This window comes from Callithrix jacchus, chromosome 13, assembly GCF_049354715.1.
Source record: "Callithrix jacchus isolate 240 chromosome 13, calJac240_pri, whole genome shotgun sequence".
NCBI lineage: Eukaryota > Metazoa > Chordata > Mammalia > Primates > Cebidae > Callithrix > Callithrix jacchus.
In genome coordinates, this window is record NC_133514.1 from 20,639,137 (window position 1) to 21,165,006 (window position 525,870).

At 42.9% G+C, this 525,870-nt stretch overlaps 1 long non-coding RNA gene across 1 annotated transcript; it reads right to left on the reverse strand.

Annotated features, from left to right (window-relative positions):
• Positions 1-83,496: 83,496 nt before the first annotated feature.
• Positions 83,497-391,578, reverse strand: LOC144578940 (uncharacterized). The gene is made up of 5 exons (XR_013525538.1): positions 391,480-391,578; positions 389,902-390,019; positions 384,888-385,028; positions 297,942-298,000; positions 83,497-92,251 (listed from the first exon to the last, which is right to left on the reverse strand). It is a non-coding gene; the product is annotated as an uncharacterized LOC144578940 (long non-coding RNA).
• Between the last annotated feature and the right edge of the window lie 134,292 nt (positions 391,579-525,870).

The window sequence follows — 525,870 nt, forward strand, 5'->3', positions numbered from 1 at the left end:
GGGAGGAGGCCAGGAGAGGGTCTCTGCTTCCCTGTACATCAAGAGCCCTAGTCGCTAGTAGGATCCAGAAGGAATTAGAGCTGCTACCATATGTTGCACTTATATCAGGGTAACTTTTCATGGAAACTTCTGAGATATAAGTCAGCAAATTCTAAAACTCTCCAGGCATGGCCATATGTGCCTGCAGCCCCAGCAACTTGGGAGGCTCAGCTGGAAGGAATATTTGAGTTCAGCCTGGACAACATAGTGAGACTCCATCTCCAAAATATTTTTAATTTTAAAAAGTAGATATATGAAGCAAACTTATAAAGATTGGTTAACAGATGACATTCTCTTATACTTAACCCCAATTACATATAAGGGAAGACCACCTGGAGACACAGGGAGATCTTGGAGCCTTAGCTGAAGACCCAATCACCTTACTTATAACTGATGAAGCTGTGATACTCTAAGCTTTACCTAAGTAAACATGAAAGACCTTAGAGAGCATATCTTTTGCACAGGGCTCTACTGCATTTTCAACCATGGAAATTTCTACCCTGTCTGCTCCTAATCCTTCTGCCTGTTATCCCCTCATTTCCTCCAAGGAAGCACCAGCTTCTGTAGCTGTGTTCCCACTTACCTGCCACTGAGGACCTCAGTCATCATGGGAGAGGCTGGCAGGTGTCCACTCACATTGCTGAAGGGAGAAACTAACAATCATCTGCCAACATACCTATTGGTTTTCTACTCTAGAACAGAGTTGCTGGTATTCTCTATTCAGTACTCAGGAACTCTGTGCTTTTCAGTTTTCCAACACTTCTCCAACCTTTGATCACATATGTGTTGGTACCTTTCATGTTGTACCTCCTCATGGATACAGGATGCCCCCTGACGCTCCATAGAGAAAACTTAAAGTTGCAAAGCAAAAAAGAGTTAGATTCTAGGGAGCATTAGTCACCTATTCTGTCTAGTCATTTTACCTGCCATCATTCCACACTGAAATCCACAAAGGAGCTCATCAGATGGGTCGGCCATACTGGTGCCAATTTCGACTTGCCTATCTACTCTCTTCCTGCCTGTGCCAGGGAGGAGGTTGTTAAGTGGAAGGACAGACATCTTGCTGGGGTATATTATGCAACATGTCCTTAAGTTTTGAACTTAAGCAAAGGCTTTTCTCCTTAGAAAAGATGCCTACCCTTCAGCAGAGGGCTATTGAGCAGAGGGCTCACTCACTCTATTTGTTTTGAGACAGAGTCCCGCTGTGTTGCCCAGGCTGGAGTGCAGTGGGACAATCTCTGCTCACTGCAACCTCCACCTCCCAGGTTCAAGCAGTTCTTATGCCTCAGCCTCTCAAGTAGCTGAGACCACAGGGCATGTGCCACTGCCTGGCTAATTTTTATATTTTTAGGAAAGATGGGGTTTCACCATGTTGGCCAATCTGGTGTTGAAGTCTTGGCCTCAAGTGATCCACCTGCCAGGATCCCTAAAGTGCCAGGATTACAGGCATGAGACAGAACACCTGGCCTCTTATTCACTATTGATTAGGATGGATTATGTCCTCATATAACCATCAACACATTCATATTTTAATACAGCAGTCTACAAGAAATATCATTTGCACAAAGTGAATATCATTTGCACAAAAATAAATAAGCTGACTATGTATTCTTGAGAGCTTCACGCTGATGGTAAAGGTGGGTCTGTGAACAGTCATTACCAAGTTCTCATTGGCACAGAGACTTTCAAACATCAGAGCGACTAGTGAAGTTGAGGGCTTGCAAGATCTCAGAAAAGGGAATCTTGAAAGGAATAACTTGCTACGATTTTTATTTTCCTAAATTGCACCACCAACAGATGTCTAAAAATCACCCAAACTATTACTAGCTAGTCTGGATTCTGGAGGTGACATTTATTTATGTGTTCTGGCCCTTTTCACTTCAGATACCTTTGCCTGGTGAAGAAAGCTTCTTCTGCCCTACCCAGACCTGCAGCCTAACCTTCAGATTGCCTTTCACTCTCTTGACTTGCACACCAAAGAGCCTTTCTTCACCAACTAGTAACTTTTGCTTGATCTGAAATATGCTTTCCTTCCCGAGAATGATTTCTCAATGTTTGATTAGTCCTTCCTTGCATTCCTTTCTCCTCTTTTTATCTACGGTTAAAGCTACTTCCTTTCAATCCCCAGACAAAACCTATCACCTCTTTCTCTAAAACGAAGATCCAAGTATTTGTTTGGCTCGATAGCTACTTTTTAGTTTACCATTAAAATCACAAATGCCACACCTGCAAGGTTTATGCAAATAATGTAAATGAATTTTAAAAAACATCATGTATAAGACAATAAGAAATGGAAATCTACAGAGCATACATCCCTAGAAAATGTATGCCCCATCCAAAGATATTTGAAATAATTTTTTCATATCATGCACCCCAAACAAAACACATGTGCTGTCTGCAGGCTCTAAGTTTGCAACACCTGGTCTAAAGTTTCTGATGCAACCACTCCCAAGGGGCACAATAAATAGCATTCTCATTTATTATCAGGATCTCTGTCCCTTATGTGGCCAAACTGTAAAAATGACTATGCATCACAAAAAGTTAGGATGAAAGTTGCATAAATATTCCTGAATGTATGTAAGCATAGAATAAGACACATGTTCCAGGAACTCAGAGAAAGGAATGATTCATTTTGATTAAGAGATCAGAGAAGATTTGCCACACAAGCATCACTTAAAGAAACAAAGATCTATGTGCTCCATCAACTTCTGAAGATACTTGGTGGTCCAAACATATCATGGTTGTATGTTCATTTCTCTCCATCTGATATAGTTTGGATACTTGTTCCCTCCAAATATCATGTTGAGATATGTTTGGATCATGAGAGTGGACCCCTCATGAATGGCTTGGTGCCTTGAAAAATGAGTGTTTCTATTAGTTCAGGAGAGAGCTAGCTGTTTATAAAAGCCTGGCATCTTCTCTTGCTCACTCTCTCACAATGTTCCCCTCCACTTTCTGCCATAAATAAATGCTTCCTGAGGCCTCACCAGAAGCTGAGCAGATGCAGGTGCTTGTACAGTTTGCTGAAGCATAAGCCAAATCAACCTCTTTTCTTTATGAATTACTCAATCTCAGGAATTCTTTAATAGCAACAGAAAACAGACTAATGCACCATCCATCTTCTAGGTATATGTGAATCTAGATGGCATTGGCTTCAGTCTTCTCCCATAACTTAGAGATAATACATATGTCCTTAGTTCCATTTTGAGGTTCTGTCTCTGATGTTCTGTCTCTGATGCTCTTGAATTTCAGTAACTGTGTCCCAGTCATGTGTTGAATTTCATACACATTGCTCAAGTGTCAGCCATTAATATTTACCAACGTTAACATCTCTTCATCCACATGGCAATTAGCACAGTCACAAAAACCATCACCTAAGTGTATAAAGATCAACATGTTCCATTTACTTCTGCAATTGTCTGATAAACTTTCAGGGTGTGACTATTTTTTAATGGAAAACTTTTTAATAGGGTCAAAATTTCCAAATACGTCCATGGCAAGTTTCTCAACATTCTATTAAAATGGGACACTCTTTTTAAGTGCCCCTATTCCTGGCCCAAATTCCTAGTCTATCCCACTAAAAAGGCAAGTAAACAGACAATTGAAGTCCAGTCACCAGGAAGCTGAGGATGCTTTCCAATCTGAGGCTATGACTGCCTGGGTATCTCAGAATTACAAAGAATCCAGTGACCCACATCATGGAGTACATTCACTCCAGAACTTGTTTCTTTAAATAACTCAATTGTTCACATGGCCTGTTTCTCTCCCAGCTCACCTCCCTGGAATATCTTACAGCTATTTACTGGGGTTTGCCAACTATTTGTTTGGCTCAAAGTGCCCTTGAGTCACATCTGTGGTTTAAGCCAGAAACAAAGATAGGTCTTAAAGTGAGCGGCTGTGAAACCTTCACCTACCTCTTTGTGTGTGTGTAAATATTACTGAATGTATGTAAGCACAAATGTCAGTGCATTCCCGAGAGCTTATTCTGCAGAATAAACAATTTGCAATAATAATAGTTATGATTTTGGCAGTGCTTAATACTTGGTATGCTCTGTCTTGAGCACTTTAGACACAAGATCTTACTTAATGCTCATAATAATCCTGTAAAATAACAATCATTATTTCAGTTTCAAAGATTGAAATTGAGGCTTAACAGAGTTAAGTAACTTGCCCAAGTTCACGTAGCTAGGAAGTGGAGAGGCTAGGATTAAATCAAAGATGTTCTGGCCACAAAAATCTGAGTCTTAAGTACTGCATTTCCCATTTCTCGGTCCCTAATCCTAGGAGAACCAGCTAACAATGAAATATTCATATTAACCATGGATATGAAAACTAAAATTATAAGATACTAATAATTTTGAGTAATTTTTTATTTGCTTATTTTTCATTCTTATATCCTCTTTAATAAAATGACTACTTTACCATTGAATTGTTTGTTTTATTAGTTAGTTGTAAGAGTTCTTTATGTAGACTACATACAAGTCCTTAGCTGAATATTTGATAGACAAAATTTTCATTTTTCCTTTGTTGTATATTTTTGGAAATTTTCACTGTTGTGACATGAAAATACAATTGATTTTTGCATAACAAGTTTATCTATCAATCTATATAAATGCAGGCTTCATTCATTAATTTGAAGTGTTTTCATAAATTTTTTTTAATTTTTAAAATATACTTTATATCATCTGTGAAGTATGACAAACATGCCTATCCTCTAGTCTTATTTTTAATTTTTTTTCTTTTCTTATTGCATTTGCTAAAAATTCCTAGAAGCATATTGAGTAGAAATAGTAATCGTTGGCACAACTTGCTTATATTTTCATATGTTTTTTTTTTTTACCATAAGTATATTTTATACATTTGTTGTAAACTGTCTGCGTGGTATTAAGAAACATTCCTTGCTTGATAAGAGATTATGATGAATGCATGCTAAACTTTGTCAAATGCTTTTTCTGTGAATGCGAAGATGATCAAATATCTACAAAAGGGCACAGCAGAAGTGTGGGTTGATGAACTTTTCCATATCCTGCTTCTGTTTATATGACTGTATTTGTTTGTAAAACTTTCATCACTACACATTATAAAGGTGAGTTTTACTGTATGTATTTTAATTTAAAAATTGAAAAAAACATGAGTGCAAGAAATTTCTTAAAGCCAACCATGGATATTTTTCCACTTCTTTAAAAAAGGGAACCTAAGTTTTCCCAAACTTCACCCACCCGTGGGACTGATGGTGCCATGTCAGTAACATTCCACAGTTCACTGGCTCTTACCCTGTGCTGCTTGCCTTATAACTCAGTTCCCAGCAAAGTCCTCAGGGTCCTCTTGAAAACACTGCTACTATGTGGCTCTTTGTGTACCCTCTCCTCCCCCGACACTGAAGACTTCACAGTAGTTGCCAAATTTAGCAAATAAAAACATAGAATTCCAAATTAAATTTGAATTTCAGATAACGCACAAAGAATTGTTTTAGGGACATGCTCATGCTGTCTGTGACAGGGCAGCCCACTGTCATGGTGCAATAGCTATGGAAGCTAGTGCTGACCATGGGAGTCAGCGTTCTTCTCTGCTATGCTTGGATCTAGGAGCACACAATCTTGTGTCTATGTGGCACATAGGGTTTTGCAGTTTTTATGTGCCTCATCGGTCCATCTGCCCGATAAGAGAGGTACAGTGAGTCTGTGTGCCACACTGGAGGCACCACCACACATTCTTCATACTTGTCTTCCCTGAACATGAAGGCTTTGCCACTCGGCCAAAATGTCCCTCTGGTGGATTTTCCTGGTCCAGAGGGTCATTTTGTGGACCAGATACACCCATACATGTCTGAATCAAGGTAAGGCTTCCACTGGAAATTCCACATAGCCAACGCACACAGTGACATGGTTCAAAATACACAGTTTACCCCGTAACTGCGTTAACTTTTATGATTGGCCCCTCTATCAGTCTGCAAAGTAGATCATTACAGATGCAAATACCGGAAGAGGTTTAACACTGGAAAGGGCATCCCAGCCAAAGCCATTCAACATCGACTCCGTCTTTGTGTAAGATAATTTCCTGTGGCTCCGCCAGCCAACCATGGTGAATGCTGAGAACATGAAAAGGGGCTTTCAGTGACAGCTTATCAATATGAGACCAAATACAGGCTGAGTTTTAAGGATAGGACAGACAGCCGGGCATGTTGGCTCACTCCTGTAATCCCAACACTTTGGGAGGCTGAACAAGGTCAGGAGTTCAAGATCAGTCTGGCCAACATAGTGAAAACTCATCTCTACTAAAAATACAGAGTCAGCCGGGCATGGTGGCGGGCACCTATAATCCCAGCTACTTGGGAAGCTGAGGCAGGAGATTCGCTGGAACCCGGGAGGTGGGGGTTGCAGTGAACTGAGATCGCGTCACTGCACTCCAGCATGGGCGGCAGAGTGAGACTCCAACTAAAAGTAAATAAGTAAATAAATAAAAATAAAAAATAAAGATAGGACAGACTTCAGGCCTCTCCAGTGTTGAGAGACCAGGGTCTGTCTGTAATTTTCATCTTTACCGCTCTACTTTGCTGTTGGTTTTCTACTGGTTCAATGTGACACTTGGAACACTCCCCTCTTCCAGGGCTTTAAATGCAATAAATGTCTCAGAGAACTTATGCTGATCTAAAAATCCTATGCATTTCACTCGGTGATACCTTTCCTTACTTTGACCACTGACTGCAGCTAGCAATGCCTTAGGTAACTGTGGCCAAATGTACTCTTCATGACCAGATTTCAGAAAGCTTCTGAGACCAAGTAGTTTCTGGGAACACTGTCACCAGTGCCCCAGTCACACAACTATTATTCTTCCTAATATCCCCATCAACGAATTTCACTGTAAGGTAAGCAGGGGTTCAGTCGTGTATCCTTCCATCTCAGAATCAAGAGACCCAAAGGTTTTCATAGCACTCAAGAGTATGCAGGATGCAGAATGCTTTCTCACTATCATCTCATTTTATCCTCATTATCCTGCAAAGAGAGAAGTGCTATTGGCATTTTTAAAATTAGAAGTTCAAGATTCAAAGGCCTTAAGGTCAAGGTCAGTGCTCAAGGTCAGTGGTTGTCAGAGTTAGAACTTGACTCTTGGGCTTTGGGTTCCAGATGCATCCTTTTTACAGCCAAAGAGAGGCTGAAAATCAGAAATCAGCGCCTACATTTTGTTTGGCAACTACCGTGTTTCAAATACATTTGAGTCAACATTTTGAGATTCGAGGAAGTCATGGAGAGCCCTGGATTTCTACTTACTTTTGAAAAAGAAGATTTGGTGATGTCACGCTTATATTCCTGCTCGTTAACAAATGGCTGGAGCTAAACAGCAGCTTTCCCCTTTAGTCCGGAATATAGGTTCCAGTCTGGTACTGCGCCCACCACTCCTTATGGTCTCCCTGACACTGAGAACAAGTGTTAGCTGCTATTTATTATGACATTCTGTCAGTTTATAGGAAAGAAATATTATAAGAAAGAATTTATTTTTTGCATCCAAGATTCTATTGAAATCAGGACAATGACCAGAGAGCTAGAGGACTTCACGCTTCTAGGAAAAAGAACAGAGCGATTTCTTTATGTAACAGAAGGCTAGTCTGACATGGTTAACCTGAAAACAAAGTGTGTCTGTGGAAAGAATGCATCCAGTTACCTTTTCATGTGTCAGGAAGCCTGGCTCCTGTGAGCTTGCAGTTTTTACACCACCCCAGGCTGGTGTAAAGGTTCCTGAGCAGCTGCAAAAGGTTCATAACAAGCCACTAGGTCTCCTGACTCTTTCCACGTTACACATAGACTTTTACTCATAGGACACCCTTGCTCACAATTGTCAATGGCTCCCCACTGCTCTCGGGATCAAGTCCAAATTCCTGGTGTTAACAATTATGGACCCACACTTTCCTCCTTAGACTCCTGCTGGCCATAGCATCTCAAAATCTAGTGGCAATGCAATCTCATTCCACTCGATGCAATGCATATTTATACTGCATGCTTGCTAAATATAAGGCAATACTCCTTACATTTGGTGCCAATACACCTTATGTTTGGCCCAATGGGAGGGAGAATGAGATGCTCCTCAGTGTGTTAGAATCCTGTAAGTAAAGGTAAGTCTCAAACTCAAAGAATGTAAGTGAAGGAGAAGGTCATGAGCATTAAACAGGGGTGCATTCCAGGTTTAGAAGAGAAAATACTACTTTTAAGTGGTGTGGGAATCTCTCCCTTCCATCTTCTGCTGCTCCTTGACGTGAGGCTGTGCCAGTTGGCTGATCATTCAATAGCCATCTAAGGCCTTGTGTAACTGTACCACCATACATTTGCTCGGAACATTTGCTGTATGAACGGTCCTTTCAAGCAGCTTTTTGCCTTTCTGCCGTAACTTTGGTCTGCCTACCCCATTAGCTTTCCCTGATTCCCTCAACCCACAGTGTCCCCTGCTGGCTCCTCCCAAGACAGTGAGGAATATATCTCGGTCTGGATTTCGAGTTGTGTCTTAATGGCATGTGCTGGGCCTCCCTTCCTCAATCCAAATGAAAGCCACCGGAAGGCACTGAACATGTATGTGGTCCTGCATCTTTAATATAGAAAACAGACAATGAACCCAATAAAAACATGTTGGCTTATTAATCATTCTCACCACAAAGCCCTATAGATACAAACAGCTTCGATGCTGATTGAGACAGTATTTTTTCCAGGGTTCTGTCTCAGGCCAAACTGACATAACAACCCACCAAGCTGTTCTTCTAAAAATAAACCTCCGAACCTCAGTAACCACATATGGCGTGCGTCCTCCTTGGGCCTCATAGGCTCTGGAGCTTTCATTTGCTAGGATAACCAGAATGTTGTGGGTGCTGAATTACAGCTATTTCTGTGACTTATTCTGTCTTCGTGCTACATTTTGTCCTGCTGTGGGCAAAACACTAGATGGGCAGTTTCCTTCTCGCCTTTTTCTTCCCTCCCTTGGACAAGGCTGCAGTTGAGCTCTAAAATGCTAAGCCAATTTGAAAGGGGGATGTCCAATGGTTTGTGTATTATGGGTCTGGAAAGGCAGCACACATACAAAGTCACATGAAGCAGGAGATCAAAATGATCCCTGCTCCTAAAAATGTCCTTTGTGTGTAGCTCTCACCCTGGGATTTTCTTCCATGATGCTCAGTCACATGCTAAAAAGCACAGGATGCTATGCAGGGCCGATTTCAAGGAAGATGGGCACATAACATCCTAAAGGAAAGAATGCAGGGAGATCAAGATGTAGAAGAGTAAAGAACCATCCTGCCCTGAAGCTATTAAGGGACTGAGAATGTTATACCCCAAGGAGGCAGAAGCCACAGGTGCAATGAGCTGTCCTCAGTGGTCTAGGGGACAGATTCAGGGACTCAAAGGAAGCCATTTGGTTGTTTCTATAAAGGCCCAGAAAGACCCTGATATCTACTTTTAGAGTTAATTTAAATCATAGATCTCAGATCAAAGGCAGTCTCTGTTTCCCATTTATAGAATGATTAAAGTTGGACATCATATTCTTTGAACCCAGGGATGGAAAGAGACTTGATTGAGTGTAGCTATTATAATCTTAATGTTTGTGGTCCCCCAAAATTCATAAGTAAGAATCTTATCCTCTCCCCAAGGTCATTGTATTAATAGATGGGGACTTTGGAGGTGATTAGATAATGAAGGGAAAGCCCTCATGAATGGGATTTGTTTCCTGATAAAAGAGGCCCCAAGGAACTTGTTTGTCTCTTCCACCATGTGAGGACACAGCTAGAACTTGCCATTTATAAACCAGGAAATGGCTGTCACCAGACCAAATATGTTGGTCCCTTGATCTTGGACTTCCCAGCTTCCACAACTATGAAAATAAATTTCTGTTGTTTACAGCTACCCAGTCTCTGATATTTTATTAAAGTGGCTGAAGAGACTAAGACAGTGGTAGAGACGGTAACATTCATGAAATGTTTTGCTGGCTACCTTGCATTTTGGAACCTTCTGCAGTTGGTAGGGCCTCGTAACTATCTCTAACCAATGAAACATGAGTCTTCATTGCTTCCAGATTGAGGCAGCAAAGAGCCCTAATGCCATTCTCTAGTCTCTCTCTTCCCCTACTAATGCAACCAAGAGGGCTCCCAGATGGTGCAGCTACAATATGGCAGAGCTCCTGTCTGCCTGAGGCTCTGAGCTACTGTGTGGAGTGGAGCCCTCCCAGCTTACTCACAATGGACATGTGGAAGGATGAGAAAAAGATTTCTCTTATGTTAAGCCACTGAAAACCCAGGAATACTTGTTATTGCAGTAAAATCTAGTCTCTCTTGACAGCTATAGTGAACTAATGACTAGCAGCCCAGAGGGCAGAATTCAGGTTTGCAAGAAACACAACTCCAGGAATGTCACATGGGAGAGAAGCCAAAGACAAGTAATCTCCTCCACTGAGGCAGGAGAGTTTCTTCACCAATTCATGCATTCATTCATTCATTCACTTGCTCCTCAAACAAATTAAACCTACATTCACTGAGAATCTGCCATGTATCTGTACTAGGGCAGAGGATACAAAGGTGAATATGAAAGACTATGCAACTGTGCTCACAAGTTTATAATCTGGCTGGGCAGGGAAGGCAGGTATGTAGACAAGGGAACGGCAGGTATGTAGACAAGGGAACAGCAGGCAGGAGAATAAGCCTTGTAAAGGCCTCTGAGTGTAGTGCTGTGAGAGTGTTGTCAAGGTCCCGAGCTGCTTCAGAGCAGCAGGCAACACTTCCCAGCTAATTTGTCCCAAGGGATAATTAAGATTTAGTCAGGAAGGTAGAAAAGGAAAAGATGCTGTAGTCAGTAGGAACAACACTTAAATGCTCAGAGGCCTGAAAGAGCAGGCTCCTGTGGTTTCTCCAGAGAGGGAAGCAAAACTCAGATCCTAATGAACTGAGGAGTTTGGATTTTACCCTTTGGGCCATGGGGAACCATTGGAGGATTTTAAGGGAAGATACACTGGAGGATTTTAAGGGAAGATACACTGGAGCATTTTAAGGGAAGATACACTTCCCTTAAAATTGGAGGATTTAAGGGAAGATACACTGTCAGGAGCTCCTTGCAAGACCAGACATGTGATAACAAGAATCTAATAAAAAATGGTAACAGAGCGCACAGAGAGGCAGGAATATTTCTTTTCATTCTATAGTACTTATTAGGAAGACCTTAGGCTACTAGGTTGGATCAGGGAAATTTCTCCCTTGGAGAATAGCCAGGTCAGCCTCTCTCCAGCAGGATTTAATGCGGCCATGCCCCAGGTATCATAAATGTAATGGCTCAGAGATCCTGGGTGTCCTTCTGGCTCCCTTCACCCAGTCCATGGTGGCTCTGCAGGGATGGCCTGAAAATAATGAAGCTTATGAAAGTCTCCAAAAGCAATCAAACGTGTTGTTTCCCGGTTCCATGTCCTGCTCATTAACTTATTGTGGAGATTCATTAATCCAGTGTAAAACTGTAATTAAAAATAATCTCCTTTTCTTGGAGAGGTCGGGATGAAAGGGGTTCAGAATGAAGCAGCAAATAACTAGGCCGATTACCACAGTCAGAACATGATGAGAGCAATTCACCTTTCTCTCCCTTTCGGTAAATTTCTCTTTATTGGGGAAGCTGCATGCTCTCGTATTGAACAATTTTCCTTTAAATAAACTTGTTTATGGCTTTACCGTGTTTCGACTCCCATTTCCCCCTCAGTCTCATTTGCTTCTCTGACCCTATCTGACAGGCCAGTGGGGGAGGCTGTGGTGACCACCATTTGGCAGACAAGGAACTATAGCCTAGCAACAAGTGAGCATATCCAGGGTTTACACAGGTGATTCTGGGGGAGGCCACACTGCTGCCCCTCTGGATCTCAGACCAGAGCCCCATTCTGCTTCACCAAGCTAGTACCCAAAACTCAATGGTGGTCTCACTGGCACTGCAGGGTGACTACATGTGCCTGCAGCCCTGCTCCAAGGTGGGCACATGTAGAGACAGAATCATATGCAAATGCATGTGGAAAAACATGGGTTTTGAGACCAGGGAGATGTTATTTGGATCCTGCCTACCCCATTTGCCAGCTATGTGACCTATAACCATCAATAAATATTTCTGTGCCTCAGTTTTCTCATCAGGAAAATGGAGCTATGAGTCCTTACTCATTCAACACATGTTTATTGAGCCCACTCCCAGGGACCTCACATGTTAATGGGGCCACTAGTAAAGAAAATCCAGAAGACTTGAGGAGAAAATCTGGAACTTTGGACTTTCAGGTTATGTGACAGGCTCTGAGGATCTAATTTGATGCCCCTACCTCATCTGCAAATCACACCATGAAGGTGAGCATCTGGCGCCCAAAGGCAGGTGTCCCATTATGATCCATCATGATCATAGATGGAAGAGCTGAACAGAGCATTGGGAGAGTCAGTTGTTTTCAAGCTGAGCTTCTGGGAGTGCTAGGGGCTTTCTAAGGATCTTTCATGGGTGAGGAGAGGAGGGCAATGACCAAAGAACCTGGGGCTGGTTCCACTCTCTACCTCCATCTGCTTCAATCAATGTTGCAGACCAGAGTTCCACAATGATTCTGTTGGGGTTCTGAAGTTCTAACTTCACAGCCAAGTTATTCCAGCCTGGACCTTGACATTCTCCCTAAAACTCAATCACTGCTGGAAATACAGTCACAGAGCACAGACAGCAGACCGAAACCACAGCTCCCATGACTGCAAGCAGGTAATATATAAATATATATATATATATATATATATATATCCCACACCTGAAGTTAACTGTGAATGCCCAAAGTCTTGCCAAGTGGTCAGGAAGTTTCCAGCCTGGCCATGGGGGCAGGATTCTGCTATCAAGGAGTAAAGCCTTTCACTCTATCAGGTGAGCTCAGACTGAGGCATAGAAGCCTCTGGCAGAGGGCACCAAGAGCCAATGACTTTGTCTTTTCTCTGAGTCCAGGAACAGATGAAGACAACATGAGATGTGTTTCTGACTGAGGAAAGATGCCCTGGAAGAAAGCAAGGAGAGAAGACACTGGATGCCCCAAAGACAGAGGCCATTTGCTTGGCACTTGGATCCTGACAAAAGCTTCCCCTATTACCTACAGAAGAAAATTAACTGCCTTGAAGATGCCCTACATGGCATATTTTAATTCAGTAAAGATTCAATTAGTCTCTATATATGCCCAGAGCTCAGCAAACCCTGGGAGATACAAAGACACAGCAGACACAGACCCTTCTCTTGAAGAGCTCAGCTACCTATCAGAGGACAATATGAATTTGGGAAAGAGCTAGAGATCAGCTAGGGAGCTCTTGCTCTGTGACATGCTCTCTGATACCTAGGGAAATTGATTCAACTTCCATGAGGCTTAGAGTCAGTCCTAGTAAAGAGAGAATAACCTGAGCTAGCGGTTATCGAGCACCAACGTGCCTCATCCTTACTATACAAGATTATGCCGGATAGTTGCAAAAGTGCGGTATGCAGGATACTACTATTATTGCTATTATTGTCGCCATTGATAGAAGACCAAAATGAGGCTTTAAGGGATTAGAGAACAGCCTAAGGCTGCCCAGTTATGGATAAAGGGATAAGCATCACATCTAGATATACTATCTCACAGAGACTCAAAAATATTTCCAATGAGCAAATCATTGTACATTCTGAAAGATAAAAAGCAAGACAGCTTTGATAAAACCAATGACAAATACAATGGATTTGATTCTCATTTAACAAGAAAAGGAGGGTAAGACAAGAAACTAAAATGGCTTGACCTCCAACTGTGTGCCTGGCACTCCACAATGCCACTTGTGTGTATTATCTCATTAAACCCTCACCCCAGCAATATGTGAAGCAGGCATTGTGTTTTACAGGCAGGAATCAGAATCCAAGTGAAGACTTCACCCATGATCCCACAGGAAGAAATAGACGGTGCAGAGATTCGAACCTAGACCTGGTGGTTGATGCAAAGTGTCAGAAGCCTTTGAACCAGAGTGACTCCATCTTGAATAGGGGCTGGGTAAAATGAAGCTGAGGCCTACTGGGCTGTATTCCCAGATTAAGGCATTCTAAGTCACAGGATGAGATAGGAGGTCAGTACAAGATATAGATCATAAAGACCTGGCTGATAAAACAGGTTGTGATAAAGAAGCTGGCAAAACCCACCAAAATCAAGATGGCATCGAGAGTGACCTCTGGCTGTCCTTGTTGTTTGTTATACACTACTTATAATGCATTAGCATGTTAAAAAGCACTCCTACCAGCACCATGACAGTTTACAGATGCCACGGAAACAACAGGAAGTTACCCTATATGGTCTAAAAGTGGGAGGAACCCTCAGTTCTGGAAATTGCCCATCCCTTTCCTGGAAAACCCATTAATAATCCACCCCTTGCTTAGCATATCATCAAGAAAAAAACAAAAAATGGCCAACCAGCAGTGCAAGCTTCTGCTCTGCCTACGGAATAGCCTTTCTTAATTCTTTTACTTTCTTAATAAACTTACATTCACTTTCCCTCAAATTCTTTCTTGCAGGAGATCCAAGAACTCTCTCTTGGGGTCTGGATCAGGACCCCTTTCTGGTAACAAGAGTACTTGTTAAGTTCCACCCTTGGTGCCTTCTGCAGCGAAACCAGAAGGAATTCTATGTACTGTCTGAAGATCCAGACAGGCAGTGAAGACTTCCTGGAAGAGGTATGGCTGGGCTTAGCTTTGATGCTTGGCTGGTGCTGAGGTGGGCAGTGCAGGAAGACAGGGTAGACCGTTCACTTTTCGTGCCCAAGCCCCTACCTCAGCACGAAGGTTGGCCATGAAATACAGGCAAAGTATTGTTGAAGGCGCTACTAGCAAACAGCTTAATTGCACCAGGCAATCCCTGCCATCCCTCCGATAGACAAATAGCTTCCAAAGAAGGCATTAATTGGAATGGTTTAAATAGCTGTTGTTTATTTACTATCACAGAGCCGGCAACTGTTTGAGCATCCAGTAGAAAGGCCTGCTTGAATCTCCGCCCCAAACCCCTTTTCCTCACCTCCCCACCCAGCCCAAGTTCCTCCTCCAATCTGATTACCTCCTTCTCCCCTCCTTTTGGGAGCAGTGCCGGATCAGCGTTTTTATTTTATGTTGCCTGATTTATCTGTTCTGGGAAGCTTTCATTTCAACTTGGAGAATGTTCAAAGTAAAGCTTACCCTGTTACAGACTTAATTGGACCATATTTCAGTCCCAGTGCATCTGTTCAGTGTGGCTTCTTTATCCTGGGTCCATAAACTTTTATTAAGTTATATATCAGGGAATATACATATATATTCCACTAACATGTTTGGGATCTTTTTTCTTCTTTTCCCTTCCCCTGCCCCTTTTCTTTATATTGTTTTTATTTTCACCACTGGGGAGGAATGCCTACGGGCTCAGAGGGAGATGGAATAGAAATTGCTAGATTTCCCTATCTTTGTTTAAGCCAGAAAGGACAGGGTCACATTAACCTTAATTTAGTACAGCGACTAGATTTCAGAGTCCGGATTCTGCTAATTTCTATTCGGTTTATTGGGTATGTTTGATAAGCTAATTCTCAACACCCATCTCCCCAACCTCTCCAGGAAATTTGCTTTTCAACAGCCGGGCTTAAGCCGGGGAGAGAAGAGAGATAAGGGAAAGGGATAATTTTGAAAAAGAAAACAGATTTAAAGCAGAACAGCAAAAACGGTTTTTCTATCGTGTTTAGTGATTTGAAATAGCGTTTTAAAACAGATGCGAAACACCAAGCCACCTGGAGGGAAAACGTATCATCTCTGCCCTCAGGCCCAGGGGTTTCCGTACTGCGCAGTCTGGGTTGAGCACTCTGATTGGTTGACCTGGAACTGTTCAAATTTGCTGGAACAAAAATTCCTCCCCTGGAACGTTGTCCTAGATCAACTCTAGTCCTTGGATTTAGATCTTTCTGAACCAGGTGACAGAGGGTAAGGGAGAAAGCTTTTCCCAAGAGAAACTCTGGGAAACCGCTGACTATCAGAGTAGCAGAGTGCCTGCGGTAATGGACGCTCGCTGGTTCCACGTGATGAGAACTTCCCGCTTTCCAGTGTGTGCAGCAAAACTCAGATTAAACTTGCATCCATGATTTAGGTATTGGTGTCCACTGAATTTTAAAAGCTCATCAAAATTCCCAAGGTCAGGTGCAACCTTTTCTAGTGTGGCTCTAACTTGCATCTGTCTAAGCACCAGTCAGCCCGTTGGAACCGCAGCTCAACTTCAGGCCCTTGGGGAGCATTTTTCTAATAGATTTTGAGATCCCACTGTGCCTTCACCAGGACTCACCGTTCCACTCCCCCACGCTGCTCCCGCATATTTACTGATCTTCTTAAGTCATTCTCTGGTTTTTCACTGCCTCCATCAGTCAGGACCGAGGGGATCTTCACGTACTGTTCCTGGAACCTGATGCAGGAATCTGCCATTCGCATTCAGAAGGGCTCTCCGGGTCCTGTTCAACAATATCTTCTTGGATGACCTTTACTCAAAGTTTGTAGTGAAGGGAGAACTTACTGGATAATCAGGCAGCCTTGGGATTGAATCCCAGCTCCACCATTAGTTCTGAGGGTTTAGACAAGTTATTTAACCTCCCTGAGCCTAGGTGAAATGGGTATAATTTAATTACTCTACAGGGTATCCTGAGGTTTAGTGATAGTGTATGTAAAAGCAATTTAGTGCTTGTGGATTTTTATTGAAAGTATCCAGGCTCTTATTAATGTGGATACATTAATAATAATATTTTAAGAGTATCTTTATAGCATTACTATTACCATGACCATATTGTTTTATTACTATGATTATGTTATATTCTTATTTTACTATAATTATGACAGTCATGTGCCATATAACAACATTCAGTCAGTGATGGACCACACACATGACAGCGGTCCTATAACAGCTCACGTGCTTGCTCCTGCTCTCACTGTTATGTGTCTGCTCCCTCTTTGCCTGCCACAAATTTGGTGTACCCTAAGTGTACAGTATTTCTAAAGCCTACAGTGTTGTACAGTAATGTCCTAGGCCTTCATATTCACTCACCACATACTCCCTGACTCGCCCAGAGCCACTTCCAGTCCTGCAAGCTCCATTTATGGTAAGTACCCCAGACAGGTGTATCTTTTTACCACATTTATACTGAACCTTTTCTGTGTTTAGATGCACAGATACTTACCACTGTGTTACAATTGCTTTCAGTATTCAGCATAGTAACCTGCAGTACAGATTTGTAGCTGAGGAGCAATAGATCATATCATATAACCTAGGCGTGCAGGAGGCTATACTCTCCAGGTTTGTGTAAGTACACTCTATGGTGTTTGATGATGAAATCATCTAATGGTAAATTTCTTAGAATGTATGCCCATCATTAAGTGACACATGACTGTATTATTATTATCATTTTACACATGAAGAAACTGATTTAAGAGTTTCATTCCTCCAATGTCAATTCTAAAATTTTGTTTACTGAAAAATATAAATTGTGGATATGCCCAAAGCCCTGTGTGAGGTGGAGCTAGAAGATGAACACAGAGATCCTTCTGACTAGGAATTCTGGTGTAGTGGCTAAAGAGGATGAGGCAGAGGGGTGTGAGGGAGGGGAATTAGAGTGTGGGGAAGGAGCATGAAAGGAGCACCCTTCACCCCTGTTACCCACCATAAAGTACTTTAAGCAAAATCAACTGAAGCATCTTGGGAGTGTAGAGGAGGACTGGCTGCCTGGTAGCCTGGAAGTACCATCTGAACAGTGGTGTTATTACAGAGGGGTTTGGATAAAGGAACATTTGTTACCGGGTCAGAAATTAATAAATGGCATCAACAGCAGAAATAAATGATATATACAAAAGTCTGAAGATGAAGGATGTGTTAGGGACTTGCTAGAAGGTCAGTGTGATAGGAATATTGGGTGTGCAGATATAATAGAAGTGGCTAAAAGGTGAGGTTGAAAATCCAGTGTATTAGTTATCTATTACTGCTTAATAAACTGCCCTAAAATCTGGCTTAAAGCAATAGACGTTTATCATCTCACAGCCTATGTAGAACAAGAATCCAGGCCTACTTTGGCTGGTGCCTCTTGTTCTGGCTCTTATCTCTAAGGAGGCTGCAATTGAGGTGTCAGCCAGGGCTGCAGTCATCTCAAGCATCTGTGGATATGAGGGGGATCATCTGCTTCCAAGCTCACTCAAGTGGCTGTTGGCAGGGTTCGGTTCCATACTAGCTCCTGGCCTAAGATCTCCCTCAGCTCCTGGCCATGTGGGCCTCTCTATGGGGCAGCACCCAACAGGACAGCTGTTTCTAGCAAAGAGATCAAGAGAATGATCTGGTGCCAGCAGGATGGAAATCAAGGTCCCTTCTAACCTCACAGGTAACATCTCACTCTGCTTGCCATATTCTGTTTGCTAGAGGAGTGTCCCTAGATCCAACTAACACTCCAGGACAAGGAATGACACAGGGGTAAATACAGGAGAAGGGGACCATTGGGCCACCTTGGAAAACTGCCTACCATGTGTAGGTGGGGAGAAGCTCCTAAAGGAATGTATCTGATTGACCAAGGAATTTATGTTTTACTTTAAGAGGCATGAGTAGCTACTAAAAGAACTTAAGGGATGTGGAGTGGAGATGGACATTTTAGGCTGGATCACTCTTACAGAATGGGGAAAGAGGATTCCAGTGGGAGACATTGGAGGGAGGAGGCTAGTTGGGAGTCTGTGGGATTAGAGGCAGGAGATGATGGGAGCTTGACCCAAGGCAATGAGAGAAGAGGCAGAGAGAAGGGTTCAGGTTGCAGAGCATTTTGTAAGCAGAAACAATAAATCTGTCTTGGTGACTGACTGGGGAAGAAAAGCAAATCAACCTAACTCCAGGTGGATGAACTGGGTCCCTTATTCATATCCAAGGAGACTATGACCAGGAAGCACTGAAGGATAAGCAATTCTGGGGTAGAAGTGAGCAAGAAATATCAGGCTCTGGACTAATCTCAAGTTCCCCAGGTAGTGACAAAGCAGGAACTGGGCCTGAGGCTGGTGTGCAGGTGCCTCCTTTCCAGCCTTCTATTGTGATATTAACGAGCTCAGACACAGGACATAGGTGATGTGGGCCTAAATCCTGGGGCGGTTCCTCACTGATGATATGACTTAGGGAGAATTACTGCCTTGTCTGAGTTTCTTTAGTATAAAAGAAAAATTGTGCTGGGACTTACCTTACAAGATCATTGTGAGGATTAAATAAGATAACACGCTTAGAACAGTCTCTAATATCTGGCAAGTATTAGCTAGTGTGAATATTTTCAGGCATTGTGGCACTGTGTGGGTATCTCTGTTATGCTGGGGTTCATTTTTTGTACCCTCTAAATCTTACCATATGTTAGCGGGGCATGGTGGCTCATGCTTGTAGTCCCAGCTACTCAGGAAGCTGAAGTGGGAGGATTGCTTAAACCCCGAAGATCAAGGCTGCAGTGAGCTGTTATAACACTACTGCACTCCAGCCTGGGTGACAAAGTGAGATCCTGTCTCAAAAAATTAAAATGAATAAAACAAAACAAAACAAAAATCTTAACATATACCTGCAGATGAGCTGGGTACTTTACCTACAATTAAGTAGACCTCTAGCCCTGGCCTTCTCTGGCAGCTGCTGCATATTAAAAGCCATCACTTTAGTTAGATCTCTGTTTATGTTGTACTGTATTTGAGTGTTTTTGCCTCTTTAGAGGTTGGTGTCTGCCCACTCCTATCTTCAGTGGGGCAGAATTTTTGAATGCCCCCTCTTACACTTCCTTACCATCCAGAGAGCCCACAGAATCGCTAAATGGCAAGAAATGCCTTCTTTAAAAACAATCTCTTTTTTGCTTCATTTATTCAACAAATGTGTATTGAAGATGGACTGCATGCCCAAGGCACCCTGCAGGCACTGGGATGCGACAGGGAGCAAGACAGATGGCTCCTGAATCATGGGCCTTACTTTTGAGTGGGAGAAGTGAATCAAATACAAAAAAAAAATAGTGCAAGGAAGGAAATAAACAAGAGTACTGGGATGAAGACTAGCCATGGAGAGTCAAGAAGGCCTCTTTCAAGGGGTGACATGGGAGCTGAAGACAAGAAAAAACAGCCACCTAAAGATCAGGGTGCAATGACTGAGGTTGGAGATGGCTTCGCATGTCCTAACAATTGACAGAAGTCCATGAAACAAACCTATTCCATTGAAACAAATGTGAACTGTATATGTGATTCTGAAATTTGTTTTCACAAAAAAGAGATAAAATCAATATAATCCTATATTTGACGTCATCCAATACATCCAAAATATTATCATTCAACATGCAATCTATTTTCCATTAGTGACTTTAAAAACTGCTTTTATTCATGCTAAGTCTTCAAATTTCAGGGTGTGTTTTACACTATGCGCAAATCTCAGTTGGAACTGGCCAAGTTTCAGGGAGAATATGACCAGAAAAATACGTGGTCATATTGTCCCTGAATCTTGGGTTAAATACAAACTTCATCTGATGTTCCCTCACTTACTCTAGGGCAGGAATATTCAAGATGGCAGCCACTGGCTGTGTGGCTCCACAGCACATCAAGGGCTTGATGGTAACATATGGCCAGTGGCTGCCATCCTACATATCTCTAGAGCAAATGAAGTGGCATTGTGGAAGCTGAGGTTGAAGAGACAGATGGACACGGCTGGTCGTGCAGAGCCCTGTAGGAAGGTCGGGGCACGGTGGTCAGTCTTAGTATAGTGGAAACTTTCAGTGCAGACAATGATTTATAAAGGAGCAAGGAAGGAATCTTAAACTTTAGGTAGGAGGCTGTTGTAACAGTGTTGAGAGATAGTGAGATGACAAGGGTTTGAACAAAAGCATTGGCAATGCTGGTAATATCAGCCATACTTTGTGTTAGTTCCCAAAACTTTTACATGGGTTAATTTGTTTAATCTTCACAATGACCCTATGAGGAAGGTACAATTTTATCACATTTTCCAGGTGAGAAACTCAGGCAAAGATGGGAATAGAGCAAGGCTGGAACTTAGGTAGCCTGGAGCCCTGCTCTTGGTGTTCCGCTGCCTGTTTGGTAGGCAAGAGGACCCATGTGAATGTGTCTCTGTTGGAGGAAGGAGGAGGGAGAGCTACTGGTGGTTGCTGGTGGAGACTGAGGAAGTAGGGGCAGGCATCTGTAAGGTTATCCACCTTTCTTGAATGAGCAATCTGGTACATGAAGGTATGTATTGGTGATACAGAGAAAGGAGAAACTGGAGCAGAAACAGTGTGAGGGGTGGGAATAGAGTAGATGTTGCCAGTGCCCATGGAGAAGCCTAGGAGACAGACAACCGGGGACATCAAGTGGCAGTTGTTGAATCTGAGGCTTCACTGTGGAGTGGTCTGGCCGGAAGATAGACATTTGGGGGTCCTAAACATGTAGATGATATTGGGAAAAGGATGAGTGTACTTAGGGAGAGAGAACAAACAGAAGAATTGAGGCCCAACGCTGAGCTCTGAAGATCTCCCACATATATGGGTGGGGAGAAGCATCCAGTCAATATTGGAGGCCGAGAAGCACAGCCACTTCCTGCATTGCTGCTTGCCTAGATCCTTGTGCTGTCCTTTCTACTGGACACCCTTCCTTTCCTCTGCCTGCTCATGTCCTGCTTGTCTAGATCCAGCCCAAAAGTCATCTATCTCCTCTCGAGTTTTCTTGGTACCCTCTGAGGCTAGGTTGACCATTCTCTCCTATATTCATTTCTCAGGGATGCTATGATAAATTCTCACAAACATGGTGGCTTCAACTACAGGTTAAGAAATTTAAACAGAAATGTATTCCCTCACACTTCTGGAAACTAGAGGTCTGAAATCAAGGTGAGCCACGCTCACCAGCAGGGCCACGCTCTCTCTAAACACTGGAGGGGAGAATCCCTCCTTTCTGTTCCCAGTTTCTAGGGACCTTGGGTGCTCCTCGGCTTGTGACAGCATCACTGCAATTTCTGCCTCTGTCTTCACATTGCCCTCTCCTCTGCATCTGTGTCTCTCCTGTGTGTATCTCTTATAAAGACACTCATCACTGGATTCAGAGCCTGCTTGGAAAATCCAGAACGAGAGGCTTAATTTAAAGACAACTGCAAATGCAATTGGTAGAAATACCCAATAAGATAACATTCCCAGATTCTGGGGTGAGGACATGGGTGTATCTTTTTGGGCCAGGGTTCCACCCACTACAGGTCCTCTGAGCTTATTTATGTCTTTGTAGCTACTTCCAATACAGGAAGGAATAGAAACACATAATCGTTTGTATTTGAACCAGAACATGCATTCTCAATGGGACAACATCTTTTCTAAGGAGAGAGTATTGGTTGATGAGAGGAAAAAGATTATACAGTATATAAGCAAATATACAGTATGCCCATGATATTGACATGTCATGGGGAAGGCAGTTAGAAACAAATGTCTAAGAAGGCTCTGGAGACGGGGGATATGAGTTGATAATGGAAAAAAAAGGTTGGGAAACACTGCACATGAGTAGTGTTCCCCAAAAGTAGGTATCATGTTATATTTACCTCTTTACAAGTGAAATGCACACTTTCATCCCCTGAACACACACACACACACACACACACACACTCTCTCTCTCTCTCTCTCTCTCTCACTCACTCACTCACTCACTACTTCAACAGCACAGATTGGGATGAGCACAGCAAAGATGGCACAGAGGCATTAATGGCATGTGGATCTACTTTCTTTCTGCTCTTAAATGTTTCCTTAAAGTAAAGCGGGAGTGGCCAGTGCATCACAGGGTAGAGCTGGGTCTGCACCTGGCCTCATCCTCCAGTCCATCCACTGTCTCTGCCCTACAAGTGTATGACGGAAGCATCCTAAATTATGGAGTTTAATAGGTGTCTGTTTTACAGCCTAAAGTCACAAACTCTAACAATTTGAAATATCACTACTGCAGCCGTCGCTCCTTTCAGAACTCTACATATTTAAATAGAATTTCACTTACCAGAAAAAACTCATCTTTAGAGAGGAAAAGGGAGGAATGGGGATGGGAAATCCACTGATTTAAGGTTTTATCAGGGAGAGGCAGTGTGGAGAGAGCCTTGCTCAACATCAAACGGGCTCCAGCGTTGTGAATTTAGCTAGGCAGGGAGCAATGCAAATTGGAAGATTTAAAAGCCTGAAGTTTAAACATCACTTTTGTTTTTCTAGGCCCTAGATATTAATAAAACCATTGTGCAAATTATAAGTCTTGCCTATTTACAAGATGAGGGAAATCAAACATTTGCATCAACCAACTGATCGCAATTCTGAAGGCAGACATTTCCAAGTTCTCTTTCCTCGAGGCCAGTTCTCCTGGTCCTCAGAATGGCTTACCTCTTTATAACAGACCCCTCCTCAGCTGCCCTGCATGGTGTTTGAACATCTGTCCTCCAGCATCTATTTGTCTTGCTTCTTCCTACAAGAAGGAAACTGCCAATGTCCTTGTCTATGTCCTTACCAACATTCTCCTGAAATGCGATTATGAACGGCCTCTTTGGTTTTAGCTGCTGCTGCTGCTGCTGCTTCTTTTTTTTTTTGAGACACTGTCTTACTCTGTTGCCCAGACTGGAGGGCAGTGGTGCAATCTCAGCTTACTGCAACCTCTGCCTCCCAAGTAGCTTGGACTACAGATGTTGCCACCATGCCCACATAATTTTTGTGGGTTTTATTTGTTTGTTTGTTTGTAGAGAGGGGGTTTTACTATGTTACTCAGGCTGGTCTTGAACTCCTAGCCTCAAGTGATTCACCTGCCCCAGCCTCCCAAAGTGTTGTGATTACAAGTATGAGCCACCACAGCTGGTCTTAGCTTCCTTATTCTTTACCCATCCTGAATATTCCCGCCAACCATTTGTCTGCTAAACTATCTTTTTTGTCATGACTGTTCTCTGTTCAAGAATCTGTATTGGCTCCCTGCTGCTTATGAAATAAAGCCCTAATTCGTCAGCTGAGGATTCAGGGCCCTCGGATGTGTCCTGGAATGTGTCCCATGTCCCCTGCTCCTGGGTACTTTCCCAATTCCCTAGCCAAGCCAGAAGCTTCTCTACCCCTCCTCACAAACCACCCTCATTCTCACGTCCAGGTCTCTGCTCCTGCTGAGTCATCCATCTACAATGCCTTCTCTTTTCTTTCTATTCATTCTTCTCTTTCCTCTCCTTCCAGGGCCTGCTCAGATCCCACCTATTCAAAAGCTTTGGAGTCTCCAGCCCACTCTGAGAAGTGGAGGTTAACACTAAATTTCCTCTGCCCCAATACTTCACACACACCATTCATCAGGGAGATTTCTAACTAGCAAAGGAATTCGCTGATTTTATATGACTCTTGTGTCCTTCACAGTTCTATACAAAATGATAGGAAATATTCTGGTTGCCTTGTCCATTTATTATTACCATTAGTAGAACTGCATTAGCCACCGGTTATTAAATACTTACTATAGGTCAGTTTACATATGAATACATATCCTTGAATCCTCCCAAGCAGCTCTGCATGGTAGTGACATTTAATCTTGAAATATAGAAAAGAGCAGGATAATGGGGAGGGAGCATGTATACATTTATCTCATACCACCTTGGTCCTTTGCTCAATATGGAAAGCTTCACAGTTATCTCATTTGATCTCTTTCCATTCTATCATTAGTAGCCACATAGTTGGATCCTATTTTTCAGATAAGGAAACTGAGGCTCACTGAGGTTAACAAATTGCTCCAATGCAATGACCAGTGACTAGTGAGTACAGAATTGAACACTGGATTCATGTCTCTCTGACTCAAAAGTTGCACTTCCCACACTCCATGCTCCTGCAGATGGGCAGCCATTGCTTCATGCAACACCTCCCCTTTTCATCCGTAGAATGGGGAGAATCACTCTGTGTTTTCTCAGTTGTGCTCTAAAATTAAGATTGTGCTTGAAAATCTCTCAAGGATTAGATGTTAGCTTTTTTATGAATACCACTTGGCTGGTATTGAAATCCAGACCCATTCTTTCAAGCTGCACAAAACACCACAAAGCCAGAAAGAAGTCTCACCCTTCTGAGACCTGTAAACATCTTTCAAATAATAAAGAGCTTGGTGGAACACTGCTTACTTCTAACTTGATGCCACATGAACTGAGACAACTGTATTTTAAATGTATCTTGAAGTCTTAACACATAAAAGCATACTTAGGATGCATCTGATGTGCAACTGGGTGCGTGTGTGTGTGTTAAATAAGCAACTAGACACATTTTTCTCTTAATTAGAGTCACTGTTAAAATATGGAGTCATAAAACTTAGTGCAACAACAACAGGAGAAATCAAATTCTACCCATCAACTCACAGAACAAACCATCAGGAGGCTATTCAGATATTCTAGCGACAATAAACTCTGCCTTTTTATCTCCTTCTTTCTTCACATGTTGTATTAGTCCATTTTCACACTGCTCTAAAGATACTACCCAAGACTGGGTAATTTATAAAGGAAAGAGGTTTAATTGACTCACAGTTTTGCAAGGCTGGGGAAGCCCCAGGAAACTTACAATTGTGGTGGAAGGGGAAGCAGGCAGATCTTACACGGCAGCAAGCAAGAAAGAGTGCATCAGAGTACCAGAAAAACTACCACTTATAAAACCATCAGACCTCATGAGAATTCACTATCACGAGAACAGCATGGGGGAAACTGTCCCCATAATTCAATCACCTCCCTCCCTTGGCACCTGGGATCACAGGTCCCTCCCTCGACACCTGGGGATTATACCTCGAGATGAGATTTGGGTGGAGACACAGAGGCAAACCATATCAAATGTGGAGCTGATGCTGTTAATGCACCGGTTTTACCATCATGTATTGCATTTACCATCATGTTCTGCATTGCTATAAAGAAATACCTGAGACTGGATAATTTATAAAGAAAAGAGGTTTATTTGGCTCATAGTTCTGTAGGCTGTATAAACATGTCACTAGCATCTTTTTCTGGTAAGGGCTTCAGGAAGCTTCCAATCATGGTGGAAGGAAAAGGGAGAGCCTTTGTAACACACTGCAAGAGAGGAGCAAAAGAGGGGGAGCAAGAAAGATGCCAGTTCTTTCAACAACCAGCTTTCGCATGAACTAAGAGAGAGAACACACTTATCACCAAGGGGATGGCACTAAGATATTCATGAAGGAGCTGCTTCTATGATCCAACACCTCCCCCTGGGCCCCACCTTCAATGTTGGGAATCACAGTTCAACATGAGATTTAGAGGGCACAAACATCCAAACTATATCACATCATCCCTTGCTGCTTCTCATCTTTCCACAGGCAAAACCATTCACAGATACAGGGAAGGAAAGTGTGACTTATGACAGTGAGTTTCTTAACTTTTGCTATTTAGCAAAAAAAGAAAAAAATTCCTTTATTCTCAAGTAATATCTAATGTGGGAACTTAGCACATAAAACAGAGAAAATAATATTTTGGTGTATGTGTGTGTGTGTGTGTGTATATATATATATATATATATATGAGTTTAAATTTTTATCAGTCACTTACAATACATTCAACCCAATGAGAAAGTTTTGATAAAAACAAAAACTTGAAGTCAGGATTATGGGATGACAAGAGTGTAGTCATATGCATCTGAAGAGTCAATTCCTATATTTTCTTTTGGATGCACAATATTGAGAAAACCCTAATCTAAAAGGAATAAGAAACAGAGTACATGTAGATCTGAATTAAAATAAAATAAAATAAAAAACATAAAAATAATGTTGAGCTACAATTATACTAATCACCAATTTAGCCATAGGAATTTCAAATGCTTTGCAGAATACAGGATGACAAGCTTTATTCTGAAGTCTTCCCCAAAACACATTAGCCTAGCAATCCAACTTTACATGTGACTACATTCTCACATATTATCATTTTGTACATAAAACATTTGAATTGTGTGTGGTGTGGTGTGTGTGTGTGTGTACATGGGCACATATGTGTTTATTTCAGGTTGAAACAGAATAATGTAAAAATTTCAAGAAGTGGAAATCCAATTAATATGGAGATTTTGAGTTAATGGTCTCCACTGAACCTTAAAATTCTGGACAGTAAAATATGAAAACACTGATTCTAAGGTATGGAGAGGCAGCTGAAATGGGCCTCAGCTTAGTGTAAACAAATGTGGGCTTCTATACCAGTTTCATTCTCAGTGGTGTACATTCAGAGCACCATTACACCATAGACCCTCAAGTGACCAAGGGATGTACAGCAAATGCAATTTGTCTCTCAGCAAGACAGGACAAATTGTATAAAGATGAATCCACCATGGGTCCTGATCATGCCACTTCTTTAAAACCATCAGTGGGGCCCCCAATGCATGCATCAGCCTGTCTCAACTCTGAATCTTGCTATAATAAAAGCATCTTCACAATCTAGCACAGGCAATAGCTCATGCTGTGACCCCACTTATGTTTGCATCCTTTGTCTCTGAATTCATCTTCTAATTTATCTTCATATACGTTATCGTTTAAGCAACTTCAATGTCTTTTCTCTAAATAAATTTTCCCTAACCTATCCTTACCATAAAATCTAGGCAGAAATATTGTTGGAGTAGTTTTGTTCATTTATTATTACTATTAATAAATTTGTGTTAGCCACATTTATTAAGTACCTACTATAGTCCAGCTTACATATAAATTTATGTCCTTTTATTCTCCCAGGGAACCCTGAATGGTAACAAAATTTAATTTTCTAAAATTCAGAGAAATTATATAGCCTACCCAGATGTCAGGCATGGCCAAAGCAAAATTCAATCCCTAGTCTGCTAACTGCAAGTTCTGTCATATTTTCACCTACTATGCTGTTTTCTTTTTCTGAACTTAGTCTGCTAGACCTCAGTATATAGTTCTGGGACAGCTTTATCAAGTTGTATGGCAAGTAAGTATTCTCATGTTGTCTCCTTCATGAAATTCTGTGAACTTTTTGAAGGTATAAATGGTGTTGAAACCAAACCCCTAGGTATGACCCATAGTTGTAGCTGAAAAAGTTGTTGAATTTAGTCTAAATGAATAGAACTATAAAACTGGTAGCTCAAAGCGATACTCTCATTGATTTAGCTACCTCCAGGAAAGAATTACAAATAATCTATCCTAGATAAAAAAATGTTCCTGCTTTTAATGATTATGACTGTATATTAGTCCTAAGACTGTTTTGGGGTCTACACAAGCAATTCTCAAGTTAAGGTATTACTCAGGGGACGAAATAGGGTTTTGCGTCCACAAATATTTAGAAAAGTCTGCGTATCAAACTAATCCTATTGGAAACATTATCCTTAGCCTATTAAAGACTCTAAGAAGTAAAAAACTCTAATTAGTCCCATTCAGCCTAGTATTTCGCAAATTTGTATGCACATCATAGATTTTTTCAGAAACACCTATTACTGGTCCTTGTATCCAGTGTTGCAGAACCCTTTTTGCAAAGATAAGGTCTGGCCTAATTTTTTATTGATTGACATTCTATCATGTTCTGAAAAGGCTTTATGGTGCTGAGTTGTACTTCAGTTTTCATCCATTTCATCTCCATGTTCAGTAGGGAACTGAGAACCATTTATAAATGGTTCCCTTATAAATAAGAGGACTAGTTTTCCCAAACCTTGGCTCATCAGCAGAAAGCCATCAGGGTCATTTCACTTTCCACACACATTTAGGATTTGTGGTATCAGAGTGATCTCAAGGGAAATTAAAGCCATAAAAACCCCTTCCATATTAAACAAACAAGGTCCATTTAGGAAAGGAGGACTAAACCATGGTTTCTATGCCTTGCTTGTGCACTACGCCTGGGATGGGATTTTCCCACCAATTTTTGCCAAGTAAGATATAATGTAGCACATCATTCTTCTCCAGAATTTGCATAAGCTCCTAGACTCTCACATATTTTATTTAAGTGATTTTCCTGGAGATCAACAGAAAGTTTTACAAAATCTTGAGTCATGGGACTTTCTACAAAGTCCTCTATCATATGTGTGTAATAATTGTGATATGGGTTGGCTGTGTCCCCACCCAAATCTCAACTTGAATTATATTTCCCAGAATTCCCATATGTTGTGGGAGGGAGCCGGGGGAGGTACTTGAATCACGGCAGTCAGTCTTTCCCATGCTGTTCTTGTGATAGTGAATAAGTCTCATGAGATCTGGTGGGTTTATAAGGGGTTTCCACATTTGCTGCTTCTTCATTTTTCTCTTGCTGTCACCATGTAAGATGGTGGTGACTTTCACCTCCCGCCATGATTCTGAGGCCTCCCCAGTAATGTGGAAATGTAAGTCTAATTAAACCTCTTTTGGTTCCCAGTTTGGTGTATGTCTTTATCAGCAGCATGAAAAGAAACTAATACACATTGATATATATGTCAATGCAGTGATTCTTCAGAGGACAGAGTGGACACCATCAATTCCAAAACCTTGACTTCCTTTTTTTCTCTCACATTCCACAGCCAATCCAACAGCAAGTCCTGAGAGCTCGGTCTTCACAAAGTATTCATAAATACACTGCTCTCACCACATCCATCATTGCCACCTTTGTCAAGCCTCTATCATTGCTTGATGACCACTGCCACAGCTTCCTAACTGGTCCTCCTGCTTCCACACTTGTTCTTCTGCAGTCTATTGTCAATTCCTATGAGCAGATGATTCTTTCAAAACTTAAGACAGACCATCTAACGCCACTGCACCCAAATACCAAACTACCATGATTTCTAACAGTAAAAGCCAATGTCATCTCAATGATTTACAAGGCTCTCTCTAGACTTATGTCTGACAACCCACCAGCTTCCCCTGCCCAGCCAAATCTGGCCTTCTTGCTGGTGTCTCAGCATGCTAAGCATGTTTCAGCCACAGGAACTCTGCATTCCCTACAGCTTCAGCCTGACCTACTTGTTCCCCACTACGTGTGTATATATTGCTTTCTTGCCTCTGTGAACCCCCCAAATTGAGACAGGTCTCAGTTAATTTAGAAAGTTTATTTTGCCAAGGTTGAGGACACACAACTGGGAAACAACCTCAGGAGATCCTGATGACATGTGCCCTATGTGGTCAGAGCACATTGATTAGCCTTTCCAAAGGAGGGGATCAGATATGCATTTATCTCAGTGAGCAGAGGGATGACTTTAAATAGACTGGGAGGCAGATTTGCCCTAAGAGCTTGAATTTTCCCTTTAGCTTAGTGATCTGGGGGCCCAAGATATTTTCCTTTCACATCTCTTCAAGTCTTTGCTCAAACGTCAACTGCAACCTTGCCCTCAGGAGTCCACACCCTCCTCTGCTTTCTGTCTTTCTGAAGCACTTATCAACTTCTAAGACACCCTATAATTTAGCTGATATTTTATTATATTTGTTTTCTGTTCCCTTCCCTTCCACACATACTAGAATGTGAGCATGATGAGGGCAGGAACATTTGTTCATTTGATGCTTACCTAAATCCCCAGAATGACTGCATCTTGGATGTTTAGAGTTGGGTAAGAGCTTTGAGAGAGTCAACAAAAACTTAGAGTGAGTGGGCACTTTGGAGATTCTCAACCTGTTTATACTGCTCTGGGGTTGGGTACAGGTAGTGATAAGGACTGGTGAGTTATTGTTAATATTTCACAATGTCAAATGCACTCCCCCCATCTATCCATTATGAGGCTACAGGACAGCCTGAAGTATCACATGTCTTTGCTTCTACTTGAAATTATTCTAGCTCAGTGTGTCAACCCTGGTTATATAAACCTGATCAGAATCTCTGTCTACAAGTTACAAATGCCTTTGATTTTTAGACTTGGGGAAATGAATTAATTATCCTGTAATACATGCAGATTGGTAGACATTTTTGAAAATATGGATTCCATGGTTGGGGGAGGGGCAATAAACGAGGGCAAGCCATTGATCTCTTTCAATCCTTTGTGCAAGATGAGGACTTTGAGGCTCTGGGAGATTCAGTGACTTTCTCAAGGTCACACAGCTAGTCACTGGCAGAACAAGGACTAGAACCCAGTCTTTGATTCCCAGTCCTCTGTTGGTACATTCAAAGGCACAGTTTGCTGCAGAAGAGACATATATATGCTGTATATAACATTTGCATAACATATTACGCTAAAGACAGCATCCCAACTGAGATTCTCAGCAGGAAAATAACAATTATTTAATCAGGGTTCTATTTAAACTTTTATTGTGAAGCTTAGGTTAAGATTCACTGGCTTGATTAAGGGTGCTGCCTACACATGAAAGTGTTTACCGAGCTAAGCTCCCTGGAGTGAAATTCAAACAAAGTTGTGACATCCAAAGCACATTTTCATGTCCTGAAAGCCATGAATATCTTTATTGAGAGCCAAATCCTTTTCTTAAAACAAACAAATGGGTATCCTTAAGGATAAACTATAAACAGAGTCTGCCAAGACACGAAAAGTCCTCTCTCTATGCCGACAGTGGCATTTTGCAGTGAGTTTTAGTCTTTAAACCTAATGAATATGAATATACCTAGATACACAAAATGAAAAGCTTCTGTGTATTCAAGAGCATTATCATGTGCATTACACTATTTGATCCTTAGAATAATCCTGCAGGATTGGAAAAGCAGATATTATTATCTCTGTTTTAAACATAAGGGAGCTGAAAGCACTCAGGGGGTTCAAAGATCAGCCTAAGATCTCCCGACTTATTAGCGAAGGAAAACACTAGAATGGGATGGGGCATTTATCCTCGTGCACCATAGTGCCCCTTACGGTGCAGCACTTTATTACTGAGAAGCGGATGGGGGAGGAACACTCCATGGTACTTCACTGTCCCTCTCCCACTGATAGCACCAAGGACCTGAGACTTGAGCCAAAAACAGGAAATGGTTTCCATTTTACAGAGCAGGCAGGAAACTAGAAGAGACCCTCTAGGATCACCCAGGACTGTGGAGTGGAGTTGGAAGTATAAGGTGAGGCTGAGCTCTGTTCTGGCACTGCTGCCTTCTGTGCTTGCCTAGGGCATTGTGCTTGGTCCTTGAGCTCTGCAGGCTTGGCTGGGAGCTGAGCTCTTACTGGGCATGTGGTCTTGGGTACTCTGCTTCCTCATGGGTGAAATAGGGCTTGCAATACTTACCTCCTGGCATTTTTATCATGGTCAAAGGAGAAAAAGTACCCTAGAAGCCTAGCTCTTGGTCTGGCAAGCAGTGGGAGCCCATAAAGTAAGGACTCATTGACCTTTGTGGGTTCATCATCCATTCATCCAATACATATAGGGGATTTCCTGCAGCCCCAGCCCTGGGTTAGGCGATATAGGAACAAAGCAGAAACACAATCTCCTTACTGAAGACTGGATACACATATTGACATCCCAAGACTTAAAAATCCCTGGCAGGACTACTACAAATTTTTAAAGAATAGTAAAGGAAAGGTATCGTGTGATCAAAATATCAGTAAGTAATGTCGGCATTCTCAGAAGTACAAGAAGCAAGTAGAGGAGCTATTTGGGGTCACTAGACCCTGACACCCCAACCTCTATCCCCAAATCACTCAGTCTGGCCCTGCAGATGAGAGACAGCAGGTTCCTAGCTGCACCTCTTCCACCTGCCCTTTTGTTCCCAGTTCTTAGCAATGCCAAGGAAGGACTCTTTCAGCCATGCCTCACTGACCCCCACCCTGATCTAGTCTGCATGCCTAGCTCCCCAGAACCCCTTTGCAAAGCTCCTCTGCCATTCAGGTTCAGGCCTCCTCTGCTCAGGCCCTAGCTCCAAAACACGCTTCTGTCTCACTGGCTTTCACTTTTCCTGTCTCCTCTCTGGGAACTGAAGTTTCTTTAAACAGACTAGCAATTACTGGCGTGTTATCCACACTCGACTGTGTGTTGGTACAACACCCGCTGATGTACAGTAGCAGGCGGCTTGATAATGGGACATATTTAAGCTGATTGCCACTGGAGATAAGTGTTGCCTCTGAAAGGATGCACTTCTGTTAAACTTCTGAAGGCAGAGGGGATGGGGAAAGTTTTATTATATTTTCTCTTTTATTTAAAAAAAAATAGCAGCCCTTTTGAGAATGGCTACACCTCCCCCGAGATTCTCATTTCAGATTAGGCTATCAGGTATACAGCGCAATTGGAGGCTTTGGCTTCCTCTGGAGCCTCTCTGTTTGATTGTCAAATCTTCCACAAGATCCTCCCTGAATGACTGACACTCCTCTCTGACACTCCTCCCTTGCTAGTTTGATGGCACTGCATCCTTGAGGATAGCTCTATTAAACTGAGGCCTCTCTCTCCTCTTAACTCCTCCCCTTTCCCTTCTCGCTTTTTCTCCTATTTTCTTCTTCACATCCTCTCTCTTTTCTCTCTCACATTTTTCTCCAGCCTGTTTCCCCCTTCTTTCCTCGTCTCTCCCCTTCTCCTGCTGTCTTTGCATTTCTTGTAGTCTTTCTGAGTCTATGCCTGTCTCACCTTCATCTCTCTCCTCCCTGGTCCTACTGCAATTGCTTCTTTGAATCCCCTGGGAAAGCCTGGCCTTGGGGAGGCTGTTAGAGTGCTACAACAGTGAGTATCGTCTTCTTAGAGCAAGAAAACTGGGCAAAGTCACACAGGTTGCATGATTTGCTCACCAAGAGCTAAATCTGAGGAGGAAGGCAGGTGGTGTAGGGCAGAGAAGAGCTCAGTAGGTTGCTGGAAATGGACTAGGAAGATAAAGGGGGAATTTGGGGAGAAGACAGCTGAGTTAGGGAGAGACAAAAGAGAGCTAGAAAACAAAAGAGATGTTGGCAACAATTGCCTGACTTCAGAGCAATAACAAGGGAAAATTCCATTAGTTACAGATTGAGCTGCTCTCCAGCCAGTCACCACCACACTGTTTAGATACAAAGGTACCAAGGAGAAAGCAAAGCACCAATCAGTCTCTTAAAGGGGCCTCTTGCTGGCACGTAGTATCTGGATAAGTGGCAGTGGGAGACAGGTGATGACCACCTTTACTGTGGGTTCTTTAGTTGGTGAACGGAGAGGAGCATCTTTATAAACACATTACACCTCATGGGGAGTAGGGAGAAATTCAATTAGGTTTGAATGAGAAAGGTAACTTGAATATCAATTAATTGTCTAATTGAAGATAATGGAGACCTGGAGGCACCCTGCCAGGTTGATTCCCATACCCAAATCCAGAGATCTTCTCAGGGATTAAAGACAAAATTTAATTACACATTTCTATTAGATTAGACACTGATAGCATTTGGCAGTCTGAGTTAATTACATAGTTAATTACACAGCCAATAACTCCCCGTTCCTAATAACCCTGCTGGATGCAGGCTGGTGCTACAGAAGGGGGATCCTGTGCCTGTAATGGGAGCCCTGGGAGCCCAAGGTGGAGGGAGACGCCTTCAGCCAGGGGACATGTGAATACTAATGGGGAATTATTCTAATTGTCCCTTGTTCTTGATGAACAGTAAATTATTCTAATAACATTTACTATTGTATCCATTCATTATCTAAGGGTAATTAGGAATGAAGGACTTGTGGGGCCTCTCCTGTGGCACAAACAAGGCTGCACTAAATGGGATTGTCTTTGTTTCCCACCCATGTCAGGTGCCTCCAAGGCAGCCTCCCCTTCTCCTTGCTCTCCTGGACCCACCTGGGACTGAACTTTGCACTTGCCCATGGTGCATCTTCTTTGATTAGAAACTGAGCTATGAGGTAGGTTTCAGTTTTCCTATTTTATGACCTAGGAGGCAAAAGGGGCCTTGGACTGGGAGGAAGGGCATCCAGTAATTTGCCCAAGGACACAGGGCAGGCAGAGGTGGTATTGCTCACTAGGGTCTAGGTTTGACCCCAAAACTCCCTCTTGTCCTGTGCACTTCAGGGCCTCTCAACTCAAAATACTTCTTTCTAGTACTGTCTTAGTCCCTTTGGGCTGCTGCAGCAGAATATGTAGACTGGGTGGATTATAAACACCGGAAATTTCTTTCTCGGGATTATGGAGCCTGGACACCCAAGGTCAAGATGCTTGGCAGATTTGGCGTCTGATTAGGGCCCACTTTCTGCTTCTCAGAATGCTACTTCTCATTGGTTCCTCATATGGTGGAAGGGACTCCCTGAGGTCTTCATTTATAAGGCTGCCAATCCCATTTGAGAGGACTCCATCCTCATAACCTAATCACCTTCTACAGACCTCAGACATGTATGATTAGATTTGAATTTTGAGAGGATAGCAGATTTTAATTTAAGGTTGAGTGCACTTGAGTTTTAGGTACAGACTAAAACAGAATTCAACACATCCGGTTGGCTACCTGACGGTACAACTGCCCAGACTAAAATACTCATTATTCCCAAGATATCTAGAAAACATCTCTCAGCTGGGTCACACAGGGACATAGAAGAGCATTAGTGGAAGGGGCAGTCTCCTAGCCACCTGCATAGCTGCACCCACTCACCTAGGCCACAAATAGCAGCACCCCTAGTGAAACTGACAACATAGGATGTTTGACCTACCATAACCACTGTGTGTTAAAGAGGGAATTATATGAGAAAGCCTGTCATCAGGCCAAAGGCAGAGAAAGAAGAGGAAAAGCCTATCCCACAGCCTTCCGGAAGTTTCCTGCAGGCAGTACACATTGGCAGATGCCTAGTGAGGCAGCCCAGGCCAATCCACGTGAAATGGTAAACACGAACACATTAATGATCAACCAACCAAGAAAAAAGCTGCTATGATTTCCAAACACTTCATTCCCCTCCATTGACCCTCCACTCAACACGTTTATTGATATATTACCTTTGCTTATGGCATTTCCTCTGCCTTTGCTTCACTATTAAGATGTAGTTCTTATGAAATCATTTCTTTTGCCACAATATGGGTGGACTTAAAGGAGATTATCTTAAGTGAAATAACTTAGAAAGTTAAATACTGCATGTTCTCACTTACAAGTGGAAGGTCCATATGTGGACATAGTGTATAGAATAATAGACACTGGAGGCTCAGAAGGGTAAGCAGGTGGGAGGAGCATGAGGGATGAGAAATTGCTTGATGGGGACAGTGATGGTCATAGCAAAAGCCTAGACTTCACTGCTATGCAATATATCCATGAAAAAATAAACTGCGCTTGTACCCATTAAGTTTATACCTATAAAATCAACCAACAAATTAAATAAGTATTAAAAAGGCATCTGTCATTGAAAACTCTTCTCTGAAGGATGTCCTGATGCTGTTTTTCTTTCTTCTACCTCTCTCCCTTACATGGGGTCCTGTCTCATGTGACACACGGTAGGGTGATGTTTGCTGATATGCCCACTACCCCACTGAGAGGGAAATATGTGAGCCTGTCAGCTTTTTCTTCTCCATCTGTGTCCAGAATGGCCTCAGCATATGGAAGATATTCAGGAAGTATCTGCAGATGGAACTTTCTGCTTTGCTGTAGGTATTTGGAAAATTGGACATTCAATCACACAGCAGGCTTGCCCAGCCTGGATTTTCCTCACTGAGGTTTTGATATTGTTATAGCCAGCACAGCCACTCCTGGACGTGACTCCAGAAAAGGTTTTGATAGCCAACAGCCTTTCATAGCTCGGCAGTCTTTGGGCATCAATCACCAGGGGAGTCTTGGCAAGGGTGAAATTGGGGAAAGGGCTGTCCTGTGTGAGGTGTTCTTCCTCCACTTCCATCTCCCTATCAAGGCTCTCCACTTCCTTCCTAGAGCCCACAAGGCTTTCCAGCTTCCTGGTGCTCTATGCTCCCTGGGTACCCAAGCCTTTCATCTGTGTCCTCTCACCTTTTCTCCCAGTGAAGCCCATCCACTGAGCAGGTTCTGATGCTAAGAATTCTATCCTCAAGCTTTTCTTGCAAAACTAACATCCTCAATGCCCTATAGGGCAACGGATCCTGTTTTCTGTTACAGAGAGTCTAATAGTCTCAATGAAGATTTAGCATTAATAGTTAACAAAACCTCAGAATGCTCAATGCAGTGCGTTCTTTGCATTCAAACAACAGCTCCTTTAAACTCCTTAGCTTCCTGGCTCTCAATGAGGATGGTACCATCCCTGTGCTTCATATAGAAATGGTTCATGAGTTCTGGATTGTCACAATGACTGGCTGAGTCACTATCATTTAAAGGGCTAAGGGTAAGGACGTTAAATATTTTGCAGAGTATAGTCCTGCACAAAGAAATGTTCCACCCAAACTGGCAATAGCACTTGTTTAGGAAACACTGTATTGAAAGTTGGGGTGAAAAATACCAACTGCAGCAGAGTCCTGACAGAGAGAGGGGAGCTGCTCATTTGGAGGAACACGGAACCTCTTGAGAAGTGACTGCTTATCATACCTTCATGTACCCAAACCTGCTTCACAGCTTCCTCTAGTCAGATTTAGCGCTTGGTGAGCAAATCACACAACCTATGTAACTTTGCCCAGTTTTCTTGCTCTAAGAAGATGATATTCACCATCCTAGCACCCTAACAGCCTCCCCACGGCCTAGTTTTCCCAGGGGGTTCAGAGAAGCAATTGCACTAGGACCAGGGAGGAGAGAGATGGAGGTGAGACAGGCATAGAGACTCAGAAAGAATGGGAAATGGAAAGACAGAGGGAGGAGAGAGATGAGAAGAGAGCCTCCCCTGACCCTTCCCTCCTCTATTCCGGGGACCCTGGTCCAGAGTAACGCCATATGTAGCATTTCCACTGGTGTGTGGTCTCTCCAACTAAGGATAGAATTGGGAAAAGAGACTCAAAAAGCTCATGCTCCTTCTCACCTAACTCTGTGGCCTGAGCAAGGCTCCCACACGGAGGGCAGTCTTGTGTCAGGGTAGCAGGGTGGGTGATTGCAGTTGCTAGATGTAGCCCAAGGGTCCCGTTCAGACCAGTCGTGGATGTGTTTAATGACTCACTTGACCAAAGGGAGCACACAGCAGCTGTGCATTGACTCCTCCTCAGGGAGCTCTCAGTCATTTGAAAAATATATATATATATTCCATCTGGAGAGGTTTACTTTCCAGAGGGAAGGTAGAGAGAACAGCTCCTAACTGACATTTCAAGCATGCGTGCTAAAGCCATCAGTGTGGAGGGAGGCAGCCAGCCCACACCTCCTCTGCTCCAGGGGCCTTTCCAAATAGGTGGGGTGTGGGCTGAAATCTGCCTCTCTACAGGTGATGGATGAGATAGCAGAACAGAAGACATAGTACTCGGGGCCCTTGGTTTCGAGCAACTGAAACTCATACTAGCCAAGAAAGGAATTCATCTACAAGGTATTGGGTACTTAAGTGATTTATCAAAATGCAATGAAGGCCAGGTTCAGAAAACAGTACAGAGCAAAGAGAAACTGCAAAGCCATAGCCCACTGCCAATGCCACCCAGCAAGGCTGCAGGCTGCTCTGCCACACTGGACACTGGGTGTACCACTGGCTCCACCATCATCCCAGCCCCCAGAGAGACCTCATGCTGCTGCCATCACCACTTCCACGGCAGCCACACTCTGGTCCTTGCTTGTTTGTGCAGCAGCTCACAAGTCGGGTAGATGCATGTGATTGGCCAAGCATGAGTCAATCCCTGCACTCTATTTCAAGGGAGGGGGGAAATGTGCCTGGTCTTTTTAGCGTCTATCTAGAAGGGATTCTGCCTTCTATGGCAGTACATATGATAGGAGGTACCCCAAACATTGGAAAGATATTCAGATACTAGGCTGCCAAAAATGGGCAAATATTTACTGCCCCCAAAACCCATAATGCAAGTGGCTACAGAAACTGCTATTACAAGAAAGGCATCCAGACCAGTCATGAAGTAAAGTCACTGGTATTGATGATCAAGACAGGAATATATGGGCACAAGATAAAATACTGAATTCTGGGCCCTTAGGCGGAGACAATTGAGAAAATAAGATTTTTCTTATCCTCCCCTTACAGATTCGAATAGGACTTAAATTAACTAAAATCACTTGCCTACAGTGACATTGCCAATTAGGAACAAGCAGAGACTATAATCTACCACCCACCACCATGCCCCGAGCAGAGTTTGCCAGGTGCCCTGCCAGCTTTGTCAGTAAACACTGCCCAGTCCTGCAAGAGGCAAGCCCTGAGCATCTTCACTGAGAGGGCACAGACCTTTCCCCAAGTGTGTTGCTTTCATCCAAAGCTCAGTCTACAAGAGGGCTGAGCAGTTTCATCTATGCTGGGATCTTTTCCTCTTTTTTAAAAAAGTTTTATTATACTTTAAGTTCTGGAGTACATGTGCAGAATGTGCAGGTTTTTACATAGGTATACACGTGCCATGGTGGTTTGCTGCATACATCAACCCGTCATCTACATTAGATATTTCTCCTAATGTTATTCCTCCCCCATCCCCCCACCTCACCCAGGTTACAGTGCAGTGGCGTGATCTCAGCTTAATGCAGTCTCAACTTCCCTAGCTCGGTGTGATCCTCCCACCTCAGCCTCCTGAGTAGATGGGGTGACAGGGACATGCCACCATGCCCAGCTTAGGCTGGTTTTGGTAAGAGAATAATGAGCCAGTGTAGTGCATATGGATGTGCTGAATTGAATTACTGTTCCCAGTTCTTCACCTTTCCGTGTATCCATACCCTTCCCACAGCCTCATCTTGAGTCTTGCATATTTCTACTACTATCTCTTGTGCCTCAGCTATCACCATGAGAATATGCCCCACATAGCAAACTGGCTCAAGCAGACTCACAGACAGGTGGAGCACAGCTTTTCCAGCAAATCCCAGCCAGATCAGCTGACCACTGACCACGCTGCAGATGAGCAAACAGAAATAAGCCTTTACTGTCTTAAGCCACTGAGTTTTACGACTGGTTTGTAATGGATTAATTACTGACCAATGCAATAAAACCTAGATCCATTTTTTTAAAATTGCATTTTAGGTTTTGGGGTACATATGCAGAACATGCAAGATAGTTGCATAGGTACACACATGGCAGTGTGTTTTGCTGCCTTCCTGCCCTTCACCCACATTTGGCATTTCTCCCCAGGCTATCCCTCCCCAGCTCCCCCCACCCTGCTGCCCCTCCCCTATTCCCCCCAATAGACCCCAGTGTGTAGTACTCCCTTCCCTTTGTCCATGTGTTCTCATTTTTCATCACCCACCTATGAGTGAGAATATGCAGTATTTCATTTTCTGTTCTTGTGTCAGTTTGCTGAGAACGATGTTCTCCAGATTCATCCATGTCCCTACAGAGGACACGAACTCATCATTTTTGATTGCTCTATAATATTCCATGGTGTATTTGCTATTGTAAACAGTGCTGCAATGAACATTCGTGTGCATGTGTTCTTATGGTAGAATGATTTATAGTCCTTTGGATATATACCCAGTAATGGGATTGCTGGGTCAAATGGAATTTCTATATCTAAGGCCTTGAGGAATCGCCATACTGTCTTCCACAATGGTTGAACTAATTTACACTCCCACCAACAGTGTAAAAGTGTTCCTATTTCTCCACATCCTCTCCACATTTTTTAATGATCGCCATTCTAACTGGCGTGAGATGGTGTCTCAATGTGGTTTTGATTTGCATCTCTCTAATGACCAGTGATGATGAGCATTTTTTCATATGTTTGTTGGCCTCATGTATGTCTTCTTTTGTAAAGTGTCTGTTCATATCCTTTGCCCATTTTTGAATGGGCTTGTTTGTTTTTTTCCTGTAAATCTGTTTGAGTTCTTTGTATATTCTGGATATCAGCCCTTTGTCACCTGACTTACTGTTTAGAATCCAGCAGCCTGGAAATCAACCCTCTCCCAACACACACACACGTACATGCACATACTTTTGTTCATACACGTATGCACACATTCACGCAAAGCACAACCAAGAGAAACCTCGAGTTTGCAGCTCCTATTCCACCTAGAGCTGGAGGAGCTCCTATGACGTACCAGAAACCACTCTGTAATTGGCTTTCTAGCTTTCTTTCTCTACTTCCAACCCTCTGAGCATCTCTCTTGCACATTTCATTGATCATCAGTCCAGGGTCTGAAAGCACTCTACTCCCAGCCATAGAAAGAAGGTGAGGAGAACAGCAGGTGTCCAAAACCATGATGAGACTGAAGATCTCCTGTCACCTATAAGTCAATAGCCAACCATCTGGTCACTGAGGTTGGGTGGCTGCTAGAAAATGCCAAGTGCTTCTCAGTATCCCCAGAGGTTTCCAGATAAGTGGGTTCTGAGGGCTCGGGGCAAACATCAACATGTATATGCTGCAGAGATTGACACCGCATCTTGGGGAGGAGGCCCAGAGTGTGAGAGAGGAGAAGCAGCCAGCCAGAAGACAGCCCTATGTTGGTGGAGACAATGAGGAGACAAATGAACAAAGCAGCGTGGCATCTCAGCAGCGTATGCACTCCTGGTCATGAGCTGAGTAGGGTGTCTGATGCAAGCATTTTATCATCACAGAGAGCTGACCTACAGCTTGCATGTGCATTAGATAGAGGCTTGAAACAAACTTCATAAACACTGCAACATACCACCACCCCCGTGTCTATAGTCATGCTCCCTGGTGAAACCTCTCTTTTACTTCACCTTCCCTTACTAACAGCCTGAGTCACAGGCAGGTAGGAACCTCCTGCCAGGCTCTGTGGATCCTGGAGAGCCAGGAGGCTGAGAGAGGATGAAGATTCTCATGGTGATCCGAGCACCTGATAGCTGAGCCTACCCCAGATCTCTGGGAGCTCTGAACCATGAAGGGACCATGAGGAACATATTGCAAGCAAACACTTTATCACTGAGAGACAACATATTGATCATGAATTCCGGGCAGCTGATTTCTCAATTTGGGATGCAGTGAACGTTTTAATAAATTCCTTTCCTGCTGAGAAAGTAGAGATCCCAGGTTTCTGAAAGCTGGCTGCAGAGGGAGGGCAGCCTACAGATTTCCGCCAAAGCATGGGGAAGGAGGGGCTGGACTCAGGCTGACCCTGGGACTCTGATCTGGGATTTGAAAGAACTGTTGCCAGAGGAAACCTCCCTACTTGACTCTAAGTTTCTGCTAATTAGCAGGCATTTTGTACCTTACCATTGCCTTTCCATATATTATTTATTCCAGTTAAATCTTCTTAACATTGTAAGGTCCTTCCTCACTTGCTAAACATTTCAGATTATGGGGTTAATATGGGAAGTGACACTGCAAAGCAGAAATGAAAATGACAGATCAGCAAAGGATGGGGCCGAGGGGTGGCTCCCAGCTGCTGCTACCTTTTCTCTCTAGGAGGAAAAGCTTCCCATGGGTCCTGAGCAGAATAAATTTAAGAAGTACATGTGCCATTTATGAAATCATGGCTGCAGCCTGGAGGAAAGACACTGGTTTCAGAGGCTCAGGAGGCCAGGGCTGTTTCATGAACTCTCATTACTGGAACCTTCTCATTTTACAACCAATGACTCTAAGGCCCAGAGAGGTAAAGTGATTTGCCCAAGGTTGAACAGCAAATGACATCATATCTCAGGCCTGCCTTAAAAAACAGTTTTATTTTACTTTCACCAGGGCACTTCTTGTGATTTGAGTGGTTAGAGCTGTTAGGACCAAATGCTCCTTCTTGAAAAAAGCATTGTTTAGGAGTCAAACAGGCCTTGGCTCAAATCCTAGCTCTGACACTTATCAGCTGTGTCACCTTGGACACTAGACTTAACCTCTCTGTGCCTCTCCTTTCTCATTACCAAAATGGGGCAGCTATCAAAGCTGATCTCAAAAAGTCACATAATAGGAGAAAATGCATGAACTCCTTAGCACAGTAACTGAGATCTCATAAGCTAATTATGGAGTTTTAATGATATTCCAAGCAGTACTGAGTATTTTACATAAATTATTTCATTTAATCCTAACAATATCTTATGGTAGGAACTGTTACTATCCTCATTTTTACAGACAAGAAACCAAAAGAAGCATGGAATAGGTAGGGAGCTTGGTCACACAGCTGGTACTTGGAAACGCCGAAATTTCAACTCAGGCAGTCTAAGGAAGCACCTTGCATTGTTATAGTCTCTCGTACTGCCTGAATCCAGTAGTCATCATCATCCTAGGAGGAGAGCAACCTGGGAGTAAGAATCCTAAATAATTCTTCCTGCTGCCTTTTGCTCCTTCTTCCTTTTCATCTTATCTCTAGGTTGATTCCTTATCATCATCAATGAAAAGAGTTACAATTAGAACAAGGCACTCCCTAAGGCCATCAAACACTATAACTAAGTTATCAAAGACTTTGAGTTTGGTCATAAGTCAACATGCTTCAGCTGGAGCTGTCCTTTGGGAGTAATCTGCACCATCGAGGAAGAAAAAGAAGTTGTGAATGAGTGATCTAGTAGTTAGAGAAATTAAGCTAATACTTGGGGCTGAGCTGCCCTGTGGTATCTGGGACAGCTGAATAGGTCAATGCCTGGTGTCCAAAGGTCATCAAAATCAAGCGTGCAATTTGGCAATGCAACTTCAGAACCCCAGCAGGCCATGGCATCCTTGGTCTAGGTCTGGGATGCCAATAACAAGTAACTCCTGTTGTCATTCTAACTACAAGTCTCACGGCAGACCTTGCTAGCTGATCACAGCACCATTACCTGCTGGGTCTATATATGGCCTCAATATTGTTCCCACCTACCTGGATCTGGCCCTTGAGGAGAATCACATCTGTTACCTTTGTCCTGAATGTTTGGGAGTAGAAGCAGCAGAATCTGACTGCAAAAGCATAGCTTGACTATGAGCTTGGGCAAAGCTGAAAACTCTAGGACAGAGTCCCATTCTCCTAAGGAACTAGAAAGAAGACCAGGATAGGTTTGAGGACAAGATGTTAGGGAGAAGGAATATGAAGAAGGCAACTTAGACAAACAGGGCTGAGCCTCACCTAACCTATATTGATGTGCTTAGAGAGCAAGACCTACTTTCAAATACCTTCCAGAGGACTGGGCTAATATCCCTGATGTACACGTGCACCTGTCCTGGGGAAGGTTCATCTGGCAGCTGGAGGTATCAGCCAACTTCACTATGAGTATCTAGGGTAGGCAAGGTGGAGAAGATACAGCATGAGCTGACTTTGGTACCATGGAAACATAACCATGCCCAGAGGTCTAAGCCTATTCCCAGGTCAGCCACAGAACCAACTCTCTGGCTTAGCCTAGTTGTTGGCATGCCTCCCTGTGGGGAAAGGGAACAGTTGCAGCAAAACTAACTGAGGTGCCTCTGAAATTTGAGGCAGCCTTTGCCATACAGAGATGAGAAGTAAAGTTCTCTCTAAGCCAGTGGAAGCCAGTCAGTTAGTGATTCAGAACATGGATTCGGTTTGATCCTGGTACCTGGTAACTTGAGTAAGTTACTTACCCTCCCTAACCCTCAATTTTGTCATTTATAAAAATTAACAATTCTAAAAAACTTGTCTTAGGGTGGTTGTGAACCTCACATGAGATAGTTATACTAAATGCTTAAGAGAGTAGTATACACAGTGCTTAAGTATTTCTATCAGTGAAGACTTTCAAGAGAAGGTGGTAGTGGAGATAACAGATGAGCATGTGTATTGAGCATTTACTATATACTCAAACCCTAGAGAGACAGGGTCACCACATGTCACAAGGGGGCCACATGGAAACAGCACCAAGGGAGTGTGCTTAATGGGGCAGGTGGGGATTCAGGCAGGAGAGAGGATCTGAAGGCAAACAAATGCCTTTATTGAGGGTCAGGTTGGAGAACACAGCAAAAGGTGCAAGGGGATTCCACTGGTGCATGTGAACGTCACCAGGTCACAGTCAGGGGTGTGCAGGAAGAACTTGTGGCAGAAGTCAGCTTTATCACCCTGGTGCAGCTGACACCCGGGCAGGGTGCTCACAGCCAGTTTACAGAGATATTAAGGCATCAGGAAGATACGAAGTTTTGAAATTTGCAAGATAACATTATTCTAAGTATTTTATATGTGTTATACATTTAATCTGTACAATAACAAAGAGAGGTTGATTGCACTGATGACTCTCATTAATGAACTCCCTCCATCATTTTATTTTGTAACATGGCTTTCTGTCCTAAAAAAGATGGAGTCTGTTTTCCTACCCTTTGAACCTGACCTAAACTTAGGTCTTGATTCCACCAGAACACAGTGGTAGAGCTGATGTGTGAATTCTAAGCCATCCATGCATTCTGTCTTTGGGAATCCTGCCATTGCTGTGTAAACAGGCTGAGACCATCTGAAAGAAGCCATGAGCCCAGTTGTTCTAATTGAAACCTCCAGACAAGCCTAGAGCCTGTTAACTTGCATGCATGTGAAAGAGGCTCAGACAAGATCAGCAGATCCACCTCCCTGACCCCATGCGTAAATGAGACCAAAAGATTGACCCCACTGACCTGGAGAGTTACAAGAAATAATAAGGACGTATATTTCAAGCTATGAAGCTTTGAGACAGTTTGTTAGCAGCAATCACAAGTGATATAGTAAGTATATGAAGTGAAGTTGAGCAAAAGAAGGTTAAGCAACTTACATAAATCACCCAACACTAGTAGGTGTTGGAACTAGGGCACTATCTCGGGCTATTTATCTCCAGAACCTGCCCTCTGAATCAGTGTGCTACAGCAATCCCTTAGAGATGCCCGCTTTCTCCTTTGCTGTAGAAATACATGAACGATTCCCTCCTTTCTAAAACATTGTTTAAGCAAGGATGCAACCACTTCTCAGTAGATTTCTCATTCTGAGGCAGTCAGATGGGAGTTGGGGGTAACTTATCAGTCCTTGCTGAGATAACTCAGTCCAGTCAAGAGACTGACAAGGTTTCAGCCTGGCTGGATATTCAGCACTGTATATTTACTAGTGAATATTTACTACTTTATATTTGCTGCTTTAACTTACCACTTTATATTTTCTATATTTAGAAATAGAGTTCTATGGTCTTACACTTCATGACTGAAGCACTGCATTAATTGGGATAATCTAGGCTTCCTCACGGGAATAAACAAACACTCAAATCTCCATGGCTTGATACAACAAAGGTTTATTTCCACTTGATATCACATGTTGATGCAGATCAGGTGGCCATGCCTGATAATCCCTGAGAAAGAGCAAGAAGATCTATGTAAGGGACAGGCCTGGAAGTGCCTTGCATCAATTTGCTCATATCCTGTTGGCCAGAAAGTGGACCCAATCTAACTTCAAGAAAGGCTGGAAAATGTAGTCTTCCTGTGTGCCCAGGAAGAGAACATGGCATATCCACCTATGGCATTGTCTCTGCCAAAGAGATCCTAGACATCAACTTTGCAAATGCCCAGGACCTCTGGAGCTCCTATGTGTACCTGGGTCTCTGCTGCCAGCTGGAAATGCTGCTCTGTAACAAGAGGCAACTGGGCCTGAACCCCTGGCTTAGCTCCTGCCGCTTTCCCTGAAGCAGACCTACTTAGAGTCTGACTTTGCTGAGCTTTCAGGTCACAAGTTAGACTTAACATTAGTGCTCCAATTGCCTTAATTTCTGACCTGCCTCCGACTCCCCACCCCATTACTTTGTTATGGATCATCCTCCAATACTGAGCCTTCCCAGGAAATTGACTTGATGAGGTTACAGGTCCTTACCTTCCCCATCTTTAAATGCCTAAACAGACACACAAAATATTTCGCTCTTTTTGAGGGGGCTCATAGCTCAGCAGAGAGCCACCAGGTAAGGATGTTCTGCATAAGAAACCATCACCTAGCCCACCCTTCTCATCTTGTGGGTGGAGCCCACACTACTTAAAAAACTTGCTCAAAAGCAGAATGCTTTTGCTCTTGGCAGGAGTAATGAAGAAATCCATCCTAGGACCAAAAGATGAGGTTGTGGGTGGAGGAGTCCAAAACACTGGGCCTTTCCCCATTCCCATGACCCCGTGTCAGCATCCCCAGCACTGACCAGTGTATATCACTGGTAGAGGCTCATTAAATGTATGTTTGCTGTGGAGGAAGAAAAGAAACTTTATATGAGGACTGTGAGCCCGCTCTAAATTACTAGGCCCAGAGAGGCATTAAAATGAGGCAGCAATCCTCTTTTGTAGAAGGGCCTATGGAAAGTGGTTCTATATGTGCCTGGTGAGTGTTTAGTAATTCAAATACGGATGGGAACTACTGACCCTCTTTCATTCTCTTTTTTTGAGGCCTGCTAATGATATTTCCTTCTTGACGTTGTCCTGAGACGGTGAGCTGATTGCTGCAGCCTAGGGGGAAGTGGAGAGAGGGGATGGGCAGGTGCCTGTGGAGGTGCTAGGACCACAGAGGACCCCTCAACCAAGAAGATGAGGTATTCAGTGGGGAACAATGGAGAATAACTAGGGAGAGGAGAATGTGACAGGCCTGTTTCCAAGGAGACAGCCTCACTGCTTTCTTCCCCACACACCCTATGTCCCTCATCTACTCTCCCTCTTGAGACACCATGCCTTCCACCCGCAAGGCCACCGAATGATATTCAAAGCCAAGATTCCTTCTCCCTCTCTGGTCTCGCTGACGGACATCAGGCCTAGAACAAGGTCAACAGTGGACCTCCTTCAACCATGGTGAGGAAAGGGAGGCTTCACACACAGCTCAGGGTCATTTTTTTGGGGGGGAGAATTAGGCTAAAATGAACACTAGAGTAACCACAAAGAAACAGGAAGTGAAGAAGAAAGGGAGTTGGGGCGGGGGACAGGAGGAGACCAAGGACAGAGGATGTTTTGCTTTAGTGGAAATTGTGACAACCATAAGGGGAAAGGCAATTGGCTGGAGCATCCTGAGCTTGCAAATGGGCTTTTTAAAGGCCCAATCTCATTCAGTCCTCAGATCCGTTTAATGCATGAGAATACCAAAGCTTTAAAATGTCGAGGAACTTGTCCAAGATCACACAGACAGTTCTGGTAGGAGCAAGTCTCAAACTCAGGCCTAGCATGAGCCCAAGGTCCACTCCATCCTGTGGTGCAGAGGGAGGTGGTTGTGTTGACTGGGTGCTGGGTGTGAATATGAGTTTGTTTTTAAGGAACCAGCCTGCAGCAGTACAGAACCTTCCCCCAACTGCATCAGGAGGCCCAGTCATCTCCCCACCAGTTTGACTCTGCTTCTTCCCAAACAAATGTGTGTGATCACTGGACTCTTTTTGTCCTGTGATGAGTGTTTTGTGTCGGTGTGCACATGGGTGTGTGTGTAGCAATATGGATGACAGTATAGGAGTTGGCTCAAGGCCACTGTCAAGGATGGATGAGAGGTAGGACAAAAAAGATGAAGAGAAAAATTACTGATGCTTCTCCTTCTAGCCTGACTCAGACCACAGAAATGTCAGGACAGAAATGTCCTGAGAGTCTGAAGCAACAAGGTGGAATCTGTAAGAACTTAATTACAGTTGCTCTCATTACCACAGCCTTAAAGACCTAACAGTTTCCTCCGGAGCCTGGATGGTTCACAGAATGATGGAAAAAGACCAGAGGGAGAGATTGGTAATGGTGTCTGTGTGTGCTCTTGCCAGGACCAAGAGCTCGTGCCAGCCTACTCTATTATTTATCATCAGGAGAGCTTTTCAGGAATGTCAAGGGCTTCGTTATCTTATGATTAGCCTTGAGCTCTGGCAATTCCAGGAGTGAGGTCAGTTCCATTTCAGGGATGGGATAAACAAAGGCACAGACTGAATGACTTGGAAAACATCAGCTTGAAGGTTGCACTGTTTTAGAACATTTTTTTGAGTGCCAACCACACACCATGATCCAAACAATGGTCCCAATGTCCTTCATGATGTGCGCTGGCCTGAGAGTACAGGAGCCGTACTGGGCAGTGTGGTGTGCTGACAAGCAATCCCTAGATCTCAGTAGCTTCAAACAGCGAAGGTCTCTTTATTTGTTTACTTATTTGTTTGCTTTATTTGTTGTCTGAGAGTTGCGCACCCCATTATTCTCGTTTTAGGACTCAGATACTGCACGATTTGAAATGTTGCTGGCCACTGTGATGCAGAGAGAGCTTGAGGAATTGCATATTGGCTGTTTCCACCTAGAATTTTCACAGGTCACTTAGCTCACATACCACTGGCCATACCTAACTCCAAAAAGCCAGGCAAGTGCAGTCCTATAACACACCCAGAGGAAGAATCAGATGTGTCTGTGACTAATACTGATAATTACCAAAACAGGGTATATTTCTGGGCTACAGAATCATAGAATATTAGAGACGAAAGAAGGTAGGAGATCATCCAATAAATCTGTCTTAAGTCATTGAAGACCGAGTCTCAGAAAGGACATAGTTTACTAAAATTTGCAGTAATCTATCTTGTTGTTCCTTTGCTTAAAACCCTTCAGTGTTCTCCATCACTCTTGGGATAAGGAACAATCCCTTCATATAACCCACAGTTACCCAGCAGGGTTGGCCTCTGCTTGCCCCTCCAACCTCACCCCTTCCTGCTCCCTAATTTGGGCACAATGGCCTTCTTTTGATTCCTCATACCTGCATTATCCTCCCACCTCAGGACTTTGATTCTCCCTATTCCTTCTCCATAGTAGTCCTCATCCCTTGTCCCTTCCCCTGGTAGATTCTTATCTCTCCCTTCTCACCTCACATCAAATGTCACTGCCTCAGGGAAGCCTTTGCAAATTCCCAGATAGAATCAAGCTCTCTCATAGGCATTTTACTTCTCCTCCATGGCTCTTATGGGGTTTATATTTGTTGTGTATTTGGATAATTGGAAAGTCCTCCTTCTCCTCTAGCTAGTATGTAACCTGCATGGATGCAGGGATGCGGTCATGTCTGTGTGTTCACCTTTGTGTAACAAGAAGGTCTATGGATGAGATATTGGCAGTTACTCTGATCCTGTTTCCTAAACATGGATGAGATATTGGCAGTTACTATCAGGTATTTAAGTACCATGGATTAAGTACCATACCACACTTCTATTTCACTGAGGATGCACACAGCAGAGACAATAGAAATCAGATGGCTGTGAACACCACTAAGCCATGAGCTGATATTAGGTTGATGCAATTACTTTTGCACCAACCTAATAGAAGGCAGGACAAATTCCTTATTCACCTAGCATCCCCAGAGCTTACCAGTGTCTGTCACTGGTAGGAACTCATTAAACGTATATTTGGTGTTGAGGAAGAAAAGAAACTTTATCTGAAGAGTGTGAGTCCTCTCTAAATTACCAGGCCCAGAGAGGCATTAAAATGAGATGGCAGTCCTCTTTCTAGACCGAATGTCATGGCCAATAACTATAAATCAACCCAACAATGCTGTATGCTGGACACCATGACTCATATCCTAGAGTTCAACAATGTATTGCCAATCACTAATCAGTGTCAATACTGTAAACCTATGAGGATTCCTGACAAACAACTCTTGCAATCAACTCCTCGTCTGATTCTTCCTGTTTTCTTTAAAAACTCGAGCTGTTCCTTCATTCTCCAGAGTGGTTTCCAATGTAACCTGAAAGTGTTCCCAGGCTGCAGTCCTCAATCTTGGCCCAGATAAACTCTCTACCCATATAAATTTCACCTCTGTTTCTTTATTTAGGTCAACCCTATTGTCATTGAAATCCAGAAAAGTAAAAGCCAGGAGGCAGGTTTTCAGTGAGAGTGTATTGACAAGTGTGAAGTATTCTCCTTGCACACGCTGCAGGCAGTGGTCACACAGGAGGCAGGTGCATAGCTGGTGCTTGGCCAATAGAACTTAGCTACTGGCAGATAGTATCTACCCAGCCAGCCTGGAATTTCCTCACTCTATTCCTTTGGGCTATAGTCTGATGGATTGCAAGTGAATTAGCTAGTATACTGCAGGTGGTTAGTTGATTTGAATAACCATTAATGCTTTGGATTGCCATTAACTTTATCACCCATTATCACCTTGGTGTGAATTACTAATCAAAGACCAGGACCCTGAGGTGAAGGAACAGGAAGGACAGCTATGAGCTGGCAGAATGAAAGCAGACAGTGGGTAGGAGCCATGGGTAGGAGCTAGGCCTCCTTGAGTTGAGTGGCCACTTTCTAAATACCCGGGGGCTGGGAAAAAAGAAGAAGGGGGGTAGGGGCGGGGGCGGGGAGACATACAACACCAGGCATGGCCTTCCCCTCACCATCATCTGCAAAGGCTCAGTTTAAGGTGGAAATTTAGTGCCTATTTTGCAATATTGGCTCACACAGAGCATGATCAACCAAAATTTCAAATTATAGCCCTTTGCTGATAACAATGAATTTATCTCCATGAATCTCCTTCCTTAAACCTTTACTGCAGTGGGAAGTAGAAAACATTTTAACTTGAGCATCTCATCTTCCCTTCCAGCTTTCTCTCTCCTCTCCCCTTAGGCCTTCAACCTCATGGCCCACAAAAAAGTTATCTAGTGCTTCCAGTTGCCCCATAATTAATCCTGCCTTCCTGACTTGTCTTCTTTATCATCTCTTATACACAGAATGGGATGGTAAATTTTAAGTGTTAACATGACTAGGCCATAGGTTGCCCACAGATATTTGGTTAAATATGATTTCTGAGTGTGCCTGTGAGGACTTCTGGATGAGATTCACACTTGAATTGTTAGACTGAGCAAAGCAGAGTGCCTTCCCCAATATGGGTGGACCTCAGCCAATCTTTTGAAAATCTGACCAGAATCAAAGGCTGAGTGAGAAGAAATTCTTTCTCTCTGCCTGTCTTTGAGCTAGGACATCAGTCTTCTCCTGCCTTTGGACTAGGACTAGGACTAGGACTAGGACTGGAACTTACACCACCAGCTCTCCTGGTTCTCAGGCCTTTGAACTCAGACTCAAACTTATACCATCAGCAATCCTGTGTGTTCAGTTTCAGTTTGCTGGCAGCAGATCCTAGACTTTTCAGCCTTTGTAAGTCTGTCTCTCTCTCTCTCTCTCTCTTACACACACACACACACACACACACACACACACACACACCCCTACCTTACATCTATTGCTTCCAATTGTCTGGAGAACCAGCAGGCAATGGAGAACCAACTGGTGATGGCAGGGCTGACCCTGCCTTCTTCCTCTTAACCCTGATAGCAGTGGCTGGTTATTTTCAACCTGCAGACTTAGTCTGGTCTACGTATAGAATAGACCAATCCAATGATAGATTGTTGACCAAACCAGTGTCTAGTTAGACTTATGACGGTTGAACACTTTCAACTCTCAGTGACTTGGAGATTTTCTTCTTCCACATCGAAGCTTGGCTTTCTTCCAGGATTGTATTCCAGTTCCATTATGACCCAGTGGCCTAACTTGGGCCCCATAATCAGTATCCCCATATTTGAGCTTCTGATCCTTGCTTTTAGACATTCTAATGCCTATGTCCCCACTCTTAAGCCTGGGCTAATTCATCTCTGCTTGGAGAGATCATCGAAATAGGATTTTTCCATGTGGATCTTCTATAAACAACGCTCACAGCCTTCCTGAGTTGATCCTTGAACTGACATTAGATTCTAGTCCCTGGCTGTAAGCCTAGAATACCAATCCCGGGACAATCCACTGTTTGTAACCCAGCTCCACACAATCCTGTAGCTTTTCCTGGCTTCCCATCCCAGTGTAGCCAAAGCCCTGGCTTTATCAGTGTATTGGCATATCGGGATTAGATTTAGGGAAGTTTCATTTTCTTAATTATATTCTTGGAAAGCTTAAAGGAAGATACAGATTGGTTGAGGAGAATTTTTTTTTTTATCATGGGAGAAAGCTCAGGGGTGAGATTGGACTTTTGCTTTTTGGTATCATTTTGTTAGCACTTTTGTTACAGAGCTATAATTACATGTATTATATAAAACACACAGATCTCAAGAGTATATAGTTCAGTGAATTTTGGCCTATGGATGTAGCAACTACCTCTACATGAATACATGAGTGTTGAACTTTTTGTGTACTTTTATGCATCTACTGAATTGATCTTAGGTGTTTCCTTTTTTTGTTGTTGTTAATATGATACATTATATTCCTTGGTCTTCAGCTGTTAAACTAACCTGACATTCCTGGAATAACCTTCACTTTGTTTGATGTATCAGACTTCTAATATAATGCTGCAAGTTGATTTGCTAAAAATTGTCAAGAATTTTTATTTTATCTGTAGGTTCACAAGAGATATTAGTGTTTAATTTTATTTCCTTGTAAGGTCTTTATCAGGTTTTGTTATTAGAGTAGCCTCATAAAATAAATTGGAAAATTATTTCTCTGGCTTTTGTGAAAGAGTTTGTGTAATACAAGTATTTCTTAGTAAAACATTTAAGTGAATTTTACAGAATAGCCAGCTGGGCTGGAAATTTTCATTGTGGGATTTTAAATTATCACTTAAATTGCTCTATAGATCTAGGCTTATCCAAGCTGCTGTCTGTCAGTTTTGGTAAGTTTTGTTTTAAAAGAAGGTTTTTCATTTCTCATTTGTTGTCAAGTTTTTAGCACACAGTTGTACATAATTTTCCCATATTCTTTCAATATGCATAGGCTTTTTGGTGATGTTCCTTTTTTAAAATTTTTTATTTTGTTATTTTCTTTTTCTTTTCTTTTGCTCTCTTTGTTCTGGTTTATTAAGGTGAAAACTTGTGTCAGTGATTTTAGACTTCTGTTATTTTCTAGTAGAAACAATTTAAAATACAAATTTGTGCCTTAGAAGTACATTCACTAGATTCTACATATTTTAATGTTACATTTATTATTGTTCACTTCAAATATTTTTTACTTTTTTATGTATGTTAGTTTCTATTGCTTCTATAACAAACTGTCACAAAATTAATGGCTTGAGACAATACAAATGTATTATCTTACAGTTCTGGAGGCTGGAATCTGAAATCAGTGTCATTGGTCTAAAATCAAAGTGTTGGCAGGCCAGCACTCATTCTACAGACTCTAGGAAAGAATTCATTCCTTGCCTTTTCCAGCTTTGATAAGTGCCTGCATTCCTTGCCCTATAGCCCTTTCCTCCATTTTTGAAGCCAACAGTTTACCATCTTCTCTTCTTTTCTGATATATCCTTCTGTTCTTATGTCTTCTCTTTCTGACTCTGATCCTTTTGCCCCCCTTTTAAAGATCATTTGTTGTTACCTTGGGCCCAGCTGGATTATATAGGATAATCTCCCTCTCATAATACACTTAATCATATCCATAAAGTTATTTTTATCACTTAAGACAATGTATTCTGGGTTTCAAGAATTAGGACATAGACCTCTTTGCCAGGCCATTATTCTGTCTATAGTCTATTCCATGCCATATTCCTTTTTTCTCTTGGGAGTTTAAAAGATTTTCTAATTTTCCTTGTGACTTTATTAGAAGTATGTTATTCTGAAAATCTTAGCTACTAACCTAAATACTTGGATATTTGGAGATCTGCTTCTATTGAATGTTTTATATTTTGATTTTAAGTTCCTTTTCTCTGCTTCTTTGCATGGCTAGAAATTTTTTTTATATAAAAGAATCATTGATGAAACATTTTAGAAGTTTATATTTAACCGGGTTAATTTTGAAGAGAAAAATAAAGTGTAAAAATAAACATTTTAATACTCTGAGGTTATATTTCTAAATATTAGACATAGACAATTTGAAATAGATGGAGATTCTACCTCAATAAGAAAATCTTTTAGAAATTATCTTCCAAGATCAATTACCTCCCAGGATCAGTTCTGAATCTATCATATTTTATTTCTGCATTGTCTAATGTGTAAACATCCTTGTCCACTGTCAAATCCATTATGTGTGTTAAAGTAGCTAGCCATCTTGATGCTCAGAAAGCCTGGTCCTCAGTCCAAGTGGAGGTTGGGCAACTAGATAGAGTAAAGGGGAATGTATGTGTCTATCCAAAAATACTGTTAACGTAATGAAAATAATGGCCTTTAAAAGTGAGGTTCTGGGGAATTTCACAGATAGCATCTTGTCTACTTGAGGGAGTCCAGCTTATCACTTTAGAATAATGGAATGAAGACTATTTTAAAGTTATAAAGAGAATCTGTTAGTTTTGATTGCATCCAAAGCATCTGAAAATTAGAGGCTTAAAATAACAGCCTTTTATTTCACTTGTGATTTTGCAGACCACCAATTTCAGCTCAGCTGAATAGTTAATTTTATCTTAACTCACAAGCAGCCTCACTCATGGGTCTACAATCACCTGGATTCTCTGGAGGCCAGCTGACCTAGGATGACCTCAGCTGAAATGGCTTGCCTCTACCCTGTCTGGTCTTTGCAGCATGCGATTCTGAGCATGTTCACATGGTGGCTGAGAAAGGTTTTAAGGGAGAGTGGGGTGTCCATGTCCTTTGAGGCCCTACACTTGGAACTAGCACATTGTTACTTCACTGCATTTTAATCAGTCAAAGCAGGTTACCAAACAAGCTCATATTCAAGTGGAGGGGAACATAGTTTTAATTGATTGACAGGGGAAACAGCAAAGTCACATTACAAATGCATATGCACAGGGAGGAGTAAAAACTATAGATATTTTTTATCTAATATATGGAAAGCAGAGGTATATTTCTGAAAAAAGTTTTAGCTTAGAAAAAGTTGGAAGACTGTGATGATCTTATTCCACCTACAAAATTAAAAGCACACCCCTTTTTTAAAGCTTCTTGGAGAGACAGCATAGTGTAATAAAAAGTATATGGACTCTGGAGTCAGACAGATCTGAGTTACTGGCTGCATTGCAATGGGAAAAGACAATAACTCTTGAAGTTCATAACAAGTGAAACGAGAATTATCAATATCTACTCCAAATGATGATTGAGGATTAATCGGCTAATAGTGCAATATGCTTGGTGTATGAAAATCACTGAAACATAGTAACATGGCCGTTATTCATTCTGAGTCTAGTTTTCACCTCTGTTCCACATAGATGTCTCTCTTCCTTGAACGCCTGTTAGTTATAGCAATGGAGAGCTAGAAGGAACACAGAGACCTTTTATCCCTGACCTTCATTTAGAGGTGAGGAAACTGGAGCTGAGGTAGAATTTCTCCAGTGCCTCGTGGCTTAACTAGGACTCAAACTACTGACTTCCTTTATTTATGACCTATAACCTGCTTGATATTTTAAAGTTTGTGTTAACATTCTCCTGTAGCTTGTGAGCTGCTTTAGAGTGGGGATCACACCTAATTTTTTAGGTATCCTCCCTGTAACTAAAAAAATGGCTGGCATAGAATAAGCACTTTTGAAATGTGATTGGGTGACTAGGTGTGAAGAGTAAAGGGCAATAACATCTTGCCAGGTATCTGAAACGGTCAGTGAGATGGAAGTTATTCTTCAGCCTGATAAAAATTAAGACAACAGAAAGTTTTATTTATCTATCTTATTCTCTAAGCTGACTTGGAGGTTGGGAAGAAATACTAGGTTGGTGCAAAAACAACTGCAGTGTTTGCCATTACTTTCAATAGCAAAAACCATAATTACTGTTGCACCGACCTCATAAACACAGACTCGAAAATACCACTAATCAGTATGGTTCTGACTAAAAGCTTACAAATACTTATAGGTGTCCTGTAGTATATATGTTTTGGCTGCACCTCTCAAGTTCACTTTCTCCCTTGTCCAGCCTGCCTAGGAGACAAGCCTTGATAAGCTATTGTTGAGCTAAGGTGACCAACCATACCAGTGTGACTAATTGTAGCACTGAAAGTTCTGCGTCTCAAGAATATCTGAATTTCTGACATGCTGGGACTATTGTTCGCCTTATTGCTTGCCTGTTCCCTCCTTGTTGGGTTTGGCCATTAGAAGCTACCAGCAGGAGATCAGAAGTTGGGAGCAGATTAAGATTGGGATTTTTTTCCTGGGCTTCCTCCCTGCTGAGTCACTACTGCTTGACCCCTTCTTTTTACCAAAGCCACAGTTTTTGTTGAATGGCCTTCTCCAAATAGCTACCCTTCCAAGGTTCTGCCAGCCACCACCTGCTCCTTCAGGCCCAGAGATGGCAATGGCTCCTCTGAGCTGCTAGACCTGGGATTCTTCACTTTCCCATTTGCCTCCTCAAATCACCTGCAGATCTTTGTAAATCTCCCTTTATTAAGTTCTCCTCTAATTTGTGAAAAATGCTACTCATTTTCAGATGAGATCTGTTTGACACTGGTGCAGTCTCTGAGACCTGTGCTTGATACTGTGACAGATATAAGAAAGGTCTAAAATATGGTTCCGATTTACACTTCACTGGGAGGAAATAATTTGTAATGAAGCCATTAGAAAGCAATGGAACGACATCCAACCCCCAGTTCTCTTCAGCTGTGAAATAAGGAGACTGATCTCAAAACACGCTTTCAGAGAGTCCACAAAGCAAGAAAATATTGTCTTCCAAAATGTTTATCTCACTGATCATCTTTATCACTGTCTTACTGGTATTTTATTAAACATATAAAAAATTTCAATGTAGTTTCTGGCTCCAACACTATAAGACTGCTGACTTCTTAATGAAGTCCTAGATGAAATACAATGTTCAGGGCTAGCCAAGGAGAGCAGCATGCAGAGCTGGTTTGACATTGTGCCGATGAGAAGTAGTAGTAGTCTGGAATACAGAAAAGCCAAAGGTATCAGGACATTCCAGGTTTAAGGCAAGACTATGAATTAAAGCGGGACATGAAAGGAAGCCCTGTGGAAGGCAAAGGGTCAGCAGAAAGGCTAGTGTAATTTGTTTAGGATATAATATCATGGAACTGGATTTCAGGAGCCTCCAATGCCAGGACACTCTGAGAGGCATAGGTGTCCTGTTGTCCTGGGTCAAGCAGGAAAAACAAGTCATTCTAAGAGTATAAGATGTTAACATAATCGCCTCCCTTCTTAAGTGGAATTTTCTTTCATTGTGTGTGTTTGGTGAATTCACATAAAAATAATAGGAGGTCACACCTCGTATGTTCCCATGGAAGCAAAGAAGATCTACAGAAGATGAGGCTCCCAGATGGGTGTGTTATTTTTACCAGAGCCAGTTTGGGGTACCATTACTTGGAGGGAGACCTCAATATTAAGGTGATTTTTCAAATCCATGACCTTTAAAGGGCCTAGTTCTATCATTTAGAAAGACCCTCCTCATCTCTACCTGTTTCCCAGAAGAGGATTTCCATAGCAGGGAGGTTCCCCTGATGGAGTTATTTGGTGACTGTTTACACATTTACACTGTTAACATGCCATTTAGGTGTAAATAGAAATCAGCCTAGGGAAACACATAATTAAGTAGCAGCAACGTGCAGTGGGTTTTAAAAGGGCCACCAGTGAGGGGTTAACCTGTGTCCTTGTATAACACCAAATGCACTAACAGCCATGCCAGACAGAGGCCCGCAGAATCACCAAGCTCCCAGAATGCAGCAGGGAGGCCAGCACTGTGAAGTTATTCCCAGGTGACACGGTTTGAATGTCATTTAAAGTTCACTTTCATTATTTTAATTGTCACTGTAAAAATTTCCCATTCAGGACTGATTATGTTCTAAGAGAAATCAGAACTTAAATTCCAATCAATCATAATTGAACATGTTGTTGCAAGTGGCATAGAAAGCTGTGGCTCGGATGTGATTAAGACAAGTATTAGTTATTTGTGAAAAGCTGCAGGGAGATTTAGCAGCAAGCAGGATTAATTCTGAATAATTTACATAGCCAAAGCTATCAGACAAGGGATGGAAATATTTTATAGATGACCCTGCATACTCACAGCAGGGCAAGGCTACTGCTTGGAGTTCAGCTAGGAATCAGCAGGAACATGAATGACAAGAGGCAGCTGCCTTGCATCAAGCCTTGGGCCTCATCAGGCCATCTGGGATCTGGTCTTGGATCTTGTGGTTACTGGCTAAGTGAAGAGAAGGCACCCAACTTCTTTGAGACTGAGTATCTCCCTCTGTAAAATTTCTGCCCTAGACATTTTAGAACAAATTATGTTTTAAATACCATCATGTAAAAGCAACTTGTAAAACAAGATGCTCTTGAGCGCTAACTTAAATTTTTATTCAATGTTGGCTACACAACAGGGATGACCTTGATCCAGAAGTGGATCAGCGAAGCACCATTAGGGCAGACAGAGGATGGCACTAGTGTGGGCCTCAGGGGAGCCAGCCCAAGACAATGTGTCTTATTAAAGAGTCATTAGGTCCTAGGGTCAGAGCCCTAGCCAAGAGTGGTCTCCACTCTTCCTGCCTATGTCCTTTTCTCCCCCTCTCTGCCCAGGTCCACCTGTGCACATGGACACAGGCTGTAGGGGCTAGCCTTGGATTCTTTCATTGCATAGAATTGGGAATTAGACATAGAGTGTCTTGTCACAGAACTGGCACAAAACTCAAGTCCCTTGAACAGAAGGGAAATGAAACTCACAGGCTTTGGAGTTAGGCAGATCAATTTGTCAAATTTCATAATCTCGCAGGCCCAATATTTGGATATGGAAAATAGGAATAAGAGCTACCTCATGGGGCTATGGAAGGATAACCCAGTACCTAACAAGCTATAAGCTGAGACATCAATCACCATCTGCAGAGGTCTGTCCTGCAGACCCTGACTTAGCAACAGATGAATGAATACACGCACACCCAGTACAGCGATTTGAGTGGGCTAGGGATGGTTGTCAAATGCATCCATCCCTGCACGCAGCTAACTGGAGGGTGACTGCAGCTAACTGATGATCACTGGCTGCTCCTCCTCACATTTATTCAGCATAAATTTGATAAAAGAGGTTCTAAGTCAACATGCTTGTGGATAATTAACATGGTTAAAAGAGTGGTTTTACAAATGATAAAAGGTCTTGGTTTCGAGGCCCAGAATAAACACCATTAATGGGTAATTCCCCTATGACCTCCCTCTGAGATGGTCATCTAACACTAAGTTTACATGAGTAAACAATTTAAAGTAGGAACAAAGGAATGTGGGGCAGACAGTCTTAAATGGAGAAACTTTTATTATTCTAATCTTTACCCTGTGACTTAAAGTTCTAACGTAAGAACTGGCTGCCTTCAGCCAGTCTCACTGAAAACTTTTGGACTTCCAAAAGATTTGAGACTGTAATCTATAACTCCCCTGTATTTCCCTTAATATTTTGCCAGCCATCCCGAGTGAATCCCAACAGCAAGCTCTCACAAATTGTAGCAATTATTGCAACCCTCAACTCATCAACAAAACTTTAGGATTTGTTCAAGGATTTCAAAATGGAAGCCAAAGACCAGTGCTTCTGGTTTCTGCTTCCCAAAAGGCTGTTGACAGATGAAGTGGCCATGGGCCTGCAGTCCCTTGGGGGACTTAGACTCCAGGGTGCAGAAGGGGAGAGTGACAATCTGTTAACAATTCTGACTTCCTGCTCCATATCCTGGTATCAGTGGCTCTTCTCATGGCAGGAGGCAGGAAAAAGAGCAGGAAATGACTTCCCTGCCTAAGAGGCACCAACAGCCTTTGGTTCCAGAACCTCCCAGAAAGAGGAGAACCCCCATGTCTTTCCTCCCTCTACCCTCACATATAAACCAATTTCCTTGGAAAGAAAACTCGGGGGAACTGGTAGGAACCTAATAAAAGTCTCTGAAAACAATGTTTCTCCATTTGAAAAATAAACTATGTCTTTAAATGCATTAACTCTGTGGGGAAATAAATGTAATAAACCAAATTCAATCCCTGACAAGATTTGTTTTCTTATCTATGTAGAATCAATATACTTGTTGCAATTATGTCTTTGAATAAATCCTCCCAAAGTCTTATTTTCTCATAAGATTTCCTGCTGTACTTATATTCATTGCATTTATTTTCCATCTAGAGAAATTGTTTCTTGCATTTTTGAGCCACCTGGTTTCCGTGAAAGACACTGAACTGCACCCTCCATCCCACCTCACCCCCACCCTTTAGCTCCTGCTCTCTTCTGCAAGGACTGTTTAGGTGACAATTACTTTAATTGGACTGTGGGATTTGCACTGATGAAAACAGTCCTCTTTGGGGGAGGGGTGAATTTTCCAGCCAGGATTGGCCTCTGACTGCTCCTCCTTTCCTTGGTCCTCACAGGGCAACATGGGAAACTGCAGTTCCTCCTTCTCTAGGATGTGAACATGTGGCCATTTTATTAGGGGATGGATGGTGCTGCTGCAGTGAATTCTTCAAATAGGAATATTTATTATTTTATTATTTATTTATTTACAGACAGAGTTTCACTCTTGTTGCCTAGTCTGGGGTGCAGTGGCACAATCTTGGTTCACCACAACCTCCACCTCCCAGGTTCAAGCGATTCTTCTGCCTCAGCCTCCTGAGTGGCTGGGATTACAGGCATGCACCACCTGGCCCAGCTCATTTTGTATTTTTTGTAGAGGCAAGGTTTCTCCATGTTAGTCAGGCTGCTCTAGAACACTCAACCTCAGGTGATCCACTCATCTCAGCCTCCCAAAGTGTTGTGATTACAGGCATGAGCCATCGTGCCCAGCCTATTTCGTTTATTTTTTAATGGATGCATGTGTACTCTTGGGTCTTCTATCCCTGCCAAGCTTAGGAATAGGTTTGCAGCAGGCTAAAGCTCAGAGAATCTTCGAGAAGAGTCTGTGCACCTAGTCCACCAGACCCTGGTGTGGTGGCAATCCCGTGAGTAATGGTGCCAGTAGCTCCCCTGATACCTGCACACCGTAGGTCCTCACTAAAAAGGTCACTTCCTTCCAATTGCAGAGAGCAGGAAAGTGTTTCAGAGAGGACTCATCCCAGTATCAGCACTGCACTTGGATTTGTGGCTCCAGATGCAATGTCACGTTACGCAGTTTTGACACTGGTCTCCAGGCAGCTTCATGACTTTCCTTTCTCTCCTACTTTCCAGGTCAGGTTACAGAGGCAAAGCCCTGTCTCTCAGTGTCTTCTACATTCTCCCCAGAGCTGTTTTCCATAGCTCCTTCCTTCTCTCCCCCAATTCCTACTTGATCCTCTGCCAAGGCCTTGCCCTAATCTCAGAGGAGGAAGCCAGAGCTGGCCCAGCCCTCCCCACCTGCCTGCTGCACTCCAGGGCACCCTGCAAATCAGCTGCTGGTTTCAATTATTCCACTGAGTGTTTGCAAAGACACCAAACAAGCACTTGCGCCATCTCTCTCTTGCCAAATGTTGTTGACAGTGACAAGACAGGAAAAGGCCATCAGCCCAGAGAAGTCCAGGAGGCAGTAGCACAGCTTGAGGAGTGGAGAAGTTAGGAGATGAGTAAGCTGCCAGAGACCCTGGAGAGATGGAAGAATGTGACTTATTTACACTGAGGAGTCATCTGCTCTGAGTAATTTTATTCAGGTTTCAAGTCCAAACACCATGTTGAATGGAAGTGAGTAACCCTAGCCAGTCAAACAAGACTCAAAAGAATAAAAAGAGAGGAGGTTTTCCAAGATGGCACGGTAGGAACAACTCGGGATTGCAGCTCTCAGTGAAGGTGCAGAGGGTGAGTCCTAGCCACATTTCCAGACGGATCTTTGTTGCCCACAGAACAGGGGAATTCCCAGGTGTAGGAGAGACATGGGAAGGCAGCGCAGCCCTCTCAGCTTGCATGGGCCATTTTGGCCCGCGCCACAGCACAATGGCACCCTGCACAAAACGTGCTGATCTGGGTGCCCTGTTAAACCGGCAATCTGAGATTTGGGAGGGCAGATTAGCATATCCATCTGATTAAACAGGACCTGGACAGTGAGCCAGACAAGGAGATTCCCGGGAAGCAACATTTGATGGGAAATCACACAGATCCCAGTGCCCTACCAGCAGGCGACTAAAACACCTGGGAGAGAGTCAACCATTCAACTTAAAAAAAAAAAAAAAGAGGGAGAAAGGGCTCTGAGGCAGGGAGCCAGGTGATCAGGCTCGGCAGGTCCCACTCCCACAGGGACAAACCAAACGACAATTGGAAATGCTCGGGGTTGAGAGTTTCACTGCGGGCACAGCTAAATCCAGGACGGTGCAGCTCTGTGGGGGAGGGGCATCCACCACTACCGAGGCATTCCACCCCTACTGAGGTACACGCCCATTGCTGATGCAGCCTGCCATTGCCAAGGCAACCTGCCATAACAGAGAGACTCCACCAACAGGGCAGAGCCCACAACAGCACGGCAGAGCCCACGGGCAACAGGGCGGAGCCCAGGACGGCAGGGCAGAGTCCACAGCAGCAGGGCGAAGCCCACAGCAGCAGGGACCGGAGTGGACCTCAGCAGTCGTACAGCAGAGGGCCTAGACTGTTAGAAGGAAAACTAAGTAACAGAAATACTTCAGCATCAACAATCTGGGCATACACTCAGAGACCCAATCGAAAAGCCAGCAACTACTCAGACGACAGGTGGATAAATCCACAAAGATGGGAAGAAACCAGCACAAAAAGGAGGAAAACACCCAAAACCAAAACACCTTGCCTCCTACAAAGGACCAAAACTCCTCACCAGCAAGGGAACAAAGCTGGACAGAGAATGAGTGTGATGAAATGACGGAATCAGACTTCAGAAGGTGGATAATGAGAAACTTCTGTGAGCTAAAAGAACATGTTCTAAATCAATGCAAAGAAACTAAGAACCTTGAAAAAAGATTTGAGGAAATAATAACAAGAATGGACAACTTAGAGAGGAATATGAATGAATTGAAGGAGCTGAAAAACACGAGAACTTCGCGAAGCATGCACAAGTTTCAACAGCTGAATTGACCAATAAGAAGAAAGAATATCAGAAGTCGAAGACCAACTCAATGAAATAAAACGAGAAACCAAGATTAGAGAAAAAAGTGCAAAAAGGAATGAACAAAGTCTCCAAGAAATTTGGGACTATGTGAAGAGACCTAACCTACATTTGATAGGTGTACCAGAATGTGATAAAGAGAATGAATCCAAGCTGGAAAATACTCTTCAGGATATGATCCAGGAAAATTTCCCCAACCTAGCAAGCAGGCCAATATTCAAGTCCAGGAAATACAGAGAACACCACAAAGACATTCCACAAGAAGAGCAACCCCAAGGCACATAATCGTCAGATTCACCAGGGTTGAAATGAAAGAGAAAATACTAAGGGCAGCCAGAGAGAAAGGTTGGGTTACCCACAAAGAAAAGCCCATCAGACTCACAGCAGATCTCTCGGCAGAAACACTACAAGCAGGAAGAGAGTGGGGGCCAATATTCAACATCCTTAAAGAAAAGAACTTTCAACCCAGAATTTCATATCCAGCCAAACTGAGCTTCATAAGTGAAGGAAAAATAAAATCCTTTGCGAACAAGCAAGTACTCAGAGATTTGTCACCACCAGGCCTGCTTTACAAGAGCTCCTGAAAGAGGCACTATACATAGAAAGGAACACCCAGTACCAGCCATTCTAAAAACATACCAAATGCTAAAGAGCATCAACGGAATGAAGAATCTGCATCAAATAATGGGCAAAACAGCAAGCTAGCATCAAAATGGCAGTATCAAATTCACACATAACAATATTAACCCTAAATGTAAATGGGCTAAATGCAGCAATCAAAAGACACAGACTGGCAAAATGGATAAAAATCCAAAACCCATTGGTGTGCTGTATCCAGGAAACCCATCTCACATGCAAGGATACACAAAGGCTCAAAATAAAGGGATTGAGGAAGATTTACCAAACAAATGGAGAGCAAAAAAAAGCAGGAGTTGCAATTCTCATCTCTGATAAAATAGACTTTAAAGCAACAAAGATCAAAAGAGACAAAGAAGGTCCAATGGTCAAAGGATCAATACAACAAGAAGAGCTAACGATCCTAAATATATATGGACCCAATACAGGAGCACCCAGATATATAAGGCAAGTTCTTAACGACTTACAAAGAGACTTAGACTTCCACACAATAATAGTGGGAGACTTTAACACTCCACTGTCAATATTAGACAGATCAACCAGACAGAAAATTAACAAGGATATCTACGGCTTGAACTCAGACCTGGAACAAGCAAACCTGATAGGCATTTACAGAACTCTCCACCTCAAATCCATAGAATATACATTCTTCTCAGCACCACATCACACCTACTCTAAAACTGACCACATAATAGGAAGTAAAGCACTCCTCAGAAAATGCAAAACAACTGAAATCATAACAAACGGTTTCTCAGACCATAGTGCAATCAAGTTAGAACTCAGAATTCAGAAACTAACTCAGAACCGCACAGCGTTATGGAAACTGAACAACTGGCTCTTCAACATTGACTGGGTAAACAATGAAATGAAGGCAGAAATAAAGAACTTCTTCGAAACCAATGAGAACGAAGACACAACATATCAGAATCTACGGGACACATTTAAAGCAGTCTCTAGAGGAAAATATATAGCAATAAGTGCCCACATGAGAAGAGTGGAGAGATCCAAAATTGACACCCTATTGTCAAAATTGAAAGAACTAGAGGAGCAAGATCAAAAAAACTCAAACCCTAGCAGAAGACAAGAAATAACTAAGATCAGAGCTGAGCTGAAGGAGATAGAGACACGAAAAACCCTTCAAAAAAATCAATAAATTCAAGAGCTGGGTTTTTGAAAAGATCAACAAAATAGACAAACCACTAGCCAGACTGATAAAAAAAGAGAGAATAACCAAATAGATGCAATAAAAAATGATAAAGGGAAAATCACCACATATTCCACAGAAATTCAAACCATCATCAGAGAATACTACAAACAACTCTATGCACATAAACTAGTAAACCTGGAAGAAATGGATAAATTCCTGGAAATCTGTGTCCTCCCAAGTCTAAACCAGGAGGAAGCCAAAACTATGAATAAGACCAATAACAAGGTCTGAAGTCAAAGCAGCAATTAAGAGCCTACCACACAAAAAAAGCCCAGGTCCAGATGGCTTCACAGCCGAATTCTGCCAGACACACAAAGAGGAACTGGTACCATTCCTTCCGAAACTATTCCAAATAATCCAAAAAGAGGGAATCCTTCCCAAAACATTTTATGAGACCAACATCATCCTGATACCAAAACCCGGCAGAGACTCAACAAGAAAAGAAAACTTCAGGCCAATATCCATGATGAACATAGACGCAAAAATCTTCAATAAAATACTGGCAAACCAATGGCAATAGCACATCAAAAAACTTATCCATCATGATCAAGTAGGATTCATCCCGGGGATGCAAGGCTGGTTCAACATACGCAAGTCTATAAACGTAATTCACCACATAAACAGAACCAAAAACAAAAACCACATGATTATTTCAATTGACACAGAGAAGGCATTTGACAAAATTCAACAGCACTTTATGCTAAAAACCCTCAATAAACTCGGTAGTGATGGAACGTATCTCAAAGTAATAAAAGCTATTTACGACAAAACAACAGCCAATATCATACTGAATGGGAAAAAACTGGAAGCATTCCCTTTGAAATCCAGCACTAAACAAGGATGCCCTCTCTCACCACTCCTATTCAATATAGTACTGGAAGTTCTAGCCACAGCAATCGACCAAAAAAAAAGAAATAAAGGGTATTCAAATAGGAAAGGAGGAAGCCAAATTGTCTCTATTTGCAGATGACATGATAGTATATCTAGAAGACCCCATCGTCTCAGCCCAAAAACTCTTGAGACTGATAAGCAACTTCAGCAAAGTCTCAGGATATAAAATCAATGTGCAAAAATCACAAGCATTCCTATTCACCAATAACAGACATAAAGAGAGCCAAATCAAGAATGAATTGCCATTCACAATTGCTACAAAACAATAAAATACCTAGGAATACAACTTACAAAAATGCAAGGGACCTCTTCAAGGAAAACTACAAACCACTGCTCAACGAAATCAGAGAGGACACAAACAGATGGAGAAACATTCCATGTTCATAGTTAGGAAGAATCAATATCGTGAAACGGCTATACTGCCCAAAGTAATTTACAGAATCAATGCTATCCCCATCAAGCTACCATTGACTTTCTTCACAGAATTGGAAAAATCCACCATGAACTTCATATGGAACCAAAAGAGAGCCCACATAGCCAAGTCAATTCTAAGCAAAAAGAACACAGCAGGAGGCATCACACTACCGGACTTCAAACTATACTACAAGGAAACAGTAATCAAAACAGCATGGTACTGGTACCAAAACAGAGATATAAACCAATGGAACAGAACAGAGGCATCAGAGGCAACACAACATATCTACAACCATACAATTTTTGATAAACCTGACAAAAACAAGCAATGGGAAAAGGATTCCCTGTTTAATAAATGGTGTTGGGAAAACTGGCTAGCCATGTGCAGAAAGCAGAAACTGGACCCCTTCCTGACACCTTACACTAAAATTAACTCCAGATGGATTAAACATAAGACCTGGCACCATAAAAACCCTAGAAGAAAATCTAGGCAAAACCATTCAGGACATAGGAGTAGGCAAGGACTTCATGAACAAAACACCAAAAGCATTGACAACAAAAGCCAAAATAAACAAATGGGACCTAATCAAACTCCACAGCTTCTGCACGTCAAAAGAAACAGTCACTAGAGTGAATCGGCAACCAACAGAATGGGAATAAATTTTTGCAGTTTACCCATCTGACAAAGGGCTGATATCCAGAATTTACAAAGAACTCAGATTTACAGGAAAAAAACAAACAAGCCCATTCAAAAATGGGCAAAAGATATGAACAGACACTTTACAAAAGAAGACATACATGAGGCCAACAAACATGAAAAAATGCTCATCATCACTGGTCATTAGAGAGATGCAAATCAAAACCACATTGAGATACCATCTCATGCCAGTTAGAATGGCGATCATTAAAAAATCTGGAGACAACAGATGCTGGAGAGGATGTGGAGAAATAGGAACACTTTTACACTGTTGGTGGGAGTGTAAATTAGTTCAACCATTGTGGAAGACAGTGTGGTGATTCCTCAAGGCCTTAGAAATAGAAATTCCATTAGACCCAGCAATCCCATTACTGGGTATATATCCAAAGGACTATAAATCGTTCTACTATAAGGACTCATGCACACCAATGTTCATTGCAGCACTGTTTACAATAGCAAAGACCTGGAACCAACCCAAATGCCCACTGATGATAGACTGGACTGGGAAAATGTGGCACATATACACCATGGAATACTATGCAGCAATCAAAAACGATGAGTTCGTGTCCTTTGTAGGGGCATGGATGAATCTGGAGAACATCATCCTCAGCAAACTGACACAAGAGCAGAAAATGAAATACCACATAATCTCACTCATAGGCAGGTGAGGAAAAATGAGAACACATGGACACGGGGAAGGGAGTACTACACATCGGGGTCTATTGGGGGGAATGGGGAGCTGGGGAGGGATAGCCTGGGGAGAAATACCAAATGTGGGTGAAGGGCAGGAAGGCAGCAAAACACACTGCCATGTGTGTACCTATGCAACTAGTTTGCACGTTCTGCACATGTACCCCAAAACCTAAAATGCAATAAAAAAGAAAAAAAAAGAATAAAAAGAGAGAGCATGCTCAAGCTTTCAACCCTTCCTTGTCAACCTCTGTACCTCTGAGGCGAAGAGGAGGCTGGCAGGGAAAGGGGCTCTGGGGGTGGCCTAATGTGCCACCGACCGCAAAGGATACTTTCCTGGGCTGGGGGGTCACTCTCCCACTCCTCTTTGGTGACTGGTGAGTATGATTCAGGCTGCCAGGGCTACAAAGCCACCAGGCTACAGGTGCCAGGAGTGGCTTCCTAAGATGTGGCCAGAAGCTACAGAGCACTGGAGTCATGTCCTGCAAATGTGAGAGGAGCTCACTTCAATATTTGTAAAACCCTGGGTGGGTTGCCCCTCCCCACATAGGAATTCAGTAATTATCACTGGGAGGACATTTGCTATTCATCTCTGTTCAATTATTCATCATCAGGAGAGGCCAGGCAGGCATAGAAACCCAAGCAAAAGAAGTTAGCCAGGTCTTCCCCAGCATGGGAGGCCCAGCATTTGCTGAAGACAGGACAACACGAGGTACCAGGTGTCCCTCCTTCCAAACTCACCCAAGGCCTCTGAATCTACGCCCAGGAAAAGCAGGCTGGGGTTCAATGGAAATCTCACCCTGGGCCTGGGCTTGTAACATGGAAGTGGAAATTCTACACTTGCTTAAAGATCCTTTGGGCTGGGCGCTGTGACTCACACCTGTAATCCCAGCACTTTGGGAGGCTGCAGCAGGTGGATCACTTAAGGTCAGTAGTTCAAGACCAGCCTGACCAACATGGTGAAGCCCTGTCTCTACTAAAAATATAAAATTTAGCCAGGCACAGTGGCATGTGCCTGTAATCCCAGCTATTCAGGAGGCTGAGACAGGAGAATCACTTGAACCCAGGAGGCAGAAGTTATAGTGAGCTGAGATCGTGCCACTGCACTCCAGCCTGGGCAACAGAGCAAGACTCCATTTCCAGAAAAAAAAAATTAGAGTACTAAACTTCCTATTAAAGAAAAAAGAAAATACATTCACTGGATCAAGTCCTGTATCTTACAATACGGTGGGGAAGGCTCCAGTCCCCAGGCCAAGAAAATTCATAAAATTTTTGTATCTGGCTGTCTTTACCACCTAGTGGAAGAAACAACAAACCCTTCTAATTCCAGAAAAGCATACATTTCTGGAATCCTTTCTATTTCTTCCATACTCCTCACAAGGATCTATCTAATAAAGCACCAGTTATCTCTGTGGTGTTGCATCAAAATTGTGCTTGCTGGTGGTGCAAAGAGAATGTGCTGTCCAGAGGCACATGGCTTGGTAGAACAAGCCTTGAACTTGGAATCAGAAGTCTTGGGTTTAAATTCTATGTCTACCACTTACCAACTGGTGACCTTGGGCTATTCACACTACTCAGTTATCCTCCCTGCAGCCCTGCGAGATAGATGGTATTACCCAGATTTTTTAGTTGAGGAAATTCAGATGTAGAAAGTGCTGGAGGGCAAAACACTGAGCAATGATAGCTTTTGTTATTAAGCCATGAAGATGATGCCATGGAGACTCAGAAAGGTGTGCATGAAGGTCATTTTTGAGTGGTGGGAATGGACTTTCACTAAGCCCTTCCCCTTTTATGCTCATTCCTTGTTAAAGGGCATGCTCGCCACACAGAACAGGCTCTCGTGTGGGCAGTGTGTAGCCAGTGTCCACCCAGCACACAGGGTGCCTGAGCCTGTGGTATAAGCCACCAGTCAGGACCCAAGAAGAAATCAATGTCACATTAAAATAACCCAAGGAGAGCTTAATATAAAGGCTATTTACAAAGGTATGGGCAGGATTTAGGGAAATCACTACAGATAGCCAGCCCCTCAAAGTGAGAAACTGTGGAGCTCTGACAGCCCCACCAGGCCTGAAGCAGCCACGGAAGGAAGCCATTCCTGGAACCCAGAAAATGCTGTGTCTGGCAGGACCTGAGACCTTTGGGAGAGGGATACAGTCACCCACTGCCACCTCACAGGGAAGGAGATGGAGTAGGAAATACACCTTCGTCTTTCTCTCTTCTCACTTTCTTTAGCTGAATTCACCCTGAAACAAGGGAGCCACTAATGAAGGTCTCTGTTCCTGGGCACAAAGCAGGTAAAAAGTGGAGACTGGATCAGGAGGCACCCTGCATACTAGTTGACTGTTAACTCAATACACACACTATGCAAAACCAAATGGATTTCCATAAACATTGCCCAATGCAGGGCAACTGATCGAAGGTCTCTAGCCTCTCACGTACCTCAGTGAATGGATCACTTATTTCTCTGCCATTTTTTCTGAAGCTCAGACGTTGGAAACCAAGTTAATAAATTGGATCCCTAGCAGTGAAATCCCAATGGCCTCTTTTTCAGTGCTCAATCCATTCATATCATCAATGCTTCCAACGACATGTTTGTACTTTTCTCCCGGGGACCTGTGTTGATAAAGTCTCAGGACAGTTGGTCAACTCAGCGGGGTAAGAAGCCTCCGCAGCAATCTGCCAATTGATTCTGTTTTCACTCTTCACTCATTTGCTTGGGGCATGGTACGATGCCAATCAGTGACTTATGTCTGCTGTTCATCCTGGATCCTACACCTAATATCCCACTAAGGCTCAGGAGATTCCCCAGGTCTGGCTGGGCTCAGTTCTAGCCTAACTCTGACTAATGCTGCAGTGCACTGGGAATCTTGTCTACATCCACTGGTGAGATTTAGGATTAAACTTCTGCCTTGCTCGTTAACTTCTTTTTTGCTTGACAGCCAGATCTGCGTCTTCAACAACAACCCTGGGGGACTAACTAGATTGGCTAAGTGACGTAACTTTCTTTTTATTCTCCCTCTTATCTACTGTGTTATCTGAGTCAATGGGGCAAGTCTTATGCTTTGATCTTCACCCTTACTCATTGATTCATTCAGTATGTATGAGAATCTATTCTTTGGGTCACTCCATCCTGCTTAGTCATCTTGCGTGGTAGTCTAGGTTATCCTTCTAGGAATGGAATTCAATATAACCCTTGCCTCCTACTTATCAGTCTATTGCCTTGAATAAACATTTCTTGGGGGCTGACTGCCTGCCAATTTTCCAGAATTCCAGGTGTAAATGAATGCCTAGCCACTTGAAGCTATACTTTCTTAGCTAACTGGAAGCCACCTTCTGACTATATTACAGCTGCCTTTATCACTTCTTTACCACTCAGCTGACCCTTATGATCAGCATTTACAGAGGGGCACATCCAGGTCTAGGGTCTCACTTTCTCCTGGTTGTGATGTTTTGGCCCCAGCCCTCAACTCTTATTCATGACAGTTTTCTATTTTATAGTCAAGGTCTTTTAGGACATTTCTGTGAAGACTTGCCTCATCTCCCTCAATTAAAAAAAAAAAATCTGCTATTTTGCTTTATCAACCTCCAGAAAGGTGCTGCTTTTATTTTTTATGTATCTTTCTTTTCCATAATCTCTGTGAGGGCAGTGCCAAAGTTGTGTTCACAGCACTTAGCATACAATTGATGAGTATATTAGACTGAATAACTGCCTGCCCTGGTGACTACTGGTTAGTGGGAACATGTGAGATGGCATAGACACTGTCCCTCTCCTTAGGGGTTTACAGTCACTGATACAGTGATCAAATAGAGACATGGGCATGAAATATGCTCCATTAGACTGCATGTTAAAGGTAAGTAAATGCTAAGTGAAGGCACAAGTTAAGAACCCAAGATCCTAAAAGCAGCAGCAGCGTTCTGTGTTCAGAAGACCCAGGGGAGAAAAGGATTCCTGAAGGAAGACCAACATATGCTCTTCTCTGTCTCTCTGAAGAAGTACAACATGTGCCCTTTTGAGGTCCTAGTGGGTCTTGGCATCTTGAGCTGCACTGGTCATTGAATTTTTCCATTCTTTGGCAAAGTTGTATGAGGTTTCACAAATAGATGTATTCTAAGTGAATCAATGTTTTTTATGAAGCTGTACCATGTTGCTTCCACTGTACTTTATATTTTTCTTCCCAAGGCAACCAGTATAAGTGGGTCTGATTTATCACTAGAAGTTCAGAATAAATTATTTGCTTGTATATCAAAGATTACCCAGGGAGAGAGAAAACCAAAGGAATGAGTCAGTAATGTTAGAATTCAGACATGGTAGAACCTGATTGGTACAGTAGGTTCTTACTTTGAGGAATAGAGGTACTTCTCTCAACCACTCAGGTAACACTAGGTGGAGAATACATGTAATCGTGCTTTGTGAAGTGGGGTCCATTTAATGCCTCCAATCATACAGCTTTGATTCTTACATGCCTTCAGTAATCCTGGAAATAACCTACACAGACACTTTCCCTGTTCATAAATGAAAGATCACTTTCCCCTTTTGCTCACAAGACAGATGTGAGAAGGTGGCGAGTCCACAGCACGGTAAGAGAACTGCTAGACTTTCAATATTGGGTAGGGGCATCTACTTGAAGGCAAAGGCTCAGCACCCAGGGCTCACCATGCTCAGAGAATGACTCAGAGTTTACATTTTTATAGAACAGCCATTTCCACTTACCTAAAATGATCTGCATCTAATAATAACAGAGCTGGTTGAGTTGCTGTTCACATCACCCACAGACCATCTTGGAGATTCCTATTTTAAACTCTTTGGCACGTCCTATCCAAACACGAAGGAAAATGCCACCCCTTTCCAACAGCTCATTATCTAGAGAATAGGACATTTCCACCAAAGACTCAAGAAGTCTCAAAATTATGGCTCTTGTCTAGGGAAGGGATTCTGAGATTTTCCATAAGCTCAAGTCTTACTTTCTCTACTGAGCTTTCTCTGACCACTCTAGTTCCATTGATATTTAGCTCTGTAAAATTAATTTTCTGCAGAATACAGTTGACAACATCAACTACTTTGGGATTTTGCACATAATGGTATAGTCTTATTCAGTTTTTATTATGAAATATAACTTTTTCATTAGTTAGTCTTGCCTCCAACGTTTTCATAAACCTTCAAGATCAGGAACTGTGCTTTTGTATGTAATTCTTTATATACTATATATCTGCATATATCACATAACATTTTGCTTAAGAAATATTTAGGCAAAGAAAAGAGCACAGGCAGATATCTGCCCAGTTGGGTTGGAAGCATATCTTTATCTTTTCAATGTACCTGATTTTTACCATTGTGTTCCATTACTGTATCTCACTATTTTAACATAGTGCCTGGCACAGAGCAGGGGACCAGTATATACTTAGGAAGTCATTAAGTATAGGAGAGGACTCAGAATTAAATTTTGTCTTTTTTTTCCCCAACTTCACCCTCAGACCAAAGTAAAACAAAAATCAATTTGCCTCTGGAATTCATAGACTAGGGAAAGATTCTGAAGGCACTACTTTCTGTATTGTTCACAAGCAGGAACATCCTTCACAATGCCCTGAAATCAATAATCGGGACGCTCATTACTTTTCAGATCAGCTCTGTCTATCTAGAGACTCCCTAACTATTAGAAACACCTTCCTGTGCACATTTGATTTCTATCTAATAGGAAGTCACCTGAGAATTGCTGACTAGAGCCGATTTTGACTATTCAGGAAACTGGCTGCATTAATGATGAGTCAAAATCAGACTCTCTCTAGTTTCCACCCATTGATCCTGATCCTTCCCACTAAAGACATCACCTACAACATCTTTCACACAAGAGCCTTTTGGCTACCAGAAGATGGCCTATTTATCTTCTTTCAGCTGGGTATCTGCCATTTTTGTTAATTGTTCACTTAGGCCAAGGTTTCTAGAAATCTCACTGTTATTGTGGTTTTCCTTTGAATATTCTCCGGTTTGTCAGGATCTGTTTAAAATTATGGTAACAGGGAGTGAATCTAGTATTCCTGGAGGGATCTGGCCAGGACAGAATAAAGGAAAAATATTTTTGCCCTTGATCTGAAAGCCATACTTGCATACAAATTCTGATTAATTTGGCTAAAAATTAACATTTGCAGACTCCTTACTTTACATCAGATATTATACTAAGGTCTTCTCTTATACTGCATCATTCAGATGTTACAAAAATTCTTTCAAAGACATTCTCTTTTGGCTAAGATAGAGTAACACAAACCAGATTTTATTATCCCATCTAAAATAACTTAAAAAGCTGGACTACATATATGAAAAGGCAGTGAGGGGCTGGGCGTGGTGGCTTAAGCCTGTAATCCCAGCACTTTGGGAGGCCGAGGCAGTGGATCACGAGGTCAAGAGATCGAGACCATCCTGGTCAACATGGTGAAACCCCATCTCTACTAAAAATACAAAAAATTAGCTGGACATGGTGGCACGTGCCTGTAATCCCAGCTACTCAGGAGGCTGAGGCAGGAGAATTGCCTGAACCCAGGAGGCGGAGGTTGCGGTGAGCCGAGATCGCGCCATTGCACTCCAGCCTGGGTAACAAGAGCGAAACTCCGTCTCAAAAAAAAAAGAAAAGAAAAGACAGTGGGACTAAATATTGGACACCAAGCAATAAAAGACAGTGTTCCCTTAGAGGCAGGAAGCAAACAAATAGAGCCATATGATTGTTCTGACTTACTATGTAGAGAGTTCTGAAGCACATGGAGAGGTGGAGCCCAGGCAAAACCTAATGGTCACATTCAGTTAAGGAGACAGAACTGGGAATCAGGAAAGCCTCAGGTGGCTGAAGTTTACAAGGCAGAGACCAGGAGAAGACAGATGACTTGAGATCTGTAGAAGACTCCTGTTGAGCCTTCAACTAAAGTCTCATTTGCACAGGCATTTGAGGAAGATACTCTAGGCTGGGAAAAGAACCACCTGAAAAAATTAGAAGGAACAATTATCAGACTTCACACAGGGCCAGAAACAGTGTCTGAGAGTGCAAGAATTCATAATTCACCAACTACTGAGTAGAGTATTAAGAAGAGTTTACCTCAGTAGTGGGAAAAAAATTAGCCCTAGACTAAATGTATTAATGTTTTGAAAAGATCAAATGGTTTCTGCATAACTTAACTGTCTCAGAACAACACTTAGAAATATTTTTAGGAATAAAAAATATATTCAGACAGCCCAGGCATAGTGGCTTACTCCTGTATTCCCAGTACTTTGGGAGGCTCAGGTGGGTGGATCACTTGAGGTCAGAAGTTCCAGACCAGTCTATTCAACATGGTGAAACCTCGTCTCTACTAATATTACAAAAATTAGCTGGGTGTGGTGGCACACACCTATAATCCCAGCTATTCAGGAGGCACTTGAACCCAGGAGGTGGAGGTTGTAAAGCTGCAGTGCGCTGAAATTGCACCACTGCTCTCCAGCCTGGGTGACTGGGTGACAGAGTGAGACGTGTGTGTGTGTGTGTGTGTGTGTGTGTGTGTGTATAAAATATCAAGTATTTAAAAAGCAAAATACCCCATCATGGGGATAAAAAGCAATCAATTGAAACAAAACCAGAAAAAGACACAAATCATATAAATGATATAATTCATAGGCAATAGCATCAAAACAGGTATTATAACTGTGTTAATACGTTCAGGAACCTAGAGGAAAAATTGAACATATTAAGTAGAGACATGAAAGATACAAGAAAGGTCTAAATAGACATTCTAGAGATAAAAACTATAATGCCTCCAAAAATAAAACACACAGGAAACAAAACCAACCAAATAAAAAAACAGTGGATAGGCTTCATGGGAGATTTGACATTGTAGAAGAAGAGACTAATGAACTTTAATGCTTAGCAACAAAACTATGCCAAATTGAACAGACAGAGGGGAAAAGAGATAAAAGAAAGAAAGAACAGAGCATCAGTGAGGCATGAGGAAACTTCAAGTAGCCAAGAGGTTCCACAAAGGAAAACAGGGAGAGAAAAAATATTTGACAAAATAATGACCAACATGTTTCTGAATTTGATGAAAAGAAGCTCAACAAAATCCAGGCATAAGAAACATGAAGAAGATTATACCAAGGTATATCAGAATCCAATTGCTTAGAACCATTGATAAAGAAAAAGTCTTTTTTTTTTTTGAGACGGAGTTTCGCTCTTGTTACCCAGGCTGGAGTGCAATGGCGCGATCTCGGCTCACCGCAACCTCCGCCTCCTGGGTTCAGGCAATTCTCCTGCCTCAGCCTCCTGAGTAGATGGGATGACAGGCATGCACCACCATGCCCAGCTAATTTTTTGTATTTTTAGTAGAGACGGAGTTTCACCATGTTGACCAGGTTGGTCTCGATCTCTCGACCTCGTGATCCACCCTCCTCAGCCTCCCAAAGTGCTGGGATTACAGGCTTGAGCCACCATGCCCGGCCAAGAAAAAGTCTTAAATGAACCACAGTAAAACAACTTGAGTCATACAGAAGAGTATATAGAAAGATGACAGCAGATTTCTCAGTGGAAACAATGCAAACCAGAAGATAATGAAGCTAAATCTTAAGAGTTCAGAGGCAGGAGGGGTAAGAGGAGTGAGAGGCAGGGGGCACAAAACAAAAGCTAACAACCTAAAAATCTGTAGCCAACAAAAATATCCTTCATATGGCGAAGGCAAAATAAAGTCTTTTTCAAGCATACAAAAGCTGAAGGAATTCATTAACAACAGACCTGCATTACAAGAAAGGTTAAAGAAAGTCCTTCCAGCAGGAGGAGACAGTTTCAGATAGAAAAATATATCCATACAAGGGAATTAAGAGCATTGGAAATGGTAGCTAAATGGCTAGTATAATTTTTTTCTAATTTAAATCTCTTTAAGAGAGAATACATTGTTTAAATATAATAACAATGTATTGTAGGGTTTATAACATATGTAAAAGTAAAATATATGGCAATAATGCTATAAAGACTGAAAGGGGGAAATGGTTCTTATACTATATATGAGGAGGTATAATAATACTATTTGAAGATTGATTGTGACAGTTAATGATTCACACTACAAACCCTAGAGTAATCAAGTAACATTAAAAAGAGTGATAACTAACAAGCCAATGGGGGACATCAAATGAAATCATAAAAAATAATCCAGGGGAAGACAGGACAAAAGGGAAAAGGAAACAGAGAACAAATAGAAAGTAAACAGTGTTTTGATAGATTGTAACTCAATGATATCAATAACCACATTAAATCTAAATCTTTTATATACCCCAATTACGAGGCAGATTTGATTTAGAAAAAGCAAATGACGACTGTATGTTCCCGACAAGAAAACAATTTGATACATAAATACACAAATTTATTACAAGTGTAAGGATAGAAAAATATAGCAATCTAGTACTAATTGGAAAAAGAAAAGAAAGAAACTGAATTGGCTATATTACCATCAGACAACACAGATTTCAAAGCAAGATTATTCCAACCTGCTAAAGGGGTTAATTCATCAAGAGGACACAATTCTAAATGTTTGTACATCTAATAATAAGGCTTCAAGATACATGAAGCAAAAACTGAGAAATAAATGTAAATTATAACTGGAGATTTCAATATCTTCTCTTAATAATTGTCCAAACAAGTAGAAAGAAAATCACTAAGGATACAAATGGCTTGAATAATACTATTAACCAACTTGGTCTAATTTTCATTGGCAGAACATTCCAGCCAACAACATTCAACAGCAGCGCACAAATTCTCAAGTGCACGTGAAGCATTTGCCGAAATAGACCACATTCTGGACCATAAAAGAAGTCTTAATAAACCTGAAAAGATTTAAGTCATACAAAGTAGGATTTCTGACCACAATAAAATTAAAAGTCACTTATAAAAATATCTGGAAAAAAATTCAGGAAAATACTACTTGTTTGCTAACTTACATACAAATAACTTTTACATAAAAGAAGAAATCAAAAGGCAAAACAGAAATTATTTTTAATGGAGTAAAAGCAAAAACACAGTATATAATTTGTGGGATGAGACCTGCTATGATTTGAATGATGATGTTCCTCCAAAATTCATGTTGAAAGTTTGAAATAAATTCATGTTGAATTTATCCTTACATTTGTAATAAAATTTCAACATGAATGCAACAGTATTAGAGGTGTAGCTTTTGAGAGGTGACTAGTGTGGACCATTCATGAGTGGAATTAACACCCTGGAAAAGGGCTCAAAGTTGAAGGGAACATCTCTCCTACCCCTCCACCTTTCACCATGTAAGTATACAGCAACAAGGCACCATGTTGGAAACAGAGAGACGCTCTCAGCAGTCACCAATTCTGTTGCCTTGATCTTGGACTTAATAACCCCCACAACTGTAAGAAATAAATTTCATTCTCTATTAATTGCCCAGTCTAAGGTATTTTGTTACAGTAATACAAATGGACTAAGACAAGACCTAAATGTAAAATATAAAACCATAAAACTTCCAGAAGAAAATATAATAGAAAATCTTTGTAATCCTGGATTAGTCAAGAATTTTTTAGATATGACAACAAAAGCATTATTCATAAAAAAATTTAAGTTAGATTTCAGTGGTTAAAAGGAAAGAACTATTGATATATGCAACAATATGGATAAATCTCAAAATAATTTTGAGTGAAAAAAGCCAGAAAAAAAAGTACATATTACATAACTCCACTTACATAAAATTGTAGAAAATGCAAATGAATCTACAGAAAACAGATCAAGAGCTGCCTGGGGAAGAGGTGGAGGTGGGGAGGGGTGTAAGGAAGGGATGACAAAGGAGGAGATAGTTGATATGCTCATTATCTTAATTATGGTGATAGTTTCCTGGGTGCATATGTACTTTAAAATGTATCAAATGAATACTTTTAAAAAGTGCAGGTTATTGATATTCAATTATACATCAGTGAAGTATTAATAGGTTCTTTTAGTAAAGCCATCTTATAGATGCAAAATCAGAGCCCCAGGTAAGTAGGTGCCATCTCCCAGATTTTAAACCTACCTGTGGCTGAACCACTATTTGAACTCAATTACATCTGACTATAAAATTCTTCTCTAAACCAAATTATTTAACTGTAGAAGCCTGCCTCAGCATTCACAAGGCCCGTCTTGAGTTAATACTTGGCCAGATAAATGAGGGTTTTCTTAGATGCGCTGCTTTCAGGTTTGAACTCTCTCAAACAGAGGTAATGTGGCTGTGAATATAAAGAGGAACATGGAGTTCAATGTGAGCTTTTGCCAATTCTGACTGTTGAGAATTTTATCCCTGAGTATTATCTGTCAGTCTTGTAGCTTGAAACCTCATCTTTATATCTGATAACTTTCAAATTTGTACCTTCATCCCTGAGTTCCAGGTTTGTGTACCCTGTGACAAAAAAGAAAAAAAAAAAGGACTACTCCTAACAACAATGAAAACAGGCTAAAAAAAATGTATTCACAGACACATGGGGAATCCTTCTCTAATAAAGCAGACGAGTTTATAACAAGAAAAACCTGGCCAGACTTAATTTCATCAAAGAACACCTGGAATTGCATAGGAAAACATTTTCTTCTTTCCTTGCCATTTTTCTCATATCTCAAAGACCTACATCTTCTACCTCTTGATTGAGAAAGCGATGCTTCCATTAGCAGCATGGCCATGCACTGGGGAGGAGTGTGATCCACATATCCTGGGTGTTGGCAAACTCCGAATATAGATGGTGTGCAGCACATTTGGAAGTTACACTGAGAACAGAGTCAAAGCAACATGTCTTGATGACTCAGAGGAAGAGCAGTACTCCATAAACATCTACTGTGGGATGAAAAAGGAATTTCAGGAAACCGTTTGACATTTTCAATAGAATACAAAAGAATTGGTTTCCAAAAAACCAGGACAAATAAGAAAAGAAGTAAAAAGAAATAGAGGCAAAAGAACCAAAATGGGACAATGTATAGTAGGATGAATTGAAAGAGAAATGGATAATATACAGAAGAATTTCAAGAAAAGCTAAAAATAAGAAAGCAAATTAAAATTTTTCTTTGGGATTGTAAAACCACCACAGAGCTGAGGAAACTGAAGGAGATACATGATGGCAAAATGCATTGTGGGATCCTGTAACAGAAAAAAAAAAAATAAAGAAATATGTAGGAAACATGAAATTTGAATAATTGGGGTTTTGTTGATAATAATGTATGTTGTGATAGGCAGAATAAAGTCCTCCTAGCCCCAAGACATCTATCTCTGAAGTCCTGGAATCTGTGATCTCTCTTGGCAAAAAGAACTCTGCAGATGAGATTAAGGAGCCTGAGCTAGAGCTAACCTGGATTATCTGGAAGGGCCCAGTAAAATCACAAAAGGCCCTTTTAAAAGGAAAATGAGAAGGTCAATAGAAGGAGGAGATAGGATAACCTCTGGAAGCACAGGTTGGAGTGATGTGCTCTGAAAAGGAAGGAAGAGGCCACAAGACAAGGAACGCAGGAAGCCCACGGGAACCAAAAAAGACAAGGAAGCTCCGTCTCCCCTCAAGCCTCTGACAGGTCATACCTGGACATTAGACTTCTGACCTCCAGAACTAATCAGCGCTGTTGTATTTGTTACAGTAGCAACAAGAAACTAAAACATGCTCCAATGTTGGTCTCAAAGTGACAAATGAGCCAAGGTAATGTAAAATGTTGACCTATGGGGAACTGAGTGAGGGTAGAGGGAACAGTATGTATTGTCTTTGCAACTTTTCTGTAAATGTAAAATTATTCCAAAAGAAAAGTTTATTTAAAAACTCTTTGGGCCTTAAAAACAAATTGATACTGCAGAAATCAATTAGTGTAGAAGAAAACTCAGAGTCTCTCTCAGACTACAAAAGAAAAAGACACAAAAATGGCCATCAATATGGAAGGCAAGGAACAAGAATATAATGTCTGGGATTTTGGAAGAAGAGATCAGAACAAAATAAATAGAAACAATAAACTTATTGGGCTAGAAGAAATTCTTTCTGAACTAAGGAAAAACTTGGGCTTCTAAACCCATTTTGGCATTAAGAAAATAATAAGAGGAATAAAAATCTCAAAAAAACTTCATCCAGAAAATAAATCATGTTACTATAATGGGGCATCAGTCAAACTGGCTCAGGGGGTCTTCAGTACACATAGGTGGGTTTCCTGCCTGTTGGAGCTCAACATTCTGCCCAAAGCTTTTTATATTTTGGTAGATACTTGGCTCAAGCTGGAAAAGGCTGATTTGCTCTTTCAGGAATCAGAAACCTGAATAGAAACACTGAGCTGTTGGACGTGTTCAGACTAAATTTCTTCAATAGCATCACCCTAGAAAGATCCATAAAGCTTATAGTAATTACTTTGACCTTTCTAACCTTCCCAATGTTTGAATTTTAGCCATTCCTTCAACTTATAAAGTGATCCTTTCAACAAATGCCTTGTTTTCTTAAGCTAGTCACAGTCATTCTCTTTCTCTTACAATCAAAATAACTTTAACTTGTACACTTCCAGAAGGTCCAAATTACATGGCCGCAGGAGTCTCTTCTGTAACACCAAAGCCCAGAAGATAATAGAGCAACTTTACAGTAATGGAAACCATGTATTACACAACAATTTTATAGTCGTTAAAATTTTCTTGGCAGATATGCAAATACCCAGAAGAGATGTGTTGGTTAATGGGTACAACCATGTAGTTTGATAAAGGAAAAAGATTTAGTGTCCAGTAGCATCATAAAGCGACTACAGTTAACACTATTTATTGGATATTTCAAGCTAACTAGAAGAGTAGATCTGGCAGCTTCCCAACACAAACAAATGACAAATCTTTCAAGTGATGAATATCTCAATTACTCAGATTGAATTATCACACATTGTATAATTTTATCCAAATATATTGCATGTAACCCATAATAATGTACAACTATTATATGCCCATAGATTTAACAATTAAAAAGGAAAAGAAAATACACATCCAACATAAAAAATTACTTGAAAAGACAACTTTACAATGCTGAACAAAAGTTAGTGCTCAAGGATGGGAAAACTATAGTGTAGAAGGATAGTGAGTCCTGCAATTAGTGAAACAGAATTGTCTTAAAATTACAAGTCTGGTTCAAAAGGAGCAATGGCATTAAAGTGTTTTCTGAAATAGTGGATATGTATTATAGAATTTATTAACTTGAAACTATTAAAGTAGCTGTAGCTTTATTAATAGATTACATCACATCATAGTAACAAAATTATATTAACAAAAACTGCAAAGGTGAAAGGGCAAAAGTAAAGCAAGTTAAAATGATGCCAAACTCTTGCCTCAGGGGTACATCAACATAGGTCCTGTTCATTTCCAAACAGATTTGGAAAATGTTTTTGAAAAATTTCAAAGAAATCATCATAATAACAAGTTATATAACTTCAGAAATAGTGGGCATGAAAATGAACAAGCCAAATATAGTCTATATAACAAAAGACAATAAGGAAAGAGAAGAGACAACAAAGAAACTGTATACAATAGGATTATAAAAGTGAGACTGAAGTTTTAACTATGGCTATAAACGTAAAACTGGCTGGGCACAGTGGCTCACACCTGTAATCCCAGCACTTTGGGAGACTGAGGCAGGCAGATCACAAGGTCAGGAGCTTGAGACCATCCTGGTTAACATGGTGAAATCCCATCCCTGCTAAAAATACGAAAAATTAGCTGGGTGTGGTGGCATGTGCCTGTAGTCCCATCTACTCCAGAGGCTGAGGCAGGAGAATCACTTGAACCCCAGGAGGCAGAGGTTGTAGTGAGCCAAGATCAAGCTACTGCCCTCCAGCCTGGGTGACAGAGCGAGACTCCATCTCTGAATGAATTAATTAATAAACTGTACTAATCTCCTCAATTAAGTCAAAGACGTGTAGATTGGCCTGAGCAGTAAAGTAAGTTATATGGAATTTTATAAAGACATCACTAAGACAAAACTAAACAAGACTAAATGAAACAAGAAAAAATAAGGGAAAATAATAAACATATTGAAAAAAATTTAAGCAGTAGGAGTATAGTTTTTTAGACTAAGAAAATGTTAAGGCAAAAAAGTGGAATTTCTATGTATCAATACTAAATTCTTCCTATTAATGTAAAACATCTTTTTAGTGCTTATGTAACATTATAAAAATTTATCATATAATGGGAAAAAATTCAACAAACAACTACTACAGGTGACATTCTCTAGTAACAATACCATTCTCTAAAACAGTTTTTAAAGTTCATATTTAAAAATCCCAAATCACTCATAATTAAAATTTAAGAACTCCTAAATATCTCTCAGATCAAAGAAGAAACAAAATGTAAATTAGAGTAAATAACAAAGCAAATATTTTATATTAAATTTATGTGATATAGGCAAAACTGTATTAATATTTTACATTCCTAGCTTTAAGTAATTTTTTTTAAGTTTTGAAATGATGAAAATAAATTAATTGAACGTTTGGCTAAAGAAGTTTGCAGAGGGACATTTTCATATGAGGAAGAAGGAATTTATAAAGTTTTTTTAAACTTCTGAATTTGAAAACTATAAGTCCATTTTCATACTGCTATGAAAAAATATCTGAGACTGGATAATTTATAAAGAAAAGAAGGCTTAACGGACACACCATTCTACATGGTGGGGGAGGCCACACAATCATGGCAGAAGGTGAAGGAAGAGCAAAGGCACATCAAACATGGCGGTAGGCAAGAGAGTGTGTGCAGTCTGATTGTCTTTATAAAACAATCAGATCTTGTGAGACTTATTCACTATCAAGAGAACAGCACAGGAAAGACCCACCCCCATGATTCAATTATCTCCCACCAGGTCCCTCCCACAAAACATGGGGATAATGGGAGCTTCAATTCAAGATGAGAGTCGAGTAGGAACACATCGAAATCATATCAAAAACAGAAAAGAAATTTAATATGTTTAGTCTATATATGCTCTTTTCCTTATATTGTACTTTTATGTTATGGAAATTGGCTGATTATGAATTCTAGTTTTGAGTTTTATGATGTTTGCATTTTCAAAATGGTCTGAGAATATATTCTGGGAGCAAACTGTCAACTAGATATTGATAGAGTGTTGGTTGTTGGGCAGCAGTGGAGTGGGAAGGGGAAGCTTCCACGGGAACTGAAGAATAGTGTGACCAAAAGTATCTCAGAATCCCCTGGATTCTAGGTAATACAATGGAATAGCAGTCTGGGATCTCCAAATCTCATGTACTTGTTTTTACCTCTCAATACCACCTCTGTATTACTTGGTCTTATCAACTAAGCTTCTCAAATACAAATAATGCTGTAATAAGTAATTATTTATGGTATAATTGTTATAAAATAATAATTATGCCTCACTTTTGCCAGGTTGTATCTTGTACTTGCTGTGATACCCAATACTGGACTGTCTGAGTAGATTGAGAATTTACCTAGAGCAACAGTAAAGGGCCCCCAAAATAATTTGTTGATGAAGAACTGGACATCTGGCATTTTAGAAAAGTTATTAAAATACTCATTAGGTTTTTGCTTGGCTTCCTTACACTTATTTTACAGCTTAGTGTTGGCTTCATTGAATCACGTAAGTGAGAACGCAGTCTCAGTTTCTAGGACATCCCATGGTTCTAACTGGGCTGTCTTTGCCAACATTATCTCAGCAGGGCTAGTAGTGGGAAGACTGTGATCTCTGGAGCCACAGGGCTCTGGCTGCAAGTCCCAGCTCCACCAGTTTCAAGTTTTAAGAATCTGGTGATGTTTCTTCTTGATAAAATTAAGTTGGCTGATATTCTCAACTGTAAAATGAAGACAATGTAATCTAGTTCCAATTTCCTAGTCTGGTGAGAATTAAATGAGATAATATAAAGTACTTGGTACAGAGCAGGAACTTGGTACATGTTCATTTCCTTTCTGTTGATCATTCCGGCCTTCGGTGCTCTAGGTGTTACCCTGCCCATTTTATAGAGGAACATGGAGAATGTGCTCCCCAAAATAAGAAATTTTAAACCCTCTTCGATATTTCCAATGAAACTAAGAACAATGTTTTCTCACCCCACGTTTTCCCTCAACTTCCTGTTGCCTTCAACTCTAATGAGCAAGCTGAGGATTGACTCTTGGAAAGTTCCAGTGAGAATAAAGACCTGGAATCCCAAAAGCATCTACTGACAGGGTCAATTCCTGGCATATCCCTTGGCTTCTGCCTTTTACCTGCAGCCAACAGTACAAAGCTTCTGCCTGCTGCTTAGTCAGTCCACTGCCTCCCCCATCTCTCTTGGGAGCTCCAACAACCTCGTAAGCAACTTGGGTCAATTACCATGTCCACTATCGGTGAAGCGCCGTAGCCTCTCCCCAGATACAGAGCCCTCAGGTCTCTAACATGGTTCAGTGTTTTTCAAAATTAGAATATTTTCTCCTTTTTAAAAAATTCCTGGCTATTAAAAATATCTCAAAGATACTTCTTGCAACAAAAAGTCTTATAGGACATTTTAGTAAGATAATTCATTTCTCAATACCCCATGTCCAGACCTTCAGAAAGGTATAGAAGGTGGATATTGGAAAGAGGACAGAGCTGGTCAGGCACAGTGGCTAATGCCTTTACTTCCAGCACTTTGGGAGGCCAAGGTGGGTAGATTGAGCTCGAGCTCAGGAGTTCAAGACCAGCCTGGACAACCTAGTGAAATCCTGTTTCTACTAAAACACACACACACACACACACACAATTACTTAGGTGTGGTGGTGCATACCTGTGATCCTAACTACTTGGGAGGCTGAAGTGGGAGGATGGCTTGAGAGACAGAGGTTACAGTGAGCTGAGAGATCACCACAACACTCCAGCCTGGTGACAGAACCAGACCCTGCTTCCAAAAATAAAAAATGAAATAAATTTTTTAAAAATGACGAACAAATTCAAAGATTTAATTAGAATTTTCCTTCCTGGACCAAGCTTACAGGCTTGGCTTTTTTTCTAGAAGGATGATTTTCTCCCAGGAGAAGAAACAGATTTCTGATAGTCTCTTGTCTATCTGAATCTCCATGATACATGCAGCCAAATCCCTCATGTTCTGCTCACTGACACCACAAACGTACTCTGCTACTGCCTTCTCTGCAAGCTCCAAGCCTCGATAGACAGGTTACTCAACAAGAAGTTTCAGAGCCTGTAGGAAAGTAAAACTTTATACCGAAAAACAGAAAACAGAAGGAACAAAGAACATAAGGTTAAGTAGGAAGTTTAACATTATTATTGACACCTGTTAACTGTAGCCACGTTGAGAAAAATAAAATTGTCAGCTCCAGAATTCTCCTTACATTTTCCTAGTTACAACTCGCACCATCCTCACTAAAGGCAGTCATTATTCCAATGTTTTTGATAATTACTTGTTTTATATTCTGTATTAGTTTACCAGAGCCACCATAAACAGTGACCACAAACCAAGTGGTTTATAACAACAGAAATTTATTTTCTCACAGCTCTGGAGACTAGACTTGAAATCAAAGTGTTTACAGGGTCATACTCTTCCCAAAACTCTAGGGAAGAGTCTTTTCTTGCCTCTTCCAAGCTTTTAGTGGCTCTCAACAACCTTGTCATCCCCAAGCTGTGGACACATGGCTGCAGTCTCTGCCTCTGTCTTCACACTTGGTATTCTCCCTGTGTGTGTCCACAGAGTCTTCTTTGTTTTTCGGGGTTTTATTTATTTTTATTTTTTGATGGAGTTCTGCTTTTGTCACCCAGGCTAGAGTGCAATGGCACAATCTTGGCTCACTGCAACCTCTGCCACCTGGGTTCAAGTGATTCTCCTGCCTCAGCCTCCCAAGTAACTGGGATTACAGGTGCGCGCCATCACACCTGGCTAATTTTTGTATTTTTAGTAGAAACAGGGTTTCACCATATTGGCCAGGCTAGTCTCGAACTCCTGACCTCAGGTGATCCACTCACCTCGGCCTCCCAAAGAGTTGGGATTACAGGCATGAGCCACTGCACCTGGCCACACACAGGACCTTCTTATAAGGACATCACTGATTTAGTGCTCATCTTAATATAACTTCACTGTAACACAACTGCATCTGCAAAGACCCTATTCCCTACCCCCACAAAAAAGGTGACATTTACAGGTTCCAGGTAAATATGAATTTTGGAAGGACACTATTCAAATCAATACATATTCTTAAAACTTCAGTGTATAGTTATTACTGAACATTCTAGCTTCATTTTGCCCGTTTTTGAACTTTATAAAATGGAATCCTACTGTATGTATTTGTAACCAGTTTCTTTCACTCAAACTTAAATTTGTGATATTCAGCCATGATACTACATGTAGTTGAGGCATGTTTATTTTCATTGCTTCATGATATTCCATTATATGAATATATTTGGTTTATCTAATACTCCTGATGGGTATGTGGAGTATATCCAACATATACCAAGTTTGGGTTTGTTATAAATATGTGCTCTATACCTTCTTCCACGTCTTTATTTGCCTATGCATGCATATTTTTGAATACATACCTGCAAATGTTATCCTACTTGAGAAAAGGGTTTTTTGCAGATGTGATTAAAGATTTTAAAATAAGATTATACTGGATTAGCTAGATAGGTTCTAAATGTAATCAGTCACAAGCATCCTTATAAGAAAGAGACAGAGGGAGACGAGGAAGAGGTAATGTGACTATGAAAGCAGAGACTGGAGTGATGTGGGCTTTAGTCAAGGAATGTAGCAACGAGCAGGAGCTGAAAAAGTCAAGTACCTGATTTTTCCTTAGAGTCTCTGGAGGGAACATGACCCTCGTCTCTTTGATTTTAGCCCTGTAATACTAATTTCTAACTTCTGGTCTCTGTGAGAGAATACATTTGTGTGGTTTTAGAACCATCAAGTTAGAGGTAACTTTTGAAAGCAGACACTGGAAATAATACAATATCTAAAATGAGAATTGTCCAAGCATGGGTATGCTTATTTTCAAATTCAGTACATAATGCTAAATAGTCTTTAGAAAATAATTACAGCAACAAGAGAAAAACTTAAAACTGTTGTAGCAACCAACCAAAGTGGTTGTAGCCCTTCACACCATCAATGTAGAGGAGTCTCTATCACTCCATGTCCTCAGAGCTGTTGCTAAAGGCAGCTAAGATACAAAGAAGGTATTCTGCGTAGGTTGTAGAGGTTTCAAGCCAGAGACAGCTGCTCAGCATTTCATCTGTCTCTTTTTGAGAGTATTCTCTTTTGTGAAAAATCTCATCCTTGAAGAGATTCCTGGTATTAGACCTCTGACAGCCAATGAACCATTCTGTCTGGAGTTTGGAACTGAGTAGGCACAGAAGAACTAGGGCTGGCATCCACAGTGCCAAGGCAGTTCCTAGCATTCGACAAAGACAGAAATTGAAGGATTTTGCTTCACTAATTTGGGAGGCAAAATATGCCTTAACAACACAAAGATGATTTCCAAATTCTTGAGGATCAGGTAGCCAGTAGACTCCTCTCTTTGGAGTGAGTACATAAAAGTGACTAGATATATATCAGGCAAGGAGCAGCAAAGGATCCAAGAACAAATAACTAGTCAAGGAGAGGGCACCTCACAAAACTAACGCTATGCCTTGAGCTAGCTCAAAAGCCACCCTATATTTTACAAGATGCAAATTACCAGGAGGAAGTGTTAATACACCAATGCTTAGGAACAAAATCCCTTCCCCTCAAAAATAAAATACCTTAGCAGGTGGGGACTCGGCAGGATGACAAGATGACTGTTGCATGAAGCTGGTTTGGTCAGGATGCACCAGGGGAAAGAAAAGAAAGACAAGGGAAAGAAGGGAAAGAGCTCTTTATCACCCTTTGTTAAAAAGAAGACTGATGCACAGTTCCACAGACACAAAGGTCCTGTGCAAGATTTGGGTTTGGGCTGCAAGACACCAGAGGAACCAGGTGCACGTGGGAGGATGGAAATTTCAAGGGAGAAATATGTCAGAATAAAACTGTCCAAAGATAAGAATGCAAGCTCTAGATAAGCAACTGATGCTCAAGAAAAGGCAGAGCAAGGACGACAATCAAAGGCAAGGCAGTCAAGAAGGAGGTTTGTTGCCTACTATTAAAAGGATGAAAAATGACAAGCATTGAGGACATGAAGTAAAGGGAACCATCGTAGAGTGTTGGTGGGAATGTAAGTTAATACAGCCATTATGGAAAACGGCATGACGATCTCTCACAAAATTGAAAACAGAATTACCATATGATGCAGCCATATTACTTACAGGTATTTAGCCGAAGGAAATGAGCTCAGTATGTTGAAGAGATAGTTGCACTTCCATGTTCCTTCCAGCATTTTTCACAATAGTCAAGATGTGGAGTCAACCTGAGTGTTCCCGTATGGATACATGGATAAAGAAATATGGTATGTATACACAACAAAATACCATTAGTCCTTAAAAATGAAGGAGATCCTGTCTTTTGTGACATCAATAAACCTGGAGGGCATTATGTGAAGCAAAATAAGCCAGGTACAGAAAGACAGACACCACACCATCTTACTTATGTGTGGAATATTAAAAAGTTGAACTCATAGCATGTCCTTTGCAGGGACATGGATGAAGCCGGAAACTATCATTCTCAGCAAAACAATACAAGAACAGTAAACCAAACACTGCATGTTCTCACTCGTAGGTGGGAGTTTAACAATAAGAACACATGGACACAGGGAGGAGGGGAACATCACACACTGGAGCTTGTTGAGGGGTGGAGGGCAGGAGGAGGGATACCACTAGGAGAAATACCTAATGTAGATGACAGGTTAATGGGTGCAGCAAACCACCATGGCACATGTATACCTGTGTAACAAACCTGCACATTCTGCACATGTATCCCAGAACTTAAAGTATAATAATAATAATAATAATAAAATGTTGAACTAATAGCAGTAGAGAGAATGGTGGTTACCAGGGACTGGAAAGAAGGGATTGGGGTAATGTTGCTTAAAGGCTATGAAGTTACGTTTGGGAGGAATACATTCAAGAAATCGGTTGTACGGCATGATGGCTATAGTTAATAACAATGTATTGTATACTTAAAAATTGCCAACAGAGTAGATTTTAAGTATTCTCACCAAAAATAAATGATAAGTATGTAAGGTAATGCATATGACAATTAGCTTGATTTAGCCATTAAGATATATACATGTTTCAAAACATCATGGGTACACATATGCGAGATTTAAACACATGTAAGTGTGTGTAGTATGTGTTTTATTTCTGCACTAGCCTCTCTTTCTCTGAATCATACCCAACACAGTTTTGTTCACTAATTGTCATCTTGTGTTCTAGTCAAAGTTCTAAATCCTCTGTGGACATGACCAAATTAAATTGCATATCTTGGTTATTTCCTTTATTTACAAAAATGACATGTGTAATCCCTAAATTAAGATAAGCCTACCCACAGAATATAAGATATATGGCTTGCAGAGTCGAGGCTCTTTCCAATGAGTGGTAACTTATTTTTTCCTTCTGTGTGGTAACTACTATAACCATATTTTCTTACCCCAACCCTCCAAAAAAAATAGGACTTCATTTTTTTTTTTTTACACACAACCAAAACTGATGCTACTTTTGGCAGGGCAATCTGTGATACATGAATCATTTGCTAAAACTTCAGCTGTAGTGTGGGGACAATGAGCATTTTTGAAGAACATGTAGGACATCGTGTCTTTATACCTGTATGAATCTGACTAATCACATAATAGATACTTAATAAAGACTCACTATGTTACTTGAAATTGCAACTCAGGACCAAGAACTCTTCAACCTTTGGCACAATGAACTTTGGGCTGTCTCCTGTTAGCACCTGCCTGCTCCCCTGGCTGTGAACGGAAGCACTTGGGGAATGTCACTTCTCCATTACCCATCAAAGCCCAACTCTGATTAGGGCTCTGAGACCACAGCAGACTTATTTTTGAAAGTATATCTGCACTAATGAGAATTTTTTCCTCTGAGTTAAGTTATCGTGAAACTATACGTTTGGGTTTAGAGAAAGATGACAGTATGCCAGGAGTAGAACACAGAAAATATGACAGTTTTAAAAATACTAATTACATGGATTTAAGGTGATTCTATAAATATGAACATCAAAAAAAGATAAGATAAAAGTTAAAATATTCAAATGAGGACAGTGGGGAAAAGGAAATGTCAAAATAGCAAAGATAAGACATTGTAAGTGGTTAGCACGCATGATACACATTGTATATTTAGTAAAGGCATAAACAAATTTGGCTCTAAGCTATTCAGCATTCAAGCCAGGAAGAAAAAAAAAATTGGTGTAACTTTTAAGGAAAGATGTAAGAATAGGCTAGAGGAACAGAAAGTATTTATTCAGCCACTCTTCCATTTAATCACAATGTAAATTCTAGGCAAAAGGTATTGGCTTCCATTCTGAAGATTAGGAAACTGAACGTCTAAGATGTGTAAGAAATATTTTTTAAATGTTCTCAACCATTATGTGTAAACCCAAGTCTCTAACACCAAAGATCATTCTGTTTTTATTACAGCACACTCCAAGTACCATCTAAGAAAGCCTTGATTTAGGAAAATTAAGCAAAAATGTGTTGTGTGCTTAGAGCAAGATATTCTCCCCCTATTTCTCTTGATGGATCCCTTCTTATAGCAAAGACTGGGTATTCTCAGAAACCCCATCAGGCTGGTCACGTGCTCTAAAGTCATTTCACCTTCCCAAGGTGGTAGGAACAGGTGAAGACACATTCTGTTCTAGTTACTCCTTCTTGACCCACGTGTGGCCGTGAATGGAGGGAAGAAAAGATAACAAATTATAGAACCCAAGTTATTTCTACAGAAAGCTTAAGGCAAGCAAATTTTAAAAATAATACATACTAAAGGAGGAGGATAATGAGTTGTATCTAAAGGTATCATGAAGAGACTTTCTCTTCAATTCCCTGGTAATTACTATCCTCACTGGCAGTGAGTTACCTTATATTAATTAACTGTATTTATTGTTGCTGGCAGTGACTATACGGCAAATCAAGTAATTAACAGCCTCCCAGATTACACATAGAAGAAAGGTAACAAGATGCCAAACAGATTAATTTCTTACCTGATTTTCATTCAGCACTTCTCTTTTCAGCGATTTGGCCTTTGTGCTGTTCCTAATCTGGGAATTTGGACAGCACAGGTGGAGCTTTGAGGTCCTTCAAGGAGTAGGATTTGGCAGCTGGAAGGTCCAGTGGTCTCAGTCAGGAGGAGCTGAAGGCAGACACTGGGGGTAACAAACATGAAGCAACAGGTTGAAACAGGAAATGGGGAATGATCTTAACTAGTCTTGTTTCTTTTGTTAGAATGTCAATCTTATGTTATAGATCACTATCCATCATAGGAAGACCCTCCTCTTCCTACTGATTCAAACTGCTAATAAGAAGTTGGAGTGTCCAGAATTTTTTGATTTTTCATTTTTGGAGTCAGGTTCTACCTGTCACCCAGGCTGGAGTGCAGTGGCATAATCATGACTTCCTGCAGCCCTGACTTCCTGAGTTCAAGCAACTCTCCAACCTCAGCTACCCAAGTAGCTGGGACAACAGCAAACACCACTATGCCTGGCTATTTTTTTTTTTTTTTTGTAGAGACAGAATTTGCTATGTTGCCCAGGCTGGTCTTGACACCTGGGCTCAAGCAATCCTCTCACCTTGGTCTCCCAAAGTGCTGGGATTACAGGCATGAGCCACTGCGCCCAGCCTGGATTTCTTAAAAACTAGAGTAACTGGGCCATACTGGAGGCATATGCAACTTTAAGAAGAAGGGATTTGCCCATCTTCTGGAAAACTCTCTCCCTGTGGATATACAAAATCTCCATGGTCATCTTCTCCTAATTAGCTGAGTTTCCTCGGGCATATAGTGAGGTCCCAGCTTGTGACAACTCTGCTTAAGTATCTATCACTTCACTTTAGGTGCTGCTTAAATTTAGACTGACTATGGAAAGGGAGAAAATATCAGAATGCTCAGCTCACTACAGAATTCCCCCAATAGATGAAGGGGGTTCAGTTATTGTGTGGTTAAACAAATGTCCGTGAAATGGAAACATAGGGTTCTACTAAAGAAAATAAACATTTCATCTGGTGGTCTGCATGAGCTTCAGATAATTTTTTTTCCCAAAAGTGTGGTTCTTTGCCAGCATGTGCGTATATGTGTTATAAAATCCCTGGAAACCTATCTTTGAATAGTTTCTAGTTTCTATCACAAACAGATAGAGAAACACACACACACACACACACACACACACACACACACACACACACAATCTAGTTTTTTCAGAATATCTTCATTTAGCGCTACCATGGGCTTGATGTCCCTAGCATTATTCTTGTCTCACTTTTAAAAGCCAAACAAAGAGAGACATCTCATCAACCCCAGACCAAATGCACCTGGTACTTTCCAGGCAAAGCTGGGTTTGGGAATCACCCTGGGGAAGAGACAAACTGTGAAAGTCTGGGATTTGCAAATTGCTGAGTCCAGAGCCTTGGCTGGGGATGATAGATCTCAATCAGGGATGAGGTACAGCTCATAAGTACGCATGTGCTCACCATATGCCAAATGTTTTCTGACTCAGATACCTCTCCGTGAGTCTGCAAGGCTCTAATGGTTGACAACAACTGATACAGACAAATTGGCTTAGAAAAGTGGAATGACAGCTCTTAATAAACCTATTCCAGGGCCTTGTTGAAAGGCATCTAATCATCCTGCTAGTGTGTGAGAAGAGGCTGTGATGAGTGGCACATGTGATATCTGCCATGTGGCAACTGCTTGCAGCCATGGGAGGAGGTGGTGATAGAGGTGGAGGCTTGTTTAGAACAGATGGGGCATGAGAGATGCATGAGAAAAGCATGCCATGGGGAAGTGGGTGGGGTAGGTCAGGAGTACAATGGGCCCCGGAATGGAGGCTCATATGCCAGGTGCCGCCTTGCTTTCTAATACTTCAAGTCTTTCTATCCAATCACCAAAACATTTCCAGCCTAATGATTATATGGCTGTCAAGCTGTTTTCCCTGGTCTCTGTGATAGACTTGGTTGGATCATCTGAGCACTTAGGTGTCTCGTCCATAGTGAGGGAATTTGTGGACAGCATCTAGCCTCTTTCCTAAGAACATATCGAGGAGAGTAGAGACTGGGGAGGGGGTTCATGCTGACCATAAGGGCTGACCCTAATTGTGCCCCATCATTAAGCTGGACTCGTTCATCTGGCCTCCCTCTTCAACCTTTCCTCTCTCCCTTTCCATTCTGTGACACATTGCTCCACCCGCATTTACATGCCAGGCCCCTCCCCTCAGGAATAAATCCCCCATGGCAGTCCTGGGCTTCTGATCTCCAGAAGCAGGCCAGAAAATGAGGTGAGACTAATTTCTGGACCATGGATGATCAAGGTCATGTAGGTCCTGGAGATGGAATATTTCGATGCCTGGGAAATGCATTCACCTAACAAATAACATGTTCAAAAACACTTCAAAAAGCTTAATTGTTGTTTTTTGAAAATCTCAAATCATTCTTTAAATATTGGCCTTTATGACATAAGAGATGTTGTTTAAGATCAACTATCTTCTATTCATTCTCATTCCCTCCCCTTTCTATTTTCCCTTCTCATATCCCTGTCTCCTGCCTCCTGTCTCCTGTCTCCTGTCCTCTCCTCTCCTCTTCTCCTCTCCCCTCTCTCCTTCCTTCCCCTTCCCTTTCCTCTTCTCTCTCTTCTCCTTTCTTCTCTCCTCCTTTGTCTTCTACCCCTCCCAAATCAAGCCTTTCCTTCAGTGAAGGCCAAGTTCTGAACAGTCTGCTCTAACTGGCATGGACCAGGACACTCTGAGTTCCAATCTGTTGCTTAGCACCAAGGTTGCCTGGATACATCTCCTGGTGACAACTGGCCTTTGGCTTCGACTGCTTATGCACATAAACCATGCAGTGAGCATCTCTGTTCAGAGGGGCACTGGGCTGGAACCAACTTCCACAATCTCCTTTTGAACCACCTGGGTGGTGGTGGGAGGGAGAGCTTGTTTTAAAAGAAAAGAGACCTAAATTTTTATGCTGCGCTACAGGTAAGATTTTGCAGTGACAAAGAAGACACTACAGAGTGATAAACAGAATAAAATTTCCTGTTGACCAAAGCTCCAGAACTGACTTCCTACCAATATATAAACGAGTCAAGGGAAATACAGTCAGACACTTTAGAGGACAATAATTTCTGTTCTTTTTCTCTGTGAATTTTCACCTGTACCTGTGATTTATATTAAGAAAAAAAAAAGTTGGAGAGTGTGTGTTTGTGAGGGTGAGGCGTGTATGTGAAGGCAGGTGAGAAGAGAGAAAGGGAGAATCAACAGGATATTTTGACAAAAGCCAAGGCAAAGTAAAGAACTAGAGTCTCATAAATCTGTTTGAGTTCTTTGTAGATTCTGGATATTAGCCCTTTGTCAGATGGGTAGATTGCAAACATTTTTTCTCATTCTGTTGGTTGCGGATTCACTCTAATGACTGTTTCTTTTGCTGTGCAGAAGCTGTGGAGTTTGATTAGGTCCCATTTGTCTATTCTGGCTTTCGTTGCCAATGCTTTTGGTGTTTTGGTCATGAAGCCCTTGCCTATGCCTACGTCCTGAATAGTTTTGCCTAGATTTTCTTCTAGGGTTTTATGGTATTAGGTCAATAAAAAAATAAACAAGCCCATTCAAAAGTGGGCAAAGGATATGAACAGACACTTTACAAAAGAAGACATATATGAGGCCAACAAACATATAAAAAAATGCTCATCATCACTGATCATTAGAGAAATGCAAATCAAAACTACATTGAGATACCATTGCATGCCAGTTAGAATGGTGATCATTAAAAAATCTGGAGACAACAGATGCTGGAGAGGATATGGAGAGATAGGAACACTTTTACACTGTTGGTGGGAGTGTAAATTAGTTCAACCATTGTGAAAGACAGTGTGGCGATTCCTCAAGGACCTAGAAATAGAAATTCCATTTGACCCAGCAACCCCATTACTAGGTATATATCTAAAGGATTACAAATCGTTCTACTATAAGGATATATGCACACGAATGTTCACTGCAGCACTGTTTACAATAGCAAAGACTTGGAACCAATCCAAATGACCATCGATGATAGACTGGACAGGCAAAATGTGGCACATATACACCACGGAATACTATGCAGCCATAAAAAGTGATGAGTTCGTGTCCTTTGTAGGGACATGGATGACCTGGAAGCCATCATTCTCAGCAAACTGACAGAACAGAAAATCTAACACCACATGTTCTCACTCATAGGTGGGTGTTGAACAATGAGAATGCATGGACACAGGGAGGGGAGCATCACACACTGGGGTCTGTCGGGGGGAACTAGGGGAGGAACAGCAAGGAGTGGGGAGTTGGGGAGAGATAGCCTGAGGAGAAATGCTAGATACAGGTGATGGGGAGGAAGGCAGCAAATCACACTGCCATGTGTGTACCTATGCAACAATCTTGTATGTTCTTCACATGTACCTCAAAACCTAAAATGCAATAAAAAATTAAAATATATAAATCAATAATAATAATAAAATAAATTAAAAGAATTAGAGTCTCCATGCATGAAGACACCAGGCAGATAGAGACGGTGCTTAGAGTTTGGAGAAGCCATTATTCCATGGATTTCCCAGACATGCCCTCCTGGATTTGTTTGGCAATGACTTCTTCCACCACCACATTCTTAATTATGTCCAGAATCCGCTTGTGCCTAGAAACCTTAACTCAACGTCAGTGTTCCACTGTGTCAGAAAGACTGTGGTTGAGGATGAGAAGGACAAGGGAGAGATGGCTATGGCTGGAATGGTCTGCAGTGGTGAGAGTAAGACCAGTCTATGCAGGACACTCGGCCAATGATGCATAAACAACTCTAGCAATTGTGTTCTGGAAAAGGGAAGCCATGGGAGAGTGCTGAGAAATAAGACATAGGACCAAGATGGAGTGAGAATCATCTTAGTTTTGAGGAATATCCTCACATCCTCCCTGCATGCAATGTGTTAGAGAGGAAGGAAGCTCAGGGATCATCTAGCAGGGTGGGTTGCACACCTGGAAATTCATCAGAATTACGTGAGAAGCTTGTTATAAATAGAGATTCCTGGGCCGTAGCCTCAGATATTTTGATGCCATGTCTTAGGAGGGCACTGGGAATGTTATTTTTAACATGTCTCTTAGGAGATGTACCCTTTAGACCTTCCAAAGATAAGGAAACTAGCCCCAGATGGGAATTGTTCAAGGTTCCATAAAAGTTTAGCAAGAAAGTGTTTTGTTAATGTTTCTCCCCCTCCACCTATCTCTCGCATCAATAACAGACCTTGGTAGAATCCAAAGGAGAAAAAGGCAACCTTAGTCTCTATGGGAGAATTTCCCTGTTTGACTTCATACTAAAGAACTCATCACCAGGGTCAAAGAAGAAGTCCTCAGACACAAGAGGCAGGCAGCTAGAGCACCCATCTAGAAGGGATGTACCCATGTTTCCTTAATCCTTATCATTTGGACCTGTTGAAATCCCAACTCTTTATAAGTATTTCAGTGTCTCCCCTGCTTCCAAGTGTCTTGGAACTCAGACTGTGGACAGAACACAGGTTTGGTATTATGGAACCTAAGTTCTGTACCCAGCTCTCCAACTCCTCAAAATAGCTGGGTGACTTGGACAAATCATTTGCCCCTTTTAAGCACAGCCCTTCATTGATCATTAACAGGCTGTGATTTGATACAAAGAAACATGCACCAATGGTTTGCTCAGACACCATCTGGTCATAAGGATGGAGCAAGGAAGGAGTGCTGCTGATATTGGTAAAAGCCATCTCAGTTTTCTTCTCTGCTGTACACACCTCTTCTCTCCCAGTAATTCCCTCCTTGGGAATTAATCTCCACACTTAGGCAGTGCAGGTGCAAATTATGGGCATAGGAGGGTAGGCACCACAAGTCATGCTGTGAAGTCCATGGGCTGACTTTCTGATTCAAAAACACATGAACATGGTACTGTCTTAGAGCCATAGGTTGTTAAGTCTGGTGGGGGGCAACTGAGGTCATCTAGTGATTCCACCTTCCCTTTCCTTTTGTGAAGCTGAGAAATGTCAGTCCTACTCAATGCCACACCACTAAAACTCCTCTCTTCTCCCAACGTCAATCCCAATTCTCTTCCTCCCTTCCTTGCCTACCCCATCTCTCTCCTCTGTGGACTCTTCTGACATTCTTGTCAGGCACACACCACCAGGATGTTCTTTACATGCAGCTTTTTCATTCCTACACATCTTGTCCCTCTGACGAGGCCATCAACAGGGCAGGAACTGTGCCTTTTGTGTGTCTGCTGTATGAAAGGCTTCACACACAGTAGATGCTGAATAAAGACATATTAGCTTGAAAAACGCAGCAGTGAATATTGCTTTTGGCAAAGAAAGAAAAGTGCTGTAGCAAGCATGTGGAGCATTAAGAGAGGTGTGCATGTGTATTAAACTCTTTAAGTGACATCAGCATGCTTCTCCCCTGCCATGCTTACCGCTGCCAGTCCCCTTGGAATGTCATCCTCCACCCTACATTTCACCTTGCAGCTCATTAACCGCTTTTCCATTCCCCGCCCCTCACTCCATCTTGGCCCTGTCTTGCTTCAGTACTCTCCCATGGCTTCCCTTCTCCAGAACACGATTGCTAGAGTTTTTTGTGTATCGTTGGCCAAGTGTCCTGCATAGTCTGGTCTTACTCTCACCACTGCAGACCATTCCAGCCATAGCCATCTCTCCCTTGTCTTTCTCATCCCCAACCACAGTCTCTCTGATACAATGAAACACTAAGGTTGAGTTAAGGTTTCTAGGCACAAGTGGATTCTGGACGATTCTATTCTCTGGGTGTCCTCATCTAGAAGAGTAGTAGGAGAACAAGAAAACGGCAGATTTAAAGGCAAAAATTCCCTAGGACGGAGTTTTTTTTCTTTTTAAGTTTCATGCTTAATGAGATAGTATTACTTCCTGGCATTGGGCCATCCCTTGTAAACTGAATTGTCGGAACCTATATTGCTTTTTGTGTTTATTTCTTCTTGTATTCCCATACCCTTTGGCAAAGTCTTGTATGAATGTTTCAGCCTGGTTGCAACTATACTATAACGTATTATGGATTGAGTTAAACAACTGCTGGGTTGCAAGGGAGAAGTACTGTTCCCCTCCACTCCCACCCCTAGCAGAGGTCAGAATAATGAGGTCATAATCAATGAAACACTCCAAGAAGGTCAGATTCTGCAGTAAGAGGCAAAGTTGAATATCTAGTTGTCCTCACCCCAAAGAGATTATTTTGCAATTGTTCGCCTTGGAGGTCATGAGGTATATTTTCATTAATAAGATACAAAATAGTGGCCTTTCCTTCTAGAAAATCCCAGAGGAAAGAAGTGAAGATAATCTGAGCTCTTCTGCCTACTGAGGAGACACTGGCATGTCAGGACATGGACTGTGACCTTGAAAGAATAGAGAAGAAGGTCTTGCAGTTGACAGATGTGGCCTGGGTCACCGGGATTGAGCCTTTCACAGAGAATAATCCAGGCAAGCAGGTAACTCACCTGAGGCCAACACACCTGTGCTGTTCCTAAGCCACAGTCTGGAAAGCCCTGCAATCCACACTGAGACAGCCATCCTACCACCCTGTCCAAGACATGTTCCAGATTTCTCAAAGAGAGAGAGACCTTTTAGAAATAGAAATGAATCTCTCTGATGAGAAGGCAAAGAGTACTTAGGAGAAGGCTGGCTTTCTTCCCAAGTCAGGGAAGCTGTGATGCTGTGACGCGGACCAGGTATGAGCAAACCCACACCAGGGCCAGAAAGCAACAGCCAGAAGCTCCTATAGCTCAGGATCAGTGTCTCAGGATTATTGGAATGGTCACTGTCAGAGGAAAGATGGGATTTGGAGGTATGTGATTGATGATTAGAAATACTATAACTGGCCAGGTGCGGTGGCTCTCGCCTGTAATCCCAGCACTTTGGGAGGCTGAGGCAGGCAGATCATGAGGTCAAGAGATCAAGACCATCCTGGCCAACATGGTAAAACCCCATCTCTACTAAAAATACAAAAATTATCTGAGTGTGGTGGCATGTGCCTGTAATCCCAGCTACTCAGGAGGCTGAGGCAGGAGAATTGCTTGAACCTGGGAGGCGGAGGTTGCAGCGAGTTGAGGTCATGCCACTGCACTCCAGTCTGGTGACAGAGTGAGACTCTGCCTCAAAAAAAAAAAAAAAAAAAAAAACAAAAAACAAAAAGAAAACAAAGAAATAGTATAACTTTGACTCTTCCATAGTTTTCCATGTACTCTGTGGCAGTAAAGCAAACTGGTAGTTCTACAATTCTTTTCCATGATTCTCCTTGGTCCTAGCGGAGGGAAGTTTGTGAGGAAGGCCAGTGAATCACCAGTCATAGGCAGTGCAGCCCCTCTGCTGTTGGCCATCACCTGTGATGGCGTGTGTATGTGTGCACATATATGTGTGCACATGAATGCCCAAGCACATGCCTCTCTCACGTGCATGCACCTGTGCCCACATGGTGGGTGCTCCTGGCTGTGGTGCCAGGTGCAGCCCCTGCCATGCACGAATAATGAGGCACATGGGCCTGCCTTCTGCTCAGGGTGTTTTTCCTCCTTTATCATTCACATTAAACGTTACAGGCACTTGACTTTATGACTTCTTCATTCTGCATATTAAGCAGCTGACACAGGCAGCCTTCTCCAGATAGCAGTCTGTACAAGCCTGCAGCATTATTTAATGTTCCATCTTGAGAAATATGAGACAGAAAGGGTCTTTCATGTCATGCCAGGGAGCCCCTTAGACCTCAATAGGAGTCCTCCCATCTCAAAGCTGCTCTTTTGTTGGGGAGTTGGAAGAGACAAAAAAGAAAGAATCAGGACCTAAACTTCTTGTCACCTCCACAAAGTGGCACAACCAGCTACTCGGCTGCTATCTTTGCTGGTTCTCTTAATAAGACCTGAACTGCATGTTATCTAGGAAGGTCAGGAATGGTTTTCAAAGCAATTCTCATCCTGCTGTTGGATGTGACAGCACCAACATATATGAAAGGCAACAAAGCCTCCATCAGGAAAGCTGCTCTTTGCCAATCACAGGTTGGGAACTGATTCTGGGAAAACAGAATTCCTTCCCTCGTCTTTCTCTCTTTCCCCTTCCTTCCTCCTTTCCTGTTCTCATCTCCTCCCTTATCTGTACCCCACTGGACTCTCACTTTCTCCCCTTAGTATCTCTTCTCCTGTTCTCTGACCAGGATTCCCTCTACACTTGCTAATGAGGAATTCTGGATATTCTATACTCTGAGTTGAGAAATGAAAGAAGGGCCAATTTCACATCTCAAAGGCAAAGAAAGGTGCTCAGAGTAACAACGGGCCACTCTTGCCAGATGTTCTACCTTTGATGCAGATGTTTTCCCATCTGACCTACCATTCCCCATCTTCCTTAGCCTGCCTGTATCCTTAAGCTGCCTGGTCCTCACTCTCCTGCCTATTTCCATGACTGCTCAGTTTGTGTTTTTGCAAATGTCAAGTGTGATTGAGAGGCTTGGAGACCAGCTGCCAGGGAGGCATTCTTGCTTTGCGTTCCCACTTCCCTTCTCTCCTGGCCCAGCAAGGAGGTATGAAAACAACAGTGCCCTAGGTTTACACAGAACCTCTCATCCAGGAAATCTCAAAACGCTGTTGCCAGCTAGTCTGATTACATTCATTTTTTCTGGTGGAGGAAAGTATCTTTTCTGGAAGTGAAAATTGCCAGAGGCTGTTCTAACTGCCCCTGGAAGAGCTGATGGGCGGGCCCAGGCACTGTTTCCTCTGGCATCCTGGGTCTCCTCGGGCTGACCCTGTGCTGCCTTTGCAGGTATGGATTCAGATAATGGGGACCATAGGAAAAAAGGCTCTTCCAAAGTCAGAATCTCAGCCCTGAACCCATAGGTTGAGGCAGGACACAGCATCTCCCTACATAGCAGTTCCTTGTTTTTCTAGTTAAGCAAAAGATATTTAAAAGTGATTAGAAACTCCAAGGCCCCTATTCTCACAAGATTCCATTCAGCTAAACTCCATAATCCTGAGAGAGAGGTCTTCCCTCTCTCTTGCATAGAAGCGAACCTTGTATGCAAAGGCATAAGAATGATACAGTGGACTTTGGGGACTTGGGGGAAAGGACGGGAGCAGGTGAGGGATAAGGCCACAAATTGGATACAGTGTATACTGCTCAGGTGATGAGTGCACCAAAATCTCAGAAATTACCACTTAAGAACTTACTTATGTTATCAAACACAGCCTGTTCCCAAAAACTTACAGAAATAAAAATAAAAAAGCAAAGGAATAAGGAGGACGAGAAATAGAAGAAAGAGGAGAGAAAGAGAGAGGAGGTTGGAAGAGAAGGCAGCAGAAGGGGAAGGGAGGGAGGAAGAGGAAGGGCCTCCAGTGAGAAGCAGGTGGAGAGGAAGTGGGAGGGAGAGGCAGGGCCTCTGCATTTGCAGGGATCATGCTTGAGCCTTTGCCAGGAGTTTTAGACACAGTATTTGTTTGCCAGGGCTGCACCAAGTACAACAGACTGGGTGGCTTAACAGAAATGTATTCTCTTATAATTCTGGCGCTGGAATTCGGAGACTAAGGTGTCAGCAGAGTTGGTTTCAATTGAGATCTCTCTTTGTGGCTTGCCGGCGGAATCTTCTCTCTTCTTCCCATGGTCTTCCTCCATGTGTTTCTGAGGCCAAATTCCCTCTTCTACTAAGCACACCAGTTCTTTTGCCTCAGGGCCCACCCTAATGACCTTATTCTAACTTAATCGCCTCTGTAAAGACCTATGTCCAAATAATGATCACATCCCAAGGAGGGCTTAGAATGTCAACATACACATTTTTGGGGGTTAGAATGACAACATACATTTTTTGGAGGGAAACACAATTTATCCCATAATAGACATTATTTCTAATACTTATACCTCTCAGGGGTATAAACTGTCATCCTCATTTTAAAGACAAGGAAAATGGCAAACGGGAGAGGTTGGACATGGTGGTGTACACCTGTAGTGTACGTACACCTAGCTACTCGAGACGCTGAGGTGGGAGGATCGCTTGAGCCCAGGTGTTCGAGGCTACAGTGAGCTATGGTCATGCCACTGTACTCCAACCTGGGCAACAGATCAAGACTCTGTCTCTAAGAAATAAATGAATAAATAATAAATTAATCAATTAAAAAATAAGATAAATTAGAGAGCATGCCCACGGTTTTTCAGTTAGTAAGCAACAGAGAATTGCTTAAACCCAGGAGGCAGAGGCTGCAGTGAGCTGAGATTGTGTCACGGCACTGCAGCCTGCACAACTGAGACTCTGTCTCAAAAAAAAAATGTACAGAAAAATTGAAGATATCTCATAAGTCTAAAGATTGATTTCAGGGTGCCATGGCATAGTTGAGGTTCAAAATGAGATAATTCCTAGAGAAACCCAAGGGTTATCGTCCCTGGTATCCTATCTCAAAGAAGTCCTCTAACCATGCTGTGCATATAATGTGTCCAGAGTCCAGAGTAACTCTAGTTCCCTAATGTTCTCTACAGGATGAACTGGGCCCATCCCAGGCACCGGTCATGACCCGCTACAGAGAACTAATAACATCTCCAGCTACAGAAAACTAGTAACCTGCAACTCAGATGCCTTTAGGGCTCCTGTGACTCACTCCCAGTGTTAGGTTGCTTAGAAAGGTATTTTTAAAACCCTTCCATTTAAAAGGACCTTTGAGCAAGGTCCTTGGGTAAATATCATCAGGAGGTGGCATGATAAAGTGGTTTCTTAAGTGGGCAGCCCAAAGCAGAGCCAAAGGGCAGCCAGGAGTCTCAAAGAGCTTCTGGAACAGCTGCTTTCAAGGGAAATACAGTTTGGTACAATCTTAAGTGGCAGAATCTCACCTCACACTTACTTCTACCCAAAAACACTGAGCACAGCTCAGTGTCTGGGGGACCTTTTCTACCTTATTAATGGTACATTCTCCCTAACACACTTCTTAGTGTGTTGGTAAAGTGGGACATGACCAGATAGAATGATACTTAGGTAAGGGATTATACATGCACGGTTGACAATAAAATTGTTATCCATGTGTTTATCTCTGTGTTTGTTAAGAATATGCATCTTCTTACAAGAACTGAATGTGAATATACTCTGGAACTACAAATCAGACACATCATTAACCCAATAATGGTTGTAACATTTGCAGATCAGAGAGTGAGCCTTCCACTTCTGCTTCTTTCAATGTGAAATTCAGAGAGTCACTTAATCTTTCAGAGTAGCCATTTTTCATTTACAAAAGTGGGGTTAATGACCCTTCCCTCAAAGGGTTTTGGTGATGAATAACAGAGATGATGTACTTGTACTTGGCAAGTAACTTTTCAATAAGTTAGCTTCATTTCATGCAATGGGAATGATGAAAACAGATATTGTCAGTGTTTTGCAGAAACTTGACTCTGCAAAAGCCTGGAAATATGGGGATTCTACACCTGAAGGTTTAGCCTCTGGAAAGGGGAGTGGAGACCACAGCTGTAGTTGTATTTGGTCATATGGATATTGATCCTTCCGTTGACGATGTCTGAGGAGCAGGGCAGAAAATGAGGTCTTCACAGCATCAGTAGCAGAGGGGCCCTGGTGGCCATGGAGAGTGAGAACAAAGAGAGACAAACAGAACCAGGTCCCAAAAAAGCCTGTAGGCTCTGGCAGTGGCTAACTTGGTAAGTGCATCTTCACAGCTTAGGACACAGTCTTTCTGCAAACCCACCCAGACTTGTGCCTGTTCTAGTAGGTAGGCTGGGGCCACAGTGATAGAATCCCACATGTTTGGAAGACGTGTCAGACCTTGAATGTTATTTTTTATATACCACCTCTTTGACATCCCTCCCTCCCTTCCTTCCCTTCCTTCCTTTCTTTCTTTCTTTTGAGGCAGAGTCTTGCTCTGTTGCCCAGGCTGGAGTACAGTAAAATGATCTCGGCTCACTGCAACCTCTGCCTCCCGAGTTCAAGAGATTCTCCTGCCTCAGCCTCCTGAGTGCCTGGGACTACAGGTGCCCCCCACCATGCCCAGTTAATTTTTGTATTTTTAGTAGTGATGGGGCTTCACCATGTTGGCCAGGCTGGCATTGAACTCTTGACCTCAGGTGATCTGCCCACCTTAGCCTCCCAAAGTGTTGGGATTACAGGCATGAGCCACCGCTCCTGGCCTGACACCTTTACATGAGTTAAAACGATAGATGTTTTGTCATTCTCATTAAACTATTATCAGGTTGCAGTAGTGAGTTCTTCCCTTGAAAGACAACCAAGGAAGCAAGAAGATGGGATTTCCATGAGAGAATGGAACAGAAGATGCTGAAGACTTGATGAGGAGCAGATGAGGGATGGATTTGGTATGTGGGAGGCTGCTTGGTGACAGCAGACAATTTGGGGAGAAGGAAGATCATGCCGCAGCTTTGCTTAACGTTTCTCAATGGCAACTCCAAGCTTCCTGGAGCTTACCCTAGCCAGGGCTTCCAGCTCAATCATGCGATGCCCTGTCCCATGCACCTGCCTCATTCTAAACTGCTTCTCCAAGCATACCACCTCCTCCTACCCCAGGGCCTTTGTCCATGCTATTCCAACTATCTAGAGTGCCAATCCACAGCTTGTTTCTCTGCATAACTCATTTATTTTTTCAGTATTAAAGTTCTACTTCTAGTGAGAAGCCTTCTTGGATCCTGACGTGCTCCTTCTCAATGCACCACCCAGATATCACTATGATTCTCTTGCACCTCCTTCTCCCCTTAGGCTGTGAGCACCTCAAAGACAGAGACCAGATAGCTATCACCTAGCAGAGTGCCTGCAAAGCAACAGACTCCAAACCTTTCCGAGGAAGAAGCAGTGAGGAGGAGAGAAAATGGTCTGTAGGAGTGGATTTGGGTTGGTGCCACCTGGGTTTTTCTCAGTCTTCCTGAGACCAATTCCCATGACAGAGCAATTTGCCTAAAGGGCAAGAAAATCCACTGGGAAGGAAGTAAAAATTATTTGAGTCTATCAAGTGAATTATAAAGGACTCACAATCTCTGGCACACCCGTGCTGGGAAATGAGGAGGATGAGATTTACGACCTACCTCCTGCTTTAGGTTTTTAAGACCTTCATGTTTGGAAAATTCATGAGCTCTTTGAGAAGTGAGGGGAGAATCCTTGTCCTTCTTTCTTTGTTTTAGTGACCATCCACGGTTCTCAAGGCCTCCTAAAATCAACTATTCCACAGAATGTTAGACTGTGAAGATGTTTAATCCACCCGCCTGCCTTTTTAGACAAACATAGTATCTAGTACATAGTGCACACTCAAGAAATAACTGTTGAATGAATGACTGAAGAAAATGCAAGGAGCTCCTGCTCCAGAGGGAAGAGCAATTTCTCTGAGACTCTAGCTCATTAGAGACAAAGCTGGCTTGGAACCCAGGTCTCTTGTCCCTCACTTAAGTACTCCTTTTTCTAACAGACTATCTGACCCTCATTGCAAACTCTGTCTCATTGCAACTACTACATAGAGCAATCACATTCTCTTCCATTCAAGGTGCTATTGTATGCTATTACAATTTCAAAAGTAAGGTGCATACACACTGCAATGCATCATTGAGCAACAACAACAAAAACACTCGATGTGCTGGAATCTCAGCTTATTTGCTATCAGGTAGACAAACACCATTCATTTAATAAAGATATATCCCAAGTGCAGCCTTGCCTGTTCTTGAACATCAGAATCACGTAGCAACCAAGGCCACCAGGGTCTCTGAAGGGAGGAAGTATATGAAGGTTAGGGAGTATTTCTGTGTGGGAAAGCTCCCGAGAAATGGAGGCCAAAAGCCTCAGGCTTCCACTCTTATTTTTGTTTTAAATATTTTATTGAAGTAATAAAGGGCCATCCCATCAATCTGAAGGCAGAACAAAGTATCTTGAAAACACATAAAATAATACTGTTCTTGAAACGTATCCTTAAAAAAAAAAAAAGATCCCTCTCAATCAGTTCAGGCAGTGAGTGGATGGCAAGGGAGGGTTTCAGAAAAGTGTCTGCGACGGGGTAGAGAATGGAACTAAGCTGTCATCTTCAGGTCCAAGGGGTGAAAAAAGTGCAAGAAATAAGCAGCAGCACACACAGAAGAGAATCTCAGGGTCACCCACTGGGCTGGAGTGGGCGAGAAGGATTTCTAGGACCACCGTGCTGGAAGAGTACTGTGTGTATGAGCATATTGCAAATCTCTACTGACAGTGGACAGGATGCTGCCCACAGCACTGCTCTCTTGCATGAGGCCAAGAGCAGGAAAGCTGTTCTAGTGACATAGAGCTCCATCTTGACCCAGGAACTTGGTCCTCCCAAGGCTGGAGGTGTGCCTGTGACCCTTTCCTCAGCCAGTTGACTCAAAATCATGAACTACCATCACCTGTGGCCCTATACAATAGAACACATGGGAAATGTCTGCTTTCTAGGTTCCAAAGCTCTCATTATTTCTCCATAAACCCCTGCTCTTTCGCTTCTGGCCTTTCAGGTGACCTCACTCCCTCAAGCCCAGGACATTTATGCCATCTACATCCTTTTCCCTCATCCCAGCCATCTCTAAGGAGATGGCTCTGATCAATAAATTCACCATGAGATATAAAAGACTAATAAAGTTTAATAACTTGCCTCTCCCAGGAGGATTTGCATTTTAACAGGGGAATAGCAGCCTAAGCTATAGGAATTAGGTTGTAATGGTACAATTTCAGGCACCATCAAGCAGCTGAAAGACGTGTTTTTTTGGGAGGCAGAAGGACCTCCCCAGGCCTTCAGGGACAACCCTGCTGGAGGCTGCCTCCTCCAAGGTCAGTGAGCTGTTCAAGAGGGAGACAGAGCAAGTAAATCTGTGCCCTGGGCCCTTCCTACAACTTCATTCTCAGCACACTCCCATCAGCTCATCTTTCCAGGGTGGTGTGCTCCTTCTATCCCCTTATTCTCTCATTTGCCTTTTGTTTTGGTCTGCAAACATTGACCAGGCCCTACTATGTGACTGGAGACTTTCTATATGCATTGAAAGTTCCAGAGACCCAGCTATAACTTAGGGGCTGATAAAGTTTGATTGTTTGTCCCCCGATATCTCATGTTGAATTGTAATCCCCAGTGCTGGAAGTGGGGCCTGGTGGGAGGTGATTGGATCTTGAGGGTGGATCCCTCATGACTTGGTGCTGTCCTCATGACAGTGAGAGAATACTTGTGAGATCTGGTTGCTAGGACATGTGTGGCACCTCCCGCTTTCTGCTTTCTCTCTGTGTCTCTCTCAATCCTGTTCTTGCCATGTGATGCACCTGCTACCACTTCACCTTGTGCCATGAGTAAAAGCTCCCTGATACCTCCCCAGAAACCAAGCCGATGCTGATGTCATGCTTCAGGTATAGACTGCAGAATCATGAGCCAACTAAACCTCTTCTCCTTCATAAAGTACCCAGTCTCCAGTATTTTCTATGGCAATGCAAAACAGCCTAACATAGGGGTCAAGAGCACAGCTCTACAGTCAAGCTACCTGGACTTTCTGGCTGACTCTGATCCTTGTGGCTGTGACCCTCCCCGCAAGATCCTTCTCTGTAAAATAAGAATAACATTATTTACCCTAAAAATGAAACAGGATTCTATGAGCAAAGTTATATAACCATTGCTTGGTAAAATGTTGGATATTATCATCAGATCTGTATTAGTATCTGTAGATTTCAAGAGCCCACTACTCAGAAGCAGAGACGCAAATGCAAATAACTCCAAGGAACATAAGAATTTCCTCTGTCTTCCAGGCTGACCAGAGACCAAAGCCATGCTGCTGGAGTAGTTAAATCTAATGAGGGGCAGCAGTAGGAAATGTCCACAAGGAACAGCAAGTCTAGTGTCAGCAGAGCAAAAGCAGAGAGAAGGATGGAGGTCGATTTCACATGACCTTGAATTCCAGGGAGTGTTCAAGGTCTTCTTAAACAGTTACCACCCCTGTGCTTTGAGAAAACAATTCTGGCAAAGTAGGAGATGAACGCATGAATAAGAGCGGTGACGTAGTTGTTAGCAAATCGTAGGTCAGACATGGGCCACTTGATGGATGCAGGGATGGAGATGTGGCCAGATGAGCAAAACGGGACTTTCTCATGAGGCTTCAACTCCCTCTCCCATACTGTTTGAAACTGTCCCAAAAATGAATTCATATTTAAAGACCATATTTAAAGTACACAGGTGTGGCACCTATTTAAGGAAACCTTGAAGGCTTCCTGTAATTCAGGATGCTGCAAAATCTACCTCCAGCCTGCTTTCTGCTTTTGCTCTGTTGACGACTTCAGCAGCATGGCTTTGTTCTCTGGAGAGCCTGGAAGAAGGAGAGGAAATTTCTACATGTCTTGGAGTTCTTTGCATGTCTGTCTCTGTTGCTTCTGGGCTATGGGCTCTTGGAATCTACAGATACTAATATTATAATAATATCCAACATTTACCAAACAATGATTGTATAACTTTACACATAGGATCTCATTTAACCTTTAAAGATAAGTAACGTCATTACCCTCATTTTACAGAGAAGGATCTTGTGGGAGGGTCACACAGCCATAGGGAGAAGAACCTGCAGGAAGCCCAGGCAGCTTGATCTCAGGACTGTGTGGAACTGAGTGCTAATGTGTGAGGGAGCTGTCTCCATTTTAAAAGGGCTTCCTTGTGTTCTCAGGAAGTCCCCATTCCCTCCACTCCACTCCTGCAGCCCAGTTTGCATTGAGTTTTTCCTTTCCCTCACTCTTGATCTTTCCCATTGTTTGCAAGCTTCTCCCTGAAGTAACTTTTGGGCCAAGGTATTTATTTTTAAAGAGCTACCTAGAAAATATACTTGTATGTGTTTCTTAGTCCCTCTCAGTATGCCTTCTTCCACCCCAACTAACCTTCCCTTGGAGTTGGAGGCAACTCTACAAAGAGCATCTGCCTCTATTATTCCTAAAAGATGGGTCCATCAGCTTCCACCATGCTTTTCTGAGTTCATGGGACCCTGAAGGGCCTTAGGAGCCAGGGGAGGGGTGTGGGGCAGCCCATGGGGTACCTATAACAGCAGGGGCACAAACAGGATTTGGGACAGCAATGGCCCCCCCATCCCCTTCCCAGTGCTGCTGTCACGAGCAAGATGATGGGTTGGAGACATCCAAGTGGAGGCTGAGATAAGGAAGTCTCCATTTCAGCACAGAACGCTCCTCAAATATTTCATAGTGTCATAGAAAATAAGAGCAGAGGAAGTATTAAGGAGAGGCAGAAATCCAATAGGTTGCTCATACCATTCCAGAGTGAGGACCACTCAAGGGCAAATGCTGGGGCTTGTGCATATTTCTGTCTCCACATCCTAGTACCTCAATGCCTTGCACAAGACAGGAATTCAGATGAGATCATTGGAAAGTAGGGGTGGGGTGGGAAAATATCAGCAATGTACATCCCCAGTGCCTTGCAGAGTCATTTATAACTTTCATACCCTCACCCAGTGTCTAGGCCAATTCTGACCAGAAGAAGCAATAAATTAATCACCCGGGCCTGCCAGGGGATGAGATCTAGAATATTCTTATCAATCTGAGCCAGGTTTCTGATCTATCTGGGGGGAGTCCTGGGCACTGAGTTGCTCAAACTCCTAAGATTCTTGCTGTCTTTTCTTTCTGGGCTCACTTAGTCCCCATGACTGGCAGCTTATTTTGTTTGCCATCTGGCTATTTGGGTCCCTGGTGGGCCTGGAGGCCTTGCTCTAAACCCTAGCCTTCTTGCTGGACCATGAATCTGTTTCCAAATAAAAAAAATAGACTTGACCCTGTCTCTCGTCATCTGAGCCACCAAAACAAACCACCAGGCTCATCTGGCAGAGGACTAGCTTCCAATTCCAATGGCTGGCTGCCTCCTACAGGCTCTGTTTTAGTCCTTATGGATACTGATGACAGCCCAAGTCAAGCCAAGGTCACTAAGAGTTGTGCATTTAACTATACGTAATCCTACCTGGGTCCCAGCCCAGCTCACCTTCAGGGTCCTGCAGTGAGGCATGGAGCAGGCAGGGAGGGTTCCGGGGAGGTGTGAGCCCCTACTCCCTCTAGTCCCCGAGAATCAGTGACAGCCTCTCAACAGGGAGCAGTAATGGAGTTTTTATTACTTACGCTTCATTGCATTTGATCCTAATGCCAGGAGGTTATTGTTCTGATTTTTTTTCAGGTCAATGCTAATTAACTTTATTAATGCATTTTGGTGAAGGAAAAGCAATGGAGCTAAGTTGTGTTCACATTTTTTTGGCCCTTACCGTCAAGTGGCATTGGACTTGCATTGTCCATTTAGAATCTGGAGCTAAGGGGCAGTGGCCTTCTAGATGGTCTAGAAACTGACAGTGGAACCCACAGGTTCAGAAGAGGGCTGTCTCCCACAGAAAGGAAGGAGGGAGGGGAGAAAGCAACACAAAAGAGAAAAAGGCAAAACCCCCTTGGTGAAATAGAAGGGAAAGCAAAGCACCATGCTGGAAGGAGCCTGGGTTCAAATCCCACTTCCACCCTATAAGCACTGTGTGTGCCTGTGGCCAATCACTGAGTTTTGCTTGCTTCCTCCATAAAATACTTGCCTCAAATTGTTAGAAAGACAGGCATTCATGAAAGTGCAAAAATACAGTACTTAGCTTGCAGTAAGTTCTCAACATATGTTAGCTGAATTTTAATGGGACCTATAGGTCTGAGTTGTGGGCACCTAGGTTCATTCACTCTTTCTTTACATAAACATTTGCTTAGTATCTACCACGGACCAGGCACAGCAATAACTGATGCAGCATAAGCCACAAAATCATCAATCCGAAGATGCCTTTATACTCCAGAGAGTGCTGAGTACCAGCCCAGGATAATCTCATAAAAAGGACTTTTTACGTTTTTATTGCTATTAGACTTTACTTAATCGCTATCTTCCCAGGTATACTTTCTTATCCCATAGGCTAGAGACTATATCTTATACCCCATTATGTCATCACCTTGAGCCTCTGGTCTGCATGTAATATATAATACACCCTCAATAAAAATGGACAGACTCCCTTCTACTAACTCCAGCCCCAAAACAGAGACACAGCTTCTGGCCAAGGAACCCAAATGACTTAAAATCCCTCATGAAGTGTCTGTATACCCAGCTACTGGGGAGGCTGAGGTGGGAGGAACACCTGAGCCCAGGTGTTCGAGGCTGTGGTGAGCTAGGATCACACCACTGCACTCCAGTCTCAGTGACAAAATGAAATGCCATCTCTAAAATAAAAAGATCCCTCATGAAAGGCTCTTTCTTTGGAGGATGGCCTCTCCCATTTTGACCAAGTTCATTTCCCTGAAGTCAACCCAGAGAAGCCCAGAACCAGTCCTGCTATCTCCAGAGAAGACGGCTTGGAGGTCAACCGAAGTTCAGAATCCTCGTGTTCTCTCAGATGGGATCAAGACTGAGGTCAAAGCCTAGGTTTTAGAAGTTAGGGTCCACCATTTCAGGAGGGACTTGAGCTGCATGTGTTTGAGAGCCTTTGAGTTCTCCCAGACCATGCACCACCTGTGCCTCTGAGCAATTCCCTGAGAGAGTCTCGTGAGCTTTGTCAACAACCAAGCTGGGCTGGGGAGGATCTAACATTCTTTTCCACCTTGAAAGAAGAAAAGAAGAGGGGCTTTGAAGGGAAGAAGGGATGGCTATAAGAGAGGGAGGTCCCTGGTAAGAACAGAGTGCACCTCACTACAGGACAACATCAAAACCAGGCACCTGTGGCTGATGGACTCCGAGGACTAAGAGCTCTATGTCACTGTACATTTCCTTTTCCAGTTAAAACTAAGGATAACAAAGCTCAGGATTTCAGAAGTTACAGGACATTTCAGTAGGCACTTTCTCAGTATTTCACACAACGTCTTCTCTCTCTCTTACGCACACATCCTCCTTCACACACAAATGCAGCCACTATATCCCCCTATACAATTCCGCACAAACTATCCTCAACCCCAAATCTTATAAAGCATGAAACCTGCGTGAGAGTTTGAGACCAATGCGCACACACGTCTCACGCACACCCACAGGCAGAGCCTGGTGAGGAAACAGCCTTCAGGGGGCTCTGGTGCATTATTTCCTTTTGGACATATAAATAATGAAATCAAAATAAAAACTCCACTACAGTTCACCTGGTGACAGAGAATGACTCATCCCTGTAATTCCTCTTGCCATTCCTAAGAGGCTCCATAGATCACTGAACAGATTAAATGTCCTCCTCTGTGATGGAACATTTGCACAGCTGAGGACTAACTGTGCACTGAAATGCGAGCCCTGCCAAGTGGCCAGCTACAATGTTGAGAAAGTGCATGGGCCTGTGGTCAGATGCCTGGGTTCAAATCCTGTCTCTGCCATTTCCACTTTAGATAAAGCACTTGGCCTCTGTTCCCTGGTGTAGGAAACAAGAGTAAGATCTTGCCTCCTGAGGATTCAATGAGGTCATCTTTGTCAGTACAAGTCTCCCGCATGCTAAACAAACTAACCTTCTAATCCTTTCCCTGTGCGTCTGAATAGTAACATTATTAACCTGGGGTTCTTTACTTGATTTTAGCAGTTCTCCTTAAAATTGTGGTATTTCTTTGATTTGCTTAAAGCAACCAAAGATGAATTCTTTTGAATTATGTCAAACAGCTAAAGATACCCTAGGACATCTGAAAATTTAATCTAAGAAGATTAAAAGACTCTGAAATCAACCGGGCACGGTGGCTCATGCCTGTAATCCCAGCACTTTGGGAGGCCAAGGCAGGTGGATCATGAGATCAGGAGTTTAAAACCAGCCTGGCCAACACGGTGAAACCCCATCTCTACTATAAATACAAAAAATTAGCGGGGCGTGGCAACAAGTGCCTGTAATCCCAGCTACTTAGGGGCTGAGGCAGAAGAATCGCTTGAATCCAGGAGGTGGAGGTTGCAGTGAGCTGAGATCGTACCACTGCATTCCAGCCTGGGTGACAGAGTGAGATTCTATCTCAAAAAAAAGACTGAAATTGTATGGATCTAGATAATAATTCCTAATACTTGTATAGAAACTTTGCTTTTAAGACAGTTGCTCATGTCATAGGTCCTCAAGACCCACAGTGAGGAGGGAAAGGTTTAGGCAGCCAAGCCAAAGAACTGACTCCACCCAGTCAGTGCCTTTAATAGACTACAGAATGTGTCCCAGGGTGTCTGAGCCAGGGCAGAGTCAAGTCTGTCTCCCAGATCCATTCTAACTCCAGTAGACAATGCTTGTGGCAGGTGGATGGACTGCATTGGCCTTGTTTGGGCAATGCAGTGTCCTGTAGCACGTGGGTCTACAGTCCTGCCCATCTCTGGGCACCAGCAGCTACGGTGCAGCAGGTTTGCTCACAGAAGAAGCCTGGAACACAACACCTAATGCCCTCTGGCTTCAGATGCCCACACCCTTGCCAGGCAACTTCCATATATCACTCTGAGTTCTTCTCCTTTAAATTCTACAACTCCCACCCACAACCCTGCCACACACACCCTTTCTGTCTCTGTCTTTTCAGAAGTGGAATCTTGGATTAAGAATATGCTTAAGGCTTTTAATGGAAATATCTCAATTGCTTCTCCTAACTATCAGTGTATGAGAGTGTCTGTCTGTCTCACACTCTTACCAGCACTGAGTGCCATTTGTGTGTGTCGGGGAAATGGAGTAGAAGGTGACGAATCTTCATTAGGGTGCCATCGGGGAATACACCTGGGTGTGGCTTTCTGAACCCAGAGAGGAACATGGAAATGGAGACATGAACATGATCTCCTGACATGAAAGGATAAGATGTCACCAAAGTGCTGCATTTTTCTAGACTGATGATGTTATAAATAATTGTAATTTGATGTAGAATTGCTGCTTTCAACTACAAGGATCAACATTTCAGAATCAAAAGCTATTATTTGATAGTATTTGAGTAGATAGTATTTGATAGAGATTTGAGTATTGCTCAAATAATAGTAATAATAATTGTAATTTGGTGAAACCTAGATTATTCTCCTAGACTAGAGAGCTGGGGAGTGTGTACCTGGGCTGAAAATAGCAAAACACATTCCCCTCCAGCTTCTCCGTCCCCCAAGCTGAGAATGATCACACTGAGGAAGTTGAGGCAATGCTGTTGTTTTCAAGTTTCTCTTCCTTTTGCTCTTTCAGGACCCTTTTAATACAGAAACATTTTTATTGGCTAGAAAGTGAAGAGATGTGTTTTCTGGTGATGTAATTTTCTGATTAATCAAGCATTTATTTTATTATTTGATATACACTGATAACGTGTTTGTGCTATGTCAGGTGCTGTGCTAATCACATTGCAAATATTAACCCATTTCAGCCTCATAGAATACCTATGAATAGGTCCTGTTATATCCTATATTTAAAAAGGTAAATCCAGGTACCTCTGTTTAGTTTCTTAACCAGAGGCCACATGGGTCATAAGAGTGAGCTGGGAGTTGAACCTAGTCTCCCAGGCCCATGGCCCATGTGCTTAACATGATTCACAGGGCTTTGGCTAACATGCTTTGTTTTAGTATAAAATCACGTTATTGGAAAGCTTTAAAAAATTTTATATATGCTTCAGGTAGTGAAGTAGGATGAGGAGAACAGAATGTGGGTGGCATGGCTTGAGAATCCCATAGGATGCTGAGGTCCCTCTGATGAATTCTGGGTCTCCATGAACAGGCCTGTAAATTGGCTAAAAATAGGTTCAGAAGCCTGGGGAAGGCGTGCCCTGAGACAAGAACCCCACCCCTCCCACTGAAATTGTTTTGCTTTTTTTTTGTTTTCTATTTTCTTCTAAACTGCAACTGTGAATTTACTTTTGGAAAGGGATCAGGTTTTTAAGTCAGAAACATCTCCCAAAATTCCTGATCCACTAACATACTGACATTAACTAGGTGACCTTACACGGCTTACTTATCTTTTGCAGAAATCCTCACTTTTCTCTGTAAAACAGGTTGTTGCAGTTTTTGTTTCATTCGTTTTTGAGATTAAGTCTTGCTCAGTCACCCAGGCTGGAGTGCAGTGGCGTGATCCCCAGCTCACTGCAACCTCTGCCTCCCAGGTTCAAGCGATTCTTCTCCTGCCTCAGCCTCCTGAGTTACTGGGATTACAGGTGCCTGCCACCATGCCCGGCTAATTTTTGTATTTTTAGTAGAGATGGGGTTTCACCATGTTGGCCAAGATGATCTCAATCTCCTGACCTCGTGATCCACCCACTTCAGCCTCCGAAAGTGCTGGGATTACAGATGTGAGCCACCACGACCCGCTAGTTGTTGCAGTTTTAATGGTTAAAGATATGTTGGCTTTTCCTGCAAAGGTCAAAACAGTAAATGTAAGGTTCTACAGACCAACTGGTAAAATTGAAGGTATCACATCAGTATTATTAACATAACAAGAGAGAAAACAAGTTTGTTGTTCACAAACTTGTTCACAAAATATTAAATAATATATATTAAAATAATAATAGTAATTGTGTATCATGTTTAAAAATACATGTCTACAATAAGAACATTGAATGATTTGCAAGGGGCATTGCATGTCCTTGAATTGGGGTTTCAAAGTGAGTTTTTCCTGCCATCAAGTCAGTTGCGAATGTTCATCTTAACATTGACTGGTTATACAAAATCAGGTAAAGGGGTATATTTGGTCTTCAGGCCTAGTTTGCTGCACACAATAGATAATTGACATGTACCTGTTACCCTTTCCCTGAAGTATGCTGATAACACTGGTTTGCTGGACCTCACTTAAACAAATGGCAGCCCTATGAGAGGAGGGATAGTTTCAAACACATTCTAAGACTCCCTTCTCAGTGATCAAGTCCCATACCTGGCTCCAATTCTCTGTAATATGGGTTTTTAAAAGTATACCTGTGTCTCACTTTCTCTCTTCTAGAAAATGAAGACTAAAGTGTTCTTCAGGTTCCTATAACTCTGCCAGACTAGTGGTAAGTGGGTATGGTACTAGAAATGCAAAGAGTAGGACAAATTGTGTTAAAGTAAGTATCTGTTGAGAAAGCATTTACAAACTGCTTATCTATAGATTTGTATCCACAATATATAAAGAACTCTGAAAATTCAACAATACAAATACAAATAACCCAATGTTTAAAATAAGCAAAAGATTTGAACAGATGCATTACTGAATAAGCTATACAGATGACAAGGAAGCATTTGAAAAAGCATTCAGTTTCCTAACATTAGGAAAATACAAATTGAAATGTCAATAAGATATTGCTGCACGCCTATCAGAAAAGCTAAAATTAAAAACAAATGAAACAAGTGCAAAAAACTAACAAACGTTGTGGAAGATGCAGAGAGCTGAAGCTTTCATACCTTTCTGATGGGATTAGAAATTGGCACAGCCACTGTGGACAATAGTTTGTCAGTTTCTCATAAAGTTAAACAAATGCTTACCATGTGACCCAGCCAATACATTACCTATCTATCCAAGACAAATGGAAACCGATGCTTACACAAACATTTGAAAACGAATAATTATAGTAGTTTCAGTTATATATGTCTCAAACAGGAAACAACTCTAGGTCCATCAGCCAGTGAATGGTTAAACTGACATGTCCACACAACTGAATAGCAGTCAGCAATAAAAATGAACAAATAATTGATACAAGCAATGACATGGATGAAATGGAAATACATTTTGCTAAATGAAAGAAGCTGGACTCGATAGCCTGAATATTATGTGAGCCCACTCATATGGCATTCTGGAAAAGGCAAAATTGTAAAGACAAAACAAAAAACTCAGTGTTTGCTGGGGGCTAGGATTGGAGGAGGGGTTGATCAGAAAAGGGTGTCAGAAATTTTCTAGATCTTGACTGTGGTGGTAGTTACATGACATTATGCGTTTTTCCAAACTCATAGAACTATCACAAAAAAGTGTGAATTTTACTGCATGTAAGTTTAACCTCAATTAACTTGACTCCAAATAAAGTAAACATGTATCACGTAGTAATGACAGGCTCTGTTACAAATAGTGATGGGGACATTGGGTCTGGGTGACTTGGAGAATGCAAGCCGTCAGTCTAAGCATTTCTTCTGGAAGAGCATTTATCTGCTCACCTCTTTTCTTCTCTTGGCCCTATTCCTCTTTACTGATCCTCAGCCCCAGCTCTGCAGAACAACTCCAGATTATCTGTATGCAGTGCTAGCTGCCATCTCAATCCCCTTCTAGGATTTGGGCCACTTGGAAGAGAGGCCTCTCCATACCTGCCCCAAGCCCCAGAAAGGGATCCTTTGTGTCTAGGGAGAGGAGAACCAGATTACAGATTGAGCTGGCCAGCATGAATCACACTGGCTCCCAGAAGGTGTGGGTGATGGAAATGGAAGTCAATGCATAAAAGTAACAGAAAACATGAGGTTGTATCCTGTCTAGGCCAGGGGTCTGAAGAGCCCAACTGATATTTGAGCTACATTTTGTAGACCTACCTGGAATTATTTGAACTAAGGTCAATAAACATCTACATTCCAATGAAATGACTCCCTGAGAACCAAGCCCGGAGGGCTCTCTCACCATGACTGGCAACCCTTCCAACAGAGGGGTTGAGGGAGTGGGAATGGCCTGGAATAGCCTTGGGGAGCCCCCCTCTGCCTCTGGGAAGCTGAAGAAACTATTCATTTTGTGTGTGTATGTGTGTGTGTCAGAGTCTCCTCTGTCACCCACGCTGGAGTCCAGCGGTGCAATCTCTGCTCACTGAAACCTCCGCCTCCCTGTCTGAAGCGATTCTCCTGCCTTAATCACAAAGTAGCTGGGATTACAGGCATGGGCCACCACACTGGGCTAGTTTTTGTACTTTTAGTAGAGGTGGGTTTCACCATTTTGACCAGGTTGTTCTCGAACTCCTGAGCTCAGGTGACCTGCCCATCTTGGCCTTCCAAAGTCTTGGGATTACAGGCGTGGGTCACTGTACCCATCCCCTGGATAAACCACTGTAAGTCTGGAAGTCCAACCTTTTAGGAGATGCATGGTTAACAATTAGGTGTTCTGACACAGGGCATGTTCTGTTAACTTTCTAGAGTAGGTCAGTCTGAGACCCTCAGAAGGAGCAGGTGAGACACTGATGATGAAGCAGGCCTCTCTAGGAAGACAAAGCTTCACTGACAGCACTTGCTGTGGTGCTCAGGCAGCCTGCCCCGGCCCATTGCCCCACCTCTGCCTCTTCCCATTCATGTCACCATAGGCCCACTCACAAATTTTTCTGTGCCTCAGTTTTCCCATTTCTAAAATGGAATTACTAAGAGCACCTCCCTCAAATAGTTTTTGTGAGAAATAAATGACTAGCAAGATGGAAAGCTCTTAGAATGGCATCTGGCGCATAGTAGACACTCAAGAAAAGAGCTTCTGCTGTCATTTACTGCTCAGATTCAGATTTCAGAATATGAAATCTGGGCAGCACTAGGCTTTGGAAGCAGCATTGTGGGGAAGGCAGGTGGAGATGGGGGCGTTTTTGGAAGTGCATCCTATCTGATCTCCTTCATGTAACTCGAGGCCAAGTGTAAGTTTTTTTTGTAACCTAGGTTGGTGCTCCCTAGAGTTCCCCTGACCATGGGTGCCTATTCCCAGACAGAGTGACAGGACAGAGGCTGACAAAACTTCTGACAGTGAGATAACTCCTCTCCCTGCACAGTGGCTTCTTGCAGCTCCAGTGCAAGCATCTGAGCTTGCTTCCATTGCTCTGGTTTTCTGATACACCCTTGGCCTTTTGGGAATTTACACAATCTGGTCAAGGTGAATATCCAGTCAGTTCCAGACCCCACTCAGAGTTCTTGCTTGCCTTGTGTTGTAAGTATTTCAAAGTCCTCCTGAAGGCTGCATGTCCCTATACCAAAAATGAGAAAACAGAAGCAGCATCTCATACACACATACACACACATGGCTAAACGTGGTCTCCTGACCTCTACTTCAGTGTTCAGAAAACCCATTTGTGAATCAGTGAAGGATTACAGTCTCACACCAATGGCCATCGCCACCCACAGTTGATGTCAATACTACCACAACTGCCTGGTTCCTGTTCATGTCTGCTAGAAAACATCAGCATGCTGGGGCCCTCTTCTGTTGCTTCCCTCATCTGATCTACTTCCTTGCCTCACTACACATCTCACTCCAATCGCTTCTGTCCAGCCCAATGGGGACTTCAGTGCCACAGCCCTAATCTGGGCCAAGACAGTATTACCTCATAAATTATTGCCCTAATGCACACACAGATTTCTAGGTTCCCTTATTTCTGCAGCCCATACTCTTGTGCAATGCATAGCAAATCTTCAGGAGCTGGCTGTGCTGGGGAAGTTGTCAGTTGATTCTTGCTGACTTTGACCTTGACCTTAACCCTCCTTCCAGTCTTTCCCAAGGCAAGGATTGAGCCATTCACACTTGGTAAATTTCCTTTATTGGCCCTACTCCCTGCCCCACTCCATTCTTTTCCTCCACTTTGATGCCAAACTTTTGTAAAGAGTAGATTCACTTTTTAATGACTGACTGCAGAATACTATGCAGCCATAAAAAGGAATGAGGGACATGGATGGAGCTGGAAGCCATTATACTTAGCAAACTAACAGAGGAACAGAAAACAAACACCAGATGTTCTCACTTATAAAGCCCTGTACATTGCATTTGGAATTCTGAATAAGTGGGAGCTGAGTAAGTGGAATTACAAATAAGTGGGAGCTGAACAATGAGAACACATGTACGCAGGGAGGGGAACAACATATACTGGGGCCCATTGGGGGCAGGAGGGAGAGCATCAGGATAAATAGCTAATGCATGTGGGGCTGAATACATAGGTGATGGATTGATAGGTACAGCAAATCACCATGGGACACGTTTACCTATGTAACAAATCTGCACATCCTATACATGTATCCTGGAACTTAAAACAATTAAAAAAAAAAAAAAGGATTCACAGGCTACCTCTGATTGATCATTTTTCATTTACACGTCAGCCAACTCCAGCTGATTTTCTGCCATCACTCTCACTTCATCTCTTTGAATCCAGATTTCCAATGGCCTCCATGTTGCCAAATCTACTGGACACTTTTCTCACTTGGCTTTACTTAACATTTTTGTAATATCTAGCATCATCAATCACTCTGCCTCCTTTAAACTCTCTTCCCTTGGTTTCTGTGGATGTCACATCACAACCCCCTAGATTTTTCTTTTACATTTTGCTGCTCACTCTCAGCCTCCTTTGAGGCCATGCTCCCCAAGTTCTAACTCAAGTGTCCTGAAGAGAACTGCTGTAGCCCCTTCTCTCCTGTGTCTCCCTGTGTTCTCAACCATTCTCTTGGCTTTAAGTGCCTTATGGAGGCCAACAACTTCCAAGTTTGTATCTCCAAGGCAAACCACACCTCAGCCTTGTATATTTCATTTTCTAACTGACATCTCTAGTTGGATACAGGGCTCGTTAGGCTTAATATGTCTAAACCAAACTCTTGAAGTCCCCCTCAGCCAGCTCCTCCCAGTACCCCCCATCTCAGTAAATGGGACAACTTCCCATTAAGCTGTTTAGGCCAGAAGCCTGAGCGTCACTCTGGATTTCCTCCATCCTTATTTCCTGGACCCAATCTATCTCCACATCACTCTTACCGTTTGCTAAGACAATTGTAATATCTCTCCAACAGGTCTTCCAATATTCTCTCTGAGTGCTGTAAAATTCATCCCTTACCTTAGAAGACTCTTTTGGAAATATCAATCATATTTCTATTGTATTTCTGAAAAAAAAAAAAAAAACTAACCTGGGGACCCACTGTTGACCTCATTCTGTCCCACCTTCCTCTTGCTCATGGGTTCTGCCCATGTTGTCTTCCTCCCACCTCTCTAATGTGCCCATCCTTTCCTTAGGCCCTTTAACATCTATAGTTTTTTCTGCCTAGAAATGGCTTTCCTGGCCCTTCATGGGCTGCCTTTTCTTATTTCAGGAAAAGGTTACATGTCATCTCTTCAGAAAGTCCCTTTTAGATCACTTTACCTACATAAGTAACATTAACTCTAATCAGTCTCCCTATAGGAACCCAGCTTGTTCTCTTCACAGCAGTACTCCATTTAAAACTCTTTTATTGGTTTATTTGCTTATTTATCCTATTGTTTAAATTTCTGGGTCTAACACCATATATAGTATACACACATGCTTAACAATATGTGTTAGATAGGAATGAATGAACAAATGCTTCCCTGAGAGCAACCTTACTGCAGTACATGTGTTATCATGCTTTTGTGACTAACTGACTCCTGGGTTTGGTGGCCCAATTAGGAACACCAGCTTCCTCCAGGGAGCCTATGTCCTTTGCGCAATTTATGCTACAACATGACACAGTTCTCAGGCAGATATGCAAATGGCACCCTAATGAACATTGCAATGTTGACTTACTCTTTTATTACTAATATCAAGAAAAAGAAAGGAAAAAAGCAATCAATCTAAAAATATTTATCGAGTCAGTGCCAGACACTGTGCTGTCTGCTTATCTAAGACTATAGCAGGGAATGAGACACAGCTCTACCATCACGTGTCTTACAGTCCAGCTCAGATATGCAAAATTCCTATGTGATTGCAAGCCCCTTTGCCATCCTTTTCTTTTCACTTTTTCTGGATTTTTGGAATATTTAGATAGGTGAAATATTTCCTCTGTACTCTTTTTATGCTATGTGGTTTCTCACTCAATGGAAAACCTGTCTGGCAGCCAAAAATGTGTTGATCTGCTATCAGACTTGGGTCCCAGCATATCTTTTAACTCTTCTTTCTCAGCACATTTTGGGGTTCCAATGTAGAACTGGGTGTTAATTCTAAATTGTTCATTGTTCACTATGGAAACTTAATTGTTTGTAGAGGAGATAAAAGAAATTGAAAGCAGAACGATACCCACCAGATGTCAGTCTGAACTCTCCTTTATGAGATGACTCTTTGAATATATGGGGGTCAGGGAGCTGCTTGAGGAGACAGTCTGTCCTTTATATGAGCTCAAGTGCTGAGCTGTGAGTTCTGTTGTTCATTCAGAGCTGCTGGGCTAGTACATTTACATCTGCTGCAGCAGAACTCATAAACACCTTTTGTTTTCCCCAGGTGCTCTGTCCTGGAAAGTTAGGGCTTTATTTATGAGTTTCTGTTGTGCTGCTACCTTTTTTTCAGGGCTACCCTGCCCAGTGAGGAGGAAGCCTAGTCACCGTCAGCCTGCAGAGGCTTTGCTGAGCTGCTGTGGGCTCTGCCCAGCTGCCATGTGAACTTCCCTGCAGTCCTGTTTACATGGGTATAGTTAGAATGCCTTGGCAATGGCAACTCACCTCTATAATGGCAGACTCTCTCTGTAAGGGTGGGCTGCCTCCACAATGGCAGATGCCCCTCCCCCAGAGAGCTGGACCATCCTGGGTTCAGCTGTGCTTGCTGTGAATCTCTCGATCCAGAGCGTCTCAGGTTGCTGTTTTTTTGTGTGGGTGGGACCAACCAAGCCTGATCACCTGGCTCCCTGCCTCAGACCCCCACCCTTGTTTTTTAGTTAAATGAGCAACTCTGTGTCTCAGGTGTTCCAGTTGCCTGTTGAAAAGGTGCCAGGATCTGTGTGATTTCCCATGCAGCGACCCACTGCACTGGCTGAAACAGCCACACTGAGATTCATGGTGCTTTTTTGCCCAGGAATCTCCTAGCCTGGCTCCCTGTTTCAGTCCCCTTTTCTATCAGTTGAATGGGCAACTCTGTCTATCAGGAGCTCCAATCGCCAGCTAAAATGGTGCCTGGACATGCGTATCTTGTGCAGAGAACCGCAGCACTGGCCAAAACAGTGGGGCTGGCCAAAACAGCGGGGCCGGGCAAAACAGCCATGCTGGTGACCTGTGGAGCTCCTCCACCTGGGAATCTCCTGAAACTGATAAGCAACTTCAGAAAAGTCTCAGGATACAAAATCAATGTGCAAAAATCACAAGCATTCCTATACACCAATAACAGACTTAAAGAGAGCCAAATCAAGAATGAATTGCTATTCACAATTGCTACAAAGACAATAAAATATCTAGGAATAAAACTAACAAGGAATGTAAAGGACCTCTTCAAGGAGAACTACAAACCACTGCTCAACAAACTAAGAGAGAACACAAACAGATGGAGAAACATTCCTTGTTCATGGTTAGGAAGAATCAGTATCGTGAAAATGGCCATACTGCTCAAAGTAATTTACAGATTCAACGCTATCCCCATCAAGTTACCAATGATATTCTTCACAGATCTGGAAAAAACCACCTTAAACTCCATATGGAACCAAAAGAGAGTCCACATAGCCAAGTCAATTCTAAGCAAAAAAAAAAAAAAAAACACAGCAGGAGGCATCACACTACCAGACTTCAAACTATACAACAAGGCTACAGTAATCAAAACAGCATGGTACTGGTACCAAAACAGAGATATAGACCAATGGAACAGAAAAAAGGCCTCGGAGGCAAGGCCACACATCTACAACCATCTGATCTTTGACAACCCTGACAAAAGCAAGCAATGGGGAAAGGAGTCCCTGTTTAAAAATGGTGTTGGAAAAACTGGCTAGCCATGTGCAGAAAGCAGAAACTGGACCCCTTCCTGACACCTTACACTAAAATTATCTCCAGATGGATTAAAGACTTAAACTTAAGACCTAACACCATAAAAACCCTAGAAGAAAACCTAGGCAAAACCATTCAGGACATAGGCGTAGCCAAGGACTTCATGACCAAAACACCAAACGCATTGACAACAAAAGCCAAAATAGACAAATGGGACCTAATCAAACTCTACAGCTTCTGCTCAGCCAAAGAAACAGTCATTAGAGTGAATTGGCAACCAACAGAATGGGGAAAAAATTTTGCAATCTACCCATCTGACAAAGCACTAATATCCAGAATCTACAAAGAATGAAAACAGATTTACAAGAAAAAAATAAGGCCATTCAAAAGTGGGTAAAGGACATGAACAGACACTTTACAAAAGAAGACATGCATGAGGCCATCAAACATATGAAAAAATACTCATCATCACTGGTCATTAAAGAAATGCAAATCAAAACTACACTGAGATACCATCTCATGCCAGTTAGAATGGCGATCATTAAAAAATCTGGAGACAACAGATGCTGGAGAGGATGTGGAAAAATAGGAACACTTTTACACTGTTGGTGGAGTGTAAATTAGTTCAACCATTGTGGAAGACAGTGTGGTGATTTCTCAAGGACCTAGAAATAGAAATTCCATTTGACCCAGCAATCCCATTACTGGGTATATAGCCAAAGGATTACAAATCATTCTACTATAAGGACACATGCACACGAATGTTCACTGCAGCACTGTTTACAGTAGCAAAGACTTGGAACCAACCCAAATGCCCATCGATGATAGACTGGATTGGGAAAATGTGGCACATGAAATACTATATACAAAACATACACCATAAAATACTATGCAGCCATAAAAAATGAAGAGTTTGTGTCCTTTGTAGGAATATGGATGTACGTGGAAACCATCATTCTCAGCAAACTGACACAAGAACAGAAAATCAAACACCACATGTTCTTACTCATAGGTGGGTGCTGAACAATGAGAACACATGGACACAGCGAGGGGAGCATCACACACTGGAGTCTGTTGGGGTGAAGTAGAGGAGGGACAGTGGGGAGTGGTGAGTTGGGGAGAGATAACATGGGTAGAAATGCCAGATATAGGTGATGGGGAGGAAGGCAGCAAATCACACTGCCATGTGTGTACCTACGCAACAATCTTGCTTGTTCTTCACATGTACCCCAAAACCTAAAATGCAATAAATAATAATAATAAATAAATTGAAAACAGTGGTTGCTACCAACTCCGTGTTATTTTGTGAGAGACATGTGGGAAGTCCCAACTCTGTCCCCAAACAACTCTCCCAATAGCTTGTCTCCAACATCCAGAGTGCCTCCATTAGAATCCTTCATGTGTTACTGTCTCCAAGGGCAGCATCAACATTGGTTACCAATCATTCGTAATTCCAAATGGAATGTTCAGGGATTTATAAAAGGGACATCTAGCTGGGAAGATTTAACAGAAAAAAAGAAAGAGCCAATCACAACAGACTCGAGGGTCTCAAGATGAAGTAGGGCAGGATTGGAAATTCAGGGTCACTAGTGAACGACAGATGAGAAGATGCAGCTGTGGTAGGCAGGGGAGGACCAGAGGTACTTACAGGTCACACTCAGGACCTGCTCAGTGCTATCACAGACCAGATAGCTTCTCTTTCAGCCAGACAGGTTCTCTTCTTTCCTTGATACTCACCAGCCTGTTACTTCTTTCTCCTCCACTAGATTATAAGCTCCTAGTGGGCAGGTATGCTTATCCATCATGCCCCCTCCACACTGCTTATGGTGTCCATCATGTAGCATATCTTCCTTAAAATTTCTTGCATTTGTAAATGAAAGGCTGCTATGCACTATGCTGGGAGCAGGCAGGGGTAGTGATATCAGAGACACAGGGTTATAAGTGGATAACATTATTGTCCATCTGTTGATTCCTAAGAATGTCTTAAGGAACTTCTATCAAATGATGAAGAAAACCCATGAGCTAAGCACAGCGCTTCTGACTTCCTTGATCTAACCAAAGACTTAGAAGTGGAGATGACTGAAGTGCAACATTTTATGCAGTAGGATTTCTGAGAAGAACAGATAGGGATGAGCTGGACACAGACCTGCAAAGGAGATGACAATTTAAAATTTCAGAGAGGCTAGGGAAAAAATGACATTTTAGAAGATGATGATGAGGAAACAACCCACACAAAGATGCAAAGGTTAGGCTCAGTACAGCTCATGTTCCAGGCAACGAGGAGACCCACCTGGGAATCTGAATGGAGTTAACAGGTTGGGTGCCAGGCAAGAGAAAACAGGCTTAGCTGGGTGGTACAGATGACTGTAGGTATAAAGAGCCAGGCCCAGGCGGCTGGACTTGGTGAAATAGCCAGGGCCTAGAGGGAGGGTAAAAGACCTAGTATCAGAGCAAGATGTTGGAAGAACTGGGTTGGATGTCTGGCTATTACTTTAGTTGCCCAATTTATTAAAACAAGAATTTTGACTAGGAGAGCTCTTACACCTTTCTCAGCTGCTCAGGTTGGAATCGGAAAGTCTTTCCAGAAGCACAGCTTGGCAAACTCATGCCTGTGAAAAATGGCTAAGAGGGAGCTCACCGGACTTGATGGAAATGCCTCCAGTGATGACACCACCTGCCAAGGAGGCTTATGATAGCAGTGAAAAGGCAGACCAGGACTCAGAAAATTCAGATGTGTCTCTTATTTCATAGCTGCATGAGCTTGGATCAGTCACTTCATTTCTTCAAATGCCAGCTTTTCATCTATAGATTCAAAATACCAATGAATACCTGTCTCCCAAAGCTGGAAGCATTCAATGGGAGATCATCCCTGGAAATGCATTACTGAGTGCTAAGCAGAGACTCACTGCCCAGCAAGTGTGCAATGCAGGTACAGCTGTTGCAGCAAGTGACAGTAGTCACAATGGCATCAGCCTCGTAACGCACCTCTGGGTGGAGTTCAGGATGCTGACTACCTGCTACCAGAACAGGACTCCCCTCATTCATGATGTGCTATTATTCTTTTCCACTCTGCTAACCTCATTGTTGGCGGTGACATGGCAGCCAGCCTAGGCAGGGGCCTCCTGTCTGGTGGCCATGGAGAGAGCCAGAGACTGATTAATAAATGCCCAGTATGCCATTCCTTCTCAGGAGGGTGCTGCTGCCTCAACATGAATATGCATGTACTGCTGGGATGAACTTGAAGCCAGGAGTGGGTGAGAGGACACCGTGGGCTGGCCCAAGCTGAGAGCAGCAGGCAGGCTGGTCCCCGGGGAGACGCGACAAACCATGCTCTGCTCTTCAGCGGGTGGAATGGAGCAGCGGCTTTCATCAGCTGTGCCATCAGTCCTGCTGTCACCTGGCAAGACAGGCTGGCAAATGTGAACATAAATACATCCCACTCTTGCCTCACCTCAGTGCCCTAAGGAGCTATTAGAGACTTAAAATTACCATTTCAGCAAAAGAGGAGAGAGAGAATTGAGGGGGAAGAGGCTGGCTGTTTGTTAACTTGGGAGCATTGTTGACTCCAGTTGGAGTCCACCCTAGGGAAGGTGGACACACTCTGGTTTTCAGAGATGCAGGAGCGACATCTTCAGATCTGCCCTGTCCCTTCCTGCATTCTTTTTAGGGCTCCTGACTTGCCCGTAGGCAAAGCAACACCCAGACATCATTTCAGAGTTTTCTGTGATTCTAGAAAACAGTAAAGGCATCAAGTTTTGATCCCACTCCTACCCCTGCACCCTAAGGAGGTGGGCTGGAGGCTGAAATCACACAATTAGTTTTCTGTCTCTAAGTCTTTGTAAATCTTACTGGTTCAGGGTAAATGTTTATTTCATTTGAATAAATAAATGCTAGATGTTTAGAAAATATTTGGTGATTGATGATTGATGATTGATTGGATCAAGCCAGGCACTTTAATCCCCATAAAAGAGCAACTCTCTGGAAGAAATCACCTGATGTGCTGCAGCAGTTATTTACACCTACATATCCTAACTTAGGTGCAGGCTTGGGTGCAGGAGGGAAGAGGGACACACATGATTCTGCACTGTGGAACACCCAGAGACATCGCCAGCTCCACCTGCTGCCTGCCTGTTTCACTTGGCTCTGTGTCCCTCATCATGCATTTCAGGCCACAGGTGTTGACTGACAATCTCTGCTCAATCTTGTTCTGTACATAGGGGAGCGAGAATGAGCTAGGTACAGGTGTGTCCTGACCACATTCACACATGCAAGGAGAAGTCAGAAAATAAGGAAATAAACAGGACAATGACAAGTCTTACTATGTCCCCAAACTCATGTCTTCCACTCTGCAAACTGGATTTTCTCCCCAGACCCCATGAACAGTTAAAACAACACAAGAAGAACTGGTATCTGGCTTTCTAGGGTTCATTGCCGAATTTAATCCTGAATTCTTACCTGATCTGGCTTTCAACAGATCAGGGTGAGTCTGCCTGCCCTGGGTAGGAGAGAACAAAGAAGCCGGTCTTGGCCACATGGCAGAGCCATCACCTGGGAAGACCAGCCCATAGATGTGAGTTTGGAGTCTTTTCATAGCCTAGACAGTGTTGTATTGAGCTCCTCTTGAAATCTGGTCAAGTATTTCAAAAGGATGGGTATGGACTAAAATGAATTTCCTTTTCCCTCCTTGTGATCTAATCAGCTCATTAGATGAACAACCTTAGCCCTGGGCCTTGGGTTTAGCAGGGGCCCTCACTTGGTTTAATGATCTGCAGTCACCATCTTGTGATGTTTAATACCTCTCTCTGGACAAGGAGCTCGACATTTTTCTTTTGCAATATGCCATGCAAATTATGCAACTGGTTCTGCCTTTCAAGGACTGCAGAGAGCCTGGCTTCAGGGCCATCTGCTACCTTCCAGAGTCCCACTCTCCTCATCTACAATATAGGGTGGTGTTTACTTAAGGCTCCTTCCAGCACTGAGGCCCTAAGGTCCTGGAAGGAGTCTCTCAATGTCAGCTGCAGGCTGTCTCTTATACTTAGAGATCACGTTCTTGAGAATGGGCAGCCCAAGAACAGAACAAGCAAAGCCTGTCAAACTCCACTCCTACTGAAGGTACTTATATAATCCCAGCATCTCTCCACTTCCTCTGAGATACTAGGAGGTTGATGGGAGCAAATCAGTGGATAGGGATCCCAGTGTCTTTATCAGGGGAATACAATAAAAAACAAAAACAAACTCAAACAAAATCCCTCTTCTGTTCAGAACTCTCCACCTCCTGAGCTGAATGCTGTCTACTAGGGAATAAAGCAGATCAAGATTGAAAAAGGAAGGCAGAGAACCATGGTTTACTCTTTCACACCCCTCCATCTGATTTGGCTCTTCTGAAAGCTAGAAACAGGTTCCATCAAGAGAAAGACTCTGGGTTCTGGATGCATTAAATTTTGGCAAATGAGGCAAGAGAAGTGTGGCTGTGTAGCAAGGTTTGTTCTCCCTCATCTGTGTCCAGTGAGGGCTGCCAGGGCACTCTTCTCACTCAGGTTTCTCAGGTCATGGCAAGCACTCACATGATCACTGCAGCAGGGGAAGGGGACTAGGCAAGGTGTACTCCAGATCCTAGAACTTCTACCCAGATGTGACAATATGCAGTGTCTCCTCACATGTTATTGGTCAAAGCAAGCCACATGGCCTCACCTATTTTTTTTTCTTTTTTTTTGAGATGGAGTCTAGCTCTGCCACCCCGGCTGGCCAGTCTGGGCTCACTACAACCTCAGCCTCCTGGATTTAAGTGGTTCTCGTGCCTCAGCCTCCTGAGTAGCTGGAAGTACAGGTACCCGCCACCAAGCTCAGCTAATTTTTCTGTTTTTAGTAGAGACGAGGTTTCATTGTGTTGGTCAGGCTGGTCTTGAACTCCTGACCTTGTGATCCACCCTCTGCCTCCCAAAGTGCTGGGATTACAAGCATGAGCCACCTTGCCTGGCTGGCCATAACAATCCTACCATATGTACAGTAGGAGATAGAACTAGAAATAATTGGTGTCTAAAACCAGCGGCTACTACATATGTCAAGACTGAAGATTCCACTTCCCTACTGTACCTGGCATCATGGGAAAAGAGACAAGGACAAAATTCCACCATGTGTGAGCTGAGTAAAGTCTTACCTTTCTCCTCTTTCTATAAAAAGAGCTTAAACGTCTCCAGCCCCCACAGAGATTGAGAACCAAGTAAAATGATAGATGCAAAAATAAAAGATAACTCTCATTGAATAGTAAGTGCCAGCACTGTTGTAGTGCTCTAATCCTCACAACAGGGCTATGGCAGGGGTCAACCATTCGCCTGGCAAATGTGAAAACTGAGGCAGGAAGCAATATGTAACTAGTCTCAGTAACTGACTCAGGAAGACCCAGACCTTTTTGCCTTTTGGAGTCTTGCTCTGTCATCCAGGCTGGAGTGCAGTGGCATGACCTCAGCTCACTGCAACCTTTGCCTACTGGGTTGAAGTGATTCTCCTGCCTCAGCCTCCCAAGTAGCTGGGATTATAGGCATGAGCCACCACACCCAGCTAATTGTTGTATTTTTAGTAGAGATGGGATTTCACCATGTTGGCCAGTATGGTCTTGAGCTCTTGATCTTAGGTGGTATGCTCACCTCGGCCTCCCAAAGTGTTAGGATTACAGGCATGAGCTACCATGCCTGGCCAGAAAGACCCAGACTTTGAGCTTTGTTCTTAAGGGTTTTGCTGGGAAGTTCCACAATGTGGAGCTTCCAGGTGCTGTGGACCAGGGCATTCACCCCTTCTCTTTCTGGCTTTGCTTGATTTGTCAGATGCCTGTCAAAAGAAAACATGGAAGCATCCTCACTTTTGCCCAGGTCCCCACACTGAGAAATAAGTATTTGGAGATCCAATGGCCCTGGTCAGATCTCATCAATCTGTTCATGAGCTCAGAGGCCAACACAGGGCTTCCTGAACACTGAAATCTTCCAGGCGCCAAGAAAAGCAAAAGCAACTTTCTGCTTCCATATTCCCTGAACCCCATGAGCTGGAGAAAACCAGCCAAGGGTAGAGCCTCGTTTCTCTCTCCCTCCTCCCCCAGCTTTCCCTGGGTGGCACTTAGTAACTATGCATGTCACATCTCTGGGGTCACATTCTGTAAAATAACATCTGTCATTGCCAGCAGCCATCAGTGGGGCTGTCATGCAGTGGCTCACTCTGCCACTCACACATGGCTCCAGAACAGAGGGCACTAGAAAAGATGCCTGGGAAAGTCTCTGAGGGGCCAGAGCCTCAAGGGTGTGGAGGATGAGCCCAAGCAGGAAACAGGGCCAGCCTTGTTCTCAGGATGCTCCAGAAGGTGGAATTGTTCTCATCGACAGCTTTGCACTGTGTCTGCCCCAGCTGTGGGCTCCTCAGATGCAGATCTTCACCTTCCCTACTCCTGCCAGCCCCACTATGCCTAGATCCGTGACTGCTGAGCTCAAATACCATTTCTAGAAAGTGGGCCATGATGAGGGAGAGAAGATATGTATACCTAAAAGCATAAGCCAGACTTCACAGTCTCAGCTCGTAATGCCCAGAGTAATCCCCGCCCCCCGCCCCCCCCCCCCCCCGCTGCTAACACACATATAGAAGAAAAGATCATAGAAGGGGCAAAAATTCCCCTATTTGGCAAGATTTGAGGGCCACCTGCAGTTATACGTCCTCCTACACATGAAATTCAACAACTGGGTTCTCAGAGACCTTCCTTTGAGTGAATCATTGCCTTCTCTCCAGATGTGCTTTTTCAAAGTACAAATACTCTCACTGAACTTCCCCCAACCCAGTGTGAAGACACTACCAGCTGTCTCCCCTTCCAACAGGTGGGCGTGATCCAGGTAATATGAGAGCTCTGGAGGAATTTTGGAGACAGAGAAGAGAAAGAGCCCTGGAGTAGTGGCAGGCTCTGAGTAGGCTGAGCATCTGTCACTTAGGATGGGAAAAAGCATTCCTTCCTGGGACACAAGGGTGTTCCAGAAAGCACCCAGCAGAGTCATCCTGCAAGGTGCCTGGAATGAGCTCAACAAGCCCAATAGTGTTGGAAAGAACATTGCAGTATCTAGTCTGGTCCCTGAATTGAAGGAGGGGAAACTAAGGCACAGGGAGAGCAGCTAGATCACTGCTCTTGGCAGACCAGACCCTAAGTATGACTTCCTGGACCAGCGGATGTAGCTGCTGCTGGGCCCTGAGGCACCTAGAATGGAAATCTAGAGAAGGAGGCTAAGATCAGGGCTCAAGGACTCCTCCTGCTACTCCAGGCCCCTGTCACAGCAGCTATACAGCAGCTGCTTCCCAGCCACATGGAGGACAGATCCTATCCAGCCCCAGGCCACCCCAGGAATGCAGAAGCAGAGCCTATGAGGGCCTGGTCCCAGGTACCAGATTCTGGGCAGCCCCTCTGTGGGTCTGCAGTGGCCAGGGAGGGGTCAGTTGGTGATCCAGGTGACCAGCCTGGATCATTCATCTCATTAATTCTGGCAGCCAGTGGTAGAAACAAGTACAGGAGTCTGGCTCTGATCGAGAGGGGATTTCAGGGCTCCATTTAACCTAATTGGGCCAGAAAAACCATGCTACAAAAAGCCAGGCACGCCGCCCGTTTTGTTCCACTGCTCGCTTTGAAGTCTCGCCTCATCGAGTTTTTAAACATGAGATGCAGCCATTTGGTTGCTCATATTTAATGTGTAACACAGGAGATCAAAGAGCAGATAGAGATGGGAAACATCGGGCAATAATTAAGAATTACTCTGAGAGCCTGGCTGGTTCCCCTCCTCTCCCCTCCCCTCACCAGCCCCTACTCATTCTGAAGCCCCTTCTTTCATCTTTTTCTCAGGCTCCTCCACTCTCCCCATCCCTACTCATCCCCTCTCCTCCTTCCCACCTCTTCACTTCTTCCTTCACTGGCCTTTCACCTTTCATCCCCTTCTGCAACAACCACCATTACCCGCCTAGCTCCTGCTGTCTCCCCGAAAGACATCCTCCCAGAAACTCCCTCCCTTCTGTTTCTCTCTCGCTTCCTCTCTTCCTCCCTCCCTTTGCTTTCTGCCATCTCCCCTCTCACCTCCCTTCCCCCTTTCCCCTCCTCCCTCCCTCTCTCATTCCCTCCTCTTTTGCACCCTTTCTCTCTACCTGCTAGTGGAGTCACCATGACAACAGCCTCCATGACAATTACAGCCCAGGCAGCAGAGCCTCTTCCCATGAGGGACTCCAATACTCACTTGGAATTTTCTCCCTGATTTCTTAGCCCAGGCAGTGAATTTTCCTCACCCCCTAAGTTTCCCCAAGGCCACAGGGAATAGACTTGGTAGCCAACCGCAACCCTGAAGTTGGGAGAAAGCAAAGAAGGAAGAATAAAGCATGGGAAAGAATGAAAGAGGAGCAGGGGAATTGAAGCTTTCTTTCTGCCTCCTCTCTGGTAGAACAGAGAAGACTCCAGCAAGTGAGAAGGGGAATTGCAAAGGCTGGGGAAATGGGGCTGGGTATGCAAAATAGTGTCTCTTCTATCCTGAGGCCCCTGCATAAAGGAATTGTTTCCTCCAGGTCAGGAGAAAAGAAAAGGGATGCAATAGCTAGTTCCATGTGTGGTGCAACTCTCTGTTTCACCACAGAGGAGTGGAATCAACACAACTCCCAAACTGCTTTGCATGGTTCCTAAAACACTTAGTGATTATACCTTGGCTAGGAAGGCACCTCCTGGCCACATGCATATGGGACATCTACTTCATATGCAACACAGAGCAGGTGGCAACAGAACGCACAGAACACAACACACTGTGATCAAAGAAACAAAATACAGGTAACTGAATACCTACCACTAAACACTTAAGACCCAACTATATAAGTAGCAGGTCAAAATAAAGAGATGCAAAGAGGTACAACACAACTACTTTCTTCACAAAATAGGAAATAAGTGGAAGGACAGCACCATCACTTGTTCACCTGGCTCTTGGAGCTCTAGGCAGTTGATATGGTTTGGATGTGTGTCCCCACCCAAATCTCACCTTGAACTGTAATCCCCATAATCCCCTTGTGCCAAGGGAGAGACCTGGTGGAGGTATATGAATCATGGTGGGTGGGTTTCTCCCACGCTGTTCTTGTGATAGTGAGTGAGTTCTCATGAGGTCTGATGGCTTCATAAGCATCTGACATTTCCCCTGCTGGCACTTCTCCTTCCTGCCACCTTGTGAAGAAGGTCCCTTGCTTCCCCTTGGCCTTCTGCCATGATTGTAAGTTTCCTGAGGCCTCTCCATTCATGCTGACCTGTGAGTCAATAAAACCTCTTTCCTTTATAAATTACCCAGTCTCGGGCAGTTCTTTATAGCAGTATGAAAACAGACTCATACATGAGTAGAGCAGGAGTGTGCTCTGGAAGGTTGAGTAAGGCCTGAGGAGCAGATAGATGAGCTTGGAAGGTCGGACCATGCAGACCAGAACAATCACTTAGCCACGTCATGAAAAGACTTGAATGCACAGGCTAATTAGTTTTGACCTTATCTGATAGTTTTCAGAAAAGCACTGAAGACAGATTGCAGTTACTTACCTACATACTAAAAAGTCCAGCACGTATGTTATTCATTTTATAAAAAGTTAATGTCACTGAGTAATGGGAATATTATGCACTAGGCGGGATGGAGGGGAGAAGGGGAGTCCTCATGTGGCTACATGTAGATGTGACCCCCTCAAACCATGCAGGTTGGAGCCTGCTGCTCTGCTGACATCATTCACCGGCCCTAGTCTGGTGGCACAATCACTCAGCCACTCAGCCTGCTTGCAGCAAGCCTGCTGACTTCCTGACTATTGTTATGCCTTCTTCCTGCTTCCAGCTTGAGGTTAGATTGAAGAGATGAGATTTTACTTGAAAAGTTTATTTTCCTTTCCCAAATGCCTCAGATAGAATAATAAGGAGGTGAACTTGAGAACTCAAACCTTGTAAAGGCTGATAGTATCCTGTTCACAGAGAACACAATCAGCATGGTTATATAAATTTCAATCACAAAGCAGATGGAGATGAAGCAAGGTCAAGCCATCTTCCCTGAGAGCTGGGTGATGTAGCAGAAAGGAAGTACAACTAGTGGGGGCAGTGTTGGGGCCTGGCATGCCACCTGCCAGCCAAGAAGCCTTACGATATCAGGTAATCTCACCTCTGCATGTATACCATCTATACCCCATGGACAGAATCAAACAAGGCCTGTTCATCTCATGAGGCTGCTTCTAAGACTGAGTGAAATAATTGATCTAAATGCCCAGAGGTGGCTAAAAATACTTTTCGACTTATGGAATCCCTGTGTCTGTCAGGGGTGGTGGTGGTGGTGGAAGCAACATGACCCTTAGGTGAGCAACACATCATGGTCAGAAGTCTGGGCTGAGGCAGGGCACGGTGGCTCATGCCTGTAATCCCAGCAATTTGGGAGGCCGAGGCGGGTGAATCACGAGGTCAAGAGATCGAGACCATCCTGGTTAACATGGTAAAACCCCGTCTCTACGAAAAATACAAGAAATTAGCTGGGCATGGTGGTGCATGCCTATAATCCCAGCTACTCAAGAGGCTGAGGCAGGAGAATTGCCTGAACCCAGGAGGCGGAGGTTGCGGTGAGCCGAGATCGCGCCATTGTACTTCAGCCTGGGTAACAAGAGCGAAACTCCACCTCAAAAAAAAAAAAAAAAGTCTGGGCTGAAAATCTCCTTGGTGGTGTGGACAGAGACGTCATCCACTTGGATCTCAATTTCATCATTGGTAAAATGAGAAGGTTGGATCAAAGTCACCTTTTCTCCAAAATATAGAGCAGTGGAGATCATTTTAGGGGGAGCATATATTTAATATTAACTCACATTTAATCCTGAGTGAGAAATTGATCTCCTCTTCAATTATCTTTCAATCCTTCAAGTCTCAGCTTGGTTATGAGTTTTCAGTTAACACCTCTCTAATGTCTGCTAATTTACCTTTTCAAGGAAGAGAAGGCAGGCCTCAGGCTTAGAACCTTGACAAGCAGCAGTACCTCACTAGAATTTAATGACATTGCTGAGTTTGCATTGCATTTCTTTTTTTTTTCTTTGCCTTCTATGTATAGGAAGTGATATTAGTTTTTCATTTACAGTAATAGTCCGAAGTTCTTTTTTGTTTTGTTTTGTTTTGTTTTTTTCTTTTTATTGCATTTTAGGTTTTGGGGTACATGTGAAGAACATGCAAGATAGTTGCATAGGTACACACATGGCAGTGTGATTTGCTGCCTTCCTCCCCTTCACCTATATCTGGCATTTCTCCCCATGCTATCTCTCCTCAACTGACAGAAGACCAAAGTTCTTTTTTCTATACACGTTTAAGTAAAAACACAAGTGGTATTAAAGGAAAATATTGCATCAATAACCACAGAGATTGTGCAGATATGACATAAATTGTGGAGACAGCAGGAATTGGAGAATGGCTGGGCTAGCTGACCCCTAAGATTCCTTCAAGTGTCAATGTTACCTGATACTTTCACTTAACCTCCTCATATGAGCTCTGTTTCCTACAGGGCTTGTCTCCGCCTTGGGAGTCAGTAAGACAATACAGATTTAGACTCCCAGGAGACCCACATTTAGTACAAACCACGGAGGTCCTTAAGATCTTTCTCCAATACATTCACGTAGGATCTCCCATTTGATCTTACATTTGGCAAATAAGGAAAATGGACCCACACCCACCCACCTGTGTTTACATGATTTTCCCAGAATCACGCTGTTGATGGTGACTCAAAGCTCCAGCTAAGTTTCTCCAAATCCCTGATTCTCTCCAAAATCCCTTTTTGTTTCTATACTCCCACTAGTTCTGGCTATATACAACAATGGCAATACCAAAAGCCTCTTTTGTGTCTGAAAATAGTTAATGTAATTTCTTTAGTTCAGGGAAGAATTTGAGTCCGTCAGACACAGCTGTGGGATGGGTATTACCCACCTTGCCCCAACGGGATGAAAAGAGAGACCATCCCAGCCCTCTAGCCATGAACTCTTTCAGTGAGAATAGCAGAAAGAACAGGAGAAAATGTTGTAATTGGCATTGTTCGTTGACATCACCACTTCCATCTTAGGGAACCCTTTCTGTCCCCTAAGATGAAATTAGACCAAAATCTTTTTTTAGCTCACCAAAGTTTCTACAATCTCTTAAATGAATCACAATGAAAGGATCATTTATTAACTCATCTAACAAACATTGAGCATCTACTGTGTGCAAGAACCTAAAACATACGCCATGAACAAAAAGATTACAACCTCACAGGATGGATTACAATTAAACACAAAAGTAACTATAGCACAGAGCAGACTGTGATGATAAAGATTGTTTTTAGATATCACTGTAAAATACACATCAATGAAGATTTTACCAGGTGCCAGGCACTATTCTCAGAACACAGTTTATGGGTTGTTTTTCAACATGTAGAACAAGTCTATGAAATACTAGTAATATGCCAACTTTTCAGATGAGATGGTTATTAGATAAATAACCTGGTCAAGGTCAGTCAGCTTCTAAGTGGCAGAATCACACTCAAATCCACCTGACCCCAAGGCACTCACTCTCCTTGCTAGAGCAGCATTCTGGCCTAAGCACTTTTATTCACTATCTCACTTTTACTAATAGGTAATGTAGCAACACTGTGAGAGCTCAAACCTGGAAGCAGCCTGCCACGGTGGAATCCCCATTCTGCAACTTCTAGTTTGGGGATGTTGGCAAAGTTGCTTCAATTCTCTCTGCCTCGGTTCCAGCACTAAAGAGGGTTTTGTTGCAATGGTTCAGTAAGTTAACACGGGCAGCATGCTTAGAAGTTTACTCAGCACATGCTATAACTGGATGAGTGGAAGCTGTTATAATGATGTGGATATTATCAGTCCCGTTTTACATGTGAGGAAACTTACCCTCTAAAAATGAGCTGGCTTATCTAAGGTCTTGTATCTGAGAATTCTTTTTCTTTTGTAAATCATGTGATGTTTAGAAAAAAAGATAATTAACTACAATCCAAGGAAGAGGATAAAGGGAGTTCAGAGTTTGGAAAGGCTTTTTTTTTTTCCAAGTAGAGACAACATGAGGAAACCACCACAGGGGAGGAATGGTCAAGAGAGTCAATAGCCAGGAGGTTCATCAGGCTACAATATGGGGCCCTAGAATTAACAGTAATCTCATGGCTAGGATGACACCAGACATGGCACACCTGAAATGTGCAAGCAGGAAGACCTAGAATGACACCAGACATGGCAAATTACTGATGGCTCTGAACAAAGAAACAGCACCAGAACCAGCAGCACTGTGAAAGGTAATTAAAGGCAGAGATTAGACTCTCTCATAAACTCACTTACTAAGAAGACAGTAAGACACTGAATAGACTCTGTAGGGAGGGACAGTAAAAAACAGATTGGAATTTATTTAGATATTATTCATTCAACATAAATGTACTGAGCATCTATTAAATACTAGACACAAGGGATGCAATATGTGGTGAGCAAGATAGAATCCCAGTCTGCAGGGAGGTAGAAAATCAAATAGGTAACAATAAGATAATATGATAAGTGTCACAGAGCCATATGGAATAAGAATCTGACCTAGCTTGGAGGGTCAGAAAATACTTTCTGGAGGAAATGATACCGGAGTGATGAGGAGGAATTAGCCAGAGGGAAAATGTGGGCAGGCTGTGTTCCAGGTTAAGGGGATAGCATGTGCAAAGGCCTTGAGGCATAATAAGTCATGGACCCTTCAAGACGCAGAGTAAGTTGGCGGGTATTGGATAGAGCTGGAGATGGGATAAGAGATGTAGCAAGAGCTAGATCATCTAGGGCCTTTTAATCAGCATTAATGAATTTCTATTTTCACTGAATAGTTTCATAAGCTCAGGTTTATTATTTAGAAAGACCACACTGTGTGGATTGGAGGAGGCAAGAGAGACTGCAGAGAAACTCAGCAGTGGAGTATAGTAGTAGGTCTTATTAGAGAACATAATAACTTTATAGGAACATGGTGATGAAAATTTTTTAAAAAAAAGGATAGAATTTGAAATAAGTTTAGAAGGTAAAACTGACAAGATCTGGCAATGACTGGATGTCAGGGATGAGCAGGAGGAGAAAGAGTGAGTTAAGTCACTGGGCAGATAGTCCTGCCCCATCAGAGAGAGTGAATCCAGGCAAGAGCAATGGGAGGTGGTATTAGCATTCCATTCTCCAGAGAAACAGAGCTAAGGGGATGTATATATTTATTTTAAGAGATAGATTTATTCTAAGAAATTGGCTCACAACATTATAGAGGCTGGCAAGTCTGAAATCTGTAAGCAGGAAGGGTCAATGTTGCAGTCTCAAGTCCAGAATTTCTCCCATCTCAGAGTACCTCCCATTGTTTTCTTAATTCCTTCTGGTAAGACGAGACCCACCCACATCATGAAGGGTCAACTGCTTTACTCAAAGTCCTCTGATGCAAATGTTAATTACATCTAAAAAATACCTTCACAAAAACATCTAGACTGGTGTTTGGCCAAATAACTGGGCACCATAGCCTAAAGAAACTGGCATGTAAACTTAACTATCATGGGGAAAAAGACAATTTGGTTTTAGATCATCCCTCACAGTGGAGCATCCTAAGAAGCTGCTGGCAAGGTTGATTCAAGTTCACAAAACAAGTCATTGATTTGGGGGTCTTGTTCTTAGAAGCAGCTGTCGGAGGGAACTATGCCTATGTGAGCAGCAGTGAGAAAAGAAGAAGAAATGAAGACAAAGGACGTCATCCCTATCCAGTAAGGAAGAGCCACAGAGGAAAACTCACGTCAAGGAAACAGCCTTTTAAGCTAACAAGAAGAGGACAGGAGCACTCCGAAAATTACACAGGGTTTGGACTTTTTAGTTGCCGATTCAACAAGTTTGAAAGAGTGAATCTGAGTTCCTCCCACGTGCCAGGCAGTGTCTGGCCAGTGTCTTGCCAACTAGCCATAAGTTCCCAGGCATATTCTTATATTTCCAGCTACCCAGAAGTTTCTGTTGGTGCACCATGTATCCTAGTGGGTCCCAGGAAGCCTTCTAAGTCAAGCACGTCCAAAGCCAGCTCTTCCTTTCTGGAAGGTACCCTTGGGACCCTGTGTACTCCTGCTGTGTTAATTTGTACTTCTTAATGTGCTCTACACATTTTATGGATACAATCAACTCTAATTTCTCCAAATAGACTTGCTGGCTCCTCAGAGGACAGAGATTGTGCCTTTTATGCTATCAGAGCTCAGCACCCTCCCCCAGGCCACTTCCACACTCCTCGGTGCCTTCAGAGGGCTCTGCATCCAGGAGGTCCTACTCATATGACCAGCTGACCCACTCCCTTCCCGAACAGCCGCCTCCCACTCCTCCCCTCCGCAGACTGTCTTCTCAGCTGCTGCCGGAGGAACAGTCGCCTTCATAATTACAGGGAGTATCACCTTCTTTCTTTGCCTCGATTCCTTTGCAACATCACCTCTGTGAAAAGAATACATCTTACCCTCCAGTGTGTCTTATAATAGCCGTTCAAAGTCTGGCCCGAGCCTTCTCTCCTTCTGGTTTATTGATTCAACATTCTTTCAACAAATATTTACTGAGACACAGACAGTGAAGACAGAGTGATTGAGATAAACAGAAAAAAAAAATGCCTGCTCATATGGGCTTACATTCTGGTTGGGGAAGAAAAAAATAAATGAATAAATATCGACTTTCATCTCAGAGCAAGAGAAGATAGAGTGAGTGGGCACCACTTCATAGAGAGAGGAAAGACAGCCACCCCAGAAAGGTAGCATTAGAGCAAAGACTGAGAGGAAGTGGGGGTAAGAATTTTGAAATATCTGGAAAGTGGAGTTCGGGCAGAGGAATTTATTAGTAAAGGCCTAGAGGTGGGGTAGATACCTTTTCTCAACCTCTGACTTCTCTTTATTTAGAGTGGTTGGAAAGCTTGCAAACAACTGTATTTCCCAGAATCCATGCAGTTAAGGACTGGGTATGTATAAACAATATTTTCCAGTTATCTACACTTGCACAAGATTTGCCAATTACCCACCCTTGCACAAGGTTCATAGCCAGTCACTTCTTCCAGTGTTTCTGATGGCTGCTCTGCTCAGGGAGGTTCAGGTTCTACGGTGGCTGTCTGTGCTGCAACTTCTCAAGGTCCAGAAGTTGCTTTGGTGATGGCTACTGCCTCTCAGTCAGCTCCTTCCTACAGCCCAAGCTCCAAGAGAAACACTGCCTGCTCTTCTGGTTGCCCCATAGGCTTATGGGAAACAGAGACTCCTCACAGGGCTGGACTTACCACGCTATTTTGGTTCCCCTAAATCTGCCCATACTTTGTTTAATAAAGTCCCTTCATTAAACACTCCATTACTCTCTAGGTACACTGTCTACTCCTTGAGTAGATGTTAGAGAAAATATACAGACAGACCACCGAGGAGTCTGGGGAGTCTGCCCCCCGAGAGGTCAGTGCATGTACAGTGAATTGGTTCAAAGGAGTGAAGAGGATTTGAGGATGTGAGAAGGAAAGGAGATACTGAGGTACATAAAGCAAAGGGTGAGTGACATTGGATGTGATTGGCAGGGTAGGATGTGATGCTGCAGGACCTGGGAGACCAAATAGACAGTGAGTGACCAGCCAAGCCAGGAACCAGGCATCTGAGTCTGCAGGCAATGCTCAGTCCAATTCTATCCGATTGGAACTCCTAGTTCCTGTTCTCTTTGCAAGTCTCCTCCTTTCTACAGCATTCTCCCTTTTTCTTCCTTTGTATATTTCCCAGAAATCCCATAGTGATGAGTGGGTTTAAAGAGCCACCTGGAAAAAATGAACATAGGACCCAGATTTCCCCAACACTGCTACTATCCTGATTTGTCATATGGCCAGGGGAAAAGGCTCTGAAGCTTTGAATCTTGCCTGCAGTATTGCAGAGAAAGGTACAGGGAGATGTGGTGATGAAATTCACAACACCCTGAGATCTAGCTGATTTCTTTCCCTTCTGGGATGTTGAGGTGCACAGTTCCCTCACATCCCCAGGGACTGGCCACACTGCCAAGGCTGACAAAGCTTCTTCTAGAAGCTCTCTTTTGTTTTTCTAACTGTGCCCGCCACCCACAACTGCTCCTCTGAAATACCAACAGTGAGGGTCATCTCAGGTGTGCTTGATTCTGTTGCTCCTTCAGCTATTAAGGCACTTGGGCATGATGCCATATTTCCTCAGAGTCTTAAGAGGGGTTTGAACCCCTCTCCTTTATTTTGCCCCACATGACTGTGTTTTGAAAAGCTTTCTTTGGTTGAGTTGAAATCTCTGTAATTCAGAACCATTACCATTTTAAAGTAAATTTGAACTCTGAAAAGTCTAAACTTGGGGAGTGTCAATGAATGCAGTATATTCCTTTTAAAGTACTTAGAGCCCCTCTCAACCCGTTCTCTGCTGTACTGAACATGTAGGTATAATGTAGAATCTGGATATTGGAGTTATGGGAAGAAAAGGCTCGGGATTGTCAACATATTAATATTTATGTTATTTAGGAGGCTTTCCTGCAATCCTGATCAACATTTTTAGGGTTTTTTTTTTTTATATTTCTTTATTTATTTTGAGACAGGCTCTTGCTCTGTCACCCAGGCTGGAGTGCAGGGGTGTGATCATGGCTTACTGCAGCCTCAACCTTCTGGCCACAAGCAATCCACTGACCTCAGCCTCCAAACTATCTAAGACCACAGGTGCAAATCACCACACCCAGCTACTTCTTTTCTTTTTCCTTTAGTAGAGACTAGCCATCATTTAAGCCCAGGCTAGACTCAACTCTTGGGCTTAAACAATCCTTATTCCTTGTCCTCCCAAGTGCTAGGATTACAGGTGTGAGCCAACATGCCTGGCCATTTATCAACATTTTCTTCCACTCTTTCTATCCAAATTCTGCTCATTCTTCTGGGCCAATTTGAACCCTGCTTCTTCCTGCATATTCCATCAAGATGGTTCTGTTCTCACTGATCATCCCCATCATGATTTGCCATTGAGTTTATTATCCATCCCACTCATCTGGCTCTGAATTATCAGACTAGTAGACTGATGGAGCTTCAAACATGATAACCTTTTAATGGGTGAGGTATTTTGAAAACACGTGAGGGTATTGTTGGTTGCCATAATAATTTTAGAGCACTATTAGCATGTGCTGGAAAGAGAAAAGAAGTCCTACAGTGCTGGTACAGTCCTGCAAAACAAGGAACTGCCTCATATTCTATGTAAATCTTAAATGCCCCACCAGAAAACCAGAGACTGAATGAATGCATGCATGCCCTGACATATGGTGGGACCTCACATGGGAGGTGCATGTTCCATGATGCCTTGTCACTCTCCCATCTCCTGTCACAACATCAGGCATTATTTTGACACCATGTTTTTAAATAAAGCCCAGCTCATCTGTAAGAATATTCATTTTCCCTACTTCTACATGCCACTCGTAATTAGAGTTGGCACATTGTCCTTGCTTCAATTAAAGCTGTTTCCCGCTTTCTCTTTTTATGTACAAACAAGTCTGCTCTATTACTCATTACCGTCACATGCGTATTAGTTCTAGAATATAAGTGTGTACCTCTGCTCCTTTATTTACTGTTCTTCTTGTACACACTGCTTCTGATCTTCTCAACATCTCTTTAATCCAAACTTACTTATTGTAAGTAGGTGCAACTACCCAAGTACTTCATTACATCTTCTATTATAGCAATGTCTGGAAATTTACATATTAAAGTATGTATTATTTATTTTTAAATGCTTTTTATTTCTTCTTTATATTATAGTTAGGGTATTATACTGATTTTTATTACATATCTAACTATAATATCTGCAAATTTCATTTTAGTTTGGTAAATGAGGCATTACAAATTATTTTTTATAAAAGGGATATTAACTGCAATAAGTTTGAGAACCACTGATCTATTATAATGCCTCATTTTACAGAGGAAATAGTGAGGCACCAAGAGATTAAATGGCCCCATCACTAAGTTGTGGATCTGGAATTAAACCCCTGATCTTTCAGTCCAGTTCTCTTACTTTGTTCTCTAATTTTAGCTGAATATTGAGTCATTCTTATTTCCGTAGTAGGATTATACTCACAGTCTCCTTGAGAACAGAGCCATTTTGCACAATTCTATTTCTGCAATCATCACAGTGACTAACACAGCATTAGACATATAGTAGTTACTTAATTCATACTTAATATGTCAGATTGAAGGGAATTGAATTGCACTGAATTGAAATGAAGTGATTTGGACTGAATAGTGGGGTGCTAATGTTTTATGGCAAATAGTGGTTTCTAGTGGGAAACAATCAGAGCCATATGTTCTGGGCCAGGGAGCCACAGCTGGCACAGCTACATCAGATTCTTCTCTTTACCTCTTCCCTGTCCCTTACCTGTTTCCAGGCTCTTGCCATGGACTGACTACATTTTTGCCTCCCCTTTTCCCATAGCTGCTGACCGTCTCAGTCTAGTGCCATTTTAAAGGCCTAGCAACATTCATCTCTGGCTGTCCCTTCACCAGCCATATCCTTGGGATACAGGTTGATTCCAATGCTGAGACAGGTCCTCCAGGCCCTATAGTATTTCCAGGGAAAAAGCTAAAAGTCAGTTGTCCCCCTTTCAAGTTTTTCTAATTCTGAATTACTTCTTTTCCTGGTTTTTCCTAAATGTGTTAACAAAGTTGGTCTATGGTGGGATGCTGTGTTGACATGACACAGGAACTACTCCTACGTGTCAGTGGGAATGGCATGAAAACACTGACTCAGAAGCCAGATTCTAGAGTGGATACATTGTCGTATCTTCCTGGTGAGAAAGTGAGAGAGAGTGTGTGTGTGTGTGTGTGTGTGTGTTTACACACACATAAGCAAGACAAAGAGATAAGACCCCACACCTAATTCAGGGCCAAAATTGAAAACAGGTTCCAAGGAGGTGGGAGACGCATAAAAGAGTGCTAAGAAGTTTGTGCAAAACTATGGAGCCATGAGGGTTGTGAGAGAGAGCATGACCTGTAAGGAGCAAATTATCTGGGAGCATGATGCAGGAATATGCATCATGGCTCTAGACACTACATAGAGTAAGCCAATTAGATATACATCTTGGTTTCCTATATGACATTCAACTATAGAGGCACATGGCACCATCAATAACCATAAAATTAACAACAACAATGAGCAAAATGCTCCTTCTTTTGATTTAGTTTTGGTTTTTTTTGCTTGTTTTGTTTTGTTTTTTTGAGACAGAGTCTTGCTCTGTCACCAGGCTTGAGTGCAGTGGCAAGATCTTGGCTCACTGCAACCTCTGACTCCCTGATTCAAGCAATTCTCCTGCCCCAGCCTTCCAAGTAGCTGGGATTACAGACACGTGCCACCATACCCAGATAATTTTTGTATTTTCAGTAGAGACGAGATCTCACCATGTTGGCCAGGATGATCTTCATCTCCTGATCTCGTTGTGATCAGCCCGCCTTGGCCTCCCAAAGTGCTGGGATTACAGGCATGAGCTACCATGCCCAGCCTTGATTTAAATTTTAAAAGTTATGAGAGTATCACTTCCACCTAACTACCAAGAGAAAACACAGTACTAAAAGCCATTATAGAAGTAAGAACACAAAGAAATTTAAATGAACTAAAAATAAGAAAGAACTCCCAAGGCATTCCAGCTCTTCCTAAGACTTCCAAAGACTGAAAAAACTGCAACAGGACTGAAAGCAAACCCCCCAGGTGCAGACAGCAGTGGGCAGGACTGGATGGCAAAGAAAATGTATTAATGAAGTGAGAAAGTGCACTATTTGACTTTCTGTGCCTGGCTTGTTTCACTTAAGACAATGACCTCCTTTTTAAGGAGACAGCCGATTAGGAGCAGCTCTGGATTGCAGCTCCCAGCGAGAGCATGGAGGGTGAGTGGATACCACATTTCCAGGTAGATTTTTATTGCCTATAGACCAGGAGATTCCCAGGTGGAGGAGCCCCACAGGTCACCAGCACGGCTGTTTTCACCAGTGCGGAGAGTCTCCACACAAAATAGATGAGTCCAGGCACCATTTTATTGGGCGAATGGAGCACCTGGGAGACAGAGTTGCCCGTTCAACTGATAAAAAGGGGACTGAAACAGGGAGCCAGGCCAGGAAATTCCCAGGCGAAAAACACCATGAATCTCCAGCACGGCTGTTTCAGCTGGCACAGTGGGTCGCCGCATGGGAAATCACACAGATCCCAGTGCCTTTTCTACAAGCGACTAGAACACCTGGGAGACAGAGTTGCCCATTCAGCTGATAAAAAGGGGACTGAAACAGAAAGCCAGGCCAGGAGATTCCTGGGTGAAAAAGTGCCATGAGCCCCCAGTGCAGCTGTTTAGCCAGCACAGTAGGTCTCTGCACAAAATCTCACACAAATCCGGCACCTTTTCAATGAGCAACTGGAATGTCTGGGAGACAGAGTCACCCATTCAACTAAAAAAAAGGGGACTAAAACAGGGAGCTACGCCAGGAGATTCCCCAGTGAAAAAGTGCCACAAGTCTCCAGCAGCTGTTTCAGCCAGCGAAGCGTGTCTATGCTCAAGAAAACACAAATCTGGGAGCCATTTCGACTGGTGACCAGGATGCCTGGGAGATAGAGTCGCCCAAACAACTGAAAAAAACGGGGTCTGAGGCAAGGAGCCAGATTATCAGGCTCGGCGAGTCCCACTCCCACAAAAAACAGCAATCTGAAATGCTCAGGATTGAGAGTTTCACAGCAAGCACAGCTGAACCTGGGATGGTCCAGCTCTGTCAGGGAGGGGTGTCTGCCATTACCAAGGCAGTCCACCACTACCGAGGGAGTCCGCCATTGCCAAGGTGACCCGCCACTGCTGATGCAGCCTGCCATTACAGAGGTTGGCTGTCATTGCCAAGGCAGTTCTAACTATAGCTCTATAAAAAGGACTGCAGGGAAATTCACATGGCAGCTGGGAGGAGCCCACAGCAGCTCAGCAAAGCCTCTGCAGGCAGACTGTGACTAGGCTACTTCCTCGCTGGGCAGGGCAGCCCTGAAAAAAGGCAGAAGCATGACAGAAACTTATAAATTAATCCCCACCTTCCCAGGACAGAACACCTGGGGGGAAAAAAAGGCATTTATGAGTTCTGCTGCAGCAGACTTAAACATACCTGCCCAGCAGCTCTGAATGGAACAATGGAGTTCACAGCTTAGCACTTCAGCTCCTATAAAGGACAGAATGTCTCCTCAAGCAGCTTCCTAACCCCCATATATCCAAATAGAAAGCTCATAAAGGAGAGCTCAGACTGACATCTAGCAGGTATCCTTCTGGGACAAAGATAACAGAAGAAGAAACTGGCGGCAACCCTTACTGTTCTGCAGCCACTGCAGGTCATCCCAGGCAAGCAGGGCCTGGAGTGGACCTCCAGGAATCCGACAGCAGAGGGGCCAGACTCTTAGAAGAAAAACTAAGAAACAGAAAGAAATAACTTCATCATCAACAAACTGGACATCCACTCAGAGACCCCAACTGAAAGTCAACAACTACAAAGACAACAGGTAGATAAATCTACAAAGATTTGAAGAAACCAGAGCAAAAAAGATGAAAACACCAGAAACCAGAGGCAAATCCCTTGCCTCTCCTCCTCCAAGGGATCACAACTCCTCACCAGCAAGGGAACAAGGCTGAATGGAGAATGAGTGTGATGAATTGACAGAAACAAGCTTCAGAAGGTGGGTAACCTCTCTGAGCTAAAAGAACATGTTCTAACCCAATGCAAAGAAACTAAGAACCTTGAAAAAATGTTTGATGAAATGCTAATGAGAATAAACAGCTTAGAGAGGAATATAAATGAATTTATGGAGCTGAAAAACACAACATGAAAACTTCACGAAGCATACACCAGTTTCAATAGCCGAAGTGACCAAGCAGAAGAATGGATATCAGAGGTCAAAGATCAACTCAATGAAATAAAATGAGAAACCAAGATTAGAGAAAAAAAGCACAAAAAGGAGTGAACAAAGTCTCCAAGAAACATGGGACTATGTGAAAAGACCTAATCTACATTTGATAGGTGTACCTGAATGTGACGGAGAGAATGAATCCAAGCTGGAAAATACTCTTCAGGATATTATCCAGGAAAACTTCCCCAGTCTAGCAAGGCAGGCCAATATTCAAGCCCAGGAAATACAAAGAACACCACAAAGATATTCCTCAAGAAGAGCAACCCCAAGGCACATAATCGTCAGATTTACCAGGGTTGAAATGAAGGAGAAAATGCTAAGGGCAGCCAGAGAGAAAGGTCGGGTTACCCACAAAAGGAAACTCATCAGACTCACAGGGGATCTTTCAGCAGAAACCCTACAAGCCAAAAGAGAGTGGGGGCCAATATTCAACATCCTTAAAGAAAAGAACTTTCTTTTTTGTTGTTGCTGTTATTTATTTATTTATATTGCAGTTTAGGTTTTGGGGTACATGTGAAGAACATGTAAGATTGTTGCATAAGCACACACATAGCAGTGTGATTTGCTGCCTTCCTCCCCAAAGAACTTTCAACCCAGAATTTCATATCCAGTGAAAATAAGCTTCATAAGTGAAGGGGAAATAAAATCCTTTGCAAACAAGCAATTACTCAGAAATTTCATCACCACCAGGTCTGCTTTACAAGAGCTCCTGAAAGAAGCACTAAACACAGAAAGGAACAACCAGTACCAGCCACTCCAAAAACATACCAAATGGTAAAGAGCACCAACACAATGAAGAAACTGCATCAACTAACAGGCAAAACAGCCAGCTAGCATCAAAATGGCAGGATCAAATTCACACATAACAATAATAATCCTAAATGTAAATGGGCAAATGCTCCAATCAAAAGACACAGACTGGAAAATTGGATAAAAAGCCAAAACCCATCAATGTGCTGTATCCAGGAAACCCATCTCACATGCATATGCAAGTCTATAAATGTAATTCACTACATAAACAGAACCAAAGACAAAAACCACATGATTATCTCAACTGATGCAGAGAAGGCCTTCAACAAAATTCAACAGCTCTTTATGCTAAAAACCCTCAATAAACTAGGCATTGATGGAATGTATCTCAAAATAATAAAAGTTATTTATGACAAACCCACAGCCAATATTATATGAATGGGCAAAAACTGGAAGCATTCCCTTTGAAATCTGGCACAAAACAAGGATGTCCTCTCTCACCACTCCTATTCAATATAGTATTGGAAGTTCTAGCCAGAGCAATCAGGCAAGAAAAATAAAGGGTATTCAGTTAGGAAAGGAGGAAGGCAAACTGTCTCTATTTGCAGATGACATGATTGTATATTTAGAAGACCCCCAAAGTCTCAGCCAAAAATCTCCTGAAACTGCTAAGCAACTTCAGCAAATTCTCAGGATACAAAATCAATGTGCAAAAATCACAAGCATTCCTATACACCAATAACAGACTTAAGGAGAGCCAAATCAAGAACAAACTGCCATTCACAATTGCTACAAAGACAATAAAATATCTAGGAATACAACTAACAAGAAATGTAAAGGACCTCTTCAAGGAGAACTACAAACCACTGTTCAACGAAGAAAGGGAGGACACAGACAGATGGAGAAATATTCCATGCTCATGGTTAGGAAGAATCAATACCGTGAAAATGGCCATACTGCCCAAAGTAATTTACAGATTCAATGCTATCCCCATCAAGCTACCAATGACCTTCCTCACAGAACTGGAAAAACTACCTTGAACTTTGTATGGAACCAAAAAAGAGCCAGCATAGCCAAGTCCATTCTAAGCAAAAAGAACAAAGCTGGACGCATCAGACTACCTGACTTCAAACTATACTACATGGCTACAGTAATCAAAACAGCATGGTACTGGTACCAAAACAGAGATATAGACCAATGGAACAGAAAAGAGGCCTCGGAGGCAATGCCACACATCTACAACCATCTGATCTTTCACAAATCTCACAAAAACAAGAAATGGGGAAATGATTCCCTGTTTAATAAATGGTGTTGGGAAAACTGGCTAGCCATGTGCAGAAAGCAGAAACTGGACCCGTTCCTGACACCTTACACTAAAATTAACTCCAGATGGATTAAAGACTTAAATATAAGACCTAACACCATAAAAACCCTAGAAGAAAATCTAGGCAAAACCATTCAGGACATAGGCATAGGCAAGAACTTCATGACTAAAATGCCAAAAGCATTGGCAACAGAAGCCAAAACAGACAAATGGGACCTAGTCAAACTCCACAGCTTCTGCACAGCAAAAGAAACAGTCATTAGAGTGAATCGGCAACCAACAGAATGGGAAAAAATTTTTGCCATCTACCCATCTCACTAACAGCTAATATCTAGAATCTACAAAGAACTAAAACAGATTTACAAGAAAAAAACAAACAAGCCCATTCAAAAGTGGGTGAATGATATGAACAGAAAATTTTCAAAAGAGGACATATATGAGGCCAACAAACATATGAAAAAATGCTCATCATCACTGTCGTTAGAGAAATACAAATCGAAACTACATTGAGATACCATCTCACACCAGTTAGAATGGTGATCATTAAAAAATCTGGAGACAACAGATGCTGGAGAGGATATGGAGAAACAGGAACAATTTTACGCTGTTGGTGGGAGGGTAAATTAGTTCAACCAATGTGAAAGACAGTGTGGTGACCTAGAAATAGAAATTTCATTTGACCCATCAATCCCATTACTGGGTATATATTCAAAGGATTATAAATAACTCTATTATAAGGACACATGCACACAAATGTTCATTATGGCACTGTTTACAATAGCAACGACTTGGAACCAACCCAAATACCCATTGATGATAGACTGGACAGGGAAAATGTGGCACATATACACCATGAAGTACTATGCAGCCATAAAAAACGATGAGTTAGTGTCCTTTGTAGGGACATGGATGAACCTGGAAATCATCATTCTCAGCAGACTGACATAAGAACAGAAAATCCAACATCGCATGTTCTCAATCATAGGCGGGTGTTGAACAATGAGAACACATGGACACAGGGAGAGGAGCATCAAACACTGTGGTCTGTTGGGGGGAACCAGGGGAGGGACAGCAGGGGGTGAGGAGTTGGGGAGGGAGAACATGGGGAGAAATGCCAGATAAAGGTGATAGGGAGGAAGGCAGCAAACCACACTGCCATGTGTGTACCTATGCAACGATCTTACATGTTCTTCACATGTACCCCAAAACCTAAAATGCAATTAAAAAAATCAAAAACAAAATAAAAAACAAAAACAAAACAAAATAAAACAAGACAATAACCTCCAATTACAACACATGGAATAATTAAAGTGCTAAAAAAAAAAAAAAAAACTATCAACTTAGAATTCTATCCAGTGAATATATATAATATATATAGTATGTGGTATATAACATACTACATATATTTATATGTAAATATGTAGATACATAATTACATTTAATATATATTTAATGTATTTAATACATGTGTTATATACATTAATTTAATATATATTTAATAGATATTTATATATGAATACATATATCATAAATAATTCTATGTTTGATTACAACTGTATTTATATACATAAATATATTTATATATTCCATATGTAATGTGCTTTTATATATAAATAATGAAGTATACATCCACTGGGTAAAATTCTAAGTTGACATATAAATATACCATATACAATATAAATGATTGGCAACTTTTTAAAGTAAAAACAGTAGCAATGAACCATGGGCTTGTAGCATATATAATAATGCAATTTAGATAACCAGCACAAAGTACAAGAATTAAAGAAACTATACAATGATAGATTCCTCCACTCTCATAAAGCACTACAATTATTTTTGTGCTAACTCATAATGTATTATTGATACTTTTTGAGAGAATAATAAGTAATAAATTTCAAGAAGGGTTAAGGTGAGGTTGACTTTCTCCTGCTTTTAATTCCACCTATACAAAGCCTACATTTATATTGTTAATCCAAAGTATATTTTCTTTTTCTTTTTTTCTGGCTGAATGGAACAGCAGAATTGAAAAACAGAATTTCTCAGCAACTTGCTAACATGATCAGCACAGATTCACTCTAAGATTCCTAGGTAACATGTTGCAGTATTTAATCTGAGGTTGGGCAGCCCAAGTCCCAAGTCCTGCCTCTAACTGCACTGTGCCACCTTAGGCATGTTACTTAAACCTTATAAACTCATTTATCTCATTTATAAATTGAAACCAATTATTCCCAATCTACAGGATCATAAAGAATTTGGTTAAATAAAAACATAGAGGACCAAGACACAGTGCCAGGCACATCTCAGGAAATGCCAGTTCCCCAGTCCTCTGTAAGCTCCAAATCTATGTGGCAGCCAAGAAAATCTGGTTGGATTCTGTATGTGTTGATTGACTTGGAACTTCTAGGGATTTGTCTTTATTCCCTTTATATAAAAGTCAAGGCCGGGTATCATGGCTCACACCTGTGATACCAGCACTTTGGGAGGCCAAGACAAGTGGACCACTTGAGGTCAGGAGTCCAAGACCAACCTGACCAACATGGCGAGACCCCACCTCTACTGAAAATAGAAAACTTAGCTGGGCATGGTGGCACACGCCTGTAATCTTGGCTATTCAGGAAGCTGAGGTGGGAGAATCGCTTGAACCCAGGAGGCAGAGGTTGCAGTGAGCCAAGACGGTGCCACTGCACTCCTGCCTAGGTGATAAAGCAAGACTCCATGTAAAAGAAAAAAAAAAAGTTAGGAAGTGGAAACAAAATAAGTAGGTAAAAGAAAAAATAACATTATTTAGGACGAAAGCCACATGTGAATGAGCCCTAGCAAGGACAATGACTCAGAAACAAGTACATTTTTCTGCAGATGCTCCTGAAGTTCTCAAGTACTTGGAGGTCAAATCTGGCAAATTTATAGAAAGATTCATTAAGTCCTTGGAGCAAATGAGGGAGGAAAGGAAAGTGGAAACATCTGTGCTTGCCTCATTCTCTGCAACCTGGGCAGAGCACTAAACAAACATTCAGAGGACCTCCTCCCTGGAGGGAGAGGAGGACTTTTGCAGAAGATCCAGGCAGACCCATTTCTTTCTTTCTTTTTCTTGAGATAGGGTCTCACTCTATCGCCCAGTATGGAGTACAGTGGGTTGATCTGGGCTTGTGGCAACCTCCACCTCCTGGGTTCAAGCGATTCTCCCACCTCAGCCTCCCAAGTAGCTGGGACTACAGGCACATGCCATCTCACATGGCTAATTTTTGTATTTTATTTAGAGACAGGGTTTTACCATGTTGGCCAGGCTGGTCTCAAACTCTTGACTTCAAGTGATCCATCTACCTCAGCCTCCCAAAGTGCTGGGATTACAGGAGTGAGCCACCTCACCTGTTCAAAGCAGGCCTATTTCCAAGCCCCTTCTCTTCCATCTGTGTGACTCCAAGCAAAGTCCCTTGACGTTTCTGACCTTCAGTTTCTTCCACTATCAAAAGAGATAATAAAACCCATCTTCTAGCATTGTTGAAAATAGTAAGATCAAACATGTAAAGCAAAAGTTGAAATCTGGAATACTTTGGACCAATCTGGCTAGCAGATGTACTTTGCTTAGCCTGCAGAATGCTGCATGTTTTCTATTTTTTGAATTGTTGGCCAATTGCTTATAAGAGATTGTACATTTTAAAAATCTATATTTCTACATGCTCTTGAGATACTGGAAGATCTGGCAACCTCATGCCTATCTTCTTCTAAGAAATTAACCCTTTAAAGCTAAGTAGTAACCGTTTCTGGTATACAGAATTTATTTTCTCCAGGTTGCAATAGCCCTCACCATTCCTTATTGTCTCACTTATACTGAAAGTCAATTCACTCATTGATATTACCTGCCTGTCCTATGGAAATTCTTCTGCACTAGGGATGTAAAGTGTCTAGCTCTACAATTAAGGGTTAATAGATATCTCCTTTCCAGTCTTTCCTTTACCTTGTAGGTCCCACGGCCAAAGGAGATTCAGAGAGAAACACAACTGGTGGGATCACCTCCTCAAGAGTCTGACACTTCTAAACTCATCAGTGCAAGTTTCATGAAGGGAAATTGCAATTCTCTAGAGGGCTAGATGAGAGGGAGAGCTGTGGATCATGAAGAGGAGAAAAGCTGGGGAGTGGGGAGAGGAGTGTGGGATGGGCGTGGCTTTCCAAGGGATCCAACTCCTTTCAGCAAATGAGCTTATTGTTATAGCACAAAAGAACCAGAATGTGTTTGAGAAGGGGCGAGGCCACTGGAAATTCTGCAGCTCAGCCTCTGGCTTACCACAGCTGACGACAGATGTATAAATCATATGCAGCAGGTGAGAGAGAGTAGCTGGGAGCCAGCAGCAGGTTGGTTAAGATGAAAAACATTCATAAATCCCGGACTTCAACATCTGCCACCTATGATTAAAAACTGACCAGAGGCATCTGACCTTTCCCTTGCCCCAGAGCAGCCAGCTGTGGATGCCAGGGATAGCCAGGATCCCTGAGGGGACAGGTGAAGCTGCAGAACAAAAGACATGGAGTCTAGGAGAGAGTCCTTAAAACCAGGGCCAGAGGAGAACCTGTAGGGAGGAAATGTGACTTCTAGGAACCTTACTTTCCACACCTGATATACTCAAGTATCACGGTTGGAAAAAATTAAGAAGATGGATAGTTCAAAATCCTTTATCCAAGTTTTTCTTTGTTGTTTTTGTTTGCTTTTGAGACAGGATTTTGCTCTGTCACCCCGGCTGGAGTGCAGTGGTGCAATGTTGGCTCATTGCAACCTCTACTTCCCAGGCTCAAGTGATCCTTCCACCTCAGCCTCCCAAGTAGTTGGGACTGCAAGCACATACCACCATGCTTGGCTAATTTTTAAATTCTTTTGTAGAGATGAGATATCATTATATTGCCCAGGCTGCTCTTGAGCTTCTGAGCTGAAGCAATCCTCCTACCTCAGCCTCCAACAGTGCTTGGATTACAGGCATGAGCCACCACCATGGCCAGCTTTATCTAGGTGTTTATGGATGAGGAAAAAGAGGACTGCAGAAAACCAAGTTCTTTCTCAAATTCTCACGGTAAGTTAGGATAAGAGCTAGTGTTAGAACTTCTGCCACATGATTATCTCAATAGATGCAGAGAAGGCTTTCAACAAAATTCAATAGCCCTGCATGCTAAAAACTCTCAATAAACTATGTATCGATGGAACATATCATAAAATGGTAAAAGCTATATATGACAAACCTACAGCCAATGTCATACTGAATGGGCAAAAGCTGGAAGCATTCTCTTTGAAATCAGGCACGAGACAAGGATGACCTCTCTCACCACTCCTATTCAATATAGTATTGGAAGTTCAAGTCAGAGCAATCAGGCAAAAAAAAAAAAAAAAAAGAAAAAGAAATAAAGGGTATTCAATTAAGAAAGGAGGAAGCCAAACTGTCTCTATTTGCAGATGACATGATTGTAGATCTAGAAGACCCCATCGTCTCAGCCCAAAATCTTCTCAAACTGATAAGCAACTTCAGCAAAGTCTCACGATACAAAATCAATGGGCAGAAATCACAAGCATCCCTATATACCAAGAGACAAACAGCCAAATCAAGAATGAACTGCCATTCACAATTGCTACAAAGACAATAAAATACCTAGAAATATAACTAACAAAGGATGTAAAGGACCTCTTCAAGGACAACTACAAACCACTGCTAAATGAAGTAAGAGAAGACACAAAAAGATGGAGTAACACTCCATGCTCATGGTTAGGAAGAATCAATATCATGAAAATGGCCATACTGCTCAAAGTAATCTATAGATTCAATGCTATCCCCATCAAGCTACCAATGACCTTCTTCACAGAACTGGAAAAAACTACCTTAAACTTCAGATAGAATCACAAGAGAGCCAGCATAGTTAAGACAATCCTAAGCAAAAAGAACAAAGTTGGGGGCATCACACTGCTGGACTTCAAACTATACTGCAAGGCTACAGTAATCAAAACAGCATGGTACTGGTACCAAAACAAAGACATAGACCAATGGAACAGAATAGAGGCCCCAGAAGCAACACCACACATCTACAACAGTCTGATCTTTGATAAACCTGACAAAAACAAGCAATGGGGAAAGGACTCCATGTTTAATAAATGGTGTTGGGAAAAATTGGCTAGCAATGTGCAGAAAGCAGAAACTGGACCCCTACCTGTCACCTTACACTAAAATTAACTCCAGATGGATTAAAGATTTAAACACAAAACCTAACACCATAAAAAAACTAGAAGAAAACGTAGGCAAAACCATTCAGGACATAGGCATAGGCAAGAACTTCATGACTAAAACACCAAAAGCAATGGCAATAAAAGCCAAGATAGACAAATAGGATCTAACTAAAATTCAGAGGTTCTGTACAGCAAAAGAAACCATCATTAGAGCAAACCAGCAACCAAAAGAATGGGAAAAATATTCTGCAATCTACCCATCTGACACAGGGCTGATATCCAGAATCTACAAAGAACTAAAACAGATATTCAAGAAAAAAACAACCCCATTCAAAAGTGGGCAAAGGATATGAACAGATACTTTTCAAAAGAAGACCTATATGAGGCCAACAAACATATGAAAAAATGCTCAGCATCACTGGTCATTAGAGAAATGCAAATCAAAACTACATTGAGATACCATCTCATGCCAGTTAGAATGGCAATCATTAAAAAATCTGGAGACAGATGCTGGAGTGGATGTGGAGAAATAAGAACACTCTTACACAGTTGGTGGGAGGGTAAATTAGTTCAACCATTGTGGAAGACAGTGTGGCGATTTCTCAAGGATCTAGAAATAGAAATTCCATTTGACCCAGGATTCCCATTACTGGGTATATACCCAAAGAACTATAAATCATTCTACTATAAAGACACATGGACACATATGTTCATTGTAGCCCTGTGTACAATAGCAAAGACCTGGAACCTACTCAAATGCCCATCAATGGTAGACTGGACAAAGACAATGTGGTACATATACAGCAAGGAATACTATGCAGCCATAAAAAACGATGAGTTTGTGTCCTTTGTAGGGACTTGAATGAATCTGGAAACCATCATCCTCAGCAAACTGACACAAGAACAGAAAGCCAAACACTGCATGTTCTCACGCATAGGAGGATATTGAACAACGAGAACACGTGGACTCAGGGAAAGGAGCAACACACACTGGGGGAAGTTCGGGGGTGGGTAGGGGAGAGACAATGTGGAGTGTGGAGGTCGGGAGGGATAACATGGGGAGAAATGACAGATATAGTATGCACCTAAAGTAAAATAAAAAATTTTTTTAATAAAAAATAATTTTTAAAAAAAGAACTTCTGCCTCTCAGAGCAGCATCCCTTATGACTCCCAGCAGCCTTCCTTGGCCTCTTCCCTTGCCTGTCCTCAACATCTTCACGCCCAGGCCTAGGACCCATGGGGTGAATCTCAATGACTGAAATAAATGTCCCGGGCATTCACCAAAGGACTAAGATCCTAACCTGGTTCTCATTTGGTCTGTGGGGCAGGGACAAGGGTAGAAAAGGTCAACTGAAATTAGGCTGCAAACTGACCCCTGCCCTCTGGAAGCTTCCTAAGTATTTCATCTTCCTACTTGCTCACACCAGGAATGAATGATCTATTGGGTTTAACACACATCAGCCTTGAGGCATTCCCGTATTTTTGCCAGTCGTAGTGTTTTCCTGATGCTATAGAAAGTTTTGTTTTGTTGTTCCTTTTCCGCATCTAGGCATTTTGTCTCCCGGCTGGAACTGTCAAGTCAGACTGTGAAATGTCTACATTTTTTATTCCCCACTCCAACCTCTGTGCCTGGCATGGCATCCACGACTCTTTATGGCTGAATGGATGAATGCTTCCCTTTGGCACTGCACCTGCCTTGACTGACTTCTCTGGGATGGTCCAGGGAAGTATTTGGCTTCTCAGGATTTGAGTGGAGGACCCTGCCCTCAGGGAACCTCTGCACATTGGATGTAATTAGTCTCTCTCGTGTTCTGTCTCCACAGGGGTCATGCAGCCCCTATCTCCTGATCCTGGAATCCAAGGCCTCCATTGATAGCTGGAATTAACCTTAGTAATAAATCCACCTGTTATTTGTGGATTATCTGCTGGGTATCAAGCATTGGGCTACACTGATGTGTTTTATGTGATCCTCATAAAAGCTGCAGTGAGTGACCATGTCTACTTTATAGCTAGAGAAAGAAGCATGGGTAGGAACCCAGGGTGGCACCACAGGTAACTGAGAGGTACCCCAGGTCTGCCTGAAGGTGAGCCCATGTTCTCAACTCCTCCCCATGCAGGGAGTGCAGGCTCTCCCCTCCTGCCTTCAGACATGCTCCTCCTTATCTACCAGTCTCCCTGGGTCCTTCCACCAATGGTGAGGTGTTACTGTCAGCCATGGGAATGATTCCCCACAGGTCCAAGGGGGATGCTTCTCATTACTTCAACGTCTCCAAAAGGCTGACTTCCTTTTCTTTCCTACCACCTGGTCCCCACTCAGTCCTCACTATTCTCAACCCTCCCACTAGCCACCCCACCCTCTAGTCACCAAACTGCTCTGTCGGCAGCTCCTGACTTCTCAATAGAGGGCCAACACTGCTTCTTCCCTTCCCTTCCCTTCCCTTCCCAAGCATTATTATTTATTTTTGCTCTAAGTCATATGATAATTATAAAGGCAGGTCCCTGCCTGCTGTTTCTATAAAATACTCTTAAATCTTCAACAACAAAGTGGAGAGAGAAAGCCTCATCACTTGAAGAGGTGATTTCTGCCTGCACTGATGCAAAGTCAGATGGCCAAGCCATGCAATGCTTACACATTTAAGTCTGACCTCAGTTACCAGGCAAATGAAAGAGAAAGTAATGAATTTATTTAATGGCTCAGAAATATACCCAAAAAAGAGGATGGGGTGGGCAGTAGTGAGTATGTAAATCAGCAGGTTGGGGAGTTTAATTTCTCTGCACTCATTAAGCTTTAAGATCCATCTGACATGCTTTGTTATAATACAGTGGCCCGCTGGAGGAGGACTATTATCAAGTTAGAAAATGATAAATTAGAGGGACAAAGGTTATTTGTTTCTTGAGCTGCTGTTTGAAAATTCTGGGCATAGATTTTCTCTTTCAAAGGGCAAAAAGGTGAAGGTATTTGTTTCCCCCATTAGGCAGCATTAAGAAGAGAAGGCAAAATGTTTTCCCCAAACCACTCTGACAATGTCACTCAGCAGTCCTGCCTTGCTCTGAGTTCCAAGCCTTCCTCTAAGATTGATGACACTGGCGAGAGCGCTGGCCTGAGCTCCCTGGGGCTTGACTCCTTCCAAGTGCCCTCAAATCAGGATTTCTGGAAGTTATTGATGAAATGAGGAAATGAGAAGCCTCTTGCCTATATTTCATTTCATTTTTAAGGCAGACAACGCAGTGCAGATGGAAATGTGTACTGGGATTCCGTCCCAGCCCTGCCATCGGCTGCTACGTTGAATTTATACATAACTCAGTAGCTCTACACTCTCTTTCCTGTTAAACAGGAGTACAAATATCTTGCAAGAGGGTGGTGGTGAATTAAAATTTTGCATGGAGTATGTACATATACCTCTATATAGCACAGCACAATCCTTGACACACAGTGAGGTGATCAAGAATTGCACCCGATGTCTGCCTTCCCTATGCTGGGTCCTGGCTCCTTTCTCATGCCCAGCTTGAGTCTGGGGATACTAGTTGGCAGTCTCCATCAAAATGGTGCATTAAAAATCATGTAGATTTCACTTAGATTTCATGGGGCAAGAAGGAAGAGATTTTCCATAGCACACAAAACAGCGGAACTGTTATGAAATTTCCCATCAGACATTTCCAAGAAAACTGCACATCACAGTCTATGTGATGGTGGCCCTTGGAGATGTGACGTGCAAAGCCTTCTGCTCTTCTCTGTTCTTTCCCTGCAGCTTCTCTCCTAAAGGCAATGATCTTGTGTCCTCTCCCTTTAGAGGAGAACTTTTAAATCATTTCTAGTATACCATCCCATCAACGGTGGATATACCATCAAACTTCACTAATAAATGGCTAAATAACTCATCTGGGGAGACCCCTCTGTGATTCTCTCACATCCTTAGGGTGTTCTCCCCTAACCCAGTGGTTTGCCAAAGTATTTGTAAAAGACACACATGTCCCTTAAAGGAGAATAGTGAAGCTGGTGGTATTGGGAGTATGACAACATCTGAGAAAAATTCTTTTCCATATGGCTCACTCATACCCGCCAGAGAGGCACAGAGTGCCTGCTGAAGGTCTGCAGGTTGATAGAAGGAATCTTTGCAGCAGTGAGTTCTGAGTGTGGAGACAACACCTCCAAAAGAGGATGAACCATTCTAGCAGGTGCAGAAACAGCTTCTCAGGGAAACACAGCCGCCAGGCAGTAATGGCCCAAGGCTTGTGGCTCTAGGCAGTGTGAAGGGAATACATATCAAAGTTGGAGCTATAATCCATTGAGCCTCAGAACCACATAACATTACAGGGGACCCTTTCGGTTTACAAAGAAGCTTGTTTGCTGCTATTTTGAATAAACCTCAAAGGAAAGAATAAATTTGGAAATTAAAAATTTTGGAATTTCGATTTTGTATAAAGAGCATTTTACCCTGCAACAGGCTTTTTGTATTTCTTTTTTTGTTTTGTTTTGTTTTGTTTTGAGACATTGTCTTACTCTGTCACCAGGCTGGAGTACAGTGGCTCAATCTCAGCTCACTGCAACCTCCACCTGCTGGGTTCAAATAATTCTCCTGCCTCAGCCCCCTGAGTAGCTGGGATTACTGGCACGTGCCACCATGCCCAGCTAATTTTTGTATTTTTAGTAGAGACGGTTTTACTATGTTGGCCAGGATGGTCTCAATCTCTTGACCTTGTGAGCCGCCTGCCTCAGCCTCCTAAAGTGCTGGGATTACAGGCGTGAGCCGCTGCACCTGGCTCTGTATCTTATTTCACTTTCTTTTAACAAAAATTCTGTTAAGTTTATTGTCACTATTTTAGGGATGAAGAAAATAGTGTTCAGTAACTTGCCAGAGGATATATATCCAGTAGGATATTCCAAGCCTAGTGTCTTTCTTACAGTCTTACAAGTGTTAAAAACTTATATTAGAGAACAAATACAAATCTCCCACAGCGGCGTTTGTAACTGTTACAAACACCGGTGGTTATGTTAGTTCTCTAATGCTGTATGATTGATTGACACCGGCTTAGCCACTTAGGGCAGTACTCATTTATTATCTCACAGTTCTGTAGGTGAGAAGTCTTGGGTGGCTGTACTTGGTCCTCTGCTTGGGGTCTTGAGGTGTCAGTAGAACTGCATTCTTTTCACAAGCTCACTCAGTTGGTGTGATGGTTAATATAATGTGCCAACTTGATTGGATTAAAGGATGCAAAGTGTTGTTCCTGGGTGTATCTGTGAGGCTGTTGCTAAAGGAGAGTAACATTTCAGTCAGTGGACTGGGAGAGGAAGACCCATCCTCACTGTGGGGGGGCACCATCCAGTCAGATGCTAGTGCGGCTAGAAAAAGCAGACAGAAGGTGAGATAAGCTGACTTGCTGAGTCTTCCAGCTTTCATCTGTCTCCCATGGTAGGTGCTTCCTGCCCTTGAACATCAGACTCCAGGATCTTCAGACTTCAGACTGTTAGACTTACACCAGTGGTTTACCAGGGGCTCTTGGGCCTTCGGTCACAGGCCAAAGGCTGCACTGTCAGTTTCCCTACTTTTGAGGCTTTGGGACTCAGGCTGAGCCACTACTGGCTTCCTAGCTCCTCTGCTTGCAGATAGCCTATCATGAGGCTTTACCTTGTGATCATGAGAGTTCACCGTGTGATCTTTCACCTGTGAGTCAATTCTCCTTAATAAACTCCCTTTCATATATACAGATACCCTATTAGTTCTGTCCCTCTGAAGAAATCTAACTAACATGGATGGTCAGCAAAATTCAGGTCCTTTGTAGGACTGAGGCCCCAGGTCTTTGCTGGCTGTCAACCAAGAGTTTGTCTTTCAGCTTCTTAAGGGTGCCTTCATTCCTTCTCATGTGCTCTGCTCTATTTCAAAACCAGTAAGGGTTAGAATAATCCATTCTGCCAAATCTGTTTGACATCTTTTGCCTTTTAAAGGACTCCTACGATTAGAGCAGGCCCACTGAGATAATCTCCATATTTTATTTTGTTACTTAGATACAGGGTCTTGCTCTGTCACCTAGGATGGAGTGCAGTGGCTCAATCTCAGCTCACTGCAACCTCTGCCTCCCAGGTTCAAGCGATTCTCCTGCCTCAGTCTGCAAAGTAGCTGGGCTACAGGTACCTGCTACCATGCCAAACTTTCTGTATGTTTAGTAGAGACGGGGTTTCACCATGTTAGCCACGATGGTCTTGATCTCCTGTCCTCGTGATCTGCCCGTCTCAACTTCCCTAAATTCTGGGATTATAGGCATGAGCCACTGTGCCCAGCCTAATCTCTACATTTTAAAGTTAACTGATTAGGGGCTTTAATTCAATCTGCAAAATCCCTTCCTAGCAGTACCTAGATTCATGTTCAGATCCAGCAGCAGGTATTTTGTCATGGAGGTGGGGTGGGGCATCTGTAAAATCTACCCATCACCATGGTGCTCCAACTTTAGTTAAGAATCACTGGATTTCCAGTTGGCAGTGTCAATATTTGGCACTATTTCTACAGATTCTGGTTCCCCTATCTGGGACAGAGCCCAAACATCTCCATTCTTAACAGGCTCTTTTCCCCACTCCTGGCCCTATTGAGACTCTGATATGGGTAGTCCTGTACCATGTTTTGAGAATCATTATTCTACATTAAGCTATGCCTATGATAATTTCTCAAACCTACCTAAGCACCAGGCCTCATCCAATTCTACAAGTATTAACTCATTGAATCTTCACCACAAACACTCTTGAGTTTGATACTGCCATTAGCTCAATTTTACAGGCCCAGAGATTAAGCAACTTGCTTAATGTCACACAGACTGTAATTGATAGAGCTGGATCTGAACTTGAGCAGGTGGGCTCCAAAAATCCCCATCCCTAACCATTACACTCTACTTTAAATTAGAACATACCTTTGTTGCATGAGACCTGAACAAAGTACAGAGCAGACTGGAAACCAGCTCAGAAGAACGTTTTTCAGATGTTACTGACATCTGGTGTGGGTGAGTGTGCAGGAATGAATATTTTAAGGTGAAAGGATGAGAGGGCTTGGTCAGAACAATTCCAGACCATCTCAGATCCACCACCTGCGATCCCTGGAAAATGCTGCAGACATGCACTTACATCATTTCTGATGTTTGCTTTACTTAGCTTCTGGTCTTATCAAAACTTATGACTGGAGATGACTGTAGGAAAGCAATATGATAAAGAAGGTGTTTATCCTCAAGAAGCCAGGTTTTCCCAGGATTGAGGAATCCATGCTGTCTGCAAGGTTCAAAGATGTCCTTCCATGGGACGCTGACCAGAGCATCAGCTCAAGAACTGGCTTCCTTCCTCAACAATGGACAGGGATCCAATATCACACAACTGCATCTAATGTCATCATCACTCACTCACTCACCTCCACGAGACTTGCACAGTTCCAGCTTCCCCCACATCCATGTTAGTGGACATCATCCCCATCCTTCTCACCACAGCATGGCTGTGGAGCAGGGGCTAAGACTTGGGATCATTGCTTCTACAGAGCTACTCCCCCCCTGTATCCCATGCTTGCTGAGTTGTTCTGACTCTCTTGGTGACAACATCAGGGTGCTCTTTAGCTGGCAGGGCCATAGCCACGTGGCTCCATATGTAGCCTTGGAAATGCTGATGACTGGCAAGAGACTCCCAGCTGAAACCCACAAGCTGGCCCAGACCCAGAGCATAGGTAGCGGGTTCTTGGGTGTGGCATCCAGCCCTCAAAGGGACTCTACCAGACAGGACCAAGGGCTCTGCCCTCCTTACTGCCCATCCCCAAACACCACACACCTTCACTTCGCAGGTGGTCCACACAATGTTCTGCCCAGTTACAGATATAAAAAAAATAATAACTTGAATAGCTTTAAATTGATCATGATGTGATAAATGATCTGTTATATTACACAGTCTCTGCAGGGACTCATCTTTAAAGAGCCAAGTCCTACCACCAAATAGTAATTAGGAAGGAATCATAAGCATTATTTACATCTCTTGAAGACTGTGAAAGGGATCTAATTAATAAGCCACAGTAATTCTTTTTAAAGTCCTTTCTTCTGTTATCCAATTCTCTCCCATCCTACAGGAGCCTGCACACAATCCCTAGAACTCCCCCCAGGCTCACAGCTGAGTGGCTTCTCTTCTTTCTCTCCTTCCCTTCTCTCACAGCTCATTATCTCCTTATCATGTAGGTCAATGTAGCATCTCTATCCCACCCAACCCCTTCCATCTCCCTTCTTGGGCCAAGTCTCTTTCTGTAGATTATAAAAGATTTAGATGTCTACTAGCATAAACTTTACTGTTTCCCAGTGAACAGTAAGGGAGGTGTGTGTCTGTGCAATGGCACAGTTGTACAGGTAAGAGGTTGGGGAATGGAGCACCAGTCTAAGAGAAAAGCCAATCTCTGTGTCATTAATACAAGTGAAAAGAAAGGAAAAAATATGAGAAAACAAAAGCTCAGTGGAATACAAACTGCAATGCAAAGTTTATATATAGCTATAATGTACTTAGCACTTTCACACCTACTACTCTATTTGGTTCTCACAGCTTCCTTATAAAATTGCTATAGAAAATATCCTTAATACACATTTATCAAGAAGATACCGAAGCCCAGGCAGCTAACAACTCATCGGACTTGGCTAAGGGAGACCTGGCTAAGAAACTTCCAAATTAATAACCCCTTTAGAAACAGAGAGGGTGAATGCATTCAGCCATATTTAGAGAAGAAGGTGAATTAAGAAATCTTGGGATTCAGGAAAATTATTGGAACATGAAAGTGATATTATAGGAATGATTAAAACTCAAATGAATGAACATCCCAAGAAGGAGGCTGTCCTGTCTCACACACCTCTGGCCTTACTGCCCAATGCACTTTGCTTTGGCTGCTTGAAAGGCAGAACCACTTCCTGAGCCTTCCGGCTGCACCTGCCATACAGGATATCTCAGGGAAAAGGGAGGTAGGGCAGCTGAGAGGGGGTCTCCATAGGAGCCCTACTTTATGCCCTGTCCTTCCAAAGCAGCTATGGCACAGACCAGCTCCTCCATGCCTCCATCCTTTCCCTTCCTGCCCCACCACACACACACACATGCAAACACACATGCACAGACACACACACACACAATTTGCATATAGGCTCAAAGAGGCTTGTGTGCCCATGTCTGTGACCAGGGATTAATTGAAGCCAATTCACAATTCATGCCTAATAGCACGTTGTGTCAAAATTAGTACCTGACAGCACCACAAAGCTTCAAAAGCCTCTTACTGCCTCTCGACCCACCCTCACCATCTCTCCATGACCCCACTCATCTGCCGGTGATGAGCCTCCATCTATCTGCTTCTAAGCCAGATGAGTAGAGACTCCCTCCATGGCACAGAGGCAGAGGGTAGCAACAAACCACAAACCTAGCTCCAATATGTGTCCTGCAGAGCCCTTTAGTCATGCTGAAAATGTACTACAGAGTACTGGGTTCTGTGATGAGATGAATAGGCTACTCCCTCTTTAGCTGAGAAAAACAAAACATACCCAGGTAGAAAACTACTGCATTTGCTACAGTTAATCATCTATCATCTCAGATTGTGGTTTCTATGCCAAATGGCTAGTACAGAAATTATATCATGGAGGAGCTGAGAAGAGACCAAGCCCACGTGGGCAACTGGCTTCTCTGAGTCTTAAATAACAGTAGAATTTAGTATCAGGAGAGGTGGGAGTCTGTGGGCAGGATCATCTTTGGAATGACCCAGACAAGGGGTGATGAGAATGTAAATAAGAGAGCTGACTATAGAAAATCAAAGAACTAAAAAGAGCCAGGAGAGGTTTAATACAGATCCCAAGGGGACGAGGATGTTGATATTGGTTAAATCATTGTATTGTCTGAGGTGGCCTAGAGTCAAAGGCAATCGAGAGTGCCTGTCTTCAGGGAGGGGGACAAGTAAAATGTGTGGAGGCATACCATCTCAGCATGCAGGAGTTCAAAGCGATGAGCTGAGCTAGATGCCTGCAGAGAAAATGTAGCTAAATCTAAATGGAAAAAAATTAGAAGCAAAATAAGGCTTATTACAAAATATTGTTTATATCAACAAAAGCACATGAACATGCACAATACTAGAAGGACATATATCCAGCACATCAGAGCAGGTGTCCAGGCAGGTGAGGGGAGTAGGAATGAGAATCAGAGAATGAACAGGGGAAAATAAATGGGAGAAGAGCCTTGTGGTGAATGATGTTGGTAGTGCTGAGAACTGAAGTGTGTGATTAACTCAACCCTGTATGAGCCCAAAAGGGAGATAAATAATTGCATATATGCATACATACATTTATGCTAACATTGAAACACACAAGCAATAGTTTGGCATTATGGAGAACTGCATGCAGGTGAAGGGCAAAAGAAAGAAGGGGAAAAGGATGCCAGGTGTTGGCACCTGCATGACTGACACTGTTCTTGCCTCTAAAATGAGAGTGGCATCTTCTTTCCTTCCAACTTCAGTTCTATGAACACTTGCCTTGACCAGTTACCACATTCTAAGAAAATAATCTTTGTCATCAGACTGATTGGTATACAAGTCACTTATTACTTTCTGTATAACACAGAAAATTGTTTATCCTCTTCATATCTGCAAAAAGAACAATAATACTTCACATAGTGCTGATAGGACTTCCAAGAGCTAATCAAAGTGGAAGAACTTTGTACAGAATTTGGCTCAGTACATAAAATGTTTTTTATCTGATTGCCCTGGACCCATGGATGATAATTTTTGGCCAGTGTCCTCTGCATGACCAGTAACAAAAATGAGAACAGAGCTTTGTGGAAGACAGTGATAACCTTAGCTAAGTGCTGGAAGGCTCTGCTTTTCTGGAGTAAGATGGACAGAAATAGCCCCTGGGCTCAGAGCAGACCCTCATCTCCTCCTTGGCCCTCCTTGCCCTCCTCCTTTGGGGAGGGCAGCATCCCCAACTGGCTGTGTGCCTGCGGTCTAACGAAAATCCATTGAGAAAAGCTGGGCTCCTTTATACCCAACATAGCTGCACATTTTCATCTTTTTTATGTGTTTGGGATGTTACACTAATTGTGATGGATGTTCTCTTTGTGCTCATGCTGAGGGGCGGATGATGAAGCCATAATGTAAGGTAATATGTCTATTAAAGATTTAAAATAACCCGCCTGCTGGATGATTCCTCACTCCTCTGGCAGATTCAAGCTTCTTGGGAAGAAGTTGACTCTAAATTAGAGAGGAAGATAGGGTGGGGGGAAAGCCAGGGACCCAAAGGATATTCCCTAACTTCTGGAGGGCTAACTGGTCTACCTTTTCCTCTCTTAACTAAAGAACATCTACTGAGCACCTACTATATACCAGGCTTCAATCCTAGCTCTGGATATATATGGATGGTCAATGACTTTGGGATCTCTCAATTTAGGAGAACTATTACCTGTATTTCATGAACAAAATCATAATACCTAAAAATCATGAATTCATTATCTTTGTCGCTGATGCCCAGATCAACATTAGAACTCTGAGCTGTGGATGTGTCATTAGAAGTGGCTCTTGGGGCAGCCTGGTCCCCAAATTACAGAAGCAAGATGAAACTTGGACTCATAGAACCAGGTGATCTCCCAGCCATATCTATCTCTAACAAAACAAGAACCTTAAAGAAACACCAGCCAGAACTGTGGTATCTTCTGCAACTGTCTCCTCATCCTGTGGTCTCTATTTTACTAAAGAGGAAGAAATAGCAAGAGGTGTGCTTTCACCACAGCCAGAACCTCAGTGCCATGTGGCCATGAGGCCATGAAATCTGACAGTTTCACGGCTGGAGAGATAGCATGCCAACAGAAGAACTCACAGGAGAGCATTGCAAGTGAAGACCAACAACCCAAATATTTGTACTAGCTCTGTACCACTGTCTCAGCTCTTCTTCCTGGGCTCCAAAATCCTATGACTAGCCACAAAAGTCGAGCTTCCTTCCACTGTGGCTCATCACCTATGACTCCCTTTATTGCAAACCAGCCACTGCTTGCACTTGCACCTCCTCTTGCTCATCCCTACCTCTGCTCCTTCTCTCATTTAGCCCTCTGCCTGCAGTGGCTGTCTGTCTCCCATCTGCCTCCAGAACCCTGTTTCAACTTCCAGATAGACACGATTAATGGAGGAAGATAAACAATATCCCGCGCCATTACCTATTGAAACGAACATCGATAACAACATTTTCATCAGCAGCAACCGGAAATAAATAAGATATGATCTCATGCCATAAATTTTGAGTAGTGGTTGCCAAGAAAATCAAAAGAATATTTGGGCTGGGCATGGCTTATCACAAGTCCTAACTCCATCCTTCATCCTTTATGCACCCAACAGGTCACATGAGGCCGACAATGTCGTTAATAAAAATCTCAAGAATACAACCCCATTTGAAAAGACATAGAATTAAAGTGTGAGAACACAGGCCAGGGCAAAGATAAAGAAACATTCTGTGAAAGAGAAAATCCATTTACTATTGCAGTAAAATCATCACTCCTAATAAAATATATTTTGAGTATCTTCTAGGGCATGACGGTAACCCAGTACATGCAATATTCTATTTAAATCTGAAAAATCTCTGTGATATTATTAGCTATATGGTGTACATAAGAAAACCAGGGCAAATTAATCCTGACCAACATGCCATTTTAGTAGAGACCGAAAAACTACTTGGATTTACCATTTTTTAGGATTCTAGTCTAAATTAGGGGAATATTTCAAAGGACAGGGCATTTCCCGACATAAGTAAGATGCACCTTTGATCAGATTTGGTGGTCTCTAATGGCGTATTTTTTAAAAAATATTAGAAAACTAGGGCCCAGTTTATCTAACTGTCTCACAGCTTTAGCTCACCTTTTCTATTGGCTCTGAACCAATGGGAAACTCATAGGCAGTAAGAACATAATACCTCTAGAATTTGGCTAAAGGGGAAGCCAAAACTGTCTCCCTAAAATGGGAAACGTGGCCGAGCACAGTGGCTCATGACTGTAATCTCAGCACTTTGGGAGACTGAGGTGGATGGATCACCCGAGGTCGGGAGTTCAAGACCAGCGTGATCAACATGGAGAAACCGTGTCTCTACTAAAAATACAAAATTGGCCAGGCATGGTGGCACATTCCTGTAATCCCAGCTACTCAGGAGGCTGTGGCAGGAGAATTGCTTGAAGACAAGAGACGAAAGTTGCAGTGAGCCGAGACTGTGCCATTGCACTGCACCCTGGGCAACAAGTGTGAAACTACATTAAAAAAGAGAAGGAGGAAGGAGGAAGGAGGAGAAGGAAGAAGGAGGAGGAGGAGGGAGGAAAGAGGAGGAGGAGGAGAAGGAGGAGGGGGAGGAAGAAAGAAGGAGGAGGGGGAAACATGTTTAGAAGCATTTGTCCCAATGTACCATGGCAGTCAGAGTTCCCTACACTGACATAAGCAAGAGGATGAGGTGGGCGTGTCATGGTGGCTGTGGAACCTGTCACAGGAAAACCAGGAAGGAAAGCATGGTCTACAGGAGATAGAAACAACTCATCAGAAAACATAACCCAAGAAACAGAAGAAAAATTCTAGCAGGTGCTTCAGGCTATGGAATAACTTGATAATATTAATAATGTGAATTCTCTGTTTTATGAAGGGCTTTAAGACAACATGCCAAGAGAACAGAATGAGAAGAAAAGAGAGATTGCAGAACTAAGGGAACTAATTGAGGACCACAACAGTATCATTACAGAATGAATAATTAGAGCAGCCAAAAACAGAATTGACATGGCTGAAATTTTAATTAAAGTCTCAAAATAAAATTCCTGAGTGAATGCAAAGGGAAGGAAAGGGGAAGACAGGATGATTACAGATAAAGTAACAGATATCAAGGGAAGACAGAAATGATACAACATATGGGTAAAAATGTTACTGAAATAGAGAACTCAAAAAATACAGATAAGAATTATTCAAAGATATTTTAAAGCTAAACTTCCTTAAATGAAGAAAGAACTGAATAAAAGGGGGTAAATTGAAAAAGCACATCCATTCACAGGAAACAATTATTCTGAATGACTAAATCCAAGAGATATCCTGCTTACATTCTTGAACTTCGAGGATAAAGAAAGGAATTATTTAGTTAAACCTGCAGAAAAAGCAAGAAGAGAAACCAAAGCTGTCTCCAGTTCTCTCCAGAGCAACATCCAGTGTCAGAAAAGAAAGGGGTAATACTTCCAAATTCTGAGATGAAAACATCATGACTCAGGAATATTATACACACACAGAAACCCTAAAATATAAAATGCCATTACAGTTTGATGCAATGAGGTCCAGCACCCATCCCACCTCCTCAATCTAAACTTTCACGACTACCCAAGCACTCATTAATCTTTTTCTATTCTTATTTCACATGTGTCAATCTCTTCTCTTAGGCTATGCTATAAGCTCTGAACTTTCTATTGTGGCGGATGCACACACTCACTATTGCTCTGGAAACTGTCTGTTTTAGTATAACGAAAATGCTCAAGAAACTGTAAAATCCCGTGCAGATGAAAGAGACTGTTATCATTGGCTGTGATCCAAATCTTAGCTTTCACCATCCTTCTGCCTCATTCCTTGTCAGCCTTCCTCTCATTATTCTTCCTCTCCAGAAAGCAGATCTGGAAAAATCTGTAAAGAAACCGGTCGGTTGGTTATTTTGTTTGGTTTTGTTTTGTTTGCATGTGAATCAACTGTTGCTCACAAAGGTTAAGTGACTGGCTTAATAAGGTCACAGGCAAGAAGTAGCCAAACTGAGATGAAAATGCAGCTCTTTATTCTTTGCACAGGATGAATGATTCTGGAAAGCCTCCAGCATACCTTCCTGCTAAAGATACTATCTGAGTCAATTTTGAAGGCTGAGGCCAATATATGGCACAAATACAGCTAAGCACTTCTGTGATCTGTATGTTCAGATGTGGTTGTACTTGTTAAAATATTGAAATGCCTCTGAACCAGTTGATACAGAGCAACTGTCTTCTGGGACTTTCCCATTTCCTCAAGACCCAATAATCACAAGAGTAGTGCCTGGCATAGCAGGGGACCACAGGGCTCTTTTGGAGTGCCACAACCTATGTACATTCTGATGGGTGATTGCCCAGGCTACCAAGGTCACTAAATATTGTGAATGTGCCCCTGTAGACACATAGTGGATGTGGAGATAGATATGGCTATGGGCACATAAGGAAACAGAGTTGGAGAAAGAGACAGAGTTAGGCCTCAACCACATTCTCTTGTCCCTAAACCCCTGTGGTCTTCCAGGGACACGGCCTTGAACACAGAGGCTCTTATTAATCTAAGATCTATTCTCATGGCTGGAGCCACTCTAAATGTACTCAGCTAACAGGCACTTTCATATTTTCTCTGGGAACATAACAGAAAGTCCCCTGTCAGAGAATTCACGTTGCAATAAATTTCAAAAAGGTAGTAAGATATTAGGACTCATCCCATAAAGTTCTGTTATTGATCAATGAAAATGAAAAGTACAGAGAATGGCTCAGGAATGTGTGAGCTGGTGTCCTCACAGACACACACACATCCATACTGTGTGTGCTTACAAACTCCCCAAGTGTATCATCTATTCTAATGGCTTCAATTTAAAAAATTCCTATTCCATTCCTTTCTGAGAAGTGGTAGAATAAAGGATTCAGGTTTGAATCTCCAATAAACAGAGTTCTTACTGTTAAATGTTATCAAGTATTTAAGTTTGTTTCTTTAAGCAATTACAGCCAGAAAAGTAAACAGTTTATAGTGTATAAAGAAAGAAATTAGTTAAACCTGCAGAAAAAGCAAGAAGAGAAACCAAAGCTGTCTCCAGTTCTCTCCAGAGCAACATCCAGTGTCAGAAAAGAAAGGGGCAATACTTCCAAATTCTGAGATGAAAACATCATGACCCAGGAATATTTTACACACACAGAAACCCTAAAATATAAAATGCCATTACAGTTTGATCTGATAAGGTCCAGCACCCATCCCACCTCCTCAATCTAAACTTTCACGACTACCCAAGAACTCATTAATCTTTTTCTATTCTTATTTCACATGTGTCAATCTCTTCTCTTATGCATAATCTCTGAACTTTCTATTGTGGCAAATGCACACACACACTAGTGCTGTTGTTCATCTATATGTGGAGTTGTTCATATCAGGGATGATCAACAAGTGTTGGCAGATCTCCAGATTCTTCCACTTGGCAATCCCATTTAAATCCAGATGATGTTAGAAGGAGCTGATTACAGTGGAACAAATCTAGAATTTAGAGGAATAGCAGGCACCCTTTGGGAGTGGTTCTAAATCACGGTGTTGGGCATCCCTCAACTTATACAGCCAGATAGTAAGGCACTAAGGACATTTATAGGACTCGTTCTGGGGGCCTGGGAAGAGGGAGACTGAAATGATTTATCTTTTTGGTAAACACAACTTCATCTCTTCATTCCAAATGTTCACTAGACACTCATGTTTAATGGTTAACCTGACCATTCAATTCAATTTAATAAGTATTTTGCTGTCTATTTTGTGCAAGAGAGTGCATGGTGCTGTCACTTTGTGATGGATAACTGTGTTACAGTCCATGATATTGTTAGCTTTCAGTCTATAAAACACTGTGACTATGGTCAATATCTGATTGTTACTGAATTTGTGCTTTACTGTCTCTCAGAAAAAAGCAGTTATATAATTAGAAACCAAAATGAAAAACAAAACAAAATGAGAAGAAAAAAAGAAGACATCAGAAGCTGAAGAATGAGGGAGTGAAATAAAGAGGTCAGGACTGGACAAATTGTGGTCCAAAAAAGAAATGAGACACAGGTGGGATTAGGTGATGCATGGAGGCTGAGAAGCTCAGTCTGTCCTGGTAAGAGACTCAGATTAAAACCATCAAGGTCACTCTTTAGCAAGTCTGGGACTCATGGGGGCCTGAGTAAACAGCTAGACAAGCAAGGTCTGCCATCTGTGGAGAAAGAGCTTCCTCATGTATGGTGAGCTTCAGTTCAGAGGAGCCTCCAAAGTCCTTTGGAGCTTCACTCTCCATCTGTAACGTGAGGACCAGTGTCCTTCTCTGGTCGATGTGGTAGGATCTTTGGAAGTAGCAAATAAAACAATGGATGCCTAGTCAATTGTTAAATACATGAAAATGGTCTGATTATCATCCTCAATTGCCTGAAACTGCAAGAGAGATTAGTTTTATTTAACAAGAGATGTCCTTTAAAATGCAAATAAATTTCACTCAATTAAAGAAATCAAATTTATTCTTAGTTTTTGTTATAGGTATGCTCTATAAAGTCTCTGCAAACACTGAATTGGCAAATATTGAACCATTGCTCCTAGGGGAAATACAAGGTAAGGTTCCTACAAGCCTGGTGTCACAACCTTGTCAACCAATCAATACATAACTTTGTTCTACATATGTTTCTGTGTAAAGACACCTTTTATATGTATTTATATATAAATATCTTTGTATAAGATATATATAAACAAACACTGAACTCATGGCCAACAGCACCATAACTCAAGCATGAACAAAATTTATCTAACATATTTTTTTCCACAAAGCACACCAGAGCCTTCTTGCAGTTAGAAACATTAGACAGCACTTCAGCAATCTTCTTGGAGACCAATTTAAACAGCAAGAACACCAACAAATACCACAAAAACATGAAAAAAGACAACAGACAATGAGAAGACCCTCTTTTACAACATGAGACCTGAAGCAAGATGGCAGAGCATTGCCTTGTTACCCTGAGCTGGAAACATCTGTGCCAGACAACTCAAATTTTTTATTGCTCTGTGTGTGTCTCTGAATGTCCACAAAAGTAGAATATGTTAATTTGGGGGTTACAAATAAGTTTTATCAAGTATGTGAATTTGCAAATACAGAATTCATGGAGAATGATGATCACCTGTATTCAATGAGCACATAATATTTTTAGACAATATCCAGTCATCAAGGTTAGGACAATGAAAACAGACTATGTGTGTGTATATGTGTATAGGCATATGTATGCATATTCTCTAACAAATACATTATTCATATTTATTATACAACAATTAAGACAGACTCTATGTGTGTGTGTATATATATTTTTTCATATATATGAACCAAATATATATATATATCTCATATATATATTCTCTAATAAAGCATGCAGTTAGGGAGGAGAAAAGACAATATATAAAATAAACACACAAAAAAATTTTTTTAATTGTCCTGAAAAAATTCAGCACAGTATGGGGTACTTCAAACTGGGTAGTCTGAGTAGACCTTAAATAGAGAGTGAGTTTTGAACAAAAACTTGAATGTGGAGAGGAAATGAGCCTTGCTGCTACCTAGGGGAAGAATGCTCCAGGCAGAGGAAATAACCAGTACAAATGGCCTGGACTATTTGAGGAACCGGCTACAGAAGATTGAGAGGAGAGACACAGGAGGCAATAATAAAGAGGTAATGGGTCAGATTGTTACCCCTTGCAGGGCATAATACTACTAAGTACTTAGACTCCAGCTGAAGTGAGCTGGAGAGCTGTGGCAGGGTTTTAGCCTTGGATCATGGGAATGGCTCACTCTGTCTATCATATTGAGAATAGACTATAAAGGCATAGGTAAGAATTAGAACAAAGAAGCCATTAGGAATCTATTACAAAAAATCCAGGCAAGATGAGAGTGGCAGCAGAAGAGTTGGTGAGAAAGGACCAGATGCTGGATATATTTTAAAGGAAGAACTAACATGATTTCATGAAAGGTGGGAGGTAGGATGCAGAGTCAGGGATGACACCTAGGTATTTTAGACTATGTTGATAGAAGGATGGAGTTGCCATGAGCTCTAATAGAGAAAAGCATGGCAAAGAAGGTTTGGGGAAACATCATTTGGACATGTTATGTTTGCTATTTCTTTTTTTTTTTTTCTTGAGATGGAGTTTCGCTCTTGTTACCCAGGCTGGAGTGCAATGGCGTGATCTCAGCTCACCACAACCTCCTGCCTTCAGGCAATTCTCCTGCCTCAGCCTCCTGAGTAGCTGGGATTACAGGCATGTGCCATCGTGCCTAGCTAATTTTTTGTATATTTAGTAGAGATGGGGTTTCACCATGTTGACCAAGATGGTTTCGATCTCTTGACCTCGTGATCCACCCGCCTCGGCCTCCCAAAGTGCTGGGATTACAGGCTTGAACCACCGTGCCCAGCCTATGTTTGCCATTTCTATTAGACATCACTGACAGAGCAGGAGCATCATCTTGGAAAAGCCCCTCATTCTAAAGTTTACCTTATTTTTTAAAAACCACCTAAATCCAAAGGGCATCAGCCTAATGGCTAAGGTACATCAGGACCATACGCCACAAATAACATCTCCAACCAGAAACATTCCAAACTCCTCCCTGAGCAGAGTCATGCTAGCCTCAAGATACTCCACCAGCCAGAAAGATGTCTGCCAAAGATAACCTCCCCTCATCCTAAAGACATTCCAACCCTGCCATAAAACTTCTCAAGAAACATTCCAAGCTTGTAATAAGCCCCTCACCCTAAAATCAAGATATACTCTTATGTAAGAGAAAGTGCTCTTGACCAAAATTGGCCAGAAGCCCCTATCAGGTTGTGTCTTAAGAAAACCTGTCTTTGACTATTAGACCATGTTTTGTGTTTCCTTCCTCTTTCTTTAACTCTTATAATCACTATCAAATAAGAAGCTGGATGGAGTCAGGAATTAAGTGGCAATATCTGTACCAGTTAGGAGCATACCAGTGGGATTTAAAGCCATGGGACAGGATTACATCACCCAGGCAGTGAATGTAATAGAAAAGAACAAGATCTAAGAATTGAGCCTTGAGGTGCTCCAATGATAAAAGGCAAGGGCAAAAAGGAGAACACAGAAAAAGAGATTAAAAAGAAAAGTAGAAGTAAAACCAAGTATGTGGTGTTTAGGAAGCCATGGGATGAATGTGTTTTCAGGAGTAGGGAATGAATAACCATGAAATGTTTACTGAGAGGTTAAATATCAGGTTTAAGAATTGATTATGGATTTAGCAGCATCAAAGTCATTGTGACCTTAAATGTAGGTGGTTTTGGTGGAAGGGTTGAGGGCAAAACCTTGTTTGACATGGGATTAAAAGAAAAAAGAGGTAGTGGGTAGAGGCAGATATTTGAAGAGTATTAATGTAAGGTGGAGCAGAGAAATGGGAGGGGCATTGAGATCAAAAGACTTATTTTTAGAGACTTTATTTTTTAGAGTAGTTTTGAGTTCCCAGAAAAACTGAGCAGCAGGTGTAGAGATATTCCATATACCCCTCAGCCCCATTCATACACAGCTTCCCACATGATCAATTTCCTCCACCAGAGTGGTGCATTTGTTACAATCAATAAACTTAAACTAACACGTCATTATCACCCAAAGTCCACAGTATTCATTAGGGTTCCCTCTTGGTTTACATTCTATGGGTTTGCACAAATGTATAACGGCATGTACCCACCATTATAGTGTCATAGACTAGTTTCATTGTCCTAAAAATCCTCTCTGCCATAGTGATTCATCCCACCTCCTTGAAACAACTGATCTTTTTACTGTTTCCATAGTATTGCCTTTTATAGAATGTCATAGAGTTAGAATCATACAGCATATAGCCTTCTCAGATTGGCTTCTTTCACTTAGTAATTTGCATTTAAGGATTCTTCATATTTTCACAGTTTATTAGCTTATTTCTTTTTAGCATTGAATAATATCCCATTATTTGGATGTACCACAATTTATTCCATTCACTGACTGAAGGACATGTTGGTTGCTTTAAGAGACATTTTTTAAGATGGGAGAAATAAGAACATTGGGCATGATAATGATTTCATAGAAATGGAAATATGGATGGTATAGGGGGAAGAGGAAAGAAATGCTGGAGTAATGACCTCCAGTAAGTGGGGGTGGGTGAAATGTTTGGTGCTGTGGCCTCGGACAGGTAAATGGACAGTTCACCTCCATTGACTGAAATTGGGAAGTTTATGGGTGTAGATGCTGGTAGATGGGTAGATGTGGTGGTAGAAACATGTGAAAGTTTTCTTCTGATTGCTTCAATTTTATCTGTGAAGTAGGACTCAATGTTGTCAGCCGAGAATGATGATGGAGGAACATATGGTGAAGGTTTTAAGATAGAGGCAAATAGATGAAATGTAGTGTGAATGCCAGGGAACACTGTAGCTCAACTGTTAAAGCAAATTACATATGGCCCAAGAGGGACTCTGTACTTCTATATTTGAGTCCTTGTGGATGAACTGTAGCCTAACTTAATAGATAGACAAGATTGAAAACCTAACTTGGGAGTATGCATCTGTACAATAGCCGAGTCTTGGCCAGTCTCAGCAGCCATACTTCAATCACTTCTACACTACCAAGTGTTTGAAGCTGTTTGTGTGTTTTTCTCTGTTTGAGGTTAGCTGCATGGCTGTAGGTGCAGAAGTTGTGGTGAGTTTGCTTAGGATCTTAGTTCTCCAGAGAGTATTAAAATGGGACTAAGAAGTTGAGGGGCAAATACAAGGGATGGATATAATAAGTATAATAATGTATTTTAAGCTGAGTATCAAGGGTTTATTGAAGTCAGAGTACTAGAAGAAATGAGCTACAAAAATAAAGGTGAGGTCAGAAAATGGTCTCTCTTAGTAAGGCTAGGGCAGAATGCAGCCAGGAGATCAAGTGGTGGAGTAGAACAGAAAGAATGCATTCATTAGAGAAAAAAGAAATTCAAGAAACTAGAAGGTCAAGAGTTAAGGGGATTATGTATGTATATATGGAAATCACTCAGCATTAAGATAGGAATAGAGTCAGAGAGAGAAACTGGAAGCCAGGAGCTAAAATCACTAAAAACTAAGACATAACTCTGGGATTAAAAGTTAACTGTAGTTTAAAGAGGAGTGGGTGGCAGAGTCTGAAGACACAAGATTCAGATCTGCAGGTTTAAAGGGAAGAGAGGAGAGGACAAATTAGAAGCAACAATAAAGAGCAGGAAGTATCTTTAGCTTTCCTCCACATCCCATTGTCTAAGGGATAAGGGCAAATAAATAGCTCTCACTCCAGAAAGATCCAGAAAATCCCTGTTCTTGGGGGAAAGCTAGGCTTTAGTTAGGGCAAGAAAATGAAGGGAGAATTCAGACAAGAGGTTTAGAATACAGGGAGGTTGCTGCTGATGGACCATGTGCTGTAGCAGATACAGTGTTCAAGAGACAGGGAGGGCAAGGTGGGAGATGGGGACAGAAAAGACAGGGTACAGAAGGTGGAAGTGGCATAGGTCTGGGGCTTCTCACAGTGACTCTCATACACAGGGACATGAGATCAGCCTGGATGGACTCAAGTCAATCAAAAGTGGCCCACTCTGTTTGATGGGGTGGCTAGAAGTGGGATCTAAGGCTCCCTCTCGATCCTTATAGATGGAGGATAGAAACTTTGGAGAGGCATAAGTTATCCATCAATATTTTCTTAAAATTAATATGGTTAGAAAACAAGTGAAAAGACAGGCTGAGAGGAGAATGATTTGGATAAGAAGAGAGGGGAGGGCAGGGAGGGTATGGAGCATGGTTCACACAGAGACAGGCGGGAATATGTAAGCCATGGCAGTGGGGCTGGGAGAGGCTGGGGCAGCTGGGGTCCTGGGGAGCAGAGAACGGGGCCCAAGAAGTGCAAAAGGGATGCAGATGCAAATGACAGGCACAGGTTGTCAGAGCAGAAAGGGAACTTCCAGACCAATCATGTTCAACTGTTGTTGCTCATATACCCTGAAAAGATTTATATTCATGTTCTACACCTCTGTCTGTATTTCTTACATTTTAGTAGGTGTTAGCTCTCAGAAGATGTATCCCTTTGAAAGAGATGGGATTGGAAGGAGTTTTGTTATAGCAATGTCAGTTTCTAAAACTCCTTCTATAAGCTGAAAATCACTTGAACTATTATTAAAAATTACTTTTAGTGATCTAGCACAGGACAGTTTGATTAGGCTCCTCTTCACTTTCGCTGACAGCAAGGAATTGGAAACCACCTGAATTGAAAAGTGTGTGTGTGTGTGTGTGTGTGTGTGTGTGTGTGTGTGTGTACTAGTTCATCTTTGCACTGCTATAAAAAAATAACTTAGACTGGGTAATTTATAAAGAAAAGAGGTTCAATTTGCTTGCAATTCTTCAGGCTGTAGAGGAAGCATGGAAGCATTGTGGGTTCTTCCTGTAGGAAGGCCTAGGAAGCTTTCAATCACAGCAGAAGGCAAAGGGGGAGCCAGCAATTCACATGGTCAGAGCAAGAGGAAGAGGGGAGAGGTGCCACACACTTTTAAACAACCACATCCCAAAAGAACTCACTAGCACCATGACAACGCCAAGGAGGATGGTGTTAAACATGAGAAACTGCCTCTATGGTCCAATCACCTCCATCAGCACTGGGGATGACAATTTAACGAGAGATTTGGGCAGGGACACAGATCCAAACCATATCAATGTATGTATATTTTTGTTCATTTACTTAAAAAAAAAATATTTTAGAATCATTTAGTCTCCATACCTGGGAGAAATACCAAAACAACTTTACCAAAACTTACTGAGATACTATTATTGGTGTGCATTATTGTTTTCCATGGAGATGCATATTTTTAGTACAAAATACCCAGAGAGAATTCCAGATAAAATTGGCAAATTGAAAATACTGTTAATTTCAGTACGTCTTTAACAATATAATGTTTTACAATAAACTTCTTTTGCCTCATCCTATTTTTTAAATACAGACTTGGCTCACTTGCAAATGGGACAATGTCTGCTACATAACCTAGTTAGCAACATTGGTCATGACTCTCAAGGGATCACCTCAATCAGATTCACTTTCTGTCATAAAATGTCCGAGTTCATTCTTGAATTTAAGTAAACATACTAATATACCTTTCAGAAATAGTTAAAAATTACTAAGCAATAGATTGTGGAACTTGTGTTTTTTAAGGTAGAATACTAAAAGCAGTCAAATCAAGATTATGCTGACACAAAGCTAATATAGTCCTTATAATTTATAAAAACAACAATAAATCCTTATGCTACTTCTCACTACTTAATTTGAAATAATGCAGTGTAATCTGCAGCAAATATGTGTTATTTATGGAGCAAGAAGTATAAAACTCTTGTTAGTCCTTTGGTAAATGTGGGTGGCATGTATGAACTCAATCTGCCTCTGAGCTTTTGAAAATCATTAAATAAGAATTATGAATATAATTTCAGAAATAATGCCATTAATTTTGTGAGACATTATGACCAAAATTTTCTCATCTATTTAAAGAGAAAGGTACACACTGGTAAAAAGAAATTGTTGTTACAGCTAGAGTGTCATTTTATTCTTCATTAATCAGATCTAGAAAATATTAAGCATTTCATAAGAAGAAATAAGCTAAGAACTGACTGACACAAACAGTTCATGATACCATTTGATAAAATAGGTTTTAACTAACTTATTGAATAACACACACTGAATTTTTAAAAAATCAGCTAAAGCTTTATTCACATACATTTTAACATTTACCAGTCCTCAAAAACAGTCCCATTGCATTGAATAGACTCTGTCCCTAACCTGTACACTTTCAGCTGCTCCAAGGTGCTTTTCATTCTAGAAAAAGCATCATTAATGCTTCCCAGGAATGAGTATTGAGAATAGCTGAACATAATTGCTTGTGATTACATTTGTGTAACAAGGTCATTTTTAGCATCCACTATTTCTTCCCAATTCTCTTTTTGCTTTGCACCTACCATATTATCCCACAACGGCAGAGCATCTCTAACAACAGTCAGGTCTTAGAAGAGGAGAGATCACGAAACAGAATGGTCATAACTACCATTGCCTATGCCCTTCCCAAAAGGTCTAACACTATTTCTTAAAGGAAAACAATAAGGAGAGGCATTCTCCATGAGTTTCTGCTGCTTTGATGCATACAAGAGGTTTTGCTTTCTGGAGGTATTTACCCCCTAGAAGAGTGTGCCAAAGGAAAAATCTTGGTTTTGTAAAATGGGAAATGAGTTTTTATGAAATGAGCATGAGGCAGGACAGCAGAGAGAACCAGCAAGAGACCAGCAGACAACAGGTGGAAGTTGAAGAACTGAAAATCAATGTCCTAAAAACCAACAGCACAGTCACTCCTGGAACTAAGCCCTCCGAGTTCCTGATGCAACTGCTGCACTTTCCACTCTTCAGGAAATGGGCTAACAAGAGGTTTACGTTAAAGACGGTAATCAGAGGAGAGGGAGGCCATAGTCCTAGAGATTGCCCATCTTCAGAGTGTGGCTATAAAGGCAACAGCTCTGTAGCTATCCTGTTGGTCTTCAGAGTGTACAAGGAGGAGAGAGAGGAGGAAAGGAGAGGAGAGGGGAGGAGAGACAAGGGAGAAGAACAGAGAAAGTTCATGAAGGAGAAAAATCAAAAGGATGGAATTAAAAGTTCAAAATTAGCATCTTGATTCATTTCTCCTAGAGCACTGGGTACTACATGCCAGAATCAATAACAAGCGCAAGGGAAATGAAGACAGGAGTTCATTATACTCTAGAACTGCACAGGGAAAGGGAATTCTTTTGAGGCTCCTTCACATGTGCCCCCAGGCTTTGCCACTTTAGTAGAGATGCTAACTCTTGTGGCACAGGGTGCAGGCATTGCCTTCCTCCAGCAACCCAGAGATAATGTGTGTGGTTTTATTTTGTTTCACATGGACCAAGTACACACACACATAATGTGCACTCTTTTGAATGACTATGTTTAATAATGATGTGCATTTGTTAGTAAACCACCACCATATCAACAGTCATTGCCTGGCCCCATAGAAACAGCAACTCAGGTTTCCTTACCACTGTTATGGGGACAGGGACCTTCTTTGGGGAGGCCTGATGGAGATGCCAGGTGGGCTGTAGAGAGCCATGGGCATCACCCTCAAGGCTCTGAAGCCCACAGATGGGGCATTTGGTCTCTCTCTATGCCAGGGACGTACACTCCTTTTCCAGAGAAGCCCAGTCCACACTGAGTAGCATGAATCTTTCATTTTCTTTTGAAGTGGGAAAGGAAATAAAATGTTTTGCTTGACTGTAAGGTAAGATTCTGGGAGTAGTGATTCAGAGGATAAGGGAGAGCTGTATAAGCACAGTGTAATCTCAACCGAGGAGGAGCCCCAAGAAACTCCAGCTGTTCACACTAAAGGATGGGAGGGAAGACAGTTTTTCCATGGCTGTCATAATCAAACCATGACAGGTAAGCCATGGAGTTCATCAACTAGGAAGACTATACTGTGCAGCCACTATGGACCCAGTTATTGGGTTCTGAGAGGACAAAGATACTTAAAATCCCATCCTTGGCTCCGTGTGGTCTCCAATGAGTCAAGTGGCCACCATGCCATAGGCACATTCTGGTTTTATTCCATTTTATTCTGATTTGCACGTATGAGCTAAGGTACCTATTTATACCTGTGTGTAGGACTAATTGGAATGTACATGTGTTATCATGCATCCATGTAAGATGGCATGTTGGCACATGCACATATGCATATACTTGTATGTGTATTTACATATATACATATATATTTGTGTGACTGAGTGTAACTATATGTGGTCCTGTGCCAGTGGATGTGAATGAGGTTTACGTATACAGACGTGTGGACATGTACACATGCATAAATATCTTCCTGTATATCTCTTCCTTTGTATGCAGTGAAGGTCCTTCAGCCCACCTGATAAATGGGCTTCACATGATATTTACTTATCTTGATCGGCTTATCAGGGTCCCCATTAGAGAGATAATTACATCTGTGCCTGGGAACAAAACTGCTCCAGAGCCATCATTTGGTAATTCCTCCCCTGCTGCCAGCACTTAGCTGGTCTCCTTCTCACTGAATCACAACTTAACAAATCCCTCCATCCTTCACTGGGCAACACAGCCCAGGGAAACTGGGGCTCTCTGGCTCTCAAACTCACCATGCAGCCCTCTCCCCCAGATCATTTAATTAGCCTCAGAAGAGAAATGGAGGCTTCTCCTTTTTTCTACTCTTCCCTTCTCTCTCCAGGACTCTTATGCTAGGCCTTGTTTTTCCATTTGTAAGCTGTCTCTGACAGACCAAGCATATGTAGGCCAGTTGTGAGCTCTATACACGTGAATGGCTTACCCGAATTGTGAGGCACACATGCCTGCACCAGCAGCAGGCCAAACCTTGTATAAATGACCATCCACCTCATGGAGAGGGACAACTAATTTAAAGAAAAAAAAAAGAAATTGCTAGGCTGGGCACGGTGGCTCATGGCTGTAATCCCAGCACTTTGGGAGGTCGAGGTAGGCGGATCACGAGGTCAGGAGTTGAAGACCAGCCTGGCCAACATGCTGAAACCCATCTCTACTAAAAATACAAAAAATTAGCCGGGCATGGTGGTGAACACCTGTAATCCCAGCTATTCTGGAGGCTGAGGCAGGAGAATCGCTTGAACCCAGGAGGCAGAGGTTGTGGTGAGCGGAGATCACGCCATTGCACTCTAGCCTGGGCGACAGAGCAAGACTCTGTCTCAAAAGAAAGAAAAGAAATTGCTGTCATAATATGAAGCAAGCTGGGCAAGTGAAAATAGGTGTGTCCTGGTAGATGCTGACATTCAGCTGAAAGGCTTTGTCAAAGCCAGTGTTGGACCACGGCCACCCTGTGATCACTGTCGTCACTATTTTTGTGTTGCCCTTGGGAGAAAGTGTTGAGCCCCCTAGTCTTCTGAGTGGAAGTTAAGAAGAGGCTAAACAAGGGCTCAAACCCAAATAAGGTAAGAAGCATATAATAGGGAATCCTGAGTTTGTGTGGGAGTCTTGAGTTTTGGGGAAAGAGGAAGAGAGGGCCACAGTGGTGGACAGAGGAACAGCATTTTGGGCTTTGGGTTAGCAACACAAAAAAACTGGGCTTTTTGATCAAGCACTGAGAAAAGCAGCTAGTTTTTCTCAACACATATGGTCATGCAGTAGGTTCTGTCTGCAAATAATTCTGGAGCTACCCTTGTCCTGACTGTCCTTCCCCAAGTGGTGCATCATTTCAGACCTGCTGATGCAAGGTCAGTCCGCCTGTTACTCAGTGTCCTAGGCCTACCTGGGGGGAGATGGAGAGCCTGTGGCTGGCTTCCACTGGCTTGTCCCCTTGCACCTGAGGTTCTGAGGCTTCAGTGTTCCCAGCCATCACCTAGAGTGCTTCTTAAAATGCAAATTTCCAGGCTTGTAATTCCAGCACTTTAGGAGACTGAGGCGGGTAGATCATGAGGTGAAGAGATTGAGACCATCCAGGCCAACATAGTGAAACCCTGCCTATACTAAAAATACAAAAATTAGCTGGGCATGGTGACATGTGCCTGTAGTTCACAGCTACTCGGGAGGCTGAGGCAGGAGAATCACTTGAACCCAGGAGGCGGAGGTTGCAGCAAGCTGAGATAGCATCACTGTACTCCATCCTAGCGACAGAGCAAGACTCCATCTCAAAAAAAAAAAAAAAAAAGCCAATTTCCAATACTCAATAGAGTGGTAGAGAATTGGGTTTGGGCCTTAAATAAACAGCAAGGGCGCAACCTAGAGGCAATGAAGGAATAAACCAGAAGATTGTGTTTAGAATTTGAATCAAATGGCAGGAGATGCTGCAGACCCAGAGGAGGCTCCTCAGTCTTCATGAGAGGTGATTATCAGCCTTGGTTCTCGTAACCATTCACCACATGATATAGGGTTAGTCATCTCCTCTCTCTAAGCCTCTGTTTCACTCATCTGTAAATGAGGATGTCTTTTCTGACATTTGGGGATTCTATATTCATGAAACAATTGTCTCTCTTGTATTTATTCTCTCCTTGTTCTAATACCTCCTTGAGGCTTCTGTCTGGGTTCCTAGGACTGGTAGAGAATTGGAAACACTGAATTTTGTGATTCATTTCCTTCACTCAATAGTGCTTCTTTCTCCACTGTGTGGTGTCAAGTAAAACAGATGTGTGCAGCTTTGTGGATGGCCTTGAACCCTCAGCCAGGGACAACTACCTAGGGGCTCAAAGGCTGATGCACAGCATGAAGTCAAATAAAGAAAAACCAAACTTTAGTTGTCATTTCTTTTGTGCTGTAAGCATCAGCAATTCCAGCCCCAGGTGCAAAAGGCTTTTACACTTGTAAGAAACCAGGGAGACACCAAGAGGCCCAATTCAACCACCCTCTTACTTGAATTGCCACTGTTGGAGATACAGTCCTTTGGATCATGGCCTCATTTTTTCTTATTTCCATGGGAAATGACCAGCCTAACATGGGTAGTTCATTTTAAACTATAGATACCTTCAAGTAGATTACTTTATATTTCATGTGCATTCATTTGTAACCTCTTGACATAGGCTTACACATGAAAAAGACAGACAAAGAAATGATTTTTAAAAAGTAATTAGAGATCAATGGAAAGAAGCAGAGATGCTGCTGTTCCACAGTGAAGATGGTGCAGTCACGTGCAGGTGCTAGAAACGGACACTACATTTGGCTCTAACCTTCCTCGAAGGAAAAGCATAAATGGAAGTAAGTCTGCTTGCAACATGATTAGTTTAAGATGTTAGTAGCCATACTGTCTAAGAACTAGAGGGCTCTTGATTTATTTACTTATTTTTATTTTTTGATGAAGAATCTCATGGGCAGTCATGGTGGTTCATGCCTATAATCCCAACACTTTCAGAGGCCAAGGCAGGTGAGTCACTTGAGGTCAGGAGTTTGAGTCCAGCCTGGCCAACACGGTGAAACTCTGTCTCTGCTAAAACTACAAAAATTCGCCAGGTGTGGTGATGCATACCTGTAATCCCAGCTACTCCAGAGGCTGAAGCAGGAGAATTGCTTGAACCTGGGAAACAGAGGTGGCAGTGGGCCAAGATTCTGCCACTTTCAACCTGGGTGGTAACTCACTCCGTCAAAAAAAAAGGAGATAAAGCATTGTACTCTGTCATTCAGGATGGAGTACAGTGGCACAGTCATGGCTCACTGAAGCCTCAACCTCCCAGGCTCAAGCAGTCCTCTTACCTCAGCCTCCCAAGCAGCTAGTACCACAGGTGTGAGCCACCACACCCAGCTAAGTTTTTGTTTTTTTGTAGAGATGAGGTTTCACTATGTTACCCAGGCTGGTGTTGAACCCCTGGGCTCGAGTGATCCTCCCACCTCAGCCTCCCAAAGTTCTGGGATTTCAAGTGTGAGCCACCACGCCTGGTCCAGAGGGCTCCTTAAACAAAATCTTGTCATACAACTATTATAGGCCACCTGCACCCATGTGAGGGCCTGTGAGGGATCCAGAGAGTGGACGTCTGTGCTCTGAAGGTATCAATAGGCTTAGTCATGGAGAAAACACACCCCTGGATGAGGATAAGCTCATTGCAAGAGGTGTCACATAGTTGTATGCTAGAGATACAAAGTTTTCAGGAAAGGAAGACTTGACCATGCCTGGATGGCCTGAGGAGATCTGTGAGGAAGCTGGACATCTTCCAGGTCCTATAGAATCACGTTAGCTGATGAGGCTAGGAGGAGGCTTAGAAGTTGCAAAAATTCAAGGGAGATTCCAGCAGACCTGATGAAACCAATCAGCCTGGAAAGAAGCAATTTTCAACATGGCCATCCCCTGGTGAGAGCTTTTCATGTCTTACCTAAACCACATGTCAATAAAACATTTCCTGGACTGGTCTCCATGTAGGAGGATGTGGAAGCCTGACCCACATGTAATCTCATGAGCTGATGTTAATTAAGCACCTATAATGTCCCAAGCATTGCGCTATGGGGGCCAGGTGGGGATACAGAAGAGATATTTGTCCTGTCTGTCCACTTCCTTACCTTTGTGAGAACTCCAAGTCATTTAAAGGCAAGGAGGGTCAATTTCTCCTTGCAGTAAAGACAAATGGTATGTGTCCAGAGAAGCCAGGTTACATTCCATAAAGCATGTCTTGAGAACCTACTGGGAGAATATGTCAGTTTATTTTCAAAAAAAAAAAAAGTGAACATATACAAATATAGGGTGAGTCAAAATGACTTCTACAATTACAGGCTTTATACATTCCAAGAAAATGAGAACAGAAGATTACTCCACTTGTCTTACCTGCATCTGCTCCTCAATGGCCAGACCACAGAGAATTTTTTCCCTCTCTGTATTTGAGCAAACACATGCACATATTCGTTTCTCCATTTTTAATTTAAGTACCCTTGTGAGGTTTTTTTCATTTATCTTTCATTCGATTATAGAGTCCTCAACAGTGACAAAGAGTATGTTTTAGTTATAATACCTCCCACTGCTGCAAATCTTAGGAGGCAAAGTGATTTAGAGAGAGAATCACTAGGCTCCGGTCCTGGCTCTCTTATCAACTGACTTGCATGACATTGGACAAAACTGATGTCACCTCTCTGGGCTCCCAAATTCTCATCTACACAAGACTATTGACTAGATCCACCCTAATCATAGTAATGACTTCCATTTCCTGTGCTCTTACAATGTGCTAACCACTTTATGTACGTTCTTGCTGTTTGTCATAAGAACCCTAAGAAGAATGATATTCATTTTGCAAAGAAAGATTCTTAGTGTCAGAAGGTTAAGCAACTTGCCAAGGTCACACAAATATTAAATGACTAAGGTAGGACTGCCTGACTCCAAATTCCATGCTCTTTCCTCTGTCTGCCCCCCCAATAGTCTAACATCTTTCTGGCTCCTCATTGCCATGGTCTCATACTTTCCAACCTCAGGTTCCCTTAGAGTCCAGGCCCCTCCACAACACAGAAGAAAAGATAATGAGTGACAGCAGAAAGTTCAGGTGCCAAAGGGCAAATGTCAACACTCCCCGGCTGAAGTCAGCTCTCTGGCACTTCAGAAGGAATCTGGCTTTTCCCAGATGGAGTCTGAAATATATGCATCTTCCTGCCTATCTCCATTCCACATCCAGTCAGGGAGTCTCATGACTGTGTATAGGCCATACACTCATTCTTGATCCTCTAGGTGAGCTGGCCAAAAATATCCAACCCAAAGTGTGTGTGCCCATGTAGAAGAAGATGATGGAGACTAAGAGCTATTGCTTTCCATGGATTTAAGTTTTAATCAGCATCTGGAGATGTAGTCATGGTACACAAACACACAAATACATAATGACTTTGCAGGCACACACACATACATCCCCACAAAAGACTGTAATAAGAGTTGTAGTGTAAAAGTACTTTTGAATCCTTGATTTATTTTTTCCTATTATAGAACCATCTTTTCTAAAACAAAAATTAAACAAATGGTCCGACACACAGTAATCATTTAGTCTTATGATGCACAAACAGAATTGTTTGCAATTAAAATGTCTCAGAAAATAGGGGCATGGGGAGTTATCCTAAAGAGAGTTTATTTCTCCGTAACCTTACTCTGCCCTGCTGCAAAATGCAGACCCCAAGGTGGGGCATATCCTAAGGGCAACTTGTCTCTTTTCCTAGTCTACCTATGGACCAAGGGTGTGAGCGCTTTTAGGATGTTCGTTCTGGAAACTGGGACCGTGCCTGAGAAGTTATTTTTTGACTTTTCTTTTGACAAAATAATCTATTTGGAAGCCACAAGTTGCTTTTTTTTTCCCACTCTGGCCAAGAAGAAAAGTAGTCCTTGGAGAGAAATGGATTTTCAGCAGGTTGCCTTGTTTCTCTAGGGCAATGTGCCTCTGCTGTTAGGGAATAGGGTGACCCCAGGCACAAACAAAGACAAGAAAGTAGCAAAGGCACTGCTGCTGCTATGAATCAGGCAAAATGAACCCAAACATAAGTGGTTGTAATTACTGGACACAGAAAGCATGGAGCATGCAAGCTGGAGGATGAATAATTTAGAAAGCCAGGCTTAGGGGCCCACATCAAGCATTATGTTTCGCAAGAGACAGTGTATCAACTGCCTGAAAGGTCCAGTGTCACTTCTCAACAGGGAGAAGGAAAGCTCTTATGGCATTTAAAAACGGATTTATATGTGAACAACAGACACATCAACTAGCTATTGAACATTTGGGTGGGCCCTACTATGCTTGACAGTGTAGAAGGGAAAATAAAATGTTTAAGTTCAGGGAGACCTGGTTCCTCCTATCAAGGATCAACTTGGTAGAGCCAAAAGAATGTGGGCTTTTAGGTGAGATAAAATGGAGTTTGAATCTCAGTTTGGTCATTTACTAATTATGTACACCTGGAGGTCAACATGTTTGACCTCCATAAATGTTGGTTCCCCCATTTGTTAAGTAGTTAAATAATACCCCCTTCATAGAGCTTTTGAGAAGTCTAAATGAGCAACATATGCAAAGGGCCTACCTGCAACAGAGCCATTAGAAGGGGATCAATAACTGTGGGTCAGAGAAAAAAGCCTTTGAGGATCTCTCCATTAAGAAACAGCTGGTCCTAAAGTTAACAACTTACTCAATGGTGAAAGACTAAAAGCTTTTCCTCTAAGACCAGAAATAAGACAACATCCTCTTTTGCTACCTCTGTTCAGCATAGTGCTGGAAGTACTACCCAGAATAATTAGGCAAAAAAAAAAAAAAAATTAAAGATTAAAGATATCTGAATTGGCAAGAAAACATAAAATTATCTTTTATTCACAGGTGTCATAAACTTCCATGCAGAAAACCCTAAATATTTCATACACACACACACACACACACACACACACACACACACATTAAAATCAACAAATTCAGCAAATTGTAGGATAAAAAAGATCAACATGCAAAAATCAATTGCATTTCTATGCACTAATAGTGTGCAATCCCAAAAGGAAATTAATAAAACAATTCCACTTACAACAGCATGAAAAAGAACAAAATACATAGGAATAAACTTTACCAGGAAATGTAAGACGTGAACTCTGAAAACTACAAAACATTACTGAAAAAAAAAAAATTGAAAGAGACACCAACAAGTGGAAGGACAGCCCATATTCATGGACTGGAATAATTAATATGGTTAAGATGTCAATACTACTCAATGTAATCTATAGATTCAATGCAGTCTCTATAAAATTCCCAACAATGCTTCTACAAAAATAGAAAAATGTATTGTAAAATTCATATAGAATTTCAAAGTACCTCAAAGTTCAAAAAGTCTTGAAAACACAGAAGTATACTTCTTGATTTCAAAATGTACTCCAAAGCTATAGCAATCAAAACAGTGTGGTGCTGACATAAAAGTCAGACATATATACTAATGGAAGAGAATAGAGAGCCCAGAAATAAGCCCTTGCATATACGGCCAAATGATTTATTACAGTGGTGCCAAGACTATTGAATGGGGAAGGAGCACTTTTTGTTGTTCCCCCCCCCCCCACAAATGGTGCTTGGAAAAGTGGATACCCACATGCAAAAGAAAGAAGTTGAACAACTCTCAACACCATAAACGAAAATTAACTCACAATGGATTAAACAGCAACAGCTAAACTTACAAAAACTCTTAGAAGAAAACACAGGGGAAGAGCTTCATGACATTGGATTTGGCAAAAATTTCTTGAACATGACAACAAAAGCACAGAAAACAAGGGAAAAAATAAATAAATTGGGCTACATAATAATTAAAACCTCTATGCATTGAAGGACACTATTAACAGAGTTAAAAGATAACCCATGGAATGATAGAAAATATTTGCAAATCATATATCTAATAAGATGTTAGTACTCATATAAAGAACTTCTGCAACTCAACAACAGCTAAAAAACCAAATAACTCCATTTTAAAATGGTCAAAGGACTTGAATAGACATTTCTTCAGAGACATATACAAATGGCCTAGAAGCACACACACACAAAAAGATAATGTCACAAATCATTGCAGAAATGCATCAAAACTGTAATGACATGCCACCTCCCACCCCTTAGGATGGCCTAGGAGCACACAAAAAAGACGCTCAATGTCACTAGTGATTGCGGAAATACATCAAAACTACAATGCAGTACCACCTCACACTTAAGAGGATGGTTGCTATTAAAAACCAGCAAACAAGCAAACAAAAAGAAAAATAAATAAATAAATAAATAAATGTTGATGAGGATGGGGAGAAGTTGGAACCCTTGAGCACTGTTGATGAGAAAATCAAATGGTACAAACGTTAGAGAAAGCAGTATGGAAGTTCCTCAAAAGATTAGAAATAGAATTGCCATATGATTCATAAATCCTGCTACTGGGTTTATGACCCAAAATAAAATTAGGGTCTTGAAGAGGTAGCTCCACACCCATGTTTATAGCAGTACTAATCACAATACTCACAAAGTAGAACTCAAATGTCCATGAATGGAGGAATGAATAAACAAAAGGTAGTATATATAACAGACTATTATTCAGCCTTGAAAAGGAAAAAAATCCTCTCACAGGCTACCACAATGATAAAACTTGAGAACATTATGCTAAGTGAAATGAGCCAGTCACAAAAAAGACAAATACTGTATGATCCCATTTACATGAAGTATCTTACATAGAGTAGCCAAATTCATAGAGACAGAAAATAGAATGGTAGTTGCCAGGGGCTGGCAGGAAGAGGAAATGGGTAATTTTGGTTTAATGGGGATAGAGTTTAAGTTTTGCAAGATGAAAAGAGAATGAGAGTTATGGTTGCAAAATAATACGAATGAAGTGGCATTAAGCCAGTGAACTGTACACTTAAAAATGGATGAAAACAAATTTTGTTGTATCTATTTCAGTACAATTAAATTTTAAAAAAAGGAAAGCTATCAGTTAATAAAAACAAGAGCAGTCCAGACACCAAACACTATGGGAGGTTACAACAGTGAGAGAGATTTAGAAAATAAAGCTTTTCAGAAAGGGCATCATGAAGGATTTGTAAATGATTTGAATAAAAGAATGAAGAGGTGAGGGGACATTACAGACAGACAGAGAGTATGAGCAAGAAGTTAGGGAAGCACTAATACGGCACATCAGAAAAATACAGAGGGGATCAGCCCCAGTATCTGGAGCAGAGGTGTCAAGCTGAGAAAGTGAGACAAAAAACTTAAAGTAGAAATATGGGGTCAGAATGCAAATAGCCTGGCAGAGTTGTTGAGCGAGACTCTGCTCCTCTTGAGGGGTGAGGGACCCAAGGGAAGATGTGATCATGTGTATTTAGGACCTCTCACAACGCCACGAAGAGAGGAGAAAGGAAGGAATGAGGGAAACAGCAGAAAACCTAGTATATTTGACATATTTGATACCTGAAGCAGATTGTATTTTAACATCCTTCTCCTTCTCCTTGATACAAGTTATTTTACCAATTGTAATGAAATAAATATATTTTATGTATCAACAAAAATTTGGACTTACCAAAAAAAAATTATTGAATTCCCCAGTTCTCATTCTGTTTTGCTATTTTAAATTATAGCCACAAAAAATTCCAAGGGCTCATGTAGAAGGACAGAACTGAAGCGGCTCATTATATTTCTTTATCTTAACCATCACTGTGTTATTATCACTTATTTCTTATCCACTGTTCAAATGCTAAGTTATGTTCTATCACTGACTGTGTACCAGAGTACGTTTCAAGGTTCATAACTGTTAAACATTCACTCTGATAATAAACAGGCATACTCAGTCTTCATGTGTCAGAGGCCAACTGTATGCTAGGAGTTCCACAAATTAACTTCTATATGGAATACAATATTTGTTAAACAAAGTGTGCTAATCTGAAGCTCACATATATAATTAAAACTCAATAGTAACTGCAATAATTATTTAGAACATAGATCAATAAAAGAATTATTAAAAGGAAGGGTGTTTTATCACTGCCATTGGTTAGAATTGCCAGTGCAGGCCCGGCACCAGTGGCTCACATCTGTAATCCCAGCACTTTGGGAGGCCGAGGTAGGTGGATCATGAGGTCAGGAGATCTAGACCATCCTGACCAACATGATGAAACCCCAACTCTACTAAAATACAAAATATTAACCAGGTGTGGTGGCGTGTGCCTGTAATCCCAGCTACTTGAGAGGCTGAGGTAGGGAAATAACTTGAACCCAGGAGGCAGAGGTTTCAGTGAGCTGAGATCATGCCACTGCATTCCAGCCTGGTAACAGACTGAGACTCTGTCTCAAAAAAAAAAAAAAAGAATTGACAATGTGTAGTAATAACAAAAAGTAAACCAACTTTTAGTCATTATTACTGTTCCTAAATTCTCTGCAGATGACACTAATCATTATTGCCTCTATCCAGTTTGAGACCACTACCACTGCCTCTCACTCCCTTGGTATGCCTCTCAAGTGAAATCAATTAGATGATGCAGAAGAGGAGTGAATTTATATCTGTATCCTATTTCCATCAGTAGAAGTTAGTTACACTGTGTACCCTTCAGCTATGACAATGCCACACTGGCCATAGGAGTTACTTCCTTTTGGAGTTGTTACTTCCATTTGGAGTTCCATCAATTCATTCAGCCTCGTGTATACTTTTCTGGCTAATTCCTGGGCTAATAGTCACAGCGGGAAAACACACACAGGAAGTTCATCTGTTTATGCTTCAATTTTCAAAGCTAATGGTTCATTTAACTAGCAGGTTATTTCTTGATTACAAGCCACTAATACACTGCAGTTGTGTTTCGATTTCATGGATTGAATTTCATAAAACTTGCCTTTTAAAACAATATGTTAAGTTCAGCACATTCTTACACAAATCTTTTTAATCAAGGCATGAAAAATAAACTTTTATTTGTAAATAAAGCTGCAAACACATCAGCTTTTAGATGAGGAGAATAACTACACATATTTCTTCTCCAAGGAAGGGCATAATGTAGTCAGGGCTTGAGATGCAAAACTGGTGAAAATAAAACCCCTTGTTCACAGGGGTTGAAAGTCTAGAAGAGAAGGTTGACAGGTAAGCACAAATCAACCATACTTACCACTTCACCACTACTGCCACCTCAAAAGCAAAACTGCAATGTGTCTGAGCCTGCTTAGCCCCTTTAGGAACTCTTACAAGCACCCTGTGAGGGCACCAGTGGCTCTGCCCCAGGCCTGGAGAAAGTGGAGCAGCCTGCCTGGCCATGTTTCTTGATCAATTCTCCTGCCTCTGACTGCTGCCACCCTACAAAATGATGACTAAGATAGATTTAATTCCAATTTGAAGTCCAACTCAGTCTTTCAGAACTTTCTAGTTCCATGATCTGCAGCACAGGAGTGCCATGATCTGCAGTTACCAAATGGAATTCAGATGTGGCATGTATGCTAAGTGCAGAGCTGTATGAAAGTACAGTTGGGGAGGGTGGCTCAAAAGACAGCATGGTATGCAGGCATCATTGGTAAGCTTCATTTCATCAAAATTCAGCAAATATTTATTGAGCGTCTAACACATGCCAAGCAATGTGCTAAATTCAGAAAATAAAGCGATAATACAAAGACAAGGTCCCTTTCCTATGAATATAACAATTTTCATGAAACTCAAATATTAAAGGGGTAACTACACCTGTTTTATTACCAAAAGGGAGATAGAGGCCATAATGGAACCATAAAATAAGAGGATTTAATTTACAGGGGAGGTGGGAGAAAGAAAGACCTGTTGAAAGAAACAGAATCTACTCTGAGATTGAAGCTTGAGTAGGAGTTTAACTAGGTGAGAAAGGATAGTGACAGCAAAGGGCACAGTGAAGGCACAAAAGAGAACATGACACATTTGGGGAAATATAGACATTTCACCATGGGTGGAGTCAGAGATTAAAAGAGGGACAATAGTGCTAGATGGTGCTCAAGAGGTAAGCTGACTACAGAAGCTATGCTTGAATTGAGTCTTGAAAGACAGAGTTTTGGTGGTATGACAAAGGAGGAAGAATATTTTAGAACAAAAAAAGAGCTGCATACGCCACGGTGAGTGTGGATGTAGAGTCCTGTGCCATGTTTTGGGAACAACAGATGGTATGATATCACTACAATGTTTAGTGCAATGGAGAAGAATGATGCTAGATAAGTGGGCAGAGATCAGATCATAAAAGATGACCAAGTGTCTTCACATATATGTTCTGAAGTTTGACTATGTAGTGATGGATGGAGGGGCACCAAAGGGCTTCCATTAGAGAAAATTCATACATGAATCTGTGCTTCAGGAAATGGACTCTGTGCCAGTAGAAAGCATAGATTCAAACCCAGTTAGAAGTGTGTTACAATGTTTGGGGGAAAAAAGATTATGAGGGCTGAAGCTACAGTGGCAGCTGTGCAGAGGAAGGAGAGAGGAAGAATTTGAGAATGCTGTAAGAACTAAAACTGTCACAGCTTAATGACTAATTCTGTGATTGGAAGAAATGAGGTGAGAAAACAAGAAAAAAGTACCGTTTCCAGACTTGAATGACCAAGTTGATATTGAGACCTTTGATCAGGAAAACATATACTGGAAGATAAGTTTTTTTGAAGGTCAAAAAATTTAACATGTTTCTAATGTATATATTTCAGGTTGATGTAACAGGCAGTTGGATGTGTTGGACTAGAGTTCTATGAAAGGTGTTTCAAAAGAAAGCTACAGTCATAAGAATAAGTGAGATTGCATAGGGAATATACAGATTAAGAAGCAAGAGTGGCCAAAATATGACTCAGAAAGCATGCCTTTATACAGTGAGAAGAGGAGATATCCAAGACACATAACAGGAAGAAAGAGGATTAGAAAATGTGTAGGCTACCATATAAATGGCAAAGGAGAAGACATTTTTATTAAACAAGGTATGATCTACCGGTTCAAATGCAAGATCAAACAGGAAGAAGAGGAGAATTTGACGATTAGGAAGGAGGTCAAGGGGATCTCTGCCAGAATTTCCTTAGAACTTAGGTGACTACTGAACATAAACATGTTGAAACTAAGCACACTGAAGGCTTGAGTGAAGTGGAGGAAGGAAAACTGTGGATGGAGAATGAGGCATTAGAGTTTTAGATTGCAGAGGTGGAGTCTATCAGCATGTGGCCATGGGAGGCAGTATGAGTGGTGACTAGGGGTGTCAATCACTGAATTGTGGAAGTCAAGGAATTACCAGCATAGGCACCGCAGCCATTCAGAATGAAAGCAGAGATGCTGGAGAGGACTGCTCTTAGGCAGAAGTCTTCCCCCTTGAAGAATATGAAGGACTAGCCCCAAAGATCGGTGGAGTAGAGTGGTGGGAGAAACTGGGGCAGACAGTGATGAAAGCATGCATCTCTGGAGAAAGGTTTCGCAAGTGGAGGCAGGAATAAAGCTTGGCGGCAGTAGAAATAAATGACTGGCAGGTCAACAAGACCTCCTACTTTGTGACTGAGGTCTCTGGAGGATAAACAAGTTCCACCTGAGAAACTGCAAGGACAATGGTATCATCAGGGAGAATGCCTAATTTTATTTTAGGAGATATTGGAGAGATTTTAAGATTTTTAAATAATGAAGCAGATTTCCCGAGGCACAGCAGGAAGCATTTAGATAAAGGTCAGAAGTTCAAGAAAAAGTGAGCCAACGGGGGAAAAAAGCACAGGATAGCAAATGAGTGAGCAAAAGAAGTTTTATCTTGGCCCAGGCCAAGAAAGACCACAAGGAGGGAGTAAATAGGAACAGCTTCAAGACACACTTTCAGATGGAAATCTGTCATAAATTGTTTTATTGCTCAAAGAACTAAAAATAGAACTACCATTTGGTCCAGCAATCCCACTACAGGGTATCTCCCCAAAGGAAAAGAAATCATTGCACCAAAAAGATACCTGAACTCATATGTTTATCATGGATCTACTCACAATAGCAAGCATATAGTATCAACCTAAATGCCCATCAATGGATGATTGGATTAAAATATCTACATATATTAGAGATATAATATCTATGATAATTATATATGAAACATATTTTTATATATTTCATATATTATGTATATTTTATGTAATATATGTATATTACATACATTTATAATTATACTATAATTATTATATGTATAATATTATATGTGTAATGTTGCCACCCTGCAAACTGATGATTAGGATAGAATTTTTAGAATTCCAATCTGATGTCCAACTCAGTCTTTCAGAGCTTTCATGCAGTCATCACCCAAATAATGTAAATTGTAGCCATGAGATAATTTTGGTGTGTATCTATACATACACACACATATATATGCACATACACATATAAACCATGAAATATTATTTAGCCACAACAAACATAGAAAACATATCTTTTGCAGCAACACAATTAGAACTGGAAGCCATTATTTGAAGTGAAATAACTTAGACACAGAAAGGCAATACCACATATTCTTACTTTTAAGTGGGAGCTACATAATGGGTACACACAGACATAGAGAGTGGAGTAAGAGACATCAGAGACTTCAAAAGGTGGGAGAGTGGGAGGGGCATGAGGGATGAGAAATCACCTAATGAATACAATGTACATTATTTGGGTGATGGTTACATTAAAAGTCCAGACTTTACAACTATGTAATATAGCCATGTAACAAAATTGCACTTGTGCCCAATACATTTATAAAAATATTTTTAAAAATTTTAAAAATCATTTCGTGGCTGAAAGCTCATGAGTGATCTGGATGTAAAACTTGTGGTCTAATTCTGAAATTATTCTTTCACAGTGTGTTGAGTAAGAGGAATAATTCACACATTTGCTAAGTATCTGTCCTTGCCATGGAAGTAACCTGTGTTGCATCACTGGCATGTCTATCTCCCCTTTATGGATGTATTATGTGTGTCCACATGGGCATAGCTCTGTACATCCCAAGTTTGTACTGTATTCTGTAAGAATATTTTTATCTTCAGTCTTAACCCATGTTAATATTTCATGCAGATGTGAGTTTTCCTAGTCATTCTCAATGGCAAAATTACTATAAAAATTATAGATAGGATGAACACAGCTTCAAAATTTTGGCCAACAAATGCAACTGAAACCACATTATCTCTTCCCTTTGTTGAACCTGAATGAAAAGGTATTTTGACATTTCTATGAGCTGCTCTCATTTTTTTACAGAAAAAACAATCTGGGTATTTTTTCCCTAGTCTCTCAACATTGGGTAAGTTCCATTTCTCTTTCTGATTTCATTAGCTGCCAGAGCACAAAAAACCCTTTCATTTTCCTCTCAAGCCACCCACTTGGTATCTTTTATGCTTCAGCAATCTATACACAGATCACTCCTGCAGCATGGCTGCCTCATTACGGAATACAGAGAGAGGGACTCAGAACATCACCTCCCAAAAGAAGAATCAGAGCAGTCACATAGCCTGTCCCCTGGGTTTACAAGGAAATGGTTTTGCCCCAGCCATCTACAGAGCAGCCTTCTCACAGCGGCTCAAGCATGTCCCATGTGTCAGAATCTGTTTGGATTCACTAGTGAGGTCCTCAGAGAGAGAAAGAGAGCACGTGGGGAGCAAGGGAGAGAAAGGGAGAGTAGATAACGGGAACCTTATTACTGTCATCATTTGTAAGCTTGGCCTGTTTCATCCTTCCTTAATGAAATATGAAATGGGAGACACACCATCCCCTATTAATCATCATAGCACGTGGCCTGGGGATCATCATATGCAGAGCTTAGGGCCTGCATCTCAGGCAAGGGTGGGCAGCAACTGAGCTCAATGGTCTGAATTGGGACTTGGGGAAATAATAAAGGGAGTGAGACAGATCCCCTCTCTGGCCCACTGACTATATGTAAGCTTCTCTTCCATCTCCTTGCCCTTATATCAGGTAGTGCATTTTATCACACTGAGAAGGGCCTTCCACCCTGTTAAGACTGTCGTGATGCCTGAAATTATCACAGGGAAAAGACACTGGAGTTCCCCAGCTTAAAACCAAATGTTATCCTCTAATCCTCAGAAGGATGACATGAGCTCCAAACTGGATAGAATTTCATCATTAAGATGAAAGAATTTCATTACAGTCTAGGAGATGTGTCAGAACCTTGGAGAACACTTCGTTTTTGAGAGCACTGTCCACACTGAAATTATACGGACCTTGGAATGAGGCAAAACTGAGCCAAGTTCTGACAATCTCACTTCCTGTGTGATCCTGAGCTGGCTATTTACCCCTCTAAGCCTGTTTTCTCATTTGGGTAATAGAAATACAGATATGCAACCATGCAACCCAAAGAGACATTTTAAGGATAAAATTAAGTAAAAGAATAGATTTAACATACCCAGAAAAATAAATATATATTTTACATAGTATCTCTTTTTTCTTTTTTTCGAGATGGAGTCTTACTCTGTCTCCCAGGATGGAGTGCAGTGGTGCTATCTTGGCTCATTGCAACCTCCGCCTCCTGGGTCCAAGCAATTCTCCTGCCTCAGCTGGGACTACAGGTGCACATCATCACACCCAGCTGTATTTCGTATTTTTTAGTGGAGACAGGGTTTCGCCATGTTGGCCAGGCTGTCTCGAACTCCTGGCCTCAGGTTATCCACCTGCTTTGGCCTCCCAAAGTGCTGGGATTACAGGCATGAGCCACCATGCCCAGCCCCAGTATCTCTTATTTTTAGATTATCTTCTGCTCTTCGGAAGGCTCTGAAGAAATCGGTCGGATTTAGGGTTCATGTTTGCTTAGAAGAAAAGGAGAGCCACACACTGGGACAGGGACCACTCCCTGTGGGAAGAGTTTAAGAAGAACACATAGCAAAGCAGGAATTGGTTATTGTACAAAAGTGGAGGTGAATGAAAGGCAAATAGAGAAGATCATGCACAACCTGAAGGTAACAAAGAAAACTGATTTGAACACTTGGGTTTGAATCTTGGTGCAGCTGCTCTTTAGTTGAGTGGCCTAGGGCAAGTTACTTAGCCCTAGAAAACTGACCTCATTTATTCATTCACAAAAGGGAAATAAAAAGAATACTTGCCTCACAGGTAGGGTGCTTAAATAACTTTATCCTTCAAACAAGGACACTTCTAAGAGTAAAAAGGGGTACTATTGATGATATGATGGAATGACAAGAGGAAACCGTGACTTTCTTGGTTAAATTCAAATATCCTATTTGTGGGGTGAATGCATTAAGCGACCTAATACTTGCGATGTACTCTGATGGATGTCAGCTATGTTGCAAGTACTCAGTAAACATTGCCATTACTTTCACTAGTGAGTACCTTGGACAAGTGACTAACTCTGTCTCAGTCAGTTTCCTCTTTGTAAAATGGAGATAATAATAGTATCTACTACAAGGAATTGTTTGAAGAATTAAATGAAATAATGCTTGTGATGCATTTGCCACAGTGTTTGGCATATAGTAGATGCTCAATGGAGTTAAATATTATTCCTGGGTCCATGGTTAGGAGTGATATGAGAAGAACAGGAAAATTTTAAAACTTCTGAAATTTCTTTCTGGGTCAGTGTTGACATGATAATTCACACATTTGTGAAGCATTTGTCCTAGCCATTAAAAAAATGTGAAGGCAAATTTAGATAAGCAAGCTTTACTTTTGTTACTAGTGGTGAGTATAATGTAATAATGAAAGGAGCAATGATTTTGAAGTCAAAACTCTTTATCACAGCCACAGAGTCATATTTAATATTTACTAGCTGCATGATTCTGAGGAGGTCTTTTTATCCTTATAAGCCACAGTTTTCTTATCTGAAAAGTAAGGACAGCCAGTCTCTCAGAATTGCCATGTGGATCATGAGGTAGTTTGGCTGTAGGTATACTGTAAAATGTATGAGAATTCAAGAAACGACATTTAATAATGATACCTCCTACTCTAGCCCTACCCTGGCTAATGAAGCACTCCCCAGTCTTTGTTGTTGTGCCTTAGGGGAAAAAATGAGGAATAAAGTAACATATTATTAATACCTTCGCCATCCACAGTCCCTGAAGGATGCTTCCTACTTTCAATTCTCTTCCTCTTGATACTCTTGGTGAGTTAACATATTCCTAACAGATCAGGCAGCACTCTAGGCCACAGGAAACCATCCCACTGTCATGTATAGTTATTCAAAATGCTTCCTGTTCTCTTCATCCCTATTTCGTTCAGCCTATGCTTCTGAACCACCACTGTCATGCTCCAGATTATTTCTATCAACAGAAGGCCAATTAAGCTACTTCCTCTCAACACAAATGTTGGCATACCTGAAATTCATACTTTGATTATGATTAATACTGGGTTAAGCTTACTGTAGGTACTGTAAACACTGTTTCCCAGTTTATAACATTAATCAGGCCATTTATCATACACTTCCAAGCATGTAAATCTTGGACACACAGATACACACACACACACACACACACACACACAGACTCAGAGGCCTTGGCCAGCAAAAATGGCCAGATGGTTTCTATACATAGCTTTCTATAGAAGGGTTTCTATACATAGCTTATATTATTAATAGAGTTTTTGGTTAAGAGAAGGCTCCAAGCGTGCTTTGAACCATATCCTGACCCCTACTCTACCCCTCTCTCTTTCCTTATGTTATCTCCTTTATTTCCGTAAGTCGGTGTCAGGACAACAAGATAAAGCCCGTTGACGGGATCCCAGGCTTTCTTCTGTGCTCTCTATCGAAAGTTAGAACATTTCTGACACTCTCACTGATGAAGAGGCAGAGCTTGATCTTCGTAAATAAACTGAACTTGGTTTGGGGGTTACATTCTTAGTAGCTCAACCAGATGGGACTGGAGGTAAACTACTGTACAAGCATGATTTGAAGGAATTTACGTCTTTCTTGAAAATGTGTCAGTTGCCTTTTACATTATTCATTAGAATTTAAGAGCTTAGATTTAGTGACTTGGGTACCAAGATATCCAGCAACAGAACCATGAGGTTTTTTAAATGCTCAACAAGTCTGGGTCTTAACTCTCATATATCAAATTAGCTCATCTATCACCTGGATAGCAGGAAATGCAATGGACTTTCTACAGCATAGGTAGGAGTGTAGAGTCCCAACTATGTAAATGGCAGAACAACCTGCCCCAGCAGGCCACCTTCCAAAGTGCACATTGGTACAGAAAACATCCGAAGACTGAGAATTAGCCTGTCAACTCTTTCAGCACCACTGACAGCTCATCTGTGAGGGTGGAAAATCCAGCCCTTTAAACCCAAGTCTGTATAACACCTTTCTGATGAGAAATTTCTGCAAAACTAACAGGGAGGCATAAACCAGCGACTGCAGAGTTCACAGAAAACAGGAATTCAAAAGGTCCATAGGGTTTGCTTTGTCATTTAGTAAAATTGCAAAGGATTCAAAATCAGTCTGGGAGGAAAATTAGCAGCCAAACTTAGGCAGAGCCTCAGTTAGAAGATGATAGCTTTCTATTATAAGAATATAGAGAGTATGAATATATGATTAAAAGCATTTGTTCATGAATAAAAAGGTATTTTAAATGTTTTCATAATAATTTATTGAGAAAATTCCTAGTTGGGGAATAAATAATATATATTATTTTATGTCTCTCAGACACATATATACACATATGTGCATACACAAATACATCAACTCACACAGGCATGAAGTCACACACTCACCTCAAAAGTCATTTCCTAATGTCTTTTGCAGAGATCCTCCCTATTCTTCTCTTTGTGCTCTCTCTCCCATCCCTCTTTGGTCCTAGTTTAGTACGCTAACTCAAAGAATATCTGCATTGTACAGGCAAAATCATGAAGTCAGCTTATAGCACATTAACTTTCAGAACAACTTCAAGGCAACATATTGATGTGGAATGACCAAGAGGCCATCTATTGTGGTTAATATGGAAGAAGTACAGTGAACTAATACTAAAAATACTTATCCAAACAACTGAATGTTGACTCTGTGTCAGGCCTAGTTCCCTAGAACTAGGGAACTATCAGTGACCAAGACAGAGAACAATCCCACCACCATGGAGCTTTGATTCTCATGGAAAAGACAGATAGCAAACAAGTCAACAAAAATATGGTACATTCCGGGAACTGATAGATTCCATTAAAAATATTGCTGGGGCCAGGTATAGTGGCTCAGTTCTGTAATCTCAGGTCTGTAGCACTTTGGAAGGCCGAGGAAGGTAGATCCCTTGAGGTCAGAAGTTTGAGAACAGCCTAGCCATAATGGTGAAACCCCATTTCTATTAAAAATACACAAGTAGCTGGTGTGGTGGCACATGCTTGTAATCCCAGCTACATAGGAGGCTGAGTAAGGAGAATTTCTTGAACCCTGGATATTTAAAATATTATCCACTGAAATGGTTTGGCTGTGTCCCCACCCAAATCTCAACTTGAGTTCCCACGTGTTGTGGGAGGGACCTGGTGGGAGATAACTGAATTGTGGGGGCAGGTCTTTCTCATGTTGTTCTTGTAATAGTAAATCAATTTTAGGAGATCTAATGGTTTTTTAACAAATGGGAGTTTCCTTGCACAAGCTCTCTCTTTGCTTGCTGCCATCCATATAATATGTGACTTGCTCCTCCTTGCCTTCCACCATGATTATGAGGCTTCCCCAGCCACATGGTACTGTAAGTCCGTTAAACCTCTTTTTGCTTCCCATTCTTGGGTATGTCTTTATCAGCAGCATAAAAATGGATTAATACATCCAGTAAAATCATGAATGGGATAAAGTTACCTGGAGTGGGAGTTGTAGGATACTTTGAATAGAGAGGCCAGGAAGGACTTTCTAAGGAGCTAACATTTGAACTGAGACAGACAACTTCACTCCAATGATAACCATTGAAGGCTGATGTATATTATCCATAGTTCTGATATATATTGTCATCTGGTCACCATCTAGGCAAGGAAAGAAATTATTTCATCATGCAAATGAGCACAAACACTCTCTATGTGTAATGGTGAGGGCAAGTATGTTTCTTAAGGTAAAACTGACTAGTGTAATAGACAAATCCCAATATTTCAGTGACTTGAGGTAATAAAAATTTATTTATTGTTCACTAAAAGTGCAATCCAAAGCCTGCAGCAACCAGGGGTGGGGTGGTCTATGGTCATTTGAGGCACCGTCATTCATCTCTAAGGAAAGGGGAAGGAGGAAGCATGGAAAATTTAATGAAAGGTATTTTGGAGGCCAAGCATTTATCACATCCCAATAACTGGAATTCAATCACACCGCCACCCCTAATGGCAAGGCAGACTGGGAGATTTGGAGAATAAATGGGTTTCATGAACATGTGCCTAGTCTCTGCCATGATGAAGCAGAAGGAAAACTTATCTTACACTTTGAAAAGAGCATCTAGATTGCTGGAGGACCGAATGGGCCAGAAGCCACTAAATATGTGGTTTGTTTCATTCACTCTAAGGGATGAAAAGCAATGAAAAATTTCATTGCAGCCCTGTGTACAATAGCAAAGACCTGGAACCAGCCCAAATGCCCATCAACGATAGACTGGACAAAGAAAATGTGGTACATATATGCCATGAAATAGTATGCAGCCATAAAAAAACAATGAGTTTGTGTCCTTTGTAGGGACTTGGATGAATCTGGAAGCCATCATTCTCAGCAAACTGACACAAGAACAGAAAACCAAACGCCGCATGTTCTCATAGGTGGGTGTTGAACAATGAGAACACGTGGACTCAGGGAGAGGAGCATCACACACTGGGGGCAGTTGGGGGATTAGGGAGGGATAACATGGGGAGAAATGCTGGATATAGTATACACCTAAAGTAAAATAAAAAATATTTTTAAATCGTAGCAATAACATAATAAAGCTTCAGTGAACATTAACTCATTTGACCTTCATGTATCCTATGATTATCACATAAGCAGAACAAAGGTATTATTCCCATTTTAGGAAAGAAATGAACTAAGAGACAATCTTTTAGCACTGGAAGAATCTAGGACAGGTAATCTACATCCATCATTTCATAGTTGAGGAGATAATCCTTTAAGTAGTGATGCAGTTTGCCCCACGTGTACAGAGGTAGCCACTGGCCAAACTGGGACTTCTCTTTGTTTATTTTCCCTTTAGAAGGGCAGGTTTCAATGTTTAGGATAAATATGAATCACCGGGTTGGAAGGGGGTAAGAATAAGGAATTGAAAAAGACGCAGATTCCATGGCTCCATCCCTAGAAACTTTGATCTCACAGTCTGGAACCAGACCCATGGATGTGCACATAGCCAAAGGGGAGCCTCTTTGGAAAACACCACTTCAGACATTGTTCTTCATAGGCCATCCTTGGATCCCCTGACTCTGCTGTTGGAGATTGAATGTGTACAATATAGGCAAAGATACAGTTAGAATAAAATATAAAAACTATTAGAAATTAAATTATTGAAACCCAGAAAAAGTGGGATATTTTATAATTTCCAGATAGAAAATAACTTCCTAAACTTAAAGATATGGAATATATTACCAAGTAAAATATGGCTGTGACTACAATTATGCAAATTATGTAATTATAAAAAATAAAATTTTGCAACAATATTATCAGCAAATTTTAAGTTCTTTATTTTATGACTATTACTGGTTAAAATAATTGCTGGTACTTTGTTTAGAAAATAAAAATTATAAGGATGTAGAAAGAAAACTAAAAACCTCCTGCAATACACATGGCTTGGGTTAACATTAATATTTAACATACTGTTTTCTGGTCTTTTGCATACATATATATAAACATATATGTGAATACATAAATGTGCATATACATATGTATCACAAAATTGGGTCTATTGTTAATATAACTATTACACTGATTGAAACTATCAAAGATAATTTTAACAGCATTTATAAAATGCCAAAATACAGAATTAACAATAATACAGGAATAAAATATCAAAATATAATTTAAAAATAGGGAAATAGAAAATAGAATAAGGAAGACATACTAATTTCTAAAGCAGGAGTCAAAAGATGCAGTTACACTTTTCACACTCACAACTAGTGAGAGATAACTAAATATGTTGGTTTCTTTTAGCTTATAGATTACCATTTGAAATGTTTTTTAACTGCAAGATGTGATCAATCAGTGGCTGAAAAAATTAATTTAGTAATTACACATCAGCATTTTTATCAGAGTAGAAGAGCAAATATCAGAGTGCATCGTATATAATATAGTGAGGGTGAATTTTATTTCATGGAACTTTTTTATTACATGCCTCTAGAAACACACACACACACACACACTCACGTGCACTGGGTCACGATCTGAAAGCTGATCACCAGCAGTAATAACAGGAAACGCAGACACAAGTTCAGTGGAGGTAATATAGAAATAGAAAAGAGCATGACTCTGTTGCTGCCTGCCAGTCTTCCACTCAGTGTATAAGGCTCACACTCCTCCAAGTTCATCCTGAGACTTCTCTGTTTTTCTCACTCCGTGATTTCTTCTTCACCATCTCATGGTTTCAACTGTCATTTAGTCAGGTTTGGTGGCAACACCCAGAGCTCTCTCCCAGCTGCAGACCCACAGGTATCCAGCTGCTTCCTGGATATTACATCTGCTTCTCCAGTAAACAAAACTGAGCTTCTCTGCTCTCACAAACCTCATCCTCTTCTAAGCCTCCTCTACTCAGTCGTCAGCATCTCCAGCCACCTACTTTCCCAAAGGGTAAGCCAGGACTTATACTGCCTTTGCCCTGCTTTCTCACCCAATCCTGTCTGAAGTTGAGTTCCCTAAAAGTGGAACCTGAGATGAGGGATCTTCTGCAGGTGCGTGATTAAGCAAATCATCTCAGGAGAAAGGGAGTAAGGGAAGAAGGGTGGATCGGAGGAGGAGATGAACAAGGAGGTGGCCTCAGCTGGAGACGGCCAGGGTGCCAGCTTTTCGTACTCCTATGTCAATCAGCCATTGGCTATGAACTCCAGCAAGGGAGGGTTGCACCATCTCACAGATGAGTCCAGTCTATTCAGATAGAGTCAGTGTCCCAGAAAAGGGGTTACTGTGAGGACTTAGCAATCAACACTCACAGCAGCTGGGGATGGATGCACCTGACGATGGAGGATCTGGGTGAGGTGCCAACAGCAAACACAATGCCTTTCTTATCCAATTAATCTTCAAGGACTGTCTATTAATCTCCTAAATATGAGAAATATGAGTTTTTTATACCCCCTTCACTCCATCTCCAATGTCCTTCTCCTTACCCAGACACTCGCTGCCTTTCTTTATATTTGAGATGGAATGTTGCTCTTGTCGTCCATACTGGAGTGCAATGGCATAATCTCGGCTCACCACAACCTCCACCTCTTAGGTTTAGGTGATTCCAGCCTCACCTCCTGAGTAGCTGGGATTACAGGCACCCACCACCGTGCCCAGCTGATTTTTGTATTTTTAGTAGACAGGATTTCACAATGTTGACCAGGATGGTCTTGAACTCCTGACCTCAGATGATCCACTTGCCTTGGCCTCCCAAAGTGCTGGGATTACAGTCATGAGCCACTGTGCCCAGCCCCCACTGACTGCCTTTCATTTTCTCTCACCTAAATAACCCCATCTCTTTTACTCCTAGATAGTCTTCTGTATGTTTCATGTATGATTTGCAGCCTTGCATCTAGCCAGTACCTTCCAACCTCCCCTGAATCCTGTCTACACAAAGCTCTTCCTGTTTCCTAATCCTACCTAGTGCTTCCACACCCCTGCTCTTTTGCTGGGTTGGGTTCCTCTGCTAGGAATGCTTTATTCCACCCATGAATGCTTATATATCTTTCAAGTCCAGGTCCAAATGTCAACTTCTCCCTGCAGTTTCTGCTGACTTGTCTCTTCTTCTCCCTAGAAATAGTCACTCATTTGTGTTCTCACTGTACTTTATATATTCACCAATTATAGAACTTAGACTCAGTCATTGATAACTATAGCACAATGAATGATTTCCCCTTTAGATAGTGGTACAGCAATCTCCTTAGAACAGGGAGTCTGACTTACTCATTTTCGTGTCTGTGATGCAAAACATGGTGCCTGGCATGCAGCGGGTGCTCCATAAATGACTGAATAGACCTTTACTATATATGTAAAAAGAAGTTGGCAGTGAAGCTGGATTTGACTGATTTATCAGTGGATATCCTGAATTCAGTAGAGAAGAAATCTAGGCATGGACATATTCCTCTTCCCAGACTCTCCTCAAATATTATCCATCTGTTAAATGCAAGCTCAGCTGGTCTGCCCTCTATTCCAACCCTCACTGATCTATCCCTTTTGCTAATTTTTCTAATTATTTCATGATGACTCCTTGCAAGCTAGGGCCTTGTCTTGTAATTCTATGTATTGCACAGAGTGCAGTGACAACACTAAGTGGGAGCTCAAGAAATTCTTTCTGAATTGATGATGGCAGGAAGTCCTGGGTATGGAGACTTCAGCATTTGGGGAAAAAACACATTCAAACCAGATGAGTGTACAGAAAAGGTAGCTCATCAGCATCAACTGTGCATCCCTGCCCTGTGACTGCATTCCATCTGGTTGACTGTGAGCTCCCTAAGCTATCTGGTCTAGGAAAGGAGTCACACCTGACTTCCTTGTTGAATATCTTAGCTACCTACCCCAGGAAGTGCTGCTATAGCCACATGGCCCTTGTTCAGAGTTAGGACACAGGGTAGTTCTTCCACAGTTTAAAGGAAAGAGAGAGAAAGAGATAATCCAGTAAACCTGGAAACAGCTCTGCACTCTAGGATCCAAATTGATTTCTTCTCTCTCTCATCTGAGGCTGCATGCTGTAGGCCCAGAATGCAGGCTGGGATCAATAGGACATGAGTCCTCTATTAAAAACAACATAAAACATAGTTTTGAGGCAGGGTGGGTAACTGGAAGTCTGACACTCATAGGACTGAGAGATTGATGAAGTGTGTAGCAGGAAGACAGGTGCTTTTCTGGTGTCTCATTCAACCCTTCCCCCATGCCTACTGCTCATAGAAATGCAGTATCTGCCTAATGGTCCAAGGGCTAAACCCAAACTGGCCTATTGAATAAGAAAAGGGTATGTTCAGATTTGCTTTTTCCAGCACCCACATCCCTGCTGAGTTCTGATTCCCTCATTTATAAAATGGTGATAACAATACCAAATTCCAGAACACACATGCAGAGTTAAGACACATGAGCATAGTTGGTGCTTAATAAATATTAACATCTCTTTTCCTTCCTCCTGTTGCCATGGAAAATCCCAGCTCTTGTTTGAGTGGATTAGCACAGACTCTGCTTTCTTCATCCTGAGTTCAGCCTAGATTTGAATTGTTTCAGCCTGTGAGTTTTGCCTTCACTGGAATCACTAGTATCTGTAGTTACAAGCGCCACTCAGCATGGATGGTGGATCTTGGTTTGTTTTTTGTTTGTTTCACTCTTGTTGCCTCATGCATGCAACTCTGGCCTCCTGGGGTAAAGTCCAGGAATACCCTCCACTGGCAGATACAGAGAACTAGGAAACAAAAGTTCCATCAAAAAACGGACCAGGCCCATCCAGTAATCCCAGCCCTGAGGAGTGTGCCCAAGAAATATCTGTTGAATGCATGAATGAATAGCAAAGGAATTCAGTTCTATTTCTAGATTTGAGAGGCACTAGAAGGAATTAGTTTAAGTAACAGAATTTAGGAACATTCAATAGCTTTTGTGGAACCAAGTATCTGTAATGAGTTTTGTTGCATAAAACCCAATTTTATAGCTATGATAACGAGTATGGTTCTGGTCATTTTGGAAATCTTAAAGCTAACTGTACATGTAAAGTAACAATGCTATTTCTAATTATTCAGGTATTCAATCATTATGAATTGAATTTAATCTGATTTTGCTGTAAACAACCATAACTGCAACAAAGAATACGCTCAACTGGGGAGTCTCCAGGTTTGAGACCCATCTTGGCTCCTCCCTAGCCCTGTGATTGTGACTGTGACTGTGTCCATGGATATGGACATGCGTGCATCCAGTAGGCCTCTCAGATATATTTCCTTATCTGTAAAATACTGATATCTCATATCTATTCCAATTTGGGGGCTAAATTCAATTTGACATTATAGCTCAGACTTTCCATTCTTTTCCTTCTCCTTTCCACCTTTCTCATGTTTAATTATTGTTATATACAATAAAAATATTATACTGTTATATACAAGAGTGATGTCTTAATTGCCATGATAATTTTGTCACCAGATCAGGATGTAAAGCAGGGCACGCTAACATTAAGTAGGACCCAAAGCACTGAATTTGCAGCAAGTCTGACCACTTACATTCTACTGTGGATATTGGTCTGAAATCTCTACACATTTAGTTTCTACATCACAAAAAGTTAGAGAGCTCCTGGGAACCATAGAGGTTTCGAAGGCAACCCCTTCGATTTATAGACCGGACACAGCACGCCAGAGGTGAAAAATGACTTGGCTGGTGTTACACCAGCCATCACAAAATCAGGACTGGGGCCCATCTCCTTAATCCCAAGCCAGTGGTCTTTCCATAATGTCACGTCGTTTTCTTATATAAATGCAATTGTTTAGCTAAATATATACCACAAAAAGTCTCTGCTTACTATGAGCCTATAAAGATTTATCACCACGTTGACCAAAAAGCACATGAATACTGTGTTTTTCCTTTTTGTTTGTGGGTTGATTTTCAATTTAAAGTAGTTATACTCATTTAAAAGCTTTAGGAAAAAGAAACCATAAAAATAGAAAGAAGAAAAAATATAGAAATGATTCATTATACAACTAAACCCAGTCATCAATAAGGTGGCTTGGTTCCTTCCTACTTTTTTGTAATATGCATATTTGTAAGTAGTTATATGCATACTAGATATGTAATCGCATATTTTGCTGTTGTCATTTAAATTATGAGATGTGTTTTTCATGTTTTTGTGTTGCATCTTCCATTTTGAATATGATTTTGATCGCTATAGAACATTCTGTCAAACGGCTTTATCAATTTACATAAACATCCTGAACTGTTGAATATTTGTTTACAGTTTTTAAATATACACATGATATGCATATGTCTATGTATGTATATAAAACAATGTGGTGAACATCGTCGTTATATATACTTTCGATGTTTAGATTGTTTCTTTAGCACAGATGCTAAGGAGTGAAATTGTTAGTTTAAAGGGTACTGATGAACATTTAAAGGCTCTTGACACACTCAGTTACACTGATTTACAAAAGGTTTTGTGTCAGTTTTCACTGCCACCTACACCTATTAGAAAGATACTCTTTACCTTAAAAAAAGTACTTATATCCAATATAGGACAAAGAAATTTCTGTATATAATGAAAAACATCTACACGACCTTTTCTATTAAGGAGAATGTAAAATGCCCAAACCCAGGAAACAATTGCTGATGACACATTTCTGGGACCCCAAAGTGGAATGGATAAGCAACAAAGCAGAGAAGATATATTACAAGCACAATTTGAAAGGCTTTTCATATATTGCTTTCTCTATAGATGAAAATTTATGAAGTTATTGAACTTTTCTAAAGTTTTTTTTTTTTCTTTTCAGTCACAAAGCAAATGGATTGAAGAGGCACTTAAATAAAACATCAGTGGGAATAAACAGTCATAATTTGTCAGGCAGAATGCAATTTGGGGGTGGGTGTGAAGAAACCCTGTATTTCCAATCATATGTGATGACCACTAAGGAGCAGATGCCTATTTTACATTAGGAACGCTCTGCAGGAAATAGTTGGAAACATCAGTAACCCTTCCCTGGGCTCCCCTTCCCACCAACATCTGTGCTATTCATTCAGCTTCCTGCAGCTCTGCACTCTTCTCAACCTTCCTGACTTCCACTGCTCACACTTTCCTGGTGCTCATTAACAGCACTGAGTCCTGGGAAATGAGACTCTGGAGAACCAGCCCAATCCACTCACATGGGCATGTCCCCCAGGTAGGAGTGCAGTGGCATGATCTTGGCTGACTGTGGCCTCCACCTCCTGGGTTCAAGTGATTCTCCTACTTCAGCCTCCCAAGTCATTGGGATTACAGCCACACACCACCATGCCCGGCTAATTCTTGTATTTTTAGTAGAGATGTGGTTTCGCCATATTGGTTGGGCTGGTCTCAAATTCCTGACCTCAGATGATCTGCCTATGTCAGTCTCCCAAAGTGCTGAGATTACAGGCGTGAGCCACTTGGGCCCCAATTTTTCACACATGGTAGTAGCAGAGGAAGAGAAGAAAAAGGGGTGCTTCTACTTCTTTGCATATGGATAACAGAGGAGTATAGATTTTTACCCAAACGATATCATGGACAGACACATTCCTAATTTAGTCTCACTACTGTATATTTTATGTAGACACAACACTGATGCAGCTTACTCATAGCATGTATACTTATTTCTTGTTCTGTATTATGTGACATTTTTAGTCACAGGTTGGTGAGGGGCACTGGTACTTCTAAAGGATAAGGAAAAAGAAAGTGCAGAATAATATATTTTATCTGGTATGCATAAGTCAAAAAAAAAGCTGTCACCTCAATATCAAGATCAGAATCTATGCAGCAGAGCTGCGAGACCTAAAGGCTAAAGGAATCCCATAGAGAGCCCCACTCTTTAGAAAACCTGCTTTGAAAGGAGTGCAAAATGCTGACCCTCGGTCATGTAGAATCCTCCTATGTCTATCATGTGTGGGAGGGAATGATATGCAGGCTCCCAAAGAAGCAGAAGCCCTTTTCTCTCTCTGTCTTTCTCTAGGATGCCAAAGCTGACCCTGCAGCCAACTGAAAATATCCAGCAAGCTCTAATGTGTACTGCCACTTCCAGCACTCATTGGAGGCAGAAGGATTTGTCAATAAATGGTGCCCAAGGGCTGAAACAAGACAGGGGACCTTGGCATCCTTACCTGGGGTCACCAGGTGCTGGTGGCAGCTTCTAACTTCTTCCAAGAGGCCATTTCACCTCAATCCACGTCACTAAGAAGTTTCCTGAGCAGCCCTCTCTTCTGTCACCTTGTAGATCTCCAGCTTGCAGGAGATTCCCCAGGTCTCCACACAGAATTTGGTCTTCATGTAAGGTCAGCCTGCATTCTAATAGGCCCTGGCTTTTAATTGCTTCTGTGTTTTCTGCTAGCCAGAGAGCTGTATTCGAAAGGAAGTGGAAATCTTTCTGATCTTTGGAAACATTAAAGGAAAGAGGAAATCAAAGGGCTCACATCTGAGCTACTGCTCAGGGCCAGATTCTCTACTGACCTGTGCAACTGAAGAGGGGAAGGAACACACACTTGCGGAAGAAAGACATCTCTGGGGAGAGACTCCATAGACCCCAGAGCTGAAATGTGACCTCAAAAGGAGAAAGAGATTACGGGAAAAACTAAGGACAGCAACTTGCATGTAGAGAGCTTGTCTAAGGTTCAACGTATCGGAAGAAGACTTTAGATAATAAAGTGCTTCCTTATCCATTTGTTCATTCCTTAATGAAACATGTAAGGTATTTTGCTTTATTCATCCTATTAGATTAATAAACTGAGGCTTGGAGAGAGATTATCTAAGGTCTTAAGGCTCCTTGATCTTACTGGCCTCAACACTTATGTTCTTTCCCTGGATGTACTTGAGCAAGGCACAACTTCTGGTGAAGTGGACTTGATGGGAGGTCGTATCACCAGTGGTGATCAATCACCTCTAGGTTTAAAGCCTTTTCCTTCCTTGGCCATAGCTTATGCAGAAAAAGAACTGCTAACATTGCTCTTCCCAATTACCATTCTCCACTCCAGTAACTGATATTGCCTCTAACCACTTCCAAAGTCTTACTTAAGGAGAGATTTTAGAAGCCCCCAGGACTGCAATTTAGCACACGCCATCTTCATGTCTAATCCAGGCAAGACTTTATTACAGGCTTCAGCCTAGAAAAGGTACCAGGTACCCTCTTCTTAACATCTCTCACCCCCATGTTTTCTCATGGTTTTGTTCCTGCTTGCGATGGTCTGCAAATAATTCAAACTCTCCCAGACTGAGAGTGCTACCTTGCTCCCCTCCTATTGCCAAAGACCACAACTCTTTCCGTGAAACTCAGCACTGTAGCTAGTGGCCCTGGTCCTTGCTCTCAGGACTCCCAAAGGCTAACTTGGCTTTGTGGTCCAAAGTGTGTCTTCTAACCTTATGCTTCTATGTATCCCCTATCAGATCAAACATTCCCTAAAGGAGCCATTCCTACTTAGAGCTCCAGCCAAGCTCCCATCTCCCATCCTCTCACTCATCTCTGGGTCTAGACATGTTGTCATAGGATAATAAAAGATAAAATGAGTCTCTCCAGTTACATCTTCTATCTTACTGGCTCAGGCTGAAGGGAAAGGTCAGCATTCTCCATTGCTACCATGTCCCACTACCCTTCCATCTTGTAGACTGGAGGTGTCACCACGGAAAGAACATGAAATGGGTGAGCATCAACACATGCACACACATGTGTGGCATAACAAAGGGTTGGTGATGGACCACTGAAGCCCAGAACACTGAACTCAACCTGTCTCTGACACGTATGAGGGTCACCCAAAGTCAGCAAGTCAGAATCAATCTTCTATGGTCCTGTGAGAGAAATGCAACACCAGCTGGCAGAGGTCCACACACCAGGCTCCTATTGAAACTGGGTCCCAGCCACAAGGCCTGAGGACCAATGCAAATGTTCCTTGGTACATCTGGTCAACCTACACATATATATCCCTAGGGCGTGTGTGTGTATGTGTTTGTGTGTGTGTGTGTGGTGTATATGGAGGTGTGTGGTGTGTATGTGTAATGTGAGTGGTTGTATGTAGGAAGAGTGTGTGGTGTGTTTGGGGAGGTGTCAGGGGGTGTTGTGGTGTCTGTTGTGTATGGTATATGTATATGTTGAGCAGTATGGGGAGGTTTGAGTATGTGTGTTGCGTTGTGTATATGGTGTGTGTACTGTGTCTGTGTGTGGTATGTTGTGTGTTTTTGTGTGTATGATGGTGTGTGTAGTTTTTGTGTGCATGGTGTATGTGGGTGTATGTGGGGAGAGTGTTTTGTCTGTATGGTTTGAATGTGGTGTGTGTGGCTTGTATGTGGTGTGTGTGTAGTGTGTCTGAGAAGGTATTTGGCATGTGTGGGGGTGTATGTGTGGTGTCATGTGTGGTGTGGGGGGTATGAGTGTGCGGTGTATGTGTGTGGTATGTGTGGTGTGTGGTGTGTATGTGGTATGTGGTGTGTGTGGTATGCTTGGGAAAGTGTGTAGCATGTACGCAGAGCACATGTTGTGTGCGGGGTATGGGTGTGTGTTGTATGTGTGGTGTGTGTGTGATATGTCTGCCTCAGTTGTCATGTGGCCTTCTCCTCTGTGTCTCTTTGTCTAAACCTCCCTCTGTTTTCTCCATAAAAACACCAGTCATTGAATTTATGATCCACACTAATATAGAGTGACTGCATCTTAATTTACCACATCTGCAAAGACACTATTTCCAGTTAAGGTCACATTCTTAGGTTCCAGGTGTGTGTCATGTATGTGGGGTCTGTGCGGTGTGTGTATGTGTTGAATGAGGGACACGGAGGGTTAGTGATGCAGAAGGTAGAAATGGGAACCAGGTGGTGGGGAGCCCTTGTCTGACCTCTGGGTTCTCTTCCTGGGGTGCACTGACAGACCCAGTTTGTCCAAGGCATCAGAGGGAGTTTAGTCGATAAGAAACTCCAAAGCAGAGGGTTCCCTTAGTGTAGGCCTGAGGCAAGGGCCAGGGTCTAAGCGCAGTGCTGTCTGAACAAGGCTTTCTACATGGAACTTCTGCCTCCTCAAACTGGGTCTTATGCATAACATGCTAAGCCTGTTGCTGGCCCCAGAGTACTGAATATATCTATTTCAAATTGGATAGAATCCTGAGTGTTAAGAAATATTGTAAAAAGCAAAAAAAAAATCCAAATCTCACCCCCATAACCACAGCAGGCCCTGATCAAGATCTCATTAATACTCTTCCTACTAATCCTTGAGAATTAGCAAATACAACTTTACCCTGCTATGAAATACTGCCTACCTCCAGGGCTCAAGGAAAGACTCAGAAAGAAGGGTCGAAGAAGCCTAGTTAAATGTAGCTTAGAATCTAAGCATTGGGTAGCATCCCTAATAAGCCCTCTCAGGCTTAATGGGGCTTTCCAACAATTCCCTGTTTCAAACTCCTATATGCCTTACCATTTACTGCTTATAATTCTGTCTAGTAGATAATCAGGGTATCACATTCAAAGTCGCTTAAGTTTGAATAGGCTTTCTCAGTGCCCTTTGAGTGCTTAAATGTTTTATGTCTGCTGTGCCCAGGCCTTTCTTGGAGCTCACTGCTTGGGCATTGGTTGGCGAGGCCTCAAATGTAAAAAAGCTCATAACCTCTTTGGAACAAATCTTCCAAGGAAAATCAAATGCCTCCAGGGAGCATTCAACCACCCACCCAGCATCAACATGGTGACCAAACTTCCCCCCATCACAGCTCTCTCTCCCTCCATATTATCATAAACCTGGAACTCCTGAGTAACTTCTTAAGAGTGGCTTACTTCACCTTAGGCAAACTGTAGATGCATGTCCCCATGGTTTTTCTTTGCAGTAGAAAAATTAAGTGTAACTCATCACTATCCCTATTCACCCTCCTAAGAGGCCTTGAACTAATCCCAACCCGAGGAAAGTTCTAGTCTATTAACTTGCTTTTAGCCATGTTCGTCTCCAAGACTCAGATCCTCTGAAAATGTCTGACTGCAAGGATTGCTAGAAAAAGAGACTTTTTAAATATTTTTAAAATAGAAGCAGTGTTTTGCCACATTGCCCAGCCTGGTCTGGAATTCCCGAACTCAAGCTATCCTCCTGCGTTGGGCTCCCGAAGTGCTGGGATTACAAGCATGAGCTACCATACCCAGCCAAGACTTTGTACAGCAGGAGGATCCATATGAAAATCAGTTGATGCACATGTGCAATTGGCCTGAGAGCACAACTGCCCTTAAAATGGGCTACCGCACCCAGAGGCAGGCAAGGGCTTCACAAATGGCTGCTTCATTGCTAAAGAATGCTATGGGAGAAACTGAATCTATGCCCCTCCACCATCTGTGACACACCTGCACCTGCTGGGAGCCCTCAATGGCCTCAGATGCTCTCTTGGTCTTGAGCTCTCACGTTAACCCAGTACCATCTTGGTGTCTCCTTACTCTTCCTGAACCAACCTTGGGACAGGAAGGGTAGCCGCGGAGCCTGATGTGTAGAATTTTCTAGGGCTACCATAACAATCTGCTATAAACTGGGTGGCTTAAAACAACAAAAATTTATTCTTTCACAGTTGTGAAGGCTGGAAGTCCAAAATCAAGGTGTCCACAGAGATGGTTCTTCCTGGAAGCTCTCCCCCAGGAAACCATGCTGCTCTTTTAGCTTCTGGTGCTTGCTGGCAGTCCTTGGCATTCCTTGAACTGTGGCAGAATCACCGCAACTTCTGCCCACAGAAATTGATCCACACTAACATAGTGTGACCACATCTTAATTCACCACATCTGCAAAGACTCTCTTTCCAGTTAGGGTAACATTCTGAGGTTCCAGGTGGACACAAATTTTGGGGGGATACTGTTAAACCTACTACACCTGATCTTGGCCACGCGGCTCTTAGTCAGTGCTGACTGTGCTAACAAACCCCTCACTGCGAGTCCGGTATTCAGGACAGAAAACTGCCTTTCTTCCTTGCTTGCCCTCTAGAAAAACAAATGCATTTGCTCCAATTGGTTTTCTGCCCTTCTCGGAAGTGTTTCTGATTATTCTCTGCCTGCCTCAACCACCAAAGCACACACAAGCCTGCCATGCAGTCCACAGTAGGCATATAATGAATAAATAAAGGAATCAAGTATACAGATGAATTGCTGCCTGTTCTTTTATTATTACTATACTTTAAGTTCTGAGATACATGTGCAGAATGTGCAGGTTTGTTACATAGCTATACATGTGCCATGGTGATTTGCTGCACCCATCAAACCATCATCTACATTAGGTATTTCTCCTAATACTATCCCTCCCTTAGCCCTCCACCCCGCAAAAGGTCCCTGTGTGTGATGTTCCCCTTCCTGTGTCCATGGGTTCTCATTGTTCAACTCCCACTTATGAGTGAGAACATACGGTGCTTGGTTTTCTGTTCTTGTGTTAGTTTGCTGAGAATGACGGTTTCCAGCTTTATCCATGTCCCTGCAAAGACATGAACTCATCCTTTTTTCTAGCTGTAAAGTATCCTGTGGTGTGTATGTGCCACATTTTCTTTATCCAGTCTATCACTGATGGACATATGGGTTGGTTCAGTCTTTACTATTGTGAACAGTGCTACAATAAACATGCATGTGCATGTGTCTTTATAGAATAATTTATAATGAATGGCAGCCAGTTCTAACCTCACCACAAACATTCATAAAATGAAGAAGCCATTAAAGGTTATTCTCAGAATTTCTGTACATAGAGGTCCAAGACTCCATTCTACCCCAGGATTCCCAGAGTCTTCAGCTACACTCAGAAGATGGCCCATCCCACTTCTGACATCCTGGTCTTCCCTTGCCGAAATGTTTCAGAGGGTCCAAAAAAGGATCTAAAGCCATTCAACATACACTTTATACTAAACCATTCATAGATAGCAATGGAATTTCTATTTTAGTAGAGACTTTTGATGGTCTAACATAATAGAGCAAGCAAGCTAGGAATTTGGGGCATGGTAGAGAATTGTAGAAACTGATTTGGGCCCTAAAGAGCCCCTTACATCCCTTCCTGGCCCAGCAACCCTGCTGGGCCCTGTGCAAGGTCAGTTCCATGGCCCACATACTCTCATCTTCCTCCTTTCTCCCAGCTCCCCTGCCCACTCCTCTGCATACCCAAATTACCTGCTTCTAGTTCTCTCCCCTTCCAGTTACCTTACTATAACTTTCCCACCTTTTCTTCCATTCCTCCCCAGTCCTGAAACAAAATTCCTTTCATCTGATTTGCAAAATCTGAAAAAGTCCTATGGGTTTTTTCATCTGTCGTCCCTTGGGAAAACTTTTTATAATTCTAATTATCAGGAGCAAGGTCACACTTTCAGGATGTCTGACCTTTAAAATCACTGTATAGAGAAAGCTCCTGTCTTTCTCTCCTCCCACAAAGACTTAATGATGTGCAGCTCAAGTTTTTGTTCCTTGTTCCTCTTAGTCAATTCACCTACAGGAGCCAGTGATAAGCACCTTGGAGAATTAATTTTTTAGTAGCCACTGGCAGAAAAATCAGTAATCCAGTGCAGGAGGACCCTCTCTGAAATGCATCTCTATGGCATTTCACCCAGTAGGAACTTCCTTGTTGTTTCCTGGCCCCGTTCCCTGGGGCTTTGTCCCAGATAGATGGGCAAGCCATAGGGTCAGCCCGTAAGCAGAAGAGGGAGGCCTAGGATTGTCACCCTACAACCAAACAGCAGCTGCCAGGCCAAGTGGAACATGAGCTCTCTGCTCTGGTGAAAAAATTGAGTCATTATTCCTGGCCACATCCTGGAGCCCTTCACAGTCCAGGTCCAGCATAGCTACACTACTGACATCCCAGGTAAGCTGTGTACATGCTCATAGTGTAAAGGGTCAGTGGCTTCAGAGAAGCACATCTATGTCTATTATTCTGCCTCTGACAGGTGATCAAGGGAAGGCTTTTTCATCACCAGATTGGTCTTGTTGATCTAGTACTCTAAATAGATCTATACACAACCAAGTTCCAGAATACATAATTATTAGTTGGCTGAGTCTTCAATCACATTACCTGGAGCTGGTTGTTTGAAAAAGAGAGGTGGAAGCTGTTGTCTCTTTTCTCTGTTTTAAGAACAGTCAGGCCCATCATATTGCCCATGTGTACTACCTCACATGCAATTTGTAATTCTATAGTCTAAAACATCAGGTCCTCTCACGTTCAACGCCAGGTAACACATTTTTTTCATTCAGAGAGGCCAATAGATATAAGGATCACATGATTTATCCTTCAAACTAGGACACTTTGAGAGTCAAAGAGAGAAGCACTGATTATTACAAAAGAACAATGAGCATAAACCATAACTGTCCCAGGCAAACCAGGATGTTGGCCATCCAATCCATTGGGATATACAGGGGCAAAAGACCCAAATCAGTTAATGTAAGGAAGAAGAATGGTGACGTGGACTGGTACCAAGGTCCAAGACCACCTTACCTCTGGGGTTTCATGCCCTGGAATTAGGGGTAGGACTTCTGGTTTGGGAGCCCTAAACAGCTGATTCAACTGAAGGCACTCAGCACTGCACAGCATTCACAAGAAAATCATGTGTACCTGGTGACAGCTGGAATCAGGGCTGTGGAAAGGCTTATAATGGAATCTGAGTTGGACAAAACAGTAAGAGGAGGTTTCAGACTTAATCTGAGCTTGAGGAAGCAGAAACAGCAAGATATACTATCAAGGAAAAGAGCCAAGTGTGGTGGTGCAGTCCCAGAGACTAGGGGGCTGAGACAGGGGATCACTTAAGGTTAGAAGTTAAAGACTATAGTAGGCAGTAATCACCCCTGTGAATATCCACTGCACCCCAACCTGGCAGCACAGCAAGACCCTGTCTCGAACATAAAAACAAAACACTTAAAATTTTTAAAAAGAAGAGAAGCATTTCAAACAAGGAGCACTCCATGATTTAGAAAGAATACTGAAGCAAAAGCACAGTCCTATGAGGAAGGGAAATTACAGAAGTCAGAAAAGTGAGCCCGTTTGTGAAATCTGTTTAGAGATGAAGTTCAGCATAGCAGTTAAGAGTGTGAAGAGTGGTCGGGCATGGTACCTCACTCCTGTAATCCCAGCACTGTGGGAGGCTGAGGCGGGAAGATCACTTGCGATCAAGAAGTTTGAGACCAGCTGGCCAACACGGTGAAACACTGTCTCTACTAAAAATACAAAATTAGCCAGTTGTGCTGGTGCATGCCTATAATCCCAGTTACTTAGGACGCTGAGGCAGGAAAAATCGCTTGAACCCAGGAGGCAGAGGTTGCAGTGAGGCAAGACGGTGCCACTGCACTCCAGCCTGGGTGGCAAGAGCAAGACTCCACCTCAAAAAAAAACAAACAAACAAAAAACAGTGTAAAGAGTGTATGTTCTGCATCAGACTGACATTGAACACTCACTCTATACTTTCTAGGGGTGTGACATCAGGTGTCTTTGTCTCACTTTTCTTATCTGTTTAAGGAGAATAGTGAATATCTTTTCATAAAGGGTTAGGGTGAGGGGTAATGGGAATTCTAAGAAGGCAAGTGGAAGAAAACACTCAAGATAATAGGCATTGTAAGTTTCACATGAATAAGGAGTGTGTGGAGTGGGAGGAAAGGAAATAGCCAGGAGACTTGCTACTTTTCCAGGCCCTGTGCAGGCTGCCATAGTTATGGCCTGCACTGGTTCTTAACATTAAAGTAGAATGAGAGAGCTAGGCTTGGTACTGGCAAGAAGAAGGAACTCTAAGGCATTAGGACAGACTTGGTGCCAAGGCATAGAACTTGAAGCTAAAAGTAACCCTTCGAAATAGACTAGACTTTGGCCTTCCACAACATTGTATTAAAACTACTGTAAGGTTAAGAGCCTGGGAAGGAGGCTGAGTGTAGTAGTTTATGCCTGGAATTCTAGGCTTTGGGAGGCCAAGGTGGGAGGATCACTTTGAGACAACCCTGAGCAACATAATAACATCCCATCTCTATAAAATCTACAAAAATTAGCTGCTCATGGTGATTCATGCCTGTATTTCTAGCTATTCGGGAGGCTGAGGCAAGAGGATCTCTTGTGCCCACGAGTTCCAAGCTGCAGTGAGCTATGATCACACCACTGCACTCCAGCCTGGGTGACAGAGTAAAACCCTGTCTCTTAAAATATAAAATATAAAATTAAAAGCCTGAGTAGAAGATAATGGTGGGTGCTATGGTCCACAGTTATCTTTCTAAATTTCATAGGTTGAAATCCTAACCCCCTAAGGGGATGGTGTTAGAAGGTAGGGTCTTGGGGAGAGGGTTAGGTCATGAACCCTCATGAAAGGGATTAGTACCCTTATAAACAAGGAACTGGAGAGCTGCCTTGTCCTTTCCACCCTGCGGGGACACAGCAAGAAGCTGCCACCTGCAAGGTCGCGAGCGAGCCCTCACCAGACACGAGTCTACAGGTGCCTTGATCTCAGACTTCCAGCCACTAGCACAGCGAGAAATGAACTTCCATTGATTCTAAGTCTGATACTTTGTTACAGCAGCCCAAGTGGACTAGAACACTATGAGTATAAATTCTGATGTAAAACAAAGAACTGAGCAGGATGTTTAATTCTAGGTGGAATCGAGATGCCACCTATCCTGGATGGTTTAGAAAGTTGCCAGACTGATCCAGGGGCTAATCCTTTTGAGATCCCTTCTATAATTGTAATGATATGATTTTTTTTCTCTCCAACAAATATGATTTTATATGTTTTAAACATAAAAAAAGAAGAAAGAAGAGTAATGAGAATAAGATATGGCTGGGGCAAAATGTAGTTTTACCACTGCATCTTTCTCACCCTTCCCACCCCATTCATTGTGAAGATATTGTAGTTTCCCAACAGAATCAAACCTTTAAACAGGCTAGACTCAGCTGGATATGGTGGCTCATTCCTATAATTCCAGCACTTTGAGAGGCCAAGGCAGGTGGATCACCTGAGGTCAGGAGTTTGAGACAAGCCTGGCCAACATGGCAAAACCCCATTTCTACTAAAAATACAAAAAAATTAGCCAGGCATGGTGGCTAGCATCTGCAACTCCAAGGAGGCTGAGGCAGAAGAATCACTTGAACCTGGGAGGTGGAGGCTTCAGTGAGCTGAGACTGCAACACTGCACTCCAGCCTGGACAGTAGAGCAAGACTCTGTCTCAAAAAAAAAAGAAAAAAGAAACAGGATAGACTCTCTGCCTGGCATGTCTTCTTCCTCTTCCCCTTCCATCTTTACCTAGAAAACTCTTCTCTATACTCCACCATTAATTAAGGAACCACCTTTTTCAAGAAGCCTTCCATGATAGGCTATTCTCCATCGGCCCTCACCCCAAATCTACTGTCTGGAACTTCCTCCCTGCTCTGTGCCCAGATGGCTGAGCCCTTCAGAGTGCCTTACTTAGGTCCTTTTGACACTGACTTTCATTTGGGTTTTACTGCTGGGAAACAGCCACAGGAGTTGAGAAGATGGAATTAAAAAGCGGTCGGAGTATTTTTTTGCCTGCCCCTTTGTATCTGGTGAAAGCTGCATCCCTCTGAGGCCACGCTTCTAGCTGTCAGCCCCACCTTTGTAGCTCTTCTTACTGGGCTCTGGTAAAACCATTTTCTTTCCTTGATCTTTCAGCCTCAATGTGTTAAGAGTATCCCATGATTGCTGGACTCTGGGTGCCTCAACATCTCTTTTTGGCTTATTTAACCTGGTCCATGCCCCTGTAAAAAGTCCCTTTAAGGAAGTTCACTCATTTGAGCCATGTAAGGTGAAACTGACATCCTGCCAGGACCCTGACCCCAGATTCTCCCTTTTGAGAATCTTTTCTGTACCCTTCATTTTCACTCCTGTAGCATCCTCTGCTTATATCTGCCATAGTAATTACTACAGGATATTGTAATATTGGTTTGCCTGCCCATCTCACTTTCTGGGTGGTTAGTTTAGAGGCATGGTTTTGAATATTATGCCTGGCACGTGGCATTCATTAAATACCCAGACCCACTCATTCTGACTTAACAATTTCTGAATTAATACTTTAATGCCTGTCTCAAAAACAGCTAAATGGGAACACTTAATGTAACAAAAACTCAATAAGTAATATGAACATAACATTGGATAATTTGTCCACTTTGCAAAGAGCTCTCATGTCTATTGGCTTAATTGTGATGTGTGTGTGTGTGTGTGTTTTTTTTTTTTTTTCATGAGAAAGCACATTTAGCTAAATTCTAGAACCCAATAGTTGAGAAGTCTGTGAGTAGAACCTACTGCTTGGTCAAGAACTGAGCCCAAGCACCAATCAGCCTGCACTCAAATGCTGGTTCTTCTCTCCAGTTCTATAACTCACATATGGTTTGGCTGTGTCCCCACCCAACTCTCACCTTGATTTGTAATAATCCCTGCATGTCAAAGGTGGGGCCAGTTGGAGATAATTAAATCATAGGGGCAGTTTCTCTCATATTGTTCTGGTGGTAGTGAATAGATCTCCTGAGATCTGATGGTTTTATAAAGAGGAGTTCCCCTGCACAAGCTTGCTTGCCTGCTGCCATGTAAAGATGTCTCTTTGCTTTTCCTTCATTTTGCACCATGATTGTGAGGGCTCCCCAGTCATGTGGAACTATGAGTCTGTTAAAACTCTTTCCTTTGTAAATTACTCCATCTTGGGTATGTCTTGATTAGCAGTGGGAGAATGGACTAATACAATAACCTTGAACACTACCTAAATTCTCTGTGCCTTAAGTTCTTATCTATGAATAGAAGAAAATAATATACATCACCTCATAGTGACCACTGAATAAATTGATAGGTATAAAGTTTTAGAATTGAAAGAGACACCTAGTAAACGTCCCATATTCTCTTACTCTTTGTAAAATCATAATCTCATGAAGATGTCCAAGAAAATACTTCTCAGCTGCCAACATGAACAGCTTCTGCTCTTGAAAAATGCCTACAACATCTCAGAAAGAAAAACAGAGAATATTCCCTGACCACACAGCTTGAGTTAGATCTCACCAACTCACCAGAGCCCCAGAGTTCATATTTTATGTTTTCTTCACAGAGATACTGATTAAGCATCTTCAGTATGGCTGGCTTCCTAAGATGTGCTCTGCCTCCTACAAGAGATGAGGGGGTAAAATGAGAGTTGGAGGCCGAAAGCTCCAAGTCCAAATCCTGGTTCTGCCCCTTGGTGGACATGAATAAGCATGTAAGGCTTCTAACCTTTTATTTGAAAACTATAAGGATAATACCGACTCATTGAGTATAGGTGCAGACTGATTTAGACAACAGGTGCTACATAGTAGCAATCACTGAGATCCTCCTCCCTCCAATGGAGAGGACCAAATGAGGAAAGAGGTCCAGAGCCATAAAAGCTGGGTCTCTTGCTCACTCTGCCTGGGCCCAACAATACTTGTGCCCTAGAGCATTTCTGCAATGAACAGGTTCAGTGCCTCAACTTCCTCATCACCACTCCCCTCCCCCTCAAGAGAGGGAGAGCATACAAAGTCAATAGACCCAGGTAAACTTGTATTATCTCAGCGTTGGGATTGCAGTTTCATTTTCCTTCATCTTTTCAAACACTGTACTCCTAAAGTAGAACCAAGCAAGGTGAAGGGAGCAGCCTAGTGGGAGGTTTGCGGGTTTGAACAGGTTAAGAAAAATGAAAATCCACACATGGAAGTGAGCCAGTGTGGGTCTCAGAGCCCAGCCAGAGTGGGGAGGGAGTACCTGCTAAGGGCTGGCCTGCATGGTCTGTGTTGGGACAATCAAATGCAAGGTCCTTAATCTAAGTAGACTGAAGAGGCATCAGCATAGGGTGTGACCCAGGATGAGATACTGGAACCTAAACAGTGAGAAATGGGCATTTTCTGGGTTGGGGGAGGAGACTTGATGGGAGATTGGTTATATACAGGATGAATGAAAAAATAAGCAAATATATTAAGGATAATAGAAGCCACATTCCTCACTGGAAAAGAAGGGAGTTACGGCTGAGCACAGTGGCTCACACCTGTAATCCCAGCGCTTTGAGAGGCCAAGGTGGGCAGATCACAAGGTCAGGAGCTCAAGACCATGCTGGCCAGTATGGTGAAACCCCGTCTCTACTAAAAATACAAAAAAATTAGCCAGGCATGGTGGCGCTTGCCTGTAATCCAGCTACTTTGGGAGACTGAGGCAGGAGAAATGCTTGAACCTGGGAGGTGGAGCTTGCAGTGAGCTGAGATTGTGCCACTGCACTCCAGCCTGGGCAACAGAGTGACACACCATCCCAAATAAAAACAGAAGAAGGAGGGAGTTACAACATGGAAAGGAGAAGAAAATAGAATAAACCCTGTGGTATTGATGTGAAATTAGAGACATCATTGTAAACTCTCCATTTTTAGTATTTGTAGATATAAACATGAATATAGATGTAGTGGGTGTGCATGTGTGCATGTGTATCCTACACACTCCCTTCATCCACTGAGATGTCCTGGAGTCAGTGACACCCCCAAAGCAGTGAGCATGTCTAGTGGCCCTTCCTTGACTTCTGTATACTATTTTTCACTAAAAAGAACCATGGTTCCTTGGTGAAATGGCTGACTCCAGGGCTAAGGTGAAAAAAATATATAAGACAAATCTGGAAAAACTGGTTGTATCATAAACTGAGGAGCTAATAAAAGGATGGTGACATAGCCCAAGAACACACAAGACACCTTATATCAATGTGGAAGTGTCTTTTCTATTTTACTCAAAGACTTATAACCTGTGGCTTTCATCATTTCTTTTAATGCTCAACTGGTCCTAGTTTTTAGAGCATCAGAATAAATGAATAAATGGAATGTTTTATGAGAAACAGTATATTTACAGATTATTTAAGTAACTCCTCATCAAATATTTATTAATTACAAATGAGAAATGTGTAACTTTATAGTAAAGATGCCTAGAAGTATCATCTTAATCAAACGATTATCAAAGATGAGAAAAATCAAAACCATGTGTCACAGGATAAGATTCAATAAGAAGATGGCAGTTTCATTTCCAGGACACTTATGAATCTAATCTTGAGAAAACATCATGCAAACCCAAAATGAAGGACACTCTCTATAATTAAAAAGTTAAAAAGCAATAGATGTTGGTGTGGATATGTTAAAAAGGGAAACACTCTCACACTGCTAGTGGGAATGTAAACCAGTACAACCACTATAAAAAAACAGTGTGGAGAGTCCTTAAAGAACTAGAAGTACAACTACCATTCAATCCAGCAATCCCACTACGGGTTATCTACCAAAAGAAAGAGAAGTCATTACATGAAAGATACACGCACATGCATGTTTACAGCAGCACAATTCACAATTCACAATTGCAAAAAAATGAAACCAACCTAATTGCCCATTGACCAATGAGTGTATGAAGAAAATCTGGTATATACACCATGGCGAACTACTCAGCCAAAAAACACAAAATAATGACTTTTGCAGCAATTTGAATGGAGCTGCAGGGCCATTATTCTAAGTGAAGTAACTCAGGAATGGAAAATCAAATAGCACATGTTCTCACTTATAAGTGGGAGCTAAGCTATGTGGATGCAAAGGTCTAAGAATGACATAATGGACTGGGGACCTGGAGGAAGGGTGCCTGGGGGTGAAGAATAAAAGACTACACATTGGGTACAGTGTACACTGCTCGGGCGATGGATGCACCAAAATCTCAGAAATCACCACTAGAGAACTTATCTGTGTAACCAAAAACCACCTGTACCCCCCAAAAAACTATTGAAATTTTTAAAAACTGAAAACAAAATGAAGGACATTAGCGAGATAGCTGGACTATCTTCAAAAGAGTGAAGGTCATGAAAGGCCAACAGAGAGAGAGGAACCCTTATAGATAGAAGCACACATGTATGAACACAATGCGTGATTCTGGACTGGATCCTCCTGCTGAAAGACATAACTAAGCAAATGCAGAAATGTGAGTGGGGTCTAAGGATTAAGTGGCAATCAGGGACCAACGTCCCCTTCCTGTTTTGATAGTTGTTTTGTGGTTGTTTAGAATAATGTCCTTGCATGTAGGAAATACAACTAAGGAATGTAGGGGTGATGGGGCATGAAGTCAGCAACTTCTCTTATATGGTTCAATTAAAACAAGTTATTTTTACTGTATTTGCAAATTGTCTGTATGCTTGAGGGTATTTCAACATTTGTACATTTATGTATTTTTTAAAAATCTGCAACTAGAACTGCAAATTTTGTTCAAGGGAAAGAGTGGCAGGCCCTGCCTTTCACAATTACACTATATCTTCAAGGGTTTTTTTCCCCCCTCTTTTTATTCTGTTGTGCTAGTTTCGCTGATGCTGTATGTTTAATTTTATACCCTGTGCTGAGAATGTTTTAAATCAGAGTAGAAGGCCAAGAAGGCAGAGTAGGAGTGAAATAATACACTCCAGTGATCTTTATGGATTCCCGGGGCCCTGAAAATGCAAACACTTATTATGTTGACCTCCCCAACTTTGCCCATAACTGAAGGTATCATGACTACTTAAGAATCTGGATCCATAATTGCTACCATAAACTATGCACCACAGACCTTGCTACAACACACTTGGCTCCGGCCACCAGTGGAATTCATACAAACCCCTCCCAAGGTTCCATCAGTGGGGCAGTCTCAAGACAAATGCCCCTTGGTAGGACAGAAATCTGAATCCAACTTCTTATTTCATCTGGAAAACAACTGTCATGCTATTGCCTCTGAACCCAAAACCATTCATGAACAGGGAGGCTGCCAGGGAATCTATGGCACAAGCAGGAAAAGACTAGGTTTCAGTTTGGATGAAAACCCCAAGCACCACGGTTTTAGTCTGTTCAGGCTGATACAACAAATGCCACAGGGTGGCTCATAAACAACAGAAATTTATTTCTTATAGTTCTGGAGGCTAAGAGTCCAAGATCAAGGTGCCGTAGATTCAGTGTCTGATGAAGACCTGCTTCCTCTTAGTTGGTTCCCTTTTGCTGTGTGCTCCTGTGGTGGACAGTGTGAGGGGTTTCTCTGGGGCGTATTTTATAAGGGCACTAATCCTATTCATGAGGGCTCTGCTCCCACTCCCTAACCACCTCTAAAGGCCTCAAATCCTAATAGCATCGTCTTGGATAATAGCATTTCAGTATATTAATTTAGGACACAGACATTCAGACCATAGTACCCCACAAATGTCTTTCATTTAATATATGGTTCTGGGACTCAGAATTAAGGGGAAAACTCCTCCAGTATCTGATGGCTATGCCAGAGTAGGGCTGAGGAGGAGGGAAAGGTGAACTTTGTGGTTTTGAGTCTCTTAACCTCTAAAGAAGCTGATTTCATTATTCAGAAGATAGGTCTAAAGCCTCTTTTTATTTAATATGAATCAAACAAAAAACAAAAACATTCATCTAGAGCTCCTGCTCTGAACAAGGCCCAGTTCAAAGCCACCTGGAATTTAGACATAGGAATAGAGTCTCTAGAGTAGATGAGAAAAAAATCACTGTGGAGTCAGACAGATGTGGGGCCAAGTCCCAGCTCAGCCAATTACTAATTACATTAAATAATTATTGTAACCTTCCTGAGTATAAATTTCTCCAACTATGAAATGAGAATTTGACTAATACTACGTGGTATATAGAGCTGTTGGAAGTGTTTTAAGATATTAAATATGTAAAACACATAACAGAACACTTGACTCCTAAGAGACACTCAGCAAATATGAGCTCTAGCTATTAGTATAATTGTTGTTGTATCATTTTATCAGTGAGAATAGAATAAGCCATTCTGTAGTAACAAATAAATCCCCAAACTCTCAGTGCGTTAACAAAGTAAAGGCTTATTCCTCACTCATGCCAAGCTTGATGTGAGTCAAATCACCCTCCTCTAGCATGTAGTTCTCTGAGACACATTGAGTTCCAAAGCTGCAGTGGCAGGCAGAGGAATAGCGGAGGGCTTGTAAGTGCTGACCTGAAAGAGACATGCATCACTTCTGCTCATATCCCTTTGACAAGGCCTCAATCTCGTGGTTCTACCTGCACAGCATCGAGTCTTCCCATGTGCTAGGAGGAAAAAGGCATATGGACACAGAGTGGTACCTCTTCCACAATAAGCAATAAGTAATGGTCTTAAGAAAATAAGATCAATTTGGGAGGCTGAGGCGGGTGGATCACGAGGTCAAGAGATTGAGACCATCCTGGTCAACATGGTGAAACTCCGTCTCTACTAAAAATACAAAAAAATTAGCTGGGCATGGTGGCACGTGCCTGTAATCCCAGCTACTCAGGAGGCTGAGGCAGGAGAATTACCTGAACCCAGGAGGGGGAGGTTGCGGTGAGCCAACATCACGCCATTGCACTCCAACCTGGATAACAAGAGTGAAACTCCATCTCAAAAAAAAAAAGAAAGAAAATAAGATCAAAAACCAAAGGTCAACTGACTTAAGGACCTTGAGCATCACAAGAGAGACTTAGGTTTAAAAAGAGCCATGGCAGGCTGGACACGGTGGCTCACACCTGTAATCCCAGCACTTTGGGAGGTTGAGGCGGACCTATCACTTGCGGTCAGGAGTTCATGACCAGCCTGGTCAACATAGTGAAACCCTCTCTCTACTAAAAATACAAAAATTAGCTGGGCATGGTGGCATATGCCTGTAATCCCAGTTATTTAGGAGGCTGAGGCAGAAGAATCGCTTGAACCCAGGAAGCAGAGGTTGCAGCAAGCCAAGATTGCATCACTACACACTCCAGCCTGGGTAACGGAGTGAGACTCCATCTCAAAAAAAAAAAAAAGCCATGGAAAGGGCAAAATATAATCAGAGTCATAAAAACGTAGACATATAGATATATTGACCTGAGAGCATAGAAGAGAGACCTCTATTCTGAGTGGGAGAAAAAAAAAAAAAAGATTTTATGGCAGAAAAGGCACCTGAGTTGGAACCTGAATGATATGTATGACTAAACCCAGAGTTAGAAACGTGGAGGTGCTCAAAAATGCATAATTTTATGTGGACACTCTCACAGCCAATTGCACAACTCATAATTATAAGCATGTTTCTAAACAGAACCTAATTTTCTGCGAGAATTCAGAATGTCCACACAATTTCCTCCAGCAAAAGGTGAGGAAAGCTAAAATAATACTAAAGAATCTAACATATGGAGTTAAACAGGATGTGAACCTTCCTAAACCCAGGTGTTATTCAGGTGTTGATAGCTGTTCTCAGTGGGCTCAGGGGAAGACTGAAGAATTTTCTGGGTCATCTACTGCTATGTAACAAATTACCCCAAAGCAGGAGTTCATGTTGTATTCATCTGGGTGAGTTTTCTGTCTCATGTACCACAAATGAAGTCCACATATTGGTGGACAGTCTGATCTGGGGGTCCCAATGTGGCTTCACTCACATGCCTAGCACCTTGGCAGGATGGCTCAGAAACCGGGCTGAGCTGGGACTGCTACCTTGAGTGGAATGCTGATCTTGGTTTCTCTGGCAAGGCAACCTCAGAGTAATCAGACTTCTTACATGGTGGCTCAACACTCCAAGAGCAAGTATTCCAACAGTTAGCAAAATGGAAACTATGACCTTCTCTGACTTAGTCTCAGAAGATCCACAGTGTCAATTCCACCATGTTCTATTGGTTATGGCAAACCACTAAGTCTAGCCCAGATTCAAGAGGATAGTAATTAGATCCCATTTCTTGATGGAAGAAGGTGTTAAACATTTGCAGTCATTTTTAATTGTCCACCCTGAGGTTTGGAACAATTTAATATAGGGAAATACTTTAAAAGCTAAATAATCAAGGGATTCTTGATTGAGCCTTTTCTGTTATAGAGAACAGTGCTAGGAAATGAATGTGAAGCCCTGATGGGTGCCAGTGGATAGCAGACATTCAACCAGTAACATAAGGTCTCATTTCTGGTTCCAAAGAGCAGCGTGTGCCCCATCAAGTGATTCCACCTCCCATGTGTCAGTGTCCATGTCTGTCACTTCAGCATGGCCATACTTATCCTGCCACAGCTGAATTCATGGAAGGCAGGAAAAGGCTTTGAAAAATGTGGAATGCTCTAGTGCCAAGCAATACATTATTGCCAGTCATGGAAAATACCTTCAGGGAACTAACTGTCTGGTTGGGAAAGTAAAACGTGGCTGACCTGAAAAATAAAGTGCAAAGAATACAAGACAGCAAGTGACCAAGAACAGGACCGTGAGGCTCTAACTATAAACACGGCACGAAGGAAGAAAAAAGGAGGAATTGGTATAAGCTGTTGGGGAAAGACTCCCAATATATCAGACTTCTTTTCCACAGAAGAGAGATGATGGATTTGCAACCCTGTGGGAACTCAGGGAATTCACATTCTAAACATGCCTGAACACACTGTCATTTTGTCTCACGATGACACTTTATGTGTACCTAGTTCAAATAGTATCTAGCCAGCCCCATACCCTCAACCTTGGCCATCCCTGACCGTCAAGGTACACAGAAACTACACAGTAGGCATTCTGTGGCCCAGGGCTCTTGGCAAAGCACAAGCATATAAGGACTTCAGGTCTCCATGCTGCCCTTGACTTCAATGAACTTGCAAGAGGCTGAATCTAACAAGCCCTGAAGCCTTTCCTTGGGTCTCCTCTTTGACCTCTGATACCTACTTCTGAACGACAGCTTTTGGAGGTTGGGTCACCTCTATCCAGAACAGGAAGAGCTCCGCTCTTGGGAACCAGCTGCTGGGAGAGTACTGCTGCCGCTGGTAGTTGGTCGAGCTGCCTAGAGGGCTCTGGGCCGGGCTAGAGGCCATTTGGCTCTAGTCGATGGGGGTAGCAGACTTGTTAGGTCCCATCAGACTCTGCATAGAACAAAGTTCTTTCAACACAGGAAACAGAGGCTGGACATGCCCAGGAGTGTATCTCTGAGCCTAAGCTCCACTCTTTGCTAACTCAGGGTCTTTTACTTTGCGATTCTTCTCATACAGGGGTATGTCAGCACATCCTGGCTGGAGGTGCTCACACCCAGTTTCTAAAAGGGAACTGATGTGAATGAACCAGGCAGACACTCTGCACAGACCATCACAGATGAAATAACAAAGGCTGAGAGGCCAGGAGACTCTAAAACCACAGTTCTGATAAGGAGAGGAAACCAGACTCCTAGTCCCCATGCATTCACCCTGCCCAGCATGCCTTCCAGCTAATACCTGATGAGTTTTGTTCTTTCTCTGCTTTGCCACCTGCAAAAAGACTAAACTGAGTGAAGAGATGCCTTCACCCAAACTCCCTGTTTTCAGTACCACACTCCTTGTTAGTCCTGTATTTTTGAGGGCCTATGCGGGCTGAGGGTTTTTTCTCTATATTTTTCCTAGTCTCAGATAATTTAAATTTGCTTTCTCCAGCCATGCTGTCTGTCCTCAGCAAGATTGTGCTGCAGTTTCCCTCTTGTCTAAGACTTCCTTTCATCAATGTTCAAATAGAGATACTGGCTTTGGGTGTGTGTGTGTGTTTGCATGTGTGCATGTTATAAACTATTCCGTGTTTTATTAAAAGTGCTAAACATTTTGTTAGATGGAATATCACTCTGTTGCCCAGGCTGGAGTGCAGTGGTGCAATCTCAGTTTACTGCATCCTCTGTCACCCAGGTTCAAGTGATTCTCCTGCCTCAGCTTCCTGAGCAGCTGGGATTAAAACCTGCACCACCACACCCAGCTAATTTTTGTATTAGTAGGGACAGGCTGGTCTCAAACTCCTGGCCTCAAGTGATCCACCCACCTCAGCCTCCCAAAGTGCTGGAATTACAGGCATGAGCCACTATACCTGGCCAAAAAATTTTAAACATTTTTTAATGATTTCTTTTTCACATCCTTTCCTGTGGGTGTCCTGGGTCTTTTCACAGTTGACTAATGGGCCAGGCATTGGCATGGGCTTTATAAAGACTGGCAAATTCCTTAAAGTTCTCTCCTTTCTCTTTTACTATATTGATTTTTCCTTCCTGTATACATGTTGGTGGGGGCTTATGGATCCTGCCAGCCAGGGGTTGTAAAGGGGGACGCAAGTTCCTCTGTAGAACCCATTTCACTTCTGAAGCAGAGGATCTCCTGGGGAAGGGAACGTGCTCGGACTTCCTCTAGCCACTGTACATGAGCTGTGCATTGTAGCTACTGGAAGCCACAGAAATACCCATAGTCCACCCCATTTTCTTAGGGTACTATCTACTTTTAAGTCTTCCAAAACAAACCCTCTGCCAGTCTGAACTTCCCCATGGTGCCTCACAGTGGGCTGTCTACCACTGGCCAGACAGGTTCACATGCAGTTAGGGTAAGTTCTGTGACATATGCCCTCAGGTCTGAAGATTTCACAGCCGGCTGATTGGACCATGTGGCCACTGCTTCTGGGCCTTGCGGAAGTAGGCTTCAGAATTATGCCATTTCAACCGTGAGCCATGTCTGCCCAGTGAATTAATTGCTATCCAATCCATCAATAAAAGTTGAGGTCAGAGTTACCATTGTTGTTATTATTGACAGGTTAGGGGTCTACAGGAAACAAAAACAATAGCAAGGAGTGAGGCACAAGCGGGAGTGAGAGCTGAGTGTGCATCCTGACTCAGACGTTGGCAATGAGGCCTTGGACAATTCATTTACGCCTCTGAATTCCAGTTCTTCAGCTCTAAAGTTTTTAAGTTATAAATTTAGCTACCTGAATCACACAATTTTATAAGAAATAAAGGTAACAATAGATACAAACTGCCTAGTAGAATAGACATTCACTGTAAGTAAACTCCCATTCCTTCCCCAACTGAGTGGGATCTCAGCATCTCAGACTCATGAGATGAGTCTGGTAGATATTTGGAAGGGCTGGTAGATATTTAGAAGCATGAGGACCCCTGCATGGGCTAGACTCAGCACATGGGCCATCTCGACTTTCCAAATTGACCTAGAGGAAACTGCCCTCCTTTGCAAGACCCTGGACTTTCTCCCCCATAAGCCCTGCTCAGCTTCTTTCCTAGCTTGTCCACTGGGACTCAGTGAGGAGGGATCAGCATCCTCGTTTTCAGGAGCCACAAGAGTCATCCCAGGTGAGCATATGAACACAGACCTACTGACTTCATGCTGTAGAAAGAAGACAGATAAAGCAGAAAACATCTACCCCCGAGTGGAAAATCCCTCCTCAAAGATAGATTCACTTCAGCTGGATCCTTTCATCAATAAATTAGCTGAGACATACTCTAGGGACTGCAAAGGCGAGCCCTACCACAGAGTAGTTAGGTGCTCACCCAGCCACAGATAGATATTTGGTTGTGTTTATCTTTCTAGCAAAACAGGGATCTCCTCCAGGGCCAGAATCCTGCCTCCTACAGCACCTAGCACAGCACAGATACTCAATAAATATTTCCTGAAATGAACTGACAGATACTGTCCGTGCTGCCACTGCTGATTCTCAGAGACGGATGATGGTTGAGGCTGCCAGATCTCACTTCTTCTCCGGGAAACATCTGGCTTCAGCACAGCTTCATCTTCTGAGATTCCTTATGCACAAGGAAGTGAGAGCTTCCCCCTTCCTTCATACTTAATAACTTCAATGCATCTAATTACTCTATCTACAGTTGAGTAAGTTTGAATCACCTGACCTCCCTGTGTCAGTCAGGATTGTAAACAATTGACAGCTCCAATTAGCTGTAATTAGCAAGGATTAAAACCATCCATCAGACAAGTTTTATGGCTACACCCCCATGCTTCTTGTATCTTCATTTGAGATGGGGGTGAGGGGCAGGGACAACCTCATACTAGTCTCTCTCCCTCTGTCTCTAAACCAGATGCAAGAGACCCAGGCAATGTTAAGTGGCTGAGGAAAGGCATCTTGCTCAATGGAGGGCCAACCCTGTCTTGGTTTCCATCGTGTTGTGTTTGGTAGCTGATAATGGAAAGAGAGGTGAACCTTAACCAGAATGAGGAGGGAGGGTGTGGAAAAAGAAAAATAAAGGATGACTTTAAAAAAAAATCACGGAGGCTGTAATCCCTATTGCAAAGGCTCACTAGGAGAGCCCTGGCATAATCACTCTGGCTCCCTGGCAGTTATCTGGCTTTTGTTTACCTAACAGTTTGACAATGCATATTTATGCAAATTGGCAATGGAGCTGTGTAGGCTGTTCATTAATTAGCATCTGATTCCTTGTGTGGTAGTCAGGCTTTGATAATTCAGCTAATTTGATAAACAGGATTTTCCCTTCAAAGGTCTTTCACATGGCAGCCCAGCCTGTATTGAACCTGAGTGGCAGGTGGGAATCACCTGCAGGTGGGAGATGAGGACATCTAGGAGAAAAAAGGTATCAAGCAGAAGGCTTAGAAACAGAGGTCGGGGGACCCTAAGAACTAAGAGCTGAAAGGTGCCTTAGAGGTTATGGAGTCCAACCCTCTCAATCTAGAGTAAGCATTTGCCTCACCTTTACTATTCTGGAAGAGTCCATGTGCATTAGCCTCAACCCTCACAAAGGCCTAATTTTTAAAAATTATGGAGCTGCACTCACTAGTGCATGCCTATAGTCCCAGCTACTCAGGAAGCCAAGGTGAGAGGATCACTTGAGCCCAAGGGTTTGAGGCGGCAATGAGTTATGATCGCATCACTGCACTCCAGCCTGGGTAACATAGCAAGACTGCCATTCCAAAAATTATTTTTAATTAGCTGGGCATGGTGGTAACACACCCGTAGTCTCAGAGCTTTGAGAGGCCAAGGCAGAAGGATTGCTAGAGCCCAGAAGTTGAGATCAGCCTAGGTAACACAGTAAGACTCCATTTTTATTATTTTCGCGCTGCTATAAAGAACTACCTCAGACTAGGTAACTAATAAAGAAAAGAGGTTTAATCGACTCACAGTTCGACAGATTTTCCAGGAGACATGGCTGGAGAGGCCTCAGGAAACTTGCAATCATAGCAGAAGGTGAAGGGAAAGCAGGCACAGTCTTCCCCCGGCCAGAGAAGAAAAGAGAGTGCAAAGTGGGAGGTGCTACGCACTTGATTCAATCACCTCCCATCAGGCTCCTCCTTTAACACATGGGAATTATAATTCGATATGAGATTTAGGTGGGAACACAGAGCCAAACCGTATCACCATCTCTACAAAAACATTTCAAAAATTAACTGGGTGTGGTGGTGCACACCTGTAGTCCCAGCTACTCTGGAGACCAAGTGGGGAGGATCGCTTGAACCCAGGAGTTCAAGGCTACAGTGAGCAATAATCACACCACTGCATTCCAGCCTGGGTGAAAGAGCAAGACCCTGTCTCTATAATAAAAATATTTTTAATTTTAAAATTATGGAACATTATCTCCGATTTCATCCGTACAATAGCTATACTAGTAACATCATCCTGTTTTACAGATGTAGGAACCATAGTTCACGAAGGCTGGCTAAAAATGGCTAAGATTCAAACCCAAGCAGCTTTTCCCAGCCTCACTCGCAGTCTAAGAGGCTGAGAACTTGGGAACTCAGAGAAACACACCAATGGGTGGAGAGGCTGAGAGACTGACCTCACACGTCATCCAATCCAGAGAGACAAACCTGCCTGCCTCTGCTAGAAAGTAACAGCCTGAAAAGGCGGCAGAACCTGGCCTGGAGGAGAGTGAGGGCAGCTCAGGGCAGAGCTGTCAGCTCAACACAGAGTGATTGGTTCCTTGGGTTTTTATTCTGCGATGCTGGTGAGCAGAAGCCGCAGGTCTAAGAAAACCACAATTCCCTACACAGCTGTGTCAGGGTCCCGCTGTTCTCACCTTGAAACACCCATTTGTTCCAGCCCCTGGGAAGCCTTAGGCTCTCCGGTATTGTTATCAGCACCCTGCTATTTTCAAGGCCCTTTGTCCTACCTGTCTTGGACCACCACACACACACACACACACACACACACACACACACTTTTCACTCACACTCTTGCGCCTACCTTCCTCCCACTTGACTATTCTGAGCACAGGAACCTGGCTCAGCCCCACAGCTGACCACACTTTTTGAGCCTATCCCACCCACTCTGGCCTCTTTCCAATCCAGGCTTTATTAATATATCCATCCAGTGTGCATCTCATAGGAGGAACACAGATGTTGCTGCTTTTAGCCACATTCAGGACGAGAGGCAAGGAAAGCACAGAAAACCTTTCAGAACCCTTTTTATCCCTGCAGAAACCGCAGGAGCCCCTATGGCAGCCTGGAGCTCCCAGGGTCTGGGGAAGGCCCTGGAGCTGGGAGGATTGCCCTCTCCAAGAGGCCACCCTCCTGGCCCAGTTCATTTCCAGCAAGATCTCAAACTTGGGAGCTTTCAGCCCCCGTTCTGAATGGGAATTGACTACAGGTGTGCACCACCACACCCAGTTACTTTTTGAAATGTTTTTGTAGAGATGATGATACGGTTTGGCTCTGTGTTCACACCTAAATTTCATATCGAATTATAATACCCATGTGTTAAAGGAGGAACCTGGTGGGAGGTGATTGAATGTAAATTGACAGCTGATGTTAAATGCAGTCAAACTCTCCGACTCAGAGGCTCTGGAAAACGCCCCTGTGAGTCCCTTCAGCTGCCTTCTCTTTTCCTCATTCATACTATTGACACTTTGTTTGCAAAATAAAACAGAGCATGAGCGACCGCATCCCCACACTGTGGCAGGTTAAGTCCACTTGTGTGCCCTTAACTTCCCCAAAGCCAATTGTCTCAGCATCCCCACCCAAAAGTCCCTGGATATAGAGAGGCCTTGGAACGGAACTGGTCATTAACAAACCAGCTGTAGCTGCCTGTGGCTTCCCTATGTTCCTTTCGTCCTGCCCAGGACCTTAGTCCAAGCCTTTGTTTTGGAGAGAATTAGGGATGAAGGTCTCCATGGCAAAGCCAAAGGGGAGCCAGGCTGGGATTAACCCTTTGAGTCTCAAAGTGATGAACTGTCATAGGCACACCCTCAACTGGCCTCTTGAGCAGACCTGATGCTCAGCTATGCCAAAAAGTTTTCTCAAAACCCTACTATGTGCAGGGTACTGAGGTTGGTGTGCTCTGAAAGATTGAAGCTGGGAATTAAACCAAAGAATAAAAGCCTGTGATACAGCTTTCCTCAGAATACATTTATAACTGTAGTAAGATGATACGCTTTGGCCACATGAAAGAAAACCTTGTTGGAATCCCAGGTCTGCCTCCAGTCACTTGGGAAAAGACCAAAGTTTGACGAAGCTCCGCCAGCACTGACATTCTAGAACCATTCCTATCTTATTATTAGTACCCCGGCTGTTTAGCCTTCTTAGCTTGGTTTCAACACGTGTGTCAGGTAAGGAGGGCAGAGAAAATAATTTCCAGTTTGTAGATACAAATGGGAAGATCAGAGAGGCTGAGTGATTCCTCTATGTGTGACCAGCAAGTAAGTTCTGGAGCTGGACTAGACACTGCCAAGCCCACATCCACGGCTGACCTGGAAAATGCCTTCAGGAGCAAGGCATCTCACAGCTGTCCTCAGCTCACAGAGGTTCCCCTGAATTGGTCTCAGACTGTGGCTTGTAATTGACTTTGATGACTCTCTGCCACCTTGACATCATCCCCACATCAACTCTGCTCTTCTCAAAATGTGGCCTTTTGCACTGGCTGGGGTGCCACAGGCCTGTTAGCTGAAAGTGGCTTCCCAGGTCACATACCCTGCCCAATTCTCACAGGCCAGCATCCGGTTCTTTTCTGCACTTGACTGTGGCTGCAGGGCACCCAAGGGTGCTGAAGACCCTTGGAGCAGGAATGTCAATGGCACACTACTGAGGGTCTGGTCTTCTGAAGCCCAGAGATGGTGGGGAAACCTCCCGGGCTTTGAAAGATAATCTGAGAAGACCCCTCTCCCTTTCGCCAAGAGAGAAAATGTTGTGCTTGGAAGAGGTTCCCAGCCCCTGACTACTGCTTTGCCTGAGCTAAAACATGGCCTGAGGCTATTTCCAAGGCTTTATTACTCACATACAAGAGTTATTTGTTTGACTGAAATCCACCCAGAGCCTTGTTTTGCTGGAGCCCCACAGCTGAATAACTGCTGTGCTCCCCTGGGGTCCCTGAACCTCGGCCTCCCAGCTATTCTTTCACTAGTGCCCCAGGGCCAAAGTGCTAGGACTCAGGCGCTCACTGCTTTCCTGATTTAACTTATTCATGCCTTGGTACTTGCTTTTTACTCATTTTGGCTTTAAAAAAAATCTAGACTACTGATCATTACAACCCCTGCCTTCAATGTAACCCTCTGGGATCCTCCCATCACTCCCTGGCCCCTGCCTGGAACACCATCAGGAAGCTGGATCTTCTGAAACAAGTCCTGGAATGAAGGATCAGGGAAGGTGTGCATCTACCTGTTCTCCTTGGGAAACATCCCTGGCTGTCTCTGAGCCAGGAGGAAAAACTCCGCCAAGGTTTCTCAAACCCAGCCAGAGAAGCCTCTCTGTTTCAAGAGGCTTTTATAGATACATGGACCGTGCTTGTGGCTGCTTTACGGTAGCAAATTGCTCTCAGATACGTGGTGTCCAAAAACAAGAGAGAGATTAATAAGGCAAGAGGACCAAGAGCATGTGAATTACCAGGAAACGCTATCCAATCTGTCTTGGGGACCACTGTAGGGCCAGGAACAAAATCCTGGGAGCAAGAATGGACTGTCTCCTTCAGGGGTATCCCTGATTCATCACTGTGGGTTAAATACAAATGTTTTCTGTCCTCAGTCCTTTATGGGTAGGCCATACCCATGTGTATTGGTAGGGTAGGTAGTCACAGTCACAGCTAGCATGGGAAAACAGGAGATAATTATCTGTTTATCCAGTCTAACCCCAGGCCTCAAACTTGAGGGGAAGAAGAAGGAGAAGGGAAAGGCTTTGGGATATGACCAAACTGGGATTTCTTGAGACCCAATTAACCTGAATACTCGGTAAACAGAAATGATTTCTGCTTTCTGACTCCATTTCTACAATGCTGAGTGACCGTGTACCTTATAAGCAGAATGCTTTCAGAGGTAAAAGGGGCACCATTAATACTTTCACTGGAATGCACCCCAGACTATGGTCCTATATTCCCATATATATAAAAGAAATATCACATATAAAGGCTATGGGATATTTCATATATATGTGTGTGCATGTGTGTATACATATGTGTGTATAGTGTGCGTATATGTATACACATATGTGTGTAGTCTGTGTATATGTGTGTGTATATATATACACACCACACACACTACACACACACACACACACACACACACACACATACACTCTCTCTCTCTCTCTCTCTCTCTGCAGGCTTTTAGGAGGAATATTCATATGCTATTGTGAAATGCTGCCCTCCAGAGCCAATCACAGCTCAGGAAGCAAGAATACTATCCCAGCATCTGGCAGAGGTTAGGACAACCTGACTATTCTCCCTATCCCCCTCTCCCTACTATGATCCTCACTCCTAGCCTAAAACCTGGATTCCTACTTTGCTGGGACTATCCAAGCCATCCATCTTCAACTTCTCCCCCCAGATCAACAATTGCATCTCCATCGAGTCCCATACCCTCCTGTCATCTAGGAGTGTCCTGAACCCCATGCCTTGTTCTTCTCAGCAACCTTAAATAACGTCATCAATTACCACCTCTCTCCTGCACCATTAACCTCCCCACCCTCTTAGATCCATCCTATCACCATGAGAGCATGCTCTAATCTTTCCATTAATGAAAGTAGTGCTTTGGTCAAGGATAGGCCAAGGTGGGATGTTTACATGCCGCATGACTCCATTGAGTGTAGAGTGCAGGTGTATAACTCCACTTGTCATCAGAGCCACGTAGCCATAACATGGGAATCACGACGGCCCATGTAGGGCCATCCCTTGGCCCTACTGTCTGTAAAAAGTATAATTGCCCTACTGACACTGTACATGCGCTTGCACCCAGAGAAAGAGAGTGAGTTGGAGTTGTCTGTCTTTGCAGATGGGCCAGTGGTGGGTGGGGGAGGGGAGGGGAGGGTGTGCAGGACACAGCCTGGCTCACTCATGCCTAGAGAGAGAAAGAATTAAGCTGCTGACCCTGCAGCCAAGGGAGAGCCAGCTGCTGAAAGGAGCCACAGGGCTGGTTCAAGCAGCCGAGACAGGGAGGACAGCGTGAGAAAGCTGCTGATGAAAGAACAGTGTAAAAGGGCTAGTGTAAGTAAGCTGCTAATGAGACAGCTGCCGAATAAAGCCATACTTCACCTGCCTAGGGCCCGCCCCCTGGAGTGTTCTTTCAGCTATCTGTTCATCCACCCACTCTCTTCAGACCTCAGCATGGGCTGGAACCTGACCTTGAAACTGACAGAGTTTCTCTGGGTACCCTTCCTGCCTGGCTTTCCTGAGACCATACTGACCCTGCAGCACAGAATGCACCCACTGCAGAGTAGCTTCTCCTTAAGTGTTAGCTCTCATCCCTAGTAGCAGCAGCAACTCCAGCCTTTATAGCACAAAGACTTGGGAGTGACTGAGCACAGTGGTTCTCAAACTTGAGTGTTTCTCAGGCTCATCTAGATGGCATATGCCACCACAGCATGCTGAGCCCCATCCCAGAGTCTGTGAATCAGGTCCCTGGCTGGGCCCTGGTCGTGGACATTTCCAGGTGATGTTGATGATGCTGGTCTGGTAGGGTGATCAACCACATAGGTTTCCCTGGGACTGAGAGAGATTCCAGAACCTGGGGATTTGCAATGTGAAAACCAGAAAAGTTTCAGGAAAATCGAGGTGAATTGGTTACTTTATGCAGGCCAGAGACTACACTTGGAGAACCACAGGGTAAGGAGATAAGATCAAATAGGCTTGATGAGAATTTAGATTTGAAGGGTAAGAAAAGGAGGAATCAAAGGCAACTCTCAAGTTTCTAGCCGGAGAGAGTTGGTCCATGGCTATGTAGTGGATCTCAAATTTTGCTGCCAATTGGAATTACCTGGAATCTTTAGAAATACTGATGCCAGGAACTTACCGCCAGATAGTGTGACTTCATTGGTAAGGAATATGACCCAGGATGCAAGATTTTAAAAATAAAAAGCCTGGTGATTTGAATGTGCAGCAGAGTTTGGAAGACACCGGCTTATTCCTTTCTTTTAGAATGGAATCCAGGAAGAATACAGGTACGGGGGAAAATTAATGAGTTAATGAGTTTAAGTATTCATAAGCCATCAGCAGTCTCAACCTAGCTACATATCAGAATCCTCTAGGGAGCCTTTTAAACACATTGACACCTGGGTGCTACCCCCCAAGATTCTGACTTCATTAGTCTGGATTGGGCCTGAGCATTCATGGGTGGTTTAAAACTCTCCTTAGGTACATACATGGCATATTAATTAACCTTAAAAAGGAGGGAAATTCTGACACACCCTAAGACATGGATGAACCTTTAGGACATTATGCCAAGTGAAACAGGCTGGTAACAAAAAGATAAACATTGTTTGATTCTACATAGATGAGATACTTAGAGTGGACAACTCCACAGAGACAGAAAATAAAATGGTGGTTGCCAGGACATTGGGAAAGACATGAAGACTTCTTGTTTGATGGATATAAAGTTTAAGTTTTATAAAATGAAAAGTGTTCTGGAGATTGACTGCACACATGTAAATGTAATTAACACTGCTGAACTGTATGCTTAAAATGGTTAAGAATGGTGAGTCTTATGTTATATCTATTTCTACCACAATTAAATAAGTATTTTAAAAAGGAAAAGCAAAGCAATCATGATCATAGGAAATGTTTCAACCATCCTTACTATGCACCAGGCACTGTTCTAAGCACTTTGTTTCTATTCCATGATTAGTCCTCAGAGCAATGCTATTTGGAGTTTCTACCGTTACCATCTTGGTCTCTTAGATTGTGGAATGGAGGCAAAGGGCCTGAGGAAGTTTCCCCAAGGTGTCTCTCCTCTCTCTCTCTCTCTCTCTCTCTCTCACACACACACACACACACACACACACACACACACAGCAGAGAGCTGCACACAAGCTAGCTCCTGGGTCTGAATTCTACCAACCCCACTACCCTGTCTCTGTAGGAACTGAGGAAGATGCCCCTGAAAGAGAGGAAGAAACTTTCTTCAAATATGTGAAGCGCTGGCATGAGGATGCAGAAAGCAGTTTGCTCTGTGTTGACCCAGGGGATAGAATTTGAACCAATGACTGATTGAATATAGGAAAACAAATTTTAGCTCAATCTAAATCCATCCAAAAATAGAATGTACTGCCTCTTAAGTAGGAGGCAGTACTTAAGTATCAGCTAGAAATCAACTGGACACTATAAAAGAGAAGCATATACTAGGTGGGCAAGTTGATGAGAATATTTGATGTCTGTTGCAACCCTGACAGTCTGTACAATTTATCTCCCACACATTATACATTTCTATAAATTGGGCTGGACTATGATAAATGCTTTTAGCACCATAACCATGAATTGCAAGTATCAATTTAAAAATCATTAATTTACTATTAATAAAGAAGGTTCCTTAAAGTCTTTTAAAATGAGACAGGAGCTGAAAATTTGTAAATATTTAATTAAATACTAAGAGGTAAGTGGGCTCATTTTAGAGCAATTTGCAACAAGATACAGGTTTCCTGGCTAACACATATCTAATTAGAAATTCAATTAATCAAGACCAACATCACCCAAGCATTCCTGTTAATCCAGGATCTCACATAGAGCCTTTTCCCCTCTCCACGTCTTCCCACCACTTTGTCCGAGGGTGGTTAAATTCTGTATCAATTTACATGTTTGTTTACAAAATATATCGCAGACTGGGGAAAGAAAAATCTAGCTGGTCTAGCCTGTTGTTCCTTTGCTTTTAAAGTAATCCCAGGGGTGGGGAGCGGGAGAGAGGGGAAAGACAAAGAAATAAAAAAGAAAGTGAGAAAAAAAAATGAAGGGGCTGGTAGGAGAAGCCTAAACACTGCAATTTTCCAACCATTTTCAACCAAATTGTGTGCAATTTCCAGGTGGCCCAGGCTCCAAATTGCGATTGAATGCTGTGGTAGTAATCCCGGCTGGAGCCCAAGTGCTATCTCAGTAATAACAGCCAGACCCACAACAGAACATGCAGGCACATAGCCTGCCAAGGCAGAGTCCATGTTTCAAGCAAGGGAAGGCTAAGAAAATGATGCCTATCTCCCTACTCTCACTCTTTTGCTTATGGAAACAAGTAATTTGAGGTCTCCAGTAATCTGAGCTGGAGTTATTACAAACTCTCTACCTTTTAATTGCCACTTCAGATATTACAAAGTCTCTACCTCCATTCCCTCTCTTCCTGTCACTTTACAGATAAGAAAGCTGGCTGGGCATGGTGGCTCACACCTGGAATCCCCGCACTTTGGGAGGCTGAGGCCCGCAGATCACTTGAGGCAAGGAGTTCCAGACCAGCCTTGCCAACATGGTGAAACCCCATCTCTACTAAAAACATAAAAATTAGCTGGGCACGGTGGCACATGCCTGTAATCCCAGCTACTTGGGAGGCTAAGGCAGGAGAATCACTTGAACCCAGCAGGCCAAGGTTGCAGTGTTATGAGATTGCACCATTGTACTCCAGACTGGGCAACAGAGCGAGACCCCATAACAACAACAACAACAACAACAACAACAAAACGAAAAGGAAAAGAAAAAGAAGAAAGCTAAGGCCCAGAGAGATGAAGTGACTTCCCGGAGGTCACACAGTGAGTTACTGTAGCAATGAGTCTGAGACATGGGATTGCTGGCTACCACTTCCTCCTCTACTTCCTTCTCTCTGACAAAACATCTTAAGGAAATATACTCATCTTTTGCCAAAGCAACTTCTCTATGTGGGAACAAGAGGAGGAGAAATAGGAACAGAATCTAGAAAATTTAGTGTTCTTTACTTCGGAAAGTAAGCTCTACGACCTGAGTGAATAAAATCCACCTATAAGTGAGAAGGAAGTCACATATCTAATGGTATATGAATATCTTGAACCATTGAAAGTTCATTAAAATTCATAATGAAGCTGATAATTAAATACATAAATATATGCTGTGGCAGGCATTAAATCTAATTATTGCACCTCTGAAAACCAATTTGTGTGCATGTGGTTATTAATTTGTAGTTGTCATTAATTACAAATGACAGGATCAATACACAGCTCTTTCTTGGCTGCCACTGCAATGGGTCCATATGAAAATTCTGGTATGTTGGGTTTCCTGGAGAAACCAGTCAGGAGCTTTATCAATCATTTATTCCGGAGGAAGAGTTCTGAGCTGTGGTCAGGACAGCTAGCTTCTCTACCATTGGGATGTGAGTACCTGCCCTAAATGATCTCTATGATTTCCTGTTTCTGTGTGTGACACATGCGGACAATCTAAGTGTCACCTGCTCTGCTTCACCACTTCTGACTCAGGAGTAAGTTAGATGCAGATTCCAATCTCCATTCTGCTACCACCTCTTACCATGGGATATTGGGGGCTATTTAATCCCTCTGAATCTCTATTTCCTTATGCAAACAAGAGAGGATTGATGAGGGTATCAAAAACACAGCATCCTAGGCTGAGCATGGTAGCTCATGCCTGTAATCCCAGCACTTTGGGAGGCCGAAGCAAGCAGATCACCTGAAGTCAAGAGTTCAAGACCAGCGCGGTCTCACTGGTAAAACCCTGTCTCTACTAAAAATACAAAAATTAGTCAGGCATAGTGGTGCATGCCTGTAGTCCCAGCTACTAGGGAGGATACAGCAGGAGAATCACTTGAACCCAGGAGGAAGGCGTTGCAGTGAGCCAAGATCATACCACTGCCCTCCAGCCTGGGTGACAGAGAGAGACTATATCTCAAAAACAAAACAAAACAACAAAAACAAAAACACAGAATCCAAAACAGGGCCAGAAACATGGCAATCATTATTATTTACCACATTTACATCAGCCCGTTTCTATGGGAAGGTAAATATTTATGTTATAGTAATAATAAACACACACACACACATATATATGTAATTGAAGTTATTATTTTCCTTGTTCTGCTGATCTCTCAAGGTTTCTATTGGGTAGGGGATCAATGAAAAAGAATAGATAAGTGTTTTGGCAGCTGGAAAGCACTCTAGCAACTTAAGATCAACATTCTTCCTTATATCAAGGGGAGAAAGTAAATCTCGGGGGCCCAACCCCAGAGTGGCTTCTCTTTCTCCACCAGGTACCTCCCATGGGAAATAATAGCTGCTCCTCCATCCTTGTGCAATCCCTCCTGGGAGAGCAACTTTGAGTCCACCATATTGGAGTATTAGAACCAGCCTGATCCCTGGATGTGGTAAGCTGTTGCATACTTTGAATGGATTTAGAGGACATGAAGAGCCACTTTAGATCTTTAAAATGCCTTCACTAGGTATTTTTTGAAAGAATTTATTTCCAGTCACAAATATTGTTAACTTGCCTAAACTTTAATCAGGCTTCTGAATCTTTTCCTAAGCCCTCTGTGCACTTACTTACAAAATACAGTTTAGCAAAGAAACTTGCTAAGTCAATTTAGCAAAGACCCTCCACCCTCAATATCTGATTATCCTCAATATCTGTTTAGGTTCCTCATCTACCACCATCTCCCAGGTGATTTTTGATCACCCTGGCCTGTCTTGAACAAGAATCCTGTTAGGTTTGTTCAGTCAGAATACCTCTTACCTGATGTTTCCTCTTAGCAATTTCCCAACCCCTGGCCACCAGACTGCCCCTTGGCTATAAATTCCCACTTGCCTATGCTGTGTTTGGAGCTGAACCTAATTCCTCTCCCTCACTCCAAGACTTTGTTTCAGTGGTCCCTATGTCTATCATGATGGTCCTGAATAAAGCCTTTCTCACCGTACTTTAACAAGCAGCACTGAATATTTTTTTTCTTTAACCATTATGATGCCATGACTAAGATCAGATTCATCAATGGACTCCTAGGCCTGTCACTTAGGATCCTAGGTGTGCACCTTTGAAGTTTATGACTTCACTTCTGACCAATCCAGGATTCACTTGTGAGTCAGACTCCTAAATGATTGCTCTGGACAAATACCTGTCAATCTGGGAAAGACAGATTTTAATTCTGAATATATGAGTAGACTGTATGAAGCTGGGTGAGAGTCCCAGGCTTCTTTTCAAAGGCACCTCCTCAGCTGGAAGGTCTTCATCCTGGCTCCTCATTCTGAGTGTGGACTCTTCCCCAACTTCATGGGCTGGAAGTCCTTCTTTCTGGTTCCCTGTGTGGTATATTTTCTGTTTTCTCTATTGAGTTCTACTTCTCCCATGGGAACTTCTCTGTCACCTGAAACCCCTCTTTTCAAGTTCTTGCTGACTGTGTGCTCTGCCAGCCCTGTCTATCCCTGCCAGATCCTGCCCCTTCCAACCCCAGCCCATCACTCACTTGTGCTTTAGGCTCCCTACTCTCTACTGGGGAGCTCTCAAGGGACCCAGCAGCCACTCAAAAGCAAGTACCTGAGACAAAGAGAAAAAAAAATACAAACTATTTGGAAATTGGGCAAATAAAAACCCTAAAAGATCTTCTTCAAAAATATTGGTAAAAAGCTATAGCCCTTGTTGAATAGGTACCCTCAACTTCTCTCATTTTTATTGGAAACTCAATTTGAATAAATATATAGAGATACACCTACAAGTTTTTATTGTTCTGTTTTACTGACTCGAACTAAAATTTTAAAAATGAAAAGCCAGAAGATCTGGTTGCAGCTGTACATATGGTTATATACATAGGTATGCTATATGTATGGGTTTTTCTACCTCTGAATAACATTGCCAAAATACATAAAACAGTTCGATTTAATCGGCTTAAAAAAATAAGTGCTTGTTTAACCCTTTTCTTATTTGTCCTGAGAATATTCACTGGCAGTGATTGCTGCAGTGGTACTTACCCCAAGAAAACTTTGCCACAAAATATCTGGCTTCTATTATTATTTGCATCGCTCTATTATATTGACTTTGGAAACAAAAGACATCATTCTATTTATAGCATTCTGTTTTTGGTAACAGTATTTCCATTTACAAAATTTAGTAATTCTAGACCACTGAAATGTCAAATCCTAGAAAATGTAGCATTTCTACACATAATGTTAACATGGTTTTTGAACAGGTGCAGGCTGAAGATTCATTTGATAAACTCAATTTTTTTGAAATAGATGATTTTGATGATTCACATGATTTTCTAATATTTGTTCTGTTTAAAAATAATTTCAAGAACAGTTTTTATATTTTATTTTCACATTGACAATCAGTCAGATTTGCTTCTGCCTCGAAGAGCATGTTTACATAAAATTAATGAGTGCCGGCAGTAAGCTGCACTCTTTTTTCTAAACAGAAAAGAGGTGAAAATATTATCTCAGAAAAACAGAAACTAACCTAATTGTCTTCTAGTTCATGTAGGCTGGGTAAATAAGTCCATTGTAAAATTGTTGGTAAAGTAAAAACAGGACTGTCTTCAAATTTGTCAGCAATAAATACAATACAGACATTTATTTTTGCCTGGGTTTTCTGATGAGACATGTTTGTGTTGTCTCTGTTCGATGTTTAAGGACATAAAACTATAAATTCAACCTAAGGGCAAAAGTTCACAGAAAAACTAAATTGCTTAATTGTTTGGTGCTTGTCAGTCATGGGGGAGAGAGAGAGAAAGGGAAAGAAGAACCACTTTTAACTTTTTAGTTTATTTGCTTTTGTTATGTTTTTGATATTTGCCTGATTTGTCAACAGTAACAACTAAAACAAACTTTAAAATAGAGGCAACTTTATTTAATGTCTCATAAATTTTCCATGAGTAATTCAAACATAAGTGTTGAGCATGAATGAATTAGGTAACTATAAGTGCAATAAAGCTTATAAGTAAACTTTTCAAAAATAATTATGCTTTAAATTATGTCTACTTCCCAGCAAGAGATAATGCAGAAACCCAGTGGTCTCTACAATTCCAAACGAGGTACCAGGTTCATTTTGTGGGCCTGGTTGGACAGTGGGTATAAACCAAATAGGGCAAGTTGAGGCAAGGCAGAGCATTGCCCCACCCAGGAGGTGTATGCAACTGACCGGAAGAATGGGAGATCTCCCACTCCAGGATTTCAGTTCGGATACAGTGCTCCACCCAAGCCCTCTACAACCCACAAAACAGGAGATCTTTTCCAGGCTGAAAAGCCTCAGCGAGCTGCCTGAACAGGGCAGAACAGCAACTTCGCCCCACAGGGGCTGTCAGCATAGATCTAGGTGGAAGCACTGGCTGATGTAAAAGCCAGAAAGCCAGCTGGACCGACCGACCCTCCCCCTAGAGGGAAGGGGAACTAAAAACAGGGAAACGGCCCATATGGCAGGACAGGTCCCCCCACGCCTGGACAAAGCCCAGCAGACTGAAAAAAACTCTCGTGCCAGAGTTTCGCACCTAGAGAGCCTCCAGGAACGATCCAGCTCATCACAGGGAGGGGCAGCCACCATTGCAGAAGCCAGCCTAACTTTCCTGAGTAAATAAAAGACACAGCAGCCCCACTGAACCCGGGGCAGACCAGCAGCACCTCTGCAGGCAGACAAAGGAAAGGCCGCGTCCCCAAGCAACTACCTGAGATCAAAACTATACAAATCCAACAAGATGGGAAGAAACCAGTGCAAAAAGAGTGAAATCATCAAAAACCAGAACACCTCTCCCCCACCACGAGATCACAACTCCTCACCAGCAAGGGAACAAGGCTGGACAGAGAACAAATTTGACAAATTGACAGAAGCAGGCTTCAGAAGGTGGATAATAACAAACTTCTCTGAGTTAAAGGAACATGTTCTAAGCCAATATAAAGAAACTAAAAACATTTTAAAAAGGTTAGATGAAATGCTAGCTTAGAGAAGAACATAAACGACTTGATAGAGCTGAAAAACACAGCACAAGAACTTCATGAAGCATACACAACTTTCAATAGCTAAACAGATCAAGCAGAAGAAAAGATATCAGAGATTGAAGATCAACTCAATGAAACAAAACGAGAAGGTAAGAAAAGAGAACAAAGAGTGAAAATAAATGAACAAAGCCTCCAAGAAATAGGGGATTATGTGAAAAGTCTTAATCTATGCTTGATTGGTGTGCCAGAAGATGATGGGGAGAATGAACACAAGCTGGAAAACACTCTTTCAGGATATTATCCAGGAGAACTTCCCCAACCTAGGAAGGCAGGCTAAGATTCAAATACAGGAAATACAGAGACTGCCTCAATGATATTCCTCTAGAAGAGCAATCTGAAGGCACACAATCGTCAAATTCACCAGGGTTGAAATGAAGGAAAAAATACTAAAGGCAGCCAGAGAGAAAGGTCAGGTCATTCACAAAGGGAAGCACATCAGACTCACAGTGGATCTCTTGGCAGAAACCCTACAAGCCAGAAGAGAGTGGGGGCCAATATTCAACATCCTTAAAGAAAACAACTTTCAACCCAGAATTTCACATCCAGCCAAACTAAGCTTCATAAGTGATGGATAAATAAAATCCTTTACGGACAAGCAATTGCTGACAGATTTTGTCACTACCAGACCTGCCCTACAAGAGCTCCTGTGGGAAGCACTAAACACAGAAAGGAAAAACCAGTACCAGCCACTGCAAAAAGAACCAAATGGTAAAGACCAAAGATGCAATGACGATATTACACCAACCAAAGGGCAAAATAACCAACCAGTAATAAAATGGCAGGATCAAATTCATATATAACAATATTAACATTAAATGTAAATGGACTAAATGCCCCACCAATCAAAAGACACAGACTGGCAAATTGGATAAAAAGCCAAGAACAATCAGTGTGCTGTATTCAGGAGACCCACCTCACATGCAAAGACACACATAGTCTCAAAATAAGAGATGGAAGAAGATCTACCAATCAAATAGGGAGCAAAAAAAAAAAAAAAGCAGGTATAGCAATCCTAGTCTCTGATAAAATGGACTTTAAACCAACAAAGATCAAAACAGACAAAGAAGGGCATTACATATGGTAAAAGGATCACTACAACAAGAACTAACTATTCTAAATATATATGCACCCAAGACAGGAGTACCCAGATACATAAAGCAGGTCCTTAAGGACCTACAAAGAGACTCAGACTCCCACACAATAATAGTGGGAGACTTCACTCCACTGTCAATATCGGACAGACCAACAAGACAGAAAATCAACAAGGAAATCCAGGACTTGAACCAGATCTGGACCAAGTGAACTTAATAGACATTTACAGAGCTCTCAACCCCAAATCCACAGAACATACATTCTTCTCAGCACCACATTGCACTTACTCTAAAATCGACCACATAATTGGAAGTAAATCACTCTTCAGCAAATGCGAAAGAATGGAAATCATAACAAACAGTCTCTCAGACCACAATGCAATCAAATTAGATCTCAGGATTAAGAAACAAACTCAAAACCACAAAATTTCATGGAAAATGAACAACTGGCTCCTGAACATCAACTGGATAAACAATGAAATGAAGGCAGAAATAAAGATGTTCTTCGAAACCAATGAGAATGAAAAATACCAGATATAGGTGATGGGTGGGGGGGAAGGCAGCAAACCACCTTGCCATGTATGAACCTATGCAGCAATCCTGCATGATCTGCACATATACCCCAGAACCTAAAGTACAATTTAAAAAATTATGTCTACTTAAAAGTGGTTTAAAACACTTTTAAAATATAACTTGCAACCTTAAAGTTCTGCTAAGTTAAACTGAATAGTCTATACTCACTAAAATCTAGACCCAATCATGGAAAAGGAAACTTATTTTGTGTGGTCAAATTAGCTTAAGATTAGATGATTTTATTTATAAGGTTCAATTAAAAATTAGTTGTTTTAGTACACTGATGCAAAACTAGAATTTAGTCTTCTCTAAAACAATGACAAAAGTTTTCTTGGAGTACTGATCTGAGAATGGAAAAAAGGTTTCCTTTTAGTAATTGACCTAGAAAACAAAGATTCTGTTTTGTCAAGATAATTTTTCATGCTTGATGTTGTCTTTTATCAAGTCTTTTATTATTTAAGAAAACCCAGTCTTCTCAATATTAAAAGAGCTAAGTGTTTTGTCTTAAGTATATAATCTTCTGTATTTCCCTTTAAAATATCTTATTGTCAGTTTCACTACATAGATAACCAAGACCATATGTATTTAAGCATTTTAAGCCTGTTGACATTTTTGACAAATTTCCCAAAATTAAATTCAAATTAATTCTTTGTGACCTTAAATTAACCCTGAGATTTACCAGTAGGGCCCCTGGAAAGTGCAAAGGCTGTCTTTCTCCTTTAAAAAGATGTACACTGAACTAATTAGGCTTGTTTTAGATGTTAAATAATATAAGAAACATTGTCAATAAATGATGCTGAACATTCTTTAAGTTATACTTATGGGTATGTTATTGATGCAACGTTCCAAAAATTATATGAGAAGTCTAGAAATCAAACATATAAGTAATAATCTTGGTTATGTTTAAACGTTGTATGTCACAGAAATAGCCAAATTTTCTTGTCAATTTCTGGTTATAATGGACTTATATTTCTAACCATGGCCATTCGAAGTTTTTGTCATATACAGTTATTGTTTTCATTTTTCTATGAAAACACCCAAAATTAGCTACAGTCCAAAATTGATTCTCCTTCAAGGAGATTCACGTAAAAAAAAAAAAAAAAACTAACACATACTTTTGAACACAGGTTTCTGACAACATTAAGATCATACCATTAAACTAAGAATTTCTAGAACTCGTAATGAAGAAGTTGATGGCTTCATGAAACTGTTAATCCAACATCAAGCAGAAACAGAATTATGTGGCACTAAATGAACTGATGAAGATAATATTAATTACGTTTTCTTTGAAACATTGCTGATTTTTCAAATGTTTTGTTTTGCAGATTTAACTAACCTTTTCCCTTAAAGCTACCTATAGCTTACATCAATTTGGTAAAGTATGCCTTTGTGAACCAAAACTGAAACAATTATTTTTTCCTTTCCTGATCCCTCCAGAATTCAGAAACTATTCAAAAGTATTATTATTTTTATGGCAATATAATTATTTGCAAAAATGCAATAAGAATCTGTTCTCCTTGTAACAATACACAATTGGAAACAGTGGTTATGTTATCAAGGCTTAGAATGGAATATCCTATTTTCAGATATGACTAGACAACTTTAAGGAACTAAGGTTGATTTTATGAAGCCAACAAAGCAGCACTTTGACAAAATTAGCCTGAGGGTTTCCAGCCTATGGTGAGTAAGTAATGCTGTTTTCTAGCAGGCCCAGAAATCTCATGATATTTTGGAGACTGTAAGAAGAGAGAAACTTACTTATATCTGTAGGAGTCACAGATGCAGCCTGATGGTATGTCCTTGGTTTGGCTTCCTAACCTTGAGAGGCCTTTACAAGTCCAATCCAAGATTTTTTTGTCAAAAGTTCAAGTAAAGCAAACTTTAAAATAACCTACATGGCCTATCACTATTTTTGTTGCACTATGTAAATAATCTAGTCATACTTAATAATGCTAAACTCATTCTGCAAACAAATCAGTCTTATTTAGATTATCTTTGGAAGAAGTTGAGGTGACAGTATAGGGAAAAACTATGTTTCAGAGGAAAACCTCAGTAAACCCATTACTAGATTCTAGCCATATTTGTTTGCTTTGAGGTTTTATTATTTTTCTGCAATCTGGACTGGATCCTGAATTCTTCTGATTTCCTCCAATATCTGACTGTGACTCTTGACAATATTTCCAACATTCTTCCGCATTTAAGGCTTATAATCACTAAAAATAAAACTGCTCTTTTCCTGAAGCCCTATAAGTTGAAGCTGGACAATTTGATATAAACTTCAGAGAAATCACCACAACAGTTTATGTATGAATAATTTTTGTGACATTCAAATTGCAAACCATTTGGAATGGTTTGCTAGAAAGTCTGTTAGATTGCCAATGCCTGTCCTCACTCCAATTGAAGATGCTTCAAGCTCAGCATCTAGAAACCTTGACGGTCTGCCCCTTGGACTCAGAAACTGACTTTATAGTTTATTCCAACTATTAATCTTTGGTTTTTCTGTTATTTTCATAGAACTTAAACTCCCCTCATTAAAGATCTGATGGCTTGCATTATCCAGGAGATCTGCCACTACTAAGTCCCAACAGATGATTCAGCTGGTCCTTAATGAAAAAAAGGCAAATAAACAAGAAAACTGGCATATTACTCTCAGGAAAAAAGAATGTCTTTTCTTTCTTTGAACAAGGAGGAGGAATGAAAAATTCTTCATTTGGCTAAACTTAAGTCAAGATTCTGAAGCTTCTCCTAGGGCCTTCTGTGAATTTCCTCGTAAAATTCCATTTTAGCAGAGAACCCTGCTATGCCTTTTAGCAAGAACTCTCCAACCTCAAGATCTAATTATGCTCAATAACTAATCAGGTTTTCATCCTCCACCATTCCTTAGGTGATGTCTGATCACCCAGTCTGTCTTTAACAAGAATCATGTTAGATTGGTTAAGCCAGAATTGCCTTTACCCCTTGTCTTAGTTTGCTTTCTCCTGCTATAACCCTGCTTTCTCCTGGGTAGTTTTTAAACAATAGAAATTTATTTAGCTCAGCTTTCTGGACGCTGAAAAGTGAAGAAAATGGTGCCAGCATTTGGCGAAGGTCATCTCATGGCAGAAGGTAGAACTGAGAGCATGACGGAGAGAGAAAATCAAGTCCAAACTTATCCTTTTATCAGGTGTTCACTCTCATGATAATGACATTAATCCATTCATGAAGGTGGAGCCCTTCTTATCTGATCACTTCTTAAAGTCCCGTCTCTTAATAGTGTCACAATGGCAATTAAACTTCAGCATAAGTTTTGGAGGGGATATTCAAACAATAGCGCCCCCTGATGCTTCCTCTTAGTAATTTTCCATCCACTGACCCCCAGCTATGCTCCTTAGCTGTACATTTCCACATGTCCATGCTGCATTCAGAGTTGAGCCCAGTCTCTCTCCCCCAGCTGCAAAACCCCATTGCAGTGGTTCTATAGCTATTGTGATTGTCCTAAATAAAAATTTCCCTACTGTATTAGTTCATTCCCACACTGCTAAATTGAACTGCCCAAGACTGGGTACTTTATAAAGGAAACAGGTTTAATTGACTCAGTTCTTCATGGCTGGGGAGGCCTCAAGAAGCTTACAATTATGGTGGAACGCTAAGAGAAGTAATGACCTCCTTCACAAGGCAGCAGGAGGGAAAAATGAACACAGGAGGAACTATCACACACTTATAAAACCATCAGATCTCGTGAGAACTCACTCACTATCATGAGAACAGAATGGGGAAAACCACCCTTCATGATTCAGTTACCTTCAGCTGATCTCTCCTGTGACACATCGAGATTGTGGTGATTATAATTAAAGATGAGATTTTCAGTAGAGACTCAGCCAAACCATATAACTTACCATGCTTTAAGAAGTACGGTATCATTGAATAATTTTTTTTCTTTAATGCCAGGAGTAAGAGAGAAACAGATGTCTTGGTGCCAAAAGGCACTGACACTAATGTGTAAATGACTGCTCCCAATGTCTCAGAAAATAAAGGACAGCGTCACTTAAAGAGATGACAAGACTTCAAAGGATCAGCTGGAGAACTCAAAAAATAACCCTGCCAGCATCCCAGTTTTGCCTGGGTGACTGTTAACAGTATCTACCTAATCCACACAAGGCTTGGCTGCAGGAATAATTTGGATAGGTCAGCAACCACATCCCTCCCTCTCCCAATCCCTTCTCTCACATCCAGCCCTGGCAAACGGACTAGTCCTCCCAGCATGGAGTTTCTGGAGGGCACACATCCAAGCTAACAAGCAACAGTACACTCAGAGTGCTTGATATTGCACGATGATCAAACTGGCTTTTCTGGAGAACGCAGAGATTAATGAAGCCTCCCACTAACTCCTTGTCACCCCCTGCCTGAGAAAAGGCTTGCATGATTGTTCACTTCAGGGGAGGAAAATGAGAGAGATGTAACATCACATCGAGCTAAAACACTCATCGTAAATCATTTACCCCGGACGTGACTCACTGGGGCTGTACATGATTTCTTAATCTGAGAGGACAAGAAGACCCAGCTAAAATATTTCAGCACACAGGAAAGGCCTGCTCACTGGACTGCTCCCAAGTCTCTGGCTTGCAGATTTTCAAGTGCAGCCTTTTCCCTCAGGAGTAACGTATCATCTAGCATGCTGGACCTGTTTTTGTTTTTCCTCCAAAACAGTGTAAGACAATCTCTGCAAAGTGCTATGCTCTGTTAGCAGTGCCAGAACCTCTAGATTTTTCTTTGTACCTGTTCACAATTGTTACAGTTTATGCATTGAAAAGTATTTCCCTTTTAATTGCTACCAAGGGGCAGCTCGCTCCTTTAAAGTGATTCAGGATTAGCACTGCTCATTAACAGAGAGACTAGAAGGTGGAGCTGAAATGTAGCTAATTATGTCAGGCTCTAGAAAGACAACAAGTGAAAGCTTTTCATCTGGGATCTTTACAGATCACTAAGATCGCTAGAGTCTTGAGCTGATAAATAGATTGGAGTCAGGCAATGGAGCATACTGGGATGCCAAGGCCCACGCTGCTGGGGAGGTTTCTAATGTCAGCCATGAGCTCTGTGAGGTGGTGAAGATGGAGCATAGGAGAGAGGGAGACATGGGAGAAGTAACATCCCTCACCCTCCCTTCCTACTTCTCTAGTCTCATACTTTAAAGTCCTGGCAACATAGGTGAAGCTGGAGGGCACTATGCTAAGTAAAATAAGCCAGTCACAGAAGGCCAAATACTGTAGGATTTCACTTATATGAGGTCTCTAAAATAGTCAAACTCATAGGAACAGAGAGTAGAATGAGAGCTGCCAGAGGCTGCAGGGAGAGGGAATGGGTCATGGCTATTCAATGTTATAAAGCTTCAATAATGCAAGATGAATAAGTTCTAGAGATCTGCTGTACAACACAATGCCTTGAGTTAATGAGACTGTGCTGTACACCTCACAGTTTGCTAAATGGGTAGATTTTATGTTAAATATTCTTGCTACATGACATTTTAAATATCCTGGCAAGACAAAACAAAAGGTCAGAAAACTATGGCCCACAAGTCAGGCCTACTTCCTGCTTTTACTTTTGCTTTTTGTAGTTAAGAGTTAAAAAGAGAAGAAATAATGTTTTATGATGTGTGAACATTATGTTAAATTTACATTTTAATGCTCTAAGTAAAGTTTTATTGGAACATGTATTAATTACACATTAGCTGCTTTTGTGCTACAGCAGCAGACTGGAGTAGCTGCAACCGAGACTGTGTGGCCTGTAAAGCCTAAAATATTTGCTGTCTGGCCTGTAGAAAAAATGTTTGCTGACCCCATTTGGTCAGAGTTGAACTATATCTGTGAGGTACAGAAACTGCTTTGAACTAGGGGTGAAGAGATCTAGATTTGAAGCCTACCCCAACTTTGGGAAAAAAATTATATACCTCTCTGATCACAGGTATCTCCATTTGTAAGGGATGCTGTTTTGAAATTTAAATAAGATGAGCTATATAGGATAAAAAAACTTGGCATGATGCTTGGTATAAAGTAGATGTTCAATAAATATTAACAGAATGAATAAAAGAATACATTCACATATAACCTTTATCCTATGCATTTTAAAGCTCCCACTTTGATTCTTTCTCTTCAAGAAAATTTCCTATCTTCCCAGCTAAACTTGTCCAAAATGCCCTCCTCCTCCTCTAAATGTCTGCAGTGTTTTCCTAACTTCTCTCTCTTTTCTACCTCAAGAAGACCTCTTGGTATTAGTTTCTATGGGTGTCTAGTTCATCTTCCCTTCCGGATTGTCAGGTCAGGTGACACCCTCACTGTTGTGCAGAATCTAGTCGAGAAGATGTTTATATGCCACCTGTAAATGAGGAATGTCAAATACAGAGCTCAGACAAGTTACAGAATTTCAGAGAGGACTCAGGTGCTCAATGAAAGCTTCACAGCAGAGGTGGGCCTGGAGCTGAGCTTGAAAGTTCACAGTTTCACTTCTGCAGAATCTCCCCTAGAAAGAGAGAAGTGGCACAAGCTGGGACAATAATATGTGAGCCAAGTATGGAGACTTGTTTCAGGAATGCAGCAACTGGATTGGGGTGAAACATGAAGACTGGAGTCAAATGGGTCAAGATACTTGGGGCTGCAAATGGCAGAAAGCCATGTTCAAACTTGATAAAAACCTAGGAAAAATGTATTATCTCACTTGACTAGAAGTCGAGAAAATAGAACTCTAGGCACAGGAGAACTTAGGTTCAGTTTCTCTACAATGCTCTTGACTCTGTCCATTTCTCAGTAAAGCTTGTTCTGAGACATTGTTTCCCACACAGCATCAAGATGGCAGCCTGCAGCTGGTGCAGCCAATGTGCTCCGTTCCTCACACCCTGAAAGGAAGGGAGAGGGAAGACAGTCTCTCTCCTACCCATGGAAGGAAGGCCCTTTCTTTTTCTCTGACTGACCCAGCTAGAGTCACATGATCACTTCTGGAAAGTATCAGCCTGACTTCCTGAACTGATCTCCAGCAAGAGCCTGTAGTGGAGTCACCATGACTGGCTTAGACTAACCAATACCCATCCCAGGGAGAGCTTCCCCCAATCACATAGGCTGCAGGGAGAAGGGATGGATTCCTGAATAAAGTTGGGGTACTGCTAGGAAAAAGGAAGGAGAGCAAGATGCTGAGCAAGCAACTCTCTGTCCTCTATAGCTAATAAATCACTATGAATGGCATATTCAAATTACGTTGTAGAATAACAGGGAATATCAAAATCAGAACTGCAGGTTGTATCCTGAAGAAGAAAATAGGTTTCTGATTGCTCCCTGCCACAAGCAACTCATGCATGGGTTTATAATAGCCTGAACAAACCTGGTAAAGGCTAGGCCAAAACATTTAGGAGAGGAGGAGAGAGAAATAAGTTGTTATAACCCAGATTTCACTTTGACTTTCCGTGAAGCATAGACAAAAAAAGAGAGCATATATATGTATCTACAGGGTTTCACTCCACAACCTTGTTATTGGCCCAAATAATAGCTTTAGTCTTTTAATTACTACTGCCCAGGAAAATAATTCCTCTCCTTGGCTTCCTCTCTACTGCAACTTACCCAGAATAGCACATGCTATATATTGTTTTTAGAAATGACAGAAATATTCCTGGTGCTTGAGTTAAGTAATTAAGATTTGCTGTGGGAACACTGAGGAACCCCATTAAAATGGCTGCATAGCTTGGCAAATGAATTAGTTTAATTACTAAAAATTACTATCAATTACTAAATGTTACTGCAAATTACTTGCAGAATAGACACATTTGTTTGTGGCTATTAATGATTTCAATTACTCCTCATAGTTAATTGGTTTCTGCATGTACACGGGCATCAACTGTCGAATAGGAGCTCAGCAATAAAGGTTGTTCCTCTTCTTTTAGCTCATGGCTGAAAAATTAAACACTGGACCCATCATTCCTCTAGGTTTCTGTGCTTCTTAGCATTGCTTGTCTGAGACTCCTGGGACTGGAAAGGACCTCAGAGATCTCTTCCAGGGAGCAGAGGAGGAAGCAGGACCCAGAGGTAAGTGGTTCTTCAGAATCACACAGCCAACCCTGCAATATGGATCAACATCAAAAACTTTCTGCACAGGGAAAGATCCGGTCACAAAAGACCAAAATTGCCTGATCCCGTTTATATAAAATGTCCAGAATTGGCAAATCTATCGAAATAGAAAGTAAACTAGTTGCTGCCTGAATCTGGGAAGCAGGAGATAGAGCTGGGGTGTGGGAAGGGACAATTAGGAGAGTGAGGAGTGACTGCTAATGGGCACGAGATTTATTTGGGGACTAACAAAGATGTTCTAAAATTAGATTATGGAGCTGTGGAGATGATTGTATAACTCTATACATACTAAAAACCATTGAATTATATACTTTAATTGGGTGTTTATTATGGTATATAAGTTATATCTCAATATAGCTGTTAAACAAGTGTTTTTAATTATACAATTAGAAGATGATAGGGCTGGATCGAACAGCTGATGCTCCTGACTCCCACTTTATTGCTCTTTCCACTGGACCATCCTGCTTCAACAGATGCCAAGCTTGCTGGAATTTGTAACTCACTGAAGATGATGGTAATTAAGACTCATTGTTGAAATCGTGGTCCTATTTATGAAGGGCTCACTTCCAGCTATTTGTGGATTATTAAGAGGGCATAAATGATGTTCATTAAAGTAGCATAAAATGCAACCATAAAATGCATATAACAACTGAAAACCAAATAAAATGATGTCTTAGCTTAGAATGTATTCATCATGCATAAAATAGCACAAAACTTGTGACAAGGGTTTGCCAGCAGGTAGTTTATTTGGTGTGCCAATCCTAAGGAATGGGATGGAGGGAACGGGAAGGTAAAAAGGGAAAGGAGAAAAAGCCAATCCCAGAGTGCATTACTGATTTGATCAATGGTCACGAATAACTGAGACTCAATCCCTCTAGGCCCTTGAAGAGTTGTGTACCCTGTGCTTCAGAATTGTCCACAATAAGGAGAAGGAAATATTCAGGCACTAGCTCCTTATCCACTGGTAAAGAATTTTCCTAGGTGTTGTCTAACTCCCTTGCTCTTCCAGATGAGTATTTGAACCAGCACAACTGAGCAAGATCCCACAGCATCTCCAAGGTAGAGCAGAGAAGCCCAAGAGCAGAAAGGAAGAGATAAGCCACAAGACTCCGGCCACTCTGAGCAGGTTACCTGTGCATGCAACCTGTTGTTGCAGCAATTGCCAAAGCCACAGGTAAGTAAGTCAGGAAAGTGTGAGGTGGAGGATCCAAGATGTCCCACAGAAGACATATTATAAGAAAAACAGAAGCTCACCAACAGCTCCCACAAGAATCAAATTAAGAAAAACTGAGTTGGTCACATGGAAGAATTTCCAGCCTAGAATAGAGTTCACCTGTGTCTGGAAGGTTGGAGAGTTTTGATAGAATTCCAGCCTTCCAGTGCTTTGGAGGAATATTACATGGGCCAAACGTCCTGCCTATGCTTCCTCAAATAACCACACTCAAAAATAAATACTTCTGGCCAGGCACAGTGCCTCATGCCTGTAATCCCAACACTTAGGGAGGCTGAGGAGGGAGAGTTGCTTGAGTACATGAGTTCAAAACCAGTTTGGGCAACATGACAAAACCTCACCTCTACAAAAAAATACAATACAATACAAAACAAAAATGAGCTGGGCATGGTGGTGCACACCTGTAGTTCCAGCTACTCAGGAGGCTTAGGTGAGAGGATTACCTGAACCCAGGTTGAGGCTGCAGTGAGCCATGATCACATCACTGGACTCCAGCCTGGGTGACAGAGTGTGAACTTGTCTCAAAAAAAATAAAAAGAATACTTCTACACCCTTCCTACTCCCCAGCATCCTTCAGTGTTCTTAGCTAGTATCTGCCCAATATTATTCCCTGGAAATTTTTCTTTAGGTGGGTCAACCCAATACCAGTTTATACGTCAGGGTTCTCCAGAGAGACAGAACTAATAGGATATGGACGGACACACACACACGTACATATATATATATGGAGAGAGAGAGAAAGTTGATAACTTACATGATCACAAGATCCCACAATAGGCTGCCTGCAAGCTGAGGTGTAGGAGAGCCAGTCCAAGCCCCAAAACTGAAAACCCTGGAGTCCAGTGTTTGAGGCAGGAAGTGTCCAGCATGGGATAAAGATATAGGCAAGGAGGCTAGGCTAGTCTCTTTTTCTCACGTTTTTCTGCCTGCTTTATATTCACTGGCAGCTGATTAGATTGTGCCCACCAGATAAAGGATGGATCTGCCCTCCCCAGCCCACTGACTCAAATGTTTATCTCTTTTGACAACATCCTTGCAGACACACCCAGGCTCTATGCTTTGTATCCTTCAATCCAATTGAGCTGACACTCAGTATTAACCATCACACGGTTCAGTATTTTCACTCAACTCTGCACACATCTTCTGCACATTGGAGAAAGCACATCCCTTCAATAAATGGTGATGGGAAAAGTAGATATACACCTGCAAAAGAATAAAAGTAGACCCCTGGCCTGGTGCAGTAGCTCACACCTGTAATCACAGCACTTTGGGAGGCCATGGCAGGTGGATCACTTGAGGTCAGGAGTTCAAGACCAGTCTGGCCAACATGGTGAAACTCTGTCTCTACTAAAACTACAAAAAAAAAAAAAAAAAAAATTAGGCTGGCATGGTGGCGCACTCCTGCAGTCCCAGCTATTCCAGAGGCTGAGGCAGGAGAATCACTTCAACCCTGGAGGTGGAGGCTGCAGTGAATCGATGTCACACCACTGCATTCCAGCCTGGGTGACAGAGCAAGACTCTGTTTCCAAGAAATTAATAAATAAAACTAGACCCTTATCTCTCGCCGTATATAAAAATCAACTCTAAATAGATTGAAGACTTAAATGTAAGACCTGAAACTATAAAAGTACTACAAGAAAACATTGGAGAACACTGCATAAAATCGGACCGAGCAAGGATTATTTGAATAAGATCTCAAAACCACAGGCAACAAAAGCAAAAATAGTCAAATAGGATTACATCAAAAGAAAAAGCTTCTGCAGAGCAAAGGAAACAATCAATAGAGTGAAGAAACAACCTACAGGATGGGAGAAAAACTATGTATCTAAGAAGTAGTTAATATCTATACTATATAAGGAATTCAAACAACTCAATAGCAAATAAAAATCATCATCAGATTAAAAAGGGGGAAAAGCCTGAATAGACATTTCTCAAAAGAGGACATACAAATTGCCAACAGATACATGAAAAAGTCAAGTCCTCGGCATAAATTATCAGGGATATGCAAATCAAAACCACAATAAGATAGCATCCTGCCCCAGTTAGGATGGCTATTCAAAAAAAAAAAAAAAACAAACATGACAAGAGCTGCTGCAGTTGTGGAGAAAGGGTAACTATTTGGCACTATTGGTAGAAATGTAAAAAAAAAAAACCAAAAAAACAAAAAGATAGCCTTAATGGTACAGTATGGAAGTACCTCAAAAAATTAAAATGTAAGCTATCATATGATTCAGCAATTCCATTACTAGGTATATATCCAAAAGAAATGGAATCAGTATATTGAAGAGGTATCTGCACTCCTATGTTTATTGCAGTGCTATTTACAAGAGTCAAGATATGAAATCAACCTAAATGCTCACCTACAGATGAATGAATACAGAAAATGTCATCTATATCTATATACACAACAGAACACTATTCAGCCATAAAACAGAATGAAATCCTGTCATTTGTGGCAGGATGAATGAACCTGGAGGACATTATGTTAAGTGAAATACACCAGGCACAGAAAGACAAACCCTGTATGTATAGCTCATATGTGGAATCTTAATAAGTTGATTTCATAGAAGTGGAGAGTAGAATAGTGATTACCAGAAGATGGGAGGCAGAGAGGGGAGTAATGCAAGAGGTTCATCAATAGTTATAAAGTTACAGTTAGACTGAAAGAACATGTTCTTGGGTTCTATAGTAGGGTGATTATAGCAAATAATAATGTAGTGTATATTTCAAGAGTAGATGAGTGAATGTTATCATTGCAAATGATAAATGTTTAAAGTGATGGATTTAACTTTAAAATTTTAAAGTTAAAAATCTGCTAATTACTCTGATTTGATCATTAGACAATGTATACATGTGTTGAAACATCACAATGTACCCCATAAATATGTATGATTATGTATCAATTACAGATTCAAAAATTAACTTTTAAAAAGAAACTTAAAATGTGAAGCAGTGTATGAACTCAGAAAGTCTGACTGCAGAACCTACACTCTTGCACTTGCACCGCACTGCCTCATAGATGTCAGGAGAACAACTGAATGAGCAAAGTGTAATGCAGGGGCTGTTTTACAAAGTGATTAGCAGCGTTAAGAAAAAGTAAAAGATGTCAAGGCAACAACGGCAGTTCCCATCCCTTGGCTCTCAAGGCAAGGGAGGGAATAGCCACTAGAAAGACACTAGAAAGCTAGAGGTGAGAGCAGCACCGTGGAAGCTGTGACCTTGCCCAGAGAGATCAATCTCTGCCAATCTTTAGGACAGAAGGAAAGAACCAAAGGAATAAACATTTCAACCTCTCTCTCTGATTTCCTGTTGGTGCCTTCAATCGACTGGACCCAAGTAGAAACCAGAGGGCAAAAGGGCAAATTGAGACAGTCCTCAAAGGTCAATGTCCCTGGACTGAGATCAAAGAGAGGGGTAGAGAAGGATCTGGAAAGCAAACAGAAGAGATGCAGCATGAAGTCTGAGTTAAGATCTAAGCACTGCTCTGATTTTAACTCTCCAGTGTTTTTCCTCAAGGGGCTCCGAGTTGCTTTATACTTGGGAAAAGGGGACAGCTGCTCCAATCCTGTATCTAACTAACAGGAGCCATACCGAAAATAGGAGCAGGTGCAGTATCTGTCAAGGCCATCCCTAAATGACATCATCAAATGTTCTCATCTTCAGCACAGTCAACCCAGCATGGAAATAAGGTCCCAGATGCTTCTCCCAACAGAGACATGCCTTTGAAGATCTGCCTCATTCCAATAATTGTAAATGACTCTGTTAAACAATCCCTTTTGAAAATGAGGCTGACAAAAAAACACCTGTGTTGGGTATATATAACAGTTCTCAAATTCCTTTCTAACCAGCACAAAGGAGGTTTCAGTTCTTGACTATATATACTAATTTAAACAGTTCCAGTACAGGTATTGGAAGACACATCTTTAGGTCTTGACTATGCAGCTCTAATTTAAATAGTTCCAATCCAAGAAGACTTGCAAGAAATTATTCTAAAATACATCTTATAATTATATACATTTTTCCTATTCTAACTTAAATGAGACAAAATGTACAAGAAGTAAAAGAGCGACCTGACCATCATGGTTTTATCTGAGCCCCAGAAACATGGGAGAGATGCCTAGCAAGCAATGGCCACTCACATGTGTCCATTCCATGTTGGCTGAGTTTGCACTCTAAACCAGGTACTACGCTAAGCACTTAACTAGCAGCAACTGCTATAGCCCTCACAGCAACCCTAAGAATAAAGTACTATTTTGAATCCCATTTCACGAACAAGGAAATGGAGGCATGTAGTGATTAAGTCAGAAGTGATCCAGTGATCTTGTTGGCTGGACTAAGATCATGAGAGTACACAAATGAAAAATAAGATGACAATTAATTTTAGCTGGGAAGAGACGACACTGATGAAACAATCTGTGGAAAGTGAATGGCAATAGAAATTAAGGCTCCAATGGTTCAGAAAGTAAGTTATCAGGGTGGGTGAGGGCACTTGGGGGAGTTTTGTCCATGGTAGTATAAACTAGGCTAAGGACCAGGAGAAAGATCAAGGAGGGCAGTGAGCGGGGAGGGCAGTGAAGGTGGAGTCAGAGAAGGGGCAGATCTGGTGGACGTGGCCAGGACAACGAGGAGCTGGGCTCCTGTCAGTGGTGAGGGGGCAGATCAGAGAGGGGGTCTTGACTGCCCTTTCCATCCTCTCCCAGTTGCCTGCTCCCTGCTGTGTGTCTGTCTCGCTGCCTCACACAGCAATGAGCCAGCCCTGATGCTCCCTTCCCTGCCTCTCCAAGCCCTGTCCCATCTTAGACCGCACACTTCCCACTCTCTGCAGGCTCTATCTGACGGGCTGTAAATAGCCTGTTTGAAAGTAATTGCATGTTTGGGGCTGGTGCTTGCCATTTGTAATTGCTCATTCTTTCCCCAGCCACTTCCTCTCTTCCTATATCCCAGGTTTGTTTCCTAGGATAGAAGCCTTCCAGGCAAGTGACTGGAGGAGATAACGAGGGCCTCTGGGCCTCACAATTCAACCAGACTTTGCTGCCCAGGGAGCCACTCTGTAGTGATACCTGCCCTAAGCCACGGGACAGAAAAGGGAGAATGGACTCATTCCTTTCTAAATGATTCTCGGAGCAGCAGTGGACTGGTACAAAGCAGTCTCCCCAGATCTAGGGAACATGGACTCTCTTGCCCTGGCACTTGGGCAGCAGAGGCCAGCCCTCTAATGGTGTTATTCTACTTGTCAGCTATACTTCTGGTAGCCCTTGCTTTGCTTACATCCCTCAGATCTCAAGTAATCAGGATTAATTTACTGAGTATCTACTATATATAAAGCTGTCCTGAGAGCTCATTTTGATATATTTCCCCTCAAAGTTAGGCACACAGTGACACAGCCCCACATCCTACACCTTACACTGCTGCCTCCATTGGCCTGGTCCTGCACAGAGATGGCTGAGCAGTAGTGAAGCAAGTCCTATGGGTGCCCAGCCATTTCCCATATGCCCCGGGTCACAGTCTAGCCATTGACACCCTCAAACAATGACTGACAGGAGTTGATGGATAAATATCCCTTCTCTCTTACCTCTCAGACAAGATAACCTTGAAGTGTATATTCGACACTGGCTTCTAGATTGCTGTATTAGTCCATTCTCACATTGCTATAAACAAATAGCTGAGACTGGGCAATTTATAAAGAGACGAGGTTCAATTGGCTCACCGTTCTAGAGGTAGTATAGGAAGTACAGCAGTTTTTGCTTCTGGGGAGGCCTCAACAATCTTCCAATCATAGTGGAGGGTAAAGAGGGAGCAGGCATGTCTTTCATGGCCAGAGCAGTAGCACCAGGGTGGGGAGGAGCAGGGAGGTGCCACACACTTTTAAATAACTCATTCAGTACCACAAGAATAGCACCAAGGGAGAAATATGCCCCCATGATCCAATCATCTCTGGCCAGGCCCCTCCTCCAACACTGGGGATCATAATTTGACATGAGATTCGGGCAGGGAAACAGACTGCCCAGGAAAAATTATATTCCAGATGCTTGCAGCGCAAATTTGCTTGAAAACACAGTTTTGTTTACTTCTTTCCATTCGCTCTCTACTTAGCATTGTTGGCATCTCCTTCAAATAAAATATTGGTACTTGTATCCTTGTCTCACGGTCTTCTTGGAAAATCAACATTAAGTCCGTTGGTACCAGAAGTAGTATTAAGAAGGAGAGTCTCAGAATAGAATTCTAAAATTAGATCACTTTCTGGCCATATGACAAGGATCCCACTACTGATAATACGCAGAGTGAAATAAGACACATTCTGGTTGTATAAAATTCATAATCCTATGAAAGTGTTTAAAGACGGCCTTATCTTCTGCAGATGAAGAAAGGACTGCTGAAAATCAGGCCAATAACCTGATTTCCAAATGTCACAGAATTATTAATACGGCTGAATTCACAACTCTGGTAATTTTCCTACACTAGCATCAGAAAAGGGATGCCTAGAATAGGAACATCTGGGTGGTTGCACTTAAACCACATTAATTGGATTCAATGAGTGAAAAATAGCAAGATCTCTGGGAACCTTGTAAATACACATGTACATCAGTTACTGGGAGGTAAACCTGCAAAGATCGAGGAGCCAACTCCATCACTGAAGACTTTAGTGGTCCAGTGGGGTGCAGTACGTCAAGCCATTCTCTCTAAGGTAAAGGATAAAGTATTGTATCTTGCATCTCTTACCACCTAGGAAAAGACTCAGCACTTCGTAGATTTCTTTGCATTTTTGATGACTACACATATCACTCTTAGGAATACTGCTGTGACTCATTGTGACTTAGAATTGTCAGTCTTCAGTGGTGACCAGGGCCAAACAGAGTTTTGCAATAGGCTGTGGTGCAAGTGGCCCTAATGATTCCCCCACATGATTCATCAGCTTCCATGATTTTTAGACATATTCGTGTCAGGTAAGAGTGCTCAGTGGCATTTCTAGAAAGCCTAAATTGCAGAGTTGAGGTGCAGAACCCTAGGGCTCTGGAGCAAGACCATGCCTCCTACAGCAGCACATTACTCACTATTTAAAAGGCAGCTCCTGGCATGCTACTAAGCCACCTGACTATGCAATTTCCATGACGATATTACTGTAGGTGCCAAAGAGGAGCTGGATGTTTTCAGACACGTTAAGTCAAAAGGTTGAAGGGGCACAGCAGCAATCCATTCTACAATGAAGGGTGGTCCGGATCCCCATGCCAGAGGTTCTGTGCACTGAACCTCTTGTTCAGCTATATTTCTGGCCCCCTCAGCTGACTAGAGTATACAACACCTAGGCTTGGTTCATGGTAGGTTCAGCTTGCTATTTTTCTGTGAGTATATAAGGGACAGCTGTCATAAAAAAGCCCCCTCAAGAATAGTTCTGAAAGATAGTGGTGCATGGAAAACCCTCCAGTGAGCAGAACTTTGAGCAGTAAACATTTGAATGGAGCGTGAAACAGCCCTAGTTAAAGATATGTCTACTTTTAGGCCGTGGTGAATGGATTGAATAGCTGCTTGGGGGCCTTGGAGAAGTCACTTTGAATAATCAGAAACAAAGAGGCCTGGGAATAAAGCTGGGTGGGCTCACGGGAGTGGGCACAGAGTGTGTTAATGAGTGCATTCACCTGAGAAGATGCACTCAACCAGCAGGTGGACATGAGGATGCAACCCATGGCAGTTCTTCAGCCCCTGTCTCAGCCATTTCTTGCACTATGGACCTGTGCATGGAGTAGTCACAGAGCAGAAGCAGAGGCAATGCATGCATGGGATGAGCAGCATGGGTTCCATGTCACCAAGCCTGATAGTTACCGCTCTTCTGAACGTCTGACCTGTCAGCAATAGGGATTATTGATACTGTGCCCTCGACACAGTGCCATCTCTCTAACGGACCACATGGTCCCTTAGTGGTAAAATGTTCACACTGGATCCCTCTATCCTGGAGGAGACAGTGATTCCCGAAGAATGTATTTCAGATGTATTTGGAGTGTTTCCTTGCCTTCCCTGCGCACAGTGCATTTGTCAGCTCCACCATGGGAGGCTTTGCAGAGCATCTCATGTTTCATAACCTCTAAACATCCCCTCTGATGAAGGGGTCCACTTTGTGATAAAATTAGGTATGACAATGTGCACAAAATCCCTATGCCTGCACAGGGAGATACCACATTTAGAATCTATCTACACATAGTCTGATAAGGTAACATGCTCCCAGGCTGAACCCCAGACTCCACAGCTAACATTGCCCATGCTACGGCCATTGGACGGTGGTCAGCCACAGCTGTACCCAGAATCCAGAGGTCTCCACAACCATTATCACTGTCAGAGGACTCCCCACCATCGTTGCTGCTTTACCTCACTAGCAGCTGATTCCAATCTGGGGCAGGTATGTCTGACCACAGCCGCATTGGGTACGGTGACCTATCTGTGAAAGAGGCTGGAAAATGCCAAAATGCCCTTTCCATGAAGGAGGCTGGGAAAGAAATGCATTTTCAGATTCTGTAGCAGAAAGAGGGCTCCAACTCCCACCAAGACTCAATAAGATGTAAAATTCCTGAACATAGAATGCAGGAACATAGACAGCCAAAATAAACAGTAATGTCCAACATATGCCTTCTTTTAAACTCAAAGCAGCTCCATGTGTTTGCTGTGATAAACCCTTATCAGCCTCAGTTTCCTCCTCTGTAAAGCTGGGGTGTATGACTGGCTTGCAGTCACCCAGGAAAGTGGTAGAGAAAGATGCAAACTCTGTGTTCCAATTGCTACTCCTGTGTTCATCCCATGGCATCCTTTACCTTTCTCTTGGGGTTATTTCCCCTCTATCCCTCTTGAAAGCATTGTGTCTGGCCCTGAGGTTATGTTCCCTATCTACTATGCTCCCGATATTTCTGAAATGAGTGACCCAGAGGAACTCCTCAGTGAAAATCAACCACAGAGTACCCATCTCTCCCCAGTCATCACAGGAGAGATTCTCTGGGTCTCCAAGGTGCTGAGCCCATAGACAGGCCCTTGGGCTTCTTTATGGGGTGCTCTGTTTTCCTGCTGCTTTGGGAGGCTGCTTTCTCACCACTCATTACAGTCTCTGCAGTAAGCAAGTTCTGTAGCCAAGGTTCATATAACTGGGAGTGTATTTATGGCAGTCCATACACTTTCTTAGGAAAATATTGATTTTCTAACAACAGAATGACTATAGAGCCATTAAATCAGACTAGTCTATCATAAACTCCAGGATTAACCAAAGAATACTTTTACCTTTTCTTTCATTCTCTCATGAGTCATGGGGGGTAGATACCTCCACTTAAGCAGGTAGGATTGCAGCATTTATTACTTGATTTCAACAAACTACCACAATTCCCTATCTTGGTTGCCAGATAAGTAATTAACCATTCTGGCTATTACTTTAAAGGTTGACTGACAGGAATAAGGAAGGCTGAGTTTGTCTACAAAAACATCCAAAAGCTCACAATGGGAGTTGCATCCCATTATTGCAAGGTGCAAGAAGAGGAGGGGCATGGATTATGATGGCATTGGGGGTCTGTTCTCCATCCCTGACCTGACCGGAGGATCTGTGAGCTCATTATCTGCCTGTTAAAGTCTTAGTTAGAGGAGTCATCAGTGAGGTTAGGATTTCTTTTTTTCCTTTTTGGGGGAAGATCTCTATCTTTCTTCTTTATTGATTGCTTGCTTTTCATTTTATATCCTTTCTCCCTTGCCTGAAATGAGAAAAATGAGCCCTTGCCACGGGCTTTAAACTTTACACCCAGACAATATCTCCCCCTTATCTAATGCCAGGCAAGAAGCTTCAGCCCAGAGGACCCTGGGTAATGCTACAACAGATTATGTCATAAAATGGAGAGATAAGCAAAAGAACCAATCTAAAAGACGAAGCAAAATTTACCTTTCCAACTCCCTCTGCTCCCCTTTAGAAGACAGCTTTAAATCAATCTGTCTGCCATAAATTCTCTTTCTAAAATTTGATAACAAGTGCAATATTTTCCTTGGAGATTGGGTTCTAACTAGATGGGGGTTGCAGGGTGGGGAGCTAGCAGGGTTTAGCAAAGTAATAAAATGCCATGATTGATCCTGGTCAGTGGGGTTGCTTGGAATTACCGCTATTCTTGGCTGGTAAGCATAATCCAGCCAAGTCATAAATTTTGTTTCTTCCAGTCGACAGTCAAGTCCGTATCGATCCCGATTTGTTGTTCTGTTTTCGTGTAATTGCTCTGCGTGATTAAGACTGCAGGTTGGGAAGGAATCCCGACTGGCCAGGAGCATAAAGGGAATAAACACAGTATCAGGTTTCCTCTGCCACCCCCTACCCACCACCCCAAGTGGATACTGAGATGGAGACAGAGGAGCTGAGCAGCTCTGGAGAGCCAGATGCCCAGGGGCCAGGCTGTAGGCGATCTCAGGCAGGCTGTGGAGCCAGGGTTCCTGCCTACACCAGCTAACACTCCTCCAAAACATGCACTGGCCAATGCTCTCATTGGGCCTGACCATGTGTTGTACACTTACAGTGAGATTTCTTTCCTCTTAAAAGACAGGGTCTCATTCTGTCACCCAGGGTGGAGTGCAGTGGTGCAATCATAGTTCACTGCAGCCTTAAACTTCTAGATTCAAACAATCATCCCACCTCAGCCTCCCAAACTGTGCAAGGATTACAGACATAGGCCACCTCACCCAGCATGAAATTTCTTAAACCCTTTTATTCTGTGGTCCTGCTAGATGTGTCAGAACTTAGTGGGTGAGACCTGTCACCCTTACTATACATGGGAAAACTGAGGCATGAGTTGGATATGAACTACTTCAAGGTCACACACACTAAGCAGCTATCTCCCACCCAAATCACCCACAAACTAAGCCTTCCAGACCAAACTAGGTCCTGTCAAAGAAACCCTGAGCAGAGGGCTAGGTGTCCTAAATTCCAGAGTTCAGAACTTGGGTAGCCCGTGTTACTTAACGGTAAAGTAGAAGTTTATAGTTCCATCAGTTGTAGATTGGCCAGAATGCAAGCATACTCATTTATCTCCCTCACTAGCTGTGTGACTTTAAGCAAGTGACTTAACCACTCTGAGCCTCAGTCTTCTCATTTGCAAATGTAGCATAATGTTACTACTTGCCCCATAAGAGGTGGGTGATATTTCAATGAGATAATACAAGAAAGTACTTGACAGAAATGATAGTAACTATTATGCTACATGATGCCCTATTCTATAATCCCAGGCTTTGGGAAGCCGAAGGGGAAGGATCACTTAAGGCCAGAAGTTCAAGATCAGCCTGGACAATGAGATCTCATCTCTACAAGCAAAATTTAAAAATTAGCCAGGCATAGTGGTGCATGCCCATAGTCCCAGACTTGGGAGGCTGAGGTGGGTCGATTATTTGAGTCTAGGAGTTAAAGGCTGCAGTGAACTAAAATCATGCTACTGCAATCCAATCTGGGTGATACAGTGAGACCCAGTCTCTCTATTCAAAAAAAGAAAGAAAGAAGTAGCCGAGCACGGTGGCTCAAGCCTGTAATCCCAGCACTTTGGGAGGCCAAGGAAGGCAGATCACAAGGTCAGGAGTTTGAGACCAGCCCGACCAACATGATGAAACCCCATCTCTACTAAAAATACAAAAATCAGCCAGGCATGGTGGCCTGCACCTGTAATCCCAGCTACTCAGGGAGCTGAGGCAGAAGAATCACTTGAACCCAGGAGGCAGAGGTTGCAGTGAACTGAGATCATGCCACTGCACTCCAGCCTGGGTGACAGAGTGAGACTCTGTCTCAAAAAATAAAATAAAAATAAAGAAACAATAGTAATTATTATAACTATTATTCTGAGCTTTACAGTTCCCAATAGATAGAGAAGCATGTGGTACAGAAATATTTTGAAACTTTCTAAGCAAAGAAGGCTTTTTGCAGTGCAAGAAAATTTATATTTTGATACCCTGGAGTGTCTTATCCAAACCCTAGAAAGCTGTTTTAAAATAAGGCTATGCACCTTTAAATAGGAACTCAAATAGATTCTAGAGCACTGCACTGTCAGGTGCCAGTTCAACCTTATTTAGTTCCAGTCCTCTTGGAGATGAGAATAGGAATTCCTCACTCCATGAACTCAGTGATATGGCAGCTAAATCATCTGTATGTGATCCGCCTGTCTGGTGGTGGGGCCATTTGACTACATGCTTTAAAGGAAATACTCCTTAAACCTAGAGTGATTTTCTTTTTCTTCCTCCCTTTCTCTCACTTGGAGATGTCACTGAGGTGATCGTGAAGACTGGAACCATCAAGCCAGTGCTGGCTTGTCAGGACAGTCTCTCTGTCTCTGCTCTCTTCTTCAAGTCCCCAGCCAGAGATAAGGAAACTGCAGTTGCGACACTGGCACAGTCCAGCCCAATTGCAAAGCGCAGATGCTTTGATTCTAGATCCCAGCTTCTCTCTGCACTTCTGCTCCTTTCCTGAAGACCCCAGCCCCTCCTCATCATCATCAATCTCTGCTCAGGAAAGAATCAGCCTTCAGCTCTAGGCTAGAGAAGTGGGGAATGAAGTCAGACTGTTGGGACTTCACACATGACTCCTGCATATATAAGCGAAGACACTTAGGAAAAATTATTGACCCTTTCTCTGCCTCAGTTTTTCTTCTATCAAAAGGGGACATTAATACCCACAATTCCCATTCCATAGAGCCAATATGAGATCTAAATACGTATTTTAAGTGCTGGGAACATAGTAACCTTCAATAAATGCCAGTTCGTGCTGGGTGCAGTGGCTCACACCTGTAGTTCTAGCACTTTGGGAGGCTGGCACGGGTAGGTCATAGTCTGGCCAACATGGTGAAACCCTGTCTCTACCAAAAATACAAAATAAGCCAGGCATGGTGGCTCATGCCTGTAATCCCAGCAACTCGGGAGGCTGAGGCAGGAGAATCCCTTGAACCCAGGAGGCGGAGGCTGCAGTCATCTGAGATCATGCCATTGCATTCCAGCCTGGGCAACAAGAGTGAAACTCCATCTCAAAAATAAATAAGTGGATAAATGCTAGTTCATATGGTTTTTATGATTACTATTATTCTTATCTCTTAGTGGAAGCTTAAGGCATCATTTGTTCTATAAGCATCTTCAAGTTTCTCTGTGCTGATTACTGTGCTATTAGGAATAGAAAAATGAACTAAACACACTTCCTGCTTCTCACTGGCAGTAGTGAAGGAGGCAGATGTTGGAATCATAATAAAATATGCTCAATGCTCCATTAGCACCATGAACAAAATGATGTGGAAACCTAGCAGAGGCAGAGGTCAATTCTGTCCAGAGGGTCCAAAAATGCTTCACAAAGAATATGAGAATTGGACTGTTGTAGTCAGCTTGGGCTCTATAACAAAATACCACAGACATTGTGCTTAAATGATAACAATGCAGTTTCTTACAATTCTGGAGCCCGAAGTCTGAGATGAGGTTGCTAGCAAGGTTGGATTCTGAGGAGGGCTCTGTCCCTGGCTTGCAGATGGCCACCTTCCTGTTGTATTTTCACATGACAGCGAGAGAAAGGGACAGCAAGCTCTCTGGTGTCTCTTCGTGTAAGGGCACTAATCCCATTAGATCAGGGCCCACCCTGGTGAACTCATCTAAACCCAATAAGCTCCCAAAGGCCCCAGCTCCAAATAGCACTACACAGGGTATTAGGACTTCAACATATGAATTTCGGGGAAATAGAACATTCTGTCTATAAAACAGGTTTTGAAAGATGGGTAGGATTTAAGCAAGCAGAGAAGACATTCTGACAGGTCATTCTAAGCACAGAGGCTGGCCTTATCCAGGAAAGACGGGGCATGTTTAGGGATCTCTGAAAGCCCAGTGTGGCTGGAGCACAGAAGGTTTATGACAAGGGCTGGCAGATGGTGCAGGAAGACAGGAGAAACTGGAGGGGCCAGACAGAGCAAGATAGCAAAGAGTTCTGAGGAACTGGTGCTATAGCTGGTAATAGACGATGGAATTTGGCAAATGTTTTAAATTGGGCGAAAACATGGTGAAATCTGTGCTGTATAAAGATCGCTTTGTAAATTGCACAGAATGGTAAGATGAAAGCCATTTAGGAAGCATTGCTATCGTCCAGGAAAGAGGGTATAAGAGAGGAGTAAGCATGGGATAATGAAGGAACAAGCTTCCAAAGTAGAGATGACAACATGTGGACTTCCAGCTTGGCCAACTGTGTGTAATGCCATTCACCAAACTAACAAAGCAGGCAGACTGTGTGTGGGGAGGAAGATCCCCATAGTTTGGGATGTGTAGAATTTAAAGTGGAGATTTAGGAAAAGAGATCTGGCCTTGAGATTAAGAAGTCACCAGGTACAAGTGATAAGAGGAACCCTGGCAGTGGGTACGGTGGGGGGAATCAGATCACACGGGATGGGGGTATAGAGCGTGTGGCTTTCCAGGAAAAGAGACTGAGGAGACCAACCTGGGAAAGACCAGAAAAAGATACACCGAGAAAATGAGACCACAAAGAATGTACAGAGATAACAAAAAATTCATGGGAAAAATGGCTTCACGGAGAAAGCAGGAGGGAGTGATCCATTCTATAAAATACAGTAGAGTTGTGTGGGGTGAGTCAAGGTAGCCAGCATGAGAACTATGGAAAAGCCTTTGAATCTGACAAAGAGCAGGATACTGGGGATGTGAGGCAGAGATGTTTCAGGGCAGTGGTGGGAGAGGAAGTCAGACTACTGAGATCAAGGCTGCCAGCTGGTATCATTTTAGTGGGAGATTAGTAGAGAGTGAGCAGAGAAGGTTCTTTCGAAAATGTAGCTGTGATGCAATGAGAATCTCCATCATTTGCTTCTCCCAGTAAACCCAAATTTGTGGTGAACTGTTCTTTCTGGCTGACCTTTTTGTCAGGTGAATAATTTCTGAATATTTCTAAGAAGAAAGAAATTTAGAAGAAATGGTCCACTTGGGCTTCACCTTCTCTCAAAAGCATCGCAAATTGTGTAGCATTTTTCTTACTGCCATGCCTGAAAGGGGAAGATTATGGGAACAAGAACATGCAGAAAGCTTTGGAATTTCATGATATGAAGATACTGTATGTAAAAATAAATAATGGACTTTGTCTTTCCACATCCTCCACCCCTTAGAGATCATCTTATACAGTCACCCCCAAAACTGGTTATTCATCAAAATCATTTGAAAAGTCAATAAAACATACAGATTTGGGTCTCCCCCCGAAAATTCTTCAGGACCTCTAAAGTCAGCCCCAGAACTTGACAATTTTTTCAGAATCTCTCAATGCCTTGGTGACCAGGCAGGCTTGGGGACCACACTGATATAATCCCTCATTTTTTTTAGTATATCAGCATTTATTTATTTATAAAACTATAATTTTATTGACCTAAAAATTAGAGAATCACAAATATAATTTTTTAAACAAAGCTTATAATATGGAGACAAGTTCCATTGTTTTTATGCACCACAATGGAGTACCTTGGGCACCTCCTGCAGTGAGCATGTCTTATTCTGGAGACCTGCATACAGATAAAATCTTCATTCTGGCAGCCCCTCATTTTAAATTAAATCTAAGGATGGCAGTGCCCCATGGGACCTGTCTCACAGTGTCCCTGGCTAACCCATGGAAAAGGGGTCAGGTACAGGGTAAGCAAAGGTTGTGCCCTGAAAAAGGACTCTGTGCCTTGGGAAGAGGTGAGTGGCAGTGGCCCTGTAGCACGATCTCTCACAAAGACTCACCCCCTAAGACCAGAGCCTCAGTCCCCAGACCACAAACCCACCAAGGTCAGTGATGGTGAGCAGGCCCATTCCAAGACACACATATGAGGAAGGATCCAAAGCCAGTCCTTCACCTCATGTATTGACCCCCTGCCTCTCTTCCTCTTCATTCAACCCCCTGTCATCCCTTGGCAGCCGCCAGTTCATGTCCTAGACCCTCCAGTACAGCTCAGGGAAGAATGAAGCACTCTGGCTTGTCCTTTCCGCCTGTCTCACAAACTCCATGTGGAGGCCTGGTTCCCAGAAGGAGGACTCTGGTCTCAAGGATGAGGGGAAGGTTGGATGCCCCAGTTCTGCTCAGACTCCCCACTGGCAAGAGCAGTGCCTAATTTTCTCACCATTACCCCAAAAGTCAAGACACTTCATCAAAAAAAGCATTCTTATATGGTGATAACACAGGCGGTCTCACAAAAGGGATGTATACTGTTCCAACTAATGGGGTTTTAGACCTGTTCCCTGTGAAACTATAACCCTAATACCATTGCACTACGGAGCAGAGGATTTCTCATTGCAAGGGTCACCATAACAGCTGTGAATAGATGTATTTTAGCCTTCTAGTGGTGATAATCCCCGTTAGAGTATATCTGACACTTAAATCTCTACTCCAAAAGAAAGGGAGTGAGAGTGTCTCAGTTCACTGCACCACACGTAAATGAAAAGCTAATGAACATTTAGGCAAGGCGAGTTACCCCAGCTCACACAGCTCACCCCAAAAGGCCTGACTTCTGGTTCTTGCAGCTTCCCTGAGCTTTACCAGATGGTACATTCCCCATGGTATTGCCACAAGCAAGCCAAGGGGCAGAGGGAACCCAAGGGCACCTTTGGTAGAAGTTCTCTCCTGAGTTCACTCCTTTGCAGAATCAGGGCTTCTGCTTCCCTTCCTCATCAGCCCAGCCCATCAGACCCCACCAAGGAGGACAGAACCAACCCCCCTTGCACCAATATAAAAGGCAAATGCACTGCCTCACTTGTTTTGCTCAGTAGCCTCAGGGAGGGGCAGTGGAGGTGCTGTACCAAGACACCAGCCCAAGATCAAACGGGACATCAAGGAGCGAACGAAACCATGAATGCCCTGGACTCTGTTCAAAATCAATCTTCCATAAGCATTTATCCCAGGGAAGCAAAAAGGTTGTTCACACCAAAACCTGCACATGAATGTTCATTGCGGCTTTATTTGTAATAGTCAACAACTGGAAGTGACCCAAATGTCCTTCACTGGGCAAGTGGGTAAACAATTGGTGGCACCTGCTTACCATGGAATAGGACTCAGCCATGACCAGGAATTAGCTACGGATACAGGCAACAACATGGATGTATCTCGAGGGAATTGTGACGAGTGAAAAGAAAACAAATAGCAAAAGGTTACCAACTATGTGATTCTCTTTCTATGACATTCTAGAGATAACAATGTTATGGAAATGGAAAACAGATCAGTGATGGCCAGGCATCACCCAGTTGTGGGTGGGCATAGGAAGATGCTTGGCTATAAAAAGGCGACAACAGGGATTCTCGACATGATGGAACTATTCTGTATCTTGACTGCGGTGCTGGTCACACAAATCTCCTCAGGGATAAAGCTGCATAGGACTAAATTCCTCGCCCCACCGCCCCACCACACACACTCAGGTGCATATAAAATGGGGAAATATGAATAAGGTGGGTGGATTCTATCAGTGGAAATTTCCTGGTTATGAAATCATACTATGATGATGTGAGACATCACTGCTGTGGAAAAAGGAGTGAGGGGCACACTGGATCTCTCTGAATTATTTCTCACAATTGAATGCACAGCCACAGTTATCTGAAAATACAACATTAAAAAACACTCTATTGGCCCCAGCTTAATTCCTTTCCCATTAACTGTGGGCTGGACCTAGTGGTTTTCTTCCAAAGAATGGAGTATGGAAAATAAAAAACAGTAACTCTATAGGAAAGAAATCTGGCAGACACCACCTTCAGTAGATGATTGGGATCAGCATCAATGAAAGCTGTGTGGCTCATGTACCCCATCCTAAGAAGGGACAAGAAGGATGAATGACCTTATGATGTTTTTTTCTGAAGTTTATAAACCCAGTGTAATTGTGAGAAAACATTGGACAAACCAAACTGAAACGTGTTCTTCAACATGCCAATACTTTTTCTGATCTGGATACTTTAGAAAGCAAATAACAAGAAACTGTCACAGATCTGGAGAGAAACAAGGAGACATGGTAATTAAATACAATGTGGTATCCTGAACTGGATCCTCAAATAGAAAAATGACATCAGTGGAAAAAACTAGTGAAATCTGAATACAGTGAGTAGTTTAGTTAATAATATTGTGCCAGTGTTAATTGCTTAGTTTTGACAAGCATACAATAGTTAAGGTATTCACACTAAGGGAAGTTTGGTAAAGAACATATGGAAATTTTCTGTATTATCTTGCAACTTCTCTGTAAATCTAAAATATTCCAAAATAAATCTTATATTCACTCTCCCAGACACTTCCTTCCCCCTTATCCTTCCCTTTAACATAGTAGAAGCTTTGGGGCAAGCACCTGATGATGGCCAGGCATGGAGACTGCAGTGTGACAAGGGAAAAGCTTCTTTACTCTAGACCTGGTTTCCTTCCCTGTCAATTATTATTAAGAAAGTTTCCTCCCTTAACAGCCTGCCAAGATCCTTGGAGCACCCTTTCTTCTACGCAGCCCCAAATCCTGATCATCTTCCCAGTTCAGCTCAAAATCTCCCTCCTCCAGGAAGGCTTCCCTGACAATTGGTTACACTGACCCATATGGATCTCTCCCATCCCTGTAGTGGTGGAAGACAGAAGTCGATGAGTTATTTTGTATCTTCTCTTTAAAGTACCCAAGTATCTGTTGCCAATTTAGTTGGGCTTTCCTAAATTTTTAATCTGCTAGATCCAAACTCAACTAAGTATGTAAAGAAGCCTGATCTAGCCTGCTGGATGACAAACGAAATATCAGAAATATCAGTTCACAGCCTGCTGACCACCAGACATGCACACGTGGCCATTCTAGATTCTAGATTCTAGATTATCCGACTGTAAGTCAACCTGCTGGTGAACACAGACACACACAGAGATCTAGCAGAGTTCAGGCCAAACCAACAGAAGAGCTGCCCATCTGAGCCCAGTCCATATTGCCACCTCACAAAACTGTGAGCTAAATAAGTGGTTGTTGTTTTAAACCATTAAAAAAAAATGTAGTGTGTTCAGCCCCGATACATAATTATTTGTCTAAATTTTTATCTGCACCTAGATGTCAGATATAAATTGAATAATTTTAAATTTATCTTATCTTTTATTTACATCTCAGGATAACCTCGGGTTATAATCATTTTATTTATGGTTCAGAAAAGTGAGGTTCAGAGAGGTTAAGTGACTTGCTTAAGACGGCACAGCTAGGTGAAGCGCTGAGTTGAATCCAGGTCTTATAGGAACATGTCTTGTATTTGACTTCATGTTTCAATTGTTACTTATGGACTCTTGGCATATGCTATCTTGTATTTTAATAGAGTTTTCATCAGCATAGCCTACTTCTCCTACTAGACAATAAGACCCTTCAATCTAGCCTCTATCTTAATCTTCTCATCACCTTTCATGATATCCAGCACACATAGACCTCAGCAAACTCCAATTAAATTGAATTAAATTAACTTCTCAAGAGCATCTGACATTCCTCTCTCTCTCCAGGCCTATCACAGTGCCTTGGCCATGGTTGGGAACTGTTTGCTGAGGATATTGATGATGTCTGAAGTGTATTCTGACCTCAGAGCTGCTGAGTGCAGAGAAGCCACAGTGCAGCCATTATTCAAAAAGAGGAAGCTCTTGTTGGATCTCTCTCACACCCTTCATGAAACAGGAATGTGGCTAATTAGCTTGCATCTTTTTTTCATTGACCAGAGCAGCAGGGTTGGGGGCAGACAAAGTGCCACTACAGTGGAAAGCAGGGGCTGAGGACCAGGGAGGCTAGCCCTGTGCACACAGATGGCACTTTCAGGATGCCACAAACATGGCCCTGAGGGGGTGGGCCAGTAGGCACCCTTTTCCCCACAGAGAGACCTGACTCCAGATATTATTATTATTATTATTATTATTATTAAAGCCTGGGCTTTAACAACAAGTAGAGTGAGTACAAACTTGGAACCGGTCACTGACTAGTGGGGTGCCTTTCCCCAGCCACTTAACTTCTCTGGCCCTCAAATTTCTCAACTGTAAAAAGCTGCAGGAATGTAGATGAGTAAACCTGTCACCTGGCACAGAAGCTAACCTCCTTTGCTTCTGAATGTTTGCAAATGGGCCCAATGTCTTTGTTTTTCTATCCTTAACAATTTTCTCCCCATTCCATCCTTTGGGTAAATTCATATTTCTATTTGCAATAGCAAGTATTCTTTGAGTGAAGCTAACAACTTTAGTTTTCTGATTGGCCCCCAGAATCAAATGTTTGGATATGCCAAGAATCACACCCCCAAAAAGGTTGTGAATGCGCCTTCTGAGAGCATACACCCATGACTCTTTCTTTCACTCATCCCAGTGGTCTGGGAGGGCCAGCTTGGGAGAACGAGAAGGCTCTGGCAGGGGACCACCAGATTGCCTAAGGAGGGGTGAACTGGCCCTGGGAGAAAACAGAGCAGGTCAAAATTCCCGTGCTCATCAGTAGTGGGATCATGCCTGTGAGTAGCCACTGCACTCCAGCCTGGGCAACATAGCAAGACCCCATTGCTAAACATAAAGAAAAGACTAACAGGTGCCTATCCATGGGATAGGATGTGACAAGGCCAGGGAGGATCATCTCCTTGTTTATTCTCTCAAGTATCAGTTTCTGTCACCAAGAGAAATTCCGCCACTAGGGAAGTTGTTTGTTTGGGTCTCAGAGCTATTTTGTCCTTGAAAGTCTGGATGCAAATGATAGTTTGGAAATGCAGCAGGAGCTTTGCAATGGCGCTGAAGATGGTGCAGGGTTGGTGAATCTTGTTTGTTTGTAGGAGGAGAGTGATAGGGGAGAGGAAAGAAAGGAAGGAGATCTTTAGAGAGGGGAGACATGGAGCCACTTAGCTATGTTATAGTTTTGCCAAGAGTAAGCTACAAGGTACCGTGGGTCCCCCTGAGAACATGAGTGACCAAGACCATGAGCAAGGGGGACTGTGTGCATACTAAGTAAACATGGGAAGGATAGAACTTTTCAGATGAATGACATCTCAATGTCTTTATTGTGTTAGGAATCAGTCATCAGAGAGACAGCTTTTTCTAAACAGTTCTAATTTCATATTTTCTCTTAGAGCAGGTATAATTGCTTTGTTTGGAAAATATCAAGAGAGGAAAAGCAATGAGTTTTCTGAATCTGGGAACCCTGTTGACTTCCTCATCTCTATTCCCCTAGATCTGTCTAGAACATGCCATACTCCCATTCAGGGTTTGTTTTTGAATTTTGCTGAACTGTTACACCAAAGTGCTCTACAAAAGAGCAAGATCAGGCTAGAAGCCTTTCCCCAGGACATATCTTATCCTCTGAATGCCATACTTTGTTCTAGAGAATTCAAGCTGCATCCCTAAGAGGGTGTGAGAAGGAAAGCCCTCAGGCCTTGGTCATGGATGAAGCACAAGTTTCCATTGAGATCTGCTGTCCAGCCAATCTCTATCCCAGACCCAAGTTGTGGGCTGCAGCCATCAGGAGAGAAGCCGCAGCCCACTATGTGGCTGGAACAACATCAGGATGGCTGGACGGCTGCCCGGGGCAGCCCTCTAAATCATCTCAGCCAATCAAGTACTTAATGTTCTCTGTTCCTCAAGAATGTTGCACCTCAGCGCTCCCCATGTATCTCTCAAATTTTATCTTGAATATCTTATAAATCATCCATTAAATACCTCCAAACTAATGTATACAGCTGTTGTTCTCAGCCAGAGCTGGAAAGTGCACAAATCAGTTTTACTGCATATTAGTCCTGCCCAGTGGGCTCTAAAAAGGAAAAAATCAGAGGGAAGCCAGAGAAGGAAAAGGCAGCTCTTGGCAGTCCTGACATGACACAGCTCCTGGTGTAGCCTGGAGACAAGTGTGAAGAGGGATAAAGCAAGGTGTGTGCACCAAGACCTGGTCTCCAGGATCCTTTCTTAATGCAGATGCTGGGAGAGGTATGACCTGTGAACAGAAGGCAGCCACACAGACACATGCTGGGCACTGTTTTTACCAAGTCCAGGAAGAAGCTGTCAAGCTAGGAAAAAAGGGGGCTGATTTTAAAGAAGGTCATTGGTTCAAGCTTTCAGTGAACCTTCGCAACTAGTCATCCTGCTTTTCTATGCCTCATTTTCTAAAGTAGGAATGATCCATATCTCATAAGGAATTTATGATTTTAAATAGAATGATGTTCATGGAAATATAGTATCCATAAAAAGTAGGTGCCCAATGAATGAAATGAAAGAAATAGCAGTCTACATCTAAGCTATATGTCAACTAGACCCCCATCCCAGTCTGACAGAGGCACTGAGTTTGGTCTCTTGCTGGACTTCCTGATGGCTTCAACCTCGCCTCCAACTAGGCCATCCAGAGTTAGGCAAGCCATAAATGTGTTAGGTGCCCTGTGGATTGATAATAATAACATTTCTGCCTCAATTCAGGATCAGGACCAGATAATCTATTCTAATTGGTAATTGATGTGAACAAATCTTGGAAGAAAATAGGATGAGCCTGAGGGTTGAGCATCAAAGACACTGAAACGGAGCCCCAGACCTGGGTTTGAGACCAACTGCATTGTGGACTGTGTGCCTGATCCTAGAGAAGTCACCTCTCCTTTCTGAGCCTGCATTGAAATAACTTTAAAGTGAGAATGCTAAACTAGATCACTGGTGTAAAAAGGTATTTAGTCCCAAGATGCTTTTTACCAAACACAATTTTGTGGGAGCTCAGTAAAGAAAATAATAAAAGAAAAGTTGCTTTGATTATTGCCCCTTAAGGGTCTGAGGCCCCACAGGCTATGAATTATCTTGTCTTCTTTCTGGGGTCCCATGAGGCCCCTCTGATGTCTCCTGAAGAATCCTCAGAGCTCAGTTTGTAGACCGCTGGTCTGGAAAGAACATAAAGCCCCTCATGATGGGAGCTGCTAAATGGCTTCCAACATCTATGCCATGAAAGGCTAAGCAGCAGTGAACAAAACTAAGGCAGATCCAGAGGGATCTGCATGGAAAGGCATGCCATTGAGCAAGGAAAACAAGACACACAGCAGGAAGATCCCATCTAGGACACACACAGGCACATATGCACACACATTCACAGAATAAACTCCAAAAAATACACACTCATATTCGAACCACAGTTTCCTCCGGGTGGGGTGGCATGAGTGCTAAGGAAATTGTGTTTGCATTGACTCAAAGTCTGAAGTTTTCTTTCTTATTTCTTTTTTTGGCTCATATCATATGTATACATATATTTATATTATTATATATTATGTATGATATATATTTGCTTTATTAAGATACAAATTATATATGTAATAGTACATATTTAATGTATAAATTTTAATGAGTTTGGACATACGCATACACCTGTGATATCACCACAATCAAGGTACTAAACCCATCCATCACCTCCAAAAATTTATTGTTCTTATGTGCATGTATGTGTGTGTGCATATGTGCATAAGAACACTTAGCATGCAATCTATCCTCTTAACATTTTTAGGTGCACAATATGGTATTGCTAACTATAGGCACTGTGTTGTGCACACATCTAGAAGTTACTCATATTGCAAAACTAAAACTTTATACACATAGAGTAACAATTCCCTTTCCCATGCTCTCCCCAATCCCTGGCAAACACCATTCTATTCTCTGCTCCTGAGTTTAACTATTTTAGATACTCATGGATGTGGAATCATGTAACATTTGTCCTTCTGTGACTGGCTTATTTCAATTACCATAACGTCCTCTAGGTTCATCCAGATTGCTGTAAATGGCAGGACTTTCTTCTTTTTTAAGGCTGAATAATCTTTCATTATATGCACATACACCAGTTTATTAATTTATCTGATGTTTCTTTTTACAAAACCAGTGCTTTCATATAGCATTGGTTTTGTAACATGGACAACTTTTTTTAAAAAAAATAGAGGACTAGTGACCTTTCTACTTCTGATTTCATCTGGCTGGAGTTAATCCTTGCACCCATTTACCTTTTCAATAGCCTTCTGAAACCAGATACTTGTTCAAAGTCAATGCCACAATATAAAGTGCCCACTTGCTTCTATTTGGAATGGTGGGGAGACCTAGTCCTGTGTTCAGGGTGCCTCTCCCTGGGCTGTGTGATATAGAGGGTGCCAAATAGCTCACAGCCTCGAAACGGCTCCTCCACCAGCTTGCTCCATGTCCCAGGTGCCCCCTATTGCATTAACCACTAAAATAATCAGGCCTCTGTAAAAATGCACATGGCACTCAGAAGGCAAAAAAGAGGCAGACTCCCATCCATAAACCATCATGAATTACATGTTACACTACTGGAAAAAGAGATAGCAGAGTTTTGGCAGCAACACCCTCTCATAAAATCACATAGGCTCAAGAATCAATCTGGCAGAAGACAGAGTAATTGCAGGAATTTCTGAACTACTGTTATGGACAATCCATGTTTTGTACTGAGAAACCAGAGAAGCTGTGTACTTGGAGGACTGGCCTAGGATGCTGGGGCTTTGCACGAACAGCATTTAATTTAAAAATGTTTAGAGACATGGATGAAACTGGAAACCATCATTTTCAGCAAACTGACACAAGAACGGAAAACAAAACACTGCATGTTCTCACTCCTAAGTAGGTGTTAAACATGAGAACACACGGACACAGGGAGGGGAACATCACATACTGGGGTCTGGCGGGTGGGGGACTAGGGGAAGGAATAGCAGAGGGTGGGGGATTGGGTAGGGATAGCATTCGGAGAAATGCCTAATGTAGATGATGAGGCGATGGATGCAGCAAACCACCACCAAGGCATGTGTATACTTACGTAACACACCTGCACGACCTGCACACGTACCCCAGAACTTAAAGTATAATAAGTAAATTTTTAAAAAAAATGTTTTCCTAGAAATAAAGCTATATGGATAAAACTGTAAAAAAAAAAAAAAAAAGAAAAAGAGTGGCATTTCCTTAAGTCATTGATTCAAAAGAAAGGGGGTGGGGATTGACAATGGAAGTGATGAGATGTGTATCAGCACACACCCATAAGAGATTGGAAATGGGCAGAATTCTTCAAACTGGGCTCTAGCAACGTTTATTCCTTCAGCAGCTATTACACACCAACCCTGTGCTAATCATTGCACATATGCTTAGTGCCTGTTTCATCATCTCTAAACCCAACCAAAAGCCTTTAAGAATAGAAACACCACAGGCATTTCAGTGGCTTTATGCCCAGGGGAGGTAAAGAATAATTATGGACCTAGGACAGCTGTCAAGAGTTGGTTCAGAGACGTTCAACGTGGGATCAAATGGTGGATTCTGAAGACAAAGAAAGAAAGGACCTTGTTTCCCAATGTGTCCATCAGAGTTAGGTTTCACAGTACCTGGATGGTGGTACTAGATATGAGGTAGAGGTTAAAGTCTTTCTCCAGAAAAAGAACCTGAGAGATAGAAAGTCTGGCCTCATATGGATGCTCTGTGGTTATGACAGACCCAGGATCTTCCCAGCATTCCTTGCTCTGACTATGGAGGGCTGCCCAGGGACCCTGTTAAAAGCATCAGAATGAAGAAAAAAAAGAAAAAACCACTCCAGAATCTCCCACAGCACCTGTTTCCATCTTTGACCAGAACTTAGCCATGTGACCACACTAAGCTGCCAGAAAGGATAAGAACTGCAGTCTTTGAGCACCCTAGCTATTCCTCCTGGAAATATGCCCACCTAAAAACCAGGATCCTGCTATACTATAACAAAGAGGAAATTGAATATTTGGTAATGGGAGATGAAGAGATGTTTAATTCAAACAGCATTTTTGCAGAATAAGCAACAGAGGCCCTTGAGGAAGAGGCTACCCAGCTTGGTTGGTAGCTGGCCCTGATCTAGACTCCCCAGACCCCTGGTTCCCCAGCTCCTTCTCCATTCCTGCTACACTCAGCTCAGCTTCCTGTAGTGACCAGCTATGTTTGTGAACAAGAATTTGGCCCCTTGCCTCTGTGAGTGTCCCTGAGAGCTCCTAACCTGACAAGAAATTTGGGGCTATGTGAACCTCCTTAAAAAGTACAAGGCTCCACAGTCTGTCTTCGCCTGCAGTCCCAGAAAACCATCCTGTCCCCCTCTTATATGCACACAATGAACATACATGGTTTGCTTTCCTCCCCTGGATGATGGTCTTTTATTTCTGCCACTCATATAGCACACTCTGCCATATCCAGTGTCCAAGAGCTGAGATAAATGACTCTAACACATACAAAGAAAATGCTCAAAAACTGCATTGGCACAAACTGAAATAAATCGTTAGGAGGAATAGAGAGAGAAAGCCAATGCTCCCTAAAAGAATGACTTCTAGAGGTAAAGTCCACGTCTAATATATTGGGGCATCAAGAGGTAACCCACGCAGAACTGAAAGCAACTGCAAACCATTCCTTTGAGATCTCACTTGCCCTGGAATCTGTCACCGACTTTTCATGGAGATCTCAGGCTTCACAATTAGACTGGGTCTGCTCTGATATCAGGGATGGTGTCTTTGACAATCATGGTTGGGATTTACATCTTCTTGGAAAATGCCCCATTACAGGATGCCCACCACCCTTCTCTTGGGGATTAATCTTTTCTTTTTTAAGAGACAGAGTCTCAGTCTGTCACCCAGGCTGGAGTGCAGTGGCATGATCATAGCTCACTGTAACATTCAACTCCTGGGCTCAAGTGATTCTTCTGCCTCAGCCTCTCAAGTAGCTGGGACCACAGGTGTATACCACCATGTCTGGCTTATTTATTTATTGCCTTTTATTTTTTTAGAGGTGGGGTCTTGCTGTGCTACCCAGGCTGGTCTCGAATTCCTGGCCTCAAGCAATTCTCCCACCTTGGCTTCCCAAAGTGCTAGGATTATAGGTGTAAGCCATTGCACCTGGCCTTGGTAATTAATCTTGAGTATGAATGTAACCTCATACTTGAATCCTATAGAACCTAGAAGCCTCCTTCCCTATTCTCCAGCAACTCTACCTCCTCAGTTCATCACTAGATTCTAGGTGCTATGAATCAGGAACCTTATCCAGTTTAACTGACCATTATACACCTAGAATCTACCACAGTGTCAGACACTCAATATATAACTTCGAATAAATGAATAAATCTAGTCTTCTAGTAGATCTCGCAAAGCACTGTTTGTCACATCACTCCACTCAAAACTATCCAAGTGACTCCCCATTTCATGAAACAAATCCAAGCTCCTCACATCCATCTTCTGGGTGCCCACTGACAAACCTTCCTTCCTATCCCATCTGGAACCCCTTCTGCTCCCAGGCTGGTTTCTCTATGACCCTTCCACATGCTACATTGAGTACAGAGCCTCGTCTTCATCCCTGACTCTATTCCCTCTTCCCATCAAGCCCCTATCCTCTGAGGCCCCAACGTCAGTCAGTTTCACAGACTCTTGCATTCCTAAATCCAGCCAACAACAACTTTCCCTGACTTCAGATTAGAATCAGAATGTTTCACATTTACATTGCACTTTATGGGTTATATAAAGCCCCTTCACATGGAATATGCCACTTGGTTGCTTCCAAATTCTAGCTCCATTCTATAATAGTGGCTCAGGTAAGTCATGTGACCAATTCTAGGTCCTGAGTCCAGAAGTGGCAGAGCAGACTCCAGCCTTGGCCATTCCATTCCAGGAGGAGTGCGCTTCGATGGAGTCCCATGGCTCCTCATGCCACTAGACCTCGATGGCCTGACTGTCTTTGCCTGCAGCCTCACACCCAGAGAACCACTCAATGAGTGCTCTTCACCATGAGTGACGATGAACATGCAGAAAGAAAAGACCATCGTCAAGGAGAGAAAAGCAAAGCATGTGTGACATGTGTGTGCATTTGTGCATATGAGAAAATGACAAGATGGTTCTCTGGCCATGGTGCTGTGAGCAAAGACAGACAATGGAGCCTTGTACTCTTCAAGAAGGTTCATATAGCCCCGAATTGTTTGTCAGGTTGTGAGATCTCAGGGATACCCACAAAGGCAAGGGGCCAGATTCTTGTTCACAAACATAGCTGGTCACTACAGGAAGCTGAGCTGGGTGTAGCAGGAACGGTGAAGGAGCCAGGGAACCAGGGGTCTTGGGAGTCTAGATCAGGGCCAGCTACCAACCAAGCTGGGCAGCCTCTTCCTCAAGGGCCTCTGTTTCTTAATCTGCAAAAACACTGGATTAAAGATATCTCCATCTCCCTTTCAATGAAAAGGCGTCCTCTGTTATAGAATTATGTTTCCCGGGATCCAGTGTCCCACCCAAAAGGTCACTGCCAAATCAAACTTACTGCCCTGGTCAATGTCTTCTCCACTCCGTCCCTGCATCTGCAAGAATCTGGATGTGCACTCATTTCCTGACTCTACCCACCTGCTTCACAAAACACTTCTCTGGCTAGCCTCTGTGAAATCCCAGAACACCCCACCACTACTGCCGCCCCCAACCACCACCCCTTCACCCACAGTCCACACCCCCAGGAGCCTGCAGGTGCCAGTGCAGACTGTACAGTTTGCAAGCGCTGCCACCTGCTGGACTTTCTGCCTCTGGGCACCCCAGCAGGGGAGCATGCCCAAACGCCAGCTCCCTCGTGCTCCCTGGGACCAGCCATGCATCATGGCAAGTGCACTTGTTTGTTATTTACACGATCGTCCCCAGGACCCCATCTGTTACCCTGGACCCTTTTTTGATGTAATTGAGATTTTTTAAAGTTAGATGTATGAGAGCCCCATGTCTAATCACTTAACCCCGCACGTCCAGGCTCCAGGCTCCAGGCTCCTGGCCAAGGTTCTGCAAAGATAATAAATACCAGACACTAAAACTAGTCCATCAGGCCTTTGGACAAGTGTTCTAAGAGCCAGATGAGCCTGTGGCTTGGACCTAGTGGGTTGTCTCGTGGCTCTTCCTGGAGCCCAGGCTGGGGAAGTGTCAGCTATTTAATTCCTCTGGTAATGCGGGGGAAAGTCACAGAGAGAAAGCAATAGGTGGTAGCTTCATGCTGTCCAGAGCTGCCTAAGGCTCTGCCCTGATTAAACATGTAATCACCTTTTCAACTAGGGAGGCCTCGACTGGATGCTTAAAAAATATGGGGAGTGAACATGACAGTCATGGAAATATTAAAATCTCAGAATGTTAGAGCTGGAAGAAATGGTATGGATCATCTGAGTTCAGAGAATGCAGATGAAAAATCCCCCAAGAGGTGAGTCACTTCCCCAGTTCTATTAGCCTGTGACTGGTAGCACTGGCACAAGAGCCGGTATCACCTGACAGCCCAGTGCTCCTGTCCACTGCTCAATGATAGCTGACCATAGAGGCAGTGGGAGCAGGTGGAGCAGAAGAGCACAATCAGAGGACAAAAACCTGGTATCTAATTTTATGGAGTGGCTTGATGCAGGCTGGTTTCCGCAAATGTAAAATGTGTAATAAGACCATGCACACAATGCTGTTGAGTGTGCTAAAGAAAATAACAAATAGAAAACAATTAGCATAACATACTTTACATGGTAAATGCAGAATATATATACATTAGCTTCTGTTATGTATTTATAATACTAATGAGCCTGGCCATGCAGTTGGCCACAAAACAACAGACCCATGCCTCTAGGCCTTCATCACTTAGAGAAGAAGTGCTTCTATCATTCCATGAATAAACAGTGTAGAAGCCTTGTAGGAAGGAAGGCTTCTACCCTATTTATAGCCTATCTACTCTATGTATAGACTATTTATGCTATCCACACTGTAGAACAGAGATCCATATGCAGCAGTTACTCAACAAGATCACAGTTCTTCACAGCTAACACCAAGCAGTAACCCAAACTTGGATGTCAGTTCTAGCTCGAAGCCTATAAACTCAAGCATCAAAGGTGAAAATCATCATTCTATGATCAGATGCTGGGAAACCAGAAAAAGCACCTAATTAACAAAGATCACATTGCACTTACCATAGGCCAGGAACTGTTCTAAATGTTTTACATCAATGAAACAATCTAACTTAATTCAGTGAGAAAATGAAAGCAATAAGAAGAGAATGTTCACAAGTTCCTGCTACCCATCTATAAATCTATCTGCATATACCTACACTCCCTTCTCTCCAGTCTCTGTGGATGAGTATCTACGCCCATTTCTTCCCTGTCACTTATATCCCAACCCTTCTTACCTATTAAACCTTTTGTCCAGCAACTCTACTCTCACTCTCCCCTATCAGCCTGAGTCATTTGATATCATCCAAACTAACATCAAAATCTGCTGTGTCACGTCTGTAATCTCAGCACTTTGGGAGGCTGAGGCGGACAGATCACCTGAGGTCGGGAGTTCAAGACCAGCCTGACTGACATGGAGAAACCCCACCTCTACTAAAAATACAAAATTAGCTGGGTGTAGTGGTGCATATGTGTAATTCCAGCTTCTCAGGAGGCTGAGGCAGGAGAATCACTTGAACTGGGAGGCAGAGGTTGCAGTGAGTCAAGATCACACCATTGCACTTCAGCCTGGGCAACAAAAGCAAAACTCTGTCTCAAAAAAAAAAAAAAAATCTGCGTGTTTTTCTCCTACTGAAAACCAAAAAAACAAAAAGTACACATACACACACACACACACACACACACACACACACACACACACAAAACCCTCTCTTGACTCCACTTACCTCCAACTTTCATTTCATTTCTCTCCTTTGAGTAAAATCCCTGAAAGTTCTCTCTACCCACTGTCTCCAATTTCTCTTCTCAATTTACTCCAAGCAATCTCTTACTTCCAGCACTCCACCAAAGCTGCTTGTCAAGGTCACGAGTGACCTCTTCTACTCCAAGGGTCTAGCTTGGCCTTCATCTTACTTGATCTATAAGCAATATTTGATACAGCAGACCAATCTACTTATTTTTATTTATTTATTGAAATGGAGTCTCACTCTGTTGCCCAGGCTTGAGGGTAGTGGTGCGATCTCAGCTCACTGTAATTTCTGCCTCCCAGGTTCAAGCGATTCTCCTGCCCTAGCCTTCTGAGTAGCTGGGATTACAGGCATGCACCACCATATCCAGATCTTTTTTATTATTATTATTTTATTTTTAGTAAAGACAGGGTTTCACCATGTTGGCCAGGCTGGTCTCAAACTCCTAACCTCAAGTGATCTGCCCACCTCGGCCTCCCAAAGCAATCTACTTAAAACACTTTCTTCTCTTGGCTTTCAGGGTATCACACCTGGTTTTCTCCATACCTTGCTGACTTTTCAAATTGGTTTGCTGATTCTACATCATTAACTTCTACATATTGATGATCTGAATAAGTTTTATGGCTTAACTATCATTACTAAGCTAGTGATTTCAAATGTACATATTCATCAACGACCCTTCTCTGACTTTCAGATCCATTTAACTAACAGCCTTACATGTTTACCTTTAACATGTTAAAAAACTAAGATCCAAAAATTTGTGCTCTCATACCCCCATATGATCCATCAGCATCAACACCAAAATACTTACTATACTGTCTAAGGCCCCATTCAAACAAAGCTAATTGAACTAATAAGTGAATCGAGCAAGGGTGCAATATATACAAGCAAAATTCAAAAGTCAATTTTTTTCTGTATGATAGCAATGAGCAAGTAGAAATAAAATTTTTAAAAAGTACTATTTATAGTAGCTCCAAAAAATATGGCATGCATAGGTATAAATTTAACAAAATGTATACAAGCCTTATACACTAAAAACTGCAGAACATTGCTGGCAGAAATATAGAAGGCTTAAATAAATAGAGAGCATACCACTCACATCTGGAGAGATCCAATATTGTTAAAATGTTAATTTCCCCCCAAAATGATCTATGTATTCAATGCAACCTCTATTAAAAGCTGAGAAGAATTTTTGGTAGAAGATAACCACCTCCAAAGAACCAAATAGTAAATCAACTTCCAAAAAGGGGATAAAGTTGAAAAGCTTAAACTGTTTGATTTCAGAACTTGCAATAAAGCAAGAGTAATCAAGACAATGTGATATAGGTGAAAAATTGCGTTATAATGAGTAGAACAGAATAGAGAGTCCAGAAATACAGTTACAAATTTACCATATTTACCATAAGGTACATTGATTTTCAACAAAGCTGACTAGGTAATTCAAAAAGGAAAGGATAGTTTTTTTGGATAGATTATGCTGGTACAACTAGATAACTGCAATGTAAAAAAATTAATTTTCACCCTCAATTCACACATATGCCAAAATTAAGTTGAAATAGATAATAAACTTAAAGGTTAAATCTAAAAATTAAAATTAAATTCTAGAAGAAAACAAAAGAAAATGTTTAGAATTTGAAAATCTTTAAAGTTTAAGCAAAGATTCTTTAGAACACAAAAAGCATTAACTGCAAAAAATTAAATATATTTTACTTCATCAAAATCAAGAACATGTACTCTTTGAAAGATACTATTAGGAAAGAGAAAAGGCGAGTCACAGACTAGGAGAAAATATTCAAGGATGGCATATATATGACAGGGGGCTTATGTCCAGAAAATATTTTTAACATTATTTCAACTCAATAGGACAAAAAAAAATTATTTTAACAAGCAAAAGATTTGAACACTCAACAAAATAAGTTGTATAAATGATCAAAAGCACAGGAAATGATGTTCCACATTAAGGGTCATTTAGATTAATGCAAACTAAGACTACAATAATATATTACTACCCACCCACTGGTATGACTTAAATCTAAAAGACTGCCAACAACAAGGGTTGGTGATGATATGGAACAACTGGAACTCACATACATTGCTGGTGGAGGTGTAAAAAGCTGTGACTGCAGTGGAAAACAGTGACTTTTTTTAAAGTTAAACCAATACTTACCTTGTGGTTTGCAGCGATTCCACAACTAGGTGCAAGAAAAATGAAAAACGTATGTCCACAAAAAAGAAGAATTTCACATTATGATCATAGCAGATTTATTCATAGAAGCCCCAAATTATCAACAACTCAAATGTCTCTCAGTAGTTGAAAGATTAAATAAATTGTGGTATATCCACATAATAGAATCCATGTAATGGCAATAAATAGAAATAAAGTAGCAATACTGAGAACAGCATGAATGAATTTCAAAAGCATTATGCTGAGTGACAGAATACAGACACAGAAGAGTATATACTGTTCCTTTCCATTTATATGAAATCCTAGAAAAAAATGACTAATTACTGATGACAGAAGACATGTCAGTGATTGCTTAGGGCCAGGGATAAACTATAAGTAGGGATACTATTAGGGGATAATAAAAATGTTCTATGTTTTTATTGTGGTGGCGATTACATGGATGTCTACATGTCTACATTTTTTAAAACCTATCAAATGGGTATATTTTATTTTATGAAAATCATAGCTCAATAAAGTTACCCCCTCCCAAAAAAAAAAGCCAAGATGTTTACTATGACCTAAATGTCCCAACACAGTCTGGCCTGACCATTACTTCTCTGATCTCACCTTCCATTATCCTCACTCCTATTATCTTCACCAGCTTCAGATTCCTTTTACCTGCTATTCCCTTTATCTGAAATATTTTTGCTATAGATATTCACCTGGTTGGATCCCTTATGCTCTCTGCTTCTTTGCTCAAAGTATTATTTCTTTCAAGAGGCTTTCTATGACCACATTGTCTCATCTCAAACCCTTCTCTCATGCTTTCTACCACTTTTCCTGCTTTAGTTTTTCTCTTCAGCTCTCACTGCTTTGCAACATACTGATTTAGCCTGGTTATAGTCTGTCTCATCCCATAAAGAATTTAAGAATTTTAATTCAATAATTTATGCTCGATGAGACCATATGTTTTTGTCTGTTTTTCTTCACTGCTATTTCCCTAGAGTCTGAAATGGTATCTAGCCATGGCAGACATGGCCAGCTGTGGCAGAAATAGCCAGCTAGTCCCCAAAGAGTCTCATAAAATGGATATGATACTGTAAGTTCACAGCCAGGGACAGCATTTCCCAGCCCCCTTTCTCCAGGTGTGTTGCAGTCAATAAAAGTGATATGTGTTACTTCTAGGTAAAAGTGGTTAAGATCTAAGTGGGGTATGCCTTCATCACCCTCTCTTTCATCAACGACCAGTTGGAAATGAAAGAGTCTGGGAACTTAGTGGGTGGGGGAGCCACAAGATGGAAGGAGCCTGGATCCCTGAATCACCACGTGGAAGGCACATTGCAGAATAACATTTTATACTTTTATGTGGAGAAAACAATAATTAACTTTGATTTTTCTTAGGTGAGGAAACTCATTTGCCACAGCAGTTATTATTACTCTAATAACTGGCACAGAGTCAGTGCTCAATAAATATGTTTGGAATGAACAAATGGATGTCATTAAAGGACAATATATGTGTCTGTAATAAACATATAATCTGGTATCACACCATGAAACAGCCCATGCCATATTGCATACTAATGATGCACTACTGGCTGATAACTGCACCTGGAAGTACAATTAGCAATTTCATCAATTAGGCTCAGTTTGCTGGAAAATAATCATGTGTGAGCTTAATTAAAACTTTGTGCCTCAGTGACAATTGTTATACCTTGAAAGTATAGCCTGATACTGAAATATAGTGTGAAAATAAAACACAGAATGATGCTTTCCTACATTCACTATTCATGAACACTGTTAGCATAAAACAAAGGCAAAGATACTATTTAAAGCCAGAAAATTAAATATGTGATGAAAATGTATGCAGAATCCCCAATACACACACACGGTAACCATGAGGCATGAGGATGGGAGTGATGTGGGGTCAATTACCCATCATTTAAACACATGCCCTGCAGAGCAATGTACTGGGATCTACAACATTTGAAAGTACTCTTCACCCACCCACCCAGCCCACCCCAACCCAACACATACTGGCAGAGAAGTTACTCTGATTTCTTTATGGACATTAGGTGAAGTTTCAGGACTCTGGGACAGAGACTCTGTATAACAGTCATCAAAGTGATTTTACCACCTATTCATTCCCATTTGAGGAAAAGTTAACCAATGTTCAAATCATATTTGCACCACTCTCAGTCCTCCTTTAATTAAGATTGCTTTCAATTGGGTCTTCTGAAGTTGAAATATTTAGGAGAATCCTGTTCTCACTCCATAACCAAATTCCCTGGGCATGAGAGACCAACTGTTCTGAAGGGGCTAGGGGTCCCAATTCCTGTCTTCTCTGGACAAAAGCCATAGGCCAGTGGCAAGGACCAGCCACCAACTCTTTTACCCTATTTGGGGCACAGAATTTTCTTTATTCTCCCATATAAACACCAAGTAGGAAGTAAGAATAATGTGGACAGAGGGGGATTTCTCCCAGGAATTTTGCACACTTTACATATTCTTTCTCCTTGTTTCATTATATATAAAATATATTCTGGAAAGGACTCTATGAATCTTAATGAGACCAATTTGGATAAAAGAGACAATAATTAGGGTTTGTTGATGCCATATCACTCTTATGAAACAAACAAAAAAATACTAAAAACATAGTAGGTGTCAGGGAATCTACGGGACCATAAATGGTTATTTTTTAGACTCTTCTTTAACAAAAGGAAGTTACATTAGCAAATTTTAAGGTCAGGGACAATACTTCCTTTTTTTCCCCTACTCTCCTGTAGAGCCTAGCACAGTACTGGATACAGTTAATATTGAGCAAATGTATGTGGAGGATGGACCTACATCTATGACTACTTGCGTTAAACTTCAGACAGTAGCTGCCTAATGTCCACAGCTTTGGAGAATTCACCAATTTGTTGGCGATGCCTTGGTGTACATTTTCTCCTAATTATCTTTTTGCTTAATTAAGATGTTTGGCCTTGATCAGAGATGTCAGGGCGTAAATATATTTGTCAGGGCTGCCCCCTGGGGTGAAGTGTGAGATATGGATTCCGGAATACTTGCATGGAATATGAGCAGCATTCATTGGATAACGGCCCATAACAAAGGTACAAAATCATCCTTAGTCAAAAAACTATCCTCTAGGGAAAAAAAAGAGCAATCAAAAGTAACAACTTACCAATTTCTAATCGTCTTGTTAGTCAATGAGTAGTTCACATGTCGCCAAGGTCTCATCACCTTGCAGATAGAAATAAAGTAACAATACCTCAGTAATTTGCAGTTCCTGTTCCTCTTCCCCTATGGAAATTTTAAACCTACCCTCAAAAATTTCCGGAAGCCCGGGATGCAGATTTACTTTTATTCATAAACCTGTGTCTCAGGCACAGTCCCCAAAGAGCACCTCCCATATCCTTCCTCCTCTTGGAGAGAGGCCACTCCCAGAAAAATCATCTAAAACCCTTGTCCCTGCCACAGCTGAGTCCCAAGTTAAGTGACAAAATGGGCCAAGTTCACCTCCCTCTTGCTTCCTGTTTCACTTTGTCCTCTAGTCGCCAAACAGCCTTCAAAATGTCTCCTAAAAATATCCCTGCCTTTTTTTTTCTTCTTGCCCTAACCCTTCTCTTCCTAGGGGCCTTTGGATATTTCCAGAAAGTGGGGAAGGAAACAGAACTTGGGAATCTCAGCTGTGGCAGACAAGATGTTATCTCTCCTTTTCCTTCTTTTCTCTTACAAAATCGTGCCTTTCGTGGGAACATGGATGGAATTAGAGGCTAATATCTTTAGCAAACTAAGGTAGGAACAGGAAAACCAAATACCGCATGTTCTCACTTATAAGTGGGAGCTAAATGACGAGAACGCATGAACAAAAAGAAGGAAATGACAGACACTGGGGTCTACTTGAGGGTGACAGGTGGGAGGAGAGAGGGGAGCAGAAAAGGCAAGTACTGGCTCTTGGGCTTAATACCTGAATGATGAAGTAATTTCTATAACAAACCCTCATGACATAAGTTTGCCTATGTAACAAAATCCTCACATGTACCCCCAAACCTAAAAGTTTAAAAAAACATTTTTCTTCCACTTTCTTCTGATAAAACAAAAGTTCCATGGTTAGTAGAAGGCACGAGAGGTTGAAGCTGGGGAGGAGCACTGAGCCATTTCCCTCCCAATTCTAGGCCCTTCCAGGAGATGCTGATACTGGTGCAAAGAGAACCATCACTGTGAAATGCATGCACCTGCAGACGGTGACATGTAGGTGAAGTTGTGGGAGCAGACCTCACCCCAGCATAACTGACTGGAAAGAGCCACAAGGAAGATGGGCAAGTTTTTACACTCCCCACAACCACGTCTCATCTCATTGGTGTTATTGATATGAAGAGGGAAACACCTGTCCTCTTGGACTGGCGGGCTCTCTCTTATGTCCATTTCAACCATTTGTGACTCAGAAGGCCGGCGAGGCCTCTTCTTCCACTCATTCCTGAGTCTTCCATCTCAGTTCCTCTGGCCTGTGTAATGTTGTTTCCCTTCAACTGTGGTCCTGTCCAATATCTGCCCTCTTCCGCCTCACTTCCTCTTCCTCTTCCCTCTTCCGTGCCTTCTCCACCTCCTGTTCCTCCCACCTTCTTCTTCCCTTTAGGTCCCTTTTCTTGGGAAGCCACTCCTTCCAGCCTTCCCACCATCCTCTGCCATCCCATGGCTCTTGTTCACTCCCTCTGCCCAGAAAGGCTTCATTTCTCTCCATTTCGCTGGTTTCACTAGTGCCATTGAGCCTTTTCTTCTTATTTTCTAGAAACACTCAATAAATCCATAATGCTTCAAATAAATACCAGGTGCTCAACACCCTTTACAGCAAGAATACCCTCTTATGGCTGGACGTCTGGGTAGAATGAAGTGTGCGTTCCTCCCCATCACTCTCCCACCTCCCGCCACCTCTGTTTCAACATTTCAGCTTCTGTTAGATTTCAGCACCTTAAGAGTCTCCCTGCTGCTGCTTCTGCAAATTAAGAGTATAATTTTGAAAGAGAGCCTTCGACCCAGAATGCTAACATGCTGCTAAGGAAACAGTGGTTTGATGAAGTGCTGCTGTGATGGGGGAAGAAGGGTTTGTAAGTAAACACGTGCGTGCACAAATACACACATACGTACTGTGCAAAGCCACGTGCCTGCAGAAATCTAATGGCACCCTAAGCTGGGCTGAGCTCCCAAGTGAGAGGAGACCATCCCTCATCCCTGACACTTGCAGTCCATTAATATCTGCTTATGATCTGTGACAGAAAAGAAAGAATATAAAGAAGAGAATCCCTCTGAGTTTGGATGTGTGAGAATCTCTCCTGTCCCCCAACCTGCACAAGCAAGGAAACACGTAACATTCAAAGTTAGTAAAATGATAGACAGAACAGTATCTAGTGACTTTTTTTTTAGGACCACATTGCTAAGTCATGGCAGTTACAAGAGACTTAGAAGAGGTGCCCGAAATCTCTGTCCAGGGTTCCGTCTTAAGTAGCACACCCTCGAGTGAGGTCAGCTAGTGACTCATTTGTCACTTCTCTACCTTAGCTATTTAGGAACAAGTCGAGGCTGGCTATTAACATCTACAGGAGGGGCTCGACTCCAGAAAATATGATTTTTGGAAAACCACATGGAAGAACAAAAAGATAAACTGACAAAGACTATAAGTGTTTAAAAAAAGGACTCTATTTCATAAAGTGATTCACCATAGAATTCCCATGAGCAACAAACACTTCCATTACATTAAAATATGATCCTATTTGCCAAAATTCTAGCTTTATACAACTTTTTAGGAATATGTTATTACATCAGGAAGTACAGAGCTGCCTAAATAATGTGCAAATAGCATCCCTGGGGGAAGTTCAATCGTAGAACCAAAGTAAATTTTCATCTGTGTTGGTGAAAAGTGCCCCAAAACATATTCAAAGGGTATTAATCCAACCTGGATTGACAGGCTCTTATAAAAAAATAGAAATCTCAAGTGTAAATAACAAAGATGAACTTCCATTTGGGAGTGGAAGGCAGGGACTCTGAGCAGCTAGAACCAGGTCAGCTTGAGTCTCAAGAATACAGCAGCACCAACAAAGCTGTGGAATAATGAAGTCCTACCATGGTGAAGAAGAAGGGTTTCTAGGCATACGTGTGCACATGCACGACCATACATACAGACCATGCAAAGCCAAGTGCCAAGAGGAATTTTCCTATTACTCTTTTTTTTTTTTTTTTGAGATTGAGTCTTGCTCTGTAGCCCAGGCTGCAGGCTGGAGTGCAGTGGTGCAATCTCGGCTCACTGCAACCTCCACCTCCTGGGTCCTGGTTCAAGCAATTCTTCTGCCTCAGCTTCCCGAGTAGCTGGGATTACAGGAATGCACCCAATGCCCAGTTAATTTTTGTATTTTCAGTAGAGACAAGGTTTCACCATGTTGGCCAAGCTGGTCTTGAACTCCTGACCTCATGATCTGCCCACCTTGGCCTCCCAACGTGCTGAGAATACAGGCATGAGCTACCACACCTGGCTTCCTGTTACACTTTAAGCAACATGGGAGACTTCACTATTGGCCAAAAATATGAAAATAGTATTATTTGAGCAACTGCTAATGCCAGGCATTGGGAAAGCGCAGGAACTTTACACATTTTGGCCCCATCTCCCAAAGTGAAATGTTCGTTCCAAGCTGAATTTGTACACCCATCTTCTCTCCCTCTCCAAGAACACGCTTTGTCAAAACAAAGGACTGTGCCAGAGATCCATGATGGACCACAGAGCTATGCCATTCAGGAGCAAGATGAGATGAGTAGTGTTCAAAGCTCCCATGCAGAGCCTGCCTCAACTCTCTGACCCTGATGTGAGTGTAGACAGAGGCCAAAGGGAATTACAGAGCCCTTTCCTCCATGACAGAACTGTGCTGCTCAAGGCTGAAAATCTACATGGCTTCTCTTCTCTTCTCCTGAGGTCCCAAGGCCATGTATAGAGCTTCCTGCAAACATCTGAATGTAGAACTTTTTCTTATAAAAAATAGAAATCTTGGCTGGGCACAGGCTCACACCTGTGATCACAGCATTTTGGGAAGCCTAGGCAGGCAGATCACTTGAGGTCAGGCATTTGAGACCAGCCTGGCCAACATGGTGAAATCCCATCTCTACTGAAAATATAAAAAACTAGCTGGGTGTGGTGGCAGCTGTAATCCCAGCTACTCAGGAGGCTGAGGCAGGAGAATCACTTGAACCCAGGAGGTGGAGGCTGTGCTGAGCTGCAATCCTGTTACTGGACTCCAGCCTGGGTGACAGAGCGAGACTCCATCTCAAAAAAAAAAAAAAAAAAAAAATGGAAAAGGAAATCTCAAGTGCAAATAACAAAGATGAACTTCAGTATCATTTCATCCATTTGGGGGTAGAAGGCAAGAACTCTGAGAGGCAAGAACTAGCAGGAACAAGGTGGTAGTACTTTCCACTGCCTCTCCTGTATCAAGGCAGCCCCTCTTATCCCTGGCATCTCTGCAGTCCCAGCAGATACGGGACAGCACTGACCTGAGATTCTGTGTCTCCTGGACCACCTGCAAGATCTCTCTGCATGGAATGGTGGTACATATGACAGCCAGGGCTCTCCAGTCCACTGCCCTGCCTCCAAAGGGTCGGCCATTGGATTTCATTGTATTTTTTCCTAGCCTTCTTGTGCTGGCACAGCAGCTTCTCCACAATGTGAGTCCAGAAGAAATCTTTTCATTATGACTCACAGCTGTGATCCTCAGGTTAAAAGAAATTACTCATGAAAGGGCAGCCTGGGGTAGAAAGCAGTGGCATCAGAAGAAACCCCAGCTTCCAAGGGAGAAGGAACCTCAAGGATTTATTGACATGAGGGAGATCACAGCTCTGGCTTCAGGCCTGGCTGCTGGCATTTGTGATAGACTTAGGCACTGCCGTTTGGCTTGGAATTATTTTTTAAATCAAGCTAAGAGGTCATAGTGAGGTGTTCTGCTCTGCTGATGATGGTCTTGCTTATGCCTCGGTAAAACTGAGACTGTAAGGAGAATCATTTTTCCTCTCCTCTTCCTTAGCTCTTGTTAGTCTCCTCCTCCCCACTTCTACTCTTTCCACCTTCGTTCTAATCCCATCTTTAAACTTTTTCTTGTCTATTCTTCCCTCTTCTCCTTGTTCCTCCTGGCTGTCACTACTTCTTTGGAGTGGACCCAAGAGAAGAGCAGAGCCATTTTTTGGCCAGAACACCCAGGTGACAGGATCTGTGTACAGCCCTGATCCCAGGCTTGCCTTTTAGCCTCTACTACCCTTCTGGGTACTCAGTTCTGAGAAGAAAGAGCCCAGGCACAAGAGAAAAAAGGAACCATCCTGCATCACTGACATAGTGGTTCTTGATTTTTAGAGTCTTCCCTTCAGCTGCTATACCTTTAAAGCTTCATGACAACCTCAAGCAAAGCAGCAAGGATGTTGATGCATCCATTTCACAGAGGAGCCCACCGATCTCCTTGGAAAATATTCACAGAGCCAGCAGGGCCAGAGACCTCCAGGAGGAGAACCAATATTTATGGTGCTAGTGAGGGAATGTGTTCTCTTTTGGGGTCCACAAGGGGGGCATAGTTTTAAGGACAAGAATTTCCTAGTACCATGCCCATCTCTCTCCATCCATGAGATTTAACAGTTTAGTTTGAATTTCGAGGGTGTGGGAAGAAACTAACAGGCAATCACTCCAGCAGAAGATCTAAGGAACTCCTTTCATTGGCCAGGGGTCTTAGAGAAGGTGGGGGTTCCTCCCAGGTTGAATGTCCCCTTCTTCCACACCCCTTCAGACTCCACATTTGGGTCCCCTTCGACAAACACTCCCTTCGTGGAAGGAAGTGTTCTCTCACTCAGTGTGAGAATTAGCTCTTTCTCTCCTTCTCCTGTTTCTCACTTTAAATAAAATCACTTTCTACAAACACTTCTGAGTCCAGCATTTACTGTGCACTGCACCATGGTCCCCTCTTATTCTTGACAGGGCAGGAGGCCAACCTGGAGAAACATCCTCTCGGGGGAACTGAGGGCACCCTGAACCCCAATATTACATTTTGGCGAGCCAGCCAGGAGAGGGGTACACCAGAAAGGGGGGTACAAGCCAGGAAAGGGGTACAGCCAGGGAAGAAGACTTCAAAATCGTGAGTAAAACCGGCCCCATTCTGTCCTGCCTCTTTAAGAACACCCGAAGAGGCTGCAGTCAGGCAGGGCTGTGGGGAACTGGGGCAGCAGCGCCAAGTCGAGTGGCATGGCCCAGCCTGTCTTAAGTGGCGCGGGCCAGCTGGAATTAAAAGCTCAGTTTCTTACCTCAAAGGTCTCTCTCTCTGCTTTCCCTTTCCTTCTCTATCCTTTGGATATTATGTCTGGGACCGAAACCTGAAGAAGCCTGTGGGGTGGAAAGGGTGAGCACCCCCCCCCCCACTTTCCGCTCATTGCCAGCGGGGAACAGCCCAGCCCTGGGGGCGGAACCCAGCAGCGCAGAGGTCAACCAGAGGAAAACAGCCGGGGTGCGAGGTACAGCCCGAGCCTGCAGGGCCTCGGGGAGCGCGGCAGCCTGGCGCCTGGTTCTGGCAGACCTCTCCAGTGTTCTCCAGTCCCAGGAAGCAAGGTAAAAAGGCTCCCCAGGACGTTCGCCTGCCAGCCGCGGGTCCCTGTATGGGCAGCAGCTTGGGAGTGGCTCAACCTCGCCCATGGTTCGGGCAGGGTCAACATGGTGATGGAAAGCTGCCAGGGGCGGGGAACTCAGGCCATCCCAGCAGCCGCTGCGAACATGGCTTTTAAACTGACGCAGCAAGAGGCTTTTTTCCTCAGCAGGTGCAGCTGAGGGAAAGGAGGTGGCTGATGGCCATCAGCCCTATCAGGCTTTTAGGCAGACCACACCACCTCAGGGTGTAGCATTCTCATTCAAAATACAGCTTAAGGCAGCTTTTTCTGCCTTCCCTCAATTCGAGTGGCCTGCTTGCATAGTTGGTTAAGGTGTAGGGCCTGCAGTTGCGAGTTTGCTGGTTCAAATTCCCAGTGGAGTCAGTTCAGAACTGGTGAACACTTTTGGGGAAATTCAGAAGCTGAAGGCTATGGGACTTTGTGTTTTTCTCTCTCTTTAAATAAAATCACTTTCTACAAACACTTTGAGTCTGGCATTTACTGCGCACTGTGCCGTGGTCCCCTCTCTCATTCTTGAGAGGGCAGGAGGCCAAGAACCTGGAGAAACATCCTCTCAGGGGAGCTGAGGGCACCCTGAACCGCAATATTACACTAGGTCTGGGCTATCAGTGTTGAAACCCTGAAGTCTGAGGTTAGAATGAAGAACTATCAAGATTAGCTACTGCAGCGTCTTCACTTTGCAGGGAAAGAAACTGAGTCTCAGAGAAGGAGAGTGGCTTCAGCAAGGTCACACCTTGGTAGTTTAAGACAAGTCTACGTCAAAAACCAGGTCTCCTGCCTCCTACACCGGGGAGAGGAACGCACAGCATTTTTCTATTTCCTACTACCCTGAAAGCAACGTGAGAGATTCCACTGTTGGCCAACAATAGGAAAATAGTATTATAATTGAGCAACTGCTATTGCCAGGTATTGGGCATGTTCAAGATGGCATTGAGCAGTGGCTCAAATGTGCTGACACTATGTTGTGAGTCTATGTTTTTTATCATTTGTTTCAAGCAGTTGAAGCTCAGAGATGTTAAGTGATTTGTCCAAGATCTCAAAGCTAATGAGTAGAGGCCTGGATTCAACTCCAGTCCTATCTGGCTCTTCAACAATTCTTTCCATCTTCACAGGGTTGGGCAACCCTAACTGCTGTCAATAAAAGGCATATTCCAACAGAATGTTTGCCTCTCAAATCAAACCATCTATCCCTGGGGAGAGCCAGATGCAGTTGCATTTAGAATTCAGGACAAAATGCTCAAAAATGGAGAATGACAGCTTGCTCCAAGCAAGTTTGTCCCTCTGTTGCTAGAACTTTGTTTTTGGCTATCAGGGGAGAAAAACTGGGTGGGGGCAGGATGTATGTCTTCTAGCTGACCTGCTAGTGAAAATGTCTTTTGGGGCTGCATTTTTGATGGTTTTCAGTAATGATTTATGGAATGATGGGAAAGACTATTCTTTTTTCTAATGGATCCTGAGAATTTGGCAAGAATGTCTGCAGTTGTTTCTTCAAATAGGTTTTTCACTCACTGCCTGAGATTCCACACTGTGTCTGCTACTATGGATTGTTTAAGCAACCTGCTTCACCCCCTCTGTCTTGGGAAAGAAAGCCCAAGATAGGGGTGTGAACAGCACTTGTGGAAGCTTCCACTCTGTGCTGGGTCCCTGGAGTAGCCTCCTCAGGGTAGAGCTAGTGAGAGAACCAGTGTCTTCAGAGGCCCAACTGGGAGAACAAATCAAGCTACTGAATAAATATTTATTTGAGAAGCCTTAGAAAAGCTATGAACAGGTAGGGAAGAATAAAAGAAAATCTTTTTGTGCCCTCTGTTCATTTCTCATGCCAATTTTCTCCCCATTTCAGCATACACCAGGATCTCTAGGAAAATTCATTTTCTGGATCCTGTCTTCTGAATCATTTAATTCAGTAGGTTTCCAGGGAGGCCAGAAGCTAGCACTGTTGCAAATATCCCAGTTAATTCTCAGCAGATGTTCAAGGAGCCACAGTTTGAAGACCCACAACCAAGTGCTTCCAGCAGGGCGATGAATTTTACTGTGTCCAGAAACAGGCTGTGTCTTTTCTGTGTCTTTACTGTGTCAAGACACCTAGTTTCCACTCAGCTATGCCACTAGAAGAATTGTCTAAGAATGGTGGGACCTCAGAAATAAAGAGGGATATGATCATTTATGGAGCTAGAAATATTACTGGCAAGCTTAGTTAGGAAGAGGAAGGAATGATTTTTATGTGACAAGTGCTTTACATTTATTATCTTATCCAAGCACACAACAACCCTGTACAATAGATCATGGTTATCAGTGTTTTACTTATAAGTAAAGTATCATAAAAAGAAACTCGGAAGATTGAGAGTTTCACAGCAAGCACAGCTGAACCCGGGAAGGTCCAGCTCTGTGGGGGAGAAGCGTCTGCTGAAGGAAAGCTAAGAAACAGAAAAAACTTCATCACCAACAAGCTGGACATCCACTCAGAGACCCAATCTAAAAGTCAGCAATTACAAAGATGACAGGTGGGTAAATCCACAAAGATGGGAAGAAACCAGCACAAAAAGGCTGAAAACATCCAAAATCAGAATGTCTCTCCTCCTACAGGGGATCGCAGCTCCTAATCAGCAACCGAACAAGGCCTGATGGAGAATGAGTGTGATGAATTGACAGAATCAGGCTTTAGATGGTGGATAATAAGAAATTTCTGTGAGCTAACAGAACATGTTTTAACCCAATGCAAAGAAAATAAGAACCTTGAAAAAGGGTTTGACGAAATGCTAACAAGAATAGACAATTTAGAGAGTAATATAAGTGAATTAACAGAGCTGAAAAACACAATACCAGAACTTCGGGAAGTATGCACAAGTTTTAACAGTCGAATTGATCAAGCAGAAGAAAGGATATCAGAGGTTGAAGACCAACTTAATGAAATAAAATGACAAGACAAGTTTAGAGAAAAAAGGCTAAAAAGGAATGAGCAAAGTCTCCAAGAAATATGAGACTATGTGAAAAGAACTAATCTATGTTTGATAGGTGTACCTGAATGTGACAAAGAGAACGAATCAAGCTGGAAAATATTCTTCAGGGTATTATCCAGGAAAACTTTCCCAACCTAGCAAGGCAGGACAATGCTCAACTCCAGGTAATACGGAGAACACCACAAAGATATTCCTCAAGAAGAGCAACACCAAGGCACATAATCATTAGATTCACAAGGGTTGAAATGAAGGAGAAAATACTAAGGGCAGCCAGAGAAAAAGGTCAGGTTACCCAGGGAAACCTATCACTCACAGCAGATCTCTCAGCAGAAACCCTACAAGCCAGAAGAGAGTGGGGCCAATATTCAACATCCTTAAAGAAAAGAACTTTCAACCCAGAATTTCATATCCAGCCAAACTAAGCTTCATAAGTGAAGGAAAAATAAATTTTTTTGCAAACAAGCAAGTACTCAGAGATTTCATTACCACGAGGCCTGCTTTACAAGAGCTTCTGAAAGAAGCATTACACATAGAAAGGAACTAGTATCAGCCATTCCAAAAACATACCAAAAGGTAAAGAGCATCACCATAATGAAGAATTTACATCAACTAATGGGCAAAACAGCCATCTAGCATTAATTGGCAGTATTAAACTCAAATATATCTATATCAATCCCAAATTTAAATGGACTAAATGCCCCAATCAAAAGACACAGACAGGCAAATTGGATAAAAAGCCAAAACCTATTGATATGCTGCATCCAGACCCATTTCACATGGAAGGATACACAAAGACTCAAAACAAAGGGATGGAGGAAGATTTACCAACCAAATGGAGAGCAAAAAAAAAAAAAAAAAAAAACAAAAAAACGCAGGAGTTGCAATTCTTGTCTCTGATAAAATAGACTTTAAAGCAACAAAGACCAAAAGAGACAAAGAAGGAAATTACATAATGGTAAAAAGATCAGTGCAACAAGAAGAGCTAATGATCCTAAATATATAACAGATCAACGAGACAGAAAATTAACAAGGATATCCAGGACTTGAACTCAGACCTGGAATAAGTAAACTTAATAAACATTTATAGAACTCTCCACCCCAAATCCACAACACATACATTTATCTCAGTATCACATCACAACTATTCTAAAAGTGACCACAAAATTGGAAGTAAATCACTCAGCAATTTCATAGCATTTCACACGTTTAAATGAAATATTGGTTGGCTGCTTGTTTGCATTTTCCTCCCTTATTCCTTCCTGTCTCCATTGTTAAGCACAATTATTGGCATAAAAGAGGTTTTTAATACCCATTTTTAGACTGCATTCTAGCCTAGGCAATAGAGCAAGATTCCCATTCTCTCTCACTCTTTCTCGTCCTCTTTCTTTCTCTCTTTCATTCTTTTTTCTTTCTTTCTCTCTTTTTCTTTCTTTTTCTTCCTTTATTTCTTAAAAAAAAGAAAGAAACTCGCCCAAGTTTACGGAGTTAGTAAATGACAGTCATAATCCAAAACTGAGTCTGATTTCCAAATATTTTTTCTTACAGTTATTCTTTCATTCATGCATTCAAAAATATTCACTGCTCATCTACTACATGCCAGATGCTGTACAAGGTATTGAAAATACAGTATTAAATAAGATAAAGTTCTTGCTCCAATGGAACTTACTTCCTCCTATGTAGAGATATCATAAAGAAGTAAACAAAATAAGGAAGACAATTGCAGATAGCAACACAGGCTATAAAGAAAACAAAAGAGGATAATGAGTGTGAATCCACACTGGTGACATTTAAACTGAAATGTAAATGGGAAGAATAAGCCAGCCACGCCAATGTCTGAGGGAAGAGTAACCAGAGATGGAGACAGATCGGACAAGAGCTCCAAATGGGGACTGAGCCTCATACATTCACAGAGTCATAAAGGGCCAGAGTGGCTAAAGCAAAGCCAGCAAGGGAGAGAGAACTGAGAAACAAGGTAGGAGACTCAGGCAAAGACCAGGGCACACAGGCCTATAAGATCAGTCTAAGTGTGATGGGAACCATTCAAAGCTTGTGGGCAAGGGAGTGATACAAGTCAAGTTATCTCTATAAAGATCGCTCTGGATTCTGTGTGGAGGATGCTCATAAACGGATACAAGTAGAACCTGGGCACAATGGCTCATGCCCAATCCCAGCACTTCGGGAGGCAAAGACAGGAGTATCCCTTGAGGTCAGGAGATCAAGACCAGCCTGGGCAACATAGCAAGATCCTGTCTCTAAAACAATTTTTAAAAATTAGCCAAGCACAATGATGTACACCTGTAGTTCCAGCTACTCAGGAGGCTGAGGCAGGAGGATCGCTTGAGCCAAAGAGATTGAAGCTGTAATGAGCTATGGTTGTGCCGCTGTACTCCAGCCTGAGTAACAAAGTAAGACCCTGTCTCCAAAAAGAAAAAAATTAAGGAAGAAAAATAGAGTTCAGAAGATAATCTAGGAGGCTAGAACAACAGCCCAGGCAAAAGAAGCACATGTGATCTGAGAAGTGGCTGCTTCTCTGCTGTGTAGATCACCTAAATGCAACACCACCCCACCACATCATCTGCCCGCAAGGTATGCACTAGATCAGTGGTTCTAAGTGTGGCCTGGGGACCCTTAGGCATCCCCAAGGCCCGTTCAGGAGGGCCTGAGAGGGCTTCCCCTTCTCAAATATATATCTATATGAGGCTGAATTGTTTTCATATACTTCAACCAAAACAACATATCATGGCAGATGACCTAGAAAGGAAATAACAAAATATAGCTGTCTTCTACTAAGCTAGACATTACAAACACACAAAAGTCTAAACAAAGCCACTCTTCTTGGTACATGTGTTGTTTGCTTTGGAAAATATAGTTCTTTTTTATGGAAGAAAAATGTGTTCTATTGAAATTATCTCACAAGGCATTTATTTGCCTTATTTTGAAATGAATTAATAATTATTTTGGTTTCTCAGTTTTAATTTCTACTTTAATAAATGCTAATGAATATGATCAGCACATAGGTCAGGCATGGGAATTCATGCCTATAATCCCAACACTTTCAAATGCCAAGACAGGAGGATCACTTTGAGTTCAGGAGCTCAAGACCAGCCTGGGCAACATAATGAGACCCCATCTCTACAAAAAATAAAAAAATAGCAGGGCATGGTGGCACACACCTGTGGTCCCAGCTACTGAGGAGACTGAGGATGGATGACTGTTTGAGGCCAGGGAATGGAGGCTGCAGTGAGCCATGAATGTGTCAGTGCAGTCCAGCCTGGGCAACAGAGCAAGACCCTGTCTCAAAAAATAAAATAATAATAATAATCAGCAGATAGCAGAGTTTTTGGGTTCTCAATAATTTCTAAGAATGTAAAAGCATCCTGATACACATTAGAGCTACTATCTTAACGACCCAAAAGATTGTGGACCGGGAAGGGACAGCCAGGGCATCCACAAACCTCTGTGAGGACTCCTGGGGGCATGCATTTTCTGGGGCTTCTAGGAGTTTTGCCCTGTTTAATCATGGATTGTCAGTGAAGTCTCCTCTTTGGCTAGGTAGAGACTACTCTACCTGCTACACTGGTGATGGGGAGTCCACATTGCTGCTGAGTTGTATGGAGGGGATGCAGTAGTCAGCTTTGTGCAAAGGCAGTCATTTTAGCAGCCATAGCAATGGTGTGCCAAGGAGAGTGGGCTGTGCAGCCCCTCTCACTGCAATTTCAGCATCTGTGCAGCCACATGGCTCAGCCAGCGAGGAGCGGAATTACTGCCTTCCGTAAGGTGCCCCGTGCCCCACGCAAGTGCTGTCTGCACTGCTGGATGATAATGAACCCTCAGGACGTTTGTTACTACTTACACAGTTCCGAGGTGGATGCTGAGCATGTAATTGCTGTGCTGAGGAAGGCGAGGGGCTGAATGCTAAGTGCAGCTGGATGCAGCAGGGAGGGAGCAGGCTCCAGAGATGACTCCATTCTTACCCTTGTCTGGCAGATTTTCAAAGGGCAGCATTTCTGAGCATGCCAAGCAATGTTTCATATCTCTAATCTGGCCAGAAGTCGGGGGCAGAAGTAGGAGAGTCTGGCAAGCAGAGAGGCCTGTATTGCCAAGTCATCCTTCGGAAGCTGGCTCCAGTTTCTGGACTAAGAAACAAAATCCTAAAATGCTAGAGCCAGGTGACCCTAGAAATGATCCTGCCTACTCTTTACCAAAATTTATTTTTCATATCACCAGTTCACCAGATTATTCATTAACAAAGAAGTTTCTGTGGTCAAATAAGCTTTAGAAAAACTATATCAATTTCCCAGCTGGAGGTTCCCTGTGCACATTAACATAGTAATTTCTCTTAAAAAAAAATGCTGCAGTGAAGAAATCTGCTTAGCTTTATTCTGATACAAATGCTGTAAGGAAGAAAATGACTCATCCAAGGTCACATAACAAAATTCAGAATTAGCCTGGAATAGTGGTTCACACCTATCATCCTGGCTAGTTGGGAAAGCTGAGGTGGAAAGATTGCTTGAGGCCAGGAGTTCAAGACCAGCCTGGGCAACATAGCTGAGATTAAAAAAAAATAGCTATTAAAAAAAAATATCTGGGTATGGTGGTGCACGCCTATAGCAAGACTCAGTCTCAAAAACAAAAAGAAGAGGAAGAGTCAAAACCCCCAGGTTCTTCGACTCCAAGCCACGTGATCTTTTCCGGCGCCTTAGGGAAAGGAGATCTACTTGGTAGGTTTTCCAAGGCCTTCTATCACTGAGAGGTTAAAAACAGAGGTCAAGCTTAAGCCGTCAACTTAGATCATCCAAAATCATTCCAGCTAGAGGCACCCTTCAGGTGCTTGTGGTACACGAAGGATTTAGGAGTGACGGGAAGAAAACAGGGAAGAAGTGAAGAGAAAAAAGATGCTCTTGTCTATAACCCAAGTTACAACTGCTTATACATACAAAAGAAATTTGCCTCTAAGGACAACAACTGAGATTTTTTTCATCAACACAAAACCATCAGAAACTGGCTGGGAAGACATGATTTGATGATGTTGTGAATTAGAGTTCTGCAAATATGCATTTAATTTAGAATTAATGGAATGCATTTTTGTGAGTTAATTGAAAAAAATGACTATTAAACATGAATTCACTGATGTTTGACAAGTAGGTAGTAAATACCCATTTTGCACATGGCAGTTAATTCTCAATAAATATGCTTCTTTCAATAACCAGCTGGTTTTAATTTAACAAATAGATTGCTGTCTGGTGAAATCGGAATTGAGAATCAGGAAACCTTCATGGATAGTAGGGCTCAGCACCCCTCACCACCTGCCCTGGAGACTATGTGCATCAGAGATGTGCCAGGATAACCCCTGGAAGTTTGTCCTGTTCCTTAGCATGATTTCCAACAAGCCTAATTCCAAGCAGCCAAAGGCCGGGCTGATGAAACAACTAGACTTTATTTATGACATACCTTTTGCTAGGAATTTCCTTCCATTTCTGTCATCCTAGCAAACTACCTAAACATCATGCTCACCTTGAACTTCACTTCTGTGAAGCTTCCCTGATGCCTCAGATCAAGTTAATCCCTCCCAGCAAGGGCTCCACATCACTTACTATGCATCTCTCTCACAATATTTATAACATTACATTAAAAATAGAAAACTCCTAAAGGATAGATTCCTGGCATATGCGAATAACAACTATAAAAACAATAACAAACAATCTGGCAGAGGCTGGAATTTGCCTTCCTGATGTCCATTTATCCTTTACATTTAGTCATGGAACCTGGATTTGACTGCCAGCAGCCATAAGACTATTTCTCAGCCTCCTTTGCAGACAGATTTGACCACGTGATGAGGTCCCAGCCAATGAGATAGAAGCAAAGGGCTGATTTGAGACATGGCCCCTTAAAGGTAGCTGACTGGTGTCACCTTTACCTCAATAAAGCTGCAGAAAGAGAAAGGGAGCCAGCTCAGTTGAGAGGTGTTCACTGCATCCCCACACACACCTCCTCCCTTGGGCTGTTCAGATAATGGACAGGACAGGTGCATCTCCAGCAGTTACACTGGGTCACAATATGGCCTTGAGGGTAGACACCACATGTCGAGGATGTCAGAGCAGAAACATAGGGAGGGCCTGCGTCCCTGGTAACTCTGTGGCCCAGTCTTATTATGCTTGGACTGCCTGTCTCCATACTCCTTTGACAGAGAAAAATGAATCTAGGGGCTTTTAGAGCTACTATTATTTAGTTACACACAGCTGAAGTTAATCCTAACAAATACAAATAGCCACAAACATTTATGAATGTGGTTAAGTATTAACATTTATTCTAATGTCACCCCTTTGACAACCCAAATGAAGCTGACATCTCTATTGTATAGATGAAAAAACTGAGGCCCACAGAGGTTAAGTAACAAGATCAAGGTCACATAGCTGGTAATTAATAAGGTTTGAGATGGTATTCAGGGCTATCTGATCTCAGGTTGAAACTCTTAATGACTTGAAGTACAGCCTCTTGATGGATACTTTTCAAATGAGCAATCCAGTGCTATTCAGAGACTCCATCAGTCTGAGAATGATATCAAGGCCAGCGCAACCTCTAACACCTCTCTGGGACTTGGTGTCCTTACTAGTAAAATGATAACAGCAACTGTTTATCAAACTCCTTCTATTTTCCAGGAATTCATGTAAGCATCTTACAGGTGTAACAGTCCATGCTTACAGCCCTGCTATGGGACCAATGCTGTCCAAATTCCTATTTTATAGATGAGGAAATTGAGACCTAGGAAGGTAAGCAATTTGCTTGAGATTACACCGTTTGCAAGGTCAGTAGAAAGGGAGCTGAGAGGACCCAGGTCCATCTGCCTGCCTCTGGGATCTGCCTCTCAATTTCCTGTCAACATCCAAGCATTCCCTTTGTACACATGAGGAAATGGAAGTTTTACCTGCTAAGTGATGGAGTGAGGATTTAAAACTAGGGCCTATTTAACAGCAAAGCCAAGTACTTTCCCACATGCCTAGAGAAGTCATTGTCTGGAGGGGACAGAAGCACCTTCCACCACTCTCAGCCCCGTGCTGAATGGGTGGAGGATGCCCAGTCCACGGTGGAGCTGCACGAAAGGGAAGTGGAGCTGCTATGAGTGCTACTGAAAGGGAATGAGGGCAAAACTCACTCAGGGCTGAGCACTCTAGATCCCTCTGAAGAGAGCCAGGGGAGCTCCCTGAGGCCAGGGCTGCGCCTGCTTCACCCCTGCTAGGTCTCCTGCCTCTGGAAGAGCACCTGCCTGGCACTCAGTGAGCACTTAGGGACCACATTCATTTCCTGGGCCTGATGTAACAAATGGCCACAAACTTAGTGGCTTAAAACAACACCAATCTATTTTCTCACCATTCTGGAGGCCACAGTCTGGAATCAAGATGTCATCAGGGCTATCTTGAGCTAAAGGCTCTGGGAGAGAACTTTTCTTGCCTCTTCCTGTCTCTAGTGACTGCCCTGGCATCCTTGGCAGCACTGCCATCTCAGCCTTCATCACGCACCATACTTCCATGTGTGTGTGTGTGTGTGTGTGTGTGCACGCTTGTGTGCATTCTCTCTCCTTCATACAAGGACACCAGTCATTGAATTAATGTCCACCTGCTAAAAAGACATACCCAAGACTGGGTAATTTATAAAGGAAAGAGGTTTAATTAACTCATGGTTCCACAGTTTTGTGGGGAGGCCTCAGGAAACTTACAATCATGGCAGAAGGGGAAGGAGGTACCTTCTTCACAAAGCTGCAGGTGAGTGAGAGAAAAGCCCAGGAGAAACTGCCATTTATAAAACCATCAGCTCCCGTGAGAACTCCCTCACTATCACAAGGACAGCATGAGGGAAACCGCTCCCATGATCCAAACACCTCCTACCAGGTCACTCCCTCAACACTTGGGGATTATGGTGAATACAATGTGAGATGAGATGTGGGTGGGGACACAGCCAAACCACATCACCCTCTAATCCAGTGTGATCTCATCTTCACCTTATTACATCTGCAAAGACCCTGTTTTCCAATCAGGTCACATTCCTGGTACCACGGTTAGGACTTGAAAGTGGCTTTTTGGAAGACGTGGTTCAACCCACTGCAGGGGCTATTTGCTGTATTGAACCGAATATGTTGACTCTCCACAAAGAAATTATTTTCTTACAAGGAATCATGAGTGAGACCAGCGTCCTTAGTGCTGAGTTGTAAAAGCCTCCTACAAAAGAGTGTGTCTGTCTGTGTAAGTGTGAGTGTATCTGTGGGTATCTGGGTATATCTATGTGTGTCTCTGTGCATGTGTATGTCTGTATAAGTGTTGGTTTGTGTGTATAACTCTGTGTATCTCTCTATATCTGTGTGTATGTGTTGTGTGTGCCCGTGTATGTCTCTATATGCGTCTCTGTATGTTTGGATATGTGTAGGTGTATATGTGTGTGTGTGTCTGTGTATGTCTTTATGTTTGTGTATGTCTGTATCTATGTCAGGTATTGGGGTGTGTGTGTGTGTCTTTATGTGTGTCTCTTTATGTCTGTATCCGTGTACAGGTGTTGGGGTGTGTGTGTGTCTGTATCACTGTGCAGGTGGTGTGTGTGTGTCTGTGTGTTTCTCTATGGTGTCTGTGTTTGAGTGTATCTGTGTGCAGGTGGGCATGTGTGTGTCTGTGTATGTGTGTGTGTCTGTGTATATGTGTGTGTCTGTGTATGTCTTTATCTGTGTGTAGGTATATATGTGTGTGTGTGTGTGTATGTCCGTATATGTGTCTGTGTATGTCTGTATCTGTATGTAGGTGTTGGTGTGTGTGTGTCTGTGTATAACTCTGCATATGTGTGTGCATCTGTGTGTCTTTCTCAGTGTGTATCTATGTGTCTTTGTATATGTGTGTGCATATGTGTGTGTCACTCTGTGTGTGTGTTCCTTTTGGTTTGTCATAATGATAATGTGGAATTCTACCTTTAGAGATTAATTTCTTGGGAAGTCCCCTAAGAGGCTAGCCATTAAGTTAACTGTCACTAATACTGTCGTTGAATTCATCAGGGTGCATTTGCAGAGTGAAGGGCACCATGAGGATGGCTGTGTTGATGGGGAAGCACAGGCTGATGCCGGCACGTGGAGTGCTATTCTGGTGGTGCTGTCTTAGTGGGTCCACAGTGGGTACCTGGAAGGCAGTACCAGGAAGGAGGAGTGAGACCTAAAAAGGAAATAAAGAGTGCCATTTCCCTGATGAGCAGCCGGGCTCAGTAACTTATAAGATTCTATGATTTCTTTGAAACACAAGGCCCTCTAAACGCAGGCCTTCCTGACAGATGGTTGCTGGGCTCTGAATTCAATGCTGTCAGAGGTGGGAAGCCCTCTGGAGAGGGGAGGGAGGGTGGAGATGGGTTCCAGTTCCCAGCCCTTCCGCTGTTCAGCAGGGAGACCTTACAGCAGTAACTGCCTGCTGGACGCGGGAGCCTCGGGGATGGCCGGCCAGGTCTCCCCTGGTCTGAGCAGATTTCTGCATTGTCTCCTCACCCCTCCTACCTGCCCAACACATGCACTAGAGCTACAATAGATTTACTCCCCAGCTCTCACTAAGAAGAGTGGCTCTGAAGCAGCAGCTTCACTGAGAGGGCGGTGAAGAGGGAAGAGGGAGGCAAAAGCTGAGAGAGAAGGAACATAGCAGTGAGGCCTCAGAGATTTGCTCCGAGTTGCCGGGAGAGTGGAGCAGTAAAGGGGCCTCCATCAGAAGAATGGCTCTCGGCAGGCGGAGAGGAAGTGGTCCAAATTAACCCTGATAGGAAACTTCACTCTCCACACTGCACGCTGCACATCCAGAGTAAAAGCCATTTGAAAACTCTCTGCCACCAAATCAAACCATCCATTTCCCATTAACAGCCTATCACAAGCAGGAGGTATTCTTGGCTGGGGCTATTATGCCTCTGGGTTATTGTTTTAAATTTGAGTCATTACAACAAATTACTGTACTTAGCCCTTCTCAAGGAGCTCTGAGGACGTATTGTCACCAGAAGTCCTGTTCGCCTGCCTTCCCCGAAACTGTGCCTGCTGAAAGTAAAGGAGAGCGATCCCTGTCCACATGTTGCTGGGTAACCCAGTCCTCAGGGTGAACTCTAGGGGGTACCCCTGGGCACGCTCACCACCCTTCTTGGTTCTCAGAGTTTCTAAGCCAGCCCTTTGGGAAAGAAGACACAAGACCCCAAATTATCAAAAAACTGCCATGAACTGAGACCTCTCCGTGTGCCAAACACTGAGTTATGCTCAGACCATACCATGTAGAATCTCATGCGGGAATCTTACAATGAAGTAGAGTGTGTGGCACCTGCTCCAGGGATGCTCTGACTCTGTCTTTGGGCTTTGGGGGGCCTGAGCCACCATGTATGGATTGGAGGAAGGTGAGGAGAAGCAGAAGAAGCTGTCATCTGGTAGTGGACTCTAGCCACCAGACTAAAGTTTGACCCAGAGGCTGTGTCTGCAGGGGTCTGAATGAGAAAGGTCTCCCTGGGCCCATGCAGGCATTACTATATTCTGGAGACAGTTGGCATCATGCAGTGCAGACAGGCAGGTGAAGCCCCTTAGTAGGTCCTGACAGTGGGGCCCACACATGTCCCCATTTTCCCCAGAGACCAGAAAAAATCAGAACATCTTCTGGGTCTTGAAATACCATGAAGGCACTCTTCAGTCCTCCGGTTGAAACATTCATGGTTAAATTGCTTCCTCTGTTGGACTTTGCACATGTACTCATTTCCATTACCAACTCCAAAGCATCTCCACCAAATGGATTAAACACCAAATATTGCCTCCACAAATGTTATTTTAAAAATACATAGTATCTACAATACCACAGAGAAATTTATTTTCTAATAAGGGTGTTCCCTCCCTTTCCCCAAGGGGTTTCCTAGCTCTGACTGCCAGGCACCTGTAAGCAGAAGAAAGATAAGTCATTATACAACCCCTAGAAATTGGTACTATGATTATCCCCACTTTGCATCTAAGGAAACCAAGATACAGAGAGGTTAAGTAATGTGCCCAAGGTCACACAGCTATTAGATGATAGAGTAGGGATTTGAACCCAGAGAGCTGCCTGTAGACTCCACATGTCTAACTGCTATGCTGTGCACACTGCCTCTCCATTTATTTTCACAAATGGATGAATTCAAGTGATCATTCTTTCCCTCCCTCCTATCCTGCCTCCTTCTTTTCACAGGGAGCTTTATCACCAGTTCTTCTCCCAGGTCTCATTATGTAAGAAACTGGAGGCGCTGCCAGGGGAATGTGAGACCACACACAGGTGGAAGTGCTTTATAAACTGTAAAGTGCCATAAAAGTAAAGGGATCCGTCATTACTGTCGACTTACGCATTTCAGCATCACTTCTGTTCCAGAGACTCTTTATCGCCAAAGAACGATTTCTCATTCTTCCTCTTCTGCCTGTTCATAATCTAAATCCCCATATGTCTTTTCTTCACAACTGGAGCATGTCCACTTTTTCTTTTCCCTAATCTCTGCCAAATGGCTCCAAAAGTCATTCTCAGCAGAGTGTTCCGGGCTCTCTGCAGGTGCTTCTCCTCCTCTTGCCACACCCTTTTCCTGGGCAGACACAATTCCTTCTATGCTGATACTTTTTTTAACTCTCAACAGAAGCTTGTTCAATATGCTCTGTGCACTTCTAGGCTTTGCCAGTTCCCCGCCACCCCCAGTCATCCAGTGTAAGAATGTGCATCCAAAATCCTTCCTTTGCCTCTTCCGTATCTTTCCTTCTGCATGTTTCATCTCCCTCCTTTTCTCTGCTCCACGTTTCTTGGCCTTTATGGTTAGGGCAGTAGCTTGCAGCCCTGTGCTTATGGATCACCACACCCAGATTCCAGTCACTGTCATGCTGCTACTGCTTACTCTGAAAGCTTGAGCAAGGCTTCTTGCCCTCCCTGAGCAAGGTCAACGTGGGAAGGTTGAGCTGCCTGAGCCTCAAGTCTTTACCAGGTTGATGTTCTAGTCTCTCAGGCTCTATGATTGCAAAGACCAGAGGTGACATGCCCCTCCCCACCCTGCCACCCCAGTCAGCTGCAAAATGGATGAACTGAGTTTCCATGCTCCTTTCAGGGGATCTGTCTTATCACACTTATCTGTTCCTTATCACATATCACAACTGCTGTCCTGCAGAACAGCATTCCTTGGCATGTTACCACGTGTGCAACAAGAAACATGTTCCTTGTTGAAATAACTTTAGGAAATGTTGGGTACCAAAAAGGCAATACCTGGACTTTTAAAATTTAATTTAATTTAATTTTATGTTCTGGGATACATGTACAGGAAGTGCAGGTTTGTTACATAGGTAAACATGTGCCATGGTGGTGTAGAAAGTAAAAAGTTCCTCTTCAAAGTTTCCCTTCTTGTTAAAGAATGATCGTAATGGATGTTACAAATAATACTTTCTTTTCAAGACTAACTTTCTTCAAAGCCTTCTTGCTTTTTGCTAGAACTTCTCTGTTAAGACCTATCCTACATAGCTGTTAGGTTATAAAGGAGTAAGCACATTCTATGTTCTTGTACTTTAACCAAGATATTTGTGTTGGGCATGCTCACAGGCACATCCCAGCTCGCAGCCTCTGCCCTTTCATTATTTAAGAATGTTATTACTTTTCTAAGTCCTTTTGCAAAGAAGAACCACTTTTCCTTTGTTCTCCACTGCCTTTATCTGCTTAGAAAATATTTAAGTTGTTAGCCAATCACATTTAATTTAGATTGTAAAGTCTACCTCCAACCAGTGGAGATTGGACACAGCAGTAAAGACCCAATGCATAAAAAAAAAATATGCCTCACTGTACTCTCATGGCAAGACTGCTAACAAGTTAGACCCTTTCTGCAGACAGTAAAATTGCCTTGCTGAGAGAACTTTTTGTCTGAATGTTAAGTTTTCCTTGAAGTACTGAGGAACAAGCGTTTTACTTATAACACTGGTTTGCTGCACTTGTCAACCCATCACCTAGGTATTAAACCCTGCATGTATTAGCTACTTTCATTATGCTCTCCCTCCCCCTGCTCCCACAAAAGGGCCCAGTATGTGCTGTTCCCCTCCCTGTGTCTTAGACTTCTAATTGCAACATTTTAAGCGCCCTGATCTATAAACAGGTATTCTGACACCCTTAGAATTCTGGAGCAGTGGTATGGCCCAAGCTTTTGAGACCATAACTTTGGAGAAATCCCTTTTAAGATCTCCCAGGAGAGTCCCCTAGATACAACAGTTTGGGAAGCTCTGTTAGGACCACACTTGCTGACTAGTTATAATGTCTCTTTCCTCTCTCCTCCCCAGTAAACTCTCTGATGACAGCAATTGTGCACTGTCCCATACACTTTGGGATCAAAAGCTCCTGCCCAGGGTATGTGGAGTGAGACCAGAAGGTTCCTCTGGATCAAACAGATCCTGCAATTCACCACAAGAAGGGAGCAAATAAGTCCCACAGAAGAGGCACCTGAATTGTTACCTAATCAGGCCTTCTTTTTAAAGATATTTTCATAGATGCTATAGCTTTTTCTTTTCTCAGTTAATGTGGGAGAGGAAGTGAGCCTTAAGCCGTGGACAAACTTTTCTGATTCTACAACACACACGCACACATACGCATTCGTGTACATGTGTGCACACACACACACACACACAGAGCTTTCGGAGTGCAGTAAGTTCCTCAGAGAAAGGTAAAAGGAATCTTTAAACAAGGCAGGTGACCACCCCCAAGCTGCCTGAAAACTAGAGCAATTTGACGTCTGGAAGAAAAAACGGCTTTTAGTCACAGAAATATTCATGGAGATATTGAGTCATTCACTTAAAAACACCTGCTTTTAAAACCTCTCTGGGGGAGGACTTACATCTATATTAGAATTCATAAAATGAAAACACTCTGAGTGTGTTATTAAAATGTTAACATCAGAAATAGTGTGAGAAGCCAGAGAGACTTTGGTTACCAAAAGAGACTTCAAGAAGGGAAGTCCCAAAGCAATTACAATCCTCAATAAGCCTTCATTTTTTTATATATAAAAACACAGAAATGATTGGAGGATTGTAGATACACAGTTTCAGATTGTTGGGAAAATGTAGCAGATCAACTGACATAAGAGGCAGAAAGAGGTACAAAGGAAATGAATACTGGCTGAGGTCTCCCATCAACGTACCAAGAAGTTCGAAGCAGGAGATATCAGGCCACGCTGACTACAACCCTGCAAGTGGACCAGGCTCTAATTCCTAAATGCAGAAGCCAAGCCTCAAGGGAACTAAATTATCTATGTCCCCAATGAGCATCTGACTCTAACGGACACATACCATCTGCCTCTCCCATGCTGGCTGGTGGAAAGGGCCAGTCCTAGTGGGTGGCTCAGTTTCTGCCCAGCCGGGACTCCCTGACTGGGCTCAGCCTCATTCCACATTGGAGGCACTGAAATTTCAGGATGACAGCTACCTTCCGGAATGAGAGTCTACATGTTGGGAGTGAACACTGAGTCCCAGATTTCCCTAATATGTTTTCATGGTGTTGCTATAAAAGTCAAAATGAAAGAGGAAGATAATTCTTCTAGACCCTCATCTACTCTAAAGGTAGAGTGCAAAAAAATCAAAAACAATATGAACTTGATGCCAGATAAACTTGGGTTTGAATCTCAACTCTGCCACTAACTGCCTAGGTGAGTTCAGGTAGGCTATGTAACCTCTCTGAGCTTCTTTCCATGTTTGTAAAAGGGTGTATGTGTGATTAAGATCAAATAGCTAACATGTATTTAGCACCTGTTACATGCTCATTTCTTTTCTATGTTTTTTACATGTATAAACATATTTAATTTCTGACAATAACTCCGTGGTGTAGTATTCTTATCCCATTTTACAGATCCATTGGGAGAATGAAGTGCAGAATTCTTATATAACTTCCTCAAAACCAATGGATACTTAGTATTAGAGGCAGGATTTGAACCCAGGCAATCAGAACCCAGAGCTTTTGCTCCTAAGCACTGTGTGCTACCAACTGAGGCAATGTAGGTGACAATGCCTAGCACAGGGGCAGGCCTCTGATATTTTATATATTTTAGGAACCCTTCACTCTTTTTCTTTGTTGTCTCATATCAGATTCACCTGCTTTTATCTTGAGGGCCTGAGGGAGGAGTTAACTTCAATCCTTGAAAACCTCAGTCAAATGATTGCAAGAGAAAACACAGCCTAAAAATCCTTATTCTAACTGCTAGAGTCTAGTCTCGGCTGTCTACATCAGTCTAGGAAGCATGACAGGTCATAACTTTTTCTACAGGAAAACTAGAGATTCTCTCTAGCCCAGTTGTCACAGTCATCAGAAAACCCAAGACCCCTAGAGAACAAGTAGCTGCCCCACCTCCACACAGTTTGTGTAGCAGTGAAGAGAAAACCACAGCAACACAGGGGTGTTCTTTTCCTTACTTCCCTCCTCTCCTCTCCTCTCCCCTCCGCTCCCCTCCCCTCCCCTCCTCGCTTCTCTTCTCTTCTTTCTCTTCTCTTTTTCTTTTCTACTTTTGTGACAGCATCTCATTCTGTCACCCAGGCTGGAGTGCACTGGTGAGATATCAGCTAACCGCCACCTCTGCCTCCTGGGTTCAAGCAATTCTCGTGCCTCTGCCTCCCAACTGACTGGGATTACAAATGGGTACCACCACACCTGGCCAAGTTTTGTATTTTAGTAGAGACAGGGTTTCACCATGTTGGCCAGGCTGGTCTCAATCTCCTGGCCTCATATGATCCTCCTGTCTCAGTCTCCCAAAGTGTTGGGATTACAGGCATGAGCCACCACACCCTACCAGGAATATTCTTCTTTCTTTTTTTTTCTTATTGTACTTTAGATTCTGGGGTACATGTGTAGATCATGCAAGATTGTTGCATAGGTACATTTATGGCAAGGTGGTTTGCTGCCACCAACCTCCCATTGCCCATACCTGACATTTCTCCCCATGTTATCCCTCTTCAACCTCCCTCCCACTGTCCCTCCCCTAACCCCTCCCAACGGACCCCAGTGTGTGATGCTCCCCTCTCTGTGTCCAGGTGTTCTCATTGTTCAACACCTGCCTATGAGTGAGAACATGTGGTGTTTGGTTTTCTGTTCTTGTATTAGTTTGCTGAGAATGATGATTTCCAGGTTCATCCATGTCCCTACAAAGGACATAAACTCATCTTTTTTATGGCTGCATAGTATGCCATGATGTATATGTGCCACATTTTCTTAACGTGGTCCTGTGGGGAGGACACAGGAGACAAGGAGCAGTTAGAGGATGGACCATCTCTGAGGTTTTAGGAGACAGATTGCTGGACATGTGGCCAAACTGCTGAAAGTGTCCAGAGAGTAGTGAGAGACGCTAGCCTCTGGGAGATGAAACGAGCCTACATTTCATCAACCTGATCCTCCGTTTTGAAGGACTGTGTCCTCCAGCAGGTTAACCAAGACAGCAGATGTTTGGATTCCAGATGCCCTGCCAACCACAGCATTCCTGTCCTCTGCCACAGCTCCAAAGCAGAGCCTCATCTGCAAGCTACCAACCAGGGCCTCTGAGGGATCCAAGTCAGGACCACCATCATCTTTTAAAGCCCAAATGAATGAGTACAGCATAAGAAACATTCCAGGAACATCAGCTTGCCCCAGGAGCCCTAAGGTACGTAAGTAAAGTCAAAGCATCAGATGCCTATGGAGGCTCTGAGACCCGTAATACTCACTGTACACACACACACTCTTCACCTAAAATGAATGTGAAAAATTGGAAGACAACTGTGTCTATGGGTGGCAGTACAGTAGAGGGGCCAAACAGGGGCCAGTCACAAAACATCCTTTGGCTTTTATGACAAGGAAAGCGTTATAATCAATAGCCCAGCCAAGGGCTTCAGCAGATAAGAGTTCCGCGTATGAGCTTAATAAAAAACATGATTGCCTAGGGGGAAAAGGGTTAATGAGACACCAGTGTCCATATAAATTGAAAAATAAAAGACTGGCCAAAGTAAATAAGTTCACTGCTAAGCCTTTCCTGGCTTCATTTCCATCAGTCTTGTCTTTCCCTCATGAATCTGTGATGTCCTCTACTCTTATGGCTCTCAGTTATTCATGTTACACCTGTTTTTTCTATCTTATACAAATGGAATAGTAGCCAGGAATTTTCAAGCTAAGTGTCTTACACATAATATTTCCTCTCTCATATATCACCAAAGAGGATGCTAAGAATCTGAAAGGTAAGTGATTGGTCCAAGGTCACACAGTGGATGGCAGATCTAGAGCCCATGATTGTCAGGGTGGGGTCTTTCTCCTCCATCTCCATGCCTTATACCCAAGTTACTGCTTCACTGTTCTGAATGTGTATACTTGCCCCCGCCCTCGACATTCAAATATACGTAATTCCACTGGACAGGTTCCCAGTGGACAGCTTGAGCTGGTCAGCCCCAGTAATTCATGTATCTACAATATTGCAAATGCACAAACCAGATACATGGTGAAGGGCCTCAGATTTTAATTATATCTTACTTCACAGCTGCAGCCAATTCCTGCTACAGCTTAATAACCAGGTTGCATGAGCTGTGAACACTTTCTGTTGCTAATTTTGCTCAGGAAAATTGAGTTTTTACTACCATTTTGGCAGAAATGCTTATCATAACAATTATGATAAAGTGATGAGGATTGGAAACATCTGCAGGAACGAACTTGGCGACAGAAAGATGTCAGTTAGTCTGGTTGTGCGGGAAAATGTGCTGTAGGAAATCTGGGTGATGGCTCTATCACCTGCTAAGGGCAATGGGTTGAACAGGGGACCTGGGCCTCTCCCAACCCTCTTGTTGAGAAGCTCAGGAGTCCAATGGTGGCATGGACTGACTTCACTCTAGTACCCACTCTCTGCTATGACTTTGGGGGAGATTTGAAATGAGGTAAGAGATGCCCTGGGGTTAGTCAGAGAATATAACAAAGAACCTTAAAGAACATCTCATTGTATAGATGAGAAAACAGAGGCTGGGGAGGAAGGAGTGACACCGCCAAGGTCATAGAGCTGATGAATGATATCTGAGCCTTCTGCTCCTGTGCCAGAGCTCTCTCTTCTGCCTAAAATAAACCCAATCAAGGCTTAAGTCAAGCAATGAATGGAATCTCCTGAGATCCCTAGGAGGAGATCCCAGATGATCTTTCTGATAGAGTAGAGCCAAGATAAATAGGAAAATCACAAGAAATGTATCATCATCTGTGGCATTGTTTGGAAATCAGGAAATAGTCTGTACCAGGAATGCTGGTCATTGGTGCCAAAGAGAAAGAGGGGTGACAGAAGAATCTGGGGTGCCAACAACCTGGAGCAATAAGAAGGAGGAAAATAACTGCAAAGATGTCAAGTCCCAGTATACTGTTGGCCAATGTCACCTGCACCAGGTTTTTCCTAGGGTCGTCAGTGTCTCTTACTGTTGATACCACTCAAGAAGGTCTTGAGAAGGGAACCCTCTCTCTTCTGGTAAGGCATCAGAAGAAAGGCTCTCACCAGATTTTATTTAGTGCTACAATAGATATGTTTAAGAGTAAGCTACCAGATTTCCTCAATTTTTAGACATCATCAATTAATAAAATGCATCATCAATTTAATAAGAGCTTTTAAGGGGAGAAAACAAGCCCTATACTAAATGTGCCCATCCATCATTAGATACAGCCCTATTTTAGAAATGTGAAAATTAAAGAAAAATTCACCAACAGAATCAAGGATATCTAATATAGAGAAGTCATGTGTCTTGGTATGAAATAGATTACCAGAGAGGAGGGGAGAGAAAAATGGCTGGCTCCAGGAAGACTATGGCAATAGTCCTAAATACGGTATTTTTTAGAATGTGCTTGACAGTAGTGAAAATGAAATAAAAGGAAGAAATAGGTGTATTACTTTTCTATTGCTGCTTATGAATGACCACAGTATTAGCAGCTTCAAACAACATTGATTTAATATCCCAAAGGTCTGTAAGTCAGAAGTCTGGACAGAACTTAGGTGGGTCCTCTGCTCAGCATATCACAAGGCTGAAATCATGGTGTCAACTAGGGTTGGGGTCTCATCTGAGACACAAATTCTTCTCCTATGTTCACTTGGTTGTTGGCAGAATTCATTTCCTTGCAGTAGAATTCATGGTGGCCAATAGGAGAGCTCCCATTCCAGGCTGTTACGGCGAAGTGGTAAATAAGCTAACATGATGAAAGTAAAGACTATCTTGTTGAGTTAGTCCATTCTCACACTGCTAATAAAGCCATGCCTGAGACCAGGTAACTTATAAAGGACAGAGGTTTGATGGACTCACAGGTCCACAGAGCTGGGGAGGCCTCATGATCATGGCGGAAGATGAAGAAGAAACAGACAGACATCTTACATGGTGGCAGGGAAGACCAACTGGTGTAAGGGAACTCCCCTTTTCAAAACCATCAGATATCGTGAGAATTATTCACTATCACGAGAACAGCATGGGAAAGACCCGCCCACATGATTTAATTACTTTCACTGGATGTCTCCCACGACATGTGGGAATTATGGGAGCTACAATTCAAGTTGAGATTTGGGTGGGGACACAGCCAAACCATATCACTCATCATATCACAGTTCCCAGTCACGCTCAAGGGGAGAAGATCACAAAGATTGTGTACCAAGGGGAAAGAATCTCAGAGGTCACCTCATAACTCTAACTCCTACAATGGGAGAATTTTAAGGAATGAAGAGCCAACAGACTTTGGAGGTTGAATGGGAAATCTAACAGTGCCCCTGATAATTAGAATACCTTGTAGTCATACAGGGCCACGAATGCCTTAAAGCAGTTTTACACATGTGAGCTTTTTTGAGCCTTGATGCAACCTTATGAAATAGGTAGGGCAGATACCATTATTTCCATTTCACAGATGAGAAAGTAGAGGTCCAGACAAGTTAAATCATTAACATAAGGCAACTGGTAAATTACTTCAGCCACAGCCAGGATTATAAAGTGGTTTCCTACTTATGAGCCATTTCTCCTACACAATCACCACTGCTGATTTTACTAAAACTTACCCCTATCTGTGGACCCTTTTGTTGTCTCTGGGCAACTTTAGTCCATGCTGGACCACACAGGCCTTATCCTCTGGACCACATGAAAGAGATCTGGACTCAAGCAAAACAGTTTGGTTCTGTTTTTCTTGCTTTTATCATGCTAGACATGCTGGAAAACACGACTCCCTTCCTGCATAAGAAGTCCCTGGCTTGATGACACATCGCAAAAGCTTATCTCCAAAAGCCAGCTTCAGACAGCAAGTGTGAAGTGCGTGACTTGACTCGGAAGATGTTATGACAATAATGATGAGGCCACAACCCTAGTCTACTCTCGACGGAGTTACTGTTACCATTTCCAGTAGAGAGTCTCATTCGGGGGCTTAGTGGATGATTTATGGACCACTAACTTCCTTAAGCTCCCTAGGATATACAGAGTGATCTAGCTGGCAGGAAATCAACTGAGAGACAAAAAAAATGACTCCAGCTTGATCTCTGATCTCTGAACATACACACATGCATGAGCACACACACACAGAGGCAGGCACGCGTGGGTCCCAGTCAAGGCTCCTGCATATTGGCTGGCATGTTGAGTAATGAGTTACTGGAGGGACTTATGTGAGTCCCTCCCTTATGTGAGCATCTGAGCTCCAAATTGCAACAACTCTATCAACTCAACTTAAGTGATGTGCACTGTGCACATCACTTAAATGAACCTGCCATGAAGGGGATTCAAACTATGTTAACAACAAAATCTCTGCAGTGATCAAAACACATCATTAAAGACAGGAAGGATGAGAGGATGAAGATGAAAGGATTTCCCTCTCCTTCTCTTTCACTTCCTGCTGCTCTGGACTGAGAAATGAGTTAAAGCATTTTATCTTCCTGGGTCTAAGTTTGCTCACCTTTAAAGCATGAGAATGTAATGAATGGGAAAGGTGGAGAGAGCTTAGTAAGAGAGTCTTGGAGTCAGACCGACTTATTCTACTCTGTGTTAGTCCCAAAACTTTGAGATAATTATTCCAGCTTTTCAAACCTCAGTTTCCTAAACTGTGATTATGTTAAAAACACATGGACACAGGAAGGGGAACATCACACATCAGGGCCAAGGTGGGTGAGGGACCAGGGGAAGGAATAGCAGGGGTTGGGAGGATTGGTCGGGGATAGCATTAGGAGAAATACCTAATGTAGATGATGGGGCAATGGATACAGCAAACCATCACCATGGCATGTGTATACCTATGTAATAAACCTGCACGATCTGCACATGTACCCCAGAACTTAAAGTTTAATCAATAAATTTTTTTAAAAATGCTTAAGTCGTAAGATTGTGGAAATTATTTGTGTGTGTGTGTGTGTGTGTGTGTGTGTGTCTGTGTCTGTGTGTATTTGACTTTTGAACAACATGGGTTTGAACTGCATGGATCCACTTACAAGCGGATTTTTTTCAACCAAACAGGTGTCAGAAATACAGTATTCCTGGGATGTGAAACCCACATATAGGGAGGGCTGACTTTTTGTTTCTCCAGATTCCGCGGGGCAACTGCAGGACTTGAGTGTGCTCAGATTTGGGTATATTAGAGGTTCCTAGAACCAAAACGCCCTTGGCTACTGAGAGGTGTCTGTGTAAGGCAACTCTCACAGGATGCAGCCTACGACAGGCATTCAGTAAATGATAATTTCTCCTGCCCACCCTCAGAGCCCTCTTCAGCTCCCTGCCACCCTAGCTTTATTTTAAGATTCTATAATCATGTCTCTCTTCCAGTGGTTACATCATTTGAAGTATTCAGGCACTATGAAAAACTTTGCCTTAGCATTTCTGACAGCCTGTGTGTGACACTCTGACATTCTCCCGCTTCCACAACCTCTTGGAATTACCTAAAAAAAAAATGATATAAACGTGTATCTACTTATTTGTCAGCATCAAGATCAGAAGCTCCTTCCGGGAAGTCCCCTCACTTTCTAGTGAAGACCTCAGACATCTCCCCAACCTGTGTCAGGCTTGGAACAGGAGTAAACAGCATGCTGTCATGCAAAATCAAGGCAACAGCTTCCATGACAATGCACATTTAGCAGCTTAAATACATAGGTCTAACCTGGCTATTGAGGATGATTTGCTCTGAAGAATGTCAGCAAGACAGAGTCAAACCTTACTTCCCAGCCAGAGGAGCAGAAATGGCGAAGAATAAGTGCATATGTGGTCAAGGGGGCCGAAAAGGAATTAGTTTAGATAAAATAGCACAGGAAGGCTTGTGAGCTATTTACTGTGTTCCCTGCAGAAGAATTAAGGTATCACAGGCTCCTAGATGCTGTCAGAGAATCAGAGAGATCTTTTCAGAAGTTTGATAGCCCTGATTCCTGGCAAGCTCCCCACTCACAAAGTCCTCCTAACCCTGAGATTATAAGGGACATTATCATGATGTGACTTCTTTTTTCACTTCTCTTCAGTTTAAAGCCTCATGTGTTACTGGAAGGCGGTCCTGATCCAGACTCCAGGAGAGGGTTCTTGGATCTCACGCAAGAAAGAATTTGAGGCAAATCCATAAAGTAAAAGCAAGTTTACTAAGAAATTAAATAAACAAAAGAATGGCTACTCCATAGCCAGAGCAGTGGAGGGCTGCTGGTAACCTATTTTTACGGTTATTTCTTGTTTATATGCTAAACAAGGGGTGGATTATTCATGAGTTTTCCAGGAAAGGGGTGAGTAATTCCTAGAACTGAGAGTTCCTCCCCTTTTTAGACCATTTGGGGTAACTTCCTGTTTTTGGCATGGCATTTGTAAACAGTCATGGCTCCGGTGGGAGTGTCTTTTAGCATGCTAATATGTTATAATTAACATATAATGAGCAGTGAGGATGACTAGAGGTCACTTTTGTCAACATCTTGGTTTTGGTGGCTTTGGCTGGCTTCTTTACCGCAACCTGTTTTATCAGACAGAATGTATCTCATCCTGTGACTTAAAATGCCTAACCTCCTGGGAATGCAACTCATTAGGTATCTGCCTTTTTTTTTATCCAACCCCTATTCAAGATGGAGTTGCCCTGGTTCAAAAGCCCCTGACACATGCACTATTTATTTATCTAGAATAACTACCAAAAGTAAGAATGCTGCTTACAGCCTGCACCTGTAGTCCTAGCTACTTGGGAAGCTGAGGCAGGAGAATGGCTTGAGCCCAGGAATTCAAGTCTAGCGTCAACAACATGGTCAGATTCTGTCTCTAAAAGTGTTTTTAAAAGAATGCTAATTACTAGAACCAAATTCCTAAAGCTTAACATGTATCCACAATTTCTTGTCATATAAAACCTTCCTATATGAGAATTATTCTTCGGGTTTAAAGAGTAACACATGTAAGTTGGTAGCAGTCATTCCCATTACAGCATGATTTCTTTAACTGGCTGTGCCCCACAGTGTTGAGGATCCTACTTTCGGGGTAGGATCCATCTTTCTAGGATAGGACAAAGCATGTTCTATTATAAAATGGTCCGTCCTAAAAACTGATCTGAAGCAGGACAACAGCTATCTTCAAAGAGCAGCCCAGCTTTAATGATCGCGGAGTAGGTGGGAGCAGTGCTGGTGGTGAGGGAGTGGCTGAAAATCTAGTGCCCAGTTCTATAGAGAAAAATGGCACTATGCCCCTAGACATGGGGACAGATGAGAAAAGCTGAAAAGGAAAGTCCTTGTGCCCCACCCCCCACCCAAACTAAAGGATTTGTTTAGAAGGCACTAGGACTTCTTATGCGTGCCTTAGAACAGCTTTGGGCTGGTCCCGTCCAAGGTTCTGAATTTTTGTTGGTTTTGTCTTGAATATTTACCCCATTTTTCCCTTCCTTTATTCTACCTGTTGCACAGTAACTATTAACATTTAATGGCCACTCACAAAGTGAACGATGCTGTATACTGCATTGTTAACTCACTGACCAATGAATAAATATATTGAATCCAAAAACACCTAGTCTGTATGCTTTATCGACTCACATATCATTGTCAGGGCCTGTATTCAGCAACTCAGCATTTCCTTCATGCTTTTATCCACTCTTCCATTCATGCATTTAATATTTATTAACCTCCTAGTATTAAGCAAAATGTGTGGAAAGAAGTGGATGGGGCCGACCTCTGGCTCTGTAACAAGAGTCTTGGAAGAGCAGAAAAATCATTTCACTGCTTGCCTTTTTTCCATACACAGTTGAGAAGGATGTGGAAAGGAGCCAAGGGCCCAAACTGCACTGGAATAAAAATTCTACATAAATTAGGGAATTAAAAAATCATGTTAGGCAGATTTAAAATTTAACTACATAAAAAACAAAAACATCTGCATGGGGAAAAGCATAATATACAAAGTTAAAAGACAAATGACAAGCTGGAAAATTGAAGTACTTTACATATTTTTAAGAGATATATAAACAATACAACAGAAAAGAGGATATGGTTCACAGGAGGCTTTCCCCAGCAAAGAAAATGTAATCGTTCTTAAACATGAGAATGATGGCTCAGCCTCCTTCATCATATGAGAACTATTTGTTTAAGTTACACTGGGAAAACCATTTTCACCTACAAGATTGGTAAAAATCCAGAAGTTTCATAAAATATTAGGATAGAAAAGCTATAGGGAAACAACTACTCTCAGATGATGCTAGGAAGAAAGAAAATCACAGCCTCTACAGAGGGCGATTTAGTGATATCCATCAACTTTACAAATGCACAAAATCTTTGACCCAGAAAACCAGTTCTAGTCACACAAGTGTGAAACGACATATGTGTACAATTATTCACTGCAGCATTTTTCCTGGTGGAAAAAGATTGGGAATAAAATAAATATCCATCAATGGGGATTTAATAAATTATAAGACATAAAATAGAATGTTATGCTGGCATAAAAATAAAAGGAAGCTCTTGGTATAATGAGATGGCAATTATCTCCAAAATATATTTGAGGTGAAATTATAATGTAAATAATAGTCCAGAAAGAATATATGGAACAAAAACAATTATATATAAACATATATTTTTTTTCACTAATAAACACATCTTATGAGAAATTTGGCCAGGTACAGTGGCTCATGCCTGTAACTTCAACACTTTGGGAGACTGAGGCAGGATGATTACTTGAGTCTAGGAGTTCAAGACCAGCCTGGCCAACAAAGCAAGACCCTGTCTCTACAAAAAAGTAAAAATAAATTAGCTGGGCATGGTGGTATGCACCTCTAGTCCTAGATACTCAGGAGGCTGAGGCAGGAGAGTCACTTGAACCTGGGATTTAAAGGCTGCAGTGATCTATTATCATGCCACTGTATTCCAGCCTGGTCAACACAGCAAGACCCTGTTTCTTAAAAAAAAAAAGTCTGCAAGAATAAGGAGCCGATAACACTAATTGTCTCTGGGGAAAAGAAATGGGGGTGACTAGAATTTGGGAATGTATGGAATAAACTTCCCCAGCAAACTTTTAAGATTTTTGATATTTGAGTCATGTGAAGGTACTGCCAACTTAAAATTGTTTTTTGACTGGGTGCGGTAGTTCACACCTGACCAACATGGTGAAACCCATCTCTACTAAAAATACAAAATTAGCTGAGCATGGTGGCAGGCACCCATAAGCCCAGCTACTCAGGAGGCTGAGGCAGGAGAATTGCTTGAACCTGGGAGGCAGAGGTTGCAGTGAGCTGAGATCGCACCACTGTACTACAGCCTGGGCAACAGAGCGAGACTCCATCTCAAAAAACAAAACAAAACAAAAAATATATATAAATAAATAAAATTGTTTTTCAATGAAAGTCATCTTAGGGAGAAAGGTGATTGTCATTCCTTATGACTTCAGTATTGACCCCTCCCTCACCCAACTCCTTGCTTTTAGCTTTTGTTCTAGCCAGGCATTGCCTTAATGATAAGCTTCTCTACTAAATGCTATGCCATCCTATTTCAACTTATGTAATATCAATAAATAGTGCTGTGAAATTTAGTGCTTTTAGGTTCTGGGTTTTTGTTTGTTTGTTTGTTTGTTTTACATGAGTACATCTTGTCTTTTCTTTTGGGTTTTTTCAGCTTTCTTCCTGAGTAGCGTCTGAAGAAAGGAAAGAAATGTCATCACAGTCCTTGAGTACTTTCCTTGTGCTCAAGGCTGTTATAATGTCTAACATCATCTCATGACAATCCTAGAACTGAACAGTGTTTCTCTCCTTATTATACAGATGATAAATTTAGGGCACGTAGAGGATAAACAACTTGCCAATGATAACTCAAGCAAATGGTGCAGCTCAGATCCCAGTACCTTTCTCTGGGTCTGCTCAACACTGTCTCTTTGCGCAAAAGAAAGGTAATGGTCTTTGTAGTTTTTATCAATCTTGGATGGTATTACTTTGAGATGGAGTCTCACTCTCGTTGTCCATGCTGGAGTGCAATGGCATGATCTCCACTGACTGCAATCTCCACCTCCCGGGTTCAAGAAATTCTCCTGCCTCAGCCTCCCAAGTAGCTTGTTTACAGGTTTCCACCACCATGCCCAGCTAATTTTGTAGTTTTAGTAGAGATAGGATTTCTCCATGGTGGCCTGGCTGGTCTCAAACTCCCAACCTCAGATGACCGGCCTGCTTTGGCCTCCCAAAGTGCTGGGATTACAGGCATGAGCCACTGTGCTCGGCAGGATGATTTTCTTAAACTATCATTGTTTCTGTTCTCACATTGGTAAAGTTAGGCTTAATATCTGTTTTGCAGGGCTGGGTGGAAAATTAACATACATGAACATATCAGCACACAGGTGTTCCATAGTGTTCATTTCCCCTACTTTCCCAGTTCCTAGAAAATTATGATACATTTACTTATGCTCAAAAATACAAGCTAACGACCGGGCGCGGTGGCTCAAGCCTGTAATCCCAGCACTTTGGGAGGCCAAGGCAGGTGGATCACGAGGTCAAGAGAACGAGACCATCCTGGTCAACATGGTGAAACGCTGTCTCTACTAAAAATACAAAAAATTAGCTGGGCATGGTGGTGCGTGCCTGAAATCCCAGCTACTCAGGAGGCTGAGGCAGGAGAATTGCCTGAACCCAGGAGACGGAGGTTGCAGTGAGCCGAGATCGCACCATTGCACTCCAGCCTGGGTAACAAGAGCAAAACTCCGTCTCAAAAAAAAAAAAAAAAAAAAAAAATACAAGCTAACTTTTTTTTTCTAAATCAAAGAAATCAGAATCATGGTTTTATGTTAAGAGAAGGATCCCAGAGGAGGCAGGCCAAAAGTCTCCTGCGATAGAAAGGGGAAGCTTCTTATGTTCTGAGATGTCCTATTCCCTTCCTGGTTTATGAGCTGAAAGGATCCCTTAAAGGGACCTGTCAAGACTGACTTTATACTTTCATCCAGGCTGGGCATGAGCCAGTTTTTTAAGCCAAAGGCAGAGGCTCATTGTGCCAGCTGAAATTGTACCACTTCCATCCGGAAACGTGCAGAAGTCAAGTAATGTTTAAAATATAAATCCACTCCAGTCCACCACTTCAGCAAAGACGGTAAATGGGTGACAGAGGGCATCTACAAAGCACCTATAATTTCACATAATTGACCAAAGGACTTCATTGTTCCATGATGCAAATGAAAGATCATTAATGGGCAGTAAAATGGGGCGGGAGGTGTGGAGAACGTGCAACAGAGACAGCTTAATGCTTTCAGGGGAGATTGGCACATCGGAGCTCTGCTGTAATATGCAGTTGGCTAATTTCACTGAGGTACTGAACACATGATGGATGGGGATAGTTAACAGGCACCATGACAGCAGTAATGAAGATACTCCCTTCCAGCAGAGGACCTCTGCTCCTGCTTCCCATTTAAATGACTTCTCATACCACTGAATACCTGCTTGTCAGGAGTACCTGTTACCTATTTCCTGATGGTTCAGGATGAGATGCTCTCTCTCCAGAGGACCGTCTGGCTATCCACCATCAACCTCCCTGTACCTCCCTTCTGCTCTACTAACATGATTTCCCTAGGAAAGTGCAAAGCCAGGTAATTGAGCTACAAGGAAAATTGAGCTTAAGAGCAGCACTGCAATTTCTACCTAGTTTGATGTTTTTCATTGCTTTTAAGTGGCTGACAGTCTTCAGCATTTTGGGGGCACCGCAATGTCAGTACAGACAGCCTTTTTATTTAATTGACTTTTATTTTAGTGCTGTATTTATCCCGTAGGAAGGTCAGATGAGGTGTCTGAGTGCTATATAAGGTTGCCCAGAGACAACGGCCAAGGGAAATAAGGGAATGGGGCTATGCCTCGGTCCTGGGATGGAGGAAATGGCAGGCAGTTCTGCTGGAATTTGCAAGATTCAGAGACTGATTAATGGGGAGGTGACTGGCTTTTCTAATGACTAGGAATGCAAGGCAATGCAAGCCAAGAAGACTTATGATATTTACACGTATCATGAGCTTGGAATCAGTTTAAGCATCATTCAATTTGAGACCAGCTCTATTAGGCTGAGATAATAGTACCTAATTTCACTATCATTTTAATTTTGTCATCTCTCTCAAATATACAAGAATAGTCCCATGATTTGACCTAGATAGTAACTACACAGAAACATAATAATGATACTTGCATATTGCCAAAGCACAAAATTATACAGAATAAAGTATCCATATATTATAAAAAGAAAGCTGCAAATGACAGTTTGCTATATGACAAGGAGATTAAAGGTACATGTTAGACCTTTTCAAGCATAAGTAACTAAAAAGGGCTTGAAAATGAAAGGAAAGAAATGACCAAATGGATTAATAATGACACAACTTTCCATTTGGGAAATGCAAAGTTCAATGTTGACTTAAATCTCAACAAAAATAGGTTAAGAGGTCAACATTCAAATTTCAAAAGATGTAATACAGTAAAGAGCACTAAAAATCGGGGAGGGGGGTGTGGGGGAAAGAGAGGAATTCTAACTTCTGTTCTCTGCCTCATCAAAGACAAGCATATACACAAAACCTCCAGTGTTTATAGAATGTCTGTTGATGAGCAGGGTTTTTGTTTGTTTGTTTGTTTGTTTGTTTTTTGCTTTCCCTTTCTTTTCTTTTCTTTTTTTTTATTGCATTTTAGGTTTTGAGGTACATGTGCAGAACATGCAAGACATTTGCATAGGTACACACATGGCAGTATGTTTTGCTACATTCCTCCCCTTCACCCACATTTGGCATTTCTCCCCAGCCTATCCCTCCCCAGCTCCACCCCCCGCTGTCCCTCCCCTCTTCCCCCCAATAGACCTCAGCATTTGGTACTCCCTTCCCTGTGCCCATGTGTTCTCATTTTTCATCACCCACCTATGAGTGAGAATATGCGGTATTTCATTTTCTGATCTTGTGTCAGTTTGCTGAGAATGATGTTCTCCAGATTCATCCATGTCCCTACAAAGGACACAAACTCATCATTTTTGATTGCTGCATAATATTCCATGGTGTGTGCCACATTTCCCCAATCCAGTCTATTATCGATGGGCATTTGGGTTGGTTCCAGGTCTTTACTATTGTAAACAGTGCTGCAATGAACATTCGTGTGCATGTGTCCTTATAGTAGAACGATTTATAGTCTTTTGGATATATACCCAGTAATGGGATTGCTGGGTCAAATGGAATTTCTATTTCTAAGGCCTTGAGGAATCACCACACTGTCTTCCACAATGGCTGAAATAGTTTACACTCCCACCAACAGTGTAAAAGTGTTCCTATTTCTCCACATCCTCTCCAGCATCTGTTGTCTCCAGATTTTTTAATGATCACCATACTAACTGGCGTGAGATGGTATCTCAATGTGGTTTTGATTTGCATCTCTCTGATGACCAGTGATGATGAGCATTTTTTCATATGTTTGTTGGCCTCATGTATGTCTTCTTTTGTAAAGTGTCTGTTCATATCCTTTGCCCATTTTTGAATGAGCTTGTTTGTTTTTTTCCTGTAAATCTGTTTGAGTTGTTTGTAAATTCTGGATATCAGCCCTTTGTCAGATGGGTAGACTGCAAAACTTTTTTCCCATTCTGTTGGTTGCCAATTCACTCTAGTGACTGTTTCTTTTGCCGTGCAGAAGCTGTGGAGTTTGATTAGGTCCCATTTGTCTATTTTGGCTTTTGTTGCCAATGCTTTTGGTGTGTTGGTCATGAAGTCCTTGCCTACTCCTATGTCCTGAATGGTTTTGCCTAGATTTTCTTCTAGGGTTTTTATGGTGCCAGGTCTTATGCTTAAGTCTTTAATCCATCTGGAGTTAATTTTAGTGTAAGGTGTCAGGAAGGGGTCCAGTTTCTGCTTTCTGCATATGGCTAGCCAGTTTCTCCAACACCATTTATTAAACAGGGAATCCTTTCCCCATATTGCTTGTTTTTGTCAGATTTATCAAAGATCGTATGGTTGTAGATATGTTGTGTTGCCTCTGATGCCTCTGTTTTGTTCCATTGTTCTATATCTCTGTTTTGGTACCAGTACCATGCTGTTTTGATTACTGTAGCCTTGGAGTATAGTTTGAAATCCAGTAGTGTGATGCCCCCCGCTGTGTTCTTTTTGCTTAGAATTGAGTTGGCTATGCGGGCTCTCTTTTGGTTCCATATGAAGTTCATGGTGGTTTTTTCCAGTTCTGTGAAGAAAGTCAATGGTAGCTTGATGGGGATAGCGTTGATTCTGTAAATTACTTTGGGCAGTATAGCCATTTTCACGAAATTAATTCTTTCTAACCATGAACATGGAATGTTTCTCCATCTGTTTGTGTCCTCTCTTATTTCATTGAGCAGTGGTTTGTAGTTTTCCTTGAAGAGGTCCCTTACATTCCTTGTGAGTTGTACTCCTAGGTATTTTATTCTTTTTGTAGTTATTGTGAATGGCAGTTCGTTCTTGATTTGGCTCTCTTTAAGCCTATTATTCATGTATAGGAATGCTTGTGATTTTTGCACATTGATTTTATATCCTGAGACTTTGCTGAAGTTGCTTATCAGTTTCAGGAGTTTTTGGGCTGAGGCGATGGGGTCTTCTAGGTATACTATCATGTTGTCAATGAGCAGGGTTTTAGTTACTATTTGGAAACTCCAAGAGAAACTTGAGAGGCAGATATTAGCAGTCCTACTTGACAGTAGAAAGTCCCAGTTTCAAGAGGCAAAGGGACTAACCTAAGGTCACTCAACTAGTGGATGTTTTTGCTTAGATTTAAGTCCAGCTCTGTCTGTCTCCAAACCACATCACATTGCTGTTACCAGAAAGGGGTTCCAATCCAGACCCCAAGAGAGGGTTCTTGGATCTCATGCAAGAAATAATTTGGGGCAAATCCAAAGAGTAGCATGAAATTGAGTTTATATGAGGCCAACAATTATATGAAAAAATGCTCATCGTCACTGGTCATCAGAGAAATGCAAATCAAAACCACATTGAGATACCATCTCACGCCAGTTAGAATGGCAATCATTAAAAAATCTGGAGACAACAGATGCAGGAGAGGATGTGGAGAAAAAGGAACACTTTTACACTGTTGGTGGGAGTGTAAATTAGTTCAACCACTGTGGAAGACAGTGTGGCGATTCCTCAAGGCCTTAGAAATAGAAATTCCATTTGACCCAGCAATCCCATTACTGGGTATATATCCAAAAGACTATAAATCGTTCTACTATAAGGACACATGTACACGAATGTTCATTGCAGCACTGTTTACAATAGCAAAGACCTGGAATCAACCCAAATGCCCATTGATGATAGACTGGATTGGAAAAATGTGGCACATATACACCATGGAATATTATGCAGCAATCAGAAATGATGAGTTTGTGTCATTTGTAGAGACATGGATGAATCTGGAGAACATCATCCTCAGCAAACTGACACAAGAACAGAAAACGAAACACCGCATATTCTCACTCATAGGTGGGTGATGAAAAATGAGAACACATGGACACAGAGAGAAGAGTACTAAACACTGGGGTCTATTGGGGGGAAATGGGGAGGGCCAGTGGGAGGGGGAGGTGGGGAGAGATAGCCTGGGGAGAAATGCCAAATGTGGGTGAAGGGGAGAAAGGAAGCAAAACACACTGCCATGTGTGTACCTATGCAACTGTCTTGCATGTTCTGCACATGTACCCCCAAACCTAAAATGCAATAAAAAATTAAAAAAAAAAAAAAAAGAAGGTCAAGGAATCAAATGGCTGCTCCACAGACAGAGCAACAGCTTGGGCTGCTTGACTAAGTATACTTATAGTTACTTCTTGATTATATACTAAAACAAGGGGTAGATTATTCATGAGTTTTCTGGGAAAGGGGCAGGGAATTTCTGGAACTGAGGGTTCCTCTCTCTATTAGGGAGGGTAATTTCCAGATGTTGCCACAGCATTTATAAACTGTCATGGTGTTGGTGGCAGTGTCTTTTAGCATGCAAATGCATTATAATTAGCGTATAACAAGCAGTGAGGATGACCAGCGGTTACATTCTTTGCCATCTTGGTTTTGGTGAATTTTGGCCAGCTTCTTTATAGCATCCTGCTTTATCAGTGAGTCTTTGTGACCTGTATCTTATGCCAACTTTCTATCTTATCCTATAACTAAGAATGCCTAACCTCCTGGCAATGTAGCCCAGCAGGTCTCAGCCTCATTTTACCCAGCTCTTATTCAAGATGGAGTCACTCTTGTTCGAACACTCCCGGCACTGCTATACACAAGGAAGCACCAACAAGCCCAGAGGCCTCTCTCCAAGGTGGCTGATAACTTCAGCTACCTAACCTTCAAGGACTCTTGATGGAACAGTTCACACTCCAGGTAAGAACGTCACCGCAAGTTTGCCTTCTCACTTGGGCAGGTTTCTGCTGCCATCACTCATGTGATCTTGGGTTTCTCTTCTAAAACCATCTTCTTTCCTGAACCTCTCTCTCTCAGTCCTCTCCACGATGCCCCTTACAGTTCAATACAGATAAAAGTTTACGTTTTCCCACAGTGTGAGAACCTAGATTTAGGTTTAAAAAAAAAAACTGGGATAAAGATGGGGAGGGGATGGCAGTTCTCACTGTCAGTTCATCAGTAGGGTCCACTGGCATCACACTCGTGCAGCACCCCATTTGTGCATTTACTCCCCCATGTTAAGCATCCATACAGGGCACCATAGGCAGACCACCACACAAGAGCTAGGGGCAAACACAAAGCTGGAGTCCTTTCTTGGGAAATGCCTGCTATCTGGAATCAGACCTCCTTTATTTTCTCAGGAACCAGGCCCTTGTCAAAACCACCCTCTTTGGAGCTGCTTCAGAATCAGCAGCCTCCTTGGCTCTTTCTCTAGAATGTCTTCTCTTCTGGTCCTCTCTGCTCTTGGTTTCCTGCTTCGGACAAATGAGAGATGCTGTAGACAAACAGTTAAGAGTACAGTTGGTCCTTGAACAATGCAGGGGACCCCCTCCCCTGTTTAGTAAAAAATCCAGGTATAACTTATGACCCTTTAAAAATATAACTACTGATAGCCTACTGTTGACCAGAAGCCTTACCAATAACACAAATAGTTGATAAACACATATTCTGTACAGTGTATGTATTATGTACTTTCTTCTTACAATAAAGTAAGCTAGAGAAAAGAAAACATTATTAAGAAAATTATAAGGAGGAGAAAATGTATTTACTATTTATTAAGTGAAAGTGAGTTATCATAAATGCCTTCCTTCTTATCATCCTCATGTTGAATAGGCTGAGGAGGAAGAGAAGAGGCTGATCTTGCTGTCTCAGCAGCGGAAGAGGTGGAGAAGGTAGAAGGGGAGGCTGAAGAGACAGGCACATTCATTTAACTTTATTGAAAAAAAATCTGCATATAAGTGGAGCCATGCAATCCAAATTTATATTGTTTAAGGGTCAACTGTACTTATTCAGCATTTGTCTATGCTATGCAACCTGGGGCAAACTCTATTTCAATCCCTTTAAATCTCAGGTTTCTCTTCTTTAAAATAAGGAGGACAGGCCAGTCTCCATGGCTCACACATGTAATCCCAGCACTTTGGGAGGCTGAGGCAGGCAGATCACTTGAGGTCAAAAGTTAGAGGCTAGCCTGGCCAACATGGTGAAACCCTGTCTCTTAAAAATACAAAAATCAGTTGGGCGTTGTGGCACATGCCTGTAATCCCAGCTACCCAGGAGGCTGAAGCAGGAGAATCACTTAAACCCAGGAAGCAGAGGTTTCGGTGAGACAAGAACATGCCACTGCACTCCAGCCTGGGCGACAAAGCCAGACTCTGTCTCGAAAAATAAAATTAAAAAAAACAAAAAATGGAGGACAACTCACCTCATAAACTTCTTGTGAAGATAAAATAACATCACAAATTAAAAAATACATAGTGTCTGGCACATAGAAACACTTAATAAAGGGCATCTGGCACAATTAATATTACTATCATTATCATCCAAAGGTTCTTCTGCCTCTTTCTCCCAACCTTGCTTCTCTCTCTTGTGTCTCTAAAACCTCAGCATCTTCACAACTCCACTTGCCTTATTCCTCCCCCATCAGGCCTCCCCTCCAGGACTGCTGATCTCTCCTGCTGGGATGCACATTCTCCCACCCCACCTCTCCTAGGTACTTATCTCCTGGACTATTGTCTCCTCTCAATACACACATTAGTACAAATGTTATTATCTCTAAAATTCAATTAATTTCAATTACTGTGGCCCTAGACAGATTGCAAGTGCTCTCAATTCATGGAAGATTCTGAGGAAGCAAGGATGCCTCTGACTTCTGCAATTGTACATGGCTGTGAGGACCAGGGAAAACAGACAGATGGCAGGACACATGCCACCTCAAACCCCTTCACCTCCTCACCCCAACACTCTCAAGATGCAAGCTCTTTTCTAGAGTGAAGATGTTATCTACCTTGCCTGGCTTTCACTGGTCTTCTCTGCTTAGATGTGATTATAGGTTGCAAACATACAGCAAAGCAGGCCAAAAATGGGCAGCAAGAGACACTAAGTGATGATCTAAAAGCAAGTACAAACTAAAGAATTTATCAGGAACTGACTATGCATGCACATATCTTTAAGATCCTGCAATTGCTATCTTAGTCAACATATGCACTATCAAAATAATCAAGCCAATTTGATTATTTGATATTGCATAGGTTGCCTAAAATAGCAATTTCATCCATGCTCTATTTTTTTAATCTATTCATCATTCATCCATTGAACAAATGTTCACTGGGCACCTGTCTTGTGACACGCGCTCTGGTTCTGGGGCTACAGCAGAGACTAGGACAGACAAGGTCTCTGTCAAACTTATATTTAGGGGAGGAGATGGACAGCAGATGAGATATTTTGGTCATGTTATTTTGAATCAGCAATACCTCTGCTTCCTTTTATTGACATTAATAATGATGGTAGAATAAGAACTTTTGGCTCTTATTAATTATTTGGTATCTCAAGGTTGTGTCCAGCCCTTGGAGCCAAGGAGAGCTTCGGCCATGTGTGAGCAGCTCTAACTTCCTTTTTATATAGACAATATGCATTAGAACTCAATGACTGGCTCTGTCCACGTGGATATTATTATCATGAGTCATTGCTTGGAAACCCCAAGATAATCTTAAGAGGTGGTAAGCCTCTAGAGATGACACCTCTGCTTCCCTCAAGCAGCTCTCTCCCACAGAGCCCAGTATCAACTGAAACCATAGTTTCTGATTTCTTCATGCTCCCTGTGTTAGTCTGGGCTGTCATATCAAATTACTCCAGACTGGGTGGCTTAACAACAAACATATTTCTCACAGTTGCAGAGGCTGGGAAATCCAGGATCAAGGTGCAAGCTGATCTTGGTGAGGACCTGCTTGCTAGTTTGCAGATGTCTGCCTTCTTGGAGGAGAAGAAAAAGAGAGAGAGGAAGCAAATTGATAAAGTTTGAGTATGTGTCCCCATCAAACCTCATGTTGCATTGTAATTTCCAATATTGAAGGTGGGGCCTGGGTGAAAGGTGTTTGGGCCACAGAGGCAGAACCCTCGTGGCTTGGTGCTGTCCTGGCAATAGTGAGTGAGTTCTCTTGAGATCTGGTTATGTAAGTGTCTGGCACTACCCACCCCCATTCTGTCTTGTCCCTGCTCTTCTGTGTGACGTGCCTGGCTCCCTATTTCCCTTCCATCATGAGTAAAAGCTCTCTGAGGCCTCCCCAGAAGCTGAGCAGATGCCAGTACCATGCCTGCAGAATCGTTACCCAATTAAATGTCTTTTCTTTATAAATTACTCAGTCTCAGGTATTTCTCTGTAGCAATGCAAGAACAGCCTAACACAGAAACAAGCTCTCTCCTGTCTCTTCTTAAAAGGGCACTAATTCCATTATGAGGGGTTCACCCTCATGACCTAATCACTTTCCAAAGGGCCCACCTCCCAAAACCATCACATTGGGGGTTCAGATTTCAGCATATGAATTTGGGGTAACACAAACATGCAGTCCATAACTCCCAATTTTCCTTCAGTATCCATTTGCCCTGTAATTTTTTAGGAAGCATGTTAGTAACAGTTCAATTAAGTCCTTTACATGCCAGTTCTTGTGCTAGGAACACTAAATATATTTAAGCTTCAAATTAGACATTATTATCCTCATTTTACAGAAGAAGAAAGGAAGACTAGAGGGATTGCAGTATTTCCCTCAGTCACTCACTTTTTGGGTAACAAAGCTTGTACTAAGGCACCCTCCAGAGCCTTCTCTTTGTAAAACATGGAGACATCCCAGGCAGGCAGTCCTGGACACCTGCTGCCACCCATCAGCCACAGGGTCTCATAGACCACCTCCAAGTTTGAGTTTTAATATGTAAAATCAGCGTTGGGCCTTCACTTTCCATGTGTTGTAAGTTTCTAAGGAGGTTAAGGCCCTCTGAAAGAGCCAAAGGGGTTAAAACCTGCAAAATGTGGCTCTGAAGATGTAAGACCTTAAACAAGTCAGACGGAGATGGGGTCTCCATTGGCGTCCAGTGAGGCAACCAGGGCTGGTGACACAGGACGCAGTGTAGGCAGCTTCACTCTGGGGACTTTGGCTTCATGGCAGTGGCTCAGGAAAGACTCTGGGCTCCAGGAGGCCACAGCCCCAGGAGCCGGCTGAGATTGGGCAGGGTGTCTGATGTGACCCAAGGAAAGAATGTGCTCCCTGGAGCCCACATGCACTCATTTCTCTTCTTTAAGAGTCTTTGGCTGCTGGAAAAGCCCAGGTGCAGAGAATCAGCCAGCCCTCAACCTCTTGGGCTCAAGAAATCCTCCCGCCTCAGCCTTGTAAGTAGCTGGAAATACAGGCACATGCCACCATGTCCAGCTATTTTTTTTAAATTTTTTGTAGAGGTGAGAGGTTTCACTATGTTATCCAGGCTTGTCTCGAACCTCTGGGCCCAACGCTCCTTACCTTAGCCTCCCACGGTTCCGAGATTACAGGTATAAGCCACCATGCTGACCAACTCAGCTTCTCACATGGTTCCTTTTATCTTTTGTTATCTAACTATCCACACCCCTTTCCTTTAGGGTTTTGTTAAAGGCCAAGCATCTAACCCCAAGACAATGGTTCCCTCTGAACATTTAGTCCCTAAAAACAACAGCATTGTGGTCAACTCACAAAAGGCCCAACTACATTATGATAACCAGGGTTGAAATCCATCTCAGCAGCACTACCAAAACTCACATGGCTGGGATCCAGCTGGGGAAATGCCTGTATTGCATGTCTCTGTGATGGTAAATGGGACTAAGTTGCCAGAGTCCAGGAGCCTTACACTTCTGCCAAGAGCGATGGAGCCACCTGGCTCCACCACAGGCAGTGGTTGCTCTCCCCTCACCTTTCCCTTTAGGGAACCCGAAAGGCTTCCCAGGCCTTGGGGAACAGACGTGAACTTTCCAATCCCTGGGCTGAGGTGTCTCAAGGGACTTCCTGATTTAGAGACCCAGACACCAAGAAGCCTCCCCTCCTCCATTTGGGTGTGTTGTGGCAAAAAGAGAACAATTTCCTTTTTTCCACCTCCAAGCTTGTCTGTAGCTCTTACTCTTGTAGCATGCAGCTCATCAGCATACAGAGTAATTTTGATAGCACCTCTATAATGCTTTCTCTCTAAGGAGGGATTTTAATACCCTTCTGAGTGACATTTTATATGATAACAGTATGTAAGTTTGACAGGAAGCTGTTTTCCAAGAGTTAAAGTCCTAACAGTCCCACAGATCAGACTGACAATGGCTTTCCTGATCATTATTAAATTCCCTGTGATTAGAAAATGGGCCGGTGCTATTGATTTAAGCTCTTTGAGTTAAGCTAAGCTTTAGAGGCCTTTCACAAGGCACAAAAAAGGGTATTTGAGACTGTATTTTACCTTCCTAATTAAAGTACTTTTCAGAGTACAAATGGCAAACAGCAAGGTATTGGGCATGGGTTACAGAAAGAAAGGTGGGAAGCATTTTTCCAGAGCATGGCAGCAAAAGACAAGCCCATCACAGCTGATGCCACTGTGATGTGAATTCCAGACAGAGGATGAGGCTCAAATTCCCCGAGACAAAAGGCTTCCTGCTCCCAACAGTGCCAGGGTCAATGAGACTTTGATTTCAACCTCAAAGCATCTATAGGTGGAGAGAATTCTTAGTCCCAGAATTTCCAGTTTCAAGGATTTCAATTTCATTTTGAAAGATTTTGTCATGTGGTCTTCTCCACAATTGTAAAGCTGTCTGTACAAATTTTGCATCAAGAAATTATTGCCAAATCTCCAAAGGTTAAAGATTCCGGGTTACTTTTTCAGCTTAATAAAAGGGCAGAGAATGAAGGTGATGGTGTTTCTATTACAATCTAAAGCTCTAGAGAAAACAAGGATCCCTAGAGGAAAATCCTGAGCATTTGCAGGGTATTAAGTGCTTTGGGTCTTTCTGAAAGAAAGACACTTGAGGTTTCTAGGTGCGCCTACAGTGCCTATTTGTTGCCCAGACAATAAGCAGTTTGAGCGACTGTGCTCAGGCCCCTGAGCATTTCCTCTCTTGACTGCCTGTCTTCTAATCCTCCCCGACCCCAGGAGAGCTTTTCTGAAACTAGTTGCTTCCTCTCCAGCTGGGAGGTCTTGGCACCCATTGTCTTTGGTTCTGCCCACAAGGGGCTCAGCATAGGAGCCTTGCCATATGTATCCTGTCACTGTTTTTCTTGTTTTCAAACCGTGATCAACAAACAGTAAGAAACATATTTTTAAACCACAACTCAGCCCCTAACATGCATTCAAAACAAAAACAAAAGTTTTGGCCAACAGTGCTCATGCGTACTAGGTGCCTTTTGATGTCACAGCCTGCAAAATTGATGTTATGGCTCCAACAGGTGTCAGCCTGCAAAATGAAAACTGCTCTGTGTTATCAAGAATCACAAATACTCCTTTAAAATGTATTTGTCTGGCAATTACTTAGTACAGGGCATGTACCTGTGTTAAGGGTTGTGTGTAGATAGGGAAGAATATGGAAGTTTCTCCTCTCAAGCAGCTCACAAAGGAAGATGTAAATAGCAGTGCCTAAGAAATTGGTGTTCAGATGGTGCATGGGTCTGCGTAGTGGAAGTACCAGGAGGGAGAGGTGGGGAAGGGCCTGCACACTGGGGGAGGCTGGGAAAGCTGCAGGGCAACTGTTACCATCCTTCGGGTAGCTGTAACTCCTGCATCTTCCTATCCCTTGCAGGTACCTATGCATCACAGGCTTTCAATAATCGTGCATTGACTGGCTCTCTGGTTAGATTACACTAAGCCTGTGAAGGAATCCAATTGCTAATGCTTGTTGAGCAAACTAAAGTATGCCTGGGTCTGTACTGGGAGTTTAACCCAGTTGTCACACTTAATCCTCATGACAGGCTAGTGTCGTCGTTGCTTTTGTCCCCTATTTAATGGTGAGGAAATTGATCCTGAGACATGTTCAATGGCTTCCCCAAGGTCACAGAACCTAAGCAAGGTGAGGATCTAAGACTTAAACCTAGATTTTGTTTTTATTATTATACTTTAAGTTCTGGGGTACATGAACAGATCATGCAGGTTTGTTACATAGGTACACCCGTGCTGTGGTGGTTTGCTGCATCCATCCTCCCGTCATCTACATATTTCTCCTAGTGTTATCCTTCCCCAGTCCCCCTACCCCCTGCTGTCTCTCCCCTAGCCCCCCACCACCACCCCTGCCAACAGGCCCTGGTGTATGATGTTCCCCTCCCTCTGTCCCTGTGTTCTCATTGTTCAACACCCACTTACGAGTGAGAACATGTGATGTTTTAAATACAAAGCACATGCTCCTTCTACTCCCTCGCAGACCATATAGATTTAGGTAGCTTTTCGGGATACCAATGAGGACAGAGTCTAGGAAGGGAAATGGTGCAAGCATGATACATGGCATCTTTAGGGAACGAGTGTGGAAACCAGCAAGATAGAAATAGAAGTTTCATTTTAGGAGAAAGGTGGGCAAGGGCCAGGTTAGAGGATCATAAAAAGGGAAATAGAACTAGAAAATAACCTTGTGTTGCTGGAAAACACCAATACTGATAACAACAACAATTTTTTTTATTTACAATTGCTGTGCACCATTTCAAGGTTCATATCTAATTGGTAACTTTATTCTATAGTTAAAGAAACTTAGGCACAAAAATTACTGAATAACTTGTCCAAGACCAAACAATAATATTTGTTAACCCTAGCCTACTGTGAAATTGGTGTCGCTGTTACCAATGTGCTGTCTTTGCTCTTCTACATTTTTCTTTAGAAATAGGATCTGACTCTGTTGCCCAGGCTGGAGTACAGCAGCATCACCACAGCTCGCTGCATCCTCAATCTCCCAGGCTCAAGCAATCCTCCTGCCTCAGCTTCCCAAGTCGCTAGGACTACAGGTGGAAGACACCACACCTGGCTTTTTTTTTTTTAATTTTAGTAGAGACAAGGTCTATGTTGCCCAGGCTGCTCTCCACTTTTTCTAAATCCAGTTCTTTCCTTGTTGCTCAGTGGGAACCATGAGCACAGGGTGCCTACAGCAGACACCTCAGTGCTCTCTTCAGATCCCTTCATTAGGGCTGATCCGTCAGTTCCCAGCTGCTGAGAATACTGACTGCTGAGGATTCACAGCTGTGACCCTGACTGCGGGATGCCCTAAGCCACAAAGACTTGCCTTGCTCAAGGTTACATCCCCTCCAAAGAGACAGCATGTGGCCAATGATGGACTCACATGGAAATCCAAAAAGTTTCCATTTTGCCTCAACTGGGAACAACTCTGAAAGGTCAGAAAGGTCATCCTAGCTCAAAGCTCCCCATAGAACTGGCTGAATCTTCCGTGGAAACTATTTTTTAGGTCAGTAACCGCTGCTGCTGCTGCTGCTTTCTTCTTTCTCCTCCTCTTCTTCTCTTCCTCCTCATTCCCCAACCTTCCTTACTCATTTTTTTTCAACAGGTGGTTTTCCCAAGAGCGCTCCCTAATAAACCCTGAGTGACATTCTCCATTTCATAGTCTATTTCCAGGGAACCCAATTTAAGCCAATTACTACCAGGACTGGAACTAGAAAGTGGGCTATCAAATGTAATTTTGGAGGGGAATTATTCCCTAGTCAGTTGGCACTGAGGTCTCCATTCCTGGTGGTGGGTAAGTATAGTATGGATAGTATCTGGTGTGCTTTAGCAGTGCAACTGGAAAATGTCTACCAAAGTTAAAGATACTAGAACACTAGCCAGTAAAAGGTGATGCACTGGCTGGAGTAATATCTCTGGCACCTTAGAGGCATGAGGGAAATAGTAACTAGAATGACCATGGGATTGGTGGCCATTGTTGAACGCTACTAACTCACTTGCTGAAGAGATATACTAACAAACTCATGGTAGTCAGTTGACAATTCAAGGCAAAATGTGAAAGCCAGGGAATTTCCTTTGCTGCATTGAAGAAAAACCCTATAACAGAGGATCATCAGCACAAAGACTCCGATTCAGTAATTAATTATGTAATAGCAACAGAACTTCAGAAAAGATTGAATTCTCAGCTGAGAGGTCTCCTATGCCAAGGTCAAGGCCATAACAGAAAAGGAGTAGGACTCTGACACTTGGGATGTGATTACCTGGGTAATGATGTAGTTGAGAATTCTGGATTCCCATCTTCCCCCAAACCTGCTGTCCTGCAGAAGTATCTATTCCTCTTGACAGAAGATAGTGCCCCTACTTCCTTGCTTAAGTATCACGCAATGGTGGCAAATGAGTCAGATGCCTTACAAGACCAAGGTGGCCCCCTGGGGATTCCTATGCCTATCTTTCTTTCTGTCAATCAGACCAATAGGAAAAGTCAAATCAACAAGACCAACAAGGCCAGAGAAGAGATAGACTATATGGAAGACAGGGACTATTCGCCAAAGGGGTGCAGGATCTGGCTGATATGTACCAAGAAAAGATGATATGTATCAAGAAGAGATGGAGTGTGTGCATTCAGCTAGATTCTAAGGGTAATGGATTGAGGTGGTGGGACACAGTTGGAAAAAGGAGGTTGTATCAATATGAAAATGTATTAACATATCGCCATGACATGGAATTCAACACCCTGGCAAGGATCCTGGAAGAAGATTCTACTAAACTGCCAGGTTGAATCTTGGAAGTTTGGAACCAGCAATGGCCCAAACTACATGGATGTACGAGCATTTCCTGGCAAATGATGGAAGAATGGCTCAAGGAGCCCAGAAAAATGGGTGGGATAGAGTGGATACAGGCAGAAAACCCATTTTCTGACTATGTTCTATGAAGACTAAGAGGACATTTTATTTCCCAAAGTGATTAAGAATGTGTTGGTGAGAGGAACACCAGCATCATTAAGATGGTCGGTGGTGTCTGTCTTCTTTCAGCTGGAGCTGGCAGTGGGTGATGCTGTTACAATACTGGACTCCCTGATAGCAACGGGAATGCTAGCATCCCAAAACCAGATAGATCACAGTAAATGAGAGTGGACTTCTGCCAACTTAACCAAACAGCAGCCCCCAATTGTGCCTACTTTTCTAAAAGTGGTGCCTTTTTTAGAGCAGATTAACACACCAACACATGATATGCAGACATTACTCTAGCAAGTGCATTCTTTTCCATCCCTTCAAGGAGGCTCAAAAGCAGTACACATTCACTTGGGACAAGTAACAATATACATTTATGCCCCAGGGCTTGTTTAATTTGCCCTCTCTCTGTCGTAATATAAGACAAAGAGGACTGTACCATCTGCACATTCTGCAGATTACCACATTGCTTTACCATATTGGTGACATCACAGTAATTAGACCAGATAAGAAGCAGTAGGTTTGTTGGAGGCTTTAGTAAAGCACATGTACTCCAGGGGTGTAGATGAACTCTATGAAGATGCAGGGACCTGCCATATCAGGGAAGTTTTTTAGGGTCCAGTGATCTGGGCATAGCAAAGCATTCCCCCAAGTAAATGACAAATTACTGCATTTCATAACTCCCACCACTAAGAAAGGAGCACAATTCTTGGTAAGCCTCCCTTCTGGAGGCAGCATGCTCCATATTTGGAAAAACTGCTCTTACCCAGTTACCAGGTGACATTAAAGTCTGCCAGCTGTAAGTGAACATAAAAAGGGCTATGCAAAAGCGGACTTGTCACTTGGCCATACAACCTGGCAGCCCTTATGGTATGAGAGGTGTGTGTGTTTGGAAAAGACATCATGTAGACTTGATGGCAAGCCCCAGTAAGATCACCGTGTAAACCCTTAGGGTTTGGAGCAAGGCCATGCCATCTGCCACAGGACTAAATTCCATTTGAGAGGCAGAACCTGGTTTGCCACTGAGGCTTAGTAAAGATGGGCCATCTGAGCATGGCTTCAAGTGGTCATGCAGCCAGAGCTGCCCATCATAAGCTGGGTTCTGTCATACCCACCAAGACAGAAAGTCAGGCTGACCCAGCATCAATCTGTGTAAGCTGCAAGTGTTGCATCCGGAATTGAGCTTGAGTGGGGCCAGAAAACACAATTAAGCTGCCTGAATAGGTGATCTCAACCCCCATGTCACCTGCTGCAGTTGCATTCATGCCTCCTTCGACAATTCACACCTGTTCCTCCCTTACACCCAGATAATGAAAGAGGAAAAAGAATAAGCTTGGTACATGGATGGATCACCTTGGCATGTCAGTGTGAGTACAAATAGACTCATTGCTTTATAGCTCTATTCAAAAGTGGCCCTGAAGAAAGCAATGAGGAGAAATTATCCAAATTGGCAGGGCTCTGTGTGATGCATCCGGCCTTCTACTTTGTGAAAAGAGAAGTAGCCCAAAGTAAATATATTCATAGACTCGGGGCATTTTAAAATGGACTTTCCAGCTGGACCAGGGTCCTGAAAGAATAAAGATTAGCAGGTTGGGAACAAGGTCTTAAAAAGACTCATTTAGATGGACCTATGGGAATATATATAAAAAAGGGAAGACCTTAGTATGGCATCTAATAGTCATCAAAGAGCATCCACAATGCAAGAGACACTAAATCAAGCAAGTGGGCAGAATGACTCAGTCATTTGACACCAGCCAGTATTTGTTATGGACCAAACTAGTGCTGATACAATGGACATGTGAGTGGAGAAGCCATGGTAGAAGTGTTGAAGGCTATTCATGGGGCCAGTAGAATGTGTTACCACTCACTGAGGCTGACCTGGCTACTGCTGCTGCTGAATATCAACTTGCCAGCAACAGAAGCTAAGACTGCGCCCATCTTTGACACCATCCCTTGAAGAGATGAACCAGGCACATGGTGGGAAGTTGACCACTCTAAACTCCTTTCACCCTGAAAGGAGCAGTGGTTCCATCTTATTAATATAAACACATTTATTCTTTTTTTTTGAGACGGAGTTTCGCTCTTGTTACCCAGGCTGGAGTGCAATGGTGCGATCTCGGCTCACCGCAACTTCCGCCTCCTGGGTTCAGGCAATTCTCCTGCCTCAGCCTCCTGAGTAGCTAGAATTACAGGCTTTAGCCACCATGCCCAACTAATTTTTGTATTTTTAGTAGAGACGGGCTTTCACCATGTTGACCAGGATGGTCTTGATATCTTGACCTCGTGATCCACCTGCCTCGGCCTCCCAAAGTGCTGGGATTATAGGCGTGAGCCACCACGCCCAGCCTAAACACATATATTCTATATGGTGTTGACTTTTCTACTCCTAGGGCTTTGGCCTACACAACTATTTGAGGACTTGGTAAGGATTTCATCAGCTGACATAAAATCCTAACCAGCCTTGCCTTAGGCCAAGCAATCCACCTAATGGCAAAAAAAAAGTGCAGCAGTGGCATTGGCTATTTGACGATGGGACCCACAGGTCCTGTCATCTACAGCACCTTTAGGAGTCACCAGCCTGATGGAGGAGTGGAATGGCCTCTTAAAGAAGCAATGGAGATGTCAACTTGAAAATGAAAACATCTTCTGAGTGCAGCATGGATTCTAAATGAATGCCTATTAGATGGCACTGTGTCTCCTGTGGGTAGAATACATGAGTCAGGAAACTAAAGGGTGAATGTGAGAGTGGCCCCACTTACAAACAACCATAACCTACATGGAGGATTTAAGCTCCCACTCCTACAATCTTAGGCTCTGTGGCTCTATAGATCCTGGTTCTCAGAGAGGGAAACACTTGTACATGTGCTCTCCATAGAAGCCCATAAATTTTAAGCTACAACTACTAAGCAGGCTCTTTGAGTTCCTCACACCAAAAGAGCAACAGGCATGGAAAAGCAGCCATCATATGACAGGAGGCTGGGCTGCTGTTAGATGATGAGGGCGGGGAAGAATATGCTCAGCACTCAGTTGACCCACTGAGGCATCTATTGGTGGTCACATGCCCTGTTTTTTTTTTTTTTTCCTTTTTCATACTTTTGTTTATTTATTTAAATTTTTTGTTTTACTTTAAGTTCTGGGATACATGTGCAGAATGTGCAGGTTTGTTACATAGGTATAGATGTGCCATGGTGGTTTGCTGTACCTACCAACCTGTCGTCTAAGTTTTAAGCCCCATGCATTAGTTATTTGTCCTAATGCTCTCCTTCCCCTTCCCCCCATTCCCAGAGAGGCTCCAGTGTGTGATGTTCCCCTCCCTGTGTCCACGTTGTTCAGCTCCCACTTATGAGTGAGAATATGCAGAGTTTGGTTTTCTCTTCCTGTGTTAGTTTACTGAGGATGATGGCTTCCAGCTCCATCCATGTCCCTGCAAAGGACATGAACCCTTTTTTTATGGCTACACATGCTCTGTTTTAATAGTAAATTGGAAGATACAGCAGCCATGTCCTGAAAAGAGCATTCTAACAGAGGCTAAGATACCTCAGGGATGAAGATCTAGTCCACCCCACAAAGCAAACTGCCTAGACTAGTAAAATGGTCAGCCAAAGGTGAGGGATATCTAGAATGGGCGATGTAGTGGGAGGATGGTAAGTATCAGTTATGGCTTGAAGATCAACTATACAAAGGGAGCCATGGTTTTTCCCACTAATTATTTGCCTGTAAATTCCCTAGAAAGTGGGACCAACTTTAATCCTAAAGGGTTTGTCCCCAGGTGAGGAAAACATAACATGTCAGTGGGTCAGAGAGATATAAAAAATAGACTGTAGTGGATACTGTTGTTGTCTGCTCTAATTCCCTTTCCTCCTGTCATTCATTCATCACTCTGCTGATGGGGCTTTTGCTGCTGCTGACAGCTCATAGCTGCATCCCTCACTGGATCTCCATCCATCACTAGGCCCTTGGTTTCAGGGAATTAGTTTGTTCAAGGTTACTCAACCTCCCAGGAGGTAGCTCATAGCCAGTGACCACGAGCTCAAGCTATCATGCCCTAGACTCAGTTTGGGGCCACTCTAAAGGTCCATCCCAGCTCCAAAGCTCTTTATAGGATCAACTGAGATCTCAGTTGCAACAGCATTATCAATTGGTTTCTCCCACTGCCCAACCCAGTCTTCCTCATTTTCCTACAGGTACATTTCCTGAGAGCAGCCTAAAAGAAGCCTTCTGAATGCAATTCTCTGTCTCAGGGTCTGTTTCCAGTTAATTCAATCCAAGTCACCACATATCACTTCACTGTTTCAAAGTTTACCTCAAATGCACTTTTCGGTAACTGTATGAAGATGTCCCTAAGCACCCCACACCCCTTCTCCAGAATGAGTGAGAGTTGACATAGGGCTGGTTCCACACAATGATTTCTAAGGGCTTACATGAAATAAATCTGTGTATCACCAGTTATCTCAGCTTGGTGGAATCACAATTTTAGAGTAGCATGCACTAAAAATGAAGCCAGTGTTGCTGCCCCAGAGTTGTGAGACTCACATGCTTCCACCCAAGCATATAGAAGGCTATAGACTTAAGAGATAGAGGCAAGCAAAACAAGCAAAAACAAAATGGTTTATTTCTGCAGAGAGGAAATAAACCATTGCCTCCTACATCTCTGCCTTGTGATGCTGAAAGCAGAAGTTGGAGGCCCCTCGCCACAAATCCACCAGAAAGCACCTTGGTGATCTTTCACAAACTGCTTATATCTGGGTTTAAAGTCTAAGCAGGAAGATGTTCTAAATTACCTCAATGGCCTTGAAATTTACCAGATTCACTGTTTAACTAATGACTTCCTCCTCTCTGTTTCCATGATACTTAGTAGGTTTCCAAATTTTAGTATGCTCCATGCTAGAGTTGTTTGTTTGTTTGTTTGTTTGTTTCTGAGACCATTCTCCTAACATGCTAGAAGAACTTGCAGAGCAAAAACCTAGTTACATCCATCTCTATGTTCCAAGAGTCTGGCTGAATGAATATGGCTTCCAGGTCCAGGTCCTGGGAGGTGGGACAGATAATACATCACCTCGAGTTATCTCCAAGCTGCAAGCTTCAAGTTAACGGAAAGGGCTCATTAAATATGTGTGCAGGAAAACTTCTGGTGTTCTATGTTACAAACACTAAATATATTTCTAAATAAAGAAACACGGTGATTTCTACAGACTCATTTGTTTTCTTATTTCTTCACAATAAAGGGCATATACCTTGTAAAGTTTAAGTTTCTTAAAAAGCAAGCGAGAAAGAAACAGCAATCCCTAGAAATTGTGTCCATTGTTCTAATAACAAACTGATTTTAGGCATGCTTGGTGAAGGTTCTTAGCTTCCTGTCATTGTTTTGTGGAAACATACCTAGAGGTCTCAAGTACTTCCAGGATGGAATTTTATATACAACTTGCACAAGGAAAGAGCATTAGGCTCCTGGTGCCCAAAAGATGGGACACAGCTGACAGCTGGGGCAAACACATCTCACTGCCCTCAAAAGCAGCTGGTTCCTTTTCTTTTGCTGTGACTGTTCCAGTGGTCAACATGTCAGCAGTCTATGAATAAGAATATCAAAGAACAAATCAAAATCCCACAAATCCAAACATCTATTTCATCATGATAGGTGTGTTTTTTAAAAGCCTGGGAAAATGTACATCATGCAGAAAGTGGTTATCAGGGGAATTTCATTTGGAATGTCTCTAAGTGAATTTCTTTTTACAGCATATATGTGTACTTTAATAATTCCATAATATTTTTTTTAATTTCATTTGGGAGAAATATACAGAGATGGTGGAACCAAAAGAAGAAGTCCTATAGTTTAGTACTGTGCTGCTCAGAGTTTTTGAAGAGTCAGCAGGGGGAAGGCTGAAGGGTGCAGTCACCTCCATCCCTTCATCTTGTCCCCACTCAAGCTGCTGTGATGATGGCAGGCTGTGACTTAGGGAGGCCAAGGGACATCACATCCTGAGACTTGAGTAGAATGGCCAGGGAGTCCTGGACTATTAGAGCTTCAAGGAGTTCACAAGAGAATCTAGTACAACCTCTGTGCCTTACAAGTAAGTAAACTGAGGCCCAGACGCCCATGATCATGGGGCTATCTAGTGGCAAAGCCAGAATGGGAACCCTGGCTAGTTTCCATTCTAGGAATGGGAACCCTGAGTCTCAACAGTGTTCCTTTCATACTGTAACACTGTATCTTCTATTTGTAGCTGCTGAAGCTTGTGACCCCCACATGTGTCATTAAACCTCTCCCACCAGACCCTTCTAAAAAGAGAAGAGAAAGTTAGGAAGGAAAGAAGGGAAGGAGAGCAACACAGAGCAAAGAGAAAAAAAGAACAGAGGGAGAAAGGGCTCTTGTTATTGCTTTGACAAAGAAGGTGGGAAGACAGCCTCTCTCCAAGCTCCACCCACTCCTCTCACTCTCAAGAGGGAGAAAACCCTTTTGTGACATTGTTTTTCCTCCAAGGCTACCTTTGATCTTCATCCAGGTGACGTCTAATTAAGATGAACATCAAAGGCAGAAGAGAGTCAGAGCATGTTTTGTCCAAGCCCAGCTCTCACTGGGGATGGCTGAAGTAAGTGTCCCGATTGTGTGAGAGACAAGGCCGGGACCCCAAGAGATTCTTATTGGGATGAACGGCAGAGGGAGAGGATGCTCGCTGCTTAAATTGTTCTCATTTTACCAGAAAATAACTCTTTCTGCTTTTTCTTTCCCACCGCAAGCAATTCTCATCTCAGAAGGAGAAGGCGATGTCTCTCTCTCCCTCTTTCAGCAAGTGTAGTAGCAACACTTAGTGCACTAGCACACAGGCACATTAATTTATGCTGCCTGTCGCCTTTGTGTTTGGGAACAAGTCAGACTCCTTTGTATAATTGCTTGATGAAACAATCCCATCCATTATGTCAACACAAATTATACCACTAAATAACGAGAGCTGCCCCCCACCCCCACTGCCACACAGAAGAGAGAGCATCTCCTAGCACCAAGGACATGGGCTTCCAGAGGAGCACCCCAGAACCCCTGCCTCACTGCTTGCCACCTGCCCTGCCCCAATCTCTAGACCTTGCCATGTCCCTTCCACCTTCCAAGGACAGTTGCTAGGAGACAGAAGATAAAGCTGGACTGCTCCATTGCCTGTCCATTCGGGAGTAGGGGGAACTGAGGTGGGAGGGCCAAAAACCAAAACACCCAATATCTCTCAGATGAGTGTTTCTCTATGGCAAGGCTCTCACTCCACAGATGAGGGGGTCCTTCACCCTCAGGGAGGGCATCTCTTAGTCCTTCTCTGACTCCTTTTCTCCAAATGTTTGTCTAAAGAAACAGAATGTACACATACATACATACCTTTACACATACATACATACAAATGCATGTACATGTGCCCCTACACACACAAACACCCACACAACCCTATACACACACAACCATACACACACATATACAACCCTACATGCACACACACTCTTACCCACAAATACATACACCCTACACACACACACAACCCTACACATACCCTTACATACAAATACACATACACTCCTATACACACATGTGCACACATATACACACATGCATATACATGCATGCCTACACACGTACATAAACCTCAACACACACATGCACACACACCACACCTTGCATACAAATATATACACATGCACACACATGTCCACACAAATACATGCATATGGTCTTATAAAGAAACCATGTCTTTTTATGCACATACATGCATTCAACCCCCTACATGCATACAAGCACCTACACACATACAACCTTACACACATACATGCATATAACCCTCCACACACACATACACACAGAGAGCTAAGTACCTCACAAGGAGGAAGCAAGTTCCCAGTTTCAGGAAGATATTCTCAAGTTAGCATGAGGGTATGAAGGAGGAGAGGGGACAGAGTAGCCACAAACAACAAGGGTGGGTCCACTCCAGTGAAGAAATCACACTGCATCATCATGTGTCCTTTGGAGGAATCACGTACATATGCCACATTTGCATGCACGCACACACACACACACACACACCCCTTTCCCTCACTTTAACAATTGTTAAGTCAAAACATGTGGGCTTGCTGTTGGAACAAGGAGGCTGTCTTAGTCAGCTTGGGCTGCCATGACAAAATACCACAGACTAGGTGGCTTGAACAGCAGACGTATATTCTCTCACAGTTCTCCAGCCTGGAAGTCCAAAATCAAAGTGCCAGAAGGATCAGGGTCGGCTGAGGGCTCCCCTCTTGGGTTTCAGACAGCCGCCTTCTCACTTTGTCCCCACATGGCATTTCCTCAGTGTGTGCAGGGGATGCAATGAGAAAGAGAGATTCTTACTCTTTTTATAAAGACCACCAATCCTATTTGATTAGGGCCCCACCCTCAGAACCCCATTTGACTTTACCTCCTAAAAGTCCTGTCTCCAAATACAGTCACATTGGGGGTTAAGGCTCCACATATGAAATTGGGGTGGGGGATACAATTCTGTCCATAACAGAAAGAACTACCTCCCCCAAATACACCTACATTGATTCTCTGGCCAAATGGAGGATCCATTTGTAATGTAAATATCATGGCCATCTGTTCTATAGCTTAAAAATGGTGGCAGTAAGGACTTTTTTAAAGCAGAAGCATAAACACAGTTTTATTTTGATCACATAACCTGGAAATATGAAGAAGAAAAGAATTGCCATTCCCCACACAGTCCAGAGCCACCCCCGACCCAATTTACAGAAAGGGAACACAGAGGCACAAAGAGTGGGCGAGGTGATTCCTTCCATCCTGTCAGTGCATTCCAACCACATGCAGCATGGCCAGGGGATTGCATGTTCACCTGTCCCTCCTGCTCATACCACTGGGCCCATGACAGGCTGGGGGATTACAATTTAGCCCCCTCTGGAACCAAACCTGAAAAAGCACCCAAAACCCAGGAGGTCCTACCTGTGTGGAGTGGGAAGAAGACACCACAGCCAACACCGCCATCCACTCTTACAACTCATACTTTTATTTACCTACTTATTATTTATTTTATTTATTTATCTATTTATTTATTTATTCATTTATTTATTTTTGAGATGTAGGCTCACTCTGTTGCCCAGGCTGGAGTGCAGTGGTGCAATCTTGGGTCACTGCAACCTCTGCCTCCTGGGTTCAAGCAATTCTCCCGCCTCGGCCTCCCCAGTATCTGGGATTATAGGTGCACACTACTACACCCAGCTAATTTTTGTATTTTGGTAGAGATTTTGTATTTGGTTTCACCATGTTTCCCAGGCTGGCCTTAAAGTACCCTAGCTTGAGCTTGACTATAATAAATACATTTTAAACAATCCTGCCAACTCCATTTTGCCCACCCTGAACTATGTTTGCTCACCCTGAGTTATGTAGGGCATTCTGTTCCAAAAACTTGCAGTCTGAGACACCCAACATCTTTATAAGCAATTTTCTGAGAAACAAGGCCCACCCACCAGCCCTGTACATCCTGTATCTGTAACCGTGTAACTGCTACCCCACACTGCTACCTCACATCCTGAGTAAAAAAAAATTTTAAGTAAAACTTTTTATTAGGCCCCCCCTTCTCTCCTAGCCTGCTCCTTCTGCTTCTGTAATAATCTGCTTACTGCCCTTGACCCTAAACTAGTATAAAAATGTAGACCGCCCTTTATTCTTGGCCAAGAGGTTTGAGCTGTAGCTGACTCTCGGATGCCGGCCTAAAGATGGACTCTCAACAAACTCAGTACGTGGCGCTTCTATTTAAACTCGCTCAGGTATAACAGTCTCAAACTCCTGAGCTCAGGCAATCCACCCACCTCAGCCTCTCAAAGGGCTAGGATTACAGGCGTGAGCCACCATGCCTGGACTTTATTTAATTATTTTAGAGACAAGGTCTCACTCTGTCACTCACACTAGAGTGCAGTGGCAAAATCAGGGCTCACTGAAGCCTCCAACTCACAGGCTCCAGCGATCCACCTGCCTCAACCTCCTAAGCAGCTATAACTACAGGCACACACCGTCATGCCCAGCTAATTTATTTTTACATTTTTGTAGAGATGGGGTCTTGCTATATTGCCCAGGCTGGTCTCAAATGCCTGGGCTCAAGTGATCGACCCATCTCAGCCTCCCAAAGTACAGGGATTACAGATGTGAGCCATCACACTCAGCCCCCAAGTGATACTTGAATCTACACCAATTTTTTCTTCTCCCCTCCGCACTGAAACCAAGGTATGGCAGTGTCTGAACAGTCAACATTTCCCACATGCAGTCATTTTCCTTCTGAATCCATAAGGCTCTCCCCAGGAGCCCGCCTCTGTGTGCAGCTGGCCAGAAATGCAAACAAGCAGAAAGAAAGAGGAGGCTGCGGGTGTGCCAGTTTCCACTCAAGCCCAGAGGTGCTTTCACGGGACCACTCCCATCCTCCTTCCCTTTGAACTGTGACCTTGGGGCACAACACACGCCTCTCTGAACCTCAGCTTTCCCATCTGTACTATACGATAATAAAGCTCCTCTTTGAGTCATGATGAGGATTAAACAAAATCATGATTAGGAGAAATGTGCACAGCGACGAGCAACAGGTCAGTCCTCACAGCCACTCCCTGGACACGAGAAAACCTCCCCAACAGCCAACAGGAATAGAAGTAGGTTAGAGGGCATTTTCACTTAGAGATGCAGGCTGGAGCAAAGCTATTAAATCATAGATTTCAGGGGCTGGAAGACCCCATGAGATCACAGCCCAGGCATTCAGTGCACAGGAGGAGGGGTAAGGGAAACAGCTCCCAGAGGCAGTATGGCTTGTCCAAGGTCACACGTCTGCTGAGGTCAGCACTGGATTTCCACTTAGGCAGATGAAGCAGCCCCTCTCTAGTCCCACTTTCATCTGAAAGAAAGCTTTTGGAGGGCTAGAGACTAAGCTAACGCTTACATGAGGTAACTATTTATAAGGTAGAACTATGGTGTTTCCAATTAATTCCCGACAAATACTCATCTTCCAGGTTCAGAACCCAGAAATGGAAAGGTCCAAAATCCTATTTTTTAAATATTTCCTACATCCTTCATAGTCTTTATTATAATTGTTTTTATTATGGAAGATGTTTAAAAACAAGAAATATTCAGCTTAGGTCTACTTACAAAGAACCGTAGCCTACAGAGTATATTCAAACACCAGGCAACACCAGAACCACCTAACAGTCAGACTTCCTAGCAAGGAGGAATAGCATCACACAGAATCATGTGTCAAATGGCCACATGAAGGACTTATTTTGCTACCAATACCTATTATTTCTTAGAACACCATTCAACAGTTCTGTATCAAGCACACTTTGCACATAAATTTAGTGATATGTATTTCAATTGCATGAAGGACTGACCACATGCAGCAGACAGAGCCATAGTCAGATTTCTGACCTGGCTCTCAGAAATGTCCATCTTAACCCATGACTCTGCTTTCAGCTTAGTGTCAGTGCCTTCCTTCAAAACTGTAAGGTCTGCATGTTGATTACAAACTTTAATTCACACAAGAGATAATACTTTTTCACATTTTCCTGATTTTTCAACTTATTTTTCTCAGGATTCAGGATTCAAAAAATATAAATTTCTCCCAAGAAATGCCAAGAAGAATTTTCCACATGTAAACACAAAGGAGGAGGGTGGCCCCCTTGCTGCCTGGCAGCCTGTGCTCTATAAAGAGACATCCCTGACTGAACACAGGGGACTCCAAGGCCACACACTGGGCATAAGAGGAGGGGCTGGGCATGGTGGTTCACATCTGCAATCCCAGTACTTTTAGAGGCCAAAGTATGCAGCTCACTTGAGGTCAGGAATTCAAGACCAGCCTGGCCATCTCTACTAAAAATACAAAAATTAGCCAGTCCTGTTGGTGCACACCTGTAATCCCAGCTACTCGGGAGGCTGAGGCAAGAGAATTGCTTAAACCTGGGAGGCTGAGGCTGCAGTAAGCCAAGATCATGCCTCTGCACTCCAGCCTGGGTGACAGAGTGAGACCCTGTGAAAGAAAGAAAGAGGTGGGGGAGGGAGGGAGGGAGGAAAAAAGGAGGAGGCTGTTGTTGGGGTTCATTCATTAAGCCCAGCGGTATGCTGGACACGGATGCCCTTGCCCCCAGGGCCTGGGGCTGTGTGTGAGTTTCCTCTGGTTGCTGAAATAATTTGCCACATGCTGGGTGGCTTACAAGAGCAGAATCTTACTCTCTCCTAGTTTTGAATCATAGAAGTCTGAAATCAAGGTGTTGGTAGAGCCATGCCCCCTTGGAGAACCCTTCTTAGAATCAGTCCTCTAAAGAAAGAATCCATCCTCGCCTCTTCTAGCCTCTAGCGCCCCCAGCAGTCCTCCACGCTCCTTGGCCTGCAGCTACATCGCCCCAATCTCTGCCTCCATCTTCCCATGGCCTTCTTCTCAGTGGCTGTCTCTGTCTCCGAATCTCTCTTGCCTTATCAGGACATCGGTCGCCGAACTTAGGGCCCACCCCAATCCAGTATGACCCCATCTTAACCTGATTACATCATTAAATATCTCGTTTCCAAGTAAGGCCACATTCATAAGTATCAGGGGTTATGGCCTCAGCATATTGTTTTGGGAGAACCCAATTCAACCTACAACAGGCTCCAACAGCAAACAAAGCAAACATGGATCTGGCTGGGGCTGAGTTCCCTAAGTCAATGCTGGGTGGGTTGGGTGCACCCTACAGCACAGAGGGTGAATGGGGAACCATGGTGGGCAAGTAGAGCAAGAGCAGAGACACTACCTCAATGTGTGGTGATCTGGGAAGGCTTCCTGGAGGAAGAGACATCCACCAGGATCAGCAAGATTGGGCCTGAGAAGGTTCCAAAGAAACAAAGCCCCAGTGAATAAAGTCCTGGGGCTGACAGTGTAAGGCCTTTGCCTTTGCCCTAATTGTCCCTTTGCTCAGGAGGCAGGTCCCCAAGATCATAGCACAGCTGCCTCCTTCCCTGTCATCTCTTTTGGAAAGATGTTTCCTGGCCAGCCTTCATCCACTCTTCTCTGTTACATAGCTCAGTTTATTTCCTTCAAGGCACATCACAACTTGCAGTGGTTAATTATATGCTCACTTACTGCCTGTAGAAGTTATGTCTCTGAGGGCGGGGTCCTGCCACATTTTTTCACAGATATAGCCATAGCACTCAACACAGTGCCTAGTATATTGTACACAATAAAAATGTAGAAATAAATGAATAAATATGTGAATGAATGAAATAGGTTCATGGTAGCTAGATTGCAGAGTTTGAGGCAGGAACTGGCAAGACAGGAAGCTGATGTGGGAAATGTGGGCTAGAGCACTCAGGATCTTTAGCCAGATGCAGGAGCTGGGACTTGTTCTGCAAGCAGTGGAGATCCGGGTGGAGTGAGATGGGGTTGTTTTGACAAAGGAAAGTGCATGGGGGCTTGAACTTGGCATCTGGCAATGGGCACGCATCCCAGGATCTGGGTAGAAACAGATTCTGAAGGAGCTAGAAATTCACACCTAAAAAATGCATTGCTCATAGCAGGTGCTCAGTAAATATGGAGTCAGTGAGTGAGTGAGTGCATGAAGAAGCCTCTTACTAAAAGCTATTGAAGTTTTATATGGGGAACCAGGAAGAGGACACAGAATTCCTAGGAAACGCTGCATCCCTGAAGTGTTCTTCTCCAAATTTTGGAAGCAAGTCCCATTTCTAAGACCCTCACTGCTTTTTCTTTTTCTTCCCTCTTCCACTCTCCTGAACCAAGGAGAGGCAGGTCTGTGCACTCCTGGGAGAAGACTGCCCCACCAAACGGCCAAAAGCCAGAAGAAGCAGGAGCCTGCTGGTGAGAGTTGACACCGACACCTCACTGCTTCAATCAGCTCCAAGACGGCTTCACAGGCACTCTCCTGCAGCCAGGATGTAGTACCTCCTGCTGTGTGAGCCTAGGGCTCTGTGAGGCAGAGAGAGAGATGCTGCGGAGAAAGCCTTTGAAGGCCCAGCCATCAGGCCAGGTTCAGAGGCCTCCAACAGCGTCCTGCTCCTGTTCCCTGCAGGACTGGAAGGTCACCAGACACCTGCAAACTACGAATCTCCCTTTGCATCTTCACAGCAGAGGATTTTCAGGCCCCTGGGACTTTCCCTTTTTACTGTGAGCAGGAACCAAAAAGACTAGGCTTGGCCTGGTTTTATTTTGATTTTTCAACATACGAGTGCTGCTGCTGCTACCACCCATCACTGCTTTGACGGCTGTGATACCCGTGACAGAGCCTGTGTATCTGCTGGGTGAGGTCAGAAAACCTCTCTGGGATCCTAAATGAATCAAGGGTATTTTGAATCATTTGCTGTGGAGATGCAGGAGATATAATTTAATACTTAAACATATTGAGTCCCTATGATGTGACCTATTCCAGAGGGGTTAAGGAAGATGGTGAGGGTGGAGACAAACCAGCCTCTCATCTATTGCTGATGGGAGTAGAAATTGGTACAACCTCGATGCAAGAGAATTTGGACCAGGCACAGTGGCTCACACCTGTAATCCCAGCACTTTGGGACGTTGAAGCGGATGGATCACTTGAGGTCAGGAGTTCAAGACCAGCCTGGCCAACATGGTGAAACCCTGTCTCTACTAAAAATACAAAAATTATCTGGGTGCCTGTAATCCCACCTACTTGGGAGGTTGAGGCAAGTGAATTGTTTAAACCCAGGAGGCACAGGTTGCAGCGAACCCAGATCATGCCACTGCATTCCAGCCTGGGCGACAAAGCAAGACTCTGTCAAAAAAAAAAAAAAAAAAAAAAAAAAACAATTTGGAAATATGTTATTTTTCAAAAAAAAAAAATGAAGCTTTGCCATGACTTTCCCATTTATAATAATTTATTCTACAGGTATAGAATAGACAGGTATGGAATAGGGGTATAGAATAGAATTCACAGATAGGTGAAATGATACGTTTATAAAGTTTTCAATGCCTATAATCCCAGCACTTTGGGAGGCCAAGATAGGAGGATCACTTGAGCCTAGGAGTTTGAGACCAGCCCGGGCAATATAATGAGAACTTATCTCTACAAAAAATTTTAAAATTACCCAAACATGGTGGCAATGTGCCTCAGCTACTCAGGAAGCTGAGATGGGAAGGTTTCTTGAGCCCAGATAGGTGGCACAGGCTGCAGTGAACTTAGACTGTGCCACTCCACCCCAGCATGGGTGACAGAGTGAGACCTTATCTCAAAAAATTTTTTTCTCATAAAGTTTTCCATTGCAGCATTGTTTGAAGAGCACAAGCTTGGAAGTAGTCTAAATGTCTATTAGTAGGGGCTAACTTAAAATAAATAATGCTATGTCCAGGCAACAGAATACAAAGTAGCTGTAAAAAGGAATAGGAACACTATACACTGAGAAAGAAAGATCTCCATGTATATTAACTGTTACTGCATAACAAATATGTTGGCGTAAAACAACAAGCAGTTATTATCTCACAGTCTCCATAGGGCAGGAATTAGGGAGCGGCTTAATTGGGTGGCTCTGATGGAGGATCTCCCAAGAGGTTGGCATCAAGCTGTGGGCAGGGACTGCAGTCCTCTCAAGGCCTGACAAGGGAGGACTCGGGTCTGGTTCCTAGTCTGCTCGTGTCACTGTTGCAGGTCTCAGAAGATTGGATTCTACACTCTCAGTCTCTTGCTAGCTGTGTCCTGAGGACATGGCGGCTGGCTTCCCAGATAAGTGATTCATGAGATAGAGAGAAAGAAAGAACGTACCCAAGACGGAAGGTGCAGTTTGTTTGTAATCTAATCTCCGAATTGTCAGCCCATCAAGTCCTCTGTATTCTATCTGCTAGAAGTAAGTCACTAATTCCATCCCACAGTGAAGGGGAGTTTAGCTGCACCTCTTGAGAGGGCAAGGATCAAAGAACTTGGCAGACAGATCTATAAAATCACCACACCAAGATTCTTAAGCAAAAAAAAAAGAAAAACAGTCTGTATGGCAGGCTACTACATATGTAACAAGAGGAAAAAGGATAGTTACATGTATGTATTTGCTTGTAGATGCATAAAATATCTTTAGAATAATATATATACACTGTTAACTGTTGATATTAGTTGCCTCCAGGGAGAACAATCTGGTAGCTTAGAAACACAGATGGGAGGGGAACGTTGCATTAGGTCTCTTTATCTACCTCCTGAATTTATTTTAGCCCCATTGTAAATAACCTGTTTTTAAAGAAGATGGGATGCAGCCATATAGTTGTTCTATGAATGTTTGCTGAGAATCATGGAGCGAGGCCAAGGGAGTTTTCATATCTTTATGGAATTTGCAGCCTCACTGGATAAAAGAGACCTCAACACACTTGAAACATGAGGAAATAATTCCTCATCAAACAAACTAGATGTGAACCGTATAGCCCAGCCAAAAGACCTGACATAGATGGTCTTGGAAGGCTGTAAAGAGGAGGGATCTTAGTCAGCTCAGCCTGCTGTAGCAAAAGGCCATATGCTGGTGGATTACAAACAACATTTATTTCCCACCATTCTGGAGGCTGTGAAGCATCAGATCAGGAGCCTCCATGCTCAGGTTCTGGTGAGGTGGTCTCCCCTGGGTTGCAGACTGTCAAGTTTACATTGTAACCTTATGTGGTACAATGAGAATGAGGGACTCTCTCGAGTCCCTTTTTTTTATGGAGTCTTGCTCTGTCACCCAGGCTGAAGTGCAATGGCGCAATCTTGGCTCTCTATAACCTCTGCCTCCTGGGTTCAAGGGATTCTCCTGCCTCGGCCTCCTGAGTAGCTTGAATTACAGGCACATACCACTGCACCAAACAGATTTGTGTATTTTTAGGAGAGACAAGGTTTCATGATGTTGGCCAGGCTGGTCTCGAACTCCTGACCTCAAGTGACTCCTGACCTGGAGTCCCTTTTATAAGGGCACTAATTGCATTCATGAGCCTCTACCCTCATGACCTAATCATCCCCTACAGGCCCTCTCTCCCTGTACCATCATATTTGTTGATTTCAACAAATGAATTTGGGGTGGGAGGAACACAACATTCAGTCCATAACATTCCATTCCTTTCCTGCCCCCAAATATCCATGTTCTTCTTGCATGCAAAATACATTCATTGTATCCCAACCAGCCCCCAAAATCTTGTCTGACTATCACCTCTAAAGTTCAAAGTCGAGAGTTCTATCTAAATATCATCTAACACATGAATGAGACTCAAAGTGTGATTCATCCTGAGGTAAATTCCTCTCTAACTGTGAACCTGTGAAACCAAACAAGTTATGTGCTTTCAAAATACAATGGTGGGTCAGGCATAGGATAGATATTCCCATTAAACAAGTCCAATCCTAGCAAGGCAAGCTCCATGAGAACCTAAGACTTGACAGCAATGCTCTTTAGGTTGATGTTCTGTCTTCTGCATCCACTGGGTCTCACCTTTCAGGCCCACTAAAAAGGTGACATCACCTCCATAGCCGAAAGTGATGCCCATGGTGTGACTCTCTGCAGTGGCCCTCCCCATACTGAAGCTCTCTTTTGTGGTGAGGATCATGCCTCTAAGCTCTGATGGATGGCTTGGCCCCTGAGGTCCACTGGGCATTGGTTCTAGTTTTGAAATCAAGGCAGAGGGACTTCTGTTCCCCAGGGCCTTGCACTCTTGTGTCTGTGGTGGAAGTGGCAGCCATGATGATCTCTGAATTATCCTCAAGGTCCTTCTTAAAGAGTAGCACATGTTTGCAGCTGAATAGTTCTGTGGTCTGCTCCTAGTCCGGACTTCTTCATCTAAGAAGTGTGACAGGCTATCTCCATTTTGTCGCATTTTCCTTGATTCCTTTAGTCCCAACCAGCAATGTTTCTGTTGGTATCATCCCATCTATATTCCTGACGTTTTGCGGAGATGGTTGATTAAATCTGTGGATCACACCCACACTCATTTCCATATCACATTGTTGGTCCACTACCCGCTTTGGGTTATCTTTCAAATATACTTGCTCAGTTTTTATACTATGGACAGACTGCACATTTTTTATTCTCCAATTTCTGGTTCCTTTTCGATCAACAAGTCCACCTTCAATGCATGTCTTTCCTCTCTTGTCTTACTATGAGCAGTGAAGAAGAGCCATGCTGATCCTTCATCACTTTGCCACATGTTCTACCTCCCACAAAATGCTAGAATGCAAACAATATCATTCAGCACGCTCTCTGCTACTTCATAAGAACCCGCTTTTCTTCATTGCTTGATAACATGTTCCTCATTTCTATGTGTGAATATAAGAATAGCCTTTACTGTCTGTGTTTCCACCAGCATCATGTTAATGGAAGCTTTCTCTACAGCTCTTCTCTTTTCTTTCCAAGCTCTCAGCAGAATCACCTTTAGAATTCCATTCACAGAAATCTAGGCTTTTTGTGGCATGACCCTCAAAACTCTCCCAGTCTCTATCCATCACCCAGTTCCAAAGCTCTTTCTACATTTTTAAGTATTTGTGATAAGAGCACCTGACTTCTCAGATTCACCAGGGTTGAAATGAAGGAGAAAATGCTAAGGGCAGCCAGAGAGAAAGGTTGGGTCACCCACAAAGGTAAGCCCATCAGACTCACAGCAGATCTCTCAGCAGAAACCCTACAAGCCAGAAGAGAGTGGGGGCCAATACTCAACATCCTTAAAGAAAAGAACCTTCAACCCAGAATTTCATAACCAGCCAAACTAAGCTTCATAAGTCAAGGAAAAATAAAATCCTTTGTGAACAAGCAAGTACTCAGAGATTTCATCACCACCAGGCCTGCTTCACAAGAGTTCTTGAAAGAGGCACTAAACATAGAAAGGAACAACCAGTACCAGCCACTCCAAAAATACACCAAATGGTAAAGAGCATCAACACAATGAAGAAACTACATCAACTAATGGGCAAAACAGCCAACTAGCATCAAAATGGCAGTACCAAATTCATACATAACAATATTAACTCTAAATATAAATGGACTAAATGCCCCAATCAAAAGACACAGACTGGCAAATCGGATAAAAAGCCAAAACCCTTTGGTGTGCTGTAACCAGGAAACCCATTTCACATGCAAGGATACACAAAGGCTCAAAATAAAAGGATAGAGGAAGATTTACCAAATAAATGGAGAGCAAAAAACAAAACAAAACAAAAAAAACAGGAGTTGCAATTCCCATCTCTGATAAAATAGACTTTAAACCAACAAAGATCAAAAGAGACAAAGAAGGACATTACATAATGGTAAAAGATCAATGCAACAAGAAGAGCTAACGATCCTAAACATATACGCACCCAATACAGGAGCACCCAGACACATAAGGCAAGTTCTTAATGACTTACAAAGAGACTTAGACTCCCACACAATAATAGTGGGAGACTTTAACACCCCATTGTCAATATTAGACAGATCAATGAGACAGAAAATTAACAAGGATATCCAGCACTTGAACTCAGACCTGGACCAAGCAAACCAAATAGACATTTACAGAATTCTCCACCCCAAATCCACAGAATATACATTCTTCTCAGCACCACATCGCGCCTATTCTAAAATTAACCACATAATTGGAAGTAAAGCACTCCTCAGCAAATGCAAAAGAACGGAAATCATAACAAACAGTCTCTCAGACCACAGTACAATCAAGTTAGAACTCAGAACTCAGAAACTAACTCAGAACTGCACAGCTTCATGGAAACGGAACAACTGGCTCTTGAATGTTGACTGGATAAACAATGAAACGAAGGCAGAAATAAAGGTGTTCTTTGAAACCAACGAGAATGAAGACACAACATACCAGAATTCTGGGACAAATTTAAAGCAGTCTCTAGAGGAAAATATATAGCAATAAATGCCCACAAGAGAAGCAAAGAGAGATCTAAAATTGACACCCTACCAGCAAAATTGAAAGAGCTAGAGGAGCAAGATAAAAAAAAAAACTCAAAACCTAGCAGAAGACAAGAAACAACTAAGATCAGAGCAGAACTGAAGGAGATAGAGATACAAAAAAAACCCTTCAAAAAATCAATAAATCCAGGAGCTGGTTTTTCAAAAAGATCAAGAAAATAGACCACTAGCCAGATTAATAAAAAAGAAAAGAGAGAATAATCAAATAGATGCAATAAAAAATGATAAAGGGGATATCACCACAGATTCCACAGAAATTCAAACCATCATCAGAGATTATTACAAACAACTCTGTGTACATAAACTAGTAAACCTGGAAGAAATGGATAAATTCCTGGACACTTGCATCCTCCCAAGCCTAAACCAGGAAGAAGTCAAAACCCTGACTAGACCAATAACAAGGTCTGAAGTTGAGGCAGCAATTAAGAGCCTACCACACAAAAAAAAGCCCAGGTCCAGATGGGTTCACAGCTGAATTCTACCAGACACACAAAGAGGAGCTAGTACCATTTCTTCCGAAACTATTCCAAATAATCCAAAAAGAGGGAATCCTTCCCAAATCATTTTATAAGACTAACATCATCCTGATACCAAAACCCGGCAAAAACTCAGCAAGAAAAGAAAATTCTGGCCAATATCCATGATGAACATAGATGCAAAAATCTTCAATAAAATACTGGCAAGCCGATTGCAACAGCACATCAAAAAGCTTATCTGCCATGATCAAGTAGGATTCTTCCCAGGGATGCAAGACTGGTTCAACATACGCAAGTCTATAAACGTAATTCACCACATAAACAGAACATAAGACAAAAACCACATGATTATCTCAATTGATGCAGAGAAAGCCTTTATCAAAATTCAACAGCCCTTTATGCTAAAAGCCCTCAATAACACTAGGTATTGACAGAACGTATCTCAAAATAATAAAAGCTATTTATGACAAACCAACAGCCAATATCATACTGAATGGGCAAAAACTGGAAGCATTCCCTTTGAAATCTGGCACTAGACAAGGATGCCCTCTCTCATCACTTCTATTAAATGTAGTACTGAAAGTTATAGCCAGAGCAATCAGGCAAGAAAAAGAAATAATGGGTATTCAAATAGAAAAGGAGGAAGTCAAATTGTCTCTGTTTGCAGATGACATGATTGTATATCAAGAAGACCCCATTGTCTCAGCCCAAAATCTCCTGAAACTGATCAGCAACTTCAGCAAAGTCTCAGGATACAAAATCAATGTGCAAAAATCACAAGCATTCCTATAACCAATAACAGACTTAAAGAGAGCCAAATCAAGAACGAATTGCCATTCACAATTGCTAAAAAGAGAATAAAATACCTAGGAATATAACTAAAAAGGAACATAAGGGACCTCTTCAAGGAGAACTACAAACCACTGCTCAATGAAATAAGAGAAGACACAAACAGATGGAGAAACATTCCATGTTCATGGTTAGGAAGAATCAACATCGTGAAAATGGCCATACTGCCCAAAGTAATTTACAGATTCAACACTATCCCCATCAAGCTACCAATGACCTTCTTCACAGAATGGAAAAAAACACCTTAAACTTCATGTGGAACCAAAAGAGAGCTTGCATAGCCAAGTCAATTCTAAGCAGAAAGAACAAAACGGGAGGCATCACACTACTGGACTTCAAACTATACTACAAGTCTACAGTAATCAAAACAGCATTGTACTGGTACCAAAACATAGATATAGACCAGTGGAACAGAACAGAGGCCTCGGAGGCAACACAACATATCTACAACCATCCTATCTTTGACAAACCTGACAAAAACAAGCAATGGGGAAAGGATTCCCTGTTTAATAAATGGTGTTGGGAAAACTGGCTAGCCATGTGCAGAAAGCAGAAATTGGAACCCTTCCTGACACCTTACACTTAAAAAAAAAAAAAAAAAAAAAAAAGAGCACCTGACTTCTCAATGCCAATTTCTCTCCTAGTCACTTCAGGCTGCTATAACAAAATATCAAAGACTGGGTGGCTTCTAAGCTGTAGAGAACTTGTTTCTCACAGTTCTGAAGGCTGGAAGATCAGGGTGCCAGCATGGTCAAGTTCTGGCGAGGGGTCTCTTTCGGGTTACAGACTGTTGACTTTTCATTATATCCTCCCTCACATGGAGGAATGAGGATGGAGAGCTCTCTGGAGTCCCTTATATAATGGCACAAATCCCATTCCTGAGGGCTCCACCCTCATGATCTCATCACCTTCCAAAGTCCCCCATGTCCAAATACTGTCACTTGGGGGTTAGGATTTCAACAAATGAATGTGGGTGAAATAATAGGAGAGTGCTTTGGTGGGACTCCAGTGGAAAGTGCAGGATAAGCAGAAAGAAAGGAAAGAGAGTCAACAGGGGACAGGAGCTGAAAGGGGGATAAGAGTGAGCCTGTGTGGGTAGAAAGTGGGAAGGAAGGTATGTGAGAAGACCTGCCCAATGCAGTTGAATGTTTGTGTTCTTTGTTTATTATTTTCCCCTAACTCCACAGCTCTGTTTCTTACTCCTGTTGCTTTGAAGAGAAGGCTGTGGAAGACAAAAGCATTCCACATATGGCGTAAAACCTGACCCTCTACATATCCCTATTCCAGAGAAGTCATTTTGATGCTAGAAACAGAAACCCCTTGACTTTAGGTCAAATCAAAAGGAAGTTTCCTAAAGGATTCAGAGGAAGCTCACAGAACCCAAGTAGAGTTGAGTCTAGTGACATGAGCTTGAACTGGAGAGTTGAGAACCTGTATATGTGTTGCTTTCGGCCCACAAACCACACAAGCTAGTGGGGGAGGACCAGAGTAGATCCTTCTTCATGGCCCTTGGAAGGAACCAGCCCTGCTGACACCTTGACCTTGGTGTTCTATCAGGATGCCTTCACCTTGGTCTTGGACTTCTAGCCTCCAGAACTAGGACAATAGACATTTTCTTGCTTAAGCACCTGATTTGTGGTTTTCAGTTACAATACCTCTAGCACCTCTATACATACATAATATATGCATATGTATGAATCTACAAGACAAGGCAACCAAAGTTTTCCAGGAAACCACGTATGTATGTATGTACATATGTACGTATGTATAGAGAAAGAGAAAGAAAAGAGGGTCAATGGGGGATGGGGAGCTGAAAAGGGGATAAGAGTGAGCCTTGTGGGATATGCATATATCTCACCTCTCAGGCTGCAAGGCCTCTCAGGCCTGCCTCTCTCTACACATCTGTTCCATTTCCTTCCTCCTGATCACCTCCCCTTAATTAGTTATAGTTCCTCAGAACAGAGGACTCGGAGGCAACACAACATATCTACAACCATCCGATCTTTGACAAACCTGACAAAAACAAGCAATGGGGAAAGGATTACCTGTTTAATAAATAGTGTTGGGAAAACTGGCTAGCCATGTGCAGAAAGCAGAAACTGGACCCCTTCCTGACACCTTACACTAAAATTAACTCCAGATGGATTAAAGACTTAAACATAAGACCTGGCACCATAAAAACCCTAGAAGAAAATCTAGGCAAAACCATTTAGGACAGAGGCATAGGCAAGGACTTCATGACCAACACACCAAAAGCATTGGCAACAAAAGCCAAAATAGACAAATGGGACCTAATCAAACTCCACAGCTTCTGCATGGCAAAAGAAACAGTCATTAGAGTGAATCAGCAACCAACAGAATGGGAAAAAAGTTTTGCAGTTTACCCATCTGACAAAAGGGCTGATATCCAGAATTTACAAAGAGCTAAAACAAACGAGCCCATTCAAAAGTGGGCAAAGGATATGAACAGACACTTTACAAAAGAAGACATACATGAGGCCAACAAACATATGAAAAAATGCTCATCATCACTGGTCATTAGAGAAATGCAAATCAAAACTACATTGAGATACCATCTCATGCCAGTTAGAATGGTGATCATTAAAAAATCTGGAGACAGCCAGGCACAGTGGCTAACGCCTGTAATCCCAGCACTTTGGGAGGCCGAGGCGGGTGGATCACGAGCTCAAGAGGTCGAGACCATCCTGGTCAACATGGTGAAACCCCATCTCTACTAAAAATACAAAAAATTAGCTGGGCATGGTGGCACGTGCCTGTAATCCCAGCTACTCAGGAGGCTGAAGCAGGAGAATTGCCTGAACCCAGGAGGCGGAGGTTGCGGTGAGCCGAGATCATGCCATTGCACTCCAGCCTGGGTAACAAGAGCAAAACTTCATCTCAAAAAAAAAAAAATCTGGAGACAACAGATGCTGGAGAGGATGCGGAGAGATAGGAACACTTTTACACTGCTGGTGGGAGTGTAAATTAGTTCAACCATTGTGGAAGACAGTGTGGCGATTCCTCAATGACCTAGAAATAGAAATTCCATTTGACCCAGAAATCCCATTACTAGGGATATATATATCCAAAGAATTATAATCGTTCTACTATAAGGACACATACACACAAATGTTCATTGCAGCACAGTTTACAATAGCAAAGACCTGGAACCAACCCAAATGCCCATCGATGATAGACTGGACTGGGAAAATGTGGCACATATACACCATGGAATATTATGCAGCAATCAAAAACGATGAGTTCGTGTCCTTTGTAGGGACATGGATGAACCTGGAAACCATCATTCTCAGCAAACTGACACAAGAGCAGAAAATCAAACACCGCATGTTCTCACTCATAGGTGAGTGTTGAACAATGAGAACACATGGACACAGGCAGGGGAGCACTACACACTGGGGTCTGTTGCAGCGAATAGGGGAGGGACAGTGGGGAGTGAGGAGTTGGGGAGAGATAGCATGGGGAGAAATGCCAGATATAGGTGATGGGGAGGAAGGCAGCAAATCACATTGCCATGTGTGTACCTATGCAACAATCTTGCATGTTCTTCACATGTACCCCCAAACCTAAAATGCAATAAAAAAAAGAAAGGAAAAGAGTCTGCTGCAAATAAATAAATAATTAGTTATAGTTCCTGCTCCTCCTTTGTTATGACTTGAATTATATGCTTCCAAATTCATATGTTGATGTCCTAATGTCCCATATCTCAGAATGTGACCTTATTTGGAAATAGTATCGCTGTAGATATAATTAACTAGGTCAAGATGAGGTCATTAGTGTAAGCCCTAGTCCAAGATGACTGGTATCCTTAAGAAGGAGGGAGGGAGTTTGGACACACACACACAAGGAGAATATCATATAAAGAGGCAGACAGAGATTGTAGTGATGGGTCTAGAAGACAAGCGACACCAAAGACTGCCCATAAAGCACACAAGCTAGGGGAGAAGCCTGAAGTCAACCCTTTCTTATGGCCCTCAGAGGGAACAACCCTGCTGCCAGCTTGAGCTTGGTATTTGCCTAAGACACCTTCACCTTGTTGGCGTGCAGAACCCTTCATCTTGATCTTGGACTCGCAGTCTCCAGAACTAAGACAATGAATGTCTGTCACTTGAGCCATCTGGTTTGTGGTTCTGTTACAGCAGCCCAAGCACCCCTCACACTGACCTGCTCCTGGCTTTGGTTTTCTGTGGCAGACCTGCTCACAGGCTGACCATGCACAGGCTGACCCTGAGTCTGTTAGCTCACACCCCACAGAGACTCTAACTGCCCAAGCTCACCTGTTTAGGGAAGAGTCACCACTGAACTTGGTACCACTGTCTGTGAGAGAAGTGGATAAAATTCTCTGCTATAAACCAGCCACCCAGGACCATGCCTGCAACAGGGATTGTAGGGATGAGGCAGTCAACAGAGAAGGAACATGGCTTCCAAACCCATATCTGCTGCACCTCAAGTATAACATTCTCTTCTATGTAACATATTCCTGGAGTCCCAGTTCTCAGCCTGAACAAGTAGGTAACCGGCAGTATGGGGAAAATTTAGGGATCCCTTACTGCTCAGTGACCTCATTCACTCCAGAAGGCCTTTTATGAGATAGATATTGTGGTAGCTGCTGGAAATAAGAAGTTGAAGAAGACAGTGCTGTTCTGAAGGAGCCCATGGCCAAGTGCAAAAGACAGACAATAAACATTAATATATTGCTGTATGCTTAATTATTGTAACTTCAGGACTTAGAAGGCATTACACAATTTGATCCCCTTAACAGCTCGATAGGGTAGACCTCTCTATTCCTGTTTTACAGAGAAGAAATCAGAGTCGCACAGAGATGAAGAAACTTGTCTGAGGTCACACAGCTGGTAGGTGGTGGATCTGGGCTAGGAAGCAGGGCTGGCTGATCCCAGAGCCTTCATCTTCAGTCCCTACACAGAGCCGCATCACATTCAGATACAGCAACCACACTCGACTGTATCGAAAGGCAGGACCAGTGCCAAACAGAACCACAAGCTGGAAGTGTTGGGGCAACATGAGGGAGGGGCAGTCTATTATGCCAGGAGCAGACAGAGATGGAGAGGCTGAGTATAAGCAGGCCTGGATGTCTGGTTGCAGATCGGCACCTGAAGAGCTGGTGGGGGCATCTCTCTGGCATCACTGGTGGGTGAGAGGCAAGAAGGATCTCATGCAGGAAGCAGGACAGGAAGGGTCAGGACAGGCAAAGAGATGGAGGCCTTGAACATCAGGCTGAGGAGTACGGAAGTCCACAGACTTTTCTTAGCACAATCTCATAATCTAAGCACATTTTTTAAAGATGCTCTGGCAGCCCTAAAAAGACAGAATATAGGAAGGTAGAGACAGGATGCCAGAGAGTATTATGATGAGTACAGACAGAGAGGAGGGGCTGAACAAAGACAATGGCAAGGGGCTTGAAAGACAAGACTTCAGGAGGTGGAACACAGAGGATGTTTTACATGGAAGAAATAAGAGAGAAGGTGGAATTTAAGCCATGTGGCATCTCTTCTGTGTTTTTCTTTTTTTTTTTTTTTTTTTTTTTTAATTTTTTATTGGATTATAGGTTTTGGGGTACATGATCAGAGCATGCAAGACAGTTGCGTAGGTACACACATAGCAGTGTGCTTTGCTTTTCTTCTCCCCTTCACCCACATTTGGCATTTCTCCCCAGGCTATCCCTCCCCACCTCCCCCTCCCACTGGCCCTCCCCTTTTCCCCCCAATAGACCCCAGTGTTTAGTACTCCCCTTTCTGTGTCCATGTATTCTCATTTTTCATCACCCACCTATGAGTGAGAATATGCGGTGTTTCATTTTCTGTTCTTGTGTCAGTTTGCTGAGGATGATGTTTTCCAGATTCATCCATGTCCCTACAAACGACACGAACTCATCATTTCTGATTGCTGCATAATATTCCATGGTGTATATGTGCCACATTTTTCCAATCCAGTCTATTATCAATGGGCATTTGGGTTGATTCCAGGCCTTTGCTATTGTAAACAGTGCTGCAATGAACATTCGTGTACATGTGTCCTTATAGTAGAACGATTTATAGTCTTTTGGATATATACCCAGTAATGGGATTGCTGGGTCAAATGGAATTTCTATTTCTAAGGCCTTGAGGAATCGCCACACTGTCTTCCACAATGGTTGAACTAATTTACACTCCCACCAACAGGGTAAAAGTGTTCCTTGTTCTCCACATCCTCTCCAGCATCTGTTGTCTCCAGATTTTTTAATGATCGCCATTCTAACTGGCGTGAGATGGTATCTCAATGTGGTTTTGATTTGCATCTCTCTGATGACCAGTGACGATGAGCATTTTTTCATATGATTGTTGGCCTCATATATGTCTTCTTTCGTAAAGTATCTGTTCATATCCTTTGCCCACTTTTGAATGGGCTTGTTTGTTTTTTTCCTGTAAATCTGCTTGAGTTGTTTGTAAATTCTGGATATCAGCCCTTTGTCAGATGGGTAGACTGCGAAAATTTTTTCCCATTCTGTTGGTTGCCGATCCACTCTAGTGACTGTTTCTTTTGCCGTGCAGAAGCTGTGGAGTTTCATTAGGTCCCATTTGTCTATTTTGGCTTTTGTTGCCAATGCTCTTGGTGTTTTGTTCATGAAGTCCTTGCCTACTCCTATGTCCTGGATAGTTTTGCCTAGATTTCCTTCTAGGGTTTTTATGGTGCCTGGTCTTATGTTTAAGTCTTTAATCCATCTGGAGTTAATTTTAGTGTAAGGTGTCAGGAAGGGGTCCAGTTTCTGCTTTCTGCACATGGCTAGCCAGTTTTCCCAACACCATTTGTTAAACATGGAATCCTTGCCCCATTGCTTGTTTTTGTCAGGTTTATCAAAGATTGTATAGTTGTATGTATGTTGTGTTGCCTCCGGTGCCTCTGTTTTGTTCCATTGGTCTATATCTCTGTTTTGGTACCAGTACCATGCTGTTTTGATTACTGTAGCCTTGTAGTATAGTTTGAAATCCGGTAGTGTGATGCCCCCCGCTGTGTTCTTTTTGCTTAGAATTGACTTGGCTATGCGGGCTCTCTTTTGGTTCCATATGAAGTTCATGGTGGTTTTTTCCAGTTCTGTGAAGAAAGTCAATGGTAGCTTGATGGGGATAGCGTTGATTCTGTAAATTACTTTGGGCAGTATAGCCATTTTCACGATATTAATTCTTCCTAACCATGAACATGGAATGTTTCTCCATCTGTTTGTGTCCTCTCTGATTTCGTTGAGCAGTGGTTTGTAGTTCTCCTTGAAGAGGTCCCTTACGTTCCTTGTGAGTTGTATTCCAAGGTATTTTATTCTTTTTGTAGCAATTGCGAATGGCAGTTCGCTCTTGATTTGGCTTTCTTTAAGTCTGTTATTGGTGTAGACGAATGCTTGTGATTTTTGCACATTGATTTTATATCCTGAGACTTTGCTGAAGTTGTTTATCAGTTTCAGGAGTTTTTGGGCTGAGGCGATGGGGTCTTCTAGGTATACTATCATGTCGTCTGCAAATAGAGACAATTTGGCTTCCACCTTTCCTATTTGAATACCCTTTATTTCTTTTTCTTGCCTGATTGCTCTGGCTAGAACTTCCAGTACTATATTGAATAGGAGTGGTGAGAGAGGGCATCCTTGTCTAGTACCAGATTTCAAAGGGAATGCTTCCAGTTTTTGCCCATTCAGTATGATATTGGCTGTTGGTTTGTCATAAATAGCTTTTATTACTTTGAGATACGTTCCATCGATACCGAGTTTATTGAGGGTTTTTAGCATAAAGGGCTGTTGAATTTTGTCAAATGCCTTCTCTGCGTCAATTGAGATAATCATGTGGTTTTTGTTTTTGGTTCTGTTTATGTGGTGAATTACGTTGATAGACTTGCGTATGTTGAACCAGCCTTGCATCCCTGGGATGAATCCTACTTGATCATGATGAATAAGTTTTTTGATTTGCTGTTGCAATCGGCTTGCCAATATTCTCTTCTGTGTTTTTCTTATAGGTGGCTCTAAAATGTGCCTCTCAAAAATTTCCAATTTCTGCCCACAGTTTTTTTTCTTTCTTTTTCTTTTTCAAACCAAGTCTCACTGTCACCAAGGCTGGAGTGCTGTGGTGCAATCTCAGTTCACTTCAACCTCCACCTTCCAGTTTCAAGCGATTCTCCTGCCTCAGCCTCCCAAGTAGCTGGGACACCTGCCACCATGCCCTGCTAATTTTTATATTTTAATACAGGCAGGGTTTCACCATGTTGGTCAGTCTGGTCTCAAACTCCTGGCCCCAAATGATCTGTCCACCTCAGCCTCCCAAAGTGCTTGGATTACAGGCATGAGCCACCATACCTGGCCTTCTGCCTGCAATTTCTAATGTTTTTCTTTCTATCTAACATCCCCAGTATTGGCTTGCATGTTCCAATAGCACTAGTACACACACACAAAAGTAGGTACACACACACACACACACACACACACACTGATTTGTCACATCTAGTACCTTTAATTATTTTACTGGAACAATCTCTTTGATGTGAGAGAGGTAATCAGAATATCTTTTTCAGGAAGGTAAGAACTGGTTATATTCTTGACCTGATTCCAAACACCCAGCAAAATCACTGGAGAGCAATTAATTAAATGGTTATATACGTGTCTGGCTTAGAGATTTTTTTCCTATCTTCTCTCTCGGTCTCTGCCTCCTGTCCTCCCTAACCTCTTCCTTATTCCCCTTCCCCCACTTTGTACCTACTGGTTAAGAAGCTAAATTTCATTTCCACTGGTGGTGGAACATAGCTTTGTTTTTTAAAGGCACTCACAATCTAAGAGCTTTATTTTTTCCCCCTTTTACCATGTTGATGCTATATTTAGCAATTTTATTAAGGAGATAATTTACGTAAATTCCATACTGGTGCCCTGCTGAGTAGCAAGCTAACTAATTCTATTCTTCTTATTAGGGAAAACAGACAAACCAAATGAGATTTAAAGACCAGACAGACGAATTTGTGTCTGTGCTGAAGTCAGGCGTAGGGCCTCAGAAGACATGTCCAGAGATGTGAGGAACAGAACACGGCGTTCCACCCACCAGCAAACAATTGATAGGAGAGAAATAAGGCAGGAGGGAGAGGGAATATATTTCAATAAAGGGGAACAAAACGCAGCAACAGGATTCCACCTGGGGCACAGTGGGACCCACAGTGGGATCTTGGAAGAGCATCTGCAGAGCTCAGATTAAAAACTCCCCCTTTTTTTGGCCCTCTTTGACAGGTCCCAGCCACAACTCCACAGGTGCCAATGGACTAGTCTTCCCAAGAGTTTTCTATGGCTGTGTTTGCTCTCTGACATTTTCCATCTCATTTTCAGCTGCACCCCCATGGCAGGGAGGGACCACATCTCTTCAATTGACTTGTTCAATCTCCTTCTCAGCTCCAAACATGTATACGTGGGCTTCTTAATAAATACAAGGGAACCTTACTTTCAACAAAGCCTATAAATGAAAAGGCTGCTGTGTACCACAGGCATCAAGGGATGGTTATTAGTTTTATAAAAAGACAAACTAGAGAATTCTTTCCAATCCCCAGCTCCCTCAGTGCATGGGAAATGAGATTCAATTTAGAAAAAAAATTCAATTGATAACACAACTTTGGAGAATGCTCTGCTGTGAAAAGAAAGCACAGCAGGGACGAGGCACTGATGATGATTAAGGAAAGGAAGAGAACATAATTTCCTTCCTTCCCAATAGGTCTGATATTAAAATGTAGTGCAGGCCTAGTACATGCCAAATGCTTTCAAACACCTTCACCATGTCTGGTCCTCATAGGAGCCCTGGGGGAAGGAGAGTGGCTTTATGGTATAATCGAGGAAACGGAAGCTCAGAGAGGCTACACAGCTTGGACACAGCCAGGGTGGGGCAGGGCCAGCATCAGAACTTGGGTCTTTTGCCTCCAAGCCTCTTCTGCCACCCCACAATTCCCTCTTCCACAGAGGCACATTTCCATGGGATTCTAAGGCTGCCTTTCCTTTTCTAAAAAAAAATATTGTAGCAGAACGTGAAAAGCAAACTCCCCTCAAGGTCAATATACCCTTATTCTGGGGAAAACAACTGTAAAACCCAAGGTCTTTTCCCTGTTTGGGCTATTAAAGATTGTAGGGAGCTCTAGGGATCTCCAATGGCTTTATATGAAACACAAATCCAGCACCAGATGCAGGCATGAGGTGCCAGAAGGAGGGTGGCCTGGGGAGTTGACTCCCATGGGTTCCTTATTCCTTGACAAGCTTACCCTGACCCTTGTCAGCCAAATGCAGAAGTTCTTTGAGGCCATTGCAGAGTAGCTGCTCTCCAGCGTCTTCACAGTGTGGCCAAGTAACTGATCTCTGGCCAGGAAGATGAGAGCAAAAGTGAAGCTGCTTGTGTCACCTCCCAGGCACAATTCTTCATGCTCCCTCCTTCTACAATGATAGATGAGGACAGCAACCCCGGAAGACATGTGTTTGTTCCAAGCGTGAACTCACAAGCTGAAATTTTGAGCTCTCCTTTGGATAGCATTTAGTGTTCCTAACTCATACAATCTCATGCAAAAGCACAGATGGAGGCTCAGGGTAGAGTTGGGAGAGTAAGTTGGGAACTTGAACCACTGAATGTGGTATGGCAAATGTATCAGTTCTTTCTCATGCTGCTTACAAAGACATATCCCAAACTGGGTAATTTATAATGGAAAGAGGTTTAATTGACTCACAGTTCAGCATGGCTGGGGAGCCCTCAGGAAACTTAGAGTCATGGCAGAAGGAGAAACAAGCATTTCCTTCTTCACATAGTGGCAGGAAGGAGAAGTATGAGAACCAAGTAAAGGGGTAAGCCCCTTATAAAACAATGAGATCTTGTGAGAACTTACTATCATGGGAATAGCATAGGGGAAACCGCCCCCGTGATTCAATTACCTCCCACTGGGTCCATCCCATGGCATGTGAGGATTATGAGAACTTCAATTCAAGATGAGATTTGGGTGGGGACACAGCCAAACCAATCAGCAGAATAGCTAGATCAAAAATTTGGGACCAGAGAGAACAAACTTATGTCTCAGCTCTACAACTTACTAGCATTTCATATTGACCAAGCTTCCATCACTGTCTTCATCATAATGCATAGGTTAGAGCCAGATGACATAGACCTGACCAACACCCCTGCCTGCCCACAGGAATAAACAAGTCCAGAGGAAAGACCCCAGATACTGGTGTTAGTTGGACTGATTTGAGCACCATCTTTTTAGCACACACACACCCAGCACAGGGCCTGGTGTGTGTTTGCTAAAAAGATGGTGTTCAAATCTCCTCCCTTCCCTCCTATGCCCCCACCTCTTTCCCAGCTGTGACTCAGCCTCAGGGTCCCCTGATAGGATAACTATGCCACCTCTGCCTTCTTTCTTGCCTCCTCTCTCAGTTGACCAAGGGTACACAAGTTAGGCATGAAGCAAGAAAGAATATTCCCAAGTTGTAAGAACAACTGTTCCAGTCTCCCCTGGAGGATGGTGGCAGAATTTATGGGTTTAGTGGGTAGATTCAAAGTTTCTGGTATCTTTTTCCCCACAATCCGATCTGGAAAAAGTGAGAAATTGACATTTTCCAAATAACTGTATTTTTACATCCTCAGAATCAACCTTAACAAGAACCAAGGTCTTCTACATACTTTATCTCACCTTTTCAAATGTTCTACACAGACTAGCAGGGTCTAGTTTCATGGATGAGAAAACCGGTACTCGAGGCAAAGTGACTTGTCCAGGCTCACACTCCAGGATTCCAGGCCAGATACCTCTGACTCTGGGATTCAGACTCATTTCTTACTATACCCCTCCTACCCCTATCACCTCCTAGATGTTTTAGAAAGAAAGCTTCTATCCTCCCGTCACACTTTCACTCTCCCTTCCCCGGTGGACCAGACTTCCTTTGGTTCAGACAAGACCTTATCTTGCCACCCACTCACCTCTTTCCTATTCTTTCTCTTGGCTAATCCAGGTGATGTCAGTCTCCATACAGTCTCCAGGAACTAAGGGAGACATGTTGGCAAGAGATGCCCAGGGGGAAAAACAAAGGGAGGTGCTCTTTTGTAAGGGAACTCTGGGCTTGAACATCCCCAAGAGCAAAGACCCTTTCAATTTTGTACCTGAGTGCCTCTCTCACCTCAACCTACTCCCAGACCAGCTAACCACATCTCAATAATCACACCCTTTTAGCCCTAGAATTTTCCTTCAAGGTTTTCCATTTAATGTTCCTCAAACCAACATTTTTGTGAAAGCCCAATTACTCTGGTACCAGTTACTCTGCTAACTAAATCCCCTGTTTGTGGTGTCAAACAAAACTCACCACTGAGCCAGAATGGGAGTCCAGGACTCCCCAGCCACTGCGCTGAACACCCATCTCCCACCTCACTGAGAAGGCACTCAGCTCTCTCTCACTGGAACTTCTCAACCAGAGGAGACACAGGTTTCTCAGCTGAAAAGATCTGAGAGGCAGCCTCTGGGAGACAAACAACGGAATGAGGGAGGTGGTCAGTGGCTTTATTTGTATTTGTTAGAATATTCACTATGCATTGCTCTATGTCAGCTAACTTTGTACCAGCCCCAAATCTCTTCCTTCTAACAGCTTCCATCAGCTGCCTGTGGTGGCTCATACCTGTAATCCCAGCACTTTGGAAGACTGAGGCAGGTGGATCACCTGAGGTCAGGAGTTCAAGATCAGCCTGGCCAACGTGGTGAAACCCCATCTCTACAAAAAAAGAATAGAAAAAGTAGCCAGGTGTGGCAGCAGACACCTGTAATCCCAGCTACTGAGGAGGCTGAGGTGGGAGAATTACTTGAACCCAGAAGGTGGAGGTTGCAGCGAGCTGAGATTTTGCCTTTTCACTCTAGCCTGGGTGACAGAGTAAGACCCTGTCTCAAAAAAAAAAAATACACATTTCCATCCTATCTATGTTCTCCAGGAAGCTTGATCATGGGAGACAACTGAGTAAGTTTCTCTCATCTGCAAGGCTTAGCTGCTCCCCGAGAGATGCAGCCCTCCCCTGCCTTACCTCACCCTCCCCAATTAAGTTTCCTCCCCAAAAGCTGCAACCCAAGCAGTGAGGGAAGCCGCATAGTCTTCTTTTCTTTTTATTGTCATTGTTATTGAGAAACACTATTGTTACCTTATCTCCCAATTTATTTTAAAACTATCTGTGAAAGCGTTCGAGCCATCTGAAGGGGGAGAAAACCAATCCAGCCACAATGAATCGACTTTTGTCCTAACTGGCTCTGTGCTTTTCTGTTCAGGCAACATTGCTTTTTGTTTTGTTTTATTTTGTTTTTAATTGAGCTATGGGGGAAGAGAAACATGACTCCAAGAAGGTAAGCAATAAACTCGAGAGTCCAGGCTTGGGAATTTTAGTTCCAGTATTCTGCTTGCAGGGCTTCTGGGCAAAGCATTTCAACTCTCTCTACCTCTGTTTTACCTCCCAGAAAAATGAGAGCAGGTTTCATTGTCCTGATGGCAAAGGAGCAGTCACAGTAAACACTTACTATAAACATAAAAGCTTCATGGTGGGGAAGAATTACTTGAGAAACAGGGGCTGATAACCCACCTTGTTATGATGAACAGCTGCTTGGTCAGCACCTCTCCTCCCAGCCAGAGACATTGAAGGCTCCAAGGTGAGCAGAGACCTTGGTTTGAAATCGAGCCTTCAGGCAACCATAAGCCCCGGTCAGGGACAGTCATCTGGGCCCTGAGAAGCAGAGAGAAAAGGAGACATATTTATTTAGGTATGGTCCTCACTTCCCACTTCACTTGTGTATTTTTCATTTGGTCTTCTGGCATTATAATCTCCACTGTCTGGATGAGAACCCTGAGGTTCAGAGACTTATACAACTTCCCCATGGTTTCACATCTTCTCAACACAGAATTAAACCCAAGAGGTTCTTGAAAGCTTTTTAAAGTTTGAGGAATAACAGTGCGTTACAGAAAAGGACACACCTGGTGCAGACTTCTGCCTGCCTGTTTTCCAGGAGAACCTGGCTTTTGCTGTCCATGGTACTGAACTTTTCACCCTGTGAATGCCCCTTCTCTGCTAGCCCTTTCTGGGTTTTTGTTTTATTATCCTCCTTCCAGGCTGGTTTTTCTTTCACCAGCCCTGAGGGTGGTGGGGTGCCTCTTCTAGTCTCACCTGACTTCACCTCTTCTCCATGTACCAGAATCAAGGGAGAGGTATCTATGACTCTGAACAGCCACCAGACAGCAAATCTAGGGTCCTGGGCCCTTCCTGCAATGTTATCCTGAGGCTGTCTTGATCCAAAATGTCCATCTTGTCCTCCAGCCTGGCCAACTTCTCTGTCAAGACCAGAATCCCAAAGCACCTCCTCCTGGAAGTTATCACAGACCCCCTTCCCAATGGTCCCAGGCCCTAGGGTGTAGCCTCCTTGGGGTTTCTTTGACACCCAGGACATGCCTCTCCTATGACACCTGGACCATCAAGAGAGAACTACGTACAATGAGCTGTTGTTCCTACTGGGGTAAGGACTGAAGTTTGGTTTATTTGTGTATAACCAGCATGTAAGAGGAAATGAACACTGCTGCCATGTGGAAAACTGGTGCTGGAATTGAAGGCAAGGCACATTGTTTTGCGGCATGAAGGGGTTACACCCCAGTCACAGAATTTCTCCAAGCCTCTTTGTCTCTGAGGACATTACCCATGAGTTGTTGTGAGTCCAAAACCTGGACTTGATGGCAAACACATAGTTTTGAGGCATGAAGGGGTTACACCCCAGCTCCTGGGCTACACCCCTTAGAGGCTTACAGAAGCTCTCTAAGCCTCTTTTGAAGATTTTACCCCTGGGTTGTTGTGAGGTTCAGAAGCATAAGGAGAACACACTTGTCCTTTGAGAAAGATACTTTTTGCTGGGAAAAGGAGAGCTGAAATCATAGATAAGTGAAAAGCTCATGAAGGAAATAATCTTTTAGTGATGGAAAGAACACATAGGCTGTAGAGATGCTAAAATGGGAATGAGGTGAGGGGGAAGTTCACATGAAGGAAGGAAGGAAAGTGAATACTCAGAAGCAACATCAATTCAGTCAAATTTTATTGAGCAACTACTATGTGCCACTCACTGTGCTAAGTGCTGGAGACAAGGCATGGTAGTGGACACCTGCAGTCTTAGCTATTTGGGAAGCTGAGGCAGGAGGATTGCTTGAGCCCAGGAGTTTGAGGCTACAGTGAGCTGTAACTGCACCACTGTACTCTAGCTTAGGTGACAGAGAGAGACCCTGCCTCCAAAATAAAGATAAGTGCTGAGGGATACAGGAATAAAGAAGACAGACATGGTTCCTGCCCTCCTGGTCTTACATTCTAATTGCAAAGGACAAACAACAAACATAAATAAAAAATACTAGATACTTTCTTATTGGCAGAAGGGATATGAAGTTGATATGCTGGGGATACTAAAGATGGCAATGCTCCAGAGGTGGTGAGAAAGAAGTCCCTTCTGAGGTGGTATATCTTAGCTGAGAAGTCAGTGATGAGACAGAGCAGGTTGAGGAAGAGCACAACAAATGTACAGCACATGCAAAAGTCTTGGGGCAGGAACAAGCTCCGCATATTCAAGAAACCAAAAGCAGTTTAGAAAGAGCAAATAAGAAGAAAGGAGGATGACATGAGGCCCAATGTCATATGTAAGGAAGGGGGACTTGTCTATTTGGACCAGAGTTGAAGCAGCCAATGAGCCTAGAAAACTAATATGTACTGAAGTTAGAAAACCTCAGACACCAAATTAAACTGGATGAACTTCATCCATCGGGAGCAAGAATGGAGGCATGAAGGCATGATCCAGGTCTTCTAAGTGGCTCATCAGGGCTGCTCCCAGATATTTCTCACAAAATGGGGTGACCCTGGGAAGAGCGGAGCACCTGACCCAGAGCCCAAAGGCAGCAAGGTAAAGGAGTGTAAGACTGTTGGTCATGTTGTATTTAATTTTGTTGTTTTTAAAAATAATAAAAGGGACAGGGTCTCACTATGTTGTCAAGGCTGGTCTCAAACTCCTGGCCTCAAGAAGTCTTTCTGCCTCAGCCTCCCAAAGCACTAGGATTACAGATGTGAGCCACCATGCTCAGCCTGCTGCACATGTTTTACTATAGAATGTCTTGGCAGAAAGTCACCTTCTTCATCTTCTTCACTGAATGAGAAAATGAAGCCAGAGAAGAAACCCGAAAAGTAGAAGGGGTGAGAATCAAAAGTGTAACTCACGTTTATCAATACCTAGTTACACAGGAATGAGATCTGTGTTCTGCAAATGCCAAAGTGTTTTTTGGCTGGCACTCAGTTATGATCCTGTGGTAGTGATCACCTGTTAACACAGAAGTGCCACAAGACAGGTGCAGCATGGAATGCAGAGCCAACGCCTACAGGGAAGTTGCCCTGGAAAATCACCTGGATCTGCAGGGAATTTGCAAAAGAAAGAAATAGACTCTGGTTGTATTATGTCCCTGAGCTAGTTGGAAGTTGTTTGTTATGGCAGGATAACCCAACCTGTAATGACTAATACAAAACACAGGCAGAATGACCCAATCTGTTATGACTAAGAAGGGTTTTGCTCAGAAATTTCTGTGAGTTTCTAGCATGCATGTGTGCGTGCCTGTGTGTGTGCACGGTTGCATGTGTATAGCTATATGTGTCCACTGCTGGGGGTATATGCCTTTCTAGGTGAGTGTCTGCCACGCTCCCAGGAGGGCTACAGTGTCCTCAGTGCCACTCTCTGATGTCCTGGCTGAGCGTGGACAGACTCTGGGGAACCTAACAGAGCCCACCTGCCCAGGTACCTCCAATGTGATCACAACCTGCAGAGGTGGGGCCTGGAACCAAAAGGGAGTGCTGTCCCTCCATATGGTCCTAGAGCACACTGTGGAGTCCTCATTTCCAAAGGTCTCCTCCCAACCATTTCTATCCTTCTGAAAACACCTTCTCTTAGAGCCAGAGAGAGTTGGAGACAAAGGTCCCTTCAATGCAGCAACTTGTCCATCACAAGGTTCTAGCTCAAGAACCTAGAGATCCGAGCCCTCCCCTCCCTGATCCAGAGGCAGTTAGAGACAAAGGTCCCTTCAAAGCATCAACTTGCCCATCGCTAGTTTCTAGCTCAAGAACCTAGAGATCAGACCCCTCTCCTCCCTGCCTGCCTTCCTGCCTTCTCCAGCCCCTGGGCCCATGGCTCTCCGTGCCTGCGTCCTTAATTTATACAAACCATTTTGTAATAAGAAGTCACCTCACTTTATAATAAGAAAGTCACTCCTTGCCTCACTTCCTTCTCATTGTAACTCAGGAAAGGAGGCTGGACAGGAAAGGTAACCCCACTTCACAAAGGAAGCCAACAAGGTGCGTTCCAGAGGCCAGGGTGTGGAATCTCAACAGCTTGCGAGAGGAGGAGGCAGGAGCCTGCACCCCCTTCTCCTGCCATCTCCAGTGTTCCTTCTCACATACCTTCCAGGACGGGCACCAGTTAGCCAAGAAAAACAAATAAACACTAAAATTTCCACTTCTCTGAAGGCATTTTTGGCACCCCCTACACAATGCCAACAAGAAGAGAAGGAGAAAAGAAATTATTCCATCAATAGCTCTGGCTTCCTCGGGTACAATTCTAATTAAAGTTAGACTGCCAAGGGCCTTCTGGAAAGGGCTAAAAATAAACTAAGGGCATTTTTAGATTGGGGGAAGAGTGTTTAGCAGGGAGGCTGCAGAGTAGGGGAGTGGGTGTGGGGCCCAGCAGGGTACTGGACCCTGGGGAGACAAGCCTGGCTGTGACTTTGAATGAAGGGAAGAGCTATCCTGAGCCTCTCTCTGCATTCATTTCTCCTTTCCTCCTTGCCGTCCCCTTTGAATAATGTGTTTTCGCTGCTACTTCAATCTCAGCCCGTGCTCTCCACATTAACATGTATATTGCTTGGTTAAGGGCTATCTGGCCGGTTGGTTCTAAATAACTGGAATATGACAGGAAGGTGATGGGGGCAGAATGAATGAGGGGCTCGTCAAAAGCTCCCAACTGCCTTTGTCGTTTATAAACGAACGCCCAACTGAGTTCCACAATTCCGATTGCAGCTGCACTCTCCTAAATAGAGTTGGGTGGAGCCCAGCTGGGTATGCCTCCTCGACCTCTCAATCCCTAGGCCCCAGCCCTGGACCATGCAGCCCAGGCATTCACTCACAACCATGAGCTTGTACTTATTCTGAGCCAGGCACCATGCTGAGCAGTGAGGTTCAGGATCACTGACCTCAGGGAGCTTACAGCCTCCAGAGACAGACACTGATCACAAGTCGTGTTTGGTGCATTAAGCCCTGAGGCATGACATGATCAGGAGGCAGGGTGCTCTAAGAGCACTGACAAGGGGCATCCATTCAGATGGGCTCTGATCCAGGAAAGCTTCCTGGAGGAAGTGACTCCTGATAGGAGTGTATATCAACAAATAAGTGTTAGCCCAATGAATTAGTAATTCAAAGCCACTGTCCCCATAACCCAGGGACCATCGTATTATGCTGTTTAATTTCCCTCGTGGCATTTTCCACTTATAAACACATACATACACTTGCATACATAAATACATAAATTCAAAATACATACATATTTTGGTTGTTTGTCCTCTTTCTAAGGTGTGTCTCCCTCCACTATAATGCAAGCTCCAAGGGGCCAAAAACACTGTGTCTTGCTGACTGCATAACTTCAGCAACTCACCCTGTGCCTGGCATGTAAAGAGAGCACAATTATTATTTACTGACTAAAGGATGGGTGGATGGATGGATGGGAGGGGGTGTTTGAAGCAGAGGGACCAGGATCTGCAAAAGCATACAGTCAGGAGACCAGGCAGGGTTTTACCAATCATTCAAAGCATTCAAATCTGGGGCACTGGGTCCCATGAGGGATCTATCAGTAAGAGACAAAACAGTTGAGGTATTCCAGGGCCAGCACAGGCAGACCTTGTGGGCTATTCCAAGGAGATCAGACTTTAATTTCAAGGTATGGAGAGCCATGGGAGGATTTTAAGCAGAGAGGGACATGATCAGGTTTGCTCTTCAGAAAGACTGTACTTGCGGGAGAGGAGAAGGTAGGTTAAAGGGCTGAGTGGAAACTGAGGAACTAGCTGGGAACCTGTTAGCAAGAGTCCAGGAGAGAGAGGCCAAGATCGGGACTGTTGCAGTTGTCCCTCCGCTTACAGAACAGCCTGGTGCTTTTGGGCAGCCAGGAGTTGGCTGGGCAGCAGGGCCTGAACCCAGGGCTGGCTGGACTTCCTAAGTCCCGGGGCAAGTCACAGATCCTGGCTTTCACTGGAAACACTCTGACAGGGAAAGAGAAAGGCCACAGAAGAACTGACAGTGGAGTGTCCCGTACACTTGACCATGAGATTTTCCCTCTGATTGAGCTTCCACTAGTTTCTCCCACTATCATCATCTGGGGTAAAAATAATGACAATTGCAAACAGTTTCTGGGCACTCCTTCTATGCTACAGACATGTTCTAAGCATTTGACATGTCTAATTTGAGCTTCACATGTTGCAAGCACCTGGCTCTGTACTCGGTGCTCCATGCGTAACAGTCACTCTGCTGTGTTTTGCTGTTGTTGTTCTCACTAACATCATCAGCTTATCATCATCCCTGCACAAGAGACACATGTGTAGGACAGATGTTATCATTCCTCGAGTCACAGGTATTGGAAACTGAGGTATGTGAGGCCAGGCATAGTGGCTCACACCTATAATCCCAACATTTTGGGAGGCTGAGGTAGGAGGATCATTTGAGCTCAGGAGTTTGAGACCAGCCTGGGCAAGACAGCAAGACCCCATCTCTATAAAAAAATACAAGAATTATCTGGCCATGGTGGCACATACCTATAGTCCCAGCTACTCAGGAGGCTGAGGTGGGAGGATTGCTCAAGCCCAGGAGGTGAAAGTAAAGGCTGCAGTGATCTGGGATCACACCACTCCATTCCAGCCTGGGCAACAGAGTGAGACTCTCCCTCAAAAACAAACAAACAAACAGGGTACGTGACTTTATCAAAGGCCCATAGACAACAAGGGACAGAGGAACTGTGGAATCCAGTTAATAAGAGTGACCCTAAAACTGTAAACGGAAAGTGACTTTTAACATAAGCCCTGGCACTATGCCAGGGACTGCCCATAGTTTATCTAAATGATGCTCCACAAACCTGTACAGTGAGTATTTCTATCCAACCTCTGTTAGCAAATGAAAAAATGGAGATTCAGAAGGTTGAGAAATTTATGTAAAATCACACAGCTAGTATGAGTTCAAGCCAGAACGTAATACCAAAAGATTCCGATTCCAGAGTCCACTTTCCTCCAATTCCATCACTAGGATTCTGATGCATCACAGTGCAATTCCCTGCATTTACCCATTCCTTCCACAATGCCTTATTTCACCTCTACTACATGCATCGGGCTGAGCCTGCACCTGAATATGTTCTCCTTCCTTCCAGAGGATAGACTATTTGGGGCTATGGCTGGTCGTCTGCAGTGACTCTGATCTCGAGAGCTGGGGCACACTACACAGCTTGTATGATAATGCCATGCAGAAGCAGAGACACATCCCTGGTCACTAGCCTCTGTGGTTTCCCCAAAGAGTTAGTGCTGCCTGTAAAACATTTTTTTGAGCCCTCAGTCTTCAGGTTAAATGTTGATGCTAATCTTCTTCCAGATGCACATATCCCCCCTGCTGTCTGCACTCCCAAGGAGCAGCACAGGACAGACTACGAGGTGCTCCCCATGAAGTTGCTGTAATTTGGGCCCAGATGATCCCCCTGTATGACTCTTAGATGGGTTACTTTACCTCTCTTAGCCTCAATGTTTTTTCTTACAAAATTGGGGTGATAAGTCATACTTCCCTGGGTTGAGGCTCATTGGTGATTATTGCACTGAATTTCTGAGCCTCATTAATGAGGCCCCTGAATTCCTTCCTTCTCAGGAGCTTCTGAGGAAGGCTCAGCCTTGGGCGAAGTCAGAGTATTCTGCATCTTCCAGCCCAGAATTTGATGGGTGTCTTCCTGGTCTTCCCTGATGTCTGTGATGTCAGCAGTGCCAGCCTGTTGCAGCAAATACACTGTGTCTGATGTTCTGTCCCTGCCCAGGTGTGCAACCTTGAGAACCCTTACAGCTCCTCCCTCTCCTCCGTCAAATAGGAGTCTTGCGCCAGGTCTCTGGGAATCTTCCAGCTCTCACATACACATGCTAAGACTAGGGAAAGATGGCCAGGTGTGGTGGCTCACACCTATAACCCCAGCATTTTGGGCAGCCAAGGTGGGAGGACAGCTTGAGCCCAGGAGTTCAAGGCCAGCCTAGGCAACATAGTGAGACCCCCGTCTCTATTTTAAAAAAAGAGACAGAAAATAGAAAAAAATCAACTGGGTACAGTGGCTCACACGTGTAATCCAGCACTTTAGGAGACCAAGGGCAGGCAGATCACCTGAGGCCAGGAGTTCAAGACCAGCCTGACCAACATGGAGAAACCCCCTCTCTACTAACAATGCAAAAAATTAGCCAGGCATGGTGGCACATGCCTGGAATCCCAGCTACTTGGGAGACTGAGGCAGGAGAATCACTTGGACCTGGGATGTGGAGGTTGTAGTCAGCCAAGATTGCACCATTGCACTCCAGCCTGGGCAACAAGAGTGAAACTCCATCTCCAAAAAAAAAAAGCCAGATGTGTTGCCTGCCTGTAATCTCAGCTACTCAGGAGTCTGAGGTGGGAGGATTGCTTGAGTTTGCAAGGTAGAGGTTGCAGTGAGCTGTGATCATGCTACTGCATTCCAGCCAGGGTGACAGAGCAAAACCCTGTCTCAGAATAAAAAAAGAGAGAGAGAGAGGCTAGGCAGAGGGCAGGAAGCCAGAACCAGTGGCTTTCCTCAGTCTTCTCTTTAAAAGCAACTGCTACTGGAAGAAGTGACACATTATTCATCACTTAAAGTATGTTTTAACATCTTCTGTGGCAACTGCCTTTCAATCTTGCTACCCTGAGATGTCCCCACCAAATTGGGAGCGGGGAAGTTGGGGGCTGGGGACAACAACCTAAAAAATAAAACTGTAGGCCATCAGATCAAATCATTGAAAGGATCATGTGAATTAGTCCATCTTCCTCACTTTCCTCAAATGCTTGCCAGCAACAAACATTTAATGAGCACCTGCTAAGTACAAGCCAATTTGCAAGGTACAAAAGAGGCTCCCAGTCTTTAGACTGTATATTCAGGATAGAACAACAGGATGCATTTTCGTGAAAAAAAAAAAAAAAAAAAAAAGGCTGAAAATACAGAGCTTGATGCCTCTGGGGTGAACAAGGAGACAGAGGGTGGTGTGAGTTTATCACTTGGGCTGAGGAGCACTGCTTTGTCTGCCAGCTTTCCAAACCCCGAGCAAGCTTCTATCACATGTCCTCATCTTTTGTGAGGACCTGAGAGGACTTCCCAGCCCACTCTGCCTTCAGCCTCTGTCCAGCACCCTCTACAAGGCCCCACAAGGAAGTACACACAATACAGGTAAGATCTTTCACTCCCTCCTGAATATAGCTTCTCACTTACTATAGAAAAGGCTCCAAACTCCTTGGCAATGGGATGGTCCAGCAATCCTCCACTCTCTCGGAACTAACCTGCCCATGAGCATGTTCCATTCACATTCTTTCTCCTATCAGCCTTGGAAAGTGTCTACCCCACCCTCCCCAGCCTCCTTCTCCTCCTCTTCTTACTTATAAAAATCTGGCTCACCCTCGAGGCATGATGCAAATGACATGGATGTGGGGAGGCCATGTCATATCTGACTGTGTGTCCCCAGCTCTCACTATCACGTAGGGTATGGTCTGTGGATTAGGAGCAATGGTGGACTTCAGGGCCTGTCAGGAATGCAGAGTCTCAGGCCTTGCTCCAGAACCACTGAAGCACACTCTGTTTTAACAAAATCCCTGAGTGTGATAGCTCACACCTGTAATCTCAGCACTCTGCGAGGCCAAGGTGGGAGGATTGCCTGAGGTCAGGAGTTCAAGACCAGCCTGGCCTACATGGAAAAACCTCATCTCTACTAAAAATAAAAAAATTAAAAAAAAAGAAAAAAAGAAAAAACCTAGCCAGGTGTGGCAGCACACGCCTATAGTCCCAGCTACTTGGGAGGCTGAGAAAGGAAAATTGCTTGAACCCGGGAGGCAGAGGTTGCAGTGAGCCAAGATCACACCATTGCACTCCAGCCTGCTTGGCAGAGAAACTCTGTCTCAAAAAAAAAAAAAAACCCATGAGTGCTTCATATGCAAAATAAACTGTGACAAGTTCTGTCTAGAGAACACCTCATACACTGTGCCTCAAACAATGCAGTCATTCAGGAGGTGTTTGTTGAGTGACTAAGTAAGTGAATCCAGGAAAGACCATCAAAGCCCAGTCATGGTTTCACCCGCAGCCATTCCTGAAACCCAGAGATGTTTCTTAACTGCTTGAATAGAGTTATCTACATAAGCCAAGAACCTCCCACACTCTCCTTTCACTTTATTTCTCCACTTCCTCCTCCAGAATCAGGCACCTCCCACCTCCCATGGACAGCCATATCCCAAGCTCAAAAATTTAATTAGAAAAAATAGTTTTTACAGCAGCTCATCTATAACCCACCCTCAGGCCTTGCCTTTGTGGAAGGAGGTAGTCCATCAGGGGGTATGAGTGATGGGCAAACCAGCAGACCACGGCAGGGAGGAAGCCCAGCTCCCATCTGTCATCCGTTCTCCCTCGATCACCCTGCGACTACACAGCAACACAGAAATGGCCCCCTCTAGGCCTGCAGGCGGTCGGCAGCTCTTCATCAGCCTCGGCACTGCCTCTCCCACACACACCACATCATGCTACTTGTAACTTCCAGGGGAAGAGCCTTCCACAGAGACTGCTGGGAAAATCCCTGGGAGACAGCCCTGCCATCTGGCGCAACAAGGAAGGCAGGTTACCTCTTAACCATCGCTCCCCCTCACTCTCATCCCACCCCAAACACCTGGGAAGCTCTACAGATGGGCAGTTGCCCTTACCCTACAGCAAACCCCAATCACCCTCTGAAAATAAGGCACTGACTTGTGGACTGTTAGAGTCAAAATGTCTCATGAAGACCACTCTCACTCCAAACTCAAATTTTTTTCAATCAGCCATTCACGTTTTGAGGAATACAAACAACAAAAACAAAAATAAATCTATTATTTACGTTACTTTGACTTCATGTAATGTTTTGCTCCCATCGAATTGTTTTCATATCCATTATCTCTTGAGTCAGGCAGGCAGGAACTATTATCACCATTTCACAGATGGAGAACCTGAGATTTAGAGAGGTAAAGCCTCTTCCCATTTTTATGTGATTTATACCCTCCCTATGTTCAGAAAGGATTTTCTACAGCTTAAAATAAAATTATATTTACATAATGACTTGCATTTGAAGTTTAACTGTAGAAACATTTCCACATTTGGTCAAAAACTACGTGCAGAACATGTTATGACAATTGAAGTACTTCAATTTATGAAGAAAATCACCATTTGCAGGTTTTATTTGCTCAATAAACTTATATTGAACATTTAAAAAAACATAACAACTGTACTTGTATACATGTGAATATAAAATAAAGATGTAAAAAGAATCAGAAATCATCTAGGAAAAGGAGGAGATTTTTGTGCCAAGAACCAGAAACAGACTCTCCACTACAGCTAGCCATAAATTGGCCTCTGGGCTTCCTAGTAGGCAAAGTAAAAAAAGGAATACAATGTGTTGCAAGCCATTACTGTCAGATGAAATAAACAGAGCACATTTGTTCAGAAGAAACTACTGTTTCCTGGCACTGGGTTCTAAACACAAGTTATCAGTGGAGTTACAGGGAAAGGGAATGGAGTAAGATATTCAATTGTCTCTTCGGCAGTGACCATCAATGGATATGGAAATGTCCTTCATACCAAGACTTTTCAGTTGAGTATTAAATGTGATGCAGTGCCCTGCCCCAGAACAAACATCTCATAGAGACCGCCTAGATTCTTTGATCCTCTGTAGCTATTGGATAAACTCTTTCCTCTCTTCCTCAACCAAAAGTTTTTAAAGAATAGTCTTCATTCAGCAGGGCATGGTGGCTCAAACCTGTAATCTCAATACTTTGGGAGGTCAAGGTGGGTGAATCATGAAGTCAGGAGTTTGAGACCAGCCTTGCCAACATTGTGAAACCTCATCTCTACTAAAAATACAAAAAAATAACTGGGCATGGTGGCAGGTACCTGTAATCCCAGCTACTGGGGAGGCTGAGGTAGGAGAATTACTTGAACCCAGAAGGCAGAGGTTACAGTGAGTCAAGTTCATGCCACTGCACTCCAGCCCAGGCAACAGTGCAAGACTTCATCTCAAAAAAAAAAACCCCACACACAAAACAGTCTTCATTCACAGCTCCTATTTCCACATCTCCTGTTCATTCCTTAATTTATTAAGCCAAACGTCTGACTCAACTCTCCCCTGAAGACAGCTCTTCAGAATGATTTCCTGGTCCCAGAAGAATCAGGAAGTAGGCTCATCCCAGTGAATTCATATAACAAAATACCAGAGACCAGTGACTTCAACAACAGACTTTTTTCTCACTGTTCTGGTGTCTACAAAGTCCAAGATCAAGGTCCCAGCCTCGATCTTGTTTTCTGCTCTCTGGCTTAGACAGCCACCTTCTTTCTCTGTCCTCACAGGGCTGAGATGTGGTGTTGGGCATCAGTGGAGAGCTTTGCTCTCTTCTTATTGGAACTCTAATCTCATCATGAGAACTCCACTAAGGCCCCACCTTCAAATGCCATCACATTAAGGAATAGGGCCTCAGAAATATTACAGATCTGAAGGGAGAGAGAAGATGGTGCTATAGGACCAACTCAGGATTGCAGCTCCCAGTGAATCCGCAGATGGTGAGTGGACACTGCATTTCCAGACGGATCTTTATTGCCCACAGACCAGGAGATTCCCAGGTGTAGGAGCCACACAGGCCACCAGCGTGGCTGTTTGGGCCAGTGTGGCTGTTTGGGCCGGCACGACTGTTTGGGCCAGGGCCACAGTGCAGCGGCACTCCATACAAAATACACTGGTTTGGTTGCCCTGTTAAACCAGCAATTGGAGATTTCGGAAGGCAGATTAGCATATTCATCTGATTAAACAGGACTTAAACAGAAAGCCAGGCCAGGAGATTCCCAGGCAGCAATGTGGTTCCAGCCGGCTAAGTGGGTCGCTGCACAGGAAATCACACAGATCCTGGCTCCCTTTCAGCAGGCAACTGGAACACCTGGGAGAGAGTCAACTGTTCAACTTAAAAAAAAAAAAAAAAGGGCTCTAAGGCAGGGAGCCAGGTGATCAGGCTCAGTGGGTCCCACCCCCACAAAAACAGACAAACAGCAATTGGAAACGCTCAGGGTTGAGAGTTTCACGGAAAGCACAGCTGAACCCAGGATGGTGCAGCTGGGAGGGGGAGGGTTGTCTGCCATTACTGAGGCACTTGACCCCTACGGAGGTACACTGCCATTGCTGAAACAGACTGCCATTGCCGACACAGACTGCCATTGCCGAGGCAACCCGCCATAACAGAGAGAGTCCACCACTACAGAGGCGGGCCATCATCACCACGGCAGCTGTAACCACACCCATATAAACAAGACTACAGGGAATTCCACATGGCAGCAGGGCAGAGCCCACGACAGCAGGGCAGAGCCCACGGCAACAGGGCGGAGCCCACGGCAGCTCAGCATAGCCACTACAGGCAGGCAGTGATTAGACTGCCTCCTTGCTGGGCAGGACAGTGCAACAGATACTCATAAATAAAGCCCTAATTCCCTGGGACACAGCACCTGAGGGGAAAAAAGGGGCTTTATGAGTTCTGCTGCAGCAGACTTAAACGTACCTGCCTAGCAGCCCTGAATGAACAACAGAGCTCACAGCTCAGCACTTGAGCTCCTATAAAGTACAGACTGTCTCCTCAAGTATAAAGTACAGACAGTCTCCTCCAGCAGCTCCCTGACCCCTGTATATCCAAAGAGTCACCTCACAAAGGACTGATCAGGCTGACATTTGGCGGTCATCATTCAGGAACAAAGATAGCAGAAGAAGAAACGGGTAGCAACCCTCACGGTTCTGCAGCTGTTACAGGTGTACCCCAGGCAAGCAGGGCCTGGAGTGGAACTCAGCAGTCTTACAGCAGAGGGGCTAGACTGTTAGAAGGGAAACTAAGAAACAGAAATACTTCATCATCAACAACCTGGACATCCACTCAGAGACCCAATCAGAAAATCGGCAACTACTCAGACGACAGGTGGATAAATCCACAAAGATGGGAAGAAACCAGCGCAAAAAGGAGGAAAACACCCGAAACCAGAACACCTCGCCCCCTACAAGGGATCACAACTCCTCACCAGCAAGGGGACAAAACTGGACAAAGAATGAGTATGATGAAATGACAGAATCAGACTTCAGAAGGTGGGTAATGAGAAACTTCCATGAGCTAAAAGAACACGTTCTAACTCAATGCAAAGAAACTAAGAACCTTAAAAAAAGATTTGATGAAATGATAACAAGAATGGACAACTTAGAAATATGAGTGAATTGAAGGAGCTGAAAAACACAACACAAGAACTTCACAAAGTATGCACAAGTTTCAACAGCCCAATTGACTAAGCAGAAGAAAGGATATCAGAAGTCGAAAATCAACTCAATGAAATAAAACAAGAAGCCAAGATTAGAGAAAAAAACCGCAGAAAGGAATGAACAAAGTCTCCAAGAAATGTGGGACTATGTGAAGAGACCTATTCTACATTTGAGAGGTGTACCTGAATGTGACGAAGAGAATCAATCCAAGCTGGAAAATACTCTTCAGGATATGATCCAGGAAAATTTCCCCAACCTAGCAAGGCAGGCCAATATTCAAGCCCAGGAAATACAGAGAACACCACAAAGGTATTCTGCAAGAAGAGCAACCTCAAGGCACATAATCATCAGATTCACCAGGGTTGAAATGAAGGAGAAAATGGTAAGGGCAGCCAGAGAGAAAGGTCGGGTCATGCACAAAGGGAAGCCCATCAGACTCACAGCAGATCTCTCAGCGGAAACCCTACAAGACAGAAGAGAATGGGGGCCAATATTCAACATCCTTAAAGAAAAGAACTTTCAACCCAGAATTTCATATCCAGCCAAACTGAGCTTCATAAGTGAAGAAAAAATAAAATCCTTTGTGAACAAGCAAGTACTCAGAGATTTTGTCACCACCAGGCCTGCTTTACAAGAGCTCCTGAAAGAGGCACTACACATAAAAAGAAACAACCAGTACCAGCCATTCCAAAACATACCAAATGCTAAAGAGCATCAACAAAATGAAGAATCTGCATCAACTAATGGGCAAAACAGTCAGCTAGCATCAAAATGGCAGTACCAAATTCACACATAACAATATTAACCCTAAATATAAATGGACTAAATGCACCAATCAAAAGACACAGACTAGCAAATTGGATAAAAAGCCAAAACCCATCAGTGTGCTGTATCCAGGAAACCCATCTCACATGCAAGGATATACAAAGACTCAAAATAAAGGGATGGAGAACAATTTACCAAGCAAATGGAGAGCAAAAAAAAAAAAAGCAGGAGTTGCAATTCTCATCTCTGATAAAATAGACTTTAAAGCAACAAAGATCAAAAGAGACAAAGAAGGACATTACATAATGGTCAAAGGATCAATACAACAAGAAGAGCTAACAATCCTAAATATATATGGACCCAACACAGGAGCACCCAGATATATAAGGCAAATTCTTAATGACTTACAAAGAGACTTAGACTCCCACACAATAATAGTGGGAGACTTTAACACTCTACTGTCAATACTAGATAGATCAACCAGACAGAAAATTAACAAGAATATCCAGGACTTGAACTCAGACCTGGACCGAGCAAACCTGATAGACATTTACAGAACTCTCCACCCCAAATCCACAGAATGTACATTCTTCTCAGCACCTTATCACATCTACTCTGAAACTGACCACATAATTGGAAGTAAAGCACTCCTCAGCAAATGCAAAACAACTGAAATCATAACAGTCTCTCAGACCATAGTGCAAACAAGTTAGAACTCAGAATTCAGAAACGAACTCAGAACAATACAGCTTCATGGAAACTGAACAACTGGCTCTTGAATGTTGACTGGATAAACAATGAAATGAAGGCAGAAATAAAGAAGTTCTTCAAAACCAACGAGAACGAAGACACAACATACCAGAATCTCTGGGACACATTTAAAGCAGTCTCTAGAGGAAAATATATAGCTATAAGTGCCGACATGAGAAGAGTGGAGAGTTCCAAAATTGACAACCTAACATCAAAATTGAAAGAGCTGGAGGAGCAAGATCAAAAAAACTCAAAACCTAGCAGAAGACAAGAAATAACTAATATCAGAGCAGAACTGAAGGAGATAGAGACACAAAAAAACCCTTCAAAAAATCAATAAATCCAAGAGCTGGTTTTTTGAAAAGATCAACAAAATAGACAGACCACTAGCCAGATTAATAAAAAAGAAAAGAGAGAATAACCAAATAGATGCAATAAAAAACGATAAAGGGGAAATCACTACATATTCCACAGAAATTCAAACCATCATCAGAGAATATTACAAACAACTCTACGCACATAAACTAGTAAACCTGAAAGAAATGGATAAATTCCTGGACACTTGTGTCCTCCCAAGCCTAAACCAGGAAGCTGAAACTATGAATAGACCAATAACAAGGTCTGAAGTTGAGGCAGCAATTAAGAGCCTAGCACACAAAAAAAGCCCAGGTCCAGATGGGTTCACAGCTGAATTCTACCAGACACACAAAGAGGAACTGTTACCATTCCTTCTGAAACTATTCCAAATAATCCAAAAAGAGGGAATCCTTCCCAGATCATTTTATGAGACCAACATCATCCTGATACAAAAACCCAACAGAGACTCAACAAGAAAAGAAAACTTCAGGCCAATATCCATGATGAACATAGATGCAAAAATCTTCAATAAAATACTGGCAAGCTGATTGCAACAGCACATCAAAAAGCTTATCCACCATGATCAAGTAGGATTCATCTCGGGGATGCAAGGCTGGTTCAACATACGCAAGTCTATAAACATAACTCACCACATAAACAGAACCAAAAACAAAAACCACATGATTATCTCAAGTGACACAGAGAAGGCCTTTGACAAAATTCACAGCCCTTTATGCTAAAAACCCTCAATAAACTCGGTATTGATGGAACGTATCTCAAAATAATAAAAGCTACTTATGAAAAACCAACAGCCAATATCATACTGAATGGGAAAAAACTGGAAGCATTCCCTTTGAAATCTGGCACTAGACAAGGATGCCCTCTTTCACCACTTCTATTCAATATAGTACTGGAAGTTCTAGCCAGAGCAATTGGGCAAGAAAAAGAAATAAAGGGTATTCGAATAGGAAAGGAGGAAGTCAAATTATCTCTATTTGCAGACGACATGCTACTATACCTAGAAGACCCCACCATCTCAGCCCAAAAACTCCTGAAACTGATAAGCAACTTCAGCAAAGTCTCAGGATATAAAATCAATGTGCAAAAATCACAAGTATTCCTATACACCAATAACAGACTGAAAAAGAGCCAAATCAAGAACGAACTGCCATTCACAATTGCTACAAAGAGAATAAAATACCTAGGAATACAACTAACAAGGAACATAAGGGACCTCTTCAAGGAGAACTACAAACCACTGCTCAACGAAATAAGAGAGGACACAAACAGATGAAGAAACATTCCATGTTCATGGTTAGGAAGAATCAATATCATGAAAATGTCCATACTGCCCAAAGGAATTTACAGACTCAACGCTATCCCCATCAAGCTGCCAATGACCTTCTTCACAGAACTGGAAAAAACCACCTTGAACTTCATATGGAACCAAAAGAGAGCCCACATAGCCAAGTCAATTCTAAGCAAAAAGAACACACCAGGAGGTATCACACTACCTGACTTCAAACTATACTACAAGGCTACAGTAATCAAAACAGCACGGTACTGGTACCAAAACAGAGATATAGACCAGTGGAACAGAAGAGAAGCATTGGAGGCAACACAACATATCTACTACCATACAATCTTTGATAAACCTGACAAAAACAAGCAATGGGGAAAGGATTCCCTGCTTAATAAATGGTGTTGGGAAAACTGGCTAGCCATGTGCAGAAAGCAGAAACTGGACCCCCTTCCTGACACCTTACACTAAAATTAACTCCAGATGAATTAAAGACTTAAACATAAGACCTGGCACCATAAAAACCCTAGAAGAAAATCTAGGCAAAACCATTCAGGACATAGGAGTAGGCAAGGACTTCATGAACAAAACACCAAAAGCATTGGCAGCAAAAGCCAAAATAGACAAATGGGGCCTAATCAAACTCCACAGCTTCTGCACGGCAAAAGAATCAGTTACTAGAGTGAATCGGCAACCAACAGAATGGGAAAAAAGTTTTGCAGTTTACCCATCTGACAAAGGGCTGATATCCAGAATTTAAAAAGAACTCAAACAGATTTACAAGAAAAAAACAAACAAGCCCATTCAAAAATGTGCAAAGGATATGAACAGATACTTCACAAAAGAAGACATACATGTGGCCAACAAACATATGAAAAAATGCTCATCATAACTGGTCATTAGAGAAATGCAAATCAAAACTACCTTGAGATACCATCTCACGCCAGTTAGAATGGCAATCATTAAAAAATCTGGAGACAACAGGTGCTGGAGAGGATGTGGAGAGATAGGAACACTTTTACACTGCTGGTGGGAGCGTAAATTTGTTCAACCATTGTGGAAAACAGTGTGGTGATTCCTCAAGGACCTAGAAATAGAAATTCCATTTGACCCAGCAATCCCATTACTGGGTATATATCCAAAGGACTATAAATTGTTCTACTATAAGGACACATGCACACAAATGTTCATTGCAGTGCTGTTTACAATAGCAAAGACCTGGAATCAACCCAAATGGCCATCGATGATAGACTGGACTGGGAAAATGTGTCACATATACACCATGGAATATTATGCAGCAATCAAAAAGGATGAGTTTGTGTCCTTTGTAGGGATATGGATGAACCTGGAGAACATCATTCTCAGCAAACTGATAGAAGAACAGAAAATGAAATACCGCATATTCTCACTCATAGGTGGGTGATGAACAATGAGAACACATGGACACAGGGAGGGGAGCACTACACACTGGCATCTATTGGGGGGAATAGGGGAGGGACAGCGTCGGGGGAGCTGGGGAGGGATAGCATGGGGAGAAATGCCAGATGTGGGTGAAGGGGAGGAAGACAGCAAATCACACTGCCACGTGTGTACCTATGCAACTATCTTGCATGTTCTGCACATGTACCCCAAAACCTAAAATGCAATTTTAAAAAAAGGAATAGGGCCTCAACATGTAAATTTGGGGGAAGTACAAATATCCGGTCCATAACACCAGCCCTTCTGTGTCCTTTGCTACTTTCCTGTCCTTGGCTCTGGGAGAGCCCACTGGCCCGGTTCTCTTCTCCTGGAATTCTGTTTTGTTCTCTGGCTCCCTGATGGGCTGCTGCTTCTCCTTCTGACATCCCCAGCCCCCTGGACACCTTCTTTCTGGGGAAAGCTTAGGCACTCTCAGTGTGGACACCACTCTAAGATGAGGAGATCCAAGTCTCCACCTCCAGCCAGCCTTTTCCCTCTCTCCTCCCTAAGACCCATCCACACCATCGCCTGCTGGACATCTCCACCCCAGTCCCCAAGTCTCTGACTCAGCCTTCCCAAATGAAATGACCACTGCTCTCCCTCCTATCCACCCTCACACATCCGAGTCCTCCCAGAGTCTCTGGCTCAGTCTGGGTGACCTCATTCTCCTGCCCTTCCAGAGCTAACCAAGAACCCCTCCCACAGTTACTTCCCAAACATTTGTCAAATATTTCTCTCCTTCCCTTCTCCCCAGAGACTACTGCAACAGCCTCCCAATTCCTCTCCTGGCCTTCCTCAAGTCCATCCCCCAAACTGATGCTAGAAGAAACACACATTAGAACACACACCTCACCTCCTCTTTAAAATTTTTAAATGGACCCTCATCACTTACAAGATAAATTCCCAACCTGCCCTCCCATGGCCTGTGAAATCCTCCAAGATCCAACCCAAACTCATCTCAAAGCCTCCCTGCCCAGAGCGTAGCAGCAATAAATCCATGTGGATGCCAGCCTCTGGCAAATGCAGCCCCTCCCAACACACACGCCTCACAGCTCCAAGCTGCTTGCCTTTGCTTAAGTGACTCCTGCTTCTTTCTTTTCTCCTCCTCTTTTAGCTTCTCTGACTCAGGTCAGCTGCCCCTTCTCAGGAAGGCAGGTCCCCTTATCCACCCAGGCTGGGAAGAGGGCCCTTCTCCACATTCCTCCACCTCACTCCTGTCTGGATCACAGTACCACCACAGTGCCTGGGTCATGTGTCTGTCTCCTCAGAGGCAATAAGCAATTTCTGTGCTAACCTTTCCTTTAATCATTTCTGTCGTTCCCTAGCCTCTAGCTGGATGCTGGGCACAGAACTCACATCAAATGTCTGATGAATAAGTGAATGTAGAAATGAACGAAGGGATAGTTTATTTATGGGAGAATTGGGACTGGGATCCAGCTCGCCTTCATTTGACATCAAAACTCTTTCTCTTCCACTCCCTGTCTGACAGTCCAGAGGGCCATATTCTCTCTCTTCAACCCTTGCTGGAGAAGGGGAAGGCTGTGTGTGTACAGAGATCAAAATCATCAGGGTGAAAAACATGTGATCAGCCTACGTAGCTGGGTAGGTCTCTAGAGGACTCAGTTGGTAGATGATGATGGTCAACAGTGGGTGGAAGGACAGAGGCCCAGCCAGGACTTGAGGGGCAGAGAAACCATGTAAAAGACTTGGGGGTAGTGGGCTTTTGAAAGGAGGGAAGAAGGCAGAGCTCCAAGGAGTGGGAAGGCTGTCTGGGAGAAGCTAGACCAGACTTCAGAAGAGCTGAGGAGGAAAGACATGAAAGATACAGCCAGGCTTGGAGTTTGACAAGGAAGCTCCAGGGATGGATGAGCGAAACGGTGTGGGGCAGGGGCTGGAGGACCTGGGTCCAGGGAGGGAGCTGAAGCCTTGTTAGGCTGCCAGGTGATCACAGGCCTGCAGAGACAAGGAAGTGCTTGTTTAAGGAGGTCTTGGGGTAGCGAGGACTCACCCATATACCCACCCATCTCCTTTATGTTCCTTCTCCTTTTTCTTCTTTTACTCAGGGAAAATGTAGAAAAACCTAATTGTTTCCTCTGCTCAGTTGCAGTAACAAAATTAGACCCATAATTCATCGATTCTGAGAGAAGCACACATCTGGGGGTATCTTGGCTCTTTAAAGCATGTGTAGCTGGGGACACTGGATGGGTGGCTGTAGGGATAGTGAGGGCCCTTCACCCTGTTACTGGCCCCAGTCATTCTGCCTTTCCAGGAAGTTCCATCGACCAGGATGTCAGCCAGACAGAAAGTCGCTCAGGGCTCACAAGTGGAGAATTAATAGGCTGGAGAGATGCCTGGCAGATGGGTAGAAACTGGGAACCACTTCTCCTCTGAGCCTATTCCTTTCTTTTATGACAATGGCATCAATTCAAACTCAGGAGACTTACATTCCAGTCTTGGTTTTTCCAGTAATTCCCTGTGGTCTCGGGACCCCTTACCTTCCCATGGATAAGATAAAATTATGACTGAAAACCTCCAGTGTCCCTGTACTGTGGGAAGGGTGAACAGTGCTGCTGTTAGCATCCTGAGACCCATAAATCCTGTGTTCCCCAGAGATGATCACAGTGGATAGTGTGATTCTTATCCCTTATAAGTCCCAGGAAAGGATGCTGTGTAAACCAGGTTGAAGCAGATCTCCGAGTGGTCTGCAATAGCAAATTAGATATCAGCAATAATAACATTTATATTTATAACTATTGATTGAGTTTAAGGAGAAATTCGAAACAGTGTCATCTTCTTACCCTCTCTGAAAGCCTTGGGCTCCACTCAGTCAATCCCTTCCTGGCATGCAAATCTAGTACCTGAAGTACTGAGATTTCAGCCAATCTCAGCTCCAGTTTCATGCTACCTAAATCTCATCCTGGGATCCCTCCAACCTGAAATTTAGTCTTGTAGGTTCCCTACCTTGTGTGAGGCACTGTGGGGAGGTAGAGACACCAAGAGATGAGCCGTCCAGCGGGGAGGAGGAGCTTAAACACTGACCATCCTTCAGAGCATAGGGAAGTGTGGTCTGTTAGTCCTGAAGACCAAGGCATAGGTAGCCACAGAAGCAGCTCATTGATAGCAGGCATTCTCTGAGAGGAATTTGTGGAAAAGCAGAAGTGAATTTGGATCTGGAAGGACTCAGGTAAGTGAAGGGAAGAAAGGAAGGCAATGGGGCTGGGTGTGGTGGCTCATGCCTGTAATCCCAACACTGTGGGAGGCTGAGGTAGGCAGATCACTTGAGGCCAGGAGTTCGGGACCAGCCTGGCTAACATGGTGAAACCCCATCTCTACTAAAAATACAAAAATCAGTCAGGGTGGTGGTGCATGCCTAGAATTCCAGCTACTTGGGAGGCTGAGGCATGAGAATCACTTGAACTTGGGAGGCAGAGGCTGCAGTGAGTTAAGATTGCACTACTACACTCTAGCCTGGGTGACTAAGTGAGACTCTGTCTAAAAAAAAATACAAAAAAGGAAGGTAATGCAGAAAAGAGAAACTCAAAGAAAAAAGACAAAAAGTTATGAATGCGAACTTACAAGGTGTTCACAAATAAGAATGTCTAAGTAAGATGGCACTTAGTTTCACAAGGCTTTGAAAGTCAAGCAAAGGAGTGTGGGACCCACGACAGAGGCACGTGTAGCAGGAACACTGGCTTTGGGCTCAGCTGGCCTGGGTTTGGCTCCTGCCTCGACTTGCAAATTAGGTAACCTTGGGAAGTTACATAACCTTTCCGAGATTTTTCTCAAATACTTGTTCTCAGGGTATTTTTTGAGATGTCTTATGTCATATCTTATTGTCCCCTGCTTTCGTCCCCAAAGCAAAGCAGTCAACACACAGCCAAGATGGATTTACCCCCAATCTCTCCAGGTGAGAGGAAAACATTCGGGACATTCTCAGTGCTGTGGAGGAAGTTTCTCAGGACAGAGCCACTTACTCAGCCTCGAGCAGATGCCAAACACTTTGGGTAATGTAGAGTGTGTAGGTCTTGTTAAGGGAACGTTCAGTTTAAAAGCAGGGGTTAGTGCTTGGACCCTGACCCAGTGAATGAAAATAATGATGACGATATGATGCTGTGTTAATAACATATTACATGCACTTAATATGCACCAGACTCTGCTAAATGCTATGCACTAATTATGCCATTTAATCCTCAAAAAGCACTCTGTGAGATGGATATTACTGTTATCTCCATTTCATACATAAGAAAACTAAAGCACAAGAGAGATTAAATAACTTGCCCAATGACACATCTAAAATGCATTAGAGATAGATTCTGATCCTAGGCAGTCAAACTTCATACATACACTCTTTTTTTCCTTTTAGAGCTTTCACCTAGGCTGGAGTGCAACGGCATGATCATAGCTCACTGTAGCTTTGAGTTCCTGGGCACACTTTTCCTGCATCAGCCTCGCAAATAGCTGAAACTACACAGGTATATGCCAATTATTTTTAAATTTGGCTATTTCTATTTTATTTTATTTTATTTTATTATCTTTTAATTTTCTTGTAGAGACAAGGTCTTACTACATTGCCTAGGCTGGTCTTGAACTCCCAGGCTCAAGTGATCCCTTTTGGGAGGCTTGGCCTCCCAAAGTGTTGGGATAAGAGGCAGTGGGGCACTGTGCCTGCCACACCTACACTCTTAACCACTTTATTGGCTGGACTGGAGCCACACAAGAGTCTGATCACCTTTTAAAAGCTGGAGTTCCCAGGGCTTCCCATTGCAGGAGACATTAGCTATTTGGGACCACCCGGATACCCATCCCTTGCCTTCTTCTGTTAACAATGCTCCCACTGCTGCTCTTTAGAGAACTGCTCCTCCCTCTCCTGATTCCTTTGACTTCGACAGAGCTGCCAATCCAGGATCTCCATGCCCTAGGTCTTGAGTTATAAGCCAGGCTGTACCAATCAGAGTTCTTCCCTGGAATTGTCACAAATTAGAGATGAAGGAAGTGCTCGTTCTTTCTCCTTGGGTTTCCAGGTATAAGGACGTTACTTCAGAGTTTCCCATGGACAGGTCCTTAATCAGATGGAAAACATGAAGGAAGGGAGTCAACACAGAGATGGAAACTGACTTGAGAAAGGAAAGGAGAAAGACAGGAGCTTTGAGAAAGAGGGTGGCGGAAGGAAACTTTGTGTTATGCCACTTCTATATCTGCTTCTTTGAAGACTGGTTATGATTTTTCCTTAAGCTAATATGAATTGGGTTTCTGTCACTTGAAATTGAAAGAGCCCTGGCTGATGTGCCAGCCCTCCTAAAAGATTTTAGAGATCTCATGTCTGCTGTCTCTTAGACACAGCATCTCTTAGAAGCATATTTGAATGCAACCTTAACTGTTTTATTTTTGTTGTTTTTTGTTTTTGATACAGAGGCTGGCCCTGTTGCCCAGGCTAGAGTGCACTGACACGATCTTGACTCACTGCAGCCTCTACCTCCTGGGTTCATGTGATTCTCCTGCCTCGCCCTCCTGAGAAGCTGGGATTACAGGTGCATGCCACCACACCTGGTTAATTTTTCTATTTTTGTAGAGACAGGGTTTTATCATGTTGGCCAGGCTGGTCTTGAACTTTTAACCTCAAATAATCTGCCCACCTCAACCTCTCAAAGTGCTGGGATTACAGGTGTGGGCCACTGCACCCAGCCCAACCCTTTCTATTTGCATGGCTATTACATAGGACTACAGACTGTTCAATACCTTATCATAGACCCAAGGTTAAGACGATCACTGAAAGATGATTCACAGCAGTGCCTTCGGCTGTGATCGTAAGAATGGCATTGCTGATTATAGTAATCTTATTACCACCGACTTGTTGAATGCTTACTCCACGTCAGCATGCTTTATCTCATATAATTCCCATATTGGTTCTGTGAGAGAAAGCCTATTATTATTTTTATTAAACAGCTGAAGAAACTGAGGAAGACAGAGGGTTAAACAGCAGGCATGTGGCACACCAGAGGTTCAAATCCAGATATGCGTGATGCTTTAGAGTCCCGGTACCATACATGGCAACTTCACAGATGGCATCTGAACATCACGCTACACAAAGCTTGTGACAACCACAGTTCTCATCAAACAGAATAGAAAAAGAACCAGAGTTGAGGGGGGCAAGTCAGCTGCCATCTTCTGATGGTTAAAGGAAGAGAAAAAAAGAAAACTTCAAAGAATATCGACTTCAAAAAACAAAGCACATGAACGTAAACATTACAATAAGCCTCAGGAAAAGACTATATTTTGGGGAACCTGTTATTTAAACAGTTGTCATTTTGCTGATCCAAATATCCAGTTATGAAATATCGGCTCCATCTCAGATCTCTGTAATCAAATGGACTAAAAGCAATGCCATCAAACAACGTCCCTAACCCAGCTGTCGTCAGATGCCCCCCTCCGAGAGATGTGAGTACTCAGACCTCCGGTAGCTTCACCACTGAATCAAAATGGTGTTACCAAGCTGGAATTTGTGGGAATCATGGATATGAGAAGGAAGTCCTCTGAGAACCCCAATGTGCCTCCTTTTCTTGCGTTCTCTTTCCCCAGCACATACACACACACACACGACCACTCCCCACCAATTTCCCCAAGTCTGAGGCCTCTGTTGGCCCCTATGACTTGCTGCAGAAAGACACCATCTGTTCTCACAGCCAGCCAGACATCCATTAGAGCCTCTGTGCTTCGGCAGCGGGAGGCAGGATGGAAGCAAGAGTGAGGACATGTTGCCCTGCAAGACCCTGGAGCCTCTCCTGCATTCTCCATATGCCAGCCTTCCAGGCAGCCTGCATCAAAACACCTCCAATTAGCCATCAAGGACACACCCTTCCCCAACACTGCTCAACAGGAAAAGGCAAGACCTTTATTAGGATTGAATCATGAAACTCAGAAGCTGTTGCCATTGCTCATTGCTGCATTTATTCATAACCCTTTCTCCTTTCATCCCTTTTCCCTGCATCCTTCCCATGTCCTCCTATGACTTCTACATCCACATACTTCATCCAGGAAACCCTCTCACTTCCCAGTATCATAACAATATTTTCAATAATCAGCTCAGTAATCATCTCAGCCCTACCTCAGCCACCCACTTCAATGTTCTTGGATCTTGTCATTACCACCTCTAATATCATGTTCCACCTCCAGTATCTTGATAACAAACATCCGACTCTGGCCATCACCTTCAAAATTCCAGTTTACTCTCTCTAGTACTTCTACCCCGATAATTTTTGACCCTTTACAACTTCCAGATCATAGACCCTGTGTCTGTGATCTGGCCATCACGCCTTTTATATTTTCATTCCATGGTCCCTTACATAAACTATCAATCCCTTGCATAAACTATCCTTGGTCTCCTTCTCTTTCTATCCTGGAAGCCATCCTGAAGAGTCCTCCAATATTTGGCTAAAGACCTGAATCCAGATGAATAGAAAAATGAAAAACATGCAGACACTTTGAGTGGTCTCATCTGGAGTCCATGACCACAAGCCTCAAGGAGGTGGGCATTCATACTACCTTTTCCTATTCATTTCACCCTCCAACTCTGTGCAATGAGCATCTCACAACTTGTCACTACTCAAATCTCCAACAGCCCTCTGCACTTCTTCACTCTTGAATGCTGGTTTATTTCACTGAGAACATAGAAGCAATCAGATACGTCTTTATCTTCCTCTAACCAGACAATTCCCATCCTCTGTGCCAACAGGTTCTGTCTTTCTTCTGTTGCAGAGGGCAAACTGTGACTTTCCTAGTAAAGATTAACCCTTCCACTTGTCCAAAGAATCCTGTTGACTTTCACCAATAGGACTTTATCCTTGTTGCTCTCCTATCAATCTCCTGCTTCAATTCCTTTCTCTAGATCAGTATATTGCACACAAACATGCTGAAATAACATTCATCTTAACAACAAAGTTCTCACTTCGTCTCAGATCCCTCTCTAGCTACTGTCCTACTCCCCTGCTCCCTTGACATTAAAATTCCTGAAGCTTTCCATAATTCTTATATTTACTAAGTCACCTTCCTTTTTCTCTTGAACGTCCTTTGTGGAAGATTGGGTTCTCGTTTTCAATTATTGGCTTCTCCTTTCTTTGTAGAAGGATCATGTGTCCCCAGTGCTTGCCATGTGACCTGCTGTGCCTCCCTGCAGGGACAGTGAACCTCCTACCCATCAGAAGTCTTGGCCATTTGGCTGGTCCTATTCAACAGAAGCTGAGCAGACCTGGTGTGGACCATGTTTGAGTACAAGCTTTACAAAGCATTTCAAGTTTCTACTGGCAATCTTACTCTTCCCTTTGGCCATAATAACTGCAACCCCAGATTAGAGCTACTCCTTCAGCCTGGGATTTTGAAAGAAGTTACAAGGAGCAAAACTGTAGCTGATTCACAGCCTCCAACAGGTAACACAACAACAACAAAGCATGGCTGTTCTGCAAGACTTTGAGAGTTGATAGCAGGTTGTTACTGCAGCCTTGCCGAACAATGCTGGTTTTCCAAACCGCCCTTTGTCCCTATCACTCCATGGAAACACTTCATATATCAAAACCACTTCCATGTTACCAAGTCCAAGGATCACCTCTTGGTCCTCCTACTTTATTGAGCCTATAGTCAGCACTCAATACTGCTGATGATGCCATCCTACCAGAAACACTTCCATTTCCTGATATCTGGAAACCCACCTTTCCTAATTTTCATCCCTCTTTCCTGGCTCCTCTGTAGTTTCCTTTGCTGGCCCCTCCTGTGTTTCAGATCAAAGTGTGGATGCTCTAAAGCTCACGTCTTCTCTAACATTTTTTCCTCTAGGCAATCTCATCCATCTGTGGCTGGGATTCCAAAATTAACATGTTAGCCCCTTCTTCTCCCCGAACTCTTACTCAAGATCGTCATTTGTATATCCAAACCAGTACTGCTGCTTATCTCCTCCACCACTCATGAACCTGCTCATCCTCACTCTTTGTCACTTCAGCAAATGGCACCATCACCACTGCACACCCACTTGCTCAGGTCAAAGGGCTTGATGTCTTCTTTGTTCCTCTCTTTCTCTCATACCCCATGTTTGATTTTTTCCAACTCTGTCACTTGCTCTGATCTAATCCCAGAATTTCTGTTGCCTGAAACATTGCAATAGTCTCCATTCTGGCTCTGACTGCTACTCCTGCCAACCCTCACTCCTGTCACAAGCTGAGTGTCAAGGATGCGCCAGAATTTTAAGCAATCTAACCTAATCTCATGACTACCCTCACTCAAAAACACCTGCAAGGATTGCCCGTAATTCTTCGAACCATAGCCAAAGCCTTTATGGACACACCAGGGCTCTACAAGATCTAGTCTCTGGCATCTTTCCAACCCGTCTTCTGTCACCCTCCCCTTTGCATATCCATTTTGTTCAAAGCAGCCTTCTTGACATTCCTCAAACCCGCAACCTTTTGCCCATCTCAGGACTTTTCCTTCTATGGTTCCCTCTGCCTAGAACACACTCTTTCCCTTGATAGCCTCAGACTGGCCTCCTGACTTCACTTAGATTTTGCTTAAATGTCATGTATCTTTACCTATGCTACCTAATTAGCCACCTCCTCTCTACTATATTTTATTCCCTGCTGTATGTTAGCTCAAGTCCATAGCACTAATAGGAAACCGTATGGATTAGTGGTTAAGAGCAGGCTCCCTGGATCTGGCAATTAACTTCTCTGTGCATCAGTGTCCCTGTCTGTAAAATGGAAATCAGAATAATAGCACTTAGCCTAACACGGCTTACATGAGTTAATACCTGTAAACCACTTAGAAACATGGTGATATGCAATAGTGATTGGCTATATTCTGCTAACACTGTGTTCTCTAAATGGACATTGTCTATATTCCCCACCAGAGCAGGAACTTCATGTTTGTGGCCCATTGTTTTGCTCCCAACACATGGGAGGGGCTGATGCTGTGCCAAGAGAGCCACCTCTGAAACCCATCTTAAGAACCTATGCTCACACCTGTAATCTCAGCATTTTGGGAGGCTGAAGCAGGCAGATTACTTGTGGTCAGGAGTTTGAGATCAGCTTGCCAACACAGTGAAACTTCATCTCTACCAAAAATACAAAAATTAGCCAGGTGTGGTGGCACACACCTATAATCCCAGCTACTCAAGAGGCTGAGGGAGGAGAATCACTTGAACCCAGGAGGTGGAGGTTGTGGTGAGCCAAGATCGCACCACTGCACTCTAGCCTGGGCAACAGAGCAAGACTCTGTCTCAGAAAATAAAAGAACCTATGCTTTGTGTACTATTTTTTTCAACCATATCTAGTTGGATTTTATTAAGTCTGCCTCCATCTTTCCTTAATCCTAGCATTATTCTATCATTATTTTGAATTGATTTTTCATTGATAATTTATTTTAAAATTTCCTCCCTTTCTCTCCCTCTGTACTAAGCAAGATACAATCAGGAAAACTGATAGCTAAAGATTCCCTACTTGAAAACAACCATTCTCCTACTACATCTGTTTATGACAGTTTCAATCTCCATCTATTAGATTTACATAAAATGGATTATACCGCCATCTGGGCTAATATTGTGTAATTTGGTGGGGGTCACTCAAAGAAAATGTCACACTCAAAGTGATCACTTGTTAAGTCTCCAGAATTTTTTGTTAATTTCCTCTACCCCAATTATTACAATTAATAATAATCTTTCATGTAGCACTTAGGTATGCTTAAAAGCAATCTTTGCCAACCATTATTTTATTCCATCTTCAGTACTACTCTAGAAGGCAAGAAGAGACCCTTGTCATCATATGAAAATCACAGACAGGGAAAAGGTCTTTCCCTGAGTCATCTGCGCCAGGAAAGAAAGCATCTATCATTACTGGCCTCAAATGCAAGCTCCCCAAAGACAGGGACCAGAAAGCAGCTCACAATGCACCATGACTCAAGCTCAGTGCTAAGCTGCTGGGGTCTGTTGTTCTCCTTCATAGTGTCATAGAACCAGAAGCTCTTACATTCTGCAAAGACCCCAGAAATCATTATTCTGGCTGGCAGTCTCTGCTTTTCCAGATGAAGAACCTAAGTATCTTAGCTGAGGTCATACTAGTTGTTACAATGGATAAACCTTCAAATCCCAGTGACTTCATTTCTCACAGGAGTAATTCAGGGACCCAAGTTACTACCATCTGCAGCTCCATCATCTTCAGAGCACGTGGCTACTAGAGTCACTGTGGAAGAGGAAGAAACATGGATAGGGTCATGGGTGAGAGTTTCTTACCAGCCGAGCCTAGAAGCAGCATGTGTCGCTTTCACCCACATCTCATTGGCAAACACTCAGTCATCTGACCATCCCTAACTTCAGAAGAGCCAGAGAATTCAGTCTAGCTGTTAACCCAAAAGAAAGAGGAAATGTGACTGATGAATATCCAGATAGTGTCAGCCACACCAAGCAAATCATCTAACTTTCTTGAGCCCCATTCACCCAGACTACAAGTAGCAAGCTGAGATTCCACCCAAGACCTCTGTTCCTAGATGTGAATATCTTCTACTTAAGTTATCCTCACATTTCTCTCCTGCTCTCCTCTGTATTCTAGCTTTTATTATGCAAGTTTTCTATTGCTTCTAATTTCACATTTTCCTTGAGTTTTATTCTATGGACTATTACAAAAAAAGAAAAAGAAAAAAAGGAGAAAAATGAAAGAGAACCTGAGAGGGTAAATTGTTAGTGATAGAAAAGAAGTTGTCGTGTTGGAAGCTTCCTAGCATCCTACTCCCAGCTGTAATCGATTCTGATGTTTCTCTCAATGGTCCCAGTAATAGAACATCAGAATTGAAAGGACCTCAGAAATAGTTAGAACAAAGGAAAAAATGTGCCACTTTTATTAATTCATCGTGGAACTTTGGGCAACACCCCTGGGCCTTCCAACTAAAAAAATGAGATAGTGCCTCATGCCAGGCTGCTATATAGATTAAATGTGATCATGTGTACAAAATTACTCAATGCCTGGAACATAGTAGGTACTCAATCAGTGCTAGTTTTGAATCTGAATCAAGTTCAATGTTGTTATTTTATAAAATGTTCTACACCCTCTAACCAAGTCAGATTAATTAAGTGCACAGGTAAGGTCTGTGATGTGTTAAAGCCACAGTCACCTGGATAGATCCAGAAGCTGCCTCTGGCAATGAGAACAAAGCCTGGGCCTGCAAGCTGCTTTCACATAACTGTTTCTTATGCTAGAGGCAGCAGCGTGCCTTAGGTCCACTCTCTGCTTCTCCCCTTATTTCTCCCTCTTCTCATCCTGCCCTCTGTTCACCAGATTCAAAGCCAGGGAGACCCTGCAGCACCAGTATCACCAGCCCCAAGGCAACGCCTATCCCAACCACAGATAAATTCTCACTTGTGCTTCCATTCACTTGCTATGTCATTTGGACACTCAATGTGGTAGCTAATATGATTCTTATTATCACTATTATTGAGTGTATTTTTTTCAGGCCACACTGATGTTACCACATCAAAGGGTCTCTAATAGCTCTGAAAAACACACCTATCTACTACCATGGGACAAAAATGCAAAGTCTCATGAGTGAAAGGCAAGTCCATTAACACTTAACCACTCCTGAGCATCACACAGCCAATCTTACAACACTCACTCTCAGACTGGTCCCTGAAGTCTGTAAAGATGATTTACAGCAACAATTATATAAATGTTCTCATAATAGAGGTCTCTAGTGGTCCTGATGACTTGTGCAAAGAGACCTGGGATGGCAGGAAAGGGGGCTTGAGAGACAGTGATACGATTAGTGGCTCTTGAACTAGATTTTATGACGTTCTAAAGGATGAGGTAGAAGAGAAGGATGTCATGGAAAACAAGTCCACAAATTCTGTGCTGCCTGCTATCACAGTGTTGAAACATGAAGCTTCTTGAAACTCCAGCACCCACAGGCTTCAGGAAGCAGCAGCTGTGGTGACATGTTCAAGGGCTCCGTGCTGTTCATGCTCAACTCTTTGCCCTCTCTGTGACCCATGTCCATGACATGACCTCTGTCACATACTCCTGAAGTCCCACCAGCCCAGAGAAGACAGAACTGCTCTTTCAGATTCCCATAGCATTTTTATGCACCCATGTGACCATAAACAGCACATGATACTGTCATTGCTGGTTTCATTTCCTCTGTCCCGATCAGGGTCAAGAATCGTGTCTTCCTAATCACCTGTGCTAAGTAGGTGTTCAGTGACTGTTCACTGACTGACAACCAACCCGTTCTTTTGCCAGATGAGTGTTCCTGACCCCTGGCTCTTATTCGACATTGGATCCCATCTCTCTGCCAACCTGACTTTCAGAGACACCCAAGATCAAGCTTCTCTTGCGCCTGGCCCTGAGTTTTTAGGAAGCATGAGCTATGCATATGTCACTGTGCTCCTGCACTCTGGGGATGTTTCTCCTTGTCCTACCTGGCTTCACCACCTCCACACTGGGGTGCTGGCATGGTGGCTTGGACTGGCCTTGCGTTTCCCACCCTGTTCACATAGCCTGGACCCAGGCTGCAGGGCCTCACAGGACAGTCACAGGGCTTGGGGTGGAGGGCAGGAGCCCATCCCCAGGTCCCCAGTGTAGGAACAGTGTTATTACCTGCAGCTCACTTACCAACACCACTCCTCAGTTTGCTCAACTGTAAATGGATAAAATGATACCAACCGGCAAGTTGTTACAAAAAACCAGCAACAGAAGCAAATGTAAGAGGCCCTTGAAAAGAGAAAGCCGTTCCATAAAAACAGCGTGTGCTTCAGGCAGCCCCCTCTTCCACCCCAGTGGAAAGCCAGAAAGCATCCGGATGCGTCACCCACACCACCGTTTGACTAAGCCTGATTCTACATGCTCCCTCCACCCCAGAGGATACCTCTGTCCAGGCAGGAGGACTGCCGGCAGGGTGCCATATAGTGACATCCTCAGACTACAGAAATTCTCACAAGTGGACTTGGCTGGGAAGAGAGGAAGGTATAGGTGTTACTTAGGCATTGTCAAATAAGAGGATCCACAGAACAGGAAGTGGCAGAGAGCAGAGACTGTCTGTGTTATTTCAAGCTTGTGATCACATCTCACACGCTCTGCTGAGCCAGTGAACAAAACAGCCCTTGGAAAACTAGTGCTTGGTGTGGGCGGTACTTGCCAACCCGCGGGCAACCCTGGCTCTGCTCCATTCACTCACCAGGAAAGCTGACCTCCCATGAGGACATCCATTGCTGGCCTCCATGTCCTTGGGGATCCTACCACCCATCTATTCAATTCAACATTTACTGAACCTTTACTAAGGCCAAGCACGATGCCCTGCAAGAGCCACAGGAAAGAAGTGCCCACCATCCTTGCCCTCAATCACCTCCCAGTCATGAGAGAACTCTCAACTAACACGTCCAGCCAGCCACTATCCTGCTCAAGAACCTGCAATAGCTCCCTACCACTTTGGTATCAAAAATCAACTCCACAGCCTTTTAAGCACTCACACTCAGCCTAGGCCCACCTTACCTTGCTAACTGTAACACGAACCCTCAATCCCTGCAGGTAAAATGTCCTAATTGTGCTAGGACCTTCTTGTCTTCTCTGTCACTCTGTAGTTCATTATTATCGAAACTCTTCAAGACTTACCTCAAATTCCATTAGCCCAATGCTATCTCTTTTTTTTTTTTCTGAAGTCTAATTCCACTGATAGTAAGCCACGGTCTTGCACTAAATTATTCTCTAATGATCTCTCTCCTTCTCTCTCTCTTACAAGGTTCTGAAGTGCAGAGACTATTCAATTAAACACAATTCAACAAATATTGACTGAACACCCACCATCTTCCCCTGCCTGTATTTGTGGACCAGTTGACTGACAGGCTGATCCAGCCTCTAGGCTGTTCTGTGCAGAGAAACAGCTTTCATGATAGGAAGTTAAAGCCACAGCCTCATGCAAATCTCAGCACTGTGCCCTGCCCTTAATGACCCCAGGATACCCCTGAAATCAGATGAAATCACAGCCCCTCCTCAGTGCTGCCTTGAGAAATAGGACACCATTTGTTCTCCCTGTTTAAAGACCTAGCATCCGGAAGGTCACACCTGAGCACAGCAGGAACCAGGTGTGGTAACACCCGGACTGGTGCTCCAGCCTCACCTGGCCAGGAATTCACAGAGTAGCTGGGGCCACAGTGGCAGGTCCCTACTGGGAGGAGGCTGAGCCCTAGAGCCGGGCAGCCCAGCCTCCTGCACTCAGGCCACCTCTGGCCTCACATGCAGTTCAAACCCACTCCATTTTCCAAACGCCTCCCTCTGTTCCTACCAATGCGTCTGTGTCCTGCCTCTTCTTTTGACACCCTACCCCCAACCCGGCCTTCCACTGCTAGAGATGCTGGGAGAGGTGGCTGGTGGGATTTTGGGCTGCTTGCTTTTTGCACGTTTGGCTATTGCCATCTAGTGGCTGTGAGGCATAAACCCGGCTCCACTCCAGGCCTTACAAATGCCCCTTTCCACTTTTTAAAGAAGTGGGAGAGAAAAAAAGCTCTCTTTTTCAACCCCAAAAGTTCCTAAAACCTATAAGTGAAGACAGCCAGGAAGCTTCAGTGTCCTCCAGGGATGACTTGACCGCCTGCCACCCTGCAGTCTTAGGACCTGGAGTGGAAAGGGACCGCCCCAGTGCCAGCACAGGTGTCAGGGCTTTCTCTAAGCAGATTGGAGGGTTGCAAGGAAAGGGAGAGAGAAGGGGGAAAAGGAGGACGGGGGAGGGAAGGGGAAAGCAGTGAGGTGAGGAGGGTTGAAGGAGTCATTGCAAACACTGAGCCTATAGAAGTAAAGACATGGGATGCAGAGCACAGCGCTGGGGTCATAGGGGAGGGTGTAGCCCATTGCTGCTGAATGACCTGCAGGATCTGAGATAAGGACCTTGAGCCCCGGCTGGGCCAAGAGGGAGAACAGCAAGGCTCTGACCTGAAGATAGCATGGATGCCCTCAGAGCTGCCCTTCACCTTCGCAAGGAGGATGGGGCACGCAGGGCTTCATTGCACAGGTATGTTGGCTACCTGAAGAGCTGACCGGATCCCTGGAACAGGAGCACACCTCCTTCTTAGTGATGTCATTCATCCCAGACTCCGCCTTCTGCCTTTCTGTCACCAAAGCTGATCTCAGGGGCCACCATGGCTGAGAGCAAGGAGGACAGACTTCCAGCAGCCCCAGAGCAAAGCCGGGCTTCCACTCCTAGCCAGCCATCTCTGCCCCTCCCACCTGCCTTCAAGTCTTCTAGCTTCATTTGAAAGAAATCTCTTCCAGCTGGAGGAAGAAGGGAAAAAAACCCAACCCGAGAGGGTGGTACTCCTTGCCTTATCTCGAGAAAACTGCCAGTCCCAAGCCCTACCCTGGGGCCACTACCCTCCGTGCACCCCGTTAAGTGATGAGGATAGCTATTAAGCAAATTCATTATTGACTATTTCACATTAGATTCCATTTTTTTCCCTTTGATGCCAACACAACTAATAAAAATGCACTTTATCTTCTTGGATTTATGGGATCGTAAAGCTGCTTTCATGTACCTCAGGGAATTGGGATTAAAGGAGAATTAAACATCTCCAGTGCAAAGCCTGCTCAGGTAAAGAGAGTGGGGGAAGGAATAGGAGGGGTGGGGGAGAGAAGGAGAAGAGTGATTCAAGGACAAGAAATAAACTGAAGTAAAAACCTGGCAAAAATATGGCTTTAATATATTGTAAAAGAATAAAAACCTCATAAAAAGTTATCACCAGACATGAGGAGTTCGTAATGTCGCCCATTGTGGATTCTGGGGAGGAACTTTCTGGGAGATGAGAGTCATTAAGTAAAAGTGAGCCCGGAGCTGGCGGTAAGATGCAGGATGGAGGTGGGATGGGGCCACATTGAAGGGGACCAGTCTGGAGGCAAGGGGCTGGCGGGCACCTCCGGGCCATCCATCCATCCCCTATCGGGGAAAGCCAGGCACAAGACCCCATGCTTCCCACCCCACCCTCCAGGGCTCAGAGGTGAGAGCAGGGGCTGAAGATGAGAGATGTCACCCTGGCTTTTACCAACCAGCCATGAGACTCTGATGATGTCTTTAGTCTGTCCATGTCTTATTTTCTGTTAAACAGGATGTTCTTCCCAAAGTCAGTGCAAGAGACAGATAGAACAGTCAAGGCAAGGGAAGGAGCTTTTTAAAATTTAAACCTGAAATTTTTGAGCCATTCCTGCCATATCTTTTTCTTTCTCCCCAAATCAAGGCCAGTACCTGTCCTTCCATTTCTACCTCACAAATCTACCTCTTCTCCTTTTCCTTTCCTCCCTCTTCAGCTCCCAGGCACAGACCCCTGTTGTTTCCACCGAGTCTACTGCAATGTATTCCTCATTCACATCTTCCAGCTCCATCCTCTGCACAGCCCCTGGAAGGATCTCCCAGCACTTTGGGAGGGTGTGGTGGACCTGAGGTCAGGAGTTCAAGACCAGCCTGACCAACATGCTGAAACCTGTCTCTACTTAAAAATACAAAAATTAGCTGCACATGGTGGCGGGTGCCTGTAATCCCAGCTACTTGGGAGGCTGAGGCAGGATAATCACTTGAACCCAGGAGGTGGAGGTTGCAGTGAGCTGACTTTGCACTACTGCACTCCAGCCTAGGTGACACAGTAAGACTCTGTCAAAAAAAAAAAGATACAAATCCAATTATGTTGTTCCTGTTTAAAACTCTTCAGGAGCTTCTCCCAGATCTAAGGATAAAATTCAGAAACTTTAAACTGGTCTAGAAGGCCTCATCTAGCCAGGCTTGTGTTCCCAAATGCATCCTCCTCTTCTGACCCTGCTTCCGGTCCTCTGGCACACCAAACATTATTCTATTCCTGGGCCTTCTGTGCCTTCCTTCACTTTGGCTTACAAACCTCCCCCAACTCTTTGCGTGGTTACCTGCCTTTCTATACTCATCTGAACTCGAATGTCACTTCAAGCGCTCTTCAGTGACTTCAGTGACTTCCAATCACATATAACCTGCGTTCTGACTCTATGCTTTTCCTTTATAACTTACATCACAATTTGAGTTGTATATTTACTTGTGTACTGAAATTTCATATCTGGCTGGGCACGATGGTTCATGATCCCAGCACTTTAGGAGGCCGAGCCAGGCAGATCATTTGAGCTCAGGAGTTTGAGACCAGCCTGGCCAACATGGTGAAACCCCATTTCTACTGAAAATACAAAAATAATAGTCAGGCATGGTGGCAGGCACCTGTAATCCCAGCTATTTGGGAGGCTGAGGTAGGATAGTTGCTTGAACCTGGGAGGTGGAGGTTGCAGCGAGCCAAGATCGCACCATTGTACTCCAGTATAGGCAACGAGAACAAAACTCTGTTTCAAAATAAATAAATAAATAAATAAGCATCTGACTCCCCATTAAATTATAGCCCTTGGCTATACTGGTCCTCAGCTAAAAAATGAAAAAAATAAAAATAAATTTAAAATCAAGTGTAGCCCTTTATTTAACAGTATGCTGTGAATAACAGGATGTTATTCACTACATCCCCAGAACTTAACACAGCCCAGCTTACATCTGCCTTCAATTAATATTAACGAGCAAAAGACAAAGAAGCTTAGATTACCACTAAATAGAGGTTCAGGACTTCCCATGTTTGGAGTAGGAAGAAGAGAGGATTTGGGAGGAGGCATGAAAGAGCCCCCTGGATGAATGCAGGGCAGGAAACACAGAAGAGGATGTCAGGAATGAAAGAGACAGGTGGTCATGCATGACCATCTTTTTCCAGGACCCCTCTCATCCCCACATTGCCCTGTTTCATTCAGTTCATCAGTGAGTATAGACTTATGATGGGCAAGATGTCATGTACTATAAGGTTGGGAACCCCAACCTTGCCTCCAAGAAAGGTAAGAGCAAAAGTATTAATAGGAAGAGAGCCAGGAACTCAGAGATGAGGCTTTGGATGTCACCTAAACACAGGACACAGGCATGTTGAGCCCTGGGACCTTGTCCTGACTGAAAGGAGAGGCCGACTGGCTGTCCTGCAGAGCCTGCCAAGGCAGCCATCTTTGGTGAGGTCATCATGGCTCTGGATTTAGCCCACAGCTTCATAGAGAAAAACGTTTATTTATAACCAGTGAGCAGGGCTGAGCAGATTTGGAGGGACTGACTTGCTTTAACCAAACTTGCCAACAATCTATGCATAAATGACATAGTTTGGAAGTTTGTCCCCACTCAAATCTCAAGTTGAATTGTAATGAATCCAATGCTGGAGGTGGGGCCCAGTAGGAGGTGTCTGGATCATGGGTGCAGAGCTCTCATGACTTGGTACTGTTCTCCTGATAGTGAGTGACTTCTTGAGAGATCTGGCCTTTTAAAAGTGTGTGGTACCTCCTCCCCTACTCTCTTTCCCTTGCTCCTCCTCTCACCATGCAAAATGCCTGCTCTAGCTTTGCCATCCATGATAAGTAAAAGCTCCCTGAGGCCTCCCCAGAAGCTGAGCAGATGCCAGCACCATGCTTACACAGCCTGGAGAACTGTGAGCCAATTAAAACTCTTTTCTTTGTAAATTATCCAGTCTCAGGCATTTCTTTACAGCCATGCAAGAATGGACTAGTACAGTAAAGTAAATGCCTGTTCATTTATGCTGGGAAACCCAATTTTCACCCAGCAGACTCCTTCCCAGTATGAGGGTTTGCATGAACCATCCTCCGTCTATATCTGCACTAACACTTGTCCAGCCCTAATTGCACACTTAATTGATTTCAGACCTGTACCATGCCAACCTCAGTTTTTCTTCTTCCCTTCGGCCTTTCCTTAGGTGACTCACAATCTCTGAACTACTCTCCCTTACCTCTTCCTCCTTTCTTTCATGTGGATAATTCTGGATCTCCATTTCAATGCCTCTTGCTCTCAAAAGTCTGCTATGGCTTGCAGACTAGGTTAAGTCCCTGCTAAATATTCTTATAATTCCTTATATTTCTGCTCATTGCTCACTCAACAAATATCTATTTGCATTTATTTGAGCTACTATGTGCCAAGCATTGTCTGGATATTGGAGGCACATCAGTGAACAAAATAGACAAACATTTCTGAGCTTTTAGGAAGTACCTGTTTTACACACACATACAAACGGATTGTAAGCTTCTCAGGAACATTACGAGTGCATTATATTTCTTGGTATTCATTAATTCATTTCTTCTCCATTCATAGAGCAGATTTTGCTTAAATGTCTATTCTGCCATCAGATACTATGTGCTATTGGTAGAACAAATATGCATGGGCCCTGCCCAGATGTATCACACTATGTAAGGTGAGTGATAGGTACTAAAAATGACAACACAAATAAACAACAGGTGCTCTGAAGGGAACGGACGGTGGCTTTAAGAGAGAATAACAGAGGAAGAGTCTAGTTGAGATTGTGTGGTCAGGGAAGGCTTCTCTGAAGAAATTACATTTAGAATGACATTGAAAGGGGATCAAAAGGATGAGAAGGAGCCAGTCATGTAGACAGTGAGAGGAAGAACACTGGGCAGAGGAAACAGCCCATGCAAGGTCCTGAGGCTGGAAAAAGCCAGCATGTCTGTGGAACCAGAAGAAGACCAATGTGGCTGTAGACAGGGAGTGAGAGAAACTATGGTAAGAATCAAGTGTAGTCAGGGGCCAGATCCTGTAGGGCTTTCTGAGTCATGATCAAGATTTTGGATTTTATCATAAGCGCAAAGGGAAGCCACTGGAATGTTTTAAGCAGTTGCTATGGAATATTTTAGAGCAGACATAGAAATAGGAAACCCAGTTAGAAGATTTTTGCAACAGGTAAAGGGTGATGATGCCTTGACCTAGGGTGACAGTGTTAGAGATGGATATCTTTTTGAAGAGTGAATCCACATACCTTGGGATTGCCATGGATGTGGCATTTTTACCAGCTTGCACAGTGGATGTGCAATAGCAAAGATTCAACAACTTATATTTCCCTGCTGCACATTGGTGTGTGTAGGTGCCCATAAAAATGTCCTAACATCCACCCTGATCCATCCTGTAGCATTTTATATTCATTTCTTTGTCCCCTAGAATGACTAGTGATCAGAAGTGTTAGATAACTGGAGGGTGTATTTCTTCTACATGTGGACTCCACCTTCTTTCTAAGTAATTTTGAATGCCCCAACAAATTCCCTTGTAGCTGACACCCGATTGTTTTTCTCATGATCCCTAACAGTGTTTTAGTGTTGCTCTGGGTGACCTCAGGGGTCAGAGGTCTGGGATAATGTTGCCTTGAAGAACAAGTCAAAAGGAAAAGTGAATTGGATTCAGAGAAGAGACTGGACTCCTGGAACCAGCTCAGCCTCTGCGAGCCTGAATGATCTGAAATAAGCAGCTCATCCATCTTTTAGATCCAAGCAGGTCCCTGTCCTTCCTGGGGCTCTCGTTCACCCATCACCATGATTAAGGGCCTACTATGTGCAGACACTTTCCAAGTGCTGGTGGTACAATGATAAACAACAAAGAGAGCGCCATTCTGTATGAAATACTTTGAAAGGGTGAAAATGTGTAGAGATACATTATCGTAGCCACCTCAAGCCTGAGAGGTAGAGGGACAGCCTTGCCTTTAACACCAGGAGCTCAGGCCTCCAGAGAGTGCTCATCTGTGAGCAACTGACTCTTCACTTGACTTGCCGAGTCCCTGCTCACAGAAAGATCATGGCTTTAAGGAAAATTTCTTAGCAATCAGCTCATGCGTGATTTATAAGTTTATGGTTCCGGGAGGCATCTGCACATTGGGGCATAGATCTCAGTAATTAATCCTAGGAGGTCCTTAATGACAGAGGAGATTGTGCTGTGTGAAAGTTGCTTTAATACTAAACAGCTTGTGTTATCTAACAAACGAGAACATTTCACACCCAATAAACGTCACTTTTGATAAGTGCTACTAGCGGTCGTAAATCTGACAAATAACACAGGCAAGATCTCCCACACACTTGCCCTTCCCTGCCATCTTCCGCTGGGCTTCCCTGTGCTCTGTGCACTTTGGGGAAGAGCTGGGCCAGAGCTCACCTCCGTCCTCACGCTAACCCCTCAGCCTCCCAGCCAGCCACTCCATCCTGCCAGCACCACAGTGCCTCCATTCAAGTGGGAGCTCTGCAATTTCCAGGTGAATTTGGATCATTTTAAGTGCCAAAGTGGATGATTCAAACAGATAAATACAGCAAAACAGAACAGAATTCCCATGTCCCTGCCATCTCAGTTCTCTTATTCAGGACATATCAGAGTCTGGTAGGAGTTGGCTTAAATGATAACGATCACCCCAGCTCATCATCAAAAAGTATTTAAGTGATTAAATGTGTTTTACTGAATCAAGGAAACTGCAAAGATCCAATCTGTCCCCTCTGGGCTAACAGTGGATCTATCCTCCTTGCTAAGTGAGAACACTTTTATCTTGTACATCTTGGCCTCTCAATTACATGAGTGAGCCTATAGGACTGTGGAAGGACAGAGGTTTCTTAATTCCATCACTCTGGGATAGACGCAGCCACCAAATAAAACCAAAATGGAAAAGAACTGTGAAAGGAGGAGGGTCCTATGTGACTGCAACTATATAACATCTTGGAAAAGGCAAAATTATGGAGAAGTAAAAAGATGAGTGGCTGACAGGGGCTAGGAGGGTGGAGGGAATAGAGAGATGATAGGTAGTAAGTGGAGGTCAAGGGTTTTTAGGACAGTGATATGATACAGTAATGGTGGATACATGATAATGTGTCTATACTGGCTCATCAATTGTACCAAATGGACCACACTAAAGGAAGGCATTAATAACAAGAGGAACTTGGTTGGGGGGTCTGGAGGGATATATAAGAACTCTCTGTATTTTGGGTTATGGCTTTTTGTAAACCTAAAACTGCTCTAAAAAATACATTCTATTGAAAGAAGGAAAGAAATGGAGATAAGGGTGGGGGGCGGCGGGAGAGAGAGAGCGAGAGAGCTATCTAATAGCTCCTGGGCTCAAGACCACTGATTTCTTGAAATTCTTGAAAGTACCTACAGGTTTACCCTTGGAAGCACTGCCCTCAATGAGTGCAGGATGCAAGCTTACATTGACAATTGATGAGGGAGATCCAGATGGTTCACAGGTGGCTTTTGACAGGTCATCTCCTGACCCACTGACCACTCTCTCCATTTCCTCCCTCCACTTGGCATTTGTTCACACTGTAAGTGTTATATTCCCTCTGCTAGCATGTTAGCTCTGTGAGAGCAAAATAGAGGTTGTATATTTTGGCCAGGCACGGTGGCTCACTCCTGTAATCACAGCACTTTGTGAGACCAAGGCACAGGGATCACTTGAGGTCAGGAGTTCAGGAAAAGCCTGGCCAACATGGCGAAATCTCCTCTCTACTAAAAATACAAAAATTAGCCAGGCTTGGTGGCACACGCCTGTAATCCCAGATACTCTTCTGGCTGAGGCAGGAGAATTGCTTGAATCTGGGATGCAGAGGTTGCAGTGAACTGAAATCACAGCACTGCACTCCAGCCTGGGTGATGGAGTGAGACTGCAACTCAAAAAAATAAATAAATAATAAAACAAAACAAAAAAAAACACAGTAGATTTTGTATATTTTTATTAACAACTGCATCTATAGTGCTTGGATATATGCCTGGAACATAGTAGATACTCAATTAAAAAATTGTCAAACTACGGAATAAATAAATATCAAATGTCCACTTATTCACCAAGTATCTCTCATGGTCTTCTGATGCACCATTCCAGGAGCTATGGAGAAAGTGAATTTTCACAAAACATGGGCTTGCTTGCCTTTAAGGGGCTTACAGTCTACTAGAAAGAAATCATCTGATTTGTAAGTTGCAGTTTTAGGCAATTCCTCATCATCATTCTAGGAGTCAAAGTCTAGCTGGTTCTACCCCAGCATCATGATATACACATAACAGCATAAAATACCTAAGATAGGATCTGGCAAATGGTAGACTTTGTAAATGTTTAACAATCCCCCCTTCTTAAAAAGATCTAGTACTAAATTTATTCTCAACCCCTACTTCCTGTCTGGCACAGTGACTCATGCCTATAATCCCAACACTTTGGAAGGCCAAGGCAGGAGGATCACTTGAGACCAGGAGTTTGAGACCAGCTTGGGCAACATGGCAAGACACCATCATTTTTTTAAAAAATTAGCCAAGCATGTTGGAACATACCTATAGTCCTAGTTACTCAGGAGTCTGAGACAGGAGGATTGCTTGAGTCCAGAAATTAGGGGCTGAAGTGAGTCAAGATCGTGTCATTATATTCCAGTCTTGGCAACAGAGGGAGACCCTATGTCAAAAAGGAACAAGCAAACAAACTCTACCTCCTTCCATTTTCATGGCAGTATTGCACCTTCCAATGCTACCTATCGGTCACTTCGCCCCACTCTTGATAAATAATAACAAAACTTTTTAATTGTACAGAGGTTTACTATTAAGTAACACATAAATAGATATATAAATTAGTACTCCATCTCTGGAAATCAAGGGCTGGCGTACCAAATCAATCAAATTAAATCAATATATATACAATATATACATACATAATATAAATATATTGTGTATATATATATTGTATATCATAATATATATAATATAAGCATATTGTATATAATACAAATACATGTATATACATATATGTATATATACATATAATAATATATATAAATTGGTTCTCCAGCCCTGGAAATCAAGACTGATAGGAAATTACCTACCTGGAATTTCTAACTATTTCAGGAGAGCAAGTGGAATGAAGATTTGTGGGGTGACTAGAGTGTCAGCTCTGTACCAAATGCTTCATGAAGTTATCTTGGCGTTTTTTTTTCACAATGAGATAGTAGAAGGGAGCTGTAGCTCCAAGTTGCTGAAGAGGGGCTGGAGGTCTGAGAGATTGTGGCACTTTCCTGTGACAATGTCTTAGTAGGTTTTATGCTGCTATAACAGATTACCCTGGACTGGATAGTTTATAGAACAGATTTTTTTTTTTTAATTACAGTTCTGGAGGCTGGAAAATCCAAGACTGAGAGGAGGGCATCTGGTAAGGACCCTCTTGCTGCATCCTCCATGGAGGAAAGTATCTCATGGGGGATACGTGTGTGTGAGAGAGAGAGAGAGAGAAAGGAAGAGGACCAAATTCATTCCTTGTTCTTTTTATCTGGAACCCACTCCCATCATCAGAGCATTACTCCATTCACGAGGACAAGCCTTTGTGACCTAATCATCTCTTGCAAGTCCTACCTCTCAACAATGTTGTGTTGGGAATCAAGTATTGGACACATGAACTTTGGAGGACACATTCAAACCATACCAGATAATAAAAACTAGAATTAATCATTTTATGAGATCAACATCATCCTGATACCAAAACGTGGCAGACTCAACAAGAAAAGAAAACTTCAGGCCAATATCCATGATGAACATAAACGCAAAAATCTTCAATAAAATACTGGCAAGCCGATTGCAACAGCACATCAAAAAGCTTATCCACCATGATCAGGTAGGATTCATCCTGGGGATGCAAGGCTGGTTCAACATACGCAAGTCTATAAACATAATTCACCACATAAACAGAACCAAAAACAAAAAACACACGATTATCTCAATTGATGCAGAGAAGACCTTTGACAAAATTCAATAGCCCTTTATGCTAAACACCCTCAATAAACTTGGTATTGATGGAATGTATCACAGAATAATAAAAGCTATTTACAACAAACCAACAGCCAACACCATACTGAATGGGCCAAAACTGGAAGCATTCCCTTTGAAATCTGGCACTAGACAAGGATGCCCTCTCTCACCACTCCTATTCAATATAGTACTGGAAGTTCTAGCCAGAGCAATCAGGCAAGAAAAAGAAATAAAGGGTATTCAAATTGGAAGGAGGAAGCCAAATCATCTCTATTTGCAGACGACATAATATTATATCTAGAAGACCCCATCGCCTCAGCCCAAAAACTCCTGAAACTGATAAGCAACTTCAGCAAAGTCTCAGGATAAAAATCAATGTGCAAAAATCACAAGCATTCCTATACACCAATAACAGACTGAAAGAGAGCCAAATCAAGAACGAACTGCCATTCACAATTGCTACAAAGAGAATAAAATACCTAGGAATACAACTAACAAGGAACATAAGGGACCTCTTCAAGGAGAACTACAAACCACTGCTCAACGAAATAAGAGAGGACACAAACAGATGGAGAAACATTCCATGTTCATGGTTAGGAAGAATCAATATTGTGAAAATGGCCATACTGCCCAAAGTAATTTACAGACTCAATGCTATCCCCATCAAGCTACCAATGACCTTCTTCACAGAACTGGAAAAAAACACCTTGAACTTCATATGGAACCAAAAGAGAGCCCACATAGCCAAGTCAATTCTAAGCAAAAAGAACACACCAGGAGGCATCACACTACCGGACTTCAAACTATACTACAAGGCTACAGTAATCAAAACAGCATGGTACTGGTACTAAAACAGAGATATAGACCAATGGAACAGAACAGAGGCATCGGAGGCAACACAACATATCTACTACCATACAATTTTTGATAAACCTAACAAAAACAAGCAATGAGGAAAGGATTCCCTGTTTAATAAATGGTGTTGGAGAAACTGGCTAGCCATGTGCAGAAAGCAGAAACTGGACCCCTTCCTGACACCTTACACTAAAATTAACTCCAGATGAATTAAAGACTTAAACATAAGACCTGGCACCATAAAAACCCTAGAAGAAAATCTAGGCAAAACCATTCAGGACAGAGGCGTAGGCAAGGACTTCATGACCAAAACACCAAAAGCATTGGCGACAAAAGCCAAAATAGACAAATGGGACCTAATCAAACTCCACAGCTTCTGCATGGAAAAGAATCAGTCATTAGAGTGAATCGGCAACCAACAGAATGGGAAAAAAGTTTTGCAGTTTACCCATCTGACAAAGGGCTGATATCCAGAATTTAAAAAGAACTCAAACAGATTTACAAGAAAAAAACAAACAAGCCCATTCAAAAATGTGCAAAGGATATGGACAGTTTACAAAAGAAGACATACATGAGGCCAACAAACATATGAAAAAATGCTCACCATCACTGGTCATTAGAGAAATGCAAATCAAAACTACATTGAGATTCCATCTCACACCAGTTAGAATGGCGATCATTAAAAAATCTGGAGACAACAGATGCTGGAGAGGATGTGCAGAGACAGGAACACTTTTACACTGCTGGTGGGAGTGTAAATTAGTTCAACCATTGTGGAAGACAGTGTGGCGATTCCTCAAGGACCTAGAAATAGAAATTCCATTTGACCCAGCAATCCCATTACTGGGTATATATCCAAAGGATTATAAATTGTACTAGCATAAGGACACATGCACACGAATGTTCATTGCAGCACTGTTTACAATAGCAAAGACCTGGAATCAACCCAAATGCCCATTGATGATAGACTGGACTGGGAAAATGTGGCACATATACACCATGGAATACTATGCAGCCATAAAAAATAATGAGTTTGTGTCCTTTATAGGGACATGGATACATCTGGAGAACATCATTCTCAGCAAACTGACAGAAGAACAGAAAATGAAATACCGCATGTTCTCACTCATAGGTGGGTGATGAACAATGAGAACACATGGACACAGGGAGGGAAGCACTACACACTGGCATCTATTGGGGGGAATAGAGGAGGGACAGCTGGCGGGGGAGCTGGGGAGGGATACCATGGGGAGAAATGCCAGATGTGGGTGAAGGGGAGGAAGGCAGCAAATCACACTGCCACGTATGTACCTATGCAACTATCTTGCATGTTCTGTACATGTACCCCAAAACCTAAAATGCAATTTAAAAAAAAGAAAAGAAAAAAATAAATAAAAACTAGAATTAAAATCTAGGTCACTCTGATTCCAAAGACTAGATTATTTCCAGAGACCAGCTTATTGGAAGACTAGAAGGCTCTAAAATCTAGAAGTTTCAGGACTTCTGCAGATGGAGGATTAGAATTTGAATTGCACCGAAACAACTAATTTGACAAAACAGTCATACTCTTACTTCCTTTGTACCTGATAGAATGTGCTCAGTGTCCCACCAAACTGCCCCTAAGTCCTTAGTGTGTGCTAGGAACTTTAAATGCATTATCATTATCTCATTTAACTTTCATAATTCTTCTGTGACCTTGAGAGTATTTTTATCTCCATTTTATAGATAATTACTTGAGGCTTAGAAAGGCTAATTAACTTGCCTAACTTCATACAGTTTAGGAAGAGGCTAAATTGCCATTGAACCCATATTATTTTACTTTGGAAGATGAAGGCACAGGGATCATTGGAGGTCAGGAGTTCAAGACCAGCCTGGCCAACATGGTGAAATCCTCTTTCTCTACTAAAAATACAAAAAGTAGCCAGGCTTGGAGGCACTCACCTGTAATGGTACCCAAAGACTAAATCCTCCACAGAGAATGATTTTTCTCAAGGTCTCAGGTTTCTGCTAGGCAGGGGAAGTCCTTTCCTTGGTTTAATCTCAGTTTTCCCTGCTGCAAGAGCAGGTAATTTTCTTTCTAGCCCTTCTGTGTGGAGTCAAGAATAACCACTTAAGTCAGGTTTAATGTCATTCATCTGTATCAGGCTTAGAATCTGACCCATTAGCCATTTCTAGTCTTAGAAGAAAAACCAAGTCAGGTTATTAACAGGGGGAGGCAATTGCCTTTTATTTCTTTCCTCCTTCCTTATTCTAAAATGGAAGAGTAACGAGTTAGCTTCTGTTGTCAGAATATCAACAAGGGCATTTTCTGGCAGTTGGTTCATAAGGAAATTTGTCTTGTAATTGGAGTTTCAGAGGCTCACCCAGCATCAATGGCATCCACCGTATAAATTAGCCTCTTCTCTATGCTTACAGATTTTATCCTAATTATTGCAGTTAAAACGAATGCAGCCTGACTAACGTCATTGAAAACTGAGCCATAGCAGGGGTTCTGTGACCCTGGGGAAGGACAGGGCAGGCTCTGGAGCCCTGCAGTCTGTTAGTGCCCTTGTGCTTTGCAGGAGCCCACCAAGTGGAGTGTTAACACAAGCTCTGCCACAACCTTCTCCATGAACCAGCAGGGGTCTTCTTCCCTCCACCTCTAGCCCATGGCATTGGGACTCAGCAGACAACAGGCTCCCCCAGACTTTGCACGGCACAGCAGGGCATACTCCAGCCCCATCCTCTGCCTTACATACCCCCACGAGGGACCTGGGAAGGAGCAACTTGCTATCTCTACTGTCCCAGACCTTTGGCTCTCCCACCACCCTGAGAGCTGCCAGCAACTTCCTTTCTTCCAGTGCCAGTTGTCCCAAGGGGAGATGCAATTCTAAAGCGCATGTAGTGATGTGTCTCGCCAAGTAAGGACACTGGCTCGGACAGCCCTGGCCAAAGCGATGGTCTCGCTCAGAATCAGACTGTCGCTTTGACAGGTCAATGGCACAAGAAACACCTCTGAAGGAAAGACACCCACCCAGAAACCCTTTCATAATCCCAGGAGCAGAGTCCTCTGGCCCTCAGGCAGGCAGGTATGGAATACACATCCTAGAATGGCAGTGCTGGAAAGAAATGAAAAGAGCATCTTGTCCAATGCTCACCTTACTCAGGGAAGAAACCTTAGGCAAGAACATGTGATGCAGCAGGTCATGGCATTTAGCAAAGAAATTGGGCCTCCTGAGTCCACAGCCAGGGTGCTCTTCTCTGTTCTACAAATCCACAGAGACAGGACCCGGCAAAGATACCTGTGCCAGCCACCCCCACCCTCATGGACAATTAGCATCCTCCTCTGATGTATTGTCTCCAGCCTCCCAATTCCCTGTGCTTCCTAACTTCTCTCTACAGAGATGATTTCTTCCTCCATGCTCTTGTTTTCACATAAAAAGCTGAAAACTAGGTTGGGATATTGGATTCCCTGGATTTTCCTCAGGAGATAAAATTGCTTTCAGACTTGGCTCTCTTAAGCAGATCTGACCCTTTTGCTAACTTGCTTTTAGGATGAGGCTTGGGAGAGGTGATTTTAAAAGCAAGAAAGTCTTCCCAGAGCCTATTACCCCTCCCTCCCTCCCTCCCTCCCCCTCCCTCCCTCCCTGCCTCCCTCCCTCCCCCTCCCTCCCTCCCTCCCTCACTCCCTCGCTCTCTCTCTCTCTCTCTCTCTCTCTCTCTCTCTCTCTCTTCACATGGGCTTGATTTTGGCTTCCTATGCACCCTGAATCCATTTCAAACAGCCTTAGACCCACACTGGAAGCAATGAAGTTCTTCCTAACGAATGCCACTCTGGCTTTGTTGTTCACCTGTGAAGGGAAGGTGGTTCTTCCTGTGCTGTATTCCAGCCTGTTGTGTTGTCTGTGTCTCATTATGTAAAGTCCCTGGTTTGTTAATAGTTTTAGTATCTATGCATTTAAAACCTAGGCAATGGAATAAAGATGGGTGAGGATAGGCTCTGGGCTGATGCAAATTGAAGCTGAAAAGATATTATACAAAAAGTGTCAGGAAGAATATAAGAAAAATCTGCTACATAAATGGAAGCAGTGCTGCTCTGCCAGGAATGCTACTATTACAAAGTGAAAGCACCTATATGAATTTTAGTGCTGCATAGTGGCATTAGCCCAATAGCCTCTTTTCTCAGACGGGCTGGATTCTTCATCAAAGCTAACATTACTGAGCACTTACTATGTTGTAGGAACTGCTAAGAGCTTCACAAGCACTATTTCCAGGATAAAAACCTTATCTTGGAGGTGCTGTTACTATGCCCATTGCACAGATAAATTAGCTGAGGCTTGGAAATGTTTTAAATTGTGGTGTAGCTCACAGAACTAATAAACAAGACGTCCGGAATTTGAGAACCCAGGCATGCCAACAAGACAGGCCAAATCCTGTCTCACTTTTCTTGATCTGTTTGCTTTCGTTAAATAAACCTCCCACCCAAGTACCTGTGAAAAAGCTGAGGAAGATGCTGTCAACCTAGGATAGGTCCTGGGTCTTCAGCCAACAGGAAGAAATGAGCCAAAAGAGATGCACAGCTGGGTGCAGTGGCTCACGCCTGTAATCCCAGCACTTTGAGAGGCCAAGGCAGGTGGACCATGAGGTCAAGAGATCAAGACCATCCTGGCCAACACGGTAAAACCCCATCTCTACTAAAAATACAAAAATTAGTTGGGATTGATGGTGTGCACCTGTAGTCCCAGCTATTCGGGAGGCTGAGGCAGGAGAATCGCTTGAAACTGGGAGGCAGAAGTTGCAGTGAGCTGAGATCATGCCAGTGCACTCCAGCCTGGCGAGAGAGTGAGACTCTGTCTCAAAAAAAAAAAGCACATTTTGTCATTTAGTTTCTAGCTGTAGGCTCTGGTTCCATCTCTGCCCTCTCTGCTAGTTTGTTCCCATATATGCAAAAGGAGAGGGGCCACTTGGAAGGTGCCCCTTCCATCCCTGACAGTTTCCACTGATGATCCGTGGGGAGAGATACAGGACCAACACAGAGATGGGAGCATGGAGCTGGCTATGCAGACCTGGAGCATTGCCCCAGCCCTTCCTTCAGCTATCTCCAATGAATAGGAATTCTCCACCAAAATAAGCAAAGTAGAAGGAAAGAGTTTCTCTACTTCACTGATTAAAAAAATACTAAAAATAGAAAGCTTTCAGGTGACAGGGCCTCTTTTCCTTCACACATATTGTTGATGAATTCTGTGTTTTCCAACAGCAGCTGTACCACATCACTCAAAGTGCAGAAGGAGGGACACTGCTGGGAAAACACGTCTCGGGGTCTGATGATTCACACTTTGTTCTCATGGTTGCCCTGATGTCAGAGGAGCTCTGGTGGGTAATCTAAAGCCTGGTAGAACAACAGTACCTACCCAGGCCCTCTTAATCTTCTGAATGCCTAGTCTCATGAATCTCACCGCATTGGCACCTAGCCAGTTTGCATAGAATAGGGACTTGCTGGACAAAGCAGTTGTCGAGCTGTTAACAAGGAGACTTCATAATGACATCAGAACCAGACAGTGGTGTTCTGCAGCAGACAGGCCACAAAAGGCCTGCTGTGGTGTGCTTCCTAGGAGCCTCCACAAGATGGAATGTCTGGTGACCTGATTTCCCAGCACATGAGCTGTATGTTTGAGACTGGGTCTAGGGAGGTAAAAGCGGATGTGTGGCCTCTAGATGGAAGGTCTGTTCTTAAGGCCAGTGTTTCTCACTGGAGATAATGGGAACCACGAGCATCTGTCTAGGCTTTCATGGAATCACTGGTGTCTTGAGTTCACCAACAGAATAGACAAGCTTCTTTTGCCAGTATAATGGAAGCACGGTAACCTCACTCCACCCCACCCCACCCCCATCCTGGGAGATGGAGGATCTCACCAGGTGGAGGAGCATAACGTAGTGTAAGGAAAGACCTCTTCCTGGAGCAGAGAGAGCTGAGGGGCTCCAGGTAAAGATAGTATTGGAGGAATGGGCACCTGAGCACATCACAGGGTAATTATAGGATTCACTGAGATCCGCTCACTTGTTTGTCCATTCATTCATTAATTCTTTCACTCAGCATCTACTACCACGCTGTGCCACTGTGTGAAAGGGACCACCACAGGAACTAATGCAGACTCCACAGCCCCCATCCTCATAAATCTCACAGTTTGAATGGGAGCACAGAGAGTGAAGAGGAAAACATCAGCAGACAGTGAAGTTCATTGAGACAAGGAAAGAAAGGAGAGCTGAAGTGGGTGATGCCACTGCCTAATCCCAAGGAATCCTCATTAGGAAGACACAATTGAAACTGGGGCTGGAAGTAAATGGGGTCCTGTGGCCTCTGGATGAGAGGGCTGCACTTGAGGTCAGTGCTTCCCACCAGAGACTATTGGAATCACTCCTCACTCCCCTCAATTCATTTCTCCAATATCTCTGGATCACCTCAGCCATTATTTTTGTCCCCAGGACACTGGCCTCTTTCCTATTCCTCATACACACCAGACACTCTGTAACTGGAGCATTTGCACCTGCTGTTTGCTCTGCCTGGAACACACTCGCCCAAACAGCAGGGTGGTTTGCCTTCATCTTCTCCAGGTCCTGGCACAAATCTCTCCTCTGTGAGGTCTTCCTGGCTAGCCTGAGTCAATTGCAGGGACTAAGTAGACATGCCAGGTGAAAGAAGCCAAACACAGAAGGATTAATACTGCATGATCCCATGTACAGGAAGTAGCTGGAGGAGTCAGATTCACAGAAACTGGAAGTTGAGTGGTGACCCCCCAGGCTAGGGAAGGGGGTGGTGGAATGTTAGTGTTTCATAGGTACAGATTTTTAGTTTGGGATAATGAAAACTTTCTAGAGATATATGGTGAGGATAGTTGCACAACAATGTGAATGTGCTTAATGCCACTGTACATTTAAAAACGATTAGGGTGGCAGCCATTGCAGTTGTTCACACCTATAATCCTATCAGTCTGGGAGGCCAAAGCAGGAGGATCAGTTGAGGTCAGGGGCTCAACACCAGCCTGGGCAGCATAAGAAGGCCCTGTTTCAAAAGAAAGAAAGAAAGAAAAAGAAAGAGAGAGAGAGAGAAAGAGAGAGAGAGGGAGGGAGGGAGGGAGGGAGGGAGGGAGGAAGGAAGGAAGGAAGGAAGGAAGGAAGGAAGGAAGGAAGGAAGGACGGAAGGAAGGAAGGAAGGAGGCATAGTGGCACTCTCCTATAGTTCCAGCTATTTAGGAGGCTGAGGTGGGTGGATCACTGGAGCCCAGGAGAAGGAGGCTACAGTGAGCTAATGATCACACCACTGCACTTTAGTCTCAGTCATAAAACAAGACTCTGACTCAAAAAAAAATAAAGTTTAGCTGGTAAATTTTGGGTTATATATATTTTACCACAATAAAAAAGTAATAAGTAGAAGAGATCCTTGCAAAAGGACTGAGTGGATGGCAAGGTGGAGATGACAGGAAGGAAAGAAGGAGGGTTCTGCGCTGGGAACACCAGGGGCCAAGGGCTGGAGGGAGAAAGACTGGTGACACTTTGTTCTGTTATCTTCTACTCTGGTCAGCTGAGAACAGAGTTGGTCAGGGAAGAAAAGTTTAGAGCAAGAAATGAGGCACAAAATTGAACAGAGGCCAGATCCATAACTTTGCTATAGAGTGTGGACTTCCTCCAACAGATGGGTAAATGCTGAAGAGGATTTATCAAGAATGTGAAATGATCACATTTACGTTATTGAAAGACCACTTAGGCAAATGAACTGAAGTGGGGTGTGAAGGGTGGGGAGGCCAATGAGGAGTCTGCAGAAGTCATGGCAAGAGACAGCAAAGCCAAGGATGCGTGTGGAATCAGAGAGGGTGGAGACTCGGGTCTGGGTTCAGTAGGTGTTTGGGAGACAGAATGGATCACCTATGCAATGTAGCCAACATGAGGTGTGAGAGGGAGGGAGGAGCCCATGTTTCTCCCATGGACCTGTGTTACATGGCAACACCATTCCCAGAGCCCAAACAAAGGAGAAAGATAGACAGTGTTGAAGTCCCAGGGTTGCTATCCCTGGGGAGATGGCTTGTAAGTCTGGTCACAATGGCAGGGGGTTCTGGGAGAAAGTTACAGGATGATCAATAGAGACAGATAGAGATAGGGAATAGAGATAGAGTTAGAGATATACAGATAGTGAAGGAAAGCCTGAGATAAATGAGCCCATCCCAGGAGTGGAGGAATAAGCCATACACCACCCCTCAGGGATAGGCCTCAGCACAGACCCCTGGGAAAATGATCAGCTGCAGGTGCACTCATCCCTGCCCAGTTTACAATATTCTCTTATATCCAGCTCCTGGCCTATTCAGTTTGACAGACTCTGAGGCATGCTAGGCTTTGAAACAGGATACTTTCTCTTTTCAGATGAGCAGTTGTCTTAGTTTGCGCAGGCTGCTATAATAAAATACTAGAGACTGTGTGATTTAAACAATAGTAACTAATTTCTCATTGTTCCGGAGGCTGGGAAGTCCAAGATCAAGGTGCCAGCAAGGTGGGTTTCACTCTGAGGCCTCTCCTCTTGGCTTGTAGGTTGCCACTATCTCTCTGTGTTCATGTAACCTCTTATTTGTTTGAAAAGGAAAGGGAAAGAGAGAGAGAGAGAGCTCTTCTGTCTTTTTCTATAAAGGCACTACTCCATCATAAACTCACCCTCAGGGCCTCCTCAAAACCTAATTACCTCCCCAAAGCCCCACTTCCAAATACCATCCTATTAAGGGTTAGGGCTTCAACATATGAATTTTGGAGGAACACAGTTCAGTTCACAGCATCACTATTTCCTCTCCCTCTCATACCAGAAGAACTTTTATTTTTTACATTGGTTATTTTCTGTGAAGCAGCTGATGTACTTTCCCACTAAAGTCATCCGTATCCCAACACACACTAAGACACCCCTTTCTATGCACACAGTGTGTAAACATCCCCAAAAACAAGTACAAGAACGCAAAACTATATTTTCTGAGAGAATTGGGAGAAACACTGGAGGCTCAGGATTCACAGGGTTCCCAGAGTTAAGACACTGTCTCATGCAGGGGTCCTCACCCCCAGGCCACAGACCAGTACCACTCAGTGGCCTGTCAGGAACCAGGCTGCACAGCAGGAGGTGAGCAGCAAGCTGATGAGCATTACTCCCCGAGCTTCACCCACTGTCAGATCTGTGGCAGCATTACATTCTCATAGAAGCTGAACCCTATGGTGAATTGTGCGTGTGAGGGATCTAGGCTGTGAGCTTCTTATGAGAATCTGATGCCTGATCTGAAGTGAAACAGTTTCATCCCAAAACCATCCCCCACCTCTCCATCCATGGAAAAATTGTCTTGTACAAAACCGGTCCCTGGTGCCAAAAAGGTTGGGGACCACTAGTGTCATGGTAGCAAAGTCTAGCAGCCTTGGGTGAGAACCCAGGGTAGAGAAGACTGAAAAGCCAAGGAGAGAAGAATAAAGAGCTCTGACCTTGCAGAGACGCAACCATGACTTCAGATCCTAATTCTGCTGTTTACACCCTTAAGAGCTTGATGTTCCAGGTATCTTATGGAAAAATAGGAGTTGGCATGTGTCTTAGTCTCTTCAGGTTGCCATAACAATCAACTGGGTAGCTTGTAAACAACTACCAATACTATTGTAAACAGTACCCAATAGTATCAGCTGGGTAGCTTGTAAACAACTACCAATACTATTGTAAACAGTACCCAATAGTATCAGCTGGGTAGCTTGTAAACAACAAAAAATTTATTCTCACAGTTCTGGAGGATGGGAAGTACAAGATCAAGGCATCAGCAGATTGGGTGTCTGGTGAGGGCTCATGTCCTCATAGATGGCATTTTCTTACTATGTCTCCACATAGCCAGAGGGGTCAGGCATGTCTCTGAAGCCTTTCATATGGACACTGATCCCATTCATGAGGGCTCTGCCTCCTGATCGAATCATCTCCCAGAGTCTGCACCTCTTAATACCATCATCTTGGGGAACAGGACTTCAATATTTGAATTTGGGTGGCGACATAAACATTCAGACCACAGCATTATTCTTTCCTCATTTAAACACAATTAGACGTGGAGGAGAAAATGGAAGTAAATGCAAAAGTGCAGTGCCTGATTCTTCTCAAGTTCATTCAGCAATTCATTCAGTAAATATTTGCTGCACTTATAGTTAGTGCCGGGCACCAAGAACACCCTGATCCACACCAGCGTCAACATACTTATGTTCTAGAGAAATTCAATAAGGTTTTGTTAAGAGGCAGGTTCTCGCTCTGTCACCCAGGCTGGAGTGCAGTGGTGTGGTCATAGTTCACTGCAGTCTCAAACTCCTGAGCTCAAACGATCCTCCTGCCTCAGCCTTTTGAGTAACTGGGACTGTACACTGTTTATACCACCACACTCAGCTAATTTTTTCTTATTTTTTGTAGAGACAGGGTCTCACTATGTTGCCCAGGCTGGTCTCAAACGCATGGCCTCAAGTGATCTTTCCACCTTGCCTTCCCAAACTGCTGTGATTACAGGCATAACCCACCATGCCCAGCCAAAGTTTTCTTTATCTTCCTTAGAGTTTAAAGAAGACACTGGTTTGTTTCAGACAATTTAAATGGTCCCAAATAAAAGTGTGACCTTGGGAGCAATGTGTCATGCACATCACCTAATCCAACCTTCGCTTTCTGGGTGCTCCAGGGTTGATCCTTACACTGACCCTAGATTCCAACGAACTCCTTTGCAGCCTCCCTACCATGCAGCAAGGCTGACATTTTTCTGATCACCGTCTGTCCCAGGGCATCTAAATCTCTAACTTCCTGGCCTGTCCCACCTCCTTTCTTCAAAGCCTGACTAGCTGATTGAATTAATCTACTTATTATAACACAGCCTCTCTGAGGCCAGGGAGTTTTGTGCAATTTATTCACTTCTGTTTCCCTAGTATCTAGTTATAAGCATGATGTGGGCACCCCAAGAAAGCTCAAATCACTGTATGTTCCTCCCATGTCAAGGCACTGGGTAGCTGAGAACAGCTCAGTTTGTTGAAGGTATGCTGTCAACAAGAGAGTATGTGAGCCAAGCTGTCAGTGCTGGGATCAGGCCATTAGCCAGGGCAGAGAAAGGGACCCTCCAACTCCTGCCAGACACAGCTGTTGCTCCCACTGTGCAAAACACCTGTCTGTGTGCCTGGGCTGAGCCAGACATGGTGGAGGCAAAGCAGCACCCATGAGAGTCAGAAGGTTTGAAAGATCTCTTCTCCCCATGCCTTCTCCTTACTTCACTTAATAAAAAAGAAAAAACTAACAGTGACATGGATAAGAGTCTGTGAGGCTCCAAGATGTGCTCTCTGCCTTTCGCTTACTTAACTTAATAAAAAAGAAAGCAGGAGTGAGGCTGCCCTTCTATGCACTGGGTAGAAATGCAGCTATGCACTGGGTAGAAATGCAGTTCTACCACCAACAGGCCCTATGTCCTGGAGCAACCCACCACTGACTTGGGCCTCAGTTTCCCCAAATGTAATGAGAAAGCACAGGGCTGCTCTGAGAATTAAATGAATGTGATCACATATTTGATGGTGAAGATAAAGGATGACAGCTAGAATCACATCAGGTTCAACTGGTGTGTGCTTTGGTCCACATGCCAGGCAGATGGAAAGTGTTCGACCTAGAGGAAGTCTAAAACTATAACTTTTTGCAAAATTATCTTGTTGCTATTTGACCCTGTCTATGCTGCTATGTCAATAGAATACAGAATCTAGGACAGTTGTATTTTTGTCTGGCATAAAATAGGTATTCAATAAATACATTAAGTGATTAAATGAGTGAATGACCTTTCTAACTTTACCTTTCACTACTCTGTCACCCAGACTCTTAGACCCAGAAACCTGGCCTTCTTACTGTTCCATGTTCATATCTAGCTCAACTACTGCCCTGACTTCATTTCCTATGAACTAAATGGTAAGTATCTAATATTTCCCCATGTTGTGTTCAGTACCATTTGGGGTCCCATGTGGAATAAAAAAGAAAAAGAAAGTATAACCCTGTGCCCCATGGAATTTATAATACGTTTGGGGTGGGGATTGACATCTACGCAAAATAAATGTCAAGTGGACAGGGTGAACAGTAAGTGTTGGAGGAGGAGAACTTGGGTGAATGAGGGTTCTTGAAGGTTGTAGTATTTGGCCTGGGTCTGGAAGGACATATGGCCTCAGCTTCCCCAAACAACTATCACCTTAAAATGAGACTTTCTTTCTTTGATCACCCAGTTGTCCCTGACATAGTTGAAGCTTATAGCCTTTAAATCTAAAGCTGAGTGGTAGAATTTAGAATAATACACAAGTTTGAACTGAAGCATTATGGCAGACGATTAATATTTGTTGCTGTCTTCTCTTTGACAGAATTTCAAACCTGTTAGAGGATGGCAATGTGCCCAGGTAAAAACACCCAATTTCCAACTCTACCCCAGCCAAGGGTGTCTATGTAACCCACATCTAGATGATAAGATAAGGCAGAAGTTACCAGGTGGGGCTTTTAAGCAAGGGTAATAGTAAAACTAAAAAAATAACTGCCAATTATAAAAGATGCCAAGTATGAACTGCGGGTAAATACAGCCCTGCTTCCAGGAAAGGAACAGGCTCAGTGTCACATGCTCTGCCACGTTGCCCCTCCTTTCTTACTGACTGGACATGGTCCTAAAGGCACAGCAGCCACCCTGCAATGGAAAATTAAAGCTAAAGATGTGAAAGGTGACGGAGCAGGAAGAGAGAGAAAGTGCCTGGGCCTTCAGTGGCCTATTTGAGCAGCTGCACCTGCGGACTCCCTATTTCTAAAACTCATGTTACATTGCATAAATTGACCTCTTACATATGAAGGCCTCTCTTAGGTTTTCTGTTGCTTGCACCCAAATGGAATCTGAGACTTCAGTGCCATGTTTAAAATCTAAGAGTGTGACCAGCTTTTAATCTACACATAGTAGAAGGACTTGAGTCTTACTTGATATTTGAGTTGATCAGCCTCTCAATGTCTGGCTTGTCCCACTAAGAATAATCCCAACCACCAGATGACCACAGAATAGCTGACCTAATGGGGCTCAGCATACACCCAGTTTATGTTGTTACTGCTGCATCTTCTAAGTTCCACTGACAAGTATGCAGTCTTGTCCCAATAAAACAAAGAAGGGAGTAATTTCATTGATGAGCTGCAGGTTGTCAGTATGAAATACTCTCTACCATCAAAGTGTGCCATGCCTTGCCCAGAGTGCTGAGAAATTAGAACTTGGAACTTTCTTCTATGGTTAGAAACCTGTTTTCTTCTCCACTTGGTTTTCAGAGGCCAAGAGGTAGCTTGCTTTGACTTACTTGTATTCTGCCCATTCTTTGTAAGTCTGTGTCTCATGGAAATGCCCACTTAGATGGAGATAAACCAACCCAGTTATAGAAAAAGAAAAAGACATTTTAGGGGACAGTGGCCAAAGGCTTACACATAGAAAACTTAGGTCTGTGCATGGGATCTTGAGAGTAGAATAGTCTTGCTAGGATGGGAAGGACACTTATGGGAGCTTTGAGAAAGAAGCTGAGAATATAAGCTAGAACTAGACTGTCGGGTGCTAGGCTGAAAAGACCGGGCATTATCACACGGTAAGGAAAAAAATAACTTATAATTGTAGAGTTCTATTCAGATGCCAAAACACTTTCACCTGTTTAAGTCCTCTTGAACTTCATGATCCCCTTTGAGGTGTGTATAGCATGAGTTGCTCTATCTTTGCTTGAGGGAAAGAGCTTGGAAAAGTTAAATGAGTTGTTCAATGACACACAACTAGAAACAGTAGATTAAGATCCAAACCAGGTCCTTAGCTTCTTAATCCAGTGTTCATTCTACCCTGCTGAGAATGGAAAGGGCATGGCTTTCATAAGCATGAATTTATGTAGACACTAGGAGGTAAGGTGGAGACAGTGAGACCATATAGGGTGCTTTTGTAATAGTTCAGGTTTAGGTGAAAAGGGTTTGACTTAAACATGTATCATGGATGCACTAAAAGAGAGGGAAAAAGACAAGAATTCTAGTCAGGAAGAACCAACAATGCAGGAGAATCTCTCTTACTCAATGTCCACTCCAACAGCTCTCCACATAGACCAGTATTCTCCCTGCTATCCTTAATACAGTTGACACTCATGACCAAGTGAAGCTTGTGATGAGTAGAAAACCACCCAGTGCCCCAAGCTTTCTGTTCCCATCAGTTGACTTTGTTCCCAAACTTGTTTATTTCAGTTATTCTTGTTATTGCAATGACAACTTAATTAAATATTATAAATGTTATTGTTTTGGAAACCAAGTCAGCTGTTCAGAAATAGTCAAGAAAGATGAATCACTCAAATGAACTGTTCAGATTCCGTTGTAAAGTCTTTAGTTCTTCTTGCTCTGCTTTTAAAAAACCTGAAAATCTTAGATTATGCATTAAAGATGTGGGTTATGCAAAAAAGCTGTCACAGAAATCCAACCAGTAGACTCACACTCAAAGAAAGGCCTTAACCCTACATCAAAAGATTGACTTCCTTTCATTAAAATTAAAAGTTTCACGTATGTAAGTAGCATTTCTCAATTTTAATTGATTTCTTTTCAATTATTTGGCTATTAATTCTGGTCACATGGCATGAAAGTGTGCTTCTGCAGTTAGCACTGCAGAAAGTTTGCTGAGAGAAGCCTTGGAGATAATCAACCCCGGGGCTTCTTTAACCCTTACACATATCAGAATCCCCTGACAGGCTTGATAAAATACAAATTGCTGAGTCCCACCCAAGATGTCTGATTCAATGGTTCTGGGGTGAGGCCTGATAACTGGCTATCCTAACAAATTTTCAAGCGAAGTTGATGTTGCTGGTCTGGGGACCACACTTTGAGAACCAGTGAACCCATCTATCACTGCAGAAGTTCTGAAGTATGGAACTGTGAAGGGGTTCCCTCATGCAGAGACATAGTGGGCTAACAAAAGAGCAGAAGTTAGCATTCAAGATCTTCCTACTAGCCAGGCACAGTGGCTCACGTCTGTAATCCCAGCAATTTGGGAGGCTGAGGCAGGTAGCTTACCTAAGGTCAGGAGTTCGAGTTCAGCCTGACCAACATGGAGAAACCCCACCTCTACTAAAAATACGAAAGTAGCCGGGCATAGTAGTGCATACCTGTAATCCCAGCTACTCGGGTGGTTGAGGCAGGAGAATCACTTGAACCCAGGAGGTGGATGTTGCCATGAGGTGAGATTGCATCATTGCACTCCAGCCTGGGCAACAAGAGTGAAACTTTGTCTAAAAAAAAAAAAGAAAAGAAAAAGATGATCTTCCCATTGGCCCCTGCTGTCAAAATGGAAACTATAATACTCCTGATAGATTACATGTGACCACAATTGCTTTGACATTCTTCCCTTCCACAGGTGGGGTCTTTGTCCCTTCCCCTTTACTAGAGGGATTCTGGGATTGCATGACCAGTAATATAGGGCAGAAATGGTGCTGTGGTTATTTCCAGACCCAGCCTTGAGAAAGTATCTGGTTCTGTCTGTTGTCTCTTAGAATTTTCACTCGGGTAGCTCTGAGTTCCCATTTAGAAGCTCTGACCACCTTGAGGTCACCATGCTGAAAGTGCCACACATAAGCACTCTGGTGGATGGTTCTAGCTGATCTCGCTTTCCAGCCAAGCTCAGCAAGGAGACAGGCACAAGAGTGCAGCCACCACATGCTGTCCAGATCTGCATCATCCAGTCAACAACAGTAAATGCTTCCATGAATGCCTTGTGAGACAGAGAAACTATTCGGCCAGGATTCCTGACCTGCAAAATTATAAAGTATAACAGAACAGTTGTTGTTTGAAGCCACTAAGTTTGTGGGTAGTTTGTTACACAGCCATAGACAACTGGAATGATATTGAAAAGATAAAAACCACTGAGAACCTGAAGTTCTATACACAGACTGAACTTAGAGACAAAAGCAATCTCTGTGAAATGTAATCATGGGCGACTGATTACATATAGGTGTCTTGTGAGAGAAAAAGGGAGAAGTGACGGAGTTCTTTTGCCTGGGAGACTGTAAGTACCCTGACAATAGGTACCAAAATAAAGAGTCCAGAGACAGGGTTAATTATAGGAGACACGGGTCTAAAGCAGTTCAGATGTGGGCAGTGATACTGTGAGTTACTATTTTAGACATTTCAAGTTCTCAAGCCAGAAGGCCAAGCCCCCACCTCCATTCCCTGAAGTCTTTCAGGGACTCTCTCAATTTGTACATCTGACCTTTTGCCCTGCTCTTTCCCACCCACGCCCTTCTTCTATAAATTCAAATAGCCCTTCCTGTCTGGATGACTCATGTCAGCACCTCGTCATGGACTGGTGTGCGTTATAATTTGATGTTTTCATCTGCCTCTCCCCAGCATAGTTATAAAGTCATAATGAACACAGTTTGCCTTTTACTTCCTCCTCGATGCTCTGCACAGTCCTGTGGACACTACTGGTGTCCCTGACATTCAGCTGAGTGGAAACTGTGAAGACTGCCTTATGTTCCAATAGCAGCAACTGGAGAGGTGTGAGCTGGAGGGAGAGCACCTAGGGATCTTGTTGATGCTAGTATCTTGCTTTCTGACAACCTCAGAGAAGTCAGCCTCTGAAGGGGACCACCTTGAAGAGCAATACTCGTGTCAGTATAATATATTCTGGGCTGTTTGTACAAATATCACACTTAGTTGTGGCTATGAACCTACCCACCTCTAAACCCTTAGTGTTTTATCAGTGTGACAATTCAGTTAAATTTCCCTCGTTCTAATCCTCTGAACTGGTATTCTCACCAGAACTAAGTCTTCTCTCTACCATGCTGATACTGATGATCCTACGAAACCTTCAACCCTATTAAATCAGTAAATCAGCAAATGCTTTTTGATCTTCCTACTCTGTCAAGCAGTGTCCTCTTGAGAAAACAAAAGAAATACAAGGTACCATGGGGGTTGAAAGGAAGAAAGTTCACACACAACTGAGGCTCAATCAGGGCATGCTTCCTGAAGGAGGTGGTATGTGAAGGTGATCTGTAAAAATGAACAGAATTGAGTCAACAGAAGTGATGGGGGTAGGTGTTCATGGATCTCATGCAGCATTTATCCTCAGATAAAAAGCACATGAGGTAATATAGGTGGCAGGCACATGGGCATGTGCAGAGAAGTCCATCGGTTGGAGTTGTCTATCTGATGCGTTGGACATCACTGTTGAAGTCTGTATCTTCCCCAAGACTTGATTCTCCAATTGCTTCTCCTATGTTCAGGCAACACTTATTTTAGGAAATGGTTCTGGCTTTAAAGACTCCCAGTAAAATAGAGATCGCCCAAGCAGAACCATTTCTAAGAGCAGGGCAATACATTTGGCTTAAATTTGCTGAACTGTAAAAAGCTATCGAGTTTTTAAATTTTGTATCATTTATTTATTTACTTATGTTTAGAGATAGGATCTCACTCTGTAACACAGGCTAGTGTGCAATGGCACAGTCATAGCTCACTGTAGCCTCGAACTCCTGGACTCAAGGGATACTCCTACCTCAGCCTCCTGAGCAGCACATGCGCCACACCTGGCTTATTTTCTTTTTAATTTTTTTTTTTGTCTTACTATGTTATCCCGGCTGGTCTTGAACTCCCGGCCTCAAGTGATCCTCGTGTCTTGACCTCTGAGAGTGCTGGGATTACTGCTGTGTGCCACCAAGCACGGCCAAAAGCTACTGAGTGTTTTGAGAATTGAACAGACGAGATTCCCTTCACGTTTCACACTCTCCACAGTCCCTAACATTACACCTTACATGTGATCAGCAATTATCAAATATTTGTAGATTGATCAATGAACTGCCAAAGCATTTGGATGCACTGCTGGAGTCTGTATCTTCCCCAAGGCTTGATTCTCCACTTGCTTCTCCCATGTTCAGGCAACATTTATTCTAGGAAATGGCTCTGGCTTTAAAGACAAAGGAGAAGAAAAACTCCCAGTAAAACAGAGATCGTCAAAGCAGAACCATTTCTAAGTGAAATGATTTCTTCCTACCCAAACTTTACCGCAAGGCCCCATTAAAGAGCTGCAGAGCCTCAGCACGGAAGTGCTATAAATTACGAGACTCCTGACATCAGGAACAGAAAGTCACGATTCCCAATGGAGTTTGCTGTGCATTTCTTTTTGCAAAGCATCTGAAGCAGATTGAAATCCTGGCTGAGGAGTCCGTGGAAAGAAAGAGCTGAGGCAAAGGGCAAACACATTAAATAATATATAGATTTTCACAAAAGATCATTTCTGCTTAAGTAGCTGACTGCTCACATTGGTGACCAGGTTTGGCAAAGAAGGAGGCTGGCGCTGCTGATGGTGGAGCACACGGGGCTGATGGGGCACAGTAACCATGTATAATGGGCTTTTAAATGCCCCAAATTGAAAGTCCAGATTTCTAGGAGCTATAAGGTGAAGATGATTTATCCCAGTTTTATTAATTCTCATAAAAGCACTTCTGCCTGCTCTATGATACAATAATCTAACCAGTGGTAGGAGTTAAGATATAAGTTAAGGCCAGGTGCAGTAGCTCATGCCTGTAATCCCAGCAGTTTGGGAGGCCGAGGTGGGCGGATCACAAAGTCTAGAGTTCAAGACCAGCCTGGCCAACATGGTGAAACCCCGTCTCTACTAAAAAATAAAAAAAATTAGCCAGGTGTGGTGGCATGCGCCTGAATTCCCAGTCACTCAGAAGGCTGAGGCAGAACAATCACTTGAACTCGGGAGGTGGAGGTTGCAGTGAGGCCAGATCATGCCACTGCACTCCATCCTGGACAACAAAACCAGACTTCCTCTTAATATATATATATATATATATATAGAGAGAGAGAGAGAGAGAGAGTAGTATAAGTTAAAATTCCAGACATCCCTACAGTACTCCAGGAGCGCTTTCCCCACTTTCAAGGTTTCAGAAACCATTTTCCATGAGAGTCTCTACAAAAACAAAGGACTCTATTCTCATCCTTCTTCAAGAACATCATTGCCACCAATCTCAGTGCTGGTACATTTCCACTGAATGGAACCCCAGCTGATTTGAGGGAGGGGAGACCTAACACAGCAACTAGATCCAGCTGCATGACTTGATTCAGCCTTGCAAATAACTACCTGCCCATTCACCCAAGGCAAACATTGATTTATGTTGAATGCTAAGTGAGTGTAAAAGAGTGATGACTCACTTTCATTGTATGACCTTTTTAATTTCACAAGGAGAAAACAGACATTTAAAGGGAAAGGAATTTGTCTTCTGCTGAATTTTCTTGTATGAAGTCTGAATTCCTCTGACTAATACTCAAGGACCTATCTTCCAAGGCAAGTATCCCACCACTTGTTAACTGAGTCCGCACTTTCTGGCGTCCTCTTCCACCTCTGATACAACATGCCTGCTTCTGTTTCTATACTCATGATGTTCCCCTCTTTGTTTTCCAAATCCATCTCTCTCAAGGTCAAAACCCACCTTTTCTATAAAACCTTCAACTATGACTCTTCCAATGAGCATTCACAGACTCACCAAAGCAAGGCAGACCACTGTTTGGTTTCCTCTAATTGTTTGAGGAGCTTAAAATTTTTATTTATCTCTAAATTGTAATCTCCTTTAGGGGGAAATCTCTAACTTTTTATCTATGTCTCACAATTAGCACTGTGGCCTGCAAATAGAGAGCTCAATGAACACCTGTTCATAGCAGGGCCAATCCATGAACACATTATTAACTTATTAACTTATTAACTCACAGCGCCTGCAGATAGCTGGGGCTCATTTGAAATCTAGTTCATTTGAAATCCAGCTCAATTGAAGAGTTAAGAGCCATGGTATGATCATCCCCACAATCCCATCTTTTTATTTTGTTGGTTGTTGCTGTCATTGCTATTGCTATTCCTTTATTTGATGATGAAGAAGAAGATGACAGAGGAGAAGCAGGAAAAGGAGAAAGAGAAAAAAGAGAAGATGTAACACTTACTGGGAGTTTACTAAGTACCATGTACTATTTTCAGTACTTCACCCATATTATCTCATTTATTCCTCATTGCAATTACAGGAGAAAGTATTTCCACTTTACTGCTGAGGAAACAGAGCCACAAAATGTTAGTAACATGCCCAGGATTACTTCACAAGGAAGGGCAGAGTTGGGATTTGAGTCCAAGCAATCTGACTCCAGAACTTGAGCTCTGAGTGGTAACTCATCCCTCACACCAGGTTTCACTGAGTTTGTGAAGCACTTAGAATGACAGGGAAGTCATAACCCTTTCCCTGCAGGCATTAGAAATTATTTAGCACTTTATTTTTTCTAAGTACTTTCACCTGCATTAACTCATTTGATCTTGACAAGAGACCTCTGTGGAAGGTAAGCTGAGCATTTCTATACTTAGGAGTAGATGGGGAAATGGATGCCTTGCCCTAGAGTACAAATGGCTGAGTAGAGCCATGAAGTCATGGACACATAATCACAGGATGCTAGAGGAGAGGAGACAGCCACGATTAAACAAGGCAGCCATTCATTTTACAGCAAAGCAATTGAGCTAACGAGAAGTGACTTGCTTAGGATTATGCAGCAAATTAGTAGAAAACATGGAATTTTGTTACTTCTAGTCCATGACTTTCCATTGCAGCACCATGATCCTGAGTGTGATTCCCAAAACACAAATGTGAAAATGACGTCCTGGTCAAATGTGTTGGGACCTACTGTGGGTTGTGTCTGCCCCTTGGAGAGTCATGATGCATGGGCTTTGAAAAATCACAAAAGCAGTTCATAATCTCACTTGACCAAAAATATTTTTAAACACCTTTCATTAATATCCTTTTGCAGAACTAGTATTCTATGGAAGGCAATTTGGGAAATAATGCATCACAGATACATTGGGATATGCACATATAAATAATTACAATTCTTTTCTTTCAGCGCTTGGGACCAGATGCAAAATGAAAGGAAAAATAATTCCTCTTTGTCCTTCCTTCTTATCTCCTAAACACCCCCTCCCACCACCACCACCAAATCTACACATTGCATTCCTCTATCACACAATAAAACTTACATAGGAAAAAATTTCAACTCACTTAGATGAAACATAATGGAAGATTAACTCTCTCAAGAAAGAACACCTGTACTCCTGCCTACACACACACACATACACACACACTCCTGCCTATATATGTTTATATGGGCACACACGCACACACACACACGCACACACACACGCACATTGGTACTATCCTCGCTGTTCCTTTGGGAGGAACACTGTTCTTTTGTTCACTTGTTTATAGAAGATTATATTAGTCTTCTTAGGCCACCATAACAAATATCACAGACTGTATGGCTTAAACAACATAAATTTACTTCTTACAGTTCTGGAGGCTGGGAAGTCAGTCCATGATCAAGGTGCCAGCAAGGTAGATTTTATTTCAGAGGCCTCTTTTTTTTTGGCTTGTAGAGAACCGGGTTCTCACAGGACCTCTTCTTCATGTGCCTACAAATCAGGGTCCCACCCTTATGATCATTTAACCTCAATTACTTCTTCCTAGACCCTATCTCTACATACAGTCACATTAGGGAATGGGGCTTCGACATAGGAATTTTTTTTTCAGGGGGTTGTGTTGATGGTGACCCAAGATGCTCTCTTAGAGGTAAATAGAATTTTATTTTTAAGACTAAAGAAAGAAACTTGGGCAAATTATCCACACACTGCTGCCTCACATCCTTTTCACCTGTTGGGGTCTGAAATCAAGGATTCAAAGGATCATAATAGCAACATCTGAAAATGTTAATCAATTATGAGCAGAAACAAGGTGGAAAATTCATATTGAGATATAAATAGCTGGCCTCGTGTGGTGGCTCACACCTGTAATCCCAGGGCTTTGAGAGGCTGAAGTGGGGAGGTCCCTTGAAGCCAGGAGCTTGAGAGCAGCCTGGGCAACACAGCAAGACCCTGTCTCTACAGAAAGTAAAATTAGCCAGGTGTGGTGGCCTGCACCTGTAGTCCCAGCTACTGGAGAGGCTGAAGCAAGAGGATTGCTTGAGCCCAGGAGTTCCAGGTGGCAGCGAGCTATGATCATGCCATAGCTACTCATGCTCTCCAGCCTGGGCAACAAAGCAAGACCCTGTCTAAAAAAAAAAAAAACAAAACAAAACAAACAATTGACTTCTGTTCCTTAGAGCACTTCTTTGTGGCAGGGGTGGACGGGAAACTAGAAGTGCAGTGGGAGGAGGGCGAACTCTCCAAGGACAGACCTGCATTCCATGTGCCAGTGAGGGAGGGGAGCTGTCTCCCTGCCCAGGTACCAACCATACTCTATTGTCTTCCTGTAGGTGGCCTGAGCTAAGCCCATGGACCCGAACTTCTCCATCCATCCTCCATCTCCCCGCAAGCCTCAGGCAGCAGGCAGCACAGGGGCACACACAGCCTCTCCCCCAGCTTCACCACCACCCACCCACCTGCAAGTGTGGCCAAGCCAGGCAGAGAGAGAAGGGAAGGGCATGTGAGCTGGGAAAGGGCTCTCCGGGGGTATGAGGGTGGCATTGGAGACACTGGTAAAAAGGACCTCACTGATCACTTCCTTCTTCATTATTTCAGGATTATTGCAATTTTATGCAAACACTCCTTCTTCCCAACGCAGCTTCTGATGGCCACAGTTCTTGTTTGGTGCTGGCCCCCAGCAATGCTAATAAACGGCTTCCGGATCATTTTTATTCATTTTGCGCATTTCACTCACAGTACTTCATGTGACTTATGTAGCCCCTGCAGCTCATATTTCTATTTGAATTGCAGGGCAAGTAGTGAGTTTTAACATTCCAACTGCACACACATTCTTCTTTCCCTCGAAATGAAAGATCATTTGAACTTTGAATTGCATTAGCATGACATTTTTCTACTAAATTACCCGGGCTGCACTCAACAGCCTGAAAAGAAACAAACCTCTTTTAACTCTATAGGGCTATGTGAGTGAATAAATACCGGAGGAAACGCCAGCAGAGAGGAGGAGGGAATCACAGCCTGGCAAGGCTTGGACACTCCCTGTGCCGTGGAGAGCCCATCTGTGATGCTGGCCTGGGAGACTGGGGGCCACTGCTGTCCCCCCACCATGCGAGGTCATGGCTGGGACATTTGAATGCATGTAGCAGAAAGTGAATGGCTCTCAGCAGCTGTTGCTTTGTGAAAAATGAGGTGTAGCTTCTCATATCATTTTTAAAAAGTAATAATGTTTGCTTTTTCTTGTATTATAATTGCAGGAAGTGTTCATTGTGGGAAATCTGGAAAGCACGAAAAAGAATAAAGAAAATGAAAACCACCCCTACTCTTGCCATTTAGATAAACGATAACTTTCAGGGGTATATTTTTGCAAATCCTTTTGAGGGAGTGGATGGAGTCCTATTTATATATGTGCATAGCATCATTTTGTTTATCTTGCATAAATTAGGATATATATTTATGATTTGAATCTTTTTCAAACTTGACATTTCCTTTGTGAGCATTTTCCCATTTCTTTAAAAATCAGGATTTGCAATGGCTATACAATATTTCATCATAGGAGTATATGCATTTTTTTTTTTTTTTGAGACAGAGTCTCTCTCTCTGTCACCTAGTCTGGAGTGCAGAGGTGTGATCTCAGCTCACTGCAACCTCCACCTCCCAGGTTCAAGCAATTCTCCTGCCTCAGCCTCCTGAGTAGCTGGGACTACAGGCACACACTGCCTGGCTAATCTTTTTTTTTTCCGGTAGAGATGGGGAGATGGGATTTTTCTGTGTTGCCCAGGATGGTTTCGAACTCCTGAGCTCAGGCAATCCATCTGCCTTGGCCTCTCAAAGTGCTGGGATTATAGGCATGAGCCACCACACCCAGCCGAGTGTATGCCATTTTTATTGGTACACATTAACGTCACTTCCAAGGTTTGCATTTATTTAAAATGCTGTAATAAACATCTTTTTGCACTTAACGGATACAATAAATGATTACAGTTACCACTTTCTGAGTTCCTACTGTGTGCCAACCATGCTAATAGACTCTTCCAAGAGAGTACAGTATATATATTATAGTAATATAATATCTAATCGTAATCTATATTAACCCTCATCATTTCCCTTAGAGATGGTCATTATTCTCCACATTTTATAGGCAAAGGTAGTGAGGTACAGAGGTTAACAAACTGGTTCAAAGCCATCAGGTAGGAAGGAACATTTCCCGGATTTGACCCCGTCATTCTCTGACTCCACTGTCTCTACTCTTTCACCTACATCCTGGGGTGTTACTACCATGCACTCCCATTTCCTTCTCTGAAGGTTGCAGGAAAAGGTGTCCAAGACCACCTACATAAAAACGCAGCTCTGCCACAGAAGTCTAGGTAGAGTCAGAGTCAAAGCTGAGCACCAGGAGCTCAGCAGGAGTTTGAGATTTGTCTCAGTCAAGGAACAGGGATTTATTTTCTGGATAGAGGTTGTGGTGGTAAAGATTCTGCTTTGGGCAACTGCAGTCACAGGGTCCTCAGCTTCTCACTGTCTGCAGCAGGGGCCACATTTAATGAAAAGCATCATAGCCTCTCGGAGCCGCTTGGACTGAGTCTTCAGACCACATCGACTGCAGGGTGCAGGGTGAGCTCCACGAAAAACATAAATCGCATCTTCTCAATGCTTGTTAACATGAAAACTCAGTGATAACACTTGACATTTTCTGCTGAAAGAGGGCATATGAATCACCTTGCAGGATGATATATAAATATATTATTCCTACTAAATGAGTTGGTGGGGATAAGTGATCTTAAGTATTTGACTGGATACATCACAGGAACTCTGGCAAAGACACATGGATTCATTTGCTTTCATGAAGCTCCATGACAAAGCAGCAGTTCTTAGCCCTGTCCTCCTCTCCAAGATCTATGCAAGGTAGCCTTAGCCTTCGGGTGGAATAGAAACAAGATCCACTGGTCTCCCTACATCTTTGCAACCCAGCAAATGTGAGGTATTGTCTTGAACTCCATGGCTACACATTCCACACAGAGTGCAAGCACCAGATGTGGCAGATACACTCTAATAATTCACAGGCTGCATGCAGGGCTCCAGGATGGCTTAACTATGCGTCAGCCCTGGGTTAGGGCCATTCAGGCTGCCTCTTTATTCCTCCCCCAAATTTTATAAAATAGGGAGTAACATTTGATACAGAAACATAAGCTTCTCCTGAGCCAGGCAGGGAAACACTCCTTGAAATGCCACTCCACTGACTGCAGCACAGAAACATAGCGAGCAGCATGTTTACATGAGAGCTGGGACCTGCAGTGGAACCTCAATTAGTCATGTGGCCTCAGGTCAGTGAGTGATCTTATCTGAACCTCAGATTCTTCATCTGCAAAATTACTAATTTATCCATTAATTTACTTTTATTCCTTTACTTACTGCTATGATAACAATAGGTAACATCTATTGGATGATGACTACGTGTTAGAATAGTAACAGGTGTTGTTCAAACACCAAGCAACAAAACAAGCACCGTGTCTGCCTTCATGGAGTTTGCTATCAGGTGGGCAGTCACTGAGAAGACATATGTGACTATATGTAAACAAGTGAGTATATAAACACAAATTGGGATGAGCACTGTTAGGCAAATGAACAGAATGCAATTCAGAATGCAACACATTGCACTTGGTCAGAATACATTTGGTAAGACTCCATCTCAAAAAAAAAAGAAATTAAATTTTATGTACTAATCCTATATTCTGTGTCACACTATTATCTCTGAAACTTTTTCATAGATTCTATAGGATTTTCTTGGTAGATGATTATGATTGTTTAAAAATAAGACAGGTTTACTTATATTTTTCTTTTTGAGACAGGGTCTCAGTCTATTGTCCAGGCTGGAGTGCAGTGATGCGATCTTGGCTCACTGCAACCTCTGCCTCCTGGGTTCAAGAAATTCTCCCGCCTCAGTCTTCCATGTAGCTGGGATTACAGGTGCATGCCACCACACTCAACTGTTGTATTTTTGTATTTTTTGTAGAGAAAGTTTCGCCATGTTGGCCAGGCTGGTCTCAAACTCCTGACCTCAAGCGATCCACCCACCTGGCCTCCCTTATAGGCATGAGCCACCACACCTGGTCAGGTTTACTTCTTCCTTTATGATTTAAGTGCTTTTTATTTCTTTTTCTTGCCTTATAGCCTTGGTAAATTCTTCAGTACAGTGTTGAATAGAAGTAGTGAAAGTAAATATCTTTACCTTTTACTGAGGTTAGGAGGAAGACATTCTGCCTTTCAGTCTTTCATCGTTAAATGCAATGTCTGTGTAGGCTTTTCCTGGATGCCTTTTGTTAGGCTGAGGAAATTCCTTGCCATTTCTAGTTTGCTTAGAATTTTTTAAATCAGAAATGGATGCTAGATTTTGTTAATGTTTTCTCTGTATTCATCAAGATAATCAGTTGCCTTTTTTCCTTTTAACTAGTCAACATAGAGAATTACATTGATTTTCAAAAGTTAAATCAGCCTTTCTTATTATTATCAGGTATACTTTATAGCTTCATAATTTTTTATGAAATGAAAGACACTGCAATATTTACCATGCTTGTGCTGGATATTTGCATGTGCCTATTAAAATTATTGATCTTTGTTCTGGGATGCAGTTAAGCTCATTGGAAAGAGTTTGATCCTTTTATGTCTTGCTTTTAAGCTTTGTTAGGTGAGACTAGAGCAACATTAGGTCTAGGTCGAATTTTGTTCTATTACTATATCAAATCTCTCTGAGTACTTTACTCAAGCTCCAATGAATTATGAGGTTTTTTTACTCGGGCTGCTGTAAACAAGAATAATCCCCGGCCCTCTTTGCCCTCTAGAATATATTCCTTTAATTTTGGGGTGTCGTGTTTTTCTCTGCCCTTGAGTAGTCTGCTCACATATCTGCACCCATTGGTGCTCTGGTGAAGCCTTGAGTGGGACTCTGTAGCCCTCCAGAGTCCTCAGCTGACCCTCTTTTCTTGGGCCCTCTGCCCTGCTATTCTAGTCTCCTTGGCCTCCCCAGACTTCCAGTTCCCTCCCCTCAACTCAACTGCTACCTTGTTTCTCCCTCTTTGTGCTATAGCCTAGAAAATTTCTCAACCCGAGGCAATCCTAGGGCTTACCCTGTTGTTGCCCAGCTCTCAGGAATCACTGACACTTGTTGCCTGTTGTCCAATGTGTTGAAAACTGTTGTTTCATACATGTTGTCCAGTTTCATACATGTTGTGGTTGTTTCAGGAGGAAAAGAATTAACAATGGATATTGACTACATAGAAAACATTATAATCAGTCAGTGGCAGACAGAAGCATTAATGGACAACAGAGGGGACAGAGATTATGTGAACACCAACAGAGGAACCACAGAGACGACCAAGAGAGAAGAGCAGCCAACATACCATGAGTAACCACATAAATTCTTCTCTCTTTTTCCCAACTCACTTCCCAAGAATAAGTAAAGGGAAGATGGAGAGAACCGCAACAGCTTGTAAGGGTGGCAGATAACAACAGCCCTCTACCCCAAACCACTGGAGTCACACCCTACCTACCAGGAGATGAGATGAGCTTTGAACGAAAACCGCAAGCCTTTAAATAGATAGAACTAAAACTTAGCAACTAACGTCATTTTTATTTTTAAACAAACAAAAATCATGGAAATGGATTTACTTATATTAAGGAAGCCCACCTCCCTGTGGAAAAGAAGGTTTTGAGAAAACACAGTTTAGCAGCTACTGAAAAAATGTAAGTATTTCATGACTACACCTCAACAAATTAAGACATCTCTATCAAGTTGGCTACACACATACCGGTTCAACTTCTTTGAAAAATAATATGGCAATAAATATATCAAGAGTAATAAAATAAAAGTTCACATGTTTTGATCAATGGTGTGCTGGTAAGCCAGCTCTCCATAAACTAAACAAAAATTGGATTTGTAGTATCTGTTCATTTATGTGACATAAATATTTCTACCTCTCACAGCTGATTTCAAGAGAACTCCTTGAATACAGAATTGGGAGGAGATTTGCAAAATGAGATCTCACAACCTGGTAGGATCTAGCACCAACATAACACTGCCTTTGATCCTGCTCCTAGGCATTAATTCCAAATAAATAAAATGCTTTTTCTGCATCTATTGAGATGGTCATAAGATCTTTATCTTTCATTCTGTTAACGTGGTATATGACACTTAGTGATTTGCATATGATGACCCTTCTTTGCATCCCAGGAGTAAATTGCACTTAGTCACAGCGCATGATCCTTTTAATGTGCTGTAGAGTTCAGTATGCTAGTATTTTATTGAGAAGTTTTGCATCTGTGTTCATCAATGATATTGGCCTGTAATTTTCTTTCCTGGTAGTTCCCTTGTCTGTCTCAGTATCAGGGTAATGCTGGCTTCATAAAATGAATTTGGAAGTGTTCCCTCCTCTTCTATTGGAAGAGTTTGAGAAGGATTGATATTGATTCTTCTTTAAATGCTTGGTAGAATTCACCAGTGAAGCCATCTGTTCCTGGGCCTTTCTCTGTTTGGAGGTTTTTGATTACTGTGTCAATCTCCTTAGTCATTAATAGTCTGTTCAAATGTTCTGTTTCTTCATGAACCAGTCTTGGTAAGTTACATCAATTTATTCATTTCTTCTAGGTTATCCAATTTGTTTGTGCATAATTGTTCATAGAAGCCTCTTATGATTCTTTGTATTTCTGTGGTATTAGTTGTAATGTCTCCTATTACATGTCTGATTTTATTTATTTGAATCTTCTCTCTTTTTATTCTTAGTCTAACTAAAGGCTTGTCAATTACATTTTTTCAAAAACAAAAGCACTTTTATTTATCTTTTCTATCATTTTTCTTATCTCTATATCATTGATTTCTGTTCTGATCTTTGTTATTTCTTTCCTGTTAACTTTGGGTTTTAATATAATTAAATATCCCTTCATTATAAAAACTCTTAACAAATTGAGTATAGAAGGAGTGTAACCTCAACATTATAAAGGCCATATATGACAAGCCCACAGCTAATATCATACTCAGTGGTAAAAAGCTGAAAACTTTTCCTCTACATTCCGGAATAAGACAAAGGTGCCCACTCTCATCCCCTCTATTTAACATAGGATGAGAAGTCCCAGACAGAACACTTTCTTTTTCAGAGACAGGATCTCCACTGGTGCCTAGGCTGAAATGCAGCAGCATAATCACGACTCACTGCAGCTTTGAACTCCCAGGCTCCAATGATCCTCCCAAGTAGCTGGGTCTACAGGCGTGTGCCACCATGCCCAGCTAATTCTTTATTTTTTGCAGAGATGAGATCAAATATGTTGCCCAGGTTGGTCTCAGACTCCTGGCCTTAATATCCTTCTGCCTCAGTCTCCCAAAATGCTGGGATTATAGGTATGAACCACTGCACCCTGCCCACACAGGGCAATTAAGCAAGAAAAATAATTGCAAGACATCCAAATCAGAAAGGAAGAAGTTAAATTGTCTCTGTTTTCAGATGACATAAACTTAAACATAGAAACTCCCAAAGATCCTCCCAAAAAAACTGTTATAACTACTAAATGAATTCAGTAAAGTTACAGGATACAAACTCAACATATAAAAATCAGATGTGTTTCTATACAGTAACAATGAACTATCTAATAAAGAAGCTAAGAAAACAATCTCATTTACAATAGCATCAGAAAGCATAAAATACTTCAGAATATATGTAGGAGATGAAAGATCTGTTACACTAAAAGCTATAAAACACTGATGAAAGTAATTGAAGAAGGCACAAATAAATGGAAAGATATTCTATGTTCATGAATTAAATAAATTAATATTGTTAAAATGTCCATAGTATCCAAAGAAATCTACAGATTTAATGTAATTTCTATCAAAATTCTAATGGCTTCTTTAACAGAAATAGATTAAAAATCCTAAAATTTATATGGAACCACAAAAGACCCTAATTAGTTAAAACAATCTTGAGCAAGAATAACAAAGCTGGAGGCATCACATTTCCTGATTTCAAATCATATTACACGGTTATAGCAATCAAAACAGTATGGTACTAGCATGAAAACAGACACACAGAGCAATGGAACAGAATAGAGGCCCAGAAATAAACCCACATACATACTCAGCTAATCTTGAAAAAAGGTGCCAAATCTACACAATGGTAAAAAGATAGTCTTTTCAATAAATTGTGTTGGGAAACTGGATATTCATATGCAAAAGAATGAAATTGCATTCTTTTTCTATAGACAAAAATCAACTCAAAAATGGATAAAAGATTTCAACATAAGGCCTGAAACTCCTAGAAGAGGACATAATGAGAAAGCTCCTTGACATTGGTCTTAACAATGATTTTTGTGAATATGATACCAAAAGTAAAGGCAACATAAACAAAATTAGTCAGGTGGGACTATGTCAAATTAAAATGTTTCTGCACAGCAAAAAAAAAAAAAAATCAACCAAATGAAAAGGTAATCTATGGAATGGAAGAAAATACTTGCAAACCACCTGTCTAATAAGGGGTTAACATCCAGAATATATAAAGAATTCAAACAATTCAATAGCAAATAATAATTATAACCCCAATTTTTAAATGAGCAAAGAATATATACAAACAGCCAACAGGTATATTAAAAAAACTGCTCATTATCACCAATCATCAGGGAAATGCAAATCAAAACCACAATGAGATATCACCTTATACCTGTTAGGATGGGTATATCAAAAAGTCAAAAGATAACAAGTCTTGGGGAGGATGCAGAGAAATGGGAGGCTTTATCCGTGGTTAGTGGAAATATAAATAGTACAGTCATTATGGAAAACAGTTTAGATGTTGCTCAAAAAATAAAAAATAAAACTACTCTTTGATCCAGCATCCCATTTATGACTATATATCAAAAGGAAATGAAATCATAATCTTGAAGACTTTTGTGCACTCTCGTGTTCTTTGCAGTATTATTCATAATTGCCAAAATATGAAAACAACTTGTGTCCATTGACAGATGAATGAATAAAAGAAATGTAATATATTCTATTCATATATAATAGAATATTGTTCAGCCTTGAAAAAGAAGAAAATTCTGCACTTTGCAATAACATGGATGAATATGGAAGACATTACGTTAAGTGAAATAAGCCAACAGGAAGATCGATACTGCAAAATATTACTTACATGCAGTATCTATAAAGGTCAAACTCATAAAAGGAAAGAGTAGGCCGAACACAGTGACTCACACCTGTAATCCCAGCACTTTGGGACGCCAAGGCGGGCGGATTGCAAGGTCAGGAGATGGATACCATCCTGGCCAACATGGTGAAACCTCGTCTCTACTAAAAATACAAAAATTATCTGGGCGTGGTGGCGCATGCCTGTAATCCTAGCTACTTGGGAGGCTGAGGCAGGAGAATTGCTTGAACCAGGAGGCAGAGGTTGCAGTGAGCCAAGACTGTGCCATTGCACTCCAGCCTAGGTGACAGAGCGAGACTCTGTCTCAAAAAAAAAAAAAAAAAAAAAAAAGCAGAGCATATTATGGTGGTTATAAGGGCAGTGGGTAGGCAAAATAAAATGTTACTGAAAGGGTACAAACTTCCAGTTATAAGATGAATGAGTTATGGAGCTATAATACAGAACATGTTGACTATAGTTAATAATACTACATTGTATACTTGAAGTTTGCTAAGAGAGTAGATCTTAAGTATTCTCACCACAAAAAAAGTGGGGGAAGGGTACCATGGGAGGTGATAGATATGTTCATTAGCTTGATTGTGGTAATCAGCTCTCAATGCATATGAATATCAAGTCATCACGTTGTACACCTTAGGTACAATTTCTATTTGTCAATCATACCTTAATAAAGTCGGGGGGAATAAATTACTCAAACAAGAAAAGAGCTGTGTGCACAAAAGTGTTACTGTATGGTTGCTTCTGACAGCAAAAGGATGTAAATAACCTAGTTTACTCACCTGTTACATGGAATATTATGCAGCTATTTTAAAAGCTAACTAGAAAAAGAATGGAACAATATAGAGAAACATTTGCTATAATGTGAAGTGAATAAAGTAGAATGCAAAATGTTATGTTCACTGTGATTACAATGATATAAAATATGTATGATTATGGCCAAAGCCTCCAGAATACACAAAAATAAACCTATTTTGTTACAGTCTCATGATAGGGAGTAATTTGTCATTCTTCTTTCAAAGAAACCTTTAAAATTGTTATAATAATATATTTTTAAATACAACAAAGCAAAATCAGCAGTAGTTGACTTGACCCCCTTCACTAGAGGTAAATGCATTTGCAGCACTGGAGACTAAGGATATCCAGGCAGTTGCCTGGAGCGAAAACATCACTGGAGATCTGATGAGAAAAACCTTGACCAGAGCTCCTAGGATGGAAAACACCAGTTGAGACCTTCTCCTCTCCAAATGGCAGGCTTATGGATTGCTCAAAGGCCTCTAAAGAGAGTGAGCTGTTTCACAGTAGATCTGCTATTTATTGGAAGGGGCCTGAAAATGTGAGGGTCCACTTTAGCAGCACTTATACCTCTTCTCCAAATAATTGTTGAGAAAATATTAAACCATACTGTTTAAAGTGGTACCAAGTTGTTAACTTGCCTAGGGCACCCTCTAAGCCCTGAACATACCTCACCAATTTCTTTAATTTCCATTCAAACCAGTAAAAGTTAAGGGAGTCCTAATTCACCACCAGGCTCTAGATACACTCTGGAGGCAGTAAGGGATAAGAACACAATTCTTGTCTTCAAGAAGCCTTCAAATGCAAGACAGTTATGTAAATAAACAATTTCTATGCATTGGGTAACTGCTGCTGCATATAGGAAGCTCGTAGTCCCCTTCCCTGGGCCTCTCCCAAAGAGCTTAGGAAGTACTTGATGGGATCTCTTGGTGCCCTTCAAAAGACGCCTGCCCCAAGTATATTAACCTCTCAAGTCTTCTTCTACATACACTTGGGCTCCCTTTCTGTTTGCCAAGATCTTACCATTCCCTGCACCAATTTGTTCCCAGGGCAAATCCATCCTGAAAGACTGCAGCTCAGTCAGCCACCATAAGGTCGCCAGGCCAGCCTTGCCAGCTGGCAAGAGCTTCCCTGCCCTCCCTGCCCTTATCTGTCTCCTCCAAGCAGAGCAGGTGGCAGGAACCTGGCAACAGGGAGAACCCGCACCATGTGCAGACCCTAAAGCTTGCCAGAGAGACCCAGGGCCTCTTGCCATCCACCAGTGCAACGAGCAGGAAGAGACAGAGAATTAGGGCAGTTTTATGGCTTCTGGAAGCTGCTAAGGTTCTCCAGGTGAAAATAACTAAGGAGAGGAGCATAAGTACTGATTTCAAACTCAGAATCTGGAAGAAGAAAAGAAACCCAAAGTGATGCTCTTTTCTGAAGGCGTTTGGGTCTGAGCTGTGAGACTGAGCTATGGTGGTTCTCTTCTTCCCTCCTCTGCACAGCCCAGCCTCAGTCACATGGTCATTTGCCCAGCTTTCTGAGGGTCTGGAAAAGGGAAGTGGAAAAGAGGGTTCTTTTCCTAAGAACAGGAAACATTGAAGATAACAATAATTCCACACTAGAAAGTAACAGAGATTGAGTTAAGAGAGTCCCTCATCTTGTTCTCTGATGAGGGACCAAACGAAGCAAGATCTCTGCAGGAATATAGCGAAAACACAATGGGAAAAGAATAGTCAACAATGACTGAGTGGGTAACAAGGCACATCTGGAACAGTGCCATTCAAATAAAGTGAAATCTAGTTTCTAAAGTTCCTAAAAGGGACGCTTTGCCCTCAGAGGCATGAGAAGATCCACAGCTTATATCACTATCTTGTATTACTTCTTCTCCCAGAGAGTTTACCAAACTTCTCCCAGAACGTTTACTAAACAGAAAGACTGTTTGCAGAATGTTTAGATACAGCCAGTTGCATAGAGTGCAACTGGTCGGAACTGCAAGAGAACCAAATAAACGAAGAATCAGTCCCTGCAAGCTCAAGTGTGTACTCACTCAACTGAAGTTGACTGGTGTTGCAAATGGTTAAATTACCTGTGCTAAAAGAATAACTCACTGGAAGGTACTTACAAAACATTCAGGCCTGGGGAAATAGGTTTTAATTAGATGGAAGAGAAAGCAAAGCTAGTTCCCATGGGAACCGGCTTTTATCTGCCCAAGAAATCTGAAGTCAGGGACACCAATCCTAATGGCTTTGAATGGTCTTAAATGGTACTACAAATGTGGAAATAAGTGATCCCCTATACAGAAACAGACATATTTACATATGGGCCATAACACAAGTATTTTGTAGCTGCCTTTCAACAATAAACAAGACATTAGCTGGAGGTACTTCAAGTGAATCAAAATATCGCCCCCACTTCCTCCCACCTCTGTCCAACCGTGAGATCACTGATTGTTGTACCACTATAAGGTGTGTGATCTCTTCAATTGATTGCTATATTGTTTTGCATATTTGACGTTAAAAAACATTCAACTTTCCAGGCCAGGAATTAAACGTAATAATCACACTTAACACTTACCAGGTGCTTACCACGTGGTACATGCTTTGCATCCATTCTCTTAATTCATCCTTCTGGATACCCTACGAATACATGCTGTGATTCTCCTCCATTTTACAGATGGAGACACTAAAGCTCAGTAACCTGCCCAGGGTTTTACAGCTGGTAAGTTGTGAGGCTGCCACTTGAACTTAGGACTGCATGTATCTTGGTTCCTAGAAGCCATCGGTATCTCCTATTGCCTGAATAATTCTCCACATTTATTTTTACTATTCCTCTTCCATTCTTATTCCACAGCCAAGAAGGGGTGAGTTACAAACTAACTTGTTTATTAAATTCAACAATAATATATAAAATGTTTTCTCAGTATTCCTGGCCTTGGTTAAGTTGCAATGTAGTAAGAAGACAAATAGTACATTTAAAAGTTTCATCCACTTTTCCTTCTTTGAAAAGAATATTGGACTATTGGGGTCAGCTAATAGGTGGCAAGTTTTTTCTGACAGATCCATGCTGTAGGGAAGTAATGCCTATCAGTAGCCAAAAGGAAAGGTACACATCTACAGAAACATATTCTTTGCTATGGTATCCATGAGTTATAACTAAAAAAGTCAGTTACCCAAGATACTAGCCTGCTTGGATCTCTGATCCTGTCTTCTGACACCCTTAGCCCAGGCTTCCTCAGGAAGTAGGCTAGATCCAGGCCTCTCTTTATGTGACTAGAATTGGTCTTTAACAGTTCCCATTTTAGCTTTGATCACCACCACGCCCATCATCCCTACTGCACTGAATTTCTACCACATGTGCTTTGAGGCCACCCCATCTTTGCATTTATAGATTCATGCAACAACACTTATTATGGTTCCATTATGTGCCAGATTAATGATGGTGGTCTCTACTCTCAAGTAGTAGCAATAAATGAATGCAAAAGTAAAAATCCCTAAATATCACGATAAAAAGGATCGGGCAATTATAAGGTGAGTACAAAGACACATTGACATTTAGGTTTACTTGACTAAACAGTACTCTTTCTAGTAGTGTTTGCTGTCCACAAGAAGACTGAAAAAAAAGAAGGCCATCTTTAAACTTAGGGGAAGAATTATTCATAGCACAATGACTTGGGTATCATTGAATTGTGGACATGATTTGGAAGATACCCAGGTATTTGCAACCTTCCCCGGAACAGACAGCATTGACAAGGTAAAAGACTACCTTCTTTTGCAATAAAGTCTAGCCCTAACAATTATAAATATTTTCATTTTATCTCTTTCTATGAGCCTGAGAAAAATATTCAATATCTAATGGAGGAATGAGAGAGGTACTTTTTCCCTGGGTCAAAAGAAAAGGTCTCTTGTGCCCCCAAAGGCTCTGAGCACCAGTCCCCCTGTGGTTCTACCCCCTATCCTGGCCCCTCTCAAACCCTGTTCTCTCTGGCATGATGGCCTCTTTCCTGGACTCTACTTCCAGGCCCAGGTGCTTGTTCTTTGGCCATCAGAAATGAGTTAAGCCCAAAAGAGCTACTTCAATAATTGGCCTGAGCAGCACACCACCTGTGGCCTGTGTAGATTTTGCTCTCCATCTTGCACCCACCCTCTACTTTTCAGGCCTCTCATTTTGGAAGTGATTTCTGAGCCACCCCTTCGTGTGCTGTGAGGCCCAGGAGTTGGAGGGGCAGAGAAGCACCAGCAGCCAGCCATCCCTTTTTCCTTATCCATATGCCACCAGCCTGCCTCTCCTCCCTTCCCTGCCTCGGAGTCTCCAGCTGGGCTCCTGCTCAGTCCATGCTGACCTCCCCGGCCAGCCCCACTTCCCTCCCCCACCCCATACTTCATCCTTCCACGTTTATGAGCATTTTCATCTGAAAGGGATTTTTTTTCAAATCTCCTGAGTTGGAAACATTGCCAATTGTAACTATAGTGATGCATCAATCACGTAGCAATAATTGCACAGCACAGAGTTTCCTGTTAGGGCTGAGCTACCTGCCAGAAAATGGCAGCAATCAGGCTATTGGCAGCAGACAATCAGGCATCATTTGTAATTCTTTATGGCTGCATGTTTCTCGGTCCAGGAATTGGATGCTAATCAATCAGTTGTCATGGCAACCCAGCATCACACAGCTATCAATACCAAGAAAAAAAGAATGGGAGAAATTATAAAGGTAGTGAGTGCCACAGTCCCTTGAAAGGTGAGTCAGGTGACCTCACTAGGTGCCAACCTATGAAAAGCAGAACCAAGAAAGAACCAGAGACTCCAAGAGTGAAACCTTGTAGCTGGTCCAGGTAAGAGCTGTTGTGTTGGCAACAAGGGTAATATTAGCAGGTGGGTGATTTGGGGGTCATCTCACCATCCTTGGATACCAGCTGTGCTCCTAGGGCCAGGCAATATACAGTCAGGTTGAGGAGGAAAAGTCAAGTGATGGAGAAGAAAGACAGATTGATTAATTATCCAATCAGCCAGCAAATGTTTACAGAGAGCCCAGTGGGTGTGAGGAGCTTTGTGAGGCAAATTCTTACCATCTGATCTGGGCCACTCAATATAGACGACAAAAGCCAACCTGGACCTTCAGCCACATTTGATGCACCATATGAACAGTTCAGCCTTGAAGTGAACCTGCACAGAAGGTCAGAAAACAGGAGCCACCAGTGTAACCAGCATGATGCAGGGAATATTTCCAACCCATGTGCCAGGCTAGACATGCTTATTGCCCTGTCTTAATAAATTCAAACAACACGGGAGGTATATTTTATTTCTATGTTACAGCTGAGGAAACTTCAACATAGAATGATTGCCTTAGCTGCCCAATGTCACACAGCCCAGAAGGGCTGTGAGCAGGGTTCGGGCCCAGTGTCATGAGGAAGGTTGTGGCTCAGTGTGACCCTAGGGAAGTCATTTCATTTCTTCTGGCCTCAATTTCCTTTTCTGTAAAATAGGGGTAAGAACTCTTTTGAAGACTGACAATGTTTAAACAAAACAGTGTTGGCTGGGTATGATGGCTCATGCCTGTAATCCCAGCACTTTGGGAGGCCAGGGCAGGAGCATTGCTTGAGCTCAGGAGTTGAGATCAGCCTGAGCAACATAGTGAGACCCCATTTCTATGAAAAAAAAATTTTTTTTTTTACAAAATAAAAGTGTCCACAAATTCTCCAAGGAAAGTTCCTGGCACAGAGTGGCTTCTTCCTCTTTTTTTGAGACAGAGTCTCACTCACCCAGGCTGGAGTGCAGTGGCCTGACTTTGGCTCACTGCATCCTCCACTTCCTGGTTTAAGCAATTCTTCTGCCTCAGCCTCCTGGGTAGCTGGGATTACAGGCATGCACCACAACACCCAGCTAATTTTTGTATTTTTAGTAGAGATGGGTTTCACCATGTTGGTCAGGCTAGTCGCGAACTCCTGACCTCATGATCCACCCTCCTTGGCCTCCTAAAGTGCTGGGATTACAGGAGTGAGCCATCATGCCTGGCGTCTTTCTTTCTTTTCTCAACTCTGCCAGGATATCCTGGATCTAGTCTGCACAAACGGTCCTCTTGACCGGGGTTAATAGTTCCTTCTGAAAAACTTTCTAAGCTTTCCGAATAGCCCACCAGAACAAGCTGAGGATTTGTCAGTTTCTACATCCTTAGACTCTGGCCCCACATTCCTTCCATATCTCAACCATTTGGATGAACTTGAATGAGAATGGCAAATTGTTCCTCCCCAACATAACCTGCCCAGCCCCAGCGTCATGCCCATTTTCTCTCTGTCAGGGCAATAGCATGGTGATGCTCCTCAGGCAATTACTGCCAAGACACTGTGGCATTATAAAAATGACACTGGAAGCACCATGCATATGAATCTAGTGACAAGCCGATTAATTTACCAAACTGTTCTTATTAAAGTAATTGCATACTTCAAGCCAGTTTTCAAACTTAGGTAACAGGGGATTTGTTTTATGACGCACAGCTTTCTTGCCAAACTCTTTGAATGTGGGCGCAACATTTCATAGCCTGGGAAGGGACTTCCATATGCAGGAGGTGGTTCTTCCTTTAGTAGAAAAAGGATGGGCCTTAGGTTCTATTCCTATTTCTGCCACTAACTGTTGGTTCTATCATCTTGTACAAGTAATTCTGTCTCTTTGAGCTCTTCATCTGTAGGGTGAAACAGCATTTTTAAGACCACTTCCTCAACACACTACTATATATTTATAATAGAACACTAGCATACACATATTTTCAGATATAAATAGGTGATGAGTGGATGTATTCAGCAGTGAAATAGTCAAAAGCAAGTTGGAAAAACATCGGGTGAAGCCATGTTTTTCACATCTCCTTACTGGATTAATTCCAGGAAACTTTAATAGGCCATTGGAAGGGGGAATCTAAAATGCAGTGGTTTCCATGTTTGCTTGACCTCTGAATCTCTTTTGTTGTCACCAAGTGTCTCTAAAGGCTTGTGTTCCAAGGGTCAAATGTTAGAAACTACTGAATTAAAACCATTCTGAAGAAGCACTGTTTGCAGCAGCAACCAGCTAGAAACAATCTGGGTGTCCACTGCTTGTTGAACTCAAAATCCTCTCCCTTCCAGGAACACCAGATGGCCTTATAAAGAACAGAGCAGATCTAACATAGGAGGCAGGGACTTGACTCTTGAGGCGGGGCTCAAACTTGGGGCCAGATTGAAGACTAGCTAAAACAAGGAAGTGGGAAAAGCACCTTTCCATAAGACATACCCACCAGTGCCATGTCAGTTCACCATTGCCATGGCAAGACCTAGAAGCTCTTTCCCCCTTTCATGGCAACAATGTGGAAATGATGCCCTTTTTCTTAAAAATTCTGAATAATCCACCCCTTAATTTGCATGTGATTAAGAGTGGGTATTAGTATGACTGCAGAACTGACCCTGAGCTACTACTGTGGGCGCACTGCTGATGGGGTAGCCTTGCCCCACAAAGAGCAGTATATCTGCTTCTACTGTGCATTGCCACTTCAATAAGAGTTACTATCTAACACCACTGGCTTTTCCAGGGTGAAGCCAAAATCCCTCCTGGGCTAAGCCCCAATTTTAGGGCTCACCTGCCCTGCAACAGATCCATAAGTGCTAGTGTGGAAAATCTCCAACCCAAATCATTAAACACAAAAAGCAAGATGCAAATTTTAGGCTGGGTGTAGTGACTCACGCCTGTAATTGCAGCACTTTGGGAGCCTGAGGTGGGAGAATCACAAGGTTAGGAGTTCGAGATGAACCTGGCCAACATAGTGAAACACTATATCTACTAAAAATACAAAAAAAAAAAAAAGAGCTGTGGTGGGTGCCTGTAATCCCAGCTACTTGGGAGGGTGAGGCAGGAGAATTGCTTGAACCCAGGAGGTAGAGGCCACAGTGAACCAGGATTGCACCACTACACTTCAGCCCAGCCCAGGAGACAGTGTGAGACTCTGTCTCCAAAGAAAAAAAAGAAAAAGAAGAAAGAAAGAAAAAGAAAAGATGCAAATTTTATAAAGTGTCCACATCTGTATATGTGTGTGTGCTTAAGTGCAGGTGGAAGTGAATTGATACAAGGAACATATGACTACATGATTTTGCACAGAAAATTTCACAGGAGATACATAAGGAACTCATTACAGGGGATTTCTTAGGAAGGGGCACTGAAAGTGAGGTTAAAGGACATTTTTGTTTTTCATTTTATACCACTAAATACTGTTGGAATTTATTTTTACCAGGTCATGTACTGGTTTTATAATTTAAAAAGAAAAGTTGAATTTTTTAAAGCTCTCTAGAAATGCTTTTAGCTCAAGTTCTATAATTTGATGGTTTTTTGAACCCCAAATTAAGGTAAAATTAAGCCGATTTTCTTGCTTTAAAATATGGCCGAAGCTTCACACCCTTAGGTCTCTCGGAGTACCGACTCATGTATTTTTTCAGCAAGCCACCACATGCAGAGTTTGATGAATAAGCACCCTGAGGAGGAAAGGGCTCATCTCCCTGGGGACACACACTTACGGGCTGGAGCTGTGTCTCAGAAAGGCCATAGAATCCAGCCACAAGAATGAAGATGAAACTTTGAATCTCACTGTCGGCACACATTAACAGGCAAACCACGACTAAGCACAGAATCTCAGAATCCAAAAACATCTGAGCTGGAAAGAACCTGAGAGTTTAGCTAATCCACCTCTGCCTCATTCTACAGAGGAGAAATATGAGACTGAGACCCAGAGGGTAGAAATGGAAGACCAAACAACCAATCCCAAATCTGGGACTCTTGATTTTGGATCTAGGAGTATTTTGACCACACAGTTCTGTCTTTTTAAAACAATGGGGGTTACCTTTTTTTACCAGCCACCTGTAGAGATAAAATGACATCCCTAGCTCCAAGAACAGCCAAAGCTAGACACAGGGAGCTGAGGAAACAAAGCCTAACCAGGAGAAGAGATACCCAAAGATGGGGAGAAAAGCCAACCTGTTTTTCTGTTTTGTTTTCTTGTAGAGATGGGATCTCACTAAGTCTCCCAGGCTGGAGTGCAGTGATGCTGTCATAGCTCCCTGCAGCCTCAACCTCCTGGCCTGGGATCAAGTGATCCTCCTGCCTCAGCCTCCAAAGTTAACTAGGACTACAGGTATACACCATCATGAACAGCTAATTTAAAAGAAAAAAATTTTATAGAGATGGGATCTTGCTTTCTTGCCCAGGCTGGTTTTGAACTCCTGGCGATCCTCTTGCCTGGACCATCCCAAAGTGCTAGGATTACAGGCTTGAGCCACCACACCTGGAGAAGAAGGCCAATCGGTTTAGCTAATTTAACTAATGCTTAAATTGATAAAAAAATCAATCGGTTTAGCTAATTTAACTAATGCTTAAATTGATAAAAAAAAAATCTTAGGGAGAGGGTACCAAAAGTGAGTACATGGATACAAATCAAAGAGCAAGACAAATTTGTACCAACTGACAAAAGAAATTGGTGAGCACTGTTTTGCTGGTTGGCTTTGGTACCTACTCCACATAACTGGGAGGAACCCCCTTCCCAGCTGGTACCCAGGTTATAAACGTAGTCGGAATTGGGAAGGGCAAGGATTAATCACATAGATGAAGAACAAACTTTTCCACATAAGTAAATGGCCCAAAGAATGCAAGCTCTTTTCTCAATGGTAGAACTTGTATGTGTTTTCACAATTTTTACAGAAGTCTTTATTAAAAGCCCTATATGCTTCCCCACCTTATTAAACAAAATGTGCTGCACACAAGTTAACCTTTTTCCTCAGGTTTTTTTGTTTGTTTGTTTGCTTGTTTGCACGTTGAGAAAGTAAGTTGTCTTCCTGAGTTTTTGTAGAGAGAGGTCCTTGAAACCATTGAGACCTAAGGAACTCCTGCTCCTTTGTTTTCTGTTTCTTACAGCTATGTATGAGTTTTACAAAGCACTGCTAACGTCTAAAAGAACCCACGATTCCTTTTTAAATACACAAGTAGTTGTTTTTGCCACAAGTTTTATTATTTTTTTTTTTTGTATCAAATAAGTAAAAGAACAAGTAGGGAAAAATGAGAAAATAGCACCCTGGCACTTGTTTCTTATTCAATAGGAGCCCAAAAGTATTGGGGGGTTGTTATTATTGCCATTTTACAGATGGAAAAACTGAGTCCCAGAGAGGTTTAATGGACTTGCCCAAGGCCTCCAAGGGAGTGAGGGGCAGAATAAGAGCATGAGCCTGGGTGCCCTGATTCCTAGGGCCTCGTACCCTCTACCAGCAATGTGAGCCCTTAGCAAGTGCTGCCTCCTCTGAGTGCTGAGCTCAGTGTGTTCTTCACCAAGAGTCAGTATCTCTCTCCCATCTTCACCCCTTGGTCATTTTACCTGTTCCTAGCAACCACTGCTCCCTTCTTTTTCATTTGTTTGTTTGTTTGGTTGGTTTTGTTTTTGAGACGGACTCACTCTATCGCCCAGGCTGGAGTGCAGCGGCCTGATCACAACTCACTGCAACCTTGACCTCCCTAGCTCAGGTGTCCTTCCACCTCAGCCTCCCAGGGAGCTGGGACCACAGGAATGAACCATCACCCCTAACTAATTTTCTTACTTTTTGTAGAGAAAAGGTTTCATCATATTGCCCTGACTGGTCTCGGACTCCTGGGCTCAAGTGATCCACCCACCTCAGCCTCCCCAAGTGCTGGGATTACAGGTGTGAGCCCCTGTACTGGGGCTCTGGTCTCTTCTAATCTGCTGTTTTCTGCTGTTTCTATGATCATGGTCTGGAAGGCAAAACATCAGCTCTGTCTGAAGCAGGCTACAGAAGAGGAGGTACATGTCCCTCAGATGAAGCATGAGCACCTCAGCCCATGGTCACCCAATGTTACTCCCTGCTCAGAAGCCACTTCCCTTCCTTTTTCATTCCTACTCATCCCAAGCAGTTGATGTACATACAGTCTGCACATCTGCAGCTAGAGTATACACAAACAAGCCCAGCTGAGAGTGTCTTTCTGCTGTGAAGATCTTGGCTAATGTAAGAGAGTGAAGAAAGAAAGAAGTGAAGTGAGAAGATAAGATTGGGAGGCACTTTAGTTTCCAGGATCAAGCCCAAAGAGCAGTGGTGACTTTAATGAAGGCATGGGCAGACAGTATGGAGGGGTGAGTTGAACTCGGGTGTTTCCCCTATATCGTCATCAGACCCCTAGGATATCCCTAACCAATATGTAATGTGAGCACAAATGGGGGCTTGCTATAAAACATGAGCTTTTAGAAGGCCTTTATAATACTGCAACCCCTAAGCCTCTCCTACACAAAAATTCTGGAATCACCAGCATTGAGATTTACCAGTCAGTCACTGGCTTTTTAGCCATTCTTGTATAGGGTCTTCCCTAATGACAAGTCAAGATACCATGACATGCTGGGCACAGTGTCTCACTCCTATAATCCCAGGACTTTTGGAGGCTAACACTGGAGAATTGCTTGAGCTCAGGAGTTTAACACCAGCCTGGCCGACATAGTGAACCTCGTCTTTACTAAAATTAGCCAGATATGGTGGCTCAGGCCTGTAGTCCCAGTCTCAGCTACTTGGAGAGGACTGAGGCAGGAGGATGGCTTGAGCCCAGGAAGTCAAGGCTACAGTGAGCCTGCACTCCTGAGTGACAGGGTAAGACCCTGTCTCAAAAAAAAAAAAAAAATATATATATATATATATATATATATATATATACCATGACAGATCAAAGGATCAAAAATGCCCAAGGCTTCCCAGTGCTGAAGGGAGATCATGTCCTACCTGACCCGCAGGCTACCAGCCTGCTGAGGCCAGGTCTCCAAGGCATTCACATCAGCACCTACAGAGGCCAATCTAATCCTTCATTGTGGCCCATCACAGGCATAAGTCCACACCAGTATGAGCATGCAAACTCCCAGGTGCCCTTCAGCTCAGGGCCCAGTGCCTGTGAGAACCCGGAGATCATGCTGCCTGGAGGTAGCTGTCTCCATGTTGCAGCCCTCTGCTACCATGCTACTATTCACAAGGGCTAGGTAGCTAATAGGAGAATGCCTGTGTGCTGTTCAGTTAAAAAAATAAAACGACCCATCAGGCTGGTAATAACCATCCCTGTGAAGAGATATGAGCAACACTAAAGCCGTCATGCTAGGAAAAAGGAATGATTGCTATTATCTTCGCATGCTCTCCCCATTGGTGGGGACCTCAGACATACATGGTCATTGATTCTGGGCTCAGCTGTAGCTGGTCGGGAAAAGAATGGCGCTGACAGAGATGGATGTATTTCAGTTCGGTCAAGCACTCTGGGTGCCCACAGTGTGCCCAGCCCTGTGTCAGACATGCTTCAGAACTACCCGGGAACTGTTACACAAAGACAGATCCTAGGGCTCCACTTCTACATCCCCAGAATCAGAAATCTGTGATTTTATTTTTTTGAACTCCCCAGGTGATTCTGTTGCAGCTTGTCCAGGGCCTGGCATTTAGAAACCACTGCAGTGGGGAATGTAATAAAAGCATAAAATACAGTTTGTCCTTAAGGAGCTTACCATACAAGCAAAGAGATAAGACTCATTCAAATGAAGCTAATTTAATTATTTCCTCCTCTGTGTTCGAATAGTACTTTTATACCTATCTTTATTATAGCTTTTGTCACCTTGGGTTGGAAATGTTTATTAGTCTCTCTCCTTTACAAGCATTCTGTGAACTATTTGAAGGTAGGGGCTGTGTTTATTCATCTTGGATATATTCAGTCATGTGATCTTTTAACCATTCATGCATTCTTTTATTTAAGCAAATATTGAGTCCAGCCAGGCACTGTTCCGGGCTCTGGCAGTGAGGCAGAAAGAAAAACTGACCAGTCTCCTGCTTTCCTGGAACTTACATCCTAGGAAAGGGAGAAGGATGGGGAGAAATGAAATACATGAACAAGACAAGTACCATAAAGAAAATAAAACAAATTCATGAGAAAGAGATTGACAAGGAGCCAATATTTGACAGTGTAGTCGTAGGAGTCATCTCTAAATTGGTGACCTTTGAGCTAAATCCCAAGTGATTACACAGGGTTTATGGCATAAACTGGAAAGAGAATCCCCGGCAGAGAGAGCAAGTGCAAAGGCTCAAAGGTTGGAATCAACTTTGGTTCATGCTCCAGCAATGGAAAGAAGGCCAGGGAGCTGGAACTTGGTGATTGACAAGGAGAGAAGCAGGAGATGTGGCCAGAAAGGTGGACAGAGGCCAAGTGACATGTATCCTCATAAGCCATGGGTAAGGATGGTTCTATTTTATTTTCTAGTTCTATTTCTATTTGATTCCAAGTGCAATCAGACAGATACCACTGGAGGATTTTAACCAAGGCAATTAACCAAAAGATCTGATTCCCTCCCTTCAAAAATCATTCTCTATGGAGAATGCATTGCACTGGGGCAATAGTGGAAGTGAGAAGGTGATTTCAAAATCTGGATTGGAAATAGTGGGCAAGGCAGAAGAAGTGGAGAAGAGGCCAGACACAGCACATATTTTGGAAGCATCTCGCAGCCCGATTGACAGATTGGTCCTGGAGAGAGAGGAAGACATCAGAGATGACTCCTAGATTGATGAATAAGCCCAACGCCTGAAACATAATAATAAGCACTCAATGAATGATTACTGAACAATTGGATAAATGAGTATAAAACAATTCAACATCAGCATCTTGAACATAATTACATTCCAACGTGTCTGGCACAAGCAAAAGTGCTCTGGGCCATCAAGAAAGATGTCAGTGTGGATTCAAATTGCCTGGAGGTGGTATTTGAATTCTGACTCAAAAGTCAGCAGCACTGGGTCACAGAAGCAGACAGGAAGGGGCATTCTAAACCAGAACATAAAAATGAGCCTGGTAGGGTTTTGTGTGCAGGTTTTTTTGTTTGTTTGCTTGCTTGCTTTGATCTTTTTCACTGTATGTTTTTTGTTTTTTGTTTTCAGGGATGGGAGCTTCAGGAGAAGGGTGAAACAACAGGGCTGGCAAAGTGGAGGATAGAGATGCACCTGGATGAATATGAAAACTGGAGAAGAATATGAAGCACCTTGAAAGCCAGGCAGCAGTTTGGATTCAAAAAGCAATAGACATCCATCACGGGCCCTTGTCTAGGGAAGCAGCACACCATGGGTGATTTACGTCTTGAATTTGGAATGGTCTGGGGCTGGAGGTGGGAGCCACAACACAGAGAGACAACAGATCAGATAGAATTACAGTCATCTGGGCACTAGTTTCATCCAGCTACCCTCCCTGAAAAAAAACTATGATGCCGCAAGCCTGAGCTCCAACTAAGAAGAAAAACCACTGTGCCAGAGGCTCTCACAGCTGGCCAGAGGGGACAGGGCCAGAGACCGGGTTGGGAGGCGGGATGTGGGAGGAAGCAAGCATCTCTGAGTCAACCAAGCAGCCCTTACTGAGGCTTGGAGAGGACACCCAAGAGTCATCAGTTACAGGTGGCTGCGTACCCTGGGGCAATGTGTATAATTTCTGCTTCCTTCAAACGGATTCCAAATCTAAAATTCCTGATCTTTCCTAAGGCATTTGCAGCTACATTGAAGGCGTCACATCTAGGAGAGCATCCTCCCTGGCAATCAGGGACTTAAGACCAGCTGTAACTTATCCCCAACCTTGCAGCCCTTGCAGACAGTGAGACAGGCACTTTGTGGAGCGTGGAAGCAGATGCCCTTTTTCCCCTCATATTCAAGATGCTGCTAGAACCTGCCCCTTTCCCACATATGTATATAGGAAAACATACACATTTGTGAAAGAGATACATATTTCACACATCCATGAGTTTCAGGACCCTCATCCCCACCCCTCAAGTCCCTAGCAAGTCAATAAATGACCATCTGTCACTTGGAAGCTGGAGGCAACAGAAAGGGGCAATGGATGTTGGAGTCAGGGCTCTAGAATGAAAAGCAGTCAACAGAGTGACAGAGAATGGCAGCAGCAGCCTCTGCTGGAAACTCGCTGTCTTACAGCCGGAAGCTGCAGGCTACTCCAGCCCTGGAAATGGGGATGCAGGCCCTACAACCAGGAGATAGCAATATACAAATTAAATCTGCAAGGAGGCTGTGATGGTTCTAAATGGCAGCCATTCAGAACTCATCACAAATGATTTACAGACAGGCAGCACCAGGGCCTCCTGGCTTGGTCAAGGAGCAGTGGGTCTTTCCTGAGGTGCACACACGGATGACAGCTTCTTCCCCTTTAATTTTTATTCTGATGCATAACAAGAAGTATGAAGGGTGTAGTCCACTGACAGAAAAGGGACCCAGCATGTTCCTTCTCACTGCAGGTTCCTTCGCGGTATCGTCCTTCACCCCAAGAACACCACACGTGCACTTGCACAGACACACTGGTCAGTCAGCAGATATTAACGGGGCATGTACTGTGCCTCTGGTATGATGCTAAGACCTAGGGATACACAGATGACTATGACAGGGTCCCTGACCTCCAGAGGAAAATCAAACCCTGTACAGTGAGCACTGTTATTACAGAGAGGAGTTGGGTCCATTAGAGAAGTTTTCCCAAGGCCAACATAATGGAGCTGTATCTTGAATGAGGGTTTTTTTCCAATCAAATAGTGATAAAGAAATTCCAGGAAGAAGAAATAGTATAGAAAGGGGCAGGACATCCTAAAAGGTATTAGGGAAAGGTCCAGGATGCTCAGAAGTTCTGTATGATCAGCAGCAATGGCAAAGAAGATGAAAGTGGCCTGGTCAGTTGGGAACACATTATAAAAGGCCTCTGCTAAGGAGGCTGAGTTGCAGAGAGAGGAAGAGATTCAATCAACAGTTCATCGGAAACAAATAGATGTTGACATTTGGTGACCGAGGACCCAGGAATGCCTAATCTTATCCAGAAAATCACTTTTCCTCTCCATTATGTCTTCAAGGGAGCACGCACACACCAGTGGTATGACTATTGGTTTAGCAAGCCCTATAGACTCCAAATCAGGAACACGTGGCTTAGAACTGAACATGTGGGACCTTCTGTTCTCTCTGCTCCCTAACTTAAATTAAGAGAAAGAAGGGCATCGTGTGACCATCAGGACCTATCTTCACACCGCTACCCTACCCCTTCCATGGAAAGAGCTAGAGGCAGGAGGAAGAGGAGCACCAAATCCAGGTGCCATGTCTGTGGAAATTCAACATTGCAATGGTTTAAAACAGTACTCCAGTTTCTCCCTGTGACCTGTCTCAACCAGTGAAGTCTCTGAGAGAATTCTAGATCTCAGCAGGGCTCTTTCTTCATTGTGGGAGCCTGGGCTACCTTTCACTTTTCTGAAGTTTCAAAAAGTGTATGTACAAGATGCTCAACAGTATGACTGCACTCCCCCACAATCCAACACAGCTTCAAAATGGGGAAGACAAAACTGGGGTATTAGCTTTTCCCAAACAAAAGCTAATTCCCACTTTGTCTGACAGTCATGAAATACAGCCAAGCGGTAAGTATCTAGGGAAAGAGGAAAAGTGACTTGGGAGAAACTTGCTATTGAGCTGACTGTGTCATATGCAAATCTTATAGAAACTCAAGGCTTTAAAAGGGCTGCTGGGTATAAGGCAGACGGCAGAAGAGTGACCTTCAGCACAGTGACCCGACCCACTAGCATGTGGACGTAGGGCGGTGGGGTGGCTGTGAATGAACACTGGTATATTTGACTAGCAGTTTCCAGGATCATCTCCAGGGGCCAAATGAGAACACTTCCCTTGAGCCTTGTAGTGCTGGAATATTGATTAAGCTTCACATCCCCAATTGCAGTTCAAACATTTTTCTTCTATCACCAAGCTTCTCACTGAAGCAAGGCCCGTCTTTCCCAAATAATGATGTAACAAATCAAATAACCCTTCTCCTGAAATCTCCCCCAATTCTGCCAGTGGTAAACAGCATCTCCACACTTAGAACTTCTCTAATCCTTCTCTGTGCCTTTCTTGTAATTGCATATATGTATAATTTCTCTCCTCTTAGAAGATTATAAACTCCTTGAAGACAGAAGCAAAGAGCGATTAAAATTGGGATTCTTTTTCTTCTTTATATGGGAAGAAAACACTCCACGAGCTCTGTTTTGAACTCCAGGTTTAGGTTCATATCTCCCACAACTCTCAGCATAACCCCAGCCAACCTTGGGGATGAGACACAAATGGCAGAGCCAGTCAGGGACACAGGCAAAGTAGGAAGTGGCTTGGGTGCTTTCTTTGGGGAAAGCAAGGAATTTTCCAGTTGTGCTCCCAAATCTTCCATCCTCAAAACACAGCACAATATCTGAAATTCCATCATCAGTAATACATTCCTTTCAGTCTTTGAGATTTCTCACGTGTATTAGTCCATTTTCACACTGCTATAAAGATCTTCCCTGAGACTGAGTAATTTTTAAAGGAAAACAGTTTAATTGACTGACAGTTCCACATGGCTGGGAGGCCTCAGGAGACTTACAATCATGGCAGAAGGGAAAGCAGGCACCTTCGAATCACAAGGTGGTGGGACAGAGAAGAACGAAGGAGGAACTTCCAAACACATAAAACCATCATATCTCATGAGAACTCACTCACTATCATGAGAAGAGCATTGGGAAAACCGCCCCCATGATCCAATCACCTCCCTCCCTCCACGCGTGGGGATTACAGGTCCCTCCTTCAACATGTGGGAATTACAATTCAAAATGAGATTCGGGTGGGGACACAGAACCAAACCATATCATCTCTTTTGCAGTTCCCTCTTGAATAAGCACCTAATATACCCCATGAATATCTTAAGCTCTAGCCATGCAATTCCTTGGCAAGGGATTTCTCAGCCCCAGTGATAAGTAAAGTTTTACAGGATTATGAGACTGCCAGCCTGAAGGCAGGAATTTGAGCACATAAAAATCCCTGAGGATAAGGTTTGTTGTTTGGTTTGAATCTACACTTACAACCTCAAGACCTATTATGGCTCCTGGAACATAGAAGGTACTCAATAAATGTTTGTAAAAAAAATGAATGAATGAACAATGAAGGAAAAGTCCAGAAGACAGTGATATTACCCTGGAAAAGGTCAGAAGGCCAGAAAAAATTCCCTGGGGTAAGAATTTGTTCCTTTTTTTTAAGAGACAAGGTCTTGCTCTGTTACCTAGGCGAGAGTACAGTGGTACAATCATAGTTCACTGCAGCATCACACCCTGGGCTCAAGCAATCCTCTCACCTCAGCCTCCCAAGTAGCTTGCACCACAGGCATGCACCACACCTGTCTATTTGTTTTTATTTTTTTGTAGAGATGAGGGGTGGGTGGTCTCGCTTTGTTAACCAGGCTGGTCTTGAACTCCTGACCTGATTCTCCTACCTTGGCCTCCAAAAACGGTGGGATTACAGGTGTGAGCCACTGTACCCAGCCCCTTTTTATTCTTGTCTAACCTCCACAGTGTCTTTGACTACAAAACAAATACTCAGTAAATTTACCAGAACTGATATATCTGTAAACCAAAAAGTATCTGAAATAGGTCTCAACCAATTTAAAAATGTATTTTGCCATGGTTATGAATCATGACCAGTGACATGACTGGTAACACAGTCTCAGGAAGTTCTGAGAACACGTGTCCAAGGCAGTTGGACTACATCTTGGTTTTATATAACTAGGGAGACATAAGACATCAATCAACACAGTGGTTCTGTCGGGAAAAACAGGACAACTCAAAGGATTGAAGAACTTACAGGTCATAGGTGGATTCAAAGATTTTCTGATTGGCAAGTGGTTGAAAGAGTTATTGTCTAAAGACCTTGAATCAATTGAAAGAAGTGTCTGGGTTAAGGTAAGAGGTTGTGGAGACCAAGGTTCTTATTATGTAGATAAAGTCTCATAGGTGGCCTCCTTGGAAGCACTAGAATGGCAAATACTTCCTTTTCACAGCTTTAAAAGGTGGTAAACACTCAGCCAATCTCTTCAGGATCAGAAATAGACCTGGATAGGTAAGGGAATTCTCTTTATGATGTAAATTTTCGCCACCGAGAGCTTTGCAGGGCCATTTCAAATTATGTCAAATAAATACATTTTGGGGTAAATACTTTGGTTTCTTTCAGGGCCTTGTTATATAATAATATGATATTATACTAGAGTCAGGTTGGAATTTGGGATCTTGTTGCTACAAACAGTCTGTTCCATCAGTATTAGGATCTCTGTTTTAATATTAATGCTGGTCATTTGTATCTAAACTCCAAAAGGGAGAGGATATCAATTAATAAAGCATGTCTGCCAACGCTCCTGCTTCCCATCATGGCCTGAACTAGTTTTTCAGGTTTATTGGGGTCCCCTTGGCTGAGAAAAGAGTCCATTCCATCAGCTCAAGGGGCTTAGAATTTTATTTTCGACCCACATATCCTCGTTCTTAACAGTTTGCTGGGATGACTCTGGCTTGGCCCAGGAATGATCATTCTCACCACCAGGGGGCAATGCAGACCAAAGACCAGGTTTTTCTTGCACAAGCCCCTAATGCCTAACAGCAGGAGGCCCCCAAATGCCATTTGCACCCCCAAAGGCAGCATTCTTCCTGCGTATTTGTTAATATCAAAATCTCATCTAAGCATCTCTGCTTTTTGGACTTGCAGCTGAGGTAATAGTTAAAAAGCCATCCCAAAATCAATAAAAACAGTGGCCTATATTTGGGAAACAAATATGTATAATAACTTCTGCTGTTGGTACTGCATTCACTGTTAGGAAAATTCCCTGTCGTATTTCTCTAGGCAACTAAGGTATGATCCCTGAGGAGCCTGAAGCATCCCACAGATGATTCATATTTCATTGATAATTAATAGGCACTGAGTGCTGCATAATACCTATGAAATGCATATGAGAGTCTTTTCTCAGGAACAACCAGCACTAGACTAAAATCTCATATTTGGAATCCAAATGGTCAGGATCTTAGCTAACCCCTTCACTGTTCAGTTGTAAAAATAAAACAAAGCAAAACAAAAAAACGGGTCCAAAGTGGGAAAGAGACATGCCCAAGCTAAGGAAGGAAGCAAAAAAAGAATATGTAATATCTGTTCATCCAGGCACTGTATCTCATTAGGCACATATGGAACTGAACTTATTTCATCTCACCAAGCTATTATTAGCACCCATTTCCTCACATAAGGAAGTAGACTTAGAGAGGAAATTACAACACTCTTTGCTTTATTTCACGAGTGCTTTCATTCAACACTGATTGAACTCTTATTTGGGGCCAGCCACTGTGCTGAGCTGTAGGGATATGGACACTGTAAGACCTCAGGTGAGTGGGGCAGAGGCACACAGACATTACCACGATCGAGTGTAGTGAGCATTATTCTATAGCCTCAGGTCTCCCTTAAGCCATAGCTTGACATCGTACTGCATTTTGCTGCAGACTAGTGGCTGGTACTCCAATAATGACTGGGTGACCAAATGAATGGATGGAAGGAAGGAAGAGTTGGGGGGTAGGTGGATGGGTGGGTGGGTGGATGGATGATGGACGGATGGATGGATGGATGGACGGTGGATGGATGGACAAATGAACGGATCCATGAATAAATGAACAGATGAACAAAATAAATGAATCCTGGCCACTGTGGTCAAAAAGGGAAAGAAGTGAGACATTGAAAGACTTTATTCATTATTATATTCTTATTATCTGTATGGATATTTGATCTGCTTAGCATGTTGTAAACCCCTTGAACTTTCCTGTGTTTTTCTACTGCTTCTAGGTGGTTAGTAAAAGCTTGTGGAATTAGTAGTACTTTTCCATGTTTGACTTCATTCTCTCTCAGTTCTTTGACAAGGTTAGAGGGGTGGTGAGGTTCTTTGGCCTTTCATGCAAAGAGGAAGACTAAGCCACAGAAAGGTGAAGTGTTTGGGGTCTGAATTATCTAAAACTCAAGGATTCGGAGACCCCAGAACCTGGGTCAAATCAACGAGAGAGCCTGCAGCCTTTATGAGAAGCAGCTGGAGGTCCCAGCCCTGAGGAGGGAGGAGAGCCTCCCAGCTGTGTCTGGAGGAAATCCCCAGCCTTAAGCCTAGAAGCTAGAGGTGTCCGTGCCCTCAACTGTCAAACACGGGATTGTGGGAGCTGGGGCTGGCTGCTCTGGAAGAGAGAGGAGAAGAGGCTGGACCACTTTCAATAGAGGAGTTCGGAGGGAGCTGGTGGAACAGCAGGTGCGTCTCCAGCCCAGACAGCTCAGAGCACTCTGCCCTCCTCACTGTCCAGACCTGCAGGGTTAATAAGAGGCTGCCTGAGACTCGAGGCCCAGGGTGGGGCCTGCAGAGGCCAGAGTGAAACCCTGAGTGTCTGCAGTGCTGAATTTTATCCAGGTTTTGAAACAAATATGCTTAAATAGTTTGAGGAGGCCTCCCCTTCTCTGTGCCTCTGTTTTCTAATCATTGCGATGGCATTATGGAGAATGAGTGAGTCACTGCATGGAAACACCTGACAGAGGCAAGGCACATAGTAGGTGCTCATTAAATATGTTCCCCCACCTCCCTCTTCACCGTTTCCTGATGTGGCACCTTTGTTTTCTCATGAGTGAAATGGGAATGACAGTTCCCACACCAGCTTTGTCTTAGGGATATTATGAAAAAATAATAATAAAAGAGATGTAAAAGTGCTATAAAGTCTATAGGTAAAAATGTGAAAGCAAGGTCAAATGAACGCATGAGGCCCTCAGAATAGAACATGCCAGGGAAAGCAAATCTCTAAGGTAAAAATCTCGGGGAGAAAAATCTCCTTCAGTTTCACCCAACTTGGCCTGTCCACAGTGGCCTCTTCACTTGCTGTGGCCAAACCCTCTCACTATTCCCCCCAGGAGTTAGGAAGGTTGCTCCTGCCACCGACGCCTCCTCCTCTTCCTCCTCCTCCTCTTCCTCTTCCTCCTCCTCCTCTCCCTCCTCCTCCTTTTTTCCCTCCTTCTTCTCCTTTCTCCTCCTCCTTTTCCCCCTCCTCCTCCTCCTCTTCCTCCTCCTCCTCCCCCTTTTCCTTCTCTTCCTTGTACTCCTCCTTTTCCTCTTCCTTCCCTATCTCCTCCTCCTGCATCTCCAGTGCTCTCATTCCAGTGTTCACCAGCACAGGCACTCTACTGCCACCTGTCCTCGGGAGAGGACTGAGGTTGCTGTCACTGCCACTGGACAGGGCAGGAAGAACAAGCCCAGTGGCCCCCTAGTGTCCTGTAAACATGCCCAGAATAGAACCCGCTCAAATAGCAGCTGTTTCATGAAGCTATCCTAGGAAAGCTCACTTGACAGAGCCAACTCCTCCCTGTAGGTGGTGGGAAGGTGGAACGAGGCTGGACTTGAAGGTGGGAAGGGGGAGCTGAAGGCCAGGTCTACATCTGAATCTAGAAGTCTGTGTGACCTTGAATCAGTTCCTTAACTCCCTAGACCACAATTTTTTTTCATGTTCAAGGTGATGCTTGGTTTTGAGTGATAAATAAGGAAATATAAATATAGGGCACAGTACAATGTCTGGCCAGAAGCTGGCACATGACACATGTGAGCTAAATAAAAGAGTTGATGAATGACCCTCAAATCTCAGGATCAGTCAAAAGTTCAGGTTGGGGCAAGCCAGAGGGTGCTCCAGCAAGCACCATTTTCAATCCACTAATCAGGGATTACCTGTGCACCCTCTACACAAAACCAAAAACAAAAACAGGGAAGAAGCACTGAGGCACGAGGCTTGGTTGGGGAAGGCAGAGGACAGGTTACTGTGGATAGGAAGAAGGAAGGAATAACCTAGAAGCTTTTGTTTGCCAAAACAAACAAAAAATATCACCCCTCTACTCAATATCCTTCCATGGCTCCCACTGATCAAGACCTGAATTCCTCAGTCAGCATTTGAGATCCTTCCCTTAAGCTGACCTGATTTAACTTCCACTCTTACTTATTTCACTCCTGACACCTATCCCTCACCTTCTCTAGGCTAGTCTTGCCTTTGTGTATGCTGGAAGGTGAACCTGAAAGTCTCTGCAGCTTCTCACCTGCACTTGGCCCACAGAGGTCACTTTTTTTTCCCCCAAACAGCACTTTGAGGCTGCATTCATTTTTGCCTGTTAGTTATGCATTAACTTTTTAATGTCACTTTTCAAATGTCAAGCTGAGTCTGTTTAGACTATAAATTCCACAGGGAAAAGATGATATGGCATGTATTTGTATAAATATTTATATACAGATGCTCCTCGGCTTATAATTTTAACTTAGGAGGGGTTTATGGGGACATAACCCCATTGTAAGTCGAAGAGCGTACTGAACGCCTATTACATTCACACCATTGTAAAGTCAACAAATTTTAAGTTGAACCACTATAGTAGGGAATGGTCTATATTCAAAAATATAGATCAGCCAGGCATGTTGGCTCATACGTGTAATCCCAACACTGAGAGGCCGAGGCAGGAGGGTTACTGAAGTCCAAAAGTTTGAGACCAGCCCTGGGCAACATAGGGAGATTGTCTCTCTGCAAAAATAAAACAATTAAGGCATGGTGGTGTGTGCCTGTGGTCTTAGCTGCTTGGGAGACTGAGGTGGGAGGCTCACTTGAGTCCAGGATGTCAAGGCTGCAGAGTACACTTTAGCCTGGGCAAGATAGTGAGACCCTGACTCAGAAAAAAAAAAAAAAGATCTATCCACCTCTCTCTATCTATGCATCCATGTCCATATATAGAGAGAGACTACATGTAGATATCAGTTATAGATAAAGAAATAGACAATGAGCACGAGAACAATCCCTCCTGCCCCTGTGTGCATGCCTTTGAACATGAGTCTATGGCTGCACCTGTCAAATAATGGAGTCTATTTCTATTTTCCTTGAATCTTGGCTGGCCCTGGGACTTGTTTTCACAACCAGACATGACAGCTAGAATGTGGCAGAGGTGGCATTGTGTGTCCTCATAGTCCAGGTCTCAACAGGACTCGCAGCTTCCACTCTTCTTCTCCTAAATCAGAACTCTTCCGCTGCCGTGTGAGGAAGGCTGCGCTGACCTTCTTGAGGATGGGAGATCGTGGTGGGAGAGGGGCATGAAAAACAGTCAACACCAACCACCAGATGCATCCAGGAGACCACCTCAGACCAACGGGCCCAGCTGAGCCACGCCATGAATACACCCATGTTAGCCCATGTTAGTGACCTCCGGAGAAAGTATCCCCCATGGCACCATCTGCTCACCTTCTATTTCCTGCAGGGATCTTTGTTCAAAGCTGAGACCTGCCCAGAGTGAGAACCACAGACTTGTGAGAAAATAAAATGGTTGTTGTTTTAAGCTACCAAGCTTTGGGGGTGGTTGGTACAAAGAAAAGAGTATCATACGTGTGTAAGTATATTTGTGTGTTGTGTGTATGTGTGCACGCATAATTGAATATGTACATGTTAGCATCAGGATTAATGAAGTGAACAATTGAATTAATGAATGAGTTCAAAGCTTTAATATACTTGACTTTCAGATTTTTGCTTTCTAAGCCACATGGCATAGATTTTGTTTAGTGGAATTGACTTTATTCTTTCTTTTCTCTCAACAAAAGAGAAAATTAAGCAGGATCTGAAAGAAACTCACATAGTTCTTAGCAATGTCAAGGATGTAGAGGAAAGCCCACTCTGCTAGTTTTTCTTTGATGCACCAAAATAAAAGTAAATAATCAGAACTGTTGACAAGAATGTCTTAACTTGACCAGTTGCACTGGCTTATGTCTGTAATCACACTACTTTGGGAGGCTGAGGCAAGAGGATCACTTGAGGCCAGAAGTTTGAGACCAGCCCTGGAAACATATTAAACTCCACCTCTACAAAAATAGAAAAGTCAGCTGGGCACAGGAGTACAAGCCTGTAGTCTCAACTACTTGGGAGGCAAAGGTGGGAGGATCACTTGAGCCTGGGAGGCTGCAGCTGCAGTGAGCCAGCTGTGATCACAGCACCACACTCCAGCCTAGGCAACGACAGAATGAGACCCTATCTCAAAAAAGTGTGTGTGTGTGTGTGTGTGTGTGTGTGTGTGTGTGTGTGTGTTAACCTTATGGATGATGAGTCCCTCTGGGGCAGAAAATCAGTCTCAGAGGAGGGAGATGAGACCACTGGATCATACCATAAGGTAAGAAAACCAGAGGTAGAAAGAGGCACCACAGCTGCATTTTGGAGACTGGCCTGGGACACCTGGGCCACACTGGGTCTCATGTGCCTGACCAATCTCAAGTGACCTGGCTAGCACACTTCAGCTGGAATTTGCAGGAGATGATGTTTTGTAAGATGATCCTGAGTTGGCCTCAGAAACAGGTATGGAGAAAGATGACTTTTTACCTTGATGTAAGTCTGATTGGAAAGAGCAAGGAGCAATCACATCTGTTCTCTCTGCCCTCCATCCAAAGCCACCACTTCCCTGATGACTATCATGGTCAGCCCTTAAGGAGGCTCTGTCTTCCCACAGCCACCTTACACTGCAGCAATTAGGTGTCTCATTTTAAACTGGAAGAAAGCAGGGCCCTGAGAGGTGAGTTAAATTGCCCAGTGTCCCACAGTGAGGAAGTTCAAGAACTAAACCAAGTGGGTCGCAGTGGCTTACACCTGTAAACCTAGCACTTTGGGAGGCCAGGGTGGGTGGATCACTTGAGGTCAGGAGTTTGAGACCAGCCTGGCCAACATGGTGAAACCACACCTCTACTAAAATACAAAATTAGCCAGGTGTGCTGGCACACACCTGTAATCCCAGCTACTCAGGAGGCTGAGGCAGGAGAATCACTTGAACCTGGGAGGCAGAGGTTGCAGTGAGCCAAAATCACACCACTGCACTCCAGCCTGGGCGACAGAGTGAACACCATAAAAAAATAAAGAAAGAAGGAACTAAACCAAAATGCACCTGCTTCCAAAACTCCCAGCCTTTTTAACCATCCCTGGCACCATTTTCCATCTCCTGCTGAGATCTTCTTCCAAAGCTGCAGACAAGGGAGGGAAGGGCTTTGCACAGAAGACAGCACAAGGCACCCGGAGCATAGGGTTGTTGGGAAAACTAAGCCAGCTGGGAGCAAGGCCATCCTCATACAGCTGCTTGCCATTCACTTTTGATAGGATCTGCTTTGGTTCCACTTCCTCCCAAATTATTTTCCACTAGAAAATTGAGGAAGTGTATAATTTCCAGTGAATAAAGATATAGAAACTGGGAGCAGTGTCTCATGCCTGTAATCCCAGCACTTTGGGAGGCAGAGGTGTGTGGAACACGAGGTCAGGAGTTCAAGACCAGCCTGGCCAACATAGTGAAACTCTGTCTCTACTAAGAATACAAAAATTAGCCAGGTATGGTGGTGCAGGTGCCTGTAGTCCTAGCTACTTGGGAGGCTGAGGCAGGAGAATCACTTGAAACCGGGAGGCAGAGGTTGCAGTGAGCTGAGATCGTGCCACTGCACTCCAGCCTGAGCAACAGAGTGAGACTTCATATCAAACTAACAAAAAAAAAAGATATAGAAAGGGCTATAGAAGCTTGGAGTGTTTATCTGAAGCCTCATAAGATACTACTCATTTCCAGTCTCTTCTCCCAAACTAAAAGCAGCCAGACAACCACTACACATCAGGCATTTCAACAAGGGAGCGTAAGATATGCTCCTCACTGTAAAGGAGCTAACCTCTAGTCACATAAATACACACAAAACTCACAGCACTGAGCTTTGTGGTACCAACTTAGTACAAGAATAAGAAAAGAAAGATCCCGCTCAGGCACAGTGGCTCACACCCACAATTCCAGCACTTTGGGAGGCCACGGCAGGAGGATCACTTGAAGCCAGGAGTTCAGACCAGCCTGGCCAACATGGCGAAATCTCATCTTTAAACATATATTTTACAATAGCTGGGTGTGGTGGTGTGCACCTGTAGTCCCAGCTACTCAGGAGGCTGAGGCAGGAGGATCACTTGAGCCCCAGAGATAGAAGCACTAGTGAGCTATGATCATGCCACTGCACTGCAGCCTAGGTGAAAGAGTCAGATGTTGTCTCAAAAAAAAAAAAAAAAGAAGGAACGGAGGGAGGGAGGGAGGGGGTGGGGGTAGAAAAGATCCTGAAGGAGAAAGAATATTTTACAAAACATAGGGAATTTGAGCTGGGTCTTGAAGGAAAATGTGTTTGGGCCAGAGAAGGAAAGGTGCTTCTGGCAGAGGGAACAGCATGGGCAAAGGCTGGGTGGGAGGAATGGGCGCCTTCTGCTAAGGGCAGTGAGGAGACAGACCACTCTGAGTAGTGGGAGGCAGAGAACCAAATGGCCCCACAGTGAGCTGGAAAGCCAGAGGTCAGCAAAAGGGACATCTGCTACCTCAGCCCTATCCATCCCACTTTCCAGAAGACAGAGGCACATCCCTCTACCCACGCAAGAGTGACAGACAGACATACGCATGCCCGCCCTACTCTGTGTTTGCTCTTGTCAGAAACCAGCCTGCAAGATGACTGTGGATTCCAGAGGAGGGTGGGGAGGGCCAGGATAGCAGATTGCAGAGGCTCTAATTACATATCTTTGAGGTGGAATTTTAGTAAAACCACAGACTTGGAACAACATAAAAGTGCATAAAACAGCCTCATCCGTTCATTATGCAAAGGAATTGCTCATTTAAGGAGTTTGGATTACAGTGGAGAACTTATAAAGCAGAAAGATGGTGCTTTATAGAATCCATAAGCAGCAGCATGCTAGCTTCTCGGAGGCACACCTGTTGGATGCAGCCTAACCAAGACACACCTGGTGGCTCCCCCGTCCACCGAGGGGTGGCCCCAAAGTGCCACTACCAGCCCTTCCTCCAGGAGTGATAAGAAAAGGCAAAGTTCAAGAGAAGCTTCTGGAGAGGACAACTGCCTGTCACAGTTTTGGGATCATAGGGAAAGGGATCAATTTATTATGAAAAAAATTAATGTAAATGTTGAGGTCATATTGGGGGCAAAGGACTTAGAAAACTATGATAAGATTGGGCGTGGTGGTTCTTGCCAGTAATGCCAGAACTTTGGGAGGCTGAGATGAGGAGACTGCTTGAGGCCAAGAGTTCAAGACGTGCCTGGGCAACATAGCAAGACCCCATCTCTACAAAAAAATTAAAAATTAGTCAGGTATCATGATGCACACCTGTAGTCCCAGCCACTCAGGAGGCTGAGGAAGGAGAATCACTTGAGCCAGGAGATTGAGGCTGCAGTGAGTTGTAATTGTGACATGCACTCCAGCCTGGGTAACAGAGGGAGACCCTAGAAAGGAAGCAAAAAAGCAAGAAAGCAAGAAAAAAAAATTATAATTATCCGGGACTAGGATCCCCTATTGAAGGGGGGAAAAAAAACAACTGAATCTAATTTGCCTTAATTTTTACATTTTATTACGTACTTTCCTTTTCCTTCATATTAAAATTTCTTTAGAGATGATTAAGTCGCTAAAAGAGCATATCCCAAAGTGTGTTCTTAAGAAACGCTAGTTTACAAGGGAAAAAAAATTCGGTGGTCAAATACATTGAGGAAATTTCAAATTAAATGTAACCGTCTCAGAATTTATAGCAAACATCATTAACCTGATAAAGGCTCCGAGAGGTCTAGTAATAAAGAAACTTGAATTCGTTTAACTTGGTATTTCTAAAATTTAAGCAATAAAAAAATTCTAGGGCTTTGTTTTTATTTGCAAAACAACTATTAATCATCCTGAGGAACAAGTGGTTTTCTAAAACAGGCTTTGGGAAATAATGATTTTTGTTAGGCTGTTTCATCAGTTTCTGTCTTTGGAAGTAAATTTTGGAAACCCTCAAGTCATTGAAGACCTATTACTTGATCCTTTTGTTTTAGTTCAGCATGCAGAGTTCTGTCTCACATAATTCTGTCCTAATCGCTTATATAGGGTTGTATTATTTACTCTTAAGGAGATTTGATAACCAGGTTTCTAGGTGGAATCAGGGGACTCTTCAAACACAGCCTTTTTGGAACTTGGAAAGTCATGTTCTGGTGCCCAGAGAGGGAAATGAATCAGGTGCTCTGGTCAGTGGCACTCAGCCATACCATACCAGAGGGAAGATGCATGAGAGTGCCATGTTAAAAACAATGGTAGGGCCGGGTGCGGTGGCTCACACATGTCACCCAGCACTTTGGGAGGCTGAGGCAGGTGGATCACGAGGTCAGGAGATCAAGACCATCCTGACTAACATGGTGAAACCCAGTCTCTACTGAAAATACAAAAAATTAGCTAGGCGTGGTGGCAATTGCCTGTAATTCCAGCTACTCTGGAGGCTGAGGCGGGAAAATCGCTTGACCTGGGAGGCAAAGGTTGCAGTGAGCCGAGATTGCACCACTGCACCCCAGCCTGGGCGACTGAGTGAGACTCCATATCAACAACAACAACAACAAGAAAATAGTAAACCTGAAGACAGCCCCAAAGCCCATCAACAGATAACAGATAAACAAACTGTGGTATATCCATACAATGGAATGCCACTCCTAAACTGAAAAAGAATAAACTGTCAGTACAGACACGACCAGGAATAAATTTCAAAATGACTATGCTGAGTAAAATACTCCAGACAACAACAACAAAAAAGAATACAGATAATATGATTCATGTATATAAAACTCTAAGAAATGCAAACACGGCTGGGTACAGTGGTACTTTGGGAGGCCCAGGAGGGAGGATCAGTTGAGCTCAGGAGTTCAAGACCAGCCTAGGAAACATAATGAGACCTCATCTCCCCGACAAAAAATTTTTGTCGGGGAGATGAGGTGGGCAAGTTCCTTCTCATCAAGACTTTTGATGATTCTTCGAATTTTTCTGTGCTGGTGAGAATGGCATGTGAGCCCTCTAAATGAATAGATACAGGTTTGAGGAAAGAGCAAAGATGGAGACAACAAAATGGAGAATTGGCTACATGTCTTGCTCTATCACCCAGGCTGGAGTGAAGTGGAGCAATTTTGGCTCACTGAAACCTCCGCCTCCCGGGTTCCAGACATTCTCCTGCCTCAGCCTCCCGCGTAGCTGGGATTACAGGTGTCTGCCACCGTACCAAGCTAATTTTAGTATTTTTTAGTACAGATGGGGTTTCATCATGTCGACCAAGCTGGTCTCAAACTCCCAGCCTTAAATGATAAATGATCCCCCCAACTTAACCTTCAAAAGTACTGGGATTACAGGTGTGAGCCACTGCACCCAGCCAAAAAAATTGTTTTAATTAGCCAGGGGTGACAGTGTGCAGCTGTGTGCAACTTGAGGCTGAAGTGAGTGGGTCGCTTGAGCCCAGAGGTGGAGGCTTCCATGACCTGTGATCCTGCTACTGCACTCCAGTCTCAGTGACAGAGGGAGACCTTGTCTCAAATAAAAAATAAAAAAGCAAACTAAAGTAATCTACAGTGACAGAAAGCACATCAGTAGTTGCCTGGGGACGGAGTAAAGGGAGAGAAAGATTCTAAGGGGACACTAGGAAGTCTTTGGGGGTGGATGATGAAACTGCCTGGAATCTCACTTGTGGTGATGGTTTTATGGGTGTATACATGAGTCAAAACTCATTAGATGATGCTTTAATGTTATACCATCATTACATGGCACATTATGGGTGCCATTTATTGTCTATAAGCAATATCTCCAAAAATACCAAAAATAAAAAATTTTCTCTGAAAAAGAATGGTGAGGAATTGGGACTGGCTTGCCTCTCATTCATGATTTCTAAATCATCAAGATTTGTAAGCAGGTGAGTGAATGTTGCTCAGCATCTTGATGGGTTCCATTTCTAAGCACTGTCTTCTGTATCCTTTTATCAACAATGTAGGCAGAGATAACTATTCATCTTTGTTCTTTCATCAAAGGAAAGGACTTGAAAGAATTTCATCTGATTCCTAGAAATTGCAAGGATGCAGAATAAGGAAGCTTTCCATTTTTCATCGGCTTTTCTTGGATCATAAAGTTTTGACAAAGCTTGTGTGGTCTAGGGGACTAACAAAGCTGGATCTCTCTGTCCAAACCTGGGCCATACTCACTGGCCATATGTGCATGACGTGGTCATTTCATCTCTCTATGTCTTTGGAGAATCAGATACTTCAGAGACAGATTTTTTTAAGACACTGGATCTGACTATATTGCCCACTATGCTCACAAACTCCTGCCCTCAAACAATTCTCCTGCTTCAACCTCCTGAATAGCTGGGATTGCAGGTGTGAGCCACTGCACCTGGCTGTAAGAGATTTAAAGGATTAAAAGAACAGCTCTCTTTGAGGAAACTGAGGCAAGAAAAGAGTTTCTTCATTCCTAAAATGAAAAGGTGGGCAAGTTCCTTCTAATTCTGACCTTTTATAATTCTTCAAATTTTTCCATGCTGGTGAGAATGGCACATGAGCCCTCTGAATGAATAGAGACAAGTTTGAGGGAAGAGGAAAGGTGGAGACAACAAAAGAAGAACTGGTAACATTGAATGCTAAGAGCCTGGTTTTTCATCATTTTCCGGTTTTTTGAGACAGAGTCTTGCTCTGTTGCCCAGGCTGGAGTGAAACAGTCTTGCTCTGTCACCCAGGCTGGACTGCAGTAGCACAATCTCGGCTCTCTGCAACCTCCCCATCTCCCAGGTTTAAACAATTCTCCCACCTCAGCCTCCTCGGTAGCTGTGACCATAAGAGTGCTCCACCATGCTCAGCTAATTTTTGTCATTTTTGATAGAGATGGCATTTCATCACATTGGCCAGGCTGGTCTGGAACTTTTGACCTCAGGTGATCCGCCCACCTTGGCTTCCCAAGGTGCTGGGATTACAGGCACGAGCCACTGCTGCAGGCTGATGGTCTTTGAAGTTAGTCAGCTTCATCCCCAGCTAGATCTCTGGTAAGTCATCTGAGCTAATTCCCAGCTCTGAGTCTCATCTGTAAACTGGAGTTCTTAGCAACTATCATAGTTACTCTCAGGAGTAAAATGTTTTTAATCTGTAAAAATGTCCAGCACAACGATCAGCATACAGAAGGCATTGCCTTCTATAGCCTCTTCTAGACCATGTACACAGAAGCAACTATTCATCTTGGCTTATTTTCTCATCAAAGGAAAGGACTAGAAAGAATCTCATCTGAATTCAAAACACAGTTCTTTCCTCATCTTCCAGAGACAAATGGCTTATTAAACATTATGCCCTATAAATTCACTGACAAATTTAGGGCCAAAGAACCCCAAATCCTCAGACCTGATTCAATGGCAAAACCTAAGCCCTCTCCAAATCACGAGAATCCAAGACCTTGATTGTGGCTTAACTGAGCCCCTTATCACCTCAGTCACTTATGACTGAGCTTCTGTGACCCACTGCCTCTGAGAGTGGCCGCACAAAGGAAGCAGGTCCTTCTCCCTCTGCCCTAGGCTCTTCATGCCCTCCCACCTTTCCAGACTCTAGGAAGTGCTGCTTCTGCCACTTTGCCCTCTGCTTCCACCACCCCACCTCATCTTCCACCTGACTTCCTTTCCTTCCTTTCCCTCTTTGCTTTTTAGGGGACAGGCCAGGTCTAAAGCACCTTCAGAGATCAAAGTGGTGAAAGCCGTCAGATAATGTCAAATGAGGAGACAGGGATTTCTGTGTCCCAGTAAGTTAAGAATAGCAGAGCTGGAAGCCTTCTTAGGGTCTATATTAGTTTCCTGCACCTCCCGAAACAAAGTACTAAAAACTGGGTGACTTAAAATAACAAGAATTTGTTATCTAACTGTTCTGGAGGCCAGAAGTCCAAAAATCCAGGTATCAGGAGGTACTTGCTCTATCCAAAGGCTCTAGGAGACGGTACCTTCTTGCCTCTTCAAGCTTCTGCTAGTTGGGAATCCTTGGTGTCCCTAGGCTATAGACCCATTGTTCCTGTCTCCGCCTCTGTCACCATATGGCATTCTCCCTGGGTATCTTTCTGTATCTGAATTTCCATGCGTCCTTTCTTTTCAAGACATTGGTCATGTGGATTATGACTCTCTCCAATCCAACATGAACCTGGATTACCTCTGCAAATAGTTTCAATAAGAGCACATTCTGAGGTTCTGGGTGGACATGCATTTTGCTGGGACACCCTTTAACCCTTTAATCCAGTGCAGACTCCTCCAAGTTTAATTCACCTGAGGACAGTAAGCCCTAAAGATTAAATGACTTGGCCGTGCTCCTTGGCTCATGCCTGTAATCCCAGCACTTTGGGAGGTTGAGGTGGGTGGATCACTTGAGGTCAGAAGTTGGAGACCAGCCTGACCAACATAGTGAAAACCCATTGCTACTAAAAATACAAAATTAGCTGGGCATGGTGGCATACACCAATAATCCCAGCTACTTGGGAGACTGGGGCAGGAGAATTGCTTGAACCCGGGAGGGGGAGGCCGCAGTGAGCCAAGATAGCAGCAGTGCACTCCAGCCTGGGTGAGACAGAGTAAGACTCCATCTAAAAAGAAAAAAAAGATTAAGTGACTTGGCCTTCACATGATCAATGAATGGCAGAGCTAACACTAGAGTTCAGGTCTTTTGCTCCCATATCCAGGGTGATTTTTAGAGCACCAATCTGTTTCTAAAGAGCACAAAGTTGACAATAAGTTCAGGGTGGGGGACAATGTGGTGATTTTTGTTTTGGGAAGCTTCCTGTGCTGAGCTAGGCTTATAATAGTACTAGCTACTGTTTACCAGGCTTTAGACGTAATCTCTAATCTCCATAACAATGGTTACACCCAGAGAGCTTACTACGGGACAGCCATACCACCTAGCACTGAAATGTATACAGGATTCTCCCCTCATCTTCGGTTCCAATATTTTCAATTTCAGTTACTGCAGAAAACATTTTTTTCCATAGGTTCAATGTAGTCAATTGCTGTCTGAAAATATTAAGATATTCAGAGAGTGAGAATACATTCACATAACTTTTATTTTTATTTTATATATTTTTATTCATTTTTTTTTTTTGAGATGGAGTCTCACTCTGACACCCAGAGTGGAGTGCAGTAATACAATCTCAGCTCACTTTAACCTCTACCTCCTGGGTTCAAGTGATTCTCCTGCCTCAGGCTCCTGAGTAGCTGGGTTTACAGGCACTTGCCACCACACCTGGTTAATTTTTTTGTATTTTTAGTAGAGACGTGGTTTCACCATGTTGGTCAGGCTGATCTCAAGCTCCTGACCTTGTGACCCACCTGCCTTGGCCTCCCAAAGTGCTGGGATTACAGGCGTGAGCCACTGTGGCAAGCTCACCTAATTTTTATTATAATATATTAGTATTTATTATTAGTTGTTAATCTCTTACTGTGCCTAATTTATAAATTAAACTTTATTATAGCTACATATGTGTAGAAAAAGAACATAGTATATAGGGTTCTATACTATTCATGGTCTCAGGCATCAAAAGATAAGGGACGGCCTACTGTATTAACCTAGTCCTCCGAATAAGCCAAGGTCAGTCTGAACGCAAAGGGCATGCCCTTCCTCCAGCCCCAACCTGCCTTAAATGAGAACTTAAGAGTGAAAATGGCACTTCTGGCAAACCCTCCCTGACTCCCTCCAACTGCCTATGAATAATTTAAAGCTAGTAGAATTTTGAAAATGTCCACCTAGGCCAGGAATGGGATAACCACAAAGGACAGTTGTCTATCCAGAAGCCAGCTGGTAGCCAATTAGCTGGGAACCTCCCAAAGCCAAATCTTTAGATGTCCCTACAGATTGAGACAAGGCATGAGCCATTAAGCCCATTTCAGCTGATTGCTGTGGTTTCTGGCCAGGGATGGCCAACAGATGTGCACCAGCAGCCATCTGCAGATGTTGGGCAAATCTCCCCAGCATAACATAGCATAGCTCTGAGACAAGGAGGGACGGGGTGGGGGGAAGGAGAGAGAGAGAGAGCGCAGCTCAGGCTACTCGTGTGAAAATCTCAGATTTTTAAGGCCTGCTGGTTAGACCCTGGTGGCACTGGCTCACCACTCATTACATGCTGGGAAACTGTGGGCAGTAATTAAGAATTACCCAATGGCATCAATTAGTGCCAACGAGAGGGCTCAGTTGGACGTGTTGACTCTCCAAGTCAACAGGGAATACAGAGGAGGGGAAGGCCGTCTCTTACTGGGCATTCGCAGAGAAGAAACGCTTGGGGAGGCCATAGGGAACAAAAAAAGAGAAGTAGAATGTCCTTTGCCTCTGCCACTCCCTTTGTAATGATAGATCTTATTTGAGACAAGGCACATGTGCGCAATTTGGAATCTGGACAGGATTTATTTTGAGGACACATGCTGTGTTTCTAGACCAGATGTTTTTTAACAGGGTCTTGCTCTGTCCCCCAAGCTGGAGTGCAGTGGTGCCATAATAGCTCACTGCAGCCTGGGACTCCTGGGCTCAAGCCATCCTCCTCCTTCAGACCCTCAAGTAGCTGGGACTATAGGTACATGCCACCACTAATTTTTTTAAACATTTTTTTTGTAGAGACAGGATCTCACTATGTTGCCCATGATGGTCTTGAACCCCTGGCATCAAGCGATCCTCCTGCCTCAGTCTTCCCAAGTGCTGGGATTACAGGAGTGAGCCACCACACCCAGACTGGACCAGATTTTTAGAGGAGTCTGAACTCATTGCCACTCTGGGCTGCTTTGCTCATTAAGAGGATGGGTGTGCCCCTTTTCATCTGTAAGGATGCTGAGGAAGCAGCAAAGAGCACCAGCTCAGAGCATTGAGACCTGTGGCCCCGTGACAGTTCCATCATGGCCTTGCTACATGACTTTAGATTAACCAACAACCCAGCTATGGGAAACTGGAAAAGTCATCACAAAACTCTAATAGCAAAGAGCAGTCTTGGGCCATGAAGTTTTTTTGCAGATCTGATCAAAGCAATGAGCCCAAGGACTCCCAGGAAATGCCCATAGAAGCAATAATATTCGCAGATGACATCAGAAGCTTTTTGTGGCCCTCTACTAAGTCCATACACCCCAAGATTGAAAGCTCCTGCGCATAGGAGCATGACAGCAGCTGCCTAGGGCTCAGCTAACACACCTTGAGAAAAAACATCTCAATGTCACCAAGACCACTTTCAGCAGATTGAAACTGAGAAGACGTATTATTTGTTATATCTGTCATCATCATCATAAAAGTAATACTGCATATGGTGTAAATATTTTTCACGCAGTATTTGAGGGTAATCTGCTCCCACATCGCCCGCAGCACTTTCCTGATCATGTTTTAAACTGTAGGTTGTTCTTCCATATGTTCCCTTCTACTTCCATCTTTCAGAAATTCACCAGAATCTCTGGGCACAGAGGGCCACCCCTGCTGTTCTCAGCACAGTTATGAATTGATTTCCTTTTTATATCTTTGCTGTCATGTCAGAGGGATTCGGGAAGCAAGTGAGGGGAAACATGCAAACTCAGGTTTGAGCCAGAAGTTGCTAATTTCTTTTAGATTATGTAAAGGACTTGTCTTCTCCATCCCTGAAAGCTGGGATGGGAGGCACTGCCTAGGCTTACTTTTGTAGGGTCATGTCCAACCATCTACCTCATTGCCCATCAGCAGCCCTTGAGTGCCAGCATCCATGCAAGGCACAATCCCAGCCATGGTGGCTTGGGGAAGAAGCAGGAGCAGGATAGGTCCCAGTTGCTGCAGCTTCAGCAGGAAGGTCATGACTGACAGGGTACCTTTCCCAGAAATCTACATGTCCCTCCTGTGGCCAGAGGACTGGTGCACTCACCTGAGAGGCTGAATTGTCTCTGTTCTTTGGATAGGTGTAAATACTTGTTTTATATTCAGGTATATGGGTTTTTACCCAAGAGGCAACACAGCACAGAGGTCAAGAAAGTAGACTCCCGGACACTCAGCAACTGTGTGTCTTTGAACAAATTCGCTAAGCTTTCTGTGCCTCAGTGTCACCAACTATAAAATACAGACAATAATACTCACTTTTGGTTGCATATAAAATGTGTAGAACAATGGCTAGTAAGCATAGTAAGTGCTCAATAAATGAGAGTCATTTGAGAATAGGAATAACAGGGTGTTAGAGACTGAGTGCTTTGACCCCCTAGAATTCATACGTTGAAACTCTAACTCTCAATGTGATGGTATTTGGAGGTGGGACTTTGGGAGGTAATTAGGTTTAGATAAAGTCCTGAGGGTGGGGCTGCCATAAGAGGATTAGTCCCTTTGTAAGAAGAGGAAGAAAGACCAAAGTTCACTTTCTCTCCATCATGCAAGGACACTGTAAGAAAGCAGCTATCTGCAAGCCAGGAAGAACCAAATCTGTGGGCATCTTGATCTTGGACTTCCCGGTCTTTAGAACTGTGAGCAATAAACGTCTGTTGTTTAAGCCACCTAATCTGTGGTATTTTGTTACAGCAGCCTACATTGACTGATACAAGGGGGGTATATTAGTCAGAGTTCTCCAGAGAAACAGAACCAATAAGATATGTGTATTATATGTTTAGAGAGAGAGAGATTCATTTTAAGGAATTGGCTCCTGCAATTGTATTGGCTAGAAAATCTGAATTTTGCAGAGCAGGCCGGCAGGCTGGAGACCCAGGGAAGAGTTGAGGTTGGAGGTCAAGTCCAAAAGCGGTCTCCAGAAGGAATTCCGTCTTGGGAAACCTCAGTCTGTTTTCTCTTAAGGCTTGCAACTGATTGGATGAGGCCCACCAACCTATGGATAATAATTTATTTTACTCAAAGTCTGCTGCTTTAAATGTTAACCTCATCTAAAAATTACGCTGACAGAAGCATCTGGTTTGTTGTTTCATCAGTCAGCTAGGGACCATGGCATAGCTAAGTTGAGATCTAAGTTCAGCCATCACAGCGGGTGACCGAAGGCTCACATGGCACATCACGTCCACCTCCGTGGCAGATTTAACCTTATTTTAACTTAATTACCTATTAAAAGGCCCAATCTCCAAATATAGTCACATTCTGAGGTACTAGGGATTTGAACATATAGATTTGGAAGAGACACAATTCAGCCTCAAACAGGAACCCATCAGTCTTAAGGGTCTTTCCATGGACTTCAAGTTCCACAAGGGCCAGCACTGTCTTTGGAACCAGGGCTCCTGTGACTAGCTCTGCCACGGGTAATTGCAGAGGCCTGCACAGGCCTGTGTCATTAGCACACACAGAACAGCAGGGATTGTCGAAGCCAGATGGCAGACACCTGCTCTGAGGGCAAGTGCAGACCTGGAGCCCTGTGTCCTGGATAGCATCCAGCAGGCTTCTCTGCAGGCCCCTGCCATCCTAATCATTATGCTTTCCACTTAGAGCTTTGCCTGCACTTTCTCCTTTGGTTCTCATGGCCACCCTTGGAGAAGGTTGGATAAGGATCACCGCATTTCACAGAGGCCTGATGAAAGCTAGAGGCAACACAATGATTAAGGACAGAGTCTGGATTAAAACTTAGCTTTTTTGGCCCCTGCTTCAGGACACTTTACCACTACACCAAGCTCTCCTCAAAGCCACACACTGGGTCAGCCTGTAATGTCCTCTTTGGCAAGGGGAACAAAGGAATGAAGAAGAAGTAGGATGTTATGATCTCAAACAAGTCAGCTCAGCCATCTGAGCCTCAGTTTGTTGATAGGCAAAATGGCACAAGAAGGCCATAGGTTTCTAAATGATGAAAAAAACCTCATCTCTTCCCTCCTAATATATCCTCGACCCAGTCTGTCATGTATTAAGCATTCAGCAAATGATTGTTGAACTGAATGGGTAATAGAGGGCTACATTAGTCTGCTTGGGATGCCATAAGAAAGCATTAGACTGGGTGCTTTCAACAACAGAAATGGATGCTCTGGCAATGCTGGAGGCTGGAAGTCCAAGATTGAGGTGTCAGCAGGGTTGGTTTCTTCTGAGGTCTCTCATTCCTTGGCTTGCAGAGAACCATCTTCTCCCTTTGCCTTCCCACAGTCTTCCCTCTGGTGTGTATCCTTACCTTAATCTCCCCTTCTTAGAAGTGCACCAGACATCTTGGATTCGGGCCTGCCATGTTGACCTCATTTTAACTTAATTACCTACTTAACTAACTGGCCCAATCTGCAAATACAGTTACATTCTGAGGTACCAGGAATTAGAACGTCTACATTTGAAAGGGACACAATTCATCCCAAACAGGGACCCACTGGTCTCAAGGGTCTTTCCAGCTCTGACATTTGATTTGGAACTTTGGCTAGGCCTTTCTCCCTGCAATGAACAGTTCCTGGTGAGAATGAGCTGATTAGAGCACTACAGATAGACTGGTGTCAGTCTCCAGACATGGCTAGATTGGGCCTGGGTGGTGTGATTGGGTAGGGCATCCATGCAGTGTAGCAATCTTCAGTGAAAGGTTTGAATTTGTGTCCTCACTCAAATCTCCTATCAAATTGTAATCCCCAATGTTAGAGCAGGGGCCTGGTGGGAGGTGACCAGGTCATGAGGATGGATTTCTCCCTTGCTGTTCTTGTGATAGTGAATTCTCATGAGATTAGGATGTTTAAAAGTGTGTAGCAACTCCCACTTCTCCCTGTTCCTCATTCTCTGGCCATGTAAGGCATGCCTGCTTCACCTTCACTTTCCATCATGACTGTAAGTTTCCTGAGGCCTTCCCAGCCATCTGGATCTGTGAGTCAATTAAAACTCTTTTCTTTATAAAGTACCCAGTCCCAGGTAGTTCTTTATACCAATGCAAGAGCAGACTAATGCACTCAGCAATCACAGGAGTGAACTACACATGCATACCACAGTTTGGATGGATCTCAAAGGCATGTGCTGTTCTTGGCCAGCAGCAATCACAATAAGGATGATACACAGACACAAATTTAACTTCTTAGCAACTAAATGGATACGTTGTTTGCTTCTGCTTTTTATTATAAATAGAAAATTGTTCTAAACCTAAAATATTTGAATTGTCAAAGTAATGAGTGAGGGAAGCTGACCAAAAAAAATACCCTGCATATCCTATAATTCTATTTCGTTTTTTGTTTTGCTTTTTGGTTTGTTTGTTTGTTTTTAGAGATAGAGTCTTACTCTGTCACCCAAGCTGGAGTGCAATAGCACAATCATAGCTCACTGCAGCCTTAAACTCCTAGGCTCAAGCAATCCTCCTGCCTCAGCCTCCCAAGAAGCTAGGCCTATAGGTGTGCACCATCATGCCCAGCTAATTTTTTATTTGTTTTTTGTAAAGATTAGGTCTCTCTGTGTTGCCCAGGCTAGTCTTGAACTCCTGGCCTCAAGAAAATCTCCCACCTTGGCCTCCCAAAGTGCTAGGATTACAGGCATGAATCACCATGCCAGGCATATATTATTTCATATATGTACATCCTAGAAACTGCCAACCCATCTAGAGAGACAGAAAGCAGGTGGTCACCTGGAAAAGAGGATGTAGGAGGGATGGGCAGGGGGTCATTAAATTGTATGAGGAAGCTCCGACGGTGATGAACATGGTCACAGTTGTGATTGTGGTGATGGTTTCACAGGGTGTATGCATGTGTCAAAACATATGGAAGAACACCCTTTAAATGTTAATTACACCAAATAAGCAGACACTTTTCAGAAGAAGACATTTATGTGACCAAAAAAAGCATATGAAAAGAAACTCATCATCACTGGTCATTAGAGAAATACAAATCAAAACCGCAATGAGATACCATCTCATGCCAGTTAGAATGGCAATCATTAAAAAGTCAGGAAACAACAGATGCTGGAGAGGGTGTCGAGAAACAGGAACGCTTTTACACTGTCAGTGGGAGTGTAAATTAGTTCAACCATTGTGGAAGACAGTGTGGCAATTCCTCAAGAATCTAGAAGTAGAAATACCATTTGACCCAGCAATCCCATTCCTGGATATAGACCCAAAGGATTATAAATCATTCTACTATAAAGACATATGTATGATTATTGCAACACTATTCACAATAGCAAAGACTTGGAAACAACCCAAATGCCCACCAGTGACAGACTGGATAAAGAAAACGTGGCACAGCACTTTGGGAGGCCAAGGCGGGTGGATCATGAGGTCAAGAGACTGAGACCATCCTGGTCAACATGGTGAAACCCCGTCTCTACTAAAAATACAAAAAATTAGCTGGGCATGGTGGCGCATGCCTGTAATCCCAGCTACTCAGGAGGCTGAGGCAGGAGAATTGCCTGAACCCAGGAGGCGGAGGTTGCAGTGAGCCGATATCGAGCCATTGCACTCCAGCCTGGGTAACAGCAGCGAAACTCTGTCTCAAAAAAAAAAAGAAAATGTGGCACATATACACCATGGAATACTATGCAACCATAAAAAAGGACATGGATGAAGCTGGAAACCATTATTCTCAGCAAACTAACACAGAAACAGAAACCAAACACTGCATGGTCTCATTCAAAAGTGGCTGTTGAAGAATGAGAACATATGGGCACAGGGAGGGAAACATCACACACTGGGGCCTGTCAGGGGGTAGAGGGCAAGGGAAGGGATAGCAATAGGAGAAATACCTAATGTAGATGATGGGATGATGGGTGCAGCAAACCACCTTGGCAAATGTATACCTATGTAACAAACCTGCATGTTCTGCACATGTATCCCAGAACTTAATAAAAAAAAAATGAGGCCAGGCATGGTGGCTCATGCCTTTAATCACAGCACTTTGGGAAGCCGAGGCAGGTGGATCACCTGAGGTCAGGAGCTTGAGACCAGGATGGACAACATAGTGAAACTCTGTCTCTACTAAAAGTACAAAAATTAGCTAGGTGTGGTGGTGTGCACCTGTAATCCCAGCCACTCAGGGCAGGAGAATCGCATGAAACCAGGAGATGGAGTTTGCAGTGAGCTGAGTCCATGCCATTGCACTTCAGCCTGGGTGACAGCAAGACTCTGTCTCCAAAAAAAAAAAAAAAATCAGCACAAAAAAAGGATGTCTGGAGGAAGGGGAATTGATTTATCAGGTGACAAGTCTCACGACTCAAGGCCTTCTGAGAGGAAGGCCAGACAGATAAGAAACAATTTGTCAGCAGATCGCTGAGAGGTTTCTGAGACCCAGGAGGCACAGGTGACTGGGAAAGGCAGCAAACAGGCAGAGTGGATGAAGTCTACACACAGAGCACCTGCCACTCAGTTTCCTCCCTGCCCCATCCACAGGGGTGCCTGCTCCTCCAACATTGGACTAAGGCCAAAATTACTCAGCCTAAAGTCCCTGGGGGCTGGACTCAGGTATCATCTGGACTGAGGAAAATCCCGCTGATACCCACTGTCCTTTCCTCCACAATACTCAACCAGCTGAGTACAGCCCCTAAGCCACTCATCTGCTTCAAATACAGGCTCCAGCTATGATCAAGAGAAAGTGTCTTAACTTGCAAGCTCTGAGTCCTCCACAAAGCAGGCACAATCTTTGTGGCATGAATAGCTTCTGGCTACAAGACTTAGGTGACATCCACTTAGAGCACTGCCTGGCACCTTGGAAGGATCCAAGTCTTTGTAGCATGAATAGCTTCTGGCTACAGGACTTTGGTGACATCCACCTTGGAAGGATCTGTAGCTGCTGGCACTTATGTCTTAAGAGAGCTACACAGAGGAGACTTAACATTTGTTTTTCTTTTCAGTCCTGTTGAACTGCATGTTCTCTGGTAGATCATCAGACCATGGGGTTTCCTTGTGGCTGTCCTCAGGATACTCTTAGCTTTTGAGTTTGAATCTACGTTCCATGCTGTTTCCTGAACTCCATGGAAAGAGCGCCTCAAGGAACTGGCCACCAACCCATAGCTCCAGCATCATTACCCACTGAGGGTAGGATTCCCATCCCCAGGCCCCTGTGGAGAGGGCAGGGCAGCTGGCTCTGCTGGGGGCACTTCTTAGTTTCTTGTCATTGGCATATCCAATGTCCAGTTGTATTCTGAGTACTTCACTTTCATGGAGTTTATTACTTAGTTTTATCCTGCAAGATTTGCAGGAAGATCTTTGTTTTCATGAAACCCACTATCATCTGCAAATTAGAAACAGTTGCTGTCAAGTACGCAATCTGAATGTGTGTGCAGGATGTTACCTATTACATTCAACAGGGTGTGAGGGTTGGTCATGGGGGTTAGCGATTGCCTTTCACGAAACTGTAAACACTCTGTCTAGCAAATGGCCCAGATCTAGCTTGTGTGGCTAGTGGGTGGGGAGAGGAGAGAGAAAACAGAAGAGGAGGAGGTGATGTCCCGTGATGGGTCCCCAGCAAATTTTTTCCTCAGCCCTTACCGCACCCCATCCCAAAGCTCTTCCTTGTGATGACACAGGATTGTTTATTTTGGGTAAATGTGAACAGGAGGGGCTGAACAGCATGAGGCAGGTAAGATGCTGGCGTCATACTGCCTGGGTTTGAAACCTGGTCCTTAATACCAACTGACCTTAGGTAAGATACTTGACTTCTCTGGGCTTCAGTTTTCTCATCTGTAAAATGGTGCCATTAACAGTACTTTTCTCATAAAATTGTTACAAACTACATAGGGGATAAATTATCTAGTCCAAAATTTTAAATTTAGGGACCAGTTGGAGAGTCTAAGCAGATAGAGAGAGAAAGAGATCACTTCTGGGGGTGGCGGGGGTTGGGGGGAGGAGGCAAAGGGCTAATTGCAGCTTGGGGACTAAATCCAAACCTCCAGACTTCCAGCTCAAAACACGTTCCCCCACCAGAGCCTGAATGGCCCTAAGCACACTCTATTAAAATGCAAATGTTCCCCAGGAGGTCTAACTCCAAGTTATTAGCACCTTAATGTTAGGGATGTGAATTGGGTTGACATGTTTCTTTTTTCTTTTAATTGAACTCAATCTGGTTCAAAAGGAGTACAGAAGGGGAGAGGGAGGGAGGACATGAAGCCCACGATTTTGGCAGGCTCTCATACTGCATCTTGCCTCAGGAAAAGGCATCACCTTGCCCACTCTCAGGGAACAAGGTGGAGATTCAGGCTCCAGGATCAGGCACACAGTGAAAAGCACTGCTCCCAGATACTCTGCATCTGTGTCTTTGACTACCTCTGAGAAAGAAACTGGGATCAAAAACTGGAGTTTTAGATGGGCCTGGGTGTCTATGCAGAAGGAGAGGCTTGGGTGCCCATGCAGGAGACAGAGAACACTCCAGAGTCCCCAGCAACTGTCTTGGAAGTGAGATGGCATGGGCAAGACAAGGTGTGAATTATTCATTCAGTCACTCACTCATTAATTCATTCAGTCACATACTGTGAATGTCAGAGGCGTGTAAACCAGAGCAACTCCATCTTGAGTAGCGGTTGGGTAAAATGAGGCTGAGACCTACCAGGTTGTACTCCTAGACAGTTAAGGCATTCTAAGTCCCGGGATGAGACAGGAGGTCAACACAAGATAAAAGTCATAAAGACACTGCTGATAAAACAGTTGGCAGTGAAGAAGCTGGCCAAATCCCACCAAAACCAATGGCAATGAGGGTGACTTCTAGTCACCCTCACTGCCACACTCCCCACCATGACAGTTACAATTGCCATGGAACATCAGGAAGTTACCCTATGTTAAAAACGCATGCTTTGAATGAAGAGACCCCCCCAAACAGGCTTTGTGTGAGCAATGTGGCTGTTTATTCACCTGGGTGCAGGTGGGCTAAGGCCAAAAAGGGTGTTAGCGAAGGGTGGTGGGATAGGAGTTGGTTTTATAGGTTTAGGGTGGACAGTGGAAAGTTAGAGTAAGATCAGTTACAATGTTTGGGCTAGGGGCAAGGAGAATACATTACCATAAGTTCATTTACAATGCGGGGTGGGATAAGAGTAGTTAAGATGGTAGGGTGGGGTGAGGAGTATTCACATTATCATAACAGTTAAGATGGCAGGGTGGGGTGAGGGGAAGCTTATGTTGGGGGAAGCTCCACTGGGAGATCTCGGGATAAGGGCAAAGGCAGGTGGGGGTGGGGGTCATCAGCCGAGGCAGGCAGGACTTTAGACTTTCTGGGTTGGGGCTTGCACATAGAGACCTGACACCCTACATATTTTAAAAGGGGGAGCCATGAATAATCTGCCCCTTGTTTAGCGTATATTCAAGAAGTAACTACAAAAATAAGCAACCAGAAGCCCTCGGGGCTACTCTGCCTTTGGAGGAGCATTCTTTTTGTTCCTTTACTTTCTTAATAAACTTGCTTTCACTTTACTCTATGGACTCACCCTGAATTCTTTCTTGCATGAGATCCAAGAACCCTCTCTTGAGGTCTGGATTGGGACCCCTTTCCTGTAACATGAGCATCTGCTCTATGCCATAGATGAATGGCTATCCGAGACCTCAGGGAATGGCCCCTCTCTAATCCTTAAGCACTGGCAGCCTCATGAGCTTTTAATGGTGGAAGTGATGTCTAATCCAGGCATTGAAACCTCAACCCAACAACCAGGATGTAGCCCAAAAAAATCCACTGGCAATCCTGAAGTCCCCTCCTTCAAGGAAGGTGAGGATACAGCTAAGTAGTTGAAGTTCCTCAGCTTCCTCACTTCTTAGAGAGAAAATATAAATAATAGGGGTTTTTTTCGTTTTTCTCCTTAATTAAACCTTCTAAGCTTAGACATGCTTCTCTGAGATTGTTATGTAGGGAACAGAGGACTCAAGAATATACCAGGAGGGAACTACCTTGTCAAAGACAGGTTGCCATCTTTTCATTATTCAACTCATATTTACGAGGTCTTACTATGGCTTTAAAATAATATTTCTTTTGATCCTCATGAATTTTATGAAGGATAAAGATTATAAAGGGTGTGTTTGTTCCCCAAGGCCTATATAAGGAGCAGAACTGGCATCTGAAGCCAGCTCAAGCTGACCCCAAAGCACAGGCTCTTCCTGTGTTTCAAGCTGCCTCTCCATGGCACCCCTCAGGCCCCCATGCATTTGTTCCTTCACCCTCTCACTAGCCAAATGCATTCCTTTTCTTTTCTTTTTTCTTTTTTTTGTAACAGAGTCTTGCTCTGTTGCCCAGGCTGGAGTGCAGTGGCGTGATCTTGGCTCACCGCAACCTCCGCCTCCCAGGTTCCAGCAATTCTCCTGTCTCTGCCTCTCCAGTAGCTGGGACTACAGGCACACACCACCACATACGGCTAATTTTTGTATTTTTAGTAGAGACAAGGTTTTGCCATTTTGGTCAGACTCGTCTCGAACTCCTGACCTCAGGTGATCAGCCTGCCTCAGCCTCCCAAAGTGCTGGGATTACAGGCGTGAGCCACCACACCCAGCCTCAAATACATTCTCTACACAATTTGCCCTGCCCTACAACACATTTGAAAAATAGTCTCATAGGGAAACATGATCTATTCAGTCTGTCTAAATGCTTCGTATGCCCAGGAATTAGAAAAATCCCTAGAAATAATTCACCATGAAGTCCCTAGAGGTTGGGACTGGCCAAAGATACTTTCCATCCCATTGTCTCTCTACCTACTGGACAAGGAAGATCGGGTAGTTGAAAGTAGGGTGCATGTTTTTTCTTTCTTGTGTATTCCAAGCTGGCATCCCCCTTCCAGTATGGTCAATGCCGCCCTACCCTCTCCTGGCCTGGCAGAGCTCATAAAAAGCCCAGATTTGTTCTGATCATATCTTCTTTTGATAACAGTAACCAATTCAGCAGCAAAAACATTTCATAGTACCTGACGGTCTACACAGTACATTTACCAATATTTACTCAACGTATGCTCAAATAGACCGCATGGAAGTAGGTGGTATGCCCGCCATTTTTGTCAACAAACAGGCTGGGTGAGATTGAAGCAGCTCGCCCAAGGTTGTCAGCTAGTGAGTGGGAGAAAAAGAACTCAAACCCCAGGTGTGAGTGTGACTCCTCCTCTTTCTACCTCTACTAGCTTCCCCTCTCAGCCACTCCCTCTTACCCTCTCCCTTCACTTCCCTTGTAGCTGTGGCCATGGGAGTTTCCAGGCTGCTGCAGAATAGGCACCCTGCTTGGGAGCACAGGCAGAGCTAGTTGCCTTCACGGCCCAAGCGTGGCCTCACTCTCCAGCCCTTTCGATGTCTGAGGCTCCACACCGGCGTGAAACGACAATCCTATTGGATTGGTGGAGACTGTTCCGCGCTTCACTTCGTGCCCCAAGCACCTTCGGGAGGCTCAGAACAGCCTGTGTGTGGTGGGAATGGCTGCCTCAGAGAGCAAAGCCTGCTGGGAGGAGAGCAGCTGCTAAACTCACTCTGGCCAGCTAAGCCTGACCTTGGCTTAGGAAGATTTGCTCTGCAATGCTCCCCGCAAAGCCTTGGACCGCAGCACACAGAGACTGGGAAGAGCTGACTTCATTCTCTCTGGACCACTGTCTTCCCCTCCAAGGCTCCCCTTCCAAATGCCCCCCTCACTCATAGCTGAAATGCCACCGGTGGTGTCCAGGGGCTCAGCATCCCAGGCCAGCCATTGACACATTACGAATGTACCGAGGCATAAAGTCCCATCTCTGCAATGAAGACTCCCCAAGAATGCTACAACACTCATCACAGTCTCTCTAAACTCCCACTGTGGTTTGGGATCTCGTTTTTTGCTTTGTGTCTTTAAACAGGACTGTAAGTTCCTAGAGGGCAGAAATCATATCTTGCTTTTAAATTTCTTCATGATCTTGTGAAGTATATACATAATATATAAAGCATATATATATTAATTGAGGGATCAGTTTGCAAAAGACCATTTTTCTCTACTCTCACTCATGCTAAACTCTCTTCTTATAAGTTCTATGTACAAGCAAAATGAAGCTGTAACTCCAGGGAGACACCACTGCCTCTCAGGACTCTTCCCCACCCGCAAAGATCTCAGCAACAGAGACAGCTGCTGGGCTTTGACATTAATCTTGGGTGCCTTCCAAGCCTCTGGGTTAATCACCAAACAAACAGCTGCCTAATAAAGAGGTGTTTCTCCTCCTGTACCCAAAATGACTGAGGTTGGGACAAAATTCGCACCTTGAGGCCCAAAGCCTGTGGCCCATCTGGTCTTTCTCCCTCCCTCTTCTATACTGAATAGTTTTGGGCAGGAGGTGGCCAGCTGGGCAAGGGCCTCTGGAGATTCCTCCCCCTAGACTTACCAGAGTGAAAACCCATGCCCCCCAACTAATTCAAGGGCTGACGAAGGCCATCTGTGCCTGAACTCTGAGAATTAGGCAGGCAGTGCCCCAGGCCTCCAGGGGCCTCCAAGCTGTGAGGAAATTCTGCCAAGCCCCCAGCTCCTCCCTCAGAGCCTCTGACACTAAATATAACCAGCAATTTCCCTGCCTTTCCCCACTGCCTGAACCAGAGAGTAAATGCCCAGCCAGTCTTTTCCTACTACTCGCCCTGAGGAAATGCAAATGAAGCTTTTGGCTGCTGGTTCTATAGCTCTAGTAGCAGCCAGACTATAGGGCTGGGGACAGAGGAGCGATGTAAAAGAAGGGTAAGGAGCAAAACCCTGGAATTTGTAGAGAAACCATTGACCTCATAAGTCCCTCTGTAAAATACATGCAGAAAAAACAACTTTAGTGTCATTGTGAAAATATGAGATAATATCTATTTTTAAAATACTGTCTTGATAACTGTTAGTTAAACCTGTCCTTTATAGTACACTTAAAATCTGAGGATTTGTTAAGAGTTTTCTATTATCCTATAGACCCACACCCAGGCTGGAGTGCAGCGACATGATCACAGCTCACTGCAGCCTCCACGTCCCTGGACTCAAGCCTCCTCACCTCAGCCTTCTGAGTAGCCAGGACTGCAGGCGCATGCCACCACACCCGGCTAATTTCTTTTGTATTTTGTAGAGATGGGGTTTCACCATGTTGCTCAGGTTAGTCTTAAATTCCTGGGCTCAAGTGTTCCACTCATCTCAGCCTCCTGAGTGCTGGGATTACAGGCGTAAGCCACCATGCCCAGCCCAGGCTTCTTATCTACCCAAATCTAAGAGGAAGGCCTGCAGGTGAATAGAATGGATGTATCTTCCCTTGGTTTGGGATCTCCTTGAAAGGTAAAGTTGCTTCCTGAGCTCTGTCCATGGATAAATAGGTTATGCTCATCCTTACCTTGATGACTGCCCTCCTGCTGAAATGATATTCTTTCCACTTGTCCAATGTACCCATTCATGAAGTCCCATCTCTGCAGGGAAGACTCTCCCCAAGAGTAGACCACCTCTCACTGATACTCTCCTTCTCCATGCTCCCCTGTGACTCAGCACCTCATTTTAAAATCTTGTCTTTTAACAAGTTCTTGGAGGGCAGAAATCATACCTTGTTTATTTTTAAGTCTCCTCAGGGTCTAGTGAAAGAACTAAGTGTGTTATGGTTTGGCTCTGTGTCCACATCCAAATCTCATCTCAAATTGTATCCCCACCTCTGGAGGGAGGTACCTGGTGGGAGGTGATTGCACCATAAGGGTGATTTCCCCCCTGCTGTTCTGGTGAAAGAGTTCTCATGAGATCTGGTTGTTTGACAAAAGTCTGGCACTTACCCCTTCTCCCCATCCCTCCTGCCATCATGTAAGATATGCTTTGCTTCCCCTTCTCCTTCTGCCATGATTGTAAGTTTCCTGAGGCTTCCCCTGCCATGTGGAATTGTGAGTCAAACCTTTTTTCTTTATAAATTACCCAATCTCAGGTAGTTATTTATATCAGTGTGAAAACAGACTAATATAAACAGCATGTACTAATTGAGGGTCTCAGTTTGCATAAGCCATTTTCCTGTGCTGTCATATGCCCTAAACTCTCTTCTTATGAGTTCTTCTATATATAGGCAAAATGAAGCTGTAACAGCAGGGAGATGTGCACAAAGGAGGACTTGTTCACTTGCTGGAAAATCTGAGGCTTTCTATCTTCATTAATTTATTCATTTTTTTTTAATTCAATAAGGACACGAGAGTGCCTACACCTGCCAAGCATAATTCACATGAAAGGGACTCTGGCCAGAAGTGGGCAAGTGCCTGGGAGGTACCATCAGACCTCAAGATAGAACCAACAAATCCTGTGAAGTCATTTATATCAACGATACATGCTACATGTTTCTCATGCGTTAATAATTCTAAGAGCTTTACTCAGTTACATATAAAAGCCTTGTAACTGTCTTTTGAAGTGGGGACTCTGATGACTTCCAATTTGTTGACAATGCAACTGAGACACACAGATGTCAAGTTCCTTGTCCAGAGTCTCATGCTAGGGAGTTAGAGTCAGCAAGAAAGCCAGGCATTCTGGCTCAGAACCCTGTGCTTAAGCATCCCACTGAAATGCTTCTCAGTGGGGAAGCATTTCTTCATACAGAGCATATGAAGTGGAGGGACACTCAGGAAGGGGAGGACATCATTGAGAAACTGCAGAGCCTGAGTGGGCTGGGGGCAACTGGAGGGTGCCAGCACCTTGGTTAGAGCCACTGAAGATGCCTGGGTCCTGCTCTGCCTCTAACTCCTCCCTGTGAGTCCTCTCCTTAAAAGGGCATCCTGAGCCTCTCTAGGGAGCTGCCTCTGAGGCTTAGCTGACACAGGTTTCTTAGGGGCAACCCAGCAGTCCTGTCTGCCTGAGATTAACCAGATCTTGGACACAGTAGTCCCTGATTTCTTGAAAACCCACCCTTTGCATTTCTAATGCATTTCTTATAACATCCTGAAAGACCGTTCCTCCACCTTAAGATCATTAGTGACAGCCACAGAGTGTGCTTCCTCAGTCGTGTGGGCATGGGTGGCAATGCAAAGGGAAAGGTCCAGTAGAAACATGAAAGATCACTAGAAGATGTCAGAAAGGAATGGATGTTCATAACATTTGCTTCTGAGAAAACTGGGGTAGCAGGCAAGGCTTCCACCATCCCTTTTGCAGGTAGGGAACCAAGACCCTCAGGGATATTCTTAAAGAGGAGGACAGAAGCTTACAGCTATGTTTGCAGTAATGTTTGGTGCAGGTATGGCTGTACACTAAGACAGTGTGAAGACACAGGCCACCACTATTAGTTAAGGCCAAACCAATGGCAAGGCATGGCATGAACTGGATGGGAGAATAACAGGACCTCAGGCAAACTTGGAGAGAGTGGAAATTGCTGACATTGCCCAAGTAGATTTTCAAAAGTAAAAATTTTTAGAGAAACCTTCACCAGTTGTTGGTAATGATAGTCATGGGTGGAAAACCAGTGTTTTATTCATGTAGTCAAAGACAAGCATAAGCCCAGAGGTGGTGTAAGCCCCAGCCAGCTTCACGGCCTGTTGGTGTGAGATGAGCCCACAGGATAGAACAGCAGGAGAAGTGGGGCTTTCCTGAAAGAGATTTCATGTGAAAAAAGAAGGAGCTGGAGCCACAGGCTCCCACGCCATCAGGCTGTTTTGGGATTTGATTGCAGCCAGCACAGCTCACCCACGGGAATCACCAACTGCAGTGGAGCATGGATGGTGGGTAGCACATACACCGGTATAGCACGTTAACTATTTTCTTCTCTGTTTTCCAAGGCCTCTCAGGATCTACCCTCGCCCATGACTTCTCTGACTTTGTCCCCTCCATTCTTCCCAGCCCAGATCATTTTTTTCTTTTTCTTTCTTTTTGAGACAGAGTCTCACTGTGTCATCCAAGATGAAGTGCAGTGGCGCCATCTCGGCTCCCTGCAACCTCCACCTTCCAAGATTCAAGTGATTCTCATGCCTCAGCCTCCCAAGTAGCTGGAATTATAGGTGCCCACTACCATGCTGCAAATATTTGTATTTTTAATAGAAATAGAGTTTTGCCATGTTGGCTAGGCTGGTCTTGAACTGCTGACCTCAAGTGATCCACCTGCCTCAGCTTCCCAAAGTGCTGGGATTACAGGTATGAGCCACCTCACCCATCCCCCAGCTCATCTTTTATCTATGGCACTGACCAACCAGTTGTTCTATGAATGCCCCACATGCTTGTGCCTCCGGGCCTTTGTACCTGCTGTTTCCTCTGCTTAGATGACTCTTTCCCTAGATATCCAAATAGCTCACTCTCTTCCTTTTGGTTTCACTTCTCAGAGAGGTGACTGATCTCCCTTCACACCCCTAATACACGGCACGCTCCTCTGGAAGCTGCACTCTTGACTCCTGAGTACCTTTCCTTGGCTCCATTCCTTTTTTTTTTTTCTGAGAGGCAGTCTCACTCTGTCACCCATGCTGGAGTGCAATGGCATGGTCTCAGCTCACTGCAACCTCCATCTCCCGGGTTCAAGTGATTCTCCTGCCTCAGCCTCCTGAGTAGCTGGGATTACAGGCACGCGCCACTGTGCCCAGTTAATTTTTTGTATTTTTAGTAGAGACGGGGTTTCACCTAAAGTAAAAATTTTTAGAGACCATGTTGACCAGGATGGTCTCGATCTCTTGACCTCATGATCCACCCGCCTCAGCCTCCCAAAGCGCTAGGATTACAGGCATGAGCCACTGCACCTGTCCTTCTGGCTCCATTTCTGCAGATGCCCATCACCACTTGACATCGATGTGTCTACGTATGTGTGTGCATGTATATATATCATCTATTTGATCCTCACAGAACATAGCTCTATGAGAACAGGCTATGTTTTGTTTATTGCTGTATCTCTGTACCTAGACCAGAATCTGCAAAATCACTTATTGAATTGAATTCTCCTCCTTTGCTTTCCAAATGATTCCCACCTAACTGGGTCTAGTGATTTTCTTTCTTGATGTACTTTGTTTGTTGGTGTACTTCTAAAAAACATTAACTTTTTCTTTTTTTTTTTTTTTTAGAAATAGGGTCTCTCTCTGTCAGCCAGGCTGGAGTGCAAATGGTACAGTCATGGCTCACTGCACCCTCGAAATCCTGGACTCAGGTGATCCTCCCACCTCAGCCTCCCAAGAAGCTGGAACCATAGGCTTGTGTTAATACCTGGCTCATTTGTTTGTTTTCTGAACCTGTAAGCAAACTGTGGAAGGGCATGCCAAGCAATCAAGGCCCTTGAAAACAATGCTTCCCCTCTATTCCTGCCACTCCCCCACGTGAACCCAATGCCCCAATGACAAATACATTTCCAACTTGTTCTTAGCTCTAGGTCCCAACCTGTGCTGGGTTGCCCACCAAATACTCCCTTCTGCTTAACTAAATCATACTCAAGCTTTCATACTCTGTCTCCCACTTTCTTTTTTTCTATCTGTTCACCAATTTCTCCTTTCTCTGAGTCTTTATGTCTCTTTGACATTGTTTCTCACTAAAAGTTAAAAATGTGCTAGTCTCTTCTTCCTAATCAGACTATTGTTGTTTGGGGCCAGAAGCCATGGCTTCCACAACTTGCACATCTCCCTGCAGATGCACGCCATGCACAGAGACAGTGCTTCCATGTTGACCAATGTTTCAAAACATTAATATCATCATAGGGCAGTATGGAACAGCATTGCTGCTTCTTGCTGATGTGGCTCCTGCTTCCTCCATGTGGGCATCTCCGATCACTGAGTGAGATAATGAAAAGCTCAGCAAGGGGAGAGTCTGAGGCAGGGATCCTGTGGCCTCTTTGGTCGCTCACTAAGTAAGCATTAATTTAGGGCCCAGCACTGCACTTGCTGATCTAAAGACAAATTCTAAAATTGCAGAACACTGAGCTAGAAGGAACCTTGGAGAGCATCTGATCCAAGCCCTGGTGATAGAGGCAGAAGGCAGAGAAACTCTATCAGACAGAGACAAGTCTCCAGTGGAAACCCCATCTTCAAGCCAAAAGTAGCCTGAAGCCTGCAGCCTAAAGTAAGAACTTCTATTCCCGTTTGCCTGCTCTCTTGCAAATAGTTCTTTCTGAATAGTATTTTTACCAATTGGATGTTGCCTTCTCCAAAACTGCCTATTCCCCACCCCTCTATCCCCATCCTGTGCCTATAAAGACCCCAGACTTGGCCAGTAAGAGAGAAGAAGTAGCTGGATATCGGGAAGAGGTGACTGACTTCAGAGAAGCAGCTGGATTTGGGGAGAGGTGATTGACTTCAGAGAAGCAGCTGGACTGTGGGGAGAGGTGACTTGACCTCAGGGAAGTGTCTGGATGTAGGGAGAGGTGACTTGACTTCAGAGAAGTGGCTGGACATTAGAAAGAGGTGACTGGACTTCAGAGACAATGGCTGGATGCCAGAAAGAGGTGATTAACTTTGAAGGAGAGAGGCAGTGAGACGACTTGACTTCATAAGAGAGTGACCTGCCCTTCCCATCCCAATTCCAGCTTCCCTCAGTTGAAAGCCATTTTCATCCTTCAATAAAATTCTCTGCATTCACCATCCTTTGATTTGTCCACATGACCTCATTCTTCTTGAGCACTGGACAAGAATTCAGGATCCACTAAGTGCAGATACCCAAAATGGCTGTCACACTGGCTCTTTGTCATCACTGGCAGAGGACAGCCACCCCATGCAACCAGTCAAAGGACCTACTGAGCCAAAAACGCATTGCTGTCCACAGACTGCAGAGCTAAGAGCACTGTGACACACCCTCTGGGGCCTTGGGGTTGCAGGAAACCCCCGCGGATGCTGCCACACGGCCTGCACAGAGTTTGCTCCTGCCAGCACCTAAGCAGCTGGCCTGTTCCTGCACTTGTTCACTCGCATGCTCCCTCCTGTGAATGGTTGAGCACGGCAGGCTGAGTAAACAGGCACCCCTGTCACAAGTCTCACAAAAAGGTCAAGAAAATATTCTGCACTGGTAGCAGTTAAGGTGCTTAGTAGCAAGCAACAGAAACTGGGAAGGCTTACATTACCAAAAGAAGGAGCATCTTCAAAGGACAGTGTGTGTGGTGGGGGAGCTAGAAAACCACTGTCCAGGAGCAAAGCCCAACATCAGGCCATAGTACAGGCCAGGGGAGAAAGCAGGTGCTGCTATCATGGACTCTGGGCTTTGCAGGTTGCACTGCAGAGGCACAGCCCTGTTTGGGACAGCTACCACCTGCAAGAGGACTCGCCACTGTCCTTGCTTCCTTCTGACTCATACTCTGGCCAATGGGCTTCTAATCGGGAGCACCAAGTTCAATTTCCACCCAAGCTGCAAGGAAGGGCAGGAAACAGGCATATTTCACATTCTCACTGAGACATGGACTCTTTCTCTGACCTAGAATTTTTAGATGGAGGATTCCTTCAATGGAGAAAGGGATTCAATGGCAAATGTCCTCTTTACCTCTCAAAGCACAGCACTCAACATCTGTGGCTAATGCCCAGATCACATTGGAAGTTACTAGTAGCTGGGATGAGAATCCAGGTCTCCTGATTGAATGACTCAGATTCTTCCCACTCGCCTGTGCCTGCAAGAAGCAACTAGTGAAAACGTTACAGAGGTGAAGTAGGACAAGTCACAGGGAGCAAAGGATCAATGATCCATGTCTCCGACAGCTATTTTAGGTAAGAACTGCCTCTTAGATTTGATCACCACTCTATTACTCTTCACAACGCCATAGCTCAGACATCACCTCCTCTGGGAACCTGACTTCACTGGTTCATGGACTTGGCATTGCTGCAGCATTTACCGTTTACATTGCAATTATCTGCATCTGTATCAGCCTCCTCATTTGGCTGTGAGCAACTTGAGGACAGGCAGTAACTAAGGCTTATTTATATTTGAATACTGCGTGCAGAGGAATGGGAAGGATGAAGTCTTGTGCTGAGATAGATCCCTGCAAGGAAGCCTGGTGGTTGGTACTCATATCTCATTCCACATTAATACATTATGTTCATGCTTAACCTTTGTGCCTTTCTTCTACCTAAAATGGACTACTACACCTCCAAGGTCCCACTAAGAATGGCCATTATGTGTGTGTATGATTGTGTATATGTGTGAGTTTGGGGTCTTGAGGCTTTGTTGATTCATTTATTCAGACTAGAAATAGTATGGCATATAAAGTGTGTTCAATAAATAAGGATTGTTAAACTGGAGTGGGGAGGGCAAAGTGTTAATATCTCCATTTAACAGATGAGGAAGCTGAGGCTCAGAGAGATTGCAAAGGGTTCCAAGGCCTAAGATTGCATGTCATAGCAGAGCCTGCTTTCAATCCAGTGCTCCTTCCGTGGTTAACACTGAGTCCTGGCCCGTGGGTCTTGCAGCACTCAGATCTGCCTACAATGGTCCCAATGAACATTCATCTTCCAATACTTCCTGGGTTAGTACTTCCTGGGTTAGTACCCTCATCTTCCAATACTTCCTGGGTTAGTACTGCAACTGTCATTCATTTCTTCTATCCAGAGCTCCTAAAATCAGCTTCTGAAAGCATCTTGTAAAGGATCCCAGCCACATGTCACAAGTCACAACTCATAGATGCTGGCACTTGAGGTGGCCTCACAAAGTCATCACCAAGGACTCTTCCTGGTGGGTGGAAGAGAGCAAATGGCAGTGTTGGCAAAGAAGGTGTGGGAGGTCAGGAGGCAGAGGTGAGCAGGGCACCACCCAGTGGGGTAGAAAGTACAGGCAGATGCCTGACGGCAGGAATCAAGCTCTTGACATCTTGGCCCCTTGCAAACAACAGAAACAGCCCTGCAGAGAAGCTGAGACAGCAAGACAAATGTCACAGGGATGAGCTATGAGCTCATGGAATGAGATGTGGCTTCCTTCACCTTGGAATGAAAATACTTCCTCCATTGGGTTTGCTGTTTCTTCATGTTGTATTCTACCCTATACTAAGTGCTGAAGATAAGACGTGTCCTAGACTACAGCATTAGTCTCCCGATGGCTGATCATCTCAGACCTTTCCTTTTCCTCTACAAGCACCCTGCACAATGTTGTGCACATAATAAATACCAGCAAAACAACCAATTAGAATCCTATTATCACATTCTGTACTCTACAGTATTCCTGTGGCCTCCATTAAAATAATCTATTGATTATTAGCAACCTCTTTTTACAAATATTATCTTGTTGTCAATTAATACATACTGGAGCAGACGTCAGAGGTTGACTCTACCAAACAATCCTAGACATCTCTCTGTTGTCAACGCTGGAAAAACTCAGATACTCAGGTCGCCAGCATCTCTTGGAGTTGGAGAAAGGCAGTGGGCACAGGTTCCAGTTCTGATTATAAGACAAAAGTGGTGATCTGCCATGTTGCCACTTCCTCCTTCAGAGGAATTCTGCCTGGAATGCAGGCATGATCATGACCTCTAGAACTGCAGTACCTTCTGCTTCATGGGAAAAATGAGAGGAAAGGCACTAAGACTCTCAGAGATGCTGGTGACATGCTGAGCAGAGACCTTAGGATAAGGAGCCGGCCCTTTGGGAGACTTGAGAGGAGGAAAGGGCTCCCAGTTCCCCCAGTGACATGATCAAAGTGCTGAGACAAGGCCAGGTACCATCTACACTCAGATTTCCAGTAAATGAAGGGGTGGATCTATTTGATGAGCAGCTGAAATCAGCTTTCTGTAATTTGTAGGCAGACAAACATTCCTAACACACACACACACATTGTCAAAAACAAAAAAACACAAAGATGAATTCCGGCTGGGCATGGTGGCTCCAGCCTGTAATCCTAGCACTTTGGGAGGCCAAGGTGGTAGGATCACAAGGTCAGGAGTTCAAGACGAGTCTGGCCAAGATACTAAAACCCCATCTCTACTAAAAATACAAAAATTAGCCGAGCATGGTGGCATGGGCCTATAATCCCAGCTACTCGGGAGGCTGAGGCAGGGAAACTGCTTGAATCCAGGAGGTGGAGGTTGCAGTGAGCCAAGATCATGCCACCGCACTCCAGCCTGGGCGACAGAGCAAGATTCCGTTTCAAAAAAAGAAAAAGAAAGAAAAAAGAGAAAGAAAAATCCCTTGTCCCCTACCACCACAAATAGTCTGTTGCATATGATTCAATATTTTTGTAAATGATACATTTTTATAAAAATGAGATCTTTTAGTCACATGGTTTTCTGCAACTATTTAACATATATTGCCAGGCGGGCGCGGTGGCTCACTCATGTAATCCCAGCACTTTGGGAGGCCTAGGTGGGTGGAACATGAGGTCAAGAGATCGAGACCATCCTGGTCAACATGGTGAAACCCTGTCTCTACTAAAAATACAAAGAATTAGCTGGGCATGGTGGCGCATGCCTGTAATCCCAGCTACTCAGGAGGCTGAGGCAGGAGAATTGCCTGAACCCAGGAGGCGGAGGTTGCGGTGAGCCGAGTTTGTGCCATTGCACTCCAGCCTGGGTAACAAGAGTGAAACTCCGTCTCAAAAAATAAAAATAAAATAAAAAAAAATAAAACACCACCAACAAAAAAACATATATTATAAAACTTTGAAGCCTTGTCATCAAGAGTACTTCACAGCATTATTTTAGATAATATATACTATAATTTTTTTATTGATCTCCTTCCACAGTAAAATTGTCCGTATCGGTGAACATGAGGTTCTTTCTAACACATCATTTTTAAGAACGTGATATCCTGCTAAGTTTTTACACAACTTGAGAATGATTTCAAGATTTTCTTCTAGTAGTAAAATTAGTAAAGGTGTGCATATCTTAATGTTTTTGCTATTTGATGTTAAATTTTCCTCTATCAATATTATATTATTTTTCTTGATAGCACAACTGATAAATTACAAAATATTTAACATTCATAAAGACCCAAGAATGTATAAAAAATAAAGAAAAAATCAACACCTAAAATAACATAAAGCTAAATAAGCAAGCTTACACGTACGTCAGAGTTTAAGATGTCTGCATAGGGATTCAGAAACTTACCCTTCGCACCACCATCACCACCACAATAGCCTCTTGCCCTTTTTCTTACTTTAAAAGAAAAAAAATCCACACATTTTGACTCTAGAAATTAAAAACAGTCAAAGACTATGAAACACATTTCATAGAGTTTTCTATGACGGGAGGTTAGAGGGACAAGTATTTGGAGAAGAGTTTTCTGAAGAACAGAGCCAGATTGAGAGATGATACAAGGAGTAGAACGTGAAGACGGAGTGACATGGAGAAGAAGATCTTTTGGGTTAGAGGTATCCAGGAGTTGTTAAACACTAGAGAATAAGTGATGACAGAGCATGTTAATAAGAGAGTCTCTAGACTGTACCTCTATTCCCTTGAATGAGTTTGGAAGCCGCCAGTAATAATTTGACTTCCTGTTGAATTGTCCTTTAGATGCAACACAGCTCTATGTCTAGTCTATATCAGTTAAGGCTTTTACATGGATCATGCAACATACAGTTTACTCATCTTTAGCTAGTGCCCACTACTGTCATTCATCCTTTCTGCTCTCAACCTGCTCCCACATGATGGCAGAGACCATCCAAACACCACTCCAGGTAAGCCCATCAGGCCTCCAGCATCCACAGTGCCTAGACTCAGGAGCAAAGCAAGTAAGAAAGAGAGCAGGGAGCTTTCTTTCTTACTGTCACAGCTTTTAAAGGCCTGCCATTCTGTTTTCAGAGAAGATCCAAGAGAATTTTGCTTCTCACAAAGAATGAGCACTCACTGCAGGGGATGATGCCAGACCTACCCAAAGGGTGTGGCCTTCCTCAACAGGCCTAAATTTTAAAAAGAAGAATGGAATACCGCACAACCACTCCAATATTCACACCAGGGACTACCTAGATGATTTTTTAAAGCATTATTTTATTTTTTAAATTAAAATTATTTTGAAATATGTATACATTGTGGAATAAATTGAGTGTATTATATGCATTTCCTCAAATACCATTTTTTGTGTGTGATGAGAACATTTAAAACCTACTCTCTCAGCAGTTTTCAAGGATACAATACGTTGTTGTTAACTACACTAACCATGTTGTGCAACAGATATATTCCTTCTCTTGGACTGAAATTTGGTATGCTTTGACCAGTATCTATCTCCCCAACCCTCCCAGCTTCCATAGCTGTTTTTAATTCCAAGCCACCCTTCTCTCGTGAGGGCCACCTACATGGACCAAATGAATATTTTTTCTACTCTTCCTTTATCTCTCCACCCAAAAAACCATTTCCTGAGTTTCTTACCTCACCTCAATCATAAAAGCAGGGACCTAAGTCTGTTTTGTCTTCTTAATATATGAGCATGTGTAGTAATATCTCTTCTTTCATTTCTGACATTGGTCATTATTTCCTGAGATCAGTCTAGCTAGAGATTAGTCACTTTACTCTTTTTAAAGAAAAAGGTTTTGTTCTTTTCTGTTGATTTTTATTTTCTCTAATTTTACCTTCACTGAAATAAATTAAAATGTCTGCTCTTAGAGCAAGACTCCTGTTCTCTCTCCCCCTTTTCTCTTTCTCTTTCTTTCTTTTTTTCATAAAAATAAATAAATAATAAAGTAAAATAAAAGTCTGCTCTTTATTTTTCATTCTAGGCATTTACTTTGGGTAAGATTTACTTTTTTTTTGTTTTCCCTAGCCTCTTAAAGTGAAAGTGTAACTCATTTAGGATAGTTTTTATTGTTATGTCTTCAAGTTCACTAATCTTTTATAGAGTCTAAACTTCTATTAATCTTATTCAGTGAATTTTTCATTTTCAATTTCTAATTTTATTCCATGTACTTATTTTATATGTGTACATTTCTTTCTTTTCCTCATATGTTCCTTTGAATTTTTGAGCAATTTTATGCTAATTTTGAGGTGGGAGGATAGCTTGACCCCAGGAATTTGAGGCAGCAATGAGCTATGATTACACCATTGCACTCCAGTTCTGGGTGGCAGAGAGATACTCTGTCTCCAATAATAAATACATAAAGTCCTTGTCTACTGATTTTATCATTTCTGTTATTTCTGCATCTACTTCCACTGACTGATTTTTCTTCCCATTATGGTCTCATATTTCTGTTTCTTCCCATGTCTAGTAATTTCATATTGGATGCTAAAAATCATAATATATTTTGTGTGCTGAATTTTTATGCATTCCTTTAAAATTTTTTTTTTTTTTGAGACAGAGTTTCGCTGTTGTTACCCAGACTGGAGTGCAATGGCGCAATCTCAGCTCACGGCAACCTCCGCCTTCTGGGTTCAAGCAATTCTCCTGCCTCAGCCTCCTGAGTAGCTGAGACTACAGGCGTGCACCACCATGCCCAGCTAATTTTTGTATTTTTAGTAGAGACGGTGTTTCACCTCGTTGACCAGGATGGTCTTGATCTCTTGACCTCGTGATCCACCCGCCTCTGCCTCCCAAAGTGCTGGGATTATAGGCATCAGCCACTGCGCCCGGCCTAAAAATTGTTGAGAGTGTTACACTTTATTCTGGCAGAAAAGTAAGTTCCTATGGATTGGCTTGCTCCTTTCAAGGCTTGTTTTTCAGCTTTATAGGGCAGATTTAAAGAATCCCTAATATTAGCACTAGTTTTGCCCCCCTATTATGACAAGACCCTCTGGAGTTTTTGCAGAGCCTGAATGCTCAGTAAGGACTCTCCACTCTGGCTGGTCAGAACTAAAACATCTCTAGACTGTGTAAGCTCTGGCAGCTATTCAATCTGCTGCTCCTTGGCGGTTCCCTACCTGGCCTGTGAGAGTTTCACCCTGTGCTGTATAGCTTAGTATCGAGCAACAAATTTAGGAGAACTCCTATATGGGTTTCTGGATCTCTCTCTCTCTCTTTTTTGAGACAGAGTTTCACTCTTGTTCCCCAGGCTGGAGGGCAGTGGTGCCATCTCGGTTCACTGCAACCTCTGCCTCCCAGGTTCAAGAGATTCTCAGGCTTCAGCCTTCTGAGTAGCTGGGATTACAGGTGCCGCCATCACACCCAGCTAATTTTCATATTTTTAGTAGAGACAGGGTTTCACCATGTTGGCCAGGCTGGTCTCAAACTCCTGACCTCAAGTGATCTGCCCACCTCAGCCTCCCAAAGTGTTGGGATTAGAGGAGAGAGCCACTGCGCCCAGCTGGATCTCTTTTTTTCATGCAACTCCCTCATCTCCTACACACTCCTCCAAAATTTCTGACTACCTATGACCTCCCAAATTCTATCCTCTATTTGTACCACTCAGAAAGACTGTTGACTTCTGACTTATCTTGGGATCACCTCCCCATGCTAATGTCCAGAAAGTGCTCCAGGTAGAAAGCTGGGGAAATGTTAGGGCTCACCTAATTTGTTTCCTTTCTCTTGGGACCATCATCCTATGCTACCTACTTTCCAATGTGCAAAAACTATTGTCTCAAATATTTGTCCAGTTGTTTACAGCAGAAAGATATGTATAGTCTCAGTTATTCCAAAAAGGACAGATGTGGGAATCTGGGTCTGTTTTGTAAACCACACCACAAACCCTCCTAGATTTGAACATCAGAGAGCTCCAGACATCCACTATGGCTCTGCTAACAGGACTAAATGAAAACCCCAATCTGAAATATAATGGAGAACATTCAGGGCTGCTTTTATTGCCACTCTCTTTTACCTGGAGAGCTTTTCTTGGCTAAAACTTCAAAATTCTCTGCACCATGTTTGGTTGTTAAAAATCTATCAAGCATCTGATTTCAAATGCCCACGAGCAAACAGAAGTGAGCCGAAGCTTCATTTGGTTAAAGTGAGATAAAATGAGTCCAAAACTTCTTATTTTTCTTTGCTTAAATAAGTCCTTCAGACTGACTCCTCACCTCAAGTTAGTACAAGCTGGCTGCCTGTTGGAAGCAAGTCATTGTAATTGCCTTCTCTGTAAGGATCTCATAGAATGAAGGCGGTATCACCAATCTTCATTTCTGAAATATCAGAGAATTCACAACATGTGGTTATCTTGGCCTGGTACGACCAGACTAAACTTCAAGAAATCCTTGCACTGCTTATACCCTACTTCCTCCTCATCACTTTAGTCCTGGACCATTGCCACCAGTAATTCCCACTCCAATTCAACCTTGTGCTGTGTGATCAAGTTTTCTACAATTCAACTCTAATCATGTTATTTTCTAGTTGGAAAACCTTTGTCGTTCCTCATTGCTATAAAATTCTCCCTAAATTTGGCCACAACCTTCTTTTCCAATGTTTTCTCCCATGAATCTCCTCCACTGCATTTCTGCATTAATTTCTGCTTTCTGGGCATGAACCATAATTTCCCAGCTTTCTTCCCCTCTCCCAGCTCATACTTTTTTCCACCTCTGGAAAACTTTCCTTGTATTGAAAATTTCAACCTAAAACATAAAAGTCCCACTCTAAGACTACCACATTCATGAAATCTTTCATGTGCTTAGCTATCTCTCTCTCCTCTCTCATAGTACTTAATTTTATTTATTGTATGTATCATTGTCTACCTTATATGTTAAAACCACCCCAGAAAACCCCTTGAGCATCAAGTATGTATCTTACTCTGCTTTGTGGCTCTGTATGCATCTAATGCACTGATCTTCACATAAGGGTGCCCAGTGGAAGGTTTATTGGGAGTGTGAGTGAATTAACCGTAAACTGAACGCTTAATACAGTCATGAATCACTAAATGATGAGGATACGTTCTGAGAAATGCATCTTTAGGTGATTTTGTTATTGTGGGAACATAATATATCATTGAGTACACTTACACAAACCTAGATGGTATAGCCTGCTACACACATAGGCTGTGTGGTATAGTCTGTTGTTCCTAGGTTACAAACCTGTAACAGCATTGTACTGTACTAAATACTAAAGGTAGTTAGAACACAGTGGTAAGTATGTGTGTATCTAAACATAGACATGGTACAGTAGCTAGGCGCAGTGGCTCACGCCTGTAATCCCAGCACTTTGGGAGGTTGAGGCGGGTGAATCACCTGAGGTCAGGAGTTTGAGACCAGCCTGGCCAACATAGTGAAACCTCGTCTCTACTAATAATACAAAAATTAGCTGGGTTTAGTGGTGTGCACCTGTAATCCCAGCTAATCTGGAGGCTGAGGCAGGAAAATTGCTTGAACCTGGGAGGCAGAGGTTGCAGTGAGCCAAGATTACACCACTGCACTCTAGCTTGGGTGACAGAGCAAGACTCCATCTGAAAAAAAAAGTACAGCAGAAATATGGTAAAGAAGATTAAAAAATAGTATATGTGTATACAGCACTTAACATGAATGGGGCTTGCAGGAGCTTGTAGGACGGGAAGTTGCCTGGTTGAGTCCCTGAGTGAGTAGTGAGTGCTTGTAAGGGCCCAGGATATTAGTGTACATTACCATAGAGTAATGAACGCTGTACACTTAGGTTACACTAAATTTATTTTTTTAAATGTTTCTTTCTTCAATAATAAATTAAC